Source organism: Leucoraja erinacea, chromosome 20 (assembly GCF_028641065.1).
Source record: "Leucoraja erinacea ecotype New England chromosome 20, Leri_hhj_1, whole genome shotgun sequence".
Classification (NCBI taxonomy): domain Eukaryota; kingdom Metazoa; phylum Chordata; class Chondrichthyes; order Rajiformes; family Rajidae; genus Leucoraja; species Leucoraja erinaceus.
This window is the reverse complement of record NC_073396.1, coordinates 15,664,426-16,133,071: the sequence shown is the minus strand read 5'-3', so window position 1 is coordinate 16,133,071 and position 468,646 is coordinate 15,664,426. Positions and strand designations below refer to the sequence as shown.

At 43.8% G+C, this 468,646-nt stretch overlaps 5 protein-coding genes across 12 annotated transcripts; 3 read left to right on the top strand and 2 right to left on the bottom strand.

Moving 5' to 3' along the window:
- Positions 1-1,707: 1,707 nt before the first annotated feature.
- On the bottom strand, positions 1,708-247,505 carry elfn1a (extracellular leucine-rich repeat and fibronectin type III domain containing 1a). Its single transcript, XM_055651365.1, is given in 4 exon segments — positions 1,708-4,870; positions 4,872-6,610; positions 100,541-100,625; positions 247,370-247,505. Coding segments are annotated over 2 exon segments (2,352 nt in total). The 5' UTR covers positions 6,339-6,610; positions 100,541-100,625; positions 247,370-247,505; the 3' UTR covers positions 1,708-3,985.
- A 114,789-nt stretch (positions 247,506-362,294) lies between these two features.
- Positions 362,295-368,079, top strand: psmg3 (proteasome (prosome, macropain) assembly chaperone 3). 3 transcript variants are annotated; one of them, XM_055651360.1, is made up of 4 exons: positions 362,325-362,382; positions 364,827-364,904; positions 365,108-365,400; positions 367,424-368,079. In XM_055651360.1, exons 3-4 carry the CDS (start codon positions 365,185-365,187, stop codon positions 367,574-367,576), a joined length of 369 nt encoding a protein of 122 aa, XP_055507335.1. In that variant the 5' UTR covers positions 362,325-362,382; positions 364,827-364,904; positions 365,108-365,184; the 3' UTR covers positions 367,577-368,079. The 3 variants fall into 3 exon arrangements, with proteins under 3 accessions (XP_055507338.1, XP_055507335.1, XP_055507337.1); XM_055651362.1 differs by lacking the exon at positions 362,325-362,382 and adding an exon at positions 363,624-363,737; XM_055651363.1 differs by lacking the exon at positions 364,827-364,904 and having other exon boundaries at positions 362,295-362,382.
- A 7,822-nt stretch (positions 368,080-375,901) lies between these two features.
- tmem184a (transmembrane protein 184a) lies at positions 375,902-433,360 on the top strand. The gene is made up of 9 exons (XM_055651354.1): positions 375,902-376,159; positions 391,936-392,151; positions 408,626-408,791; positions 425,433-425,523; positions 426,837-426,912; positions 427,481-427,572; positions 428,945-429,114; positions 429,825-430,022; positions 431,276-433,360. The coding sequence occupies exons 2-9, from the start codon at positions 391,936-391,938 to the stop codon at positions 431,518-431,520; spliced, it is 1,254 nt and encodes a 417-aa protein (XP_055507329.1). The 5' UTR covers positions 375,902-376,159; the 3' UTR covers positions 431,521-433,360.
- A 202-nt stretch (positions 433,361-433,562) lies between these two features.
- Positions 433,563-438,463, bottom strand: mettl4 (methyltransferase 4, N6-adenosine). Of its 2 annotated transcripts, XM_055651353.1 has the most exons (3): positions 438,344-438,447; positions 437,635-437,685; positions 433,563-435,175 (listed from the first exon to the last, which is right to left on the bottom strand). In XM_055651353.1, the coding sequence occupies exon 3, from the start codon at positions 434,921-434,923 to the stop codon at positions 433,631-433,633; it is 1,293 nt and encodes a 430-aa protein (XP_055507328.1). In that variant the 5' UTR covers positions 434,924-435,175; positions 437,635-437,685; positions 438,344-438,447; the 3' UTR covers positions 433,563-433,630. The 2 variants fall into 2 exon arrangements, with proteins under 2 accessions (XP_055507328.1, XP_055507327.1); XM_055651352.1 differs by lacking the exon at positions 437,635-437,685 and having other exon boundaries at positions 438,344-438,463.
- A 1-nt stretch (position 438,464) lies between these two features.
- Positions 438,465-462,716, top strand: mafk (v-maf avian musculoaponeurotic fibrosarcoma oncogene homolog K). Of its 5 annotated transcripts, none has more exons than XM_055651356.1 (4): positions 438,465-438,598; positions 442,688-442,872; positions 457,564-457,636; positions 458,900-462,716. In XM_055651356.1, the coding sequence occupies exons 2-4, from the start codon at positions 442,745-442,747 to the stop codon at positions 459,287-459,289; spliced, it is 591 nt and encodes a 196-aa protein (XP_055507331.1). In that variant the 5' UTR covers positions 438,465-438,598; positions 442,688-442,744; the 3' UTR covers positions 459,290-462,716. The 5 variants fall into 5 exon arrangements, with proteins under 5 accessions (XP_055507331.1, XP_055507333.1, XP_055507332.1 ...); XM_055651358.1 differs by having other exon boundaries at positions 438,471-438,598; positions 442,714-442,872; XM_055651357.1 differs by lacking the exon at positions 438,465-438,598 and adding an exon at positions 438,640-438,923 and having other exon boundaries at positions 442,714-442,872.
- The last annotated feature ends 5,930 nt before the right edge of the window (positions 462,717-468,646 follow it).

The following is a 468,646-nucleotide window of genomic DNA, read 5'->3' as shown; positions in this document are numbered from 1 at the left end:
CATTAAACTGCAACTGCCATGCATCTGCCCACTCACCCAACCTGTCCAAGTCACCCTGCATTCTCATAGCATCCTCCTCACAGTTCACACTGCCACCCAGCTTTGTGCCATCTGCAAATTTGCTAATATTACTTTGAATCCCATCATCTAAATCATTGATGTATATTGTAAATAGCTGCGGTCCCAGCACCGAGCCTTGCGGTACCCCACTAGTCACTGCCTGCTATTCTGAAAGGGACCCGTTAATCCCTACTCTTTGTTTCCACCCCTACAGGTCCATGCTCGGGCTTGTGCAATCTTAACACATTCTTCTTATCTACTGTGTGCTTGTATGTCTCCAATATTCATCTCAAGCACTCCATGTGGTCGTGAGTTCCACGGTTTTACCATTCTCTGGGCAAAGAGGCACTCCAGTAAGAACATGCCCGTATTTTAAATGTCATACTGAAAGGAAGGATCAAGTGTCAAGATTCATGATCTAAGGGTTGATGCCTTTGAATACACAAGACGTATTCAAAGGGACAGTGTCTTAGGCAATGAATCTTCGCCAGCTGATCCACGTTTCATACTACCTTAACGAGAAAAGAATGACTGATTGATACCGAGATATGATTTACTGGATTGCATGTAAAAATAAAGAATGTCACTGTACCTGGGTATATTTGACAATAAAGTATAATTCAATCATCATAATTGGAAAGAAATAGTGGAGGGAAAACTTTTCCAAGATGGATGTGGGGAAGGAGACCAGAGGGTTTATCTAGAGCTTAGAAAATAAGTCATGAGAAAGTATTTTTTTGGTAAAACAGAGAAAGGAAAGTAATATGTCATCCAGGAAGAGTATTTTCATCTTCTTGTATCGTTAAGACGAGATAACCATCATCTTATTCCACATGATTCCACGTACGGCAAAAGGGAACTCAAAGAATGACTGTGGAAAGAGCTAAAAATTCCACATAGTGAATGTAGGGGATGGCCTGCTGAGTGAGGAAGGGGGATAGCTCATGCCAAAGTTCCTTAGTTAATGGGAGGTGTCCTGGTGTATCTGGCAGTCTGGCTTGCTCATGTGGTTCCCGAGGGCTGTACACAGAAAAAACTCATAAGTATATCTTAATATTTGCAACCTGTAATATGCCCACTCACAAATCAATTGCCCATGTTAAATCTCACTCTTTACTTTTATTCAAGTCCCCTTTGTTAAAGCGATGCGCAATGTCAAGATGTATCCTGAAATACAACCTAATCACAAAATCGCTCTGCTGCCCTCTGGACAACGAGAATATTGATTCTGTTGTTGAAATAGTCCAAAGACTTGATTAATGAACAGAAACACAAATTTCAGAGGTTAAACTCTATTCATGAAAACATTTGGAATTGAAAAGGCAAATGGTAAAGATGAAACTGCTGATCATCATAAAACCCATCAGGAACACCTGTTGGCCATTAAGGAAAGATGTCAAGCATCCTGACTTAGTTTGACCTTTGCAGGACCACAGCATTGCAATTGTCTCTTAGCGACACTCTGAAATGCACTGCCAAGCTACTTTGCACACGGACAATGAAGGATGGATCATAAATACTGACTTCTACATCCTGTGAATACTATGTAATAAGATCTCACCACCAGCAATGAGGCAAATGATCAGCAAATCTCTCAATTTAGAGAGGAGCCTCCATTAACAGATATGCATCATCTAATCTAGCTGGAATTACATGTGGTCTGAAACAAGGCATCTCCTGTGGGTGCTGATGTGAAGGAATGGGTCTTGCATTTACAAACTTCTCAGAAGGCTGAGTCAGCAGCCAAAGCAAGTTGTCCAATTTGTCTAAAGATGCAGCTTTTCCTGCGGCCATGAATGTATCGCAGGTGAACATTAATATATTCATTGCATTGGCTGAAAGTGGAGGGGGAGTTTGCTCCGGAATCCCAGCCTGCATATATTCCTCACCATTCATCACCAAAGCAGATGCTTCAAAGTCGCCCATCAATTTGATCATGTCAGATCATTTGATTGTCATGTCAACTCTGCATGCATGTTTACATTTTGTAACCTCTCATCCCCTCTTACCAAGAAACCTACCTCTGCCTTAAAAGTATTCAAAGACCCTGCTTCCACTGCCTTCGAGGAAAAGAGCTCCAAAGATCCAATATTCAATGCAAATATTCTGACAACTATTTGGGGAATATTTGCTGATCACTCGTCTTACAATGACTCGTTTGTTTTTAATTCTTTCACAAGACGAAACTTCTCAAAATCCATCAGGTCAAAACATATTTAGTATCCTATGTCTTTCTGTTACTTGGCCCCACGCTTCCATCTGGCCATTACTTGACTGCTACTTCTTGGGATCTTCACATTGGCTGTCATGCTTTCTACATTGCAACAGTGACTAGTTCAGTGCGACTGACAATGAAACATCGAGGCAGCGAAAGGCAATATTGAACTGCAAATCCTGATTTTATCTTTATTATCTTGGGATTTGCTGGTGACAGCACCTTAATAGTGAATGTGAATATTCAATATAGCACCTAGTAACAGCACCTTAAATATCAGAGTGGCCTCAGAGTAAAGGGATGTTGAGTGATATTGGAGGAGCATGCGGGTAAAATTATCTTTAGACAGACAGAAAGGTAAAATTCAATTGGAAAGGAAAATGGGGCAATTTATTGCAAATGATTACAAAGTATTAACATGTTGGAAATATGCCATTTATCCCAAGTGATCCATGATGTTTTTGCTCCGTTTCCTTTCAGCCTTTTATCTTTCCACGTGATGGTTCATCTTCCATCGCCTTCTCCCTTGCAGACTTATCTAACTTCCCCTTGAGTGCATCAGTGCTATTAATTTTAACTCCTCTATAGGGTTGTGTGTGTTCCAAATTTTAATCACACCCTTCGAATGCCGGCACCTACTGAATTCTCCATTAGATTTATTCATAACTATTGTATTTATGACCATTAGATCTGGAGTCCCCACCTCAGCACCAGAAGAAACAAATGTCCCTTGAACTCCCTTTTTGGACTTACTACCATATTTATGACTTACAATTTTCAGTAACTCTACACATGCCCCATCGTGTACCTTCTTTGGATTGCCACTTCCTCGTTCAATCAGTTCTATCTTTTCTAACTAGTATTTTGCTTTCATTTCTGGTATCGCCCTTTTGATTCCTTCTTTGCACCATTTCCACTGCCCCTGTTTCCTTTTCTATAACAATGAGGCTAGTGCTATGTATGGCACTCAATTTACAATGTGCTGGAGCACATTGACACTGAAACATTATGAGGCTGTGAAAGTCCACAGTTCAGCCCTATCAAAGCACTCTTTACCTCACTGACAATATCCTCTCACTGAGAGAGCCGGTGACTTGGACCAGTGATAATGCGACAGAAGAAACCATTCAGTTCATCTCTTTTTTGCCAGTCCAGTTTTATCCAATGCTTGTGGTCAGTGCTCAGACATTCATCGGAAATCAAACAAACTGTTCTGTAAAACCCACGGTTAAAACCTGGTACAAACAGGTGAAAAAAACCCAGAAACATCATTGCAAATATAGAAATTTATCTGTACAGAACTCCAGGGAAGGAGGGGTTTAACTAGTAAATATTACTGTATAACGCAGGGTGTGAGCAGTGTGTGAGCTACAATTACATAGTACAGTCCAGTCACAGTGTGCACTGTACAACGAACAATGCCCCATGTACACCACAGTGAGTCACAGTTACAGGAGAGAGTCATGCGATGAATTATATCTGATATTCCAAGGCTTCTGGGTGTATATATATTTATATATTATATGTGCGCGATAAAAAATGAAATCCTTTGTACAGGTTATAGAGTTCAGTTTGGAAGATAGATTTTGGTGCACAGACATGTGATAGATGCTAAAGTTCTTATGAACAGGTGAACTGATCAGGTTAAAAACAGCAGCTATAAAGTTTTTGGGTCTTTTGGTCCAATGTTAGTCTGAATGCGTCAAAGACTCAGGACTTGTGCTGGTTGGAGACACCCTTCCAGTAATCGAGGATGTCGTGCAAGTCTTCATTCTTGGCAAACTGCACCTTCTTCCTCAGGGCATGGCCCGCGGCGATGTACTCTTCCTGCGTCTCTTTGTGCCTCTTCTTGTGCAGTTTGAAGCGCTCCCAGATGCCCGGGGTCGGCTTGCTGGTGTACTCGGGGCTGGAGGAGTAGCTGAGGTTGTGGTACTGGGGCGACAGCTGCGAGTACGCCACGTCCCTGCGGCCTCGGCTCAGCGGCTCCAGGATGAAGGACTTGCTGTGGCCACTGGGCCCCTCCGCGGCCGACTGCTCGCCCTGCCGCCGGCTCGGGTAAGTGTGCCGGTGCTCGCTGCGTTGATGCGATCGCGGGACTGCCCCGGGGCTGTCGGCCACGACTGGAGACATCTTCTCGATGTACTGGGCTTCGGACCTGCAGGCATGGGCCGGCGCCGAGCCCTCCGAGCGGAAGGATCTGGGGCTCCGTGCGGAGCCGCTGGACGAGGTACTGGGACGTTTGGGCGCGGCCTCCACGCTGCTGTGCCTCTGCAGAGGGTGGTAGCTCTCTTTAGAGAGAGGAGACAGGAGGGCTGGCTTGCCTTGGGCCTGCTCGGTGATCATCAGCACCTGAGGCTCCATGGAGACGGCGCCCCCGGATTTGCCGCCTTGGAAGGAGCTGGTCTCTGACTTCAGGGCGTCGATGCAGTTGTTGATGATCTGGTTCACCTTGTCCACCTCCTTGGTGATGGTTGAGATCTCGGCGGCCGAGCTCCGCCCCTGGCCTCCTCCTCCTCCTCCTCCCTCGGGCTCCCGCAGGCCAGCGTGCTCCCCCGTCCTCACCTCGATGTAATTCCCCTTGGTGGCCTTGGGCGTTCTCACTCATCTCCTGCGGCTTGTGGTGCTCAGGTCCCCCCGGCGATGGCAGGAATGGCGACCTGGGTGTGGCCTCGCTGGGCGGGGGGCCCTTGTGGGCCAGCTGGGAGATGGCGCTGGCCTCCATCTCCGCCCCGTACTTCAGCTCGATGATGGCCTTGGTCATCCCGCTGGCCTTCTTGTGCCTCTCCTCCTGCTGCCTCTTCTTGCGCAGGCAGTAGTACACAAAGCCCAGCACTATGACCATGCCAAACAGGCAGCCAAGGATGGTCATGATGTAGTGGGTGGCGGTGGACGGTGGGGGCACGGTGCCCCTTGCCCTCTCGATCCCTGTGGAGAAGGTGATGCATGTCTGATTATACCTTAAGGCATTGCGGATGGACGCCACACAGTAGGTGTAGGCCGTGTGGGGCTGCAGCCTATCCAACCTAATGACCTCTTGATCCGTTTGCAGCTTCTTTATGTCAGCGTAGAAGCTGTTGTTGTACTGCACCAGGATGTACATCTTACTGAATGGCCGGGGTATCTGGACCAACAAGGTGGCGGTCGTATAGGTGACCTTCTCCACCTTGATCACCGGAGCCTGAGCTTCATGGGTGGGGGAATGGAAGGCTATCATTGGAGTGGCATCATCTCCCGAGGAGCAGTCCTCGCCCCCACAGGGGCTATCTGAGGGAGCTGTGCTGGGGGGAGCTCGTGTGGGCAAATGCTTGGGGTCCAGGGTGTAGATGTCACCGCAGGACGAGACCAGCAAACTGTAGGCGCTCCGAGTCTGGCTCTGGCTCAGCAAAGCTTGGCCCGCGTAGAGGGACGGGGACTCGCACTGCATCCGGTCGTAGTTCCTGGTGGCGTTGTTGAACTGCACCAGCCACTTGAGGAAGCCCAGGAGCTGGCAGGAGCAGTAGAAGGGGTTTCCGTAGAGCTCGCAGGTGGAGAGTTTGCCGAGGCCTAGGAAGGTGGAGCTTTCCAGCGACTGCAGCCGGTTCATGGACAGGTCGATGTTCATCACGTTGGGACACTCCCAGAAGGAGTTTGGACTCACCACCTCGATGAGGTTGGCCTGCAGGTAGAGGTACTCCAGCCTGCCCAGTCCATGCAGGATGCCCTCGGTGATGTTCCGAAGCTTGTTGAAGCCCAACTGCAAAACGCGCAGGTTGTACTGGGCGGAAAAGGCTCCGTCCTCGATGTAGGAGATCTCATTCTTGGTCAGGTTGAGTTCCGTCAGGTTGCCGAACCTGTTGAGCGAGGAATATTGGACACTTCTGATCTTGTTCTCGTTCAGACGGAGGTCCACGATGGTGCTGTTGATGTGCTGAGGGATGGATTCGTAAGGGGGCTGGTTTTGACTGCAGATTGCCAGCCAAACAAATCCTTTCTCTCCTTCGATGAGCCAGCAGTCACCAGAAACACTAACAGCATTCATCAGCGATGCGAGGCAGACCCAGAGAGCGAGGCTGTGCAGAGCCATCCCCGTATGCTCCGAGGACTTGAGGGCAAAGACTTAGTGATAGCAGCAACTGCTAAACAAGTTGAGATATTCTGCAGGGCTCAAGTTTATTCATTTTGGTTAGAAATGCTAATTATTGAACTGAGATGGAGTTCTTTTCCTTGCTTGTACATTTCATGCCAATTTCCTTGTCCAGTTTGTCTCTGCACAAAGTTCTCTTTGAATTCTTTTGTGGACTGTGCCCCATTCGCATACATTCCTTGAGTTAGTTTCAACAGCTTGTCCTGGTTGTCCTGAGAAAGGGGAAGAAAAGACATTTTAATCAGGCTGATCTATGATCACTTTTGACCAAAAATTACTTGCTATTTCTATTAACAAGGCCTTTTAAACTTAAATACCACATGATTTATTTGGCTTTGGTTTTATTGTTTGATATTCTGCGTGGGTTTAAATACCTTGAAATTGTGGAATCCTGTCGGGTCCAGCAAGATTTCCACAACTCAGTGCTTCTTGAAAACCAGGAGAAAGGAGGAGGTTTTGGACAGTTGTTATGCTACTGGGCTTTTCCAACTTTTCCATGAGAATTTACCATTAGAGGGAAGATTCAATATTGGGATCAGAGGTGAAGTTCTCTTTCTTTGACGAAGGAGTTAGAAATATTCAAAGTCATCCTGCAAGCTTTTTAAGGACTTGATACTATTTGTCTGGCTTGAAACAGGTCTTATCTCTCCAGATGATTCAATGGATAAATGCATGGCGTAGTATGATATAGAACGAACATTCACAGGTTCCAATCCCGATCTGTACTGAGTTAGCTGCTCTTAATCAGTGTGCACATCCTTAAGCTAGAGGGAAGAAAATCAATTAGCTGCAATTTTCCTCACTATCCCTTCTTGGCAAGTACACAAGGCAGGTGGAAAGACCATGCTTGTTTGTTATGCCTTCTGTGCTAATTAACAGACAAATAGGTGAAATATTACATTTGCGTAAACATTTCCCAGTGATGTATGCCTTAAGGAGAAAGGGGGGCATGAGACAGAAGGTAGCTAGAAATAATCCAGTCATGGGATGCACCCGTTCAGTTGTCAGTTTTGTGCATTCACACTGAAGACTGTAACATATTCCACTCCAGGAAGTTAAACCTCAAAACTCAAATGGAGACACAACAGATGTTAGATGCTAAAATCTTGCGCAAAACACCTACTGCTGGAGGAACACAGTGGGTCAGCCAGCAAATTCCAGCAGTTTTTTTTTTAACTCAAACCTAAAATCTAGATTCACATTCCCAGTGCAATATTGAGAGGAGTGTTGCACTGTCGACTCACCCATCTGCCAGTGATATCAATAATGTGATGGAATTCCCTCCACTCGCCTGGGTGAACGAAGCAGCAACATTCCAAAGTATGACACCACACAGGACAATGTAGCCCGAATGATGGGTACCCTGTCCTCCAACTCGTCATTCACCTTCTCCATCACCTTCAGTCTGTACAGTACCTCATCAAGGCTTATCGATATCTCTCAAACACAACCTCCACAATCAAGGGCTGCAGATACAGGAACCCCTGAGGGGTAGATACTTTACAACCACGTGCAGGTATTCTAAATTTCACATCAAATATCCTTTATTGCTGCTGAGCTAAAGGCTCGTACATAGATCCCGCTTGTCAGATCCTTAATCTATGCTCCGTGTGTGTTACCCTCAAAGTGCCTACTCTGAAGATGAGTGCCATCCATCTCCTCCTGGAATGGTGTTTGCCAAGAAGATCTGGACCGAGATGCTGTGGTCTTTGTTGAGGTTCTTCCCAAACAGCTGTGTATCGTAGGACTCTGCGCTGTTCCCAGGAAGGTACAGTGGGAGAAATATCAACTGTGATGGAAGACTATCAGGTTGGAGAAAGACACCATCTGGTATGCACACAACTCTCTGGAGCTGCCCTTGCAAGGTGTTGTCCATGACGAGTGTTGCTGGTCGGCAGATTCTAAGGTCAAGACCATGTGCTGAGGCTTGCAGCCAAAGCAAAGGCTGCACGAGAAAGGCCACAGTTTCAGGCTTTCTTCCCACTGCACACTGTGGGGCTGGAACCTGTGTAAATCCACATGAGCTGTTTGCTCACGGAGCATTTATGGAGGAAAATCTATGCCTTGTTGATGTAATGCAAATGGAATGACATGATTTGTACTAACAATGTTAACTGGAATGTTCATTGCAATTTTTATGAATAATGCATAATTTTCGAATAGAAACCTCTACTAACAGCACCAAGGCGATGCCATTACTGGAAGAGCAGCAATAATTCAAGAAGGTGGCTCAACACTGCCTTCTCAAGAAAATGCTTGCATTGCCTTACATTTTATAAATGAATAAAACAGCACAATAACCAACCCGAAAACCTGGATAGGCAACTTGAAATCTGACATACTTTGTACCTCTGGAGAACTGAGATACCAGGATAGGATGAAATGTAGTGTTATACTGATAGAGGATTGTGTCCTGCGTACTTGTACAGAAAGGCTACTCTCTCCAAAGGCTACTCTCTCCAACGGATCAAAATATCATGTTGAAGACCTCCTTCGATTATGTAGAAGACCTCCTTTGACTTCCTACTATGTTGAAGACTAGCTTCTGGAAAATTGGACACCGAATATTAGAGAGTGAAGACGACCTCCTTTGATCTCCGACCTCCATTTGACTATGTTGAAGACTATATACGACTACCTTCGACTACCTTTGATTACCTTTGGCTACCCTCGATTACCTATGAATAACATGCCGACCAACTAAGACCTACTTCAACTAAACCTACGAGTAAAAAAAGTATTGATTTTTTCCATGGCGACCTTTTTTTAGTCGCCGGCATTTTTCAACATGTTGAAAAAATACGCCGCGACCTAGCTGAGGCCACAAATACGCGGGGACTACTCCTGAACATGAAGGAGAATTACAAAGACCTCCTAGGACCTTGTGTCGACAATGCTGCGAGTATGAGTCGAGGGCAAACTCGTCTGAACTCGCGGATTAGGTCACCGCAGTGGGACAACCTCTTTAAGCACCTAATCTAGGCTAACACTTCAATGCTGCATTGACTGAGTGCTGTAAAGATCTCATGGCACTACTGAGAGTAGACACATTCCCCGGTGGCCTGGATAATAATACTCAACAAAACACAAAATATTGGATACCTGGATTCTTGCACTGGACACTTGCCCTTGATTGCCCTTTTAATAATGAAATGCGTTACATAATACAGTTCCTTCTTGAGACAGTTGGAGCCAGTTCATACAGTATGAATGCAAGTTGCAACCCATCAAATTTGACTGATACCATTTTGGAATTGGGAAATGTGGACTGACTTGCGTTCTGAAGAGGAGCATTTCAGGCTCCAAATTTAAGACCTGGTTTGTTTACAACGAAATCAGTGAGATAAAGTAAAAGGAGGAAGTAATTTCAGCAAATCTTGATATTTGCGTCAAGAAGACTTCCTTTGTTTTCTGTAAAATATTACTACAATTTGCATTTATATCACCTCCTTAACACTGTAAAACATCCGTTATTCTTAAAAGAAAGAACTTTGGAACCAGCAGGACACTTCATAGAGCTGGCCAAACTGAGCAATCGGGGGAGATAGGCCTTGAAGGACCAAGTCACTCTGACAGAGCTCCAGAGTTCCTCTGTGGAGATGGGAGAAACTTCCAGAAGGACAACTATATCCGCAGCACTCCACCAATCGGGCCTTTATGGTAGAATGGCCAGGTGGAAGCCACTCCTCAGTAAAAGGCACATGACCGCCTGCTTGGAGTTTGTCAAAAGGCATGAGAAACAAGATTCTCTGGACTGAAGAAACCAAGATTGAAATCTGTGGCCTGAATGCCAAGTGTCACGACTGGAGGAAACCAGGCATCGCTCATCACCTGGCCAATACCATACCTACGGTGAAGCATGGTGGTGGCAGCATCATGCTGTGGGGATGTTTTTCAGCGGCAGGAACTGGGAGACTAGTCAGGATCGAGGGAAAGATGAATGGAGCAAAGTACAGAGAGATCCTTGATGAAAATCTGTTCCAGAGCGTTCAGGACCTCAGACTGGGGCGGAGGTTCACCTTCCAACAGGACAACGACCCTAAGCACACAGCCAAGACAACACAGGAGTGGCTTTGTGACAAGTCTGCTAATGTCCTTGAGTGGCCCAGCCAGAGCCCGGACTTGAACCCGATCGAACATCTCTGGAGGAACCTGAAAATAGCTGTGCATTGATGCTCCCTATCCAACCTGTTTAAGAGGATATGCAGAGAAGAATGGGAGAAATTATCCAAACACACCTGTGCCAAGCTTGTAGCATCATACCCAAGAAGACTTGGGGATGTAATCGCTGCCAAAGGTGCCTCAACAAAGTACGGAGTAAAGTGTCTGAATACTTATGTAAATGTGATATTTCAGTTATTTATTTTTAATTACTTTGCAAAATGTTCTAAACACCTGTTTTTGCTTTTTTATAATGGGGTATTGTGTGTAGATTGATAATAAAAAAAATGAATTGAATCCATTTTAGAATAAGGCTGTAACGTAACAAAATGTGGAAAACGCGAAGGGGTCTGAATACTTTCTGAATGCACTGTACCAAGACATGACAAAGTGTGTATGAACCGTAAGAAGTAGGGCATTCAGCTCATCAAGTCTGTGCCAAAATACTGCAAATGTAAGAAATGGAAATGTCAAATGTGGAAATGGTACGAAATCAAAGGCCAGCATTGATAGAGCCAAAGCAGTGTTAATAGTTCAGATCAATAACCTTCCATCAGAATATTTCTATTATTTTTCTAAGTCTTTTCCAATTATTTTAATGACTCGTCTCTCAACTATTAAGACTCATCTGTCAAATCTTGAAAATGTATATTACCTAAAAGCCACAGCCTTTGAGCTTCATCTGTTTGTACTGATTCCTCTGAAGAGGCATCCATAACAATGTTGTTCATTTGATATGAGTGACCTATCAGAGTGTATTGCAGGAGGACTAATAATGTTAGCATGCACAATGAATAGTGCCCGAAAGAGTACAAAGGAACAGAGGGACCGACAAGTCCAATGACCCTGCAAGGTGACAGCACAGGTAGATAATGTGCTTAAGCAGGTGTAAGAGGTATTGGGAATAATGAATAGAAATAATGAACCACGGATGCTGGTTTACAAAAAGAGACACAAAGTGCGGAAGTAACTCAGCAGGTGCGGCAGTATCTCAGGATAGATGACATTTTGGGTCGGGACCATTCTTCAGTCTGATCATCACTGAACTCCGATACTTGAGATACTGGCTTCCATCATCCAAAGCAATGAATGTAAGAGCACAAAGTTATGGTATGACTTTATAAAATATTTGTTATGTGACAGCTGAGGTATTGTGTGCAAGTCTGATTTCCACATTATATGAAGAACACAATTACACTGGAGAGAATGCAGAGAATTTTCAGCAGGATTAGTACCTTAAGCATTACCTACCCATGTACCTATCTGAATGTTTTTAAAATATTGTTATAATACCTGCCTGCTCTGACATATACTCATCATATACAGTACTCATCACCCTCTGTGTGAAAATGTTGCCCCTCTGGTTAATATTAAATCTTTCCCCTCTCACCTTAAACCTATGTCCTCTGGTTTTTGATTACCCTACTCTGGGCAAAAGACTGTCATCTACCATATAATTTTCATGGTTTTATATACCTCCAATAGATCAACCCTCAGCCTCCTGTGCTCCAACGAATAAAGTCCTAGCCTGCCCAACCTCTCCCTATGGCTCAAGCCCCCAAGTCTTGGCAATTTCCTCGTAAATCTTCACTGCATTCTTTCCAGCTTAACATCATCTTCCCTACAGCAAGGTGACCAAAACTGAACACAATACTCCAAATGCGGCCTCACCAATATCTTGTACATCTAACATAATGTCTCAACATCAATACTCAATATGTGTAGGAAAGAATTGCAGATGCTGGTTTAAATTGAAGTTAGACACAAAATGCTGGAGTAACTCTGCGGGACAGGCTGCCTGTCAATATCCTGACTGATGAAGGCCAATGTGCCAAAAGCCTCTTGACCACTTTCAAGGAACTATGTACCTGCACTCCTAGATCCCGGCTCTGCAACACTCCCCAGAGCCCTGCCATTGACTGTGAAGGTCCTGCTCAGGGTTGACTTCCCAAAATGCAACACCTTGCACTTATCAGCATAAAACTCCATTAACCATTCCACAGCCTACATGCTCAACTGACCAAGACCCTGCTGTATTTTTTGATAATCATCTTCGCTCTTAATGACACCACTCACTTTAGTGTCATCTGCAAACTTACTAGCATGCCTTGTACATTCTCATCGTAATCATTGATATAAAGCACAAACGGCAATGGGCCAAACTCTGAATCCTTTAGGCACACGGCTGGTCACAGGCATCCAGTCTGAAAAACAACCTTCCACCATTACCCTCTGCTTCCTTCCATGAATTCTCTACCCAATCGGCTAGATCTCCCTGGATCCCACACGATCTAACCTTCCAGAGCAGCTTACCATGCAGAACTTTATTAAATGTCTTGCTGAAATCCATATAGACAACGTTTACAGCTTTGCCCTTGTCAACCTGTTTTGGTCACTTCTTCAAAAAACGTAATCGGATTCGTGAGACGCAATATCCCATGTACTGAACCATGCTGACCACCCTATCTATGCCGCTCATAATTCTCATCCTTCTATTAAATCTCCCGTCAATCTCCAATGCTCTGGAAAAAACAATTCATGAACCATCACTAAAACCCTATAATCTAGGCAACATTTTGGTAAACCAGTACCCGCCCCAAAGACTTCACATCCTGCTTGTAATAAAGAGACCAGAACTGCACACAGTATTTCAAATACTCCGGACATGTGTAGGAAAGGACAGCGGATGCTGGTTTAAATCTGACTTGGAACCAGTGTGGCTCAATGAACACAGGGTCCATGGCAGAATGGCTGGTTAGGACCTCAGCATTCCAATAAACATCGTAAGAGAAGCAAAAATCTATTTGTGGTTCACTTCCCTGTAGCTCGTCTCATTTTATGCTTTCAAATGGAATTCATCTCGGCGAGGGATGGATGAGTTTCTATGTAACAGATGGCTCCAACCCATTGTGTGAATCTTGGTGCTGTTTGTAAATTGGTGTCGTTGGCTTACAATGGCAGAAACGATCTCATTCTGGGCTGTCTCCAGTTTACACTACCCACAACATGCATTGCCAATATCATTCACCATGCACCAAGCAGTTATAGATCACACCTTCAGTACGAAGATTATTTGTTATATATATTTAATCAGTCCTTCAGGAGAACTGCCTTTATTTATGAGTTGCACAAGATGTCTTCGTACAAAAGATGGGCTAAAGAGTGGACTAGATTGGTTTCAATCCCCAAAGGATTATATCTCAATTGGCTTGGGTCCTTTAATGTTATTTTTCTCTTTTACCAGGAACTCTTTCTTTGTGTAGATGTCGTTAAGAAAATTGCTTGGATTGGTTGAAGCACAGGGAGTTGCCAATCACTGTTCTTACTCCTGTGAGTGTTCAAATGGATCTTCAGAGTCGGCAGTCTGATTCCAAAGTGAAACAGGCCACCAACTCTTCTGAGTTATCCATGCCTTTCTTCATAGAACAAATCCTGTGGATGGTGGAGATCTGAATTATCATCCGGAAGTCTAAATACTCGGCAGATCAGATAGCCCCCCACTGGAGTGAGTAATAGAGTCAGTGCCTCACATCAAGACTCTTTAACAATTTTATCATGCTGCAGATAATAACTGTGCAGTCTGTGTAGAGTTTTCACGATCATCCTGTCACTGCCCGGGTTTCTTCTTGTTTCCTTCTATATCCGAAAGACATCACTAAATTGCACCTAGTATGTAGGTGGATGATAGTATCTAAGGGGATGTTGTGGGAATATGAGAAGAATTAAATGTACTGATGTGGAATTAGTGTCAATTGGTGCTTGCTGATTATTGTGGGCCAAAGGTCCTGATTCTGAGTTGTATCTCTCTATGGCCTATGGCTAAATGACTCAAGACCTGCACAACTAGCCACAAATAGGTTTAAGGGAAGAATGAAAGTTAGAGAGCAAAAGATAGGTCTGTCATTGTGTGTAAAACAAGAGGGTGGAAATGCTGAAAGGGATGATGGTGTCAGGTCAGACAAGTCTCCAGGAGCTGGATATAAAAATATACTGGAAAGAAATATGCTAAAAGTCTGAAGTAAAATTGCAGGATATACTGATGATCTGAAACTTTGAATTGAGTAGAAACAAGGAATGCAGATGTTGCTTTATTAAAAAAAGACACAATGTGCTGGAGTAATTCAGCAGGTCGCCTGCATTTGAACTTTGTTGAAACAATTTTGAAGCAAGAGAATGAAGGGCTCAGAGTGTGAGTGAAATGGAGCATTAAAGTGGCACGAAGAGCCAGGGTTCATGTTTGAGGTGCTACATCACATCTATGTCACTTCCATACCAATGCTTCCAACGTGACTTTGCTTTGTCCAACCATCTGCCTGTCAAAACCTTCCCTCATCTGTGTCCACAGCTAATCTGCTATACTTTGCCCTGCCCCTCCATACTTCTAGCTTAATTTTCCTCCCACTCCTGCAATCAGTCTAAAGAAAGGTCCTGACCCAAAATGTCACCTATTCATATTCTCCAGGGATTCTGCCTAGAATGGCCCGAGTCCTTGACCATGTCCGTGGCACTCTCTGCCCTTCTGTTCCCACTCATACTTAGGGTCCGGATTGTGTTCCCTTCGCCCTCACCTTCCATCCACCCACCTCTGCATTCAAGGTTCATCTTTAGCAATTTCCATACCCTTTAACACAATGCCACAGTCCAACACATCATTCCAATCCTCCCCCTACAGCATTCTGCAGGTACAAGGGCGGCAGGGTGGTGCAGCGGTAGAGTTGCTGCCTCACAACGTTGCAGCGCCAGAGACCTGGGTTCAATCCCAACCATGACTGTGCTGTCTGTACAGAGTTTATACGTTCACCCTGTGACCCGTGTGGGTTTTCTCTGAGATCCTCGGTTTCTTCCCACACTCCAAAGACGTACAGGTTTGTAGATTAATTGGCTTGGTATACGTGTAAATTGTCCCTGGGTTGTCCCTGGACAGGCCCCAATTTGACTTTGGCTCTGACATCGGGGGGGGGGGGGGGGGGTGCGGGGGAGTGCAGTGGAGAGATAAGTTTTTTGGCCTTCCATCACAGTAATGTGATGGATGTTTATGTAAATTATGTTGTGTCTTGGGTCTATTTGTTTGTAATGTATGGCTGCTGTCATTTCGTTTGGACCTCAAGGGGTCCAAATGACAAATAAATTGAATCTTGAATTGAATCTTGAATCTTGGTGTGTGTAAGATAGTGTTGGTGTGCGGGATTCGATGGTCGGTGTGGGTTTGGTTGGCCGAAGGGCCTGTTTCTGCACTGTTTCTCTAAAATCTAAAATATAACTGCTTCTGAGGGCTGTTCCCCTTCCTCCTGAACCCTGGGGTGCATTCACAGAGATGCCCTTTGACCTCTTCCTTCCCCATCCAAAGTAACAATTTACTTGTACTTCAGTCAACTTAGGGTCATGCATTCACTGCTCATGATTTGGGCTCCTCCGCTTTGGGGAAATCAAACGCAGTGTGAATAATAGAATAACGGACTATGTAAAGGAGGCTACTCAGCCCACAGTGCTTGTTCCAGTCAAAGAAGAGCGACCCAGCCACATCACAAGCACTAGGTCTGCTCTGATCCATTGACCCATCACTTTAAAGTCTCCAACACTGATCCTGTTTCTCTCCCAGCAGACGCTGCATTTTCTTCCTGCATTTTCTGCTTTTATTTCCGATTTTTGGCATCGGTTGTTTTTAGTTTTTCATCTACTACATCTGGGCTGCTGATAATCTTATACCTCTCAATTATCCATTCATCCTCTTCAGCACCCAAAGGAACATACCCAGCCTTCCCGATCACTCCTCATTGTTATAACTTTTCCAGTCCTAACATCATCCTTGTAAATCCCCTCTGCAGCCTCTCCAGTGTCGGCGCACCTTTCCCATAATCTGGGGACTAGAAGTCCACACAATGCACGAGTGTGTGTACGCTTCATCATAACCTCCCTGCCCCTGTAGCTTGGCTAACAAAGGAGTTTGTCTCATATGTGTCTTTGCTGTCCTGTCCAGATCTGTGTGTGTACACTCCAAAGTTCTTTAGTTTCCCTACATCACCCAATATCGTCCCATCCTTGTTGCCTCCCCGAATATATTACCTCAGTTCCCTGGATTAAATGTCATTGCTACTTTTCAGAACTAGGGGTCACAGTTTAAGGATAAGAGGGAAGTCTTTCAGTACCGAGATGAGAAAATCATTTTTTACACAGAGAGTGGTGAATCTGTGGAATTCTCTGCCACAGAAGGTAGTTGAGGTCAGTTCATTGGCTATATTTAAGAGGGAGTTAGATGTGGCCCTTGTGGCTAGATGGATCAGGGGGTATGGCGAGAAGGCTGGGATGGGATACTGAGTTGGATGATCAACCATGATCATATTGAATGGCGGTGCAGGCTCGATGGGCCGAATGGCCTACTCCTACACCTATTTTCTATGTTTCTGCCTGTCCATCTCTATCTCTCTGCAGCCTAAAACCTTCTCACTATCCTCACGTGGCCAGCTCTTGTGCCATTTGCAGACCCTTGTCTGAACGCCTCTTCTCCATCTGCAAGCGATTAGAGCTGCTGGCAGACAGTAACTTTAATTCTCCAGCCCACTCCATTCTCATTCTGACCTCTCCTCCTTCAGCCCCCGACATGGTTCCAGGAAGTCAGAGGAAGCTTGTGAAACAGCACCTTATCTTCTGAGTGGGCACACGACAGCCTGCCTGACCCAGAGCTCAACAAATTCAACTACTCATCAAAAGATTACAGCACATTTTAAATTTCGTTCCAGTTTCCTTTGGTTGGTTTGGAGAATGATTCTGCATTTTCACCTCCTTTAAACTTCTGTCATCTGTCCTTTCCCCTTTTGTAATGTGTTCTGACCCTCTTTCTCTGCAACTTGAAGCTCCTGTATCTCTGATTGCTTGCAGCTGCAATTAAAGCCCATCGATTGAAGAGTTTTTTTTTAAAACATCCCACTTTCTGCCTAGGTAGTCTACAACCCAATGATGTGAATATTGAACTTACAATTTATGGTAACCCATATTCCCTGCGTTCCGTTCTCTACCCGTCTGGTTTCCTGCCTCCCACCCCCCCCCCCCCACAACATCCGGCATCATTCCCCACCCAAGATAGGCACAAAATGGTGGAGTAACTGAGCGGGACAGACAGCATCTCTGGAGAGAAGGAGTGGGTGACGTTTCGGGGGTTGAGATCCTTCTTCAGACTTGGGGCCAGGATTGTGTTCCCTTTGGCCTCACCTTACATCCACCCGGCTCTTTAGCGATTTCCACCCACTTTAACACAATATCACAGTCCAACACATCATTCCAATGCTCCCTCTACAGCATTCTGTACATAGAAATGTAGGAAAATAGGTGCAGGTTATTTAGCCCTTCAAGCCAGCACTGCCATTCAATATGATCATGGCTGATCATCTCAAATCAGTATCCCATTCCTGCTTTTCCCCATATCCCTTGATTCCTTTAGTCCTAAGAGCTAAATCTAATTCTCTCGTGAAAACATCCAGTGAATTGGCCTCCACTGCATTCTGTAGCAGAGAATTCCACAGATTCACAACTCTGGGTGAAAATGTTTTTCCTCATCTCAGCCCTAAATGGCCTACCCCTTATTCTTAAACTGGTTCTGAACTCCCCCAACATCGGGAACATTTTTCCTGCATCTAGCCTGTCCAAGCCCAGTCGACCCATTCTTTCGTCATATGTCAGCCCCGCCATTCCGGGAATCAACCTACTCTGCACTCCCTCAATAGCAATAATGTCCTTCCTCAAATTAGGAGACCAAAATTGCACACCACACTCCTGGTGCAGTCTTACCAGGGCTCTGCGCAACTGCAGTAGGACCTCCTTGCTCCAAAACTCAAATCCTCTTGCAATGAAGGCCAACATGCTATTAGCTTTCTTCACTGCCTGCAGTACCTGCATGCTTACTTTCAGTGACTAATGTACAAGCACCCCCAGGTGTCCTTGCACCTCCCCTTTTCCTAATCTGACATCATTCAGATAATAATCTGTCTTCTCGTTCTTGCCACCAAAATGGATAATCTCACATTCATCCATATTATATTGCATCTGTCATGCATCTGCCCACTCACCCAACCTATCCAAGTCACCCTGCAGCCTCATAGCATCCCCATCGCAGCTCACACTGCCACCCAGCTTTGTGTCCGCAAACTTGGTGATGTCCCATTTAATTCCCTCATCTAAATTGTTAATATTGTAATAACTGGGGTCCCAGCACCGAGCCTTGCCGCACCCCACTGGTCACTGCCTATCATTCTGAAAAGGACCTGCTAATTCCTACCCATTGCTTCCTATCTGCCAACGTGTTCTATATCCATGTCAATACCCTACCCCCAATACCATGTGCTCTAATTTTTACACTAATCTCTTGTGTGGGACCTTGTCAAAGGCTATTTGAAAGTCAGATACACCACATCCACTGGCTCTCCCTTAAGGGCCTGTTTTTCCGGCGACTGCCGGCATCATTGATTGACGTTTCAGGGTCGCCGAAAGATTTTGAATATTTCAAAATCCAGCGGCGACAAAAATAATGTTGCGACACTTGAGGAAACACCGCGCGTTAATACATCATATGAGGCGGCGCGTCACGGCGTGACTTTATCGGTGACCTAATTCGTCAGTCAATGATGCCGACAGTTGGCGAAAAAGTCTCCGAGTGGGACAGGCCCTTTATCCATTCGATTTGTTACATCCTCAAAAAATTCCAGAAGATTAGTCAAGCATGATTTCCCCTTCATAGATCCATGCTGACTTTGACCGATCCTGTCACTGCTTTCCAAATGCACTGTTATAACATCTTTAACAATTGACTCAAGCATCTTCCGCACTACTGATTTAAGGCTAATTGGTCTGTAATTCCCCGTTTTCTCTCTCCCTCCTTTCTTAAACAGTGGGGCTACATTGTCTACCCTCCAGTCCACAGGAACTGATCTAGAGTCGAGAGAACATTGTATTTCCTTGTTTCCTATTATAAATTCACCTGTCTCTGATTGTAAGGGACCTATATTTGTCTTCACTAATCATTTCCTTTTTAGATTTCTAAAGTAGCTTTTACAGTCAGTTTTTATATTTCCCGCAAGCTTTCTTTCATGCTCTTTTTTCCCCTTCTTAATTAACCCCTTTGTCCTCCTCTGTTGAGTTCTAAATTTCTCCCAGTCCTCTAGTTTGCTGCTTCCTCTGGCCAATTGATATGCCTTTTCCTTGGATTTAACACTATCCTTGATTTCCCTCGTTAAACACGGTGGAACCGCCTTCCCCGTTTTATTTGTTTGCCAGACAGGGATGATACACGATACCCAGTCTAGGGTGGCCTGTCCTCTAGTTGTTTCTTCTTTATATTGGTTTAAAAACCCATACATTCCAGGAAATCCTCCTCACCACAGCTACCAATTTGGTTGGCCCAATCTATATGTAGATTAAAGTCACCCATGATAACTGCTGTACCTTTGCTACACGCATCCCTAATTTCCTGCTTGATGCTATCCCCAACCTCCATACTGCTGCTTGGTGGTGTGTATATAACTCCAACAAGCGTTTTCATCCCTTGGCCATTTCGCAGTTCTAGCCATACCGAGTCTACAGCATCCAAGCTAATATCTCTCCTTGCTATTGCATTAATCTCCTCTATAACCAGTAATGCCACCCCACCTCCTCGTCCTTTATGTCTATCCATCTAGAATATCAAATGTACGAACTGCTTCCCTCCCCACTGGTTTCATCTGCCCACCATCCCTCCTTATCTCTTCAACCTACCACAGTCTAGCCTCTGTCTCTACCTCCATTCATCCCTTCCTTCCACTTAGCTCCATCTACCCCATTTTTCTCATTGTGTAGGAAAGAACTGCAGATGCTGGTTTAAATCGAAGGTAGCTCACAAAATGCTGGAGTAACTCAGTGGGACGGGCGGACTGAAGAAGGGTCTCAACCCAAAACTTCACCCATTCCTTCTCTCCAGAGATGCTGCCTGTCCCGCTGAGCTACTCCAGCATTTTGTGTTCTACCTTCCATTTTTCTCTTTCCTTTCCTATTGCTACCTAACACCATTGGCCACTGCCTACTGAATCCATACCTCCTTCTTGCTCCATCGGCCCATCACCCCTCCACTCACCAGATTCCCCCTCTTACCTGTCACTCCGGCCTTGCCCTTCATCTCATCTCAGTATATTGGCTGTCTCCCCTCTACACTCTTAATCCTGATGCAGAGTCTTGATGCGAAACGTCAACTATTTCTTTGCCTCCACAGATGCTGCCTTACCCACTGAGTTCTTCCAGCAGTTTGAATGTTTGATCCAGACTCCAGACCTGCAGCATCTCATGTCCTTCACTTGAAGAGTTAACATTTTCTCTCTCCACACTGCCCCCTGACGTTGATTATTTCCAGCATTCTCTGTTACCATTTCTCTATCTTGACCTCATCTTTGGGACTTTGCTGTTTCTATTTAACCATGATATTTAATGCCAATCTCTAATAGTCCATGAGAAGCTCCTTCTCTTTGAACAGATACATTCGATGTAGAGGAAGTGCTCCCACGGTGCTGTCTGATCCCTTGTGCCCAGTGGTGGATAGGTTGGCCTTCATGCCCAAGTTGGGATGGTTGGTGACTTGAAGATGCCAGAGTTCTCATGGGAACTGGAGCCAGGGTGCTCTAGGGCTGAGGGACAGTGTTTAAGCACGGAGAACTGATGAATATTTCACGGGCTGCATCTGAATGGGTCAAATGGGTTAAAGTCACTCCCTTTGAGTGATCAGCAATCTCGGATGTAATTCTATGTCCACCCACCAGGCTGTGATGGGGAGCTACTTCTTTCTCCTGAAATTTAAGATTGAGAGCCGACTCAGGCTGGGGAAACACTACTGACCCATTCACCGACCGGCTCAACTACCAGCAACACCCCATCAGTCTGTGGAAAAACTCCTTGTATTTTCCATCCTAAACTATTAGTGTGAGGTCCCAGAGTCAGGCAGGCACAAGAGACTGCAGGTGCTGGAAGCTCAAGCAAGAAACAAACTGCTGGAGGAACTGAATGGGTCAAGCAACATTGATGGAAGATAATCATTGGATGACTGAAGTGTTTTGGGTTGGGAGCCTTGCTCAGTTCCCCAGCAAATTGTTTTTTTTTAACCCAGTGCTCAGTGGGTTGTCAGCTGAAGGCATGGCTGCCAAAGGTGAAGCAATTAAATATGGACTTGATTGAAAGTTAAAGGTTTAGGAGTGCTAACATATAGCTGTGGAGAGGTTAAAGTGGAGCCACATAGTTGCATTTACAGTAGGCAACAACACCACCACCAGCCTGACTGAAAGAGGAGGCACCGCGCACAGCTTAGTCTTTGCAGTGATTAATATTTTCTCTATTAAATCACCCCAGTGTGTTTATGATACAAAAATTACTGTTTGTTCAGCATTGTAAGGGCAAGAGCATTAATCGCAACTGAGTGTTAATCACGTGGGCTTCCAATTTATTTGGTTTCTGTGGATCATTTTGTTTACACTCGCATAGGGTGACTTAGGAAATACATCACTAATGTAAATTATATTTCAATGCAATTTACACAATGGTAAAGCAGACACATGAACCTTAACCAAATACTCCTTGTGTCCTAAACCATTTGTAAAACTCCAGGAGCATGCTGAGGCAATTGGCTTCTCAGACTGCTGGAGCAACGGTTATTAGCTTGTGCATGAAGAGTAGGAAGAAATTAGAAGCAAAAACCTGCAGATGCCTGAAATCTGAAATTAAAAAAATCAAGAGTTGGAAACACTCAGCTGATCAGGCAGCAGCTGTAAAGAAAGAAAGAGTTAATGTTTCAAGCTGATGATCTTTCACCACAAGATTTCTTCTTATCAATATCATCACAGTGAATTCTACTTCTCCCTCTTTAGATGCTGCCAAATGTACAGAATATTCCCAGCATTTCTTTTGGTAAGGGACAGCTCAAAGAATTAGTGTAGTATTAGCAAGGCTTATTCAGGTATCTGGGTCAGAAGGTCATAGGTTTAATTTCCACCCTGGAGCTTAAGTACACTCTCATGCTCCAATGTATTACTGAAGGATTGCAGAGGAGGTGTTTTTTGAATGAGGTATTAAACTGAACTTTTGGACAAACATAAAATCTCATGACATTATTTTGAAGGTGAGTAGGGGAGAGTTCCCTCGGCTCTGGCCAATACCTACCCTACAACCACATTGCTGAAAATGAATAGAAGTACATTGTTATTATTCTGCTGTTTATAGGATACTTTCCTACACTATTCTGACTATACATGGTACAGTAAACGTTCATTTTAACTGACCCCTTTATGACAGATTTTGGTTATAGTGGTCGGTTCTGCCAACCCAGCCCTGGCTTCAGATGCCACACCCAGCTCGTAAGGTGCACCAGCGAGCCCTTTTTCACCCATTGCATTGTCGGGTAGACGCTGCTGTTGTTGCGGCTCACGTTGTAGCCCCTGGAGACTGCGCTTTCTTCACCGACAGGATTTGTTTGATCACTGTGGGGTTCCTTCCCCTCTCACCAACCGCTGCCGCTTGTCGCTTGTCCATTGCTTTGTCCACAGGCTCTCCCTCCCACTCCACCCCCATCTCCTCGTCATTTTGCTGTTGCTTTGTCCACTCCATTGCTCCCTCTTCCTCCTCCGCCTCTTTCTCTGTCACTCTGTCTATTCGCCCTCTTCCCCCCCCCCCCCCCCCCCTCCTTCTCTGGAGTTGCCTGCCAACATACTCCACCTTGGAAGCGAGGAGAGGAGAAAGTGATGGGGTAGCTGGTGAGAGGGGAGGTAGGCCCATGGTGACTGAGCGCATCCTGCCGTTGGTAGCCTGAAGAAAGTTGACGGCCACTGGCTGTAATGTAAGCTGCAACAACAGCCGTGTAATCTGGACCATGCAGCACCTGGTGAAGAAGGTGCTCACTAGTGCAGACCAGTGGCATTGGCACTTGGTTTTATGGTGAAATGACACAAAGTGTTGGAGTAACTCAGCAGACTGAATCAGTCTGAAGAAGGGTCTGAAGCTATCCATGTTCTCCAGAGATTCTGCCTGTCCTGCTGAATTCCTCCAGCACTTTGTGTCCTTTTGTGTATTGACCATCATCTGCAGTTATTTCTTTAACTACATACAATAATAATACCTTACTCGGTTATTGCGGACAATCGGCAATAACAGACACCATTCCCTTCCTATGGCCCACTATTACAAGGGTTTACTGTATCTAATTCTATGTAATGTGTTAAGGATTACCCCATAGATTATAAAAATGCACTGTAGAAAGGAAACCCTTCCCCCATCCCTACAACCAAGGAGGGAATGGAGGGCACAATTCAGCAGTGAATTTTCCATCCACATCTATTGCAGATCTGCCAGATAACGTGCGCAGCAAAAAAAAGGAGACTATCAGGCTGAGTCATTGTGACTCAAATCAGAAACAAGAACATTGTTAATTAAAAATCTGGAGCAAGTCAAAGAATAAAGTTGGAAATAAGAATTGTCATTGAAAACCGAACATGCGGGCTCTGAGAATAAGTTAAAGCACAATAACCTTACATGTCATTTTACGAGATTACATTATGAAACTGGAGAGATAGTGGTGTTTTCAAGGATATTGAACACTCTCAAGGCTATGAAGACATTGCTAATCTATTTGAGAAGCCTGGTCATACTTGAAGCCACCTGGTGCCGTCTCTACATTATACACTCAATCCTTCAAGAGCTTCAATAACAAATTAAAAAAAAATTAAAATGATTAAAAGATATAATGAGCTGAATTGCGTCAAAAAGGTGGTGGATTGGGGCTATGTTAGATGGAAATGACACTTCTGTTAAGAGCATACGATTTGTCTGGATTACTGGAGTCATTTACCAGGTCCTCTGGTGACTCAAGATATTTCAAATTACAACCAGCAGCAATAATCAAAATTTCCATTCAACTGTGGGGTCTTTATTGTAGCCAAAGACCCGAGCTGCACTGCAGGAGTGTTATCAAAGAAAAGCTGACGCTGAGCTACACACACACACACACACAGATATAAAGGAGAATGTCAAATGTTGGTCAGAGAGCTGGGGTTGAAGGTGGATGGGAAAGCTAGAGGTGGGAAGGTCTTAAGAGAAGATCTTGGCAGCTGGGAAGACTGTCAGCAAAGGGAGAATGATTAAATTCACATTGAATCAAAGGACTGAAATTTAAACAGCATGGGTCTCTTGGCTACATAGTAGAAAACAGAGTTGAGGTAAAAGCCTGCACTCTGGGCTAGAATGGAGAGGACAACAGTGTCCCTTCCCAATCATTCAGGACCACTGCTTTTCTTCAAATATGTCAATGATTTCGAATGGTGTATAAAGGACATTTCTTTCCAATATGCGCATGATACAAAACTTCAAGGAACAGTGATCTGGGAGGAAGACGGTAACAGAAAAAGGAGATTATATACTTGGCTGCTTGAATAGACCGATAGATGGTGGAAACATTTCATGCCGACAAATGTGAAGTGTTACATTTTCTTAGCAAAAATAATAAAAGCCCATATAAATGTTGGACACATGTCTAAAAGGGCAACAAAAACAGAGATTTGGGCATTTTTGTGAATAGTCTATTGAGGTTGCAGGGCAGGTTGTGAAAGTGATTACAGAAAACATACAGGACCCTGGGCTTTTTAAATAGAGGTGTAATGTACAGGAAGTGTAGAAAGGAACTGTGGGTGCTGGTTTAAACTGAAGATAGACCCAAAAAGCTGGAGTAACTCAACAGGTCAGATATGCTGTCTGACCTGCTCTAATGAACAGGAGCAAGGAAGTCATGATGAACTATCATGAAAAGCAGGTTTGACAACAACTGGTGCATTGTGTGCACCAGTCTACATGAAAGACTTGAGGTCTTTGGAGAGATTTGGAAATGATTCCAGGGATAAGTTAGTTCTGTGGAGAGACTGGGGTTCTCCTTAGAGTGGAGGATCTGATATTTAAAAGCATGGATGGTCTTGACGGAATAGACAGAGAGAAACTGTTCCCATTGGTAGAGAGAATAAGATCTAGGAGACATAGGTTGGAGGTGATTGGCAAAACAACCAATGTATTTAAGTCAGGATGTGGAAGGGAACCTGTTCCCAAGTTCCTGATATTCTTGTTCTTCTTAGTTGTAGAGGCCATGAAATTGGCCATTAGTCTGGGTCTGTGAGAGCATTGCATTTTATAGCTGGTACACACTGCAGCCATGATGGGATAGTGGAAGTGGAAGTGAACAAAATAGAGATTGGAAGGTAGAAAGAATGTGGTGCCTCTCTGCTAGCTGTGTTCCCTTGTAGATCTGGAGGAAGACTGAGCTATTGGGACAAATCGGAGACCAGGACAAGTCCGAGGCAGTCAGTACGTCCACTGAGGCCAAGACTGAGTGACCAGGGCACACCTGAGACTACCAGCATCTACTACCTGGCATCGACATTGAGGTTCTGCGCCAACACACACACAGCGGCAAAGACAGGCGCCAGGATAAGCCTGAGACTGGCAGCTCCTCCTTTTTAAGCCCAAAACTGAGCTGCCAGTACAAGCCCGAGACTGCCAGCACCTCCTCACGAGGCAAAGGTGCACTGCAGGGACAGGCCTGAGATTGCTGTACCTCCTCCTTCGAGACCAGGACTGAGCTATTGGGATACGCCCAAGATCGCCGGTGCTCCTCACATGCACACTGACGACAAGGGACAGCGTCCTTGCGTGTCTCACTTATAATATCAGCCCATGCCTTAATGTTCCCTGTGACTGCCTCTCGGCACAAGAGGAGTGCTTCAGTTGCATATGCCCCGATGCAACCTTATGATGGAAAGAAGGTCATTGGGAAAGCAGCTGAAGATGGCTGGGCCAGTTGGAATGCAAGATGTAGGTCCAGCAAACGTTGGGCAGGGAATTGGATTGTTGATCTTTATCATAAGTGGAGTGGAGTGCATGAGGCTATTCAGGAAGTCCAGAGGTGGCACGCACACCCCCATCCACATTAACGGGACGGAGGTGGAACGTGTTTCTAGCTTCAGGTTCCTGGGAGTCAACATCTCCGATGACCTCTCTTGGACCCACAATACCTCTACTCTGATCAAGAAGGCTCATCAGCGTCTCTTCTTCCTGAGGAGACTGAAGAAGGTCCATCTGTCTCCTCAGATCCTGGTGAACTTCTACCGCTGCACCATCGAGAGCATCCTTACCAACTGCATCACAGTATGGTATGGCAACTGCTCTGTCTCCGACCGGAAGGCATTGCAGAGGGTGGTGAAAATTGCCCAACGCATCACCGGTTCCACGCTCCCCTCCATTGAGTCTGTCCAAAGCAAGCGCTGTCTGCGGAGGGCGCTCAGCATCGCCAAGGACTGCTCTCACCCCAACCATGGACTGTTTACCCTCCTACCATCCGGGAGGCGTTACAGGTCTCTCCGTTGCCGAACCAGCAGGTCGAGGAACAGCTTCTTTCCGGCGGCTGTCACTCTACTAAACAACGTACCTCGGTGACCGCCAATCACCACCCCCCCCCGGACACTTATTATTTTTTTTATTCAAATCGTTTGCTATGTCGCTCCTCAAGGGAGATGCTAAATGCATTTCGTTGTCTCTGTACTGTACACTGACAATGACAATTAAAATTGAATCTGAATCTGAATCTGAATCTGAATCTGAGGAAATTGCCTTGCAACACTTGCTCAGGACATATGCTAGATCAAACCCGAAGGATTGTTCAAAATAAATTGTCTTTCATATTCTCAGGATCATCTCAAAGTATTTGTGCAGTTGGTATATTAATGCTGTTATACAGTAAGGTCCCACTAATAGCAATGTGACAAAGACCACATCATCAGTCTACATGATGTCGGTTGAAGGTACATGTTGGTCCAGACACTGGCTAGAATGTATACCATTAACTTTTACATTCACTGAATAGGCTAGGTTCAATTTCTCATCTGTTAAATGACTCCCTCAACATTGCAGCACACTGATGTTACAGCAGTACGGATGTTAGTCAGTCAAGGTGAAGGGCTCATGGTGCCCGAGTAGAACTTGAACACATAGGTTTTAGTCCTAACCAAGCAAATGGTTCTAACCAGGTCATGGATTTAGACTCCTCAGCCTGGGAAAAAATCTTGTCTGTCAAGTAGTGTCAGAATTTTGGGAATTCAAATCTGTTCACCAGATGTGGCCTCACCAACCTCCTATGTAACTTCAGTGAAAAATCTTTACTCGTGTCATAAAATCCTCTTGCCAACATGCCATCTGCTTTCCTAATTGCATGCTGTACTGGCACTTGCTTTTTCTGACATGTACAATGATGCTTAGGTTCCTTTGAACATCATCCAACTTCTCACCATTTAAAACAAAATTGTGTATCTATTTTGTGCCCAGTGAATGATCTCACATTTTCCTGCAGTATATTATTTACCATGCTTTTGTCCACCCAGCTTGTTCATAACCTATTGAAGACTCTTTGGATTCTTATCCCTACTCATAATTCCACCTAGTTTTCTTTCATGATCAGACTGGAAAATCATTATTTAATGATGAAAAGAGGCGGCACGGTGGCACAGTAGAAGAGTTGTTGCCTTACAGCGCTTAAAGCGCCAGAGACCTTGGTTCGATCCCGATTACAGGTGCTGTCTATATTGAGTTTGTACATTCTCCCCATGACCCCTTGGGTTTTGTCCGAGATCTTCAGTTTCCTCCCTAACTCTAAAGACGAACAGGTTTGTATGTTAATTGGCTTGGTATAATTGTAAATTGTCCCTAGAGCGTGTAGGATAGTGTTATTGTGCAGGGATCGCTGTTCGGTGCGGACTCGGTGGGCCGAAGGGCCTGTGTCCTTGCTGTATCTCTAATCTAAACTAAACTAAACTATTTTCTATGGGAAAGGCTGAACATTCCTGGTTCAAGGAAGAATGAGGTTGAGCAGTTTCAATATAAAGGAAGCTAAAATGAGGAAAGATAATGCTCGTAGTGTATAAATCCAAAACAAAGGATTATATCTATAAGATAACAATGAATTAATTCTATAGGGAATGTTTTCTAGCAAACATTTAGAATATTGTGATCATTGTCACAAAAGAATAGTTGGAGAAATACATTTAAAAAGATACATTTAGAAATCAGTCTGAAGAAATGTATACAGAAGTGCTGGAAACACACAGCAGGTCAGGCAGCATCCGTGGAGAGAGAAACATGGTTCACATTTCAGGCTGAAGACCTTCCTATCAGAATGAAAGCTGAAATGTGGACTCTGAGTTTTTTTTCTCTCATAGTTTCTGCCTGAACTGCTGAGTGCTTCCAACACTTTCTGTTTTTATTTCAACAAAAATGAGAGTTCTGTGTTCTAAGTATTTTATTTTGTGCGGGAGATTTAGTGCCCGGGATGAGGAAGTTATTTTCCCTCTCTGCTGAATTAGGTGGTCTGATCCACTTTGTCACGCAGTGTGATGAATTGGCTCGCAAAAGCCAGACCTAGCACTGCTGAAGGATTATAGTAATAAATTAAAATCATAAATTTGTAATCAGGCCCGAGCTAAAAGGAAGCATACGTTAAAATGAATGAGTGCTTGTTTTTAATCTAAAATCATTGAATCCCCGGCTTCCTGCCCATGAAACATTTATTGAGTGTGTTTAACTCTTTGTGAACTTGTTTACATCAAGCGCAGTGGAGCCTCATCAGGTTGGAGAATTGGTTGCTGGAACAGATTAATCAACCACGGCACATACACTTAAATGGTCCTAAGAACACTGGAGTAATTTCAGTTATTAAACTGCATCAGTCACAGGAACGAGGGCATTAAAAATTAATGCTTTGGAAAAATAATTACAATACCAAGGAAAAGAAGTGAAAGCGCCCCGAGCAAAAATAGCAGCCAGCTTGAAAATAGCAGAGAGATGATGGGGAAATTAAACGAAAGCGAAAGCAAAATCATGCTGCAAATATGAAGTGCTGGAAACACTCAGCAGATTGCGGCATTCTTGGAGAGTGAAACCAGGCCAGTGCCTGAAGTGGATGATCTAGTTAAGTGTCAGAAGACATCAGACTGATTTTTCTTTTTAAGACACAAAGTGCTGGAGTAACTCAGCAGGTTAGGCAGCATCTCTGGCAAACATGGATAGGTGATGTTTTTAGTTGGGACCCTTCTACAGACTGATTGTGGTGGCTGGGGATAAAGCTGGAAGAGAGGAGGGGCAGAGGGGCAAGAACCAGCATCTGCAGTTCCTAGTATTGACAGCAGGCTGAAACAAGATGGTCCTGAAGCTCCATCTGAATAGTCCTATTCTGAAGAAGGGTCTCAACCCGAAAATAAACCCATTCCTTCTCTCCAGGGATGTTGCCTGTTCCGCTGAGTTACTCCAGCTTTTTGTGTCTATCTTGGTCCCGTGAAAAATGGAACAAAGGGCAATGAATGATGTCTTTCAGGCAAGGAAGACAAAAGGAAAGGAACTGATGCATTTGCAATGAATTTTTTTTTTTTTTCTTCACACAGAGAGTGGTGAATCTCTGGAAATCTCTCCCGCAGAAGGTAGTTGAGGCCAGTTCATTGGCTATATTTAAGAGGGAGTTAGATGTGGCCCTTGTGGCTAAAGGTATCAGAGGGTATGGAGAGAAGGCAGGTACAGGATACTGAGTTGGATGATCAGGCATGATCATATTGAATGGCGGTGCAGGCTCGAAGGGCCGAATGGCCTACTCCTGCACCTATTTTCTATGTTTCTATGTTTCTAAACTTGGCTACAAATTTTACACAGCAAGGTTCCCAACACTAATGATGTGATAATGATGTGATAATACTTTGATGTGGTGGTCGGGGATTGTGGTGTAGAAGATGGATCAATGTTATCCAGGACACTAGGGAGAAATCAATGCTCATCTTCCAAATAGTGCTATTGCACCCACCTCACCAGACAGACAGTTTAACATCTCATCCATAAATAGCATCTCCAACCATGAAGCACGCCCACTGTGCATCAGCCCAAGTTGTGTGCTTAAGCTTCAGGAGAGCAGATTGAACACATTAGCCTTTGAAGCTGACGTGGATCCCTGCTGAGCCACAGACAATCGCAAACCTGCAAATCTGCTTAATGGGCTTTCAAGGAGTGAGTGTCGATCCAATGTGCCCTTTGGTCTTTTTCATTGTTTCAGTTAATAACCAGCGACCCTGAGCACGTCTAATCCATCAAAAATGACTGCCACTGGAAAGATGGTGGTGGTGCAACGAAAGTAATGTGGCTGGATTGACATGAAAATCCATTTGGTTCACCAAATGCCACAGGCAGTGTGTCATATATTCAGGGTCAGAGCATGTGGGGTGGTGGAAGGGGGGAAGGGGGAATGAAGTAGTTGAATGAAGAGTCAGTTGACTAAGAAGCAGTTTGAGAAGCAAAGGGAGTTAACCAAACTGAAGCAAAGGAGAGAGTTCCTAGGGTGTATACTTGTCAGATAATACACCTTGGACAGGAATAACATCTAGACCTCCGAAACTGAATGGAGGCAGAGAATCAAAGGACTGAAGAACCAGGTAAATAAATCATTGCAAACAGCATCATGATAGCAAACACGGTTCACTGGCACTTTATCACAAGGGGGTGAGGATTCAAAGCTGAAGGTTATTAAACATATTTGGAACAGCCAATGTACCAGGGTGGTACTTAGTGAGCTATGCCCATTTTAGTAAGCAATGGAGAAAGTGCAAATCAAGACTCAATAGACTGAATAGTTTGAAGATTTTTAATTTTGAAAAAAAACTTAGAGATAACCATTAACATTTTGACTCTATTAGATACGTTTAATATGGAGAGAAATGTTCCAATTTTTAAGATCCCCAAATACAAGGGAATTCCTCACAAATCCAATTTGGGAGAAACGAAGAAATGTCTTCCTTCTGAGACTGGTTCTGATGTGGAGCTTTGTTCAGGTGGCATTGCTTGTTTTCCCGAGGATAAGGGCGCAGGCCCCCAACCAGTGCTTGACTGTAGAAATCTAAATGATGTCCTGGGCAGTGCTGAAGGAGTGCTTCACTATTGGAGTGGGTTGTCTTTTAAGTTTAGTTGATTATAGTCACCTGTACTGAGGTACAGTGAAAAGCTTTTGTTGTTGCCTGCTATCCAGTCACAGGAAAAGACTATACATTGTCTGAGTTGCCAAGTTGTGCTCCTGTCTGTTTCTTCAGTGAAGTGAAAGGAATATTTAGAAGTCAATCGGGGGTGTGGTTGTCCTGGGACAACATCACAGAAATTGATTACCTGGCCATTTTCAAACTGCTGTTTGTGAATGATAAATTGGCTGCTGATTTCCTGCCCAATAACTGGGGCTTGATGGAATTTTATTTTTATTTTTATGAATTGTGTCAGAGAACATCGCTGCTTAGTTTTAGGAATTTATTTTGATGTATATTGATTTGAATTTTCAGTATTTCACAGAACTAGGGTTGTGAGGCAGACAATATGTTAAAGGACAAATACTATTAAAGCTTCATGATACCATCTGTCAAAGAGTAAACCCATAAAATGCATGAATCTGTAAATCATACATGCATTCATTCATTCTACTCATTTGGCAATAGCTCCTAAGGCGGTAAAAAAAAATAAAAGATTGCAAAGTAATCAAAAATATGAGGTCATTTGTTGCAGTTAATATTTGGTGCATTTAATTAATGAATTCCTATTGTTAACAGTGGAATTATTTCTTGTCACTCTATGAGCATGAAATGAAATCACCATTTACGGGAAAAAATCTAATCCTGCCATGCCTATTGTATCATATTAAAAATGTCTCTAGATCTCTGCACATTCACAAATATTTATTTTGTTCTCTCCAGCCTCCTTCTTTGTAACTTAAAACTAATTTGATTTCAAACTTATCCAATTCCCCATAAAAGGTCAATCAGGCTGAGACATTAACTAATTTTTTGTCTCCTTAGACACTGCCTGATGTACTGAATAGTACCTGCCTTTCATTTTTTTAACTTCGAACGACAACAACAAGAATTACTTTAGAAGGATTGTCACCGATGGCCGTTGAAAGGCTCTGTGTCTTGCTTCTCCCTCAATCTCTCATTCTGGAGCACAAAGGAAGATCTTTAAAGTTACTGCGTATTGAAACAAATCATTGGAAACCTCCATGTCTGTTGATATCAGATAGATATGCCATGTTTTGTTGGCGAGGGGATTGGGCGCTGAACTGTGTCTGATATCATATTTATTGTTTAACCAAAATCAGCTGATCATTATCAGTAGTATCCTGCTATGCCAAAATTGGCTTCTGCACTTATCCCCTCATTAGAATGACTACACTGCTAATAGCCAAGTTGAGCATCTTTTGGGTATGTAAGTTGCTATAGAAGCTGTGTGTTGAAGATGACAAGGATCACACAAAGGGAGCTCTTTGCAGCCGGCATCTCACAGACAACCTGTTCACTCTCGGCCAACAAGGGTCATAGTGTTCATGGGTTCTAGACTACCCCAAAGTCCTCAACCATGAGCACTTCTAAAGTCACTCCATGAGTGAGCTTATTCTCTCTGCATCTACTTTGCCAACCCCCTTGTTTAAACCTAGTTGAATAAAACTCAAACACAAGGTGTTCTTGAATTAGAAGTTCCACCATGCCTCTCGGAGAAATAAACAGTTCTTCAGGTATCTGAAGACCAAAGTTCAACAGAAAACCTGTGATCTAGAGTGCATATGGTGGGTGGAAAGAGCAGAGAAGATATAGCCATGTATATGTCAAGGCCATCTACAATGTCCTCCAACAAAATAACATAGTTAACCTTGCCCCACTGTATAACAGCACTCTTGGACAATTAATATCCATGACTACACCTTTGAAAACATGAATTGTTTCCCATATCCTGGGAACATTCTCTCACTGAAGGCAGACATCGATGATAAAATTCACCACCACTTCTAGTGCACCTGCACAGCCAGTGGTTGATTGAGGAAAGGATGTATGAAGATCAAAACCTTAAACCCAGTACGAAAATTATGATCTACTGTGCAGCAATGATCCTTGCTCTTCTGTATGCATCTGAGTCCTGGACTACTTATGGCGAAGGACCACAAGCTACCACCAAGGCTGTGTCCGCAAGACCCTCCAAATCCACTGGCAGGATAAGAGAACCCGTTTGTGTTCTTTCCCGGCTTGATGTCTCCAGTGCTGAAGAGCTGATTACATTCTCGGCCATATCAGCCACAAGCCCAATCTCAGACTCTCTATTCTAATTTTGGTTATGGCAAGAGTGTACCACATAGATGGAGGAAGCACTTTTCTCAGGGATTTTCTCAAAGCTCTGTGCTGGAGCCTCGTTGATTCATGGGAATCCTGGCCCATGATCATGCAAAGTGGAAAAGGAACACTTGTGGTGTAGCAGAGAGTCTTGAGGCCATGCACTGGGAACAGATGGAAGTCCTGTGTAAACATGCAAAGAATGCACCACATACAAACCACCTGTCCATTCACCCCATCAGCCACCACCTTCCCCACCAGTGTTGGAGTCTTCAGTTCCAACAGCACCCTCCTTATGCAAGGATATTGCTAGGATATCAAGGAATTGTGCAGGACTTAATCTGGAAAAGCTTCTTATTTTATGTTATATTCATGTTTTCAAAGGTGTAGTCATGGATATTAATTGTCCAAGAGTGCTGTTATACATTGCCAAACTCCAGAGCTCACTCCTGAGATGCTCTGTTACTCTTGTCCCCTTAAAACTCGTCCAAACCTCTTTGACCAAGCTGTTGGTGAAATTTAAATATCGTCTTACTCAATTCAATATAAGATGGTGACTTATAGTCTTCTGTGGTGATCCTTGGAAATAATTTACTACCTCAGTGCAATCTATTGAGACCACATGCAGGCTGGATTTGTCACATTTGGATTTCAGTAACTCCTAGGTCAGTAATTTGAATTACCGAGGGATTCTGGTAAACAATTGCAATGCAATAATTTTTAAAATAAAAATGATTTAAAGGATGCATGCGTTAAATGGAAAATAATTAAGCTAACTAGAACCTGCTGAAGCTTCTATGGCTTTTAACTCAGGACCTGCGATACCACTAGGGGGAAGTTGATAGAGAGCTGGTGGAGTTAATGTGAGCTCAGTGTAAGTATAATACAGTATTTTACTGTCTCATTACCCTGCTTATAAGAAGAATGCAATGGTAACAGCTACCCGTGCACAAGTCCCGGTCACTTGCAACAGGGCAGCTCAATACAGAGTGAGGCAGCCCCCAGCCCCCACCTGCGTCATTGCTGTAGATCATCTGGGGGTTTGGGACTAGGAGGCAGAGCTCTGGCTCAGGCACTGGTGTGAAAGAGAAGATGCCACCCTAGTTCCATGATGTGGTCCTTGCTTGGTTTCTGGAGGCGATTCAAACTGACTGAACAGATTGGTTTGATGGAGGGGATTTGGCTGGACTTGATCAAGGGAACTCACTAGGATGATGGTAGTATTTATTTGGTTCAAAGCAGGGATGAAGCCTTGCTCCAGAGAAGGGTCATAAATAGTTCAATGGCTGGAATCCAGACTGGCATGACATTGATGATCTGGACAGAAGATACTTGGGTGGAACAAGAGAGGGCACTGGCCATGATTTGTTAGGCATTGCTTAGCTTGGCTTCTGGAGGGACACAGCTTACTTACGTAGAAACATAGAATATAGGTGCAGGAGTAGGCCATTCGGCCCTTCGAGCCAGCACCGCCATTCAATATGATCATGGCTGATCATCCAAAATCAGTATCCCATTCTGTTTTTTCCCCCATATCCCTTGATTCCCTTTGCCCTAAGAGGTAAATCTAACTCTTTCTTGAAAACCTCCTTCTGAGGCAGAGAATTCCACAGATTCACAACTCTGTGAAAAGGGTTTTCCTCATCTCAGCCCTAAATGGCCTACCCCTTATTCTTAAACTGTGACCCTCTGGTTCTGGACTCCGCCAACATCGGGAACATTTTTCCTGCATCTAGCCTGACCAATCCCCATGCTTACTTTCAGTGACTGATGTACAAGCACACCCAGGTCCCGCTGCACCTCCCCTTCTCCTAATCTGACACCATTCAGATAATAATCTGCCTTCCTGTTTTTGCCACCAAAGTGGATAACCTCACACTTATCCACTTCGATGGATGTTATCTGGTCAAACTCGAAAGAGGCGTGTCAAGTGGTTTGAGAGAGTGCACGGGCCTGGTTTGATTAACACAGCCTAATCTGGTGTGACAGTTTGGTGGGCTCCATCTTCTGAACAACTGGAACTTTCCTTTCACCATTCACTCTGTCTCGCTGCTTTTCCCCCCTAATTACTCCGTTGTTTACTTATTCCCGTCCTGGGTTTTACTGACGATATGTTGTTTCCATTTCTGACACTACAAATGTCATTGATTTCTAGTGATGGATAATAGGTATTGATGATGGGTTTACCAGTCGGAATCAAGGCTCATTAGGACCTGTCAAGCATGGTTAAACTGGGAGGCGTTTGGCAGAGTGGGTGACATGGGTTGTCATATTTATGTTTATAACAATGGCTGTAATTTAATGGCAGGAGAAATGTTTAAGGTATACTCCATCCCTGTAGTGAGGAGGTCCCATTGGTCATGCAATGAGCTGGAAGGCCAATGGACGTATACATAACATGCTGGAGTAATTCAGCGGGCCAGGCAGCATCTCTGGAGAGAAGGCATGGGTTACATTTCAGGTCGAGACCCTTCATCAGACGACCCAAAATCTTGACCCGAAACGTCACCCATTCATTCTCTCCAGAGATGCTGCCTGTCCCTCTGAATTACTCCAGTATTTTGTGTCTATTTTTGGTTTAAACCAGCATCTGTAGTACCTTCCTAGACTCTTCAGTATACATAGCAGAATGACTTGACTTTAGGTCAATACTGTAAAGCTCGGGGTGGAAGCCTGGCATTGGACTTTGCCTGGTTGGGATTAGCAGAGATTGGCAACAATGAAATTTCCTCTCCTCTATTCTGATTTGTAAACTCAACACATAAATTCCCAGTACCCGGACTCGTCTAACGTACTGAGCGGATGCCAAAGGCACAAGAGACATGGTCAAAAATTACTAATGTTGTGCAGTGGACTGGCCTGATGTGTTGGGGGGTACCTGATGTTGGCATTAGTCGACTGTGGGAGCGGAAAACCATGGCATGTGTGAGTGGTGGGATCACCTCAGCAAGCTTCAACCCGACCCAACATCCAATACTTTGTGTAACTGGACTCTGCAAAGTGAATACTGAGCTTGTACTCCATAGTAAGAAATCTTCAACGGGGTGCCCCAATACTGTATCCTCTCTTATCAGCATCCACCTGTCGGGAGTTGAGAAGTGCACTGGAGCTCAAAGCCTATGGATGAAACAGGGAGTTATCCCCATGCTGAAGGAAGCTTGCAGACTCATAAACCAGAGCTGGGCATTGATAATGGGTGGCTCACAGAACCCTGGAACTGAAACCAACTAATTCTTCATTTCACTGCCCCAGGCCTGAATCCTATCCTCTCTCGCAGTAGAGTGGTGAACAGACCATGTGGCTTAATCAACCCCTTTTGTGGTCTCAGCACAACCGTCCTGTACTTCATTGAGGGAATGTGGGTGGTACAGACAATGCCAGCATTTAAACTGCTGCAGTTCTTTAGTTGAAGGTGCTCCCTCAGTGTAATTTAATATGGAGCCAGATTCAGACCAAGTGATGAAGAAGATATCCATGTCAGATATTAGGTATTACTTTGGAGCAGAGAACTCTACAGGTGATGGTGTCCCATGCATTAGCCCTTGACCTCTTTATGGTCGAGCTCATGGTTTGGAAGGTGCTTTTGGAGATGCCTCGGTGAGTAACTGCAGTGCATTTTGTAGCAGTGCATACTGCAGTCACTAACCATCCGATGGTGGAGGGAATGCATGTGTGGGGTAGTAGAGGGTATGTAAAGTAAGTGGCTGCATTGCCCTGGATGGTGTACAGTACCTGGTGTTGGACCTGGTCTTGAAGCCAGGGGTATTCATGTCACTAGTCCAGTTTAGTCTCTGGTCAACGGGATGAAGGTAGTCACCTTGCTCTTCTATACATTGCCCCCACCATATCTTTCTGCACCTCACTGAACCAGGCTTGAAGAGAGTGGAGGGATGAGAGATGTGCCTAACTATGAGGAGAGAGGTTCAGTTAGAATACAATCCTGTAGCTGCTGATGATTCACACCACCTCATGGATGCCCAGGTTTGAACTGCCAGATGTGTTCCATATCTAGCACTTTGTGCATGTTTGTGGTGATACATAACGCAGTGGGTTGTAAAGTCAGGAAGACACACACACTCACATGCCACTCATATATCCTTATAACACATATACACACACCCTACACAAACATTCAGACACACATGTATACACACACACACACACACTCACTCACTCACCTCCTCACACACATACCCCTTTAACACACATGCCCCACATACACTCTCTGCACAAACACACACACCAATTCTGGCATACAAATATCCACCGACACACATGTATGTAGACATCTACACTACTGCCCAACTCACACAGACCCAGCTACTCACCCACACACAAACACATCTATACCTGTGCTCACATCCATGAACACACTCATCTACCCATACATATAAACATTCCCACATATACACTGACACTCATAAAACCCACACAATTACACATAGACACTGACAGATAGATTCACACACACACATTCTTCCCAGCAATTAATGTGTATCTGGAGAAAAATGTCCTTGTAGATTTTTAATTGGTTTTAGCAAATCACATCAACAAAAAGTTTAGGTGGCAGCTCAGATGTTATTAAAATGAGTTGGTTTAGGGACCTGGTTTCTTCTTGTCATTTATCTTCCACCTTTCTCTCAGCTGCTGCTGCTCTGGAGCCACTTGCTTTATTGAATTGTTTTTTAACTCTGTTCAGTGCATTTCAGAGGTGTAGGTCAGGAGATCTCAGTGTCGTGTTGCTTTGCTTTTGGTGGGAATGTGGAACATATATCTTGAATGTGTGCAATGGGAACTGATCCTTGATGCAGGTTCCCCTGCCTTGCAATCAATCCAGGACTAGAAGTGCCTGCAGAACTTACACATCCCAAAGGGAATTTTTCAGGCATAATCATCTTTCTGGTGAATCCTGAAAATTGCTACTTAATTTATCTAATCACCGATAATCATTTATCAATGTAACTTTCAATTCCATTTCTGGCCAGATCCCAACCAACACAGCCTTCACAGAATTCATTAATCTAACACTAACAACCTTTGCAAATGTACTCCATGCAGCCCCTGTTAAATGTTTTGAACTAATTTCTCATCTTATGTGTTATTGAAAGCTGCACATGCATGTGTTACTGAAAGTAAACATACAGGTACAGCAGGCAGTGAAGACAGCTAATGGCACGTTGGCCTTCATAATGAGAGGATTTGAGTATAGGGGTAAAGAGGTTCTTTTGCAGTTGTACAGGGCCCTGGTGAGAACACATCTGGTGTATTGTTTGCAGTTTTGGTCTCTTAATTTGAGGAAGGACGTCCTTGCTATTGAGGCAATGCAGCATAGGTTCACGAGGTTAATCCCCGGGATGGCGGGACTGTCATATGAGGAAAGATTGGAATTGTATTCACTGGAATTTAGAAGGATGAGAAGGGATCTTATAGAAACGTATACAATTATAACAGCTAGATGCAGGAAAAATGTTCCCAAATGTTGGGGTAGTCCAGAATCAGGGGCCATTTAAAGGGCCTTAAGAATAAAGGGGAGGGGGACATTTAAAACTGAGATGAGAAAAAACTTTTTCAGAGAGTTTGTGAATTTGTGGAGTTCTCTTCCACAGAAGGCAGTAGAGGCCAATTCACCAGATGCATTTAAAAGAGAGTTAGATAGAGCTCTAGGAGCTAGAGGAATCAAGGGATATGGGGAGAAGGCAGGCATGGGTTACTGATTGTGGATGATCAGCCATGATCACAATGAATGGCGGTGCAGGCTTGAAGGGCCAATTGGCCTCCTCCTGCACCTATTTTCTATGTTTCTGTGTTTCTATTTGGTTGTTATTATTTACAGTGTTAATCTAAAACATGAAGTTTAAAAAAAATCCTTGCATGGACCTGATACATTGCTGGGACCAATTTACAAAGCTGGTTTGCATTGCCTGAGCGTATGAGTGCCTCTGGGTGGCCAGCGAGTCTTTCATTTAGAGAGAGCAGAGTCATCAATCACAACATTGCTAATCAGAGATTTCCAATCAGGGACCTGCCAAAGGTAATCTCCGAGGCCTGGGAAAAATACACTTGCATGTTTAATGAGCAAACAGCAAATTCATTCCCAGATAATGGAAAATAAGATACAAAGAGCAGGCAGTGATATAACATTTTTCTTTGGGCCTCAGGAAGGCATCTTACAGCCTTTGCTGAACTGTACAAGCCTAGCTATTGGTGCATGTGTAGGACACAGTCAATATGGGCACAGCAAGCTCCCAAAATTCACCAATGAGAGATTCAGCATTAATCTACCCATGGTAGTGATGGTTGAATGATAAATATCAGTCAGTATAAGAATGAGACAAAACAGAAACTCGGGTAAATACCAGGAAAAAATAGTGACCAGGGTAAATATCAGTGTGCTCATCAGGTTAAGTACCAGGAAAACTCCAACCATGATAAATATCAGGGAATGGTTCCTTGATATGTGTAACGTTCTATTAAAATGGTAAATGGTACTTTTTTTATTCCAAAAGGGAGACAGAAAACAAGAAACTAAGGGCCATTCAGCATAACACCTACCAAAAGGAAAATATTGGAAGCTGTTATTAAAGATATTGTAGCAAAGCATGTGTAACCAGATAAAGGCAACATGGTTTTAAGAAAGGCAATTGGGGGTGACTAATGGGAAAGGATTGGTAACATAAGGTTCGTAAGATAGTGAGACTAGATTGAAAGATGCAAGGTCAATAGAGTGTTTACATGGTGGACATGGAGAAGCTGTTTCCTTTTATGGTAGAATCTAAAATTAGGTGGGGGGGGGGGGTGGATAGTTTAAAAGTAAGAAGACGTAAATAAGATAAAACAAATTCTCTCAGAGGAATATGTCTTTGAACCATCTCCTCAGGCAGGTGGCAGTAATTTTTTGATGAGCAAGGGTGGTCATGAAAAATTAATGGGGTGGATACGAGTGTGGACTTGAGGTTGCGAGCAGGTCAGCCACTATCTCATTAAATGTTGCAGGAGTTTGAGGAGCTGAGTGGTCAACTCCTGCTCTTGAGCTGTATGTGAGTATGTGGGTATATAAATACTAAGAACCATACTAGCTCAGATAGACACAAGAACCAAGCATTAACCAGGATAAATGCCAGGCAAAAGGAACATTGGCCAGGATGAATCCTAGTTATGTATCAGGATAAATACAAGCCAGCATAAATACCAGGAAAAGCAGTAGCCAGTCAAAAATGAGGAAAATCTTTAATTAGAGTAAATACCCACAAAGAGAAAACAGGAATATGATAAATAGGACCAATACCAGGAAAATAGTTAACCGGGCTAAATACAATAGACAATAGACAGTAAACCCAGTGACGAAAGCTGATCATCCACAATCAGTACCCCATTCCAGTCTTCTCTTCATATCCCTTGACTCCGCTATCTTTAACACCTCTATCTAACTCTCTCTTGAAAGCATCCAGAAAAATCGGCCTCCACTGCTTTCTGAGGCAGAGAATTCCACAGATTCACAACTCTCTGATGAAAAAAGTTTTTCCTCAACTCCATTCTAAATGGCCTACCCCTTTTTTAAAAATTGTGGCTCCTGTTCTGGACTGCACCAACATCGGGAACATGCTTCCTGCCTCGAGCGTGTCCAATCCCTTAATAATCTTATATGTTTCAATAAGATCCTCTCTCATCCTTCTAAATTCCAGTGTATACAAGCTCAGTCGCTCCACTCTGGTGAGACCACATCTGGAGTATTGTGTACAGTTTTGGTCTCCTAATTTGAGGAAGGACATCCTTGTGATTGAGGCAGTGCAGCGTAGGTTCACGAGATTGATCCCTGGGATGGCGGGACTGTCATATGAGGAAAGATTGAAAAGACTAGGCTTGTATTCACTGGAGTTTAGAAGGATGAGGGAGACTCTTATAGAAACATATAAAATTATAAAAGGACTGGACAAGCTAGATGCAGGAAAAATGTTCCCAATGTTAGGCAAGTCCAGAACCAGGGGCCACAGTCTTAGAATAAAGGGGAGGTCATTTAAGACTGAGGTGAGAAGAAACTTTTTCTCCCAGAGAGTTGTGAATTTCATGGAATTCCCTGCCACAGAGGGCAATGGAGGTCAAATCACTGGATGGGTTTAAGAGAGAGTTAGATAGAGCTCTAGGGGCTAGTGGAGTCAAGGGAATGGGGAGAAGGCAGGCATGGGTTATTGATAGGGGACGATCAGCCATGATCGCAATGAATGGCGATGCTGGCTCGAAGGGCCGAATGGCCTACTCCTGCACCTATTTTCTATATTTCTATGTTTCTATGTTTCCATTCTTTCGACATATGACGGTTCCGCTATCCCGGGAATTAACCACTTAGACTACGGCCCTTCCCTCTTCTCCATTGTAGAGGTGAGAACAATCATAATGTTTAAAAGACATTGGCACATGTACATGGATAGAAAACATGCAGAAGGATGTGAGCCAAATGCAGTCTAAAGTGCCTAGCCTGTTAGGCAACATGGTTGGCATGGACAGTCAAGACGAAGGATCTATTTCCATGATATATAACTTCATGAGTCTATGATTCTAAAAGTATGGGCATTTAAATATGGTACCTCCATCAGTTCCCCTTTAGGAACAGCACATGTTAATTCTTTAAAGGACTCCAGTGATTTTGTCAGACCTGATCTGCCTTCCAAAAAAAATCCTGCTGGCGTTACTTGATTACTTTGAATTTTTCTGTGCTCTGCTACATCTATAGTAATAACTTTTGACATTTTCCCTGTGACAGATGTTAAGCTAATTGGCCCGTGGTTGCCTGCATTTTCTCACGTTTCCCTTTTCGTACAAAGAGTTTGCTACATTTCCAATCTTATAATTCTGATGCAACCTTCCCTGAAACTAGGGAATTCTGGAAAACAAAAACCAACTCATTAATTACCTCATTAGCTAGTTCTTTTAAGGCTCACGGATGACGTCCATAAGGATCCAAGACCTGTCATCCCATGGATCCAACACTTTCAACAGTGCCTCTGCTCCAGTGAATGTCATGTTCCTGATTTTTTCTCTCTTCCAATCCCAATTTACAACTATTTCTGGAATGCTACCCTTGTCCCCTGTGATGAAGGCCGTTGCAAACATACCTATTAAATTATTTGCCATTTCCTTGTTTTCCATTATTAATGCACCAAACTCATTTTCTATAGGACCAACATACACATTGTCTTCGCTTTTTTCGATTGTGCACCTTACACTGTTTTTACATTTCTTCAAGAATTTATTTTGCACACTAATTTTACTTCATATTAATCTTTTAATCAATCTGTTGAATCTGATAATCATTCTGTTGAATCTGAATCTACCAGCCATGTTTGCACAAATAGATGCTTTTCCTTGGATACTGAACCAAACTTCTTCATTTCACCACAGATTGTGCATCTGCATTTTGGTGATTTCCGTTCTCATTGGAATATATTTTCTGCAATGTGACAGATGTCTTTAACTTCCTGCCACTGCACCTTGACTGATCCACGCTCTAACCTCATTGGCCAGTCCATGTTGTACAGATCTGACTTCATGGCCCTAGTTTGTTTAAAATAATAAATTGCACCTTTTCATGAGTTGACGGCAACAGTGGGAGAGGAATCCTGGCAGTGCAGGTTACCTGAAACTGGAATATTCAGTGTTCATACCATTGCGATCCATGTGAAACATGAGGTGTTGTGTATCTGGTTTGTGTCTGGTGTTACCCTAGCAGTGGTGAAGCCTGAGGAAAGGCCGGTTGGTGTGTGAAATGGAAAGGGAGTTGAAATACAAAGAGAAACCCAAGTTGGCCATTGAAGACAGAACATAGTGCTCCACAAAACAGTCAATATAAAGTCACAGTCATACAGCATGAATACAGGTACTCCTGCCCAACCTACACTAGTCCCACCTGCCTGCAATCAGCCCATATCCCTCTAAACCTTTCCTATGCATGTAACTGTCCAAATCTCTTTTAAATGCATGTCTTTAAATGTATTTTAAATGGATATATGTTGGAATAAATGTGGGAGTGAAAACACAAGCCAGGATAAATACCAGAACTATATAAAGTATCAGGAGAAGCAGTAGCATCGCAAAGATGTGCTGGTTATAAAATTCACTGTAGTTACCACCAGTTTAGGTAAATGGTAGAAGAAACACAAAGCGTTAATAGGCATGTTTAATTCAAAAGGTTACAAGGAAATAGTGGGGAACGACACTTGAGAGATGTCTCTGATGACCAATTTAGACACAACCGACCAAATGGCCTTCCTCTATTTATGATAAAATATGTCATATATAATAAATATAAGGATCACCAAGAAAGCAACTAGCAGCCAGAATATCATGATAAACATCGACTATGACACCGACCAAGATATGTACCAGTCAGGCTAAAAACTATACGCCACAATAATAGCAGAACATGAGGCTGGATCGATACTGGAGAAAGCACAAACCTGTACATAAAAACAAAATAAATACAGGTCAGGAAAAGCTCTAATACCAGAAGTGCTAGCCAGGAATAATATGGGCTGGAATCTGTACAAGGAGGAACACCTGCCAGTGTAAACACTATGAAAAAAAAATAATCAGAATAAATACCAAGATAAGCCCTCACCAGGATAAACATCTGCCAGCAAACCGAGAAAAGAAATGCCAAATATCCAGACAAACAGAAGCCTGGGGAATTACCAGGATAATGCCTATTTAAGACAGATACCAAGATAATCATAAGCCAGAAGAAATGCCCGGAAAATGCTAGTACCGTGTCGCAGTTCGTAATGTCTAATATTCCTTTCTTACAGTGTCAGACCTCTGATGGCCCGAACAGCACCCCACGGTTAAACAATGACACACCTACCCACTAGTATGTTATCCCAGTGTAATGCAGTGACAGACCCCCACCCCCAGTATAGCGCACCAATGTGGCACAATAGTGCATCTAGTAGAGCTGCTGCCACACAGCCCCAGCAACCCGGGTTCAATCCAGACCTCCAGCGCTGTTTGCATGTTCTCCCTGTAATTATGTGGATCTCTTTCTTCCCACATCCCAAATACATGTTGGTTGCCAGGTTAATTGGCAACTGTAAATTATCCTTAGTGCGGATGTGAATGGCAGAATCTAGTGGGAGTTAATGGGAATGCGGGAAGAATAAAATGGGATTTGTATGGGATTAATGTAAATGGATTTACTAATGGGTAAACTAAGGGATAGGTTGAGTTAGGTGGAGCGCGGTTAAGGGGGGATGATAGAGGTCTTTAAAATGATGAGAGGGATAGACAGAGTTGATGTGGACAAGCTTTTCCCTTTGAGAATAGGGAAGATTCAAAACAAGAGGACATGACTTCAGAATTAAGGGACAGAAGTTTAGGGGTAATATGATGAGGGGGAACTTCTTTACGCAGAGAGTGGTGGCGGTGTGGAATGAGCTCCCAGTGGAAGTGGTGGAGGCAGGTTCATTGGTATCATTTAAAAATAAATTGGATAGGCATATGGATGAGAAGGGAATGGAGGGTTATGGTATGAGTGCAGGCAGGTGGGACTAAGGGGGAAAAAAATTTGTACGGCATGGACTTGTAGGGCCAAAATGGCCTGTTTCCGTGCTGTAATTGTTATATGGTTATATGGTTATATGGTTATATGGGTACTTGATGGTCGGTGTGGATACAATCTGCTCGAGGGCCTATTTCGGTTTAGTGTCACTGAATAAGAACTACTACACAGGTACTCACTACTCCCAGCAGCAGAGTATCCCAATGTGGTAAAGGGACTGACCTGTACTGCACAGCATCAAAATTTACTGTGCAAAATAAAAACACATGGTATAGGAAGTTCCATTTTGATATGGATAGAAAATTAACTGACAAAGCAGCAAGCAGGTATAAATTGGTAGACAAAAATGCTGGAGAAACTCAGCGGGTGAGGCAACATCTATGGAGCAAAGGAAATAGGCAACGCTTCGGCCCGAAGCGTTGCCTATTTCCTTTGCTCCATAGATGCTGCCTCACTCGCTGAGTTTCTCCAGCATTTTTGTCTACCTTCGAATCTCCAGCATCTGCAGTTCCTTCTTAAACAGGTATAACTTATTATCTTTTTCTGGTTGGCTAGTTATTGCAAGTGATGTGGTGCAGGGATCAGTCCTGGGGTCACAACCATTCACAAATAATATAAATGGGTTGGAGAAAGGCACGGGAGGAACAGTTGCTAAATTTGCTGATGTAGCAAATATAGATGGAAAAGTAAGTTGTGAAGAGGAGGCTGCAGAGGGATGTTGAATGGTTATATGAGTGGGTAATGATGCAGTTGCAGCAACCAATTGGGAAACCTAACAGGATGTTATTGTATATGGTGAGAGGAATAGAATACAAAGTGGGAAAGGTTATGCTTCAGTGATATAGATAATTTCTGATACGACATCTGGAGTACTGTATACTTATCGGTCTCCTTGTCTCAGGTAGGATGTTCAGAGAGAGTTAACATGACTGATATGTGGTGTGGGTGGGTGGTCGTGAGGAAAGGTTGAACAGTCTAGGTTTGTGTCTGCTGAAGTTCAGAAGAGTGAGAGGAGAAGGGATAAAGAACCCTGAAGGGTTGACTGCTTCAATGTAAGGAGGTCACTGTTTACAAATGAGGGATTGTCCATTTAGAACAGAGAATTTTACAATGAATTGTGAGCTCGCATTTTCTAAGAACTATGGAAGGAGAGTGATATTTTTAAAGGCGAGGAAGATAAATCCATGATAAGCTAAGGAGGGGGTGGGGGGTTAATATTATCATTGGTAGGTAGGAATAGGCAACTGAGTTTACAGTCAGGTCAGCCAGGATCTTATTAAATGGTGGAGGGGAGTCATGACCCATTTTCTGTTCCTCCTTGATATTACTCCGATATTATATACAGACAGACCTGCAGAGATCAATGATGCAACTCAGTGTCATGCACTGACATTTCTGGGTCCACCAATGCCGTATCCCAGTGTTACACCGGGATGGATGTGTCCCCGCCAGTTGTGCACCCCAATGTCATGGAGTCATACAGCATGTAAACAGGCTCTTCGGCCCATCTCAGCCATGCTGACCAAGATGACACATTTAAGCTGGTGCCATTTGCCCACATTTGGTCCATGTCCCTCTAAAGCTTTTCTAACCATGTACCTGTCCAAGGGACCTATAAATGTTGTCATTGCACCTGATTCAACTACCTGCTCTGGTAGCTCTTTCCATATACCCACCTGTAATGTCATAGAGTGACATTTCTGTGTACACCAGTATTGTATCCCAGTGTTACTCAGTGACAGACCTATCCCCACCAGTAGTGCAACCAATGGTATATAATAACAGACTTGTACCCACCAGTACTGAACTTTATTGCTACCGTGACAGACCAGCCTCTACCAGTACTCTACCCCAATGATAAATTTGCCACTGCTTGTAGTATACTTCAGTGTAATACGGTGACATTCTGGATCCATCAGGACTCAACTCCAGTGGGAGAAATACCAGACCAGTCCATGCTGGTATTGTATCCCAGTTTTATATGGTGCCAGACTTGTCTCAACTAGTACTGTACCCCAGTTATATAGTGACAGACACGTTCCCACCAGTACTGTACCCATGTATCATAAACTAACAGATGTGTCCCCACCAGTACTGTACCTCAATATTATACAGTTACAGACCTGTTCCAACTAATAATGTAGAAACATAGAAACATAGAAACAGGAGTGCCATTCGGCCCTTCAGTACTGTACCGCCATTCAATATGATCATGGCTGATCATCCAACTCAGTATCCCGTACCTGCCTTCTCTCCAACCCCCTGATCCCCTTAGCCACAAGGGCCACATCTAACTCCCTCTTAAATATAGACAAGAACTGGCCTCAACTACCCTCTGTGGCAGAGAGTTCCAGAGATTCACCACTCTCTGTGTGAAAAATAGGTCTCATCTCGGTTTTAAAGGATTTCCCCCTTATCCTTAAGCTGGACCCCTTGTTCTGGACTTCCCCAACATCGGGAGCAATCTTCCTGCATCTAGCCGTCACCCCTTAAGAATTTGTAAGTTTACCTTGTACCTGGTCTGTACATTGTACAATGTCCCTTGGTCATGTCATCTAGTAAATGTGGTAGCAGATATGAAACCTTGAGTAATACATAAAAACATAGAAACATAGAAAATAGGTGCAGGAGTAGGCCATTTCGGCCTTCCGAGCCTGCACCGCCATCCAATATGATCATGGCTGATCATCCAACTCAGTATCCTGTACCTGCCTTCTCGCCATACCCCCTGATCCCTTTAGCCACAAGGGCCACATCTACCTTCTGTGGCAGAGAATTCCAGCAATTCACCACTCTCTGTGTGAAAATACAATGACAGATCAGTGCCCGATGGATTCCCTGCAATACAATGGCAGACCTGTGTCCTTTCGTGCTACACCCTGATAATGCCAGACCAGTAGCAGACCTGTCCTTCCCCGTGCTGTACCCCATTGTTATACTGCGTGACCTGCATTCCTCAGTACAATACTGAACTGTTCTCAAATCATTAATCTGCCCCAGTCAGTAATGTGCCGTTGTGTAAAGCTATTTCCACCTGCTGTCACCCCAGTCATATGGCAATGGATCATTTTCCTGCAGTTCTGCATCCTAGTTTTATACAAGGACATGTCTGAGACCCTCAATATGGTACTACAGTGTTATACAGGAACACATCTCTCCCAGCCAGTACAGTATTACAGCAGTGTATGGTGACAGACCCGTACACACTGGTACTGAACACCAGTATTGTACAGGGATTAATCTGCACCGACCAGCAATGTAAATCAATAAAATTGCAGATGCTGGAAATATTCAACAGGTCAGGCAGCATCTGTGGAAAGAGAAACAGAGGTAATGTTTCAGATTGAAGGAGTTTGCTAGATCTGGACAAGAGAAAAAAACACTTGTTAGTTTTAAATTTGAGAGAAATTTAGGATGGGGAAGAAAAGATGCAGGGAGAGTCTGTGATAGTGTGAGGCAGGAATGCTGTCAGTAGAAATTGCACATCTCCTCTCGTCCAATGGGCTAACTGGGGGGATGAAGATGGTGTCATTACAGGTTGATGAATACAGACAAACAAATGTAACGTGTTGCTAACAGCAGCAAGGTGGTGCAGCAGTAGAGTTGCTGCCCTCCAGTGCCAACGAGCCGGGTTCGATCCTAAGTAAGGGTGTCATCTGTAGGAAGTTTGTACATTCTCCTGTGACTGCATGGGTTTTCTTCAGGTACTCCAGTTTCCTCCCACACTCCAAAGACGTGCAGGTTTGTTATAATTGGCTTTGGTAAAACTGTAAATAGTCCCTAGTGTGCAGAATTGTGCTAGTGTCTGTGGTTATCGCTGGTCGGCGCGGACTCGGTGGGCCAAAGGGCCCATTTCCGTGCTGTATTTCTAAAGCCTACAGTCTAAAGTACATGCTCAGTAGATGAGACCATACTAATGGTGAGAGAAAACAGAGTCAATATCACACCTGAATCAGTACACAGCGCAAATGACTGATGACAGAGTAAATGGGTTATCTAAGTTTGAGCATTTGATATTGATTCTTGAAGGCTGCACCGTGCCCAAAGAGATGCTCCTCTTTCTCAGGCTTACAGTGGCAAGCTGGTAGAGCTGTTGCCTCACAGTGCCAGAGGGCACTGATCCTGGGATGATTTTTCATAAATATAAAAAGGGGCAAGAGTGGGCATTGGACTGCTGGGAAATGATGTTGGAGAAGTAGTAATGGGGATCAAAGAAATGGCGAGCTAACTGAATACGTTTTGTTATTGGTCCCTCCTCCACATCAAGAATCCCTGCAGTAACTTTTCCACCACTAATGTTGGACTCATTAGCCTGTTGTTCCCAACTTGTCTTTGCATCCTTTCTTAAATTAAAGCACAACCTTAGCCATGATCTGGGCTTTTGGTACCTCATCCATGGTTAAAGATGATGCAAATATCTCTGCCATAGCCCCTGTCACCCCTATGGTATACAGGTATACACCTGAGCCTACCGTTACATACCTGCGCCCACTAATATTATCCCTGTGTTATACAGCTGTTCCTCACTGTTATACAGTGACAGATTATAATGTGAAATACCAGTGCCTGTTGTACAGTGACAGCTGTTTAAAACCAGTGCCAATTTTGATGGGACTAGACAGGAACTTTCAATAGTTGATTGGGGGAGGCTTCAGGCAAAGGGATGTCAGGTAAACGGGAGGGTTTTAAATGGGAGAATGGGAGAGTTCAGGGCCAGCATATTCTTGTTAGAATGAAAGGCAAGGCTGGCAGGAGTGGGAAACCCTGGATGACAAGAGATGTTGAGGCTTTGGTCAACAAGAAAAAGCAGGGATTTGCCATGTATAGGCAGCTTGGATTATGACTCCCTTGAAGAGTACAAGGGGTGTAGGAGTACCCTTTGAGAGAAATCATCAGGGCAAAAAAAGGAACGATATAGTTTTTGCAGATGATAAATTAGAATCCAAAGAGATTGTAAGTGCTCTACAGAGACAGACTTCTCTTCACCATTCTAGTAAGCTAGTCTCATCCAGTCTCAAACTGAATGCCAGCATTGCATTTGCCTTCCTTATGGTGACTCAACCTGCAAATGAGCCTTTTGGGAATCTTGCACAGGCACTCTCAAGTCCATTGGAACCTCTGATTTCTGAATCCTCTCCCCATTTAGAAATAAGTCTATGCCTTTATTCCTTCTACCACGGCCATACACTATGTCACCCTGTATTCCATTTGCCACTTCTTTATCCACTCTTCCCACCTGTCCAAGTCTTTCAGAGAATTCAGATCATTACTTTCAATGTGAAAACCTTGCGTACCCAATAGCGGCCCCCGTGGAACGCCACTAGTCACCGGCAGCCATCAGAAACGGTTCCCTTTATTCTCACTCTTTGCCTTCTGCCAGTCAGCCAATTTTCTATCCGTGTTAGAGCCTTACCTCTAATTTGATGGGCTCCTATCCTGTTTAGTAGCATCACACGCGGCACCTTATCAAAGGCTTTCTGAAAATAGTCTAGCGGATCCATGCAGCACTATTATATAGCAGGATTAGACAAGTGACTGACATGTTGCGACTAGTTTCTGTGCACAAGGTTTATACACTCCATAGGGAGTAAATTCTGTGAACTTGGGAAATGAAGGGTCAGGAACAAGGTGAAGTTGTCAAATAAGTGAGATTGAAGCCTACCTTGACTCGTGTGGGCAGGGGAAAGTGACCCAGTTGAGCTAAATCAATTCAGTCCAAGATACCCCTCTTCACTAAAGACACAGTGGCACAGCTAATTAAACCATTACCTCCCAGCACTTGGGTGCTGTCTGTATGGAATATGTACATTCTCTTTCTGACCACATGGGTTTCTTTCAGATGTTCCAGTTCCCTCCCATAGTTAACTTTCCTTCCAATTAGTTAACTAGCCACTGTAAATTGCCCCTAGTGTGTAGGTGAATGGTAGAATCTGGTGGGAACTGATGGGAATGTGGGAATGTGGGGGTGGGCAATAAAGTGGGATGAGTATAGATGGACGTTTGATGCTCATGGTGGACTCGATGGGCAGTGCGACTATGAATTTCTGTAACTCTGATCTATGTATCATGTAACATTCATGTCCAGTGCACAGCCCCCTGCTGTCCACAATAACCTCACCACACTCTTATCAGAACTATCAAACTGTATTCAAACAAGTGCTTAGGGGTTTGGAGAAAGTGCAGAATGAGTAGGAATAGGATTAGCAATTTCCCTCAGAGGCAGCTGTTATTAATAATTCTGGCCTGGGAACTCGGGTAAGTCCGAAGCAAAACTTTGGAGCTGCTGTCATCCAGGATCAATGGGCTGAATGGCCCACTTGTGCTCTAGTTCCTACTTACTAAAGTTTATTGTAGTATCATTGGGTAAATAATTGAACTCACTATAACATTATAGGATAGATACATAGAATAGTAACAAGATAAATAAAAAGATAGATTTCCAAGATGAAAAGTTGCAGATGAGAAAAATAATGGGAAATATTGGAAATTAATCAGTAGGTCCGGTAGCATTAGCTCTCCATAGACGATGCTGGTCTGTGTTGAAGGGAAAGGGGAGAGATCAGAGATATTGAGACAGAGGATTGCCCAGTGTTATGGCAGAGCAGGTTTGAAGGGCTGAACAACCAGCTCCTATTCTTATTTACTTATCTGCTGAATATCTGTGGCATCATCTGTTTTTCTCTCAGATTTACAGCACAGAAGTAGGCACACCTGTTTGGGGTGCCTGGTGTGTCCCTCCCTTTCCCCTGATGTTCTTGTCACCTTACTCACATCACTGTGTATTTATGATTATGTGTACATATACACACACACTGAACTTTTTATTTTATCTCTCGTTTATTATATATGTTCACAGTGTACTATGTTTACATATTCTGTTGTGCTGCTGCAAGTAAGAAGGTTGTTCTATCTGGAACATATGACAATAAAACACTCTTGACTCTTGGTCATCACCTCATGAACCCTTCTCCCTCTCCTGTGGACTGAGCTTGCCCTTAACTATATCAACTCCATTCGTCCAGCGCTGTTGTGTAAGCAGTGCACTTGCTCACCCTCTCTGGCTGAACAAATCCCCTCTGAATTTCTTGATGGATGTATTGAGGATTACTTTCTATTCATGGTCCCTAAGAGTAGTGTATACTTTCTGCCTCGATCTATCTCACCAAAACTGTTCACGTTGTCAGAGATCCCTATTAGGTCATCCTTCTGCCTTCACTTTTCTATGCAACGTCCCCAGTCCAGGCTGATTTAGATAACCTTACTGTTGTGACATCATTCTTCCATGTCTTTGTCCTTTTAATAATGTGGAGAACAAACAGCATAACGGGTAATAAAAACCGGGTGAATGAGCAGAGCATTTATGGGAGGAAGTAAGAGTGAAATATCTTTATTTGACATTATGGTTCTCCAGCTAGTGCCTGCTGCACAGAAAACGCTGAGAATTAGGATATACTTGGGGCGTTCTGGTCATAATCACACAGCACAGAAACAGGCCTTTCAGCCCATCATGCCCATGCTGACCATCAAATATCTTACCGTCTCCACTAATCCCATTTCCCAGCACTTAGCCTTTCAATGCCTGAGCGTTTTAAGTGCTTGTCCCGATATTTCTTAACTGTTGGGAGAGTCTCCACCTCCACCACCATCCCAGGCAGAGCATTCCAGGTTCCAACAGCTTGTGTACAAATCTTAATATGGCGTTAGTAACATAGTGTCTGAATTGGGGAAGTTGTGTAGGAAACTTCAGGTGGAAGCTGTGTACATGTTGTTGGAATCTGGAACACACTGCCTTAAGTTGTAGCAATAGGTACACCAAGTCTATTATCTCAGACTACATTGCTCATGTGGGTCAGGTGATTTCTATGAAAAGAACAAATTTACTCTGAGATCAAGAAATCTTTGGGGTAATCTTCCATTTGTTTTGTGGCCTCTGCCCTGTACACTGCACTGTTACCCCCCCCCCCCCCCCCCCCCCCCCCCCCCCCCCCCCCCCCCCCCCCCTCCAGTTTTAGGTTTACTGGGGAATCTGACCTATAGTGCATGGAAGAGTCCAGATCCATGGACTCATGGAGTCACAGCAAAGAAACAGGCCCCGTGACCCACCATGTCCATGTTGTACCTATCTACACCAATCCCCTTTATCCACAGTAGGTCCATAGCTATCCATGCCTTGGCAATTCTTGACTAATTGTCGACTGATTGTACTTGACATAGTTTCTTAGATGTCATGAGTGCATTCCAGGCAGCGCATCCCAGACTCCAGGCATTCTGAGAAGACCCCAAAATACATGTCTCAAGGTAACAAAGCAGAGGGTGAGTATTTTACCAGAGGCTGGCAACATCCTGCCTAAGATATTCCCAATCGACGTCTGAGGAAGGGTTATGCCTGAGGCGTCACCCCTTCCTTCTCTCGAACGATGCTGCCTGTCCCGCTGAGTTACTCCAGCATTTTGTGTCTGTTCCCAATCTAAGTGATGATATAGAGACGTGGTCCGAAGCCGAGGTCCAAAAAGGCACCAAAGCTGTGAACAAGCTGGTTCAATTCCAGGCAGGGAGGAGGGTGCAGTGAGTGGGAAGGATAGTGAATGTATGTTGGGATTGAAAACAGTGCGTTTAATCATTCCAGTATTTAGATGGAGTAACTCTGCTGATCCAAGGCTGTGATCTATTAATCCCTTTGCTGCTTGGCCTAATGACAGCCAACGTTGGTGGGCAGGAGGTTTGTACATTTGTTCAGAAAGAAAGTAATCGTCCAGAGTAGGTGAGGTCAGACTGAGGCCATCCCTACATCTTTAGGATGCACCAAAGACAGCATCCTATCTGGATGCGTTACTGCTTGTAATGGCAACTGTTCTGTGGACACTGCCAAGGCCATCATACAAACCAAGTTTCAACCCACTGACTCCATCTAATACACAACGCCTTGGGAAAGCAGCAAACATTATCAAGGACCACTCACATCCTGGTTATTCCCTCTTGTTGCCTTTCCAGTCGGCAGAAAGCATGTACCACCAGGTTAAAGCACAGCTTTCCCCCCCATTGTTACAGACACTGGAACAGACGGATGAATCCCTGATCTTCCAATCCACCTCCTTGTGTCCCTCGCACTATTTTTATCTGTACTTTCTTTGACAATAGACAATAGGTGCAGGAGTAGGCCATTCGGCCCTTTGAGCCAGCACCACCATTCAATATGATCATGGCATTGCAGCTGTGAGATTATATTCTGTACTTTATTTATTTTCTCTTTTAAATTACTTGATGTATCATGTATGATATGATTTGCCTGTACAGCATGCAATACAAGTGACAATAATAAAACAGATACCAATGGCAATCTCCACGCTCCACTGCTTTGTTTGAACTGACTGGTGGGACTCTACAGGAGACCATCATCTGTGAGTTCAGTTTGTTCTGAGCAGGAAAATATGGCCTCAGGATGACCTTTGCAGCCAGGGAAGTAAATACTGTAACTGAAAGTGGAGTCAGCCCAGGGGGCTATAAACTGGACAGTCACCTCACTCTCATCAATTTTACACAAACGTGGGCAATGGACATCAGTGACTCTCCTCTCCCCTGCCTTTTTTTAAAGAGATAGTAATGAATTGCCCATTCACTTGGAAGCTGCTTCGTACTGAACTACTTATGAGAGTGACAGGGTTAAACACTGCCATCTGCTGGCACAAAGCACCAGTGCTTATGAAGATGTGCTGGTGCTGAGAGGCAGAGGGGTATTTGCCTAGCGCTGCCCCCTGAAGGGGAATCAACTTCAAGCCAGTGACACAGGACACTGCAGATGCTGGAATCTTGAGCAAAACACAAAGTGCTGGAAATACTCAATGGGTCAAGGGATGAAATGGACATTCCCTCATACCCTAAATGTTCTTCCCTTATCTAAACGTTATTCCCTTATCATGTATATATACACTGTAGATGGTTCGATAGTAATCATGTATTGTCTTTCCACTGAAGATAAACACAAAAAGCTGGAGTAACTCAGCGGGACAGGGCTTGGCAGCATCTCTGGAGAGAAGGAATGGGTGATGTTTCGGGTCGAGACCCTTCTTCAGACTGGTTAGGGATAAAGAAAATGAGAGATATAGATGGTGATGTGGAGAGATAAAAAACATTGAATGAGAGATATGCAAAAAGTAACGATGATAAAGGAAACAGGCCATTGTTAGCTGTTTGTAGGTTGAAAATGAGAAGCTAGCGCAACGACTGATGGGTGGAAGGTGGCGGACATTTTGGAGGATTATGTGTTGAATACGACGGCTGATGGGGTGGAAGATAAGGGTTAGGGGGACTAGGGGGAGGGGGAGCAAGGGCGGAGCTGCAGGGTACCGAGGAGACACGAGTGAGGGCTTCATCTATGATGGGAGAGGGGAACCCCCCCTCCCCATTCCCAAAGAATGAGGACATTTTGGATGTCCTAGTATGGAACTCCTCATCTTGGGGGCAGATGCGGCGTAGACAGAGGAATTGGGAATAGGGGATAGAGTCTTTACAGGAAGCAAGGTGGGCAGAAGTGTTGTTGAGATAGTTGTGGGAGTCAATGGGTTTGTAATTGACATCAGTCAATAGTCTATCTCCTGTGATGGAGACAGTGAGATCAAGAAAGGGGAGGGAGGTGTTGGAGATGGTCCAAGTAAATTTGAGTGCAGGATGAAAATTGGTGGTGAAGTTGATGAAGTCCATGAGTTCTGCAATGGTGCAGGAGGTAGTCATCAATGTAACGGATACAGTTCGGGGATAGGGCCAGTGTACCCTACAAAGAGGCAGGCATAGTTGGGGCCCATGTGAGTGCTTTGGACGGTGGAAGTGGGAGGAGTCAAAGGAGAAGTTGTTGAGTGTGAGGACCAGCTCCGCTAGGCAGAGTAGAGCGTTAGTAGAGGGAACTTGGATGGATCAGCAGTCGAGGAAGAAACGGGGGGCTTTAAGGCCTTCCTGGTAGGGGATGGTTGTCTTTCCACTGAGCACATAACAAAAGCTTTTCACTGTATCTTGGTACACGTGACAATAAACTAAACAACTAAGCAGGCTACATATCAGGTTGGGACTCTTCTTCAGACTGATTGTACTTAGAAGTTAAAAACTGGAAAAGAGTTGTGGGGGGTGGAACAAAGCCTGGCAAGCGATAGGTGAATCTGGGGGGGGGGGGGGGTTGTTGATTAGCAGGTGGGTAGAATAAGTGACAAAGGCAAAGGTGAAAATGAGACAAAAGGGTATCAGATAAGCGGAGGAGAGAAATGTAAATTGAGAGGGAGGGATATGGGAAGAAAGGGACAGGACGGAGGGAAAAGAGGGGAGATATACGGGGAAATGGGTGTAACAAGGGGGTGAAAGGACCATGGTGACTGAGGAGAGGAAGATGGTGAGAGAAATGTGAGCACACCAGGGTGGGGAGTGGGAGTTAAGGGAAGGAAAGAGGGGACAGGAGATAATTACCTAAAGTTGAAGAACTCAATGTGTGATCTGGAGTTAATGCAGGCAAGGTTCTTCAGACTGATTGCAGTGATGAAGGAAAGATTAAGTAGAATTAGGTCATTCTTCCTGCAGTTCAGAAGAACGAGAAGGTGCCTGACTGTAAGATTCTGAGGGGCTGACAAATTTGTTGCTTAAAGGATGTTCCACCCTCACGGGGGTTATCTAAAAACAAGGGACAGAGTCTCAGTATAATTGGTCCCCATTGTGAGATTGACTTTTCCCTCTCTGGGGTCCCTGCTACTTTTGAATTCTCTTAGTACTGAGGTGTTAAATGTGTTCAAGACGGAGATCAAAGTTGTTTTTGAGGATGTTTTATGCTGCAGGCAGTTTGATTCCCTGGACAAATCCTTCCCTGAGAATTACCCCTTTATCCAATTCATAAAAGGTACAACAAATTAATGGTCAATCAATAGTGATATTGGGATTTGAACGTTCACCCTTGCATTTCTTCCCTATTGTCACTGACTTAGCCTGTCCTGCCATTCCCTCCCCCCCTCCCCCCCCCCCCCCTCCCCCCCCCACTCCCCCTCACACATCCACACTCTCTTCAAGTAACATATTGTCCAAACTAGAAATATATTGTAAACCTTCACCATTCCCAAAATGTCACGCCCAGCTGCAGTTAAAAGTACTTTCACCCCAAGAACTGCAAGACTCAATGACGCAGCTCTCAACAATCTTCTCATCAGCAGCTAGGAATGAACATACTTGCTGGTCTTGCCAGTCAGGCCCACAGACTAGGGATTAATTATTTCTTGAAGCGAGTATGCCTTTCGTTGAACAATTTTGGGAAAAAGTTTGTTCAACTGACTTTTATCCAAACTTGGCCAGCTGGTTCTCTCTAAGAGTGACCATAGATAAATGACAGGTAGACAAAAAGCTGGAGGAACTCAGCAGGTGAGGCAGCCTCTATGGAGAGAAGGAGCAGGCGACGTTTTGGGTCGAGACCCTTCTTGAGACTGATGTTGATGTTGCGGGGTGGGGGGGGGGGGGGGGGGGGGGGGGGGGGGGAAGAGGCGGGAGAAAGGAAGAGGCGGAGACAGGGGGCTTGGGAAGGAGAGCTGGGGAAAGCAAGGGGGAAATTGGGGAAGTCAATGTTCAAGAAGGATTGAGATGCTGGAAAATCGAAGGTACACAAAATGCTGGAGAAACTCAGCGGGTGCAGCAGATCTATGGATTGGGGAAGGTAACAATGTTCAGTCTGAAGGAACTGCACAGTTTCTCCAGCATTTTTGTGTACCTTCAATGTTCATACCGCTGGGGTTTCGCTTGGGTAGTAACGGCTCGGAAACAAGCTCTTTGGCCCATCAAGCCTGCACCTACCAACAACCACCCATTTGCATTAATCCTGATTTAATCCTTTTTTTATTCAACACATATTCTCATTAACTCCCCGGAGATTCTACCACTCTCCTAAGCATAGAATCAAGCTTCCAGTGGTTGGCTAATCCACCAGGCCACATGTCTTTGGGATTGGGAGGAAACTGGAGCACCAGGAGGAAATTCACAGGGAGATCATGCAAACTCCACACAGAGAGTACTCAAGGTCAAGATTGAACCCGCATCTCTCGCGTTGTGAGGCAACGGCTCTACTAGCTGCACCACTTACTAAACTTGCCTGCCTCTCTTCTATTTTATCCATTAAGACATACTTTTAAATCTATTTGTCCGGCAAGCCTTTGGTTATCTGTGCCTCTTTATTTGTTTAACGTCAGTCTTGTTTGATAGCACTGTGGAGAGGTGGCACGAGCTTTCACTGTGTGATGAAGAGAGTGAGGTGAAGGTTCATCAGATTGTTTCCTGAAATGACAGGTTTATCGTTGGCCCGGAGATTCAGCAGGCAGGGCCTGCGCTTCCTTGATGTTAGAATAATGAAAGATGATCTCATTGAAATGTGCAAAATTCTTCCAAGTGTTGACAGGGTAGATGCAAGGATGATGTATCGTTGGCTGCGCTGTGTTGAAGCAGGGGTCACAGCTTCAACACAAGAGGGAGGGGGTGGCAAAGCAATAGATCCATGATGAGAAGACATCTCTTCACCCAGATCATGGTGAACTCCTCGGAAATCTTTAAGCTAAAGTGGTGCGGAGGCTCAAATGTTCAGGAAACTCAGGCTAAAGATTGATTATTGTGATTCACACGATTTTTGGATATCAAGGGATGCGGGTTTAATGCAATTTATTCTCTCTCTCATATGGAGGTAATAGATCGGCCCTGGCAGGCAGGCATGAAAGGCTAAAGGGTCTGTCCTGCTTTTTATGACCTTATATGACAGGTGCTATATAATTTCAATTTGTTGGCGTTCCAGCTCCTGGGGGAGTAGGGCACTGTCCAAAAACATGGCAAAAAAAAACACAGCAAGATATACTTTTCACTTCTGGCCCATAGTTTATATTTGGGATGCCGCATAGCAGAAATGCTGGCATTCTGTGATTTATTCTACCACCGATGCCCTGCCTCCCTTTGTAAAAGAGACACTGACCTAGGGCCCTTCCTGGTCTCCCAGGCGGACATAAGGGATTGCATATTACTCTTCTGAAGAGGAGAGGTGAGTTTCCTCCAATGTTCTGGCCAATTGCTACTCTCGAACCAACAGCACCAACATTGCTTGGTTGTTATCACTGTGGGATCTTGTTCTATGTAAATTGGCTGCAGCATCTCCTCTGTTACGTCAGTAATAAACCATCTCCCTAACAGCATCGTGCATGTACCCACACCTCAAGGACTGCAACCGTTCAAGAAGGCAGCTTACCACCACCTTGTCAAGGGCAACTGGGAATGGGCAATTAAATGCTGGTTCAGCCTGCAGAGTCACATCCCTTGAATGAAGATGGAAAAAAGAATCAATGCAAGAGTTTAGAGAAGGATCCCGACCCCTGAAGGATCCCTGAAGAAGGGGCCTGACCTGTGATTTAATCTATCCCTTTTTTGCCTATAGATGCTGACTAACCTGCTGTGTTAAGGGCCTGTCCCACTGTACGAGGTAATTCAAGGGTTTTCCCCTGATTCGAACTTGGAGAATGGCCGTAGCGGGTCCGTAGGAGTTCGTGGATGTCTCGTAGCTGTTTGTACGAGTAATGGTAAGTACTCGGGAAATCCGGTAAACTCGTGACGTTTTTTCAACACTGTGAAAATTGTCCACGAGTAAAAAAATATTCGTAATTTTAAAAGTTGTTACTTTTTACTCGTACAAGCCGCTACGAGACATCCACGGACACTCTCCAATTTTGAATCAGGGGAAAACTCGGGAGAACTCTTGAATTACCTCGCACAGTGGGACAGGCCCTTTACTCAAGCACTTTGTGTCTATCTTCAGTGCAAGAGTAGTTAGGGTAATGGAAGAAACGTAGATGGATGTGGTGAGGTTATCTAGCTGATTGGGGGAACAGGCGAGAGGTATTCGATGGTTTACCTTTGTTCCAGTAGAATTAACTGCAATGTGCATGAGAATAAAGGGTGTGCATATCGATGAGCTGCTCGTCAGATTGCCTTCCCCTGACTGATTGCACATCCATTCACCATATAATCTCAGTTAAACGGGGCACAGACATACAACCATCACAGCAACAGCTGCACTCTCAATCCCCACCCCCCCCCCAAACCACACCCCCACCCCCAACCCCCCCCCCCCCCCCCCCCCCCCCCCCGCCTCCATGACCGATGAAATAAGAAGATTTAGAAGTACCAGGGGACGGAAGAGTCGGTGAACCACAATAATCATCTTTAAAAGGGAAACAGTAAGAGAGTTTGCAATTGGCACCTTTCCCAGCCTCAGGAAATCCCAAAGTACCTTGCTCACTAATCTGTTATGGCACAGAGGAGGCCTTTCAGCCCAACGTGTTCCTACCAGCTCCCAGCAGAGCAATCCCATCAGTGTGGATCCCCCACTCGTGTCCCTCTGTCTCTGCAATTTATCCTCTCTCTCACGTGCCATCAACTCGGCTTCCTTCAGGGAATTCATTCTCAGCAATCACCACGTCTGTGGGATGTGGAATGGCACCTGGGGGAAATCCACGCAGTCTTAGGGGGAGCGTGCAAACTCCACACAGACAGCACGGGTCAGAGAGCTGAGACATTGTGAAATCTGTACTTGCCGAACCATTGTGCTACCCAGAGCCAATTATGTGCTTCTGAAAAGCAGTCACAGTTGTATAGGAGCTAACATGCTGGCCAATATGTGTATGGAAAGATTCCATGCATTGCAACATCATGATGGTCAGAAAATGCCTGAGCAATTCAATGCAATTGAAAATGCACTTTTCCCAGTCTCAAAAGCGATTCCCAGTCATTTACATTAGTCCAGTGATCTTGCCCAATCCCAGGTCCTGATTTCAGCATGTACAGCACCTCAGAGGGAGCACTGTTGTCAGAATCAGACCCCGTTTTCCCAAGGCAGTCATTTCAGAATGAATCAATTTTATCAATGTGGCACTGAACTGGACCCCACTAAGAATCGCTTACCATTCACACCCACATTTGGCACCTTAGTATCAGAATCCTCTCACCTATCTATCCCTGATCCCTCCCCATCTCCATTAACTTGGCACCTTACCTTGCTGCACCCCTAACTGGACCTAGATACAAACTTCCAACCCCTAATGGTCCCAATCCTCTGAGTCTCAAAGATTCTGACCAATCCTAAATCCCCAACGCCCCTGATTACCAAAATCCCTCACCAAATGCACCAATTCATTGTAACACCAATCCAAACCGTAATAATCAATCCAACTCACACACTTTATCCTTGCTCCATCAGTACCTTATCCACCTCTTGGTTGTGCTCATAACCCCCAGCTCAGCCTTTCCTCTATCACATTCCCTCTTTGCCCTGGACACCACTGGAGTTTCATTTCAGTTCACTTTAGAAACCCTTGCCTAAGACACCAGGGAGAATTTTTCCGAACAGTGGCCAAAGTCCAACTGACAAGGTAAGTGTGAACTTTGGGCTTCACCAAGTATCTGAAAGATGGCATCCCTGACAGAACAGGACATCTTCAGTATTACCCTGGTGTGCAAGTCCAAACTGTGCAGCCAGGAAAGCTGGGAATGGAATGAAAATAAATTATCTTCAATCCATCCTTACCAAAGAGCCCTTTGGAAATATGCTGCCCCAGGTGTAATTAATAAAGAACACTCGAGTGAGAGGCTGCAGCATGTAATAGAATTGGCAAGCAGGGAACAGATCCATCAGAAAACTCAGTCAGTTCTCTGCAGGCAGAACCACAGTGAAACCTCTTAATTAAAGGAAATGGCAAAGGTGACGAGAAGAGATCCACAGAAATGGCCCCAACTGCACACAGATTAGGACATAGGAAATCCAATTAGCTGAGCATATTAAATGAACCCAGGTTAGGGAGGGTTTGCACAGAGAGAGGGCTGTAATTGTGAAGTGAGGAAATCTCTCTCATCGTTCTGTGTCCGGTCAATGGTTCAGGAAACAGGTCAACGAGAGGGAGGAGGAGATTGCTGAGGATGGAAGAGCAGCTAAAATAGAAGAGAAGGAGAACGAAGAGGAGGTGGATACGGTGACATGGGAGGAGGAAGGAGTAAGGGAGGAGGGAAGGAGCAGGATGATTCAGGGAATAGGGAAGAGATGGAGGAGGAGTTGGGGAGGGTGAGGGGAGGAAGGTGTGAATGAGGGGATGAAGATGGAGGGAAGATGGAGTATGGGTGTTGGAGGACAGTGTGGGTGAGAGGATGGAAAAGGAGAAGAGTGGGAGCAGGAAGGTGTGGATGAAGGGATGGTGATTGAGGAAAGGAGAGATGTCGGAGGAGAAAATTGCGGAGAGCGGAGGGAGAGTTAAACAGGAGGAAGGGGCTGGGAAGTTATAGGTTAGCAGTTTCACAATCAGTCCCAGTCTTGGCTCTAGGGATGGGAGAGATTGCAGAGACTTCGTGCCAACCCACTCTGACAGCTTTTCATCTGGAAATTGAACGGAAATGTAACATGTGCCGGGATGAATTAAATATTTTAAAATCCCCTGGAACAGTTATCGAGCTGTTTCGTGTAAGTTCTTTGAATCGAAAGACTAGGGGACTCATTTTGCAGCTTTTTAATGTCTTTGCGAAGTTTGATGTTAATCTTTGGAGTTTGCATTCCCACTGGAGTCTGAGTCAGGCAATTTAGCTGGACTCAGAGCCTTCAGGGGAGGCTGCCCGAGGAACAGCCTGCAGGAGATGAAACTCCTTCAATCCCCCGCCACTGAGCTGCTTTCAATATTGATGAATTCTTTTTAAACGGCTCTGTGAGATCCGTCTAGTTATTCTGACGGCCTTCAGACAGGCAACAATCAGTAATCAAAGAGAGAAAGACTTGATTTTGATATCCCCATCACTACCGCAGGTCCCCAGTGCAGTCTAATTTGGTAGGGCTTTTGTTACCATGTAGAAAGATGGCAGCGACTTTGTGTACAATAGATGAATAGGACAGTAAGTCAACCCACTGCCCTTTCACCCCTGGGCCAGTGAGTGCCTTTTCACCCTGGCCCAGTAAATTAAGACGCAGCCTTTCATCCCTGGGCCATTGAGCCAACACACTACCACAGAGTCACACTGACATAATATACAGAGCCAGGCCATTCAGCCCATCGATAATAATCCCATTTGCCTTCATTAGGACCGTGTCCTTCCATGCCTTGCCTATTTAATTGTCTGCCCAGATGCCTCTGAGAGATAGTGATTGTATCTAATTCCACCACCTTCTCTAGCAGTGAGTTCAAAGATATCAACTATGTAAAAGACATCTATCAGTTCCCCTTTAAAACCCCTTCCTCTCACTTTATACCAATACCCTCTTGAATTTAATATCCATGCGGTGGGAAGAAAGATTCTGACATCTGCCCTATCTTGGCCTCCAATCATCTAATATATATAGATACACACACACACACACACACACACACACACACACACACACACACACACACACACACACACACACACACACACACACACACACACACACACACACACACACACACACACACACACACACACACACACACACACACACACACACACACACACACATATATATATGTAATATATCTCTACCAGGTCACCCTCGACCTCCTTTGCTCATGACAAAATTAGCATAGCTCAGCCAATCTCTTCCCATTACTAAAGTCCTCAGTCCAGGCAACATCCTGGTGAACCTCCTCTGCGCTCTCTCTAGTGAAACAACATTCTTCCTATAGTGTTCAGAACTGCACGCAATATTCTGAGGGCAGTTTAACCAGTGTTTTGTAAAGTTGCAACATAAATGTTGGGCCCACTCTTATATTCTCTTATATTCCGTGCCCTGACCTGTGAAGGCAAGCATGCCATAAGCCACCTTCACCACCCCATCCAATTGTCTTGCCACTTTCTGTAAACTATGTACTTGGGCCACATCAATATTCTTCAATGCCCTACCATTTACTATAAATGTCCTACCCGGTTTTAAATGCGCCACCTTGCATGTGTTGGGAATTAATCCCATCTGCTGGTGCTTTGTCCAAATTTCCATCTGATCTGTTTGTGCTGCAGCCTTATACAACTTCTCTCACTGTCCACAATAACACCAACTTTCATATTGTTCGCTTTCGAAATGGTGCATTTTCAAGGGAAGGCGAAGGACATGTTATTAAAAAGAACGGTGTAAAGTGAGAGGAAAGACTTCACCCCTGGGCCAGTGAGTCAACAGACTGCCCTTTCACCTCTGGGTTGGAAAATCTCTGCAGTGATGGAAAATGCTGAATGAGAGGAATGTGGAGGCTTTTTAGTGCGTTTGCTTCTACATAGTTCAGCCTCAATCAATTGTGCTACCTCATCGGTATGCAGGGCAGTGAAAGAAAGTGTGATCTAGTGCAGCTCCGATTTAGTGTTGATCATCCCCACCTCTGGCCCACCAGGTGAGAGGTCTGATCCCCACTCCGTTCTTTGCCAATGATTATGAAGCCCATCGAACTCTACATCAATGCACAACTAACCACCCTTGGGCTGGATAAGGGGCATTTACCTGGACCTTTGAAACAGGTCTCCCACAAGAAACAGTGAGGGCCCAATGATGTAACACATGTAGTACAGAGGGTTCGGTTGAGAGGTTTGATCCCTGCCTATGCTACTGGGGTCACTACTGGGGTCACTACAGGTCACAAGATTGGTGTGGTGGGAAATGAGGAGTGACACAGACTGAAGCTATTTTTTTTTGCAGGAAATATATGCTGCACTGGACCAAAGAGTCGTGGAGTAACACAGAACAATGCCCTTCAGCCCATTGAGTCTGTGCCATCCATCAACTACCCATTTATACTAATCCTACTTTAATCTTATGTTATTCTCTCCCAATTTTTCATTAACACCTCCTCCCACCTCCCATCTACACACCAGGGGTCATTTACCTTAGCCAATTAGACTGCCTCTTTTTCCAGCAAACCGTTATAACTCATGAGTTGGAAGGATCTGCACATGCTGGTTTACACCGAAGATAGACACAAAATGCTGGAATAACTCAGCTGGACAGGCAGCATCTCTGGAGGGAAGGAATGAGAGAAGAAAAGTCACCCATAAAAACTCATGTCTCTTAAGTCCCCATCCACCTCATTTGTCTATCAATACCATCTCCCCCCCGACTCTTAAGCCCTCTGCTAATAGAATCAATTTGTCCTGAACACTTACGCAATGTCCTGTTCAAGTTTGAATGTCTCGAATAAACATCCTTAGCTATCTCGCTTCTAAAAGAAGCCAAACCAATGTCCCAAGGGTCTGGTATAACTCTCTACTGCACCAACAATATGATTGATGTTGATAAGGCAGGAAGTTGCTTCCTTAGCATTAGAGACCACATAGAGACACTGGAGCATGTGACCAGGGGGGAATGTGGCCCAAATGTAAAATAACTGGCAGCTGACAAAATTCCAGCAGCAGAATTTTTTCTATGCAACTAAGCAACGAGGCCTCTTCTTAATAGCCCTTAACTGAAAGCCTAGTGCAGATGGAGGAGACAGGGAATGTCAGTGTGTCAAGGACAAATACACAGAGACAGGTATAGAAACTAATCCAAAAAGAGAAGAGCGCTGTGCGAGGCAGGCCCAAAATGAGACAGGCATTGACAGGTGGGCCGCGGGAATAGTGAGGAGCCCCTCAGGACTTCACCAAGAGGATCTTTATCAAGTGATCCAGTCCAATGAGAAGCCAGATTGTCAGTATGATTATCAGTGAAGTGTCACAGCCTGACACTTCATAGTTGGAGATGACAAGAGAGAAGTTGGGGATGAAAAAGATCGAGACGCGGAACGGGGAAGGGCTGCCGAGAGAGAGAGAGATGGATAAAGTTTGCCGAGAGAGTGGATGGGAGAGTGAGGGGAAAGAGTGCCCGACGGTAAAAAATTTGGAAGTCGGGGAATTAAGTTAGCCCATTTAATTAGCGGAGAGGGAGATTTTGAAAGAGAATGAAGGAAGGAGAAGGAGTGAGGGTGAGGCATTTAGAAAGGACATACAAGATACTGCAGATGTTGGAATCTGGAGCAAATACAAACTGCTGGAGAAACACAGCAGACCTGGCCGCATCTGTGGAGGCAGAGGGATGGCCAATATTCCAGGCTGAGACCCTGCATCAGGATCTGATGCACATTCCTGATGCAGGGTCTTAACCTGCGATGTCAGCCGTCCCCCTGCCTTCACAGATGCTGCCTGACCCGCTGAATTCCTCTCGCAGTTTGTTTTTTTTATGCCTGGAATTCATAGCCAGGCTTTGGACCCAGGTTATGGTATCTAGTATGGCTGGAATGAATTTTGTTCAATGTCGGGGAAAAGGTCATTGAGCAATTGTTGGTGATAATTTCTATCTCTTGATTTTTTTGCTACATTCAACAAAGAATTGACTATGTGGAACAGGTCTGAAACATATGTTGGTGATGAGATTTCTTTGCAATATTGTTATCCATTCAGCCTGTACATTGTTCTTCACGGTTAATCGAGGTGCATCGATGGAGCCTCTCCCACTGTGATTACAGAGGGTGCACATAAGAAAGTGAGGTGGATGGTGAATGCTAAAGATAAAGAAGAAAGAGTGAATGAGATAACAGTGATGAGAAATGAAAGAATGAATTAATATAAATTCATGCTGGACTCAAAATGTCCGCACGTCACGATCGGCCATGTACCTCCACTCTGAAGTTGGCGGTGAGCTTCAGCACTTGTTTAGCACATTTACTGCACACACTGAGTCCCTAAGCAAAGTCTGCAACAGGGCACTTCATGGCAAGGGTGCCAGAGTGAGTCTCTAAAGTGTGATAGCCACAGGGTAACACTGCCAAGTACCGTAGGAGCTGACCATAGGGTTCATCTTTCCTTGCAAGAAGCCGACCGCAGAGCCCTGACATTGCGTAGCTCGAACTACAACCAAGGGCGAAATACGCCACAGTGCTTCAGCGTGTCTCCGGGACTGACCGCACACCAATAACCCCCGAACAAGACGTACGAGCAAAACCATGACACCTATTAAAGCTTGCTGTGAACCTGTCAATCTTGCTTCCTGATAGAGGATGTCATGTGGCACAGGTATATTTGGTTGTGATGGACAGGTGTCAGTTTGAACGGGACACACTAAACAACATACCCACATCCGCAGTGTCAATAGCAGGAAGGAGTTTGAGTTATTATTGTAACAAAAGTGTTTTGCCTGTAGCTTGAGATTTATGAGTTCCATTCTGACGAACCGTGCTGCACAATATAATTGGGAGTAAAATTGCAGCCGGCAAAAGAGCTGGATTAAAATCAGAAGATAGACCCATAAATCATCCCACCTAACTCAACACACCAAACATTTTGGACCCGCTGGAGTTAGGATGCTTGATAAATCCCTGTGTCGGTGGCGTGCTGTTCCTTCATTCCAGCCAAGGTTCAGTTTCATTTGAAGGATCAGGGCATGAGTCAAAGTTGATGAAGAAAATCTCTGTAACGGCAGTGCCAATCAATGATAGGTGCACCTGGCCAATTTAAAGGAGACCCTCCCTCCCACTGGTGCCGGCCTAAACGAACCCTCATTGTGAATGAGATGACCATCTTAGAGCTGCACCCTTCACCTCTGATCTGATCGGCTCTATTGAGAGGTACAGGCTAGGTACTGACAAACACCAGGGAAAGGTTTGGCCTCTGCCTGGTTCTCCACCTGTGTCCTCATGGGAGGTTGGGTCTTAAGCCCTTTAAGCCTATTAAGACCTTGGGCCATGGGAGGAAGGCTCATGCAGCTCTTGAGAATGGACTCAGTTATTGCTGGGCCTCATCAGTGAAGGGGCAGCAGGTTGCCCTCTGTTTATCCCCACCTCACCCTACCCCCACCTCCTCAACAACCCAAGGATGTCATGCTCACCAGCAGGTCACAAGTAAGGCTGTTTTTTCCATGGCTGATCGCATGCATGTGTCACAGAAAACCCAAGGATGCCTGCACATCCATCCTTTCCACACATCCCTCGCACCTAATGTAACTGGATAACACTTTTTCTCCCCTTCTCTTGCCACCACTTGGGTTTTGGGGCTAAATAAATGATCTTACACCTGGCTTATCATGGTTGTGCATTTACCCATTGAGCCATCAAGAGCACTAGAGTCTGTTTTGCAGATTGATAATTACTCACATTACAATAATAGATAATGTCTTATACGTGATCGTATGGTATCAGGATTGTCAGGGAAACATGGCTTCATTCTCATGGAAACAGATTATATGTGTATATTTCTATGGACCAGGCCAAAGACCAAACCTTAAAGTAAGCAAAGCAAAGAAATTAAAAGAAAAATTTGGACTTACCGTTTCAATTTCGTTGTCCAATCGAAGATCACACTTTTACAATGGCTTGTCGTCAGAATGAAAATGGCTGTAAATCTCCAAAATGCACCAGTAAACTCAATGAAATGGCATCACATCACTCAAAATGGCTGCTGCATCACTCAAAATGGCTGCTGTATCACTCAAAATGGCTGCTGTATCACTCAAAATGGCTGTGTCACTCAAAACGTCTCCCTGGCCTGTCTACACATATGAAAAGGTGAAAAGAAGAGCCTGTGCGCCAGCCAATAATGTCTCAGCTGCCTCAGTTTGTGCTGTACCCTTTATTGATTTTGATTTTGGACTCAACCATCAATTAGCATGCTCTGTGCTAACAAATTCTAAAGTTAGGTCAAAAGTGTGCCAGTAAAATACAGGTCTCTAAACATGAATGATGCAGAATCCAAGATTCAAACAAAGGGCAAATCTCCACATGGGAGAGGGTTGCAACCATTCAGGAATGACTTGGAGTTTCAAGGGATTCATTTTTAACCTCCATAATACTGCAAACCCAGGACCAAAATCATAGTCATTCAAAAATATTTTCTCTTTAAATTTTCTTTGAACATTATTGGGAAGACAGGCTCTTGTCATCCACTTAGATAAGAAGATCTGAAGAAGACAGACTCTTTGACCTGGAATGTGTCATCCACTTAGATAAGAAGATCTGTTGACTTGTCAACAGAGCTGGAAGGGCAGGAAAACCATTCCTGGCAATTTGTAACAGGTGTGATGGAAGGTGGGAGGCCTTGTGATGAAATCTCCTGGAACTGGTCCAAACGTGGCCACGCTGGTTGCAGGGGAAGGATGAAGTGGCAATGTATTAGCTATCGGCTTGGTGAAAAGAATTAAACTGCCTGGAATGTGCCTGGCACCTGTCCACCAATGGAATTGTCAAGTGTAGTCTCCAAGCTGGGGCCATCACCTCAGTGAAACTGGGGCAATTACTGTTGTGCCACACTGCAGCAGAAGGGGATCTTGCAATTTGAAGGTTTCCTGCAGTCTGAGCAACCACATATCTCTTTGTTAGATTTTCATGTTTTTCAGTGTTATGCTCAGAAATATATAAAATGAAAATGACATTTGATTTTCTTTTAAAATGTTTAATTTTCAACATTTAATTTTCCATCTTCCCTTTTGTGGCCCAGGAATATTTGAGATTCACTGTATTCTGGACTCTTGTGTTTTTGTGAATAATCCTGATGCTTGAAATATCACAGGTGTGGACAGACCCAGTGGACCAACTGGTCATTCCCTCCCCGTCACTGTTCCTCTTAGCCTTATAACCTGGAGCTCCTGCTGAACAATAACCATCAATAGCATTCCTGAACTCACGATAGTATGTTCCCTGCCCGCTAAAGATTCCCCGAGGGAGATGCATCTGTTCCACTGTGAACAGCCGGAAGAGCTTTTATTTTATTCTCCTCTCCTTGAACCAGAGGCAGGGCTGAGGAAGTACTAAGAGAATTGAAATAAATAGGATGATCAATAGATAGCCCATAATTCTGCACTTATAACTGTAAAATAAATGGAGGCAACGCAAGAGGCTATTTGGGGCTACATTCCCAGCTTCCTTCTTGATCTGAGAAATAGCACAACAGAGGGAAAGAAGTGAAAAGACCGATGATAATTTTATCCCCAAGTACCAGGTCAGATCTTGCCCAGTTTTCTTCAACTGGAATGATGACCAACTAGGTCCAGTTTACTCGCTACGGGTGGTCTCTTCAGCAGTTGCCAAGGTTTTGCAAAGTCCTGGGCCAATGGGTGGAAGCTCACAACATGAAACCATAAAAATATTTTGTATGATTTAGATACGAACAGTGAGCATCTAAATCAGCACTAGGGGGGTACACGATCCAAATACAAATCAGCACACAGTTGGTTGGGAAGACCCTGCCAAGTTTAGTCAACCCAATATGTTTCCTTATTATGCTGTTATTAAAGGGTTAAGTTGTACCTCCGGTTACTTATAAAGGGAAACCAGCAGCCCCGTAATGCTAAAATAACTTTGCACTTGATAACACTGGGAAGCTTTTTCAGGAACATCAACTTCTCCTGACGAGTGAGAAGAATTATGGACCAAGCATTGAGATGCATTGACTTCTTTCCCACCAAAACCCATTAGAAATAAGTTTACAGCATCCAATAACTCACTTGGAGACAGCTTGTCCCCTTCACGAATCCCAGGAGTTAGGGCACAACTAAAAATGACACTCTGGATGGCTCCTCTCCTGGAAATTGGGACAAATCCTAAACTAACTCACTTGCGATTATATTGGAAGGTGATTAAGATCTTGTTCAAGATAGGATAGCATCTTAAACTCCCCCTTTCCACTCCAGGAGCATATGAATTAGGAATTAATTATTGTAGCTGTATCCCCCCCCCCCCCCCATCCTTAAATCAGGGCAGGTTTTGTCCTAATACAAATATTTTGTCTTTATCTGTTGTTTAGTAACTTCTTATTTTTCTTCTTGCCATACATAATCCCTTCCTTAAACTCCAACTCATCAATTGTTCTCCAGTCTAGAATAATTATTTTATCTTCTCGACTCTGTTTTGTTTTTTTTTAAATTATTGCCTGGATCTGATTCCAAATGTTGATGCAACTTTAGTTTTGGATTACTTCCCACTCTGAGACAATCACATAGAAGAGTTAAAGAGAATTCTTCATGATCATTGTTCTAGTTGAGTGTGATGAGTTGCAACTTGCACTAAACCCCACAGAATCAGCTACCGACTGACTTAAAAAAAGTCCACCACCAACCCACCTCTTCAGTTGCACCTCGATATGGAAAATAAGATCCCTTTGGGCAGATACTACAATGCTTTCAACTTTGGCTTTCATTTGCATCTCATGTGGATAAGGTTGCCAAGGCCAGCACTTATTGGACACCCCCAAACTATATTCCCAAAGGTGATGGTGAGTGAGCTTCTTGAGTCAGTGCCATCTGTGTGATGAAGATTGATGTAGTAATTCAGGCATTTAAGAGCAAACCACATTGCTCTGGGTCAGGAGCCCGACGGGGCAAAGCAGTGCAGACTTCCTCAGTGAAACAGATAGGTATTTGTGACAGTTCAGTAGTTTCATAGTCTCCATTACTGGTACTGCCATTCCAGATTTAGCAATTAACAGTTCCAGTGTGGAACTTGTAATTTCCAGATCATTAGACCAAACCTCAGATTGCTGGTTTAGTAGTTTCACCACCTCTGCTCCTGTTCTTGTGAAATACTTCACAGCTTCAGGGTTTTTGATCTAATCCATGCATGTCTATCTGCTGCAAGAGATCACCACTCCAGCGGGATATTTAAGTCTTAAATGAATAAACTCATCATTCTGGGTCTTATGGCCCTGTTCATTCTGGTTGCAGTAAATGAGTGTTAATTAAATCCACAAATATACCCCCATTGAAAGCAAGGGCTTGAACTCTTTATTAACAGACGGCAGTCGACTGGGCAGCTCCTCACACATGGCGGTCACCAATGAATCTCTGGGACAAATGCACAGCTAAACTCTATTTATATACAGATTATTTTTAATCAGCACAAAGCCTAGGTGTGAATGATGAGATAATTAACTTTCAACAGCCCTCAGAATACACAGGCACATGAAGACCTTAAGCTTTGCAATTGTTCTCTCCTCTTTACTCCCCCTCTATATCTTTGCATTTAAGATAATTTCACCATTGGATTTGATTGTTATTCTTCTAATTTTTGAGGACGACAGTGTTTCTGCTACATTTGCTCCATGCCCATTATTCATGCATTATTAGAGTCATAGATTCAGAGTCATACAGCATGGAAACAGGCCCTTCAGCCCAACTTGCCCAACATGTCCTATCTGCCCATATCCTTCCTTATCCTATCATATCCATGTACCTGTCTAAATGTTTCTTAAACATTGTGATAGGATCAGCCTCAACTATCTCCTCCAGCAGCATGTTCTATATACCTAACACCCATTGTGTAAAATAGTTGCCCCTCAGGTTCCTTTTAAATCCTTTCACCCTCATCTTAAATCTATTTCCTCAGATTCTTGATTCTCATACTCTAGGTAAATGACTATGCATTACACTATTTATTCCTGGACAATAGGAGTTTCACTGAAACCCTGTATAATGCAATCTTCATCAATTGCCTACATATTTTACATTACAATATGGTGGTGGGGTAGCAGTGGCGAGAAGATCACCTTAGACTTTAGGCTGCTAACTTGTAGTGATTTCTAAAGGAATCCTTACTTCTTAACCAACATCTGTTCCTCTTCTGCATAGTGTCTGAAAGCAAACTATGGAATTCAGGCAGGGAACAAATAGTTAAGCCACTGAATTCAAACTTGGCCTGGCTACATTGGCATATTTCTAGGTCCAAGTCGCCAAGTTGAGCCTCTTCCATTAATAAACCCAATGTCAGGAGTTGTCACAACTGGGCAGAAGAGGGACTATTGTAGATGGGACATGTTGGTCTGTTGGGGCAAGTTGGGCTGAAGGACCTGTTTGCGTATGACTCTATGAATCTATGACTCTAATAATGCATGATGCAAGTGTGGTCACTGAAACCAGGAAAAAAACCCAGGGTGGGTGACTGTTCTCTCTGCTAACGCACAGAGAGTCAGGAAAAAAACACAAGTTCCCTGTTAACATCGCATTCAAGACTACCCATAGAACTTACTCTTTATGAGACACTTTAGGCTGCTTCAGTTGTGTGATGACATGATATATCAATGCTAATTTAGTCTAAATACTAATGTTTCTTCCTCGCATATAAATGTGTCTGTCTAAAACTAATGTAGAAAACTACCATATTCTGTAAGCTATCAATTCCTTAATTCCCCAGATCTCATCCCATCCACATCGACCAGTTGTCCATTTGCAGCTACCCCAACTCATTGGTGAGTTATTCCCTGTATTCACCCAACCCCATTGGTCAGTTGTCCATCTTTATTCACCAAACCCCATTGGTCTGTTGTTCTGCACATCCTACCCTGATTGATCAGTTGTTCTGCCCTCACCCTATCCCCATTGTTGAATTATCTGCTGTCCTCACCCCACCCCCATTGGTCTGCTACTCCGCACTGATCTCATGCTCCCTGCTTATTCCAACCAATAACTTTCACTCCGCTGTTGACCCTTTATTTATCTCCTCTGCAACCATATTTGGGGCTACTTAAGAGCATCCTTCAGTAATTATTGCCATCTACTTCTCAAGATCAGCATTGGCTTGGTATTTTATGAAAATCACAAAATGCTCAAAAACTGAAATAAAAACTGGAAAAACTCAGCAGGTCAGTGGTAAGAGAAACAGAGATAATATTTCACGTTGAAGAATGTTCTATCAAAGGGTCTTTTAATTTAGTTTAGAGATACAGCGCGGATACAGACCCTTCGGCCCACCGAGTCCGTGCCGACCAGCGATCCCTGCACACTAACACTGTCCTGCACACACTAGGGACAATTTACAAGTTTGACCAAAGTCAATTAACCTACAAGCCTGCACGTCTTTAGAGTGTGGGAGGAAACCGGAACGCCCAGAGAAAAACCCACGCAGGTCACAGGGAGAACTTACAAACTCCGTACATGCACCACCCGCAGTCAGGATCGAACCTGGGTCTCTACTGTTGTGCCACCGTGCCTGCCGTCTTTGACCTGAACCATTGACTTAGTTTCTTCTTCCACAAATGTTACCTGATCTGCTCAGCGTTTCCAGCAGCTTCTAATTTAATTAGGACTGTTTTAATTTGGTAAATTATACAGTTGCTTTGAGCTTTTTTTGTGAGCTATAAATTGCATCTGTTTGGGCTTGCGTTATTCAGAGATTGCAAGGGGCTATACTTTTAATCATCAACCAATCCTCCCAACTGTCGAGCAATAGAGGGTTCTGAGTCTGGAAGCCATGTGTTGGTATGCTGCTTATTTTGGTCATATTTGAACAGAGAGTGGTGTGTCTCTTTCTCACAAGATGTAGCAGCACTGGGCCCATTGGATTTTGACTACAAGCTCCACATACATTGCACACAATGGAGATACATCAAATAGAGAGAAAACAATGTCCGAGGAATGTATGGAACAATTTCCATTATTAACAGAACTTTGGACTAAAACATAGATACGGAATAACAAACACTGCAAATGATGGCTCACGTTGTTGAAAATCACCACAAGGTTTTTAGTTACTCAACTTACAAATTTCAAGGCAACATGAAGATTGCACAAAGGAAAGAATAAACAGAATGGAAACAGAAGACAGGAAGATGCCATGGAAGAGGACTGAAAGAAGACAAAGCAATGGGAAGCAATGGCAGAGGGCGATTCAGGATCACAGAGAAAGAAAAGGTCTGAATCAGGTGAGGAAGAGAGACCTCAGGACCAGCAGTAAAGAATGAAGGCTTGAAGCAGTCAATCAATACCAGGGCATCATTGACATCATAACAAATAACGCAAGTGTCACCTGTTCCTCTCTGGAAGGTTATCACAGAATTAAGGAGATACGTAGTCAGGATGGCATTGATGCCTTGCCCTTTGCATAGTGTGACCGGTGGAAGAACACCTGTCTGTGGGACTATGAGGGAAAGAGATGGCTCTCTGAACAAATGTGCCGTAGAAATCTGTACACAGGGTCAGATCGGGATGCATCTTTATCGGGATGCATCACAGCATGGTTTGGGAACAGCTCCATCCAAGACCACAAGAAATTGCAGAGAATAGTGGACGCAGCCCAGATCATCACACAAACCAACCTTCTTTCTATTAACTCCATTTATACCTCACGCTGCCTCGGCAAAGCCACCAGCATTATCAAGGATGAAAAGGTATAGAAGTGTGAAAACTCACACCTCCAGATTCAGGGACAGTTTCCCCCCCAGCTGTTATCAGGCAACTGAACCATCCTACCACAACTAGAGAGCAGTCCTGAACTCCTATCCACGTTATTGGAGACCCTCAGACTAAGTTTGATCAGACTTTACTGGCTTTATCTTGTAATAAACGTTATTCATGTCAGTTGCTTTATCGTGTATTGGCACACTGTGAATGGATCGATTGTAATCATGTATTGTCTTTCCGCAACTGGTTAGCACGCACCAAATGCTTTTCACTGTACCTCAGTCGATACACATGACAATAAACTAACTAACTAACTAACTAACTAACTAACTAACTAACTAACTAACTAACTAACTAACTAACTAACTAACTAACTAACTAACTAACTAACTAACTAACTAACTAAGTAAACGGGAACAGGTAAGCCATTTCCTTGTGAAAAGCGTCCACCTTTGATTCTCAGGCAAATGAGGAGAGAGATGTCCTGCAGATTGTACCAGATGACCGTTGATTTCTAACTTGGCTGAATCAGCTCTCATCACGCTCTCCGATTTATCAACCAGCTTTCTGCACTCTGCTCCTGAAGATGCCAGCCTTCGCTGCAATACCAGTGGAGCACTCACCAATAGGAGGTTCCTGGCATGGAGCTTAAATCAGCAGGAATGCGATTTGGTTGAGCAAATAAATGTCAGCTCTTCGGCTCGATTGGATTAATAGGCAAGTCCAATCTGCCCACTCTCCTGCAGTGCGCTGTCGTACTCTGGCCAATCCTGCTCTTGCTTCTGTCCAGTGAAGGCCAACAGACAGCCGTCAGAAAAAGTTCTGCAGGTGGGATTCTGCTCCACAAACATATAGAGAGTTCAGCAGCAACAGTGGCAGCAGCAAAACTCTCTGCCACAAAGGGTAGTCGAGGCCAGTTCATTGGCTATATTTAAGAGGGAGTTAGATGTGGCCCTTGTGGCTAAGGGGATCAGAGGGTATGGAGAGAAGGCCGGTACGGGATACTGAGTTGGATGATCAGCCATGATCATATTGAATGGCGGTGCAGGCTCGAAGGGCCGAATGGCCTACTCCTGCACCTAATTTCTATGTTTCTATGTTTCTAACACATGCCATTCAGTGCCAACCTCCTTTCCCCAACTTCATTGCTCTCTGTCAATAGAACCTTCTATTTGTTTCTCCTTCATATATTCCATTCCCACCAACACATTGCACCTGCTTTTCAAAGCACTCTACTCTGAAGTGGTCTGCTTCAGGGAAATATTAGTGACTAACACTTTCGTTCTAAGTTCCCTGTAGGCGGCTGTAGCTTCCCTGCAATTTCCCCGTTGAATCTTGTTGAAATATTACAGATCTCCTTGAGTTTAGCACTGAGAGTTGCAGTCTCTCCCATATTCCCTGATCGGTATCCACTCTCCGTTTTTCTTTGACTACCAGTAGGCAGCAGGTAATATCTATACATTTCTCCTGGTGCTCTTTTCCATTTTCAACATCCCAAATGCAATATCACCCACCCTCTCTCTGTTTTCCAGATGCAGTATTGAATTCAATGTTTCAATACTGGCCAATCTGCTGTAGGTTATCAATCTAGCAATCTATAATATGAATCCAATTCTTTTCTCTCCTGATTTGCAAGATATTTCTGCTTCCAATTTCATTGCTCTGGGCTACACTGCACAATTCCTGCATGTTGATTTGTTTTCTCTTCATCTAACTGTTCCCATTCATTTGTTAACCAGATGGCTTCATCAATTGTTTATCCCCATGGCAACCTTGTCCTCACACTATCAAATATATTCCCTTTGTCCTAAACAACTCTCCTCACGCTCTTTACAACTTTCTTTCATTCCCAGTGGTCCATGGCCGATCATTTACTGGAAATGCCAACTCTTTCTTGACAGGGGCTGCCTGACCTGCTGGATGTTTCCACCATTTTCTGTTTTCGCTCCATCACCGCGAGGGTCAAATGGAGGAGAAAATGGACCTCACTCTGTGCTGAATATGTGACGTGTGTAGATCTTACACTGGATTAAGGAACAACGCACCCCTCCCACACCAATAACAATAAGGTCATAGGTGAAGCTTTCCTTTTAAAAATTAGTGCTGCGTTAAAAGCTCTTGTCTGGAGCTGTCTGCAAAGATCGCTACTGCATCATTGCAACTGGGTGTTCATGGGTCAAGGTCTCAGACAGGTCTCTCCATGCCGACCACAGAATAGCAGCATGACAAGTCAGCATAGAGATGCGGAAAGAAGGGGAAGAGAGGACGTGACTTCAGTGTGTAAGGCCACCCCACATCCCAATCAGCCCTGTCTTACCCACAAGAGGTGCAAAAGCTACTCATTACTCTGCAGAGATATTAGTGTGTACTTCTATTACACATATTTGCAATGAGCACTTGAGGCTTAGGTATGTTCTGATAACTATGGAGCATGCAATTCACGGATGCAGATACAGTAGCTGTGTTGTAATGCCCCAGTGTGGGCCTCGTTCCTAAATATAGACAGAACAGTACAGGATGGGAACATGGTCTAGGGCCCTCAATGTCCATGCCGAACATGAAGCAAAACCTATTCTGCTCTGCCTGGATCTATATCCCTCCATATTTATTTCTTTGATTTCTTCAACTGTGCAAATATCACAGGAAAATTGTTAGCTCCTTAAGGACGAATCATATTGACTGGAAAGGTCTGATCCAAATTTCCCAATGGAAGCCATTGTGCAGGTCGTGTACAAAATGATTTTAGTATAAACACGGTGCTAGTCTCCAACTCCTCATCTACCATTGAGTCAATTTAGGCAAGTTACATGTTGAATTAGAGATTCATTTCACCACTCCAATTTCTACCCACTCCTCACAGCAGCACCAATCCTCCACACTCCACAATCAGCGTGTGCAACCACACAACAACAAGCTTCCACCTTCCTCTCATTGCCCCATCTTCTCTACATTGCACCACCCAGCCACACACCACAAAAGCTGCACCACCCAGACCCACATTTCACCGCCCATACACCCCACACACAGCATGACTCGCACACACACACACTTCACACTGACCTACACACACCCTCCACACTGACCCACACACACACCCTTCCCTCCACACTGCTCCACACACAAACACACACACCCTACACACTGCACCACCCATAAACCCCTGCACCACACCCAGAGACGTTGCATCACCCATACCCCCATACATTGCACTATCCCACACCCCCTCCACATTTCCACAACACACACATCCTCCACACTGTGCCACCCATGGACACATTCTGCACCCTCACACTCCAGCCTTAATACTTCTTCCACCGCATAAATGACCCGGGTTCTAACTCCCGATATGATCCTTCCGGGACAGCCACTGAACCAGCATCACAGCACTGGTATAGGCCAAGGATTGAGAGCTCATTCTCTGTCCATCAATTTTCCACACTGGGACATTTCTGGGTGGCTTGGAGCCCCTTACACCTGCCCAGACTGAAGGTGTTGGCCTTTGTCCCTTTCTCTCATGAGTGATGGGCAGCCGTCTAGTAACTGCCTCCTTAAATCTTCACACATGTCTCTCTTCTTGTGTAGTTGCTGTTCAAACCCTAACATCTAGTCAGAGGTCTTGCCGTAAAATTCTGTTTACTCATTGCTGTTGTGAAGAACATTGGGAATGTCAACGTTCTGCAACTATGTGTTACTGTGGCAGTAGTCTGGATCCCTGCTTCACTCCTGGGTAAGTTATGGTGTAGCTCCAGGGAAGTACCCAGGCCAACTCTACTCTGGGGGCAATTTGCATTTGGACTTGAAGCAATGGGCAGGAGGAAGGGATAGGTGGAAATTTGGAAGGGCCAACAGGACAGGCAGGCAGAGTGCGGGTAAAAGCTGAATCCTTGCTTCCGTATATAGAAGGCGGAGTGGAAGTCCCGAAGCTACAAACGCAGAGGCTCCGCTAAGCTTTTATCTCTCAGGCAGCCTCCCCCTATAGCAAAAAAATCTCCACCTCTGGGCACTGCTGGGAGTAAAAGCCACAGCTGTTTTATTAAAAGCCTTTTTCCATATTCTTTGAATATTTATGTTCATTAATGTGGCAAAAAAAACAGAGTAAAGTGAGTATTTGAGACATATCCAATCAGGTAACGCAGACCAGGTTTCCTGGCGAGGATTGGCGTGTGGGTGGAGGATGTGTGGCTGGTAGGGGGGGTACAACCTTAAGGATGCCCCCACCCAGAATTGGCAGCCTTATTCTTACCCCAGAGTTGTTCTTCTTTTCAGTATCCCAGAGGTCCGACTCACAGGGGCACTCCTAAAACAAAAAGAGCTATTTCCCAAGGAACCAAGAGTCACACACACCACCTTGTATGTGATTTGAAAGACTCAGTGTGGGACACAATCAGCTCTGACTCTACCCCCACTACTCACACTCATTGGGTGACAGATTGTGCTTTAATGAGTAATGGCAACCAGCAGTTGGGAGCGATGAAAGAATACAGGTTTCCGCCAGTTATCCTGATTGATTCATTGGGAGGATTCTCAGCAATTATTTTTTTTCACAAACCAGTCATTTCCTTTAGTCATTGCCATTTCCCAATCTCCCGTCACCACTGACCCAGCTGCACTGTGTGTCAGTGTGCGAATGCCTCTGTTATTTGTGGCTTCAATTCCTTGGGTGCAAAGTGAGGCTAGTGTAAGAAGGTGGAGGGTAGATTTACGTTAAGTTCCACCAGGCTGCGCTGGGTCTTTTCCCAGGAAAGGGGGAGCCTCGCGGACGTGTTGCTAGTGGGGTGCAGGGGTTGACTCTCTGTCTTCATGTAACCACTTGTGGGGATAGATATCTCATGGGAGGTGGGTAGCATTCAGACAAATGGATACAAGGAATTGTAGATGCTAGTTTACAAAAATAGACACAAAGCGCTGGAGTAATACAGCGGGTCAGGCAGCATCTCTGGAGAATGTGGATAGGTACATTTTCGGGTCGGGACCCTTCCTCAGACTGATTATGGTGGGCGGAGGAGAAAGCTGGAAGAGAGGACGGGCACGGCAAAGCCTGGCGATGGATAGGCGGATAAAGGTGAGGGAGGATTTAATTGGCAGATTGTTGGACAAAGACCAAGATGAAAAGGCAAAAGATGAGAAAGGTAGAAATGGCTGTGAGTCTGGGTGGGGCCCAGGGAACGGGGGTTGTATGTAGGTAGTTACCTAAAATTGGAGAATTTAGTACCTCGGTGACTGCCAATCACCACCCCCCCCCCGGACACTTATTATTATTTATTCAAATCATTTGCTATGTTGCTCTTCCAGGGAGATGCTAAATGCATTTCGTTGTCTCTGTACTGTACACTGACAATGACAATTAAAATTGAATCTGAATCTGAATCTGAATCTGAATCTGAGAATTCAATGTGAGGGGATATGGGGCTGAGGGTGAGGAGGTGTGCGGCTGGGAGAGTGAGGAATGTGGAGTGGGAGTGAGACGGAATATGGAGCTGTGAGTGTGGGTGGATGTGGGGGCAGGGTGTGGGTGGATGTGGGGGCAGGGTGTGGGTGGTTGTGATATTGGGAGTGAGAGTGGATGTGGGATTGGGAGTGTGGATGGATGTGAGGTTGTGAGATTATGGTACGTGAGGCCTTGAGAGTGAGGGATGTCGGGCTGGAGGTGTGAGGAGATGTGGTGTTGAGGTGGAGTGGTCGTGGGAGGGGTGTGCTGGTTGGAATGGCAGCCAGTTCATTGGGGGTCAGCGATGGAGCTCATCATGCCTTCATGTCAGGCTGGTTTGCTCCCACTGTTGGTTCCCTGACTTCCCCTGACTCACGAGCTTCCCCGAGTGTCTCCCCTGCCTTCCCTCGTGCCCCCATGCACACTGACCCACCAGTGGATGCCAGCGAGTCCCTGCAGGTTAGTCCTGCCTCATCTGCAGTTTCTTACTCACACAGTGTCCCATGGTGACACCATCCCATTGCGCTGGTTTATTGTACTTTGACAAAACCTCTGTGCCGTCCTGGGACATTTTTGCTTCAACAAAAGCAAGATATAAATGGAATGAAAATCACAAAGATTGCCGAGCCTGGAAATCTGAAATAACAACAGAAGATGCTAGAAATACCCAGCAGGTCAAGCAATGTGGGATGCCGTCTGACATGCTGAGTCTTTCCAGCATTTTCTCCTTTCATTTTCTTACAAATTGAAGTAGTGTTGGCATTGCTGGTCATGGTGGAAACTAATATAGAATGAATCAAGCAAACAGGAAGCTTGTTTTTAAGGCTTGGGATCTTTAAAAGGATTGATAGCCACCAGTGCAAGTTTTGTTAAAATCAAATACTTGTTATTTCTGAGCCACAGACACAAAATCCAATCCAAATGCTACAAAAGCAGAACCCTCCAAAATTAACTCTTTTGCTTGGAAATTAATTCCCGGTCAATAGCAGTAGCACAATCCCGACATCTGGATTTCACTTTCTTTAGCTTCCAATTTTGGAGTCAGAATAATATACAGCCGTTACATTGAGCTTTGATAACCGGGGATATATTTCTAAGCAAGGAAGACTCAAACTACAATGTCTGTGGCAAGGCTGTAATGACATAAATAATTGAAAATACTGGAAGCACTTAGCAGGTCAGACAAAGAGAAACAAAGTTAATATTTCAAGAGCATGCTCCTTTATCTCCCTCCACAGATGCTGCCTGACCTGCTGTGTGTTTCCAGCACTTCCTATTATTATTTCGGAGTTCCAGTATCTGCAGTTTTCTGACATTTTCATTGACTGTAACTGGCCAACCCACTCAAATCTTGTTGAAAGGAACAAACCCTATGACGGTCACGTTCTGAATCACATAGGGTCTATGACCTGCCTCCCATCAATGAAATTAGCAAAGTTCATTCTCCTGTGTTATTCACTGGCAAAGGAGCTTCAGAAATGGCCTTTAGACATTCACTTTTAGGGGCAAGCAATAGTGCAGGATGTTAGACACAGACAACGCATAACTTGGGAGAGTGCCCTTCAATTGTCAGAACAGGGGACGAAACTGAAGGTTCTCAATCTGAATCCATGCAGCATGTGTAGTAAGATAGGGAAACTGATGGCACAGAGGGAAATAAGGGAATACTGTCCACTCTTCATTATGTAGTCATGTTTGCAGTGTAATCATGCTTGGAATGAAGTATTTTGTGATTCTTTGGGCAGCACAAGCAAAATGGAAGAGGTGGAAAGAGAGCTGTGACAACTAAGGAGGTGGAAAGCATCATAGCTCAGACAAACCACCAGGCAGTGTGAGTGGAGTAGGAAAGAAGGGGCAACAGACACTGGTGAGAGTTGGCAGCAACCCCTTAACAGTGATAATGCAGAGCAGAGTGTAAACAGGAAACCAGCGATAGATGTAACAATCATAATGCAGGGAAATATAAGTGATTCCAATCTATATATGGACAGACAATCCAAAATAATAGTAATTTTGTTAAAGGATAAATTAATAAATAGCTCGTTTTCAAAACCGCTTTGTTGAGGAACCCATTGATGTCGGCTATTTCAAATCCAGTATTATGCAATGACAAAGGATCAATGAATAATTTTCTAGTTAAGGGGTCATTAGGAGAAAGCGATCATAATATGATTGAATTTTATATTAACATTGAATGTGGTTTATTCCAATCCAAAATCGTAGTCTTAAATCTGAAGAAATGATTCTACAAGGTATCAAGCAAAAATTGGCTGTAGTAGATTTGGAAATAATGTTAAAAGGAATGACAGTATACAGTGCATTCAGAAAATATTCAGACCACTTCACCTTTTCCATATTTTGTTACATTACAGCCTTTTCTAAAATGGATTAAATTCTTTTTTTTTTAATCTACACACAATACCCCATAATAAAAAAGCGAAAACTGGTGTTTAGAAATTTTTGCCAAGTAATGAAAAAGAAATAACTGAAATATCACATTTACGTAAGTATTCAGACCCTTTGCGATGATACTCAAAATTGAGCTTAGGTGCATCCTATTTCCATTGGTAACCCTTGAGATGTTTCTACAATTGATTGTAGTCCACCAGTGGTAAATTAAATTGATTGGACATGATTTGGAAAGGCACACCTGTCTATATAAGGCGCCACAGTTGACTGTGCATGTCAGAGCAAAAGCCAAACCAAGAAGATATTGGCTGTAGACCTCCGAGACAGGATTGTGTCGAGACACAGATCTGGGGAAGGGTATAAAACAATTTTTGCAGCATTGTAGGTCTCAAAGAGCACTGTGGTTTCTGTCATTCTTAAATGGAAGAACCAGGACTCTTCATAGAGCTGGCCGCCCGGCCATTCTGAGCAATCGGGGGAGAAGGGCCTTGGTCAGGGAGGTGACCAAGAACCCGATGGTCACTCTGACAGAGCTCCGGAGTTTCTCTGTGGAAATGGGAGAACCTTCCAGAAGGACAACTATATCTGCATCACTCCACCAATCAGGCCTTTATGAAAGAGTGGCCAGACGGAAGCCACTCCTCAGTAAAAGGCACATGACAACCCACTTGGAGTTTGCCAAAAGGCACCTAAACAAGATTCTCTGGTCTGATGAAACCAAGATTGAACTCTTTCACCTGAACGCCAAGCTTCACGTCTGGAGGATACCAGTCACCGCTCATCATCTGGCCAATACCACACCTATGGTGAAGTGTGATGGTGGCAGCATCATGTTATGGGGATGTTTTTCAGTGGCTGGAACTGGGAGACTAGTCAGGATCGAGGGAAAGATGAACGGAGCAAAGTACAGAGAGATCCTTGATGAAAACCTGCTCCAGAGCGTGCAGGACCTCAGACTGGTGCGGAGGTTCACCTTCCAACAGGACAACGACCCTAAGCACACAGCCAAGACAACACAGGTGTGGCTTTGTGACAAGTCTGTGAATGTCCTTTAGTGGCCCAGCCAGAGCCCATGATGAACCCGATCGAACATCTCTGGAGGACCTGAAAATAGCTGTGCACCGACGCTCCCCATCCTACCTGACAAAGCTTGAGAGGATCTGCAGAGGAGACTGGGAGAAATTATCCAAATACACTTGTGCCAAGCTTGTAGCGTCATACCCAAGAAGACTTGAGGCTGCAATCGCTGCCTAATGTGCCTCAAAGTACTGAGTAAAGGGTCTGAATACTTATGTAAACGTGATATTTCAATTATTTCTTTTTAATTATTTTGCAAAAATTTCTACACACCTGTTTTCGCTTTTTTATTATGGGATATTGTGTGTAGATTGATGATGAAAAAAATGAATGTAATCCATTTTAGAATAAGGCTAATGTAACAAAATATGGAAAAGGTGAAGGGGTCTGATTACTTTCTGAATGCACTGTATGTAACATATCCCCTTTAAGATCCAAAAACCCAACAAAAAAAATGGTTCAAGCAATCTAACAATGAAATTAATAATGGTATTGCATTGAAGGAGAAGGCTAATAACATTGTCAAAACGTGTAGTAAGGCTGAGGGTTGGAAAGATTTCAGAATTCAGCAAAAGGAGGGACAGGTCAATGATTATGAAAGGGTGTCTATTGAAATTTAGGAAGCAAGAGTGACAAAACAAACAAAAAATTTGAATGTAGGTCCCTCATAGACTGAGGCTGAGAAATGATAATGGGGGAAAAAGGAAATCACATCAATTTTAGAGAAGTATTTTATGCCTTCCAGGGAAGAAGACATAAAATATATTGCAGAAATATGTGAGAGTACTATGTCTAGAGAGAATGGGTTGCGGTAATAAATTAGCATTAGTGGGAAAAAAAGGCTGTGGAAAATTAATGGGGCTGAAAGTCAATAAATCCACGGGACCTGATGACCTGCACACCAGCTTTTAGACGGAGTTGAATATGGAAATAGATGATGCACCAGTGGTCCATAGTTCCTGCAATGATTCCCACATAATACAGTTACCAAACATAATCTTTCTTTTTAAGAAAGTAGATCGAAAGAAAACATGGAACCACAAACCAGTTATGCTGACGTCAAGAGCAGGGAAAAAGCTAGAATCTAATATTAGGGAAGAGACAACAGGGGACTTGGAAAATAATATTAGGCTTGAGCAGTCGTGAACGAGAAATTGCGTTTGGCAAATCTATTGGAGCTTTCTGAGTAGCAGGACAGCTAAGGGGGAACTGGTTTCAGAAAGCCTTTGGATAAGGTGCTAAAGGGGTTGATTAACAGACACAAAACAGAGGGCAAGACCAAATTATTAGGTTTGGAAGGTGTACTGGTGTGGGATGAGGGTGTCAGTGCTCAGGGATGAGTGGTGGGGGTTCACAATCTATATTTGTGATTTGAATGAAAGGCCCAAGTGTAATATATTCAAGACTGACTGATGATACAGAGTTGAGCAGCAGTGTAGACTGTCACGAGGTTGCAGAATGGTTTCAAGGGGATATTCACAGGCTGCATGAATTAGTGAAGGCAGTTATTTGTCATGTACATCAATGATCTGGATGATGGTGTGGTAAATTGGATTAGTAAGTATGCAGATGATACTAAGATAGATGGGGTTGCGGGTAATGAAGTAGAGTTTCAAAGTCTACAGAGAGATTTATGCCAGTTGGAAGAGTGGGCTGAAAGATGGCAGATGGAGTTTAATGCTGATAAGTGTGAGGTGCTACATCTTGGCAGGACAAATCAAAATAGGACGTACATGGTAAATGGTAGGGAATTGAAGAATGTAGGTGAACAGAGGGATCTGGGAATAACTGTGCACAGTTCCCTAAAAGTGGAATCTCATGTAGATAGGGTGGTAAAGAAAGCTTTTGGTGTGCTGGCCTTTATAAATCAGAGCATTGAGTATAGAAGTTGGGATGTCATGTTAAAATTGTACAAGGCATTGGTGAGGCCAATTCTGGAGTATGGTGTACACTTTTGGTTGCCTAATTATAGGAAGGATGTCAACAAAATAGAGAGAGTACAGAGGAGATTTACTAGAATGTTGCCTGGGTTTCAGCAACTAAGTTACAGAGAAAGGTTGAACAAGTTAGGGCTTTATTCTTTGGAGCGCAAGGCTAAGGTTGATAGAGGTCTTTAAAATGATGAGAGGGATAGACAGAGTTGACGTGGATAAGCTTTTCCCACTGAGAGTAGGGAAGATTCAAACAAGAGGACATGACTTGAGAATTAAGGGACTGAAGTTTAGGGGTAACATGAGGGGGAACTTCTTTACTCAGAGAGTGGTGGCTGTGTGGAATGAGCTTCCAGTGAAGGTGGTGGAAGCAGGTTATTTTTTATCATTTAAAAATAAATTGGATAGTTATATGGACGGGAAGGGAATGGAAGGTTATGGTCTGAGCGCAGGTATATGGGACTAGGGGAGAATATGTGTTCGGCACGGACTAGAAGGGTCGAGATGGCCTGTTTCCATGCTGTAATTGTTATATGGTTATATGATAATGTTGACCTTTATTGGAAGAGAAAACTCAAAGGACTAGCTCAACAGGTCAGACAACAACTCTGGAGGGCATGGATGGGTGACATTTCATGTCAGGACCCTTCTTCAGACTAATTGTAGTAGGGAGAAGAGGTGAGGGCTGGACAAAGCCAGGCAGGTGATAGGTAGATACAGGTGAGGTGGGATTTTGTTGGCAGACGGGTGGGCAAAGGCCAGAGATGATAATAAGACAAAAGGCTGTACGATAAGGAGAAGAGTGAAATGGGAACCCAGAGGAAGGGATATAGGTGGAAGGGGATGGGGTTGGCCGAAAGAGGGGCGGGATGGTGGGAGAAATGGGTGCACATATGGATGGGGGACAGGGAAGTGAGGGGGGGTAAACAGAGTTGCTATCCTGACCCGGCTGAGCTACACTGTTGTGTGTGTGTTTTTTATTTTGTAAAACCAGCATCTGCAATTTTTTTGTGTCTAAATTCTATTGGAAGAGAATTCAAGTATGAGTAAAGATGTCTCGCTCAATTACATCAGCTCCTGATGAGGCCGCACCTGGAATATTGTGTCTTGTTCCCCCACCAATGAAGAGATTAAATGGATTGTGTGTCTGTTTGGAAGAATAAGGTGTGATCTTATTAAAATATGCAAAATTCCTACAGGTCTTGGTAGGATAGATACAAGGATCTAATTTAATCTGGCTGCAATCTCTGGGACTCGGGGACAGAATATCAGAATAAGGAGTTGGTCATTCAGGACTGAGGTGAGAAGAAATATCTCCATCCAGAGAGTTCTGACATTTTCAACACTATTCAAGTAAGCTACAGAAACAGTCAGTGACTATATTCAGAACAGCCTTTTGGATAGGAAGGAAATCAAGGGATATGGGATTGATGCAAGAAAATAGCTTTGAGGTATAAAATCAACCATGATATTGAATTATGGAGCTGATATGGACTAAATGGTTTAATCCAGCTACTTTTCCTTATGTTTTATGTCTGATAAACGGGGACAGTGAATACTATTTTCTGACTTCAAGGCCCTATTATTGGTGAATATTACTTCAAATGTGCTCATTGTCAATGCTGAAGGATGGAGAAGCATTTTGTGACATGACCTTCGGTAGGACATTTTTTTTAAAAAACAAAGTCAATTTAAAACATTTAGGATGATGTGAGGATGGCAGGTATTTCTTGTCATGATCAATAGACATGTCAATGCTGCTGCTGGAAAGTACTCTGCTTGACAAAAAGAAAAAAATATCATTCTTGCATCACAAAGATCGTTAAATCATTTCTGAGTGGGTTGACTATTGGGAGGGCAGAGGGCAGAGGGCAAAGGGCAAAGGGCACGGTAAGAATGAATGTGACCCAGTGAATGTCCAGAAATTCACCAATGCTCAGGAATAACTTGACTATCATGGCCTTGCATGAAAGCAGCTGATTAGTTGTGTTCTGCCCAGAGCTGTTCCAGGGGTCGAACCTCTTGAATACTTAGTTTAATGGCTTCCCCATCCCCCACCTTCACTCCCTCCACCCTAACGTTTAGAATCATCATTGTCAGACCCTCCATCGCTTTTTCTGTTCCCCTCTCTCCCTCAAAATGTTTCTCTGAACCGACTACTTTGATCAAGCTTCAAGATGAATTAGAATCAAAGGGGGCCACAGTATCTCCTCTACATGTGCGAGACTACGCATAGACTAGGTGACCATCATGCCCAACAGTTGCCCTCGGTCTGCCACGACACACTGAAGCTGCTCATTGTTACCCATTTTAATTCTCCTCCCGATTCCCAAACTGACCTTTCTCTCTTTGGCCTCCTCCACTGTTAGTGCAAGGCCACACACAATCTGCAGGAACAACACCTCGTATTCCACTTGGGTAGCCTACAGCCCAATGACATGAGCATTTAATCTTACAATTTCAGATAATGCCCCCTCCTTATCTACCCAGCCCCACCCACCTTTTGCCCAACTTCCATTCAATTACCCCTGCCCCTCCCCCACCCAATTCCTTTCCCATCCTCCATCTACTCATCTTCCACTCCTCCTTACTCTAGTTCCCATATTTTTCTGTTCCAACTTCCCCAACCATAGTTCCTTTAGACCCACTATCACTCCCTCTAGTTCCCCGCCTTTCCTATCAGATTCCACCACCTGCACCCTTTTTATCTTCTCCACTGCAAGAAATTACGGAGATGTAGCCCAGCCATCATAGAGACCAGACTTCCCACCATTAACTCCATCTACACTTCCTTAGAAAAAGCAGCCAACATAATCAAAGACTTGTCCCACACTGGTCATTCCTTCTTCTCTCTGCTCCTGTCATGCAGAAGGTACAGAAGCTTGAAAGCGTACACCTCCAGATTCTGGAACTGCTTCTGCTCCTCCGTAATCAAGCTTCTGAACAGTCCTTCCATAAGCGAGGGTACTGTCTGATTCACCTCGACCCCATTGGAGACATTAGACTTCATCTATGGAACTGATGCACTACAATGCTGAGAACTATATTCTGCACTGTGTCTTCTTCCTTTGCTCTACCTATGTACTTGAATTTGACTTAATTGCATTCATCTATGGTAAGCATAACTGATCTGTTTGGACACCATGCGAAACAAAGCTTTTCACTGTACCTCAGTACACGTGACAACAATAATAAACCTAATCCTCCAGCCTTGGAGAGTACTCCACCCATCTGGCCAATCTTCCCACACTTGCCATTAATGATCCACCCCTTCCCTCGCCTCTCCCAGCTACCTCCCCTCTACCCCATTAGTCTGAAGAACGGTCCTGATCTGAAACGTCATCTGTCCATTTCCCTCCACAGATGCTGCCCGACCCACTAAGATCCTGCAGCAGTTTGTTTTTGGCTCTAGAATCAAAGGGGAGTTGATAATGGCCATATGTGAGCAATAAGTTGCAGGTGCCGGCAGAATAAGAAGAGTGAGAATTAAATTAGGATTGCTCGCTGAGACCCAATTGGTTGAATTACCTCTTTCTGTGTCAGATAACATTTGTAAGACAATTGGACATTTTATTTGGAAAACAAAGCTTTTGCTGTTGGCTGTTTAAATGGACAATGAAATGAGGGCTGGCAGACAAATGTGGCTGCCTAACTGATGTCAATCATCCTCTCACATACCAACAGCAGAACTTGTATTTCATACTTTTCATACTTGATCCCATAATGACGATCATAGGTACATTGCAGGAACACTGTTGGGAAACTTTTGATGAGGATGAGGAACTTTAGAAAGGATGAGGACATGTCACTAATGGCTTGCTGGAGGAGAGAGATTTTGTGAAGGGTCTTAAAGAAAGAGAAAATGTCGAGAGGTGGGGGAGGGGGGATTTCAAGGCCAGAGCTGTGGAGGCATTGCTGGGCAGCTGCTTGTAATGGTACGAAGGCCATGAGATCACACGGGAAGTTTCGACTCTGGAGCATAGAGATCCAGCAAAATTATAGGATGACACAGATAAACAGGAGCTCGGACTTGGGGAGATTTAAACGCAAGAATGAAACATAGAAACTAGGTGCAGGAGGAGGCCATTCGGCCCTTCGAGCCAGCACCGCTGCTCCCATTTCTCTTCTTCAAAATTTCAAAACCGCACATAAGGCAGGAAGTCCAATGGTTGGTTTATAACTCTGAAGGCATACATTCCAATATATTGTTATTGAAATAGAAGAATAACTGTATAAGGCTCAACATTGATTTTTTTGGTTGTGGGATTGAAACTGATTGGATTCTGGGAAAAGGAGCACTCTGTAGCGTTTAGTTGCCTGCAGATTGCCTGTGATATCAACCTGAGCTGGCTGTTTGGTACGCACACATCAAATAGAAATGCTTCCTGTCGCTGGCCAAGATCTCCTGCAGTAAGCCAATTAAAAAGAAGGAAATCATCTCTCGGCACCCACTGCAAGCCCTCCACTCAGACGTGAAAAATAACATTTTATCTGAAAACAATTAAAAAGAAACCCTGTGTAGGTTGCAGCTCGGATTAGTCAGCGAGATCAACAGGGGGTGGAAGCTTGAAATCGAGTGTGTTGCCATGGCAACCTAGCATTGGATCGAAGGTAAAGCAGGAAAGTAAGTGGCAGGCCCACATGTTCCCATCCCGAGGTTCCCAACCCTCCAGCATCTCAGGAGTGGAGGAGTTGTTTCAGCACCCTGGCACCAGCAGGGAGAAAGAGGTGCCGTGTGAGTTTCTTGCTACCAACTGAGGTACAACTGGTGACCAGGTAAATAGAATCAGTATAGATGGGGACTTAATGGTCAGCATGGACATTATGGACAAGAGGGCTGTTTGACTCCATAACACACTTAATGCTAGCGACCGAGCACACATTCCTCCAAACTAACTCGCTGCCGACATGTGAAGCTTGAGGTTGAGTGAAAGTGTGTTGATGTTGGATGGAGCTCTGCACAGCAATCACAGAGGAACAAACCCAGAAATGCGTCTGTGCAACACCTGAAATCAGGGTTATGTGTAGATGACAACTGCGTCAATGCAGCCTTGAGCAGGTTGCCTACATTGGAAAGGTTAGGTCCCAATTTGTTTGCTCCTGCTGCATGGTTTTCACCTACCCTTGCACAGAACGGGGGACTAGAGTATCCTGGGTTATGGAAGAAAAGGGCACTCTGAAAATAGACACAAAAAGCTAGAATAACTCAGCAAGTCAGACAGCATCTATGGAGAAAAGGAATAGGTGACATTTTGGGTTGAGAAGAAGGGTCTTGACCAGAAAATTCACCTATTCCTTTTCTTTAGAGATGCTGTCTGACTAGTTGAGTTACTTCAGCTTTTTGTGTCTATCTTTGGTTTAAACCAGCATCTGCAGTTCCTTCCTACACAAAAGGGCACTCTGTATGCATAGTAATGTTAATGGCAATTGGTGGAGCAGGATCAAAGGCAAACTCCTGTTCTTGTGTTCTTCTGGTGCAATGTTCTTCAGTGAAATGTTGTGGAAAGGCACCTGATGAAAGGGGCAGCACCTGCTACCATCTCCAGCCAAGCTTTGCAGGAGTTATGTCCATGCAGGCTGTCCATCCACGAGGCAGTCTGTGATCATAGCTCCAATTATTGAAAATCTCCTGTGCCAGATCACACACATGCATGCAACTACTCTCAAAGCCAGGGTCTTGCTCACTCTCAGAGCCTTGCCCCAGGACATTCCCAGGTGCTCCCTCAGTAGAGAGAATACCTTGTTCTGTAAGGCTGTTTGCTTGCCATTTCTAGCCACTCGCTTTAGGTAGTGAGGGGCGAGCGGGGTGTTGGTGAACCCTCCCCCCCCCCCCCCCCCCCCCCCCCACCCCCCCCCCCCCCCCCCCCCCCCGTTGGCCTCCCAGAGGGTGTATTGGCTAAAACCACAGTTTCTCAGTTTTAGGCATTGACCTAAAGTTGTCGGCCACGGGTTGTCTGCAGGAGAGATAAGCCTGGGCCTTTGCAAAAGTCACTCTCATTGAAAGTTGGCCAGTTGCTGTGAGGGAACAGAATTAGGATTGTTCTTCAGTCCATTGTGGCTGAAAATCTTGTTGAAGACAAATTGTTGATGGTACACTTAGGTTAACATCATTTGGGGAGCTGGGTTCCAGATGCAGGGACTTACGACTTTTAGTTGATGTGTATTTAGTGATCAAAATTGGTTTGATCACTGGATTTTTACCTGCAGTGTCCGACTGCCAAAATCACAGGCATTTGTACTCTCATAGATCCTTCCCAGCCCCAGGCAATTTCCTGCCAGGAGGTTCATAGGCTGGCAAGGATCTATGATAGCACAGGAGAAGGCCATGAATGTGCCAGTGGAAGAACCAGAGGTTTGACTGGGCACTACAACACCACAGTCAGCACAACTGTTTTGTGGTTAAGCCGTCCAATTTGTATGAAAAACAAAACATAAACCAAAATGAGTGATTTACTAAGTAAATCATTTTCTTCTTCTGGGCCACTAATGCATGGAGGACATTGGCCATTTGCAGGTGGTGCACAGCAATATGCTCAGATCCCCTGTCACTTTCAATTAGACCAACATGGCCAACACCACCTCTGGACCTCCCATGCTGCGGTCTCACTTCCGTGCCCTGACGAAGCCTTCTTCAGCCCAACCTAAAGAGGACCACTCTGAACACATCCCAGTCAGGTATCTTGACATTGATGCCTTGGGCATTGGCCCATGAACAGTATCTACCATGCCACAATGCAACAACCATTTACTACAGGGGCTGGGAGAATGGTGGACCTTGATCTATTTACCAATGTGTTCAGTTGGTGGATGGATTTGAGGAAATGGATGCAAGGATCAGAGGAGAAATTGCAGGAAAGTGTGTTCACACAGTGGTGGGAGTTTGGTCTCACCTGGATGATCAGATGGCAGAAGTAGAAGCCCTCTGCACACTTCAAAAGCATCTGGATGAGCACAATTTGGTAATGGTATTGGTAATAATTGTCATTGGCACGTGGACCGAGATACAGTGAAAAGCTGCATGGTGTCATCTTCAGAAATATGGGCCAAGATGCGGGATGCGCTTAAGTTGCTCTTGGTTTCCTTAGCCTGGATGTGATAGATTGTACGGACAAATGTGGTGCATTACCTTCCTCTACTTATGCTTGGTTATACATTTATACTAGTTTCAACCAACATTTGAATGTTGTGCTGTCCTGCACGGTACCACTTGAATGGGGTTGGGTGGGGTGAGATGATGGGCTGGTTTGGAGCAAAGGGGAAAAGCAAACCATTAAAAAAAAATGTAATCTTGAAATATCTTTTACTTTGAAACTTCCATCAGTTTGGCATGATTGCACACAGAATAGAGACAGGATCCAGTCGCACACAGAATAGAGACAAGATCCAGTTCAGGCTAAGAAGGCTGAGGGGTCAATAGATAGAATATTCTGCTCATGATCTTATATAGTTCCATCAGCCTACTTCGTTCGCTCCAAGGAATAAAGTCCTAGCTTGTTCAACCTCTCTACAGCTCAGGCCCTTGAGTCCTGGCAACATTCCCGTAAATTGTCTCTGCACTCTTTCCAACTTAACAACATCCTTCCGATAGCAGAGTTACCAAAACTGAACATAATACTCCAAATACAGCCTTATATTTGCCATACCAACATCTTATACAACAATAACATAACATCCCAACTCATACACTCATACCCTGACTGATGGAGGTCAATGTATCAAAAGCCTTTTTGACCACGTGCATGTGACGCCACCTTCAGGGAACTATGTACCTGCACTCCTAGATCCCTCTTGCTCTATAACACACCCCAGTGCCCTGCCCATTATTGTGAAGGTACTACCCTGATTTATCCAGGACAAGGGGTCACAGCTTAAGGATAAGGGGGAAATCCTTTAAAACCGAGATGAGAAGAACTTTTTTTCACACAGAGAGTGGTGAATCTCTGGAACTCTCTGCCACAGAGGGTAGTTGAGGCCAGTTCATTGGCTATATTTAAGAGGGAGTTAGATGTGGCCCTTGTGGCTAAGGGGATCAGGGGGTATTAAGAGAAGGTAGGTACGGGATACTGAGTTGGATGATCAGCCATGATCATATTGAATGGCCGCGGAGGCTCGAAGGGCCGAATGGCCTACTCCAGCACCTAATTTCTATGTTTCTATGTTTCTATGACCTCCAAAAGTGCCACACTTCACACATATCTTCATTCCTCAGCCCACTTGCCCAGCTGATCAAGATTCTGCTGTAATTTTTTATAACCATCTTCACTATCTACGATACCACCCACGTTAATGTCATCTGAAAACGTACTAATCCTGCTTTGTATATGCTCATCGAAATTGTTGATATAAACTACACGCATCAATGGGCCCGGCACCTATCCCTGAGGCACACCACCAGTCACAGGCCTCCAGTCTGAAAAATAACCTTCCACTATTACCTTCTGCTTGCTTCCAGCAAGCCAATTCTCTATCCAGTCGGCTAGCTCTCCCTGGATCCCTTTTGATCTAACCTTCCAGAGCAGCCTGGTCCATATAGACAAATGTCTATGGCTTTGCCCTCTTCAACATTTTTGGTTCGGAGGGCAACACTCAGCTCCCTACTCCCTGATATATTTCAGCATGTCATTGAACCACTGAAGTCCATTCCCCAAATTCTTTTTCAAGAGAAGGGTTAAACGACAACTTCCATTCTGACATTCCTGCTGATGTCAGATCCCAGATTTAAATCACCCTGATTTATAACTATTGAGTCTAAATACGGTATATATAATTTATAGAGACACAAGAGCTTTCTGCTGCCGAAATCTGAAGCACCAAAACAATCTGCTAGAGGAACTCAATGGGTCAAGTAGCATCTGTGGAGGGAAATGGACAGTCGACATTGTAATTGATAATCAGGTCTTCACTATTTCTCTGTACGCAGAATAGCGATTAGTGTTGTGACCTTAACCCTTGCTTTCCCCTTCAGATAGCTTATAGTGAATAGCTTTTGTGAAGGATGAAGTTTGTGGAGCTGTTGCCATGGTAAATATTTGACATTTATTCATAAAACTTGAGTGGGTTGATAATTTGTGTGCAATTGTCTGGAGCTATTTTTCTGAGTTTTGTTTTGAATGCTATAACACAGATGTGGTTTGTTTTAATTGCAAGATGCAGATGGAATCCGGAGCTAGTGAGTGTGGGACATAATCAGCGCAAAGAATGGGGGGAAGATCAGTCAGTCAGGCAACACAAATCTTGAGCTGTCAATCCTCGTGCAAGCTGTGGAGGCCGACATCACCAGAGGGCTTCAGGGCGAGAGCAAGAGATGAAGTGTTGAATAGTGATCTCAGCATAAAGCAAGTAGAGGGAGGGTCTGAGATTGTGTCTTCGAGTTGTACAGCAGAGAAAAGCACCTCATATTTTACTTGGGCAGTTTACAACCCAATAGAATAAATATTGATTGCTCTAACTTCAAGTAACCCTTGCATTACCTCTCTCTCCACCCCTCTCTCCCCTGCCCTGCGGCCCGACTCTGGAGCTTCGGAGGCTCCAGTCACAGGTCCGGTGGACGGTGACATCGGGAGCTCGCGAGTCCCTGGTGGGAGACCCACAACGGCAACTTCTCCCGCCCGATGGGGGGTTGAAGGCGACCCGGACTTGCTAGCGCCCGCCGGGGGCTTTGACATCGGGAGAGGAATGGAGAGCAGGGGAGAGTCAAGACTTTGCCTTCCATCACAGTGAGGAGGAGATTCACTGTGATGGATGTTTGTGTAAATTGTGTTGGTGTGTATCTTGGGTCTTTTCTTGTATGACTGCAGAAACCAAATTTCATTTGAACTTCATTTGAGGTCCAAATGACAATAAATGGAATAGTATTGTACTAGTTTCACTGTCGCCCTGCTGACTTTCACTGTTTGTATCCACTCGTTATCACCTTCTCCACAGCCAACAATGGACCATTGTGGGCTCCACCTTTCCTTGATTATCATTACTGGCTTTGATTTGTACTTTTGCATACCTTTCATTCATTTTTTCCTTGTACCTTTTTATTATACCATTTCCCGTTCCCCTGTATCTCAGTCTGAAGAAGGATCTCGACCCGAAACGTCACCAATTCCTTTTCTCCAGAGGTGCTGCCTGACTCGCTGAGTTACTCCAGTTACTGTGTTTATCTTCAGAGAAACAGGCCCTTTGGCTCATAATGTTCATGCTGACATGTTTGCTGATCCACACTAATCATATTTGCCTGTATTAGGAATGTGGGAAAGGAAACCTGGAATTCATAACCATCAGAAGTGTCAACCCATTCCAGAAAATAGATCTAAAAGGTGAAATTTAATGTATTTCACTCCTCACTTTCGGCCGAGCCCTGACTGACAACTTATTAAATTGCCATCGTCTTCAAGACACAATTTCATCTTGTTCCAAAAGAAGTGATCTTATCGAGTGCCTGATTGTTTCAGCACAGCCTGTCAGTTGTTGACTACAAACGTGAGCACAGCAAGGGGACTCGGTGAACCAGTCTAGCCAAGCAAACCAAATAAATAGTGAGGACGTATTTGTTGTTGCACCCCACAGTGAAACACTGTGTGAGGCTCCTCAGCCTGTTCCTCCTTGCCTTATCCTAACTTAAACCCAGGCAAGAACTTGCATGATATAGCACCTTCCAAAGGCTAGAAACAAATTATGCACAGCAAGCTCACAAAGCAGGGAAGGAAAATGACCGGATAATCTCCTTTTGGGTATTGTTTGAGGAATGAATAAAGATAATACTCCCCTCCAACTGGTTCTCAAAACAGTTGTCACACGGCCTTCTCTGTCCATGTTGCTGGATCGCTGAGTTTTACCTCTCCATCACTTTCTCAAGGCAAGGAGTAGAAATAAAATACTGTCTTTTAAAGTAGGCCATTCGGCCCTTCAAACCAGGTCTGATCTCTGACAAGGTCATGGCTGATCTTGTGTAGGAAGGAACTGCAGATACTGGATTAAATCATCACCCATTCCTTCACTCCAGAGATGCTGCCTGTCCCGCTGAGTTACTCCATCATTTTGTGTCTATCATGGCTGATCTTCCTCCTCAAGAACCATTTTCCTGCTTGATCCCCAAATCCTTTGATTCCTTTAATATCCAGAAATAGTGATCTTAGTTTTGAACACAATCAATAACTGAGGCTCCACATCCCCCTTCCAAAGATGACTATCCTTGTGTAAAAAAATGTCTCCTCATTTCAGCCTTTTACAAGCTAAACCGTGATCCTTGTTCTGGACTTGGTTTAGTTAGTTTATTGTCACGTGTCACAGTGAAAAGCTTATTATCACAGAGAAAATCTTTTGTTGTGTGTGTGCTAACCAGTCAGCGGAAAGAGAATACATGATTACAATCGAGCCATTTACAATGCAAAGATACATGATAAGGGAATAACGTTTAGCGATAAGTTAAAGCCAGTAAAGTCTGATCAAAGATAGTCTGAGGGTCATCAGGATAGTAGTTCAGGACTGCTCTCTGGACTTCCCAACCACTACATTGAATGCATTTAATTGAGATAACTTCCCATTCTTCTGTGGAGAATAAAGTCCATGACAACTCAATCTCTCCTCAGATGACAGATCATCCAGCCCTGGAACTACTCTAGCTCATCTTTGATACACTCCCTCTAACAGGTATAGCATTTTCGGGTAAGAAGATAAAATACACAATATCCCTGATACAGTCTGGTCAAGACCCTGTATCGTTGAGGTAGGAATCCTGTACTCATACCCTCTTGCAATAAAGACTATTATATTGTTTAAATTCCCAACTTTCTACTGCTCTGAATATCTGAGAATTTAAAGAAAAAAGGGTTTTGGCTCTTTCATCTTCCAGAACTGACATCATTTACTTAGAATAGTTATGTGGCTGAGGCAACTTATCAGATCTGTGGGATTGTTTCACAGCAGGAGTTAATACATTTAACATATTGAAGAAGAAACAATATATTCAGGGTATTGGGCAGTGGATATTTCCAGCTGGACACTGCAAGTGAAGTTACCTATTTCAGGTTGTATTGCTTTACAAGCTTACACGAGTCTATGCCACTGTTCAAATGTAGGTCGTGGATGTTGTCTTAACACAGTCTAAGGGGGAAACAAGCTCCTTCATTTATCCTTCATTGGCCTTTGAGCTTCTCCTGGTATTTCACTTCCCTGCCAGAGCCTCCCACTCACCCTCTCTGAGTTGTTCAGCTTTTGTCACTCGCTGTTATGTGTCTCTCTGATCCACCACGCCTTTCTTCCTCTTTAATGACTCTTTATTGCTTTTGATTACTGCTCTTCCTCTCCACCCTGCAGCTCCATCCATCCTTTTGGGATCTGGCTATGGGCTGGGGTACCACTAGGCAATCATTAACCAGGCTTTTAATGCTCCCTGTGCATTCAGCTGTAGGAACAAAAGACATGTTGTATGTCAATGCTTTTCAGAAGTGTTCTAGTGTACTGGCTGGGCAGGACACAATGACAGAAGGGGATGAATCTATGTCTGTGGTAAAGGCTAATGGACCACAGACTGGGAAGTGCCAGGTTATCAACTTGTGGGTGAGAAGGATGTTGGACTGACTGGAAGATACGGCAGAGGGCTAAGTTAGATTAATCTCCTTTACTTGAAAACATCCCTGTCACTGGCACTCCTGGTTCCCATCTTGCTGTGGATCATTGATGGCTCTGTTCAAACTAACCATCACTGGCAAGGTATTGGAATGATATTGGTGTTGGTATGTGTTTAATATACAAGGAGGCATGAATGGAGATCAGAGGATGGGAATTTTCTTTTACAAAAAAGCTGTTGTTGGGAATGAGAGAGCAGCTGGGCCCCACTGCGATCTGACAAAGAGTTGTACATGGTTCAAAGTGCTTGTACATTATTAACCACTTCAGCGAGGTCTTAATGCCTGCTTCAACATACCATGGATATCGAGAGGGGTTTTGGATGCAGGATGTGGTGAATCTATCTCATTCAGAAGGTGGTAAGTAAACAACTGATCAGCTTTCTGTTGGTGAATCCAATGTCCAGGTCCATTACTGAGCTGCACATATCAGGCAGATCCCCTACCTGAATTAGTTCCGGTAATTAATAGAGGAGGAGGTTCATGTAATGGTGGGGTGGCTGTAACAGTTATGGAGAGCAACAGATATCCTTTACATGTGGCAAGTCAAAAGTCGAAGACCATTAATATAAATTAGCTTCTAAATCCAGGACCAAGGTGAGGATCAGTGTCTTTACCCAGAGAGTGGCTTTAATGGTATGGATGAGCAACAGATAAATACATTATGAAGAAAATAAAAAGGACAGTATGCTGAGCTGTACAGGAGTGTGAGGAAGCTTGTGAGAAATGCAATACTGCAGTTGACTAGCTGGGTCAAACAGCCCGTGACCACACCAGGTTCTGGATGATTCTGTGCTGTGGTTCCTGGCCCAGGGGGCCCTGTCCCTGATCCCCAGTTGATAAAGATGAGTTTGCAGATGTTGGCCAAAGACAAGGGGAGATGTTGGAATATGCTGGTGACTTCAGCATCCAAGTGGGAAGAAATTCCATGAGAAGAGGGAGAAGTGTACAAATACTCAAATCCTGACAACATCAGCATTTTTTTTTTTAGCGGGGGGGGGGGGGGGGGGGGAGGGGGGTGAAAAGATAGAGAGAAAGTGAGAAAGGAGGGAGGAAGTAATAGAGGGAAGGGGAGAAAAGGGAGAGAGAGGAGGGACATAGAGGGGAAAAGAGAGGGAAAGGCAGAAAGGGGGAGGTGGTACAGATGGAGGGGGCAGGAGTAGGGGAAGGAGAAGGAGAGAACAAAAGAGTAGAAGATGGAGACGGGGAGAGAGCGGGAGAACGAATTGGAGAGTTTTTAATGGTATTTCTTTCAAAGCTTCTCCACATAAACTGGTAAAACTGATATTTTCCAGTGCAGGGAAAGATTTAAAAGCCTGCAGGCAAATGCTTTTAGTGTGAATAATGTTAGCCTTTAGATCACTGCATAAATAGATATGCTCTCAAAGATCCTGCTTTGCACAACAAAGCAAAAATTATGGCTTTTCTTTGGGAGATGAAACCTTTTCAGAATCAGCTCAACATTAACTAAAATTGTGACAAATCTCAACTGTTACTCCTCGCCCAGCTTTCTTCAAATTGTTTAAAAGGTGTAAATAGCGGACAATGTGACTTGCAAACCCCTGAGGAACTGACGAAAGGATGTCTTTTGTAAATCAAACTGTTAAAAATATTGAACAATGCGCATTGTCGTTGGACAGGTGACATAGAACTCTTACCTCAGATCCACAGAGCTGGCTGTCTTTTTGAAGAGTTTCCAATCTCACTGAAGTAAGACCAAGGCAGGATACTGTTCATCTTCGCCTGTAGTAGCAAGAGAGGAAGAGAAACACTGAGTGGTTGTTCAGATGCAAGATCATCATCACTGTCCCCTCTGCCTTCTAAACTCCACGCTTCTCACAATTTGCTCAGTTCCAACAAAGTGCAAAGGTCCTATTGATCAACTGATAACTAAAGGATTGTCATAGACATCATACTTTGGCTGCAACATCAACCTGAGATGCTGCACACCAATTCAAGTGCTTTGGCTAAATCACCCAACATCTACTGCAAGAGGTCCAGGGGTATTTGTTGTAAGATCTCGACCAATGTTCTTCCCACATGCATTAGAAAGCTTAGGTCAGACGAGATAAAGGAAATTTCAGGACTTTCTCAATGACAACAGCATTTAGAGATCGCTAACCTTTTAAGATGTCTCTGGAGCATTATTGAATGAAATAAGCACTAACATTTTAGAGATTTCAACCAATAGCTTGGCATAAGAGCCAGCTTCTCAGGATCTCAAGGGTGTGGAGGGAGCCTGGACATTGCCAGAACTTGGGGCAGAAGCTCAAACGACTGGAAATGGAGATTTAAGAGGGATTTCAGGGCCTATTGATACATATGTTTAGGTACTGGTGCGGACTGGAGTGGAGCATGGATTGAGTGGTCTGATGGGAGGTCAGGGTCTGATAACAGGGCTATGGTGGGAGGACTGGACAAGGATTTGGTGATTGGGCTAGAGCGAGGGAGGGAGGGCAGGGCATGGAATAGAAGGTGTGAGGGTTGGGGGGGGGGGGGGCTGGAAATTATGTGCTATAAAGGGTGGGGACAAGAGGTGGACATGCATCCTGTGACTTGGTGGAAGGGTTTGGCTGGGATTGGAGGCCTTGGGCATTGGACCAGGTGATTTAGTGGAATGATTAGACAGGGGTTGAAAGGTGAAGGGAGGTGACAGGTGGTGTTGGAGAAAGATCATGTGGTGTAATGAGAGGGTCAGGCAGGGTTTGGAAGGTGTCATGTGTGGGGCTTGGGCATGGATGGGTGGAGTTGGAAGATGCAAGGATTTGCGTTTGAGAGGTGGAGTGGGACACCGAGGGGAGACCCTGACAACATCTGCAGGGAGTTAAGAGCCAAGAGAGTCAAAAGTGTTAAATAATCATATGCACCAGGATTGGATCAATGAAATTCCTAATTGGTGCAGCTTCACAAGCACATTAAATGTAACAATGCAACAAATAAATATACAATAAAAAATAATAATCAATTATCAGTTATTTGTTGGATCTGCCTGGTAACTTTTGGTGATTCATGTCGGTAATTACCTATGTTCCTCTGACTGTAACTCGTTTGCAGTCCATCTCCATTTAGAGAATGATGTGCCTTTTCATTCCTCTCACCGACAAGTGTGACCTCGCCTTACTTTCCATTTACTAGATTTTCACATGCAAAGGTACATCAATTATCAGGAACCCAGACCCAGAGAAGAACGGATCTATCGTAGGGTTGTAGGTTTGAGCACACACTGAGGTAGTGGTGGGGTGGATAAGGCCAGAGTTGGGACTTCTTCATGAGAAGTTTAAAATTAAAGTGTTGCTTAACTGGGAGCCAATGGAGGTCAACGGCCACCAGGGTGCTTGAAGTGCTCTTGGCACATGGACAGAGGTAGCTTAGTCAGCCACTGGACTAGGTAGTCCAAGGTCTCAGCTGAGGCAGGGGTGATATCTGGCAGTGTTATGGATGTGGAAAGAGTAGGAGATTACCATGGGGCATGCATGCAATCCTGAGGGCAGATACAATCCTAGGGCTCGTAATTGATCAGCCACAATGTTGCTGAATGGCAGAGCACGGTGGATGAGTAAAATGGCCCACTCCATATACAGGTGTAGCACAGCCAGTTGTAGCTACAAAGGGCATTTACAAGACCATTCCCTGAACCCATGTGTAGGAAAGAACTGTAGAAACTGGTTTACATCGAAGATAGACTATAGAAATGCTGGAGTAACTCAGGCAGCGTCTCTGGAGAAAAGGAATCGGTGATGTTTTGGTCGTACTTCGGTCTGAAGAAGGGTCTTGACCTGAAATGTCACCCATTTCCTTCCTTCAACATTCCTTGACCCTAGGTCTCTCAACCAAACGTGTCTCGGAGCAGTTACATCGACCCTTTGAGAAGGTTACCATGAATCTTTGAGGGGAGGAATGAATGAAATAGGTGCGTATTCTCCAGTGTTTTGAAGAACGGGAATTGAATCCTATAAAATTCTGAAGAGAAAATAGAGGAAGTGCTCAGAGCGTTGGGAATCAGGGTCATAATGTTATGATAATGGGTTGGCCAATTCGAGCTGTAATAAAAACACATCTGCATGTAGCATGCTGTGGATATGTGGAATCTGCTGCCCAGAGTGTTGAGGTTAAGTCATTGGGTCTCTTCATGGATGTTGGATGATTGTTTGGGTCAATAAGGGAACCGACCAAGGGATTGAAGAAGAGGCTGGAGATAGAAATTCAGCCATGAAACTATTCAACGCCGCATGTTCTCGATGGGCCCATCTGGCTAATTCCAAATCCCTGTTCTTAAGATGTTATTAATGATGAGAACAGGCTCAAGGCCCCGAATGGCCTTCGGTTCGTTTTACTCTAAAACATCCCAAAATATATTCATAACGCGTTCTGCATTTGCTCTTCTGGATGTAAGATGGCTATTTCATTTGTTTACATAATATCATGAGATGCACTTTAAAATAATTAATTCTATATGAGGTGAACTCAAGTGCATATGAATATTTTTAATTACATGCGTCATATCTGCAAAACGTATCAACATTTCATTTTAGAGTTGCTCTCAACCACCAGCCAAATGCATTATATAGAATCAGGGGATGGGAATTACACTAGTGGCTCTGCACCCGCTGTCGTGCAGGAGAAATGCATTGTGTGCATGCTGTTGTGCATAGTGCATGTGCAGCGATAGAGCTTTGGAAATGAGAGCCAACAGCCCTCACCCTCTCTCTGTTTCCATTGCCGCTGGTACGATGTGACAAGTGATGTGTGACTATTCCTGCAGGTTGCTGCTGACTGCAGCCTATGTACACTCAAGCTGAATTCACACTTGAATGACATTCAGATTTTATACTGAGGCTGAGCCAAAGCTGCTTCATAATTACGGGCCGCATCAGATAGCGGGCCTGCTGCAGACATACATCATGGGCGCTGCCCTGCCATGGTGGTCGCAAACCACTTGGAGAGGGGAGGAGGGCATGTTAGCATCAATTAGCTGCTCACATGTCAGATATGTAAGGTGAGCTTTGGACTCCCTACTGTTCACGTTGGCAGAGAAACAACTTCCCTCCAGGGATGAATAAAGTTTTATCGTATCATATCGTATACTCACATTCACACTCCACTCACAGAAAGTGCACAGCTATATCCTCACATGTACTGTTTATGTGGAGTGTATGCACCCATACTGCTCTCACTCAGTGTGTACAGCGGTGTACAGAGTGCGTACAATCTGCACACATTCAGAATGTGCACAAGAGTGCACTCATTCAGTGTGTGCAGCATTACTCCCCCCTGTGCTGTTCATGTATGTACTCAAACATTGTACATATATGTGTGGCCACCCACACACGGCTCACACTGAAACTGTGTGCATGCATTTGCTCACACTTACATTGCTTGTGTATGGGAAATTACTAACAATGGGACACACGGCTCACACTCAGACTGTACAGCAATGGACTAACCCTCACACTGTTCACCCTCAGACTATTTACAGTGTACACATGTACACTGCTCATGGTATGTGTGTAGGGGTATACCCACATTTTCTCACCTACCCACACAAACAAACATGTACCCAAACTGAGTGTGCACAGACATATTGTTTGCACAGACAAATATACAGAATATGTACAGACAAATATGTACTCACAGTCTGTACAGACATGTATCCACACACAATGTATTCAGACATGACTCACACAGAGCTTGTACAGGCATGTGCCCACACAGTGTATATGGATATGTCCTCAAAGCATGTTCACACATGTATTCAAACAGACTATGTGTTCAAGTGTAGTGACAGTGGTACTGCTCACACTCAGGGTGTGAGTACAACCCTCAGCACAATAATAAACTAACTCCAATATCAATATCGAAACATGAATGTCACGCACTAGAGGAGCAGATAAATATCACTCTCTTTTGGATTGATGCTAACAATCAGTCTGAGTTCACCTGTGAAGACTGAGGACCTGGATGGGTGCCCAGGATCCTCCATCTCCACGTGACCTCGTGAAATTGTTGGTAGTCCAGGAAGCACAGACATCGTCCTTTCATTATCCTGATGCCAGACTAGAGGGTCTCAATTGGTTCTTTGCAGGAGTTGTTCAGTCCATGTCCCGCAGGATTTTAAGGGTGAATGAATGTGTCCTCCGGCTGAGGGAGTCTAGAACCAGGAACTCACCACTAAGTCATGGAGCTATACAGCATGGAAATAGGCCATTTGGCCCACCTTGTCCATACCAATTTCATACTGAGATAGTTCCATTTGCCTGCATTTGCCCAATCAGTGCCCTCTAAACCCTTCCTCTCCAATATCAAATGTCTTTTAAAAGTGTAACAGCATCCACTTTGATGGCTTCCTCTGTCAGGTTTTTCTAAATACAGACTACTCTCAGTGTAAAGGTTGCCCTTGATGCCCCCCTTAAATCTCTTCCCTTTCTCAATGCCTAGTTCTCTAGTTTTAAAAATATCGGCCATGAGAAAAAAAAGCTGTCTTTCATGATCTTGTACACCTCAGTAATGTCACCCCTCAGACATGAATTCTCTTATTGCAGCAAAATGTCCTCCCCTATCCAGTAGCTAATTCTGGATTCCATGTTATCTAACTTACCAAACAAGCCTACCATTTTCTTTTCAGTTATTTATTAACTAACATTACTTATGAATCTGCTTTTGCTGCCCTTTCTGAGAATTTAGATTAGAGCAACCTCCTGTGTGAAAACAGAGACCAGGGAGAATGCGGACTCTAAAACCGGTAGCTACATAGCGGAGAGCAGCGAAACAGGCAGCACTTCTGGAGGGGAATGGATAGTTAGCATTTCAGGTCGGGGCCCTTTATCAAGTTCTAGATGAAGGGCCTCAATGTGATTGTCCATTTCCCTCCATAGATGTTACCTGAATTTCTGGCTGTCTCTAGCTCCTCTTATATTTTTGCACCTATGTAACAAATAGTATCCTCAATAACCTTGTAACTCTCTTAACTATCGTAGAGTAAGTTAACCTCCCAAACTCCCAGTCTTTCCACAGGAATGGAGCAGGCATTACTATTCAGTGCACCATCTCCAAGGTCTTAACTTGCTCCCAAATGTGTGCAAAAGTAGACTCGCCGCAAGGTCTCACTCGTGATCTATAGCTTTACTTTCTCTTTACTAGCTTAGTGCAGGAGGGGCGATGGAGATGTGAGGAGAACTTTGCTTTGGGTAAAAACATTATGTTTTACGGTTGTCAGGCTGCTCCCACCCCCCCCCCCCCGGAGCCTGACAGCACAGGACACTATCACTGGGAAACATTGCTGCAGTCCTGGCGCTTGCTGGATGCCTCCCTCCCCTATGCATTCTGTATCTTATATGTGGCTTTCAAATCATGGCTTGCAGCTAAACTTCGGATTCAAAGTATTGATATCTGTACCAGCTGCACCTCATTAAATTGGAAAGCTTCCCTTCAAGGCTTTTAAACTAGATCCTGAGCGACATGGTTTTTCCAGCTAATTGACTGAATTGTAAAGCTTCTCTGCAGAAATGACAGGCATTTAGATCAGTATCGCTTCATAATGGTGGTATCTGTGAGTGTGACTGCTTCTGTGCCTATGTAGATGTGTGGCTGCCTCGCCAGTTTGCGTGTTGTTATTTGTGTGTTGGTACGTGTGTCTAAAAATGTGTCTGTCTGTCTTTGTGTGGCTAAGCATGTCTGTACCTGCCTGTATGTGTGTGTGTGCCTGCATCTGCACCTTTGTACATGTATGTGTGTGTTTGTGTAGTGTTTGAGCCTGCTTTTGTGCACATCTGTGGTTATAGGAGTGTATCTGAATGCATGTGTCTGCATACGCACATATGTTGGTGTGCATCTGTGCATGTCCCTATGTGTGTGTCCGTGACCATGCCTTCTGCTCCTGTATTCTGGAATCCCCTCTCTGAACCTCTCCGACCCACTCAGCTGCCTCTGGTTGTTCTTTCAGACCTTCCTCTGACACCAAAGCTTTGCCTCCTCCTTCAGCTTGCTGTCTGATTCGTGTTTAATGCTGCCCATATGCTCAGGGGCGTACGGCTGTGTTAGCAGGGCTGTATGAATGCAAAATATGTTGTATAATTTGCATCAACTATGTTGGAATAAAAGCTGAAGTGTTTACGTGGTGATGAGGCGATGTTTATACAGAACCCAATGCATTTGTCTCACTTCCTTGCTTTCTGCTGGAACAGACACAGTCAGAGCTGCAGCAGCAGCAAGAAGCAAAGCAGAGTAGGTCGGCACACAGAATATGTTCCTCTTGCTCAGAGGAAAGGTCTTGAACCTGCACTGTGGGAAGTGTTGAGATAACAGCAGTCATTTCAGGGGAACTCCTCAATCTCCTTCTTGCCCGGTTCTCTTTGCCCGCCCCCACCTGAGTGGACCCTGCCTGTGGGTCAGCTATCATCATCCCTTTACCACATCCCTCCCACTGCGAGAACGGTTCCCAGCCAACGTGATTATTGTGGATGAGACACTGGTACTGTGGATCACGGTGATGACTCTAACTCCCAAAGAGATGCATCCCCCCCTTTGCCTCTCCCAGATCGTTGCTGTAGGAGTGAAGCTCGCATTAGAAAATCAGCCTCTGTCTGTCCTCCTACTCTTCTGGCACTTTCTCCTCCTTTGAGCAACTCACCCAATTCCATTCTTCTTTCCTCTCATTTAAAATTGTCGCTTCCTTCCGCCCACCCGAGTACAATAATAATTTTCTTATTAAGCTATCTTCACTGCTTTCCACCCTCAGCCTTTCCATTAAGCTACTTCACATCTCTGGTAATTTCAACCTCCAGTTCAATTCACTTGCTGCTCATTCTCCGTGTTCTCCATTTGTTTTCAATCTCTCCCTCCCTGTAAACTTGTCAGCCTGTGTTCTCTTTGACGTTGAGCTCTCATGTTAGCAAGCTACTTTCAATATCATGGATGACGCCATCCCTGTCACATGCTTGCATTGTTCTATGTCCACATTGCCTCTCCTGTCCCAGCTCCGTGTGCTCTGCCCCCAGGAAGATTCAATTACTGCAGCCCTTCTGAAATCTCAGTTGTCCAGTCGCTGATGCTCCATGTATCACCACACTTCCATAGTCACTGATCTCCTAACCAAGCCCTTGCCTGCACCTCTGAAGTCCTAAACCCCCATTATAAACCACTGTCCTTTCCAACCACTGACCACCCACCCTGACACAGCATTCATTCTACTTACTTAGGTTGACAGGTTACTGACCAAAAGATTGGATTGCCAATTCACCAGCAGATGCAGGTGTATCTGATTCTATTGGACCTTACCTCATCCACTACTGTTCACTGTTCCAGGGTGACCCTGCAATGGGAAGACAACCCCTACTCCATTCCGTTACTGTAAGCTATCCGCATGAAGCCCTCTCACATTACCTCCGCAATGACCTCCATTAACAAGTGCAAGGAGCACATATCCTGATATCCTCTAGGAAAATGTCTTTGTCATTGAGATATAGGGACCATCTGGTCTGTCACCTTGTCAATTACTGCTATCCAATTTCCCCCACCACTGATTATACATTCACAACACTAATTCCTTGAGACTCCCTTGATTCTTTGCTGACCACCTAGCTTTCGTCCACCCCCCCCCCCCCCCTCTACAGCAGCTATTACTATTATACCAACGATATCCGATATCCAGATACGTTGTCAGAGCAGATTCATCCATAAGTCATTGTTTGCCTGATGTGACCTGTCGCATTCACCTTATCTAACACGACTCCAGAATGTCTCCATGGGCTGCTACCTCCCGCTGAAGGATTTCTTGTTTTTTCCCAGTACATGTAGTTCTGCTATAACGTACGTTTTCATACCGTGAATTAGATATCACATGATCGACGAATTAGGGAACGCATTATGCTGACCGAATTGGTTGTCATGTGATTTTGTTTGAGAAGTAGAGAACTACTTAAGTGACTTTGGAAATTGACATGAATGAGAAAAGTTGTCTTGCCAAAACAAAAAAACAGTGCAGGAAAAAGAAAAGTTTTCAGGCAACCTCCAACAGTAATCAGATGCAATTGTTTCCTAAAAACACAGTTTCACCAGGGGTGGCCCTGGAAATTGACTAGGTATTGCTTCGATTGACAATTGTGTAAAGATACTCCATTAAATAATGTGCAACATTTTGTATTTTGAACTTGCAGTAATGAAACAAAATTTATAGCTATTAGAAAGATCTTTATTATTGAATATCCTGCGGAAGAAAATAACATTGATATTGTGTCTGAAAGTCCCTATCTCCTAAGCTGCTGGTGTAACTGCAAGTGGACATCTCTCTGATTATCTATAGTCCTTGTACCAAACAATTCATTACATGCGTCACTGTATGTCATGCCCAGCATTACATCTGTGCAGTGAAACACCTCAGTGCCAAGCAGAGGCAGGGCCCCACTTGGCAGTAGATTCTGTATGATGGTCCCCTGAGTGGACTGTCAATGTGAATTGGGAGAATGCCTCATTGCCAGAACTTTCAAACAAGCACCAGGATCTCGCATGGCTAGATGTGAGAGGGGTCTTCCCTGTCAGCACCGGCAAAGTCTCAACCCCTTGGCACCTGCCTCAAGGTGTCTGCAGAGCGGATGAGCAGGTTATCTGACTCCTTGTGGACTGCTTGTTGGCCAAGACTGTTTGGACAAGATGTTGTGATCTTAGCCAAGGTTTGTTCCGAGCAGCATTGTAATACAGGATTCTGTGATCTACGCGATACACACTGGATTATCGTCAAGTTGGTTCAGGATGTAGCTTACTCTTCCCAAAATGTAGTGGTCTTCCAGCCAGCAAATATTGCAGGATACAAGCAAGTGCCACAATAATGATCAGCATCAGGTCAAGAAATAGGCTCACCTCATTTGTGAGTATCCCCTTGTCCTCCCGACCAGACCCAGCACAAATTGCATAAACAGTGTTATTTTTCCTGAGGTTATGTTTACACATGTCCATCCTTTATTAAATTATATTTCTCCAGTTTCTAACCACAAGAGACAGGTTTTCTCTACTAAAGTCTCAGTAATTCATTTACTGCTCCTGACTCTTGCTTTGGCTTCATGTATGAATTATTTCCTGAACTCTTTTCTTCTTTTCATTCAAATGAAAATTCCCTGTGATAAAAATCCACCGCCCTACACTACACCTCCGCAACAGAGTTGTGAATCAACTGATTCCTTGCTGAGAGACATGCTCTAAATGTGTGGATTTTTACCTGAAGGGTTCAGAGACATGTTTTGGCATCTTTCATGTGAAGGGGAGCAGATTGATCGAATTGATTGAAAAATTCAGCTTGGTGCAGGCCTTTCACCCGCAGAGCCGCACCAACCAACCATTCACCATTCACACCTCGTTCTATGCTATCCCACTCTTGCATCCACTCCTTACACACTTGGGACAATTTACAGGGGCCAATTAATCTATAAACCCGCACGTCTTTGGGATGTGGGAGGAAACTAGAGCACCTGGAAAAAATCCACCTGGACACATGGAGAGCATCAAACTGCAAACAGATAACTCCCAAGGTCGGGATTGAACCAGGGTCTCTGGCGTTGTCAGGCAGCAGCTCTACCGGCTGTGCTGGATGGTTGGAGCTCACTAAACAAATGGCAGTGAATGGTGGCTATTAACTGTTACTCTGAAGACTGTCACTAATAGCTTATTTGGTGGGATGGCTTAGCTGGGATAGAACTGATGTACAGATTGGCCATTAAATGGTTAAGTAGGCTCAAGGAACTTAATAGTCTTGTCTTATTGAATCGCCCGTTTTTCCAGAAAAAAAGAATTAGACTGCAATTCCAGGGATCAAACTGTGGCAAACTCTTCTCTGCAACTGTTCTCTGATTTCTCTCCCCATTCCCGCATCCAGGACAGCACTGACAAAAGGGGAAAGGGAATTTAAAAAATGAATGGAATTTCTGTCTTTCCTTCCTTATTGCAATTGAATTATTTTCTTCGGCTGTCACTCTCACTTCAACTCTTTATCAAACAAGTAACTAATTGGGTCAAATTGAACACTTTACCTTGATAAAGCCTTCATTGAGATTCTGCCCTGTAACTCACCCCTGGGCATTCCTTTCCAATGTTCTTGATTGAGGAAGAGGTATTGGAACCCTGTTATTAGCAGTGCGGAGGGAACGGGGTGACCATGGAGGTCAGAAAAGTGATGGGAAAGATCTCCCAGGCACTGAAAACAAGATTGCAGCAGTATGCATCATCTCTGGTATCGGAATATTACTAATGGCCATTTCAGTGCTGAGTGGGGAGGTCATAAATCACAAATGCAATGCAGCTAGCCAGCTGGCGTTTGATTCATATCACCAGCCTGGACAACCTGTGTAGCAGGAAAATGCCCACTTATTCAACAACATGGACAGTGGGCTCCAGTATTTCCCTGAAACACTTTTTTTTTGAAGAATGTACAATTTGAAGCTGACCTGACACCTAATTTTACAATGAAGGATACGTTCAAGCCGTTGTGTCCATTTTAAAGCAAGAGGGAGTCAACTCCCCCTCTCTTAACACAGCAATAATTCTCCAGTAATCTTCTGAGCTAATCATTCGCTTGCACAGAACTGGGATCTGGTTATAGGAGCAGGCCATTCAGCCCGACCAGTACTCAGACACCCAAACAAGTTGTCTTTTTTTTTTCATTTCTATCCAGCTACCTTGCCTCTGTAATTCATCATACGCTTGCCTATCAAAAATCCAACAATCTCAGTTTCAATTTTTCAATCAGCCTCAAGTTTTTGTAAGAAGCATAGGTCGGAGGTTTGTAAGAAGCATATCGGACGTTTCCTGATATCACAATGTGGTGTCTGCCGCTAACTTTAAGGTTATGCCTCCTTTGCACTAGGTTACCTCTCCAGGGAAAAGAGCTCCTCTCTAGTTCCATCCCTGTCACATCATTTCACCATTTGGAAAACCCAAATTGCATTATCCTCTACATTCTACATGACAAATCTATCTACCTGTCTTTGCATTTTAGTCCTTTCAAGCAGTGTCGTTCTGGTGAACCGGCAATGAACTCCCTCAAAGGCACAATTGAAGGTAGTGCTCCAAGCACACTCTATCCAGAGGTTTTAAAAAAAATTAAAAACAGAAGAAGTCGGAGCTGGAGTACATCACGCAGTCCCCGGAGCCTGCACTACCGTTCAATGTGGACATGGCTGACCTGAACTTAGCCTCAGCTCCACTTTCCTCCCAGTTGTCTGTAAACATTGATTTCTCTGCATCTTTCACATTTACCTCATCCTTGAATACAATGCGGCTCAAATTCACAGGTATCTGAGACACCGAATTTCAAAACTCTCTGCAAGAAGAATTTTTTCATTATGTCCATCTTAGATAGGAGGCCCTTTATCCCGAGCCACAAGCCCCCCTCCTCCCCCAATTCTCGGAATCCCCCACAAGCAAAACATCCTCACCCCATCTACCATCTACCCTGTCAGGTTTCATCACAAGCTGATAAATTAGAAGCATTGAGGGAGTGCCTGGGAAACAGCAGACTATGTGGTCCCTCACCCTAATGACAGCCTATTCTGCCACCATACTGTAGCTGCTGTCGGGAGAACTCTTCATTCACCTTCAAGTAATTGCCGTAAATACAGCAGGGACCTTTTCACCATAGGACTATTCGCAATGTGTAACACAGCTGCTCCCAGTTTCTCCTTAAGGGCCTGTCCCACTGTACTAGCTAATTCAAGAGTTCTTTGAGTATAGGAGCAGGGAGGTTCTACTGCAGTTGTACAGAGTCTTGGTGAGACCACACCTGGAGTATTACGTACAGTTTTGGTCTCCTAATCTGAAGAAAGACATTATTGCCATAGAGGGAGTACAGAGAAGGTTCACCAGACTGATTCCTGAGATGTCAGGACTTTCATATGAAGAAAGACTGGATAGACTTGGTTTGTACTCGCTAGAATTTAGAAGATTGAGGGGGGATCTTATAGAAACTTACAAAATTCTTAAGGAGTTGACAGGCTAGATACAGGAAGATTGTTCCCGATGTTGGGGAAGTCCAGAGCAAGGGGTCACAGTTTAAGGATAAGGGGGAAATCTTTTAGGACCGAGATGAGGAAAACTTTTTTCACACAGAGAGTGGTGAATCTCTGGAATTCTCTCCCGCAGAAGGTAGTTGAGGCCAGTTCATTGGCTATATTTAAGACGGAGTTAGATGTGGCCCTTGTGGCTAAGGGGATCGGGGGTATGGAGAGAAGGCAGGTACGGGATACTGAGTTGGATGATCAGCCATGATCATATTGAATGGCGGTGCAGGCTCGAAGGGCCGAATGGCCTATTCCTGCACCTATTTTCTATGTTTCTATGTTTCTCCCAAGTTTCCCCTGAATCAAACTTGGAGAATTATGGTAATAGCCGCTCGTAGGTACTCGGGGCTCTCGTGGCCATTTTTCAACATGTTGAAAAATCTTCACGAGTGCTCACGAGCTTACCACGTTTCCCGAGTACCTGCCGTTAGAGTTACGAGCTGCTAAGAGACGCCCCGAGCTCCGACTTACCCGCTACGTACATTCTACGTGCTTACCACGAGTTTGATTTTTTTTTTTAAACTCAGGAGAGCTCTTGAATTACCTCGTACAGTGGGACAGGCCCTTTATCCAGTCCCAGGAATTCTTCCAGAGATCCAGAGAACTGCAAGGTCTGGTGAATCTAATTTCCAGGAACCTTTGATTCTTATGTGAGGACACACAGATCTTTCCGAACTCCAACTTTTAATAGCCTCACACAATTTAAATAGAAAACTTTTTTGTACTTGTGGATTTCTCATACTTCCATACTCCATCTGTTATTTTGCCCCTGTACCTATCGTTACTTTGTATGCAGTTTACCATCTGAGCATCAATTGAACAAGGAAATTCATTGCACCCTGATGTTTATGGCAATAAAACCAATCTAAATCTGAATCTTTGCCCATTCATCCAAAGTGTTTTCATATCCTTCCACAGACTTCTTTGCTGAGGCCCTGGGTTACTCTAGTTTTTGGCATGCAAACAGAAACAGCCTTTCTGGGACCACTACAAGTGATTGCAATGTTGGCCAAACTCCAATTTGAAATGATGTCAGCGTGCTTATGCTCAGAAATATACCACTAAACCAGGGATATCCCTCCCTTCACAAACATTTGCCCCACACTGTGGTGGCTCTGTTGGAATGGAAGACCCCTGCCACGGTCACTCACATGGGTAAGCAAGGCCTGGTCAACACGATACAAGCCAGCAGGGAGGACCTGTTTCGAGGGCCCTGGAGATCTACCCAGCCTTCCATAGGTAGGAGCTGGTCAATGCTATCTCCTGCACAAGTGTGGGACCTCAACGAGGGGTGAAATGTGATAGACATTCCATGGAATCAATGTGATCAGCCCGCAAAGTGAGGATGTATTTTTTATACAGACTACTTTAAGTGAAGTGCTTCTTAATGGCAAATATAGAGATGTCATTGTGAGCTATTACAATAATTGGAGCAGGGTTCCCTTCATTGATGTGTCACATTCAATGCAACTGGACACACGGTCGGGTGTGAGATTATTCTGTGCATTATTTGGCCTCTGTCCACTGATCATTGGGTGTTGTGTTGGTGTTAAGTATTGGAGGGTGAAGTAGTTCACTTGGTTTGCAATGGGGAACTATAATTTGCAGGTTTCCCATGTAAACCAGCTGTCTGACTGGGAGTCCATCATGTTTCTGCTCCAGCAGAAAGAATTCTGGACCTCTGCTCCTGGGACATGTCTGTGGCAGCTGAGAATTTAAATTCTCGTCATTAAATGAAGCTGGAATTGTATTAGTTTCTGAAACAGTGACCAGGAAATGTGGTTAAAAACACAATGGCTCACTAACATCGTTCAGGGAAGGAAATATTTTGTATTCACCTGGGCTGGACTGTACGTGACCCCAGTCCCTCTAATTCTAATAATTAACAGCCTCCACAGGGCAATTAGGGATGAATCATATGTACCAGCAAAATTCACATTCCTTTAAGGGATAGAATTTTAGAAAATAAATGATGCACTCTGTTACTGTCTCATAGTGATGAAGGTTCACCAACTGCTTGGTCCATTCCGTAGGGCACCCTGCAAAACCAATGTGGTCCCAATGTGGTCCCATCCCATTGAGCAGAGCCAGCTGCCTCACATTGCCAGAGACTCGGGTTCAACCCTGACTTCCGGCACTGTCTGTGTGGAGTTTGCACGCTCTCCCTGTGACTGCATGGGTTTTCTCCCACATCCCAAAGGTGTGCGAGTTCATAGATTACATGGCCCCCAATGTCTAGGAGAGTGGTAAAATCCAGGGGGAATTGATGGGACTCTGGGGAGAATAATAAAAAAATAATTTGTGTAATTAGTGTAAATGGGTGCTTGATGGTCAACATGTACTCTCAGTGGGTCGATGAGCTTGTTTCTGTGCTCTACCTCTCTGTAACTCTATAAGCTTCTGTTCTGGTGATCTGTGGTAATTTCCAACACTAGGCTATTGCTTGTGCAGCTCTCTGTTTCAGCTGTGAGGCTGGAGAGTGCAGTGGTGTGAGTGGGCAGAGAAAGTAGGCAGCAGCCCTTTTATCCAAAGATCCATCCCTTCACCCACTGGACATGTCTGGCAGTGAGGACTCCTGTAGGATGGAGATGATGTCATGTGCAGTTGACCTCCAGGCTGAAGGAGTGGAACTCCTGTCCGAGGAGCCCTTGTGGTCAACGACCAACTTTGGAAGTAAAATATTGATTTGTGTTTCCCACTTATAAGGGGGTGAATTAAGTGACATTTTTGTGAAACAGTTTTCAAGACTTCAATTGAAGCCTCTCTCTCCAATCCGGCATCAACAATCTGTTGGGGCAGATGATTCCCACCCCCCATTGCTTGGGCAAAATTGTTCCTCTTTTCATTATTTAATTGTGTAGGAAGGAACTGCAGGTGCTGGATTAAACGGACGATTTTATCACAGAAAGCTGGAGTAACTCAGCGGGACAGGCAGCATCTCTGGAGAAGGGTCTCGATACAAAACGTCACCCATTCCTTCTCTCCAGAGATGCTGCCTATCCCGCTGAGTTACACTAGCTTTTTGTGTCTATCCTCATGTTTAAATTGCCTGGTTCTAACTTAAACTATATTCTCTTTCATCCAGATCCCCCATCAGAACTAAAGTTCTATTTCTAGAGTCAAGCAGAAACAGGCCCTTCAGCCCACCACGTTGATGCTAACCACTGAGCCGTGAGCCATTTACCAACACTTCTTTCTCACCTATTGAATCCCTTTAGCATTTTATTTTACCATGCGACTCTGATACGCCAACTGGGCATTAAAATAAAGGCAGGTAGCTTGAATTAGAAAGATGATCAGAGCTAGACACAAAATACTGGAGTAACTCAGCGGGTGAGGCAGCATCTATGGAGAGAAGGAATGGGCGAAGTTTCGGGTCGAGACCCTTCTTCGGACATGATAATCAGATGATCAGATCTATCTGGTTAATGCACCATACCACCACGCTCCAACTTACACTCTTTAAGTCATGGTATCTTTGTGGAAATTACCAGTCTCTATGGATCTTTATTGCTCAAAATGTCACACACTTCACTTCCCTTTAACTGTGGAACATGAATCAATATTTTGCTTCCAATGTCACACAGTCCATTTACTGAGCACACGAGTTTCTGTTTAAGAAGGAACTAAACGTTAAAGTGTACTGTTCAATCTATCAGAATTAGCAATGAAAGGCTTGGCATACCACAGCATTACACCTAGTGAAAGATTTTAAGCACATCAAAGACACGGAGAAACTTGAGAAGGAAGCACTTCAGACAAGGAATTTCGTTGCAATCCTTCAATGATCTGCAACATTAGTTGTGCACAGAATGGAAGATTTGTTAAATTCCAGTCTTCCACCATGCGACTCTGATATACCAACTGGGCAATAACATTGTAGTAATACTGGAAATCGATCAGCAAGTCAAACACACTGATGTGCTAATGATTTAGTATTTTTAGTGAAATGGGGAGAAGGATAAATATTATGCAGGACAACAGAGAGATCTCATCGGTTCTGCTTTCAGTTGTCTTTGTTGCCTCAATGAAAGGCTCACCACCTCTGCATTGGTTCTTGAACCCAGGACCGCTGAAGCAGGGCAGCACTGAACTATTCTCACCCGACAGTTCCAATCGAAAAATAGTTATTTTCTTCTGCTTCTTGCACAGGTATAAAAACATAAAGGTACATAAAACCTACCCAAGCTTTTCAATGGTTACCAGCTATGTTTGTGAATGGGACACGTTATGGGTGATGTGGTGGGAGCAATTGTGGATGGAGTAATGGACAGAGTTGTAGGTGGGCTATGGGTTATTGGCGGGATGTATAGTTGGAGCAGTTGTGGGTGGTTTGTGACTGTTGGTGTGAATGGAGTTGTGTGCGGGGCATGGTTGATATGGAGGGTAGAGGTATAGATGGCATATGGGTGGTCAGTGGGTGAACTGTGGTTGGGGGTGTGGGTGATGTGTGTGCAAAGGTGTGGGGAAGTGGGGTGGGGTGCGGTTGGGATGTTGTGGGGTGGGATGACGTTTGGGTTGTGCGGAATGTGGGTGGGGTGCAGTTACAGGGGTTTGTGAATGGCGGTGTGCCTGGGAGAGACATTGTGGCTGAGGCTAGGGTTACAGTTGGGTTTGTGGATGATGTTGTGGGTGAAGGTGGTCTTACAAATAGGTTTGTGGGTGGGGGTGTGTATGGAGCTCTGGGTGATGATGCCAGCTGATTGGGAGAATTGGTGCCTTACAATCAATGTCACACAGAACAGACACAGAGTGTCTGCTACAATCAGGGATTGTTGGCAACTCCGCCTGAGTATAAACATGCCAACCAATAAAGGTTCGAGCACGCCAGCAAGAACACTAATAAAGCAGATCAGCCACAGGGATTTAGTTTGAAAGGAATGGAATTGAAAAGTCGGTAAGTTGTGCTAAAGCTAAATTGTACCTTGTTTAGACCACACACACGGCACTGTGTACAAATGTGGTTGTCATGCACAAAAGAAATAGAAACACTGCAGAGGTGATTCACAGGGATGTTATCTGAGATGTGAGGGTACAACAGCAGGAGATGGTGAACACCCGTCTCTCTTCTCTTGAGGTGATCTTTTGAAGGTTTTTAATGCGTGAAAGGTTGTGATGGAGTGGATAGGATGAGATTGCTCCCCCCTGTGGAACGAGAACAACTAGAGGCCATCAATATAAGATTGTCACCAACGGGGAATGCAGACAAAACCTTTTCACCCAAAGAGAGAAAATGGAACTCACCACTATTGGGAGTTTTTGCAACTGCTCAGGTACACTTGAGGGGAGGCTGGAAGTGCAAAAGCAGAAAGGAGCTGAGGATTAGACAGATAGAATTCAGTGTGCCAGGTTGAACATGAATCCTACCAAGAAATAAGGAGATAATTCTCCTAATGGGTGCTTGGGGTCTTAGAAATGTGAGCAAAACTGTCCTTGAGTTAACCTGTCCTCACTAGCAGAATGCATTTGGTTTTGGACTTCCTAATACTGCAATTCATAATACTGCATGGCCCACTGCCTGAGTGTAGTGTGGTCCCCAGCAAGGAACATGGGTCAGCACCGTCTTCCAAAGAAGCAGGTGGACTCCTTCAACTGTTGTAGTCAGCCAGTGTTTGACACTGGTAAAGGGAGGCATGGAACCACTTTAATGCAAACCATCATTAATTCCACTAAAGGGCTCATCTTCATTTAGTTCTGCAAACCCACCCTTCCACCATTCCATATATCACTATGACATAAAAGTGGACATTTGGCCCATCGAATCTCATAGTGCAATCCCATTCTCTATTCATTTATTCGGTCACTTATTCTCCCCAAATTCCCATTTCCTCCCTCTAGATTCCACTATCCACTTGCACTAGAGGCAATTTACAGTGGCCAAGTGACCGACCAACCTGAACATGTTCGGGATGTAAGGGGATCCCAGAACACCAGGTGGAAACTCAAGCAGCCATCAAGAGAAAGTACAAACTGTGAGCAGACAGTAGCCATGGTCAGGATTGAACATGTGTCGCTGTTACTGTGAGGTAGGGCACCTGTAGTGCGCGAGCACTGTTTGCTGACTGGCTGACAGCTGGGCTGGTGAGGGGGCAATCACGTCACAGGTAGAGCAGAAAGCCTGAAGGAAGTACCTGGGGCAGGGGCTAAGGTTTCCTGCATCAGGAGCTGGCAACTCGCTGCTCAGCCCACTGATAGTCACTGATCCCAAACAATACAGAATATTTCAGGTTGAAACCAATGGCTCCTTAAAGTACTGTAACTGGTGCCAAAGGAGAAGAGAGGTTGTTTTTCAGACCACACGGGTGTAGAATCATTGCTGACACATAGGACCAGCCAATCCTTTCTGGATGAACTAGTCAGATACAAAGGGAAAAATATTCAGAGCTCACAAATTAGAGAACATGGTGAACTATTTAGAGAACAGCTGATGATCTCAGGGTGATATGAATTCACGGTTTAGGTAGATGGCTTTTGGATAAGATTTAATGCAGAGAGGTATTTGGTAATTTTAGAACAAGAAATGGCGTAGTCAATAAATAGCAAACTGATTAATCACTTATGATGATATTGAGAATCAGAGGAAGTATAAAATGGGCAATTGAATTGTTATCTCCCGTTTTGCACTGTTTCCTGAACTAGAGATTACCTTAACAGTTGGAAAAAGAACAGGTCCAAGTCCCAAGTCTTGGCTGCCTTGGGACAACATTCATCTGTTGCATACTCTTCTGAAACAATCATAAATATACTGTTTAAGAAGGAACTGCAGATGCTGGAAAATCGAAGGTACACAAAGATGCTGGAGAAACTCAGCGGGTGCAGCAGCATCTATGAAGCGAAGGAGGTATTGCTGTCTGCATGTTCTTGCAATGTGAGATGTGCAGCACTGGACAAAACGAGAATGCAACCTAGGATTTTTCTGAGGATTGCTGAGGAAGCCATTGTAATTTACAATGGTACACAAAAAAAGCTGGAGAAACTCAGCGGGTACAGCAGCATCTATGGAGCGAAGGAAATAGGCAACGTTTCGGGCGGAAACCCTTCTTCAGACAGATGTGGGGTGGGGGGAGCGGGGAGAAGAAAGGAAAAAGGAGGAGGAGCCCGAAGGCTGGGGGATGGGAGGAGACAGCAGGAGGGCTGAGGAAGGGTAGGGGACAACAAGGACTAACAAAATTGGGAGAATTCAATGTTCACTGTAATTTATAATCTCGGCTGAATATAAATAGATAGGGCTGCTCTATGATAGAACATAAAGCAGAAGGGAGTTTAAGGAAGGTGGGTTTCCCTGAATGATCCCAGTTGAATGTAGTTCATCTCATCTTTAGTATCAGAGAAGCGCTTGGCTAGATAACTTGCAAGCAACCCCACAGCTTCAAAGATCAGGACAAAGAAAGGTTATATTCTCTCCATTGATATGCTGTAGGGCTATGTATGTGAGGTGAGCTGAGGGTAGTTCAAACTACCTCAGAATCTAACTTGCAGTTACAGGAATAGTACTTATTTCAGAATTAATTTGCCTTTCAGTGAACACCAAAGATAATGTAGGTGCCAGCTGGCATACGAATGAGCCTATTACCTATTCCCTAGATCAATACCTAGCGATCAATGCAGGACAGCTTATCTCAATGCTGCAGCCAGCACTCAATAACCAAAATTCGGAGACTTTAAACCTCAATACGATCGCTGGGCTATTCACTTCTGTGTAATACACTCACATTTATCTTGCATCTTTTATATTTACTCCAGTATCAGGAAGCACTTCACAAGATCCTGTGGTATCAATGGGAAGGCTGCCCAGAAACATTTGCATTGGCCAGGCAAGACAAAGGAACACAGAGGAGATTTGTTCAGTCAGATTTACATGCCAGGAACACAGCGTTTCAACTTGAGGTGTTCCTCCTCATAGTCTCAGATCAGCTTATGTACAGACGGAAATGTATGCAGTCTAAACCGTGCAAAGTTCTTTGTGCTGCGTCATTTACTGTCCAGATGAACTGTTGACCTTCCTCACCACAGACCTTGGCCCTGTCTCCCCATCTTGTCCAAACAAAATGGACAAACCCATTCATGTCTGAGGTGCTGGAGTCTTTGTCTCAGTGAGACCCTTTAGCTGCTGGCACTAATACCTATGTTGTACGGGGGGCTGGGGAACAGCCCCATATCTCAGCACAGATTCCCAGCAAACAGGACTGATGGTGAAATGCTGCTTACCTCAGGTGCACTGATTGAGGATGCACTTTGGATGGAGTGAAGAGCGATGATGACCATTTCCAGGCCATTCCTCATTACTCTGTGAACTCAGCTGCGCTCCTCCCAGCCAGCCACATTTGCATCCCATCTCAGCGTCAGAATCACAACATATGAGATTGCCCCCCATACATGACAGGGGAACTCCTTGGTAGAAAAGGCAAAGGAGAATCGCAAAGGTTTCTGTAACTATATTAAGAGCATAGGGTCGCATGTTCTCCCTGTGGCAGATGGGGTTTCCCAGGTGATCTGTGTGTGTCCCTTCTCCTAACGGTGTGACCTTTGTTAGGTTAATTAGCTGCTGTAAGCTGCCCCTAGTGTGTAGACAAGGGATGCTATTGGTTGTTGGGGGTTGATGAGATTGTAGGAAGGATAAAATGGGACTGGTGTTAAATTCATGTGAACAGGTGCTTGGCGTGGACTTGTTTGGCCAAAGGACCCGAGTCTGGGTTGCCTGACTCCGATTCTACCAGACTCTCCCTCGAGAGGATTGATGTTGGCACAATATGATCGCCTCCTGCAATGAATGGCTACAAAAGTCTCTGCAATGTGGCATTGAAAAAAATGCAATGCTACCTACAGTGTGCTGCTGAAGTTTGTAGCAGCAATGGGTAACTGAAATGGCCTTTGATGCAGTGCACCATGATTGTATGGTGTGGCACATTGTGAAAAACCTCATTGGGTTGTGGGTGGAGAAACTCTGGAATCATCTGTTCCAAAGACCCTTGAAGTTTCAGTCACTGAGTTCCTTCAGAGTGGGAATTAATGGATTTCTGATTGTTGACGGGTATGGAAAACCACACAGAGGTAGATCAGCCATGAACATGATGACCAGTGGAGCAGGCTCAAAGGGTCGCAAGGCATACTGCTACTCTTATTCCTTGTCATGTTCTTTTGCTCTTATGGTGCTCCTCATGCAGTGTATTGCAAGCTCTGGGTGTATACTGCCTATCATGACTTCAGTATGTATTATGGTAGAAGGCAGCAAGAAAATGACTCCTGGCACATTAACAGGGCGAGCAGGTGAAGAGAAAGTAATGTAAACTAGTTGTTCCACACTGGTGGGTGAAACTGGCTCACATGTACACACGACTGCTGAAACATTCGACTGTGCCCCTGAGCACTGACTCATTGTTTAAAAAGCCTGTCATTTTTACATTATCAGGTATAGAATATTCGGCCCACAGCCATCAGTCCTACAGACCGTCTCCTCTGTGAAATGCTGCATCTTCAAGGGCCTGTCCCACTTGGGCGTCATTTGCACGTCATTTTTGCGACATAATTTACGCGTCACGACGCACAACGCGCGGATCATGACGCGCACGTGATGCACGCATGGTGCGTGGTGACGTGGGCAGTGACGCGCGGTCACGTGCGGCGCCCCAGGATTTTGGGATGTACAAAATCTTCGCGCGCTATCTGCGTGACGCGCAAATAACGCCCAAGTGGGACAGGCCCTTTAATGTGTTCTTGTACAGAACGCCACCCTTAGTCCAAATTACCACCGCGTGCATAGTTGTTAATACAATGGTTCTTCAAGAATAATAAAGGAGGAGGTTAAAATAATAGTGCAGCCTTCCCAAGCAAAGATTACCAGAGATGAATTCATTCCACTAGCAATTTAGCAACTGTTATCCCAGTTAAAACAGGGGTGATTTATGAAAGATAATTACAATCATAAATCTATTCAACTTAAGAGGGCCAATTAAGCAATTTTCTCAATCAGTCTCTGAAATTCTCTCCCCACGTTAAATAATTCAATCTCAATCTAGAATTGTGTTCGCTCTCTGATGTGGTCTAAATGTTAGAGAGAGAGAGAGCTGTAATGCCAGCACCCTCTTTTTGTGCATGGCTTTGCTTAGTGGTCCAATACATGGGTTTAGGGTAAGAATCCTGAACACAATCATACAGCCATACAAAGAAACAGACCCTTCAGCCTACTTAGTACATGCTATCAAACACCAGTTTATACTAATACTACACTACTGCCATTTTATTTTCTCCACATTTCTTCAACTTCCACAGATTCCACCATTAATCTATGCACTAGACCCAAAGTAGCAGAGGTCTCTGACTCTGTCTTTCCATTTCCCTGTTTCTTTGTCTCTCTCTCTCTCTCGCTTTCATATACACAGATACTCCCAAATATGCAGTGTCTTTCTTAGTGAAATAGTCAATTATTTTCACCAATCCTGATGTCAAGACTATAGTCAGAGGGGAAAACGCTTCAGAGTAATTTGGTGTCACCATAAGGAATACTTTGTATCTGTTTAAGCAGTTTGATTCTTCTCATCATTTTCTTGTTCGAATCAAAACATGTTTTTATTATAACATGTAATTTCCATGTTGATGAACAGTCAAGTCAAAGTACCGCAGAGAATACCATTCACTCCTTTGCATCTATTCTTTCCACTGAGGTACACAGGAAATAAGGGCAGCATGAACCATTCAGCCCCTTGTTGCTCTGCTATCCAGTAAGATCATGGCTCATTTTCTACTTCAACATTGTTGGCCTGCAGTAAACCCCTATCCCATGTTTCTCCTAATATCCAGAAGTCTTAGATCTACTCCACAGCCTCTTGCGTTGACAATGCCAAGCATTTACTATCCTCTGGGAGAAGGAATTTCTCGTCAACTCTGACTGAATGCCCAAGACTGAGCTGATCTGCCTGGTCACTCATCAGGTCACCTTGTTATCGTTAACATCATTGCCTGAAGAACCTAGACTGCTAGCAAAGGAAGGGTGTTCACTTCCTTATGTTCCTAATGACTCTGAAGCAAGCCACTGAGCCAACAGCAAGAAAACATTGACAGAATTCATTTCTGTGCAAGAGAAGCACTTGCAAAATTCCCCCAACTGAGTTTTTTTTTAATTGACTTTTTTTCCCCCAAAGAGACTTAGATTTCAACTCAGTGCATCATATCCCACCATCAATACAGTGACATCTATATGCAGATTTAGAGATTGATGGGTTTTAATCTTCTAGCTCCATAACAATTAGCAAGTAATTCAGAACACAGCACAAATAACATTTCTAAGCAAATTATTCTCAACATCAGCAGATTTAAAATGAATCACTTGGTTACTCCTAATGTCCAACAGCCAGTGCCGATGAGCAGTAATTACCTCCATTAGTGCAAGGCTATGGCAACTGTCTTCACATCCCCCTCGGTCTCAGGCTGAAGCAACATAAGCATCTTGTTGACAGTGCACTGAACTACCCAGCCAATATCCTCTGTATCACACAGGAAGAGTGGGCATGGAGGAAGACAGCAACCTCAGAGAGCAAATCTACAGATGAAGTGACGGAAGGGAGCCAGGTAGAGAAGGCGGGCAGGAGGAGGATGAATCACCACCTGACACCCACAAGACGTGCTGCCATCTGTATGGCACAAGGCAGGAGGTTGATGAAATACTCTCCACTTGCCTGGATGAGTGCAGTTCCTGCAACTCTCCAAGAAAGAAACAACCTGTACGATTGAGACCCCATTGACCACTCTAAACAGTCATTCCTTCCAGCATTGTGTATCATCTGCAAAAACACACTGCAGTTACTCACCCAGGCTACTCCTACAGCACCTCCCAAACCAGGGAGGGTGAAGGAAGTAAAGGGACGACGTATGCATTGGGGAACCACCACATGCAGGTTCTCTTCCACATTATATGCCGTCCCGATCTGAAAATACATTGCTTGGCCTCCATCATCACTGGGTCTAAATCCTGGTACTTCCTCCTCAATAGCGCAAATGGGAGCCTTTCACAACAGGACTTCAAGAAGTTACATCACTCCAATCTTCCAGAGGGTAGTTAGGATGGGCAATAAATTCTGGCAACCGGGAAAATGATTGTTAAAAAAGCTGCAGGATACTTTCCTTTATCAGCTAGGCATGGAATATACGAACAGGGAGCTTATACAGGACCAGTAAAAAAAACTCGCAAGACAACAGCTGACCAGTGTGTGTGCCCGCCAAAGAACTAGGAGACTGTGACGGGGTCAGAGTGGGCACATGAAGACAGAGCCGAGGGTTACAACAACGGGGGGGAACTCAGTATTCAGAGAGGAGATTTAACATCTAAACTTATCAGAGGCATCGATCGGTGAAAAGGAGGGACTGGTTTCCTGTAGCAAAGAGGCCAATGACTAGGAGGAGCAGATTGAGGAGATATGTTTCACCCCAGAAGAGGAGGGGATTGCAACTCACTGCATTATGAAGTGGAGGCAGAAAATCCCATCACATATAGAAAGTGCCTGGAGCTTTGCAACATGCAGGCGTTTAGGACGAGAATTAGGAATTCCAACGGCTGAATGAGCCCCCTCCAAACTGTAACTTTCTATGATTTTTCTATGTTGACCAAAACCAGTTTAGTTTTTGTTTAGTTTAAAGATACAGTGGGGAGACAGGCCATCAGAGTCCACTTGGGCCATCCCTTCACATACGTTCTATACTATCCCTCTTGCATATCGACTCTCCACACGTTAGGGACAATTTTACGGAGGCCAGTTAACCTATAAACCTGCACATCTGTGGAACATGGGAGGAAGCCAAAGCACCCAGAGGAAACCCACACAGTCACAGGGAGAACATGCAAACTCCACACTGACAGCTCAGGATCACATTTGGGTCTATTTGGCTTGAAGGTGCTTCAATCTTTATAAGATTACAAACCTCTATCCACCCATGGTATGTCTGCTGCCAAAATCCTCATCCTTACCTCGAGCTACCATTCCAATGCCCTCCTGGTAGTTCCCTCAACTTGCTCTCTGTGAAGTTAAATAGAGGCCTGTTTATCGGTCACCCCCATGCCCATTGATCTAGTGGTTAGTTAATGTCTTAGTTTCACCCTTGCCTTTCAATTCACACAAAGTCTCAGCTCACCCTCGCTCTGTGACTATCCCCATGTTTTACTCTTCCCATACCTTTCACCTTAGTTGCAACTCCTGGTCATCCCCTGAGCCACTCACCTCCCGTGGACTTTGCTTCTGCTGCTGGAGGCTCTGGGCTCCGAAACTCCCTGTTTAAAACCTCAGACTTTCCCCTTCTTCTAATTCCTTTAAATTATTCCTGAAATGTTACCTCTTTGATTAAGCTCTGCCTGATTAATTATGTGGCTCGGTGCCAATTTTCATCTGGTTAGACTCCTGTGCAACATCGTGGACTATTAATTTCAGGTTAAAACATGTGTTTTGATGCAGTGACATTGTAAATATGATGTGACCTGGACAAACTCCACTGAGATGTGGTCCAGGAATAGCAGCTCAATATCCTTCAATACATAAACCCACTGACAAGACATTTGCAAGGTTAGATACTCAGAACTCACAACACATTTGGCAATCACAGGTAATTATTCTGTAGTTACTATTCCTTGAGACACTTGCCACCCTTCCTTCAGTTTGCATCATTCCCCCCCTCAATCACCCAATTTCTCCTGACCTCCATTCCCTTTCACCTAATTGCCCCTATCCCCCCCCCACCCCCCCCCCCCCCACCACACCCACCCCAACCACCCCCCCCCCCCCCCCCCTCCCCCCCCGCCCCCCCCCCACCCCCCCCCCCCACCCCCCCCACCCCCACCCCCCCCACATGCTTGGATAAGAATTTCCAGCATTGTCTGTGTCGTAAAACATTGTTGAGGAATGAGGAAATATATCCACTAAATTACAGGTCCATTCTCAATCCCCTAATGCGCGGGTGTGAGCACACACACAAGCACACACGCACACACATACACACATGTGTATACACACATACAGAAACAAACATAAAATCACGTACACTAAGATACACTGAGGGGCAACCTTTTCACACAGAGGGTGGTGGGTTTATGGAACAAATTGCCAAAATAAGTAATTCAGGCAGGTACTATATCAAGTTGAGGGCAGCACAGTGGTAGAGCTACTGCCTCATAGCACCAAAGACCTCGGTTCGATCCTGACTACTGGTGCTGTCTGTGTGGAGTTTGTACATTCTCCCTGTGCCAAGGGTGTGCTTTCTCCGGGTGCTCCCGTTTCCTCCCACACTCCAAAGATATGCACGTTTAGAGGTCAATTGCCCTTGGAATGTAGGATGCAAACTGGGATAACATGGAACTAGTGCATGTATTATTGATCACTGGCATGGACACAGTGGGCCGAAGGGCCTGTTTCCATGCTGTATCACTGAACTAAACTAAATACTCAAATTCATGGATACACACAATTTCATACACATAACACATACTCAAACACACACACTATTACACAAAATTCGACACAAACAAACAGAAACACAGAAGTGCACCCATACACATGTGCACACTTGCGCACATTCAAACACGCACATATAGACACATGCAAGCATACACTCTTCAAAAAATATTTCATATTCATCCCAGGATAACTTTGAAATTAATAGCTAGTTTTATGCTCATTATACAACCAGGATATTCCATTGTGAATTGCTGCACTCTTATTGTACCCAGGTGAAGAGGTATTTAAAGACAAACTAATTAAAAGTGGAATGAAGTAGTTATATTAAATATTAAGTTTCTCCTTGCCCCTTCGCGTGCTCTCCAGAAAATCCATTAGCTTGATATCACTTTCCTACCAGTGGGTGTGTTATCAGGGTCACTTTCCCAACTCTCACTATTTCCTCTCATCTGATCTCTTTTTTTCCAACAACCTTTGGCATGTCCTATTTTAGTTTTGAATATCTCTTCCCCTTCCTTCTTGGGAGGGTTGGTGGTAGCAGAGCATGTGGATGAGCAGAGTGAACCTATGGAGAATTGGTGCATTGGATGAGCAGAGTGAACCATCATAGGCCATCGCAGCACTGGTTTGACGGGCTGGCCACTGACACCATGTAGGATAAGGGGGTGGCTGCCAGTCCAGCATGGTGCTGCCACCACCAACAGTGGTCACTCTCATGGCTAGGTAGTCTTAATACCCTGGCAATACTGAGAATGCGGTCATGTGGATAGGAATGGTTTAAAGGGACATGTGTCAAACATGTGTCAAATGGTTGCACTGCAGTAGAGTTGCTGCATTACAGCACCAGAGACCCGGGTTCGATCCTGACTGCGGGAGCTGTCTATACGTAGTTCAAATGTTCTCCCAGTGACTGTGAGGGTTTTCTCCAGGAGCTCCAGTTTCCTCCCACATTCCAAAGATGTATATGTTTGCAGGTTAATTGGCTTTGGTAAGAATTGTAAATTGGCCCTAGTGTGTAGGATAGTGTACAGGGATCGCTGGTCGGCACAGACTCAGTGAGACCCTGTTTCTGTGCTGTATCTCTAAACTAAACTAAACTAATGAGCAAATTGGACTAGCTAGGTATTTGGCTGACATGGACTGGTTGGACCAAAGGGCCTGTTTCTGTGCTGTGTGACTCTGACGATGACCTGACATGTGTCTGACATAGTAATCACCCCACAAAGAGCCCTGGAAATGTTCCAAAGTAATATTGAATGACCCAGATAATTATCATGACTTTTCACAATGAAACATGGAGTTTTAAAGGTAGCGCTGAAATGAGCAGCACTAAAGAATTAGCATTGGTCAACATGGTGTCTTCGATTCACTGGGACCCCGAGCCATCCTGCTTTTCTAATACTATCAGTCAGAAGCTCTCTCCTTCATTTACTTACATGACTTAATTGTTCCAAAAGACAAAATCAATATCTTCGCCCAGTCCACCCTCAATTTGACCAAATGTACGTTAACCCGTGCACTTCTAATCTGTAGTCAATGTGCATTCCCTAATTATAGTTTTACAGGCAGCAGACATTTCCTGCCTACTTTACCATCAGGTTCTATTCCATAAACAAGTTCAATGTGCCCTTCCATAGGGAGATTTAACATGGTGAAACATGCAAAGACTTTTCACTGAGGTGCTTCAAAACTTACACTACCTAACGGTGTGAACATTGATTCCTTCAATTTCAGGTAGCTATCTACAAAAACCCTCCACCCCATCATCTCCCCACTTCCCCCCTCTCTTCCCTGTGTCCCACCAGGACGAGCAGTCATTTCTTCCCTCCCCCTCCCCTTCCATCTATATTCCTTCCTGTGGCTTTGCAATTTTCACTTTGTCTTTCCTCATCTCACATCCGACAGCCTTTTCATCTCTGGCCTTTGGTCCAACTATCTAACTGAAAGAACCCCCTGTGTCCACCTATCACTCACCAGGCTTTGTACCGCCCCTCCTCTCTTCCAGCTTTCTCACCACAATCAGTCTGAAGATGGGTCCCAACTCAAAATGTCACCTTTTCATATCCTCCACAGTTGCTGCCTAACCAATGAGTTACTCTTGTACTTTGTATCTCTTTCTTGTAAACCAGAACTGCAGATGCTTGTTTCTCTCCTATAAAACAAAATTTGATACTAAACCAGAAGCGATATTAAGATCAGGTGGGGGACTTTGAAGAATATTAATATGGAGGAGAGTTGGGGTGGGGCAGGGGTTGGAATGTTAGAATATAGTCTCAGAGTTATACAGCACAGAAACAAACCCTTCGGACCAACTCGTCCATGCTGACCAAGATACCTATCTACACTAATCTCATTTGCGTGCGTTTGTGCATATCTCTCTAAGCCTTTCCTTTCCATAGATTATGCAGCTGAAATCATGACCATTTGTGTTTGAACAATTAAAAGTCTGAAGTGTGCAAGAGGCAAATATTGAACAAGTGCAAATATCTGGTATAGGTTAAGGGCTAGTGGAGGTTACAGATTGTGATAGGGAGAGGGCATGGATGTAGTTGAATAATTTAAAATTCAAAGAATTGCCATTCGGAGGGAGTTAACATATACTGTATAGAATAGTACAACACAGGAACAGGCCTTCGGACCCATGAGGTCTATATCGAAAATGATCCCTTTCTGCCTGCCTATGATCCATATCCCTCCATTCCCTGCGTATTCATGTACCTATCTAAAAGCCTCCTAAATGCTACTATCATATCTGCTTCCACCACCACCCCTGGCAGTGTGTTCCAGGCATCCAACATTCTGTGTAAAAATCGTGCTCTTTATACTCCCCCCCCCTCAGCCCTTAGAGCCATGTCTTCTGAAATTTGAGATTATCATTCTAGCAAAAGAGTTCTGTCTGGCTACCTGACCCGTATGCCTCTCATAATTTGATACACATTCTGTCAGATCTCTCCTCTGCCTCTGAGGCTGCACTGAAAATAATCTAAGTTTGTCCAGCTTCTCCTTGTAGCTGAGACCCTCTAATCCAGGCAGCATTCTGGTGAAATTCTGCACCCGCTCCAACGTCTCCGCATCTTCTCTGTAATGGGGTGACCAGAATGGCGCACAATAGATAAAAAATGGCAGAAAATGGGGGCATTAGGCAAATAAAAATGCTTACCAGGCATCATTGCCCAGTGCTTCCGATATAGACCCTCGCAAACCCACACTGATTGCCCTTACAATTCTCCCCTTCAGGACTGTCTCTCTTTTTCCTCTGCTCTCAGCCCATTTCTCCAAAGAAATAGTTAATGCCATTCTATCACTTTTCTGATATGAATATTAACTTCCTGCACCATGCAGGATATTAAAAAAAGGAAGCCTATTTATTGGTAAAGGATTAGATTTCCAGTAAATGTATTTTTACTTATTTCAGGATGACAGGTAAAATTCAACCATAAAATCTAGTGCAGCAGCTGATAAAATAAAAACATGGATATTTGTTGTCAATTAGTTGCACGTTCAGTCCAAGCGGAACTACAGACAGGTTTATCTATAAGCCAACAGACTGAAGCAAATCAAATTGGAACAGCTTTTTCGCAATGGCTATGATTGGGAACTAAAAGCATTGTGCCAGAATATTGGAACTCTGGGAATTCTATCAGATCATAAGGTGTTAGCACGGGGATAAGCTTGACAATGCGTAGTTCATGCTGATGCCAGCCAAGCTTCTCAAGAATGGGAATGGCCGCGTACCTTTCAGAAGTACTGAGATGTTGCCATTTCCTCTCATCCCCGTGCAAGCTGCTCCACAGTGAGGTGCTTCACCTCGTTTGACAAAGTTTAAAATGCAAGAAAGACTTACATTTATGTGGTGGTTTTCACCTCCATTTAAGGAGCCCCCCCCCCCCCCCCAAACAATTTATAACCATTGAAGTAGTTCTGAACTGCGGAATAATGGGGGATTTGGAGCAGGCAATCTGCACACAGCAAGATCCCGCAAGGAGCAATATAACGCTGATCAGATATTCTGTGCATTGATTTATTTTTTAGTTTAGTTTAGGGGTACAGCAGGATGAAAACAGAACCTTTCAGGCCACTGTCCGCGCTGACCAGCAGTCACCTGTACACAAGTTCTACCCTGCACACTAGGAGCCAATTAGCCTACAAACCTGCAAGTGTTTGGAATAGAAACATAGAAATTAGGTGCAGGAGTAGGCCATTCGGCCCTTCGAGCCTGCACCGCCATTTAATATGATCATGGCTGATCATCCAACTCAGTATCCCGTACCTGCCTTTGCTCCATACCCTCTGATCCCCTTGGCCACAACGGCCACATCTAACTCCCTCTTAAAAAGACAATGAACTGGCCTCAACTACCCTATGTGGCAGAGAGTTCAGAGATTCACCACTCTGTGTGAAAAAAAGTTCTCCTCATCTCGGTTTTAAAGGATTTCCCCCTTATCCTTAAGCTGTGACCCCTTGTCCTGGACTTCCCCAACATCGGGAACAATCTTCCTGCATCTAGCCTGTCCAATCCCTTAAGAATTTTGTAAGTTTCTATAAGATCCCCTCTCAATCTCCTAAATTCTAGAGAGAAAAACCAAGTCTATCCAGTCTTTCTTCATAAGACAGTCCTGACATCCCAGGAATCATTCTGGTGAAACCTTCTCTGCACTCCCTCTATGGCAATAATGTCCTTCCTCAGATTTGGAGACCAAAACTGCACGCAATACTCCAGGTGTGGTCTCACCAAGACCCTGTACAACTGCAGTAGAACCTCCCTGCTCCTATACTCAAATCCTCTTGCTATGAAAGCCAACATGTGGGAGAAAGCCTGAGCACCCGGGAGAAAACCCACACAGTCACAGGCAGAACATGCAAACTCTATATAGGCAGCACCCGTAGTCAGGATCCAACCCGGGGGCACCACTGCTGCACCACTGTGCCGCCCTGATTATGTTGATGAAGAGATGAATATTAATCTTGGTAACTGAGGTATCGCCATGGATCTTTTCCCCTCACCTGGATTGAAAGTGGAGCTTTGGGTTAGCTCATCGTCTGCAATGGTGGGGAAGGTAGGTAGGTAGAGGCACTGCCTCACAGCTCTAGTAACACAGGTTCGATCCTGACTTCAGATGCTATCTCTGTGGAGTTTGCACATTCTCCTTATGCCCGCCCACAACCCAAAGATGTGCGGGTTTGGTAAATTAATTGGGCTTTGTAAATTGCCCCATAATGTGCAGGTAAATGGTAGAATCTGGGCAGGAGGAGTTGATGAGAATGTCAGGAGAATAACAGGGATTAATGTAGGATGAGTGAAAAATTGGGTAGTTGTTGGTCAGCACAGAATTGGTGGGCTGAAGGGCCTATTTCCAAGTTTTACCTCTCTGTGACCCTCTGAAAGACAGCTTCTATGACAATGCAACTCTCTCCCCATACTGCACTGGAGTGTTCCTTGTCTGCGTGTTCTGAGACACTGACAAAGCATTGTCTCCTTCCTCCACTGTCTCCTCCTCGCTCTTTGCTCCTCCTCCATTTTATTTAATCCATCATGACCACGTCAGAATCAATTACCCGAGAGTCTCTGCCAGGTAGACAAGCAGATATTCAAAGAAGAAGGCTGCCTGCTCCGCTGAGTTACTGCAGCATTTTGTGTCTATCTTTGGTTTAAACCAGCATCTGCAGTTCCTTCCTGCACAGATATTCTAAAGCAGCCACTCCTGAAAGTGTGGACCAGTCGATGAGAAGGCAGGATAAACTGGAAGTGGACCGCTCCAAAATGTAAAGAAGAAGTTCCTGTAACATGGAACCAACCTGGGGAAGGAACTAACTTGCGGTTTGTCCCAACATTTCACTTTTCTCCCTCTCATTCCATTTTTCGCAACTGGTGACAAAGCCTGACAAAGTTAATTACTAACTATTGGAAGGTTCATAAACCAACAGAGCTGATCTCATCAGTGGGAAATCTGATTTGAGGTTGGGGAGGTTCCATTAGGTGGTTTCATAATGGTTACATTGGGAAATGAAGGCTTTTGTGATAATAAATAGATGTAGTAGCAACTGTGGCCTACATCTGCTGCTTGGCAACTGAATTCTGGATTAATACTGGTCTGATGTTAAGGTGACAATTCACTGGGCACAATGCTGTTCATCATTTGGATACTATGGGTGAAATTTGAGGAACAAAATATCCTTGGATGGGTCGTCCCACACTTGTTCTGATTCCCCTTAAAACACACCTGGTTAAAGCATGAGAGAGCATGAAATAATGCCTGTTGGAAGCATGCAGAGCAGGTTTGTGCAAATGCTATGTGAACAATACTCTCATTAGCTCAACACCCTAGTACACATCTTCTCTACCCGCTACAGCTGAGAAATTGATAAGCAGCACAAAATAATCCTGCCCAGCATTTAGTTAAACGGATCAATTCACTGCAACTTAGTTACTGGCTGGTTTCTTTGCTGCAGCTACAAATTCTGTACGTGGCTGGTGTTTTAATAGGTGCTCTGCCGCAAAGATCTCCAGAGAGAGGTGTGGCATGTGCCAGAGAGGCTGCCTTGCTTATATCCACTCTTGCTGCCAGACGTGGGCACTGGCAACCTATTGCTAGTGACACCCCAAATGTGGGATAGGATGAGTGGAGAGAAAATCCCAATCAAACTTGAAACCAGCCACATTTCCTCGACTGTTTAAGAAGGAACTGCAGATGCTGGAAAATCGAAGGTAGACAAAAATGCTGTAGAAACTCAGCGGGTGAGACAGCAACTATGGAGCGAAGGAAATAGGCAACGTTTCGGGCCGAAACCCTTCAAAAACCTTCGGGTTTTGACCCGAAACGTTGCCTATTTCCTTCGCTCCATAGATGCTGCCTCACCCGCTGAGTTTCTCCAGCATTTTTGTCTACATTTTGGCCGTGGTATAGATGCCTTCGTTTCTCCTGTGAAATGCTTTGCGCATTTTTCGACTTGAAAATTGAAGTTGTTGTTGTAAAATGATTAGTTAATCTTTTTAACAACCATGGGTAAACATATAATCAATTGCAGCCATTTGAGAATGAGTAGAGCATATCCTCTGCAGCAGATTAATTGGCACTGCAGTATCTATGACAGTGATGTTATCTCATTACGGCTGCAATAGTTTTCAAGCAGTTTTTTGTTCCACCTATTTCTTTTGAAAACCTGTGGCACCAGTTAGAAAATATTTGACTGAAGGATCGCTCAGGCTGATGGGAGGATGAAGTAATTAAAAACAAACTGGCTGGAAGGAATGGCTTAAAATTGAGAGAGTGCAAGCACAGTGGTGTGGGATATGGCACTGGCTAAGGAGAAGGCCCTCATTGCCATAGTGATTGAGAACACTCCTTTGGAAGCACAATCAATAGTAACTTGCAAAGGTAAAGTTCTTGCAAAGGTAAAGATTACAAAGATGATGGAGGAGAGCAATGATGGTCCAATTCTACACGGCCATCGTAGAGTCTGTTCTCACCTTCTCCATCATGGTCTGGTTTGGCTCAGCACCAAGCACAACACCTGGAGGCTGCAGCGAATCGTCCGATCAGCTGAGAAGTTTATGAGCTGCAACCTTCCCTCCATTGACGAACTGTACACTGCAAGGCCCAGGATGCGAGTGGGCAAGATCATCTCTGACCCCTCTCACTCTGGCCACAAACTCTTTGAATCACTTCCCTCTGGAAGGCGACTCCGGACTGTCAAAGCTGCCACAGCCAGACATAAAAACAGTTTTTATCCACAAGTAGTTGCTCTACTCAACAGCCAAAGATCTGTAGCCTCCCTTTGATCTGGTATTTTGTTGGTTCACATGTTTGACCAATGGTGTTTTATCATTAATGTTTTATTATTACTAATGTTTAGTGTTTTCTGAGTCATTCGTAACTGTCACTGTATGTCATGTTGTTACATGTGGGTGGAGTAGCAAGGCAAATTCCTTGTATGTGAATACTTGGCCAATAAACTTACTTACATAGTGAAAATAATTGGATAGATGTTTCAAGGGGTTGGCACAAGCTGAGTGGGCTGAAAAGCCTTCTCCAATGCTGCAGGATTCTGTAATTTCAACTACTTTCCCAGCTGAAACTGCTTTTATGCAGACCATAAGTGCAGAACGTAGTCACTTAATTACCAGTGTAATGATCCAGAAAATTCAAATCCAACCTTGAGAATCTGAACTCAAACTTTATTTAAAGGCTGGAAGTAAAAAACGGACACATTAAGAATGACCGTGAAAGTATCAGATTGTCATTAAACCGTTCGACCAGCAGCCTTTCCTATATCAAGTAACAACGACAGATTCAAATAATTTCATTGACTGTGGAGTGACTTAAATCATCTTGGGCCATTATATAACAGAAAAGTCCTGTCCTTGTGGTACAAAAAGGGGCGAGTTTCAAGCAAAAGTATTAAATTCAGTTTTCATTATCGCCATGCACCCGGCAACCAGTAGTGACTGACAAATATCCATTTACAGACAAGATGTAGCAAAGCAAATCAGGGAGACGTTGAGAAACCAAATGCACAGAGTATAAATGACCCAGACACAGGCAGTGCTGCAATGGATTTGCAAATAGGTTTTCTGGATTTAGTGAAAGCCATTCACCACAAAGTCACATAGTCTATAGTTGGTCATTCATTTAAAAGAGCAACCCAAAATTGATGCAGAAGTATATTTATTGAAAAAGGATCGATCTGTCATTGAATCAAATCAACTTATTTTCTCCCATGAGATTTTTGCTCTTAACATGAATTAATGATTTTCAACACAAGGCTTAGAAAAGGAAAGGACGCACTTTCACATCCGGAAATGCAGCAAGCTGCCCAGATGGTCCTGATATTTTCCTCCGCTTATCCAAACCAGGCCAGTTTCTGCCTCATGCACCAAAACACAGGCTTCTGTATGCTTTGTGATCGTATTTTGTCAGAGAAACCCTTGTGTGATTTACTTAATATGCCTACAGTGCAACTTCTTAAATCGGACAGGAAGGGCAATAACATTGAAACTGAGCACAAAACAAACTGACCCATAATGTCATCTGTCCATTTTCCTCAATTGATGGTGCCTGACTCACTGAGTTCCCCCAGCAGACTATTTTGTGTTCAACATTCCAACAATGACCTGGAGTCCTTGTAGCCAAGGAGTCCTGACCCAAAATGTTACCTATCCATGGGCATCTGCCACCAGGATGAGGTGTTCCACACCAGGGCATTGGAGATGTCCTCATTCTTTAGGGAACGGGGGTTCCCCTCTTCCATTATAGATGAGGCTCTCACTAGGGTCTCCTCGATATGCCACAGTGCCGCTTTTTTCCCCTCCCCCCCATTCGTAACATGGACAGAGTCCCCCTTGTCCTCACCTTCCACCCCATCAGCCGCCGTGTACAGCATGTAATCCTTCAACATTTTTGCCACCTCCAACGGGATCCCAACACTGGCCACATCTTCCCATCTCCACCCCTTTCTGCTTTCCGCAGAGACCGTTCCCTCTGTAACTCCCTGGTCAACTCATCCCTTCCCACCCAAACCACCCCTTGTCCAGGTACTTTCCCCACCAACCGCAGGAGATGCAACACCTGTCCTTTTACCTCCCCCCTCGACTCCATCCAAGGACCAAAACAGTCTTTCCAGGTGCGGCAGAGGTTCACTTGAACCTCCTCCAACCTCATCTACTGTACCTGCTGTTCCAGGTGTCAACTTCTCTACATCAGCCAGACCAAGCGCAGGCTCGGCAAATGTTTCGCTGAACACCTCCGCTCAGTCCTTTTTAACCAAGGTGATCTCCCGGTGGCCCAGCACTTCAACTCCCCCTCCCATTCCCAATCTGACCTTTCCATCCTGGACCTCCTCCATTGTCAGAGTGAGGCCCAGTTTATACCCCAGCGGTATGAACATTGACTTCTCTAACTTCAGATAGCCCTTGCTTTCTCTCTTCTTCCCCTTCCCAGTTCTCCCACTAGTCTTACAGTCTCCGCCTACACTCTATCTTTGTCCTGCTCCCTCCCCTGACATCAGTCTAAAGAAGGGTCTTGACCCGAAACGTTGCCCATTCCTTCTCTCCATAGATGCTGCCTGTCCCGTTCAGTTACTCCAGCATTTTGTGTCTACCTTCTCCAGAGATGCTGCCTGACCAGCTGGGAATCTTTTTATATAAACCAGCATCTGCAGTTCTTTCTTTCCACAGTCCAAATAATTGGTCGTCCTCCAGAAGGTCCTCCTTTGAAGAGCTGTCGGTGTTTGGTTCCAACAACTGCCAACCCCTGCTGATTTTTCAGAAACACAGATATTTGCCTCCCACATTTGATCCCGATTCCTGGCTATTGAGCCTCCCAACCCACCCGAAACCCGCACACATCCTCCCTCTGGCCATTCTCCAGCCCCAGCCCTGGTTCGTGCCCAAACAATGTCTCACAACCATCACCACCTCTGGTCTCCTCATCAGCTACTGAGTAATGGCAAGAGACATTTGTACGCACAAGGCCAATCTTTAGTTTAGAGTTTCAAGTTTAAAGCTAAAGCACGGAAACGGGTCATTCGGTCCACCAAGTCCATGATCACCCATTTGCACTAGTTCCATGTTATCCCATTTTCGCATCTACTCCCCACACACTGGAGACAATTTACTGAGACCAACTAAACCTACAAACCCGCACGTCTTTGGAATGTGGGAGGATAGTGGAATATAAGGGCGAAACCCACACAGTCACAGGGAGAATGTGCAAACTCCACACAGACAGCACCCAAGGTCAAAAGTCAGTCTAGGTCTCTGGAGCTGGGAGGCTGCAGCTCCACCAGCTGAGCCACTGTGCCACCGCAAGTACTAATGGGAACAATGCCATGAGACTCACATGCAGTGGAATTTCACTTCCACAGTTCTTTTGATGTAATTTTGTCTGACATGGGCCTCAACTAACACCTCTTTAGATGTTGCAAATTTGTTTGTGGTCAAAGGTGACTGCAAAAGCTGGAATCTGCTACAAAAGACAAGAACACTGGAATAACTCAGCAGATCAGGCAGCATCTATGGAGGTACAAGATGTAAGTCAATCTTTTATCTTGAAACCTTTTATCAGGACTATGATGCAGGGTTTTGGCATGAAACATTGACTTATACTTCCTGCCTCCAAGATGGTGCCCAACTCGCTGAATAGACAATAGACAACAGGTGCAGGAGTAGGCCATTCGGCCCTTCGAGCCAGCACCACCATTCAATGTGATCATGGCTGATCATCCCCAATTAGTACCCCGTTCCTGCCTTCTCCTCATATCCCCTGACTCCGCTATCTTTAAGAGCCCTATCTAGCTCTCTTGTGAAAGTATCCAGAGAACTGGCCTCCACCACTCTCTGAGGCAGAGAATTCCACACTCACAACTCTCTGTGTGAAAAAGTGTTTCCTTGGCTCCGTTCTAAATGGCTTACCCCTTATTCTTAAGTTGTGTCCTCTGGTTCTGGACTCCCCCAACATTGGGAACATGTTTCCTGCCTCAAGTGTGTCCAAACCCTTAATAATCTTATATGTTTCAATAAGATCCCCTCTCATCATTCTGAACTCCAGAGTCTACAAGCCCAGCCGCTCCATTCTCTCAATATTTCCAGCTTTCTATTTTCTGTAGCATTTCCATTGTGCTGGCCATCAGATATACAGTCACAGCAAGAAACACAAAGCATTACTGTGCTCCTCTATTTACAACTTTTTAAGTGATATTCTTTAAATTCGTGCTGTTGAAGAGTGCTCTCTATTTGTGTGCATCTTTCAAAGCCTTTTTGTGACACAACATTAAAATTTGAACAGGTGGTTGACTGCAAATCCTTCAACACATGAGCCCAGCGCGCAGTTAGGAGTTGGAACTTCCAAACTTTGAGGAGTAGGAAATTTAATTGTCACCGTGTCTTGGGACTCCAACTGTTTATGCTGATTTTAACATCAAGAATGTGAAGCAGCTTAAATTGTAAGGGATTAGAAGCACGGACGACACAGCAGGAAGTTCTTAAGCAAAATCCCTCAGATTCTGAAAATCCAAAGTAAATGCAAAAACGTGCTGGAAAGAGAAATCACATCCAGCAATATCGGTGGAAGGAGAAATGAAGAGAAATGGAGTTCATCTAACTGAAGCTGTGTTCTTCTCTCCGCAGACGCTGCTTGATGTGATCACTACTTCCCGCACTATCTGGACAGATTTTCTGGATTTTCACTATAAGACTCGATTTGAGAGGATTACTTGGTAACTACAAAATCGAGTGAGTATGGACTCAACATGTCATTTGATCACAGAGTCGGAAAGAATAGAAGCAGGCCTTTTGGCCCATCATAACCATGCCTCCTGTTGTACCTATCTGTACTATTCCCATTTACCAACATTAGTCCACAGCCTTCCAAGCTTTGGGAAATCAAGTACTTGTTGAGTTGCTTTTTAAATGTTACTAGACCAAGTGCAGACCCGTTGGGTCTGCTCCCCCAACGCAGCCATTCCCTACCCGTAGCCCCCACGGGAGACCTGGTCCTCGAACTCAAGCGGCTCAGGAATCAGCAGTGCGGCTGTTTTTAAATGGCGTCTTTGAGGCGAGATGCGGGCGCCAGCGGCCGTTATGGTCGCTGGCCAGCAGGAGGCGACAAAATGGGTGAGTAGGGGGGGGAGAAGGATTTTATTAAAAATGTGTACATAAACACGACAAAATTTAATGAGGAGTGGATACTTGGAATGAAAAGTGAAATCTCTACCGAAATGGAAAATAACTCGGCGTTTCTGGGTCTGACGTTGGCGTAGCAACGAATCAAAGGCTGGCAGTCACAAGTCAGAAACACACACAGCCAGCCAGCCAGCCAGCCACAGAGTTTTAATATTATATAGATAGATATAGATGTGAATATCTCACTCCATCACCTCATCTGGCAGTGCATCCACAATCCAACCACTCTCGATGTGAAAAACATTCCCCTTGGATGCCCTCTAAATCTTCTATCTCTCACCTTAAAACTATGCCCTTTTAACTTAGACACCCCAATGTATTTATGTTGCACGAGTGCTTGCTAAGGTAGGGTTGGACTGCATGATTGAAATCTGTTTTATGACAATCCTTTCAGTTTGCTTCTGGCTTGGCTACATTCTTCCAGTTAAAAAGGAAATAAATCTTTGGACTCATACACATCAGATCATTCTGAAGTGGGAGAGATCATCTTGAAGTTATTTACAACCACAAAAACGTAGGAGATGGTCCTAAATGAGAGCGTAACATTTGCACAGATCTTGAAACACTAGGCAGAATGGTCTGAGGTGGAACTGAATAGATTTAAAGAAATAACCAGCTAATCAACCATTTTAACTAAAAATTGTAGATGCTGAAACAAAACATTGAAATCACAATCGGTTTAGATCCTTACAAACATTAAAATGGATAATGAAGTTTTAGACTTCAAATCAACAATGAAAGCAAAAGCATTTTGAAGTCTAGACACGTGTGTAGGAGCCAATTAGAGTGTAGCAAGCTCCCACCGTGTGATAATGACAAGATTACTTGACTATCATTGATATGAGCGCCTCACATCTTACTTAAAAGGTGGCCATTTACTTCCACCAGAGAGGGCAGACAGGGCAGACAGTTTAATGCCTCCGGCAAAGTCAGCACCTCATGGAAGGTTGCCTCCGCTGAAACAACATCCTCGACCTCTGTGCACATCACTGGAGTGGGGCTTGGATCCAGAATCTCGTGTATAAGTGGTGAGAAAAGGATCATCAAAGTCTGAACTGAACTGAACTTTATTTATAGAGCACTTTAAAAACAACCACTGTGGCAACAAAGTGCCGTACATGACTAATCATAAACATAAAACAAAACAATAAAAACATTAAAAGACAGTAAAAACAATAAAAAACAATAATAGAAACACTAAAACAAGAGCAAAGTCTCATGCAGGGGCGAAAGCCAAGGAATAGAAAAGGGTTTTAAGATTAGTTTTGAAAATGGACAGTGAAGGGGCCTGTCTAATGTGCAAAGGTAGAGTGTCCCATAATGTGTGAGCAGCAACAGAGAAGGCTCTATCCCCTCTGAGCTTCCGCTTAGACCTCGGTACCTCCAGGAGCAGCTGATCAGCTGGAGCGTAGGGATGAAGCAGCTCAGAGAGGTAAGGCGGGGCGAGACCATTTAAAGATTTAAAAACAAATAAAAGAAACTTAAAATGAACTCTAAAGTACACAGGCAGGCAGTGGAGGGAAGCCAGAATAGATGTAATGAAGGCATGGATTACTGTTTCAAAATGCTGTCGTTCAAGAATGGGCTTCACCTTTGCCAGCTGCCTTAAATGAAAGAAGCTGGACTTAACTACCGCGCCTATTTGACGATCTAATTTAAAATCACTGTCTATCTTAAAACCCAAGTTTAAAACTATTGGTTTCACATACAGTGCCAAGGGACCCAAGTCAACAGGGGGAGGTTCACGGGAGCCATTGGGACCAAACACTATCACTTCTGTTTTCTTCCATCCAAAACTTTGAGTCTGAGATGCTTTGCATAAAATTATGCCTTTGCAGGTTTTGCAGAAACTTCTACAAGCCTTGGATCTGGGCTGGCTTTAATAACTAATACTTCGCTGTTTCCTTCTCAGACAATTCACAGCTATAATTTAATTCCCAGGAGCTCGTTAACTCATTCATCAGAACATAAAAGCACGAGAAGCAGATGCAGGAGCAAGCCATTCAGCTTGTCCTGCTGGTCCTTTACCTCAGTGCCATTTTACCACGTTAAGCCCAGTTCAGTGCTGCATGTGGAAACGTTAAATATTGTAAAAGATTAGACCTTGTTTCCCTTGGATTTATTCTATTCATGTTTGCCACAATAAAAAATACAATTTGAAGGAACAAATTGCTGAAAGTGTTGGCTATTAAATCACATTTCGTTCAACAAAAACGCTTTTTTTTTGGAGGTTTTCAACGTCCTGTGCCTGTATCCCTCCTCAGCTCCACTGCTGTGTCTGATCCCTGCTCTACTTCACTCTTAGCTTCTTGTGAACTCTCAGTTTTCTTGCCTCCACAACTGGCTTTCTAGGCTCTGGGGGTGGCACGGTGGTGCAGCAGTAGAGTTACTGCCTTACAGCGCCAGGGACCCGTGCTCGATCCTGACAATGGGTGCTGTCTGTACGGAGTTTGTATGTTCTCCCTGTGACCTGCGTGGGTTTTCTCCGGGATCTCCAGTTTCCTCCCACCCGCCAAACACATACAGGTTTGTAGGTTAATTGGCTTCAGTAAACCAGTAAATTGTCCCGTGTGTGTGTAGGATAGCGTTAGTGTGTGGAGATCGCTGGCCGGCGTGAACTCGGTGGGCTGAAGAGTCTGTTTCTGCACAGTATCTCTAAACTAAACTTTAAAATTACCTCCCTAAAGCACTCTACCTTCCTACTGTTTTAAAATGCGTCTTTAAACCCATCAAGTGCCATAACATTGCCTTGTGTGCCTTAATGTCACATTTTGTTTGAATTCACTAGTGTGACACGCCTTGGGACATGTTAGCTACTTTCAAGATGCTATACAAACATAAGTTATTAAATATTAATGTGAAACATTATTTCAGTAACTTAATACACAAACAATTCAATTTGATCCAACTGTTCTCTCTTTGCAACGACAATCTATGCCTTAATTGACTTCTTCCTGCTCCTCCTCAAATGTAAATTCTGATCAACCGTTAAACTAAATGAATAGTGGAAGCTATGATTTAACTAGCTCCAAATATAGGTGCCAGTTTATAAGCTTCCACAGACCAAATTGATTGGTGAGCAGCTACACTGAAATCTACTTAATTTAATTAAAAACTGAATCGATTTCAATCTGCATTAAACTAGCATCGGAAGGAGGAGGTGAGAGGCTGTTGTAACGTTAGCTGTTGGAAACTCCAGGGACAGAGCAAATTATTGCTTCACGATCGAGTGTTCAGTCAGAGATGTGGCTGCTGGAGCAGTGTTTGATGCAGAACGAAACTGGACACTGCTTCCCGACCATGGGACGGTGGTGGTGGTGGGGGTGGGGGGGGGGGGGGGGGGGGGGGGGGGGGAGGGGATTGGAGGGAGGAGGGGGTTCAATGTTGGGTGGTGAACTGTCCAGTGCAGTGGGAAGGGAACTGAGAAGTTGGGATCATGGTTGTTCAGCAAGGCAGGCTGTACAAGAGGCTCAGTGAGCTGCAATTGGATTTGCGCCATTGAAATGTTACATCGGATACAACAACCTTTAACCTGACGAAAGACTATCCTCCCGTGATCACATATTAAAAGACAGACATGCGGCTATTTGCAGTGCTGTTGGAAACCTCCACCCCTCCCAAGGCTCTTAACCCTGGAGAGGAAGTGTATTTGACTCACCTTCCAGTAGATCATTAAAGAGAGAAAATAAGACTTGCATTGTGTGACCTCTCCTATCCCCTTGTGGACGGATCCAAAGGTTTTATGGCCAATGAGATACTTTGTAATAAAAGGGTCATGACAGCTAATTTGTGCACAGCAAGCTCCCGCTAACAGTAACGCAATAATGATCAGAGAATTGTTGATGGCAGGATAAATATCGACACAGTTCTAAGAGTAAAAACCCTCTTCTTCCAAATACTGGAAGATCCTTTACAGCCACAGTGTCATAGGGGTAGGATCTCACCCAAATGATAGCACTTCTGGTGTTACACACTTTCTCGGCGTTGGAGTTGTGAGTCAGTTGAGAATTACGAACATGTAACATAGAACAGTTCAACAGTGGAAAAGGTCTTTCGACTTACAATGACTGTGCAGACTGTGATGCCGATTGCAACAAATTCCATCTGCCTGCATATGGTCTATATTCTTCCATTCCCTAGCTGTTTACGTGTCTGTCTAACTACTTCTTAAACGCTGTTACTCCATCTGTTTCATCATGTCCCCGGGCAGCACATTCCAGGCACTCACCATTCTCTACATAAAATATTTTCCTGATAACTCTCCTTTAAACTGGGATCCTAGTTTGGCCAACGGAGGTCAAGTCACCGTTTGCACCCCACTCTTCCTGGGGAGACGGCCATGCAGAGGCCTTGGGACTGTTGCAAGTTGTATGGCCAATATCAGTTGGTGTGTCCATGGCTTTAAGGCCCAGGACATGCCAGGTACTACTGTATTACTGTCAGAGGGTAATTCAGAGGCCTGCAGCAAGTTGCTTGTACTGGAATATAGAAATCGCAAGGCAAAAATATATCACCATCTGTATGGTTCACCCATTAGCATCCTGGTGGTTACTCTCACAAAGATGATATTTCCCAGGCTCTTTGTCGATGATTATTGGTACTAGTTTTGGCCAATTAATTAGTGTGCCGAAATACATTTAAAATTGTCTATTTTGCTTATCCAGGCAAATCTTACCGTACATGAGGCCAATGAAACAATCCATGACTACAACAATAGAAGCCGTCCTGAAGGTAGTGTTGCAGGTACAGAGAAATTGCAAAGAGAAAAATCTTCTTACAGATGATGATCGATAAGCCCATACTGGTTCCCAACATAGCAATCTCATTAGCCCTTTTCCCCTCCCTTTATTTCCATATATCCCTGTAATTTATGCCCTCTCATATGTCCCTCGCCTTCTCTTTGAATTTTTGTCATCCAGTTACAATCAGGACAATATACAGTGACCAATTAACCTATCCCCAAATTTCCATCAACTACCATCAGATTCCACTACTCCCTTGCGCGAGAAACAATTTACAACCTGTGTACAATCGGATTGCCAACGAGGATTGGGGAAAACAAACAAAAAGGTTCTTGTGATGACGTTGTACACTCTGATCTGAGCATAAAACTTCACCTGCCCAGCTCCCTACAGCAGCTGCCTGCAGGGACCGCAACTGTTGCTCAACTGGAGAAGAATCACAGCCATGAAGAACTCCTCACCTCCTCGGCAGCAGAGCAGGAGCTGAAGAAAAGGTTTCCAATGAAATGAGGAAAAATGCGGTGGGAGGGGAGAGGATGGGGGGGTGGGGGGGGGGGGGTCAGTTTTTTTCTCCTCCCCCTCCCATCCACTAGCCTCCAATTGCATGTGATCATTGGCTGATAGACTCACCAGATATCGCAGGATGGATCCCTACGGTGAATTATGAGAGAAGATGGCCATAAACTATGTGATACCCAATAAAACTGGCAGATATATACTGATGAATAAGCACTGAGATCCAGAGAGTAATGGATCAAAGGAACAGTGAGGAACTTTAAATTACTTCTCTTTGCCCATTTTCTGAAGGCTTTGTACCTTGAGTTTTGTGTTGTTTTGTGAGTTACAAACGCAGGTCAGAGGTTGCATTTTCAACCAGCAGCCTCTTTTAGTTAAGTTTATGTTTAGAGATACAGCGTGGAAACAGATCCTTCGGCCTGCTGAGTCATTGCCAACCAGCGAACCCGTACACTAGCACTATCCTACACACACTAGGACCCTGCATCACACCTGCATCTACCCTGTCAAGCCTGGAAACAGCCCCAGAAATGATCAGTCACAAGATATCAATTATCAACCCAAACTATCATCTGCTACAGATGCTACCTGGCCCTTTGAGTACCTACAGCACTTAGCTTTTGCTGAAGATTCCAGCACCTGCAGTCTTTGGTGCCCTCAGAATTTATTGCCAGCTCTAATTAATCTGTGCAAATGACATTTGTTTGTAATTTATAGCAATGAATTTTGGAGATTAATTTTAATTAGACAGGGAGAACAAACTGCTAGCAACGGACATCATTACAATTCGCATTCAATACCAATCAGATATAAAACGGAATCATAAAATCATAAATTGCAAAATGTGATTATGTGGTTTCCTAACGAACTGATTTTAATACAAATTCTGCTGGCGTTCTGAGCAAGCGCTGGTCGAGTGTGAACAACCAGGTTAGCATTCATCTCCTGAGACCTGGTTGTGCTCAGGCAGTGAATGTGGGTAAGAGTTGCTTCTTTACAACTTTCAGGCTAACTTAGTTTACAGATACAGCCTGGAAACAGGCCCTACAGCCCACCTGCAATCATCCATACGTTAGTTCTATCCTACACACACTAGGGACAATTTACAGAAGCCAATTAACCTACAAACCGGCTTGTCCGTGGAGTGTGGGAGGAAACCAGAGCACCCGGAGGAAACCCACGTGGTCACAGGGAGAATGTGCAAACTCCGTATAGACAGCACCCGGGTCTGTGGTGCTGTAAGGCAGTAACTCTATCACTGCGCCACTGTGCCGCCCTCTGCCACATTATGCTGCACTATTTCTTTAAAAAAAGCTCTTGCAATTGTGGTTTTCATTCATGGTGCTGGAAATCATGTCTCGTGACACTGAGGGTTCAGCACTGAAAGGTTCAATATAACTGTTCCACGGTATATTACACTGGCACACTATATACCAGCCGCATGAGATTTTCCAGTAGATAGGCAAATATTCAGTTGAAGGTGGACTCAGTGCGTTGTATGTACTGTTTCCGTGCTGTATGTCTCTGTGTATGCAAGAAAGTAAAAGTAATATTGTAATAGGTTTTAAAGGGGAGGTTCTGTACAGGGCATATTACAATGGTAAAAACTGAAAATATTGGAAACATTCAGCAGATCAGATAGCAACGGTGGAGAGAAGAGAGTCAAAAATTTTCAAACAAAACTTAAATCTGAAATCAACTCTTTTTGTCTCTCCACAGATGCTGCCTGACTTACTGGGTGTTTTCAATGTTTTCGGTCGTTATTCAGATTTCCACCATCTGCAGTATCTTTTGTTTTTCAGTTAGCACAGCAAGTTTAAAGGGGTAACCTGTACATGGAGTTTTACAGCAGATTTAAAGCAGTAGGTACCACTTTCACCGTAGTTACAGGTTTAACGTAGTACCCTACATATGGGATATTATAGATTTAAATGGGTTACCTGTACATAATGTAGTACAGTAGTACTACTCTATGTACATATAACCCATTTAAATCTATAATATCCCATATGTAAGGTACTACATTTCAAGGTGCAACTTGTACATGAAGTATTATGTTAGGTTTATAGGGTGATCTGTCCACAGTATTACAATATATTTAAAGGGGTTAGCTGTACAAGGAGTGGAAAGTAGATTTAAAAGGGTTACCTGTACATTGCGTATTACAGTCGATTTTCATGCTACTTTGCTATACCAGATTTGAACTGTAGGAAGCTGTTGAGGATATAAAGTCAAATGAGTCTGAACGTAACAGTAAACTTTGCTCTTAAGACTTCTTCCCACTGTTCCTCCTCTACATCTCAACCTTTACCACCCACCCTTAAAGCACCAACTCCTCACAGCAGGCTGGAAGCCTAGACCAGGAGATTGGGCCAACACCTGGCATTCCCACAGCAATTGGCAACCCTGAAACATTTAAGCTTTGATCTGCTCCCCCTTCTCTCCTGCCCGTTCACTCTTTTTGGTCCTGTTTTGAGGATCCTAATCCATAATTGTAATTAAAAGTTATCAACCAAAACTGCAATTCATTCTAGATTTTAAGAAAAAATAAATATTCAATAGCATTTACGAACTGGAGATTCCTGTTGAATTATAAAAGACCGTGGATTTTCTATTTACCAACTTGGTCTGTTAAAGTCTGATAACCCACTCTCAAAATTCAATTTTGCGGCTTTACAGCAATTTTTCACACTCCTTTAGGCAGTGGGCTTTCCAAACATTTCCATTAATATCAATGTTTAATGAGCCTACTCGTAACTTGGCATGACAGCGTAGATCGGCACAATGGCATTTTTTGTACGGTCAGAATACATTTTAAGTCGGGATTACCAGAAATGATGAAAGAGGCTTAGTTGCAAAATGCCACATCACACGAGCCTGTAATCATTTCCCCACGCCTTATTCAATCATAGACTAGCGCAGAAGCAGGCATTCGGCCCACTCTATCTGGGCTTGCCCACTCTCATGCTCTTTCCCCCACATCAGTGAAAAATTATTCCCGGGACCACCAGTAGTTATTCACTTGCCAATGATTGTAACTGCTCCCACCATCACTATCTCAAAGTCTAACCACTATAGGACAGACATTCACAGTGAACAGTAGGGTGTTAGGCACGCTATAGAACAGAGGGACCTCAGACTACAAGTACATAGTTTGCTAAAAGTGGCATCACAGGTTGACAGGGTTGTGAAGAAGGTTCTTGGCATGCTGGCTTTCATCGCTAAGGGCATTGAGTTTGAACGTTGCAATTTTAAGTTGCAGTTATGCAAGTCATTGTTGAGGCTGTACTTGGCGTACTGTGTTCAGTTTTGGTCACCCAGCTGTAGGAATGATGCCATTAAGCTGGAAAGAGTACAGAAAAGATTTATGAGGATATTTGCCAGGACTGGAGGGACTGAGTTATAGGGATAGGTTTGGCAGGATGAAACTTTATTTCTTGGAGCATAAAAGACTGAAGGGTGATGTTATAGACGTGGACAAGAGGGCCATAGATAGAGCGAATGCAGGGAGTCTTTTCGCCAGGGTTGGGCAATCAAGAACTAAAGGACATAGGTTTAAGGTGAGAGGGAAAAGATTTACTGGAACCTGTGGGGCAACTTTTTCACACAGAGGCTAGTGGGTGTATGAAAGAAGCTGCCAGAGGAAGTAGTTGTGGCAAATGTAATTACAATATTTAAGAGGCATTTGGACAGATGGATGGAAAGGAAAGATTTTGAGGGATAGGTGTCAAATGTGGAGGAATAGAACTAGTATAGAAGGCTATCCTGATTGTAATGAGCCAGCTGTGCTGTATGACTCGATGACTGTTACATTGGGCCATAGAAGTGTTAGAAACATAGAAAATAGGTGCAGGGGCAGGCCATTCAGCCCTTCGGGCCAACACCACCATTCAATATGATCATGGCTGATCATCCAAAATCAGTACCCCGTTCCTGCTTTCTCCCCATATCCCTTGATTCCATTAGCCCTAAGAGCAATATCTAACTCTCTCTTGAAAACATCCAGTGAATTGGCCTCCACTGCCTTCTGTGGCAGATAATTACACAGATTCACAACTCTCTGGGTGAAAATGTTTTTCCCTATCTCAATCCTAAATGGCCTACCCCTTATTCTTAAACTGTGACTCCTGGTTCTGGACTCCCACTACATGGGGAACATTGTGTTTGCCCTCATGTCAACTCCTGAAATTTCCTCAAACAAGTCTACGCATCTGGTTAATCCAAACATTTGAAACCGGAAGGAATCTTTACTTGCTCCTTCCCAAATGTTAAACTGCTCTCAAATTTCCATTTAGACTTCCCTGGACACATAGGGCCAGTATGGGTCCAGCATCTATAGATATAGATATAGGTTCTGTGCCGTCAATGAAGGCAGGTGCTGGCAATCTCATGGAACGTGAGCTCCCTTCCCGCCATAGCGGCCGGCACCAGTAACTTCATCTTAAAAATAGTCTGCAGACCAAACGCTAACAACACTACAAATGATCACAAAGCAGTTAGATTATGATGTGATTCACTTGAGGGAAGGAAACCTCCTGACCTATGAGTAACTCACCACACACCAACCTAGTTGACTCATCCTCTGAAGAGATAAATTATTCTCACTGTTCTCTGGACAGTACATAGTGGCTTTGCCAGTGATACCAACAGCCAGGCAGATAATCATTGAGATTCAGAGATTTATAACAGTAATAATTCAGTTTATCTTTCAAATTTCAGCATATGCTCATCTTTTCTTTTTCTTTCTATCTGCCACATATCTGAATCAAAATGACTTCACGCCTGGCCAGCCTACACTGCCACTTCCCTCCTGATACAACCCCTCGCATGCCTTCCTCCCTCTCGGCCCCCTTCCAGATGCTGCTAGCCTTCTTTCAGCAATTCAAGGCACTTCGATTGCTGTCCCTGAGTAAATTTGGAATCAAGGCAGTGTAAGAATTAGAGGAGAGAAGGTAAAGACTCGAGTGAGATGAGGCTTGTGCTTGAGAACAGTACGAAATTGAACCTCATGTGGAAAGTCTGATTTGGTCTTAAGTGTTTTCACTGAAGCAGAAAGTTTTGAGTAGGATTGACAGAGTGGTTGCAGATAGACTACTCACCCTGTGTATTTTAGACTGAGGGACCATAGTATCAGAATTTAGGTCTGACAATTCCTGACGGTAATCCTCTGGAGTTCTCTACAGGGAGTTGTGAGTAAAGATTATTACACCCGTGGAAATCAGGGGAGACAAAGAATTTGTAGGAGCATGGACTTGAGGCTGGAAACAGCCATAATCGAACTGTACCGGGAGCAAGACGATCTGTTCTGCTCCGGTTTCCACTTCTGTTGTTCTTAAGCTATTATGTTGCCACAATACAAAGAGGCTACATTGATCATTGCCCAGCTGAAATCAGAGCTCCATTTAGTCTATCACCACCAGCATAACACCCTTCGCAGGTCACAGCTGGGTGACTGCTTTGCTGAATCATGCACCCCTTGTTGAAACCTGGAAGTTTTGCAAGCTGGGTGAGGACAACCGTGGTGTCTTTGGAAGTGCCTCGTGTCTGGGCAAGAGCACTTTAAGGAAAGAACTCATGCTCCGACAGCATCTTTGAACTCAGGATGCCCACAGCACTTCACAGCCAAACACCTCCTGTGATGGAGGATACATAGGAGATACACAGCAAGAGTCCAGAAGCAGCAGAGTGGTAAACATCAGACTATGGATGGATTTTCCCCTCAGTGGCTTTAGTGGAGGGAGATATTGTGCAGGTCAGGAGGAGAATGACAACTCCTCTGCTGGGAGTTAATGCAGGATCGCTTACATCAGTCAGGGGGAGCAGGTGAAACATCTGCCTACACGGGCTATAAATTAGACTTATATTCAGGAAAGGTGCAGTATAACTGGGCCAAGCCACAAAGCCACGAGCTCCAATGAAATGCTTAAACTCTGTTTCCCTCCCCGAAGAAGCAGCCTGACCTACTGAGTGCTTCCAGCCCTTTCTGTTTTTTATTTCAGATTTCCAGCATCTGTTAGATAGACACAAAATGCTGGAGTGACTCAGTGGGACAGGCAGCATCTCTGGATAGAAGGAAAAGGTGATGTTTCGGGTGATGTTTTTTATTCTTCAGACTCTCCAGCATCCGTTGTTTTTTTCAATTTTTCATACTGTATGGCATAAAGATAGACAGTAGCTACTTTGAGGGATAATTCTATGCACAAGGACCCCGAGTTTTGAGAGTTGAGCTGCTGTTGAATGTCACTTAACTCATCTGACAGCCACACTCACAGGTACCACTCTACTCAGAGAGCAGTAACCTCATTCTTTAGTGCAGAGTCGGAAGAAGGAGCAGCAAACTTCAAAAATGGGAGATCAAATCAGCTGAAATAAATCAAAAAGGGATAAAATGAGATGAAAGGATAAAGGATGAAACTAAAATACACGAAAAGCATCACAGCACAAGGAACCAAAAATAACGTGCCGCAGATGTGGGAAACCCGAGATGAAAACAGAAAGTGTTGGAAATTCAGCAGGTCAGGCAGCATCTGGGGAGAGACAAACATAGTTAATGTTTCGAGACCATGAGTTGCAACAGATAAGTGCATTGATCTGAAATATTAACTTTGTTTCTCTCTCCACAGATATTGCCACAGTCTTGGAACTAAATTGGAACTAAGTTGGGATGAATAAGCAGCCCATCAGTGTGCGTGTGTGTGTGCATGCATGTGCATGTGCATGTGCGCGTGCATGTGTGTGTATAAGCAATCAATATGGAAAAGGCCCAAATCAATCAGAATGGTCAGCAGTTGGTTGTGGAGATGAGCATGTCTGACAGGGTATAGACAATTTTAGTGTTTAGTTTAGTTTAGAAATACAGCAAGGAAACAAGTCCTTTGGCCCACTGAGGCTGCACCAACCAGCGATCCCCGTACGCTAACACTATTCCTACATACCAGGGACAATTTCCAATTTTTTTTTAGCTAAACCAATGAACTTACCAACCTGGTAGACAAATGTGCTGGAGAAACTCAGCGGGTGCCGCAGCATCTATGGAGCGAAGGAAATAGGCAACGTTTCGGGCCGAAACCCTTCATCAGACTTGCCCCGAAACGTTGCCTATTTCCTTCGCTTCATAGATGCTGCTGCACCCGCTGAGTTTCACCAGCACTTTTGTCTACCTTCGATTTTCCAGCATCCGCAGTTCCTTCTTAAAGAACGTACCAACCTGTATGTCTTAGGAATGTGTGAGGAAACCATAGCACCCGGAGAAATCCCACGCAGTCACGGGCAGTGCTTACATACTCTGTGCAGACAGCACCCGTAATCAGGATCGAACCTGGGCTCTGGCACTCAAAGGCACCAACTCAACCACTGCACCACCGTGCCACCCCCTGCGCCACCCATACAAAGGGAATTAGAGATGCAGGAGGAGCCTTATCACAGTCATCAATATGTCCTTGTCATACACAAAGTCCTCAGGAGAGGTATCAGAATCACGAGGGCATCCCCTTAGTTAGGATACACAACTGCCTGACCTGCAGGGTTACTCCAGCACTTTGTGTCCTTTTGTGTATTAATCAGCATCTGCAGTTCCTTGTTTCTACATCCCCTCAGTTATATGTGGTAGACAAATCAATTTTCAAGACTTTTAACCTGATTGATCCATTTAACTCTAATTTGGAAGAAGCCAATGCTTTCTTTCCTAGAATGCAATGAAGCAATGCCAAAGGTTAAAGATTGTTCTCTACCTGATTTATGCAACTTCAGTAATTTAGGATTACAGAACAGTAAAAGCCATCAATGTCTCAGCCAAGGAATACCTATGTGGAATGAGAATTGGCAGACGGAGGGTGACTGGATTTTCCAGCGTCAGCAATAGCTCCATTATTAACACTCATCTTCCAGGCAGAAAGCAGAGGGATCCTGTTCTGTTCCAGAGACCCAAGAACAAAAATGGTGTCAATGTAGCACTGAGAGGGCCCAGCACTGTTGAAGCTGCATCGTTCCGCAAACGTATTATGCCAAGGCTTCCATCTCGGATCCCATGGCATTGTTTTGATGAAGAGCAGGGAAGTTCCTTCCTTTCTCTTGGCCCAGATTAACCCTAAAGCTGGTGTGTAGCACACAAACAGATGGCCGGCCTCTTGATGTTCCTGGGGCCCTGCTGGGTGTGAATTGGCTTCCACTTTTCCTATATCACAGCAGTGGGCACACTTCAACAACACTTCATGAGCAGTGGCATTTCCTACACTTATGAATGACACTATTTAAAGCATGAGCTTTTTTTCTCTGACTGGGACCAGTGTGGATGACTATTCCCAGTTTCATCTATGACAGTTCCATCCAATACAGACCAGGTGGCATTATCTGCTTCTAGCATGCCACTGAGCAAGTCAAACCAGGGGATAACTTTCACAGTGAAAGGCAGCGCTCTGGGGAGTGAAGTCTGGTCAACATATCACCAGTGGATGGAGAAATTTCATGTCAATAGGATAACTACAAATTTTGTCCTCGCAACCCGTGTTGCACACACACACTCTCTCTCTTGCCCCCTTCACATTATTACACAGACACGCACATGCACGCACACACACACACACACACACACACACACACACACACACACACACACACACACACACACACACACACACACACACACACACACACACACACACACACACACACACACACACACACAAGTTTTCTGCTTTGTTATAGTTATGCGAAGTTCTAATCAGAGGCTGTCTGAGTTTTGCATTCAGTCTAAGGGTCATGGAGTCATAGAGTCATACAGAACGAAAACAAGCCTTTTGGCCCAACCTCCCTGTGCCGAGCAAGATGCTCCATCTACACTAGTCCCACCTCCCCATATTTGGCCCACATCCCGCTAAATCTTCCCTGACCATATACCTGTCGAAATGCCTTTTAAATGTTGTTATAGTTTCTGCCTTAATCACCTTCTCTGACAGCTCGTTCCATATATCCACCACCTTCTATGTGAAAATGTTGCCCCTTGGGTTCCTATTACATTTTTCCCCTCTCATGTCAAATCTATGTCCTCTGGTCTCCTGGATTTCTCTTAAATTACTCTGTGCATTCTATTCCCCATCATGATCGTATCTGCTTCTGCAAGATTACCCTCCCACCAACTGCAATCCAAGGAATAAAGTCCTAACCTGCCTAACCTCTCCCTATAGCTCTGGCCCTCAAGTTCGGGCAACATCCTCGTAAATCTTCACTGCACAATTTTCAGCTTGACAACTTCCTTCCTATAAGCAGGGTGTCCTAAACTGAACACAATAATCCAGATGCGGCCTCACCAACATCTTGTACAACTGTACAATACACAAATAATATCCCAACCGATATACTCAATACCCTGAGTGATGAAGGCCAAGGAATCAAAAACCTTGACTACCCTTTCTACCTGTGATGCCACTTACATATTTGCCTGCACTCCTAGATCCCTTTGCTCTACAACACTCCCAGGGTCCTGTCATTTACTGTGAAAGTCCTGCCCTGGTTTGACTTCCCAAAATACAACACCTCGCACTTATCTGCATTAAACTCCATTAGCCATTCCTCATCCACTTGCCCAACTGCCATATTTTTTTGATAACCATCTTCGTGATCTATGATTGCACCCACTTTTGTCTGCAAAGTTACTAATCATCTTGTACATTCTCAATCAAATCATTGATATAAACAACAAACAGCAATGGGCCCAGCACTGATCTCTGAGGGCCACCACTAATCACATGCCTTCAGCCTGAAAACAAGCTTCTGCCATCACCCTCCGCTTCCTTCCATGAAACCAATTCTCTATCCAGACATCTAGCTCTCCATGTATCCCATGCAATCTCACCTTTCAGAGCAAACTACCATGCAGAACACATCAAATACCTCACTGGTCCATATAGACAATGTCTACGGCTTTACCCTCATCAACCGTTTTGGTTACTTCTTCAAAAATTCAATCTGATTCATGACAGGATCTCCCATGTACAAAACCATGCTAATTATCCCTAATCAACCCCTGTCTATCCAAAAGCATCTATATCTTATCCCTCAGAATACTCTCCAGTAACTTGTATACCTCAAATGTTAGGCTCACTTGGCTATAGTTCCCAGGCTTGTCCTTGCATCCCTTCTTAAATAGAGGCACAACATGAACCACCCTCCAGTCTCCTGGCACCTCATCAAAGTCTAATGATGATTCATACATCTCAGCAAGGGCGCCTGCAATTACTTCTCTAGCTTCCCACAGTGTTGTGGGATGTATCTGATCTGGGCTGCAACACTGGAATGGAAGTGGAAACAACGAGGTCTTTGGATGAGTTAGTACAGGTCTGGTGGGCTGGTTGGCTTCTCTATGCATAAGCACAGTTCTATGATTTGAGCAAATGACTCAGTCGGTTGCGTTAATTCCTCAGTTCCTCGTAGTACAGCAATAATGCAAGCAATCTCCATGCATAGAAAAGTAACACACATTGGAATTGTGTTTGAAGGATCCCAGGATAAACATTGTTCGGTACAGCACAGGAACACTTTTTGGCCCATAACGTCTGTGTCAAACATGATGCCAAGTTAAACTAATCTCCTCCCATCCATATACTTCCATTCCTTTTTTTGTTTTTGTTTTTTTGTTTATTTTATTAGAAGTTAATACAGTACAAAACAGTACAGTGGAACCTAATTTTAGGTGCCAACTATGTAATACCGTAATCCATTCTATGTACAACCTCTAGTTTTATGTTATGAGAAGGAAGTAAGCAAGACAAGAAAAAGAAAACAATAGAAAGAGGAAAAAGTAGAAAAATAGATGGTAGAGAGTAGAAAAACGTGAAGTGTGTATATAAAAAATAAAAAAGAAAGAGAGAAAGTGGAAAGTAAAAATAGAAGAGAAGGCCCCTTAAAAGAGAATTTTTCAAATCTGTATTCGGAGATGTAGATCTATCCGCGTCATGAACTGAAATCAGCAATCTTTACGGCACTGCTTCATCACATGATTCCAAAAAGTTGATGAAAGGAGACCAACTCCTTAAGAATTGGTCATATTTATCTATTAGTCGGAGTCCCATTTCTTCAAGGCGTGCTATGTCCATCATATTCCTAATCCACATTTTAACGGTTGGTATGGTTGTATTTTTCCAAAATTTAAGTATCAATTTCTTTCCAATTATTAACCCATAATTTAAAAAAACATTTTGATCTTTATTTAAATTGGTATCTTCTCCTATTATTCCAAATATAATCCATTCCTAATAGGTTCACATGTTTATCTAAAAGCCTCCTAAATGCCACCATTGAAACAATTCTCAATTATTCTGAGGGCAAGTAAATATATAACGTCTAAAATGTAACTTTCAGGAAATAAGACCCACTGACAGGACCAAAACTTTTGTCCTTGCCCCTCTTGCATCTCCCGAATGTTTGGTCCCTGCCTGGCATTCACTCAAGTGTCCAACCGACTGAACCTAATCAAATGGCAACATGATCAAAGACATTTCCCACCCTGGTCATTCCTTCTTCTCCCTGCTCCCATTGGGGCAGAAGATACAAAAACTTGAAAGCATGCACCACCAGACCCAGGAAAAGCTTCTTCCCCTCTGTAATCAAGCTTCAGATTGGTCTTTCCATAAGCTATGGTACAGTTTGATTCTCCTCTAACTTATTGTGAACATTGGACCTCTGGAACTATTGCACTACAATGCTGAGAACTATATTCTGCATGATGTGCCTTTTCCTTTGCTCTACCTATTGTACTTGAGTTTGGCTTGATTGTATTTATGTAACGTATTATCTGATCTGATTGCATAGCAAACAAAACATAGCTTTTCACTATACCTTGCTACATGTGATAATAATAAACCTAAACATAAACCTCTGTGGCCCACATGGCAGTGCAGTTTGATCATCATTTTCTGACCAAGGGCTTCAACAGGAAGTGAGCAAGATGACTTCAAAATAGTCCCAAGATTATTTTATGATATCTACACTTTAAAATGGTATAAATGCTTTTTCCTTAATTCAATTTCAAGGCTATTATGTCCTGGAACCAACAAATGACAGCCAAATGTAGTTAATTTACACAACCTAATTGTCTGTAAGGCATCATCTATCTATATGATCGAGTTCTACATCGTGTACAGAAGGGAATAATGAGAAGCAACAACTACGTTTCTAGACCTAGTTAGGAATTCATTCCTTGGAGTGTAGGAGATTAAACGGTCATCTCTAGAGTTGTATACGAGGGACATAGAAAGGATTAACGCACATAGTCTATTTTGCAGGGCTGGGGAATCCAGAAGTTGAGAGCATAGGTTTCAGGTGAGAGGGGAAAAATGTAATATGAACTTGAGGGGCTACTTTTCCACACAGGGGGGGATATGCACATGGAAAGAGTTTCCAGAGGAAGTGGTTGAGATAGATGCAATAACAACATTCGAAAGACATTTGGACAGGTACATGGATAAGAAAGGTTTGGAAGGATCTGGGTTGAATGCAGGCAAATGAGACAAATTCAGATGAGGATCTTTGGCAACATGGATGAGTTGGGCTGAAGAGCCTGCATGACCGTATAACACTATGACTAAGGGATGGCTGATTCCAATATGATGAGGCAGGGGCTGTAGCATGTTAGGAAGCATGTCCCCCTGATGGGATAGAGCACCATTTTCCTGAAAATCTCCAACCACAGCAAAATGAAGAGGTTAGGAACACATAAAATTCAAAGATAATGCAAATAAAATTGCAAAAACCTGACGTAGATCCTGGCAAGTGGAAGAGGGAAGGCAGGTGTTTCCGTGGCTGTAGATGTGACTCTTGGATGGGATGTGGTGTCCCAGAGGCAGGGTGAGGGTAGTATCCGAATGGCCGCAGAAAATCCTAACTGGGGAAGGTGAAGAACCAGTTGTGGTCCACAACTGTATAGGTAGAAAGAGGGAGCTCTGGAAGCAAATATTAAGGAACCAGGAAATAGGTTAAAAAATAGTAACTCTTCAGTTTGTCCAAGTGTCACATGCTAATAAACCTAAAACTAGAAAGATAAAGCAAACCAATGCATTTCTAGAGAGCTGCTGTAACAGCTTTAGATATCTTAGACGTCAGGGCTGTTTATGATTCAAAATGATGCCTGAATTAGGGGGGTATTAGCTAGAGGGGGATGTTGGACAGACTTGGATTGTTTTCTCTGAAATGCTGGATGTTGCAGGGATACCTGATAGAACTATATAAAACTATGAGAGGTATAGAAGATAGAATAATACAGCACAAGAACAGACCCTTCGGCCCACAATGTCAATGCTATACATAGTGTCAAGACTACTTGTATCTGCCTTCACATAATCCGTATCCCTCTGTTCCCTGCATATCAATATGCCTATCAAAAAGACCCATAAATGCCACTATCCTATCTGCCCCACTGTGGGCAGCATGTTCCAAGAACGCACTAGTCTCCCTGAAAAAACCTGCCCTGCACATCTCCTTTAAACTTTGTCCTCTCACCTTAAAACTATGGCCTCTAATATTTGATTTTTCCATCCAGGGAAAAAGGTTCAGACTGTCAACCCTATCTATGTCCCTCGTCGTTTCAAATACTCCCTGCAACCTCTAATGCTCCAGAGAAAACAATCAAAGTCTCTCCAACCTCTCCGTGTAGCTAATACACCTTAATTCATACATTGCAGAACAAACCTCTTAACTGTACTTCAGTACATGTAACAAAAATAAACCTTAACCTAAACTTAAACCTACAATGTAGAGAAATGTGATTCTATTCTCTGTAATGGGAAAAATACTAATGATCCTTTTTTTAATTGGTGAGAGACTGAGAACTGTTGATATTCAAAGGGATGGAGGTGTCCTTGTACACAAGTCACTGAAAACCCATGTGAAAACCCATAAGACAAATGATATATTGGCCATTATTGCTGGAGGGTTTGAATACCGGGCAAAGATGTGTTACATTGGGTCTCAGTGAGATCCCAACTAGTCTATTGTATATTGCGTGCAGTTTTGTCCTCCTTATCTAAAATAGAATATACCTGTTGTTGGGAAATTTCAACATAGATTCACCAGGCTGGTTCCTAGGATAGCAAGCCTGGCATATGAGCAAACATGAAGTAGCTTAGTCCTCTGTACTTTAAATTTAGAAGAATGAGATTTAATCTTATTGGAATATACACAATTCTTCGATGGTTCAACAGGATAGAGATATGTGCAGGATGCTTCTCCTGGCTGGGGAGATTAGAACCTGAATCAGAATAAAAGGCAGGCTACTTGGGACTGAAATAAAGATACATTTCTTGACTCAAACGGTGGTGAATCTTTTGAATTTTCTACCCCAGTAATCTGTGGAGTCTTGGTTATTGATTGAATTCAGTGAAATAAAACATCTCTGGGCAATATGAAAATCGAGGGATGTGGGGAAATGGGAGTAAGGTGACATTGAAATGTAATTGAATGGTGGACAAGCTCCAGGGGCCGAATAGCCTACCCTTATTCTTTCTATTTATGTTGCTATGGTAACAAGAAAACGGTCACAGCATAGGAAGAGCTTGGGAAAGGGAATGTGCATAATGATAAAAATCAACACAAAAATATTGATTATTATATCAAGAAGAAGAGTACGCTGAGGAATGTGGTCTCCTTACAAATTAATAATACTGACATTACCAACAAAAATCATGGAAAGTGGGCGTTGAATAGGTACTGCATGAGTATCCACAGCAAAGGATAAGTCTACTATTTCACATATCACAAGGAAAGTTGAGTCAGGCACAGAGTTCACTGGATTTAATTTGTGAAATGACAATAATAATAATAATGAAGACATTTGCAGTGCCATAGCGATAAAAAACACACAGAGACCCAGTTTTCAGCACCACACCTTGGGATTAATATAATGGAGCATATTAGCCAGAAAGATGCCTGGACTCCAAGGGTAAAAAGCCTTTATAAATCAGAGCATTGAGTATAGAAGCTGGGATGTAATGTTAAAATTGTACAAGGCATTGGTGAGACCAAACCTAGAGTATGGTGTACAATTTTGGTCGCCCAATTATAGGAAGGATGTCAACAAAATAGAGAGAGTACAGAGGAGATTTACTAGAATGTTGCCTGGGTTTCAACAACTAAGTTACAGAGATAGGTTGAATAAGTTAGGTCTTTATTCTCTGGAGCGCAGAAGGTTAAGGGGGGACTTGATAGAGGTCTTTAAAATGATGAGAGAAATAGACAGAGTTGATGTGGACAAGCTTTTCCCTTTGAGAATAGGGAAGATTCAAACAAGAGGACATGACTTCAGAATTAAGGGACAGAAGTTTAGGGGTAACATGAGGGGGAACTTCTTTACTCAGAGAGTAGTAGCGGTGTGGAATGAGCTTTCAGTGGAAGTGGTGGAGGCAGGTTCGTTGGTATCATTTAAAAATCAATTGGATAGGCATATGGATGAGAAGGGAATGGAGGGTTATGGTATGAGTGCAGGTAGGTGGGACTAAGGGAAAAAAAGTTGTTCGGCACGGACTTGTAGGGCCGAGATGGCCTGTTTCCGTGCTGTAATTGTTATATGGTTATATGAGGAAAATCTATAACCAGAGTGGTATTCACTGGAGTTTAGGTTAAGGCTTATGTTTTATTCCAAGATAGATGAATGGAAACCGATCAGAAAAAGAGAGAGAAGGCCCCTCCGTTGGTTGGGGACTGGAACCTGGGGACATGCAGTCAAAATGAAAGCCAGCCCTGGAAGGAGAAGCCAAGAATCGCAAACTGACTGTGGATTTTTGGTACCTTATCCACAAACTGCAAGTGACTCTAGGTCATTGTTGATTTTAAATCTGAGACTGATCAGTGTGGTTATAGGGTCACGGAGCTAAATAACATGGAAGCAGGCTCTTCTGCCCAATTCATACATGCCGACCAAGGGGCCTTCCTCAGCAAGTCCCATTTACCTGTGTTTAGCTCATATCCCTCTAAGCCTTTCCTATTTATGTACCTGCCCAAATGCCGTTTAAACAATGTAATTGCACTGATTTCTGCCACGTTCTCTGCCAGCCCTTCACACAATTGCCCCTCAGGTCCTTTAGTTTTAGACTTCCCTATCTTAGAAAAAAGACTGTGATCTTTCACATTATCTATTTTCCCCTCTGTAAGGTCACCCTCATCCTCATTCCCTCCGGTGTTGAGGAGTTGAGAAAAGGTGGGTACGTGTATTAAGTGACAGATCACCTGTAATCGTATGGAATGGTGTAGCATCTATTCCCCCATCTATCTGTGACCTTGTTGACTGTGGGAGCAGGTTCAATGTATCTGTTCCCATAAGGTGACAGGGAAGGAAATAAAGAGATCTGTCAGGTAAGTGGATCAGTAACCAACAATGGCAGATTCACAATTGTTGACACAAGATCCAGGTGATTGAGGAGGAACAATGTTTACACTCAGAGAAGTTCTGGGAGAAGTGATGGAAACTTATCCCACAAATAATTTCAGAATTTCAGGGTGGTGGCCAGTGTGCAGGGATATGGACAAAAGGCAGGCAAGTTGATTGTAAGTGTCTGCTCCATAGAGCCGGCACTGGCAGGACAGGCTGACTCGTCTCCTTTCATGATGTTTGACGATTTCATCACCCTGACCTTACTCTGTGGATGGCCTAGGATGGCGGAGAGCCAGCCTTGGACTTTCATCCTGGGACTGCAATGGTTGCAGGAAAAAAAACTCAAGAAGGCGAAAGTATCAGCAGATGATTGGGGTTTGAGTGTCCCCTGAACGAGCAAGAGGCAACGTGCTGTCCCTGCTCTTGGGTTGAGATGGCTCAGTGTACTGTCCAACACCCATTCAATTTATAATCACACGTTTAAAAGTGTAATATTTCCCTGTGAAATATTGTATAAATACTCATCCAGTGAGTACCATCTCAATGGAAGTGTTAAAACAGGTCGCAGGCGCCTAGCATTTTTGAAAAAATAAATATTTTTGTACACAGTAATATCACACTGAAACCAATATGAAGAAGCAATTAATGTTTTCAAGAAATTTAAAAATGTCTGATCGTCTTTGCACCTTCTGCTCAGAAGTGGTGTAAACATCACTACTTCGCCTCTCTTTCTGAATCAAATAAACCTTGTCGGATAAATAGATACTTGGCTCTTCTTGGGTATTCTGTGGGGCACTGCTTTCATCCATGACAGCTCTTTGAAGTGAAGGGTTTTTGAACACAGTCTGCATGAGTTCTTGGTTTCCATAAATTACGCATTCCTCTCTTGTCCCACTGATGTCTTGTTGTTCACCTTTGAAGGTGCCGGTTTAAGATATCCCTCACTCAACTTTGATAAAACCACGTCATCTATGTCCCATAACGCATGGCCCTTTCTCTTTAGATTTTTATATCCCGAGGATCATTACTAATTGGTTGGAAAGATCAAGACGAAAGATTCTACTTTTAGACATCGACAGCAAAGACATCATGCTCAGAAGCTGTGTGCGGAGACACTATGAATACGAAGACATGAGAGGACCGGAAATTAAGTCATAACCTTCTAGCAAGAGTGGTATAGGAAATGTTATGACTAAAGTTATGTGCTGGTCACAAAACCAGATTTTTAGTGACCTGTTTTGTCTGGATTGCAAACTCTCCAAACTTTCCATGCATTCCTAAGAATTAAGATTTCATCTTGTGGAAGATAGACACAAAATACTGGGGCAACTCAGCAGGTCAGGCAGCATCCTTGCAGCGAAGGAATAGACAATGCTTCGGAGTCAAGACTATTGTGTGGATGTTGGTGTGAACAAATCCAGAAAAAAAAAAATCAGAGCAAAAAATAATAGTGATTTTTAAATTATTATATACCTTCAGCAATTACATGAATGTATTGTAATGTGAGTGGGGATTGGGCATTTGGAGATAGTGAGGTCATGTGATCAAACATAGAAACACAGAAATTAGGTGCAGGAGTAGGCCATTCGGCCCTTCGAGCCTGCACCGCCATTCAAAATGATCATGGCTGATCATCCAACTCAGTATCCCGTACCTGCCTTCTCTCCATATCCTCTGATCCCCTTAGCCACAAGGGCCACATCTAACTCCCTCTTAAATATAGCCAATGAACTGGCCTCAACTACCCTCTGTGGCAGAGAGTTCCAGAGATTCACCACTCTCTGTGTGAAAAAAGTTTTTCTCATCTCAGTTTTAAAGGATTTTCCCCTTATCCTTAAGCTGTGACCCCTTGTCCTGGACTTCCCCAACATCGGGAACAATCTTCCTGCATCTAGCCTGTCCAACCCCTTAAGAATTTTGTAAGTTTCTATAAGATCCCCTCTCAATCTCCTAAATTCTAGAGAGTATAAACCAAGTCTATCCAAACCACTTGCTTGAGCAGGACTGACAACTTCAATTTGACCACAACTTCATTGACTATTAACCCAATAAGTCCTAACATGCTCTAGATGGTAGATAGACACAAAATGCTGGAGTAACTCGGCGGGACAGGCAGCATCTCTGGAGAGGAGGAATAGGTGACATTTTGGGTCGAGATACTTCTTCAGAATGATCTGTCCCGCTGAGTTACTCCAGAATTTTGTGTCTATCTTCTGCAGTTCCTTCCTACACATGCTCTAGATGGTGATGCTAACTTATGTTCTTATTGCTTGCCAAGTTTTGGAAACAGACCTCGCACATCGACTCGTTTGAATACCATAGGCTCACCATTCACAATAATAGTGCCACAACTGAGGGAGAGAACAACAACTCTCTGAACAGGACCAATTCTCAGTAATGAAGGTTTCGTTTGTGCCTACTGATTGTTTGAGCAGCCCAGCAGAACACACGGCTGCTGATGAGACTTTACAATTGCTGTCTGCAGTCGTCCGGCATGGCTAGCCAGACAAACAACACAAGACCCCGCTCGAAATCCGCCCATACTTCCTGGTTTGCGACGAACTAGTATTACAGGACGGAATTATAGTCAAGGGATACAAGGCTGCCCTCCTTTTGGACCAGTACAAGGCTGCCCCACATTTGTCCCAGCTACCCTCTGGGGCAAATACTTTGCCGACAACCACAGGGGCCACCCCGGCGTGGAGGCAACCCTCCAAAGGGCGTAAAGCATGTTTTACTGGCCCCGAATGACTAAATACATACGAGAAAAAAAACGAAGTTTGTGCCGTCTGCAAAAGCCTGACGTCACATCAGCAAAAGCAGCCTTCACTGCCGCACCCAGTCACTCCTCTCCCGTGGTCCACGTTAGCCACCGACATCTTTGAGTGGCATGGGAAACACTATCTGGTTCTAGTTGACTCTTACTCGGGCTGGTTCGAAATTGATTTACTTCAAACCACTACTCTTCTGAAGCAGTTATCGAGAAGTTGCAATGTCACCTCTCCGTGCACGGCTCCCCTGCACGTATCCAGTAGGACAACGGAATACAGTTCACCAGCCAAGCTTTTAAAAACTTTGCAAACAATGGGACTTTCAACATATTACCAGCAGCCCCGAGTTCCCACAGTCCAACGGACTCACCGAGCACAAAACAACTCCTGGAGCGATCATACTTTGCCAAATCAGACGTGTACCTGGACTTGCTCAACCTAAGGAATATTGGACGGGATCCCATACTTGGTTCTCCAGCCCAACGACTGATGTCTCATCAAACCCATACTCCCCTGCCTGTGTCCCAGCAGCTTTTGTAGCCACAAGTTCGTTCCCCACATGCAGTTCAGAAGCAACTACAATTTAAACGTGACATGCAGAAACGCTTCTTCGACAAGTCCAGCAAGCCACTTAAACATCTCGCTCATGGACAATTGGTCCGTCTCCAGACAAACAAGGGCTATGCATGTCTGGGACACATCCACGGCCCTGCCAAAGCACCGTGCTCTTATCTGATCGAAGAGGACAGAGTCATCTACAGAAGCAACCGTCAACATATCCTTCCAGTGAAGGAACAGCGTCCTGCGACTCCGTATCCTGATGTCTCGCATTTCGTATCCCCTCCCAGTCGGTCCCGAGTTCCCACTGCCACCTATCGTTTCCACTGCGGTCTCCCCGTGGCGTTTGGTGACTAACTCGCTTATCTCGTCACCCTCCCTGCCTGTCGGGTCACCGGCCGTATCCCATTTCCCTCCCCGATATCTTCTCCAGTGAAAGGAGGTGAGGCGGACTTGTACCGCACACGGGCCGGACGGGTTTTCAGGCCGCCCGTCAGATATGGCGATTTTGTGTAATTTTGCGAATGTATTATTAACATTCCACCTATATTGCTTAACCACCGACGCTTCTTTTGTTTCTACAAGGAAAGATGTAGATTGGCTATTTCATACTCGCCAATTATAGTGCTTGTTCGTAGTGACTCTGCCCATTATGTGCTTTATATTATCAGGAGCTTGCCCTGATATGTTGGTATGAGTAGCAGCTCGGAGATGTCATGTCTGCAGATCCTTGTTGTTAGTAGATTTAATAAACATGTGTTGTATCTTGATGTGTGTTCAAGTCGGCTCATTACAATTATCCCCAATCATCCGAAACAATAAATATAACTGTGTTGTTTATTGGGGGCCGGCTGCGGACCTTGGCCAGGTCACAGCACCCAATGGTCACCGCCAGCTGGGAGGCAGCGTGGTTCCTCTTGCTCCCAGATTCTCAACGCCTCATCAGGTGGTGGAAATCACTCTTCTGAGCGGAATGGGAGCCTTTTTGTTTTACGTACATTGAATCAAAATTTAGAAGAGCAAAAAGTTAATTTTCACGTTTGCTACTGGGGAAAGAACAAACAAGGGAAAACTTATTAAAGCAAACACAAACAACATTGAAAAAAAATGGTATTGATCCAGCAAGGTCATGCAGAAAATGAAATATCAAAATGAATTTGGCAGCAACTTAAGTCGAAGACTTGGCAATGTTTCCTTCTGACCAAAGGGGCATGTCAGCAGGCAATGGGACTTTGAAATACTTGGGAGATGTTAAGCCACCAGGAGATGAAAAATCATTTACTCAGCCACGTCACAATCAGGGATATAAATGTGCAAGAAAATTGGAAATCAAAGAGAAAACACAAAGAAATTAGGGTGCGCCCCTTGTGAGGCTCTGTTAGCGATGGCCAACACAACCACCACAGTAACATGGAAGATTAGACAGCAGCCTGGCAATTCAACCACTATTCCACCTTTTTGAATAAGCACCTCTAGATCCTTCTCTGGTTCACGTTTTGTTTGAAGACGTACACTCCCTGCAGGAGCTGTGGCTTTCGTTTATATTTAAGGCAAATTGTTACAGTTGCTTTAAAGAGCTTACAAGACAGTGATGTTATTCAAGTGCAAGAACCAGAAGAGAAGGCTAATGTCAATGACAGCTCCACCTGCCTGGATTGACAACAAGCCTGGTGCCAAATGAGGGTCAGAGAGAATACATTGCAGATTCCCTTCACACTTTAGGGCCAAAGCTGCCTCATGGTTCAGTGCCTGGGGCTGTTCGTTATATTACGGGGAGTTCAGGCAGCCAGACAGTTGCTAGGCTACAGGAAAAGCAGAGAAGTCTCACACAAACCAGATCAGTTTTTGATTGGAATTAAAAAAAAAAAAAATTGTTCAATTGCATTCAATTAAGAATGTTAAGTTTGTCCGGAAGAATTACCTTCCACTGAGAATGTCTCATTAGGAAGTCCCCTTTTGATTGTTACTAATTAGCACCTTAAACTGTCACAATGGGCAGCATCTCATCAAGATGAAATGGTGAAATAAAGGCTGCACCCAATGCTGCACAATACAGGCTGAGATGTGTTTGCGTGTTGAGTTGCCCTTCTTACATATGATTTTCTTCTTCCTCGCCTGTTCCTCCCTTGGCTGATCAGCAGAGGACAGAAATTTACAGTAATTGGCAAAAGAACCCAGAGCTGGATGAATTCAGACAGTGAGTTGTCTTGATCTATAATGCCTTGTGTTTTTGCTGCAGCCTCCGAATGATTATAGCTCCATTTGTGATTAGATGTTGCACAAGGGCTTGTCCCCTCTCCTGTGCTGACTTGCGTGTCAATACTCAGAGGCATCAACCATCCATGGACCCTAAATAAAGAGTCTGGCAGTGTTGCGGAGGGTTGTGGTTGGGTCCAGTGCTGAGGAAGAGTAACTGAGGTGAAATTTAAGACTGGCAACCAGTGGCAAAATATAAAACTTAGGTTTGCCAAAGAAGAAGGCATTGTTTCATAACTGCAGTCAAACTAATGCCTCTGTCCCACTTAGGAAACCTCTGGAGACTTTGCGCCCCACCCAAGGTTTCCACGCAGTTCCCGGAGGTTCTTGTCAGTCTCCCTGCCTGCTTCCACCACCTGCAACCTCCGGCAACCACAAACTCCAGGAACTGCACGGACACCTTGGGTGGGGCGCAAAGTCTCCAGAGGTTTCCGTTCAGGTTTCCTAAGTAGGACAGGGGCATGTAAGGATTTAAGGACTGCTCAATACTTCTCACTGTTGCCGTTGCAGGCTGCTTGCCAGATGAGAAGGGTAGGCAGGCCGAAGGCGTGGAGCCTCACAAGCCTGTGCCATCCTTCAATCCGACTGTGACTGATCTCGGTTTGACTTTGCTCCTGTTACTGTCAGCCTCCACTAGGTGAACATGGGCTCCAGGTTTTCTGTACCCTCTGGGTGAAGACGTACTCTTAGCATCAGTCTGCAACAACATAGCTCTGATTGTGACGCCAAATGCCCCTCTCCACCACACAAACCAGTGAAGATACCTCAGGAAAAATGGCTTGCTCTGACTCTGAGCGCAAGATGGGATCTATTGGACATTTCTAGACTGGAGTGCTTACACCAGGGCATGGAACCTGCTCTGGACTGTTAAATGCAGTATTTCTCTTAATCCCTAATCACCACTTGGCTTGCTAAGTCAATTTCGAGGTCAATTAAGATTCAAACACCTCACTAGGGGTTAAGTAAGGATGATAAGCTTCTTTCCTTAACAGCCATTACTGAACCAGATGGGTTTTATATCATTCTGCTACTTACGAGGGCAGCATGAACCAGCTTTTAATTCCCAATTTATTAAAAGATAGTAACTTCCTGCAGCTGCTGAGGTGGGATTTGAACTCGTGTCTTCGGACCATTTGTCCAGACTTTTGAATTGACTGGCCCAGTCAGTTAACCACTGGCCCACCTTACCTCATTGACAGGGTGCACATTGACAAGCTGCTTCAAGTTTGAATCACCAGCAGAATTTCACAGGTTGAAACCACTCAACAGGATGTCGTTATGAATACAGAGCCCGGAGTGATTGGCAGACGGTTTCTCAGTTCTGCCTTGGATTCAAGCAGTGGAACTGAATACTTCAGAGAAGACTATGTTCCCAATGAATAGAACTTTGAGGATAGCACAGCGCAGGAACAGGCCTTTTGGCCCCCAATTTGGTCCGTGCCCAACATGATGCCAAGTTAAACTAATCTCCTCTGGTCTGCACATGATCCATATCCCTGCACAGACAGACACCTGGCAATCTAAAAGCCTTTTAAATGCCCCTATTGTATGTGCCTCCACCACCACCTGTAGCAGCATGTTCCAGGCACCCACTATTCGCATGCCATGCACATCTCCTATACATTTTGCCCCTCTCAGCCTAAACATGCCCTCCAGTGTAATGGTGCAGAAAGTCTCCATATCACTCCACAAGATACGAGGAAATGGTCAGTGATCCAAATTAATTGTACGTTTTACTAAACAAAGAGCCAACAGAGAGGAAGGCGGCATTTCTCCAGTGTGCGCTTGCTATCACATAGGCAAACCAGTCCAGCCCAGAGAAATCAGTGACTACATGCTATCATTGTTAAAGTAGTACACACCAAATATTGTATCACATGGAATGTAGTTACAAGGGCCAGACAGAGGCTTGGAATCCTGATGCAGGTAATTCATCTCCTAACTCCCTAGTCCACCATCTAGAAGTTCTTGTCAGAAATATGATGGAGTACTCTCTACGAACATGAATGAATGGAGTTTCAATAACTCTCAAGAAGCTCCACTCTACAGCATTTCGCTTGATCCACAAACATTCACCCACTGCACTGCAGGTACACAGTAGCAGCAGTTCGTACCATTGACAGGGTACCCTGCAACAACGCATCAAGGCACCTTCCCAACCCACGACTTCTACCAACTAGAAGGACAAGGCAGCAAAAGCTTTCCCTACAAGACACACCTCATCCTGACACAGGAATATATCGCCGTTCCTTTACTGTCACTGGGTAAAAATCCTGGCTCTCCCTCTTTGACAACATTGTGGGTATATGCACACACTCAAGGACTGCAACAGTTCAAGAAGGCAGCTCACCACCAACTTCTCAAGACCAATTAACGATGGACAATTAATTGTTGGCTCACTCTGTGAAGCCCATATCCTTTGAATAAATATCTAAAAAATAATAGAGAAAATTGGAAATGAAATGCCCAACAGTGCAAATAGTTATCTGTTCTCGATCTGCTTTATTTTGGCACAAAATCCATGTGTTACTTGAGTCAATGGATTGAGGTTTCTGACTTGGTGCTAGTTGTCAGGTGGGAAGGCGTCACTTCTCGGAGAATGGCTTCTGTCCCAGGAAGATCACTGAGGGAACTCTGGGATGGGGCATATGCGGAGATGTTGCAGGCTTTACCCTTGCAGGTCCTGCAAGAAATGCAACCACTAGCACCTGACCTTCAGTGACAGAAGGGTACTTTAACAGGCTGTGATAGGACAACATCAGGGAGAAGGTGCCTACAGGTCAGGGTGGACGGAGCGATCAAGGACCACGTGTGGAGGTGTGATACCTCTGGATACTAACCAAAGGAAAGGCTTCATTTCATCAGGTCACAGAGGCACAGAGTCAATGTCAGGCAGGTCTGTTTCACTCACAAAGGATAGTCTGTGACTGTGACAACTGATAGTCTGTGACCACTGCTTCCTCAACGATCAATTCCAAGTTCAAAGGCGTGTTTGTCCAACATTAAATTTGTGAGGTGCTGATTACAGATGCTAGGTCACAGTTCACGGCAGGCATGACGTGAAGTGCTCCATGGACCGGCAGTTCACCCACCGGCTGATATTTATTTCCTCACCTCACACAGCAATCAAACAGCAGAGGCGATTAGGGCCACAGGGTCACAGACCTCACTACAATGAATTGTTGGCTTCAAATGATTGGTGGCTTGCTTTGGAAGGACATTACATGTTGCCATGGAGTGAATTTAAAATATCACTGGTTGCCTTTGATCCAATCCTTGGCAGAGAGCCAAGCTGTGGGTGTTCCTTGTACAGATATACCTCATTTGGAATCAGGTACATTGTGTTCAGCTGTACTCTGACTCTGGCCCAGTCTGCCTCTCTGCACAGCTCATTTCATCTACTTTGCAATATCCCCTTCTTCGTGCACTATCCGTAGAGAGATGACATTTCCATTCCACATCACATGCAACCCATGCCCTCTTGAATTGCTCATGTTGCCATCCATGGCAGCATCCCTGGCCATGCTTGCACTGTTCTGAGTGGTGCCTCACACTTCACTACTTGAATCCCACATTTCTGGCACTCGATGGCCGCACAGCTCCGCATCCCTCCACACACCCTTGTTCACAGTTTGCCGTCTCAGGTAGAAGCTGCTCCCTCAGGATGGAGTTTAAAACGTATTCTGTAAATAATCTGGTATGTGATGAGTAAGTCCTTCAAATTTACAAACTGCAATCATCTTCTAACAGTCTGAGCCCCATTAAGAAAATATCAAAGGATTCCCCCTGGTCCTGATTTAAGTAAAGAATGGGCAATGATCAACTGTTGCAGTCCTGGGAGGGTTGCAGTGTGCTTGTAATGTATCTAACACATCTTATGTATCCTCCGGGCTCTCGTTTGACTGGTTTATGGAGTGGTACACTTCTCTCCCCCTTCTGACTAATGAGATAAAATCATATTTTCACTTTCATCTGTTCAGGTCTTTGTGTCGTAGTCAGCTCAATGTACAGCGCGATGATTCTTTCCATTCTTTAGACAAGTTCCTGCCTAGAAATCTAATGGATTGGACATCGCTGTTTGTCCCAGCCCTCCTACAGCTCGCTTTATCACAGTGCACATCCATGCATGAGGTCGAAATTTCAGAGTTTCATTAACCAGCATTTCCAACACTATGCTTCAGTACCTCTCGAAAGATACTGTAAACAGTCAGTGATTCCAATTAATCCAGTGCTGGATGAAACAAAAAAAACTAATCCAGAGTGAGGAACATTTCTCTAGTCATGGACCCACCACCACATGTTCAACTCAGTTCAATCCACAGGGAGCAGTACACAGTGCCTCACGGGTGTATTCATCCTATCTATTCCCTCATGACATTTTACATCCACACCGCTCATATCAACTCGCCAGTTCAACAGCAGCAGCAGAAATGTCCAGCATCTTATGGACCTGAGTGTCCCTTCCATCACAATCAAGCTGTGGGATCATATGAGTTATACAGACAGAAACAGGCCCTGCGGCCCAACTCATCCACGGCAACTCAAGTTGCCCCACCTAACCTAGTCCCATTTGCCTACATTTGGCCTTTACCTCTATAAACCTTTCCTATCCATGTACCTGTTCAAATGTCTTTTAAATGTTGTTATTGTACCCGTCTCAACCACTTCCTCTGGCAGCTTATTCCATAAACCCACCAGCCTCTGTGAGAAAAAGTTGCTCCTCTCTCGGCTCCTCGTAAATCTTACCCCTCTCACCTTAAACCTGTGCCCTCTCGGTTTTGATTCTCCTTCCCTTGGAACAGGACTATGCTTAATGATTCAATGCTTCTTTATTGTCATCTACGCACAGCACAATTAAATTATTTTGCACAACCCACAAATGTACGGTCGACATATTTATGGCGCCCTTTACAAAGAAAAAGTCTAAAGTACAAATCCTGTTGTAAGCACCGGATCGCCACTGATCCAGGTAAGTCCGGATAAGCCCATGGCTTCTGCAGGCCTGTGACGCAAAGTCCTGCTCCTCGCCGGACTGCCCTTGTGCCCCAGGGAGCACTTCCTGCATCCAGCCTTGAAGGCCATGGAGTCAATCCCCCGGTCCCTTGCCGACCAGCCCACTTCATGCATCCGTCATCGCCAGCAGCTCCCTCCTCGACACTCCTGTCTTCGGGGCTTCTGAGCTTCCCCCTGTAGGCAGCGACCCACTGGGTCTTTTTTCTCGACGGTCGCCGGGTCTGTCCTCGTTAACGGCTGGGCACCGGATGATCGCAGCGACCGCTGGGCCCGCTCTTGTGCGAGTCCACGGTGCCTCACGGGCGCTTCCCTCCTGCGCCGCCACAGTGCCTCACTGGTGTATTCATCCTATCTATTCCCTCATGACTTTTTAACACCTCTACAATATCACCCCTCAGCAAGCATCCTGCGCTCCAAGGAATAAAATGCTAGCCTGCCAAAACTCTCCCTATAACTCAGGCCAAGTCCTGGCCATGTCCTCATAATTCCTCTCTGCACTCTTTCCAGCTTGCATACAGCAGGGTGACTAAAGCTGAACACAATACTACAAGTGCTGCCTCACCAATGTCTTGTAAATTTGTAACACAACATCCCAACTTCTATTCTTAATTCCCTGGTTCAAGCCCAGTGTGCCAAAAACGTTCTTCTCCCAAGGAATGTAGTAGGGTAGCTGGGAGCCGCACCAGCCCAAGCTGATGACCTGGGACTACAATCTGTGCTAAAAAAAAAAATTCAGCATGGACAGAATAGACAGAACCAAGTGATTGCAGTTATCAGAGTCCGTTCCCCAGCAGCACCATAACAACACTATTTAATGCACCAATGCATGCTGGATGGTCAAGTAAAAACAAGCATCACAATTTACATGCTTGTAAATTCATACTTCTGTTTAAATTTGTTGATAAAAACTGAGAGCATCTAGTAAATATACAGAGCTCGTCAAAACAATTCCTGGGCAGACCTGTTTCAGTGATGTTGCATGGTGGTTAGACATTGGCTGGTTTGTTGACTATTCTTGAAAGGATCTAGGCATATATATGCCCATCCTGAATTTCCCTTTGGAAATATAGTTGCCTTCTTTGGCCATGATGTTATGTCCAGTAATGGGTACGTTGGTCTGGGAGTTAACTCCAAGGCTGGTGAAAACCCAACCAATGCCCATCATTCTTGGGTTTTCTTGGGTCTCCAAGGATACGTCACAGTGGCCATTTTCACATTCAGTCAATGTTAATCCAATGTCCGACCTAAAACATCCCACAGACAGCACAAATAAGCATCGCAGATTCATTCTCATTCACGGGTCCATTCTATGGACACATACACAGCCCTTTGCTGAAGCACAGGAGAGAGGGATCCTTCCATTTCCAACTAAATTTTCTGACCCGCTGAAATATTCTTTCACACACTTTCTGCAGTGAACTGATCACTATCTATTCCTTTGGCATAGTCTCCCAGCTTGCGTCCACAAAAAAGAAAATGAACATCAGCCCGCAATGGGCCTGGAGATGCATCCTGTCATCTGACATGATCACATCTAGCTTTGTCCTTCAACAAAGGCTGCCTACAACTGTGTGATGCTTCTGAAGAGCAGGGAACCCACCCTAGACAATTTTGTACCACCAATGAGGAAGACCCCAATAGGAAGGGTGAATTGACCAATAGTGATATTTTGTCCAAAATATTATAATACTCCCAAATTCATTTTGGCTTTGGAATCACGTGACAACATTTATTTCAAACAAGCCCTCACTATTATATTGATGGCAAGGAGAAAATCCCAGATTTCTTCTGCTCTAAGAATGTGATCATCTGCATTGTTGCCTTGATTATCTGCTTGGATGTATAAAAAAAGTTCTCAACACCTTTTAGACTATCATTCAGACAGGGCTTGTAAGCTCTCCTCCTAGCTCAGTGTCTGTGTCTGAGGTGGATAATCAAACCTGTAGGGTGTTTTTCTTTGCATTGTTTCTCATTTCTTGTGGCACTTACGCCCCAGTCCCACTTAGGAAACCTGAACGGAAACCTCTGGAGACTTTGCGCCCCACCCAAGGTGTTTCCGTGCGGTTCCCGGAGGTTGCAGGTGGTTGCTGGAGGTTGCAGGTAGGGAGACTGACAAAAACCTCCGGGAACCGCACGGAAACCTTGGGTGGGGCACAAAGTCTCCAGAGGTTTCCATTCAGGTTTCCTAAGTGGGACAGGGGCTTAGAGTGAGGGAGTGGGATGATATTTGGGGACATGGTAGGATGCCTTGGGAGGGAGGGGATAAAGCAATCTCATGTTATAAAATTCCATTGAATGTGAGTATTCATCTGTTTAGTATTTTTAAACACATTAAATATTTGCCAGGGTAGGATACATTTATTGTTGATATCTGTGCAGAATTGTATGTACATTTTGCTGGAATTATATATATTCAAAATTGAAAACCACACAGCAGCTAATTTGTGCACCATGTCTGACTGACTAAATAAACTATTTTTCAGTGAAGGAATAAATATTGTCCAGGGCACAGGAAGTAACTACTTTTCTCCTCATAATATGTAATGAGGTTCTTTATATTCAACTGGAAGTTCATTTAATATAAACATAAAACATTACAGCACATGAACAGCCCCTTCTGCCCACAATGTCTACGTTGAACGTGATGCCAAATTAACCTAATCTGACCTGCCTGCATGCGATCCACATCCCTTTATTCCCTGCATATCCAGATGCCTATCCAAAATTCTCTTAAATGCCACTCTTAAATCGTTTCTACCTGCAACACCATCCCTGGCAGTGTGTTCTAGGCACCCACCAGTCTCAGTATAAAAAATTTGCCCGCACATCTCCTTTAAACATTGTCCCTCTCGCCTTAATGCTACGCCCCCTAGTCTTTGTCACTCCATGATTTCACCAGAGGGTGGCAACTCTTTGCTTGCTGGTTCCATAGGAGGATGTACTATCATCTGATTCATTCACCCAAGATTAAAATCTCTTTTATCTTCTGTAATTGTGTTGGACTTGATTGTATTCATGTGTGGTGTAATCTGATTTGATTGTATAGCATGCAAGCAAGAGCTTTTCACAGTACCTTGGAACACGTGACAATAATAGATTTTATTGTCATTCAGACCGAAGTCTGAACGAAATTGCAGCAGTCATACATATAATACCATATAATAAAACAACAAGAAACACACATTAACATCCACCACAGTGAGTCCACCCAGCATCTCCTCACTGTGATGGAGGCAAAAGTCTTAGGTCTGCAGTCTCTTCCCTCCTCTTCTCCCTCTGCGCTGGGGCGATACCCCCCCCCCCCCCCCCCCCCCCCCCCCCCCCCCCCCCCCCCCCCGGGGGCGATGTTAAGAACAGTCCGTCCGCGGCTCAAACACCGCGGCCCGGGGTGGTTGAAGCTGCCGCCCACCAGTCCTGCAGAAGCAGCTGCTGGCCCGCGGCCGAACCCTGGACTCAGGCCACCGCCGCCAGAACACCGTCCCAGCCACCCTCACATGAGTACTGTGCCGTCTTCAGCCTCGGGCTGGGCCGCCCCGACTTGGGCGTCGCTTCTCCTTCTCCCCCGGACCGGGCCGCCCCGACTTGGGCGCCGAACCTCCCTCGGGCTGCCAGCGCCGCACCTTCCCGAGCTCGGCCGCTCCGACGGGAGCCTCGTTCCACCCTCGGGCTGGCCGCCCTCACGGGAGCGTCCCAACCTCTTCCAGCCCTGAGCCGGACCACCCTCACGGGAGCGAGCTCAGAGCGAGTCCTGACGGTGCTCTGCCTCCGGAGCCTCGAGGTCGTCAGCTCCATTTGGCCTCAGCGCAGACAGAGGCAGAGAAGGGGAATACGACAAAAAGGTCGTATTCCCCCGCAGGGAGAGACTGCAAACCCCGTTTCAACCCCCCCTCCCCCCCCCCCCCCCCACAAAACACAAGCTAAAACCAAAAAACTAAACTAACCAAACAAAATAAACAACATAAAAAACACAAAGACAACGGGACCGCCGGTAAGCCGCTGCAGCCAGAGCCGCGCCGCCACTCCGAAACAAACCTAAACTTGACATTTTCACCGTGGGAAAAAGGTTCTGATTGTCTACCTTATTTATTTATGCCTCTCATAATTCCTCTTCCAAGTTTTGACAGTGCAGCACTCCCTCAGCGTTGCTGCAAAATATTTTGAAATTAGTTATTTGGACCCACTCCTTCTGACTCAGAGCTGAGAGTATTGTTGGCTAAACTACAGCTGACAGTGCCTGGCTTGAATGAATATAATAAGGGAGCAAGTGCCAAGATCCTGTCAATCTGCACAGGATATGTGTTTTCGACCATAACTATGATCATTGCTCTTCACTTGTATTTTATCTTAATTTCATGGATTTAGCTGGAGCGTCTAAGAATAAAATGAAATATGGGGAAGGAGGTCAGAATATTGAGCACAGCAATGCAACATGAAAAGTGATGAGTCAGTGCCATTAAGGTGCACAGCTGCTGGAAAGGGCCAACTTAATATCAAGAGTGAAATTACTAAGAAACATGAATAGCAAACTCCATTTAACACTCACTAATGCCTTCTTGGTGCCCAAATAAACTAATCAGCATATTTTGGAAGCCAATCTTACTTAGTGTCCCCTGCAAATAGCTGATTAAGTGAATCTCCTACACATGTGCACACATTCAGGCAATTACAGGCATGCACACGCACACGCACACACGCACACACTTGAGGATATACACATTATTGCACACACAACTTCACACATAAGCACACACGTGGAGTCACACATATGCATACACGCATATTCAAACACACACACACACACACACACACACACACACACACACACACACACACACACACACACACACACACCTTAAATAGACTATCAAATAGTCATTCAGTGCAATTAAGAAATTGGTTTCAGGAGCATAAATATTTGTTCCTATCGTCTGTATAGCATTGCGTCAATTTATCAATGCATTTATCTAGAAACATCAATGACTAGAAGTTAACATGAATGCTATTGCTGAAGCTCACGGTCTTAAAGTAGAATATTGAAACAGTTCTCCTGAAAGTTTGATATTCTCACCAAAGGCACGTCAGTTTTGCTCTTTGCTTAAGGGAATAGCATGTGCAAAAGTTGTGTAAATTGACTAAATAACCTGCCTAAACTATCCGAAGCTAAACCTTGGAGGGCTTGTGGAGATTCTGGTGCACAGTTTGAAGGCCAGCATATACGTATGTTGGCTGATTCATTTTAAGGTCTTATGTTGCTTTTAAATCTCTACCCTTCCTCTATCTTTCAATTTGGTTCTTTGTACCTTCTGATCTCAACCCAAGTTTAACAACTTTGATCACAGACCGTTTTATTGTTCAGTCGGCACTGGTAATGGTTCCGCTGTTAACATTTACATCACCTTCATTATTTCTTTATTACTTCTTACTTCCAACCATTGCTTTGCATCATTATCTTTTCTGGCATTTAATTCATCCCATCACAGAACCTTCCCTTATGCCTGCTATGCTTGCTTAAATTCTGTCAAATCCCTAATTTCAAGTCTGATGAAAATGTTAACTGAAAATATTAACTCTTGTATCACTTTCCATTATCTAGTTTCAGCTGTCCAGCGGATGCATTGTTTTGCTTTTGATCTATTAAGGACATTGCTTTACATAAAGTGCAGTGACTCAACTTGGTAACTTGTTAGCTGAATGAGTTCCTTTAATATTTAAGGATTCAGTGACTCTATAAGGAAGGCACGGTGGCGCAGCGGTATAATTGTAAAGAGGCCCTAGTGTGTGTAGGGTAGTGTTAGTGTGTGGGAATCGCTGGTCGGCGCGGACTTAGTGGGCCACGGGGCCTATTTCCGCACTGTATCTCTACACTAATAACTGTTCTATTAATGCAAGAGAACCAAATTATTCAAAAAGATGAGTAAAAAGTCCAAACGGCACTACCAGATGCGATTACGTTTTTAGCTCTTGACTATATAACACATACAAATTGTCAACCGTACTAGAGTGATATATTTGATAATTACAATTTTCATCAAGAATAGAACCCAAAACAGAATGAAGCAGGAGAAAATCCTAAATAAAGTTCTGTTTTTTTTAATTATGGGTTAATAAGATAACAGACTGGAAAAATACAACCACACTATGTTTTTATTTATATTTGCATTCATTGAAGAGATGTTCCGACTAATAGATAGATATGACCAATTCTTAAGGAGTTGGTAATTTGACTGACTTTTTGGAATCATTAGATAGATCTACATTTTAAACAGATTTGAAAAATTCTCTTTTTGCCTTCACTTCCCGATCTCTTGGGACAGAGCAACTGGCCAACTTTTCCTCTTTAAATTGTGCTATAATAGGCTAGAGCAGTACATAGAATGATTCATACATGTGGGCTAATTAGGTTCCACTGTACTGTTTTGCAGTCATCAACAAAACCAAAAAAAAACAAAAAAAAAACCTTCTGGAGCATCAAAGTGACATACTAATCCCTTTTTAGCTTTGACTGAAATCCCACCACTATTTCCTCATCCCTCCCAGCATCAAATCCTCACCACGAACTGGCTAATTAAACGTCAAGCCCAGAAGCATCATTGACATAAATCCCTTTTTATTTTCCCTGAAATCCCACCAATTTCCTCATCCCTCCCAGATCCCACCACGAATGGCTAATTAAACGTCAAGCCCACATGTCTTTGGGATGCACGGGGGGGAGGGGGAAATGGAGCACCGGGGGGGAAGCCCAAGCGATTATAGGAGAACGTGCAAACTCCACTCAGAAGGTGCTTGGAAGCTAGGATTGAATTTGGGATCCTGGAGCTGTAAGACAGTGGTTCTGTCAACTGTGCCAGAATGTGTCCTTGCCCTTCCTACCTGCACTGAACGCAGAATTACTCAAGGCTTCGTACAGGTGGGAGACCATCTATGTGGCAACAGGAAGCTTTAAAGAGCCCAGAAAAGTGCAGGCTGGTTTCTCATCTCCCTTATAATGGGCTACAATGAAAAATGCTATGAATATTTCTCATTTCATTTGACAATAAAGCAAAATATTGTATTATAAATTTTATTTGCCAGAGATTCTTCATTGTCTTGTTTGCTCTTATGTGCTGCAGGAATGGATCTGCTCATCCAGTGGTCAAAGAGCTCCTCCCAGAGATACTGTGTGGATGGGTCCAATGGACACCATAGGCACAGTCATAGGGAGTGTGGAGATATCTATGGTCGAGCTTGAGCAGCAGTGGCTCACTCCTGCTCCTAATCTCTTATGTTCTTCACAGAGAGACTCCACCATTGTGGACAGCCTTCACAAAGGCTTTCAACACCACCAGCCAAGCAGGATTAAAGACAGCAAAATATTTTATTTTTAAACCCCGAAGGACTCAAAATAAAATAAAGAGAATACTTCTCATATGTGACTGGCTTCAGAAGTTTATCACCAGCCTCTACCTGCTCCACTATACCATGCAATGTCAGACCCAGATCCTTCACTAACCCAACCTCAGTGCAGACTGTGACTATGTTAGCACACCGACACTGTTCTCAGCTGTTCTCACTGTGTTACTGCACCTCATCTCCAACAAGTTTCCCAGTGGATTGAAGCTAACCTACAGGACAAAGGGGAAATGGTTCAACCTCTGTCATCTCCATCCCAGAAAGAAGGTCATCCATAATTTGGTCATTGAGTTAGAGCAACTAGGTAACATCTTGTTCACTCATGTCTATTCTTTCACTAAACCTTTTTAAAGGATGGACTTCGTACTAAACATCCAGAAAACAAATCTCCTACCAGATATGCACACAATCCTAACCATCAAGGCCCTGGAAGACTACTCATTCCGCAGGAGCTGTTTCATGTTGATGTCAGTGACAACATTCTCAGTGACAAAAGGCTATCTTGGTTCATAGTCCAAGACGTCAGACCTGATGTCAAGTTAATGAGCCACATTGACGCAGTGACTACACCCCGTGTGCTATTACAATAGAAAGACAGAGAAAACAACTTAGGGATATTCCCAAAGTCTCCTTGAGAAAATATAGCAACCATTCCCCACTCATAACGGCGCATTGAACCACAGTGGTACTGAGGCACCTCAAGTCTCTACCATGCACATTCAACAGAAAGAGCATGCAACCTTCTCCATAATCCACCCATTATCAAGCACCTCTTGTCTCATCTGAGGGTTCAATATTGGCCTTATCAGCCACCTCAGAGCCTGGGTGGAATCAAGTCTGCACAGTCGAGCAGCAATAGAGTTGCTGCCTTACAGCGCCAGAGACCTGGCCTTGATCCTGACTATGGGTGCTGTCTGTACAGAGTTTGTACGTTCTGCCCGTGACCACATGGGTTTTCTCTGGGTGCTCCGGATTCCTCCCACATTCCAAATTCATGCAGGTTTTTACATTCATTGGCTTCTGTAAATCATCCCTAGTGTGTAGGATAGAATTAGTGTACGGATGATCACAAGGCATGGTCTCAGTGGGCTGAAGGGCCTGTTTTCACACTGTATCTTTAAATTAAAGTCATCCTCAATCCCGAGGAACTGCCTGGGAAGACTGATTGATTTTGTACAATGGAAGTGGGCCAGTTTCAGGGAAGGGCGGGGAGATTTATTTCCCATTGGGTTTTTAACTGCATTTATTGCAACAGCAATTCACTCACTAATGTGAGGCTAGTGTTGCAGGTTTTCGGAATGGTGCTGAGCCAGCCATGGATTCAGGCTATACTTTGATGTGCAAATAGAATTATTTTATCAAAAACTTTCAAATGTGAAGCCTGGATTATGTACCTAAGGATTATATAAATTAAAACCTACATTGTGCCCTCGTATAACATAACTGCTTTGAGCAGGAATAGCAAGGGCTTGCTTGGAGTGGGAGAAGTGTTTCCGGATGGAGTTCACCGCTACCATTTTTACCACATTATGAGCAGGAAAGGAGCAAGTTGTTTCTGCATTAAAAAATCACAAAATATTCTAAAAAGGATAATCATATATTATCCAGTTTTGTTTCCTCAGCTAGAGACAAACTGCTGGAGAATCTCAGTGGGTCAAGCAGCATCCATGATGGCAAAGGGATTAGTCAACATTTTGGATCGAGACCCTGCACCAAGAGTGCTTCTCTTAGATGGTGCCTTGCCCACAGTTCCTCCAGCAGTTGTTTATTGGTTTAGATTACAGCATCTGCAATCTCCTGACTTGAATTCTGAGCCATTTTCCAAGGACTGGGAGCAAACCACTTTCTTGATTAACCGTATCATTTTCCCATTTCTTTCAGTATTTATAAATCTTAAAAAATAAACTTGACTTCTGGTTTTAGTCTGAACAAAAAAGCTTCATGGGCCTGTCCCACTTACGTGACTTTTTCAACATGTTTAAAATCCAGTGGCAACCAGAACAAGGTACGGCTCTTTGGGTGACTACTCACGACCGTACAGGCTTCACCCGGAGACATGTCTCCTCGGTCGCCCAAAGAGTCGTAGCGTCTTTTGGGTCGCCGTTGGATTTTCAACACGTTGGCATTTTTCGGCGACCTGCAACGACCTATGACGGGTGCCGGCAGTCGCTGAAAAATCCGCGTAAGTGGGACAGGCCCGTAAGGTTGATTGTTTCCACTTGGTGGGCACTTGTTGGACCTTTAGAATGAACTGCTACGACAAAAAAAATGACAGTTCACATTGCAGAACAGGGTCCTTATGCACCTTAAAGTGAGAGAAAGGGAATGGGGGAATGGGAAGCCTCCAACAGCACACTGATGTCCAGACCTCAGAACCAATAGATCCTTACATTTCCAAGCAGTCTCGAGAAATAACTATCATTCAGGACTGGTACTCAACCTTTCAGTGGTGACACAGGTAGACACAATTGGAAAGAAGGTGTTTGACATGCTTGCCTTCATTGATCAGGGCATGAGCTGGGATGTCATGTTATGACTAAGGTGGGATGTTAGTGGAACAGGTAAGATGTGTGTCAGTGGGACAACTAAGTTGGTTGCTCGTGGGATAACATAGAACTAGAGTGATCCATGAGCGGTGTAGACTCACTATGGCCTGTTTCCATGCTGTGCCTTCCAATCAATTCAAACTGTACGAGTTATTATCAGATAATTTGGAATAGCGTGCACAATTCTGGTTGCCCAGCTACAGGGGGGACGACAATACGCTGGAAAGGGTGCAGAATGGATTTGTGAGGATGTAACTAAGACTGGAGGACTTGAGTTACAAGGAAAGTCCAGATAGGCTGGCAGTATTTTCTCTAGAGCATAGGAAGTTGAGGGGTGATCTTTTTGACACAAAATCATGAGAACCATAGATAAGGTGATGGTGAGGGTCCCTCTTCCAGGACAGAGGAATCTAAAACATAGGTTTAGGTTTAAGGTGAAAGGAAAAGATTTAAAAGGGACCTGATGGACACTTTTTTGACATAGGGAGTTGTGGATATATGGAATGAGCTGCCAGAAGAAGCTGTAGAGGCAGGCACAATTACAATGTTTAAAAGAGATTTAGGCAGATACAAGGGCTCAAAGGTTTAAAGGGATATAGGCTAAACGCAGACAAATGGGACTAGCTCAGATGGATGTCTTGGTCAGAATAAATGAGTTGGGCCAAAGAGCTTGATTCCATACTGCATAACTTTATGACCCAAAGATAGATTTTTTTTTTAGGATTTTGGACATGAACTCCAAAGATCTTCCAATGCAATGCATGTCTCAATGAAGAATTATGCCAAGAACGGTCGATTTCCTCTTCACAAGGTTGCAGACAATCGCGGGAAGAAACTATGTAGTTATGCCATGCAGTGTTACCTTCAGTAAAGGGTAATCAATATTCCCACCTCTTCCTCATCTATTCTTCACACCAGATTCCAATAAAAACGTACAAGTCTAGAAAGCTGCGTAAACTAAGATGAACTCTTCCTGTCAAGGACCATTTTACATCATTAAAAGTATTTTTTATTTTTATTCACTTTACAGCATTTATATTTCTCCATAATGGGGTGAAATGTGTTGATGCTGAGTGATTTTTTTTTACTGACTTGGATGAAATATAGCAGCTGAGAAGTGCAGGTGTTTTTTCTTTATCTGCTGAGCTGAAGTCGCCAGGAAATGCATACGTGCTTAGGAACATGATGTCATTTTTATGACATCTTAAAAAGTGCAGCATAAAATTAGATGTTGTCATCCCACAGAAAGAATACTTGTACAACGGAACAGCTCATTTTGAAATCCTACACAAAATAATTCCCTTTGAATTGAAATATAGATATCTGACTGTGCCAAGCCTTGTTATTAAAGAGTCAGATAACTATATTTCCATTCAACGGGAATGGAATCCTTCTCTCTGCTCTATCCTTCAAGCTATCTCCATACATCTCTCTCCCTCTGCACCACTTTGCTCTCTCTTCAGCGCCCTTCTTTCTCACTTCATTCTTTCTCTCCTTTATTCCTTCTTTCCTATTTTGCCCATTTCTCTTCCCTTCCTATTCTATCTAAATTTCACAATTCTCTCTCTCTCTCTTCTCACTATTTATTTATTCATTATAAAGGCATGCTCAATTGGGGCAGATCGGGTGATAGACTTGGCCACTCAAGAATTGACCATTTTTTAGCTTGGAAAAACTCCTTTGTTGCTTTAGCAGTATGTTTGGGGTCATTGTCTTGTTGTAGAATGAACCACTGGCCAATGAGTTTTGAGGCATTTGTTTGAACTTGAGTAGATAGGATGTGTCTATACACTGCATAATTCATTATGCTACTACCATCAGCAGTTGTATCATCAATGAAAATAAGTGAGCCAATACCTTCAGCAGCCATACATGCCCAGGCCATAACACCCCCACCACCATATTTCACAGATGAGGTGGTATGCTTTGGATCTTGGGCAGTTCCTTCTCTGCTCCAAACTTTGCTCTTACCATCACTCTGATATAACCTTCGTCTCACCTGTCCACCTTTTTCCAAAACTGTGGCTGCTCTTTTACGTACTTCTTGGCAAACTGTAACCTGGCCATCCTATAGTTGTGGCTAACCAGTGGTTTGCACCAAAGATCTTAGAGCGGAGCAAGATGGTTCACTCCGCGAAAAAGCCGTAGTAGCTGATGGGTAATCTTCAACGACATTCCCGTAACCGGCCTCTGTCATGGCGGTGTCATCTACAAGCGGAGCGTACTGCTCTGCTATAATTGCGGGGTTCTTCGTAAATGCAGCAGTTCCACACTTTAATTATTTTTTTAATGTATAAGCACTCTAACAATAGTAAAAAAGACTGCGGTAATTAAACCTATCGGAATTACTTTGGAGGCACCTCTGCGATTCATCTCCTGTGCATTACACCCCACACCCGCTGAATATTTTATCTGGGGTTTTAGACTGCGCTAATCTTGCACAGGGTTGACGGATTTTCCTTGCTAAAGGACTACCTGCGACCCTAACAAAACCTCAAATCCGCTGGATCAGGCATAACTCAGGGCAGTTCTTCGAACTTCACGATGATGTACCTTAATGTCAAGGATAGACACGAAAAGCTGTAGTAACTCAGCGGGTCAGAAGAAGGGTCGCGACCCGAAACGTCGCCTGTTTCTTTTCTCCAGAGATGCTCCAGCTTTTTGTGTCTATCTTCGGTTTCAACCAGCATCTACAGTTCCTTCCTACACCTTAATGTCAATACGCTTCTGAATTTATTGAGTTCAATGTTATCTATTCCCATTTTTTGTATCAAAGTTTCTCAGCGTGTGATTACCAAATTGTAGACAATTTTGCCAAATTTCAGGCAACCATCGTGTTGTGAACTTATGACTGTACTCTATACCTGTCCGATCCATGTACCTGTTTAAATGTTTCTTAAAAGTTAAGGTAGATACGATATGCAAAAAAGGTTACCGACCCCTGGACTAGACCAAATCCTTGATCCTGTCCCGCCAGCCTTTGTGTTCATTGATATTTTGTTCACAATATTAGGATTTCATAGAGGGAGAGAGAGAGATAGGTTGAAAGAATGAATGAAAGAAAGAAAGAAAAAGGTTGCTCAACAAATAATTAGAGATCACAAGAAAGAAACAAGATAATATATATGTGTGTTATATATTTATGTATGTATATGTCACATATATATATATATATGCATCATGTATATATAATGAATATATATGTGTTTATATATATAAGAAACTAGAAATATATATTTGTGTGTTATATAATTATATGCATCTATATCACATTTATATATGTGTGTATCACATATATATATATATAGAACAATATATATATGTGTTTATATATATTATATATACATATATTATATATATATATATATACATATAAATATAATTGCTTTTATGGGTGCATACAAGCAGTTGTGAACAATGGGATTAGATGAATTACAGAGTGCAAGTTTAATATAAAAATCAATTCAAACACAGGACATGAGCCATTTAAAAAGAAAATTAAAAAGACATTTAAAACATTTAAAAACACACAAACTGTTCCCCCTGCAATGCTGATTACTGCAAATTTAATACAAAAATCAATTCAAACACAGGACATGAGCCATTTAAAAAGAAAAAATTAAAAAGCATTAAAAACATTTAAAAACACGCAAACTGTTTCCCCGCAATGCTGATTACACTGCGAGAGGCATAACTGGTCGGGTCGGGATTACTGAAATGGCGGAAGTTACGCTCTGTTGCGTACTACACGTCAGTCCATTGGATTGTGCAGGAGTGGACCATGTTGCTCCTCTCTAAGATCTTCTTGCTCTGCTCTAAGATCTTTGGTTTGCACCTTGCAGTGTAACATCTGTATTTCTGTTCATGAAATCCTCTGCGGACAGTGGTCATTGACAAATTCACACCCGACTCCTGAGGAGTGTTTCTGATCTGTCGGATGGGTGTTTGGAGATTTTTCTTTATTATATACAGAATTCTTCTGTCATCAGCTGTGGAGGTCTTCCTTGGCCTGCCAGTCCCTTTGCGATTAGTAAGCTCACCAGTGCTCTCTTTCTTCTTAATGATGTTCTAAACAGTTGATTTTGGTAAGCCTAAAGTTTGGCTGATGCCTCTAACAGTTTTATTCTTGTTTCTCAGTCTCATAATGGCTTCTTTGACTTTCATTGGCACAACTTTGGTCCTCATGTTGATAAACATCAATAAAAGTTTCCAAAGGTGATGGAAAGACTGGAGGAAAGACTGGGTGCTGAGAGCTCTCTTATACCTGTGTTAAGGAGGCAATTAAACACACCTGTGCAATTACAAACAACTGCGAAGCCATGTGTCCCAAACATTATGGTGCCCTGCAATGGGGGGGACTATGTATAAGCACAGCTGTAATTTCTACATGGTGAAACCAAAAGGTATAAAAATACCCTTTAATAAAATCTGACAATGTGCACATTAACTACATGTGATTTTTTCTATTACAAATCTCCAATTGTGGAGTACAGAGGCAAATAAATAAATGATGGGTCTTTCCCCCAAACATTATGGAGGGCACTGTAAGCCTGAAATAGGCTTGTTCTCATCTGCCCCAGAGAATAGGCACTTCATATCTTTAATATTCAATTTAATATTACCTTTAATATCTCGCCTGAAAGGCGGTGCTTTCAAATGCGTAATACAAACCAAAATGGTGCATTAACATGGCTGAGAATGTCTTGGGCATCTGGAAAGTTTTGCTACACCGACATTGCATGGGTGTTTGATTTGATGGCCTGTCATGTGTCGATCTGATTGTACACAAGCTCTGTACAAAAGATCTCAGGCAATGAATGCAATGGGTGTTGTTTCCCATATCAGCGTGGCAGTGTGGCACAGCGGTAGAGTTGCTGCCTTACATGTTTACAGCGCCAGAGACCCGGGTTCGATCCTGACTATGGATACTGTCTGTACGGAGTTTGTACCTTCTCCCCGTCACCATGTGGGTTTTCTTCAAGCTCTTTTGTTTCCTCCCATCCCCCAAAGATGTACAGCTTTGTAGGTCCCTAGTGTGTGTAGGATAGTGTTAATGTTCGGGGATTGCTGATGGGCCAAAGGGCCTGATTCCGCACTGTATCACTAAACTAAACTAAACTAAATACTGCAGGAATGGTAGTGTGAGGTGCAGAGGAGGGTGTTAGTTAGTGGTGGGCAGGACGTGGTTGGGCTGGGGGAGAACTATTTGATCCTCAAGGGTAAGATCAGCACAGCACAGAGGGGTCATTTAGATTACAATTGGTTGAGCTATTGGTGGTGTGGGCCAGGGTCAAAATTGCGGCATGCTGGGAGAATGGCGAGCCCCATCGATGAAGGAGAGTGTCATGGGAGGGAAGAATTTGACCCAAAGTGCCCCACCTGAAGAGTATTCACAGCACTACACAGCTGGATTCTGTGATTAATCTGCTGATCCATGGTTTCCCTTAAAAAAAAAATGTCAAAGAAGCTGAAATGCGTAGCACACAAAAAGCATGACAGATTTTCTGGGCCTTTGAATCTGACGTCTGAAGGGGGATGTAATATATCGGATGGCATAATTGAAATTGCAAAGGAAAAATGTGTGGAGCAGTGACCGTGGTGGGTTTGAACAAGGAGACGCGGAAGGGAGTGACCGGAAAATTAAAGGTTAGCACACTGAGGAGAAAGGATTGTTCATCACTGGAGGTGGTTTGCATTGTTACCCAAGAGGCTAATCATAGCCTCCCGGTCTCTGAGTGCAAGACATTAGCCACTGTGCGTCAGTGGCTGCAACGTTTTAGGGGATTATTTAAGGTTTGACCTGTCACACTGCTTTTCCTCTTCCTCGTGGCTGAGGGCCAAAAGCAATATTTTTTTATCTATATGTTTCAAATTTAATTTAGAGTCTGCTGAGATTATAAACAAAACATTCTCCTTTTGTGCTTATTACAAAACTGTGTTTGACATCAAACAGTCTGATCATCGTTAGTATGTTGGCAACATTATCAAAAGAGTTGTTTTTCTTACGGTGGTTGTGAAAGACCTAACCTTTAACTGGGGGAAGAGGTTGCATGTTGAGCCTCTTGCACCTATGGTTACGACATTCATCTAATGGGCTGAGGCAATCTCACAACCAGTGCTCAGCCACTCATGAGGTGACATTAAATCAGTCTGAGGCACACTTCATCAGATCCACTGGGCGTGTATACTGCCGTTGGGTTTCCAAACAATTACAAAAAAGACTGCGCTTTGGCAGAGTTGTAAGGATGTAATTGCTTGCTGAGTCAGCAGTCTTCACGTGGCCTTCAGGTCATTATGTGTGCAACTGTATCATCTTTTCGGGCACTTATTCACTCATCCTAGGAAGATGGCAATTTAGATGTCATGTTCTTGTCACTAAGGCCTCAGCCAGTGGTCACGACACTTCTGGCCATTCGAGAAGGAACAGCCTGGCTATCCAAAAACAAAGTGCTGGAGGAACTCAGCAGGTCAGGAAGGGAAGGAAATCCATAGTTGACATTTCATATCTAGTCTTCATTTATCAGATTGACTTCAGAAGGTTCCTGATCTGAAGTGTAATTTGTCTATTACCATCCACAGATGCTCCCTGGCTTGAATTCCTCCAGCATTTGTTCTTTGCTCAAGAGTCCAATAGTACAGTTACTAGTATCTCAACCTGCCTATCCAACATTGTTTGGAAGGATTAAGCATGACCCATTCTGATGTAAGTTCAATGGCGTTAAAACGGAACTTCATTTCCCTCCCCACAAATGCCTCTTCCGAGAGTTTCCAGATTTTTGCAGTTTTTATTTAAGCTGTGCAGCATTTGCAGTTTGTTTTTTGGATTGACTGTTGTTCAGACCTGTCAAAGGACATTGGAGAAAGATGGTCATTTCTTCCCTAAAGTGGCCCAGCTGATCCCAGCACAGATTTTTAAGGCAGGATCCTAATCAAGGAGATGGAGGGAATTCAACAAGCTCCAATTTATGTTTAACTGAGTGCTTCCAGATTGATGCAAGAGTCGTTCTCATTTCGCTCTGCGGATTTCAGCTGACTGCTCATTTCAGCTGAATCTGCTCTTGACCAGAGAAGCGAAGAAAGCTCACGCTAAATGGTCTCGTTTGGGAGTTCAACGATATAGTAAAGTCAATTTTGGTTGTAAATAATACGAGTTACTTGAAGGCTGCGATGTCAAAAAAAACACACAGTACATTTTACTAACTGCTCACAGGGCTGCAACAATATCCATGGGAGATTCCAGAGAAGCAGCTGTAAGGAGCCCTTGAAGAAAGAGGACAATTCATGCCTCGTGGATTTGGCTGCACTCTCAATACAAATGTGTGTTTGGTGGCACAATGGCACGGTGGTAGAGTTGCTGTCTTTCGGCGCCAGAGACCGGGTTCGATCCTGAGTACGAGTGCTGTCTGTCTGGAGTTTGTGCATTCTCTCTGTGACCACGTGGGTTTTCTCCAGGTGCTCCAGTTTTCTCCCACATTCCAAAGACGTCCAGCTCTGTAGGTTAATTGTCTTTGGTAACAATTGTAAATTGTCCCTGGTGTGTAAGGGGTCGATGGATGGCGTGGACTCGGTGTGTTTCTACATTGTATCTCTAAACTAAACTAAACTAAACTAAATTGACTCCCAATGGTTATTAGGTCTCCACATATCACACAATTAGAGATTGGCTAGTCTTCTTAACTGGGATTGTGAGCAAGGCAACCTGATTTTTCTTTAAAAATAATACTGTGTCTTTTCATGAAATATCTTCCTCCCATGGAAATTCGACTAAATCCTAATTACTGGAACTACATTATTTTGTTCCGAATATTGATTTGAATTGGCTATTCAAATCATAAACATCCAGAAATCTCAACATATGAAATAAACTAATTAGCACTCGCATTGCCTCTAACTGTATTCGATTGACCCTATAAAGAAATGCATTGCCCCATTAAACCACGCATCCTCCACTACACTCAATTAATTTTACCTCATTCTTGACCCAATTATTTTTTAATGATCTTATAAATGGAATAAACAAAGAAGACATGAGAGGTTTGTAATGCAAGGCCAGTTCCTGGTGCCACACAGAATTCTTTGTACTCTGAGAATTTTCAGAGCCAGTCTAAATTGTGAGATCTCACAGAACAATGTATTGTTTTCTCTGAACCCTTGGTTAGTCTCGATGGGTGTTGATGCATTGATGGATTCTCTAACTGTAGCTGGACAACGATGGCAATGAGATGTAGCACCAGGAAGTGTGAGGTGATTTAATATATAAACTTAGCTTAGGGTGTTTTATTGCTCAAAAAAGGTACAATATAAATCCAGGTTATTTTTGGGTCCTAGCACTAAACGCACAAACTCAGTGATCTTTGCTACATACATCATCTAATATTGAGTTGCACTGGAATATCAGGCAGGGGTGCAACGAGTGGTCTATCAAATGTGTGTTATCCATGGGCACACATTAATTTTTACCTCCTGAAGATGTCCTCTGCTGTACCAGGAAAAAGAAGTATATCCGCACCTCAGGAAAGTGAGGTGTAATAGTGTGCAGCATGATCAACAGTGGGCAGTTATTTCAGCCTGGACAAGAAGAGCACCAAAATTCAGTGGTTTGATTAAAACTATGGTGAGGAGACTTGTGAGTAAGTGGCAGGTTGAGACCAGGCATGAACTAATCTCACCAGTACTTGGATTGTCTGAGCAATGAATGGAACAGTGTATGAAGGAACTGCAGATGCTGGTTTAAACCAAAGAAAAATGCTGGAGTAACTCAGCGGGACAGGCAGCATCTCTGGAGAGAAGCAATGGGTGACTTTTCGAGTCAACACCGTTCTTCAGATCCCGAAAAAGTCACCCATTCCTTCTCTCCAGAGATGCTTGCTGTCTCGCTGAGTTACTCCAGCATTTTGTACCTATCAGTGAGTGGAACTGATGAAGTCTTGGAGCCTGGCACAGCCTCTACAAGACAGGTGGGACAGGAGTAGATAAAAATAAGAGGGAAAGGGTTAGTTTCATGTGGAGTGGATAGGTGGGAATGAATGTGTGCGGGGGGTGCACTCTATGTGAGAGGGGTTGGGGCGAGTGCGTGGGGTGAAGGATGTTTGTGGGAGGGGGCCTTTGGGGTGGGAGGGACGGGGTGGGTATGATGGGAGATGGGGGTTGGGTGTGAATGCATGTTGGTGGGGGAGGGTGTGCGGAATGTGTGTTTATTTCTGGGGGAGCTTGGACGGGTGTGTATGTATGGAGCGAGCTTGAATGGGGGGTGGGGTGGACGAAGGAGGGGATGTGGCGTGGATGTGTGGGAAGAAGGGATGTGGGTGAGGAAGGGGATGTGTGTGTGAGGAGGAGGGAATGGGGACAGGGGAGTCAGGGTTGGGGAATAGGGTTTGTGCGGGTGGTGGGGGGAGGGACTGTGGTGTGGGGGTGTGAGATGGGGGCGGAGGAGGTGGGGATAGAGGGTATGTGCGGTGAGGTATGGGAATGGGGGCGTGTGGGAGGTGGGGCAGGGGGCTGTGTGATGATGGGAGGTTGGGACGGAGGAGGGGGGAACAGAGGTGGTGTGTGATGAGGTATGGGGAATGGTGTGTGGGTGGTGGGAAGAGTGTGGGGATGGGTGATGGAGCAGCGGTGGTGGAAGCAAGGAATGGTGAGGGTTGGGATGGGGATAGGAATGCTTGAGGGTTGAGGGAAGGGTTTGTGATGTGAGGGGAGAGTGTGGGTATGGGTGGGGGGGGCGGGCAAGGGTGAGGTATGTTTGGGGTTGAGGTAATGTGTAGGAGAGACGGGATAGGGAGGGATAGAATGGAAAATGGAGGGAAGAGTTAGGAAGAGCTGGTTGGAAGAGGAGAGGATGGGGATGGATGTGTGGGAATGGGAGAGGAGTTGGATGCTGGCAGGGAAAGGTGAAGGTGAGTGGAGGGATTTATGTGTCTCCTTCAAGGGTGTGTGAGTGGGGAGGGAGCTGTTTTAATCGGGGATGGGGTTGCATGTGTGGTGGTGTGTGAATCGGTTGGGGGAGAGCAGTGTGGGTGGAGATCTGTGGGTCAGGGTGGGAGGGGGTGTGTGAGTGAGCCATGGGGGGTGGAGAAAGCGTTGTGGGTGGGGAGAGTAGGGGGGGGGGGTGGTTTAACTATGGTAAGGAAGGTAGTGTTGTTCAGGGGTGTGTGGTGGGAGGAAGCTTGTGCATGGGGTGGGGAGTGTGTTTGAGGGTGAGGTGGGGACTTGGGGAAAGTGTGGTGAGGGGAGTGTGATTGGTGGGGATTGTGTTGTGAGTGTTTGTATGGTGGAGGGTTGGGTTTGCGTGGGTCTGAGTGGTGAGTAAGGTATTGGGTACGGCTGTGGATTTGGAGGGTTGGGTGCACGTGTTAGTACGGAGGGGTATAGGTGGGGTATGGGTGTGTGGGATGGGCGTGTGTGGGGTATGGGTGGTGTATGTGTGTGTGGGATGGGCGTGTGTGATGGGCATGTGGGGTATGGGTGTGTGGGATGGGCTTGTGTGGGGTATGGGTGGTGTATGTGTGTGTGTGATGGGCGTGTGTGGGGTAGGTGGGTTATGGGTGGGGTATGGGTGTGTGGGATGGACATGTGTTGGGTAGGTGTTGCCGGGGGGTTGGGTGTTGTGGGAGCGAGTGCAGTGTGAGGGTCTGGTCTGTGTGTGGGGTTGGAGTGGGCTGCGGGTGGGTGTATGGGTGTGGATGATGTGTACCTGTGCATGGATGAGTGTGAGGTTGTTGCTGGGGTTGGGGAGTCAGTAAAAGTTAAACCATCTCTGTTAAAGGATTTCAAATATTATCACTGTTAATTCTTTATTTGTAAGCATTAACACATTAATAGTTAAAGTTAAAACCTGATCATGCTGGAAGGATCGTTGCCACTGGAAAAAGAAAGTGAACGCATTTCTGTGAAAGCCATTTTTATGAAAGATAGCTCATTCATCTTGTTCTGGAACGAACAACGTGATTTCTGCACTGAATTCCAATTGACAGTTGCATCAGATTCATTGATAAATCTAATTGACAAATATATATATTTCTCTCTCCTCTTGTTTATTTCCTTTTTTATCTCCTAATCCTGTCACTCCCCTCCCTCTCCTTCCTCCCCCATTCTTGTTTCTTCTTTCCTTCACGCTCCACAATTTATCTTTTCCTCTCATTCCTCCCTCTGCTCATGGATGGCAGAGAGCTGCATTGTCCATAGTCTGTGTAGGATATTGTTAATGTGCAGGGATCGCTGGTCTGCACGGACTTGGTGGGCCAAAGGGCCTGTTTCCGCGCTGTATCTCTAAACTAAGCTAAACTCCACAGTGGGAAGTGGGCGAGTTCTAAAGGAGGAGGAAATGTTCTTTATAAAACCTTTGCTTGAATTAACAAAATCTGGTCCTGAAATGCTTAATTTTTTTGTGCAGGGGTGTCAGTCTTCGTTATCACAAGCTCACACGGAAAAAACAGTTCATCACACCAGTAGTTAATCTCAAGGATTTAAGCTCCAATGGACCTTCCAGCCAAGAGCAGGCAGAATCTTGTTATATTAATGGGAGATTTGTAATAACCATTACATCAATGTTTGACTGCACATGATACAGCGTGAAGCACAAAGTGCTGATTCAGTAACCATCCATCAACACTTCAGGGTGGAGAGTATCCGCCAACACCAATATCCCTGGGATTAGAACTACTTCCGAATGAGTACAGAATCTCAGTTCACTCCTGTATTTTGCAAATACTGCATTATAAAGTATCACTGAACCTCTGCCAGGTTTCTGCCTGTCCTCCGAACACTACTTACTCCCTCGCAGTTCCTACTGCAAGATATTGCCCGCTACTAATTAAGTTGGCACATTTCCAAAGATGGAAAATTATTCCTCGAACAGGCCAGCCTATTAACCACGCTCGGCAAAGGTCTTGTCAGATATTGAATGTTAATCCGATCCTGCCTTGGTGCCTTTCCCTAACCCATTGCTTCAGTTTCCATCCCTTGCTCATTTTCCATCACTTGTATGGACAGCAATCTGTGGACTTTTTTTTCATGGTTACAGCAGCCTGAATTGCTTATATTTTTAAATGAAGTATGGGAGCAACAATGTACACACATTAAAATCTGCTTTTTTTCAAATCTCACCAAAACGTAGTAATTACTTGTCACTTACAAATTTCTGCAATTAATTGCATTGCCGCATGCAAGTCTCTGTTGGAATGTGAGATTTGTTGCGAGAACAGGATGAAATCTCAGTGGAGCAGGGCAATACAAAGTAGTAACTATACGCTCTCTGCCAGCTTTTATATTAACACATTATAAAGTGGCCGATCTCACTGCTGCTACTGGGCTTCACCTTTAAAGCTCAGGTTGTTTTGCTCACCACCTCTGCCCCTCGCATGCACCTTTCATGCATGCCTCAGTAGCAAAGGTTAAAATCTATCCTAGCCATCCATCATGGCTTTTGCATGAATTAGGCAACTGTGTTATGCTGTAAGTAACAGAGGGCCCAACTAAATTAACAGCTGATACCTGAAGAAATAAGTTACAGCAATTTAGAGTCTGAGAAGTCTGAAGTTGGTGGTGCCAGAGACACACATGATGCATTTGGCCCTTTCACTCAGCCTCTGTGTTAATCTCCACAGATGCTGCCTGACCTGAATTATCTTGCATTTTCTGTTTCAACTCTGAACTCCAGCTACCACAGCGTCCACTTTGCTACCACAGTTCACTCTGTGCTTCAAGAAAAAAAAACCCACAGAAAATGTGACTACTCCAGGTATAGCAGTTTAAGGATTTCCTGGCCACAATACAGCTCTGCGCTGAGGTAATTGCACTGTTCAATTTACAAAATATCAGAAGATGATTTCAAATTCAGTTGGCAGGACTTAATTCTGCAGCCAACTATTACTAAGAATCCTTCCCCTTCTGCCAAACAAGTGGCCCTGCTGTCATTGTATTCTTTTTTACTGGGAACTTACTGTGTACAAATTGGCTGCCTACATTAAAGCAATGACTCCATTTCATTGGTTTTAAAGTACTATGGGTCATTCTGAGGTCGGGGAAAATGCGACAGAATTCAAGTTCTTTTATTTCTAAAATGGATCTAGTAATGTTCAGTTTTTCTAGTGTTTAGAATGTGTTGCTGTAGATCAGCGAACACTTTGTTCTGCAAACAGTGAGGCAGATGGTCTGTGACTACATTGCCAATGAGGATTCCTTTGCAGTACACCCACACAGTTTGAGAGGCTGCTTTCTCCTCTGTTTCACTTGTCAGAGGAAAGGAAAAATCAGGCGGGTGTTAAAACAGGCTGCTGACTCGCCACAGCCCATTGTCAAAGCCTCGAATCGGCTCTTTTTGGTTAGTGCAAACTCAGAATTGTGGTAGGGCGAGGGTAAAGACAGAGGAAAAGGCAGCATTTTCTAAATAGAAACATCATTGGAAAACTGGCCTGGCATCTGCGATGATAATTGTGCCTTGATTTTATATATATATTGTGTGTGTGTGTGTGTGTGTGTGTGTGTGTGTGTGTGTGTGTGTGTGTGTGTGTGTGTGTGTGTGTGTGTGTGTGTGTGTGTGTGTGTGTGTGTGTGTGTGTGTGGTGTGTGTATGGGATGGGATGGGAAACAGATGGGGGGAGGGGGATTATGTTCTGCCTTTTATTTGTTACACGTGGTGTGACAGCTGTTAGACTGAGCTACATACTCATGCATCATGAACAATGGCTGTTCAGCCCATTGCTGCCTCGCCTTTGATGATAATCTATTAATTAGCAAGATTCCTGCCATGCCTTATCGAAGCCCTTTGTCTCAAAAATGGCTGCACATGGCAGATTTAATGGGAGTTTGCAGGCCTTTGAATTATCTCGGTTCAATTATAGATACAGAATTTTATTTTGATTTATCTCACCTTTAAAAATAAACCCAGCTCCATGAGTCTGCAAAATGTCTCAATTATTTATATCATGGAACTGACTAATAATGACTGATAAAGTTGGCACAGACATGGCGTGTAACCGAGTGCTGTTACATGTAACTGGGTGCTGCCACATGTAGTCAGGTTCCATCATGTGTGACCAGGTGCTTTCACATGTAATGAGGCATCTCACGTGTAATCAGGCATTGTTACGTGACTTGGCTCTGGAACATCTAATTGGGTGCCGTCCCATGTAACCAAATCCTGTCATGCGTAATCATGCTCTGCTACATGTAAGCATGTGCTGTCACATGTAACCAGTCACTGGTTCATGTACTCATATGCCATCATATGTAAGTCAGATGCCATTGCATGTATTCAGGCACTGCCATGTGTGGTAAGGCACTTTAACATGTAATCAGGCACTGTCATATGTAATCAATTGTGCCACATGTACTGTAATTGTGCCATCACATTTAATCAATTCCATTACATGTAATTGGGTGCCACCACATGTAATCAAACATCCTCACATATAATCAAACAATGTTAAATGATCTGGGCAGTCACATGTAATCAACCACTTTTACATGTCATGTAACAATGTCACATGTAATCAGGCATTGCCACATGTCCGGCACTAGCATACCTTGTCTCCCAGTAGTCCACTCAGTCCTGCACGTCTACTCAGATCTACAGTGGGGACTGCATTGTGGACTACCTCCTGCACCCATGCAGGACTCATGGAATTCATTAACTTCACTACCAATTTGCATCCTGCTCTCAAATTCCCTTGGACTATCTCCGACACATTCTTGATCTCACCGTCTCCATCACAGGAAATAGACTATCGACGGACGTCTATTATACACTTACTGACTTCCACAGCTCTCTAGACTACACTTCTTCCCACCTACCTCCTGCAAAGACTCTATCCCCTACTTGCAATTTTCTGTCTCCGCCACATCTGCGCCCAAGATGAGGTGTACCATACCAGAAAATCCGAGATGCCCTCATACTCTAGGATATGGGGGGTTCCCCACTTTTATCATAGATGAGACCCTCACACGTAACACTCAATACCCCGTAGCTCCGTTCTTGTTCCCCCTCCTCCCAGTTGCAACAGGGACAGAGTCCCCCTAGTCCTCACTTTTTATCCCATTAGCCATCGCATACAGCACATACTACTTTGACATTTATGCCCCCTCCAACGGGATCCCACCACGAACTGCTACTTCCCATCTCCTCCCTTTCCATTTTTCACAGAAACTGTTCCCTGCACAACTCCCTGGTTCACTAATCCCTTCCCACCCAAACTACCCCCTCCTCACGTACTTTCGCCTGCAACCACAGGAGATGCAACACCTGTCCCTATACTGCCTCCCTCGACAGTCCTTTGAGGTGATGCAGAGTTTCACTTACACCTCCTCCAACCTCATCTACTGTATTTGTTGTTCTCGGAATGGACTCCTATATATCGGCAAGACCAAGTGCAGACTGGGCGATCATTTTGCTGTACATCTACGTTCAGTCTGCCTTGACCTACGATATCTCCCAGTTGCAAAGCATTTTAACTCCCCATCTTATTCCTATATTAATCTTACTCTCCTGGACCTCGTCCACTGACAGAGTGAGGCCAAGCGCAAATTGGAGGAACAGCAGCTCATATTTTGCTTGGGCAGCCTACAATCCGGTATGATTATTGATATCTCCAACTTCAAGTAACCCTTGCATTCCCTCTCTCACCGTCCCTACCCTACCCTAGTCGTCTTGCTAGTTTCACTGTTCGTATCCCTTTGTTATCACCATGTCCACAGCCAACAATGGACCATTGTGGGCTCCACCTTTCCCGAGTCATCGGTGCCCCCTCTGAATTGTTCTGTGCCTTTTCATACATCTAGTTTCCCTCTCCTCTGACTCTCAGTCTGAAGAAGGGTCTCGACCTGAAACCTCACCTTTTCCTTTTCTCCAGAGAGGCTGCCTGACCCGCTGCGTTACTTCAGCATTTTGTGTCTACCTGCAGTGGTGCATGTTACCAAGGACTAGTTTATGTCATCTGACACTCATACATGACATCCTATGCTGGTCACACCTGATGTAGCACTGGAAGAAGAAATCCTACATAGGTTTATGCAGTCAGCCACAGATTTCGAGAAGCAGAGCAATATTAATGTATAATATCATCAGTAATAAAAGTTGATAAAGTGATTCAATCTGCACCGTTCGGAAACCATATATTTTAAACAAAAGCCTATTTTTCTCTTTGGAAACTAATGAGATTGCAGCGTTCCCTCATTGAGAGTAGACAGCTCGAGCTGCACTTGCTTTCTTAATTGATTAAGTCCATGGTTGGCAGAATACAGTTTTTATCAGTAAACATTAATAACTGTCAATTTCAGCTCCCACTCACAGATCGACAAAAAAAAAATTCCATTGTTAATAATCTATCCTTATTAATAAAACAATCAGGGGATAAACCTTTCAAAATGGAGCAGGTGGTCTGTGAAGCTAATATTTGTATCTTTCAATTGTTTTGTACTTATAATGCAACTGCTTAATGAACACAATGACTCAAAGCAGGAAAGATTCAGATTATTGATTTATGCCTATTTAATTCTTATATTTTGACAGGTGATCACATAATGTTTTAATGGAACATTGTCATTGATAAATTGCCTGTTCACACTCTCCTAATTCTATACAATGCTGAAAAATCAAATCAATGAAACAAATGCCTGAAAATAAGCATTGATTTTTATTTGTCAAAATTATTACAAAATAAAAATCAAATTCTGCCTGGCCTAATTATATCCTACCTGAAACATTGTGCACTCAATGTTGTACGGCAAGTTGCATTTAATCAGTGGCAAATTGACCTTTTTAGATATATGATATCTCTAAGCTGAGATGGAAGAATGAAGCATTTCAACGAGTTGCCCGGTTGATTTATTGGAAGATGGGAAGAAACAGCGCGGAAACAGGCCCTTCGGCCCACCGAGTCCATGCCGACCATTAATCACCTGTTCACACTAGACCCATGTTATCCCACTTTCGCATCAACTCTTTACACACCAGGGGCAATTTACAGAGACCAATTAACCTGCAAACCTGCAAGTGGGAGGAAGCATAGAAACATAGAAAATAGGTGCAGGAGTAGGCCATTCGGCCCTTCGAGCCTGCACCGCCATTCAATGTGATCATGGCTGATCATCCAACTCAGTATCCTGTACCTGCCTTCTCTACATACCCCCTGACCCCATTAGCCACATCTAACTCCCTCTTAAATATAGCCAATGAACTGGCCTCAACTACCTTCTGTGGCAGGGAATTCCAGAGATTCACCACTCTCTGTGTGAAAAATGTTTTTCTCATCTCGGTCCTAAAAGATTTACCCCTTATCCTTAAACTGTGACCCCCTGTTCTGGACTTCCCCAACATCGGGAACAATCTTCCTGCATCTAGCCTGTCCAACCCCTTAAGAATTTTGTAAGTTTCTATAAGATCCCCCCTCAATCTTCTAAATTCTAGTGAGTACAAGCCGAGTCTATCCAGTCTTTCTTCATATGAAAGTCCTGACATCCCAGGAATCAGTCTGGTGAACCTTCTCTGTACTCCCTCGATGGCAAGATTGTCTTTCCTCAGATTAGGAGACCAAACTGGAACACCAAGGAAAACAACATGCAAACTCCACACAGACAACATCTGAGGTCAAGACTGAACCTAGGTCTCGAACATTGTGAAGCAGTAGTTCTACCAGTTGTGCCACTGTGCCACACCCACACAGTTGCACAGCTGGTATTCACACACCAAATATGAAGTGTTTGAGGTGGCACAGATAAATCCTGGTTTAAGTGAATCTGTATATCAAAGAGATGTCGATACAAGGAACTGCAGTTGCTGGTTTGAAAAAAAAGCACAAAGTGCTGGAGTAACTCTGTGGGTCAGGTAGCATCTCTGAGAACATGGATAGGTGACGTTTCAGATCGGGACCCTTCTTCAGTCTAATAGTAGTGTCACTTGCCCAGCTTTGTTCCACCACCACCTCTCTTTCAGCTTCCTCCCCCCACCCCAATCAGTCTGAAGAAGGGTCCTGACCCAAAATGTCACCTATCCATGTTCTCCAGAGATGCTGCCTGGCCCACTGAGTTACTACAGCTCTTTGTGCCTTTTCTTATAACAGTTTTGTTTTATGAAAGTAGCAGACACATTATATGGATCTGCCATGCGTAAAACCAACCAAACCAAGCAGTAACACAAAATCCTGGAGTAACTCAACGGGTCAGGCGGCATCTATGGAGAAAATGGATTGGTGATGTTTCAGGTTTCACCCTCCTTCAGATAATAATATCTGGAAATCTTTATTCCAGTCGGAGTGAATGTAGAACAGATTTGGTAAGAATGTTTATCTTGTCACCTGGCATCGGAAGCAGCCCCTGCCAACATTATGCCAATCTCAAATCCTCCATTATCTTGTTGATTCAAATAGGATTCAAGCCGTAGAGGCTCAGTGCATGGATGAGCACTTTGCTATTCACTTGGAATGTGCACAAGACTGCAGCCAACCACTTCGACTCTGGTTGTGTGCACCGTAACACCGCTTTTACAATATCCAACATAGCCAGTGACTGGGACTTATCACAAGGTCCAAACCTCCCATACTATTTCACCCGTGATTTAGTATGGTGAGATTGATAAATACAGCAGTCAATTTACACAGCAACTGGATTACTAACTGGTTAATCTGCTTTATGCATGGATGTTTCCAGGGAAGCATCTAAGGCAAGACTGCAGGAGTACTACCCATTCCCCTCTGTCCAATGGTATGGCATCTTTAAATTAGTGGAAGGGGTTCTCTTCCCAACATGTTGTCTCTTGGCAATTGAACACTCCCCCCAGAGCTGAGCTGGGGGAATATTCAAACGGAGAACTCCAACAGCACCTGCCAAGCCTACAAGCCAGTGAGGAGGAGGACAACAGTGCATGTGAACATTCAGATCCTCTGTAAGTCACACACCAACTGTCCTGGAAATACTGCCTATCATCCAATGGATCTAAATCTTAGTACTCCCCACTCAACAGCATTATGAGAGCACCTTCAAGAAGTATCACACACCATCTCGGGGACAATTATGGTTAGGCAATACATTGTGACCTGACCAGCAATCTCCAGTTCCCATTGTCAAAGTTTATTCTAGATTGTTGCTGCTTTGCATGACAATAAGATCAATTCCATAGAATTTCAGTACTCTACTCACCAAGATAAGCTTTCTTTAGTTTAGAGATACAGCATGGAAACAGGATCTTCGGACCACTGAGTCCACGCCGACCAACAATCGGCTAGTTCTATCCCACACATTAGGGACAATTTACAGAAGGCAATTAACCTACAAACCTGCACGACTTTGGAAAGTGGGAGGAGACTGGAGCACCCAGAGAAAACCTGCGCGGTCACAGAGAGATTGGACAAATTCCGTCCAGACAGCATCCGTCGTTAGGATCGAACACGAGTTTCTGGCACCATAGGGCAGCAACTCTACCGTTGCACCACCATGCCACACTATTGCACAAACGCAGTCCCCCACTACCACAAATTTTACAGTCACAGATCCCGCATTTGAGGACATCACAGGTGCAATGGGATAACCTCGTCCCGGGAGAATCGCCTTCTTGATCACGGTCTCCTCAATGCCAGGTAAGTATCTTTACCCTCACTATTAAATCCTTCCCAAACCTCAACAAAGCAGTCCCTGCAACCTGCAACAGTACGGTATCCACTCTCCTTGAACTTAGGATAATACACTGGTTCACTGCTTCTTGTTTTCCCCATTGATATGCCATGTGTATTTTAGCAATGTTGTCCCCTTTCAAAACATCAGACCATGCGTTCCAATGCTGTCTCTCCCTCCCTCCTGCTTAGTGATATCGCTATTGTTCATTAAATACTGGATATTCCTTTATGTAAATAGAAATACTATAAGGTAGGGGCACGAAATTAAGGGTTAATAGCATTTTGCTTTTTAAATGTTGCTTTACTCTGGAGATCTGGAGGATAACTATCACAGTTAGTGGAGGGTACAGGTGGGCTGGAAATCACTCCTCATCACCCCCCATGACGATAATCCTGACTAATGTTGGCAGAGAACAAATGTTGTCTGGGAGACTGGAGAGGAATCTCTAACCTTCCTGCACAGCTGCAGGTTATTCACATACACCTGATAGGTATTCAGTTGCACGTCTCGTCCGACAGGTCGCCAGCAAGCACCATATGATCATGATGCTCGCTTGAAATCTAACCTGGATTTCCTTTCTCCCCCCCCCCCTCCAGAGTGAGACACAGGTGACAGTGGCTCAGGTTAAGAGCATCTTCCTCTCTTTATTTCTCATCACTAGGATATGGAGGCAGGGGTGGGGAAAGCAGAAGGGATAAAGACTCCGTCCCTGACAAGCCTCCAGAACCCTGACTTCAAGGAGCTCAAGCCATCTCAGGGTGGAGTCCCTCTACCGTTGAGGTAGCAACCTTTAGGCTTTGCCTTCCACCTTGTCTGAGCACAGTTGGTGTGAGTGAGCTGAATGACGATGACGTGCACAAACAGACACCCACTGCAGTGAAGCAATCAATGTCTTTCACCAGCCTGTCAGCTCCTCGCGTGGACTGATAATGGACACACGGTGCAGAGCACCAGAAACATAAGTCTTCACAGAACCATTTCATCAGTATCAATTATGCTCCATACACTGTTGATAAGTGGACACATTAGACCGCGAACCTCTCAACAGTACAGATAATCAGATGTAGTTCTTTTCCCCATTGTTCATTGGCACCATTCACACAGCCAGGCATCAACTTATAAGTAAATCAGTACCAGGCCACTCTTCGGGAATCAAAATCTTTGTTTAATTGCTGCCTTCACCGCTCAGATTGTTTAGTATTTCTTTGTGAGCAGCAGTCCTGATGCTTCCTTCAGTAGCATGGTTATTGATAGCTGGGTTCTTCAATCGCCCTCAGGTTAATGGCTGTCTCTGCCGATATTAATGAGAGGGTGTGGGACAGGATAGGCAGTCATTAACCCAAGGTTGATGATGCTGGCATCAAATCTATTGCCTCATCATCCTTAATAACTCTCTGAAAGAGAGCATTCTCAATTTGAATTTGAAGGAATCCCAAAGGCCAACAGAACTGAACATAGATAATATTTATATTAATCATTCATTCTTGGTTCCTGTTTAAAAGTGGTTGATGTGAAATTAAAATAATTGTTGTGTAGTGTTTTTTTAACATCTCAAGGCCATTGAGAAAATAAAACAGGTGGGAGGAGAGGAGCAAAAGAAATGCTGGAGGTCCATTTCTTCACCCTTGAATGGTGAGGGATGGGAGATTGGGTTTTGTAAAGAGAACAAGCAGATAATGGGAAGAGTTGGAGTGGGTGGGGGCGGATAATGGGGATAGCTGCCAGAGGTCTGGCTAAAGACTGCATCACCATTAAAGCACGAGAGGGAGAGAAAAGGATGAACAATCCACCCTATTCACTAAAAAGAGGTCATAAGTTGCCATTGGAAAAGAGCAAGCAGCCACAACAGGTGTAAGAAATGTGAAGAAAGCTCTGAGGAATAGATCTCAGCCCAATGTAGACAGAATAGACAGCCCAATGTAGAAATATTGGCCTGCACTTAAGTTATTGCAAACCAAAACAGAAGACCTGATCACACAGAAGGTTGCTACACCATCCATTCACTTTGCAAGTAGTGCTTAAAACCAGCTCTGATGCTTTGCCAAGTTATTATGGATTTGCAGGAAATGGCTTGCTGCAATTACAAAACAGTTCAGAGACAGTATGAGTCCAAACATAATTCTCTACAAGTGGTCAGTTTCAGAAGAGCTCTCAGTGGCATGCCCCTGGCTAAGATCACCTGTTTAGAAATTCCATAATAGTCAACGTAGTGTTATGCAGACCCAACCATGTGGGTCAGGAATTGCTTTAAATGTTAGATATTACTGAAAATTACACTTATTTCAGAGTCTGAAATTTTGATCCGGAATTATTTGTAGTGGTTTGGGTGCAGGGCAAGGAGATGACTCCAGCATTGGTAGAAGGGCTGGGGTTGAGAGCGGGGGTGGGGGGGTGCGGGTTATTAAAGAAGATGATCAGGTCAGGAGTGCAGGCAATAATTTGGGTTGGTGGTGGCTGTGGTTGTCCAGAGCCTTGGGAAGTTGGGGTTTGGGGTGAAGCCAAGAATGGTGGTGGCCCTGCTGGGAGAGTGGAAACGTCCAAAGGTGGTTATTCTCGGGACAATATGAATACGATTTTACTTCAATGTCTCAAAAAGACCATTGCACTAAGTGTGTCATCATCCTGTGAGCTGTGCATCAGGGCACAATGGTGACTCATTCTGGGGTTTAATTTCCAAAAGTGATGCAAAATGGATTGCATTGCAGTTCCAAACGTGAATAGTGAATTTCAGTTGTAGATAAAGCTCATGCAATGTGGTCATTTTTGGGCATTACTGTCCTGGAAACAAGGGTCTTTGAGCATTTCAGATCACTGGACTTGGGACATTTGGCCTGCAACCCCCCCCCCCCCCCCCCTCCCCTCCCTCCCCTCACCCGGGCAGGGAGAGCTCTATAAAGTCAACCGCATAAGAATTGCTGTATTCAGATTCATTTAGCAGGCTATGGTTAAGTTGCAAAAACTGCACCAGATGGTGCAATAACAGAGTAATTTACAGGGCGATTCATTACACCATTGCATCTGGGATGGACTAACAGAATACTTTGAAGGAACAGTATATTGCTTGTGATCTGAAACTAAAACTAACACAGCGTTGAATCCTTCCTCCTTGCAGTTTAGACCCATCAATGCTGAGGGAGAGGTAATAGATTACTGAGTAAAAAGAGTTTGTGACTGTGAAGCAAACTGCAGCTGTTAATATTCCCATTCACCAGCTGCCCTTCTCTTCCTGAATAGCCGAGGTCATGGGTTTAGGAGGTGTTGTTGGAGTAGCCTCAGTGAATATGCAGTACATCTTGTGAATAGTACAGAGTCATAGAGTTATACACCATTAAACAGGCCCTTCAGCCCAACATGTCCCAACTGCACTTGTCCCACTTGCCTGTATTTGGCCCATATCCTATCCATGTTCCTGTCGACTTGTTTCTTAAACGTTGTAATAGTCCCTGCCTCAACTACCTCCTCTGGCATACACCCATCACCCTTTGTGTGGAAAAGATACCCATCAGATTCCTATTAAATCTTTTCCCCTTCACCTTAAATCTATGCCTTCTGGTTCTCAATTCATGTACTCTGGGCATGCGTCTACCCGATCTATTCCTCTCATGATTTTATACACCTCTATAAGATCACCCCTCATCCTCCTGTGCTCCAAGGAATAGAGACCCAGCCTGCTCAACCTCTCCCTATAATTCAGACCCTCAAGTCCTGGCAACATCCTCACAAATCTTCTCTGTACCCTTTCTAATTAGACAACATCTTTCCTGTAACATGGTGCCCAAAACTGAACACAATATTCTAAATGCGGCCTCACCAACGTCTTACTGTATATAACTGCAACATGACCTCCCAACTTCTATGCTCGGTGTTAATATTTCCCTTTCACCAGCTGCCTTTCGCATTCTGAGTAGCCAAGATCATGGGTTTAGGAGGTGGTGTTGCAGTAGCCTCAGTGAATAGCTGCAGTGCATATTGTGAATATTGACATATGCATTGGTGCTGGGAAATTAAATATTTAAGGTGGTCGATTGGGTGTCAAACAAATGGTCTGTTTGTGCTAGAAGTGTGTATTTCCCTGTGAATTGGAGCTATGCTCTTGCTGAAGTGGAGGTAATCTACCATGCCCTAACTTGTGAAGGAAAGTCTTCAGGCTGTCGGGAGAAGATCTGATGAAGACCTGAAGGGTTAATTCTATTTCTCTCTCCACAAATGCTGCCTGACCTACTGAGCTTCCAGTGTTTTCTGATACATTTCAGATTTCCAGCCACTATGCATTTTTTATTTACATTTTCTATTCAGTGTTTCACCTGCTCTTGTAATTGCATGGTGCAAATGTTATTTTCCGCTTATCAGCCATGCCTGAATGTTGTCCAGATCGTGGCTGCTTCATTTACTGAGGAGCTGTGATTCAAATTGAAGATTTTGCAATCATGAAATGACATCTCTTGTAACCTTTTGATGTAAGTAAGGTTATTGATGAAGCAGCTGAAGCTGAATGGACCCAAAGAACTCCCGCAGTGATGTTCTGGAAATTAGAGGATAGATCATTGGCAGCCACGATCATCTTCTATTGTGAGTTTGAGTGTTTTCCCTTGAAACACATTCACCCGTTTTATCAGAGCACCTTGATGCCACACTCAGTCAAGTGCAGCCTTGACATAGAGTGTAATCACCCAGGAATGCTGTCCCTACCAAGGCAAACACAAGGTCTGGAGACAAATGGATCTGGTGAAACCCAAAATGGGCAAGTTATCGTTGAGTAAGTGCGACTTCATAGCGTTGTTCACAACATCCCCAAGACTCTGCTGTTGATTGAGAGAAGACTGGCTGTAAATATCCAGAGGATAGACACAAAGTGCTGGAGTAAAGGGCCTGTCCCACTTGGCCGTCTTTTGCGCGTAATTTACGCGACATCATTTACGCGTCACGACGCACGTGATGCGCGGATGGTGCGCGATGATCCCCTCCCCCCCGCTCTCTCTCACAGGCTAACCCAAGGGTGGAATCTGGATCCACAATTGCCTGAATTGCCCAGTTTGTGAAGTCACCAGCCTACCTCTGAGACCCTCTCTTATTGCCCACCAAAAATCTCCCCCCCACGGTTTGTTACACAAAAGCCAAAACCCTGACACTTCTCCCACCAGCCTCACTCCTCTAACGGGAAGCTGAGAAGTTAATGTGGTGGTCAATTAATGTGTGGAATTCTTTACTACAGAAGGTCATGGAGGCCGTCAATTGATATTTTTAAGGTAGAGATAGATAGATTCTTGATTAAGAGAGCTGTGTGGAATGACCTTCCAGTGGAAGTGGTGGAGGCAGGTTCGATTTTATCATTTAAAAATAAATTGGACAGGTATATGGATGGGAAAGGAATGGAGGGTTATGGTCTGAGTGCAGGTAGATGGGACATGGGGAAAATAAGTGTTCGGCACGGACTTGAAGGGCCGAGATGGCCTGTTTCCATGCTGTAATTGTTATATGGTTATATATGGTTATAAGTACGGCTCTCAAAGTTATGGGGAGAAGGCAGGAGAATGGGATAGGAGGGAGAGATAGATCAGCCATGATTGAATGACGGAGTAGACTTGATGGGCCAAATGCCCAAATTCTGCTCCTATCACATGACCTGATGATGACCTTAATTGCAGTATCCTCTGGCTGTGATCATTAACCCAGCACAGCTCAGGAGACAGAGTGTTTGTATTTTGGTGTAGAAACTAAAGAGCACTTTGCTGAGTAAGTCATCAACGGCAGATTTTTTTACCATAAAATACAATCACGTCTAAATCTGTGGATGATAAAAAACTATACGTGAGGCTGTGACCTTTTTGTAGAAGACAAAGGTCACCCTGGGAGTTGATGGAAAGTTCTGTTTGTAGAAAATTGACTGAATATTCCAATAGGGCATTCTAAATTTGGAACAGATTGCTGCTTTGCTCAAACTGTTGGTTGGGAGCTGGTGTGTGTCACTTATTTGGTCATGATGATCAGCAGAGGTCTTTAATGAGTCTTTTAAATGCAATCAACGTTTCTGACCATCTATCTTTATTAAATAAACAGATCATCCATCTATCACACTGGGGTATGATGCGCATACAGAATTAGAGTCAGGGTTGCATCTGGCCGACTCCAATATATGCAGAAAGCAGTCACAAATTAAAGAGAGTGCCAGTTAATTAAGAATTGTTAAACCGTAAATGTAGAGCATTAAGAAAAAAAGAGAAGAGTTTGATTTCAAAATTCTGTTTCCTTCAGCATTGTGCAATCGGAAATCAATTTTTTCCAAAATGAAATGCAATAATGCCCTTTTCCAGGTCATTTCATATCTTTCCAGAGGTATAACCCGGAACCTGCATGACTGAATCACCATTGATCCCGTAATGTGATTTCCTCGTCAGTTGCATCTGGCACCTCATTGTTTTTCCAAGGTCCTCCTGAAACTTTGCCGTGGGAAGGCTATACATTTGGCACACCTGAGACAGCCATATTTCATTACACAGCACTGGACGGAAACCCTTGTAAGGTAACCCTCACAACTGGAGTACTGGGCACAACTTTGTTCTCCTTGCCTAAAGGTGTGCGTGATATTGAGGGAATATTCACCAGGCTGTTGGATGTGTCAAAGGTCATAAGTGATAGGAGCCGTTTTAGGCCATGTCATAAGGTCATAATTGAGAGCAGAATTAGGCCATTCGGCCCATCAAGTCTACTCTGCCATTCAATCATGGCTGATCTATCTCTCACCCCCAATCCCATTCTCCTGCCTTCTCCCCATAACCCCTGATACCCGTACTAATAAAGAATCTATCCATCTCTAACTTAAAAATATCCAGTGACTCGGCCTCCACAGCCTTCTATGGCTAATAATTCCACAGATTCACCACCCTCTGACTTAAGAAATTCCTCCTCATATCCTTCCTAAAGGAACATCCTTCAATTCTGAGGCTATGACCTCTGGTCCTAGACTCTCCCACTAGTGGTAGCATCCTCTCCACATCCACTCGATCCAAGCCTTTCACTCTTCGGTAAGTTTCAATGAGGGGTCCCCTCATCCTTCAAAACTCCAGTGAGTACAGGCCCAGTGCCATCAAAAGCTCATCATATGTTAACCACACATTCCTGGGATTATTCTTGTAAACATCCTCTGGACCATCTCCAGAGCCAGCGCATCCTTCCTCATGAATTTGTGATACAAGGAGAAACTGAATACGCTGAGTTTCAATTCTTTATAGCTTAGGTGAGGGGGTACCTGACCGGGGCAGAACATTTTAAACAGCTTGTCGGAGTAGACATGGGGAAGGGGTTTTCCTGGATGTGGAGACAAGAGCTAGAGTCCCAGAGACAAAATAAGCTGTTGATCATTTAGGGCTAAAATATGAAGACATTTCTTCATGCCGAGACCAGTGAATCTTCAAAATTCTCTCCCATAGAGAGGTGTGGAGACTCGGCCATTAATACTCAATATCAAGAAGGGTAGATTTTTGGATATTAAAGGAACCAGGGGAAATGGGAACACAATGGGAAAATGATGTTTGAGGAAGACCATCTGTCATGATGTTATTAAAATGCACTGTGGGCTCGAGGGGCAAAATGATCCACTCCTGAACCTAGTTCTTACATTCTCAAGTTCGTTCCCTGCTCCCTGCCCCATTCTGCAAGGAACTATTCCCCACCCTCCATTCAAAGACTCAGGGCCCTTTCCTATACTCTGCACCCACCCCTCCTACAACTCAAAGACCTCTCCAATCCTCCCCACCACCCGGAAGTTCCACAGATCTTGAGGTTCCCAGTGGCTCCCTAATTCTCTACCTCTGCCACACTCCATCCCCTGAGGCCTACAATGGAAACTCTGATCTGCACCATACCTGAATGCTTAACTTATTGCTGAAATTCATGGAGCCATATAGCTCAAAAACAGGACCTTCCCATCACGTCCATCAAGCATCCATCTACACTATTTACCACCACTTGGTCCATAACATTTATGCCTTGGCAATTTATGTGCTTTTCTTGATACTTCGTAAATTTTGTGTGCAACTGCATCCATCCCTCATTCTGGCAAAATGATTCAGATTCCAGCCACCCTCTTAGTTCAAAATTATTCAACCTCAGTCCCGTCTAAACCTTTTACACATTTCCCAATGCCCCTGCCCTCTGCGTTAAGATGCCGCTGCAATGGGCATGTGCCGGGCTTGCACCTTGCCTATAATTTTGTATACCTCAACCAGGTCATCCCTCAGCCTCCTCCGCTCCAAGGCAACAAACCAGGCCTCTCCAGCTTCCCCTCGTAATTGCAACATTCTATCCCAGGCAACATCTTGGTGCATCCTCTGTGCACCCACTCAAGTGCAAGCATGTCCTTCCTACATGTAGTACGGTGAGTAAGCATATAATATTCCAGCTGTGATCTCACCAATGCTTTATAAAGTTGAACCATAGCCTACCTTCTCTGATATTCTAGGCCATGGAGGACAAAGATTCTATATGCCTTCCTAAACACCTAAATTCTATCTGTGCTGCTACTTTTGCGAATCCTAATACATCAACGGCCTTCTGCTCCTCAATACTCCCCAGACTCTTATTATTTATTGTCCATGTCCTGCTTTTTATTAGCGCATAATGCCATGTATATCATGGTTCAATTCCATCTGTCACTGCTAGTCCACCTTATCAATTGAGAAATATTATCCTGTAGGCCATGACTACTCTCCTCACTGTCACCAGCACCACCAATGTTTATGTCATCAGTGAATTTACTAATCTTACCTCCTACATCTGAAGCTAATCAGTCAAGAAAATCCCTTGCAGCTCCAACCACCACCATTGCCTCGAGCAGTCTGTCACATCTCACCTCCACCCAAGCTCTGAACACATCTTTGGGAACCATATTCAATTGAGTTTGCAGGCAGCTGAAATTGTAACTCAAATGACTGTTGATGGCTCATTGCATTCGCACAGTTGCACACCTCTCCGGGTGCATAAGACCAGCGTTTTTAATAGCTTTGATGACCAGACAGATACTGCAACTGGTCCAGTCCAGTAAGATGTCCAAAGACACTTCATTGGAGAAAATTCAGGCACAACGCTGACATCACCTTTAAGTACGAACATGTGTCCATTCATTGTGTGCTCCAATTGTGATGGACGGTCATGCAATGTGCCAATTTATAGATGTTAAAGAATGAATGTCAGAGATTTGGGAGCTGGAAAAGCTTCTTTATGCAGGACACTGAGAAGGTATGGAATTTACAGCAATGATTAGTGGTTGCAGCAGTGATGAAGATCGGAGAGGTGCTGAGATGAGGAAAAAAAAGGACACAGGTTAATAACAGGATAGATTGTTAACTGAGATGGAGAGTGAACTCTGCATGACCTGGTTGGGCTGACTGGCCCGATTCTGTGAAGCAATGTCCAGAACTAAAAAGGCAATTAGGAAGGATTCCTGGCCTCTGATTAGAGCACGGATTTAACAAGAATAACTTTAAGGTTACACCGGCAGAATTTAAACCCCACTCACTCTGCAGTTTCTCTGCTAACATCGTTTGAAGTTGGGAACCTGGAACACAATTACACCGCCCACACATAATGAATGGACAGGATGGTACCATAGACTTGTTTAATTAGGTCTGACTCGAGGAGAGCTAAACCGGAGTTTAGAGAAAGGACGTTTTGCAGGGTCGTGACATCGACATTCAAAGTGAAAAGGATCTCACATACAGAACGGAGAAAGAACAGTGGTTTTGTGTTTATATACTACCCTGCACAATCTCAGTACCCTACAGCTTCCAATATGCAAACCATGCATAGAAGCCAAGTACATGACTTGGAACAACTTGAAAGTGTGGAAAGATCATGGCCTTTTCTCCTTGGCAATTACCTCTCCTCTACCACGAGTGGACTGGAACCTAGAATCTGTTCTCCGTATACTCCGTAACGTTGGAGCAGATGTCAGCACCTGTTAATTATTTGGCCTCATATATGATGCATTTCCCACCTTTTTGTTTAACTCACCCTCAGCAGCACCTTAGAGAGAGGGGAGGTGCTTTTTTTTATCCCGGAATTGTGCTCGGCTTTGAGATGATAGATGGCGCCTTGTTTTGAGGCCTTGCGTGTACATCTGGTACTCTTTTTCATATGTAAATCTCAGTTGAAAGCCACTTCACATATTGGTTGTTAACTAGTCACTTCTGTATGCGGTTCACTCTAGCGCAGTTAATGTTATTCTGGCATCAGCTGCACTCTCGATGATGGACGGTACCAATGCAGAGGCCCCTCATCTCGACCTAACCAAGAAATTGGAGAGTGACCCACGTCCTTTGCTTTTAACTCAAGATAAGGCAAGGTGCAAGCCCGGCAGTAGATCAGTATGTGCCCGAGAGAGTCTCCACAACAATGATGTGCAGTTGTTTGCGTCAGCCTGCTTGAGTTTTCAGTGCTCTGTTTCACTGCAGAGGTTCAGTGCGATACGGGAGGGACATTTGCCTGCATGGTGAATGGGCTCGCCTCTCACTGGGGTGGGCCCATAGATCGCTCTGGTCAGTGAGGGGCAGGAGGTGGTCACACAAACTGAAACCACGTCCTCCCCTTCCCTGAATCTTTGCTCACCTCTAGGCTCACCTTTTAATAGAGTCATAGAATTGTACAGCACAGAATTAGACCCCCTTCAGTCCACCCAATACACGCTGACTGTAATGCCCGTCTGTGCTATTCCCATTTGTCTGCATTAGGTCCATGTTTCTCTATTCCTTTCCTGTTCAGGTATATGGGCCCCCACGAGTTACAGAAGACTGGGTTCATGGTAATCCGACTTTATGCATAATTTTTTCAAGACAGAAAATTCATTTAAGGAAATGCAAACCTTTTCAGGAGTTTAGGTAGCACCTAGTTAATTCAGGACAAACAGTCTTTTTAAAAAAAAAACTATTTAGATGTAACTTTCCTGCAGTAATCAAACAGATTATCTTTAAAAACATAGCTGCCGGTTCTCAGTGGGAGGCCACAAGAGGAATTCTATGGAAACTGAAAAGACAATACTCTTTTATTGACAAGTAAAATATTTTATCGAGTGACATAACATCCATTAACAGTACAAGGCCGTCAAAGCATTAGATGTTGGACATTATGATCCTGTACCATTGTAACTACACAGGAAGACAATAAGTAAACAGAGTCATAGTCAGAGTCAGACAAGCTGGAAACAGGCTCGGCCCAACACATCCATGCCAACCAATATGCCCCATCTTAACTAGTCCCATTTGCCCGCATTTGACCAATATCCCTCTAAACATTTCCTATCATATAGCTACCCAAGTGACTTTTAAATGATGTTATATATAGTACCCGTCTGAACTACCTTCTCTAGCAACTCGCTCCGTAAACCCATCAACCTCTGAGTGAAAATTTGTATTATATCTTGCCGCTCTCATCTTAAGCATATGTTTTCTTATTTTTGAGTCCCCTACCCTCAGTAAAATACTGCATTCACCCTATCAATTCCCCTCATGATTTTTCACACTTATAACATCACCCCTCAGCCTCCTGTGCTCCAAGGAATAAAATCATAGCCTGCCCAACCATTCTCGATAGCACAACCCCTCAAGTCCTGGCAACATTCTCATAAATCTTCTCTGCACTATTTCCATGTTCATATTAATCGACCTTCACTGAAATTGCTTTCTTCTGACCTTATGGAAAAATCAGTTGGCGGACATTTCTCAAGAATGAAAGACTTAAGCAAGCTGCAGGCAGCCTGTATATGTTCAAGCACAAGTAGTGGATTGGGCCAATGCCAGGTTTGTACTTGAAGACCTAAAGATTGTGGAAGGAACCAAAACCCAAGGATGGGAAAAGGTTCTGCAGTCATTTTCAAGGGCACGGCTGGATTAGTAGATCCCAGAAAAAAGAACCTAAACTTCAATTGGATGAAAGGAGAAACATTTACAAGGAATGAAAGGTTCAATAACCATGGACAATGAAGATGAACAGTAAGAATGAGAGAGGAGCAGGGGAAACAAAACAGTGACAGCTAACATGGAGCAAATTAAAATATTCTTTCCTTTTGAGTAATTCACCAAATTAAAGATCATTAGATGGTCTGTTCTCCTTTGAAGTGTGAGGCAGAGGCATGCAGCCAATTTCCCTCTAACTTAACAGAGAAATATTAAAGCACCAATGGGAATTGGAGAATAAATATGTCTGTTCCCTACTGTCTTGTGCAACGCTGACTTCTTCACAGCTGGGTTGAGGAAATAGGTTCAAAGATTACTGAGAAAAGCTTCTGGGTTTATTAATAAATTAACCAGATTGAAAGCTGGAGTGTTTCTTAAAATAATTATATCCTTTGCGCTTCTTTAGTATGCTTGGATCCTGTTAGAGCAGGGTGGAAATTTTCTTCTGCATAGTATTTTTAAGGCTGGAAATGCAAGTGGATATTGAAAAGGAAATACAAATTAAAAATGAATGAATGAAAGAAAGCTTTTTAAAAGTATCCTCAATCAAATTTCTGTTTAGAAAGTTGAAATGGATTATGTTATTATATGGGGAATTGAGATGGGCAGAGTCAGACATTGAATCTGGTCTGTATTGTAGGGTCAAGGCTTGCATTGATAACATTTACATACCTTATCTACCTTATCTTAGCTGAGCCATGTAGAGACAAGACACTGCTTATGCTTGAATCGGGTGAAAGAAACAAACTGTTGGAATGAACTGCAGATGCTGATTTAAACCAAAGATAGTCACAAAAAGCTGGAGTAACTTCAGTGGGACAGGCATCATCTCTGGAGAGAATGAATGGGTGACGTTTCGGGTCGAGACCCTTCTTCAGACTGGTTAGGGATAAGGGAAACGAGAGATATAGACAGTGATGTGGAGAGATAAAGAACAATAAATAAAAGATATGCAAAACAGTAATGATGATAAAGGAACAGGCCATTGTTAGCTGTTTGTAGGGTGAAAACGAGAAGCTGAGAACTCAGTAGGTCAGGCAGCATCTCTGGACAGTCAACATTTTGGGTCTGAATTTTTCATCTGGAGTCTTCCCTCCACAGATGTTACCTGACCGCTATGTTCCTCCAGCAATTTGCTTTTTGCTTCTGTGTCAAAGTCAGATGGTGTAAGGCTTCCATCATCTTCTAGTTAGCAGGTGCCTTCTTCTAGGTTTCTATGACAATGACAATGCTCATTCTTCCCCCCTCACTGTTGATAGCGTGTATAAAGATTGGCTTGTGGAGTTATGGTCCCGTGGGACTCTGGTCAGTGGGAGGTTGTGAGTCAGAGGGCTGGCCGCTGTTGCGCAGTCTCCTATGTTAGTCTGGCGTCCTCTATCATCTCCTAAATGAGACCTAGAATCCCACCTTTCTCCCACTAACCCGTTTTCCCAGCACCCCCAACTATCCAAGTTGCCCATTCTGGAATTTAACACTAGATTTAGATATGTACTATTTTCTAAGCCAGCAAATGCTTTATTCTTTCACAGATGAGGACGATGCTGGAAGGGCTGGCACTTATTGCTCATCCGTTTACAGTATGTCCTTGAACTAACTGTAGAGAGTTCAAGTCAACCATGCTATTGGAGTCACGTAGACACCAGACTAGGGCACGACAGCAACTTTTCTCTCCCGAAGGACATTAATGAACCAGATGGCTTTCGTATCAGTCCAGTAATTGAAGGGTCACCATGACTGATGGCAACATTTTTACTGCAGATATATTTAATTGATGAGCAGAATGGAAATTCACTGACTCATGGGGATTTCAACATGTTTAGGCTGGACTATGATACCCTATCCTCAATCCCCTTGGCCATTAATTCCTCTGCTAATGTCAGAATTATGATATTGCAGCACAACCATGGCAGCTTGATATTTACAGGACTCAGACGCTTTTCCACGGCTCTGCCTTCTCTGCCAATAAGCGTTGAACGCATAATCTAGGCCTGTACGTCAATGTGCTGTCAGTGGCCACCCAACCGTTACAAATGGCAAAGAAACTCTTCACTGCTCCCTCGTCTATTTGTGCGATTTTATTGCTTAAAGATTGGCTGCTGTACTTACATTCACAGTTACTGCAATCTCTTTGGATATATGCTCATTCTTAAAAAATACATTGGAGGATTTAAGATTTCAGTGCTGCTCGAGACACAATGCATGATGATGGAGAGAGACCGGCATAATCGGGCCTAATCAAAGCAGTTTCTAGTGGCAACAGATGTTCATGAGCCATGCTCATTATTCCCCTGTCCTCTTCCCTAAAGTCCTCCCAATGTCAAGTGAGTTGCCTAATTTGGTCAGATTTATTCCAGTAAGTATAATCGCCAAAAACATCCTCTTTCAATCTCCAGGCCCCAAAACAATGAGACAACCTCCCTTGTTCACATCCCCAATATTTTAAAATTAATGAAGAAAGGTGGTCCAAGAATTTTGTGAGGTATTTAGCTCTCTCCGAATTGCTCGCAGCAGAGCTCAGGAAATGTATCTTTTATTGCAGGGGACTTCAGGACAATCTAGGAGAGTTAGCAACAGCAGCCAGCTTCTGAGTCACACCCTCCCACTGACCAGCAGTCCCATGAGAGCTAACTTTACACACTAATGTTTCTACACAGCTTCAACATTGAACTTTACAGTCATTAATTATAATTACCACACAACGAATTATAATTACCAGAAAATAAATCTGCGAGCTGTTATAATGGGCAACTTTGTCATGTTTTGGTATTTAGCCTGCGTTCGTTTAAAAGTGAGCAGATATAATCATTTCTGAAAGAGTTAATGAGCATCGATGCATGTTTCAGCAATATTAGCCCTGCAAAAAAAATTACTTAGGAATGACATCACACAACCACAGGACAAAATGGCACATCATTACAGGGAAAGATGACATATCATTACAGGACAGAAAAGCACACCATTGGAGACAAGATGTCACATCATATCAGACTAAGATACGACACTGATATAGGACAGGATGGCACACTATTGAAAGACAGTTTCATATCAAGTCAAGGGAAATTATGCCATTACAGATGCCACTGCACATCAGGACCAGATGGAACACTATCACAGGACAAGTACCACAGCACGTCACGACTTGATTGCTTACCATTACAGGCCAGGTGCCACACAACATCATGACAAGATGGCACACCGTTACAGGACAAGTGCTGCAACATTTCAGGTCCCACAACACGTCAGGTCAAGGCACTCCATTACAGGACATTACAGGACAGGTGCCACATCACATCATGACAAGATGACACACCATTACAGGACAAATGCCACAACACATCATAATTTGATGGCAAACCATTACAAGATGGGTTCTTTAGTAACTTGTCAGTTTCTTTGTTGAACTAAATTAAGGCGCATGTTGCAATCAAAAGCGCTTGAACAATTGGTTGGGAAGAAAGCCAAACTGTAAGAAAGAGGACTGCGCTTCCTTTTCAAGAGCAGCCAGGTCATGTCACGACAAGATGGCATAGTATTACAGGGCTAGTGCCACACCATGCCAGGACAAGACGGCACACCATTACAGGCTGAAATGATATATCATTGCAGGTTGAGAGAGCAAATGATTAGCAGATGAGATATCACAATATATGTGGATGTTATGTACATTACTGCAGGATAAGATGTCATGCCATTACAAGACAAGACATCGCACCATAGACGGGTGAGAAGTCACAGTGTATCATGGCTGGCACAGCAGTGTAGCAAAATACAGTGTCACAGTATGATGGGATGAGATGTTATACCATGACACAACCCCTTGGCACGCCATATCCTGACGCCATGACAGTCTGCCAACAATCCAATTTTCCCAATTTAGAAACACAGAATGTTCCTTAATTGTAAGAACTTCTTTTGTCAAATGAAGAATGCAATTAGATAGAAACTCCTGTGATGAGATCTATTGATTTTCTAGAACCCTGTTTACTTGCTTCATTTAAAGTCACCCAAAATGCTCTGCATTCTTAAGTGAGCATACGGCTAAGGATGTACAGTCTCTTTATCCTTTTCTACATTATTGCAAATATTCCAGTTGCCCGAATGACAAATGTAATAAAATGTATAACATTGTTGCCTCATAACAAACACCCTAAGGAACTCTATTCATCCCCACAGAACACTGTATAGGAGAACAATATTAGCTGAGGGATTGGGTGCAGCTGAGTTTGACTGCACTGCATTTTACTTGCATTGAGAGGGAAGGCAAGTATTGGTGAAAGGAACGACTTGCTTTCCGACAGAAATCTGCATTAGCTTGGAAATTCCAAAATTCGTCACACCTAGTTAAGCACTTTAGAAGTGGTCATTGTTACCACTGTTTTCACCCAAATGCTCCCACAATTCCAAATGTAATTTACAACTGGTTAATTTCTCATTATATGTTGGTGGCAGGGTAAATATCGGCAGTACACTTGGCAGAACCCTCTACCAAATGCAAGAGTTGGCTTGTGGGTGGCATAACAGTTAGCATCATCATCCCCCATCCCCCAGTTCCAGAGACTGGAGTTTGATCATGACCTTGGATGCTGTCTGTGTGGAGTTTACACATCCTCTCTGTGATTGTGTGGATTACCTCCGGTTTCCCAAAATCAAACCAGTAGATTAATTAATTAGCAGCAAGAGAGATAACGTTGCAGGGAAACCAGGAGTCGAGGATAGGATCTATGGGATTGTCGATTTGGCAGTGATCATGGACTTGAATGGCTGAATGGGCACTTCCTGTGAAATAGCATGCCGAATCTTTTGCATTCAACAAAGAGAACAGATTTATCCATAGACAGTCATCATTTCAACATGGGACTTTAGCTCCATGAATCAGACCAATAGTCTGTCAATGAGAACAGCTGGAAGAATAGATTCCTACAGCGAGGAGATTGATGGAGCAGTTACATAGAGAAAAATAACAGAATTCCTGTAATCAAGATTCAGAGAATCGAGTGCTCACCCTTATCCTCAGTATCATAACCAAGCCTCCTGGCTGCCTTCTTTAATCGCCGGATAATTATTAAGACCAGTCTCGGTAAACTTTGTAGGAATCTCACAATTGATGGGTTAAGCTGAGTACACCTTGGCAAAATTAAAACCAGATTTGCTACATAGTAGCTGGTCTCAGGAGGTGGTCTCGATCCGCTTGGATCGGGTAATTCCTAAGAGTGAGCCAGTGAATAGGCAAAGGAATTCTGTTCAAGATTGGAGACCAAAGGCAGATGCACAGCCTTGAATGCCCAGGTTGAGGAAAGGAGTGGACCTACACACATGCAGCATATCTAACATCCCTTTCCCAATGTCTTAAAGCACCAGTGTTTAAGAAGGAACTGCAGATGCTGGAAAATCGAAGGTACACAAAAATGCTCGGCCCCGAAACGTCGCCTATTTCCTTCGCTCCATAGATGCTGCTGCACCCGCTGAGTTTCTCCAGCATTTTTGTGTACCGTCTTAAAGCACCTTACAGGCAGTGATGAACCGTTGAAGTGGGGTCACTGTTATACCACACAAAACCAAATATGCAGATTGGAAATAAGGAGTAAGAATAAGGAGGAAGCCATTTAGAATGGAGACGAGGAAACACTTTTTCTCACAGAGAGTGGTGAGTCTGTGGAATTCTCTGCCTCAGAGGGCGGTGGAGGCAGTTTCTCTGGATGCTTTCAAGAGAGAGCTTGATAGGGCTCTTAAAAATAGCGGAGTCAGGGGATATGGAGAGAAGGCAGGAACGGGGTACTGATTGGGGATGATCAGCCATGAGCACATTGAATGGCGGTGCTGGCTCGAAGGGCTAAATGGCCTACTCCTGCACCTATTGTTTATTGTCTATTGAAATTCACATGAACAGCCAAGTGAAATTGAGCAGGCAATCAAGATTGCAGTGATGTTCCTTGCTCTTCAGCATTCTAGTGCCACAAGATCTTCCATGCACTCTGGGACAGCAGGTAGAGCTTGTGCTTAATGTCTTGTGCAGAAGGCAGTACCTGCAGCAGTGCAACACTGCCGCACACAACTGCACTGGAGTGTCAGCGTGGGTCACAGAGACAGCTCCACACAATGAGTGAGTGATCTGGAGTAGGCACATAAATTGTACATTAACCACAAACGTTGGACTGACTTTGCAAACTGCATTGCTTCCACAATCTATCTGCTAACATTTGCTCTCAGAACACTTGATGATCTCGACAAACAGCTGAATGACCTTTTCCTGGAGGTACTGGATAAGCTATGGGAGGCAGAAGGTATTAAAGCATTCTGTGCATTTTCAGATTTATACCTTGGCTGATTATTCTGTGGCTCCCAGGAGGCCTTTCAGCCCACTGTGTTTGTGCTGGCCGTTGGGAAGTCCTATCCAATTAACCCTGCTCTCTGCCCGCTCCTCACAGCTAATCCAGATGAGACTGTCGTGGGTTGAATGGATTTCAGCCACATCTCTTTATACAAAATATAGCTTTTCTATTAACATTACTAAGTTCTAGTGTGGACTGGTTCAACACCTCCAATCTATTCTCTTTGCCAACTCATTTTTAATAATTACACAGGTTCACACCAAGTCTTTGTACAGCGTATGGTTGCGAATGACAAAAATATAATCACCTAGAGAAAGACCACACTTGGAATCAATGTTGAATTGCCTGTTAGTCAATTCTTATAAAACAGAAAATTCACAGCACATAAACAAGATTAAAATAAACAATGAGTTTTCAGCTCCAAAGAAACATGAACAAAGGCTTTATATTTCTAGTTTTGCCATTATTACTTTCCCTGGGACTCCTGTATATAGGACTTATCCCGGGGTTGTGTGACATTGATACCTTTACCTGGTGTGCAAATACACACAAGATGTGAGCTCACACACAATGGGCAGCCTACCCCCCCCCCCCCCCCCCCCCCTCCCCTCACTCAAAGGGCAGCCTACCCACCTCTATGTTTGGCAACCTTCACTCACAAACCCACTGCAGCAAATTACACCCAAAACCCAGGATGATTCTCCAATGCCACTCTAAGGGAACTCCTGACATTAGTTCAAACAGACAAGCTCTCCCCAGCATTTAACTCCTGTAGAAAACATCTTGATCTCCCCCCAGGTTATGAATGCCTGGCTTATGTGCAGCCCATACATATCAACGAGTGTTGGAAGAACAGCAGGATGCAGTCGATGTAGGGCTCCAGGCATCTTCTGCCCTAAAGGCATCTGGTTGACACCAATAACTGAACAGCCTGGTTTAATTACATTACCCTAGGTTGGCCTATGGTTTTCTTTAAATATATTATCGGGTGGCCGCATTTCCGACTTTCAAACTGTTCAGGTTGAAATCATCACTCACTTCTTGCCTTGGTTACTATCTCCGTGCTTCTCTCCCCCACCTGAGTCATCTGACAATCAACCCTCATTACATTGGGTCTACCTGGTACATACCAGCTCATGCACTACTCTTCCCCCTCACCTCTTTCTACCAGCTTTCTCCCCTCTACTCCATTAGTCTGAAGGAGGGTCCCAATCTTAATTGTCATCCGTCCAATTCCTTCTGATGTATAGGCTGTTTATGGGGACATACTCAGACATGTGCATCAAGTGCTGCTGGAAGATTATCAACTAGGTGAAAAACATTATTTTGTTCTTCTGCTCAAAACTTGTTGGGTATTTTTTGCACAGTGAGATGTCTGAAGGGAATGTTACCAATTGGCACATTCCAGAATGCAGGAGTATGTGCAGGACCTGCTGAAGTTTAGTGCAGACAATGCAAAGGCTCTGAGGGAAAGGACCCTTAGCTGGGGAAGGAGCACAGTCGAGGGTCCTACCACTACTGGACACTGAAGGACTCCAGTGGGGAAACCCATCAAACAGAAGAGAGTTTTACCCCAGGGGCCACATGAGTGGCAATGCTGCTATGTACAGAACAGATATGCTAACACTATATAAAACCAGCAATAGCGAATGTATAGACCAACGTGAAAGTTGGGCTTATTAAAGGATTTGTACTGTTTTCTCTTTTATATATATTTTTTAATTACGAATTAAGTTTATTTTTTAAATGAAAGGAAAGGATCAACCAGCAGGTTTCCCAGTCTCAGAGCTAGGACATCCGAAGCTAGCAGCTTTGCTGATGGACCATGAGCAGCCCATAGGTGCAGCACAAGCATGCCAGGCCCAGCAGTTAACCTGGGCAGATGCCACACCTCAGCCAGCACTCTGGAGTCCTGAACTCACAACAAGTGAATGCCTGAAAGCCAGCATGTCGGTTACACCAACAACTGCTAAGCTGGAGATCTCCAATATCCTGTTGGTCATTAGCTGACAAGGGGATAACTTGTTTTGAGCTTTCATTTGATCTATTGAGTTGTAAACCTTTTGTTTAAGAGCCCATGAATCTTGGCCAAGGCAGTTTTTAGCACCTCTGAATAGCTTGGGAGAATTGGTTCATTAGTTCAGCATTTAAACTTTATGCACTCTATAAAATCTGAAGAGTTGCAAAGATAGTAAAGCCATGTTGAACACTTAGCACTGTGCCTGGCCTGGGCATGTGCTGCTTCGATCTGCAGAGGAAGATGACCAAATGGCAACTGTTGCTTTACTTTCTCAAGAAACCACTGTTAAATCTTAATGATCATCTTAATAACACATCAGTGGGATGATATGGAACACAGCTAAGCCGTGTCCTCGGTGACATTGGCCATCTTGCAATAGTGAGATTGTCTCTTGTTGATGTTTTCATTCTTCAAAAAAGATTCAGTGGAATTAGCCACGAATGGCTGATCCTAGTGAATGGCAGGTTTGGCTTGCAGGGCTGAGTAGCCTACTCCCAATGGAGAAGAGAGGTGGGGTGGGGGTGGGAGAAGGAAGGGAGGAAGGGACTATTCTGTACCCTGCCTGGATGCACACCCATTTCCCCCACTAACACATTTCACACCTCTTCTTATCTCAGACTTTGATCTTTATTTCATCCCTGGCCTTTGTCCACCCATTTGCCATTTGAACCCCCTCATCTGTATCAACCTATCACTTGCCAGACTTTGCCCTGCTCCCACCCAGCTTTTTCTCCCCTACAACGATCAGTCTGAAGAAAGGTCCAAACCCGAAACATTACCAATCCATGTTCTCCGAGGATGCTGCCTGTCCTGCTGAGTTACTCCAGAACATTGTGTCTTTTTAAAATCTGGAAAGAGGTGACTGACTTATCAGGAAAGATTGAGCAGTTAATGCATATACTTTCTGCTTTAAAAGGTTACAGAGATGACCTCGTGGGAACATGAAATTCTGCAGGGTTTAATAGAGTAGAATTTGTGAGGATTCTCTGTCTGGTGAAGGAACCTGGGATTGGGGTCATGTCTCATGACCGGGCTCAGCCACATTAAGTTGAGAAAAGAAATGTCCTATCTTAAAGGATTGTGAATCTTTGAAATTGACTAGTCTGGAGAGCAGTTGATGCTAAGCTATTAAATATAGATAGATAGTTAATTGGTTTGTAAAGGAATCAATGCTCTGAGGATTGACAGGGAGTTTGAGATAAAGGTGAAGATCAGGTTGCTAATAATCTTATTGAATAGTGTCGCTGACTCAACCAACGTTCTTCTTGCTCAGATTCATACAACTATATTTTGAACAATTTATTGCACCTGTTGAAGAACAGAAATTATATCTTCGGAGGTGGCTCACAGAAGGTTCATTGTGATGGTTCTGAAGGGTGTTCTACAAGAAAAAGTTAAACAAGTGCAGTACAGCTGGAAGAGCCAGTATCTCGCAGTGCTGGACACTCTGGTTCAATCTTGCCCTCGGGCACCATCTGTGTGGAGTTTGCACGTTCGGTCTTCGGCCACGTGAGTTTCCCACCTGCGCTATAGTTTCTTCCCACAACCCAAAAACTGCTGGTTGGTAGGTTCATTGCCCATCGTAAATTGCCCTGACTGTAGAAGGGTAGGTCGATGTGAATGTGGGGGAATTTTTAAATGGGATTAATATAGGATTCACGTAAATGGATGATTGATGGTCCATTTATACTTGATGATACATAGAGTGCGCTTCTGTGTTGTGCCTTCCTACGACTCCAAAACTCCATGAGTGACAAAGTTTGGACTCTATTCATTGGGGTTTAGAACAATGAGAAAAAATCTTATTGAAACATAACAGACGCTTAGGGGTCTCAGCTGAGTAAATGATGAGAGGGTGTTTCCTATCATGGGAAATTCCAGAACAAATGGCAAGGTCTCAAAAGGTGCCAATTTAACACTGAGATGAGGAGACCTTTCTTATTTGTGACCATTGTGAATCTTTGGAACCCCTTCCCACAGAAATGGGGGCAGAGTCCTGGTATGTATTGAAGGCTCCGACAGATAGATTTCTAATCAGTAAGGGAATCAAGGGTCATGTCGAAAGGGTGCAAAAGTGCAGGAAAGTCAGAGCAACCATGATGTTATTGAATAGCGGAGCAGGCTCAAGGGACTGTAGGCATCTCTGTGTTCCTACTCTTTATGGTCATGCACTACCTTTCTCATTCAGGGAATTCTTCTAAATCTACTTGGAATTGGCTCCAAAGTCAGTGCAGCGAGGCCCAAACCAACACACGGCACTCCACTATGCTCTTTCTAAAGCTTGTAAAATAGCAGCAGGACTTTCTTAGTTCTGCTTTCCAACCTCCTTGTGTGAAGCTGGTGTATCAGTTTTTTTTCTACTTGTTTGATGAACCTGCAGGTTTACTTCCTCCAGCCCTGAAGCATCACAGCAGGACCCACTTCATGATTCCTCACCTTTTAAATAAATAACTACTTTTCTACTCTTTCAACCAAAGATGACAACCTCTCATTTTGCTCCATCTGCTATCTCCTTTTTCACTAACATAACCCTCTTAACAACTCTTTCCCTCTTAGCTTTGTACAACAGGCAAATGTATATTATTCCTTGTTTTTTAAATCAAGGTCCGTAAGGTAAAGTTATCTCAAAGCCTCTCACATATCCCTCTTACCCTCTACTCTTTCCCTCTTAGCTTTGTACAACTGGCAAATGTATATTATTCCTTGGTTTTTTAAATCAAGGTCATTAATGTAAATAGTTGATATCTCAAAGCCTAAAACATTAACTATTTCTCTTTATTTATGCTCTAACATCTCATAGGCCATAGTTACACCCACACAGGCCCTTGTTTAGTAATAACTTTGTGTGACACCTTCAATGGTCTTTTGAAAATCCATATATATCACACTCATTGGTGTGTCCTTGTATGCTCTGTTATTTACATCCTGTAAAATGCTATTATATTTGTCAAACATTATATTTTCTTCATAAAACCATGAAACCCTTATGCCCCATTACAACATCATTGCTAATGGCTTGAAGCACTTTGTCAATAACTAATCTCAGGCTAACTGCCCTACAGTTTCCTACTTTACTTTTTCCTCTTAAGAAGCACATTAAATAGAAGAAAACAAATAACTCAATTTAGCACAAACTCCCTTTAAACGAGCACAACAACATACTCTGAACATCAATACCAAGAGCTGGCAGTTTCATGTTCTCTAATTATCAAGAATCAAGTATGTCTATTTCCCCCCATTGCCTTCACTTTGTGATGGTGCTCATGAAGTTGAACAAAATGGCTAACCTCTAAAACTGATTTCACTTCGTAGCCTCCTCACGTCTAGATGATAATTCTAAAAACTCTTAAATATAGCCAATAGATAACTCTTAAATATAGCCAACGAACTGGCCTCAACTACTTTCTGTGGCAGAGAATTCCACCGATTCACCACTCTTTTTCTCATCTCTGTCCTAAAAGACTTCCCCCATTATCCTTAAACTGTGACCCCTTGTTCTGGACTTCCCCAACATCGGGAACAATCTTCTTGCATCTAGCCTGTCCAACCTCTTAAGAATTTTGTAAGTTTCTATAAGATCCCCCCTCAATCTTCTAAATTCTAGCGAGTACAAGCCGAGTCTTCCAGTCTTTCTTCATATGAAAGTCCTGACATCCCAGGAATCAGTCTGGTGGACCTTCTCTGTACTCCCTCTATGGCAAGGAACTGCAGGTGTTGGTTTACACCGAAGATAGATACAAAATGCTGGAGTAACTCAGCGGGACAGGCAGTACCTCTGGTTAGAAGGAATGGGTGACGTTTCAGGACGAGACCCTTCTTCAGACCTATCTGAGGCAATCAAATCTGGTGATCCTGAACTGTACAGGAAATCTAGGTACAACCATTGCAAAATCATCGGGGTCATTAAGATACCATTCCAGACCAAGCTAGTGACCCGGACTAACCATACAGACACCTGTCAATTGCGGCCAGGCTTGCAAGCCATTGTGACTGTGCTCAGAACTCCCTACAATTTCTAGTGATATTGAGCAGAGTTGATGCTCAAGAGCAGAGTAGATGCTCCCAGACAGTCTTGATCCTTTGCAATTCCCCTACTGTTCCAATAGGTCGACAGCTGATAGCATGGTCCTTACCCTACACTCATCCCTGGAACATCTGAATAACCAGAACACATACAGTGTATGTCAGACTTCTATTGATTTACCATAGTTGCACCTTCAACTCCATAATTCCAACTTAACTTCCTGACCCATAGATTGTAACCAATGAGGATAGGTGATAAAACATCCTCCAAAATAATTCTCAATACAGGCGGCATGGTGGTGCAGTGGTAGAGTCGTTGCCTTACAGCGCCAGAGACGCAGGTTCGATCCCGACTATGGGTGCTGTCTGTACGGACTTTGTACGTTCTCCCCGTGACCACATGAGTTTTCTCCGAGATCTTCGGTTTCCACCCACACTCCAAAGAAGTATTGGTTTGTAATTGTTAATTGGCGTGGCATAAATGTATATTGTCCCTAGTGTGTATAGGATAGTGTTAATGTGCGGGGATCGCTGGTTGGAATGGAATCACTGGGCCAAAAGGTCTATTTCCACGCTGTATCTCTAAACCAGACTAAAGTAAATTGGTGCCCTGCAAGGCTGTGTTCTCCCCCTCACTATACTCCCTGTATGGTAATGACTGAGCAGTCAAATTCTGTTATATATCCATTTCCAAGATTGGAGCACGGTGATGTTCCAGATCTCAATGATGAGACGCAGTACAGGAAAGCAATAGAGAGCCTAGTAGTATGACAGCAAGACAACAACCTCTCCCTCAACTTCTGCAAAACAAAGGAGCTGGGTGCACACCCCCGTATGTATCAATGGCATTAAAATAGAGATGGTTGTGAGCTTCAAGTTACTAGGTGTAAATATCCCCAACAATTTGACCCCGTCCAACCATTTTGATGATACAGCCAAGAAAACAAAACAATTTCCATAGAAGACAAAGAAAAGTCAGCATGTTTCCAATGATTCTTACCAAGATGCATCATGGAAGGCATCCTGTCCAAATGCATCACAGCTTGGTCCAGCATCTACTCTGCTCAATATCACTAGAAATTGTAGGGAGCGATTAGGTTTAAGATAGTTATGGAAAGGGACGGAGAGGGTCCATGTGTTAAAATGCTCAACCGGGGTAAGGCCAACTCTGAGGATATGAGAGAAGGTCTTGCTCAAGTTGACTGGAGCATGTTATTTGAGGGGAAAGGAACTTCAGCCAAGTGGGATGTTTTTTTAAAGTTTGCTGACGAAAGCTTAAGATATGTACATCCCCGTTAGAGTGAAGGGCAAACGTAAGGAAGCTTGGCTGACGAGGGAAATTGAGTCATTGGTCAAAAACAAGAAGGATGCATGGGGCAGGTATTGGCAGCTGGGATCAAGTGCATCCCTGGAGGCGTTTTGGAAGCTAAGAAGTAAACTGAAAAAGGAGATCAGAGGGGCAAAAAGGGGCCAGGAGATAGCTCTGGCCAGGTAGCATTAAGGCCAATCACAAAAGATTTTATAAATACATAAGTGGGAAAAGGATAACTAGAGAGACAGTGGGACCTCTCAGGAATCAAAGCGGTCACCTCTGTGTGGAACCACAGGAGATGGGCAAGGTCCTCAACGAGTATTTTTCCTCTGTATTTACAGAGGAGACAGACAGTAAGATGGAGGAACTTGAGGCAGTTAATGGAAGTGTCTTGAGAGCAGTCAGTCTTGCCGTCGAAGAAGTACTAAATGTACTGTCGTATATGAAGGTAGACAATCTCCAGGGCCTGATCAGATATATCTGATGACATTGTGGGAAACTAGAAAGGAAATTGAGGGAGCCCTGGTTGAAATTTACGAGTCGTCCTTAAATACAGGAGAAGTGCCGGAAGACTGGAGGGCGGCAAATGTTATGTCTGTTTTCAAGAAGGGATACAGGGAAAATGCTGGGAACTATAGGCCGGTGAGCTTAACATCTGTAGTTGGAAAGTTACTAGAGAGTATTCTGAGGGATAGTTACTGTTACTGTTTGTCATCTACATCAATGATTTGGATGAGAACATACAGGGCAAGATTAGCAAGTTTGCTGATGATACAAAAGTGAGTGGTTTTGCAGATAGTGAAGATGGTTGTGAAAGATTGCAGCAGAATCTAAATCGATTGGCCAGGTGGGCTGAGGAATGGTCGATGGAATTTAATACAGAGAAGTGTGAGGTGTTGCATTTTGCGACGTTGAACAAGGGCAGGACCTGCACAGTAAATGGTAGGCCTCTGGGGAGTGTTGTAGAGCAGAGGGATCTAGGAGTACAGGTGCATGGATCCTTGAAGTTCGAGTCACAGGTGGATAAGGTGATCAAAAAGGCTACTCACACTTCGGCCTTCATCAGTCAAAGTATTGAGTATAGAAGTTAGGAGGTCATGTCGCAGTTGAATAAGACATTGGTGAGACTGCATTTAGAATATTGTGTTCAGTTCTGGGCACCATGTTGTAGGAAATATAATGTCAAGCTTTAAAGGCTTCAGAAATATTTACGAGGATGTTGCCAGGACTTAGAGGGTGTGAGCTATAGAGAGAGGTTGAGTAGGCTGGGTCTCTATTCCATGGAGTGCAGGAGGATGAGGAGTGATCGTATAGAGGTGTACAAAATCATGAGAGGAATAGATCGGGTAGATGCACAGTCCCTTGCCCAGAGCAGGGCAATCGAGGACCGGAGGACATAGGTTCAAGGTGAAGGGGAAAAGATTTAATAGGAATCCGATGGGGTAACGTTATCACACAATGGGTGTTGGGGGTATGGAACAAGCTGCCAGAAGTGTTAGTTGAGGCTGGGACTATGCCATCATTTAAGAAACAGTTAGACAGGTAGATGGATAGGATAGGTTTGGAAGGATATGGACTAAGGGTAGGCAAGTGGGACGTGTAGCTGGGCCATTATTGATCAAGTTGGGCCAAAGGGCCTGTTTCCACATTGTATTACTCTCCAACTAGGTGATGTACTTATGATTTACCTGGATATCACTCAAAACAAAGGATTTCACTGTATCTCAGCACACGTGACTATAATAAACCAACAACAAAACCAATAGGACTTCAGACATTAGTCTCGCTCTCAGTGGAATCAGATCTATTTTGGGATTATCGTCCAAAAGAAAATAGAATATTCAAAGGCTTTAGGGAACATGAAGGATCAATTAGATTTACATTCTAACCAAAATCAGGGAATGAAACAGTCGGAACTATGTTGAAAGTGAGAGAAAAACAAGTAGAAGGCATCGGCCAAAGATTTAGTTCTGAATCAAAAGGGTTAATATTGCAATTTGTCCTCAAGGATTCAACCAGCTGTGCTCCTGTAATGGGTTGGCCATACACATCAATGTAATGGACAGCACTACAATTTTTGCATCAATTTACTGCCTTCTTTCCAGTAATAATCAACGGAGAATCTGCAGCCAAATTGTAGATTCCAGCCAGTGCTGGAGTACAAATTGGTTCAGTCACCACTGTGGGATGAGGTAAATGATGGAAGCTTGCATTAAGTAGGTATCAAAGTCTCTGCACATTATCACAACAAGTATCAAGATACAATTTCAAACTTGAAACCACATGAGAGAAACATGCAAATCATTTCAATCTGAATTCAAACCCAACTGATGGGATGGGAGAAATAACCAGGAATCAGTGAAAATGATCCTGAATAATCAGCCCTATAGGGAGCGAATCTTGATACCATCATCTTGTCCAAACCTCCTTCTGACTTCAGTCCCATACCCGCATGATTGTATCTTAAATTGGCCTCTTGAAAGGAGCTGAACCACTGAACTTTAGGGATTGGCAAATATTGTAAGCAATGAGATTTGTGAGCAATGGTACAAATTGAAGGTGGCTGACAGCAAACTGAAACATCAACTCTTCTTTCTTGCTCCAAGGATGCTGTCTGATCTGGTAAGTATTTCAACTACTTTCTGTCCCCATTTCAGATTTCCAGTATCTGCAGGATTTTACTTGAGCAGTCCTGCATTGAGATAGCTAAAGGCTGTCTCGAGTCAGTTGCTAACAGACTTGGAACCAGCAAGCAAAATGGCACTAACTGACAACTTCACTCAAGGGAGGTTTTAAGTTGGTCAATGTGGCAGGTCGAAAATTCTTATACTACGACAATGAGTAATGCTTCTGCAAACTCAGAGCAGATTAAAGACAGATGTAATCTCTGCATATCATGCTTGATATGCCTGGATGCAATTGACAGCACTTCAGAAGTACTTAATTAACTGTAGAGCATTTTGGGATGTCCCGGGGTCAGGAAAAGCGCAATTAGAAATGGTCGTTTTTCTTTCCTTCTCGTTTCTTTTCCAGTGCCGTGTCTTGGACTCGTCTCATTCTTCCATCCTCATATTGCAAGCAAGAATAAAGGTTCTTGAGGAAGCAAGCAGAAATAAAACAGCCCCATCATATACGAAGCCTACAAGTGTACAGTGCCCTCCGCAATGCTCTAAAGAACTTTACATCCACTTAGCCAATCGTTAGTGGAATTTAGGAAGTGAGGTAATCACAGGACATTCCACAAATGGCAATTTGATAATGTTTCAGTGCTACTCAATGAATAAATATTGGCAAGACTGCTCAAACTTGTGCGATAAGCTATTTTACATTCAACCAAGGAGGTAAGGCCAGTCCTCGTCTGGAAGATGTCACTGATAATGTTTTATTGTTCTCTCTAAACTGTACTTTGGGTATCAGTGTTGATTATAGGCAGATGTATCTGGACTGGGACTTAAACCTCCTGACTCTAAATGCAACCATGCTACTCATTGAGTCACAACTGACACCCCATTGAGGATGCAGTCGCTGTTCAATTTACTACACCGTAAAACATCTGTTTGGTTTTTGGCATGCAGTTTGCAAACATGTGTTGTGCCATTGAAAATAATTACTGCATGTCTCAAAGTACCTCTACCTTATGGAAATAGTGTGAAATAAGGAATCATTGCAAAATCTGTTCTAAATTCAAGCAGGAGGATGCGAGGTAGGGATAATGTGGTAGCAATACCCCACATTTAACAGCATGAGAGAGCTCCTGGGACTACATAGGAAGTTATGTTCAGCATGCTGGCAGGATAGTAAAAATTATTTCACTGGAAATGTTATTGAAACAGGTTTTTTTTTCTTGAAGTTTTATCTGTACAATAAAGTAATGAAATGGAAAACGATTTAGAATGAAAGGAATGGAGGAGAATTGGGTGGGAAAGGGCAGGTGGTCGGTGGCTCAATGGAAGTTTGTTTGCTCAAGTCAGGCGGGATGGGGGAGTCACGGGTCAGGCAACACCTCAAGAAGCAAGGTTGGGGCAACTCTGTTATTCTCAGGCTGCAGCAGATGTGGGGCCTGTGGTACACATCTTGCCTTGATGGGGGATTCAAAGCATGATAGTGTGGAAACAGGCCCTTCGGCCCAACTTGCCAACACCGGCCAACATGTCGCAGCTACACCCGTCCCACCTGCCCGGTTCTGGTCCATATCCCCCCAAACCTGTCCTACCTATCTAACTGTTTCTTAAATGTTGGGATAGTCCCCGACTCAACTACATCCTCTGTCAGCTTGTTCCATACACCCACCACCCTTTGTGGGAGAAGGTTACCCCTCAGATTCATATTAAATATTTTCCCCTTCATCTTAAACCTATGTCCTCTGGCTATCGATTCGCCTACTCTGGGCAAGAGACTCTGTGCATCTACCCCGATGTATTCCTCTCATGATGGATTGGTCTGGAAGAGGAAAAGAGCAGTAGTGGGCAGCGGCTCAAAAATGGGTAAAGTGCGCTGATCACACCACGTTACCCATTCATTTCATGTTCATAACGGAGCGGCCAGGCGTATGAACGGTGCCAAACCCTCGGAGCTGAATCGTGCAGGTTGCTTTGTTCATTTCCCTGAATCGGGAGCGGTTAAGATGTACAACGCTGGGTTAATAGTTACCACAAGTGTTCACAGGTTTTGGACCAGATTGGATGGGGCGGCAAAGCTGAATATTTCGACATGGTGAGGGTTGGAGAGGATGTGGGTCTCGCTGTCAGCGCTGCTGTCTGGGTGCGGGGGCTCGGTCGTGTAACAGCACCGGCTTCACAACCTTTACATCGGTTACCTAGCAACCTACACTCTATACCTCCTTCTATAAAAGCCCGTCTGGTGCAGAATTATGTGTGAAAGACAGCTCCGTAAAGAATTGCAAATACAGAACCTACAAGAAAGAGCAGCTGAAGTAGTTACTGGGCCTGGCAGGTTGGGAGCAGCTTTCTCGGGTCGCAGTCCAGAGATAGACCAATACAAAAAACACTGGTTCAGTCATTCTGGAAGAGAAATGGGGAAGAAATATCTTCAGTATCTATCTTGACCGAAGGGTTGCGGTGCGCCAGTCCATTCGAAGCAAGGAATGAAACACTCGCAATTATTAAGAGACACATTAAGGGAAGTGAGATTGGTGCAGGAAAGAGGCGCTGAGTTTAAAAGTCAGGGAGTTATCGAATGGCACTGGGTGGGAGGGGTCGACTGGCTTGTCCCATCTTCTATTCCTCATAACGTTCCTATATCTTACAAATGAACAGGTGCTTTGGGTTTGCAAATAGTTCGTTGCGATGATTTTGAGGAAGAGTTCGAGATTCCGACACTCTCGCTGCCCGTCTCCCAACTGGTGAATGGGTTAGGAAGTGAGGGCAGAGTGGCCTGGAGAGAGAGAGCAGAGCGAAAGGTCCGATAAATGGGTCCATTTCTTTTCTCCAGAGATGCTGCCTGGCCCGCTGACTTACTCCAGCATGTAGCCAAAAGTGCTGGAGAAACTCAGCGGGGTGCAGCAGCATCTATAGAGCGAAGGAAATAGGCAACGTTTCGTCCCGAAACGTTGCCTATTTCCTTCGCTCCATAGATGCTGCTGCACCCGCTGAGTTTCTCCAGCACTTTTGTCTACCTTCGATTTTCCAGCATCAGCAGTTCCTTCTTAAAGACTTACTCCGGCATGTTGTGTCTACCGTGGACCATTATCTTCCGATTGCAGGCTAAAATAAAAATTAACTGGGACATCTGGCATCAGGCGGTTGAGTGTTCAAGTTCATGTGAGTTTATTGTCATGTGTCCCTGATAGGACAATGAAATACTTGCTTTGCTTCAGCACCCAGAACGTAGTAGGCATTTACTACAAAACAGATCAATGTGTCCACATACTGTAATATAAATATATACACACATGAATAAATAAAATGATCAAGTGCAAATAACAGATAAATGGTTATTAATAACCAAAGTTTTGTCCGAGCCAGGTTTAATAGCCTGATGGCTGTGGGGAAGTAGCTATTCCTGAACCTGGTGCAGGAAAGTCCAAGCATTCAGGGTCGTTGGAATGAATGGACTGCAGACATAAACTACATCGGGACACAGGTGGAAGAAAGGGGCTAAAAACGAAGGGGTGGAGTAAGTAAGCAATGTTCTGAAGTGAATCTTGTTCGCGGTTAAAGCCAGGCTACAAGCGCAGCGGAAATCGCCCGAGGGTCGAACCACTCCTCATATTGCGGCCTCATTCAGCTCCCAGTATGAACATTTATGTTTTCGCATGGATCCTTATGTAAGCAACGCCCACACTTAAACATTAACAATTTTCAACGATAAGATTTTTAATTAGACATTTATGGACAACTCTTGCCCCCAAGCTTAACTCGTGAAACATCCCACCTCTCTTCATCCCAACAACCATTACATGCGGCCCCTTCGGGAAAAGCACATCTCTCTCGCCCGCAGTTACAAAAACTAACTTACATCAGAATACAGCCCACACCTGCAATAAACCATTCATCTCCAAGTGCCCATTTCATCATCTGCATTTTACTTGCTTCACTTCGTATCATATAGTCATATAGTCTAACAGCGTGGAAACAGGCCCTGTGGCACAACTTGCCCACATCGGCCAACATCACTTAATGCTCTAAATCCAATAAGATCTGGTTAATGTTGAGTTGTTGAGTGCGCCGTTGTGTAAAGGGACGCTTTCTCCTTTCACTCATTTTGCGACCAAACTCCGAATTGCATTCGTTTGATCCAAAATAAACAATTTCAGACTTACAGTCGATGAGTTCCATCTCCGCAGCTTTCTGCACCTAAATAATCTGTTCTGACTTCGTTGTAGATTCGTACTGACATCCCCAAGAGCAATGCTCATCCTAACTGTGATCTCCAACTTAATACATCACTCAGGAGCACGGTTCAGTGGCGCAGATTCGTGCCTCTCATCTCTGACACAATGGGCTTGGGCCTGGAATCCCACTATAGAAAGAAGCTCATGTCCCAGGGTGGGTAGGCTGGTGGTGCGATGGTTCATTTGCCAGTCGCGTAAACCACAAATAGACACAATGTGTTGGGGGAAACTGAGCAGGTCAGGTAGCATCTCTGGAGAACATGGATAGGTGACGCTCTGGGTCGGGACCCGACTTCAGACCGAAACGTCGCCCATTCATGTTCACGCCTGTACCATTGAGTTACTCCAGCATTTTGGAGTAAACCGCTGGATTGAGGGGCTGTAGCATTTGAACTCGGTTAACCCTTTTGGATTTTTAAAGCCGTCTTTGCGGGATCACCACGAAGACAACTTTCCTTCACGGTGGGAGCTAGAGTTCAGCGACTCCAGGCACGGTACAACGGTAAATGGGCTTGAGCAATAAACACCAGCCTTTCCAGCCACGCCCGTTTCCGATCGTTGAGTGAATGGATACAAATCTCCAGTGCGCCGCCGTGGAGGGCGTCAGGCTGGTGTCAGGCTGTCATTGTCTGTAGCACAGGAGCTTTCTCTGCTCTCTCAGCTGGTCGGGAACATGCATTTTGCATGTACTGTCGCCCACTGAATCCACACATACAATCGATCACTTGTTCACGCTAGTTCTATGTTATCCCACTTTCTCATCCATCTCCTACCCAATCTGGGCAATTTAGAGACCAATTAATCTACATATGTGGGATGTGGAAGGAAACCGGAACTGGAGGAAACACACGAGGTCAGAAGGAGAACGTGCAAACTCCCCACACACCGCACTTGAGGTCAGTATCGAACCCAGGTGTCTGGTGGTGTGAGGTAGAGTCTTCAGCAGCTGCATCACTGTGCCGTCCTGGTCATTGTATTTTGTCATCGCTGTCTATTGGAGCAATGTGAATGAATTGGCGGTGGCCGTTTCTACTTTACAATGGTTTCGAAGAGTATGTCATTGGTTCAAGCTGGGACGATGAGAATCAATCCAAACCTTCCTTGGTTCCACGCCCCGTTGCACCCTATTACTTGGTGAACACACAGTACAGGATTCGTGCCCACGCAACCGACCTAGTACAGGATACGTGCCCACGCAACTGAAAACAATCTGCGCGGAGCTACCGAGCAAATCCCATTGATATAATTAATTCCATCCCTTCCCAAACCTTCGGCGCGTTCGCAGCTGCTGAAGTGGGAGGGGAAGTTCGAGATGCAAACAAGTCAGTCCGCGTTCATTATTAGATGCACAAGTGCGGTAAATAACGTGCAGGTACAATGACAATCTTGCTTGCTGCAGCATCACGTACACATAGACCGAAGTACACATAAAATAAACCAAAACATGTATTGAGTAGTACAAAGCTGTAGAATGAACAAAGCACATGCATCAAATACTCGCACTGGTAGTTGGTTAATTCTACATGGCTACAATTGATGTACTACACAAAACAAATGTCTACATCACAGTGCACGAATTAATATCCGAGACAAAAAGGCAACACAAGATCCTCTGCTCTTAAAACACTAATAGTATTTTTTCCCCACAGTACAGCGGCGTAACTGGAGGGGCTGTGGGGAGAGTGATACACTGACATGACCAGATGTACTGGCTCAGCAACAGAGAGACAGATGTAATGCTGTCGTGGTTCCAAAACAAACCAGTGACAACAGGTACACAAAATTGCTGGAGAAACTCAGCGGGTGCAGCAGCATCTATGGGGCGATGGAAAATAGCCCTATTTCCTTCGCTCCATAGATGCTGCTGCACCCGCTGAGTTTCTCCAGCAATTTTGTGTACCTTCGATCTTCCAGCATCTGCAGTTCCTTCTTGAACACAGTGACAACAGGTGCCGGGCAGAGGCACCAGAGGGGTGAAACAAAAAGGAATCTTTCAAGACAGTGCACGCGTTGGCGGTGCACATGGCTTTAATGCCGCGAACCGTGGGATCTGTGGTGAGGAAACCGACTGCTTGTGCTGATAGTCACAGCACTGGCGGCGCAGTTTATGTAGCAGCCAATAATCGTATTAAATGCGAGGCTTTTTTTTTTGTTGCAAAATTAAACCTTAAAACATAACTTAAAGCAAAGTTACTTCAAACGTTCCTCTCTACTTTGCAAGGGCAATTTACATTGGCTGGGTGTGCAGTGAGGTGGGAATCACGGCCGCACGTCCCTCCACAGCCTGTTCCTATAAACAACAGGGCGCCTCAACTCGGGCAACTCTGTCGAGGAGGAACCGCGGTACAAGGAGTTTCTGGGTACTGCAGAAGTTTTGCTCCTGATCAAGTCTCGGGCCTTCGGGTTAGACTTGGTCTGAATCGGAGTCCGAATGGCTACCACTTAGCCTGGACCAACACGTGTATGTATACAAGAGTGCTCAGTGGAAGAACTCCGACAATCTACACTTCATCCGACATTGTCCTCATCACAGCTTCCTCTTCATGACATCGAAACGACCGACACAAGAGGTCAAGCAACGATTCCACGTGTAAGAGAATCAGCTTTCCACTTATCTGCGTTCTGCAGCGAATCGATGCAATTACCGCAATGGGGTCTCGGCCTTGGAAGTAAGTAACTCCTCGACAATATGATCCGTGAAGATCAACACTGTGGAACATAACCCTGCTGAAGAAGCGTGCATTTCGACAGCGCTTTAACCAGACTCTCTCGGGAGGCGATCCATATGCAATGAATTACCCTCGGGCCCACATTCCTAGCTGGGGTGCGAGGTTAACACGTAACAAAATAAGACTAACATAAACCACCTATCTACTTCTAGCTTTCTAGTAATATTAGTTAGGTGTGGAACAACGACCAGGAAAAATGATTTGAAAGAGGCCAAGTCGTCTTTAACCAAAGTCCAAGGAAATCCATTTAAATACCGTCTGCCAACTTCCTTCAGTCAATGGAGGATTGTCGAGATAGTTGCCATGCATATGATCCATTATTAATGACCACAGCAAACATGCCATTAATACATTTAATTGATAATGGATGTCAGACTTTGAAAACATTTATTTCCTTCAAGTGTATAACCTGATATATTATATTAAAGCACCGGTAATGGCGCCTCAGTTCCACTGGACCTGTTCAAGTCCCACTGAACCCATGCCGCCACTAACTGTAACTTCTACTAAATAATCCCCCACGTTTGTAGAGTCTGGCTTTATGGACGTAGAGAAGGAACAGCTTGGCTATCTAAAGTTGGTGTCAATACCTTTTTGACGAGCCGCATCTACGACCCCAGACAAGAAAACCACAAACGAGATGAAAGGATAAATGTTTTTTCCTTACTGAAACTTGATACCAGGCAAGTTTGTATACAATGAACACGCTAGTTTCAAGATTACCACGCGTCTCTGGAATAAAAACCAAACAGATAATGGATTGCATGATACCTGGACACTCTGCGGGACAGCATAAGGTTACGGTAGAATACGCTGCCTTCACCACCTCTACAGAATGAAATTGGGACTAATGAGAAGAGATCAGAATGCAGTATAGAGCGGAGGAGAGATTGGGTTGGTCCAACGGAGCTGAGGCAAAGGAACTGCAGGCGCAGGAATCCTGTGCAAAACACAAAGTGCTGGAGGAACTCAGAGGGTCAGATAGCACATGTGGAGGGAATGGACATGGGACGTTTCGGGGTGGGGCACTAATAGAGTTGACCGCCTTCAGCATTTTTACAAATTTAATGAAGCCAATTGACCCTAAAAACAAGTATTTCCTTGGAGTGTGGGAGGAAACCGGAGCACTCGGTGAAAACCCATGCGGTCACAAGGAGAACTTACAAACTCAGTACAGACAGCACCCATAGTCGGGATTGAACCGGGGTCTCTAGCGCTGTAAAGCAGCAACTCAACCGCTGCGTTTCTCCCTGTTCTTGTCCAGCTTAAGGTACAGACCCTTCCCCTCTGTGGTGCACCACCAGACGCTTCCCTTCTGTTAACGGGATTCTGAACGGTCCTTCCATAAGCTAGTGTGCTGTCTTATTTACCGTTACCTCATTGTGAACATTGGACTTTGTCTGTGGAACTAATGCATTACAATATTCTGCACTCTGTATCTTCCCCTTTGCTCTATCTATTGTGCTTGATTGTATTTATGTATGGTATTATATTATCTGATCTGTTTGGCTAGCATGCAAAATAAAGCGTTTCATTGTACACATGATAGAAATAAACTTGAACCCAAGACAGAAACAAAACCTAGCTGACCTTAATCAGCGAGTCAAAAATGTTTAAATGTCATGTGTGCCGAATACAGAACAATGAAATTCTTGCTTGCAGCAGTATAACAGGCCTGTGAACATACAGTACACACATGTAATATACAAACGTGAACAGATTATATATAAAAAATCAATAAATTAATAATCACAATACTACTGCAGTTTATGTATGAAACGCTTTTTGATAGGGATTCAGTCACTTTAACAAAATATTAAGCAGGTAACAGGGCTGACCATGGAAAATGTTCTACAGCACAAAAGGCAAGAGGTCTAACGTTTTGTCTAGTTATCTAGTTGTCTAGTCTGCTGAGAAAGAAAACTGAAATGAGTCTCTCTCATTCCAAACTGAGACTTTTCTTCGTGTGATGGTGTTGTAGAATTAAAGAACGTTTTTTTAGGAAGGAGATGAGGAGGAAATTATTTAGTCAGAGAGTGGTGAATCTGTGGAATTCTTTGCCACAGAAGGCTGTGGAGGCCAAGTCAGTGGATATTTTTAAGGCAGATATAGATTTTTGATTAGTACGTGTGTCAGAGGTTATGGGGGAGAAGGCAGGAGACAGGGGTTAGGAGGGAGAGATAGATCAACCATGATTGAATGGTGGAGTAGACTTGATGGGCCGAATGGCCTAATTCAACTACTATTCCTTATGAGACCACTCGACCCACTCTTTGATGCTGCCTTCCTCCCTGGCAGTCTTGTCATAGTTCTCGAATGTCCCATTTACATGTTACCATTGAATCTGCTTCCACCCCCCGCCCCCACCTCCCTTTTTGAGGTAGATCTTTTCAAACCAAGACAAATCGTTGCCTTGAACATCTCCAGTTTTCTACCTGATCTTTGTATAGATTAATTTACACTTCTCCCCTCTGGTGGCCACCTCTCCTGGTAAGGTACAAATATTCTCTCACTGCTCCATACAACCAGTCATCATTTTGATGTACACTGCACTCCATAATGTTTGGTTCAAAGACCCATCATTTATTTATTTGCTTCTGTACTCCACAATTTGAGATTTGTAACAGAAAAAAAAAAACATGTGGTTAAAGTGCACATTGTCAGATTTTAATAAAGGCCATTTTTATACATTTTGGTTTCACCATGTAGAAATTACATGTGTGCTTATACATAGTCCCCCCATTTCAGGGCACTATAATGTTTGGGACACACGGCTTCACAGGTGTTTGTAATTGCTCAGATACATAATAATTGCCTACTTAATGCAGGTATAAGAGAGCTCTCAGCACCTAATCTTTCCTCCAGTCTTTCCACCACCTTTGGAAACTTTTATTGCTGCTTATCAACATGAGGAACAAAGTTGTGCCAATGAAAGTCAAAGAAGCCATTATGAGACTGAGAAATAAGAATAAAACTGTTAAAGAGACATCAGTCAAACCTTAGGTTTACCAAAATCAACTGTTTGGAACTTCATTAAGAAGAAAGAATGGTGAGCTTACTAATCGCAAAGGGACTGGCAAGCCAAGGAAAACCTCCACAGCTGATGACAGATGAATTCTCTCTATAATCAGCATCTACTCTTTCCTCCAGTCTTTCCATCACCTTTGGAAACTTTTATTGCTGTTTATTAGCATGAGGACCAAAGTTGTCCCAATGAAAGTCAAAGAAGCCATTATGAGACATCAGCTAAACCTTAGGCTTACCAAAATCAATGGGTTGAAACATCATTAAGAAGAAAGAGAGCACTGGTGAGCTTACCAATCGCAAATGACCAAGGAAGACCTCCAAGGCTGATGACAGAAGAATTCTCTCTACAATAACGAAAAATCCCCAAACACCTGTCCGACAGATCAGAAACACTCTTCAGGAGTCAGGTGTGGATTTGTCTATGAGCACAGGCTGCAGAAAACTTCATGAAGTTTGCCAAGAAGCACTTAAAAGAGCAACCACCATTCTGAAAAAAGGACTTGTGGGCAGATGAGTTGAATATTAACATATCAGAGTGATGGCCAGAGTAAAGTATGGGGGAAAGAAGGAACTGCCCAACATCCAAAGCATACCACCTCATCTGTGAAGCACAGTGGTGGGGGTGTTATGACCTGGGCATGTAGGGCTGCTGAAGGTACTGGCTCACTTATCTTCTTTGATGATACAACTGCTGATGATAGAAGCATAATGCATTCTGAAGTGTATAGACACATCATATCTGCTCAAGTTCAAACAAATGCCTCACAACTCACTGACCGGTGGTTCATTCTACAGCAAGACAACGATCCCAAACATTCCTCTAAAGGAGATTTTCAAAGCTAAAAAATGGTAAATACTTGAGTGGCCAAGTCAATCACCCGATCCGAGCCCAATTGGGCATGCCTTTCATATGCTGAAGAGAAAATTGAAGGAGACTAGCCCCCAAAGCAAGCATAAGCTAAAGATGGCTGCAATACAGGCCTGGCAGAGCATCACCAGAGAAGACATCCAGCAACTGGTGATGTCCATGAATCGCAGACTTCAAGCAGTCATTGCATGCAAAGGATATGCAACAAAATACTAAACATGACCACTTTCATTTACATGGGGTGGTGGGGGGGGGGGGGGGGGGGGGGGGGGGGTAATGTATTAAATACTGCTGCAAATTCTACATGTTGAAACCAATGTATAAAAATGGCCTTTATTAAAATCTGACGTGCACTTAAACCACGTGATTTTTTTTCTATTACAAATCTCAAATTGTGGAATACCGAGGCAAATTAATTAAAAAGGGTCACTGTTCCAAACATTGTGGAGGGCATTGTACATTCTACATAGAATGATCTCAGATCTAAACAGAGCGACGCAATATTTGCACACCCTCCTTGCTCAATTAAGTTTCTCCATGAATGAATCTAGACGTATTTGTGAAGGGACTTCCGGGGAATGATTGGAAATTCATTGATGCGGATTCTGATGCAAGCATACTCAATCCAATATGCGCAAGGAAAGATGAAATATGGTGTGGGATTAAAGTCCAACCACTGGGAAGGTCCCAGCACCTCCCAATACATATAAACGTCACTGGAATTAAATAATTTAAGGTTTAATTTAAACATCTATCCAAAATCTTTGATTCAAGGGTTGAGCTGGAAGATTACCTGAAGCAGGCACTTCACATTACCCTTGGCCATCCCGCACTCACCCTCTCAGCGGGCTTTTGCCGCGTGCGTCATAGGCTTTGACCGATCGGAACTTTTCCTCGAAACTAACACAATATCGGGCTGAATTTAGCGTCGTAAGCACAAGATAGTTCACCGGGCCCCTTTCAAACTTTCCACCTAGCGGAAACTTCTTGAGCATTGCAACAGAACCCAAGCCTTCAGTTCACTCAAAACGCGCAAAGGTCCATATTTACCGAGGCAAATGGGCGCAAGGAGTGTTCTCAAGGTGCCGAGATTCTACACCACTAAACCCTTGGTAAAAGAAAGTCTACCCGCGGGATGGCATGTTCGATCGTGCACTTGCGTGCTCGTTGACAATGTGTACCACCCGCCCGAGATGATCAATGTAGACTCAGTGGAATCCACGCTGTCTCGATAAATGCGGAATGGAGAAGCCCTTTTGCTTAATGCTTTGCCTCTCGGGGACATTGATCTTCAGACCGCCTCAACCTGTTGTATGGGAGAGGCTACTGATGGAATCCGGGCTGTTCCCTTCTGCACGCTTCAGTGAAACCGCACCCAACATTTGCACATGATATCGCCTCAATTGGCGACCGAGCGCAATTCCTTTTTTTGTGTTTGCTCCCCGATGTCTTTTAGGGAGCCCATTTCACGCGACCTCGCCTTTCCTGTCTCGGTTCCCTGGGCTACCACAGTTGGGATGAGTGGGCATTTAACACGTATTTAGCCATAGAAGATTGGCTTGCTTTGGATGAACCAACTACTTCACAGAAGAGCGTGCTACCCGGCTGGATTTAATCAGCGATCGCAAACATGCTAGGCATGGCTCAACACACGCCATCTACACAGATACACATTTACACACACCGGACCCTGCCCTCCGTGCTTTGGTCCAAAGCCCCGCTATTTGAGGGGGACCCACCTTGCTCAAACACCCTTGATGCAAAGAAATACATTTAAAACATATTACCGAGACATTCCACGCTCGCAAACACATCACCGGGTACCCGTGGGGTAGCGGAGCCCAGCATTCCACGACACCACCATTTCCATCTACTAGAATAAGCGTAGGTGTCTATCCGGATGACCCTGCGCTGATTCACGCCATCACGCGCGAATTTGTGTATATTGTTTGGAAGACAGAAACATTAGGAATCCATCACAACCCACCTCCCCGTTCTTGCTACAGTCGGTGCGCCAGTTTAAAGCGGACTCGCGGCCCCGAAGGCAAGGAATTCAGATGCACGAATTGTCGGGAGCAACAGGAGGGATTGGGAAACTTACAAGAGGTTGAGATGTTTATCCCATTTTAACCCGCAAAAAAAAACAAAAACCTTGCTTTTCCAGCAATTAAATAAAGGGATGATTGGCGGGTTAACACGTTTGATCTGTCCATGGTACTGAATTATAATTCAAAATAGGAGCCATCACGATGTTGAGGATTATGGCTCGGTTTTACTACAGGGCAGGGAGGGGGCGATCAGTAAAGATACGACTCACTCAAGGAATTGGTGAAAAATAAACGAATCAACAGCTAAAGAACAGTCGCTGTACAAAATTAATGGCACATTGCATAGAAAAATAATAAGACGTCTGAACTAGCTCTATGTAAACGCCATTCAATTAGTTCAATTCTACTCTCTTTTATCATAGACCTGCAGTTCTTCCCCCTCAATTATTTATCCACTGTTATCCCCTGTTATTATCCTCTGACAATACTCTGGACCCGCACCTTCCGCCCTTACAGTAGCGCATTGAGATTAGAGCAGGTAAGCAAGTCCAAACTCCACCATCGCCAACCCTGCTCCTTCTTGTCGGTTTGGTTTCCGACCCTACCGCCATTGGCTTTTATGCTTTCTAATTAAAGTCCTTCACTCCATCCGCAGACAGCCCCGAATATACCCTTCGATTCCCTGCGCACCTACACGAAATATAAGGGAACACTTCCAAGTGTAACTTGGCTAAAGTTGGCAGGTGGACTTGGATTACAAAGCACACCTATTTACTGGACTGCCAGCGAGCTTGTAAATACCGGCTGCCTCCTACAGGTAAGAGTTTGCATAGTTTCGGAAGTTACAAAGCGACATGATAGTGCGAGTGTGGCTGGAACAGCCCCCGGGAGCTCCAGTGCCCTGCAGCCCCGCACGGAGCTGACCCGCCGACCAGCGTCACCCATCCCTTCCCTGCCCGCACCCTTCCTTCCCCAACACCCACCTTTATCTGCAGTTTCGGACATAACCCAAGTCATCTCACCCTGCGTCTTTCCCTTCACTGCGGGACGATTTATCTTGCAAGCTGTGCGTGGCTCGACCTTAGCCCAGACCCGAGCAGTTCTAACAGGAGCGGGTCTGATCGCGCCCTTTTAAAGGCGGATCCTTTCAAATCGCAGAGTGAACACATCAGCCCGTTTACGCCCTCGTACCGCCGATCCCCGGCCCATGTCAAACTGAATTCAGAGGCTGAGACGAGGACTGGATAAGTGCCGATTAGCGCAGTACCTGGGGCTGGATTTCATTGATCCCAGTCGACTCTTTCCTCTCTCTCTCTTTCCTCTCTTCCACACGCTCTGTTTCCCACGCCCTCGGCGTGAAGTTTCGGCAAATTATTCAATTCCGTTTAAGATGCTCGATTGATTTTCGCGCATTATTCAAATGCTCGTGACGCCGAGACATGCACCTTAACGGATTGAGGGAGCGCCCGAGGGTGTCTGTGTGTCGGCTGGTCCTCGGGCGTGGGGTTGCTGGGCATGCGTGCCCACCTGCTCCCTCCGCCCGCCCGCCCGCTCGCTCGCCCGCTCGCCGACTCCTTCTCCCGTCACCACATTGTTCAGGGTTGGACCGCCAGGCGCTCGTGGGTTTTCATTCTCCGGGTTAGTTCCTCCTCCCCTCCCTCTCTCTCCTCTTCAGTCTGCCTCTGGGAGTGTTTTTAATTTCCACGTTTTAATTATGAAATCTCTTTGGCGTCTCTCAACCGCTCAACCCACCCCACCCCCACTCCTACCACCGCGGGAGGAGCGCTCACCAATCCCCCGAGCACCGACGCCCCTTAAATCTCCCGAGTGCCAGCCAGCCCCAGCAGGAGCGAACACATGGCGAATTGTCACAGCAGGTAGCAGCTCTGAGATTTTATCAACCGGCTCATCAGATCTGTTGCCGTTCGATGTCCATCTCGCCTCCTGCAAGATTCCTCACAAGTCCCTCCCTCGTCGCTTCCTCCCACGGAAAGGCGAACACGGTTCTCTTATCTCCCTGCAAAACTCGCCGTACGCCAGCCTCTTCGGACCTGAAGCTCGCCTCGTCTGTATCCACTGCACGCTCCCTCTCCAGTCTCAGCTCGGATACCTCGCATACAAAACAGCTGACTAAATCGACCTTACATCAAGATAAATAGGAGAGAATGTGCACAGGCTACCGTTAGATACTAACAGGCCAGCTCAGGCGAGCGTGTGCGTCTGCTCAACAGAGCAGGCGTAAATCTAAATATACCACAGGAAAGCAATTTTAATTAAACAAGTAAAGCATTGCCGCTTAAATTATCAACGCAGCCCCATCGCTGCCATGAGGCCAGGGTAGTGAAATACGGCAAAAGTAGGAAACGCCGTACATAAAACGTGGCAAAAACCTAGTGTCAAAATAAGTGTTATATTTTAGGGTATCTGAAAGTTCACTAAAACCTCTCATCGCAGCATTTCACCCGTGTTAAACTACAACACTTAGACCGCATTTTAATACTGCCAAAAATCCCTTTGCTCCACCACAACGGGATGGCGGGACTGTCATATGAGGAAAGATTAGAAAGGTTGGACTTCTATTCACTGGAATTAAGAAGGATGAGAGGATATCTTGTAGAAACGTATACAATTATAAAAAGACTGGACAATGCAGATAAAATGTTCCGAATGTTGGCGGAGTCCAGAACCAGAGGGCCACTGTCTAAGAATAAAGGGGAGACCATTTAAAACTGAGATGAGAAAAAACTTTTTACCAGAGAGTTGTGAATTTGTGGAATTCTCTGCCACAGTAGGCTGTAGAGGCACATTCACTGGATGAATTTAAAAGAGCGTTAGATAGAATTCTAGGGGCTAGCGGAATCAAGGGATATGGGGAGAAGACAGGCACGGGTTACTGACTGTGAATGATCAGCTATGATCACAATGAATGGCGGTGCTGGCTCGGAGGGCCAAATGGCCTCCTCTTGCACCTTCCAGTTCCAGGTGCCATTGCACTCACCGGAAACGCTGGCCCTTCAAAGCTTTCCACGAGAGGGCAAATACATGTAAAGGGGCGGAGACAGGGGCGAGTAAGAGTGAAGTGGTGGAGGGGGGGGGGGGGGGGGGGGGGGGGGGAGGGGGGAGGGGGGGGGGGGGGGGGGGGGGGGGATAGATAGGGGGGGGGGAGATGGGGGGGGGAGATGGGAGGGGGAAGCTGGCCTTTCGAGACTCCGCTTTTTGATGGTCTTTGCTAACCGCAGCTGCCTTCAATCTAATTTCATCCGATTTGAGAGTTGCGTTCTGGTTATGAACCGCGCAGAACGTTTCACCGCCTCCAGCAAATACAAACAGGGGCTGACGGCCGCCTGGGTAGGCATGGCTCCGGATGTCCGCGCAACAGACGTTGCAAACTTGCCATAAACACACACACCCTCCTGCACCCACAGCGGGCATGAGCTTCAGTCACACTGTGCCCTACAATTATCACACCATAAAAAGGGTTCTATTTTGCTGGGCATAATTAGCGCCTTGCTGATAAATTGGTGATTAGGAGACGCCCCTGTTGCCTCCTGGAGTTCCACTGACGACCGCACTTGGCGGCTCCTCGCGTCTCTAGTGCGGGACACAGGTCTCACTCCGCGGCGTCTCACCGGAGACACCGGGGTCCTAACGCCCATCAGAGCAACAGATAACCGAGGGAGCGCAAAACCTTTCAAGAAAGCCCCGTTACGAAACACATTACAGCTCTGAGCTACGGTTAGCCTTGGGCAATGCAACGCTAGGATTGCAATAACGCGTTGTCGAGTTAAACGGGTTGTCAAAGGGACTGCGGCAACCTGTGGCACTGGACAGGTGCCTATATAGGTGGTTTCCGGGAGGGGACACAATCTTCCCTCGGAACTCAGACTGAGAAGCCAGCTGGGACATAAACATGCGGGGACAGAGGGTTTAAGGGGGGGGGGGGGGGGGGGGGGGGGGAGAGAGAGAAGATGGGGCAGTTACGCGCGACAAGCAGGTGTCAGTTTGGTTGGGAGACCCCTCGGAGACTCTTCAACGGCACTCGCTCCCGCACGGGGACAGAAAGTTGGTACTTTCCAGGCCGAGTGCGCCTCGTGTGTGAGCCCGTAGCCGAGTGCGGATGGTTGCAGCACCAGTGTACTCTTTAACTATTGCTAAAGAATCGGGAGCGCACACGAGGTAAAGCGGAAAGCGCTTCCCAACCCGCGCTGAGCTAGGCCAACACGCTGGGAGCTGTCCGGCCCGGCGGTGCTGAAATGTCCGGACATTAACCCGCCAGCGCCCCTTACACAATATTAGTCAGAGTCCGCTCAACACTTGCGTGTGTTGTTATGGGTCTGCTAAATATCCCCCTCCCGCCTCTCCCGTCCACTCTAACGTCTGCTTTAACCTCACATTCCACACTTGCTACTGGCAGCCGGCTCACTCACCCGCTGGACGGCTGCCGGCTCTCCACTTCCGAAGTGCCTGTGACTCGCATATTTTCTCAAAAAAGGTCAAGTTTCAACCCAACTCGCCCAGAAATCCAGGACCGGCCGGGAACGGCCTGAAAGGCGGCTGCTCCTCGCTGCGCTTCGGCCCTGCGTCAAGCGGAGATTCCACAGATGATTAAAATGGGCAGTGATTGATTTGCGCCGAGACTGAAGCGGTTGTGCTTGAAACGTGGCGAGCCTGGGCTAGAGACTAAGCGCCCTTTATCAACCGTGCGCTCTGTTCGTCTGGTGAACGGAGGGGAAAAACACATTTAGCATCAAGTTCCCAATGTCGCCCAGTAAAAACAAACGGGGAACGATCGGAGACGTGAGACAGAAAGGATATAGTCCGGAATATTGACGGGGAAAAAAGGTGAGGCTATGCCAGGTAATCGGCTTATTAATAATGTCAGCCCTCACACGGGTTTAAGGAAACAAAGAACACGCAATGTGATCGCTCTCATACAACGAACCGCTTGTTAGATTGCATTACTTTCCAATTCCAGGCTGCCCGCAACAAACTGGGCTGCGCCGCGACTCAATGGAGTGTTGTGTTTAAACAAGTCGCGCAGAGGCGAAGCCCCGTATTAATAATTCAAAATGTTTGAAAAAAAAGACTGGGAGTATGCAGCAGCGACATTAACTGGGAACACAAAGGCGACCAGGTCGGGCTTGGAGCCCGTTAGTTACAATTCAGCAGGGATTGACAGCAAGCTGAATGCATAAGTGGGCAGAACGCCCCCCGCTGCTTTGCATTCTGAGCGTTGCCGACACTCTGCAGACGGAATCACACTGCCTGAGATTTAAGGCACCCATCGCATTTACCAGTGCGATTACACATCTTTATCTGCGTCCGAGAACACATTATTCTCATGTCAGCACCTGCAAGCTGCAACCATAAACACACACAGGTTTCATATAAAAGCAGTGTTTTGCTGCGTCTTGCCTTTCATGTTAATTTCACACAGGTCCTATTTGCGGGCCTATCTGTTTATTTTTCTCCCCAAAAGTTAAAACTCTACCTGTGCTTAACCCATAACTGCTTCGAATGGATTGTTAACATAATCATATTAATTCTATGAGCAGCTTAGATGGTTTACTAAATGATGTCATATTCAGCCGCAAATTGGTCGATCCGCCTCTTCCCCTTTAAAGGCGCGAATTGTTTGAACATGCAGCGGTAATATAGTCTAAAAAAGGGGGCGGGTTAGAAACGATAACATGATCGTGATGGAGGTTTTAAATATTACTGCTGGTGCTGGAATATGTGACCAAGTCCAAGCGCCACTTTGATCTGTGCTTACACAAGTCCAGTGCAAATCTCCAAGCGTGCCTGCCCCACAATGGAAAATTCTGCACAGTGGGAATGTTCTGGGTGTTCTGAATGAACAGTGGGATTTTCAATTATCCAGTTGCTCTCACAGCTCAGGATACCTTAACGTACTTTACAGACAACTAAGCAATTGTACAATATGGTCACAATGTGGCAACGTGTAAGCGCACAGCAAGTTTCCAGCCACCACAATGACTAGATAGTCTGATGTTTATCGAGGGATAAATGTTTGCCAGAAATTACGGTGTCACTATTGACTTCTACCCGAGGGACGAGAAAGGATAATTGTTTAACATCTCCTCCAAAATAACACGACATTACCGTACCTGAGTACAGCACTGCTGGAATAGAGTGGATACTGAAGATTAAGCAGCAACAGTGGGATTTGAACCCACAAGCTTTCAGTACTTAAACTGTTTGCAGAAATGATTCTGACGTTCTCACTCTGCCTGTAATGTCTAGCACTGCCACAAGGCTTTAGAATGGGCCTGGTGAATAATGGGCACATTATGATCAATAATAAGGTTTAATGGGATACCAGCTGCTGATATTGTACTATGCTGAAGATGACAGAGTTTGCTTTATGCTCTGTTATTGCAACAGTGCACCTAAATAGAGAATGGGTGAGGTTCCGTTGTTTTACATAATGATGTACAGAAACTCATTGTCATTGTTAAAAAACAGATTTATATCATGTGACTGGTATAAATGCATTTTGTACGATCAGAATTTTTTTTTAAAGCACAGGTAAATCAAGTTACCAAAGAAGATCACAGCCTTCATTATAGCTTTGGGCATTTTGTCTTGCGATTTACAATTCTGGAACAAAACTGGGTTTTCTTTTTTTAATAAGAGAGGATCTTACCATAAGATACTCCATGTAACCATAGACACTTTGTTAAATGTTCACAAATTACCTGACCCTGCCTTTGGCTACATTTATATTATTGAAAATTCTGTGCGCGGGTCATCGCATGGGATGAGATGTCTAGGAAGGAACTGCAGATGCTGGTTTGAAACAAAGATAGACATAAAATATTGGAGTAACTCAGGGGAACAGGCAGCATCTCTGGGGAGAAGGAATGGGTGATGTTTCAGGTCGACTAGTCAGGGGAAAGGGAAATGACAGATATAGACAGTGATGTGGAGAGAGATATAGAACAAATGAATGAAAAATATGCAGAAAGGTAATGATGATAAAGGAAACGGGCCATTGTTAGGTGTTGCTTGGTGAAAACGGGAACCTGGTATGACTTGGGTGGGGGAGGGATGGAGAGAGAGGGAGTGCAGGGGTTACTTGAAGTTAGATAAATCCCTATCCCCCAACTAGTCTGAAGATGGGTCTTGACCAGAAACATCACAGGTTCCTTCTTTCCAGAGATGCTGCCTGTCCCTCTGAATTACTCCAGCATTTTGTGTCCATCATGGGATGAGATGCTGGTCTTACCACAGTTTGCAGGATGTAGAAAAGAGAGCTTCATAAACGATATTGCACTTCACATCATACAAAGCTTGTATATAACATCTTATTTATGAACAAAAAACCACAGGTTCTGTAATTATTTCTGTTGAAAATAACTTAAATTCATTCCAAATTTTTTCTAATGTGTCCTTTGATACCTAAAGATTTCATCACAACAACAGTGATTTTCATTGAAATAACAATGTGGGAGCACTTCCAGGAAGGAAGTGTGAAAGCAGTGATTGGGTCAGGCTGTGATAGCAGTCGGGAACAAGTCATCCTTAAGTCTGGATGTCCAAGCTTTCAAATTGCAATATCTTCTCTCAGAAGGTGGAAAAGAGCAAAGGGAATAGCCAGGGTGGCAGGCATCCTTGACAATATTTTCATCCTTCCTAATGCGACGCAGCATGAAGCTGGACTGGATGGAAGGAAGTGATGAGCCTGTGATGGACTGGGCTGTGTTCACCACTCTCTGCAGGTTCAGGCAGTCGAGAGCAGTGAGATTGCCATAGCAAGCTGAAATACATCTCAATAGAATACTTCACTGCAGAGGTTCGAGAGAATCATTGTGGATATGCTGAATCTTCCCAGATATCTAAGAAAGTAAATACATTGAGGCATTGTGATTTCTTGAGTCCAGGTTAGGTTGCTAGTGACATGGATACAGAGAAACCCGAAGCTGTTGATCATCTCAACAGCAGGTCCATTGATGAGGTTGGGGTTGTGTTCCCCTCCCTCATTTCTTAGGTCACCAAATCCCTTTCCCCTGATGTCTGAAGAACGGTCTTGACCAGAAACATCACCCATTCCTTCTTTCCAGAGATGCTGCTTATCCTGCTAAATTACTCCAGCAATTTGTGTCCATCATGGAATGAGATGCTGATTTTGCCTCAGTTTGCAAGATGTAGAAAAGAGAGCTTCATAAACAATATGGCACTTCACATCATACAAAGCTTGTATATAACATCTTATTTATGAACACAAAACACGGGTTCCTTAATCATTTCTGTTGAAGATAACTTGAATTCTTTCCTAAATTTTTCTAACCAGACTGTTGATACCTAAAGATTATCACAACAACAGTGATTTTCATTCTAAAATGAAAATGATCAATGGATCAAAGCAGTTTGTACTAGATTTCCTGCTGCCTCATTTTAATTCTTCACAATAGCAAAATTGAAAATCACAGCAAAAAATAAACCAAAGGCATTAATGTTGAGTGAGTTGAATTAGCAAAGGGTTCTGAAAATAAAATGCAAATTAGAATTATTTGGGAGAAAATAAATTAATTTTATTATCAGGGTTTTAAAATAAAATTCTATTTTCCCTTCCGAATCTGTGAAATAACATCAAACAGTTTCACTCTTTAATTTGTTACAATGGTGTCACATGATCACAGTTGCAAATACCCTCCTGCCTACCTTTCCTACCCACCTCATTGGTGTCTGAGTTGTCGAAAAGGAAATTGTCTTTTCAATGTACGTATAGCATAGCCACTGATAGCTTTAAATCATTTTTTTACATTTAAGGCCAGTACTTTTTAGTTACGTAAGAAATGACTGACGGTTTGGTGTTAGTTGAAGGTGTAGAGCCTGAAATTGTCACCACATATTTTTCTGAAGTATAAATAGAAACAAGAAGCTAACCTATTGAAACAAATTCCACCTAGCAGTATTGTTAACAAGACGTTCAAGGCTCCATACTGCCTGGATGCATCATGTGTGTATCACACATCTGTTCAACATGCACTCGTATCACACAATTTTGAAATTTAATCAACTTGCATTGAAGCAGTTATTAACACATTGACTATTAGTGTATCCTCCCCACAAATCTAACACATACTCAATGTTGACAGAATAAGAACAAGGTTGTCATTTGTCCTTTCCCTCTCTTCTAACCTATATATTCTTCCCCTCGGTTTTCAGCCTTACATCGTTATCCTTCCTTCCTTCCTTCCTCCTATGTTCAATATTTTGAACATCATAAAGTCATAGTCCCACAACACGGAAATAGGCCCTTCGGCCCAACTTGTCCATGCCAACCCAGATGCCTCGTTATACCTAGTCCCATTTGTCTGTATTTGGCTTGTATCTCTCTAAATCTTTCCCAGCTATATACCAAACCAAATCTCTTTTAAATCGTGTTATCGTATGTGCCTCAACTACTTCCTCTGGCTGCTCATTCCGTATACCCACCATCCTATCTGAGAAAAAGTTGCTCCTCACTTACTTATTAAATATTTCCCCGTTCACTTTAAATCTATGGCCTTTTGATTCGCCTACAGTGGGGAAAAAGACCCTGTGTATTCCCCTTAAGCAGTCCCCCCTTTTTTTTTTTAAATAGAGCTCAACAAGATCACAAGAAGTGCATCACCAATGAATAAAGACAATCTTTCCCTATAACTCAGACACTAAAGTCTTGGCAATGTCCTTGTAAACCTTCACTTAATGTCATCTAATCTACAAAGGGGTGACCAAATTGAACCCCGTACTCCAACTGCAGTCTGATCAAGGTCTTGTATAATCTTCACCCACATATATATTATGCTCAAATCGGACATGTTATACTGCAACTTTTTTCAAACATTCTTTCTTAGTCATATCAGAATCGATCTGATTATACACATTTATTGTCAAATCCACCAGGATGCAATGAAATTCCTTGCTCACCTGAAATAATACACATACAGTAACGATAAATATAATAATAACTATAACACCAAGTACAAACCAGCACGATAGTGCAAGATTATAGTTCAGTTGAGGTTGTGGTAAAAATATTAAAGTACAATAGCAAGTGTAGGAAGGAACTGCAGATGCTAGTTTAAACTGAAGATAGACCCAAAAAGCTGGAGTACCTCAGTGGGACAGGTAGTATCTCTGGAGAGAAGTAATGGGTGACGTGAAGTAACAATTGAGGTAGCGTTAAGGGGCGGAGTACATGGGAGCACTTCCAGGAAGGAGGTGTGAAACAGTGATTGGATCAGGATATGATAGCAGTAGGGAAGAAGTTGTCCTTAAGTCTGGATGTCCAAGCTTTCAAATTGCAATATCTTCTCTCAGAAGGTAGAACAGAGCAAAGGGAATAGCCAGGGTGGCAGGCATCCTTGACAATATTTTCATCCTTCCTAATGCTAGGCACCATGAAGATTGGCTGGATGGAAGGAAGTGATGAGCCTGGGCTGTGTTCACCACTCTCTGCAGGTTCAGGCAGTCGAGAGCAGTGAGATTGCCATGCCAAGCTGAAATACATCTCAATAGAATACTTCACTGTAGAGGTTCGAGAGAATCATTGTGGATATGCTGAATCTTCTCAGATATCTAAGAAAGTAAATACATTGAGGCATTGTGATTTCTTGAGTCCAGGTTAGGTTGCTAGTGATATGGATACCGAGATACTCTGTATGCTGGCCTGAAGTCAAAGGGCCCTAAGGCCTCCATGTTTCATACAGTAATGTGTGAATTGAATGCAGACTGCATCTAGATTTGCCTTGACAACGTCTGCTTATGGTTATAGCAAATCAGAAGTAAATACAAAAGTCAGGAAACTTGCATGACGACTTATCATTTTTAACCACTCCATTGAGACCTATGAGCTCCGCATTCAAAATGGACAATAGCAAAAGTTGTGTGGGAACATTACACTGACACATTCACCATCCAGTTCCACACAACCCTGGCAAGGAAATACATCATCATTCCTCCTCCTCTGCAAAAATGAGGGAACTCCTTAGCTCATGTGCAAATCTCCTTGTCAGTAGGACAGCAGCCATTTGAGAGGGCACCTCAGCACTGCCTCCTCAAGGACAATTAAAAATGGACAATAAACTAACTTTTCCTGGAATACTCACATTCAATGAGAGAATAAAAAATCTCAGCGCAATTTGGTTTGACGTTTATTCGATTTTCCTTGTACCTGTACTAAAATATAGAAACATTTCTCCTTGTGTACATTCACAAACCACTGCTACTTTGTTTAAAATAAAAATAGGAAATGTTGGAAATACACACCAGGTCTTAGAATCATAGAGTCATCCAACACAATCGTATTCATGCCAACTGTAAGTGCCCATCTAGACTATTCCCATTAATCAGCCCCTGGTCCATCACCTTGCTGCTTTGATGGTTCATGCGCTCATTTAGATGCTTTCAAAATGTTGTACGAGTCTCTTTCTCCACCTTCTCTGGCAATGCGTTCCAAATTCTAACTCCCTTCTGGGGAAACAATTCTTCCTCAGTCCCCTCTCAGGCTCTATCCCCTTCTCTAAACCTATGCCTAATTTAATTCATCCCTGCTATAGAGGAAAGTTTCCTACGATCTTCCTCATGGTTTGCATAATTTTGTACAGATCAGTCAGTTCTCCCCTCAGCCTTCTCTACTTTAATGAAAATAAACCATTCTCTCTCCCCAACTAAAACCCACCACCCCAGGTGGTATCCTGGTGAATCTCCCCTGCACCGACCAGAATGAAATCATGTCCTTCGTAGTGTATCAGTTAGAACTATATACAATATTTCAGCTGTGGATAAAAAATGTAAAGATATTTAATCTAATATTTTATAAAGTTGTACCATAACCTTCCTGCTTTATGTTCAATACCCCAGCTAACCAAGTGAAATATCCCATATGCCGTCTTCATCACCTTATCTATGTGCGCTATCACTGTCAGGGAATCTTGGACTTGTATATCAATGCCCCTCTGTTCCCCAGGGTCCTGGCACATTAGATATCGTATCCTTATTAGTCTTCATAAAGTGCATCATTTTGCATTTGTTCGGATTACATTTCATCTGCCTTTGCTCTGCTAATGTTACCAAACGATCAATATTTTCCTACAACCCATGACCACCCTTCTCATTTATCAAGAGTACTACCAATTTTCATGTCATCTGCAAATTACTAATCATACCTGCTATAGTCATATCCAAGTCATTAGTGTAAATAACAAACATGAAAAATCCCACTGAGCCCTATGGTACATCACTGGTTACAGGTTTCTAACCACAAGAATAATTCTCCACTGCCACCCTCTGCCTCCTGTTACCAAGCCAATGGATCCAATTTGTCAACTTACCTTGCTTCCCATTGGTTCTAATTCATTGGATGAGGTTCGCCTACTTTCCTACAACCATCAGGTTCTTGAAACCACCTGCAGAACCTTAATCCTACTTCAGCAACAGAACACCATGGACCACATCTTGCATTACCTTGGACTTATTGTCTAATTGTATTTTGCACTATTGTCTTGTTTTCCTTTTGCACAGCCTTTTTCACTGTATTGTAGAAATTGTTAATGATATTAATGTATAATTGATGTTGTGTATGTTGTCTAAGTCTATGTGCCTGTAATGCTGCGGCAAGCAAGATTTATCACTATACTACCTCACTATACTTGTGCATATGACAATAAACTCAGTGCATTGATTTGACCGTGTTGGAGCTTGTCAAAGGCCTGCTGAGGTCCACGGAGACTTCATTAACCCCACTGCCCTCATCAATACATTTTGATTTTGAAAAGTTCAATCAAAAGTCGTCAAGACCTCACCTACATCCTTTGACACCGTGTCCGTTTGGTCTCTAATGTATCCAATTCTTTCCCTAGTTACCCTCCTGCCCCTAATATACTTACAAATTGCTTTGGGAATCTTGATGCAGTGATATTCATGCGCCTTCTTCGTCCTCCTAATTTTTTATTTTTATATAATTTCTACATGCTTCAGTTTTCTGTACCTGTCATGCATTTTGCCTTTTTTCCTTTATCCAGCCCTCAATATCCTTGATCTCCATGGTTCTTTGGACTTGATGTCATCTTTCACCCCTATGAAAACGAGCTTTACAATGACTGTCACTTGCCCATTGTACCTATTTATATACAAGTAGTTCCTCATGCCACTTATAGGTAGGTCTAATCTTGCCAGGTCTTGCCTCAAGATACTGATATTGGACTTCTCCCAATTAAGAATTTTAAATTTCCAGATCATCATTATTCCTCCACAACATCCTTGAAACTTGGAGTTAAGGTCACTATCTCCAAATTGTTTTCCTGCTGATACTTTAACCATTTGCTTAAGGATTAAGTCCAGTATTGCCTCTCTTCTAGGAGGATTATCTACATACCGGCCCAAAAATCCCAAACCACTCTACACCCAGCACAGTGGTGCAGCTGGTAGAGATGCTGCCTCACATTGTCAGTGCCTCAGGTGCTGTCTATATGGATTTTGCACGTTCCCCTTGTGACCGCGTGGCTTTTCTCTAGTTGCTCTCGTTTTCTTCCACATCCCAAAGACGTACAGGTTTGTAGGTTAATTGGCCTCTGTAAATTACCCCAATGTGTACGAGAGTGCATGAGAAAGTGGGGTAACATAGAATTAGTGTGAACAAGTGATCTGTGTAAACTCCTTGGGTCGAACAACCGATTTCCATGCTGTATCTCTAAATACTTTCATACCAAATCAATTCCAGTTTATATTGGGGAAGTTGAGAATCCCCACTGGTCTGACCTTTTTACTCTTGCATTGCTCCCACCTGCTGACTGTTAGGAGACTCGTTGTATACCGCTGCAAAGTGATCTAAGCTCTCCTCCATTGACTTAGTATAACACCTTTCCAAGATTATCCATGCTGTAATGAATGCCTTAATCAATATTACAATGCCACCTTTTGTCGTACTTGGCGTTTTGACCAAGAATATTGCGATATTGTCAGTTTTGCCTCTTGGATGACTTAATTATTTTCTGTATTTTACAACACATATCCTCCCCACCCCTATTTGTACATCTACTCTGTGACCCTCAACAAAAATAGTTTAAGCCTAACCCAGCACCATTAGCAAACATCTGTGCAAGGATGGTGGATCATTTTTGTGAGCTCTCATCTGTCCAACTGGGACAGGTTCCACCGCCCCCAGTGATGGTCCTAGTGAACTAGAAATATAAAACCCTTCCTCCTACACGTCCACCTGATTTATGCTCTAACTCCTACACTCATTAGCATGTAACAGAGGTAGTAATCCAAAGATTACAACTTCTACTCTTTAATCCATCACCTAGCTCCCTAAATGTACTTTATGGATCTCATCCCTTTTTTTAAAATCTACGTTAATGATATCATGCGGATAATGACCTCTATTTGTTTACCCCTTTAAAATGACCTGTGACATATTCGATGGCCTTTCTAACCCTGGCACCATAAAGACATCACACCACCCTAGTATGGAGAGAGAAATAGATTTAACGCAACGGGTCAGTGACCTTGCTTTAGGCATTGTCATATTGTCAGGCATTGACATACAAAAGTATGCACGTACCATTGATATTGTAGTAGGGTTAGGAGAGCACCATTACATCCAAGAGAACAAGGAAACCAAGACCACAGCATAATGGGCATGTCCCACTTAGGCAATGTTTCAGCGGACGGCCGGCGACTGTCAAGTTGCCGGCAGTCGCCTGAAAAACTGGGAACTGCAACGGCGACTGTCAGAGTGGAAAACACAAACACATCGCAAAGGCGGGGGCCAGGGCAAGCTGGGTAGCGATGTCTAAAAAATTCCCACGGAGCAAAGCCAAGGTGATACAGACACACACCGCGATGAACAGGAAGGTTGGCGATGTAATTAAGACAGCTAAAGCACAGTGTATGGCAAGTCATTCAAAATAGGGTGGGGGGGGGAGGGGAGAGGAGTAGAGCCAACTTTTAAGAAGCTAGAAATACACGTTGTGAAGTTCGGTGGACATTTAACATTACCGGTCGGTTCCTTGGTTCTGAAAACCAATGCTTACATTTTTTTCACCCAATGTGCCAATGAAATTCACTGGTCAGCACCGGCTCCAACCTACGAGAACCTCCAAGAACCTTTGACCTCCTGGCAGCCCAATAGGACCTCCTTGCGACCCACCTACTGCTCGAGAATTTACGCGACCATAATGAGGTTGCGACTAGTTCCCAAAATGTGGTTATTTTGCACGACCATGAAGGCGACTCCCCAGCAACCACCATCGAACATGCGGTGACCATGTGGCGACTGCAAAGTCTCCTGCAGTCGCCCAAAAAGTCGCCCAAGTAGGATAAGCCCATAAAACAGTTGCAAAGACATACAAACAGATACCTATACTCTTTGCCCAGGATTGCAGCCACACTGCACAAATTAAATTTCCAAAATAAGATAAATCTTTTTACAATTCAGTGTCACTCCAGGTTCATAAACATATTTTCCAATGTGTGGTGCATTCCAAATCTTCCCATTTTATTGTGCTGTGTATTCACACCCCTTCCCCGTTCCCTGCAACCACCAGCTTGTGTAACATGCAGAACATGTCAAAATTTGGCACACCACAAACATAACATACAAAATAAGATTTTTTTTTTTTTGTAATAAATATAGGTTGTCAGGAGCCTTTTTAAAAAAAACTTCTTCCATGAAATGTATCTTCAGTGGATTCATCATATTCATGTCAGACTACTCCACCCACAGCTTCAAAAGCAGTTATTTTCTCCTCTCCTGAAGTTGCTGATTTGTGCCGAGGTATGATTCAACAGATGTTCACTCAATCCAACTGCATCGCATTCAAAAAGCTGCATTTTGCACTTGCCCCTCAGCTGTGAGCATACAGTGCCCACCATAATGTTTGGGACAAAGACCCATCTTTAATTTCTTTGCCTCAGTGCTCCACAATTTGAGATTAGTAATAGAAAAAAAAATTACATGTGGTTAAAGTGCACTTTGTCAGATTTTAATAAAGGCCATTTTAATAAAGGCACATTTTAGTTTCACCATGTAGAAATTACAGCAGTGTTTATACATAGTCCCCCCATTTCAGGGCACCATAATGTTTGTGACACAGTCATGTCATGTAAATGAAAATAGTCATGTTTAGTATTTTGTTGCATATCCTTTGCATCCAATGACTGCTTGAAGTCTGCGATTCACGGACATCAGCAGTTGCTGGGTGTCTTCACTGGTGATGCTCTGCCAGGCTTGTATTGCAGACATCTTTAGCTTATGCTTGTTTTGGGGGCTAGTCCCCTTCAGTTTTCTCTTCGGCATATAAAAGGCTTGCTCAATTGGGTTCAGATCGGGTGGTTGACGGCCACTCAAGAATTGACCATTTTATAGCTTTGAAAAACTCCTTTGGTGCTTTAGCAGTATGTTTGGGATCATTGTCTTGCTGTAGAATGAACTGTCGGCCAATGAATTTTGAGGCATTTGTTTGAACTCGAGCAGAAAGGATGTGTCTAGACACTTTGGAATTCATTATGCTACTACCATCAGCAGTCGTATCATCAATAAAGGTAAGTGAGCCAGTACCTTCAGCAGCCATACATGCCCAGGACACAACATCCCCACCAATGTGTTTCATAGATGAGGTGGATTGCTTTGGATCTTGAGCAGTCCCTTCTCTCTTCCATACTTTGCTCTTACCATCACTCTGATATGTTAATCTTCGTCTCATCTGTCCACAAAACCCTTTTTCCAGAACTGTGGTTTCTTTTAAGTACTTCTTGGCAAACCAGTGGTTTGCATCTTGCAGTGTAGCCTCTGTATTTCTGTTCATGAAGTCTTCTGCGGACAGTGGTCATTAACAAATCCACACCTGACTCCTGAAGAGCGTTTCTGATCTGTCGGACAGGTGTTTGGGGATTTTTCGTTATTATAGAGAGAATTCTTCTGTATCAGCCTTGGAGGTCTTCCTTGGTCATTTGCGATTAGTAACCTCACCAGTGCTCTCTTTCTTCTTAACGATGTTTCAACCCGTTGATTTTGGTAAGCCTAAGGTTTGGCTGATGTCTCATAATGGCTTCTTTGACTTTCATTGGCACAACTTTGGTCCTCATGTTGATAAACAGCAATAAGTTTCCAAAGATGATGGAAAGACTGGAGGAAAGAGTGGATGCTGAGAGCTCTCTTATACCTGCATTAAGGTGGCAATTAAACGCCTGAGCAATTGCAAACACCTGTGAAGCCATGTGTCCCAAACATTATGGTGCCCTGAAATGGGAGGACTATGTATAAACATGGTTGTAATTTTTACATGGTGAGACCAAAATGTATAAAAATGGCCTTTATTAAAATCTAACAGTGTGTACTTTAACCACATGTGATTTTTTTCCTATTACAAATCATAAATTGCGGAGTACAGAGGTAAATAAATAAATGATTTTCCAAATATTATGGAGGGCACTGTAGCTGAGCAATGGCAATGTGGAGAGGGAGACCACAGGGAAAGCAAAGCTTTTGGCATCAGCCTTGAGGACATTTCACACTAAGGCATCAATGGCTCTGGCACTACATTCTGCTATCTAAACATCTCTGGGTTGCTGAAATCACCGGTTGTGTATGTTATTGATATTTACCTCCTTTAACACAGCGGTGCAGTGCGGCCATTAACCCACAGTGAACTTCTGTATTGATTATTTGCGGTGAAAGCCTGCTTTTATGAAAGGAAATGATCAAATGTTGATATTTATAGTTTTCCTGTGCGTTCCAGCAATTGGTGGGGAGCAGCACGGAACCGTAAGCTGGAGACCAAAGCCCAGTGGCAACTCCTAAGTGGCAACTGGTCGCTGGCCAGAAAGAAAAAGCATTTGTATTTAAGTGATATACTCTTAGCTGCTTTTGCCAATACCGACATTACAGGTTGTAGCTGGCTGCCATCCTACTTCAGAAGCCCAAGGGGAAATATTACACTGCAGAGCAGCAGCAAGCATGAAAAGAAGAAAGAGGACAAAATAGAGTGAACCCGGAGGTTGGAATTTTAAAGCTTTTCGGGGAAAGGAAGCCTCATGGGGGCAAAAAGTTGAAAGGACCAGCTAAAGAAAGGCGATGATATATAGCTGGTCTTGATTTCAAAATGGTGAGGATGATGAAGATTGCTTGTGAGCTCACTGCAGCATAATGAATAAAATATTGAAAAGGAGAAAGGCAAAGGCATTCCATTGGTTGCTAAGTGTAAAAGCATAATGCATGTATTCACAAAGGAAATGCTTCTGATCCTGCTCCACATAGCAACCACAGAACCTTCCTCCTGAGAGATTAGAATTAGAGATGGATTGCCAATCAGGCAACGTATCCTTTAGAAGTGGCAGAAACATTGGGAGATCTATGGAAACAGTAAAGAATAAGTGCACGGGTTTGCCACAGTGTTGCGAGTTATTGAGGTGAAATGTAAGGTTGATCTGGGGATTAAGTACAAGTATTATGAAGCAGCAAAATCTATTTGATCTATCCATGCTACCTGGACCTCCACATAACCAGCAGATTGCTGTACTCAAGCACATACCACACTGTCTGTTCCACACAGGTGGCCTCTCCACCAACAAGCCCACTGATTTCTATCACCCAACATTGTCGTTGCCTCAGCTCATCTATTGCCAAAACATTCAATCGTGTCTCTGTTAACTAATTTATTGCTACAGCAATGTTGTCATCATTGGATTCTCCCACATTATAACCTCTGTAACCGATCAAACATCTGCTTCTTGCATCCGAACTCTCGCCAAGATTGTTTCACCCATTATCACAATGATTTGTCCTGCAGGATTTGGCATAGGATGAAAGGCACACCAAAAAGTAAAGGGATGCATTTGTTAGAGGTTGCAGCTGAGCATTACACTGGGAAGACCTGCTTATCCTAGGGGTAACCAGCTTTGGCCTATCCCACGGCAAGTTGGTCTACATTTACCTGCAGTCCAAAGTTCTGGGAGGAGAATGGTGCTGAAATGCTCATTGGGGGCTCAAAGGTCCACAAGTATCTGGTTAAAGTTCCAGAATGATGTGATTTGACCAGATAAACCCAGCTCCCAATTGCATAAGAAGTGGTGTCAATTGGATTTCTCAATCTGCTTTTTTGACTGTAAAACACCAGATCTAACCATTCCAAAATCCCAATTGTTTGGCGTCAGGCTCACTGAATGATATCTGCACCTGCATCCTGGTTCCTGCAGTCTTCCAATCGCCAAATCCTCGGCCATTTACACCTTGGTCATTCCCTCTTCTCCGCTCTCCCAGCAGGCAAAATATACGAAAAGTTGAAAGCACCAGATACATTTCTTCCCTACTGTCCTCTGAAAGAACTAAGGGTAAAGCCCCAATCTTCCGACCAACCTCATTATGGTTGGCCCTTTCACTTTTTTTTTTTTTTTAAATCATAACTTTCTCTGTAGTTGTAACCCTCTCACCTTGTAACAGTATATTGTGCACAATTATATTTGTATCTTTGTATTTCCTGCTGTACTTGTATATGGTTTGCTTGTACTCGTGTATAATAAGATTTGAATGGATAGCATGCAAACAAAACTTTTCATTGTACCTCGGTACATGTGACAATAATAAACCAATACCAATACATCCTTCCAACTCACCAGCTCCAAAGGTCCCAGGATCCTTAACCACTTGCAAGACACCAGTTGCAACACTCACTCAGTACCACTAGATGCCTGCCCCATGAAACTCACTGGCTTCTGCTATAGGGCTACAATCCAAAACATTAGCAGTTCATTACCGCCTCAGACGCTGTTGACTCGCTGAGTTACTCCAGCAGATGTTGCATCTCCCCTGAAATTTTACAGCGTGTAAAATCTTTTTATGGGGCGAATAAGAAGTGTACTGCTGTATTGGTGAAATCACATATAATAGTCCAGAAAATCTGCATCCTAGAACCACCAACGTCCCGAGAGTGCCAGATTAATGGAGTTTTACTCCATCTGCTTGAGTAGCCCACTGTCACATTTTGTTTGATAATGGCCCCATGAAGTGCCTAGGAATAGTTTAATATGTTAATCATGATTCCCAGTCAGAGGATCACTGATCACCCTCACATTAGGACAGAGAATGCAACAAGCAAGCTGCTGAATAAGGTACATGCCAACCCAAGCCTGCCTCTGTTCATTGACCTTTTCAACGCACCAGCTGCTTGTCTTGCATCACCACTCCTTTGTGGTCGAGACAACTGCGCCAACAATAACAGAGGAGGCACTGTGGCAGAAAGGCTGGCTCCTGGCAGCAGTCGCTGAACCACTTCCTTGTCACTGACCCCAGTGCTCACTTGTCTGCAATCGGCTCATTGTGAAACTGTCCTTCTTAACTCTTCCCCGATCGGCCAGGCAACGATGCAACTGGGCGATAACCTAGATGTCAGCTGTGATGCAATGGCACCCATTGGTAATGAGCGCCCACTGACCAAGTCCAATGGTGAGAAGGAACTGCAGATGCTAGTTTAAACCGAATATTGATACAAAAAGCTGGAGTAACTCAGCAGAACGGGCAGCATCTCTGGAGAGTAGGAATGGGTGACGTTTTGGGTCGAGACCCTTCTTCAGACAGAGTTACCCCAGCTTTTTGTGTCTATCTTAAGTCCAATGGTGTGCTACATGCCGTACCACTGGTCATTATGATCACTACTGCTTGGTTTAGAACACACACAAATATTGAATAACTAGACCAACTGGGACCCGTTAGGTCCCTGTTACACGGGAGGCCTGGTCCCCCAACGTAATATTCCACCACTCACCCATAGCCCCCACGGAGGTCTGGACCCCAACGCAACCCGTTCCCCAACGCAATATTCCACCACTCACCTGTTCCCCCAACGCAAGCCGTTCCCCCAACCCAGCGCAATAATCCACCACTCACCGGTTCCCCCAACGCAACCCGCTTCCCCAACGCAATATTCCACCACTCAGCCATAGCCCCCAACTGTGCAGAGGAGAAGGCTACGGCCTATCTTGCCCTGGGTGCAGCTCATCTTCTTCCCCAAGCTCTTCCTCTTTGCGGGCCTGGTTCCGCTCCTCAAGCAGGAGCTGTCGAGGGGGACGGGCTGAGCGGCACTGAGCCGGAGGGCCACGGGCCCAGAGCAGCAGTGAAATGGAAGGGAACTTACCCATGGAGCCGTTGTGTCCATGAGGCGAGGGAAAAAAGCTGGCGGTCGGAAATTTTGCAAAGGCTGCGCTGAGAACCCGTGGGATGTCCTTTGTGATGCCAGTCAAGTAAAGATGGTAAGAGGGGGGCGGGGCTAGTGGAGGCGCGGTTTTACATTTTTTTTTAAGTTAAAAATGTGAATAACTTGTAAAATATAACATCAATCTGATCGAAACTTGATACACCAGACCACAGGACAATTGTGAGTAAGGTGGTAGTGCTATTGTGTACCGTTTTGGTGTAGTTCCAGGATCACATGCGTGCACACACACACGCACACTACTAATATATAGATAATGCATAGGTTAAAGGAATTGTATGAATGCAAGACAGAGATAGAAGGATCTGCTTTTCAATGAAAAAAAAAGGCGCTGGACCTCAGCATGTCAGGCAGCAGCTTTGAAGGCTATGAATAAGCAATGTTTCAGGTCACAGCCCTTCTTCAGACTGCAGGTTGCAAGTTGACAAAGTCGCATCCAGCCACATGCCTGGATGTTGACAGCTATTGTTTACACATTACTTCATGGCTAAACATCTCCCACAGTAACTCCACAATGGAAAACCAGGAATTATCCAGCTACAGACATCTAGATAAATATATCCTCTCGCACTCTCCATCTCTTTCCCCTTTCAACTCCATATTGTCCACAACGTTACCTGCAGCCAGGACATATTGATAGCCCCACCAGCCTCCCATCTCAACCCAAGGCCCTATTCAATTTAAGAGAACATTCAACCATTATCATTCAATTATTTAATCCCTTTGGAAAGGAGATACTGCACCATCGGAGACCTTAATTGAAAGTTATTGTAACCTTGAATTCACGATAGTCTGGAAAACACACTGAACTTAATGGAGTTCTACATTTATCACAACTGCAATTAATTTGACCCGAGCAGAAACAGTTAGACATTTAAACCAGTTAGAAGAAAATGCAATGAAAGAATTGCAGAAAATATTTTGGTCAGTTCTGAAACTAGCGAAGGTTGAGTGGCAAGTGGAATTGTACCGAGATAAATAAAATAATGTACACTGAACAAAACAAAAATGAACACAAGCATGGGAGGCTGATGTAAAGGGCTGATAAAATACATTTAAAACTGAAATGTGTGGGACCCTAATCAAAGAAAGAATTAAGTAACATGGTACTGCTCACAGCTTCGGGTGATTGCATTTTGCAAAGAGGCAATAAAACATGTTGATGGACAATTCAGGCCTTTGACAAGGGAGACTACGCCAACTCTTTTGAACAACATTTGCCAACATGTCCTTTGGAGCAGATGGGGTACCGGGCATGTTGGCAAATTAGACCCAAAGTTAGCTTAATAATAGGAGGGAGAGGGTGATGTGAATGTGTCTGTGTTTGGAGGCCTGCGACCAGTGCTCTACCACAGGGATCGGTTGTGGGATCCTTACTAGGTGTTATGTGCATTAACACTTTTGATATGAATGCCAGAGGTATGATTAGTAAGTTTGCAGACCACATGAAAATGTGGTGATGATGATCGTGAGAAGAATAGTCGTAGATGACAGGAAGATGTGGTGGTGAAGAAAAGGGGAAGAAAAAAAAAAAAAAAAATTGTTCGGCATGGACTTGTAGGGCCGAGATGGCCTGTTTCCGTGCTGTAATTGTTATATGGTTATTATATGGTTATATTGGTCAGCTGGTAAAATGGGTAAAGCAAAGGCTGATGGAATTTAATCCTGATTAGTGAGTGATATGTACTTTGGAAGAACGAACAAGGTCACATTCACAGTGAATGTTAGGGCCTTGGGGTGTATTAACAAAAGAAGGACCTTGATGGACAAGTCGAAAGACTCCTGAAACTGGCAGCACAGCAAAACCAGGTGGTGAAGAGTGCATATTGGATACTTCCTTTCATTAGTCATACCATGGGAATGAATACAAGAACAGAGATGTTACAATACAACTTTATAAAACATTTGTTAGGCCACAGCTGGAGTACTGTGCACATTTCCCGTTGCAAGCCGATAGCAAGGATGTGATTATACTGCAGAGGATGTTGCCTGAATTGCCGAGAAAGGAATGGAGGGTTATGGTCTGAGCGCAGGTATATGGGACTAGGGGAGAATACGTGTTCGGCACGGACTAGAAGGGTCAAGATGGCCTGTTTCCATGCTGTAATTGTTATATGGTTATGGTTATATGGATGGAGCTTTTCAGTTGTGAGGAGAAGCTGAAAAAGCTGGGCTTCTTTTCTTTAGACCCGATTGAAGTAGTTAATGTGATGAGGTAGAATAGATGATTCCTGTACCACATGGACAACATTCCCCTTGGCAGAGGTGACAATAATTAGAGGGTATAGGTTTAGGTAGGGAGGAAAATAAATAAATTAGTGGAAATCTGAGAAAGAACTTTTCACCCAGGGGGTGGTTGCAGTCTGTATCGCGCTGCCCGGGGTGGTGGTGGAGGCAGGTACTCTCACAACATTTAAGAAGCAGATAGACAACCAATGGAATCTCCAAAACAAAGAAAGCTATAGACCAAGTGTAGGTGATTGGGACTGGTGTAGATGGGTAACTAATGGTCAGCATGAAAATACTGGGCCCGCTTCTCTGCTGCATGACTCTATAACTTGATCTCCTAAGGTATTTTAAAGTCCATGAATAATTCATCATTCATTTACGAGTGTTTATCACCAGCAAGGCCAGCATTTTTTGCCCGTGTTTATCCACTCATGAGAAGTTTTTACATATGTGGCCATCAAATACTCGAGACTGATGGTTTGCTAGGGCAGATAGACTGATCAAAAGCCAGGGACATCTGGTATTGGTATATTATTGTCACACGTGCCAAGATACAGTGGAAAAACTGCTTTGCATGCCGTCCAGCAAATGATACCATACTTGGCCACAGTCAAACCACAGATAATTACAACAGGTAGTGGAAAGAGAAGATAAACAAAAAGTGCAGAATGTGCTGTTAGAGTTATAAAGAATTAACAGATAAATAAAATTGCAAGTCTGCAATGAAATAGAATAGGAGATCAGGACTACACCCTTTGCTTATGAATCTGATAACAGCAGGGAAGTAACTGGATCTGTGGTAAGTGCGTTCAAGCTTTAGTATCTCCTGCCCGATGGGAGAGGGAAGAAGAGGGCATGACTGGGGTGTAATTGGTCTTTGATTATGTTAGCTTCTGTACCTCCTCGCTGACAGTAGCACTGCGGAGATGTGATGGCCCAGGTGGTGGGGATCCTGGATGATAGATGCTGCCTTCTTGGAGGCAGTGCATCATGTAGATCATTTTAACGGAGGGAAGGGCTGCAGGGACGTCCTTGATGGATGAGGCGGAGTCCACCATTCTCTCCAACATCCTATTGCTGAAGTCGATGACCAGCTCTTTAGTTTTGTTGACACTGAGTAAAAGGTTGATGTCGTGACATTGTGCTATTGGTCTCTCTATTTCCTTCCTGTACGCAATCTCGTCATTGTTTGAGATCCTGCCCATTATAGTAGAGTCATCTGCAAACTTGTAAATGCAGTTAGAGCTGAATCCGCCATGCCACACAGTCAGGAGTTCACAGGGAATATACCAAGAGGCTGAGAACGTAGCCTTGTGAGATACTGGTGTCGAGATATACGTGGTGGATGGTTTGTTGCCCATACTCACTGGAAGATGAGTGGGGGGGGGGGAAGGTGGGAGTAGACGCAACATTTCTCCTCCAGGCCAACCATCTGAGGGCTGAAAGCTGCCTCCTTTCATCACACAGCACACAAGGAGTTAATTTGTCCATCATGTCTGTGCTAGATGTGAAATAGAAACCTGCTTACCCTCACCTGCCACCATTTCCCCTGCAAGATTTCCCTTCACACATTTATATTCTTTTCTCATTTGAAAGTTACATTTAAATAATCTACATCCACCTTTTCAGAAAGTGCATTTCAGAATATGACTAGCTGTGTAAAATAATGTCCATTTGTCCCACCCACTCTCCTTTGCATTCCTTTCACTAAACTTTCTTTGGCAATTAGCTTAAATATGTGGTCTCTGGTTATTTGCATGTAAGTAGCTTGTTCCCATGGACCCAAACGTCATTCTTCGCAGGTCTGAGCACTTAGAAGCAAAGAAAGAAACAGCACAAAAATAGGCCCCTTTCGCCCACCGAGTCCATGCAAAGAAGTCAGCAATCACCCATTTATACTAAGCCTACTTTAATTCCATATTTTCTTCTCCCCACATTCTCCTCAAATCGCGCCTGATTCTACCACTCACTTGCACATTCGACACAGTGTACAGTAGCCAACTAAACTACCAAGCTGCACATCTTTGGGATGTGGGAGGAAACCAGAGCACCCAAAGGAAATCCATGATCACAAGGAGAGTGTATCGACTCCACACAGACAGCACACGGAGGCAGGAGGAGCCCGGATCTCTGGAACCGAGGCAACAGCTCCACTAATTGCGCCACTGTGCTGCTTTTGTCATTTAATTGATGTTTTCTTCCACAAGTCTTGCATGAAAAGTATAGTACTTAATGAATCAAATCTGCTGTCCCCAAGGGAGCTCTTATCAGGTATTTAATCCCTCCTTTATCTTCCATGCTCCAAAGAAGTTAGTCTAGTTACTCTGCAGAACTGCAGTCCCTTATCCCCAAACCATCTTGGCAAATCTTCTACAATATCCCTGAACCTGTTGCTGCTTTGACTAATATGAGATGCAGTTTTGCAGAGTATTGATTCTGGTACTCAAGTGGCAATCTGGAGATATTACAGGGTCTCTGAATGGTTGCTGCATGGAGAAAGGACATTCAATCTGTCCAGTATGTACCAGCTCCATGTCAGAACAGTCCAGCTAATCCAACATTCCACCATCTCGCCACAATCCTATAAATTATTTCCATACAGACATCCATCTCATGTATGGAATGCCTGCACTCATGCATGGTTTGATCTGCCAGGCTAGCATGCAAAACAGTTTTTCGCTGTATCTTTGTACAGTGACGCACGCAGCGGTTGAGTTACTTCTTTACAGCGTCAGAGACCAGGGTTCGATCCTGACTATAGGTGTTGTCTGTCTGGAGTTTGTGCGTTCTCCCTGGGCTTTCTCTGGGTGCTCCGGCTTCCTCCCACATTCCAAAGATATGCAGGTTTGTAGCTTAATTGACTTCTGTAAATTGTCCCTAGTGTGTAGGTTATCCTGATCACTGTATAGAGCATGGGCTCTGTGAGCCAAAGGGCTTTTTCACATGCTCTATACCAATACTAATACCATCGCTATTCCCTCTACCTATGCTGCCTGATAGCTGACTTCTTCCAGCTGTTAGTGTTTGGCTCAAGATTCTAGCATCTGCAGTCCTGGTGTCTCTAATACCATTTAGCTCCTTTTTGAACATGACAATGATTTGCCTCCATTCTTAAACCCTCCACAGGCAGAATAGACCTATGAACCAGGCCTATGTCTATGTCCTTCTTGATTTTAATATCCTTCATCCTCCTGTGTTCCATAGAGAACAGCCCTAGCCTCTCCGCTCTATCCATAAACCTAAAGCCCCTCATCCCAGGAAATTAATTAGGGAGAAGTCTCTTTCACACCCTTGCCAAACCCTTTATATCCTTTCTGAAGTATGGTGCCCCGAACTGGACACAATACTCCACTTAGAGCCAAACCAAGTGCTCATCATGACTCCCTTTGCCTCTCTTTGTAGAGCCAAGGATCCTGCTACACTTTTCAACCAATCTTCCATCCTACTCTGCCACTTTCAATGAAATGTGCATATATCCCAGGACCTCTCTATTCTTGCCGCCCTGTACCCCTTTGTGCCATCCTGTTTGGATGATCTTTTCTCATGCTTTCTGTCAAAGTGTATAATGTTGCATTTCTCAGCACTATATTTTGTCTGCTCATTCCAAAGCTTGTCTGTATCTCTTCAAAATCTATTACTGCCTTCCTCACTCCTTTTGATCTTTGCATTAAGCCCCAAACAAATGCTCCACTTCCCCGGGAAAAGAAAAACAACTGTTCAGTCCTATTCAAAAATCAAACTGCTGGAGGAACTCAGCAGGTCAGGCAGCATCTGTGGTGAGAGGGGAGGAATTGTAAATGTTTTGGGTCAAGACCCTCAGTCCTGATGCAGGATCTCGACCCAAAATATTTACAATCCCATTCCTTCCACAGACGCTGCCCGAGCCATTGAGTACCTCAGCAGTTTGGTTTTTGAATAGGAATGACCAGTTGCAGACTTAAGAAGACCTCGTTCCCCATGACTATCAGACTCCTGAACCAGTCACCTCTTTCACATCCATTCCCAGACATACTACCACGTATTACTCTTAACTCTACCCGAATCATTTATTATATTATTGCATTTCAGTTTTTGTTTTACACTGCTTCAGATTGTAGGGTAATCTTGCAGCATTCTGCTGTTGTGCGTTTGTCATTGTATTCTTTGGTATATTTGTCAGTATGTATATTGTCCATTCTGTGAGCTGCATGGGAACAAGGAATTTCTTTGCACCCAATATGAAAATATACTAATCCGAGTTTGAACCTGAATCTTAATGTGTGCTGAGGGTGCAGAGTGTATGTGGGTGTGTGGACAGAACTAGGGGTGGTTCGGAAATCTAAGATCGGGAATGCATGCAAGTCTACAGCTAGAGCTGGGGTCCAGAGAGCTTGTTTGATTTCTGATCCCTTTAAACTCACTATGTTCACTGGAAATTGTATTACACAATTGTTGCAATATGTGAACAATGTTAAAACAATGTGTTTTGGGTTACAAGTAAGCATAATATCTAATAATCCAGAGAATCTGCCAGACCAACACCCAAATCCCAAGAGTGCTGATTTAATGGAGTTTTCTGTACTTCCAGGGCCCTTACCATTCTTTGTGTCTATCCTAGTCTTAATAGTCAATCAAAAAATGCATCATGTTACATTTCTCGTAGGGTTAAATTCCATCTCTTCTGTACCACCTACAAAGCTTCCAGACCCTTTTTGTAAAACCATGACCAGAACTGTACACAGTATGTGCAGATGTGGTCAAGGCACAGTTTTACACAACAGCGTCATGACTATTTTTTATACTCAGCACCCAGACAAATGAAGGCAAGCATATCATTCTCCTTGTTTACCATCCTATTCACTTGAGTTGGGCATATTCAAGAAGCTACAGTCTATGTACTCTAACATCCCTCTATATATCAATGAGACATTTAATATATACGCTCATCCTAAATTTGACCTCCCAAAGTGCAAACCTCAGACACATCTGCAATAAACGTCATCTTACATTTATTTGCCTTTATTTCCGATGTCTATATCCAGCAGAATCTGTTGACAACATTCCTCATTAACTCCATCGGGTTTTTTTTACTTCAGTTGAAAACGTACTAATCAGCCCAACTACATTTTCATCCAGATCAGTTATATATATATTGCAAAAAAGACAGAGGTTCCAGCACTGATTCTCCAAGATAACGATCCTCGAGTAATCCCTCCCCACCCCAAGTGTAGATTAATGCTGTCCCTGGAATGTTTTCCTATAATTTCCCTACTACAGATGTTCGACTCACGGTCCTGGAATAACCCGGGGTATCCTCGTCGACCTTCTTGAATGAAAGGTGCCACGTTTGGTGTCCCTGTGTAACCTGGCACCTCTACTTCTGTGCCCAGAGACATTTCTGTCAGAGCCCCAGTAAATCACCTCCTTACATTTTTGGTCATTATTCAATAATTATTAACTCAAGTCTATGGAAATTTATATCCTCATTCGTACCTGAATGTGCCAGAGCCGTCTTCAAGAGGCAGTAATTACCGAGAGAGTATCTGCGCAGGGCTGAAGATCCTTCCTTGAAAGTTGTGTCATGCTCGTCCCGCCAGGCAGACTCATAAATCACACGGCACACGGGAAGGTAGCTGGCCGCCTGCTGTCAGTCTTGCAACTCGCGTTCAATTATTCTGCTGATACTATCACTTGTCTCATCATCACCAGGCCAATGGGATCACATGGCTTGACAGCTTCGAATAGCAAAACCCGCAAAGGTTATCAGGGACTAACTCGTGCCGATATTTAGAGTCCACGGGATGGTTCTTTGTTCACACAAAATCGCGATTTTGATCACATCTTTTATTGAGTGAACGCTACATGAAGTTTCTACACAACTGCAACAACGTTAAAGGTTATACGGTAAAACGGTTCGATATTTATTAGGTGAGCTGCATACTATGTGGTTTGATTCTGAACTGTATTAACAAAGATGGTGTCGGGACTCGCATCTAAGTGCCCGAGTATTGAATGAGAGACGGTGGTGGAGCAGCGATAGGGTTGCTGTTGCTGCGCCAGAAACCCGGGTTCGATCCTGGCTACGAGTTTGTGCGAGTTTTCTCCGGGTGCTCCGGCTTCCTCCCGAACACATTCCAAGGACATGCAGGTTTGTAGGTTAATTGGCTGGAAATTGTCCCTAATGTTGGACGGCGCTGACTCGGTGGGCCTGCTTCCGCGGTATCTCTAAACTAGAGTGACTCCGTTTATAACTTTGAATGAGGGAACTGTCGTTTCAAATGTCACTCCAGTGGATTTGCAGAGGCACTGACTTTCAGCCGAAACTTTAAGCCGGTCTGCTCTCTCTCAGCTGGATGTAGCAACAAAAAAAATCCACCGCGTTGTTTTCAGAAGAACAGTGGAGGTGTGCCTAACTCGTCCCCCAACTGAAAATCAATCAGTATCACCTGATCACAATTATATCACTGTGTGTGGGATCTTACTGTGCATAAACTGTTTGCCACACGAACACACTTTGGAAAAGTAGTTAATGGTCTGTTAAACAACTTTTGATGACCAGGTCAGGAACAGTGCTAACTTATTAACTTGAGATAAATGTTGGCAAAGCTTGCTCTAAAGCATAGAAAATCATGCGTCAATAGACGAATTGTGCAGGAGTAGGCCAGCACCGCCATTCAATGTGATCATCCCCAATCAATACCCCGTTCCTGCCTTCTCCCCATGTCCCCTGACTGCTATTTTTAAGAGCCCTATCTAGCTCTCTTGAAAGCATCCAGAGAACCTACCTCCACTGTCCTCTGAGGGAGAGAATTCCACAGACTCACCACTCTCTGTGTGGAAAAAGTGTTTCCTCGTCTCCGTTCTAAATGGCTTACTCCTTTTTCTTAAACTGTGGGCCCTGGTTCTGGACTCCCCCCAACATCGGGAACATGTTTCCTGCCTCTAGCGTGTCCAAGCCCTTAACAATCTTATATGTTTCAATGAGATCTCCTCTCATCCTTCTCAACTCCAGAGTGTACAAGCCCCGCTGCTCCATTCTCTCAGCATATGACAGTCAGCTATTGACTGCTTCAGGTGAGGCGGAGGTTGACTCGCACCTCCTCAAACCTTGTCTACTGTATCCGCTGTTCCAGGTGTGGACTCCAAAATATCGGCGAGACCAAGCACAGGCTGGGCGATCATTTCACTGAACACCTCCGCTCATCCACCTAACCCTATGTGGTCTCCCGGTTGCTAAACACTCCCTCCCATTCCCACACTGACCTTTCTGTACTGGCCCTCCTCTGCTGTCAGAGTGAGGCCCAATGGAAATTGGAGGAACAGCACCTTGTATTTCACAGCTTAACCCAGCGGTATGAATATTGACAGCTAACTTCAAGGAACCCTTGCTTTTCCTCTCTCTCCATCTCTCCCCTATCCTAGTTCTCCAACCAGTCTGACTGTCCTCCTGATTAAATTTTATATTTGGATGCTTCGTTGTCAGCTTCCCCAGGCTAACAATGATCTATTCTACATCTTCCATGATCTTTGTCCCCTTTGATCTCGTTTTCACGCCTCGCCCTTCCATATCTCTGTTTCCCACTCCCCTGACTCTCCGTCTGAAGATGGGTCTCAACCTGAAACATCACCCATTCCTCCTATTCAGAGATGCTGCCTGTCCTGAGTTAGTCTCGCATTTTGTGTCTTTCTTTGGTGTAAACCAGCATCTGCAGTTCCTTCCAGCACATTGACTACTACTCCCTCGATCCCTGCCGAATGTTCTCGTAGACAAAGATTTCATACATTTGTAATGTATGAGGAATTGTAGGTAAGAGTTATTGGAAACCACCACAGTCTTGAGGATCCCTTCCCAATGTTAGGCAAGGAAGTGCTCTAGGGACAGAAGGAATCTACCTCAATCACACAGACTAAGCAGTGGCCCTTGACATAGGATAGTTAAACTATGTCCGAAGCAGGGTCTCAACCCAAAATGTCACCTATTCCTTTTTTCCAGAGATGTTGCCTGACCCGCTGAGTTACTCCAGTTTTTGCCTCTATGTTGGGTTTAAACCAGCATCTGCAGTTCCTTCCTACACAATAGTATCCAGTATGGCTGATCTGAACTACACTGGTCAAGGCATGACAACAGTGAAGAGATGTTCTAATCAAACATGGAAAGTTTCCCCATCCTTCATTCCTGCATGCATAATGTTCCATTCTTGGGGAGATCATCATCAAATGCCTATTCTCTGTAGCCCAGCAGGTCACCCTTAGTAAAGGAGGTCAGAACAGAGAGGTGATGATGATACGACATGCATCTCCGCACACTGCCTCTCACACTTCACTGTGGAGCAGGCATGGTGAAGCTTGCAGTTCCAGCGATGCAGGTTTGATCCGGAGCTCCGGTGCTGTCTGCAAGGAATTTGCATGTTGTCCCTGTCATTGTATAGGTTTCCCTAGTTCCCTGGTTTCCTCCCTCATCCGTTTGACACGAGGCTTGATGGATTACTCTTGACTGTAAAACAAATGCTGCTACATTGGTAATTGAGTGGGGGAATCTGGTTAGAGCTGATGGGAAGGTGGGAGAGAGTATGTTATAGAAAATATATCGGGGGAAGGGGGGGGGGGATGCCTCTGTGAGCCAGCATAGATGTAAATGCTTTTTCTCTTTCTCATGGGAATATGGGTGGTGTGGTGCTTGGTGTTTAGATCCTTCCATCATCCACTCTAAAGCAGGATATGTAAAGTGTGGAAAGGAGCTGCAGATGCTGGTTTAAACCAAAGATAGACACAAATAGCCGGAGTAACTCAGTGGGTCAGATGGCATCTCTGGAGAAAAGGAATATGTGAAGTTTCGGGTCGAGACCCTTCTGAAAGGTCTCGACCTGAAACGTCACATATTCCTTTTCTCCAGCGATACTGTCTGACCCGCTGAGTTACTCCAGCTTTTTTGTGTGTATCAGAGGATATGCAAAGCATCTTAAGGCCAGATAGACACCAGTTTCTCTTGCCTCGCATTCTTCTACCATGCCACAGGTTAATAGAGAGTGTAGAGATTGAGAATTACAGCTTGAGCAACACAGGAGCAGCAGTACTATGAATTGTTGGCTGGCATCCTTCATCATTCACGGTTGTGGCCCTGCTGTATGCTTTCAGTTTGAAGTAGAACCACGTTCCTCGTGATCAGATCAGACTACGGAGATGAGGCTGAAATTTATTCTGCAAACACTGTAAAGCCTTCACTTCGGCCTCCTCACAAGCAGTCACAGCACAGTGCTCTCCGTTTGTGAGGCTTAACTGTATCACCTCCTGCCTTGCTATAATTTAAAGCTGTGCAATAAGCAGCGCAGCCGTGTGTGATATTATGCAGCATAGACCAACCTCGCTGAATCTCTCGTGGCAGGAAGTAAACTATCATGTATCGATCCAAAAAAACTGCACATCGACACTTGCACTTGGTTTACCTCCAGCATACAAATGTAACACGAGCCTTTACAGATAATGTTGGACAGTCTGGGTGCCCTGGCCTAAACAATGTATGTGATGATTTGAAAGTGTTGGATGGATACTGCACAGGAGGAAACTATTCTGCTGTCGGGCCCTGTGCCTGTTCCCTGGAATAATATCCAATTGGACTTCTGCTTCTCTCCTTTCCACAATGCCCTGTAACATGCTCCTTTTCAGGTATTAACCCAACATTATTTTGAAAGTTATTGCTGAATCTGACAGATTATTAAGCAGTTTGTCTCCTTTCTTAATGCTACCTCTGTTTCAGTTTAGTTTAGTCCATTTTTATCACGTGTACCGAGGTACAGTGCTATCCAGTCAGCGAAAAGACTATATATGATTACAATCAAGCCTTCCATGGTATACAGATAAAGGGTATAACATATCGTGCAAGATAAAGTCTGATTAAGCGATGTTTGGATGTCTCTAATAAATATATAGAAGGTCAGGACCACTCCCTAGATGATGAGAGGACTTGTTGACTTTGTGTACTGGCCTTCTATAACTGCAACAAGTCTATATTTTCTCAGGTAGTCACTCAGGAGTGGTCATGACTTGATTCCACTCCAGTTGGTCAAATCCAAGGTGGTATTGGGGGACCCTTCTACTTGTGGGCTCGTAGATATTTGAGGGGGTGAATGGTGCTTTGAAAGGTGCCACACCATTTTTATCATTTCTATGTGCTCCCAATGCAGGAACGCAAGGTTTTCCAAACAACCCTGAATGCTCTTCACCTGGGGAATCATTAGGGAATCATTAGGGATGTTGGTACTTTCTTATGGGATTTGAATCTTTGAATTTTCCCTGCCTTACAGCAACAGAGCTGGAAGTAGAATATTTGTTGTGTCGGGCATACAAATGTAGCCTGCCCATTGGGGCTGGCAGAGTGTAATCACGACCTCGATGGTGGCAATGTTCACCCGAGATGCATTGGTTTTGCTTTTCAGTGGATTTGCAGAGACAGCATTTGGTGGTATGAAGGTAGTACCTTGAGGCCCTTGCTGCAAGATTCCCAGGTTTGAGAAACTTTCGAAGGACTGAAATTGCTCTGCACAATAGACCACGAGTTTTGTGCTGGGTCTGAAGTATTGATGTTCATAAGTGACGGGAGCAGAATTAGGCTAATGAGCCCATCAAGTCTACTCTGCCATTCAATCGTGGTTGATCTATCTCTCCCTCTCAACCCCATTCTCCTACCTTCTCCCATCACCCCTGACACCCATACTAATCAAGAGATCTTCAGTATTTTCCTCAATCATGGTTGAGGCAAATACAATAAGACCATTTAAATCAATTGGACTCGGAAATACTAGGAAAATTACTCAGAAAGGTTAAGAAGGATATGGGTCAAATGCGGGCAAACGGGACTAGCTTGGAGAGGCATCTTGTTTGGATGAGTTGGAATGAAGGGTCTGTTTCTGTGCTCTATGACTATATGACTCTTTGAACAAAGACTGTAGTGATGAATTGAAGTTTGAATTTCATCCTCGATATCAGTCTTTATCAAGAGATGGCCTAATCAATCTTTTTTTTTGTTTTCACAAGATCATAATCTCTCATGAACTTGGTCAATTCTGTCAAACCTTCACTTAGCCTTCCCACTTTAAGGAAAACAACCCAGTACCTATTGTAGTGTGTAAGTGATGTGTTTCTCCCAGTAAATCACTGCTGCTCCTCACTCTAAAGCCTGCAACCTTTCCCAAAATGTGGCATGCGGAAGCTCAAACTTGAGGCAAGATGGTTGAACACAAGAGGGGGGGAAAAAATGGAGAGAAGCTGAAGAACCTCAGTGGTCTGGTAGCATCGGTGATGGGAAATAGATAGTCAATATTTCGGGTTGAGACCCTTCATCTGCACTGAAAGGTGTAGAGGGGAAGGAGCCGGTATAAAGAGGTGGGGCAAGAGTTAGTAAGTGACAGGTTGATGCAAGTGAAGAGTTGATTGGCAGATAATGGTCAGGCAGGGGAGGGAAGGGTGGAGATATCAACAGAGGCGGGTAAGTGACAAGTGGAAAACAAAAGGCTGCAGATTCTGGAATCTGCTCGGATAGAAAGGTGAAGTATAGAACTGAATGAGGGATGTTGGCCAATGAGAATAACAAGAGGGAAGGGAGAGCAAGCAATAATGGGGGAAGATAATCCATTGGGACTAGTGTGTGGATGGGGGAGAAACAAGGTGATATGGGAGGGAGGGGGGGGGGGGGGTAAGATAAGAAGAAAGGGCTGTGAGGTGACTCGGGTAGGTAGAAAGAAAGAGTGAATGTGGGTTACCTGAAATTAGAGAATTCAATGTTCATGCTGTTGAGCTGTGGAATGAGGTCCTGTTTCTCTTGTTTGCATTTGGTCCCATCCTGCCAGTGGTGGAGGCCAAGGATTGATGAGTTGGTGTGCGAATGGGATTTAAAATACCTGGCAACCGAGAGATCAGTCGACCACAGAAGAAAGGGGGTAGGTGCTGAGCACTGGGTTTGTTACATTGATGTTTGGTCTCACTGATGAGGAAGAGGCCACATCATGATCACCAAATATAGTAAACAAGGTAGGATAAAATACAGGTGGAGCTCTGTCTTACCCGAAAGGACTGTTTAGGTACCTGGATGGAGGTATTGAGACGGGGGTTACACCTCTTGCAGTTGCTGGGGAAAGAGCCTGGTGATAGGGAGGGATGGGTAGGGATGGATTAGTGCATCAGGGAGAATGGGTTCCTTACAGAGGGAGGGGAGGGGAAGATTTGACTGGTGATGGGATCATGTTATAGCTGATGGAAATGTCTTTATGCTGGTACTTGCACTCTACTCTTCCAGTCTAGATGTAAAGGTCTTGACCTGACAAGTCAACTATCCATTGCCCTCCACAGAAGCTGTCCGACCCTACGAGTCTCTCCAGCTGCTGCTCGTTGTTTACTCCATACTCCGCCTACACGGGGGGGTTAATTTCTTGATTCTGGATTTGTACATTTTTTGTCATTGTCTGACTGTGTGTGGTTCTGGTACACCGGTATCTGTTCATCATTAGTTGTTCATAAATAGATTGGAAACCCATGCTCTAGCAGCTGCCGGCAGCCTCTGTAAGAACTGGATCTGCGAGGGTCAGTTCACAACGCCATGTGACCTGAACGTGTTCTGTTTGGTCAATGGCATCATCTCAAACATGGGTGAATGCTTCTCTGGGGAACATGCAGCACCCTCCACATGACTTGAACCATCAACACAAAGCACAGAACCACAGAAAGGTCACAGTGCAGAAGGCCATTCGGCCCCTTCTCGAGCTATCACGAACCATCCATCACGAGGGTCTGCACGAGCGATCGTGTGTGTCTTCCTCACAATCCTTATTTTGATAAAAAGGTAAACCTTTTACATGTAGGGTGAATAAGATTGGCACGGTAAAGATGAGGCACTGTTTGACATTGAATGGGCTTCAGTGCCCTTGGCCGAGGCAGAAGTGCCACATCCACACAGCAGAACATTTCACAGCAGCTGCGGAAATCCGACCAAGTGGCAGAATAGCTTCAGATTTAAAACCCTGGTCGCCATCTGTTACTCTTCAGTGTGAACCCCCCTCACCCACTGCTCCTCCATTGTTCCTAGCTGCAACCTTCACCTGCCTACACAAGGCAAGGCAGCACAAGGGGATCACTGACGGGCAGTATCCGTGGGAGGAATGGTTAGGTGACGTTTCAGATTGGGACCCTTCTTCAGGCTGGAGGAGAATTGTAAAATATACTGAGGAGACTTTGGAAGGGATCAGTAAAGTGGACACAAGGAACTGCTGAAGTTGGAATCTTGAGCAAAATGTCAACTATCCATCCCTTCCACAGATGCTGCCTGACCGTTAAGTTACTCTAGCTCTTTGTGTTTTGCTCAAGATTGCAGCATCTGCTGATCTTTTTGTCTCTATTCTGAGTGTTGGACGAGCCTCAATCGCCCATGAATTTTGCTGCCCAACAGATCAGTCACTATTAGAAGCCCCAGAACGTTACCTACCCATAATTTCTGTCGGCCCAGTATCGACTGTCAAGTCCAAATACCCAATGACTCAGCCACTCTTACCGGTTCCCCCGGAGCTCACCCTTATCTCTTTGTGTACAGAACTCTACATTTGCTGCAGCCTTGGAATTTACACACACTTTCTGATGCTCCGGAACCCACTGATGCCCAGAATTCACCTGAATCTTCTTGTGCCACAGAAATCCCTCTAACCTCCTCGTACCCCACAAATCATGCCCACTTTCATGCATATCAGAATTTCCTCTCACAATCTGGTACCAAGGGCAGCGCGGTGGCGCAGTGTTGGAGTAGCTGCCTCCTGTTTTATGTCCCAAACGGAACAATTAAATTCTTACTTAGAAACATAGAAAATAGGTGCAGGAGGAGGCCATTCGGCCCTTCGAGCCAGCACCACCATTCATTCACCGATCAACCCCTATCAATAACCCGTGCCTGCCTTCTCCCCATAATCCCTTGACTCCACTAGCCCCTAGAGCTCTATCTAACTCTCTCTTAAATCCATCCAGTGACTTGGCCGCCACTGCCCACTGTGGCAGGAATTCCATAAATTCACAACTCTCTGGGTGAAAAAGTTTTTTCTCACCTCAGTCTTAAATGACCTCCCCTTTATTCTAAGACTGTGGCCCCTGATTCTGGACTCGCCCAACATTGGGAACATTTTTCCTGCATCTAGCTTGTCCAGTCTTTTTATAATTTTATATGTTTCTATAAGATTCTCACCCCTCATCCTTCTAAACTGTAGTGAATACAAGCCTAGTCTTTTCAATCTTTCCTCATATGACAGTCCCGCCTATCCCAGGGATCAATCTCGTGAACCTGCTTCAATCACAAGAATGTCCTTCCTCAAATTAGGAGATCAAAACTGTACACAATACTCCAGATGTGGTCTCACCAGAGCCCTATACAACCGCAGAAGAGCCTCTTTATTCCTATACTGAAATCCTCTTGTTATGAAGGCCAACATTCCATTAGGTTTCTTCACTGCCTGCTGTACCTGCACGCCAACTTTCAGTGACCGGTGTACTTGTAGCAGCACAACGGAATATGCAAGCATGGTACTCTGTAAACAATATAATAAACAATTAAAAAAAAAAAAGAAGTTTAGTTTGTGTGAGTGTGTGATATATATATATATATATATGTGTGTATATATATATGTGTGTGTGTGTGTGTGTATATATATATATATATATGTGTGTGTATATGTGTGTGTGTATATATGTATATGTGTGTATATATATATATGTGTGTATATATATGTATGTACATATATACATATATATGTGTATATATATATGTGTGTGTATATGTATCTAATATATATATATATATATATATATATATATATATTGTGTGTGTATATATATATAAGCGTATATATATATATATATATATATATATAAAGTCTCATTGAGATTAAAAATCTCTTTTACAAGAGTGTCCTGGCCAAGACATGCAGCAGCACAGTTCCACAGTTACAGACAATGATTTAAAAAACAACAGAGAACATATAAATAGAGTCACAGTCAAAACATCATCAAACAAAGCATGTACAGACAGAAGAGCCCGCTTCAACATCATTAAGAAGGGATTTAAATCTGTTCATAGAAACCAGCTCCTTAAGTTTCAGTTCATTCTGCAGCTGGTTCCATGAGAAGGGAGCAGCATAACTAAATGCCCTTTTCCCCAGTTCAGTACAGACTTTAGGTACAGTTAATAAGAACAAGTCCTCAGAGCGGAGCTGATAAGTTCCTGTGCTTTTTCGAATTACATACTTCTGCAGGTATGAAGGAAGAACACCGAGGATAGTCTTATAAATAAGGATATGCCAATGATGAAGTCTGCGGGTGGACAGGGCAAACCATCCAACTTGAGCATACAATGAGCAGTGGTGCATGAGGGTTTTAAAATTTGTAACAAATCTCAGTGCTCCGTGGTAGACCGTGTCCAAAGACTGTAGGCATTTTGAAGATGCATTCATATATAAAACATCACCATAGTCCAACACAGGCATAAACGTTGCAGCAAGAAGTCTTTTTTTGGCTTCAAAAGAAAAACAAGACTTGTTTCTAAAGTAAAAACCTAATTTTATCTTTAGTTTTTTCACAAGTTGCTGGATATGAGGTTTAAAAGAGAGAATCGTCAATTATAATTCCCAGATATTTATATTGAGACACGGATTCAATCACAGATCCCTGCAAAGTGGTGATAGGAGGGAGATCCGAGGGCTTTGATTTAGCTTTAGTGAACAGCATAAGCTTTGTCTTGTCAGCATTTAAAACAAGTTTTAAATCACACAGGTTGCGTTGCAGTGTTAAAAGCAGTTTGGAGCTGACAGAGCCTGATTTGGGGTAGACGCAGGGCAATATATCACTGTGTCGTCAGCATAAAAGTGAAAATTTGAGTTCAGAGCTTTATGATCTAGACTATTAATATAAATAGTAAATAATAAAGGTCCTAAAACCGATCCCTGTGGCACACCCTTGGATACATTAAAGAGAGCTAGAAGTAATACCTTCTGCTCGCCCACACTGGGATCTGCCTGATAGATAGTTTTTAAACCAACAGACAGCTTGATCAGACAAACCGATCCTGCATAGTATTTGTAACAATAAGGCATGATCCACAGTATCGAAAGCTTTTGATAGGTCAACGAAAAGGGCTGCACAGTGTTGCTTGTGGTCTAAAAATTCAATAAAATCATTTACTACTTTTAAAGCAGCTGTTGACGTACTATATTGTTTCCTAAAACCAGATTGAAATTCAGATAAAATACTGTTAGTTGATAAAAAGTCCTTCAATTGTTGGTTTACAATGGATTCCAGCACCTTAATTAAAACAGACAGTTTGGAGATGGGCCTATAGTTGTTTAGCACAGTGGGGTCCCCCCCCTTTAACAGTGGGAGAACAAAGGCAGATTTCCAAATAAGGGGAATTTCGTTTGTCTCCAGGGATAGATTAAAAAGATAAGTCAGAGGCAATGAACATACGCATTAATGTACACGTGCGTTAATGTACACACACATTAGCCTACACACGCATTGACTTGCTCATGCACATACATATACACAAGCAAACAATAGTAGTAAACATTACCAGATCCCCAAAATGCACGTTGGTTTCTGATGCCCAGAACTTACTCGCAGTTTCAGGTAGTCCAGACTATATGTCAGAATGCATTTGCACAGAGTCACATTCATCTTTTGGTACTTGAAACTCCATCCTGGCAGTGTTCTCTCTCTTTCTCTCTGTCTCTCTCAATCACTTTTATGCGCCCAAGAACCCTACTTCCTCTTTCTTTTGTCACAGATTTCCCGCTCATGTTCTCGTGCCCAGAACTCTGCCTCTAACGCATTTGATGTGCCTGAAGCTGCAGCAAGTAGAAATGTCATTGTTACGATCCTGGTGCATATGTTAAACACTCTTGACTTTTGATGTTCTTAAACACAACCTCTCCTTTTGTCCAAAATATAATGGATTTTTGGGCCTTGATGCTCTCTTTAATCTATTTGGTTCTTCAGGGATGGAACATTCCTCTGATGATTTCTTATTTTATTGTAGTAATTTAGACGCATGGTTTTTCTTGGATTGTCTTTCCATCAGTGCAACTCTTGCCTGCTGCCAGGAATATAGCGTAATGGAGCTCAGTCAGGATTATCTCCTGTCAGGATTATCTCAAGTAGCTACTGTCAGGAAGGTTCCTTTAGGGAATTGAGAAACAGACACAAAAGCTGGAGTCCAGGCAATTTTCGGCGGTAGAACTAAGAGAGCTGCCCTCTGAAAAATCTTCCCCACATCCCGACAGAGCGATACAGGGAAGTCTTTATCTTCATGCAAGGGAGGTCAAATAGGGGCAGGACATAGTCTGTGTTAGAATGCATGATTAAACAATGCTCGGTCTGGTGGTAGGTTTCAAGGTTCCTTTATTCAAGGTTTTCAGTTACATATTCAGACGAGAAGATTAATTCACCAAGACAAATTGAAATCGGGGCAGCATGGTGGCACAGCGGTAGGGTTGCTGCCTTGCAGCGCCAGAGACCCCGGGTTCGATCCTGACTACGGGTGCTTGTCTGTACGGAGTTTTACGTTCCCCCGTGACTGGCGTGGGTTTTCTCCGAGATCTTCGGTTTCTTCCCACACTGCGAAGACGTGCAGGTTTGTAAGTTAATTGGCTTGGTGTAAAAGTAAATTGTCTCTGGTGTGTGTACGATAGTGTTAATGTGCGGAGATCACTGGTCGGTGCGGACTCGGTGGGCCGAAGTGCCTGTTTCCGCGCTGTGTCACTAAACTAAACTAAATCTAATCTGTCCTACTGTAATGCTTATTTTAACAATACAATAATTTGACCATATCTCTCTGCTCTGCCTCTCCTAGTGGCTTAAACCCATTCACCCGGATTCCTTATCGTTGTTCACAGCTCTAATTTAGTTTTAAGTCCGTTCCAACCAGTTCAAGTTAATTGCTGTACTCGGGTTATTTGAGTGCACAGACTGTTCTTTGCCCCAGGGCTCAAGTTCCTACAGTTTGCACACTGTTCTTTTAAGGAATCAACAGTTTCCAACAAATTCACCACCAAATCTCTGCAAAGTTCTACACACAATCAATGGTGGGACAGCAGAATCTTGGCGATCAAATCTGTCGGTCCCAGAACTTGGCTCCACAGGTCAATGGGATGGTAGGGAAACCATATGCCAAGCTTTCTTTCGTAGTTTGGGGCATCAAAAATTAAAAGCTAACAGTTGGGACATTTATTATAAGTAATTAATTCCACCTTTTCTCTTTTTTGCTATTTGTAATTATTTTTTCTCTTTCTCTCTCTTTCTATCTATATATTTTTTTTAAAAACCACTAGGAGCAGAATTAATTGACAATTGAAAATATTAATAATGTAAGAGTGATGTATATGAAAAGTTTGTTTACTATAATATGTAACTATACTTTACCATAATATGTTTGCTTCTAATAAAAATATTGATTATAAATTTTTTTTTTTTTTTTAAGTTGGGACATTACGCTGCAATTTTCAAAGCACTGGTTGGACGGCACTTGGACTATTGCCTACAATCTATTGGTTCCCACAGTAGTTGTGATTGCACTGGAAAGAGTGCAGAGGAGATTCACGAGGAGATCCATCAATCACTTGCCATGCATTGTCCCGCCCACAGTGGTATGGTGGTGCAGAGGGAGAGTTGTTACCTTACCACACCAGAGACCCAGGTTTGTCTGTACAGAGTTTGCACAGTCTACCCATTTTTTCCGCGTGCTCCAGCTTCCTCCCAAAGATGTACAGGCTTGTTGGTTAATTAACTTCTGTAAAATCTGTAAATCTGTAAATTATCCCTTGTGTGTGGGGTGGTACAAGTGTTCTGGGATCGCTGGTCATCATGGACTTGGTGGCCAAGGGGCCTGTTTCTGTGTTGTATCTCTAAAACAACCTACTCCAATCAGTCTGCAGAAGGGTAGGGACCCAAAAAGTCACCTATCCATTCCTTCCACAGATGCTGTCCGACCGGTTGAGTTACTCCAGTATTTTGTGCTCATTGCAATCTTCTGATATCTGGAGTTCCTGGTATCTTCCCCATTGTCTGGAATGGTGGACGAGTTGAGTTGGATTAGGCTAGTTTTGGTTTCATTGGATCAAAGGAAGCTGACGACCTGCTCAAGCTGTATAAAATTACAAATGGTAAAGATAGGGTCGATCGTCAGAAACCAGAGGGTGGAGGTTTAAGGTGTGAGGAAGGAATTTTTCAGGGCACCTATGGGGTAGTTGTTTCACACAAGTGGATGATATCTGAAACGTGCTGTTGGAGGAGGTTGTGGAATTGGATGCAATCACTATAATTAAGAGGCATTTAGACGGGCACTTAATAGGTAAGCCATAAAAACATATAGACCTAATTTGGGCAAATGAAATCAGCGCAGATGAGCCAATTTCTGTGCTGTACAACATTATTACTAATGACACTAATACTAACAGCAAAATGTAAAAAAATATTAATTTGCAATAAATTACCTTTATACTGGTTAAATAATGTTTGCAGTTACCTGGTACAGACAGTTGGTCCAATATAATTTTGAAGCTGAGAACATGCAAGTATATCATTGTAAAACATTACTGCCTCGCTCCTCTGCTCTCTTGCTCTTAACTTGCCTGTTTCTGTAACCATAATAAGGAAACCCTTAGACAGCCCTAAGAAATGCAACAATTTTATTCTCTTGACTGACCACAGTGTATTAACGTCTGCTGGTACTATGTCCTGCAATGTATTGAACATAGGAGAGTGTGTTGTAAACCACGGATTTTCTTTCTTCATCCTCTGACTCGTGTCTCTTGTACACCCTCCCCTCCATTGCCTCACAACCGCCATGCTCTTTCATACAATTCAGCAGCTTGATAACACCGGGGAAGTATCTGTTCCTGAGTCTGGTGCGTGCTTTTAAGCTTCTGTACTTCCTGCCTGAGGAAAGCAGGGAGCGGAAGGAATAATCGGGATGAAACAAGTCTTTGATTATGTGGCTGCTTTTTTGAGGCAGGATGAAAAGTAGATGGAGTCAATGGCGGGATAGCTGGTTTTGATTTTGATTTGATTTAATTTATTGTCATTGGCTTCAATGAAGAGACAACAAAATTATTTTTCCCTTGCAGTCATACAAAAAATAAAATGCTCTGTGTGATGGACTGGGCTGCATTACAATTCTCTGCAATTTCTTGTGATCTTGGGCAGCGCTGTTCCCAAACCAAGCGATGATGCAATCCAACAGTATGCTTTCTATTGTGCATCTTTAGGTTCGTAAAAGTCTTTGGAGACATGACGGATTTCCTCGGTCTCCTCAGGAATTAGAGGCATTAGTGTGCCTTCTTGGCTGTTGCTTGGTCCACAACAAATCATTAGTAATATTAACACCTAAGAACTTGAGCACTTAATCATTTCAATTTTGGCACTATTGGTGCTGATGGGGCATGTCCTCCCCCATGCTCCTGAAGTTGATAACTAGTTAATTCGTCTTGCTGATATTGGGGGAGAGGTTATTGTCCTGACACCATTTTACTAAATACATCTCTTTCCTGTTCTCTGTCTCGTCGTTGTTTGTGATCTAGCCCACCACAATGGTGCCATCTGCAAATGTAGATTGACTTCTAGCCAAATTTGGCAGGGCAGTTGTGAGTGTAAAGAGCGTCTAGCAGGAGACCGAGAACACAGCCTTGCAGAGCATAAGTGATGACAACTATTGTGGAGGAGATGTTGTACCTATCCTTGCTCTTTGTGGTCTGTGGGTCAGAAAGTTGAAGATCTAATGGCAGAGGACGATGCTGGTTCCTAGGTCCAGGAGGTTGGACATGAGTTTGGATGGGATTATGGTTCTGAAGCTGGAGCTATGGTCGATAAATAGGAGTCTAACCTAAGTGTCCTTGTTGTCTATGTGTTCCAGAGATGACTCGATGGAGAGACGGGAAATTAGTTCTGTCATTTGTAGAAATGAAAGCATATACGTACGTACATTAGACCTCTGAATTTAATATTATGATAGATTCCTTGTATTTAGGGAGGTCTGTAAATCAGCTGTTCATAACCCAGAGAGACCCCCTATAGCCAATGGAGTATTTTGGAAATTATGTAAATTCGGAAAGGCTAGATCATTTTGATTTAGTTGTTATCTAAGGGATAATTATTGGCAGTGCCATCGGGAACTCAGTTGTGACTCGGACAATAATTATTCCTCAGTCAGACAACAACTGATGTTATCTGAGGCCTGGATCTTCTGCTGACCGATGAACCATCTGGCTGCCAACTTGAACCTCAATGCAAATGGTTGAAAACTTAAAGTTCCTTGGCGTTAATATTACCAACGATCTGTCGTGGACCAACCACGTTGAAGTGACAGCCCAGAAGGCACGCCAATGCCTCTACTTCCTGAGGAGACCGAGGTAACTCGACATGTCTCCAATGACTCTTACAAACTTGTACAAATGCACTGTAGAAAACATTCTGGCAGATTGCTTTGCAGCTTGGTTTGGGAACGGCTCTGCCCAAGACTGCGTGAAATTGCAGAGTTATGGATGTGGCCTGGCTCATCACACAGAACATACTCCCCACCATAGACTCCCTTTACACTTCATGGAAGTTGATGCCTCAAAGCAGCCAACATAATCAAAAACTTGTCCACCTCAATCATTCATTCTTCTCTTCAAAGCACGCACCACCAGACCCAGGAACAGCTTTTTCCCTTCTGTTATCCGGCTTGTTAGGGTCCTCCCAAAAGTTAGGGTACTGTCGGATTCACCTCTACCCCATTATGGACATTGACTTTGTCTATGGAACTGCTGATCTATAATGCTGACCAGTATATTCGTCACCGTGTGTCTTCTCCTTTGTTCGATCTATTACACCTAAGTTTGACTTTTATTTATGTATAGTGTTATCTAATTTGTGTGGATAGTGTGTAAACCTGTACAGTAAATCCTCATTTTTACACATCTCTTCATAGCGGATTTTGTTATAGCGGACAGACCTACCAACCTTCTCACTGCCAGGCTGGACTGCTGATGCCACCCCGGCGCATGCCACCTCCCCGACCACACTTGCCACCGCTATTGCTGCCACTACCACACAGTCGTGCCTGCCACCAATGCAGTCACCACCGCTGCCACCACCAGTCGCCACCACTACAATTGCAGTCGCCACTACCGTTGCCATCACCACCCCATAGCAGAAGCGTCCACGTCGCGGGGCTGGAAACTAGAAGTATCCTGAGCTAATTCTGCTACCACCATTAACTGTTGTGATAAGAGATGGCTTCCATTGATTTGTAACAAGATGGACACGAAAAGAAGAAGATCACTGCCACTGCAGTCGTCACCTCCACCTCCATTGCCACTACCATTGCTGCTGCCAGCACCACAGTCACCACCGACACTACCATTACCACTGCCACCACCAACCGCTGTTACCATTGCCGTCACCATCACCGCTGCAATACAACTGCAGCTGATGCCATCAGCATCACCACCATTACTGCATTGCCGGTCACCTGCCTTTGATACCACCACCACCAGTGCAATCACCACCACCTCCGATCCTTACCTGTACTCTGGCTGCCCGCGGGGCTGCAACCAATGACCCCACCAATTCTCGCTTCTCCCACAGCCAGCCAGCGGGCCTGGGCCGTCACCTCACCTAGATTCCAGGCCCAGTTCCAGAGCAAGAGTCTGAAAAAGGGTCCTAATCTGAAAAAGTCATCTGCCTCCTGCCTGACCTGTGGAATTACTCCAGCACTTTGTGTCCTTTTGTGTTCTACCCAGCAACTGCAGTTGTTGGTTTCCATTAATTAAACGATGATTGTACCTTACTTGGCTGCACTTCTTTAGTCAGAGGGTGGTGAATCTGTGGCATTCTTTGACACAGAAGACTGTGGAGGCCAAGTCAGTGGACCTTTTTAAGACCAAGATAGATAGATTCTTGATTAGTACAAGTGTCAAAGGTTATGGGGAGAAGGCAGGAGAATGGGGTTAGGGGGAGTGATAGATCAGCCATGATTGAATGGCATAGACTTGATGGGCCGACTGGCCTTATTCTACTCCTGTTCCTTATGACCTCATGACAGTGGACGATTAACATTTAAAGGGTGCCATTTCCCCCCCCCCCCCCCCATATAGTTTGTTATAACAAGGGTTTACTGTACCTGCGACTATGATAAAGAAAAACCTAATAGAGCTGCTGCCTCACTGCTCCAGCACCTGGGTTCAAACTTGACCTCCGATGCTCTTAGTGTGAATTTAGTATTCTCTACCTGTGACCGTGCAGATTTCCACAGGTTCCACACTTTCCTCACACCTCCCGAATGTGTACATGTTGGTAAGTCAACTGTCCACTGGCCCCAAGAGTGAAGGTGAGCAGTGGAATCACAGGGAGAGTTGATGGGAATGCGAGGAGGATCAAATGAGACCAGTGGGGAATTAGAGTAAATAAGGTGCTTGATGGTCAGTGTGATCTCTGTGGTTAGAAGGGCCTGGTTCCATGTTGTATGATTCCACCATCAAAGTCTATCTATTGGGTGATTAATAACAAGAACAATGGCCTTGGTTTAGAATCTGCTTAATAATTTGCTTATTGGTGTATAAAATTTGAATTTTTATGCCTTTTTTTCTTTAAATTTTTGCCACTGATAAATGGCGTTGATACGAGTGGGTGAACAGGGCACAAAGAAGGAGATGAGAAAAAAAATTACTGTGAACTGTTAGATCCTCGCCTTGATCCGATTATAATAAATACACATTCAACATCACTGAAAACAAATGTGCTGTTTTATTCCCCCATCAGTTATTTCCCTGCCAACACGTCTCACCTGAGCTTTCTGTCTCAGTGTAGCATGTGATACATTTCAGTACAACATCAGTTACCATTGACATCCGACCCATATCAAACAAAAAGGATTTCCCCATCGTCTTATTGCAATCTGGACATTCCAACATTATACAGGATATAGCGTTCAATCTATTGATAATGCATCACTTAGTGGCTGGCCACTGGCATTGGTACAAGCCAGAATAGGTCGACTGGGCTTGTATTCACTGGAATTTAGAGGATGAGAGGGGATCTTATAGATGCATTTAAAATTCTTAATGGATTGGACATGCTAGATACAGGAAAAGTGTTTCTGCTGTTGGGAGAGTCCAGAACCAGGGGTCACAGTTTAAGAGGAAGGCCATTTCGGACTGAAATGAGGAAAAGCTTTTTCACCCAGAGAGTTGTGAATCTGTGGAATTCTCTGTCATAGAAGGCAGTGGAGGCCAATTCACTGGATGTTTTCAAGAGTTAGATATAGTTCTTGGGGCAAAAGGAATCGAGGGATATCGGCAAAAAGCAGGAACGGGGTGCTGATTTTGGATGATTGCGGTGCTGGCTCGAAGGGCCGAATGGCCTATTCCTGCACCCATTTTCTATGTTTCTCTGTAAGCCATGTTGTGGCTATTGGCAGCTCATTTGTTACTGAAGTTAATAAAGAAAGAAAATCAGATGGTGTCTGAATGGGGGACGATATATTTCCAGCCACTCCAGAACAATTCAAGTCAACTCAAGTTGAGTTTAGTGTCAAATGCACATGTATTGTAAGGTGCAGGTGCAAAGAAAAAGGTGCTTCCAGCAACATCACAGGCACATAGACTCAACGAGTGCACAAAGACAGGGGAGCACAGTGGCACAGCCAGTAGAGTTATTGCCTTATACCGCCAGAGAACAGGGTTCGATCCTGACTATGGGTGCTGTCTGTCTGGAGTTTGTTTATTTACCCTGTGACCGCAGGTGCTTTCTCCGGGTGCTCCAGTTTCATCCCACACTACAAAGACGTGCAGGTTTGTAGGCTTCTGTAGATATTATTTCTAATATGTAGGATAAAACTAGTATACGGGTGATCATTGGCCGGCGTGGACTCGGTGGGCCGAAGGGCCTGTTTCCACAATGTCCCTCTAAACTAAATTAAATTAAACAATAATTATACACAAAATACACATACATTCTGCATGACCGTGCGAAGAAAAAGACTTGGAAGAAAGACATCAGTCAGTGTAAACCACAATTAGAAACCAAGTACATGGTAGCGCATGGAAGATTCAAACAAGAGGACATTATTTGAGAATTAAGGGACAAAAGTTTAGGGGTAACATGAGGGGGAACTTCTTTACTCGTAGAGTGGTAGCTGTGTGGAATTAGCTTCCAATGGAAGTGGTTGAGGCAGGTTCGTTTTTATCATTTAAAAATAAATTGGATAGGTATATGGACGGGAAAGGAATGGAGGGTTATGGTCTGAGCGCAGGTAGATGGGACTAGGTGAGAGTAAGTGTCTGACACTGATTAGAAGGGCCGAGATAGCCTGTTTCCGTGCTGTAATTGTTATATGGTTATATTGCCAAGATAGTGTTACGAGTGTTTGAGAACCTGATGGTTATAGGAAAGTAGCTGTTCCTAAACCTGGTGGTGAAGGACTTCAGGCTTTTGTATGTTCTGCTCAAGGGCAGTAGTGAGAGTAGAGCATGCCTAATAGAGGGAATCCTTGATGATAGAGGCTGCCTCCTTGAGGCAGCATCTCATGTCGATGCTTTTGTTGCTGGGGAAGCCTGTTGCCGTGATAGACCAGCTGAGTCCACCACATTCTGCAGACTCTTGTGTTCCTCGGCATGTGAATGACCAATTGCAGTTCCCATGCACAGGAATTCCAACAATTACATCCAGCTAATCCAAAATATGCGCTGGTAGGTGATTTGGATGTTGCAAATTACCTTGTGTAAGTAAATGGGGGGGAAAAAAGAATCAATGAGAAGTTGATGGGCCTGGGAGAGAGTGTATGGTTTAGGAGTACAGGAGAATAATAAAGATAAGTTATTGAAGTACATATAGACTACGTCAACCACAATGCTCTCATTAACATATTTTGTGACCTATTTGAAGAATTAATTCAATGCGGCCTGGCAGTATCTCCCACTAACAGAGCCATGCTGACTACCATCGATTAGCCTCTGTCTTTCCAAGTGCAGATTAATCCTGTCTCTTAATTTTTATCCAATAACTTTCTTTGCATTGCCTCCAATTACCTGGTTTATCCCTGCTCCCTTGCCTGAATGAAGGTAACACATTTGCCATCACAGGGGTCAGACTGTCTGCTGCAAATCTGTCAGCCATGATCACGTTGAATGGCGGTGCTGGCTCGAAAGGCCGAATGGCCTACTCCTGCACCTATTGTCTATTGTCAAACCTACTGACTCCCACAGTTATCTGGACTACACTTTCTCCCACCCTGCTTCTTGCAAAGCCATTGTCCCCTACATTCAATTTCTCTGTCTCTATTGATCTGCTCTCAAGATGAGGCTTTCCAATCTAGAGCAGCCCAGATGTCCTCAATCTTTAGTTTAGCATAGATGGAACCCTCGCCCACATCTCCTTTGTGACCCTTTCTTCTGCTCTTGCTTCCCACCCTCCAGACGGAACAAGGCCAAAGTTCCCCTGGTCCTCACTTTCACCCCATCGTCCACAAACATCTTACCATCCCCATCACTTTCCACATTCCACAGAGACAATTCCCTCCGCAACTCCTTGGTTCACTCATCCCTTCCTATCCAGACCACTCCCTCCCCAGTTACTTTCCCCTGATAATGAAGGAGATGTAACAACTGTTCCTGTGTTAACCTATGACCTGCCATGCTTTGTCCTGCCCCTCCACTCTTCTAGCTTTCCTTCTCCCCCACCCTTGGAGTACCCCTGCAATTAGTCTGGTGAAGAGTCTCAACCCGAAACCAGCTTGCACCCTGCTTGAAATGGAATTTCAAGGAATAGCCGTGAGTCAACTGCCAGCCCACCAGCCGTGAGTGAGCTGCCAGCACATCAGGCTTGAGGGACTGAGCTGCCAACCCAATAATCCATTTGGCCCACAATGTCCATACTAGCCCTCTGGAGACCAGTCTCTTCAGCCCACGACACACATACCAGCGCTCCAGTAAGCCCCCCCCCACCCCCACCACCACTGGCCACCAATATTGGAATTGGTGGAGAGGTGGAATATCGCGTACATTGGCGACATAACACATTTGCTGTTCCCCTGATATTTCACCTTTGGCAAGCAAAGATTTAAAAAATCTTTGTTAGGGCCCCATAGAACTCCCATAGCAAACTGATGCACATGTCATCAGGCCCAGGAATTTATCTATCTTCAAGCCTACAAGTACATCTACTAGCAATTTATTTTTAATAATAACATATTGTAGAATTTTACTATGCTTCTCCATACTGAATATGGATGAGGTTGCTCTCCTGCCTGGGATCACACATAAATGGAAAGAGAAGAGCTAAAATTTCTACAAATTAATTCTAGGTAAAGCCCCACGAAATATTTTTCAAAGTGGTTTAGTCTATAGCACTTACACCTCCGAGTCAGGTTTAAGTCTCACTCCTAACATCCTAACTGATGTTTATCCTAGGCACATAAAGTTATATAGCATGAAAGCCAGGCCTTGGGCCCATTCTCGTCCATAACAACCAAGGTGCCTACATGAGTTAGTCCCATTGGCATGGTATAGCCCATATCTATCTTCTATATTACTAAAAGTCTGTTCTTGACTGGGTTTGGCCATCTGTGCTGCGATTTCCGAGAGAACGCCGCCACCTACGGCCGTCATTTTTGGCCACCTTGTTCAGAGCCCCCCTCCACCGCATGTGTGCCGAGGATTTTTCCTGTCGATTAAAAATGACACAGATATTAATGTTTTTACAAAATTCCCCATTCTCTCTGCTGCCCCCGCTGGCGGCAGGGGGGGAGGGACTATAAAACCAGGAAGTGGTGTGCCTCACTCTTCAAGATGGAGGAAGGCAGAGGGTCACGTTTCTCTGAGCTCAAAATTGCTTGCAGAATGTGTCTATTGGTTCTAAAGCTTGCAAAAAAAGTGTCTATTGTTTCTAAAGCTTGCTAAAAAAAAATGTTTATTGTTACTAAAGCTTGCAAAAAAAATGTCTATTGGTTCTAAAATGATTCATACTAGCGCTCCAAAAGCCCCCCCCCCCCCCCCCCCCCCCCCCCCCTCCCCTGGTTGGCTTGGCTTGCTTGGCTAGGGTAGCGCTTGAAATTGAAAGCCCACCCCCCCCTGCAAATGGTGGCATGAAGTTGAAAGGCACTACTTACTGAAAATGGTGGCTTGGGTGCTTTGGCTTGAAATTGAAAGGCACTACTTACTGCAAATGTTGGCTTGAAGTTGAAAGGCACTACTTACTGCAAATGATGGCTTGGGTATGGCTTGGGTGTGGCTTGGGTGTGGCTTGAAGTTGAAAGACACCACTTACTGCAATGGTGGCATGAAGTTGAAAGGCACTACTTACTGCAAATGATGGCTTGGGGCTGTGGCTAGAAAAGGCACTATTACTGCAAATGGTGGCATGAAGTTGAAAGGCACTACTTACTGCAAATGGCGGCTTGGATGCAATGGCTTGAAGTTGAAAGGCATTACTTACTACAAATGGTGGCATGAAGTTGAAAGGCACTACTTACTGCAAATGGTAGCTTGGGTGCTTTGGCTTGAAGTTGAAAGGCACTACTGGAAATGCACTTACTTCCTGTTTGCATTGTATATTGATTTTAGATAAAACGCTACCACTTACGGCTGTGATTTTTGGCTATTTTACTCAGTCCCCCTCCGCTGAGCAGATGCAGAGAATTCTTCCCATCAATGAAAAATAAAAGTGTTATTAGTTTAAAAAAAAAATGTTGAGAATCTCTCTCCTGTCAATCACTCCATGAAAGCCACACCTTTTCCGGTGGGGAGGGGGAGGGGTTATAAAACCCGGAAATGTGGGTGTGGCTCAGTCTCTGCAAGATGGAGGAGGGAGAGGTCACGACTCGCTGTCTTTAGTGGCTTTGCACCCTACTTCAAATGGTAAGAAACTGCACTTGAATTTGGTGGCCTTATACCCTGCTTGAAATAGAATTTCAAGGATTAGCCATGAGTCAACTACCAGCCCACCAGCCGTGAGTGAGTTGCCAGCACAACAGGCTTGATTGACTGAGACGCCAGCCCAAGAATCCATTTGGCGCACAATTTGCATACTAGCCCTCTGGAAACCAGTCCCTTCAGCCCATAACACCCATACTAGCGCTCCAGAAAGCCCCCCCCCCCCCCCCAACTGGCCACCAATATTAGAATTGGTGGAGAGGTGGAATATTGCGTTGGATGACCAGCCCTCCTGTGTGATGCTGGGACCCAACAGGTCCCACTTAGTCTAGCCATTCTATCTTTGTGCCTGTTTAAATATCATTTAGACATTGTGATCATACCCACCTCTGACACTTGCTCTAGCAGCTTGTTCCATATTTGAAGTTTGAAGAGGACCTGTGCAAAGAACTTGCTCCTCAGGTCCTCTTTAAATCTTTCCCATCTCTCCTTAAACCTATGTCCTCCAGTTTTAGACTTCCGTATCAACAATAAAAAAACTATGACCATCCACCTTATCAATGCCCCTCATGAAGTCCAGGACAAGGGGTCACAGCTTAAGGATAAAGGGGAAATCCTTTAAAACTGAGATGAGAAGAACTTTTTTCACACAGAGAGTGGTGAATCTCTGGAACTCTCTGCCACAGAGGGTAGTTGAGGCCAGTTCATTGGCTATATTTAAGAGGGAGTTAGATGTGGTCCTTGTGGCTAAGGGGATCAGGGGGTATGGAGAGAAGGCAGGTACGGGATACTGAGTTGGATGATCAGCCATGATCATATTGAATGGCGGTGCAGGCTCGAAGGGCCGAATGGCCTACTCCTGCACCTAATTTCTATGTTTCTATGATATTAAAATCCTCTACAAAGCCACTCCTCAATCTCCTTTGCTCCAAGGAAACAGTCTCGGCCTGCCTAGCCTCTCCTTATGACTCAAGCCCTCCAATCCCAGAGACACCCTTGTAAATTGTTTCTGCCCCCTCTCTAACTTAATGACGTCCTCCCTATAGTATAATGACCAGACCTGCACACAATATTCCAGGTCTCTGGGTGAGAACAGGCTCCAATGTGATGCCTTGCTAATGCATAGCCTGCCAGTGATCACCTCCACCAAAGGATTGCAACCAGCAGTCCCACCACGACCTTGTACAGCTGTAACATGGCGTCCCAACACTTATGCTTGGTATATGTTGGAATGAACTGCAGGTGCTGCTTTACACCAAAGATAGACACAAAATGCTGGAGTAACTCCACGTCTTCAGACAGAGGGTCAGAAGAAGGATCTCGACCCAAATCGTCACCATTCCTTCTCTCCGGTGATGCTACATGTCCTGCCGAGTTACCCCAGCATTTTGTGTCTATCTTCTTATACTTGGTATGCCTTGTTCACCACATTGTCTACGTGTGTTACCACTTTGAGGGAACTATGCACTTAAACCCATAAGGTCGCTTTGTTCAATGTCACTGCCCAGGGCCCTGCCATACTGTGTATAACTTTACAAAATGCATCACTTCACCCTTGTCTGAGTTAAATTATATTTGCCATTCATTCCTTTGTCTACTTTCCCAACTGATTTAGCTCCTGTTGTAAGCCAACCTTCTTCACTGTCCACAATGCCACCAGTTTTGATGCAATCCGCAAGCATATTAATCATGCCACCTATATTCCCATCCAAGTTGTTCATCTATATGACAAACAACAGGGGACCCGGCACTGATCCCGACTGCACTCCACTGGTCACAGGCCATCAAACATCCCTGAAAGGAAACAGATTACAGGGTTGTTACTGCATTGCAATTAACCAGAGCACACTGTGTATAATTTGATTGTTGTATTTTCCGCATTATAACAATGACTGCCCTCCTAAAATACTACCTTGGCATCAAAGCATTTCGGGAGATCTCGAGGTGCCAAAAGACATTATATAAATGGATGGCTTCTTTTGTCAGAATAAGGAAATATTCATACTCTTAGTCTAAGCTGGAATTGAACCAAGATTCCCTGCTGATGTTGATAGGGCATTCAGACTTCACTCTTCAAAAGCAGACCAGTGAATTACTTTCTTGGAACACTGTCAGCATCTATTAACCTACATGAAATCTAATTGTGAGGTTCCAGTGAAGTACTGAGCACCAAGAGCAAAAATCTAATGTTTTATAATCTTATTTAATAAAGTAGGCAGAGTCTTCTGTTTAAAACAGCTCAAGCATTTTATTGCTGCTTTTTACTAGCTTGGTTCCTCGGCTAAATGTTCCAGGATCAGCTCCTTCTATGGCCTTTCTCACCTGTCACGTGCACTGATATATTGAAAATCGTTGCTTTGAGTGCTGTCCAGGCAAATCATACCATGCGTGAGTATATCAGGTAGTGCAAAGCAGTAAATGAATAGAGTGCAGAATACGGTAGAATCAAAGAACTGCAGATGCTAGTTAATACACAAAAGGACATAAAGTATTGGAGTAACTTAGCAGGTCAGGCAGCATCTCAGGAGAGCATTGATAGGTAATGTTTTGGGATCGAGACCCTTCTTCCGACTGATTGTATGGGGAAAGAAGAAAGCTAGGAAAGGGGAGAGGCGGGACAAAGCCTGGCAGGTAAAAAGTTGGCACTAGGGGAATTTTGACAAGCAGATGGATGGGACAAATGCCAGAGATAAGATTCAAAGGTATGAGATGGGTATGGAGTTGCGATTGTGAAGTTGGGGGGGAAAGTAGCAGGAGGGAGAGGGAGGGTGTGGAGGGGAGAAATAGGTGGGAGTCCAGGTAGAGCACAGGCGCGTGGGGGAAAAGGGAGGGGGAGTTAGTTAGAAGTTGCCTAAAATTGGAGAATTCAACATTCATACAGAATATGAGATGCTGTGCAGTATGCATGGGGCCTCACTCTGGCAATGGAGGAGGCCCAGGACAAAAAGATCAGTGTGGGAATGGGATTTTAAATGGTCAGCAACCGTGAGATCCAGTAGGCCTTGGTGGACAGAGCAGATAATGATATTCCAATTACATGGAAAGTAGCAAAATAACAAAAGGGGGCAAGAAACACAATGAGGTAGATTGGAAGATTGGAAATACTTCTTGGCACATGATAACAGTGGGGAAGACGTTGTTTTTGAATCTGACGGCACATGCTTTCATGCTTTTGTACCTTTTGCAGGACGGAAGAGGGGAGAAGGAAAAAAATGACCTGGGTGCGAGCAGACCTTAATTACGTTGCAGCACTCTGCAAATTTCCTGCGTTCTTGGGCAGAGCTGTGATGCATCCAGATAGGATGCTGTCAATGTTGCATCTGTAGAAATTGGAGATAGTCATGAGACATGCCAACTTCCTTAGCTCCATTGACCTCAATGGGAATTGCATTTTCTTTAAATACTCCACTATCGTTCATGAGAACTGCCCCTCAACAACCTGTAGGTCAACGAGTTAATCAGTGGTGAAAGACATGTGTAGGAATGTTGGACAGGCAAATCCTTGGTATGTCTAATTATTATTGAGGGTCGAAGTAGGTGGTGTGCCCCGGTAGGGTTGTAAGTAGCTCGTTCTAAGCTTCCTCCTGTCTAGTTTCAGTCAATAAGAGACTGAGTCAAGCACTTGCACATCTAAACTTTATTTTGGAAAAACACAACTACTATACCTAACCACCGTAGGTTTGATCCTTGACTCTGCTTGCCCAAGCCCTTCTAGCCTCATGCAAGCAGAGACATTCCAAAAGATCACATATTTCCAAGCGTTCTTCCAGAAGATCGACAAAAGACCTCATGGGAGCTACCTTTTTATAGGTCCCCGAACCTTGAGGGGCCAAACCACATGGGGGTGGTCTCTTTACAGTCCAATAACAGATATCGATTAACACGGTACATGATAGACATTTCCCTAACCCAATAATACAGTAACTAATACAATGTATTTGAAAAAAAGTTCTAGAAGGAAGCAAACAAGAATAAACATTGAAATGTTTGCCCTGAGATTCAAATGGTTTCTCCAAGGCTCAACAGTTCGACCAATCATCAACCAACAGGATGATCGTCTCGCAACATTACTTATACTACAGGTATTTACAATGCCCTTGCAGCGATCCCATCGAAATGATGCATTTAGGGTTCGTTTGCAAAACTGCTATACATTTTATCAATTTAGGAGAAACAAGAACACCTGGATCCGTCACCAATCTGAGCCTAGACTCTGGTGGCGCCATCCAGAGCCTGTAAATTTCAACTGACAAGGGTTAAGCAATTCTGACAAGTGCAGGGATCCTCCATTATATGGTGTCTTTAATTTGGCCAGTATTAACAGGGTCTACTTCAATCTCTCCCGACATGCCCCTATGGTTCCACTGGTGGGAGAGTCTAGGACCAGAGGTCATAGTCTCAGATTTAAAGGGCACTCTTTTAGAATGGACGTAACGAGGAACTTCTTTTGTGAAAGAGTAGTTCATCTGTGGAACTCATTGCCACAGAGGGCTGTGGGAGGCCAAGTCAGTGGATATTTTTAAGGCTGGGATAGACAAATTCTTAATTGGAACAGTGTCAAGGGATATGGGAGAGAAGGCAGGAAAATGGGATTAGGAGGCAGAGATTAGCCATGATTAAATTGCGGAGTAGACTCGATGGGCCGAAAGGCCCAATTCTACGATCACTTGTGAACTATCTCCACCTTACGACGAACAGCTCTTTTTCAGCAGGGGCGGCAGAAAGACTACGACCGATGTCAGTCTCCTTGGCATAATGAAGCATTAAAACACAACCAAACTCGACCCAATGGTTCCATAAGTGTGGGTGAGAACAGCATGGGGCTCCAAAGTGAATCCTCACTAATGAATAACCTGCCGGTGTTCAAAAGGATGGAAATCATTGATGAACTGTCCGCACTCACTCTCAGTCTTCCATGAGTCACCATCATCAGCAGAGCAGGGAAAGCACGATGAAAAAGTCCGTGCATTCAAGGAGGTGATCATTAATAGATGATTCTCATCCAAAATGTTTTTAAACTGAATGAATAGACCCAGCTCTGCTCCTTGAATCCTCATGTGCAGTTGTCTAAGATATCAACACTTACTGATTTCACCCAATTACAGGTAACAAATACGTACCTAGATCATGTGGCCCCGTGTCAAAAAAAACCATGTTAAGGAGTAAGCAGCCAAGATGTCTGCAGTGTCGGTGAAAGCTTGTAATGCTCATTCTTTGCATGGGTACCCTGAACCTAAATGAAAGTGTGTTTTTGATCAGAGATTAGGTGTGAATTGATCAACGAGCCTTTGTGGATATCCATGTACTTACTGCCTGAAGGCTCGCGAAAGGAGGATGATTTGCGACGGGCTGCCGGTTCAGTCCATGAGCAAGCTATCGGAGCTGGAGTGGCTCCTCTACACTTTCGCAGGTGGACATGCACAGTGTTCCCGTGCAGAAACAAGCCATCAAACCCAGCTCGGTGGATTCTGGATGTTCTTCAGAGGAGATGTGATCCTTGCAGTAATCCAGGAAGGAAACTGGTTTCTTCCTTTGCAAACTGCGATTATAATTTCAAATGAGCCTGAAGAAAAATATATATATGTCAACACATGATTCTCAAATTAATCTTTATAACACAACCCCAGGGAGCCAGGCATTCTGCATGCTATAGTATGATGAATAATTTGGCAAGCATGCTGCAATACTTTCCCAAATCGCACAGTGGTGATTAATTCAGCTGTAGCGTTGCTCAGACATGTTCTTGCCCTTATGATGGCCCTGCTTTTTCCAGAAATATTCACCCTCATTTTAGAACCAACCAGTTCCAGCGGTAATATGCTTGTTTAATGTCAACCTAAAGAAAGATGTATCTTCCCCAAAGTTTATGCCGGGATGGAGCACCTTTTTCCGTCATAGGTGGAACATTCTTTCCAGCACAAACAATGCCTGAGGAGAGGCGTAAGGCAGCTCCTGTCCTAGGCAATATCGTCTCAAAGAGATGGAGACACTGGAACAGCAGCAGCTAGACTCCTGCGCAATCAACAAAGTGCTGGAGCAACTCATTGTGTGAAGCAGCATCTCTGGAGGCCATGGATAGGCAGCGTTTCAGGTCGGGACCCTTCTTCAGATTGATTGCAGAAGGGGTGGGGGGGGGGAGAAAGCTGGAGAAGAGGTGGGGGCAGGACAAAGGCTGGAAGTGATAGGTGGATACAGATGACAGGTGTTTCATTAGCAGGTGGGTAGTGAATGGCAAGACAAAGAAGACAAATGGTTGTCAGATAAGGGGAGAGGAGGAGTGGAATGTAAAGCCAGTGAGGGATAGAAACTTAGAAAATAGGTGCAGGCATAGACTATTCGGCCCTTTGAGCCTGCACCGCCATTTAACATGATCATGGCTGATCATAAGGTGAAAGGGGATCATATGGGTGAAAGGAGAAGGGGCTGGGTGAAGAGGGGAAAGATAATGGGGGAAATGGTGCACGTTGGAGTGGAGAGGGACGCAGGAAACAGAGAGACTGCTCTGCACTCCCCCCCCCCCCCCCCTTCCTGTGTCCATCCATCTTCCAATCAAACCCCTCTCACCTGTATCCACCTATCACTTGCCGGGCTGTATCCCACCCACACCTCGTTTCCAGCTTTCTCCCTCCTATTACAATCAGTCTGAAGAAGGGCCCCACACTGAAGCATTCCCAATAGATTCCCTCACAGAAGCTGCCTGACCGGCTGAGTTTCTCCAGCACTCTGAGTTTTGTTTTAGTCTCGGAGAGGCTGGGGCTAAATTGAATGGCCTCCAAAAATAGACACTGAGTCTGCAATGAGTGACTAACCAGCGGTTAGTGCTTGTGATGGAGCTAACCCATGTGCTTCTTGCTCCTTACTGCTTACAATGGCTTAAGCATCAGATTGGTACTCACCAAGCTTTAGATTAGACGGGCATATCACAGGGATTGCTACCACCTGCTTCAATAACAAAGCACCAATCCTTCAATATGTCACATGGAAGGGAGAGGAGGCAAGTAGGTAACCTGGAGGGGTGAGATCGCACACTGGCCACCTGACCATCTGAACCACCTCACGCCGATGGAACCCTCTTTGTAAACAAAGCCCAGGACTGGCGTGGAGATATCAAGATATCACATGGATGTCCAGTCACTCTACACCTCCATCCCCCACCAGGATGGCCTCAAAGCCCTCCGGTTCTTCCTCGACCAGAGGAGCAACCTAAACCCAGCCACTGACACTCTCCTCCGCCTAGCGGAGTTGGTCCTCACCCTCAACAACTTTACGTTTGACTCCTCCCATTTCCTCCAAACACAAGGCGTAGCTATGGGCCCCAGCTACGCCTGCCTCTTTGTCGGGTACGTTGAACAATCCTTGTTCAATACGTACCAGGGCCCCATCCCCGACCTCTACCTCCGTTACATTGACGACTGCTTTGGGGCCACCTCCTGCACCCACACACAACTGACTGACTTCATCCACCTCACCACCAACTTCCATCCGGGCACTCCAATACACCTGGACCATTTCCGCCACTTCCCTACCATTCCTTGACCTCACCATCTCCATTGCAGGGGACAGACTTCTGACCGACATACACTACAAACCAACTGACTCACATGGCTATCTGGACTACACGTCTTCCCACCCTGCCCCCTGTAAAGACTCCATCCCCTACTCCCAATTCCTCTGCCTACGCCGCATCTGTTCCCAGGATGTGACGTTTCACACCAGGGCATCGGAAATGTCCTCGTTCTTCAGGGAACGGGGATTCCCCTCCGCCATCATAGATGATGCTCGCACCAGGGTCTCATCCATACCCCGCAACACTGCTTTCTCTCCCCATCCCCGCACTCGCAACAAGGGCAGAGTCCCCCTAGTCCTCACCTTTCACCCCACCAGCCGGCAAATACAACACATAATCCTCCGCCATTTCCGCCACCTCCAACGTGACCCCACCACTCGCCACATCTTCCCATCTCCCCCTATGTCTGCCTTCCGCAAAGACCGCTCTCTCCGCAACTCCCTTGTCAATTCTTCCCTTCCCTTCCCGTACCACCCCCTCCCCGGGCACTTTCCGTTGCAACCGCAAGAAATGCAACACCTGTCCCTTCACATCCCCCCTCGACTCCATTCAAGGACCCAAGCAGTCGTTCCAGGTGCGACAAAGGTTCACCTGTATCTCCTCCAACCTCATCTACTGCATCCGCTGCTCTAGATGTCAGCTGATTTACATCGGGGAGACTATGCGGAGGTTGGGCGATCGTTTCGCCGAACACCTCCGCTCAGTCCGCAATAACCTACCTGAATTCCCGGTGGCTCAGCACTTCAACTCCCCCTCCCATTCCCAATCCGACCTCTCTGTCCTGGGTCTCCTCCATTGCCAGAGTGAGCAACACCGGAAATTGGAGGAACAGCACCTCATATTCCGCCTGGGTTGCTTGCGTCCGGATGGCATGAACGTTGAATTCTCCCAATTTTGCTAGCCCTTGCTGTCTCCTCCCCTTCCGTAACCCTCGAGCTGTCTCCTCCCCTCCCCCCCCCCCCCCCCCCCCCCCCCCCCTCGGGCTCCTCCTCCTCCGCTTTTTCCTTCCTTTCTTCTCCCCCCCCCCCCCCACCCACCATCAGTCTGAAGAAGGGTTTCGGCCCGAAATGTTGCCTATTTCCTTCGCTCCATATATGCTGCCTCACCCGCTGAGTTTCTCCAGCATTTTTGTGTAACCAGGACTGGCGTGATGTGTTTGATCTCATCACCTAATTGTATTTTCTGTCAGTAAAACTCTTGCCCTTTCACCCTGGCCATGCCCCGTCTCTGCCACAGTGACACGACCTGCCAAGGGCAGTTGCAGGCGTTGCAGGCCACATTCATCAACACTCATCTCTCTTTATTAACCCTGGCATTCCTTCTCTGTCCATCCCTCCCCCACCCAAGTTGCACCAGCTTCTCGTTTTCACCCAACAAACAGCTAACTATGGCCTTTATCATCGTTACATTTTTGCATATCTGTCATTCTATATCTCACTACATCATCGTCTATATCTCTCATAGAAACATAGAAAATAGGTGCAGGAGGAGGCCATTCGGCCCTTCGAGCCAGCACTGCCATTCATTGTGATCATGGCTGATCGTCCCCTATCAATAACCCTTGACTCCACTAGCCCCTAGAGCTCTATCTAACTCTCTTAAATCCATCCAGTGACTTGTTTCCCTTTCCCCAGACTAGTCTGAAGAAGGGTCTCGACCCAAAATGTCACCCATTCATTCCTTCTCTCCAGAGATGCTGCCTGTCCCGCTGAGTTACTCCAACTCTTTTGTGTCTCACTTTATTACCATGCTTTCTCAAGTCTCGTTCTCATTTCAGATACCCAAGCATTGCAGCCAGTGGTGGAACAGCAAGAAGGCAGAAGATGATGGTACATGGGTCACACTCGCAAGCAGCTCAGATGTCGGCACTGGAAGTCATTTAGAAAATAACAACAAAGAGAGAAAAGACAACTGCCCCACAGACAGGGTGGGGGCAGGAGTCACATAGGGAGAAGTAACATGTGAGTTCTGCTGCAGAAAATCCAGATGAGGATGAATGGGGTAGGCAACAGGAGAATATTAATGAGGCTGCACAGGGAAATGCTGGGTGCATAATGAAGCAAACCTGCATTCAATATCCCGCAGTACCTGGGTGCCACTAATTTGTCTCAGGCCTTTGTGTAGAGGTTGGAATCAATCCTCTCAGGCCCAGGAGCGACAGACAACTCTGCTGCTCCCAATCAATGGATAGTCACTGCATTGTACTAATGCCCACCAATAAGCAACTGGCAGGATTAGGCTCACAGAGTTCATTGATGCCATAGGGGACACGTTGAATTCTCAGAACATACACTCAACAAATCAACATGAAAAATCCCAATTTCTTAATTCAAATACCCAGAGGATGCCTTTGTTTTTGAGAATTTGGTTTTATCAGAAGTCCCCATTCATTCCAGAACAGAGCTCTGACAGGTAGTTCTGTACACACACTCCCTTTGCTCTCTCCATCGTCTCTGCAACATAAAACAAGTTTGATTTTGAACTTTTACCAGTTTTGATGAAAACGTCGTCAGAAAGTGCTAACTCTCTCTCTCCAAATTTCCAACACCTGCAGATTTTCAAATGTTTGTCTCATGCTGTTTTTGTGTTCTACCAGCCTTTAATGTACCTGCGTTTTATTCACTCCTAGCTCCTGCATTTCACTTTGCTTAGTTTTCAGGCTTCTCTAGAATATGATAATCCACTTCCATGAATCCTGAAAATCCCTTCTCAAGTAACTGTATCGCATTTTTCACATTGTGTTTTTTTTATTTTGTGTCTTTGGAGCGATTTCTATCTTTAATTTGTGTATTGATGATGTCCTTATTATTTATTTTTCTCCGACTATATGTTTTTTTTCTCTTCTGTTTAGTCTTTGTAAGGTGACCTTGAGATTTGAAAGGCGCACAAAATAAAAATAAATAAAAATTAAAAAATTTTTTTAAATTTAAAAATAAATGTATTATTATTCTTTAACGGCCCAAATTTCGAAAAGGTCCCTTTTTCATCTCTGGTTTTCAAGGACTCGTGCAGCCCAACTTCCATTTGCTTTCCACATCTAATAAAATTAAACATTCTCAAAGCACTTCTGAGAAGTGGAACTTTTTACAAATTTACGATTTTAAACTAGATGTGACTGAATCAAATTGGTGGAAGTTTGGTTGAAGAAGTTTGTTCTTTTTCAAATTGAAAATTAATAACCTAACATGGTTATAAATAATGATCATTGTTCTCAAGGCTAATTCTGATCTTGCACAGCATAGAGCCAACTTTGCAATAAGTGGCTTGTATAAACTAATATTGTCAGTGAATATACAAACGGGCAGTATACATATACAGTATAACAAGCAAAACCTCTCCACACTATCAATATAAATGCAAAACATCAGCTTCCAAAATGTCAAAGACTGGTGTTGAATGCTGCTCAGCCTCATTTTGTATTCAAGTTTCACAGATGAAATTATAGTGTTTGACTGCATTGTAGCAGACCTAAGATTATGTCTCCTCAGAAAAAGATGTGCTACCTAATTCTTGTTTCATTGCGTCCCCTACGACGTGTACGTGGCACTGAGCAGGATTAATGTACGTAAGGCTGCTGGCCCTGACGGCATCCCCGGGCGTGTCCTCAGGGCCTGTGCTGCGCTGCTGACAGACGTCTGGACTGACATCTTCAAACTGTCGCTTGCCCAAGCAGTTGTGCCCACGTGCCTTAAAACCACCTTCATTATGCCGGTGCCAAAACACTCCACTGCGACAAGCCTCAACGACTTCCGCCCAGTTGCACTTACTCCCATCATCACCAAGTGCTTCGAGAGGCTGGTCCTGGCACACCTCAAAGGCTGCCTACCCCCCACATTGGATCCCTATCAGTTTGCCTATCGCAAGAACAGGAGTACGGAGGATGCCATCTCAACGGCACTTCACTCTGCCCTCTCCCACCTCGACAACAGAGACACCTACGTAAGAATGCTGTTCATCGATTACAGCTCAGCATTCAACACCATTATACCCTCTAAACTGGTCACCAAACTCAGCGACCTGGGCATCGACCCCTCCCTCTGCAACTGGATATTGGACTTTCCAACCAACAGACCCCAGTCTGTTAGGTTAGACAAGCACACCTCTTCAACCCTCACCCTGAACACCGGCGTTCCACAGGGCTGTGTGCTGAGCCCCCTCCTCTACTCCCTCTTCACCTACGACTGCACACCTGTACATGGTACAAACACCATCATCAAGTATGCAGATGATACAACGGTGATTGGTCTCATCAGCAACAATGATGAGTCGGCCTATAGGGAGGAGGTCCAGCTCCTAGCAGCATGGTGCGCTGACAACAACCTGGCCCTTAACTCCAAGAAGACCAAGGAGCTCATTGTAGACTTCAGAAGGTCTAGGGGCGGCACGCACACCCCCATCCACATCAACGGGACGGAGGTGGAACGTGTTTCCAGCTTCAGGTTTCTGGGGGTCAACATCTCCGATGACCTCTCTTGGACCCACAATACCTCAACTCTGGTCAAGAAGGCTCACCAGCGTCTCTTCTTCCTGAGGAGACTAAAGAAGGTCCATCTGTCTCCTCAGATTCTAGTGAACTTCTACCGCTGCACCATCAAGAGCATCCTTACCAACTGTATCACAGTATGGTACGGCAACTGCTCTGTCTCCGACCGGAAAGCACTGCAGAGGGTGGTGAAAACTGCCCAACGCATCACCGGTTCCTCGCTCCCCTCCATTGAGTCTGTCCAAAGCAAGCGATGTCTGCGGAGGGCGCGCAGCATCGTCAAGGACTGCTCTCACCCCAGCCACAGACTGTTTACCCTCCTACCATCTGGGAGGCGCTACAGGTCTCTCCGTTGCCGGACCAGCAGGTCCAGGAACAGCTTCTTCCCTGCGGCTGTTACATTACTTAACTCTGTACCTCGGTGATTGCCAGTCACCCCCCCCCCCCCCCGGACACTCCTTCTACCAGAAAACATTGCACTACTACGACTGTATGTACGTAAATATATTTATTGCTCATGTTCTATGTCGCTCTTCTGGGGAGATGCTAACTGCATTTCGTTGTCTCTGTACTGTACACTGCACAATGACAATAAAGTTTGAATCTGAATCTGAATTGCAGGGACATTTTCTGTAGCACATTATCTGAGGCCATTGCCTAATTCTGAAATGAGATTGTTGGACTTTGTCCCAATAAACAAAACAGTATTTGCAATGAGTACTCCAGAGAAATTCAACTAATAGATAGCGCTCTGGGCTTTGCAATTCCTATTAATATTATTTACCATCAATTGTTGGCATTGTAGACAGGTCATCTATAAGCAGCAAAGACAATTTAAGCCATTGGATAGAATAGGGACAAGTCTATTAATCACACCACATATTTCCTTTGTTTGGCCAATCCTATGATATAAAGATCAGCCTTGAATGTGGGCTGGGTGAGTGTTACGCGTAATCTCTCTTAAGCCAGCATTCAGAACTTGGAGTCCTGAACCTCTCAATGTCAAATAATGCTCCAGCAGTGTGTATATATAGAAAGAATGAAATCAAATGGATGGATGATCCCAAAGCTAACTTGCATGGTTTTTTTTAATTAATTTCTCCACCTTCAAATTACCTCCCTCCAGGAAACTGCGAGGATGAAATATACCTTTGGTTGAGAGCATTCTCCTCGGCCTGTGGGTGTATAATGCTGAAGATGGTGATGTTGCTTGTTCATTCCTTGTCTGCCTGTGTGGTCAGATCCCTGGAGGCTCCGACCGATTCGGGTTAAGAACGTTCTTGTCACAATGAAATGTGTTTTCGTAACTTTGGCATTGAGAAAAATGATCTTTAAAGATCACGCCTCTGACCACCCTAAATCAGGCACGTCTTTTAAATTACGTAAGTAAAATGCCGCAAGTGCCGGAAATGCAAACTAAATGCAGAGAAGCTATCAAAATGCAGCGTCGATGGACAGCTGTGGCGGTAAAAACGGATTGAATGTATTGAGTTGGTGACCTTTAATTGGATTTGGGAAACATAAAAGCTAAAACAAGCTTAAGTTGTAGGAAAAGGTGTGTGTGTGTGTGTCAAGCCAAGTCAAGTTTATTCGTCACATACACATACGATATGTGCAGTGAAATGAAAGTGGCAATGCTAGCGGACTTTGTGCAAAAAGACAAACAAACAAACAAACAAACAAACTATAAACACAATCATAAACACACACATATTCTTTTGCATATTAAATATTGGAAGGAAAAACGTTCAGTAAAGTTAGTCCCTGGTGAGATTTACAGTCCGAATGGCCTCTGGGAAGAAACTCCTTCTCAACCTCTCCATTCTCACAGCATGGCAACAGAGGCATTTGCCTGACCGTAGCAGCTGGAACAGTCCGTTGCAGGGGTGGAAGGGGTCTCCCATGATTTTATTGGCTCTGGAGTTGCACCTCCTGATGTATAGTTCCTGCTGTGTGTGTGTGTGTGTGTGTGTGTGTGTGTGTGTGTGTGTGTGTGTGTGTGTGTGTGTGTGTGTGTGTGTGTGTGTGTGTGTGTGTGTGTGTGTGTGTGTGTGTGTGTGTGTGTGTGTGTGTGTGTGTGTGTGTGTGTGTGTGTGTGTGTGTGTGTGTGTGTGTGGATGGTTAAAGGCAAGGTCTATAATAGGGCAGGAGAGACTAAATGATAAAAAAATAATGTTAGTTCAAGGTTTCAAAAGTCTAGAGGAATTGAAAACGCAGTGAAAATGATCTGAAATTACAGAAGGAATGTGAATAAAATGGTGGAAATCCTAAACAAAATGTTGGAAATGCTTATTATCCCAAATGTGGTCAGGAAGAATGCAATATTCCCATTCTGAAAATGAGCCAATCATCAAGTTTACTTTAAGCTTCTTTGCAATAACGTAGGAGGTTGAATTCAGAGTCATCAGAGATGACCTGACAACATTACAGATGTGTGGACTGATTGACACTGTTCAGGTAAAAAAATACTATGCACTGTTTTTGAATTTCTTATGCATAATTTTTATCAATGAAGCTTATTTTTGGAATACGAAAGAGTGGACAGAAATGGAAAATTAAATTGAGAGGTGACTGGTACCCAATGTAATGCTTGAAAATTGAAGAGGGAATTCACACGAACTCTCAGTCAACATTTAGCCTCCTTTTGCACTCAACATAGGCAATGAACAAGAAACTAAAAAGAAGTGCAGGTAAGTTGCTGCATGTGTAAACGGTACAGTGTAACAGGGTAGGTTTTACATCTACTGCAGTTACACAGTTGTGTGTTGTTGGGAGGGGAGTGTGTGCTGGAACAGACAAATATACAGGTTAAATGCAGGATAGGGCCACCTGGTCCTTCAAACGTACACTCCCAATTAATAAACTATCCACTGGAGGAAATCAGAGGGTTGGGGAGCATCTGGCGAGGGAAATGGACAGTCGGCATTTTGGATGGAGACCCCAATCTGGGCTGAGAGTAGAGAGGAGATAGTCAGTATAAAGAGGAGCGGGGGAAGGGTGGGGCAGGTGATAGATGGATCCAGGTGAGGAGGGGTTGACTGGCAGATGGTCAGAAAGGGAAGGAAAGGGTGGAGGCGGCACCAGAGGCTGGGAGGTGAGAGGTGGAGACAGCAAAGGGCTGCACATTATGGAATCTAAATAATGTGGGACTAAATAAGTGAGGGATGATGGACAAATCGGAACAGAGAGGAAGGGAATAAGGAACCTTGTGGAATATTCCTCCTGAGTAGTCTACAACCCAATAGTCTGAATTTAGACCCCCAATTTGAGATAACCCACTTCCCCAGTGCCCATCTACCCGGGCCCTCTTACACTCATCCTCATTTCCACCTCTTCCATTACCAGGGTAGCACGGTGGCGCAGTGGTAGAGTTCCTGCCTTACAGCACTTGCAATGCCAGACACACGGATACAATTCCAACTACGGGTGCTATCTGTACAGTATCCTTGTATGTGCAGGATAATGTTAATGTGCGGGGATCTCTGGTCGGTGCGGACTCAGAGGGCCGAAGGGCCTGTTTCCACTCCGTATCTCTAAACTAAACTAAATAAAAGTTGACCCAGTTAACAAAATTAATTAAACATTAACCATCATACAGACACCCCTGTGTCCCCCACCGCCTCCTCTTACTGTTCCCTTCAGCCCACCATCTCTCCCTTCATGGCTTCCAGCTTTTCTGAGCAGATTCCATAATTTGTAACCCTTCGTTGCCTCCACTCAACACCTTCCAGCCTCTGTTACAGAATCCACCCTTCCCACCCCCACCTGACTCAATTTGCTGATAACTTGCTCCTCTCCTGGATCCACTTGTTGCTTGTACGTGTTTTCCCCACCCCATCCCCGTCACTTCCCCTCGTCTCTTTCGCTCCATATGAAGGATCTCAACCCGAAACGTCGACCGTCCATTTCCCTCCAATGATGCGGCATGACCAGCTGAATTCCTCCAGCAGTTTCTGCATTCCAGATTAAAGCATCTGCAGCCTCATCTATCTCCCATTTGACAAGATTGTGACTGACCAAACTGTAACATTCACTCTGCATCCCCACCTATCCCTTGTTATTTAATTTAGCATAGTTTATTATTGTCACGTGTAATGAGGTACAGTGAAAAACCCTGTTGCGTGTTATCCAGTCAAAGAACAGACTATACATAAGTAAAATCAAGCCGTCCACAGTGTGTAGATAAAGGATTAAGGGTAGAACATTTAGTGCAAGAGAGAATCTGATTAAAGATTGTTCAAAAGTCTCCATTTAGGTTGGGGGGGGGGGGGTCAGGACCACACTCTAGCTGGTGAGAGGGGACAGTTCAGTGGCCTGATAACAGCTGGGAAGAAACTGTCTATGAATCTGCAGGTATGCGTTTTCACACTTCTGTGCCTCTTGCTAGAGGGGAGAAGAGGAAGTGACCTCCTCACATCATGGGGTGAGACTGGTCCTCGATTATACTGGTGGCCTTGCCATGGGAGCGTGGTGTAAATTGAGTCAATGGAAGGGAGGTTGGTATGTTGTGATGGTCTGGACTATGTGCACAACTCTCTGCAATTTCTTGTGGTCTTGGATGGAGCTGTTCCCAAACCATCCTTTGATGCATTCCAATAAAATACATTCTACAGCGCATCTGTAGAAGTTGGTGAGGCTTTCCGGGGACATGCCTCGGCCTTCCTCAGCCTTTTAAGGAAGTAGAGGCATTGGCGTGCTTTCTTGGCCACAGCTTCAACGTGACTGGTCCAGGACAAATTGATGATGATATTTATTCCAAAGAACTTAAAGCTTTCAACCGTCTCGACTTAATTCCATAAATGTACTTCCTTGAAGTCAATCACAATCTCCTTTGTCTTGCTGTGAAGGTTTTGTGTTTGAGGTGTCAGAAACTGCTCTGGATAAACCATTGTTGTTGAGGAAAACGAGGAAGTGGAGAATGCAGTCCAGGGAATGGGGAGGAACAGAAGAGGAACAGAAGAATAAGAAATGGAACAGAAGATAGACACAAAAAGCTAGAGTAACTCAGCGGGTCAGGCAGCATCTCTGGAGAGAATGAATGGGTGACGTTTTGGGTCGAGACCCTTCTTCAGACTGAAGACCTGTTTTTTGGAAATGGGACAGACCTTGTTGAGATAGTTGAGGTCCCGTTAATTATTTCTTCATTTGCACCTCTTGTAGCTTCTTTCATTATCATCTCTTCTGTCACTTATTCTCTCCTGCCTTGCACATTATGACAGATCCTCCATCTGCCCGTCCCCCCTTTCCCAGCAACGTTTAACTTTGAGTCACAAGAGACTGCAGATGCTGGAATCTTGACATAAAAAAACATACCAGCAGAGAGACTCAGTGGGTCAGGCAGCGTCTGTGGAGGGAAATGGACAGACAACGTTTCGGGTCGGGTCTCTTCTTCAAGACTGGAGTAGAGGGGAGGTAACTGCCTGAAAGAGATTAGAAGTGGTAGGACATGAACTGGCAAGAGCTGGGTGGATTCACGTAAGGAGCAGTTGATGAGTCAAATGGGAAGAGTAAGTAAATAAGTTTATTGGCCAAGTATTCAGATACAAAGAATTTGCCTTGGTGCTCCGCCCACAAGTAACAACATGACATACAGTGACAGTTACGAATGACTCAGAAAACACTAAACATTAATAATAATAATAATAATAATAATAATAATAATTTTATTTATAGAGCACTTTAAAAACAAACATAGCTGCAACAAAGTGCTGTACATCACTAATCATTGACAAAAAAGTTAATACACACCAAAAATAACAATCAAAAGAAATAGTAGGAAAAGACATGTAAAATAAAGAAACATCAAAAACACCACAAACAGAAGCAAAGCCTCAGGCATGGTCAAAAGCCAGGGAGTACAAATGCGTTTTAACACTGGATTTGAAGATGGACAGTGAGGGGGCCTGTCTGATGTGCAGCGGCAGGGTGTTCCAGAGTGCCGGAGCAGCAACAGAGAAGGCTCTATCCCCTCTGAGCCTCCGACTAGACCTCGGTACCTCCAGGAGCAGCTGACCAGCTGACCTGAGGGACCGGGCAGGAGCGTATGGGTGGAGCAGCTCAGAGAGGTAAGGCGGGGCGAGCCCATTCAGAGATTTAAAAACAAATAACAGTAACTTAAAATGAACCTGAAAGTGCACCGGGAGCCAGTGTAGGGAGGCCAGAATTGGCGATATGTGCTCCCTCTTTCGAGTCCCTGTTAAAAGGCGAGCAGCAGCATTCTGAACCAACTGGAGACGAGCCAGTGAAGTACGAGCAACACCAAAATAGAGCGCGTTACAGTAATCCAGCCTAGATGTAATAAAGGCATGGATTACTGTCTCAAAATGCTGCCGCTCGAGAATGGGCTTCACCTTCGCCAGCTTCCTTAGGTGAAAGAAGCTGGACTTAACCACCGCGCATATTTGGCGATCTAATTTAAAGTCACTGTCCATCCTAAAACCCAGGTTCACAACTGTTGGCTTCACGTACCTTGACAATGGACCCAAATCAACAAATGGAGGTTCACGGCAGCCATTGGGATCAAATAAAATCACCTCTGTCTTCTTTTCATTAAATCCAAGAAAGTTTAGGGCCAACCAGGACTTAATGTCATCAAAACAAGACAGAAGCGATTTTACAGAAAAGGCATCTTCCCCCCTCAGCGGCAAATAAAGCTGGGTATCATCTGCATAACAGTGGAAGGAGATGCCATGCTTTCTAAGGATGGAACCCAGAGGAAGTATGTACAGCGAGAAAAGCAGGGGCCCCAGAATCGAACCCTGTGGAACCCCATATGACAGGGGAGCGGAAGAGGATTCAAACCCAGCAAGGCTAACACACATGGTTCTGCCCGCCAGATAGGACCTGAACCATCCCAGGGCACTGTCGCAGATGCCCACTAACTGCTGTAGCCGAGATAATAAGATATTATGGTCCACCGTATCAAAGGCGGCAGACAAGTCCAGCAGGACAAGAACCACACAATCCCCAGAATCATTAGCCAGGAGGATATCGTTAAAAACCCTTAGCAATGCTGACTCCGTGCTGTGCATGGTTTTAAATCCAGACTGGAAGATCTCCCGAATATCATGCTCCTCCAGGAATAGTTTTAGCTGAGCATAAACAACTCTCTCCAGTAATTTAGAAATAAAAGGCAATTTCGAGATGGGTCTAAAATTGGCCAGAACAGATTGATCCAGGCCAGGTTTCTTAAGCAGTGGTTGCACTACCGCATGCTTAAAACTCACGGGGACAACCCCAGAACACAAGCTGCTGTTAATAATGGTAAGAACCGACTGCCCTATACTAGAGAAAACCTCCTTAAAAAGATGTGGAGGGACCGCATCACAAGGAGAACCCGATGGCTTAATATGGGAAACCACATCCTTTAAATACGATATAGTCACAGGCTCAAACTTGTTGAATACCACCAGGCAAGGGACCGAAACAGAAGGGTCAGAGGCAGGTGCTGAAATGTTAGCCCTTAAGGAAACAACCTTATCAACAAAAAAGTGCAGGAAGTCATTACACATTTCAGGTGAAGCTTCCAGACAGACAGGCTGCGGGGCATTTAGAACAGAGTCAATGATTTCAAATAGCACACGAGGGTTGTTACACTTTGACACAATAATTTTAGACAGGTACTCTCTCTTGGCCTTTTTAACACTGTTTTGGTAGTGACGCCAACAGTCCCTGAGAATTTGAAGTGAAACCTGTAGCCTGTCCTTCCTCCACTTTCGCTCAGCTCTACGACACTCCCGTCGTGCTGCACGAGTCACTGCACTGAACCAGGGTTCAGGTTTAGCCCTCGGCTTCAACGATCTTAACGGAGCCACAGAGTCCAGTATAGTCCTGCATGAAGAATGAAACCACGAACTAATCTCCTCCGTACCAAGAGGAGTGGATGCAGAGGGGGCGCAGAGCTGATCGAAAGCAGCAGAGAACTTGCCAGCAGTAAAAGGGCTAAAAGACCGACAGCGCCGAGCAGACACCACATTAATGAAACATTAATGATAAAACACCATTGATCAAGCGTGTGAACCAACAAAATACCAGTTCAAAAGGAGGCTACAGATTTTTGGCTGTTGAGTAGAGCAACTATTCGTGGATAAAAACTGTTTTTATGTCTGGCTGTGGCAGCTTTGACAGTCCGGAGTCGCCTTCCAGAGGGAAGTGATTCAAAGAGTTTGTGGCCAGGGTGAGAGGGGTCAGAGATGATCTTGCCCACTCGCTACCTGGCCCCCTGCAGTGGCTGGAGATCGTCACAAAAGTTGGAGGTGACAGATGGAGGACTTGAGACAGTGGAATCTGATAAGGGAGCCTTGATCCTGATGGTAAATACTGACTGAGTTGTTTCCACACTCTCCCCCATCACGACTCTGCTTTCCTCCCACACCCCAATGATGTATTGGTAGGTTCCTGTGTGTTATGAAGCACTTACTGAAGTGCATCACTTCTGTAATGAAAGAAACACAACAGCTCATTTGCAAACAGCATGCTCCAATAAACACCAGTGTGATAAATGACCAGATCATATGTTTTAATAAAGTTAGTGTAGGAACGAATATGCCCAAACAATGGCGAGAACCTCTCTGTTCTTGTTCTGAAAGGTCTATGAGATGTTACCATCCATCTGGGAAGTCAGACAGGGATTTCCTTGATATCCTGTGCTTGAAGCTAGATTTTTCACTGAAAATTTCAACATGGAGCTGAATGGTAGAAATAAATCACTGCAGATGCTGGTTCATGCACAAAAGGACACAAAATGCTGGAACTCTCCAATTTTAGGTACCCCCCACCCCCACCCCTCCCTTTCTCCACCAAACTCTCCCCTGTATCTCACCTGGACTCCTACCTATTTCTCCCCTCCACACCCCCCTTTCCCACCCACCTATTAATTTCCTAGCCCTGGCTTTACAATTTGCAGCTCCTCAAACTTGTCTCACATCTAAGATAGACACAAAATGCTGGAATAACTCAGCAGGTCAGGCAGCATTTCTGGAGAAAAGGAATGGGTGACGTTTCGGGTCAAGACCCTTCTTCGGATTGAGAGTTGGGGGAGAGGGAAATTAGCGATATGAAAATGTTCAAAGAACAAATGAATGACAGGTATGAAAAGAACAAATCAAAGCCAGCAACAATGATCAAGGAAAGGTGGAGCCCACAATGGGCCATTGCTGGCTGTGGAAAAAGTGATATAGAGTGGATACAAACAGTGAAACTAGCAGGATGTCTAATGTGGGGGAGGGATGGAGAGAGGGGGAATACAAGGGTTACTTGAAATTAGAGAAATCATATCGCTTGGTTGTAAGCTGGCCAAGCCAAATATGGCACCTTCCTTCTTATCATGTTTTTGTTCCAACCAGCTTCCTATCAACACCCGACCCCCCCCCCCCCCCCTGTGTCGACCTATTTCCTGCCATGAAAGCCCTGTCTCTTCCCTTTTCTAGCTTCCTTCTCTCTACCCACCCCCACCCCTCACAATCAGTCCGAAGAAGGGTCTCAACCTGAAACGTCACCTATCCATGTTCTCCAGTCATGCTGCCTGACCTGCTGAGTTACTCCAGCGCTCTGTGTCCCTTTATAGAGCTGAATGGGTTCTGCTAAAAAAAAAAGCCTTCCTTGCCCTTTTCAAAGCTGCATCTGCAGGGCCTTCTGCTTGTGCTGTGGGGATTTTGAAATTTACTGCTTCTCTGGTAGAGTTCATGATTTTTCAATTTGAGTTTGGATTTAAGGTTTGTGACTGAAAGAGGTGAGGGAAGAGTTGATCACTGGATTTCACAGATGGTGTTAAATTACACAGTGCTTGCAGTGAAGACCATAAATACTGGAGATGTTCAGCAAGACAGGCCGATCTGTGCAGAGAAAGATCGCCGGCCTCATTAGTTCATCCCATTTGCTGACTGAACTGCTGAGTATTGCACCAATTATTAATTTTATTTCAGATTGACAGCCTATGCAGTTTTTTGTTGCACTCCATTTGTTAAAATCCATTCATCCCAAATGATCCAGGGGTAGAGTTAATATTCTGATACAAACTATCTTTCCTTCCCTAAAGATAGACACAAAATGCTGGCGTAACTCAGCATCTCTGAAAAGAAGGAATGGGTGACTTTTTGGGTCGAGACCCGTCTTCAGACTCTTATTTGTTCCCTGACCTTAGCACCAAAGCTGCCTCACCACACCAGCGAACCAGGCTTAATCCTGATGGGGGATCCCTTCTGTGGTGTTTCCACACTCTCCCAATCATTGCACTGGTTTCCTCCCATATCCCAATGATGCATTGGCAGCTCTTTAGTGTGGATAGGTGCCGAAAGAACCAAAGGGGAGTTTGTGAGCTTGTAAGAGAATTCGTAGCAATGAGAACAAAGCTGATGGAATTGCCTTGCTGGTAGCTGACATGGACCCAGGGGGAAGAATAGCCTTCATTTTACCATTCTATTCCTCTCTGACTCATATATATTCATCTAATCTAAACTATCTCTGCGATTTACCACAATCACTTTTATGTGCGTATACATTTTACATTCTAACCCACTTTTTAATTCTTTTGAACTTTGCTAAAGGTGACATCAGTTTCTGTTTAAATCTTCACATACTCTGAAGGAACTTCACTCCTTCTGTTATAGATTCCAATGTTTGCTGAAGTTTCTTTTTTTTTCCACCTCGAACTGTAACATTAAGCACATCAAAAAAACCTAGCTAGAGGGCAGCTGAGATTAAAATAAAATATTCCTTTGTTTCTTTTTTTTCCAAGTTAATCATTTCCTGGAACCTGATGTACCATCTTCTGAAATTTTGATTAACCAGGAACAAAAATCTTTAAAATAAAGTTTGTCTTAGATATAACTCAACTATAGGTTGTGAATATCGGTGTTTAATCAATCCAAGAATGATATTGAAAAATGTAACTGGAAGATTCAGCTGTCTGCTGTAAGATCAAAATGGCATAACATGACATTTAATAAATCTTTACACAATTTAATTAAATCCTGTTAATAAATCTGAAATTGAGGAATGCGCCTAAACATATTTTATTCAACTCAAAACAAGATTTACTATATTGAAGTGAGGTTGGATCGATTGAAATGAGTTAATTAATTTTAAACCAGTTTTAAAGGCTTTCAATAATGACATTACTGTGCATCTCTCTTGATATGTTGGTACCTTCGAGACCAATCGTAAATCAGTATTTATGGCAGATCAGTTGTTGATCTTCTGTCAAATCCTTGTAAATAATTTCCTTCTTGATCTGCCGTTGCAGTGGATGCTTTGACAACATGAAAGCTGAGTAACGTCTGGGGATTTTATTTTTCCCCCTCAGAATTTCCGCTGTTGATGCTGACTCGTGTTTGAGCTCCAATGTCCTGGCAGTGGGCAAGTCCTCCTCTTTCTCACGCATCCACTCCATTTATCACATCAGCTTCTTCGGGTTATTCGAGCGGAGAAGGAATCATATCTCTGATTCTGTGAGGCAAGATGTGAGGCTGTGAGGCAAGATGCTTTGCTTCCACTAGGGTGCGAGTTCCGAAAACACGAACATTTACAGGGAGTGCTGACAATATTCCTGGAAATGGCAAGTTAAACTCACCACATGGGGAAGTTTATTGAGAGCAATAGAAGTATGGAACTCACCAGTGTGTTGGAGAACGATCAATCTCAATGGAAATCGAGAGCGGAATACAGGGTGACTAGTTTATCCCACTTAGTCGTTTGGAGTAAGTTACATGGGAGTTTGACTAAGATTGGCAGAAATACATCAATATTGCAGGCTATAAGATGGGCGGAGTTCCATTGCCTGACAGTGCAAGAGAGATGTATTAACGTTTGTGGAGGCATAATCAATGACAGGGCAGGACTAGGAAGAATTATTGAGCCTGATAATGTGATGGAATTGGATTAACGTCAGTAGATGTACAGTCACTGAACTCTTGGTACTGAATCCAGCTCTGGCCATTAAAACACAAGGTCCAGGAAACGTCAAAAGAACAACTCGGCTGTGAAACCGATGAACCTTTATCCCACCCTAAACCAAATGTTGTGAATACTCTCTAGTTATTAGATGCCATTGAATTAACAGTTCAACTGCAGCTTTTAGCTTCAGAGGCTTGAATTCCGGAGGTACACTTCCTCGGTCTAAACAATGTTAGCCCCAGTCTAAAAGAAAATGCCAATGAGAACCATTACTGAGGGCGAAGGGAGATTTGACAGCTGGATAAGTAGGCTCTTTAAAAAGAAGCAACTTTGCAATTGGCATTTGGTATATACACAGAAAAAGTACTTTTATTATATAAGTATGTACTTTTATGTATCCCATAGTAAATTCAGAAAGTTAAGGCAGAATACTAAGCCATATGGCAGGCCTTTCAGAAAAGATGGGGTTAGAAACATAGAAACTAGGTGCAGGTATAGGCCATTCAGCTCTTCAAGCCAGCACCGTCACTCAATATGATCTCCGAGATCTTCGGTCTCCTCCCACACTCCAAAGACGTTTATAGGTTAATTGGCTTGGTACAAGTGTAAATTGTCCCTAGCGTGTGTAGGATAGAGTTTGTGTGCGGGGGTCCCTGGTCAATGTGGACTCAGTGGGTCAACGGGCCTGTTTCCGCACTGTATCTCTAAACTAAACTAAAGAAACGATTTGTGTACGAGAAAAATGAGTACAAAACCAAATTAATGAAGAGGCAAACGGTGGATCCGAACTCGCTGGCTCAACGGTGGATGTGATCTCGCTGGCTCTCCACTCCGCTCTGAACCACTTGGACAACAAAAACTCATGTCAGGCTGTAATTCATTGACTACAGCTCGGCCTTTAATACAATCATCCCCCTCCAAACTGATTACCAAGCTCTAAGGACTGGGTCTCTGCGCATCCCTCTGTAATTGGATCCTCGAATTCCTCATTCACAGACCACAGTCTGTTCCTATTGGTGGAAATGTGTCAGCCTCGATAACAATCAGCACAGGAGCACCTCAAGGCTACGTGCTCAGCCCCCTGCTGTACTCACTCTATACTCAAGACTGCGTAGCCGGTCATAGTGCAAACTCCATCATCAAGTTCGCTGACGACACCACCGTTGTGGGAAGTATCACTGATGGAGACGAGTCAGAGTATAGAAGTGAGATCGACCGACTGACCAAATGGTGCCAGCACAATAACCTGGCTCTCAAGTTCGATGGTGGAAAGGGTCAAGAGCTTCAAATTCCTGGGCGTGCATATTTCCGAAGATCTCTCCTGGTCCCAGAACACTGATGCAATTGTAAAGAAAGCACATCAGCACCTCTACTTCCTGAGAAGATTACAGACAGTTGGTATGTCGAGGAGGACTCTCTTGAACTTCTACAGGTTCACAGTAGAGAGCATACAGACCGGTTGCATCGTGGCTTGGTTCGGCAACTTGTGCGCCCAGGAGCAGAAAAGACTGCAAAAAGTTGTAAACACTGCCCAGTCCCTCATCGGCTCTAACCTCCCTACCATCGAGGGAATATACCACAGTCGATGCCTCAAAAAGGCTGGCAGCATCATCAAGGACCCACATCATCCTGGTCACACACTCATCTCTCCGCTGCCTTTGGGTAGAAGGTACAGGAACCAGAAATTTGCAACATCCAGGTTCAGGAACAGCTACTTCCCCTCAGCCATCAGGCTATTAAACTCAACTCAAACAAAAATCTGAACTTTAATAGCCTATTGCACTTTATATGCTTATTTATGTGTGTGTGTGTGTGTATATACATATTCAATGGTATATGAACACACTGATCTCTGTATTTATTTATGCCTACAGTATTCTGTTGTGCTGAAGCAAAGCAAGAATTTAATTGTCCTATCTGGGACACATGACAATAAACTCTCTTGAATCTTGAAATCATCGAGGTAGGGTACAGATCAGGAAGCGTGGCATGTAAAACAAACAAGGACATAATAAAGAGGAGGGCCGTATAAAAATAGGCAGAGCAAATGGGATAGGGAATAAAATGGACACAATGTAAATCAAGATATATAAATGAAAGCGGCTTGTGCTTCAGCAGTTTCAAAATTGGGTGAAGGACAAACTACAAGGTGGGAAAAATACTAAAGGATTAGAAACATGCAGTGATTGTGCAATGGACAGGACTGTGACAACCTTACTGCATATGAGCTGCTGGATGAAATGTATCAGGGTAAATCGGCATGGTGTATTCAATCAGTATCAATAGGCAGAGATGTAAATCAGAAGGTGCATTCAATCAGAGCAGATTGAAGCAGTAAAATCAAATGATGGTGTAAAGTCAGGCGAGGATAGATGAATCAGGAGAGGAAGTTGCCAACCAGGCAAAGCTGTAAAGAAAAGCAATGGAAATCAGGTCTAAATAAAGAGATGGTACGTAAATCAGAGAAGAACAGGTAAATTATTCTAAATAGGAGGGGAGTGTAAATGCAGGTGAGGTGCAATGCAGGTCAGGGGGTGGTGAATAAATCAGTCTGAAGAAGGGACCCGACCCAAAATGTCACCTATCTATGTTCTCCAGAGATGCTGCCCGGCCAGCTGAGTTATCAATGTCCTTTATTTTAAAGTAGTGGTTAATCAAGCAAGGGGGCATAACTCATGGGAGAAGGAGTCAAAACAAGGGAGGGAGTAAAAGGAGAGGGGGAGTAAATCAAGAGATGCAGGTTGTAAATCGGGGAGCTGGAAGTAAATCATGGAGGGGGGAGGTAACTCAGCTGAAGAGGAGTAAATCAGGTGAGGAGGGGGGAGGGGGGGTTGTCAATCAGGCGATGGGATATGAAAGGGATGAGGGAGTGTAACAGGTGTGTTGGTTCATTCAGGGGGAGGGCTATAAATCGGGTGAGGGGTGTAAATTAGGAGAATGTGGAGTAAATCAGGCAAAGAGTTCAAATAATCCAGTCTAAATTAGGTGCGGTGTGAATCAGAAGTAGGGACATAAATCAGGGGAGGGATGTAAATCATGGGTGGATGTAAATCGAGACAAGGCAGGAGTAACTGAGCTGAGTGGGAGTGAATGAGTGAGGGTGTTGCGAATGAGAACTGAGCCCTGCCAGGTAATTCAGTATTATCGGGGAGGAGTGCCAATGTTGATGTTTCTCAGAGGGCCGCCTGTATGCTGCTCATGTATTCAGCCTGTAATGGACCGAGCTGTGAAATCCTACATGCAACGGCTCAGACTGAAACCCTGTGGTATTGCGGCACTTATACTTGTGAATGGTGCCGGACAATTAAACAGCTAGCAGGAGAAGGACATCAAGGAACATTCAGGTTCGCAGAGATTATGATCCACCAGGTAAGCGCAGCAAGCAAGTAAAAAATGACTGAAGAATCCACTACCAGAATTGCTGTGCAGATATTTGGCATCCTCTGTAATCCGTACCATCACATAGACAGTCTCCAGTCAGACTGATTCACTCGGTGCTATATCAAGAAATGCCAGCGAACGCTGGGTAAAGGCCATTAGCAGTACTGAGGTCCTGTCCGCTAGTACACATCCTCAGTACTGAGCTAGTAGAAGCTCCACAAGCTGTTCCAATGCTGTTACAACATTGGCATCTACCCAATAATGTGGAAGATTGTCCAGGCATGCCCTGTTTAGCACTTACCGATAACCTGCTCACTGATGTCCAGTTTGGATTTCTTCCAGACCAATCCCTCAATCACAGCCTCCGCTACCTGACCCCGACCCTGACTTTTTCCTCCACCCATCTTCAATCACAAACCCACTTCATCTGGTCTCAACATTCAGTCTCACTAAAACTAACCCTAAACCTTAATCCATCTTTTGTCGACTCTGACCTCTGAACCACTATTCACCCAACCCCAACCCCAATCATCGGAGCAATTCCAGCCCTTATCCCTTAGCCAAATGCTTTCCCTCTACCATTGCAATCCTTCTTCTCAAGGATTCAAGAGAGTTTATTGTCATGTGTCCCAGATAGGACAATGAAATTCTTACTTTGCTTCAGCACAACAGAACATAGTAGGCATGACTACAGAACAGTGTGTCCATATACCATTATATAAATATATACACACATGAATAAATAAACAGATAAGGGCAAATAAACAGATAATGGTCTATTAATGTTCAGAGTTTTGTTTCATTTGAGTTTAATAGCCTGATGGCTGTGGGGAAGTAGCTATTTCTGAACCTGGACGTTGCAGTCTTCAGGCTCCTGTACCTTCTACCTGAAGGTAGTGGGGAGATGAGTGTGTGGCCAGGATGGTGTGGGCCCTTGATGATGCTGCCAGCCTTTTTGAGGCAGCGACTGAGATAGATCTCCTCGATGGTAGGGAGGTCAGAGCCGATGATGGACTGGGCAGTGTTTACTACTTTTTGTAGTCTTTTCAGCTCCTGGGCGCTCAAGTTGCCGAACCAAGCCACGATGCAACCGGTCAGCATGCTACCTACTGTGCACCTGCAGAAGTTAGAGAGAATCCCCTTTGACATACCGACTGTCCGTAATCTTCTCAAGAAGTAGAGGCGCTGATGTGCTTCATTTATAATTGCATCAGTGTTCTCGGACCAGGAGAGATCTTCAGAAATATGCACGCCCGATATTAGACCCTTCAAATCCACCTTTTAAACAGCCCACTTGTTGCTCTACTTTTTTAGTTTAGTTCAGTTTAAAAATACAGCATGGTAACAGGCCTCTCAGCCCACTGGGTCCACACCGACCAGCGATCCCAGCAATTTAACACTATCCTCCCTTCACCACCAGTTTAAATTCCATTTGAAATATTTTGGAGGACCAAGAAACCAAGAACCAAGAATCCTACACACACTAGGGACAATTTTTACATTTTCCTGTACGTCTTTGGAGTGTGGGAGGAAACTGAAGATCTCTGCAAAAACCCACGCAGTCATGGGGAGAATGTACAAACTGCGTACACACAGCGCATGTAGTCAGGGTCGAACCCAGGTCCCTGGTGCTGCAAACGATGTAAGGCAACAACTCTACTGCTGCATCACCATGCCTCGCACTTGCTCCACATTGAAGAGGGAACTTGAGCAGAGGAGAATTTTACTGGAAGGAGACCTAGTATAAGAATAGGCTGGGCTTCGGTGTAGGTTGCTCGTTGCTCCATGTAGGCTCTGGGTCATCGTTGGTCCATGGTGTAAATGGCCTGTTCCCTGCTTTAATATAAATAATCCCAGATATATTCTACAAACTCATCCTCCAGCTACTTTTGGCTACTTGATTCACTCTGTGCGTATTAGGATTTATTCTTATCCGAATATTATAGAACACACATAGTATCCAGCACCTTAGGCACTAGAACATAGTTCCTAACATTGTGTTAGGTGTAGGGAGGAACTGCAGATGCTGGATTAAACCAAAGTGACACAAAAGGTTGGAGTAACTCAGCGGGTCAGGCAGCATCTCTGGAACAAAAGGAATAGGTGACATTTCGGGTTGAGACCCTTCTTCAGACTTAAAATTGAATGTTAGATTACAGTTTTCTGTTCGTGCTATGTCCCAGCAAAATGCTCAATGGCTGTTTCATATTTCCAAATAAAACTCTCCAAGAAGTATACAACATTGTGATGAGTATTCCATTGTACCATACTGCCCCCTAATGATATATCAGGGGATTCCATTCAATATCAAGAGTCAAGAGTGTTTTATTGTCATGTGTCCCAAAACAGAACAATGAAATTCTTACTTGCAGCAGCACAACAGATATGTAAAACATATTACTCTGTAAAACCCATAATAAACAACAACCAAAAGTTCAATGTATATATAAAAAACACTCAAATAAATAGACAACAGTAGTGCAAATTCAAAAATAATGTCCCCAAGTCTAAGAAAGAACTGCAGATGCTGAAAAATCGAAGGTAGACAAAAATGCTGGAGAAACTCAGTGGGTGAGGCAGCATCTATGGAGTGAGTGATGTGGGGGTGGGGGGGAGCAGGAGGAAGAAAGGAAGAGGCGGAGACAGTGGGCTGTGGGAGAGCTTGGAATGGGAGGGGATAGGAGAAAGCAGGGATTACCTGAAATTGGAGGTCAATGTTCATACTGCTGGGGTGTAAACTACCCCAAGTCTATATAGTTTGGAGCTTATTCGGAGATTGTAGTGTTTAATAGTCTGATAGCCGTAGGGAAGACGCTGTTCCTAAACCCAGATGTTACAGTTTACAGGCTCCTATACCTTCTTCCCAATGGCAGGGATGAAATGAAAGCATAGCCAGGGTGGTATGGGTCTCTGATGATGCTGGCTGCCTCTTTGAGTAAGAAGGATGGTGACCTTCGCCCTTGCATTGACTATCGAGACCTGAATGACATCATTGTCAAAAACCGTTACCCCTGGCCGCTCATCTCCTCTGTCTTCAACTGCCTGCAGCATGTCACAATGTTTGGTTTGCTTCAATGAAGAAGAGATGAGTGGAAGACAGCCTTCAACACACCCAGCGGGCATTATCATTACCTCGTCATGCCCTTTGGCAGTCATCCCGGCTCTGGTCAATGATGTGCTCCGGGGCATGCTGAACCGGTTTGTCTTCGTTTACCTGGATGACATCATCGTCTACTCTGGCTCTGCATCGGAACATACCCGCCATGTCCGCCTTGTCTTGCAGCGGCTACGGGAGAACCAGCTGTTCGTCAAGGCAGAGAAGTGTGAGTTCCACCAGCCCACAGTGTCCTTCCTGAGACACATCCTCTCTGATGGCCATGTCGAGATGGATCTATAAAAGGTGATAGCGGTGGTAGATTGGCCTGGGCCTACCAGTCGGAGGTAACGACAACGCTTCCTCAACTTTACCAATCTTTACCGCCACTTTATCCGCAACTACAGCATCCTTGGCTCCTCCTCTCACTTCTCTCATGTCTACCTCCTTCAAGTTTGCCTAGTCCCCTGCTGCTGACGGGGCATTCCAGGCAGTGTATACAGTACAAAGACAATGAAATCCAGATAGCATCTCCCTAGAAGAGCGAACATAGAATATGAGCAATAAATATATATATGTACTTACAGTCGTCGTAGTGCAATTTTTTTCTGGGGGCAGGGGTGTCCGGGGGGGGGGGGGGGGGGGGGGGGGGGTGACTGGCAATCACCGAGGTACAGAGTTAAGTAATGTAACAGCCACAGGGACATCAGCAACAGAGAGCTGCTGCCAGTAAAGCTGGCATTGGAGGAGTGGAGGCATTGGTTGGAGGGCACTGAGCAGCCATTCCAAGTCTGGATGGACCACAAGAACCTGCGGCTCTTTCGGAGAAGCGGCTCAAACCCCGTCAAGCCTGGTGGGGCCTGTTTTTTACCCGGTTTAACGTCACCTTGTCATTACCGTCCTGGGTCCAAGAATGTCAAACCCGACTCCCTCCCCTGCCAGTTCAATTCCGACCAGGACAACCATTCCCACAAACCCCTTCTGCCTCCCACCTGCCTGGTTGGCTCCATCACCTGTGAGATCGAGACCACAGTTCGCAAGGCCCAGCATCACCATCCCAATCCTGTTTCTGGACCCCACAATAAGTTATTTGTCCCGGTCTCCGCCCGCTCTGAAGTACTCCAGTGGGTCCATTCCTCTAATCTCGCCCGTCATCTTGGTGTCGACCGCACCCTCTACCTGCTGCTCCAGCGGTTCTGATGGCCCACCGTGGAGGCCGGCACCCGGTCTATCGTCTCCGCCTGCTCTGCCTGTGCACAGAATAAGATGTCCCGTCAGCCTCCCTCTGGTCTCCTTCATCCCCTGCCTGGTCCCACATCACCCTGGACTTCATCACCGGCTTGCCTCTGTCCAAGGGTAATACGGTTATTCTTACCATTGTGGACTGTTTCTCCAATGCTGCTCATTTCTTTCCTCTTCCTAAGCTCCCATCTGCTGTAGAACTCACTCACCTCATCGCAAACCAGGTCAACAGACTCCATGGTTTCTCCCAAAACATCGTCTTTGACATGGGTCCGCAGTTAACCTCACAATTTTGGAAGGCTTTCTGCTCCCTGGTTGGCTCCTCCACCCGCCTCTCATCTGGGACACAAGCTAATGGTCAGTCGGAGAGAGCCAACTAGGCCCTGGAGACCACCCTATGTTGCCTGGTATCCACAAACCCTACCACCTGGTCTAGAAAATTGGTATGGATTGAATATGCCCACAATTCTCTGCCCATTTCTGCCACCGGTCTGTCTCCATTCCACTGCTCCCTTGGTTATCAGCCACCTCTGTTCCCAGACCAAGAGGGGGAGGTCTCCATTCCCTCTGCCCAGGCGTTTGTGCACCGCAGTCGTCGGATCTGGATGGAGGTCCGTTCTGCTCTGCTCCGCACCACGTCCAGGTACAGACAACAGGCCGACCAACCCCTGCCCCTCACTATGACCCTGGTCAGAGGCTATGGCTGTCCACCCGAGATCTCCCCTCCGCACTGAGTCCCGTAAGTTGGCACCCCGGTTTATTGGCCCATTCCCGTTTCTCAAGATCATTAACTGCTCTGCTGTCCGCCTTAGACTGCCTCAGTCTATGCGGATCTATCCCACCTTCCATGTATCCCAGGTTAAGTCTGTGTCCTCCAGCTCCCTGTCTCCCACTCCTCTGCCACCTCTGCCACCCTGCATCATTGATGGTGGTCCGGTGTACACGCTGAAGCAACTCCTGAAGTCCCAGCGGCGTAGCAGAGGGATCCAGTACCTGGTTGACTGGGAGGGTTACGGTCCAGAGGAGAGGAGCTGAGTTCTTGCCCGTGACATCCTGGACCCCTCCTTGATCCGTAACTTTCATCAGCTGTATCCGGGCCAGCCAAAGAGGATGCCAGGAGGCGTCCGTGGGAGAGAGTCTCCTGTCGCACTTGCCACGCCTCCAGACACTTGAGACTGTATCCACACTCCTCCCCTGAGCTACTCGGAGTTACACCTGCATTTAATCTGCCCCCTTACTTGTGGGCGGAGCACCAAGGCAAATTCCTTGTATGTGAATACTTGGCCAATAAACTTACTTACTTAATCTATCACTTGGTATAAATACCGGAGATCATCACCAATTGGGTGCTGACTAATCAATTCTGCATTCTGTTGGTTTGATAACAGTTCTGAGTTCAGTCAGTTCCTGGTCTATATCTGTTGGTGCCATTTACGTCTGGATTTTGGGATTTGTTCAGTACTTCGGTGAGCCTGCATTTGAGTCCTTTCCAGTTCAGGGCCCCCTGACATTATCTTACATCTTAAGTGGAAGTGCATGTTTCATTCAAGGGTGAGAAAGTGTTCCTTTGTTAATATGTACTTTATATTTATAATAGGTGGTTTTAGATTCTCAGAAACAAAAACATTTTCTCTGTGTTTATCCTATCCAATGCTTCCACACCTCAAAAAAAAAATTTCCTTAAATGGAATCCCAAATTTCCTGGAATTTGATGGTGTGTCCTTAAATTTTCGAAGCTTTCCCCAACTGTGCATGTGCGACTGCCGCCCCAACTGCGCATGCGTGGATACCGGGCCCACTGCGCACGCACGGGGAGACGGCTTCATTTTGTTTCCTGACCGCGTCACCAGCGCCATTTTCAACTGTGACGTGGCTGATGGTCGTAAATATACTTTTTTCCCCTAAATCATCACACGTGCCGGATTGGACCCCTTCGCGGGTCAGATGCTGAAATTTGCGGAAATTGTTTAATTTCCCTAAAATTACCAGAAGACAACCAGAATTTCCCGAATTTCAGTTTGTTTCCTTCAAAGTGGAAACACAGATCCTATCAAACCTTTTATCATTTTGAAAACCAAAAAGATTGCAAATGCCTGAAATCTAAAATATAAAATGTGGTCTTTAGTCCATCTAGCGCTGGTCTCCAGCAGCTCCTTACTATATGTTCTGTATATGGTGTGGAACATGATATTAAATATAATGTTAGTAAGAGTGCTGTTATGATCTGTAGAACCAAAGAGAATAAATGTCTAAAATTTCCTGATTTTAAATTGTCTGATAATAATCTTAGTGTCTGTCATAAGGTAAAATATCTAGGGCATTTAATACACAACAAATGACAGATGATGAGGATATTTATAGGCAACGACCCATGCTGTATGTACAGGCGAATATTCCCTTGCATAAATTTGGTGCGTGTGCAGATGTGGTGAAGATGTCGCTATTTAGAGCATACTGCACACCACTCTACACTGCGCACCTGTGGTCGAACTATGGAAAGACAAGTTTGCAGAGACTAAAGGTGGAATATGACGATGCAATGAGAACACTGCTAAGGATACCTAGATGGTGTAGTGCTAGTAACCTGTTTGTGGATGCAGGAGTCGGTACTTTAGAAGCTATCCTAAGAAATCATATGTATAAATTCATTTGCAGGATAAATAACTCTAAAAATGTAATTATTGTTGCCTTGTCACACATAAGGGTTAGCACTACACGCTACGAATCCCAGTTGTGGAGACACTGGTATCGTTGTCTCGTAGGACATTGATCATCTTTTAATTTGGATTTTTAATTCATGTATTGTGTATTTTTAATATATAATTTATGATGCTTTTATAAGTGATATACAGTACTAAGATTTTATATGTTCTTTATGATATTTTTTAATATGCAATGCATTTTTATGTCATGTTGTCCCTTGTCTGGACCTCGAGTCCGAAATAAAGTTTATTATTATTATTATCATTATTATTATTAATAAACAGAAAATTCTGGAAATACACAGTGGAGCCAAGAGAAAAACAGAAAGGCAGTACTTCATGTGTATAAAGGAACTGCAGATGCTGTTTAAACCGAAGATAGACACAAAATGCTAGAGTAACTCAGCGTGTCGGACAGCGTCTCTGGAGAAAAGGAATAGGTGATGTTTCGGGTCGAAACCCTTCTTCAGACTTCGTCTTTCTGATGAAAGTATTTCTGGTAACTCCATCTATTTTGTATTATGGAAACCAGAACCACTGAAAGTGAATACCAAGGTCAATAAAAATTTGATGAGTAAGTAGAATAAATGATATGGAGAAAGGCTGGATGAGTGGTGTAGTGGTGCATGTCACCCACGATCTGCTTGTGCTGAAGTAATCTGGAGGGATTTAACAACCTTCCCTTTGGATGAGGAGGAAGATACACCAAAGTCACTGTCACAGAAGATGTAACTTTTGCCTAGGGGGAAGAGGCACTAATCTTTGCTATCCTCGCTGATAATTATAGCCTGCTATCATCTTTGTACATCTTTTGTTTCACCATCTCCAGTGCCTCCAAATTCTCTTCATAATCTGGTGACCTATAATCTGAGACAACAACGAAAGATAATGCACAGAGGAACGAAAGAAAATTGCCCTGGTGGTACATTGCCATGTGAAAAACTCTATTCTGTAACTGCACACAAAGGCAGCAGAGTGTTCTTCTTAAAGCTTTTATGATGCCCATCACATTGTTAAAAGTCGCCCACACAATGAATTTATGAGATCTTTCCCAGTAACACATTTAAATGTCTTTTGCAGAGCAGCAGAAGCAGTGGGAGAAAATATAAGAATAATTAAAGAGAATCGGAAAGCAGAATCTTGTCAATTTCAAAATGCTGTAGGCAGAATAAAATAACCATCTCTGCCATCAGGTCATGTGGAGAGAAGCTGATGACGCGTGGAATTGCAAATATATATCAGGTTGTTTTATTTTAATTAATTATATATATTGTTGCAGAATCACATACAACCAAATCAACTCTTTAACCAAACATAAATTCAATTTGGCTATAACTCCCAGCCTTCATCAATTAAACCTTGCTCTTCAACTTAAAACCACTGAGCAATCATTAAAAATCTGCTTATACCAAACTCTTTTCTTCGTGTTTATTGAGATATCACACACCGCGGAATGATTTATCGTGCCAAAATGTATTGCAATTACACCTGACTGAGATTAAAATGACATTGCTGGCTTGTCCCTGTAAATAAATATAATTGCTTGTCAAATATTGGTATGTTGCAACATTTTCTTTTAAATCTATACATTAAAAATCTTAACATCGGAGCTCATCTACCAATCCATAAATCTTATTTTATTATCGAGTCTGCACCGACCAGCAATCCCCACACGTTAACACTATCCTACACACACCAGGGACAATTTTTACCAAGCCAATTAACCTACAAACCTGTACGACTTTGGAGTGTGGGAGGAAAGCAAAGTTCTCAGAGACACAGGGAGAACATGCAAACTCCGTACTGACAGCACCCGTAGTCAGGATGAAACCCGAGTCTCTGGTGCTGTAAGGCAGTAACTCTACCACTGCGCCACAGTGCTGTAGGTTTATTATTATTGCCATGTGCCATGTGCCATCCCCCACCACTGCCCCATTATCTCCCAATAGTTTAATGTTGTAGGAGAAGAATTAGGTCTTTCTGTCCATTGATTCTACTCCGCCATTCGATTATGACTGATCTATCGTACCCTCTCAACCCCATTCTCCTGGGTTCTCCCCATAACCTTTGACACACGTACTAATCAAAGACCTTTCAATATCCGGTTTAAAAAGACCCAAAGTCTTGGCCTCCAAGTCTTGAATTCCACATATTCACCACCCTTTGGCTAAAGAAATTCCTCGTCTTCTTTCTAAAGGTACGTCCTTTTATTTGAGGCCATGCCCTCTGGTCCTGGACACTCCTAATGGTGGAAACATCCTCTCCACATCCATTTAATTCAGGCCTTTCATTATGCAGTAAGTTTCAATGAGGCTCCCCCCTCATCCTTGCAAACTCTAGCGAATGCAGGCCCAGTATCGTCAAAAGTTCATCATACGTTAGCCCGATCACCCCCGCGATCATTCTCGTGAACCACCTCCGGATCCTCTCCAACGCCAGCACATCCTTCCTCAGATTATGGGGCCCAAAACTGCTCACAATACCCCAAATGCAGTCTGACCTGTGCCTTATAAAGCCTCAGCTTTACATCCAGTCATCTCTCAAGCCTCCCTCCACCCCTCCGCCCACCTCTGACTCCAGTCTTCATCCGTCAAAATCTATTAACTGTCATGCTTTGTTCTGGCTCTCCGCTCTTCCAGCTTTCTTCTCCCCTCCCCTACAATCAGTTTGACGAAGAATCAAAACCTGAAATGTCACCTATTTATGCTGTCCAGAGATTCTCCCTGACCTGCTGAGTTACTCCAGCACTTTGTATCCTCTTGTGTGTTAACCAGTATCTGCAGTTCCTTGTTTCGACATTTCGGATGTCCTGAGTTTGCCAAAGGTGCTATGTAGAGGCCTGTCCTTTCTTTTTAACATAAGTTGGACAATGCCAAGAGCTCTCAGTCATGGCTCGTTGCATAGGTGACCCAAAATTTTACACTCCACATTTAATTAGGTTACTTTCTGTGTTTGACTCAAGGTTATACAAAGACCCTTTAGTCAGCGGAGAAAGGAATTGGCAGGAAATGCAAACAACCTTCCAACAAGGGAAATCTGTTTGGATAGTTTGGCTAATTGAGAGTCAGGAAAGAGTATAGATGTTGCTATAAAAAGCAATGTTCAGGAAGAAACTGCTGGACAAGAAAATATTTTTAACTTCAGCCTGTTCCCAGACTCAGACTATATGCCTTCAGTTTTGACAACGTCTCAAAGGAAATGTTTGAAGTGAAAGCACCCGAACACATCCAATTTTTTGAGTCAGAGACATGCAGCATTGAACAGACTCTTCAGCCCAGTGAGTCTGCAGTGGTTATCGACCTCTCACTTACACTCATCCTACACTAATCCCAAATTGTTTTTATTCTCCCCACATTCCCATCAACTGCCCCCAGATTTGAAGAATTTACACATTTCCAGTGGCCAATTAACATATCAATCTGCATGTCTTTCAGATGCATGTCGACCCTGAGGAAACCCATGGGTTCACAAGGAGAACGTGCAAACACCACACAGCCACTTCTTTCCATGTTAATGGACACAGAATGTTAACGTTGACTGCTGTTATTCACTAATCACGCACACAACGATGTGTCAGACAGGGATGAGATCCGGCACCTGAACACCTGCTGTGCAAAAAATAACCTCATTAACAGATCCAAAAATATTGAAGGAATTATTGTCGACTTCAGGACATTGACCATTACAGAGGCAGTCCAACCGCCATCCATATCAATATATGAAGTGGAGCTTGTCTCCAGCTATAAAGTCCTCGGAGTGCAATGGCCCATCATGGGCTCCATCTGGTCTTTCATCACCTCCTTTTTGATCAAAAAGGCACTTGTTTAATATTTATATCCTTGCCCATATCTAAAGAAAGCCCACCTGACCCCCAGAAGGATCTGACCAACTTTTACTATTCATTTTTCTCCAGAGAGAGTATCGCTGACCACTGCTTCACTTTTTGTGTCTATGGTACAGCACTGCACTGCTGGCGTCCATAAAGCACTACAACGGGTCTGTCTCGTCCTTGTTTTTTTTTCATCGTATGTGTTAAATCCCTGCCATGGATGCCCTCTTTAGCTTGAAAACGGTGTCTGAGTGGGGGCTGTGGAAACTTTTTTAAAGACCCCTACTTCCCCAACCATGCGATTTTTTTTGCCGTATCTTCCCATCAGGGCCTAACATCGTGGAGTTGGCGGGTACAGGGAGCCTCAGGTCACGTACCAGCAGGATGAGGAAAAGCTTCTATAACAACACAATGCTGTTGAACTCGGAGTCCCAACGATAGATTTCTTAACATCGTGGTCCTCCCTTTGTCCCAGGTTCTGGATTTCTTGATTAGCTTGTATCTCTCTTTCTAGCGGATTCTTTTTTTTCTCTTTATGTACAACTACGGGAGAATAAAATGCAAAAAGTTTCGTCTTTACTGATACTTCCATTTGTGCGATGACATTAAAGTTGAATTGCTGTGGTGGATGTTTATCGACCTTTCACTGTACACTCATCCTGTTCCTTGTCCCAAATGGTTTTTATGGTCTCCCCACATTCCCATCACTGCCCCCAGATTTTAAGACAATTTTACACCTTTTCAGTGGCCAGTTTAACATATCAATCTGAAATGTCTTTGAGATGCATGTCGACCCTGAGGAAACCCATGAGTTCACAAGAAGAACGTGCAAACTTCACGCAGCCACTTCTTTCCATGTTAATGGACACAGAATGTTAACGTTGACTGCTGTTATTCACTAATCACGCACACTCCAAGAAGTGACAGAAATGTTGTTGGTAGGTAACGTTGCTGTTCAAAACCTCGAGCATTAACAGATCAGGAATATTGAAAATTAGACATCTAAATAATTAGTGACAATTGAAATTACAGCTCAGTCCAAGTGGCATATATATATATATATATATGTATAACTTGTTATCACCTAGTCCACAGACAACAATGGCCCATCATGGGCTCCATCTTTCTTTGATCATCATTACATCATCTTCTTTCATTCACTTGTTTAATATTTATATCACTGCCCATATCTCTCATTTTCCTTTCCCCTGACCCTCAGAAGGATTTCAACCCGAAATGTCACCTATTCATTTTCTCCAGAGATGCTGCCCGACCCGCTGAGTTACTCCAGCTTTTTGTGTGTATCTTTGACATACCACCAGGTGGCGTCCATAATGGCTGCCTCGCCACCAGTCTGTCTCGTCCTTGTTTTTTTTTAGTATGTGTTAAATGTATGTTGTAGTGTTCTTTAGCTTGTTTTATCTGGGGGATGGGGTGGGGGGTTGTGGAAACTTTTTTTAATCTCTTACTTCGACGGAGATGCGATTTTTTTCCGTATCGTATCTTCGTCCGCACTGCGGCCTAACATCGTGGAGTTGGCGGCCTCTGCTGGAGACCGACGTCAGGAGCTCCAACTGCAGGAGCCTGCAGGACTTAACATCGTGGAGCTCACGGTCCCAGGTTAGGGACCGACTTCGGGAGCTTTGATCGCCCAACCAGAGGATGGTTCGACTGCACCCAACGCGGGAGAATAAAAAAGAGAAGTTTAGTCTTTATTGCCTTCCATCACAGTGAGGAATGTGGGGAATCTGCTGTGGTGGATGTTTATGTTAACTTTTATGTAGTTGTGTGTCTTGTTCCTTGTTCTAGTATGGTTGTATGGTAAATCGAATATCACTGTACCTTAGTTGGTACACATGACAATAAAAGACCTTTGAACCTTTAATCAATGCAGGTTAACATTCCAGTTTCTGACAGAATTGAAATGTCTTTCCAAAATTTATTTTAAATCCCTGCTTCAATCTGTTCGGTACAAGGGCATCTCTGCATGCCATGCCAGTCTTCCCCTGACCTCTATAAATACTGCAACTCAGACACTTTGAGGCTTTCACAGAATTTCAGAGTACAGAAAAAGGTCATAATCGCTTGTGCCTGCAGCAGCCCTCTGGAAGTGCTCTCCTTCCTCAACTTTTGCCTCACTCTCTTTAAATTTTATGTCACCTGGTTAAAATCCTATTCTGAATTCAGATATTCCAAATATTTCTGCTCAGCTATTACATTTCCTTATAACTAGTCAGGATTTTGCCATAAATGCCATGTGCAATTTCATGCCTTTTTGATGATTTCACCAGAAGCCTTTTTCATGATCGAGTGCCAAAATCTGCCTTTTTTTTAACCATTTTGCGAAAAGGTCGTGCTATTTTCTCTAGTTGTACCGTGATTACAATTACGTTTTCTATGTTAGCACGTTAATATTAATGTTATTATTAATGTGTTAACATAGTATAACTTACAAGAAAACTTCCACCGCCGGGGCGAAACCCGGGGCGCCACCGTCGGTCATTCATTCGTTCGTGCCGCTGCCCGCTGGTTCAGTTTTCTCCAAGTTCTATTTAAGAAAGAACTGCAGATGCTGGAAAAATCAAAGGTAGCCAAAACTGCTGGAGGAACTCAGCGGGTGAAGCAGCACCTATGGAGAGAAGGAATAGGCAATGTTTTGGATTGAGACCATTCTTCAAACTGATGTGGGGGCGAGGCAGGGTGGGAAATAGAAAGGAAGAGGTGGAGACAGTAGGACTAGATGGAGAGCTGGGAAGGGGGAGGAGGGAGAAGACAAGGCTATTTAAAATTAGATAAGTCATTTTTCCAAATGGCCTAAATCACTCTGTAGACTTTGGAAATCTTCTTCAGATATGTTGCCAATGTGGTCATCGGTACACTGGAGGCAGGTCAATCATCAAAGGAGTATTTGTTGACATCGGAAGTATTGGGGAAGTCAAACAGCTCAACTATTGCTTAGTTGTATACATCTTCACTCGCTGTACTTTGGCCAGAAGGTATAAAACAAAAGAATGTACTTCTGTTTGTGACTTAAAAGTTTTATTCCCCAAAATGTTGCATTTGACATGCTTAGCTCAAGGACTTCATAGAATTGCCAAGCACAGACATATCTTTTTTTTCCAAATGTTGATCGCCTAGTTTCCAATATCAAGAAAATCTTCCTCATAGCACCGCCATGTGTGCAGTTGTTCAAGGAAATGGCACCCGAGACTCCACTACCTCCTCAGCCCGTTTTGACTAGGTGGGGTACATGGCTCTCTGCTGTACTCTACTATGCTGCAAACTTTGAAAAGATAAAACAAATCATCAACTGTTTTGAAGAAGAGGAATCTGCTGCAATCAGGATCGTCAGTCAAATCATGCAGAAAAAGTCCCTCCACCGCGATCTTGTGTTTATTGCTTCCAATTTTGCAAACTTACCACAAGCTATCACTTCCCTTGAGAAACGTGGCGAAACATTAGTGAATAACTTGCAGGTTTTCAACAAAGTAACTGACGATATTCGTAAGGTTCCTGGTGATGTAGGTAAAGACATACAAGGAAAATGTGAGAGAGTGATTTTAGCTAACAAAGATCTTGAAGAAATACAAAACATAGCTAAAGTTCTCAAAGGTAGTTGTAATGCCCATGATATCAACATGAATATAGAGTCTGTAGCTTGTTTCGGGTATGCACCAGTGACCTCAGCTGGGGTAGAAATAAGTTTTTCACAAATTTGAAGCATATTCTGTCTGACAGACGGCATAGATTAACACCAGATATTTTGAAAAAAATGCTAGTAAATTATGTGCAACCAGGCAACTTTGGTCATTTAATGTAGTATACCTTTATATTATCATTTTAAACCATATTTTGGTGGTGAAAATAAATGCGTTTGTACGTCTTTTTTTGTCAATAAATGCTTTTTCTGCATGTTTTGTAATTTTATTTTACCTTTTTGCCTGCATATTTCAGAGTTTTTTTGTGCCTAAACATCCTGGCTCTACTTATAACTCTGCTTAATAAAATTTTGCTGCCTCTACGTCTTTTCCTGCATCTGGTCTTAAACAGATTCTCACCTGATATCAACTCACGAAACAGATGCAATTTCATCAATATGAATCAGTTGTGAATAATATGCAGGAAGGAACTGCAGATGCTGGTTTAAACTAAAGATGGACACAAAAAGCTGGAGTAACTCAGCGGGACAGGCAGCATCTCGGGAGAGATGGAATGGGTGACTTTTCGGATCGAGACCTTTCTTCAGAGTTCAAGTCAAGTCAAGTCACTTTTATTTCTATAGCACATTTAAAAAACAACTCTCGTTGGCCAAAGTGCTTTACATTGGTGGAGGTACTAACGTTATACAACAATGGTTCATAGATTATGTACATATATAAATACATACATATAGTCCTTGCTCAGAGGACGTCAAGAAGGCTTGAGAGTAAAGATGAGTTTTAAGTCTCGACTTAAAGGAGTCGATGGAGGGGTAGTTCTGATGGGAAGAGGGATGCTGTTCCACAGTCTAGGAGCTGCAACCGCAAAGGCGTTGTCACCCCTGAGCTTATGCCTAGACAGCGGGATGTTCAGTAACCCCAAGTCGGCCGATCTGAGGGACCTGGAGGTGTTGCGGTGGGTAAGCAGACTTTTGATGTAGGTGGGGGCAAGCCCGTTAAGGGCTTTGTAGACATAAAGGAGCATCTTGAAGTTTATTCGGAACCACACAGGGAGCCAGTGGAGAGAGGCCAGCATCGGGGTGATGTGGTCCCTTTTTTGGGTACCCGTCAGGAGTCTCGCTGTGGCGTTTTGGACCAGTTGCAGGCGGGACAGGGAAGATTGGCTGATGCCAGTGTAAAGGGAGTTGCAGTAATCGAGGCGGGAGGAGATGAATGTGTGGATGATCTTTTCGAGGTCATCAAACTGGAGGAATTGTTTTATTTTAGCTATCGTCCGAAGCTGGAAGAAGCTAGCTTTTACCACGGCATTGACTTGTTTGTCAAATTTCAATGCTGAGTCAAATATCACGCCCAGGTTTTTGACGTGAGGTTTGAGTAATGGGGTAAGGCTCACAGAGTTATGAGTAATAGTTTGCTGTATCGTGCACAAGCACTTTCTGAATAAAAAGGACATGAAAGCATTTAGGACCTCTGGATGCTTGAGAGCTTTCTACAATCAATGAAGCATCTTTTAAAACACAGCAACTGTTGTAGAGAAACACAGCAGCAAATATGCTCATCACAGAAATATCGAGTAGAAAATAGATATTGAGCAGTTAATCAGAGATTATAGAAAATGTATGACTCAGAAGGAGACTAGAAACATAGAAACATAGAAAATAAGGTGCAGGAGTAGGCCATTCGGCCCTTCGAGCCTGCACCGCCATTCAATATGATCATGGCTGATCATCCAACTCAGTATCCCGTACCTGCCCTCTCTCCATACCCCCTGATCCCCTTAGCCACAAGGGCCACATCTAACTCCCTCTTAAATATAGCCAATGAACTGGCCTCAACTACCCTCTGTGGCAGAGAGTTCCAGAGATTCACCACTCTCTGTGTGAAAAAAAGTTCTTCTCATCTCGGTTTTAAAGGATTTCCCCCTTATCCTTAAGCTGTGACCCCTTGTCCTGGACTTCCCTAACATCGGGAACAATCTTCCTGTATCTAGCCTGTCCACCCCCTTAAGAATTTTGTAAGTTTCTATAAGATCCCCTCTCAATCTCCTAAATTCTAGAGAGTATAAACCAAGTCTATCCAGTCTTTCTTCATAAGACAGTCCTGACATCCCAGGAATCAGTCTGGTGAACTGTCTCTGCACTCCCTCTATGGCAATAATGTCCTTCCTCAGATTTGGAGACCAAAACTGTACGCAATACTCCAGGTGTGGTCTCACCAAGACCCTGTACAACTGCAGTAGAACCTCCCTGCTCCTATACTCAAATCCTTTTGCAATGAAAGCTAACATACCATTCGCTTTCTTTACTGCCTGCTGCACCTGCAGTGCCTACCTTCAATGACTGGTGTACCATGACACCCAGGTCTCACTGCATCTCCCCCTTTCCCAATCGGCCACCATTTAGATAATAGTCTGCTTTCCCGTTTTTGCCACCAAAATGGATAACCTCACATTTATCCACATTATACTGCATCTGCCAAACATTTGCCCACTCACCCAGCCTATCCAAGTCACCTTGCAGTCTCCTAGCATCCCCCTCACAGCTAACACTGCCCCCCAGCTTAGTGTCATCCGCAAACTTGGAGATATTCCCTTCATTTCCCTCATCCAGATCATTAATATATATTGTAAATAGCTGGGGGTCCCAGCACTGAGTTTGCGGTACCCCACTAGTCACTGCCTGCCATTGTGAAAAGGACCCGTTTACTCCTACTCTTTGCTTCCTGTTTGCCAGCCAGTTCTCTATCCACATCAATACTGGACCCTCAATGCCTCGTGCTTTAAGTTTGTATACTATTCTCTTATGTGGGACCTTGTCGAAAGCCTTCTGGAAGTCCAGATACACCACATCCACTGGTTCTCCCCTATCCACGCTACTAGTTACATCCTCAAAACTACTTATCCTATTGTGCCCATGCTTGTTTGAAAAAAAGCTACCTAATTCCACCTTCTAACACTTGATCTATAGCCCTTCAGGCCATTGTTCATCAAGCACAGATCCAAGCCTTGCTAAATGTGGAGCGGGTTTCTGATCTTATCAGTGAGTTCCTGCCTCCAAAGGTAGACACAAAATGCTGGGGTAACTTCAGATGAAGGGTCTCGACCAGAAATGTCATCCATTCCTCCTATCCAGAGATGCTGCCTTGCTCGCTGAGTTACTCCAGCATTTTGTGTCTATCTTCTGTGTAAACCAGCATCTACAGTTCCATCCTATACATTCCTGCCACCATCCACTTCCTCTCAACGTTTACTTAAAATGTAGCTCCACCTTGTTTTAAATCCTTTCTCTAATGGAAATAAATCCTTCCAATTTACTCTATGTAGGTTCCTAATATTCTTCTACACATTAATAAGTCTTTCTTCAATCTCCCCTGAGAAAACCCTAGCTAATCTTTTTTCATAACTGCATTTTCTATTCCTTACTTCCTCATAAATCTCTTCTGCGCCCTTTCCTGGTGCAATCACTTGCTTTCTACAATGTGATGACCAGAACAGCACACGAGATACTCAAGCTGTCTTCCAATCAGTGTGGTACATAGTAATCACAAAACCTACCTGATATTATAATCAATGGCTTGGATGATAAAGCAACGATAATCTATTTACTGATTCCACTGGATGATAAATATTGGACAGGACACTTGTGCTCTTTTTTTAGTATTTAGTTTAGTTTAGAGATACAGTGTGGAAACAGGCCTTTCGGCCCACAGGGTCCGCACCGATACATTAACACTACCCCAAACACACCAGGGGCAATTTACAATTTATACCAAGCCAATTAACCATACAAACCTGTATGTCTTTGGAGTGTGGGAGGAAACCGACGATCTCGGAGAAAACTCTCGTGGTTCACAGGGAGAACGCACAAACTCTGTACAGACAGCACCCGCTGCACCATAGTCCGTGCCGCCATTCAAAGATGATTTAAAATCTTTGATTTAAAAGCTGTAGAAAGCTCTCAAGCATCCCTCACAGATCATCGGTTTCAGACCCAATTCTAAATATAACATCTCCTTATTGCACAGGAATGACATCTTAAATGATATACAGCGTATACATCTCTGGGGCAGGCTGGAACACAGCCTCTGACTCGGAGTGAGACTACTACTAATTGACCCAAGGCAATTATTTAGCAAGATAGCATCCCAAGAGTAATCTGTCGTGGCTGATTCAGGCAGCATTTAGTTTTTGACAAAGGACAAAATGACTTCAGCATGCGTAGTATCTAAAAGAGCAAATAATGCAGGTGAGGCATTTCATTCCTGTTACAGTTGAACAAGGATGGTGAAAACAAAGACACAAAAAATACACACAAAAAAAGCAAAAGGCATTAGGAGCTTGGAAGCAACAAGTTGTTCTTCAAAGACACAAAATTCTGGAGCAACACAGTGGGGCAGGCAGCATCTCTGGAGAGAAGGAATAGGTGACGTTTCAGATCGAGACTTCTTCGACTGATGAAGTTGTTCTTCAAGCTTTCCCCACTCACAATCACATTGAGGCTATAAAGGAGCCATCTTGGAACATAGATCCAAGCCCTCCATCCCACTGACTCCACACCAACCATTAGCCATCCAATTTTACACTAATCCTATGGTAAGCCATTTAATTCTCCCCATGTTCCCATCAATTCCTCCCATTCTCTACCTCTAACAATTAACCCACCAATTCATGCAGTTTTCATTTGGATGTGGGAGGAAGTTAAACGGCCAGAGAAAAACTCAGAAGCAAAAGGGAGAACGTGCAAACTCCATGCAAACAACACTGGAAGTCAGCATCAAACCTGGGTCACTCTATTGTTGAAGCAGTAGCTCTGCTGTCACCCACTAACCCCATAAATTCACCTCAATCATCAATATCCTTGAGGAAAACAGCCTATCATTCCTGGCTTTCAAATATTTAGTACAGCCCTCAACCTCAATTGATTTTTTCGGAGACGGTTCCAGATCTCCTCCCCACATTATGTAGAGAATTGTTGCCTGACATTACTCCTGATGGACTGGCATAAGAACATAAAAACATAAGAACTACCAATAAGAGATCATTCACCTCCTATCATCTGCTCAACGCTCAGTTAAACTACGATTGATTTTTTACCTCAATGCCACTTTCATGCACTAACCCCAAATCCTTTGATTCTTTTAATATCTAAAAATCTACTGCTCTCTGTTCTAAATGGTCGACCTCTTAATTTGAGATTGTGATCGCTGACACTAGGCACCCAACCAAGGAAACAGCGTCTCTGCATCCTCCCTTCCAAGCCCAGTAAGTATTCTTTATGTTTCAATTAAATTACCTTATTCCTATAAACTCTCGAGAATAGCCAGGTCATCATGATTCTTCCTCATAAGACAAGTCCACCATCCTAGGGATTCATCTGGTTAATGCTAAATTGCTCTTAAATAAATCTTATTCTGCCCTCTCTTCCCCAAAGAAAACTGTTTCTCCATATCATCACCCTTGCTCGTTCTCATCATATTAAACACCTCAATCAGACCAACTCACAATCTTTAGTGCTCAAAGGAATTCAAGATTAATCTTCCACCCCATCCTCAGAGTTTTGCCCCAGGATCATTCTGACTGATTGGGGGGCGGAGGGGGGAGACACGTTGATTGATGACATTTGTAAGACCAACTGCAGACTTTAACATTTCTGCAAGTTACACAGATTGTTCAGTTGGGTTCACCTTACAAACAGCCCCCCAAGAAGAAGCCCTCTAGGTGTGCTGTTAAACGATGTAGGATCAAACCACTCCATACGGAATACAAAACAAAATTATAGAATACTCAATAGAAAATAATGAGGGGAGAATTTAGCTCGGAGCTAGAAACTGGGAAAATACTTCATTCAGAAAGGAGCACTAAAATAGTTTCTGCCGCACTGCAAACTCGGTGATTTTGAGCACAGCAATGGAACTGATTGTTCTGGAAGTAGCTCAGTGTTTTGTTTTTGCCACCTTTGATGGTCACACTTCAATCACACATCATCTTGCAGTAACAGGAAATATGCGAGTGTGTAGCCCAGCTTCGTGATATTTATGTCCAGTGGACATGATTTCTCAAAGGCAATAGATAGTTGGAATATTGTGCCTATTAGCCACGAGTGTCAAGCTATTAATGGTTCAATGTTACCCACTGTGACTCAGTAGCTGAGGGCATAAGATACCACTTTGGCAGGGTCTTCAATTACTTGCCTCTGACAGCTGATTTACTGAGCCATTGCTCATGAATGGAAGGTCACGCTGATGAAAGGGACATGATGTGCCTAGGGGGGGAGGGGTAGCACAGCACATTTATATTCAACGCATTCAGCACATTCAACAGCACCTGTTCATATAGTTAACTTCTGTCATGTACAGTAGAACACTGATTGAATATGGAAATATCAGAGAAGATTAATGCTGCTTAACGAAATAATAGTGTAAAAGCGGATTTTATCTTGAGCATCATTAAATCTCAACAAAATAAGCAAGAGATTAAAGGTGCATATATGAGCCAACTGATCAAATACAATTACGTTCATCGTTTGCAGATCATTTTCTAGTTCTTAATGGTAATTTCAAAAATGGTACTAATGTGTACCCAGATCAGAATATCCTGCCATTAGAGCAATGAAGAAGGTTTTTTCCAATATTTCCAATAACAGTGTTGTAGGTCACCCAACATTCTTTTGTGAAAACCATGTGAAGTGCATGGTCCACAGAAACAAGTGTTATCTTGGTGCCTGTTTCGCTGAACACTTGCACTCAGTCTGCTAAGGCCTACTGAATCGTTTGGTTGCTAACCATTTTAATTCCACTTCCTGGTCCCATACTGACTTTTCTATCCTGGGCCTCCTCCATTGGCAGTGAAGTCACATGTAAACTGGTGGAACAGCACCTCATATTCTGCGTGGGTAGCTTCAACACAACGTTATCAACATTGAATTCTCCAATTTTAAGCAACTGCAACCCATCTCACCGTTCTTTTCCCCCTCCTGATTCACACCTATTTCTCACCTACATCTGGTGTCATATTTCACAAATCTTCAATCCTTTTGTCTCAGCCCTTCTGTCCTTTCATATCTGGCTTTTGTCCAATTAACTGTCTATTAGCCCCACCCCACATCTGTGTCAACCTATTTATCCCTCCTCTATTCCATCTTTTGTCCCTCCCTCCCTAAAATCAGTCTGAAGAAAGTTCCCAATCCGAAATATCACCTATGCTGCCTGACCTGCCAAGTTACTCCAGCACTTTGTGCCTTTTTTTGTAAACCGGAATCTGCAGTTTCTTGTTTCAGCGTTATTGTGTTGCAAGTTTGCCCTGATTAAATATTTGGGTGTGATCTTTGTAGGCAGTCCTTATAGGGGTTGCCATAGTACACTCTTCCAGCTCATGGGGGAGTTGCTATTGAATGAATGGATGTTGTAGTGATGGGAGAAAGATGATAAAATATTCCGAGGGTGGTCAAAGGGATCTTGGCTGGCTGGAAAAGGGCAATGCTAGCAGATGCCATGTTCTTTTGTGTAGGCCACATAAACTCTTTAAAGTTACAACTAGGTACTCCTGGCTGGATGCTGCCAGCGAGGTCTCAATGGACACATTGTCTCTGAATGTGTGTGATTGGGAATGTCCGCTTTGCCAGCTCCTGAGGGCTGAAAGAAAGATAGCTGAGTATGGAGTCTGGGCAGCCTTCATTATGCAGCAGGGTTATCCTTAGTCCAAAGACAAGTAAACTGAGAGTCTGGAAGTAGTCAACAGCTGACTGGAATCATCCTGAGAGTGAGAAGATGGGAGTGACCACGAGTTTTAGAGGTTGTACTTGAGAGCTGTAGGAGGTCATGGAATTCAATGTGGGAAAAGAATGCAGTGTTAGTATCAGCATTTAACCCAGTGCTCTCAGTGGAAATGATTAGAAAAAGCTACAGGTAGTCAAACAACTGAAATTGCTGGAAACACTCAGCCATTCGAGCAGCATCTGCGGGAAGAGATAGAGGGTGAACATTTCAGGTCTGAGACCCTCCGTCAGAACTATGAAAATAAGAAAACAAATTAACTTTTCAGCAACACCGTAAGTGGGGGTGGGATGGATTGGAATGGGAAGGTCTTGAAGAGGGTAAGACCAAATGAGTCAACGTGGTAATTAAAATCAGATGATGTTACTTCATCTGTGCTATATGCTGTTATTATTAGGGCTGTGATTCATGTCTAACAGGCTAGACTATACTAATGGAAAGAAAGAGAAAAAAACTATGGTCAGGTCGCAAACGAATGGTTGGCTGAAATGGCCATTTCTGATACACAGAAAAAGAAACTGTAAGTTAGAGAATTTGATATTAAGTGGAGATAGACACAAAATGCTGGAGTAATTTAGTGGGTCAGGCAGTATCTTTAGTCCGAAGACAGGTTTCGGCCCGAAACGTTGCCTATTTCATTTGCTCCATAGATACTGCTGCACCCGCTGAGTTTCTCCAGCACTTTTGTCTACCTAGTATCTTTTGTTTTGAGTTTTAGAGATACAGCGCGGAAACAGGCCCTTCGGCCCACCGAGTCCATGTCGAGCAGTGATCCCTGTACATTAACACTATCCGACACACACTAGGGACAATTTACAACAATACCAAGCCAATTAACCTACAAACTTTTATGTCTTTGGAGTGTCGGAGAAAACCCACGAGGTTACGGGGAGAACGTACAAACAATTCCGTACAGACAGCACCCGTAGTCGGGATCTAACATGGGTCTCTAGCACAGTAAGCGCTGTAAGGCAGCAACTCTACCGCTGCGCTAGCATGCTGCCCTTCTCTGGAGAAAAAGGATGGGTGACGTTTCGGGTCGGAATCCTGCTATTAAGTGACTGCCTTGCTAAGTGTTTCCAGTATTTTCTATTTTAATTTCAGATTTCCAGCATCTGCTTTTTTAAAATATTTTCAGTAATAGTTCTGTGAGTCAAGAAGAACTGTTATATTTTAAAACAGTCAAGATGAGAATATTACACCTAAAAAATTTTGCATATTGCATTATTGTTGACATCATTTGAAGGAGATTTTCCACTGGAAAGGACATGCTAGTCAAAATGAAAAGCCAGCCAAAAAAATAACGTGTTAAATATCCCAATGGGTACAAATCACCTAGAAATATACCTCAAATTGTTTTCCAGCATTGTGAAGATTAATTTCCAGCCCAGTATATTTTATTTACTCATTAACTGTGACAAAGTAAAGTTAGCATAGGCACCTTATTATCACAATCTTTTCTAGTTCTGACTGAAATATGAAACCATTGATGCTAAAATTGTAATTTTACAATGGCTGCTTCGAAAAGTGTTTTATGAATACTGGTCCCTGTGGTCAAAAACATCACACCTTGTTGCACCAGAGTGTTTCCTTCAATTTCCTGATATTTATTTACTGTGGAGATAGATTCTCTCTAGCTGCAGATCTTTTGGAAATTTGTTACAACTAACTCATTCATTTAGTTATTAACATTGCTGGAGTCAGTATTAAGGCAATCTACATCACACCTCTTCAGTCCTGACATTTGGTAAGCAAGCAATGGGTCTTTTCGGGGGTTTTCTTAAATACCAAATGTGAAAGGCAATCAATTTAAACTAGTCAACCTTCCAAAACAAATCTTGGTATTAAAGGTCCCTGCAAACACAGAACAAGTAAACAAAATATTGGCTTTCTTAGGGATCAAACGGAGGTTTGACTATTGTTGGCAGTTTGCTTTGTGTGAATTGAAGTGTACAATTTAGGAAAAAAAATCTCAATGGAGGAAAGATTCCTCTAAAATACTGTGTAAAACTGCCATCTTCTGGCTATACAACTTTATTGCCAGTAATCTGCCAAGCTACAAACTTTAAAAAAAAAACTAAAGTAGCAATGTTCAGATCAGGAATAGAATTGTGGAATCATATCAGGAATGGAATCATACAATCTCTGTGCACATAGGCAGAGGAAAGAGGATTTAAAGTAATGTAGTAGCGGATTAGGAGGATGAGACATTCTATTTGCCAGAGGGCTGTGTGGGTCTAACACTTGCCGCCTGCAAAATTGGTAAAGGTAGCAACCGGCATTGGATTTAAAATATGGATGAGCACAACGTATTGTAATCTGCAGGGCCATGGACCTGGAGGTGGATAGTGTAATTAGTAGAGATGGTTCTTTTATGGTTGCCGTGGGGATAAAAGGAATTGCATTGTGGTGCAGCTAGTAGAGACACTGCCTCATGGTGCCAGAGACCCTGATTTAATTCTGTCCTTGGTTGCTGTCTGTGTGGAGTTTGCATGTTCTCCATGTGCCTATGTGCACATGTTTCCTGCGATGGCTTCAATTTCCTCCCATATACCAAAGACGTTCTGGGTGGTAGGTTAATTGGCCACTGTAAGTTACCACTGTAAGTGACATAGAAGGGAGAGGCAGGGGAGTTTATGAGAATGTGGAGAGTATAAAATGGGGTCAACGCTGAAGTTGTGTAAAAGGCCTGTTTCCATGGTGTATCTCTCTTGACTCTAACAAGCCAAGTGGCCCCTTTTTCTGCCAAATAGTTCTATAATTCATGTCAGCAAAGATATAAAATTATTAAACATGCATTTGTTCCCATGTAGTTCATAGCCCAGTCAATTTTATTTTGCGCAGACAGGTAGAAATGTTATTGAAAATGCATGTTTTGTGGAATGTGCAATTGATTCTAATGTTATTATACATTCATTGCATTAATACGTTGCACTTCCCATGGAATTTAAAAAATCCTTGCCACCACTGATGTGCGTAAACACAATAGAACATGCAGCTTGTGGAGCAGGCAGGAGTTATACCGTTCCGCAAGCTCTTAAAGAACAAGCCCACTCAAATTGTTTCACATATATCTGATTAAAAAACAGCGTGGGTTACTCGTGGAGAATTGGCTTTTCACAGTACCTCATTTACAACACCAGTGCCATTTAATTGAGTAAGCAACCACTTTTAATCATCTGAGGAAGCCAATGTACCTGAGCTTGGTGTCATGCAGGGCCCCAAGTCAAGTCATGTATCGTCGTATGCACAAGAACGGCGAGGTGCAAGCACAATGTAAACTCTCGCCTGCAGCAGCATCACATGCACACGCACTCAGACAATGCACAAATAAGTTATTCTTCAATTATCCAAATCAACAAAAAGAAAAAGACTGCGAGGAACCCAGATATGTGAAGATGCAGGCTTTGAAGTTTCAGTAAGTGAACATGTGTGACACTTGAGGCCCCCTGTCTGAACGCAAAACCCAGGGCGACACGATGGTACAGCATTAGATTTGCTGCCTCACATCGCCAGTGACCCGGGTTCGATCGCGACTCCAGGTGCTGTCTGTACAGAATGTTTACATGCTCACCGTGACCGCATGGGTTGTCCCCAGGTGCCCAGTTTCCTCTCGCATTCCAAAGATGTACAGGTTTGTAGATTAAATGGCTTCAGTAAAAATTCTAAATTGCCCCTCGCGTGTAGCTACCGTGTCAAACCAATGGCCTTTCTAAAGGATCCATCTCATTGAGTCAGACTCTATGCGTCAACCATCCAAACATTCTCATCAATGTCCCCCAGATTGTACAATTCTACACACTTTACGATAGCCAATTAACCTACCACCCTTCACATCCATGGGATGTGGGAAGGAACCGGTGCACCAGGAGAAAACCCACATGATCACAAAGAGAATGTGCAATCGCCACACACATGGCTCCTGAGACCAGGATCAAACCCAGGTCTCTGGCGCTGGGTTTCTGGTTCTTATAAGACCATAAGTGATAGGAGAAGAATTAGGCCGTTCGGCCCACCAAGTCTACTCCGCCATTCAATCGTGGCTGATCTAGCTCTCCCTCCCAAACCCATTCTCCTGCCTTCTCCCCATAACCCCTGACACCCGTACTAATCAAAAATCTATTTCTGTCTTAAAATTATCCATTGACTTGGCCTCCACAGCCCTCTGTGGCAAAGAATTCCACAGATTCATCACCCTCTGACTAAAAAAAGTGGTGTGGCTCAGTTGTTCTACTAGCTGGTGCCACTGTGCCTCCCAAATTCTAACACACCATATTTTACAAATAAACATGAATGACCCACTTGTGAAATCATTCCAGAATCACTGACAATATCCAATCCCAGCCAGTGAATTTACAAATGGGAATACACATTTGATAGAGACAATGAGACTGATGTCAGAGAACTAGCAAATAAAAACCCATCCAACCTAACATCAAAAATACTGTCACAGGTAATTTCCCTCTCAAAAAATCAATTGATAATAGCTAACTCTCGTCTTAATCTGTCAGTGTGCACAGCCTAATAACCACAATCAATCTTAGGAAGACTCTACACGCAGAAAACTGCATTAGAAATGAAGATCCAGAATAACGTACTTGCCAAACTAGCAGCCTGTTCTTGGGATGCAAATGTCACCATGCTACACTCATCTACCCTCACACAATGAGGCTACTCAGTTGTAAAACACATCATGCAGAACTGGTCTGGTTGGAGGACCTTTCTCATCCCCAAACAAGCATGGTCTTGGGGCTTGTTTGAAAGCTTTTTTGGTGGGGCAATTTGAAAATGACTTTGAAGATCTGCTCAGGGAACCAACCCATATGACCCACCATCTCCTTCTCCTGCAGGACTCTGATGACAGTGGTGCAAGGAGAAATATTTAGTGGGGGACTGAGGGGCATGTTTTTCATGCAGAGGCTCGTGGGTAGATGGAACAAGGTGCCAGATGAAATGGTTGAGGCGGGGATACAATTATAATGTTTAAAAGACATTTAGACAGATACGTGGAAAGGAAAGGTTTAGAGGAATATGGGCCAAATGCAGGCAAATTTGAGTAGCTCAGGTGGGCATCTTGATTGGCAAGGATGAATGGGAACAAATGGCCTCTTTCAATGTTGTATAACTATGATTTTTTTTGTTGGCAGCTGTATTTGAGGAGAGTGCTCCATACTGCCTTCAGTGGATCGAGTCAAAGGCTTTGGATGAGTAGCATATGGTGCTGCTCCCTTAATTCCTTTTGGAGTTGTTATGCAGTGACGATAATGTCTTCAGCTGGACAGAATCTGTATTGTGATATTTCAGCTACTGGCAACAGGCAGCTATTTGATGCAACTCTGGCGATGACATTATCTGTGGCAAAAAGGTGAGAGGCTCCTCCAGTTAGCAGAGTTGGACTGGCCTCCTGTCATGAAGATGGTCATGATGGCAGCATTTCAATGTCCTCTAGTCCACTCTTCTCTGCCCAGACGTAGATAATGAAATTGTGGATCTGTAACCGAAACGTTTCACCGCCGCCTGTTTGCTAACTGATGCCTAACAAACAGTAATAGGAAAATCAATGTACGAGACACTTTTCAATCCCACACACTATTGCTGGAAGGGCTTGATTGAAAACCATTCTCCAGAGGCACTGGAAGAAGCAGACATGAATTCCCCCAGATCATATTAGCAACGAGAGAGGAATATCTAGCTTGCAGCTTCAAGGTGCTGTAACATTTACTTGAAAATGTTTTACTTCAGATTACAACTACATTCCTTATGCACCTGCATCCCCAGTTGACAGAATGCTAGTACCACTGTATATTGGATAGGTTACTGCAGTGACTGTCAGAATTATGGACCACTAATCCAGAGAATTTAGTTTAAATCCCACATAGGCAGTTGGAGAATTTAAATTTAAAATCAAGTAATTGAATAAATCGTGAATTTGGTTAATAAAACTAATCGCAGTACCAGGAGCCATTTAACCACTGGACTGTTGTAAAACATCCATCTGGTTCACTTAAGAGATGGATATCATCCACACTTACCCATAGTAGCTTATGTTATGTCTTGAGATTGTGGAGAGAAAGCGCTGAAAAAAGAAATAAGGCCCTAGTGTAATTAATAGTATTCAATTTAAGGTAATTTAAAGTACATTTACCTCAGGAGAGCATTTCTCCGGGCTTCATGGGGCAGGGATGATCCATGGTGTGAGGGAAGTGATTATAGCTGCAGCTAATGATTAACCGTATGGAGGTGGAATTGTAGATGAATTTGCAGTGGAGCATCACGATGTTGAGGTCTGCATGGTTAACATATATAGTAAGGTGGTCACATCACAAGTAAAGACTTCCTAGTTGGGAAAGAAGTGGCTGATCTCTGGGCAGTGTAGACAGTGGCAGGTAGTGCAGGAATCTCCCTCTCTGATAGTTACATTTATTTAGATATTAATGGGGGAGATGGCTTCTAAGGGAAGCAGTGTGTTCATAATGCCATGGGTGGCTCTGCTGCATAGGAGGGGTGGAAAAAGTGCACAATGATAGGGGATTCAATCGTGAGGGGAACAGGGAGTATTTTTCAGCCACACTCCACGACAGCAAGTTGTCTCCCCAGTGCTAGAGCCATGGATATTTAGGGGCAGCTGCACTCCATGCAGGGAGGGTGGAACAGTCAATATCAGAGATACTGGTAAAGCAAAATAATGATGTTCCACATTCTGTATTTAGGGAGCTAGGAGGTAAATGAAAGAGGACAATCAAAGGTCAGGGGATATGGGGAGAAGGCGGAGTCAGGGGATATGGGGAGAAGGCGGAGTCAGGGGATATGGGGAGAAGGCGGAGTCAGGGGATATGGGGAGAAGGCGGAGTCAGGGGATATGGGGAGAAGGCGGAGTCAGGGGATATGGGGAGAAGGCGGAGTCAGGGGATATGGGGAGAAGGCGGAGTCAGGGGATATGGGGAGAAGGCGGAGTCAGGGGATATGGGGAGAAGGCAGGAACGGGGTACTGATTGTGAATGATCAGCCATGATCACATTGAATGGCGGTGCTGACTGGAAGGGCCGAATGGCTGACTCCTGCACCTATTGTCTATTGTAATAACCTCAAAATCACTCTCAGTGCTTAGTACCAGCAAATGTAGATGCAGGAAGATCTGGCAGATTAAATCTTGACTAGAAAGATTGCATAGGCAGGAGGGACTGGGATTTCTGTGACTGAGACCAATTCTAGGAAAAGCAGGACCGTTACTGGACAGGATATATCGAGGCAGTGCTAGGACCAATGTCCTTGGGAAAGGGTATTCACTGCAGCTGTCCAAGAGAGTTTAAATGAGCAGAGAGAATCAAAGAGGCAAATGAAAGAAAATAAGTAAATGCAGAAGGCCGAGAAAACAAGAGCAAGTGGCAAATAGGACCACAGTGCAATAAAATACTATGAGGGTTAATAATGTTAAAAAGACAAGTCTGAAGACATTGCCTCTCAAAGCATGGAGCATTTGGCATGAGATGGTGAACTTACAGTGTAAATCGTTGCACCAGGCTGTGATATTGTTGCCATTATAGGGAGAAGGCTGTGGTGTGACAAAGGATGTAAACGGAAGATTCAGAGGTATTCAATATTTGGGAAGGATGGATAAAAAGCAAAAGAAGTTGGGGTGGTGTCCTTGGTAAAAGAGCAAATCAATGCAATGGTGAGGACAGGCATTGCCTCAGTAAATCATATAGAACCTGCATGGGTGAAGAAACACCAAGGGGAAAAAAATCATTGGTGGGTGTCTTCTGCATGCTCCCAGACTGTAGTGGTGATGTAGTGAATGGAATTAAACAGGAAATTAGAGATGTATGCAAGAAGGATGTAACTGTTATCATGGCTAACTTTAATTTACCTGTAGATTGGACAACCAAAGAGGCAATGATACAGTGGAGGAGGAATTCTGGAATGTGTCTATGATTGTTTTGTTCGACCAATACGTTGGGGAACTGACTTGGGAACAGACTTGACTAGAAGGGCAATCTATATTGTAGATTGGTATTGTGCAATGTGAAAGGAATAGTTAACAATCTTGGTTCGATCATTAAAACATTTTTGAGTGGAGATAAATAAATATTTGAAAGATTGAGTAATTGCGGGTTATGGGGAACTGGCGCAAAAGAAAATTGAAGTCAGCATAGAACAGACATGAGCATATTGAATGGGAGGGCAGGCTTGAGGCAACTGGTGGACTACTCCTTCTCCTATTTTCTTGTTGTGTGTAGTCTTTCAGGGAAGAGAAGCCATAAGATTATATAATTATTCATTAAGATGGAGGGTGAAGTAGTAGAATGTAAATCTAGGGTTCTGAATCTGAATAAAAGAATCTGCAACACTGCGGTACAAACAGGCAAATAGATTGGGGAACTTTACTGAATGAGCTTTTAGTGGATAGGCACTGCATAATATTAAACATGCATACATGAATTACAACAATTGTTCAATGTTGCCTGAGACAAATTGTTCAAAAGGCTAAACCGTGGCTTATGAAGGAAATTGGGAATAGTATAAATAGATCTAAAGAAGTACTAGAAGTAATAATAATAGACACAAAGTTGGCAGAAAAAGCAAAGAGGATTTGGAGTGTTTAAAATTCCGCATCAGAGGACAAAGAGATTGATTCAGATGGAGAAGAATGGGTGAGATTATAAAAAGGTTTTATAAATATGTTACCTGAAAACGATTCTTGAAAACAAATGTAGATTCCCCTTCTGTCTGAAACAGCCAAATTGTAATTGAAAATGAAGAAATAGCAGAACAATTAAACACATACTTCGGATCTGTCTTCATAAAGGAGAACACAAATAACCTTCCTGATATGTGGGGGACAATGAGTCCAGAGAGAGGGGGAGATGAACAATATAAATAATAGTAAAAATAAAGAATGCTCAGGATATGCTTGGGGCTGAAGGGTGAAATAACCTTGGCTCTAATAATCTACATCCCCCAAAATACTAAAGGAAGTGGCCCTGGAACTAGTGGATGAATTGGTGATCATCTTCCAAAATTCTTATGACCCTGGAGTAGTTGCTATAGATCAGAGGGTGTTACCCACAAACAAAAGAAAATAAATATGGGATAAAATGGGGAATTACAAACCAATAAGCCTAACTTCATTAATGAGAAAAATGCTAGAATCTATTACAAAATACAAAAAAACAGGAAACATGGAAAGCATTTGACTAAATCAGCAAGGATTTATGAAAGGAGAATCATGTTTAACAAATTACATGGAACTTTTTGAGGATGTAACTGGTACAATAGATAATGCAGAAACAGGGAACATGATGTACTTGGACTTTCAGAAGATATTTGGTGAAGTTCCACAGAAGAATTTAACGTTCAAAATTAAAGCACATGGATTGAGAATTGGTGCCCAGACAGGAAACAGAAAGCAGGACTCCAGCTATTCAAAATAATATCAATGATTTGGATGAGAAAGAAAAGTATAACACCTGTACGTTTGCAAATTATACAATGCTGTTTTGAAAGTCTGAGCTGTGCGGGATGTAAAGAGGCTCCATGTGATATAGACACGTTGATTGTGTGGGCAGATGCAGCTTTATCTGCATAAGTGGTTTTGTAAAATGAAAGAATCATTATCTGAAGGGAAGTAGGCTGGCGAAGGAGACGGTGCAATCAGATAAGGGTGTTCTTATACACAAGTCACTGAAAATGTTCTTAAATGCAGCAAGCAGTTAGAAGGACAAAAGGTGTGCTTGCGAGGATGTCTTGTTGCAGCTGTACAGGAACTTTGTGAGGCGCTGTCAAGAGTTTTGTAGGTAATTCTGGTCTCCATACTCGAGAAAGGATCTTCTTGCCATGGAGTGAATACTACATCAAAGGTTGACGAGATTAATTTCTTGGATGGCAGGACTGATGCATTAGAAGTGATCGGGTCAATCTGGTCTACATTCATTAGAATATAGAAGAATGATCACAGAGACCTATAAAATGTAAAGACTTGAAACAGGAAGGATGTTCACAAAGGTTGGAGAATCTAGAACAAGGGGTCACAGCTTCAGGATACAGAGAATGCCATTTAGAACCTAGATTCAGAGAGATCTCCAACCGAGACGTGGTGAACCTGTGGAATTTCAAGTAATTAATTACAAGTAATTAAATACTGTATATTCAAGAGGGAATTAGGTATATTGCTTAATGACAAGGGATCATGGCTGAGGAGAAGGCTGGGAGCAGGATAATAACATGGATCAACTGTCGTGATTGTGTTGAACTATGACAGATCATGAATTACGTTTATGTTCCATCGGCCTACTCCTGCTTCCATTGTCAATGTTTCTACATGTGACTATAGACTCACCAACATGGGGTTAACACAACTATTTCCTTAAGTACATGAACGTTAGAAATAAGAAATGTGCGGCACGGTGGCACAGCGGTAGAGTTGCTGCCTTACAGTGCTTGCAGCACCGGAGACCCAGGTTCGATCCCTAATACGGATGCTGTCTGTACGGAGTTTGTATCTTCTCCCCGTGGGTTGCGTAGGTTTTCTCCGAGATCTTCGGTTTCCTCCCTCATTCCAAACATGTACAGGTATGTGGGCAAATTGGTTTGGTAAATATAAAAATTGTCCCAAGTTGTGTGTAGGATAGTGTTAATGTGCGTGCATCGCTGGTCGGTGGGCCAAAGTGACCCCAGAGTTACAGGGGTGGGTGTGTTGTGTTCCTAGAAAATTATCCACATTACGATTTTCTGTAACATAAAGCTGCATGATCAGTGCATGCAGCAATAAAATGCAAGTTTGATAAATATTATGTTGTAATTATTTACTTTGTTTTTTTCCACTTTAATTTCATAGGATTTAATTTTTATTCTGTATTCCAGATATTCTGGTAGTGATTAGTGAATTCCATAAGGGCAAATTCCCGATACCCGAATTGGTGTAACACAGCAGAGATGATCACAGGTTTTGATAGTGATATTCATATTTCATGAGAAAAATAAAATAATATGAATAGCTCAGTACATTTTGTGTTCCCTGGGTAACCTGCATTTCATTACTGCCTGGGCAGTTTTGAAATTGATCTGCTTCTCCAGCTGATAGGCATAAATTGACTATCTCCAAACAATAACATTGGTCACACTTAATGCTTTTCACAGTATCACAGCCCTGACTATTATTTTTAATATCAGTAATTTTTTAAATAGTATAACAATATATATCTGTTTATAAAAGATTGATATCCATGTACGAATATCCATGTGCCTGGTCTACTAATCCCTAGGGTTGACAGGGCAGAGGTCCAGATGATGAGTGCTTTTCCCTTCAACAAATCGAGGAACCCACCATCCCGTGGATCTGATATCCACCCTCATGAAGTGCTTCAAGATGCTGGTTATGGCCCAAGTAGACCCCAGTTTCCTAGACAGCCTTAATACCACCCCAACAGTTTTATGATTCCATCTCCCCGACAACACACTCATCCCTGGAACATCTTGATAATAAGGAGTCCTACTCGAGACTCCTATTTATTGATTATAGCTCTGCAAGGCCAACTTTCTAGGAAGGCTAAGAAAATTCAGTACGTCTTCAATGACTTACCAATTTCTACAGATGCACCATAGAAAGCATCCTATCTGGATGCATCGGAGATTGGTATGGCAACTGCTCTGCCTAATACCACATGAAATTACAAAGTGTTGGAGTAACTTAATGCGTCAGACAGCATCTCCGGAGAACTTGGATAATAGACTGTGCTGTAATAGGTGACGTTTTGGGTCAGGTGACTTCTTCAGACTGAGGAAGGCTCCCAACCTGAAACTTTTTTTCCTCATCTCACTCCTAAATGGCCTACCCCTTATTCTTAAACTGTGAACCCTGGTTCTGGACTCCCCCAACATCAGGAACATTTTTCCTGTATCTAGCCTGTCCAATCCTTTACAAATTTTATATTTTTTATATTATAATATTCCAGTCCATTGGACTGGAAAACTATAATAATAACAGAAACATGGTTGAGGGAGGGTCAGGATTGGCAACTTAAAGTTCTGGGGGTACAGATCCAAGCGGCATGATAAAAATGGAGGTACGAGAAGGGAAGTAGTTGATTTTTAGATTTAGGAGAATTTCACAGCAATACATAAAGAGGATATTCTCGGGGATTGTCCAGTGAGCCTATATGGATGGATGTTAGAAGTAAGAAGAGGATGATTACTTTGATGAGATTCTATTGGAGGCCCTCCAATAATCAGCAGGAATTAGAGGAGCAAATATATACAGAGACTGCAGATAGCTGTAAGAATAATTATGGTTATAATAGTAAATTGTGATTTCAGCTTCCTACATATTGACTGAGATTTCCAGGGCATAACATTTTCTCAAACAATATATAGATGGTCCTACTAGAGAGGAGGCAATTCTGGACTTCCTATTAGGTAATGAGGTTGGGCAAGTGGCTGAAGTATCAGCACTTTAGGGGAGTACCGATAATCATAATTATATTAGTTTCAAAACAATTAGGGAAAATGATCAAGATGGGTCCACAAATTAAAGACCTAAATTACAGCAAGACAAATTTTGAAGGCATTATTAAAGGTTGATTGAGAGAGGCTGTTTGCATTTAAAGAGATACCTGGCAGGTGGTCAGCATTTAAAGGTGTGAGAGGGAGAGTTCAGAGAGACCATGTTTTTTTTTAGTTAGTTTAGTTTATTGTCACGTGTACTGAGGTACATTGAAAAGCTTTTTTAGTTGCGTGCTATCCAGTCAGCAATTAAGCCGTCCAAAATGTACAGATACAGGATAATGGGAATAATGTTCAGTGCAAGATTCCATTGAAGTCCATTTAAAGATAGTCAGAGCGTCTCATATGAGGTAGATGATAGGTCAGAACTGCCCTGTAGTTGGTGATAGGATGGTTCAGTTGCCTGATAACAGCTGGGAAGAAACTGTCCTGAATCTGGAGGAATGCGTTTTTGCAAACTTCTGTACCTCTTGCCTGATGGGCGAGGGGAGTAGAGGGAGTTTCCAGGGTGAGATTCATCCTTGATTATGCTGGTGGCCTTGCCAAAGCAGCATGAAGTGTAGATGGAGTCAATGGAATGGAGGTTGGTTTTGGTGATGGTCTTGGCTGCTTCCGTAATTCCCTGCAATTTGTTGTGGTCTTGGGCGGAGCTATTCCCAAACTATGCTACTATGTATCCCAATAAAATGCTTTTTACGATGATTGGTCAGACCACATTTAGTTTTGTGTGCAGTTCTGGTCGCCCCGTTATAGGAAAGATTTCATTAAGTTAAAAAATGTGCAGAAAAAATTCTGGATATGTATTGGGACTAGGGAGATTGTGTGATAAGAAGAGACTGAATATTCTAGGACTTTTTCCCCTGAAATGCAGGAGGTCAAGCAGTGGTGTATAAAATCATGAGTGGTATAGATAAAGTGGATGGTCACACTTTTGTTCCAAGGGTAGGGGATTCTAAATCAGGGTCACCAGATTTTCACAACATTTAAATGACATTTGGACAGACACATTGATAGGAAAGGCTCAGTGGCATATGACCCTGTTTCCGAGCTGTATAACTACATGACTCTATACCAATTAAGGCACAATGATCTGGAAAGAAATCAGACAAGGGAAAACAACAGGAGCAGAGGCCCGGAGAGTTTCTAAACAATGGAAATCGAGGTCCCAGCAGGTTAGAAACAGTATGGGCCTGGCAGTGATTTGACATCAGTCTTCAAAAATGACTGTTCAAAAATGACAGTAGCAGAGGGAGGTTGCTGATTGGCAAATAGCTGGTGAGCACTTGTTACGGTCTAATTTATGCTTTATAAATTATGTTTGAAATCAAATGGAATGTGTACACTGTGCTACGTGGGAAGTCATAGACACTTCCATTCACCAGGACAGCCGCATGTGCACAAAATATATCCAGATGCAGCAACTGGGACTCTGGGACCTGGAGCTGGAATCACTGTTGTCTGGAAAGGTGAGGACTTGCAGTGTGCTCAGAAAAGTGGTCAGAAGGCAGCTTAAGTATCAGCAGGAAGAGAGAAAAAGGGTGCCCACAAGGCAGAATAACTAGTGAGTTTTGTTTAGTTTATTGTCACTTGTACTGAGTGAGGTACAGTGAAAAGCTTTTGTTGCGCGCTATCCAGTCAGCCGAAAGACAATACACGATTACAATCGAGCCATTTACAGTGTATCGATACATGATAAGGGAATAACCTATAGTGCAAGGTAAAGCCAGTAAAGACCGATCAAAGATAGTCCGAGGGTCACCAGTGAGGTAGATGGCTGTTCAGGACTGCTCTCTGGTTGTGGTAGGATGATTCAGTTGCCTGATAACAGCTGGGAAGAAACTGTCCCTGAATCTGGAGATTTTCATACTTCTATACCTTTTGCCCAATGGGAGAGGGGTGAAGAGGGAGTGGCCACAATGTGACCCATCCTTGATTATGTTGCTGGCCTTGCTGAGGCAGCGTGAGGTATAAATTGAGTCAATGGCACTAGAGTAAGAAGGTACTACTGAGGTTCCCTCACCTTGCCCTGACAAATAAATTTGCCATTTGGGGCAGCACAGTGGCACAGCCAGGTGGCACAGTGGCACCGCTGGTAGAGCTATTGCCTCACAGTGCCAGGTACCCAGCTTTGATCATGACCCCGGCTGCTGTCTGTGTTGAGTTTACACATTCTCCCTGTAGCTGTGCACTATGGACGGTTTGATTGTAATCATGTATAGTCTTTTTGCTGACAGGATAGCATGTAAAAAAAAAAATTCACTGTACCTCGGTGCATGTGACAATAAACTAAACTAAACTATTGCACCAAGAACACAACCACTATCCTTTCTAATGCTATTGGGAAATTAATTATAATTTAATTTAATTTGCTATGGGTGGGGAGTTGAAGGTAAAATCAGAATAGAGAAAAACTGACCTGGAAACAGAATATAGGGGTTCAGGTGAAGGGTTATTAAGAAAGGCAAAAAGAAAGGAAAAGACAATGGTGCAATGCAATGACAGGGGTGTAACCAGGGTAGCAAGGGGTTGAGTATACAAGCATAAGTGTGCACCAGCACTTGGAAAAATTCTTCATGTGAATGTGTGTCTATATTTAAGAGGGAGTTAGATGTGGCCCTTGTGGCTAAAGGGATCAGAGGGTATGGAGAGAAGGCAGGTACGGGATACTGAGTTGGATGATCAGCCATGATCATATTGAATGGCGGTGCAGGCTCGAAGGGCCGAATGACCTACTCCTGCACCTAATTTCTATGTTTCTATGTGTGTAGAATTTGTCACAAAAATGATGAGTTGACAGCAGAAATAAAAATAAATAGTCATTATAGAGATGTGATTGCAGGTGACCAAGGCTGGGGACTGAATACTCAAGAATATTTGACATTTCAGAAGGAGAAGCAGAAAGGAAAAGGAGGTCAGGTAGGTCTGTTAACAAAGGACATCATCACTGCAGTGATGTGGACTGATATTAGCTCAGAAGCTCATGGGGCATAATCAGCTCAGGTGGAAAAGCAAGGGTAAGAAGTTACTGGTAGAACTAATAATACACAGATCACCTAAGAGTATAGCTCCACTGTAGAACACAATATAAATCAAGAAATAATGGGAGGTTGTAACAATGATACTGCAATCATCATGGGTGATTTCAATTTGTATTTACTTTAGTTAAATCAAATTGGGCAGGGTAGTCTTGAGAATTAGTTCATGGGGTGTGCTCAGGATAGTTTCATTGAGCTGTACACCAAGGAACCAACCAGGGAGCAGGCTATTTTAGATCTGGTATTCTGGTATCATGATTAATGAATGATCTCATAGCAAATCATCCCCCAGGAAAGAGTAATCATAGCTTGGTTGAAATCCAAATTCAATTTCAGGCTGAGAAAACTTGGTTCTGAGAACAATGATTTAAATTTAAAAGATGGCACTGCAATGAGAACAGAGTTAGCTAAAGTGTACTGGGAAAACACTTTATAGTGTAAGATGGCAGATTTGTAGGCATTGAAGGATAATTTTATATATCTCAGCAAAGGTACTGTACATTCTGGTGAAGAAGGAAGGCTATGTGAGAGGATTGCACCATCCATGACAACCATCTTTGTTAACTACTACTGTACACCACCCAGTTGAATCAACAAAAGGACAGACATGGCTGAGGCCTACACGAGTGCCCATGGCTTCACCTTGAAAAAAGTGAGAGGTGTCAAAAGAGAAATTGTTGAGGGTGAGGACAAGTTCTGGCAGGCGGGAAAGTGTGGTAGTAGAGGGGGACTGATTGGGTCTCTGTTCTAGGAAGAAACTGAGGACCCTGAAGCCTTCCAGGTGGGGTGTGGAGGTGTAAAGGGACTGGTAGAGGGACAGTGGACAACAGCAAAGTAGTCATGAAGCACCTTCATAAAACTGTGGATTGACGGCAAGAGTGTGCCCTGTTCTGGATACCACACGAAGAAGGAAAGAGTTACTGAAATAATTCCAGGGATGAGAGACTTCAAATGATAAACTGAGGTTGTTCTCCTTCAAAGAGGGTTTGTTAGGGGCATTTAAAATTATCAAGGATAGAGATGTAGAGGGAAACTATAGGGTGATTGCACGAAAGGTCACTGGGTCATAGGTCACCCATAGGTCAAGTAGGATAGCTGTGTCTCACGGTCACCCCGACTTGCACAGTTATAACCAGCGCAAAAATTAACCGTTTTAGCGGTTTTTAACAGGTTTGAAAGTACGCATTTCTAGCATTAATAACATGTACTGGAAGTGACGTTTGTACCCCAGTTGGATTTTGCGGCTCTGTGCGTGAAGACCTATGACCCAGTGACCTTTCGTGCAAACACCCTATTGCTATTGGCAGAAGTGTGTGGGTGGAAGATTGCAACCTTCACGTGGTCCGCCCTGTTTCGACTAATGCAATCAACTCGACGTGCACAAACAGAAGATCAAATAGAACAAGTTGTCCTACAACTTTAGGAGAAGAAGAAGGCCAAGAAGGAGAAGAAGAAGAAGAAGAAGAAGAAGCAGGCAGAAGTTTCAGGAAACCAATTAAGACAGAATGAAGGGGATTGTAAAACAGGAGAATCCCGTTGTGGCTGGGGCCACGATTGACCCGCCAGGGAGGTGAACAGGTATCTGAAAAGTTAGCAAGTCAAAAGAGCCTGAGGTGCGGGTGGTGGGATGAGGCTGGATGACCTTACACAGAGCCAGTAGCGACTAAATGTGGTGGAAGGAACTGCAGATGTTGGTTTACACCGAAGATAGACACAAAGACCACTTATTCCGTCTCTCCGGAGATGCTGCCTGACCCGCTGAGTTACTCCAGCAGGTTGTGTCCGGCGCCAGTACAGGCTCGATGGGCCGAACCACCTCCGCCCGCAGCCACAAAGGCGTTCCTTGAGCATGCGCGTTGGCAGCGGAGAGGCGCCGTCGCGCAATGAGCATGCGCGAGGACGGCGCCGAGCATGCGTGGTGTTGGTGGCGGTGGCGGCGGGTGAGAGATCACGGTGGTCGGAGAGAGGGGGGGGGGGGGGAGGGGTTAGATGGGGAGGGAGAGAGGGGCACGAATTGGGGGTGGAGGAAAGGATGATGGGGAGAAAGATGGGATGGATGGGTGGAGGGGGAGGGAGGAGGAGGGTAGGGGGGAGGGGAGGATGGGGGGGTTAGATGGAGGAGGTTAGAGGAGGATGGATGAGGGGCAGCAGTGTGGGGGGGAAAGATGGGGGGTTAGAGGGGGGCAATGCTGGAGGGGTTAGAGGGGAGGTTGGAGGGGGGAGGGGGAAAAGGGGTGGTAGAGGGGGAAAGGATGACGGACGGGGGGGGGGGAAAAGAATGTGGTGTGAAAGGGGCAGTATGGATGAGTTGGAGGGGGGAAGGATGGGAGAGGTTTGGGTGTGGGGAGAACTTGGCAAAGTATAGGGGTTTAGACGGGATTAGAAGGGGAAGGATGGGGGTATAGGAGAGGGGAAGTGGGTAGAAGAGGGAGAAGTGGGTAGAGGAGGGAGAGGGGGGGTGAGAGGATGGAGGGCATAGAGAGAGGGGATGGGAGGAGCAGGATGGGAGAGGAGAAGGGTAGAGGAGAGGAGAAGTGGGTAGAGGATAGGGGGGAGAGGAGAGGAGAAGGATGGAGGGCATAGAGGAGAGGAGGTGGGTAGAGGAGAAGTGTGTAGAGGAGATGGGAAGTAGGGGGTAGAGGAGGGGAAGTAGGAGGGAGAGGGGAAGTAGGAAGGAAGGGAATTAGGAGGTAGAGGAGAGGGGAAGTATGGGGTAGAGGAGGGGATATAGCGGGTTATAGGAGAGGGGAAGTAGGGGGTAGGGTTGGGGGAAGCATGGAGGTGTACTGGAGGAGGGTGAGGGATAGGGGCATGAGTAATGGAGGGTAGAGGAGAGAAGAAGGGGGCAAGGACGGGAGATGGAGGAGGATGGTGTAGAGGGGAGAGAAGAATGGGGGTAAGGGGAGCAAATGTTGGGAGTGGAGAGAATGGGAATAGGACAGGGGAAGGAGGAGATGGTGAGAAAGGGGAAGAGAGGTAGTATGGGGGTTATGGAAGAGGAATGGAACAGATGATGAGAGGAAGGGGGAGGATGGGGGCAAGGGACAAGGGAGGGCTCACTGACACCTCAGCCTAGACTTTGCTTTCCCATCTCTGGACAGGGTCTTAAATCCACAATCTCTGGGCTTTGAGCAATGGAAAGTCTGATGCCAATGCTAAATCCAATGTGAACCTGTGGCACATTATCGTACATATTATCTGTTATACAATACATGTGATTATTTTGCTGCCATTCACCTAAATTTCAATCTGAGATGACTAAACTTGTGCATCGTGCTTGAGGATCTGTATACAGGTAGCTCTGCTATAATATGTGTTTCCATTCTGCAAATTGTATATAATGCAATTCATGAACAGGATCGAATAAGCGAGTTCAGTATTCCGATCGCGCATGCCCAGGTCATAGGTCACTCGCGATAAACATTCTCGGCAGCTGTGCTGCTGCACGAATACAGACCTGCGTTTCATCCGTAGTCAGGATCGAACCCGGATCTCCGGCGCTGCAAGCGCTGTTGAATTGCTAGCGAACCGTCCCCGTCCCCGTCCCCTCCCGAGTGTCCCATCCCTGTCAGGGGGGGGGGGGGGGGCGGCAGCTGGAGATGACCAGGGTGACCCTGGACTGACGGGACACCGGCCCACTGCAGTGGCAGCCGAGGCTTACAGCCAGCGCGGAGAAGTGCTAACTCCAGCTCAACTCTGGCTGTCCCGCCGGGTTAACCGACAGCCCTGGACTGACAGGACACCCGCCCGTTGCAGTGGCAGCCCAGGCTTACAGCCAGCGCGGAGAACAAGCGCTAACTCCAGCTCAACTCTGCCTGTCCCGCTGGGTTAACCGACAACCTTGGACTAACGAGACACCAGCCCGGAGCAGTGGAGTTGGTGCTTCTTCTCCGCGCTGACTGTAAGCCTGGGGGCCGCCACTGTTCCGTCAATCCAGGGTCACCCCGGAGATCTCCGGCTGCTCCCGGACAGGGATGAGACACTCGGGAGGGGACGGGGATGATCCAGTAGCAATTCAACAGTGCTTGCAGCGCTGGAGACCTGGGTTTGATCCTGACTACGGATGAATGGCAGCAGCACAATTGCCGAGAATGTTTATCGCGAGTGACCTTTGACAAATCCCATGATTCCTTGTGTTTTTTGGAATACCGATCTCGCATATTAGTTACAATGCAATTCTGATTTGGAACTAGAGAACCACTCACTTTGGAAACTCACATGCAGAAAAAGAGCTGTCTTGCAATTATAAGACACATTGTCTCTTAAGAACAGTCTTTCAGCTTCACCACAGGTGGTCGTTGAAATTGACAAGCAATCACTTCTATTGCATTTGCACAATGATATTCTATTGAACAATGTGACATTCAGCCTTTGATATTTTTAGCTTGCAGCAGCAAAACTAAACTCAGCTATTAAAAAAAATCTTTATTTGAAAATCCTGCCAAGAAAAAACTTTATTACGGTAAATCTAAAATTCACTCACCCCAAATCCTCTCCCCTCCACCATTGACACGATTGTTTTCATAACACGATTTTCTATAACGTGATGTTTCTTAGAAATGCAATTGTTGCATTATGGCAGATCTGAGTGTACTAATAAATGATGGGTGAAATGAGAACTGATAACTTGAAAATATATTGATTTTATGATATTTTTCAAATTAGGCCAAGACCATTGGAGTTCTTGTGGTTCTTAAATCAATAACTGGATTAGATACGACCACCGTGTCAACCTGAAGTTTATGGCAGCAGAAAGCATTGTCCGGTCTAAACAGGCTGCAGAAGCCATCGGTGGAATCCTTACCGAGGTTGTGTGTACAATATTCAGCGATCACATCTTTGTGGTGGTCACACAGTATGGCAAAATTGGGACATTGATCTCTGTGACTCCACATATTGTTGCAAATGAGGTCGGCAAACCTACTTTTAGTACAAAAATCTTAATGGGGAAAGATGAGGTAAGAACCATGATTAGAAGCGATAAGATGATCATTAACAGTTACCTCCATTTATATAAGTGTCCTTAATTTAACAAAATGATCTGTAAAATAGATGCGGCTTAACACAAGCCTTTGGTTATAATCATCTAGAATGTATTTGAGTAAATTCTTGAGATTATTCCTATATTCCTGCAATTAACATGGTGTATAGTTTACAACTTTACATAAAAAGGATATTGAAATACAGGAGAAACTGCAAGAAAAAAAAAGGTACAAGAATGAGACTGAACGTGGGAATTTTTTCATCATACAGCATAACCAAAGTGGTGACCTACGAGAAGTCTTTGAAATTACAAAGGGACATGCACAGCAAAGATTAACTCGAGGAACTGCAAATGCAAAATAATATTGAGAAAACCCTTGCAGTATCCAGAAGCAGTTTCATCACAGAAAAATAGCTAGAATATGGAACCTGTTGCTTCACGAACATGACCAGCATTATTGCATTTAGCATGAAACCTGTTAGGCACATTGGGATAAATCGAGAGAAAGATATGCTGATCGGATTGATGCAGTGTGAGGAGACGACATGTGTAGAGTACGAAAATAGTGTGGACTCTGGGTTACATTGCCTGTTTCTCTGTCGTATGTTGAATTTAGATATAAACAAACCCCTTAACCAAATACCCCACTGTCTGTAAACACACCTTTCCCCTGTGCTTCAGTAATTCTGTTCTGTGAAGAGCTTATTTAAGTGCTGTAGTCTCATTGATTCTTGCTTATTCAGTCTTGTACATGCTACCTGTTGAAAGGAGAATCACAGTGGAAAGTAGAAGGGACTTGGTGTATTAGCAATTTGAACATTCAGACTTCTCCTAAGTCTTCAGTCTATGTCTTAGTCTGCAGACCATGTTTTCTGAAATCACATGGTCTATCTGCGATAAATCTGAATCATGGTCCTTGCAAAAAAAAAAAGTCACATTTCAGTAACTTAGTGTGTTGCCCGAACATTAAAAGAAATGATAGGTGTGATGTGTAAAGATTAATCTTGTTGGTGTTCTGAAACTTTGTTGGAGTTATATACGAGAAGATAAGTGAGTAAAACTTAACAACATTCATATTTAAGTCTAAAACAATTTTTTTTTTAATCACACCATGGTGCTTCACATAGCATCCAAATAGTATTGAATTAGCCATATAAGGATATTTGGGCAGATAACCAAAATCTTGTTCAGAACTCGGTCAGGTACCAGATCCCATTCAAAAATTATTAAAAATGAAATAAACCATTAAAATATAAAGAATGTAAACAACTACATACAAATCATTAAAAATATTAAAACAAAATAAAATATAGTTCATTAAAATGAACATCCTTTTATCTTCTCTGCAGATCTTCAAACCTTGTTTAAATAAATGGCCCTCTGGTCCTAACCCAGCACTGAACCCGATAGCAGATTCTGCAGTGTAAGTGCTGGAGAGTCTCAACCATTGAACTCCCTACAGAGTCCAGTGGTGGACAATGGCTGGGAAATGGCTGACAGATCTTGTGTTAAGTTGTAAGACTTGAGTTTCACACGGAGACCTAACATTTCCCAAGCAATATTTGTACAGGGAATTACAGTCAGAACTCCACAAAGTCCACATCTTTGTTCTGGTGATCTTCCTAGGTCCCCACAGCTTTTACATCTTTCTAGTTTTTCAACAGTGCCTCGTGAGTTTTCAATTAGTTATCCTCTTTTCCTTTTGCTTCCAATTCCATGTCCTTTTTGTTTAAAATTGTGTTACAAAATGTACAAACAGCAACTTGGTTTTCAGTTTCCTGTTCTGATGGAATCCATTTAGGAGTTTTACTCACGCTGACCCTGCAGAATAGTAACATTCTATATGTTATGATTAGTGCATTTGACTATGTTCTCCCTTCGGTCTTCTCCGTGTTCCCATGATGTAATGCTGAATTATCTCTGCACTTCTTTCTTATCAATCAAATTATTTTGCTGGAGTCATTCAAAAATAATTTTAATATCTGTTTCCTTTTCAGCCTCTGATCCACGTGTATGCAAAACACCTTGTAACTTTCGTGTGTGAGGAGTCTGGCAACAAATCAGTGCTACTTGCGCTGGCTCTAAAAGATGTAAACTTGGACAATATTAAATCCATCAAACAGTTGATTCAGAGTTGCCGACTCTGGTGAAAATGTTTGCCAAACGTCAGCGATGAAACATGAGGAAGAGAATATTGACTACTCCACGTGAGTCAAGGACATCAGAATAAAATACATTTTACAACTCTTTTTTAACGTCATTGGAAAAGAAGCAGTTTTAAATTTAAATTTTTAGTCTTTGAGTTCAACGGTGATATACTAACCTTTGTTGTAAGTTAAGGATAACCAATTGGACAGTTTGCAGGAAATTGACACCCTACACTGACGTTAAATAAGATTGATGTATTTGCTGTACTTGGAAATGGAGAGTCCAGATGGAATGCTAATTATGATGAGACGATTGGCTTTTCATTTCCTTCTCCCCTGTTCATGATGAAAAAAGTAGAAGAAAAATTACAGAAGTGTAAATTTCAAAAATATTGCAATAAAAGTATATGAAGGTGAAAGTCCAACATTGTGTCAGTTGTGGCCTGTGGGTCTGATGTTCAATCAATCTATTTTTAACAATGAATAAACTTTTCTTTCGTGTCTGAGCTGTTATATTCTGCATTTACTTATTAGGTGCCCATCACAAGGTCTTGTTTAGTTTCTTCCTGACTTTATACTGTGCTTTAAAGGAACATTGCATAGCCTTACTCAGCTGCTGCATTCCACTACATCATAAATCATTAAACAGCACAGGAACAGGCCCTTTGGCCTACAATGTCTGTCCTGCAAATGATGCCAAGCTAAACTAATCACCTCTGCCTATATGTGATCCAGATCCCTCCATTCCTAGCATATTCATTTACTTATCTAAAATCCTCTTAAACGCTACCATCATGTCTGCTTCCACCATCAAGTCAAGTGAGTTTATTGTCATGTGTCCCAGATAGGACAATGAAATTCTTGCTTGCTGCAGCACAACAGAGTATTGTAAACAAAAATACCGAACAGTTCAGTTCAATATACACATAAATAAGCAGATAAAGTACAATAGGCTGTTACAATGCAGAGTCTGTTTGTTGGCGAGTTTAATAGCCTGATGGCTGTGGGGAAGAAGCTGAACCTGGATGTAACAGATTTCAGGCTCCTGTACCTTCTGCCTGATGGTAGCGGAGAGATGAGTGCGTGGCCAGGATGGTGTGGGTCCTTGATAATGTTGGCTGCCTTTTTGAGGCAATGACTGTGATACATCCCTTTGATGGTGGGGAGGTCGGAGCCGATGATGGACTAGGCAATGGTTACAACTTTCTGCATCCTTTTCCGTTCCTGGACCCTCAGGTTGCTGAACCAAACCACAATGCAACCAGTCAGCATGCTCTCTATTGTGCCCCTGTAGAAGTTCGAGAGAGTCCTCTTTACCATGCCGACTCTCCGTAGTCAGGAATTAGAGGCGCTGATGTGCTTTCTTTATGATTGCATCAGTGTGCTGGGACCAGGAAAGATCTTATGAAATGTGCACGCTGAGGAATTTGAAGTTCTTGACCCTTTCCACCATCCCATTTGATATAAATGGGATTGTGGGTCCCTATCCTACCCCTCCACAGTCCACAATCAGTTCCTTGGTTTTGCTCGTGTTGAGAGCCAAGTTATTGCGCTGGCACCGTTTGGTCAATCGGTCGATCTCACGTCTATACTCTGATTCGTCCCACAACAGTGGTATCGTCGGCGAACTGGATGATGGGAGTTCGCACTATGTCCGGCTATGCAGTCATGAGTATAGAGTGAGTAAAGCAGAGGGCTGAGCACGCAGCCTTGAGGTATTCCCGTGCTGATTGTTATCGAGGATGACACATTTCCACCAATATGGACAGACTAGTCTGTGGATGAGGAAGTCGAGGATCCAATTGCAGAGGGATGCACAGAGACCCAGATCTGAGAGCTTGGTAACCAGCTTATTATTATTAACTTGTTAATTTTCTGAATAGATTACTGTGTCTCTTTATGTATTGCATACTTCCTAACTCTGAAATACCAGCTCACTAGCATACTTCCCTCTTGGGCACTTTTCATCAAGATTAAGCCACGACTAAATGATAAAACAAAGGGAAATCTGCATAAATGCTATCCAATGTAAGAATATGATACAAACTACAATATAGGGCGCACAGTTAAATCAGCCACCAAACAACATTAATGTAAATATAGTAACATAAAGGTATTGCATGGTTATGCTTGGAGAGCAAACCAAAGGAATTGGAATCTTAAGTTAGACACAAAAAGCTGGAGTAACTCAGTGGGCCAGGCAGCATCCCTGAAGAGAAGGAATGGGCGACGTTTCGGGTCAAGACAATTTCTACACATTTCGTCTGCGGATCCTTGTTACACAAGAATTGTAGTCCTGCTATTTTGCCTAATACGGAGTTGTCGGTTTAAATTTAAGGATGTCATTATACTGGAAAATGTGCAAAAATGATTTAACAACGATAATAACAGGTCTGAAGAAGGGTTTCGGCCCGAAACGTTGCCAATTTCATTCGCTCCATAGATGCTGCCTCACCCGCTGAGTTTCTCCAGCATTTTTGTCTACCTTTGATTTTCCAGCGTCTGCAGTTCCTTCTTAAACATAATAACAGGTCTGGGTTTTAATAATAAGAAAGGCTCGATAGTTTGAGACTGCTTACCTTGGAGAGTAGGAGGCCGATGGGTAATTTTATAGAGCTGCATAAAATCATGAGGGGTATGGATAAATTGAATGGCTATAGTCTTTTCCCCAGGGTTTGGGAATCAAAAACTAGAAGCCATAGATTTAAGGTGAAAGCACAATGATTTGGAAGTGACCTTGCAAGTTTGAATGTTGTTTCACATAAAAGAACATCTCTACTATGGGAAAAATATGTTTGGCGCAATCTTTTAGAGAATTTAATTTATTTTTCCCTCTTCTTTTTCCAGGTTGCCCATTGCATTCAGTCATATCCGTCATATTTTTATGATGAACAGCACTGCAAAATATTGTGTGCGGACATGGTGCTGACGGATGAGAAGCCGTAGCAAAGAAGTCGAAGCCGAAGAACCGAATGGAAATGAGGCTGAAACGCCAAAAAAACGAAAGAGTATGAAGCCGAAACGCCAACTAACCGAAAGGGCGGGACGCCTAAATGCAAACTAACAGAAAAGCTGCGTCGCGTGCGAGAGAGAGTGAAGGTAGAGAGAAAAGAGGGGAGAGACGGGAGGGTGGGGTCATTTTTCCAAACAAGCCATAGGTGATTGGGCAATCTAAACCCAAGCACCAAGTTGTAAGCGGCCGAAGGCGCGCATCCCTCGGGACAGCCCCCACTCTTCCACGGCCACCCTCCACGGGGTCGGGTGGAGCGGAAGTGTGGGACAATGTTCATCCCTCCACAGGGATGTGATGGACGCCGGGGTCTGGATCAATCGCTGACAAGTCCCACCCCCCGGCACGTCATGTCCGTTATTTGACTTTGGCGTGCCGCCTTTCGGGTAGGTGGCGTTTCGACAGAGCGGCCATTCGGTGAGTTTGCTTTTAGGCGACGCAGCTTTTCAGTTAGTTGACTTTTAGGCGTCCCACCTATTCGGTTAGTTGGCGTTTCGGCCTCATTTCCACTTGGTTCTTCGGCTTCGACTTCTTTGTTTCGGCTTCTCGTCCGTCAGGTATCGCAAATTATAACTGATTTAAGAATTATAAAATCAAATTTTGTCGCAATCTTTCATATTATAAACAACACCTGGAAGGTGCCAAGGCAAAGACAAGCGCCCATGCCGCACTGATACGCTGCCTAGACGGCACCACATGGGGAGCCACGACGAAGACACTGCGCATGTCCACAGTGGCCCTGGTGTTCTCAGCCGCCGAGTACTGTGCCCCAGTCTGGTGCCGTAGCCCTCACGCCAAGAAGCTGGATGCTGCCCTCAACAGCGCCCTGCGGGCTGTCTCCGGATGCCTACGAGCCACCCCAGTAAACTAACTGCCCGTCCTCGCTGGCATCGTCCCAGCCAACATCAGACGAGAAGCAGCCACACTGGCCCTCTATCGAAAGACACAGACCAGTGAATCCCACCTCCTCCATCAGATCGTCACAGACACCACGACGAGTGCGCATCAAGTCACGGCACCCCTTTGCCATTCAAGCCCAAGAGCTACTCTGCACAACACCGGCTGATGCTTCTAAGGCCGCCTGGGTCAAGACGAGATGGAGAGACCAGTGGAAGTCAGCGGAACCATCTAGGCTACACCAGTACATCAATGACCCCATGGACGTCCCTGGCCAGGACCTGCCCCGAAAGCAGTGGACAACCCTCAACCGCTTGAGGACAGGCATCGGACACTATGGAGTAGCGATGAAGAGGTGGGGCCTCGTGGACAGCGCCTCCTGCGAGTGTGGGGACCCAACACAGACATTGGAGCACATAGTCACCAGTTGCTCCAAACACCGGCCACCGAATGGAGAACGAGGTCTGATTGACCTGGACAATGACACGTTGGCCTTGCTCGCCTCAACAGAGCTGCAGGTCTAAAAGACATACGACAGAAGAAGAATATTATAGAGTATCTTCCTCAAATAAACCACCAAAAAAAAACTTTCAGTCTGTCGCATTGATTTTAAACCTTCGTAACAGTTTAGTGCCGAAAAAAGTGGTGATTCAGCAAGAATGGTAACCTTCACATAACTTTTCACCAACTTCCTCTTAAACAATATTAATTTCAGATGAATAGGCAGAAGCATACTGTTCATTTATCAATTACAATTGATAATTATGGTCATTGTTGTATTTTTGTAGAATAACCCCCGACATCCGTACTAATCAAGAATCTATCTTTGCCATAAAAATATCAATTGACTTGGCCTCCACAGATACACCACCCTCTGATTGAAGATAGTTAGGTACATGAATAGGAAGGTATTGGAGGATTAGGAGGCCAGGTGGAGGCAAGTGGGATGAGCTAGGTTCGGCAACATAGTTAGCATTGGACAGCTGGGTGAAGGACTTACCATTGCAGAGCGGGTGATCCTTTGCTGAGGATCGCCAGCGGAAGTGCTTCGACCGCGGGGCTTGTGGACTTTAACACCCTGAAGCCGCGGTCTCCGGTAGAAGAGGCCAACTCGGGAGCTCCATGCTGCGGAGTGTTCCGATCCATCCCTACTTCGGAATTTCCATCATCCTGACGCGAGGGCTTGGACATCGGACTGTCAGCGGTGGCGAACTGCGGAGGGTTCAAAGGCTCCGATCACCATGGGTGAACAAAGAAGGAAGATGACTGAACTTTATTGCCTTCCATCACAGTGAGGAATGTTGATTCCACTGTGGTGGATGTATGTATAAAATTTTATTTTATGTGGATGTGTGTATTGTTGCTTTTCACTTAGTATGGCTGTATGGTAACTCAAATTTCACTTTACCTTAATTGGTTAAGTGACAATAAACTTGAACTTGAAATTCCTCCTCATCTCCTTCCTAAAGGAACGTCCTTTAATTCTGAGGCTGTGACCTCTGGTCCTAGACTCTCCCACAAGTGGAATCCTCTCCACATCCATTCTATCCAGGCTTTTCACTGTTCGGTAAGTTTCAGTGAGGTGTCCCCTCATCCTCCTAGAGGCCATCCTTCAAGTAGAGGCCCAGTGCCGTCAAACGCTCATCTTATGTTCTCGGATTCATTTCTCGGATCATTCTTGTAAACCTGGACCCTCTCCAGCGCCAGCACACCCTTCCTCAGATGATAATATTGAATAATGTGGCGGGTTTGAGGGGACTGGTGGACTACTATTTTGTGTTCTTGTGTTCAAGAAGAGCTTCCGCTAGGTTGTTCAGACCATATTGTGCGGAACAAATGGTACTTTTACCAGTAACACCCGCATCTTTACAATTATATTTTAAAAATAGGAAAAGCCAAAGTCTAAGACTGCACCATCTTACATGTAGACTTGATTATAACGAATTTCTGAAAGCTGGCAGCTTGCTTGTGCTAATGCACCTGGCATCTCTGATTAGGATGATGGGTGCACTGGGGATTTCTTATACATTGTCTGATTTAGAATAATCTGCTCTGTTGACAGTTAACTAATTAAAGTTAAGTATTTCTATCAGAAACCTTGCATTTTATTTCCATTATATAAACAACAGCTGACAGATTTTTTCATCAAACAGCTTATTTCTATCACCATTGATGTACAGTAATTAAAACCTCAATGGATGCCCTCTACTCCGGCATCACTTAGTTTAATTAATTATCACAGCAGTCAATTAAAAAAAACATACTTTTTTTGATGGCATGGTTGGTTCATGTAATTTTCCTAATAGATTCAAAATTACATTTCAATCAATTACACTACAATTAAAGTTTGTTCTGCCCATGAGGGTGCTGAGTGAAATAGAAGTGTCACAATATGTGTAGCCAAGAAAGTAATGATACCAAAAAAAGGTACATTATAATGAAAGTGTCTGTAAAACTTACCTCTTTTACCAAGCACTTGCTCATCTTTCCAATTATTTCACGAGACTCCATGTTTGTACTTTGGGACATTTTACCACATTAAAGATGTATCAAATTCCTCGTATGTTGCAAAACATACTTGGCTAATAAAGTACTATTATGATTATGTAGGTACTTTTGTTCCCAAATATAATTTTAAAAGGTTAAGGGGCAATCTGACCGAGTCGTTTGGTTAATGATTTATTAGGAGATGTAACGGAAAACTATTTCCCTTGAGGGTGCACCTATCTACTTCAGATTAAGGAACAAAATCAGGAATCCATTTTCACAGAAAAAGCTGTGAAAATGTGAAACTCGAACAAAATACCATGGCGGCACTGGGAATGGGAATATACTTGTGTCAGGTCTACCCTCAACCTCCAGAACTCCAGAGAAAACATTGCAAGTCTGTCCAATCTCTCATTTTAGTAAACAAACCTCCAATCCAGTTATTTTTCTGGTAAACCTCTTTTGTACCCTCTCCAAAGACTCCGCATCCTTCTTATAATTGGGGGACTAAAACTGCACACAATAGTCCAAATGCAGCCTAATTTAGGTCCAGTATGACTTCCTACCTCTTATACTCAATGACACAACCAATGAAGGCAAGCATACAATACACCTTTTTAACCACTTTGTCTACTTGCTTTCTTTCTTGCTTCAAATTTCTTAAAGACCCCCATCTGATATCATATAACTTACATATGCTTCCTTTTACTCTTTGCTCTAATTTACCTCTTTGGTCATCCAAGGTTCTCTTACCTTGCCATCCTTATCCTTCCTATTTACTGTGCCAGTCTTGAACTGGGATCAGCTGGCTTTTAAACAACTTCCACATATCAGATGTGGACTTACCCAATAACAACTGCTCCCAATCTACTCTCCATGGCGGTTGCCTAATAATGATATGATCTCCCTAACCCCAATTTAGTGATTTCTCACAAGATCCAGACATCCTTATTCACAACTATCTTAAAATCTATGGAATTGTGATCACTGTTCCTACAATGCTCTTCCACTAAAACACAAGGCTCATTTCCCAAAACAAGGTCCAGTATGGTCCCTCCTTATGTTGGACTATCCACCTGTTATTTAAAACACATGGTTGAGAATATGACACAGTTGCTGCCTTACAGCGCTGGAGATTTTGATTATGGGTGCTGTCTGTACGGAGTTTGTACGTTCTCCCCTTGTCCTGCGTGATTTTCTCCGGGAGCTTCAGTTTCCTCCCACACTCCAAAGACGTACAGGTTTGTAGGCTAATTGGCTTGGTTAAATTGTCCCCAGTGTGTGTAGGATAGTGTTAATGTGTGGGGATTGCTGGTTGGCATGGACTTGGTGGACTCAGTCTGAAGAAGGGTTTCGGCCCGAAACGTCACCTATTTCCTTCGCTCCATAGATGCTGCTGCACCCGCTGAGTTTGTCCAGCATTTTTGTGTACCTGCCATGTTTCTATGCTGTATCTCTGAACTAAACTAAACTTATATAAATGGGAAGGGGTGATAATTTGAAATTGTTATTATTATAATGCGAGGTCTGTAAGTACGTAGATTGTACTTGAGACACTGTTCCTTGAGCATACAGTCGGGTTTAGTGAAAGTGAGACTAAAGAAAGACATGTCACAGTGTGATGGACAAGAAAGTATAACCTTGTTTTTGTATTCTATCCCTCGACTAATCCCAAGTGTCACCATGTTCACCTGTTTTGTTGATTTTAAGGATCAGTGCATGCACGCTCCAGGGTCCCCCTATGCCTCCCAGCAAGGCTATGCCTTTGTTTCACCTTCCCAGAAGCAATGCCTCCCAGTTTCCCACTTTGTCATCTCTCCATGCCAGGTCGAGATGATGAGAACGGCGCATGCGCCGGGAGCCCGGGTGACCTCATGCGGCGGCGTCCCACCTGGGCCCGCCATCGCGCAGGCGCCTCAGGTGAGGTGGAGCTGTCGCTGGAGATGGCGACGGTCACAGCCACCGGCTCGCCGGCTGCTCTTTAAAAATAAAATCACGCTTAATGCCCGAGAGACTCCCGAAACACTTAGTGAAAGTACACTTCTGTGCCTAAGGCTGTTGGAGGATTGCTGTCCACCTGTCCGGGAATTGCCACCTTCGACCTCGGCCACTAGGATGTGGCGGAAACGAGCAGCACTTGGCAGCAGCACCTTCCACACTCTGCTCTGATCTGCGACTGAGCCCGTTTAAAGGTTGGTTCCTGCTTCCCGTTGGGTTTATAAGTATATATATATACACACACTTTTGTGGTGGTTTCCTGTAACTTTTATTTCCCAGTGTAAAGATTCAGCGAAGAAGCATATTTATATATACAGTGTCCTCCATAATTTTTGGGACAAAGACCCATCATTTATTTATCTTCCTCTACTCCACAATTTGAGATTTGTAATAGAAAAAAATCACACATGGTTAAGGTGCACATTGTCAGATTTTAATAAAGGCAATTTTTATACATTTGTTTCACCATGTAGAAATTACAGCAGTGTTTATACATTGAAGAATTGAATACATTTTATTAGCCATGTATGTATACGTGCAAGGAATTTGTCTTGGTGCTTTGCTCACAAGTAATAACATGATATACAGTAGACAATTAAAAATAAAACATAATTTACATATGTGAAGAATGAAATAAAATACCAGTGCAAAAGGAGAGTCTACGGACTTTTGGCTGTTGAGTAGAACTACTGCTTGTGGAAAAATGCTGTTTTTATGTCTGGCTGTGGCGGCTTTGACAGTCCAAAGTCGCCTTCCAGAGGGAAATGCTTCAAAGAGTTTGTGGCCAAGGTGAGAGGGGTCAGAGATGATCTTACCCGCTCACTTCCTGGCCCTTGCAGTGTATAGTTCATTGATGAGGGGGGAAAGGTTGCAGCCTACAGCCTTCTCGGCTGATCGAACAATGCGCTGCAGCCTCTGGATGTCGTGCTTGGTGGCTGAGCCAAACCAGACCATGATGGAGAAGGTGAGGCCAGACTCTATGATGCCAGTATGAAGCTGGACCATCATAGCCTGTGGAAGATTGTGTTTCCTCAACTGCTGCAGGAAGAACATCCTTTGTTGGTACTTTTTGACTATGTAGTTGATGGTGGCCTCCCATTCAAGGTCCCTGGATATGATGGTTCCAAGGAACTTAAATTACTCCACAGATGTGACTGTGGTGTTGTTGATTGTGAGTGGGGGGGAAGGGAGAGGGTGCTCTCCTAACGTCTACAGTCAATTCCACTGTCTTAAGAGCATTGAGCTCCAGGTTGTTACAATGGCACCAGGACGCCAGCTGTATCACTTCCTGCCTGTAGGCAGATTTCTCCACATCCTGGATGAGTCCAATCAGAGTTGTTTCATCTGCAAACTTGAGAAGCTTGACAGAGGAGTTTGTCTGCCTTCGATTTTCCAGCATCTGCATTCCCTTCTTAAAAGCTTGACAGAGGAGTCTGTGGAGGTGCAGTTGTTGATGTAGAGAGAGTAAAGGAGAGGGGAGAGTACACAGCCTTGCAGTGCTCCTATGCTGAGGGTCAGTGGGTCTGGATGTGATTTCCCAGCCTCACATGCTGCTTCCTGCTTGTTAGGAAGTTGATAATCCTCTGACAGAGGGGTTCAGGCACAGTCAACGGGGAGAGTTTGGAGTATAGTATCTCATGCACACTGGTGTTGAATGCAGAGATAAAATCCACAAACAAAATCCTTGCATAGGTCCCCTGGCAGTCTTAAGTGCTGGAGGATGAAGTGCAGGCCTAGGTTGACTGCATCATCCACTGATTTATTGGCCCGGTATGCAAACTGCAAGGGGTCCAGCAGGGGGTTATGATATTTTTCAGATGGGCCAGCACAAGTCCTTCAAGGGTTTTCATGATTACAGACCTATAGTCATTAAGACCAGTAATCCTTGGCTTTTTGGGTACGGGAACAATAGTGGAGACTTTGAAGCAGGGAGGGACTGTGTAAGGTTGAAAATGTCTGTGTAAACTGGTGCCAGTTGTTCGGCACAGAAACTGAGGGTAGAGGGGGAGACAAGTCAAGTTTATTTGTCACATACACATCCGAGATGTGCAGTGAAATGAAAGTGGCAATGCTCGCGGACTTTTGTGGAAAAGACAAACAACCAAACAACCAAACAAATTATAAACACAATCATAACACGCATATTCTTTTACATAATAAATAATGGAAGGAAAAACGTTCAGTAGAGTTAGTCCCTGGTGAGATAGGCGTTTACAGTCCGAATGGCCTCTGGGAAGAAACCCCTTCTTAACCTCTCCGTTCTCACCGCATGGCAACGGAGTCCGTTGGAGACATGTCTGGTCCTGGAGATTTCTGGCTTCTCTGCCTCCTGAATAGCTTTTCCACCTCCTCAATTGCTACTGTTGGTGATGGAGAAGTGGGCAGATTGATGTTGGGCAGCAAGGAGGGGGTGGGTAGTGGACAAGGCTGTACATAACCCCCACCCATTTCAGGGCACCATAGTGTTTGGGACACAACAATGCCATGTAAATGAAAATAGTCATGTTTAGTATTTTGTTGCATATCCTTTGCATGCAATGACTGGTTGAAGTCTGCGATTCATGGGCATCACCAGTTGCTGCTTGTCTTCTCTGGTGATAGCTTATACTCGTTTTGGGGGTTAGTGCCCTTCAGTTTTCACTTCAGCATATAAAAGGCATGCTCAATTGGATTCAGATCAGGTTGACTTGGCCACTCAAGAATTGACCATTTTTTAGCTTTGAAAAACTCTTTTGTTGCTTTAGCAGTATGTTTGGGATCATTGTCTTGCTGTAGAATGAACCGCCGGCCAATGAGTTTTGATGCATTTGTTTAAACTTGAGCAGATAGGATGTGTCTACACATTTCAGAATTCATTATGCTACTACCATCAGCAGTTGTATCATCAATGAAGATAAGTGAGCCAGTACCTTCAGCAGCCTTACATGCCCAGGACACAACTCCCTGGCGACTGTTTTACAGATGAGGTGATATGCTTTGGATCTTGGGCAGTTCCTTCTCTCCTCTATACTTTGCTCTTGCCATCACTCTGATATAAATTAATCTTCGTCTCATCTGTCCACAAGACCTTTTTCCAGAACTGTGGTTGCTCGGGGAGCGACGGACGGACGATGTATAAATACAGCTGTAATTTCTACATGGGGGGGAAAACCAAAACGTATAGAAATTGGTCTTTATTAAAATCTGACAATGTGCACTTTAATCAGATGTGATTTTTTTTTTTCCATTGCAAATCTCAAATTGTGGAGTACAGAGGCAAATAAATAAATGATGGGTCTTTGTCCCAAACATTATGGAGGGCACTGTACACACGCTGATTTTTTTTTCTTGTTTATTATATGTTTTCAGAGTACTATGTTTACATATTCTGTTATGCTGCTGCAAGTAAGAATTTAATTGTTCTATCTGGGACATATGGCAATACAACGCTTGTGATTCTTGGCTCTTCAATGTGACACGACACCAAGTCTTGTTGCAGAGATAAAACGCCCACAGTTTGTATTTAATGAGAATTGTCACGCACAAAATCGAGAGCAGTCCCTCGCACATTTACAGCTCTCGCACATTTAAGGGTTTTCAACGTTTTGAGTCATTTAAAGTGGTGTCGCGTGCGATATGCAAGGAAATTTATTGCTCGGTGCTTCCTGTTCATCTGTGCCTGTTCCTCAACAACATTTACAACTTCTCCAAGATCCTGCTGTTGTCAAAGTCTAACTTTTCATGCAATACTACTGCAAGATGGAGACAGTTCTGTAATAAATGCTGAAATTCTACATGAAAATAACTACAGTGAAATCAAGTATACACTTTTCGTGCTTTGCCCCTTTACACTTAAAAGAGCTCTATGATATTTGCTTAAAACGAGGCATTTGATTGTGAAAGTGCTTTACAATGTCCCGTGAGAAACCAGAACCACCACTATGAGAAACCAGAACCACCACTATACAACTAATAATGATTGGGTTAGGTGATTCTTACTGGTTAAGAATTGTGACTCATTTATGAGGTCTTGAAAATAATCAAAATTGTATTTAGTTGGATACTTCATTGCCTTGAGTTATATTTTGTAACATTACCTTTTGAGGACTGATTGGATATTGTTGAGTAATTGGAAATTTTAGTTTGAGGAAAAAATACATCAATGTACCCTGCAGATTATATTTTTATGTCAGTAATTGATTTGTCCATTTTCTGTTGTGCAAAATGCAGAATAGGAAACAAGTTTGTTAAGATTTTTTGGTGTCTGTTTTGGCCCAGAACACCTGCTTGGGAATCAAATTCATGAATTCAAGCAACACACCAAATATTATTAAAATGTGCTGACTTTCATCATTGGATTGTAGAACAATTACAGCCACAAAAATAAAGTCATTCAGCCCACCATGTGCATGCTAACACTCTACTGGAGCTACCCTGCAGTTGCACCCACAAACTCTTCCTTCATGGCTTTGCTCCACCTTATATTTACTCTGAAGGCCACATTAGACCTGCCTCACCATATCTACAGGAAATACATTTCAGATTCCAGACACAAGCTGTGTAAACAAAAAAAGATCCTCATATCATTTGAAAGTCTTCATTTTATACCTGTAATCCTCAACCTAAGGCAACAGCCGTCCTGAAAATTTCATATATTTCTAATTAAATATTCCCTCGGCCTTCTCTTTCAAATAAACTGTCCACACCTTTCTAATTTATCTTTGCAATTGTTGTCCCTCGTCACAGGAACCATTTTGGTCTTTTTTGGATATTCTCTCATTCCTTCCTATCCTTTGGATTATGTGACAATAGGTGCAGGAGTAGGCAATTCGGCACTTCGAGCCAGCACCATTATTCAATGTGATCATGGCTTATCATCCCCAATCAGTACCCCGTTCCTGCCTTCTCCCCATATCCCCTGCCTCCGCTATCTTTAAGAGCCCTTTAAGATTGTAGTACTCACAATCAAAGATGATAGAGCAAACACCTTTATCATCGTTGCTCATAATGGAGGACTGTACTACAATTGAAGCCACATCAGTGTTTTATATAACTTACCTCATTTTACATTGAGTCAATGGACATAGCACAGAAGTGTGTGCCTTATTTACAGTTTTTAGACCATGGACAAAACATATAGGTGTCTGCCTTATTTACTGTTTCTCAACTAGTCCTGCCATTTTCAATAATTTGTACACCTATTTTAGAATAGTATTCTTTATTCTATGATGTCTCTCCTCAATCTTCTAAATGAATGTATCACTCCCACTTCTGTGCACTAAATTCAACTGCATTGCTTATTTCACCAGTTTGTTTATATCTGGCTGCAGTCTATTGCATTCCTCTTTATAATTCGCAATATTACCAAGCTTTGTGTCATGTGAAAATTAAGAAATTATGGTTTGCATCCCCAAGTATCAGTTGAGATCAGAAAAAAGATGGACACCCACAGCAGGTCAAACAGCATCTATTGAAGCCAAATAGAATTTCAGGTTGTAGTTTCATCAGAATTCAAGTCTAATCATCAATATTCACCACAGAAGCAGTTGCCATAGCACCAATCCTTGAGAAATGCTACTATACATGTTTCTCAGGAGAACTAACCATTGACCATGTCACTCTTTTATCTGTTGCTTAGAAAGGAAAATAAGAAGATGGCTGATCAATTAAACGGGTACTAGTTCACACCGGGTTACGCGGGGTCGGTTTTTGAGAACTGTTTGTAAACTGAACAGTTTGCAAGTGGGAAATGTAACCACCCAAATATCAATTAAAACATAGGCCAGGCAAAAGCAACTTAAACCATAGCAATTACTTGCAACCATTATGGCCTGTCCCACTTAGGCGACTTTTTAGGCAACTGCAGGAGACTATGCAGTCGCCACATGTTTGCAGGTAGTCGCCGGGGAGTCGCCTTCATGGTCGCGAGGAATTCCCGCATTCTGGGAACTAGCTGCGGCCTCATTATGGTCGCCGCAAAATTTTCAACATGTTGAAAAATTAGCGGCGACTAGAATGAAGCCACCATGGAGAGTAGCGAGGATTCTCGTGCCGTAGGTGGGTTGCCAGGAGGTCCTAATGGGTTGCCAGGAGGTCGAAGATTCTCATAGGTTGTAGCCGGTGCGACTGATGAATTTCATTGGCTCATTGGGGGGGAAAAAAAGGTAAGCAGTATTCAGAACCAAGGATAACCGTCCGGTGATGTTAAATGTCTGCCGAGCTTCACAGCCGTGTATCTCTGGCTTCTGAAAAGTTGTCTCCACTCCTCCCCATCCCCCCCTCTCTCCCCTCTTTTAAAGGACTTACCATACACCGTGCCTTAGTTGTCTTAATTACAGGGCCAACCTTCCTGATCATCGCGGTGTGTGTCTGTATCACCTTGGCTTTGCACCGTGTGAATTTTTTAGACAGCTACCCCAGCTTACCCTGATCCCCGCCTGCATAACGGGCGGTGAAGGAAGCGATGTGTTTGTGTGTGTGTGTGTGTGTGTGTGTGTTCCACTCTGACAGTCGCAGTTCTAGTTGCTGGTTTTTCAAGGGACTGCCGGAAACTTGACAGTCACCGGCAGCCCACTGAAAAATTGCCTAAGTGGGACGAGTCCATTAGGATTTCTCTGCAAGATGCAAAGATATTGCTGTGAACTGTGTTTCCACATAATAGATGATGCTACACAGCAGCTGGCAAATTCATCCCACCAGTTTTTCAAATGCTTCCTCCTGTGTGGTGTAGAAAAGCCAAGTATTTGTAACTTGGGGAGAATGTGTTCACAGTAGTTCCAAGTAACATTTGGAGGAAAAGCTGTCCATTATGAATTGGGAGGGAAGGAGAAATTTGGGGAAATGACCATGAACAGGGCAGTGGAACTGAGCTATTGTTGGAGCTGCAGTTGACAAGTCTTTGGCTCCTCGTATTTCATTGGAGGATGTTAAAATAAGGTACTGGTGTGATAGTTGGCGTAATGGTTTTAATTTTCCAAAACTCCTTAGCCATTAGACTGGAAAAAAAAGAAATATAACATCAATTCAAAAAGGGAGGAAGAGAGAAAACAAGTAATCACATGCCAGTTAGTTTACCAATTGTTGCAGTTGAAACGTTCGAAGCTACTATTAAAGATATTAGCATTATTGGGTTAAAATATGGTTTTGTAAAGGGAGGTATTTTATCAATTTTATGGAGTTCTTCAAAAACACGCTGAGGTAAAGAGGAACTAATGGGTGTAACCATTCAGTTAGTTTAATATCAAAGGTTATTTTGACAAATAATAACTGAAGTAGAGGATAACATGTTGACTGGGATAGTAGATTGACTATCAGGAAAAGCATGCAAAATTGCATCTCTTTTTGGGTGGTGTGCCACATTGATTGGTAAGAAAGTATTGTGAAGTGGACAAATGGATATTGGTAGGTTGTGTAAGTGTGCAAAGATCTGGCAAAATTAGAACAATGTGCAAAAGTGTATAATTGCGAATTTTAGCCAAAAAGTAGGTATATTATCTAAATTGAAAGATTCATAATGGAAGCAGGCCCTTTGGATGTTTTGGAACATCTCAGATAGTTAATGTCTGAGATCCCTTTTTGACTGAGCCCAGTCAAATGGATGGTTCCTACCCCTTGTGATCAGCAATGGAGCAGTAAGCAAATGCAAACCACTCATAATGTTAAAGAGCAACTGCATGCACTATCTTCTTATTTTGAATTAACACTGCCTGGACTTATTTCAGTTCTTGATTGGCAAAAAAAAAATCAGATAGTTATCATCTATCTGGCTCTCTTTGTGCTTTGATATTTGAAGTGTTGAAATTCGAATGTTTAAACTGAAAATTGGCAGGAGTGTTGAAGGACATCTTTAACCTTTAGCTTCTGGGGTTCCCATATCCTCCTTCCAAAGGGCACCAATCATACCAGTGCCCAAAAAGATCACGGCGACTTGCCTTAAAGATGGCAGTCCGGTAGCATCATAATGAATTTCTTCAAGAGTTGGTTGTGGCGCAAATTACCTCATGCCTCAGTAATAGCCTGGATCTGCTTCAATTTACCGATCACCACAACAGGTCAACAGCTGATGCTCATGATCTCACTGACCCTCCATTGTACTGTGGAACATCTGGGTGATAGGAACACGTATGTCTGACTGCTTTTCTTCAAACTACAGCTTGGTATTTAACACTATCATCCCCATTAAACATCACCATGCTCCAAAACCTAAGGGCCCTTTACCTTGCTTTGCAACTGGTTTGTTGATTTCTTCATCAGCAAACCTTGAAGTGCAGATCGGCGACTGCATCTCCATTTCTTTGTCCATGAATACAGGTGCAGCTCAAGGCTGTGTGCTTAGCCCTCTGCTGTACTCTCTTTGTACCTCTGATGAGTGGCTAAGCACAGCTTCAATGCCATCAATTGGGTTGGACAGGCTAGATGCAGGAAGATTATTCCCAATGTTGGGGAAGTCCAGAACTAGGGGTCACAGTTTAAGGATAAGAGGGAAGTCTTTTAGGACCGAGATGAGAAAATCATTTTTTACAAAGAGAGTGGTGAATCTGTGGAATTCTCTGCCACAGAAGGTAGTTGAGGCCAGTTCATTGGCTATATTTAAGAGGGAGTTAGATGTGGCCCTTGAGGCTAAAGGGATCAGGGGGTATGGAGAGAAGGCAGGGATGGGATACTGAGTTGGATGATCAGCCGTGTTCATATCGAATGGCGGTGCAGGCTCGAAGGAACGAATGGCCTACTCCTGCACCTATTTTCTATGTTTCTAATCCATTTGTTAATGACACCACTATAGTTGGCTAAACTGCCGGTGCAGGAGATAAAACACCTGGTTGAGTGGTGCCACAAAAAAAACCCTCTAGTTTAACTTCAACAAGACAAGGACCAGATTGTTGCCTTCAGTTAGGGGAAGTCAACACCACATGCCAGTTTTTGTCGGTGGTGGAGAGAGAGCAGCTTCATATACCAGGATTTTAACTTCACTGATGACCTGTTCTGGGCTCAGCATATAGATGCAAACACTAAGAAGGATTGTAAGCACTTCTACTTTCTTAGAAGATTAAAGAGGTTTGCAATGCCTCTGAGTACTCAAACAAATTTTTTATGGCAATTCCAATGCACAGGAAGGCAAGAGGCTTCAGAAAGTGGTGGATTCAGCTTAGTCCACCATGGGCACAGTCCTCCTCGCCATTGAAAGCATCTAAATGAGGCACTGCCTCAAGAAGGCAGCATCTATCCTCGAGGATCCCCACCATCTGGGCCATGCCCACTTCTCACTGCTACCGTCAGGCAGGATATGCAGAAGCTTGCAGTCTCACACCACCAGCTTCTGGACAGCAACATTCCTCCAACTATCGGGATCTTGAATTAATCCTAATCCCACCTCGCCAATTAACATTACGGTCCGCCTCTTGCTCTACCTTGGATTTGCTTTTTCTTTTCTAATTATATTTTTGCACATTGTTTTCAAAGTCTTTTAGAATTTTATGTAATTTATGTATAATTTATTTTGTGCATGATCCTGATTCTATGTGCCTGTAATGCTGTCGCAGGCAAGGTTTCTCATTATACCTTTACCCCATCGTATCCTTGTATCAAACTTGAAACTTGAAGTATTTGATTCTGTCACAATGCTTGTGAGCAAGCTACAATCAAAGGACACTTAATATTTCCACAAAAGGAAAATATACCAAATGCTGGATATTTAAGAGGAAAATTACTTTACAAGAATAAACTCTTGCAGACATCCTCCTGTCTTAACTTGCTCTCCATTCCGTGGTAATTTATTGTGAAATTTCTCCACATGCCCACCACATTTGTGCCCATTGATGTGCAAGCATTAATACTCATGGAGCAGAGCTTGTTAAAAGAAACCCTGGCCTTGCTTCCCCTCAAATGAAGTTCAGTAATCTTGTGGACATTCCCAGCAGGATTAGACCCAAGTGTCGCTCCACTATTGTGGTTTGAGAACATGGATGCAATGAAATTGATGCTGCATGAGTGAAACACAAGCAGAAGATGGTTGATTTAAAGAGTACAAAGTATACTGAGTTCTGGAAGGGCAAACTGGAAAATAGATATAGGCTTCATGAAATGAGGTTTACTATCAAAGGTAGGTTTGTCTGACAGCTTACAAACTCCCCCTGCAGAATCGGTGAAAACCTTATGACCCTGTGATTCACCATAACGTGAAACCAGCACACTGCAGTCATCAATGCACACACCCGAACTGTGGAAGCTTCAGATTGCTCCATTAATGTGCCGTGATTACATTAATGATTCATCATGTATGTTAACTGAACCGGGCAAACGTGCTTGGTTAATGGAAAATAAGGCAGCAATACAAATGTTGCAATCTCATTTTTAATTCATGAAATGTTTTCAAACCACTTGCATTTTTGAATTTGTATGTATTCTAATGTGCAAGAATCTTTTGCAAGATCTTTATTTAATATTTTGTTTCCAGTTGCAATGGTGGAGCAGACTGCACCACCAAAGTCAGACTGCACCCAAAATCCCATGTAGAATCTCAGAATGTTGCAGTGCCATTTTTGTACATTTTGGTTTCACCATGTAGAAATTACAACAGTGTTTATACATGGTTCCCCCATTTCAGGGCACCATAATGTTTGGGACACAGCAATGTCATGTAAATGAAAGTAGTTATGTTTAGTATTTTGTTGCATATCCTTTGCAGGCGAAGACTGCTTGAAGTTTGCGATTCATGGACATCACCAGTTGCTGGGTGTCTTCTCTGGTGATGCTCCCCCTGTATTGCAGTAATCTTTAACATGCTTGTTTTGAAGGCTAGTCCCCTTCAGTTTTCACTTCAGCATATAAAAGGCATGCTCAATTGGGTTCAGAGCGGGTGATTGACTTGGCCACTCAAGAATTGCCATTTTTTAGCTTTGAAAAACTCTTGTTGCTTTACCAGTATGCTTGGCATCATTGTCTTTCTGTAGAATGAACCGTCGGCCAATGAGTTTTGAGGCATTTGTACTTGAGCAGATAGGATGTGTCTGTACACTTCAGAATTCATTATGCTACTACCATCAGCAGTTGTATCATCAATGAAGATGTATAAACAGAGGATAGTTCGGGAAGCGGTAGAGACGAGGGACGTAAAGCGGTGGTCCGACCAGTCAGAGGCCATGCTGCAAGATGCACTGAGTGATGTCAACTGGAATATGTTCGAAGCAAGTTCCAGTGACGTCAGTGAGTTCGCGGAAGCAGTCACGGACTTCATCGCAACAGTAACCAACAACATCGTCCCCACGGCAAGGGTAAGCACCTTTCCAAACCAAAAACCCTGGGTAGACAGGTCTGTTCATGTGGCCCTGAATGCTCGCACCACTGCCTACAACTCGGGCCTGGCATCAGGAAACATGGACGTCTACAAGGCAGAGTCCTACCGACTGCGAAGGGCGGTGAAGGACGCAAAGAGAAGGTACAGAGACAAGATGGAGTTACAGATGGAGCAGCAGGACACCAGAAGCCTGTGGCAGGGGCTACGGATTGTAACCAACTACCGGAGCACCCCTCCCTCATCCGCAAGTGCCGGCACCTCTCTAGCTGATGACCTGAACTCCTTTTACGTTTGTTTCGAGAGGGGCAACACCACTCCAGGTCTGCCGACTATCGACAATGCTGCCAGCGGGCTGGCTACCGAAGCTGAAGGGAGGAATGTGCACACATTCTCGCTGTCCGACGTGAGGAGGGCTCTGACATGGGTGAACACGAGAAAAGCTGCAGGCCCCGATTGCATCTCGGGGCGAGTACTCAAGTCCTGTGCTACGCAGCTAGCTCCAGTGCTCACTACATTATTCAACCTCTCCCTGGACAAGTCCGTGGTCCCTGCCTGCTTCAAAAAATCCATCATTGTACCGGTACCAAAAAATGCCTCCCCAGCCTGTCTGAATGACTACCGTCCGGTGGCCCTTACCTCGGTAGTCATGAAATGCTTTGAGAGGCTGGTGAAGAAACACATCTGCGCCTTCCTCCCTCGGAACATGGACCCATTGCAGTTCGCATACCGTCCGAACAGATCCACGGACGATGCGGTCTCCCAGGTCTTGCACACCGTTCTCTCCCATCTGGACAGCCAGAAGGGGGGCTACGTGAGGATGCTGTTCATAGACTACAGTTCAGCCTTCAACACGATAGTCCCCACCAGACTGGCCGGGAAGCTAATGGAATTGGGGCTCAACACCTCCCTGTGTGCCTGGGTCCTGGACTTTCTCACCACCAGGCCCCAGGTAGTCAAGATGGGAGGGAATACATCGAAGTCCCTCGCCCTGAGCACAGGATCGCCCCAGGGTTGCGTCCTCGGCCCCCTATTGTACTCCCTGTACACACATGACTGTGTGGCTAGGTTCAGCTCCAACTCAATCATTAAGTTTGCTGATGACACTGTGGTGGTGGGCCTGATCTCAGACAACGACGAGAAGGCCTACCGGGAGGAGGTGGCTGATCTAGCACTCTGGTGCCAGGATAACAGCCTCCTCTTGAACATCAAAAAAACGAAGGAGCTGGTCATGGACTTTAGGAGGGCACATCATCCAAGGACGTACACTCCATTGGGGATAAATGGGGATCCTGTGGATAGGGTGAACTGTTTTAAATATCTGGGAGTCCACATCTCCGAGGATATGACATGGGCATCACACGCCTCAGCACTCGTGAGTAAGGCAAGGCAGCGCCTTTACCACCTCAGGCAATTGAGGAAATTCAGAGTGTCTCTGAGGATCCTCCAGTGCTTCTACGCAGCGGCGGTGGAAAGCATCTTGTCCAGGAACATTACCATCTGGTTTGGGAATTGCTCTGCCAAGGACAAGAAGGCTCTGCAGAGAGTAGTGCGTTCGGCCGAACGTACTATGGGAACTTCACTTGCCCCCCTGCAGGAACTATACATCAGGAGGTGCAACTCCAGAGCCAACAATATCATGAGAGACCCCTTCCACTATTGCAACGGACTGTTCCAGCTGCTACGGTCAGGCAAACGCCTCCGTTGCCATATGGTGAGAACGGAGAGGTTGAGAAGGAGTTTCTTCCCAGAGGCCATTCGGACTGTAAACGCCTATCTCACCAGGGACTAACTGTACAGAACGTTTTTCCTTCCATTATTTATTATGTAAAAGAATATGTGTGTTATGATTGTGTTTATAGTTTGTTTGGTTGTTTGTCTTTTGCACAAAAGTCCGCGAGCATTGCCACTTTCATTTCACTGCACATCTCGTATGTGTATGTGACAAATAAACTTGACTTGACTTGAAGACCAGTACCTTCAGCAGCCATACATGCCCAGGGCACAACACCCTGGCGACTGTGTTTTAAAGATGAGGTGATATGCTTTGGATCTTGGGCAGTTCCTTCTCTCCTCTATACTTTGCTCTTGCCATCACTCTTATATCAGTTAATCTTCGTCTCATCTGTCCACAAGACCTTTTTCCAGAACTGTGGTTGCTCTTTTAAGTACTTCTTGGCAAACTATATCCCGGCCATCATATTTTTGCATCTTGCAGAGTAGCCTCAGTATTTCTGTTCATGAAGTCTTCTGCGGACAGTGGTCATTGACAAATCCACACCTGACTCCTGAAGAGTGTTTCTGATCTGTCGGGCAGGTGTTTTGGAGATTTTTCTTTATTATAGAGAGAATAATTCTGTCATCAGCTGTGGAGATCTTCGTCGGCCTGCCAGTCCCTTTGCGATTAGTAAGCTCACCAGTGCACTCTTTTTTCTTAATGATGTTCCAAACAGTTGATTTTGGTAAGCCTTAGGTTTGGCTGATGTCTAACAGTTTTATTTTGTTTCTCGGTCTCCTAATGGCTTCTTTGACTTTCATTGACACAACCTTTATCCTCGTGTTGATAAACAGCAATAAAAGTTTCCAAAGGTGATAGAAAGACTGGAGGAAAAACTAGGTGCTGAGCGCTACCTGGATTAAGGAGGCAATTAAACACACCTGAGCAAACACCTGTGAAGCTAAACGTTATGGTGCCCTGAAATGGGGGGACTATGTATAAACGCAACTGTAATTTCCACATGGTGAAACCAAAATGTATGAAAATACCCTTTAATAAAATCTGACAATGTGCACTTTAACAATATGTGATTTTTATTTTGTTACATATCCCAAAATGGGGAGTACAGAGGCAAATAAATAAATGATGGGTCTTTGTCCTAAACATGATGGAGGGCACTGTAGGCTTGCCGCAATCTTCTTCCCGTAGTCCTTTCTTTTCAGATATCCATTCCCTTCGTGTACTCCACTACTATACTACACCAGCAGTGCTATCTAGGTCCTAATCACTCACTGCATGAAAAAGAGTTTTCCTTCTTTCACTCTGGTGCTTTTTCAAATCATTTGTGTTTGAGTCCCCGGTTCCTGATTACTTTTCCAATAGGACCAGTTTTGTTTTGTCTATTTTGTCCATTATCCGTCATGCCTTTAAATGTATCCATCAGGTCTTGCTTATTTTCTTCAAAAGCACAATCTAACTTCTCCAGTCTATCCACATGATTAAAGGTCCTTACCTCCGGAATAGTTTTGATAAATCTCTTTTGCACCCTCACAAAACCTGAAATGTGACATCCAGAAATGAACACGATGTACCAACTGAGGTTGGATTAATGGTTTATCCCTGGAGCTTATGACAATTTGAGAGGCTCACTACCTTTGCAATCTCTGTTCCATCAATTATGGTTTGTACATTAAAAAAAAATATACTTCCACTCTTCACTATAGTGCCAAGATTTCCCAGATTATTTAGCAATACATACGCCTTTCAATTCAAAACCAGAAACCAACCAAAATATATGGTAAATAGCATAATAACCAGCACAGAGTAAGACCACAGAAATATCATTGCAGTGACAACAGATAATTTAAACGGCAATACGCCTTAGTGCAGGAATAGTAGCCAGGACATCCCCAAAAATTTGACACATTCTCAATGTCAAGTTGAGACCTTGAGTTCAGATGTTTTTTAAGGTAGTGTGTCGGAAAGAACTTCAGATGCTGGTTTAAACCGAAGAGAGACAAAGTACTGGAGTAGCTCAGCGGGACAGGCAGCATCTCTTGAGAGATGCATCTTCTGAAGAAGGGTCTTGACCCAAAACATCGTCCATTTCTTCTCTCCAGAGATGTTGCCTTTTTAAAGACAGTGCCACTCCCAGTTCAGCCCTTTCTCAGTGATGTACTAGTGTTTTCCCAAGGATGAGAAAGCTGCCAAAGTTTCAACTCGAGGCTATCTATTTGGAACGATGGCAGGGGTAAAAGTTGATATGGAGCAGGTACAATGGCTGCCTCTGCTTGGAGTAAACCAGTTGGATTCCTTCTATATTACTAAAGGAGGTAAGAGTAGAGATTACAGAATGACTTGCCTTAATATTCCAATCTACAAAAATCGGAGAATGTCCAGTGTATAGAATGGATCCGACCTAATTGGTCGCCTGTCCACTCCTTCAACATATGCTGCCTGAACCATTGAGTTCCTCCAACACTTTGGTAGAAAGAATAAATACAAAGTAAATGACACAGTTCCAGAAGGTATGCAGGAGCCGAATCACCTGGAAGAAGTATCTGCAGAGATTCTGGAAAATTAGAACCCAAATTAATTCATATGGTCTCGGCGAATGTGCAAACTGCACACAGATACAGTAGTGCACAATGTCAGGACTGAATCCAGCTCCCCACTGAGTTGCACAATTTCAACTCATTAGTTGATATAGCACCGCACAGTTTGAGTAGCACTCGCAGCCTTAAATTCCCTCCATTAACCTCTCCTCTCTTCCTTATTTAGGGGAAACCTTATCTATTTCCTTGACCAATTCCCTGAGGTCTTTGAGTGACACAGTGCCAAATCCTGTTTGATAAGCCTCCTTTTGAGGCACCTTTGGATGTTTCAGTACATTATAAATTGCATTTATATACCACGTTTCTCTGATGAAAAGGACCTTTCAATGTTTGGTGCAAAGCTGACTTTGCTTTCTTCTTTGTGTGCAGATGAACAGCAGCGGAAACCCTGTCACAACAGGAGTGACAACAGCCGATTCAACCACATTGGTGAATGTAAACAAATCTGGAGCTGCGAGCATGTGGCAGAAGATAGCTGCTGACAATTTCAGTGAACATGAGCAAAGAATTTTCTTGCAGACTCCAAATGCACAAGCGATCTCCGGGATTTGTGTTTGGGCAGCACTGATTGTGACATTTCATCAGGTGAGTTTGAGGTTTCCTTTGCATTGAATTACACTGAAATTATAGTACTGCCACTCATCAATCAGCCCAGCTGGTTCATATCAGTGTTTAAGCAGGAGTATCCCCTTGTGCTACTACATCTTTCCCCACATCATCTCACCTGATCAATATGTCTTCCAATCATTATTTCTCGGGTAGCTGGAGTAACTTAGTGGGACAAGCAGCATCTCTGGAGAGAATAAATGAGTGACGTTTCGGGTCGATACCATTCTTCAGACTGGTTAGGGATAAGGGAAGCTCAACTCCCTGGTTAACTCATCCCTAACCACCCCCTCCCCAGGTACCTTCTCCTGCAACTGCAGAAGATGCAACACCTCTACCTATCTATATCTCCTCCCTCGACTTTGTCCAGGCACCCCGACAGTCCTTTTAGGTTAGGCAGAGGTTCACTTGCACCTCCTCCAACAGTATCTACTGTATCCATTGTTCAAGATGTGGACCTGTATACATCGGTGAGACCAAACGCAGATTGGGCGATCGCTTCGCTGAACATCTTCGCTCAGTCCACATGAACTTACCTGATCTCCTGGGTTGCCAAACACTTTAATTTTCCTTCCTATTCCCACACAGACCTTTCTGTCCTTGGTCTCCTCCATTGTCAAAGTGAGGCTAAACGCAAATTGGAGGAACAGCATCTCATATTTTGCTTCAGCAGCTTACAGCCCAGTGGTATGAATATTGATTTCTCTAACTTCAAGTAACCCTGGCATTTCCTCTCTTTCTATCCCTCCCCCACCCAAGTCACACCAGCTTCTCATTTTCACCCAATAAACCGCTAACAATGGCCCGTTTCCTTTATCATTGTTTTTTTTTGCAAAGTACACATTCATTGTTCTTTATCTCTTTTCATCATCTTCTATATCTCTAGTTTCCCTTTCCCATGACTTTCTGGCTTGACCCAAAACGTCACCCATTCCTTCTCTCCAGAAATGCTGCCTGTCCTGTTGAGTTACTCCAGCTTTTTGTGTCTATCTTCAAAAGAATCTCTTTGTCTCCCCCAACCTACTTTATTTTTAACTGCATCAGCTGGTTAATGACTGTTCTGCCACTGAAAATCATTTATTTGTGTTTAATCACTCAAAGCTGCATTGAAAACGTATCAAATGTTCCCCGTTTGCTTGGAAATCCAATAGACACCAGGGCACATCTAATGCTGCAAACCATTATAATGTTTTTGTCGTTTTTGTTCTTACTGTTATTGGGTCAAGGATAAAATAATCCAATAAGAGATCCCAGAACTGCTAAAATTAGGCATTTTGTTTATTCCATACTTTCCAACTGCGTTTGTTCACAAATTGCACATGTGCCACATCTTCCGGAGGTTCCAGTCAATCATCTTCGGGAACAAGGAATTGCATGTTCCTTTGTTCTCTTGTAGGTTTCACACAGGAAGTGAATGATTTGTGTGTGCTCTTCTAATTCTGTTTCCTATTTTTACGAGGTACAACTCTTCTGAAATCACTCCAACATCCTACTTCTTGTCAGATTTTTTTAGTTGTTTACACACAGACTCCAATAAATTGTTTAAGTTACTCAGCAGTTACTCCAGCTTTTTGTCTCTCTTCAGTTTAAACCAGCATCTGCAGTCCTTCTCGCACAAATTGTTCAAATTGTCCTCATTCCATGCCTCTAATCTGTTGTTTGATTGGCTCTCTTTCACTCTCTCCTCAAGAGTTGGCTGAACTAAGATCAAATGTGTTGAGTCTTTCACACAATTAGCAGTTCAGCTGTATAACCTTCTGTGGAATGTAGCATTGTCCTGTAGTTTAGCAACAGCTTGCTAATCAATATCTCCTTGCTATATCTGTTTCTTCTACAACACATAATCCTCCGCCATTTCTGCCACCTCCAACATGACCCCACCACTCGCCACATCTTCCCATCTCCCCCCATGTCTGCCTTCCGCGAAGACCGCTCCCTCCGCAACTCCCTTGTCAATTCTTCCCTTCCCTCCGGCACCACCCCCTCCCCGGGCACTTTCCGTTGCAACCGCAAGAAATGCAACACCTGTCCCTTCACCTCCCCCCTCGACTCCATTCAAGGACCCAAGCAATCGTTCCAGGTGTGACAAAGGTTCACCTGCATCTCCTCAAACCTCATCTACTGCATCCGCTGCTCTAGGTGTCAGCTGATTTACATCGGGGAGACTAAGCGTAGGTTGGGTGATTGTTTCGCCGAACACCTCCGCTCAGTCCGCAATAACCAACCTGACCTCCCGGTGGCTTAGCACTTCAACTCCCCCTCCCATTCCCAATCCGACCTCTCTGTCCTGGGTCCCCTCCATTGCCAGAGTGAGCAACAGCGGAAATTGGAGGAACAGCACCTCATATTCCGCCTGGGGACCTTGCGTCCGGATGGCATTAACATTGAATTCTCCCAATTTTGCTAGCCCTTGCTGTCTCCTCCCCTTCCTTAACCCTCTAGATGTCTCCTCCCATCCTCCCATCCGCCCGCCCTCGGGTTCCTCCTCCTCCCCTTTTCCTTCCTTCTCCCCCCCACCCTCCATCAGTCTGAAGAAGGGTTTCGGCCCGAAACGTCGCCTATTTCCTTCTGAGTTTCTCCAGCAATTTTGTGTACCTTATATCTGTTTCTTCAGTGCTTTTTGATATGGGGGGGGGGGGGGGGGGGGGGGAGTGTGTGCGTAGAACTATTTGTTTTATAAAGTGCTCAGAGAGAAATGAACACAATTGAGCACTGTTATGCGAGACTATATCCCCTACTTAATCATGATGAATGAAAGTGGATCTCAATTGATTGCTAGTACACAGATTTAAAACTGGACCCAAAATATTTAACTTCTGTTGGTTTCAATTCACTGTACATAAGGGTTAAGATGTCCATTATGTGTAGGAAAGAACTGCAGATGCTGGTTTAAATCGAAGGTATGACACAAAATGCTGGAGTAACGCAGCGGGACAGGCAGCATCTCTGGAGAGAAGGAATGGTTGAAGTTTTGACTTGTGACCCTTCTTCAAATGTCCATTGTCCCTGCAATGAACATGTATGCTTTGGCCAAATATATTGTTATCCATTTCCAACTCTTTAAAAAGTTGTGTATGGTGATTTTGCGTTCCAACTTGACAGATCTTCAGGACTAATCTACTACAAACTAATAAACACAACTTTTCATCTTTCTCATTGCAGAGCCCTCCGAATTTTTATCCTTTGTATGCTCTGTATGCTTTGTATGATAACTCTGACCCCATTGAATAGAACCTTGTTTCATTGTTGACTCATAGTGGCTTCAGTCCTCATCTGAACGTTTTTCATCTTGCGTAATTTATGAAAATTGGTGTCAAACCTGTTGCACGGTTTGTCAGATCTGTAGTTGTGCTGTATTCTGTCTGGGAATGATCTTGTCTTTCCTAACCTTCACAATGATTTCCACTTTTTCTTTGACTTCTTGATATCCATTGCATCTACATTTAACTCGAGCAAAGAGAAAGGTCTTTGACCTGAAACGTAGCCCCGATTCTCTAGTTACGGATGCGGCCTGACTTCTGAGTATTTCCAATATTCTGTTTGTATGTAAAATAAACGGTTCTTTCTGTGATAGTTTGGCCAGAAAACTTTAATATCCACCTTTAAAAGCAGATTAGACCTTGTTTATAGTATGTCATCTAAAAAGGTGACACCCCACTGAGGTATCGGTCTTAATCTACTGCTCAAATTTTAGTGAGGCTGACTTGGGTGAGAGTGTTAATTAGTGAGATCAAGTTCAAAGATCAATTTGTAATGTTAAAATTGTACAAGGCATTGGTGAGACCAAATCTGGAGTATGGTGTACAATTTTGGTCGCCCAATTATAGGAAGGATGTCAACAAAATAGAGAGAGTGCAGAGGAGATTTACTAGAATGTTGCCTGGGTTTCAACAACTAAGTTACAGAGATAGGTTGAATAAGTTAGGTCTTTATTCTCTGGAGCGCAGAAGGTTAAGGGGGGACCTGATAGAGGTCTTTAAAATGATGAGAGGGATGGACAGAGTTGATGTGGACAAGCTTTTCCCTTGGAGAATAGGGAAGATTCAAACAAGAGGACATGACTTCAGAATTAAGGGACAGAAGTTTAGGGGTAATATGAGGGGGAACTTCTTTACGCAGAGAGTGGTAGCAGTGTGGAATGAGCTCCCAGTGGGAGTGGTGGAGGCAGGTTCATTGGTATCATTTAAAAATAAATTGGATAGGCATATGGATGAGAAGGGAATGGAGGGTTATGGTATGAGTGCAGGCAGGTGGGACTAAGGGGAAAAAACATTTGTTTGGCACGGACTTGTAGGGCCGAGATGGCCTGTTTCCGTGCTGTAATTGTTATATGGTTATAGTTCAAGTGAGTTTATTATCATGTGTCCCTGTATAGGACAATGAAATTATTGCTTTGCTTAAGCACACAGAAAATAGTAGGCATTTACTACAAAACAGATAAATGTGTCCATATACCCTGATCTAAATATATACACACATGAATAAATAACTGGTAAAGTGCAAATAACAGAAAGTGGTTGTTAATAATCAGAGTTTTGTCCGAGCCAGGTTTAATAGCCTGATGGCTGAGGGGAAGTAGCTGTTCCTGAGATGACCATATAATAACATAAACATTGACCAATCAAGCAAGCCCATTAAAGAGAGGTATTAGTGATTCACCGTGGTGCCCTTCAGGAAGGAGAGCTGAGTTAACTAGATACTTAATAGTGATTAAAGCTGCTATTGTGAAAGTAGTTCTCATGACTGTATACAAATTCTGGGCAGAGCCCATCCAGCTCTGTTGTAATCATTGCTGATGCTGCTGAAATATGCACCTAGAGTTGCATAGAAACTACTTAATAATCTACAGTAATAACTCTTATTTCGCCATTTCTGGGATTCACTCCCATATAACTAGAAGATGATAAAAAGGTAATTAGTGCAAATTGCACAGTTTTACTGTAAGTAATCGAAGTGGATTCCAGTTAACATATATATTCTGGGATCCATAAATCTGGTTGGGCCCAACCTATTTAGTTCTTCACCTGGGAGAGGTCTGTTGTGTTGATCAAGTTTCAACCAACCATTTAACCAACCGACTTTGGTCTGAAGAAGGGTTTCGACCCGAAATGCTGCCTATTTCCTTCACTCCATAGATGCTGCCTCACCCGCTGAGTTTCTCCAGCACTTTTGATTTACAACCTATGATTTTCCAGCATCTGCAGTTCCTTCTTAAACATTTAACCAACCGACGTGTGGAGGGGATTAAGAGCCACAGAGACGGCCTTTTGCTTTACTGTGGTTGTCAGGGTGTTAGCACGTGGAACAACTAATTACACGCTATCCATTTGACCTCTCCTGACTGCTGGCATCTGATGTGCCCTTGAGCCCTTTGAATTAATCGATGATTTAACAGCATCTTCCTCACTGATATCAGACTCTTGAACTGACCTCGTAAACAAAGTATGTATTCCTGATCTCACAATCTACCTCGTAGAGGCCCTTAATTTTTTAATCTTTACTTTCTACATCACTGTAACATTATATTCTGCACGGTTTCCATTCTCTTTTGCATTACCTGCTCTAGTTTAGTTTATTGTCACATGTACCGAAGTACTTGTGAAATGAATACTGGTGAAAAGCACACTGCTGGGGGAACTCAGCGAGTCAGGCAGCATCTTTGGAGGTTTAAGGGCCTGTCCCACTTGGGCGTCATTTACACATCACACAGAGGGCGAGCGAAGATTTTGTACATACCAAAATCCTGGGGTGCCGCGCGCGACCACGCATCACTGCGCGTCACTGCCTACATCACCACGCACCATGCTCGCGTAATGTGCACCATGCACGCATCGCGTGCGTCGTGACGCATAAATGATGACGCGTAAATTACACGCAAATGACGCCAAGTGGGACAGGCCCTTAATGGGCAGGAAGCATTTCAGGTCGAGACCTTTCTTCATAATTAGGAAAGGGCCAAATTGCTCCGTTTCTGTACCTCGCTGGGTTCAATGCTTCAGTTTATTCTTCTGTAAACATACAAGTTAAGAATAAGAAGACCACTTAGTTCCTCCAACTGCTTCTGCCATTCATTAAAATTAAGGCAACCTCAATCTCAACCTGCATTCCTGCCTTGCAGCAGTGACCTTTCACCCTCTTGCTCATCTAGAATCTATCTTCCTCTGCCTTCATTTTCTTTTGGTCTCTGTTTCTAGTTCCCTTTGAGGAAGCGTTTCAACGACTGAAGAGCCTCTCTGAATTTTCACGTGACTCACTTTCTTTCCCCCCCCCCCCCCCCCCCCCCCCCCTTAGGATCTAACACAAACACAAAATGCTGGGATTACTCTGCAACATCTGTGGAGATACGATTAAAACACTGTTTTATCCAAGTCACCCTCATAGCATCGTCCTCACAGCTCGCACTGCCACCCAGCTTTGTGTAATCCGCAAACTTGGGGATGTTACATTTAATTCCTTTGTCTAAATCATTAATGTATATTGTAATAACTGGGGTCCCAGCACTGAGCCTTGCAACACCCCACTAGTCACTGGCTGCCATTCTGAAAAGGACCCGTTAATTCCTACTCTTTGTTTCCTGTCTGCCGACCATTTCTCTATCCATGTCAATACCCTACCGCTGATACCATGTGCTCTCATATTGCACATTCATCTCTTGTGTGGGACCTTTTCTAGCAGCTCATCCCAGATGCCGTCGCCCTCTATATGAAAATTTAGCCCCTTGCATCCTCTTTAAATCTTTCCTCTCTAACCTCACCATGCTCTCTAGTTTTAAACACCTGGGGAAGTTTTTCCTCTACCCTGGGAAAAAGATTGTGACCCTTCTCCTTATCTCTGCCCCTCATGAAATTATAAATGTCTAAGTTCTTCCTTCATCCTCCTTCCTAGTCCAGCATATTGAATTTGAATCTGAATCTGAATCTGAATCATATTCAGTCTCTCCTATCTCAAGCCCTCCAGTCCAGGCAACATTTTTAAAAAATATTTTCTGCACACAAACTTAATCACATGCTTCCAATAATATGGAAACCTGACCACAAGCAATATTCACAGTGCAGTCTCAGCTATGTCCTATAAGGCTGTAATTTGGGGTCCCAACACATGTATTCAATGCCTTGACCAACAAAGGTGAGCACGCAGTACACTTTCTTCACCACTTTGTCTACCTGTGTCATCACTTTCAGGGAACTGTGTACTTGTACCAAGGTCACTCTGTTCTACGCTCTTCAGGACCCTGTTATTTATTATGGCCTGCCCTGGTTTGAGTTTCCAAAAATGAATGACTATACACTTGTTCAAGCTAAATTTCATTTCATTCCTTGGCTCACATTTCCAGTTGATCTAGATCCTGCTGTACCCTCAGTCACCCTTCAATGTGTGCCCTACCACCAACTTTGATGTCATCTGCTAACTTACTACTCATGCCACCTACATTCTCATCCAAATCGTCAATATACACGGCAAACAGCCAAACCGCCAGTTCCGATTGCTGTGACAAACCACTTTTTGCTTCCCTCTTATCTGAAAATAAGACAATTCAGCCACTTGCCTAGTCTTGTTTCCTCATAAGAGGCCAGGTGTTGCTACCTCTCTGCATAACTGCTTAAGAAAACTTTCCTGGAAACATTTTACAAATTCTGCTCAATCCAATTCCTTAGCGCTAGGGTGTTATATCCATTACTGGTCTCCCCATTTCAGACAGCATGGTAATACATTAGAAGCAGTTCAGAGACATTTAATAGGTTATACCTGAAATGGGCAGATTTTCTGACAAGAAAATGTTGGACAGGGTGTGCTTGTACCCAAAGGAGTTTCAATAAATGAAAGCTGAATTGATTGAAACATGCAAGATCCAGCGTTCTGACGAAAGGTCAGTTCAAACAAATGGTTTATTGACCTGAAACTGTATAAACACTGCTATAATTTCTACATCGTGAAACCAAAATGTATAAAAAGGGCTGATTAAAATCTGACAATGTGCACTTTAACCACATGTGATTTTTTTTTTTTTCTATTACAAATGTCAAATTGTGGAGTGCAGAGGCAAATAAATAAATGATGGGTCTTTGCCCAAACATTATGGAGGGCACTGTAGCTTTTGGGGCTACAGGAATCGAAGAATATGGGGAGAAGGCAGGAACAGGGTACTGATTCTGGATGATCAGCCATGATCATATTGAATGGTGCTGTTGGCTCGAAGGGCCGAATGGCCAACTCCTGCACTTATTTTCTACATTTCTAAAAGGTGGTAGTGGCAGGTATGTTTACAATGTTTGGAAGGCATTTGGCCAGGTACATGTACAGGGAATGTTGAGAAGGATATGGACCAGGCAAATAAAACCAGCTAGGAAGGTATCTTGGTCAACATGGATGAGTTGGACCAAAATGCCAGTTACCATACTGCATGACTCTGGACCGGCCTGTCTGTTGTATAACTGGTTTAACTTTACTACTTTTGCATTTGGTTCCCTCATCAATAAAAAATAACATTCTGTTAACTTTCCCAATTATGTTAGCAAGGCTTTCTGCAGCCCCTCAACAGGTCAGCCTTGTCGTCATCAGACAAGACAACGTTTGCTGTGTGGCCAGCGGACCCCCAATGACCTCTAATTTAGTTGCCCCCAATCTCAAAGCAAAAATGTGAGATGATGAATGTTGCCACCTAAACTGGGCCCTGCAGTCATTTCCCAGTATTCACAATTTTTCTTTGTTGTTGTTTTTTTGTTGTTGTTTTTTTTTTGTCATTGTTGAGCAATCTCACTATTGCATCAATAATTTAGAATGAGTCCAAAGTGCACATGGATTTCTCTCTCCATCTCCAGGCTTCTGCAGCAGGGGTGTTAATCATTAGCTTCGCACTTATGACCATCTGTCTATTTGCATGTCCTGACCAGATTCTACTTGGGAACCAAAATTGTAAACTACATGGTTGAGATAAAAGTTCAAAGCTGATAGTTCAGGAGAATCGCACGGGTTTTTTCTTACACTTCTAACCAATATTATCTCACAACCAGAGTCACGATTTTTTTTTTACCAACTTGTTTTTACCCACTCATATTTCTACAGATACAACAGTGGCCACATGTCAAATGACCTAGTTCTGCTTCTATTCCTATGGTCTTATCCCTGCACAAACCTTCTTACCTTTTATCTATGTTCTGCCCACATGACCCTAGCTCTGTCCTTATGCAAGTGACTTCATTAGATGCTTGACAAAAATGCTGGAGAAACTCAGCGGGTGAGGCAGCATCTATGGAACGAAGGAACAGGTGACGTTTCGGGTCGAGAACCTTCTTCAGACTGATGTACCACTGGGGTGTAAACTACCCAAGCAAAATATGAGGTGCTGCTCCTCCAATTTGCAGTGGGACTCTCTCTGGCCATGGACGAGGACCAGGACAGAAAGGTCGGATACGGAATGGGAGGGGGAGTTGAAGTGCTGCACCGGGAGATTGGGTTGGTTAATGCGAACTGTGCGGAGATGTTGGGCAAAACGATCGCCAAGCCTGCGCTTGGTTTCAACGATGTAGAGCAGTTGACACCTAGAGCAGCGGATGCAATAGATGAGGTTGGAGGAGGTGCAGGTGAACCTCTGCCTCACTTGGAAAGACTGCTTGGGTCCTTGGATGGAGTCGAGGGGGGAATTAAAGCGACAAGTGTAGCATTTCCTGCGGTTGCAAGGGAAAGTACCAGGGGAGGTTTGGGTGGGAAGGGACAAATTGACCAGGGAGTTACGGAGGAAAGCCAAAAGGGGAGGCGATGGGAAGGTGTGGCCAGTGGTGGGATCCCGTTGGAGGTGGCGAAAATGTCGGAGGATTATCTGTTGTATGTGACGGCTGGTAGGGTGGAAGGTGAGGACAAGGGGGTCTCTGTCCTTGTTACGAGTGGGGGGATGGGGAGTGAGAACGGAGCTATGGGATGTAGAAATGACCCTGGTGAGAGCCTCATCTATAGTCGTAGAGGGGAACCCTAGTTCCCTAAAGAATGAGGACATCTCCTTTTCAATTTAATAAATATATAATGGCAGGTGTCTTTTAATTTAGATATGTATAAGTGCAGTCATGTTCTGAACCAGGAGTGTACCACAACTGATACAGCACTGCTGGGCCAAGCTTTGTCCAGTGCTTGATTTTCTACCTGGCTACAACATCACCTTGGTTGCATTTTATAATGCCCAAAGTTCAACTCGCGTTAGAGAGACTGATCCAGGCGAACGAGTTGTTTTCCATCAGAAAGAAGTCCTTAAAATTGTTTTTAAAAATCCGTGTTCTTTGCGTTGTGCATCCTCACTAAGGCTGAAACAACTTGAAATGATGCTCATACACTTCTAATTATACCTCATTTGGGATGTCGACATTTAAACAGGAGGAGAGCAGTTCTAATGTTCATGAGATGTGAAGTCATGGAACATTGGAGTACTGTGTAGAAAGTTTAAATCTTCACGTACAATGGTAGTTTTAGCACCAGCTCAAGGTATCTAAAAGGAGATTGAGTTGATTTAAGGTTTGACTTTCCAATATCAAGCACTTCTCTAGATCTGAATCGCATTGGTACCATTTAATAACCTGAACTTCCCTTCTTATTGCCAGCCACACAGCCAGTTATGATATCCTGTCCAAACTCCTTATTTTCCAGTTCAAATCATCTATTTACAACACAAAAAACAGCACAGAACCCTGCAGAGATCCACTGCTGGTAGCCCTGCCCTCCCAAACTCCCGACAACTCGCATGCTTTGCTATGTAAGAAAATCGCATGCTTTGCTATGTAAGAAAGAACTGCAGATGCTGGTTGAAATCGAAGGTAGACACAAAATGCTGGACAGGCAGCATCTCTGGAGAGAAGGAATGGGTGATGTTTCGGGTCTGAAGAAGGGTCTCGACCTGAAACATCACCCATTCCTTCTCTCCAGAGATGCTGCCTGTCCCGCTGAGGTTCTCCAGCTTTTTGTGTCTACCTTTGCATAATTTGCTTCTTCCCACTGAGCCAATTTTCAATTTAGCTTGTCGATTTGCAATAGATCCCTTAACATCCCTGATAAATGTCCTCGATTAATTCTGTGTCTCTATGCATTCTGCAGTTCAGTGTTTTTTCCAATGACTCTCCCACTGTATATTTTTCTTCTTTATGTACGCAAATTCCTTTGCAGGGTTTGTAGAAACTCCAGTTATGAGGGGGGGCTGAGTTATTATCTTTATTTATCCATCCCTTTAACCAGCTTTAGACCATAATTTACCTTGAGTTCACTGAGCATTGATCGGAAATCAAATTTGGAATGCCCTGATCTGGATCACAGAGCGGAATACTTGAGCAGCCACCAAATATTGATATCATGTAGCAATACTAATGCACTATAATACTTTGGCATATCACCGGCATAGTTTTTGGACAAAGTTTGGCATTGACCCTCCATGCAATTGACCAAAAGTCTGGTCAATTTAGTGTGGAAAAGGAGAGTGGTACAGTGATGCTCGCAGCACTAGAGACCTGGTTTGGATCCTGACCTCCAGTGCTGTCTATATGAAGTTTGTACATTGATCTTGTGAACCTCCCTTGTGTGTTCTGGTTTCCTCCGATTATCACAGAGATGCGATGTTTGGGAGTTTAATTTTCTACATTCACCTTTTTCCCCCACCCTCCACAATCCTCCTCCAAGCTAACTATTCTCCTGCTGCAGATTTACAGTAGTGACAAAATCTGTGTAGGAAAGAACTGTAGATGCTGGATTAAATTGAAGGTAGACACAAAATGCTGGAGTAACTCAACCGGCAGCATATCTGGAGAGCAGGAATGGGCGACATTTCGGTTCGAGACCCTTCTTCAGACTGATGTCAGGGGAGGGAGCGGGACAGTGATTGAATGTAGTCGGAGACAGTAAGACCAGTGGGAGAACTGGGAAGGGGATGGAGAGAGAAAGCAAGGGCTATCTGAAGTAGTGACAAAATTGATGGCGATGTGAGAGGAAAACTGGGATAGGGTAAGACAGACCGTTGATGGCCATGATAGGCCGAAGGTCTTGTTTTGTGCTGTATCACTCAGTGAAAGGAATAGAGAAGAAAGGGCATACATAGGTGAAGGCACAGTTGCAAATAATGGGATGTGTATATTGGTGATACACCAGAAGCCAGGCTTGGGAGAGCAGAGGCATCTCAGAAGGTTATAGACCTGGAGGAAATTTCAGAGAAAGGGAAGGTTGAGAATGAAGGCATTGAGGAAAGTTTGCAAATGTTAATTTAATGACAGTCTGAAGAAGGGTTTCGGCCCGAAACGTCACCTATTTCCTTCGCTCCATAGATGCTGCTGCACCCGCTGAGATTCTCCAGCATTTTTGTGTACCTTCATTTAATGACATGCTGTTTTGAACTTAGTCTGTAATCATTTGGAATTGAACAGAGCACCTATTTATATTAATGCAGTAGTAATTTCCAGCAGAAGCTCTTGAACAGTGTTAATGAAGTATGCCTGGGGCTTCAAGATTGCCTTTGATTTATTTTTTTTAACTTGTGGGACAGTGCTCACTGCTGGGAATTTGTGTTTTGCGTTACTTGCTATGCCTTTGAGGTTTGCAGCTGAGGTCAGATTGTGGAATCTGTCATCCGGAGGCAGCTGTGCCTCATTCGCGGATGTGGCTGCTCCTGATCGTAGGTACCGAATTGATTTGAATCTAGGAGCCTATCTATACGTCAGCTGTTGTTTGTAAATGTGTTACCGTGTCATGTAATTATAAAATGTTTGTGTTCAAAGGGCAAGACAACATTGCTTTTAGTTTCCATACTTGCAAAATGGAAATTTAGCCCATTAAATCACTGTTGGCTCTTAGAATAATTCCATCAATCTTATCCCCTCACTTATTTCCCAGTGGCCTACTATCCTACTCTTCCCATATCAAGACCACATAGATTTTCTACTACCCACTCACACCACTGGTAACTTATACCCAATTAACTTATCTTGAGTCTGAAGAAGGCACCTAACCCAAAACATATTCAGTCCAATTCCCTCCACAGATGCTGCCTGACCCACCCATGGTTCTTAGTTTTGTTCAACCTATGAATCTGCTCATCTTTGGCAGGTGCAGCCAAGGGAAATCTGAGATCACGGAGAATGTGATGACTCCACATGGATAACACCAGAGGTCAGGACAGAACCCTGTTTCACAGAATAGTGGAACAGCTGCATTGTCCCCAGTGCTACTGTGCCACCCCATCACTGCAACAATGCAGAAGATAGACACAAAATGCTGGAGTAACTCAGTGAACCAACATTGTCTCTGGGGAGAAGGAATGGGTGATGTTTTGGATCGAGACCCTTTGCTTGAAAAGATTTCTCACGCAGTCCGATTCAGAATCTATCCATATGATTTTGTTTCATATGTATACCCTTATCTAGCTCTTTTTTGTAATTATGACGGTGATATGTAGATGCAATGAATTGCAAATGCTTGTTTACTAAAAAAGGCTGCTGCAGTAACTCAGCGGGTCAGGCAGCATCTCTGGAGAACGTGGATAGGAGAGGTTTTGGGACTGGACACTTTTTTTCAGACTGATTGTAGTGGGGGGTAGACAAGCTTTCTGCCTGACCTGCTGAGTTACTCCAGCACTGTCTTTTTGCTGGTGGGTGATAGGTGGCCTGTGGAGGGGTGAAGAATGACAACAGATGAAGCCAGTTCACAGAGGGAGAGGGTGGAGGTTGAGAGACCGAGGTATGTGAATGATGGATGGAGGCAGATGGAAGAAAGAGGCAGATGATGTGGGAATGCAAAGACAGCCAATGCTGCAATTTGTTAAGGAAGGTGATAATGAGAACTGTAAAGGGAGAGGCGAATGGCAGATGGAACCTGAACCAGATGAAGGGGCAAGCCAATGGATGGTGGGACAAAAATGACAAAACTGGAGGATAGGAAAGGTGGAATGAGGGGTTTTCAGATGTGAGGGGTTTTCTGAAATTGAGAATTTGTGTATAATCTATGCAACTGCTTCCCATTCAACAAACCCAGCATCACAGAAACCAGCTGGTGAAGGCTCATTCCAGTCCTTTTGAGTCAAAAATATTATTAAGATCAAAACTCTAATAGACCAGGTAGAGTCTCACCAAGGCCCGACATTAGCAAGAAACTATGGCCCATCAAGCCTCATCCAAGTACTTATTAGATGGAATTAATATTTTGGATTCAGATTAGTTCAGTGTATTGACATATATACCAGGTTGGAATGAAATCAATTGTTCACACGAAGCTCTGTGTAAGAAATATTCATGCTGTAATGATAAATGCAAGAATAAATACAATGACATGCATTCTCTACCACTCATGTAGGCAGTGAGGTGTTGATCCCTGTAATACCTGTGGGTGAAAATTCCTTGCCTCACTTTTGTTCTTTGACGTCCAACGTAATTATGCACTCCAAATCAACATTTCAAATAAACAAATACATTATTTTATTTGCTATATGGGGAATTTGCTTGTGTTGTAACTATTTTCCAAAGTAACTCTTTAGCACCAAAATTATTTTCCAGTGTAAATGCGAGTTACCTTTCTTTTTACAGACGCACATGATAAAATGTGGCTGACGATCACAGGCAAATGGGTTCATCTAATCAATCTGTTTTAAGCTGCTGCCAAAAGTCTCCATCTGGGATACCTGTGGTCTTCAGAAAAGAGAGTGGGATGGTGTTGCAAGCTGTTGGTGATTGAGAAATATGTTTTGATGCTCATTAAAAACAGCAGTCGGAAGCACTGAAAGGTTCATTGGTTTATGCTGTTAGATGAATAAACAATGTATTGATTTAATGAAAATTTTAATTTTAAATGTATACAGTGCCCTCCATAATGTTTGGGACAAAGACCCATCATTTATTTATTAGCTTCTGTACTCCACAATTTGAGATTTGTAATAGAAAAAAAATCACATATGGTTAAAGTGCACATTGTCAAATTTTAATAAAGGCCATTTTTACACATTTTGGTTTCACCATGTAGAAATTACAGCAGTGTTTATACATTGTCCTCCCATTCTCTGCCAGGCCTATATTGCCGCCATCTTTAGCTTATGCTTGGTTTGGGGGCTAGTCTCCTTCAGTTTTCTCTTTGGCATATAAAAGGCATGCTCAATTGGGTCAGATCAGATGATTGACTTGGCCACTGAAGAATTTACCATTTTTTAGCTTTTTAAAAACTCCTTTGTTGCTTTAGCAGTGTGTTTCGGATCATTGTCTTGCTGTAGAATGAACGGCTGGCCAATGAGTTTTGAGGCTTTTGTTTGAACTTGAGCAAGTAGGATGTGCCTATACACTTCAGAATTCATTATGTTACTACCATCAGCAGTTATATCATCAATGAAGATAAGTGAACCAGTACCTTCAGCAGCCATACATGCCCAGGCCATAACACCCCCACCACTGTGTTTCACAGATGAGGTGGTATGCTTTGGATCTTGGGCAGTTCCTTCTTTCCTCCATACTTTGCTCTCGCCATCACTCGGATATAAGTTAATCTTTGACTCGTCTGTCCTCGAGACCTATTTCCTGAACTGTGGTTGCCCTTTTACGTATTTCTTGGCAAACTGTAACCTGGCCATCCTATTTTTGCAGCTAACCAGTGGTTTGCATCTTGCAGTGTAGCCTCTTTGTTTCTGTTCATGAAGTCTTCTGCTATTGTGCTCTTTGACAAATTCACACCTGATTCCTGAAGAGTGCGTCTGATCTGTTGGACAGGTGTTTGGGGATTTTACTTTATTACAGGGAGAATTCTTCTATCATCAGCTGTGGAGGTCTTCCTTGGCCTGCCAGTTCCTTTGCGATTAGTAAGCTCACCAGTGCTCCCTTTCTTCTCCAAACAGTTGATTTTGGTAAGCTTAAGGTTTGGCTGATGTCTTTAACAGTTTTATTCTTGTTTCTCAGTCTCATAATGGCTTCTTTGACTTTCATTGGCACAGGTTTGGTCCTCCATGATCAGCCATGATCACATCGAATGGCGGTGCTGGCTTGAAGGGCCGAATGGCCTACTCCTGCACCTATTGTCTATTATTGCTGTTTATCAACATGACAAAAGTTTGCAAAGGTGATAGACTGGAGGAAAGACTAGTTGCTGAGAGCTCTCTTATACCTGCATTAAGGAGGCAATTAAACACACCTGAGCAATTACAAACGCATGTGAAGCCATGTGTCCCAAACATTGTGGTGCTCTAAAATGGGGGGGACTATGTATAAACACAGGTATAATTTCTACATGGTGAAACCAAAATGTCTAAAAATAGCCTTTAATAAAATCTGACAATGTGCACTTTAACCACATGTGATTTTTTTTTGTTGTTGTTTTTTTTTGTTGTTTTCTATTGCATATCTCAAATTATGGAGTACGGAGGCAAATAAATAAATGCGGGTCTTTATCCCAAACATTATGGAGGGCAATGTGTAATCTCTTAATTTTCATAATTTCTTCATTTCCCATCTCTTCACAGATTTACATGCATCTCCGACACTACAGCAGGCCCAACGAGCAGCGTTACATTCTCCGAATCCTTTTCATTGTTCCTATCTACTCCTTCGACTCCTGGCTTAGCCTACTGTTCATCAGCAATGATCAGTACTACGTTTACTTTGACTCTGTGCGAGATTGTTATGAAGGTGAGCAAATGTTATTATTCCAGGAATCGGTGTGTTGGTTTCTTATCCTATAGAGATGAAACCAGCATATATCTCTGAAGAATGCGTTGGGATAGCTCATGCTCTTTGAGATGCCCTCGCTCATGGTGCACCCTCTCTCGTACATCCCCATCCTCACTTGCGTTGCCCCTCTCTCCCTCATTTATCCTTTCTTTTTCTCCAGATCTGCTGCAGATTATTTGCTTGTTATGGAGTAATATAATTAATTTCCCAGGAGGGAGGATTACATGGGTGTGATTTTTCTGAAGCATAGGTGCTTGGGATTTACCTGCATAAGAAAATAGATTTCTTTTTGCTTCTGAGGTTTTTCCTCACTTGTGCTTGGCACAAATGTGCATGCACAATGTCCAGTAATAGGTGACGAAGGAGACATCCCTTTCTGTTCATTGTCGAGCATGAATGCACTGTGACTGTACAATGAGGGCACTGGAGAATGTGAAAAGGCAAGAAGCACAATGCTGGAAAGAATACAGGTGCAGAACACTGGTGAAGCAATTCATCATGTGAAGCAATTCATCACTTTGCAGCAAAAGAATGAGGATAGGATAGGATGAGTTGAGGCCAATCAGAAGATGGGTCTAATGCTTAACACCAATAGAGAGAAGGAGGAATTAGTAAAGCGAGATTAAAAGTTGACAGGACAAAATCAATGGGCCCAATCCTCAGCCCCCCCAGGTGAGCTAAACCTAATTGTAATTTATTTTTACAATCCAATGAATTGGAGTTTCAGCAGAAGGCACAGATAAATGGACCCTGCTGATAAAGAGAGGATTTGGTAGCCAGGGCTGAATCCATGGAAAATATCCTGCATCAAGACTGGACTGGTTGAAATAAGCATTTTCATCGTAATTGGTCCAATTTTTTACATAAAGTGAAAATAATGTTGATTGGGGTCCTAGCATTGTATTGCACAGAACCGGGCTCTTTAGCCAAACTTCCATGCCAAACTTTGTCCATCTATGTGTATCCCCTTTGCCAACCTTTGCCCCCTATTTAATTATCTCTTGAATGTGGTGATTCTGTTGGATTCCACCACCTCCTATGGCTGCACATTCCAACATTAAACACTCTCTATGTAATCCCCTTTAAAACCCCCTCTCTTTCATCTTAAATCTATGCCCTCTTGATTTTGACTGCTCCGTTCTGGGAAACTAACTGCATCCCCTATCCACATCTGTATACCCCTCTGCCTCCTTTGCACTAAGGAAATCAAGCCCAGCCTATCCAATATTTCCCTTAACTGAAGTCCTCCAATTCGGGCAACATCTGTTGAATCTCCTCTGCACTCTCTCCAGCACAATCATAACCTTCATATAGTGTTGTGACCAGAACTGCACCCGAGACTCTGTGATCTAACTAGTGTTTTCTAATGTTGCAACACAACTTCCCAACCATTCCAACCCTGACTAAACATGCCACATGCTTTCTTCGCCATCTCATCTGCCTAATAATAGGGTGGTGAAGAATAACTATTCTTTAGTTATTCATGTGGTAAAGATTGACTTCAAATAACCATGACCGCTTTCCCTGAGAAGCTGTGGATCTGCCCCCTTGCTTATTAATCCACAGCAATGTTAGGTGGGGAATTCCAAGATTTTGATCCAGAGAGATATTGGATATACATTAAACTCTTGTCTTTCTGATATTCACACACCTAATTCTCATGCAACAGATAAATAAAATATCAAGGAATATCAAGCAATGTCATAAAATGCTCAAAAAGTGTACATTATTTCAAATGTTACGCAAAACGAGAGTGAAAAGACATTTTTTAATGTTCGCTTGTACGCAAGGGCAGTGCAGTTGTAAGCTGATTAGCAGCAAATCCTCTTTGAAGATTTGGCATTGCATGTTATGGTGAGCGCAGTAATTCATTTAATTTATTTTGCTGCCTATTGCATTAATGCTGTTTAGCCTTAACGTATAGAATTGCCAGAACATAGGATAGTACAACAGGAATAGGCCCTTCAACCCATCATATCTGTGCCAACCATGATGCCAAGCTAAACTAATCCCAGCTGTCTGCATAATATCTGTATCCTTCTCTTCCCTGTCTGTTCATGTATTTGCTTGAAAGTCTCTGAAACATTGCTATCTTATCTGCTTCAACCACCTCCCTGGCAGAGTATTCCAGGCACATATGACTCTCGGAGTTAAATACTTGCCTCGCAAATCCCCTCTTGTAATTTTATAGGTTTCTATTCTATCAGCTTGCCCCTCAGCCTCCAGTGCTCCAGAGAAAACAATCCAAGTTTGTCTACCCTCTCTTTATAGCTAATACGCTCTAACCCAGGCAACATCCTGGCATGCTTCTTCTGCACCCTTTCCAAAACCTCCAAAAACTTCCCACAGCCTGGCAATTACACACGGTAATCACACTACTCCAAATGTGGCCTAACCAAAGATTTGTCCAGCTGCAACATAACTTACTAATTTTTATACACACTGCTCTGACCAATGAAGGCAAGAATATGTAACCCTTCTTTACCACCTAAACTACTTGTGTAGACACTTTCAGGCAATCGTGGATTTGCACTGCACAATCCCTCTGTACATCAATGCTCCTAAAGTCCTGCATTTACTGTATATTTTTATCTTGTATTGAACCCCGCAAATTAAAATACATGCATTTATTTGCATTAAATGCTACCTGCTTTTTCTCCACCGACATATCCAACAATGTATAAAACATCTCTATAAGTGATAAATAAGGAAAATATTTCACTATATTTAGTTATTTGTACATCGTCCTAGGAGTCTTTCCCTGCGTTTTCAGTCTAGTCTTTATCACAGTACCCATATTTTATATTTGTGTGTAAGATTTTATGATCCTAGTCAGAGTTTTCTGTGTTCTGCCAAGTTTTAATTGCCCATACATCTCACAGTTGCTTGATGTATCCTGCTGTTTGCAAATTGGCTGGTATGTTTGTTCACAAGTGACTGCCCTTCAAATAATTATCTGTTAAGAAAGTCGGGTCATTATGAAGATCTATCTAAATATCCTGTGGGTGGTTGTCTGAAAATCCAATAGTGGTTCTTGCTGCATCAATCAACATGGTGAGCATCCAGTGACTGAGTGGGATAAAATAACATAATCTTTAGCATACCAGTCAATTTAACCCACTGCTAGCTCTTTGAAGGTGCTAAAACCTTATTTATCCCCCAGTCATCGCAGTTTTCCCTTTCAGCTCTATGTCCCATTTTCTGTTTGAAGTTATTAAATCTGTTTCCACCATTTTTACTGGCAGCACATTTAATGTAAAACATTGTTATTTAAATGGATAAGAACATATAGTTCTGAAATTTATTTAAAGATTTATGGATAGAATTCTGATGTGTTATTGAATCATAGACTCGTACAGCATAGAAATTCGTCCACTATGTCCGGCCAACATTTTTGCCCATCTATATGAATGTCGTTTGCCCATTAATAGGTCCATAACCATAAATACATTTGCCTATTTAAGTGTCTGTCTAAATGCCTCTTAAACATAGTAATTGTCTTTGATTCCGGTATCTCCTCGGGAAGAATGTTCTAGATATCAACGACTCTGTGTTAGAAAATAAACTTACCTCAAAGAATTTGCTTATTCCTCTTACTTTAAACCTATGCCTGTTTGTTTTTGATATCCCAACCATGTGTAACATATTTTGATTACCTACCTCACCTCTGCGTATTCTCAAGCACAATCGCATCCTTCCTATTATGTGGTGACCAGAACTGGACACCACGTTCCAAGAGCTGCCTCATCAGTAACGTTGCACAGAACATCCCAATTTACACTCCCTACCCTGATCTGTGCTTTCTTCACCACCCCATTCAGCTGTTTTGCCACTTTCAGAAAACTCTGTATTTGAATGCAGTAGTGGTTGTACCATTTACTGTATATACCCTATTTGACTTCTCAAAATAAACCCCACAACTTTTTGCGATTAAATTGTCAACCAATACTCCACCCAATTTTCCATCTGATCTGTGCCCTGCTGTAGCTTGAAGATAACATTCCTCACCATCCACAACACCTCCAGTTTTCATGTAAACAAACTAATCATTACCTTCTGCATTCACATCCAAGTTGTTAATATACATCATAAGTAACAAAGATGACAGCACCAATCTCCGCAGTACACCACTGGTCACAATTTCCAAAAAGCATTTTTCCATCACTACCGTCTGCCTCCAACCTATTAACCAACATTTTTCATTCCATGTTCCTTACCCTTCTGGCCTAGCCTACCATGCAGGGCTTTGTTAAATTGTTTACTAAAGCCATAAAGGTAATATCTACCTTTCTGCGTTCATCAATCTCCTTTTATGTTGTGATGCTTTTTTTTTTGAGAATTCTCATGTAACCAGCAAATCCCCCTTCCTCCCTCCCTCCCATCCCTACATTCTTCATGGATGTCAGACATCATGGATGCCAAACTTGGAAATACAGAGTATGCTGCATTTCCAAGTCATGGTGGGGTTCTTGTATGCCTACCATTGTCAAAGGTGATGGAGGTCATGGGTTTGTCGAAACACCTTGGCAAGTTGTTGCAGTAGGTTTTGTGGATTTTCAGGGGATGGCAAGAGTGCCGATCAAGTGGGCTGCTTTTTCCTGTTGAGGGATGTTGAAATTAAAAACATATCATCAAAGAATGTTTATACACATTGGCTTGTTGTTGGCCTTCCAATATATCCACCAATATTGTTTGAACTTTGCATCACATTACAAAATCAATGTACTTGAAAAGTGCTTCAATGCAGTGTGCAATGCAGGGTGCTCTGAAGTGTGAAAGGCATTTTCTATCATGTGCTTTTCTATGTCCATTGCTTTTTATCTGCACGTAATATGGAATTAATTAACCACATTAACCGCAGTCAATGAAACTACTACATTGTATGCAGGGGGAGGAATATCAATTTGAAATATTGACGACCCTTTGATCAGAGATGGGGGAAATATAAAACTAGTTTAAAGATGCAGATTAATTTGGGGGTGGGGGAAAAAGGACAAAAGTTGAGCCCTGTGAGAGTGCCGAGAGCAGGAGAGACATTGTGTGATAGATTAAGGGATGGTGGTCAGACGGGTAAAGATGCAAGATATCCAGTTGGTTGAAATACTTGTGAGCCAAAATTTTAGTCTGAAATTATTAAAAGAAAAAAACTTTGCTGGAAATCTGAAAAAAAAAAACACTTTCGATAGGCTGATTATCTGAAATTATTGAACTAAATGCCTGGTCAAGAAGATTATAATGTTCTTGGAAACCCGTACGCTCTTAACCTTTTCAGTTCTAAACTCTTTCACTATCTCTTAAATCCGGTGAAGCCCCCCTCTCCAATTTCCTAACCCGTGTCTTGGCAGGCAGCTACATTTTGGCCATGATACCTTTACTCTCAGTGCCCCTCTGTTGAGCTTCTGCTGTTGGAATAACCAAAGTCTTACACCGTGATAAAGATCCAAATACTTTATTAACGTGACAGCATAGGTAACTTCATATTAGCACATTACTCTAAAAGTGAGAGAGCAAGGGCAGGGAAGCTTTCTGTTAAACTAGTGGGCGTTGCTACAAAGTATGACATAAAATGAGTGACACTGATCAACACCCTCTGATTGATTAATCCACTTAAGTAATAAATTTAGTCTTATAATTTCTTCATGTAAAGTTGGATTGGTGCATTATGAGATTTACATCCTGCATTCTCAATTACCTTTGAATGTAAGATGTCCTTTAATGTATTTAACCCTGATCAACGCACAAAAGTCCAGGCAACGCCTAATAGCATTATGTCACTTTTGTTGCTGTTGTGCTTGTGTGATGGGCAGCATTCTTCTCTACACTTGGCATTTGCTAAATGATGAATAAAGAATTAATTTACTTGCTCTCAGTTAGGTAGTACAGGCTTAGCTTCTTTAATTATTGCCGTTCTTTCACAGGGCTGTTAGGCTGGTAGAGCCTGTTTGTTCTGGGTGTGACCTGTGCAACTATGGAAAATGTATATTCTGAACAGATTGCAGTGATTAGTTCATTCTGATTGCCGAGCACTCCCTGCAGATAAAGGACGACTTTCTGCCAAACAATTCCATGGGCTCGGGCGGCTGATTAATCCATCCTGGGATCCATGTACTCTGCCACAGGTCATCAGGTGCTTGACAGGGTGGGGTGTTTGGTATAAGTTTACTATTACCGTGTGCTGAGATACAGTGAATTGTTCTGCACGCTATCCAGGCAAATCATAGATATGAACCACAGGAAGTTCAAAAAGAGAAACAAAACTGTGTAGAATTATAGCGTTTTTGCCACTGAGAAAATGCAAAAAAGTGACAATGACACAGTAAAGAGAGCTAATGGCATTATGGCCTTCATAACGAGATGATTTGAGTATAGGTGTAAAGAGGTCACATTTTCATCGGTGGTATAATACAAAAGTTATTAAAGTTTAAAAATTGTAAAAAACGCGCATGCGCAGATTGGTCAGTCAGCGCCATGCAGATTGGTCTCCGCTCCTGTCACTCAACCGGGTTGACGATGCCGCTTCCTGCACTGCGCCCTCTCCCGCCTCATTCACAAACTGCTTGTCCCGTCTCTCTCTCTCTCTCACATGGGCCTGTTCCACCTGGGTGACTTTTTAGGCGACTGCATTAGACCATGCAGTTGCCAAATGGTCGCCACATGTTTGCGGGTGGTTGCCGGGAAGTCGCCTTCATGGTCGTGAGGAGTTCCCGCATTCTGGGAATTTTTCAACATGTTGCCTGAATTTTCCACATGTTGCCTGAATTTTCAACATGTTGAAAAATTAGCAGTGACTAGAATGAAGCCACCATGGAGAGTAGCGAGAATTCTCGAGCCGTAGGTGGGTCGCCAAAAGGTCCTAATGGGTTGCCAGAAGGTCGAATGTTCTCTGAGATTCTCGTAGGTTGTAGCTAGTGCTGACCGGTGAATTTCATTGGCTCATTGGGGGAAAAAAAGGTAAGCAGTAGTTTTCAGAACCAAGGATAACCGACCGGTAATGTTAAATGTCCGCCGAGCTTCACAACCAACCGCGTATTTCTGGCTTCGTTAAAGTTGTCTCCACTCCTTCTCTACCCCTCTCCGCCCTTCTTTTAAAGGACGTACCATACATTGTGCTTTAGCCGTCTTAATTTCAACGCCAACCTTCCTGTTCATCACGGTGTGTGTCTGTTTCACCTTGGCTTTGCACCGTATGAATTTTTCGATTTAAATCTTTTTATTTGAATTTCACAGCAATTTGCATACATACAATGATAACAGATAGTGACAGTCAAGGCATAATTGTGCAACAGTATGTAAGCGACCCTCAAAGCCCTTGTCCTTACCCACCTTCAACCCACCCGAATCAGGTCGGAACCAAACGGGGACAAACAACACTCGCATACATACACATCCACACAAATATGGTAAGATAAACTAAACAAAAAGTACTTAAAAAAAAAAAAAGGGGTCACTAATAACAGTAAATAAGTAAGTAATTAAATAAATAAGTGTGGGGGGGTTAAAGGGAGAGCAGCTGCAGTAGAGCAGAACAATGGTGGAGAGCACTCAGTCCTCTTCCGAGTCCGGGGACAAGTTGAGAGAGTTAACAAGTTCCAAGAAAGGGTTCCATGTATCTAGGGATGTCTTGGTAGAGCCTTTGAGAGAGAACCTACGTTTTTCAAGCTTTAAATTGTAAATTGTAAAAATTGTAAAAACATTTTAGATAGTGTCCCCCCACTTGTCTGCATAAAGGGGTGGTGAAGGAAGCGATGTGTTTGTGTGTTCCAATCTGACAGTCGCCGTACCAGTATCCAGTTTTTATGTTTGGCAGTCGCCGGCAGTCCTCTGAAAAATCGCCTAAGTGGGACAGTGCATCACTCACCTCTCTCCCCCACCCCCTCTGCAGCAACGGCGGTCCCGTCTACCCGTCCCCCCGGGTAAATGGCTGCGATTGTCTGCCTCCTCCGCCGCCGCTGTTAACTCACTATTAGAAGCCATTATGATACTTTTCAAATGTTCTGAATCCCATCTGCTCTTGGACAATGCAGCATTGAAGCTAATTGTAGCACCTGAATTGGGCTTCCAAGTAAAATCACTGGAACTTATACAATTGGGCCGGCTTTCTTTTTATACCATGTTTCTTCAGCGGGGTTTTTCCCTGAATTATGCATTAATTCTTATGCATTATATTTTGTAGCTTGTTAGAACACACACACACTGTGCAGCATGTTGCCAATGCTGGTGAATGGAGAGGATGTGATGCAATTGGAAGAGTTGCAAGAGTAAAATTAATGCATTATCTCGTTGCTAAGACAATTCGCTGCCTTGTAATGTTCTCCCATGTGTATGGTATTTCGTCTGCATTTCAGCTGGAGGCTATTGGTATCTTTATTGACTGCCAGAACAAACCATTTTACTTCTTGAGGTAGACATTTTGTGGAAGATGCTGTTTTATAGACATTTGATAGTAACAGAATGCATGTGTTTCCAACCTTTTTAATGTAAAGCACTTTATGCAGTGCGGTACATCTTGGCAATATTTTATTTTTCCTCCTTCCCTTTCCCACTTACCTCCTTCATCAAATATCTGGAGAATAAAGTAGTCACAACTAGGATTGGACGTGGATAATTTGAAAAGCAGCCACATCATGTGTTTTCCAAGGTGTTGTGGTTAGATGCAGTTCATTGGTCTCACAGTGGCCCCACAGTGTTGTTGCTTACTGTAGCAGTGTCTTTTTTGTAAGGATATTTTAATCTGATTTTAGTTGTCGAGGTGCTTGTCAACAGTACAACTGTTGAAATTAAAATAATGGACTATGCAGCAGATGGAACAGATAATAGATTACTGAGCAATAATCTGTTTGTTTATGATGTTGGGTAGTGATGGGGAAAGCAATTGAATTTCCTGTTTTACCACTTGAATTTTTTTTCATATTAGCATCCTTGAGGGAAATTGCTCCATTAGACCAAATCATTGCTACAGTTCCCTCCATAGTGTTTGGGACAAAGATCCATCATTTATTTATTTGCCTCTACTCCACAATTTGAGATTTGTAATCGAAAAAAATCACATGTGGTTAAAATGCACATTGTCAGATTTTAATACATTTTTATACATTTTGGTTTCTTCATGTAGAAATTACAGCTCTGTTTGTTTGTACATTGTCCCCCCATTTCAGGGCACCATAATGTTTGGGACACATAGGTGTTCATAGGTGTTTGCAATTGCTCAGGTATGTTTAATTGCTCCTTAATGCAGGTATAAGAGTGCTCTCAGCACCTAGTCTTTCCTTCAGTCTTTCCATCACCTTTGGAAATCTTTATTGCTGTTTATCAACATGAGGAACAAAGTTGTGCCAATGAAAGTCAAAGAAGCCATTATGAGACTGAGAAACACAAATAAAACTGTTGAGAGACATCAGCCAAACCTTAGGCTTCCCAAAATCAACTGTTTGGAACATCATTAAGAGGAAAGAGAGCACCGGTGAGCTTACTAATCGCTAAGGGACTGGCAAACCAAGGAAGATCTCCACAGCTGATGACAAAATAATTTTCTCTATAATAAAGAAAAAGACCCAAACACCTGTCTGACAGATCAGAAACACTGTTCAGGTGTGGATTTGTCAAGACCACTGTCCGCAGAAGACTTCATGAAGAGAAATACAGAGGCTATACTGCAAGATGCAAACCACTGGGTCGCAAAAATAGGATGGCCGGGTTACAGTTTGCCAAAAGTACATAAAAGAGCAACTACAGTTCTGGAGAAAGGTCTTGTGGACAGATGAGACGAAGATTAACTTATATCAGAGTGATGGCAAGAGCAAAGTATGGAGGAGAGAAGGAACTGCCCATGATCCAAAGCATACCACCTCATCTGTGAAACACGGTGGTGGGGGTGTTATGGCCTGGGCATGTATGGCTGCTGAAGGTACTGGCTCACTTATCTTCATTGATGATACAACTGCTGATGGTAGTAGCATAATGAATTCTGAAGTGTATAGACACATCCTATCTGCTCAAGTTCAAACAAATGCCTCAAAACTCAATGGCCGGCGGTTCATTCTACAGCAAGACAATGATCCCAAACATACTGCTAAAAGAACAAAAGAGTTTTTCGAAGCTAAAAATGGTAAATTCTTGAGTGGCCAAGTTAATCACCTAATCTGAACCCAATTGAGCAAGCCTTTCATATGCTGAAGAGAAAACTAAAGGTGACTAGCCCCCAAAACAAGCATAAGCTAAAGATGGCTGCAATACAGGCCTGGCAGAGAATCACCAGAGAAGGCACCCAGCAACTGGTGATGTCCATGAATCGCAGACTTCAAGCAGTCATTGCATGCAAAGGATATGCAACAAAATACTAAACATGACTACTTTCATTTACATGACATTGCTATGTCCCAAACATTATGGTGCCCTGAATTGGGGGGACTATGTATAAACACTGTTGTGGTGAAACCAAAATGCATAAAAATGGCCTTTATTAAAATCTGACAATGTGCACTTTAACCACATGTGATTATTTTTCTATTACAAATCTCAAATTGTGGACTATAGAGGTAAATAAATAAATGATGGGTCTTTGTCCCGAACATTATGGATGGCACTGTGTTATGGAAAAAGGTAGTGTGGTTCTGGGGACACAAGGAACGGCAAATGCTGGAATAGTGAGCAAATCACAAAGTACTGGAGTAACGCTGGGGTCAGGCAGCCACGGTAGATGAATGGATATGTGACATTTCAGGTCAGGACCCTTCTACAGACTGTAGTGGAGAGATAGGGGATGCTGGAAAATAGGTTAGAGGGGATCTCTAATAGTTTACGACTAACCGTTTTAACTCCCCTTCCCATACTGGCCATTCTGTCCTGGGCCGCCGTTGTGGCCAAAGTGAGGCCACATGCGTACTGAACGAACACCTCATTCCGCTAGGGTATATTACAACCTAAGAGTATGAATATTTGGAATAATTTAATTATTCTACCAACTCTTATTTTCTTTCCTGTGCACCCCACCCAGTCTCCTTCCATCTGTATCCCTCCCTCTGGCTTTACATTTCATTCATCTCTCTTTATCTCACATCCTTTTGTCTCCTTTGCTGGATGTTGACTCTTGATTCTTATGACTTGTCTCCTATGAAATAAACAAAATCTTCTGTCTTTCTGTTTTAATTGGCCTATTTGCTCATTTACAATAGGAAAAGTGTTGTGTGCCTTGGATTTTCCTCGACCCTACGGGAGATGCATGTATCGAGGGTACTGGTAGTTACAGTCCACACATCTCACTGCACCATGTATGAACAGTTCCTTTCACATCGTCTGCTTGTAGGCTAAGTCTTTTTTTCTTGAAAGGTTCCAGATTGTGGAAGATGATTGTGAAACAACGGTGATAATTTCCAAGATTCTATCAGTTCATTGGAATTTTTTTGTTGCAAAGTGGTATCCTCATCATGGGTGTAACGTGGGTTCAACCTCGGTGGCGATAATTGAGAGTAGGGTGGAGTGGGCAATGGCATTCAAGCCAATGCTGAAGGATGCAAAGAAAATAGTGCAACCTATCTTTGTAGCATCAACATATTTGTCTTGGGTACATTAATTTATTGTACACATAAATAGCTGACGTGGCACCACACCTGAAATGGCCTTTTCACCCTGACTGTTTCTGGTGGTTTGACTATCCTCTATCTATGTCCCCTTTGCCATGAGTTTTTGCCTTGAGCACCAAAAGTACGTAAATCCTAAAAAGAAAAATCCACAATAAAATTCAAAATAATTTGTAATGTGTGGTGAAAATTTTAAATGAATGATGAGATTCTTGTTGGATGGAAAAAACCCAGCAGGCTATTGAGTCATCTTTTGATGGATTGTAAATATGATATCAAGCAAATTATGCAGTTAAATCCATAAAACATCTGTCACAAATCCGCACATCTTGAACAGAGTAACTATTACTAGCTGGACATAAAATGCTGAAGAAATTCAGCGGGACAGGCAGCGTCGAGACCAGAAACATTTCGGTCGAGAACAGAAACGTCACCCATTCCATCTTTCCAGAGATGCTGCCTGTCTCACTGAGTTACTCCAGCATTTTGTGTCTATCTTTGGTGTAAAACAGCATCTGCAGTTCCTTACTACACAACTATTATTAGCTGCTGCTTTGTTAGCAATTGGAACAGATATTATGTTGCACATACTGACATTTGTGCCTTCATATGTGACTAATACATATCCGGTATCACTTAAATTAAAATGCCAAGAAATTGGACTCATTTCCACCTGCTTTTATGCATGAGCTAACCCTTTGTAATTAGCTTTGCCTTAATCTTGAGCACATTACACTGAAAGAAGTGACCTCTGCGTGAATTGCAGTATGATCCACTCTTTCCCCCACCCCCCCACCCCACCCCTCCTAATTTCATCTTTAAGCTTGTAAACTCTCGCCCATCAGAATACTGTGGAATGGGCTGATGGTGGTGATGATGTGGTGACGTCCCTGGGAGATGTGCCCTCATGGTCCTCGGCTTTAGTCCTTTATTTACTCATCTAAATGGAGAGATATATTTGGAAACCCTGTCCCCACCACTCATACGTGGCAAGGTGCTACCCTGCCTCATGTGGTTCAGGGCCAATGACCCCACATTGCAACCCCCCCCCCCCCCCCCCCGCGCCTCTCCTCACTCCCACCACTTCCACTGGCAGCGCCTTCCAGGCACCTACCACTTATTGTATTAGAAATAAACTTGCTTCATAAATTTTCTTTTCAACCTGCCCCTTTTCAATTTAAAACTATGCCCTCTAGTATTTGACTGTTCCACTCTCTGACTATCTACCCAATCTATGCCCCTCATAATTTTATATACTTCTCTCAAGTTGCTCTTAAACTTGTGTCATTTGAGAGAAAACAATAAAATATTTTTAACCTCTCCTTACAGCTAATGCTCTCTAATGCAAGCTACATCCTGGTTAACCTTTTCTGCATTCTCTCCAAAACCTCCCCGTTCTTCCTGTAATGCTTCAATCAGAACTGCACACCGTACTCCAAATGTGGCCTGAACAAAGAGTTACACAGTTGCATCATGACTTCCTGACATTTATACTAATTGCCTCGATTGGTGAAGGCTGGTACACTGTGCATCACCTTTACCACCAATTTACCTGTGCTGGCACTTTCAGGGAGCTGTGGACTTGCAAAGTTCCCATAAGAATAAGAAAATATATCTTAGACATTCTATGGCAAAATTGGAACCGTTTTTGAAAATCCATAAGGAGGAATCAATGAAATGTCCTCCCTGAAACCATTAGCAGTCTGTTTTGCTCAAGAGTTGTAGAGAGAAGAAGCACAGAAACAGGCCATTTGGCCAACTGAGTTCATAGCAACTGCTCATTTACACTAATCCTATTTTATACCATTAAACTCTTAATCTCTAGAAGACGACGTTGAAAATTAAACAGCATCCGGATGTTCATTACTGCAGCTTTTCTAAGAGTTTCTACTATCCTGATTTAGAAACGAAAGCCCAAAGAAGAATTGCGAACAAATATGTTAATCAAAGAGTCAGCATGGAAACTGGTCCTTCAACCCTCTGAGTCCATGCCAATTTACACTAATCCTGCACTAATCCCATTTAATTCTCTCCATGTACCTGCTGACCCCAGAGTCTATCATTTTCCAACACCATAGAGACAATTTACAGTAACCAGTTAATCTGCCAACCATATGGAAATCAGATCAAACAGATTAAATCTAGTCAGTATCAGGGAATGTGCACAAGCATCTCACAGAGGTATTCAAACTGAGCTCTATTAACCATAGGATATACAAGATTAAGTGGGACCCATTGGGTCCCACCATCACATCTCTACCAATTCGAATGTTGGTGGCCAGTGGGGTGGGAGGGGAGTGCTAGTATGGGTTGTGGGCTGAAGGGACATTGTGGGTTGATGGATTCTCGGGCTGGCGGCTCAGTCACTCAAGCCTGTTGTGCTGGCAGCTCACTCACTCATGGCTGGTGGGCTGGCAGTTGACTCACGGCTATTCCGTGAAATTCCATTTCAAGTAGGGTGCAAGGCCTCCAAATTCAAGTGCAGTTTCTTACCACTTCAAGCAGGGCGCAAGGCTACCAAATTCAAGTGCAGTTGCATACCATTTCAAGCAGGGTGCAAGGCCACTAAAGACAGCAAGTCGTGACCTCTCCCTCCTCCATCTTGCATAGAAACATAGAAATTAGGTGCAGGAGTAGGCCATTCGGCCCTTCGAGCCTGCACCGCTATTCAATATGATCATGGCTGATCATCCAACTCAGTATCCCGTACCTGCCTTCTCTCCATACCCACTGATCCCCTTAGCCACAAGGGCCACATCTAACTCCCTCTTAAATATAGCCAATGAACTGGCCTCAACTACCCTCTGTGGCAGAGAGTTCCAGAGATTCACCACTCTCTGTGTGAAAAAAGTTCTTCTCATCTCGGTTTTAAAGGATTTCCCCTTTATCCTTAAGCTGTGACCCCTTGTCCTGGACTTCCCTAACATCGGGAACAATCTTCCTGCATCTAGCCTGTCCAACCCCTTAAGAATTTTGTAAGTTTCTATAAGATCCCCTCTCAATCTTCTAAATTCTAGAGAGTATAAACCAAGTCTATCCAGTCTTTCTTCATAAGACAGTCCTGACATCCCAGGAATCAGTCTGGTGAACCGTCTCTGCACTCCCTCTATGGCAATAATGTCCTTCCTCAGATTTGGAGACCAAAACTGTACGCAATACTCCAGGTGTGGTCTCACCAAGACCCTGTACAACTGCAGTAGAACCTCTCTGCTCCTATACTCAAATCCTTTTGCAATGAAAGCTAACATACCATTCGCTTTCTTTACTGCCTGCTGCACCTGCATGCCTACCTTCAATGACTGGTGTACCATGACACCCAGGTCTCGCTGCATCTCCCCCTTTCCCAATCGGCCACCATTTAGATAATAGTCTGCTTTCCTGTTTTTGCCACCAAAATGGATAACCTCACATTTATCCACATTATACTGCATCTGCCAAACATTTGCCCACTCACCCAGCCTATCCAAGTCACGCTGCAGTCTCCTAGCATCCTCCTCACAGCTAACACTGCCCCCCAGCTTAGTGTCATCCGCAAACTTGGAGATATTGCCTTCAATTCCCTCATCCAGATCATTAATATATATTGTAAATAGCTGGGGTCCCAGTACTGAGCCTTGGGGTACCCCACTAGTCACTGCCTGCCATTGTGAAAAGGACCCGTTTACTCCTACTCTTTGCTTCCTGCTTCCTTTGCAGAGACTGAGCCACGCGCACACCTCTGGGTTTTATAGTTCCTCCCCCTCTCCTACCGGAAGGGGCTTGGCCTTCATGGCATGATTGACAGGCGAGAGAATCTCAACATTTTTTAAACACTAATAACTCTTTTATTTTTCATCGATGAGAAAAATCCTCTTGCCCTGTGCAGCGGAGGGGGACTCTGAGTAAGACGGTCAAAAATCACAGTGGCAGTGTTTTTTCTAAAATCAATATACAGAATATACATCAATATACAACAGGAAATGGTCAAGATAGAAACATAGAAATTAGGTGCAGGAGTAGGCCATTCGGCCCTTCGAGCCTGCACCGCCATTCAATATGATCATGGCTGATCATCCAACTCAGTATCCCGTACCTGCCTTCTCTCCATACCCCCTGATCCCCTTAGCCACAAGGGCCACATCTAACTCCCTCTTAAATATAGCCAATGAACTGGCCTCAACTACCCTCTGTGGCAGAGAGTTCCAGAGATTCACCACTCTCTGTGTGAAAAAAGTTCTTCTCATCTCGGTTTTAAAGGATTTCCCCTTTATCCTTAAGCTGTGACCCCTTGTCCTGGACTTCCCTAACATCGGGAACAATCTTCCTGCATCTAGCCTGTCCAACCCCTTAAGAATTTTGTAAGTTTCTATAAGATCCCCTCTCAATCTTCTAAATTCTAGAGAGTATAAACCAAGTCTATCCAGTCTTTCTTCATAAGACAGTCCTGACATCCCAGGAATCAGTCTGGTGAACCGTCTCTGCACTCCCTCTATGGCAATAATGTCCTTCCTCAGATTTGGAGACCAAAACTGTACGCAATACTCCAGGTATGGTCTCACCAAGACCCTGTACAACTGCAGTAGAACCTCTCTGCTCCTATACTCAAAGATCAGACTTTTAGTAATATAGATATAGATTAGAACAGATGGCCAAAAGCTTGGCCAATGCAGTAGGTTTTAAGGAGATGAAGAGGTTTAGAGGGAGGAAGGTAAAATCTTACAATCCAAGCAACAATGGAGTGATGAAGTTCAGGAGGGTGCAAACATGTCACACAATGGGCAGTTGTCTTTAAAGATGGTCTGGTTGCGTGAATTGTCTTTTCAAATATCTGGTTCCCCAATGCCTTTGAATTGTAAAGACTGTCCCGTTATAGCTGGACAGTTAAGATAATGTTATTCCACCAGAAGCTCAAATACCTGCAGGGCTGGGAGCTGATTTCCTCGGGTCGCAGTGGAGCCTGGACCCCACCAAAAGAAGCAAGTAGAGGTGGTGAAATGTGACAGTAGTTGAACACTTGTACTGATCTGTGTGGTCTTTCCTGCAGCCTTTGTGATTTACAACTTCCTTAGCCTGTGCTACGAGTACCTGGGAGGAGAGAGTGCGATTATGTCAGAAATCAGAGGGAAACCCGTTAAGTGAGTTGTTTGCCTTATATGCATTTCTACTTATTTGTCATACATTTGATCCTCATGGTTCATGTTTAAGTTCCAGCAGAGTGCATTTACCACCAATTTGAAATGACCATTAACTGGTTTTTTTCCAATGCATTTGCAAAAATCCAAAGATCAAAGCAAAATGACATACTGCCCGTGAAATTGACCCAGTTGGCTTGTGGGATGTAAACTATATCTAAAGACAGGAATTGCAGAACAACTGAAGGCAAATGCAGTGACATAATGCGCATTTCTTCAAAGAATTATAGATTCAGGCAGTTTGGAAATGGACCTTTTGATCCACGGATTCCATGCTGACTATCAACCATCCATTGACACTAATCCTGTTGTAATCCCATGTTTTTATTCTCCCCACATTCCAATCAATTCTCCACCTTCCCATCAACTTCCCCAGATCTTACCATCCACATACAAACATAGGAGGATAAATTTACAGTGCTCTGTTAACCTTCCAACCCGCATGGCTTTGGGATAAGGAGGGTAATTGGAACATCTGGAGCAGACTGGTGCAATGACAAGGAGAGTATGGAAACTTCAACCAAGGCCAGGATTGAATCTGAACCTCTGGTGCTGAGATTGCAGTTTCTCTAACGATGCCACCAAATGGAGTGTGACTAAATGTTATTTTGGGGATTAAATTCTGGCCTTGACAATGACATCTGCATACAATATACAAATGCAATAAAATCATTCAACTAGTGAAGGCTTATTACAAGGGGATTCTGCTGCATAACTTCTTAATCGTTTTCCATGTACAGGAACTTGTAATTTAGGAGCAGGAGTAGTCACTTAATTTAATTAACTGTCGTTTAGTTAAAATCAACTAGCTCAACTGATTGTAACTCGCCTATGTTGCGTGGCATTCTTCCACCCGATTGCTATCAAGAATCTTAACTACCTATGCCTTAAAAATACCTAATCTCTGCTTCCACCACCTTCAAGAAGGGGTCCAAAGACTCGTGACCGTGAGAGAAAAGTTTGCCCCGTCACTATCTTTTCAAACAGAGACTTACAGTATTTCCATGTTGTGACTTCAATTCCAGGTGTTTGTGTTTACTGTGAAATTTGTGTTACTTGTGCACAAAACACTTTATTATAATCCTAATAAATTCTGGATTGGTGAGCAGAGCAAGTCTAGTCACTGATCTGTAGTGTGAACTGTTTCTTTTTCACAGTTGTCAGATTCTTGAGCATTACAATATTTTTCCATTTTTATTATTGGATATTTGTTGGTGTAGTTTCCATTTATTAACTAATTTCTGTCTCATCTTCAGGACAAGTTGTTTGTACGGAACATGCTGTCTGATGGGTATGACTTACTCCATTGGATTTTTGCGATTTTGCAAACAGGTGAGTCCACAAGATGTCAGTGGGGTCTGGCCCATTGAAAACCCTTGGGCATTGCATTCCTCCCACAGCGGCTGCAACCCACCCAAATAACCTGATTATATGATCAGGTCCAGAGTTGGATTGTGTGTTGAAATTCTGTTGAAATGTACTGTTTCCATTCAGTTGTTTAAGAAAGAACTGCAGATGCTGGAAAAATCGAAGGTAGACGAAAATGCTGGAGAAACTCAGCAGATGAGGCAGCATCTATGGAGCGAAGGAATAGGTGACGTTTCGGGACGAGACCTTTCTTCTGAAGAAGGGTCTCGACCAGAAACGTCACCTATTCCTTCGCTGCATAGATGCTGCCTCACCCGCTGAGTTTCTCGAACATTTTTGTCTACCTTTTGGTTCCAACCAGGATGAGTCAGGAAGGTATGTGCGTGTGAGAGATGATATATCCGTCTTAGTGTATCTGTGTGTGACCTGGGTAATGAGGATCCACAATTCACTGAAGTGCAAAGTTGTCAACACTCACTGCTGAGCACGTTCTTGGAGCTGCTGATTACAATGTCTGATGTCTCCCAACCAGGCCACCCTACAGTTCTGTGTGATTAAACCCCTGATGGCTGTCATCACCATTATCCTACAAATCTATGGCAAATATCACGATGGCGACTTTGAGTAAGTTGGCACTTTTTTTATTTGAAATCACTTTTGAATTTAAAGTGTGGTGTTTTATCATGAGAAGCTTTAAGACTATACTGTTTTATTGAAACTTTCTTTTCAATGGCCTTCTTTGGTGTGCAAACGAAGAATGGGCTTGGAATTTTTTGTGGCTTTATGAAGTAAAGCAATTTTCCCTTGGGCATCAAACAGCTTGGTTCTCCATTATACAGGTTTGGCTGAGAAGCCTGGAGAAGTTGCCCTCCACTAGGAGAGATTCTTGAGGGACTCTAACTGAAAATCTGTGTTCTCATGGGTGGATTGGGAACAGTGCCACCATGTGAAGCAGACTAACTATCCCTGTTTCATTTATGTGTGCTATAAACTAAGGGGGCAAGCCGCCGAGCTCCCTGTGGTGGCAAACCACAAAGCCGTGGAAGAGGGAGCCGCTGACGATGCGAGGAGTGGGCCAGTAGGAGGGACTGGGGTATTGCCTTCAGTATTTTCAAGTGCAGGAGGCGTCCCCGGTACACAAAAGGCTGTCCATCAAGGAGAGGGATGTTGGTTCGCGAGCCAGTTTAGGACAACAGAGGAGGCTCTGCAGCAGCCTGGGATCGGGAGCCGCTACAGTACATTGAACCTGTGGACTGGACTGGACTTCTAGTAAAAGGGGAAACTCAGGAGAAACTCAGCGGGTGCGGCAGCATCTAAAATAGGCAACTTGTCGGGCCGAAACCCGTCTTTTATTTCCTTCGTTCCATAGATGCTGCCGCACCCGCTGAGTTTCTCCAGCATTTTTGTCTACCTTCGATTTTTCAGCATCTGCAGTTCCTTCTTGAACATTAATTCTTCAGTTTCAGGTAAGCCACATCCACCCAGTGTCTCTCCCTTTATTAACTTCTTCCATCTGCCCTCATTACCAGGACTGATCAACCTCCCCCACCTGTTCCATCTCCTCAGTGCCCACATCCCTTCCTCTCACTTGCTGGTTATCTTCTCTATACTATCAGCCCTGATGCAGTGGCCCAACCTGAAACTTCAACCATGTCCTTATCCCTGACAGTTCTTCCAGCAGTTTGATTTTCTTGCTCCAGATCCAGCATCTGCAGTCTCTTTCAATGCGTCTAGTATTCCAATGGCCTTCTAGTTTATCATTCCAGTTGCCTTCCCAACTAGTATTAAAATTCTGCATCAAAAAGTATCTATTCAGGAAGTTCCTATGCACCTTTCAGAGTAGTGTTCTTACAAGCAATGTGGGGAATATCTAAAGGATGGATGTAAGAGGTAGTAGAAAGTATAAAATGAGCTTGGGTAAATATATTTTTTGAAAATAAATGTTTATAGCTATATTGAATCCTTTTCCAGGTTAACTGTGACTTCATTTCCACAGTGTGAGAAGTGGATACCTATATATCACCATTATTTACAACATTTCTGTCAGCCTGGCACTTTACGCAATGTTCCTCTTTTACTTCACGACCAGTGAGCTCCTCAGTCCATATGATCCTGTCCTGAAATTCCTGACAGTGAAGTCAGTAATTTTTCTCTCATTTTGGCAGGGTGAGTATCAATAATATGGATAAAGATCTTAACTAAATGCCATTTTTAAAGAGAAAATTAACTTCTGGATGGTATTTTATTTAATGGTATTTTATTTAAAATTGGGAAATGGTAATGAGAATTTTCCTGAGTTCTAAAGGTTGAAGGACTGTGCATCTTATATTGGAAATTCCGAATATTATTTAGGTCGGGAGAGGGGAAGAGACTGTGGTAACTGAGTTTGGTATTCGTTGGAGGGAAGTCACTTGAATCTGTTATTTGAGACATGACTAAGCACATGAACAAGTGTCAGCTGATCAGTTGTTAACATATGTCAAGGCTTATCATCTATTTACTAATATGGTTGAGTTATTTTATTATTTATAGATTATATTATGGCCATATTATTTACATTTAGAAATAATTACACACAACTCCCATGCGAATTTTAGCAAAGGGAAAGCAAAGATCAATTGCTATTATTTGGAAGATAATGTGCATAAAATGAAATTTCTGTACACTGTATAACTTCTCTTGCTGGTGTAATAAGATTGGCAGGAACAACATAAGTTGAAGTTGCAGGACTTAATGTTTGATGTGCACATTGAAGGCTGCAGTCAAATGTTATCATTTTGAAATAAGTTTAGAATTCAATAAACATTTTCATTAACATTATCCATTATTGTATGCAAGCCGTATCTGCTAAAATGGCTGTGTTAATACTTCTCTAGGAATGCTATTGGCAATATTGGAGAGATGTGGGATAATCCCAGAATTGCAGATTATTGATGACCATGAAGTTCGGGCGGGGACAGTGGCCGCCGGCTACCAAAATTTCTTCATCTGCATCGAGATGCTCTGTGCTGCCATTGCCCTTCGCTTTGCCTATCCTTCACAAGTGTACGTTGAACGTAACGAGTTGACACAAGGTAGGAAAACACGCTACTCCTACACACTGCTTCAATTGGGTGGCACAAAGTAGACCTTTAGAAATGAAGACAGAAAATACTATGGCCAGATCGGTCACCATTCAGATAATCCTGAGTCATAGTGAAGTATATGGCACCAGGGTCTTTACTTGACAGCCAATGACTGACTGACTGGAGTAATTGGAAGATGAGTATAAATATTACTATTGTCATCAGAGAATTTAAATCCAATTAATTAAATAATCTGGAACAAGATATATGTAAAGGATCCCAGGGTACTTCTTTGAACAAGAACGCTAGTTTGCATGTTGTGGCCAATATTTATCCCACAGATGATAATGCAATAAAGTATACAGATTATCAGAGCACCTGCATCGTGTAAATTGTTAACAAATTAGTGAAACAATTACATTAATAGATTAGTAATCCTGAGATTTGGGAAAAGGGGTCTGAAGAAAGGTTTCGACCCGAAACATCACCCATTCCTTCTCTCCAGAGATGCTGCCTGTCCTGCTGAGTTACTCCAGCTTTTTGTGTCCATCTGAGATTTGAACTCCAATTCCAGTTGACTAATCAATAGTGTTGAGCACAAAACAACCGCAATGTTACTAAAAACAATTCTGAACACCACTGTTCTTAGGTGGAGGAAATCTGCCATCCTTGCCCAATCTGACCTCTGTGTGACTTGAAACCCACTAATTGTGGTCGACCATCAATTTTCTGGTAAATGGGCCTAATGAGTTGCAGATTTGAAAGGGCTGGCACTTGATTTTGGCCTTGCAGGTGATGACAAGATCCTGGACAATTAATAATTGTAAAAAATAAAGTGCCCGCTGTTCAAAATGCTTCAAAGTTGTAATAAGGGATGTGAAAAGTGGTAAATAATTGCACATCTTTGTTTCAAAGGATTTTTTTCGAATTAAATTCTAAATATATTAATGGTGGAACTGAAGATGGTGCCAGTGGGTTAAAATGGTGGAGGTTGGTCTGGGGCATGGGCCTGTTGGGGTACAGGCCTGTTTCTGTATTCTACATACAATTCCATGAATGTACAAGTCCCGGGACCACAGTTTGGTTACTTTAGCATTCATGTATAGATAATTAGCAAGTGATAAATGAATACGGGATGTGTGGGGATTGTCCAACTGGTGGAGAAAGGTCATAGGAGAAAACCCAGGGCTCTCATCAACTGGTTTCAAACATTGATTATTTTTCAATCTCTCTTGACTGGCTCTCATCTCTGTTGTCTGCAGGTAATGTGGCCCCCATGCAGAGCATCTCCAGCGGGCTGAAGGAGACCATGAATCCCAACGATATTGTACAAGATGCCATCCACAACTTCTCCCCGGCGTACCAGCAGTACACACAACAGTCCACCAAAGACGAGACGACGCCCAGGCACAACGGACATGTCCTCTCTCAGGCCGCCAGCAACTTTATGGCCCGCCGAAAGAAAGGCGAGAAGACCATCCTCATCAACTCTGAGGACGAGCTGTAGATTTTGTATTTGTTTTGATTGCTATATTTTTTTTAAGTGAGATAACAGGAGAGGTAGTGCCCAAACTCTCTTGTGCCCTGGTTCAGGGATCTAGAATAATGCCTTTTCCCTTCTCAGGGAACTTAACTTTGATCTTCAGTTTACTCAAGACTTTGACTTTAAATGGATTCCTGATTCTGAGAGTAGATTTGAATGTGGGGGCAAATGAAGGAACATTTAGAAGTTCTGCAGTGGACTTGGAGCTTGTATACACTTTCAAACACACACATCTTCAAACACAAACAGGCCCACATGTGTGGAAGGTTCAGCTGCTTCTGCAGATTGTCCACTGATTTCCCAAAAATTGAATCTCCAGATTCTAGGCAATCTTATTGCAGAGACTAAACATCTCATGACAAAAAAATCTGTGTTGTCAAGTTGGAGTTATTGAATGTTTGTCAACTGTTACAACAGTGTCGAATATTACAAATTACTCTCAGATGTGGCATATCCCCTCTGGCTGAGACAGGAATGCTGTTTACAGTGAAGACACTGTCATCTCAGTGTACCTACAGAATGCACTGACTTGGCTCTCCGCTTCCTTTTGATGCCTTCCTTTTACTGCTTGAAAATGGGTACGGAAAGGCAACATATCTATTCTTAGGAACAAATATTATATAACTGGAAGGGCTCAGTTTACTAGGTGGAACAGAGGAAGATACATCTATCTCTGCAATGAATCAGGAGTCACAGTAATGAAAAGAGGTCCCAGGGTACAATTGGCTGAATTTGGCAATTGTGCGGATTGTTGTGTGTGAACAATGACCACAGCTGGAGAAATCTGAGGTGACGCGTATCCTTGTTGAGGCCTCCAGCAGGATAGATGTTTCAAATTCAGAAACTTAACGAGCAAACCGTACCCCTTCTCCTGTTGTAAAATGGTTGAATGTGCCAACAGTTACTTTCACTTCAGGATGAGGTGCTGAAATCAGGGATGTGGTTCTGATTTGAAGTTGCCCTTTGAATGAGAAAGCAACATCACAGCTCCAGGTGACCACAAATGTTTCAGGGTCCAGAGAGGATGACTGTGTTAGAGCTTAGGTTAAGGCAGTGAATTAGAAATCATTTTTAGTTATGAGGCAACTGGATTTTAAATTATTTTTTTTTGCCACTTATCTCTTGCCTTGTTCTGGAACTATTGCTATTGTTGTATATCGTACTTCCAGAGTTTACTTCAAGAGCGGAATGTAGTTTGAGATGGCTCGAATACAGTATGTTAGTAGATAATGCACTGATTTTATGTGATTGTATTTCAGGAGATATATAATTGTAAAAAGTAGCTTTAACATGAACCAAGATTTTACAAATAAAAATTGCTTAATCACTGGTTGTGCAAGGGGGGAGAGGTTTCCGAATTTTTTATGAGATTAGGAATACAAACTCCTACTCCTACGCAGAATTATTCCGACCACGACTTGCTGGTGGTGTCTGTTGCGACACTGTAGGTGGTACTCGTAATTCTCCAACTTTCAGGAATATAATGTGGGTCAACTCTGGTGCAGTACTAAAGAGGCGTAGTCGTCTTTCAATTGAACCATTAAATCAAATTTGGGTCAAGTTAGTTGTAGCAGTTTGTGAATTACTAAATGTATGATGATAGATAACTATGGCAAATGTTTTATGTATTTCGTAATTCTTAATATTGATAAAAATGAAAAGTACCTAGTGAAAAAAATAGAAAATGAACGGATCTAAGATATTGTGGGTTGAAGGAGCTGTTCCTGTGCTGTACATTTCATGTTCTATGTTTAAAAATCCTGTCAAGGACAGCTCTTTAATAAACAGATGGCATTATTTTGGATATCTAGGGTCCCAGTACAACTCATCCAAAACACTAATCTTTTCTACATTGCTACATACGGGATCTTGCTGTGCACATAGGGAGCCATGTTCACTACCTTGTGACAGTAATTATGAAAATATTTCAATAGTGGAAAGCTAAGTACAAAAGCTTAAGAGAAAGGAACACACAAGTTTTTAAAAGCATCTATTTTATTACACTTGTAATCATGACCCTCGAGCTGTGAATGTTCAAAGGGCCTTTCCCCCAAAGTGTCTAGTACCAAGACATTTATTGCTCCACGAATGGTTGCTGAGGGAGTGATGGGTCAAATGGTTGGTGTGTCTGTGAATCGCAACAGCTATGCTCTCCTTGCTCTGGGCCAAGCTGCTGGAAATAGCTGAGGTGCTGGAATCGCAACACCTCGTTGCCCCAGCTGGTCCACCCAGGCTGCAGGTTACGAGCAAACAGTTCTAGGCACTCTGGGTGAGGTCTGGTCAGTCCTTTCAGCACCTCTCCCAGTGGGGGTTTGTGAGAGTGAAGCCGACAGGGCACGCTGACAATAAGCTTGCGGTCTGGCACCGTGACGTTCCCAGTGATGACATCTTCTCCACCTTGCTGTGCTGAACTGCCCATGTAACGGCCCAAGACCAGGATCTCATACGGCTTCTTGTGAACGGAGTCCAAGGGCACCACAAAGTCCCCGTGTCGGGTCACCTTCACCCAGTGCCACTCGGCGACCACGTGTACCGACCAGCTGGGGTACAGCTCCTCCTTGACGAAGTGTAGGTGCTTCTGCCGATTGGTGACCCAGCACACCACCAGGCAACCGGGGGCAGAGAGGAGCGGCACAGGGAGCTGGCGGATCTGCCAGGGAAAGAGGTGGCTGTAGCCTTTGCTCCTCTTCACAGACTTGTTCTCCCAGGGCGGGTCCAAAGTGATTACGTCGTACTTCTTGTAGCCCAGGAGCAGCTGCACGCGGGAGATGTCTGACAGCAGGAAGGAGCATCGTGGCGGCAGCAGATAATGGTGACCCATCAGTCTCACCAGCCGGGCACAGCCTGTGCTGTTCTCTGTCAGACGGCCCAGGAGCTCCAGCACAGCTTCTGACTCGTCGGTGATCACCTGTACTTGCTGTTGGGCTTCCTCCGACAGATGCTTTGCCATGGAGCAGAGCTCTATTAGCATAGAATCGGCAAGGACCACAGCCATCTCTTGCCCACTGCCACCCTCCCTCCCAGTCTCTTGGGCTTCCATATGCTCCACCAGCTTTCTGGCGCCATCCTGAATTACCAGGCTGACCTTTTTGTGGTACTCCAGAGCCTCCACCTCTCCCTGGTTCAGTTCCCGCTCCTTCCTCTTGCGCTTCCTACCTTTCACACCTCTGTCACTAGCCGTAGACCCTTGGCTCGGAGTCCCTGGTTCAGCAATGTGGGGTTTCTCCACATCAAAATATTCTGCCCTGAAAACGTACCTGTGGCAACGTGCGTCAGGAGGAGAGTGATGGCAGCATCTATACCACTGGTTGATGTAAGACTGATGATCCACGAGCCATCCCACTGGGTCACTTCTAACCACAGACATTCCCCGATATTCAGCACGAGGGTGCTGAGCTAGGCTAACACCACCCCCCCTCACTGGCTTATCCCTTCTTCAAATAAATTGCCCTCCCCACTCTTCTCCGCCCACCTGTTTGACTCGCTCCCTTCCCAGGAACATCATCTTCCCCCTCATTCTGTGAGCTTGTTCCTTCCACTCAAAGTGCACACAGCTGTTGTTAGCATGGCGATAGCAGCAACGCAAATCTACTGGAATCCAACGTGGAAAGGAAAAAACCTGTGGATGTAAACCAAAATAAAACTTTAACTTTATGACTTGAGCATTTATGACAAAGAATGAATTTAACTGTAATTTAAAATATAACATTCAAATTCAACGTAGAAATCACAGCAGTGTTTATACATGGTCCCCCCCATTTCAGAGCACCATAATATTTGGGACACAGGGCTTCACAGGCGTTTGTAATTGCTCAGGTGTGTTTAATTGCCTCTTTGATGTAGGTATAAGAGAGCTCTTCGCACCCAGTCTTTCCATCACCTTTGTAAACTTTTATTGCTGTTTACCAACTCTGAGGACCAAATTTGTGCCAATGAAAGTCAAAGAGGCCGTTATGAGACTGAGAAACAAGAATAAAACTGTTAGAGACGTCAGCCAAACCTTAGGCTTACCAAAATCAACTGTTTGGAACATCATTAAGAAAGAATTACTAATCACAAAGGGACTGGCAGGCCAATGAAGACCTCCACAGCTGATGACAGAAGAATTATTTCTATAATAAAGAAGAAAACTCAAAACACCTGTCCGACAGATCAGAAACACTCTTCAGGTGTGGATTTGTCAATGACCATTGTCCGCAGAAGACTAGATGAAGAGAAATACAGAGGCTTGATGCAAACCACTGGTTAGCTGCAAAAATAGGATGGCCAGGTTACAATTTGTGCAGAAGTACTTAAAAGAGCCACCACAGTTCCGTAAAAAGGTCTTGTGGACAGATGAGACGAACATTAACTTACATCCGAGTAATGGCAAGAGCAAAGTATGGAGGAGAGAAGGAACTGACCAAGATCCAAAGCAGACCACATCATCTGTGAAACACAGTGGTGGGAGTGTTGTGGCCTGGGCATGTATGGCTGTTGAAGGTACTGGCTCACTTATCTTCATTGATGATACAACTGCTGATGATAGTAGCATAATGAATTCTGATAGTGTATAGACACATCCTATCTGCTCAAGTTCAAACAAAAGCCTCAAAACTCATTGGCTGACGGTTCATTCTACAACAAGACAATGATCCCAAACACACTGCTAAAGCAACAAAGGAGTTTGTCAAAGCTAATAAATGGTCAATTCTTGAGTGGCCAAGTCAATCACCCGGTCTGAACTCAATTGAGCATGCCTTTTATATGCTGAAGAGAAAACTGAAGGGGGCTTAGCCCCCAAAACATGCATAAGCTAAAGATGGCTGCAATACAGGCTTGGCAGAGCATCACCAGAAAAGACACCCAGCAAGACTACTTTCATTTACATGACATTGCTGTGTCCCAAACATTATGGTGCCCTGAAATTGGCAGACAATGTATAAACACTGCTGTAATTTCCACATGTTGAAACCAAAATGTATAAAAATGGCCTTTATTAAAATCCAACAATGTGCACTTTAACCACGTGATATTTTCTATTACCTCCTTGCGGAATGTTTTTGTTCTTTTATAGAGCTTTTAGAAGCTGTTTGCGCTTCAACTCTTCATCAAGCACAGATCATCAGAGCTGGGCTCCATCACAGACCCCACCTCTCATCCCTGTGCATTTCAGCGGGTGAAGGGCCATAACATCAGAGGTGGCAGTCTTCAGAAGGAATATTGAACTGTACTATATGCCTGTAAATAAATAAATCCCCACCACCACCACCACCATTTGCAGGAAAGACAGAGAAGTTCCTGGCATCTTACTCAATATTTATCTTACATATTACTGATCTGAACATGTCCACATTTATAGTGGCTCTACAAATTGGCAACCATGCCTTTAACATGACAGTTTAGAAAGTACTTCACTGGTTGTAAACTAGGTTGAGTTATTGTAGAGTTGTGCAAAAATGCAAGTTCTTTATACACTTCTGAATCATCAAGGTTGTAATTTTTAAAAAATATTATTGCGTCAAGGGTGATTAATCCTTTTTAATACGAGGGTCAGCCAATCATCACACCAATGTGAAGCAATTTTCAAAGAATCTTTGCATTTATTTATCCAAGAAGGGAATCAGTTGCTGAATGTATTCACGACTGATCAATACCTTTTTAGATGTTAATGAAATCATGGGGTTGGTGTGGGAAGAGGGAGCAACTGTAACATATTTGCCAATATCATATTGAATGATTGGGCAGATAGGAATGGTTCAGTAATCTCCTTCAGCTTCTATTTTTAGTAAATATGTTATGTGATTTATGGGGAAATCTGACCTAATGGGTGAATTTTAAATAATAGCATAAATGTTCCTCCCTCCTGATCAGTTTTGATATCGCCATTGGACTTTGGTGGAGGAATGATGGAGATGCATTGTAACATCAAAAGTTATTTTGTGCAGTCTATTTTTGGGACCATACAAAGCATTACATTCTTTAATGTCAAATATCACTGCACTTGTCAGTTCTGCCATGAGGTAGTTCATTTGTAAATTCTGGAATTGTGTCAGTCTCTTTATATATATATATATATATATATAATAAAGAACCTACCTAGGGGTTTTCTTCACCAATGAAAGATCTACAATTCCAAATGTACCTTGACTGAGTAGAAATAAATGTGATTTTTTAAAATAAGATATGCTTTCTGTTAATTTAACATCCATTGCAACATTTCATAAACATAAGTTTAAAATAAATTGAATATATTTGAAAAAGATACTCCCTTGCAAAGTGAGAAACAAGGCAATCAATTTATGCTCGCAAACTTCTGGCAAGTATCAACAGGTCACTTTAGTGATGATATACAGGTCAACTCAGAATATTGGAGAATTCCCTTTTCTTTGAAATAGTATTCTTCAAGTGGTCGAACGATTTAACAGAACAAACCACATTGGACAGTGCAATGGTCCGTCAACAGGACGGATTTGCCACTCAAATCTCAGGGTAAGGATTTGAACCCTCAGCGCCCTCGCAATTCAGCGATGGTGTTAACACCCAGCCCAGTGACCCAAAAATAAGACAATCGTGAACGCTTTACGATTGTGCAACAAAACTAGTGGGTGGTGTTTAGCCGCAGGTCTGTCGTCATAATTTGATAACATCAACGCTTGTAGCTCTGAATCAGCCTCAGTCCAAATAACCAGAGAGATCATGAGTTAATGTTTATATGAAGGAGGAAACAATGGCCTCCCCCCGATGAATTTAAACTTCAATTCCTTCCTCTTGTTTGGAAAGTGGTTTTGAAAAAAAGGTCACTCACTTCACTGCGGTAGATCAGGGCTCCTGTATTCTGTTCCCTGCTGAGGAACAAATCCGCCACAAAGCTCAACCACTCAAATGAACAAACTTTGACCCCACCTGGGATGAGTGGTTCCTCCCCCGGTGTTGAGAGCACATGGCAGGAAATTGCATCAAGGAGGAAGTTGCATCAAGAGCTGCTCCACACTTCTGCTTATTCACCTTAGAGAAGATTAATGCTGGCGGAGCTGTGAATTCCACACTGCAATGCTGTCTTGTGAGGACGGGTGATTTTTGTTTTTCATTGTCTGGTGATTAACTAAACCCAACATGTTAATAATGTTATGGGAGGGGCTGAACAGTTTGGAAAACCCTACTCGATTAATCCTCAGCCCTCTCCCATTTCCCACACCCCGACAATTCACCCGTGACCCACATGAGAGCTGCTGTTAAATCTGCTTTCTGTTTCCATCAATGTTTTAACATAAGTCTTTGGGGTTTTTTTTTCGTCTTGTCCACTGGTTACTTAGCCTACTGCCACTTGCATTACTGCAGCCATTAACATTTAAGGAAAGTGGACTGGAGGGTGTTAATCTGCTGAGGTATGCTTACCTTGCAGAATTGTAATGTGTGATTATGTTTCTGTGTGTTGTCTTGGTATATGTGCCTGTAATGCAGCATCAAGCTTATGCATCTGACAATAAACGACAGGTATCCGCCGCCCCTAGGGACAGTCAAGATGAGCTGTTTACTCCTTACCGCAGTCAGAAGGCATGTACTCGATAATGTCTGTGATTGGGCCATGGCTGAAAGCAAAGACCCAAGTCAAATAGTTGAGTTGCCTGGCAATGTTATCGGAAAACATGTAGAAGGGCTTACTTTGGTGAAACGAACAGCATTCCCACCTCAGGACTCAGATGGTGATCACAAACTTGTATTCTATGATAACATGAATTCAAGCAGTAGTGAGAATGTAGAAACAAGAATCTGCAGGTACTGGTTTACAAACAAAAGACTGCTGGAGTAACCCAGGCAGCATCCCTGGAGAACATAGATAGACGTCCAACCCCGAAACGTCGCCTATCCATGTTCGCCAGCACTTTGTGGGTTTTTTTTTAAGCACTGAGAATGTGGTGCTCAAGGCTTCCAGGTTTCAGATCAGACATTAAATCAAGGTCTTTTCTGCTGCCTTTAATCTCCGACACTTTAAGGCAAACATTTATACCAGCTAATATCATTGAAACATGGTACATAGAAACATAGAAATTAGGTGCAGGAGTAGGCCATTCGGCCCTTCGAGCCTGCACCGCCATTCAATATGATCATGGCTGATCATCCAACTCAGTATCCCGTACCTGCCTTCTCTCCATACCCCCTGATCCCCTTAGCCACAAGGGCCACATCTAACTCCCTCTTAAATATAGCCAATGAACTGGCCTCAACTAACCTCTGTGGCAGAGAATTCCAGAGATTCACCACTCTCTGTGTGAAAAAAGTTCTTCTCATCTCGGTTTTAAAGGATTTCCCCCTTATCCTTAAGCTGTGACCCCTTGTCCTGGTACGTTTATGGAAGTTTGCTACATGCAAGTTCACGGGCACATTTTTCACATTATAACAACAAACCAAATTTCAGTGAAGCACTGGAGACTATTAATATTAGGTGCTAGAAATGCCAGTCTTTATTTTTTCAACAAGGACTAGCTTTTCACAGAGAGAAACTCTTAAAAACATGTTAAAGCAAGTATTCACTCTAACACTGGTTGTTTCAAACCTCTAAACTTTATTCTGGAGCCAAATTAGGCTGTAGGTAATAAAATGCTGAGGTGAAAGTTTGTCACATTGATGCTTGCCACTGAGTCTCTGAAAACAGTTTTGCCAAATCGTTCAGGGTGAAGGGGATGTTATTATGTATTTGAACGAGGAAGCAAACGATTTTATTAGGGGTGCATTACCACCAAATTCCTGCCACAGGCGCTACTGAGCCACCAGCAATTCCCTAACAACAATTTCACCCTCAGAAGAATTGAAACACTTTGAATGTGTTGAAACGTTGCTGTTCTTTGCTATTTTCTTATTCCCTGTTATTTGCTATTTTCCTATTCCCTCACTTGTATCAGCCATGGCACATTTTTGGTGACATGGCTATATGTTTTTTTTCTGAATGAAGTATTAAATCGTTTACCTTCAGCTGAACAAGAAAGGGCCCTGACCTGAAACATCACCTATTCATGTTCTCCAGAGATACTGCCTGACCCACTGAGTTACTCCAGCACTTTGTGTCTTTTTTTGAACAAGAAAGATTTGAGGGTTGAGGGGGGAGTTCCTCTCCATTTCCTTTGCCATTATTTATCCCTCTGCCAAGTTCACTCAAATAGATGATTATAATCACATTGCTTGTAGAAACGTCATGGACACATCTCAAGGGCATTAGACCATCTGTACATTTGCTTTTATATTTATGGAAACAATCTCTATAAGGCATATCTTGATACCTTGTTACTTGGTGGATCTCAGATCAATGGAGAAAGGAATGCACATGGTATAGGAATTCACAGAAAATGCCACTAAACCCAATATGGCCACTCTTTATGAAAGAGCCTAGGCCATGCCTTTTCTCGCTGGTACAGTCGGGCAGGAGGTACAAAGTCCCTCACCACTAGGTTCAGGAAGTTACTTTACTACAAACCATCAGGTTCTCGAACTGACCTACACAATCCTAATCTTACCTTGGCAATGGAACACTATGGACCACCTCATGTAAATGATTTCATGCTGTACTTCTCAGAGAGGGCCAGATCTCTCCAGTGCCCTGCCAATGTTTATCCTTCAATGTGGTTGTTGTCATGGATCCCCGGGTGATTCATTCGCAACCCTAGGTGTCCTTTGGGTGAAAACATTGCATTATGACTTGCCTCCAATCTAGCTTCATCAATAACTCATTCACTGTGCTCTGATTTTGACAGTAACAGTAGCACAATGAAGGCCACACCATTTCACTGCAGCAAAGAACAAACTGCGGGAAAAAAATCAGCGGGTCAAGTCGCATCCATTAGCCTTGAATTAATGATCACCAGATTGGACAGTAGCACCCAAAATGTTGACTCTCCATTTGTATCCACACATGCTGCCTGACCCCTGAGTTCCTCCATCAGTTTGTTTTTGCTCCATATTACAGCATCTGCAGTCTCGTTTGGCACTTTCACTGGTTGGCAAACATACCCTGTGAACTTACCTAGGGAATATAGACTGTTAGTGTTTATACTGTGGGCGCCGTTAAAAGAGATCCAGAACAATCTCGACTCTGCCCTCTGGTGAATCACCAGCTGACACGAATGCAGCAGTTGAATGGGCGTGGGTGTGTCAGACTGGAATGTTGCATGAGAAATTAAGCAAGAGGAACCAGCATAGCCCTTAAGCCATCTCAGTGAGTGCAGGCCCATCTTCCCCACTTTTCCTTCACTGCACAATCTTATCGACCTAGGAAATTATCTATTTACTCCATGCTGCACTGCCTCCAATCCAATAATTCCTTCCAGTGGTATGGGGACTAAAGAGGCTGTTTTACCAAAGAACAATGTTAACCTACCTTACAGTTGTACTTCAACCACATCCACCAGATTCACAGGCCCACACACCATCTACATTCTTAATTACTTCCTGTACCTCCATGCTTTCCTTTGGCAGCTTATGAACCAGCACACAGCTCCTTTGATGTGTAGCTCTTGACATGTTAATTATTTTGCTATCTGTTGCCTGACCCACTGAGTATCTTCAGGGTTTTCTATTTTCATTGCAAATATCTCAGCACTTCACCGCTCCTCTGATCTTCATAAAAATCTATATCTCCATCTTTTTCTACCGATGTGGGGTAATTTGATATTTTTCCACCTGCTTGCCTGCTGGCTTAACCTGTGCTCTTCCATTTGTAGACTCTTTGCTTCCTCTTCTCAGCTCGTTCTGACATCTAAGCAAAAACCAAACAAAATGCTGAGAACACACAGCAGGCCAGACAGCATCCGTGGGGGAAATAGATGAGATATGGTTGAGAGCCCTGCCTACAATGGGAAGCCAGGGGTACGGGAAAAGGAAGGCATGTTAATAGCAGTATGGAAAGGCTTGTCTTCGGATGGAGAAAGATAAACTGGGAGAATGGAATGGAGTCCTTGCAGGAAACAGAGTGGCCAAGGTATGGTTGAGTTAACTGTTGAAATCACTGGGCTTCAAATGTAAGTATTCACTCTAGCATTTCTCCAGCATTTTTATCTACCTATGGATATTACATGGTCAGTAGTTGTGCTCTCGTCAGATTGAGGATTATACATGACATTTAGCGCTGCACTACCATTTCACACATCACTTCTTACAGATTCCGGCTTTTCCCGCCACATGCAGGAAGCCAGTGACGACGCTGGAATTTTCATGAATGAAGTCACGTGGACAAACAGCGGGTGACGTCAGCGCTGGTTCCCGGAACTGGTGGCGCTGGCTGAGAGCGCGTGTGGACCTGACCGGCTGCTCAACGGCGCGGCGCTGGATGCGCACTACCGCGAGGTAGGGGGTCGCCAGGAGGTGGGGGGAGGGAGGGGAGGAGAGGACAAGGTGAGGCGGGAGAGCAGGTGTGGTGGGGCAAAATCAAATGGGGTAGATTTGGAGGGAAGGAGAAGATCCAGTAGGACAGGGTGGGATTGGGAGCAAGTGGGCTAGGGTCAGAAAGGTATTGGAGTATGGGGAATTGGGATAGGGTAGGATGAGGGGAAGAATGAAGTGGTGAGATAAAACTAAGATGGAGTTGAGGTGGAGATGGTCGAGTAGGGCGGGGGGGATTGGGAGCAAATTTGTTAGGGTCAGAAAGGTATTAGGGTATGATGAATTGGGGTATTGGGAGGGATGAGTGGATGGATGAAGTGGTGAGATAAGACTAAGATGAGGTGGAGTAGGCCGAGTTTGGGCAGGGCTGAGAGAGTGGGCTGAGGTGTGTCGGGAGGGGGGAGGATAGTGGAGAGACTTAAAATTGTTGGTGCTGGAAGTAGGGTGGGGGTACGTAGAAAATGCTTGGAAGACAAAATGAGCCTGTCAGCATTATGGAGGTGGAAATCCCTCGCAAATAGCTTTTTAAACATTAACTTGACATTCAGTTCCTGGCACTGATGGGCCAGAGTGCATTTCTATCATTTTGTGTGTAGTGTAAGTAATAATTACTTAGGCTGTGTGCTATGCTTTCTAAAATTTGAAATAAATTACTGCACTTGGCAGCTGAGAAAGCACAAATATCTGATGGGAACACCGAATCAGCAATGTGGGAGCAGCACAGTGTGCAGCTCGTACAACTGTTGTGCATGTGTAGTTTGTACATTCTTCCTGTTTCTCTGGGTTTCCCCTGGTTAATCCAGTTCTCCTATATCTCAAAGATGTGTGGGTTGTTAGATTGATTTGGCTGCTGCAAATTATCTTTAGTGTAGGATGTTAGATTAATTTGACTGCTGTGCATTACCCCTGCTTTGTGTTGATGGGTAGAATTGGTGGGAGCATGGAGAGAATAAGTTACAAGGAATTTTCACTGATGTGGCATAGAATTGATGGGCTAAATGGTCTATCATAAGAAAATATGAAATGGCAATTTCTCAGGGATGGCATTACACATTGTTTGCTTAACAGAGTTGAGGGTGAATAGAGAACCTGTTTCCTCTGGTGGGATTGTCATGATCAGTGTCAGGTTAAAAATAAAGATGTCATTTGGAATCACTTTTGTACACCAGGATATGGAAATTTTGACTTTTACTTGCAATTGCTGGTAAAGTTGTGGGTCTATTGTGCTGATTGGGGATGAGGGGTACTGATTGTGGATGGACAGCCATGACAACATTGAATGGCGGAGCTGGCTCGAAGGGCCGAATGGCCTACTCCTGCACCTATTTTCTATGTATCTATTGTAACATCTAAAAGTGAACAATAGATTATTGTTAGGCAAGGCTAGTAAGGGTGACATAACCATGGTGATCAGGCAGGGCTACGGTGTAGATTAGCCATGAACAAAATGATCGGTGGAAAAGAGAGGCTGAATGTTCAATGCTGCTGAAGTGGGAATTACTTGATGCATGTTAATGCAGATAGGTTTAGTTCTGATGAATGGACTTTTATCTGTTACTTTCTCCACAGATATTGCCTGGCCTGCTGAATGTCTTCAACACATCTGTTTTTATTTTACATTTGCAACATCTGCCGATTTGTTTTTGTTTGAACTTCCCTATCAGGCGCGATTAACATTCCCATTTCAGTTCTCAGAACTTGCTGGGCCACAGTTCTACATTGGAAAATTATCCATGTAAGGGAAATCATCTTTGATTTAGAGTTTTTGGATGATATAGCAGGTGAAGTGGATGAGGGGGAACCTATAGATGAGGTGTATTCAAAGTTTTCAATAAACTGGAGTTATTGAATGAATTTGAGGTAATTCCATATACAAAGTAGGAATTGTGAGCTGGCGTTCAAACGGAAAACTGAGAAAAATAAATGGGGGTACTTGGATAGTACGCTGCGACTAGTGCAATACACAGACATCACCCCGTATACAACATAGTATACAAGATTTGTTGATGTGAAACTACATGGGAAGGTGAGCTATGATGAAGATGCAACAGGCTTCATGAGGACATAGACAAACTGAATGAATGGGCAACAAAGTGCGGTACAGTGGCACAGCTGGTAAAGCTGCTGCGTCACATTGTCAGAGACCCAGGTTCGATCTTGGCCGCAGGTGTTGCTTGTGGAGTTTGCATGTTATCCGTGTGACCCAGGGGCTTCCACCAGGTGCTCCGGTTTCCTCCCACATCCCAAAGAGGTGCAGGTTTGTAGGCTAATTGGCCTCTTTAAAATTGACCCTAGTGTGTTGGGATTGGATGTGAAAGTGGAATAACAGAGAACCAGTGTGAATGGGTGATCAATGGTGGACTCAGGGGGCCGAAGGCCCTGATTCCATGCTATATTTCTAACTTAAACAGTGTGGCAGGTCAAGAGTCGTTAATTGTCAGTTTGCCTCAGTAGCTGCCAAACTGAGTACTTGTTTAAATTAAACACAACTCAGCCGGACATAAGAGACTGCAGAAACTGGTGGCTGTCTCTGCAAAAACAAACTGCTGGAAGAACTCAGCGGGTCGATCAGTCTAGGGAATTGTCTGTCCATTTTCTTCTACAGATGCTGCCTGACCAGCTGATTTCCTCCAGCAATTTATTTTGAGGTAGTGATGCTGGCTGAGAGAAAGTGGTGAAGACTCATAAATCAATGGTTAACTGTGAGGGCAAAATGTAAATAGAGAGAGAGAGAGAGAGAAATAGGAATTGGAGTATAGGCAGGAGAAACAGAAAATCTGAAATAAAAGTGAAATACACAGCAGGTCAGGTAGCATCTGTGGATAGAGAAGAACTGTTCATAGCTTTTTCATTTGTTCTTTGTACCTTTTGATTCCCCTAGTTTCTATCTTCCCTGACTCAGTCTGAAGAAGGGTCTCGACCCAAAACATCACCTATTATTTTTCTCCAGAGATGCTGCCTGACCTGCTGTGTTACTCCAGCATTTTGTGTTTATCTTTGGTGTGAACATTCAAAGCTGGCTAGTTTTGCACTTTGGGAACAGTGACCATTTAAAATAGTTGAATTTAGTATTGATCCTGAGGGTTCAAGTTGGAAGATGAGGGCTCAAGTTGGTAGTTGGTAGCGATTTGTTGGATTTGGGCTTTGTTGGAATAATTGGGAGACTAAAGACACAGGTCAAATTGGGGTGAGATGGAGAATTAAAGTGACAATTGGATTGTAGAACACAGGCAATTGGAAGCCTGGTCTCTCGTAACTGAACCAAAATGTTCTGCAAATAGTCACCCAATCAGCATGTTTTCTCCAATGTAAAGGATAATTTATCCCATGAAGAGTCGAGCACAGCTAACATGCACACACAACTTCCCATTACTACATATCTGATTTGGATAAAGTGAGTGGAGTTAAATAAATAATTCAATGTAAGAGTGAGTATAACCAGGCAAAAGAGGGTGATGGTGGAAGGACACCGGTTGGGTCGGCATTGAAGGAAGAAACAAAAATGCAGTTGGATATCTATTGTGAAGATAAATTAGTGCATACATTATAGGAGCAGAATTAGGCCATTTGGCCCATCGAGTCTACTCTGCCATTCAGTCATGGCTGATCTATCTTTCCCTCTCAACCCCAGTAAATTCCACAGATTTACCCCATTCTGACTAAAGAAATTTCTCCTCATCTCCTTTCTAAAGGCACATCCTTTTATTTTGCTGCTATGCCCTCTGGTCCTAGACTTTCTCATGAGTGGAAACATCCTCTCTGCATCCACTATATCCAGGCCTTTCACTATTCGGTAAATTACCAAACTGTCTGGTTGTACATGTGGAATATGTGATGCGATCCTTATTTCAGGCCCCATATTAATTTGTGATCCATATTATCCGCCTTATCAGCGCATGTGGTTTATTTTTGTCACGTACACTGAGATACTGTGATAAACTTTGTTTAGCGTGCTATCGAGGTAAAGCGCCCATACATGAATACAATCAAACCATACGGATTATAGTATTACAGCTACAGAGAAAGGTCCGCTAAAAGAAAGAGTGTAAGCTGCACAACGAGGTAGATTGTGGGGGTATCAGGAGGTTGGAAATATAGGACAAATTACAGACTGTTATCTTTTTATTAAAGGTGGAAAAGATGTTTATTAAAAAAAAAAACCTAATGAAGGAACTCAGCGGTTCAGGCAGCATTATACAGAACAAGTGTCATAGCCCAAAATATCTGTCCATTTCCTTCGCAGATGCTGCCTGACCTGCTGAGCTCCTCCAGTAGTTTGTTTTTGCTCAATATTTCGATATCTGTAGTCCATTGTGTCTCAAACATGTTTGTTTGTCCTTTACTCCTGGTGCTGGTTATTTGTGGTAAAGCAACCGCTGATTTGTTATTTAGCTCGGGACTTTCTACCACTCTGTTTTGTTGGTGCAGCTGGTAAAATGCATGTGTCAGTGTTGTTATATTAAACAGATGGCTAGTGGGGCTACGTAACCCCACCTCCCTGCAACACCCGTCCCTGTACGAGTGCATTCAAATAGTTGCCAATTTTCAGTCTGTAAATATCATGACACATCGCTAAGCTATGGGGAATGTTGTGGGTGAGTTTGATGAATTACGGATAGCAGTATTGCTTAATAAGAATTATACAGCTTTTGAACATGTGTCATTAAACGATGGATGTACACAGACATATTCTTGCACAATGTATGCCTGACTTGCTGAGTCTCTCCTGCTTTTTCTACTTTTATTTCAGATTTCCAGCATCTGCATTTTCTTTTTGTTTTCAGTTAAGTATTTTTCTTGGTGTCTGGAGTTTGCTTGAAGTCATAATTCAGCCATTTGTGAGCTTGCCATTTTCATCATGGTTGCTCCACCAACATGAAGAATGAAACTAAAGCCAATGTGGATTTTGTTACTGTGTGGCATGGTTGAAGCAGAACCATAAATACATTTAAGGGGAATCCTGGTGGTATCTGAGAAGGAAAATGGCAGCATGAAATAATTAGGAAAGTGTAAGCATGAAACAGATGCCCAGGCAATGAGTGGTTAGTTGGAAGATCTGATTCTCTGATATATTTTGCATGTAATTTTATGAGAGAGTAATAGAGATATTTAATAGTGCTATTTTGTTTACAAATATTTAACAAACACAGAAAAAAACTACCGATTTATAAATCTGCAATTGAAATGGAGTGCTGTAAATATTCAGCAGATCAGGTGGCCTATGTGGATAGAGAAACCATTGATGTTTCAGATCTATGCCAATTCATCAGAAACTGGGAAAGTCTTTTCGCACTTCTCCGGGACTGATGGGAATTGACTGACCTGAAATGTTCACTCTGTTTCCCTCACTTGACTTCAGCATCTTACTTTTACAGAAAAGCACAGTATTAATATCAATATTAATATCAGTATACTTTCAGAATATTACTTAGTTAATACAGTTCAAAACTGTGGGTGATTGTTAATTTATTATGTCATCTCCTACTTTTTATTTGCAAATTTGTTACTACCAGCTATCAACTGAAGTTCCACACTGTTCAAAGGAAGTTCCTCAGAAACAGTGATAGGACATGCCAACGTTCTGGGTTGGACAGAGAGAGAAGAAGTCACGGAATTATAAAAGTTAGATGCCAGAATTTCAATTTGCAATTGTGTGGGGCACAATCTTGCAGTAGATGTTGTTACTTTCCACCCTATCAACCCTTCACATTCGAGGGATGTAATTTCAGCCACTGTCAATAACATGCCACAACTGGACAGAGGTTTGGACATTGGACTGTTCCACCAAAGCTCAGTGTGATCTCAGGGGCAACACATCTTCTGTCTGTAGGAACTACAGCACTGAATTCAACAATTCCAGGCAACCAGCTTGTGCCAGAACTGTCCAGTTATAGTGCAAGACCAGGGAATGCTGGGGCTACGCCCAGAGAGCTAGGTTCCAACTGGACTACTATCTGTGTGAAGATTGCAGTATTCCTTGTGACTTCGTGAATTTACTCCCACTCCGCAAAGACGTGGGTTTGCAGGATAATTGGCCATGCGTGCTTATGTGGAAAAAATGTAGTGGTAGAGTTTACGGGAAGGTGAGGTGAATAAAATGAAATTAGTGTAGAGCATTTGAAAACTTGAAATATTAACTCGCTTTCTTTCTCCACAAATGCTGCCTGGCCTGCTGTGTACTTCCAGTGTTCAAGTTTTGCAAGTAAATAGCACTTTCATATTTTTGTAACACAATCAAGTCTGAATGGTCTTGTGTTTGTTGAAGTTTCAAGTTCACATTAGGGGCGGCATGGTGTCGCAGTGGTAGAATTGCTGCCTTACAGCGCCAGAGACCCAGGTTCGATCCTGACTACCAGCGCTGTCTGTATGCAATTTGTACGTTCTCCCCGTGACCTGTGTGGGTTTTCTCTGGGATCTCCGGTTTCTTCCCACACTCCAAAGACTTACAGGTGTGTCGGCTAATTGGCTTGGTAAAATTGTAAATTATCCCTAGTGTAGGAGAGTGTTGGCGTGCACGGATCACTGGTCAGCGCTGACTTGGGGGGCAGAAGGGGCCTGTTTCCGCTCTGTATCTCTGCACTAAACTAAACTAAGATGGATATTTTTACAATATACAAAATGCAGTGAGCAGTTTGTGCACGGCAAGCTCTCACAAAGAATGTGAGAATGCCTTGAGAATTTCTTTCAGGATATTGGGAAGAATTCCACTTAACTTTAAACCTACCACTGGATCTTTCCTGGTTCATTTGAACAACTGTGCATCTGGCAGTGTAATGCTCTTCACTACAGCTCGGGAATCTCTGGAGCAGGTCTTAATTCCTCAGCCTTTTGACTGACAGATATCAGGCGTGATGGACTCGAGACTATATCTGGACACCACTCCTGGGCTCTACTTAATAATTTTAAATGCTTCGATTCCTTCTCCTTCTGAAGCTGTTTAATGCACCATCAGGGATTTGGGGTTTTTTCTTGAAGCAGCACTTTGGTTTTGTGTTTACTTTTGTTTGTGTACCTGTGCTTTTTTGTAATTGAAAAACAATAAAACTGCAGATGCTAGAAATCTGAAATAAATGCAAAATACTCGAGACACTCATCAGGCCAGGTGGCATTTGTGAAGAGAGTGCATGGTTAAGATTTCACTGACCTTTTGTCAGACTGGAAAAGTGAGGAACAGGTACCAAGTTATATGGAGAGAACAAAGGCAGCCTTATATGATAGTGTGGAGACCAAGGTTGTACAGAGGATAAGCTGTTGGTGCAGTCTAACTAGGGCCTCATAAAAGGTTACAGCACAAGTTAAGAGCCTTCAATTTGGTGTAATATCTTGCTATGTATAGTGGATTGGCTAACAACGTATTTTAACAAGAAACAGATTTGGGATAAATGAGTCATTTTTGGATTGGCAGTTATCAACATAGGAGGGTGCCACAGAAATCAGTGCTGCCGCTTCAAATATTTACAATAACAAATGTTAATGACTTCGGGGAACGGGGTTGAGTGAAGTGTTCAGCCATATTTGATAATGACTAGACTAAGTGGGACCCGTTGAGTCCCAGTCATATGGGAGGCCAGGTCCACCAACGCAACCCATTCCCCAACGCAATATTCCACCACTCACCCATAGCCCCTAACTTTGCAGGCGCGGCTCATTTCCCTCATCTCCGAGCACTGGGAGGGGAGGGAAGTTGGGTGTGTGGTGGGGTTGGGGGGAGGTGTGTATGTGGGCGGGAGAGGAGAGGAAGGATGTGGGAGGAGTGTGGGGGAAGGTGTGTGTGTGTATGGGAGGGGGATGTGTGTGGGCGGGGGGTTTGTGTGTGGGGGGGTGTGTGTGTGGGCGGGGGGTTGTGGGGGGCGGATGGGTTGTGGGGGCAGGGGTTGTGGGAGCGGGGTGGGTTGTTGGGGGGGGTTGTGGGGGAGGGGGAGATTGAGGGGGGGCGGGGGGTTGTGGGGGGGAGGTGCGGGGGGGGGGGGAATGTAGGGGCAGCGGGGTTTGGGGAAGGATGTGTGTGGGGTTGTCGTGTTTTTCTGTGTGTGTGTGGCTGGGGTTGGTGTGTGCAGGGGGGCTTGTGGGGGCAGGGTTGTGTGGACAAGGGGGGTTGTGGGGGGAGAGAGGTGTGTAGGTGGGGGGTAGTTTGTGGGGGGAGAGGGGTGTGTGGGCGGGGGGGGCGTAGTGTGCTTGGAGAAAAGACGGGGGAAGAGCCATGGGAGAGAGGGGGGCATCATGGGGGAGGGGGGAGGAGCCAGCGAGGAGGACCGGAGGGATAGTGGCTGGAATTGGCGGTGCAATGGGGACTCACAGGGGTGCTGGTCGCTGCTCGTTCTCTTTCCTCGAGATCAGAGTCTCTGTTTTCCGTTTGGCGACATCTCCGATTCCTGGCTGGGCTGGGTCTCCGACTGGGCTGGATGTCTCACACTGGGCTGGGTCGGATCTGACTCTGGGGTGGGGCTGGGCTGGGCTGTTTCGGGTCCCTCTGAAAGTCAGGTTGGAACCATCCGCCGGCCATCCTCAACTCCAGTAAAGACGTGATGGTGCAGGAAGGGGCGGCTGTCCCGGGGAGTGACAGGGGAAGAGACTAATCTGCGCGGCGCTGACTGGCAGGAGATGAGATCGACCTGTGCACACGCGGTTTTAAAGCTTTTTAAACCTCGCTAACTTTTACGACATTCAACCAATTGGAACAAAACTTGGTGCACTCGCAGCACATGAGAGCGGTGAATGAACTGGCGAAAAACGTAGAGCTATCACGAACTGTTTTCGCGCAAAAAGAAAGACCGCAAAACTGGAAGATAAAAATATCAGAGTTTTAGTTATGTATAGATAGATAGATATAGATATAGATGTAAAGATAGATAGATAGATATAGATAGATAGATGCCAAGGTAGGTAGGATAGCAAGTTGTGAGAGGAAACAAAGAGACTGCAAAAGGATATAGATAGGTAAAGGGAATGGCAAAAACTTGAGAGATTGAGTATAATGTGGGAAAATGTGAGGTTATCTACTGGAAGAATATTTGATAACATAAATTTTTTATATTAAAATTAAACTACAAAATGCTACAGTAAAAGGAATTGGGGGAGGTGGGAAGGGTGATCCTAGTCCTTGAAACAAAGCGTTCGATTACAGGTGCAGCTAATAATTTGGAAGGCTAATGGGACATTGGCCTTTATTGACATGGCGTATAAAGGTTAGGCTTTGATGCAATTTTACATAATGTTCATGAGACTGCACCTGGAGAATTGCATATAATGTTGGTCTCAATGTTTAAAGAAGAATACATTTGGATTGGAAGTAGTGCAGTGAAGGATCACTTGCTTGATTCCTGAGACGAGCTTGATGTACAAAGAGAGGTTGAGCGGGCTGGGCTTATCACTCGAAATATACTTGAAGCATACCAGAGGGCGATCAACAGGTTGGTGCTGAGAATACTTCCCAATAGGGGTATTAAGAAATAGAAGAAATTCCTTCTAAGGGCATTACTCTTTATAATTCTCTACCCAAAACAGTTGGAGGGGAAGAGAGGAGTGGGTGGGAGTGTAATTGAAGATATTGTTTTTATTTGATTTCTATCAACTACCTTTAAAAAGTATCACATTGGTTGCGGAGCAACTTTGAGGGGTCGGTTGGCCTACATTTGCTACTTTTGAAGAGTGGATGCATCAATCACAGTCCATCTCTACCCAGAGGAGTATTAAAAATGTAGTGGAAGAAGTGCAGATGTGTAGGATGGAACATCAGATAGACACAAATGCTAGAGTAACTCAGCGGGACAGGCAGCATCTCTGGGGGAGAAGGAATGGGTAACTTTTCGGGTCGAGACCCTTCAACCGCAGATGCTGGTTTAAACCGAAGATAGACACAAATAGCTGGAGTAAACACAGCAGGTCAGGCAGCATCTCTCGAGGAAAACATGAATGCAGACAATAAAGAGAACACAATAATAACACGGGGAGACGTGCGATCCAAAAATGTTGCTGGAAACGTGAAATAAACAGATAGTCAGCAGGTCGGGGGGTATCTATGGAGCGGGAAGTGGGTCCTACATTCATGGCCGCGCCAAGCATCAATGTCAAACAAGCGGCCGCCCAACGCGACGGTTCCCATGGCGACCGCGCCCGGGCCGGATTCCATTCGCTGCCTCGTTTCCACGGCGACGGTGTCCCGGGGCGAGGGATGTCGCGCGCGGCCGGGGTGTTTGCAATGGAGGGCGGGGAGCGCCCGGCAGCCCAGGCCGTGCAAGCCGGCACCAGGAGCCCAGCGTCCGGCATCAGCACAGCGGCGCGCCCCTTGCACCGCCTCACGCCGCCTGCGTTTTAATCGCATCGTCCAAAACTCAGGTGAGCAAACTGCGTGCATTGGCTGGGCCTGGACGTGTCTGCCTCCTCCTTGCTTCCCTGTCCATTCCTGAGTTACTCCAGCATTTTGTGTCTATCCTCGGTGTAACCCTGCATCTACAGTTCATTCCTACACTGCCCATTTATCTGCTGCGTGTCTTAACGCTTGAGATCTGGGACGTTTTCGGAAATCGCTTCTCTGCATTTTGAAACGAAATTGGAAACGTACAGCAGGATATGCAGATGGGATGAGATTAAGGAAGGTGTGAGGAAACTCGTAAATACCAGTGCACTAATACGGCTGAATGCCACTATTTGTAATTCTATACTTTGGACATTAGATCATCAAGTCCAGATCTGGTATAGAAAATTTACGAGCTGCATTGTTTATGTTACGGATATTGGACGGGGATTTAAAAAATGCTGAACATCAGCATCAATCAAGATGTTTCTTTGCTGCCCCCCTCCCCACAATGCAGTTAATGAGCAGGTATCGTGTAATTAGGAAAGCAAATAATATATTGGACTTAATTGCAAATAAGCAAAATACAAAGTGCTGGAATAGGTAAGGCAGTATCTGATGGAAATATACAAGCGATGTTTCGGGTTGAGACACTTCTTCAGACTCTTCCTTCAGGATCTGAAGAAGTGTCCTGATTTGAAGACATCACCTGTCTATTCTCTCCCCAAATGCCTGCCTTGCTGAGCCTGCAGCACTTTGTGTTTTGTTCAAGATTTCAGCATCTGAATTCCTTGTGTATCCATGGGTGTAGTATTTTGTCAAGCTTGCAGTTTGAAGTCATGGATTTTTGAGGGTGGTGAACCTTCACATCGCAGGGAGGGTGAGAGCAGGAATAGGGAATTAACCCATTGAGCCTGATCCGTCGTTTACTCAAGTCATGGCAAAACTGGACAATTCTGACTTGAATGACTAACAACAGATGCCTCTGCTTCAATGTTATAATTTGAGTTCAGAAAGGTCTTAGAATCTGTAATTCAAAGCGCTTCAGTTAGCGCAAGGAGGAAAAAACAATCAAATGGCTAAATGTATTAATAGCAAGTTGTATTTGCTGAATGTAATTTTTTTAATACTTTAGTCATACATAAATGGGTCTTGTATGAAGGGCTGTTCAAAATAATTAATTCATAGAGTGGCGGTATCGGTAGGCACACAGGACGTTAAATTAAGGTAAAGAGAGACTAATTGAAGAGAGATTTGCATTGCCATTGTTTTTTCTAAATTTAGGAATGCACCTAGCATTTCAAGCCAATGACGTATTTTTGAACTGTAGTTGGTTGCAAAGTTGGAGACAGAACCAAACTGAACGCAGCAAGTTCCCACCAACAGCATTACAATGATCAGAATACTTGTTTTAGCCATGGTTGAGGGATAGGAATTGTCCACATTGTCCGGTGGATCTTCTTGGTCTTCCCCTGAAGTAGTCCAAATGTTCTTTCAGTACGCACTGGATTTTGGCTATTCTGTCTCTGGAGTGGATCTTAAATTTAAATGTTTCTGTCTTTTGAGCTGTTTGCTACCAAGTGAACTATGGTTTTGTGTTGAATGTTCTTGATGTAGGTAGGGAGTTAGACTTGGATGTGGGGAGTATGATAGCAGAAAACAGGGATTCCTGAGCACTTTGTCACTTAGCTCGGCATTTTCTTAAAACACTTGTATGCAGGATCTTAGCATGTTTTGTTAATTTTTTGATGGCTTGGGGAAAAAAAAGCAGGAGTTACTGTTCTCTTTAACAATACCAGAGATGATGAACATAATACCTAACCTTTTTAGACTCTTAGTGACACAATGCGGAAACAGCCCCTTTGGCCCACCGAGTCTGCACTGGCCAGTGATCACCCTGTACACTAGCACTGTCCTACACACGAGGGACAATTTTGACAACTTATCAAAGCCAATTAACCTACAAACCTGTACGTCTTTGGAGTGTGGGGGAGGGATACCAGAGCACTTGGGGAAATCCCATGCGGTCACAAGGAGAACGTACTAACTCCGTGCAAACAGCACCTGCAGTCTGGATCGAATCCGGGTCTCTGGCGCTGTAAGGCAGCACCTCTACCGCTCTGCCACTGTGCCGCCCCAATTGGCGACCTAATGGGCCGAACAGAATAAGAAGCAGTTAAATTTGGTGAGGGGTGGGTGGCGCCTTGCAACTGCACGGAATCTGCTGATATCTCCCGGATACCAGGCCACTGGGGTACAGAGTCTCCATGTGTGTCTAAAGTATGACTGGCTCAGTATGTGCAAATAGGTGGCTGACAGGAGCTCACATTCTGCCTTAGTGATATTGGAACAGTCAAGCAGTATGAAATAACAGGCGTAGAAACAGTTGTCGGCTCAGTGATTTGCTGTAGCGTGGAAAGGTGCTGGTTGGGTCGAGTGCACATGCACACATCCAGGATGTGGTCATTTACTGCAAATTAGTATGTAAGAGTTGTGGGGGCAGCATAGCTACAACCTGTCTCAATTAATACATTACCCAATGCTCACTCACGTTCATCCGTTGATTTCATTTTAAACTGTATTGTTAATTATTTTGTGTCACATCTTTTCTGCTCTTTGTCAAGAAGGCATGGGTCTCCTCAAATCACCCTTTTTGCTCACTTTAACACTTTAACTCGCACAGGTAAGGTTTTCATAATTTTCTTTTTAGAAGTTGTACGTGACAGCAAAGCAGAGTAAAATCAAATTGCAGCCCTCTCGTCTCCAGTTTAAACAAAAATCTCAATGCAGTTCTTTCTTCCGTTTATTCATTGCATCTTTTTGGTTAGGTTCTGTGGTGGCCATTGAAAATCTATTCCAGGAAAGTCTATCGAGAATTTGCAGCCAGAGAGGTGATGGTCCAGGTTGTTCAGAAAAATGCATGCAAATGCTCACGTATTGCTATTGTGCCAATAGACGGGCAGTTTCCAAAGGCAGCTATGGGCTGCTGGATTTGGCTGGGTCATTGGCTTCTTTAAAAGCTGTGGCCAATATTTGCCCGCAACTGAAAATCATCAGGAGACGTTAAATTATCTGGTTCTTTATCCCGTTGCATTTTGGGGGTGGATGTTTTCTGTTTGCGATTTGATTGCAGTGTTTCCCACTTTACAATCGACTGCGCTCAAGTTTTCAAGAGAGTGTTAGATTTAGCTCTTAGGGCTAAGGGAATTGAGGGATAAAGGGGGAAAAAGCCGGAACAGGGTACTGATTTTGGATGATCAGCCATGATCATATTGAATGGCGGTGCTGGCTCGAAGAGCCGAAGCACCCATTTTCTATGTTTCTATGTACTTCAAAAGTAATTCATGGGATGTCCCAAGTAGTTTATTGTTAATGGTTTGAAAGGTGCTATGTACAATCGAGTCTTTATCAATGCAGATTGGTGTTATCCGTCGTTCGTTCTTGAGTAAACCCATGACATATCGTCTCTAGTGTTGTGTGCAAGAAGACGGCTGACTGGACCATCATGGGTTCGAGGGTTTCTCCCAAATATGTTACAGAGGTGTAAGGATGTTGTAGCATTAGTGGTTCTTGTTTTTCAAGATTTTCTTTTCTTACTCTGTTTGAATGATCACCACGTTTAGTGCAGGAACGCTAAACAGGGTAATCCAATGCTTGTTGTTTCTGGCGGTATGTGTCAATGTTGAAACTCTTCAGGGATAATCCAAGAGAGTCTTTGAAAATATTTTTCTGTCACAGCTATGCTGAAATAGACTGGGTTGAGGGGTAGTTCGATATCAGGAAAAGAAAGGGAAAGGTTTCGCTTTGGATGGAGTGAGTTTTCAATCCTTTCTCACTCCCTCCTACACACAGTGCCTCAATCGGGGTACAGTCACGTAGCTAGTTAACTGTAGTGGCTGGAAAACATTCCAGGTGGTTCGAATCTTCTCACCCATCATTCTCTCAAAATCCCATGGTGACCAAGCAAATGGACAAGGTGCTGAATAAACTGCCTGCTTTACTGGAGATCTTGCTGAAACCCTGGGTCAGTAAAAGCAGTGCTAATCCAACTGTGGTCAGCACCTCAATAGGGACATAACTCCTGGAACCTCTTTACTGTGGGAATGTGAGATGCATTTCTACATTGGTGAATGTTGAACAGCCAGCAAATGGGTGTAAGAGTGCTTGGATAACTTTTCAAAGTAATTTCATAAAAATAGTCAGTACTTGTTGGGGCTGGAGGGTTTCTGGGTTATAGACTTATCTCAGTGATTAAATATTTGTTCCATCATTTCTAAGTTGTTGTGATGGTGAAATGTTGCTTTTATTGATGAACCCTTAAAATAACACACTGCAAATTTCTGCTTCCTTTATTCCTGCAGTGCATTCTCAAACGTTGCTTCGGATGTTGACAGGGTAATGACGGCTAACTTTAAAGGACACAAAGCATTAAAGGTGAGCAGAATTAAAAAATATTATCTGCACTGGTTTACCGTCGTTTGCAGAACAATTTTGAGTCTCTTCTGCTAACTGGGAGAATAATGTGTGTGTGTGTGTGTGTGTGCATGAGAGAGAGAGAGAGAGAGAGAGATAGATGCTTTTTGATATATCCCTCCAGCAAAGCTTGTCTCATTATTTAGGGGAGGTTGATATCCACTCACTACCAGCAGTGCACCATGGCTACAGTGTGTGCCATCCACAAAGGGCACTATGGTAACTTACCTGGGCTTCATGGATGGCTATTCCAACAGCAACCCCCTAATGACAGTGTCGTTAGAAGGTTCAGGGAGATACAGACGTGTCAGGTGAATGGACAAGGCCATGGCAAGTAGAACATAATGTGGAGAAATTTGAGATGAACTGCTTTGGTCATGGAAAGGCTAGGTAATTTTTAAATGGTGGCAGACTAAAAAACGTTGTTAATCAGAGGGGCTTGATTGTCCTTGTGCACGGATTACATCAAGTTAATGTAGATAGAGCAATACAATGGCCATTATTGCAAGGGGATTTGATTGTATGAGTAGGGATGTTTGGGTCCTATTAAGTAGTGTTCTGATGAGGCCACACCCGAAATGTGTACAGGTCTGGCCTCTTTAACTGTGAGGAATATACATTCAATGGAAGAGATGCTATAGAAAAAGATCATCTATGATCTTATTGGATCTTATTATCCTGCTCATGTCTCAGTTTATACAGATGGGTGGGATCACTGGCTGCTCCCAATAATGCAATACCCCGACTTGAAAATATATTGGCGTTAATCTGCCATGACTAAGATCAAACCCCAGAGCTCCACGCCCAGCAGTACTATTTGGAGTATGTGAATGGCAGTGTTACAAGAAGGTTGTGCATTACTATCTGAGGCTCATCCCAAATTGACTGAACATAGTGTACACCTTCAGTGTGGTTAGTATTAAGATTTGGACCAGCCACAGAGAAGGAACAGTAATAGATATCTATGGGTGGATGGTGTGTATGTGTTGTAATGTGCCACCTATCTTCCTTCTTCGAGGTGGAGGATGTGGGGGGATGGGTGCTGTTGATGGATAGGAGACTCGGGATGCAGTGGTGGACTCCTTGTCTTTCAGAGCAGGTGTTGGTGGGAGGAGGTTAGCAACCACTGGTGATAGGAGTACGGTTATGGTGGAGTGGCCAGTGGTGCTGGTGAGGAAGCAAGCAAAGAATGATAATAGACCTGAAAGTATTTTCTGGTAACAGGTTAAGAAGGAGGCCGGAGAGAATGTCCCGACCCTCAGCGACCAAGAGTTGGTGTCCATGACGGTTCGCGAGCTGAACCAGCACCTGCGAGGCCTGAGCAAGGAGGAGATCGTTCAGCTGAAGCAGCGACGGCGGACGCTGAAGAACCGTGGATATGCCGCCAGCTGTCGGGTCAAGCGCGTGACGCAGAAGGAGGAGCTTCAGCGACAGAGGACCGACCTCCAGCAGGAGGTGACCAAACTGGCCCAGGAGAACGCCAACATGAGAGTGGAACTTGATGGCCTACGCTCCAAGTATGAGGCCCTCCAGAAGTACGCTCGCACAGTGGCCAAGGCCCCCACCCTACCGCCCACCAGTGTCATCACCATCATCAAATCATCTGACTCCTAAACCTTTCTTGGCTTTCACTCCTGGTGTTGGAGTAGGGTTGGATGAGGATATTGAGTTAAAGAGCTGGAGCAGATAAATGGAATTAAGATACATGTGGCAGCCTTTTAATAATACCACGGTGGGCTATTTGAAGGTCTTGCTCCGTAGCCTCTTAGCTGACACTGCTTCTTGAAGCTACGTCCAGAGGCGAGATACTGATGCTCAACATGTCTCCCGTCCTAAACCACCTCTACCCTCACAAAACTGAAGTCGCCAAACAATAATTCTCTTGAGCAGTGGATGGTAAGTGCCCAAATACAAGCCCAGAAATCCGATTCAAGGTTGAGATGGTTCTGGACCTGGCTTTCCCGAGTTCAGAGAGCAAGATCTTCATCTGTGGAACCATGGATTGGATGGACTAGCCTCCCTGCTTTAGCTCAACTTGGCTGATTCAAGATCACAAATTGTTCACGCCACCATTTGAAGACCTTCCATTCACAATGAAGACTAGGACTACTGAATACCTATGGCTTTCTGTCCTGGGGGCTCTCCTCACCCGAACACTAGGGAGTCTGGGAGGAGATTGTAGAATTATCAAATATTGTGTTTCTTGTAAGCTGTACAAAAAATATATTTTTTATTTGGTTTTGCAGTCCTCCTTTACAAACTTGTGTGCATTTGAAATTTGTGAAATTGCTTTGTGGCCTAAATGTTTTCAAAACTGAGCCTGGGGTTGAGTGAGAGTTTCAGACCAACAGATGCTGTTCCTGAAAAAGTAGGTTTGATTCTGGAAGCCAGGTTTTAGAGTTCAGAGTCAATGTTGTGCAGAGTTTGAGTGGTGTAATGTGCAGTGAGTGTAGAGCACTGATATTTGAGAAATCAACGTCTATTGTAGCTTCCAAAACCTCTGTCCATGTGGCCTTTTCAGTTGACGACGGAATTTTGCTGTTTTGAATTGGTTAATCAAAGGGAAAGAATTCCAATTAAAGTCCTTCCGTTTCCTGTGATCTGTGTTGCAGTTTGTAATATTAGCATGGTGATGCAACAATTGAGTTCTGTGGTGTGAATTTTATTTAGGAGAGTTGCAGGTGCCGTATGGGTTCCAAAATAGCAACCAAAAGAGGGCCAATTTGGCCAATATTAGTGAAAGGGGCAAATGTCTGCCATTGATTCACAGAGCAGGCAGATCGATCATGACTTCACCCAGAACACAATACTAATTAAACCCCAGTACTGACATTTCAGAACTCAGTGCTGCAGCTAACCCCACGCTATTTAAAAAGGTCCATCAACTAATTTTATCTTGGTTGCCAACTTAGTCCTTCTGGCTGCTGCTACAATTCTATAAAACATTTTTGCTGCTTTTAAGAGTTTTCTGAACAGTTTGAAAGACTATTTTGATTTCTAGGCACTGCACAAACCAAACTCTTCTAGTCATGTGCAATCAGAAGGAGGGATTCAGCATTGAAGGCAGCACAATGTGGGAGCATGAGCTGAGAGCAGGCTGCTCAGCAGCGGGCCATGTCAACCTGGTGTTTCTGGGGAGTAATTTTTGATCTGAATTTCAGTAAGGGATACGTAGGCATTGCCAGGACTCCACGAGGGACAAATCTAACATGCTTATCAGCTTGACATGGCAGGCTACTAAAGGGCATGACTTTTGCTCTCTGCTCTTGCATGGGGAAATCCCAGGGATCACCTATTGCAAGGGTTCCCAACCTGGTGTAAATTTACCCCTAGGGGGTAAATTTCACCTACCCAGAGGATAAATTTGTTGATTTTGGATTTGTACATATTTTTTCTCATTGGCTGACTGTGTTTGGTTCTGGTATACCGGTATCTGTTCATCATTAGTTGTTCATTCATAAATAAATGAAATAACATTGTTATGTGCTATTAAAGTTGCCAGGGGTAAACAGGACGAGAAAGGTTGGGAACCCCATGACCTATTGAAAGATAGTCGGTTGCATTTAATTCTCTTTCTTCTCATGTGAAGAGTCATACTCATGCTCACAAGGATAGTTGGCGGCTCCTGATACAGGATGCCATTGCCAACACTTGTGTCAAACTGCTGTACTGTACCAGTTGGCAACACAACTTGACAGGGCAGACTGGTCGGGCTGCTATATAGGAACCTTCACTGGAGTCTATAGGATGAGTATAGAGAATCTTGGTGATCTGACATATGTTGGCCATCATGAAGAGACAGGGCTCACCGCAGAAACCAACATAGATGGACATTTCTGGCTGGACTCTGTGTCAGTATGTTACCAATAATCACAGACCCAATTCCCTATTCCCCAACATACCATACCTTCTCTTCCCTCTGTTATGGACTGTGACTTCAATGCAAAAACATATCTATGTAAAAGCACATGCCGAACTGTATTTACCAAGGAAATTCTGCCAATGCATATAAAAGTAATTATGCCTTTCTTTAGTGCCTGCCTCCAAGTGCCTTTGTCAATCCTCGTGTTCCCAACAGATCTTCCTGAGGAAGTGTAATATAGCTGGCAGAAAGCTACTGACCTTCGTAGAACAGAGAACAGTACAGCATAGGAACAGTCCCAGCGGCCCACGATGTCTATGATTTCTGTTTAATTAATACAACTGCCCGCTCATGATCCATATCTCTCTATTCCCTGTCTATTCGCATGTTTGTCTAAATGCCTCTTAAACATCGGTATTGTTTCTGCTTCCACCACCTCCCCTGATGGTACATTCCAGGCAGCTACTATTCTCTGCATTAAAATTAAACTTCCTTTCACATCATCTTTAAACTTTTCTCCTCTCATCTTGAAGCTATGCTCTCTGGTAATTGACATTTCCATTCTGGGAAAAAAATCTCTGACTGTCTACCCTATCTATTCCTTTCATAATTTTATATGCCATCACATTCTCCACTCGCCCTCTGAAACACCAGAAGAAACAATCTATGTTTGCCCACTCTGTCATCATAGCGAGTAAACTCCAATCCAGGCAACAACCTGGTGAATCTTATCTGCACTCTCTCCAGAGCCTCCACATCGCTCCTGTCGAGTGGTGACCAGCGCTGTGCACAATACTCCAGGTGCAGCCAATCCAAAATTTTATACATCGACCTGACTTGGCAATTTTTATACTCATTTCCCTGACCGACGAAGGCAGCATGCCATGTGCCTTCTTTACCGCCCTGTTAATTTGTGCAGCCATTTTCAGGGAAGTTTTTCTCTCAATAATGATGCCTCTGCAGTTGCTTGGTCCACAGGCAAGAGAATTCTGACTGTATTGTAGGCAGAAGAGGAAGGGTTTTGTTGCAATCAACTAAAAATGGATGTTACATGTGATGAAATATAATTGTACAAGTATCCAATGGAAGAGATTGTTGTGTCTGTTTCCAAAGCAAATCATTTAAGTGGCCTCCTGCTATGAACCAGTGTTGTTGTCCTTCATAAATTAGTTCAGTGTATACATTTTGTGTTTGTTTATATTTTTCCACATAAATTCTATAAGAGCACATTTTTATTTGACATCAAGTTGTTTGGTAGTGATTTGTAAATTCCGCAATGGCAATTATGCGCAAGCAAACTGCAATAATGCGGGGGTACACTTTATATACACGTGTATTACACAGAACCGGTCGGTGCCACCTCTGAATCTTGCAGAACACTATTGGTTGCAGACTTCCAGTCAAGAAAACTATTCCTACCACTGCATTCTGTCTTCTATGACCCGCCGTGGATCCCATGAGACTTAGTCATCTGGAAGAGTCTGCCATGTTGGACTAGTTTCTATATTACTACCGCCAATATCAATGATCTTTATAAGAAGATTTCTATAAAGAAATGTCTCCCTCACTAAAATTAAGAAACACGATCTTAATACCTCTTGGCATTAAGATCAATCCTAGCAAACGTTAATGACACAGGAAGGAGATGAGGTCTCGCCCTGCAAAAGCCCTCCAACTTCCCAATAATTGCAATGGGGATCTATATCACCAATTTAACATAACACAGGGCACCATTGTGCGAATACAAGATACTCTTATTTACATATGAAGGTAAACGTACAAACTTCTTAAACCAAATCCCTCATGACCTCATCGATAACCATTAGATATTCTGTGATATCTCGTTTAAAATCAAATGATAATATAAATGTGATTTTATAAAAACCTTCAAATTTACTTTTCGTGTAGGTTACAACCTGGTCCTCAAAACTACATGACCACTAAGTCAGCCTTAAAGGCCTGTGCCACTTGGATGACCTAATCCACAAGTTCAGAAGATCCTAGACGAGTTGAAAAAAATGTCAAGGTCGTGTTGACTCGCCGAAGTATAAGAGCTCCTATGACTATGTCTACGACCTTCCTACGACTATGTCTACGACCTCAGTCTTCCACACCTAAGACCAACTACGACTAACTATGAGTGGAAAATGATCACATGATAAAATTATGTCATAAGTTAAACTGAAAAGTGCTGGGGCCACTTGCTGCAGCTTTTGTTAATGGAATCTAACTTGGATTGTAAATGTGAAGGTGTGGTTTGCTCTATTTGCATAGCAGCTTTGGCGAAGTGGAAATTTCAGCTACTCTTTTTACACATAAACATGAACGTTTGTTGGCTGTGAGACGTCAGAGTCAGAGGTTTATGAATTCAACCCCTACTCTAGACATTGAGACAAATGGGAGGCACAAGGGCACAGCGGTAAGCTACTGCCAAACAGCGCCAGAGACTCGGGTTCGATTCTGACTACAGGTGCTTGTCTGTACGAAGTTTGTATGTTCTCCTGGTGACCTGCATGCGTTTTCTCCGAGATCTTTCCTCCCACACTCCAAAGACGTGCAGGTTTGTAGGTTAATTGGCTCGGTATAATTGTAATTGGTCCCTAGTGTGTGTAGGATAATGTTAGTGTGCGGGGATCGCCGGTAGGTGCAGACTCGGTGGGCCGAAGGGCCTGTTTCTGCACTGTATCTCTAAACTAAACTAAACTATTGCGAGGAGGTTGCTGGGTACCAAGAGCTGAGGATGTGCTTACTGCATTGCCAACAGTGCTGTATTTCAGACGGGTTGATTTTTGTCATTTTGGAAAAAGGCAGCATTGACCAAAACAATTATCAGGTTATTGCCTCATTATCTTTTGTGGTATCGTCATATGCACAAATTAATAGATAGATTTCTTACGTTATAACCGTGAACTGGCTTCCAAAATGCTTCATCTGTAAAGCACTGACTCTTATCCTATATTTTTTTTAAACGGCTCAGCAGAAGGCCATATGGCATTTTGAGCCCGCTCTGTTGTTCATCAAGATTGTGGATAATCATCTACTTCAGCTCTGTTTTCTGCATTATACTAATATCCTTTAATTTGCTTAAAATGCAAACATCTACCATACTCTGTTTTGAATGAATTCAATGACTGAACTGCCACGACCCTTTGGGATAGAGAACTCCAACGATTCACCACCTTCTATGTGAAGAGATTTCTCCTCATCTCCGTCCTATAAGGTCTGTCTCTTATTCTGAGACAGCGACCCTGGATTCTAGACTCCTGAGCCTGGGGAACTCTTCTCCCGGCATCCTCTGTTTAAATTCTAGACAATACACCCTCGGTCCACTCAAACTCCCCTCGTAAAGCAACCAGATAACTCGGAACCAGCCCAGTGAACCTTCATTGCCTGTACGGCAAGTATATCCTTTTGTGGAATAAGGAACCCAAAACTAAATGTAATACTTCAGGTGCATCTCATTATATAATTGCTGTAATATGTTATTTCTGTACTGAAAGTCTCCTAATAAAGACAAATGTACATTTTGCCTTCCTATTGGCATGCTGCATCTGAATTGTGGCTGTCAGTGTACATGGACATAGGTCCTCGTCAGGCTTAGGATGGATCAGTTCCTGTGAAATGTTTGTAACCCGGACAGTTTGCAAATTGCAAACCAAATTGCCGCATAAGAGAAGATGCCAACAAACCCGCTGCAGCCAGTAAATCCATATCAATGGCCTCCCAAATATTTGCTTGTGTGTACAAGTTGAATGTATGTTAGAAACCTGGTGAGAACCCGCTCTAAGGTTCATTTGAACATCGTTGTTATCCACCCTGACATCATTCAAAGCTCTGTTTTCTTGTTTCGTGCTCTAATGAATGATCTCACATTTTCCCACATATTTCATCTGCCACGTTATGCATCTTGTCAGTTGCTTGGCTTGTCCCTACTCCATTGTAGTCTCTTTCCACCCTTTTCCCTCCTTGCCATCCCACCTAGCACTGTATCATCAGCAAACTAGGTCTCGGTAGCCACATCAGTGATATAGATTGTAAATAGATGGGGCTAACCAGCAATTCATGTGGTTTCCTGCTAGGCATGGCCTGAGAAAAACCTGTTTATTCCCTTCAAATTGACACAAAAGGCTGGAGTTACTCAGCGGGATAGGCAGCATCCTTGGAGAGAAGGAATGGGTGACATTTTGGATCGAGGCCCTACTTCAGACTGTCGGGGAGAGGGAGTCTAAAGATATGGAAAGGTAAGGTGTGCAAATGACAGATCAAAGCAGAAATGTATATGGAAATGTATAATGGTTAATTGTTTGAGCTGGAGAGCAGGACGAATCACAGATGGGGACCAGCCAGAGAGTGTGTTGCAGAATTCTCATCGGAGATAGGAGAAACTCCTCAAAGTAGGCATACTTCTCTACTTTTGGTCTGTTACTAATTCTCAAGGCACACCAATCCATACCAAATCACATTATTCCCTTTATCATGTATCAATACACCGTGGATGGCTCGATTGTAATCATGTATTATCTTTCCACTGACTGGTTAGCATACAACAAAAGCTCTTCACTGTACCTCAGTACACGTGACAATAAACTAAACTCAACTCATATTTCGTCTGCTCCACTGCGAAATCTCCTCAAGGTATGTGTATTTTGAAGTTCTCCTCTCATAGACCAGCCCTACTTGAACATGTAGTCAAATCTAGTTTACCAATCTGTGTGGTCTCAAAAAAGCCTGTCGAAAATCTAAAAACACCATATCCAAAGGTTCTCCCTTAGCTTATACTATTACTAAGGACATATTCAAAGAACTGCAATACGTTGGTCAAGGTGAAGGGGTTGTTAAGTCTCTACATGGTTGCGCACCTGCGACATCTAGTGGCTGAGATAGTTAAGGATTTTGCACTGAGTCATTGTGACTGGAAATATGAGCAGTTGCACATCAGCAACGAAATAACCCATTACATATAAAGCATACATTCTTCAAGAGGAAGTTGATGTTTTGTAAGAGGAAAGAAAGTTATATTGAGCTAGGAACAGGCAGGCTTGTGGGGAGTATAGACACTAGGATATGCTGAATGGTTTGTTTCTATATTGAACTAGTATTAGTTTATATGGCTGTCAGCACAAATTGTGTAAGCAGTGCAAACTCCAAGTGAAGGAATCTCTTGCAATAATTGTCATTGTCTGACGATTCCACTCGGGAGAACTACTGCTCGAGGAGTCTGTGAAGGGTGTTAAAAAAGGTACATATTGTTGCTCATATTAGAATCCAGCTTTTTACTTGGTCCTTCCTATCCACCATGTTTTTGTATCTGTAATACCAGGCTTGGTTTGTGAGATTCTGTCTCTGCAACACAGTTTCCCTTTGAGCATTTAATGGAAAATAAACTTATTTGGATTCTGCGACTCCAGTCTCTGAAGCACCTGGGAGGTGAAATATATTCTTCACAGGAGTAGAAGGAATGCAGCTAATCATCTATGGCTTTGGCCTATGATTCAAGTCACACTCCAAAATAGCTAATTCTTGACTGCCCATCAAAAAAGGTTTAATTGCCCTGGCCTGCTAGTCAGTTTAGTTTGGAGATAAAGCACCCTTCTATTCCGCGCCAACCAGCGATCACTCTGGGGACAACTTATAATTTTTGCCAAAGCCAATTAACCTACAAATTCCTATGTCTTTGGAGTGTGGGAGGAAACCGGAGCACCCGGGGAAAACACACGGGGAAAACGTATGTAGTCAGGATCGAACGCAGGTCTCAGGCACTATAAGGCAGCAACTCTACTGCCGCGCCACTATTCCGCCCATTAGTTATTGTGTATTTTACTACAAAGAAAGATTTATGTGTGCGGAGTACCTTTCGCAACCTTGTGTCATCTCAAAAGTGTTTTACAGTCAATTACAGTACTCTACTGAAAAGTAGAAAATAAGCAGAGAGCAAGTGATGCAAGAAGGCTCATCACTTCAAGGCGACTGCGAGCAGTTAATACTGGATCACCCGGTGTCTCCCACATTCCAAGGATCATTTTTTTATGACAGACAAGGAAGGTTACACATACCTTGTGTCTCTGCTGTGCAGAGAGAATTCTGATAGTGTTAGATGAAAATGGAACTGTGGATAATATGTGACATTTGACTGTAGGCTGTTTTGTTTCATGCTGCATCTGGCCCAGCATTCAGTACCACCAGTCATCTGTGAAATAAACCAAGGTACTAACTTAAAAATAATGGTCTGCATTTTTTTGAGTGTTTTATTATAAAATGTTCCAAAACATGATCCAATTCTTGGTCAATGAAGTAAGTTTAGAATGAACAAGGATGAGAATTAGAGAAGTTTTAAGAACTGAATTCCAGAGTTAGACCTTGACAACTAAGGCATAGCTGCCAAGAGTGATTACATTTGGATTTGATGGTAGTTAATAATGGTTGCATGTACCTAACATTCTGGTGGGTAGGAGGGAGAAGAGTTATACAGTTGGATTTGATTAGAGTGGGACTACGGATAAATCTGTAAACAATCGTAAATATTTTAAAAGTGTGACATTCTTGTAATCCAGAGTAGGCGATGATGGACAAACATGCAACCTACGTATTATTCAGATGTGTAGGAAGGAACTGCAGATGCTGGTTTACATTTAAGATAGACATCAAGTGCTGGAGTAACTCAGCGGGACAGACAGCATCTTTGGATAGAAGGAATTATATCCAGAGATGCTGCCTGTCCCACTGAGTTACTCCAGCATTTTGTGACATAACTTACATAACTTGACATAACAATGATTTGCACCAAATTGGTTTATATGTTTTGTTTGGATTTTAAAAGGACATTTTATGGGAATGATTTGTAACTTTCAGTATCAACTGAATATCTTGTAAATATTGCATTGTGTTGTAATTAATAAGACAAACTGCTGGCGGAACTCAGCAGGCCGGATGGTAGTGTCCACTAAGGGGAAGGGATAGTCGATGTTTCGGGTTGGGACCCTGCTTGACGCCGAGTTCCCCAGCGGGTTGTCCAGATCCAGACAGTCGCAATCTCTCGTGTGTCTGTGCTGTTTTTCAATTGTTGTAGATACGGCTGCTTGTGTTCTGCATCAAGCGTTTTGTTAGAAACA

Excerpts from the sequence above, each read along its gene's own strand:
- mafk (XM_055651356.1), top strand. The coding sequence starts at position 442,745 with ATGAAGTCACGTGGACAAACAGCGGGTGACGTCAGCGCTGGTTCCCGG. Across the intron at positions 442,873-457,563 it reads TGGATGCGCACTACCGCGAG|TGCATTCTCAAACGTTGCTT; the intron begins GTAGGGGGTCGC and ends TTATTCCTGCAG. Across the intron at positions 457,637-458,899 it reads AAGGACACAAAGCATTAAAG|GTTAAGAAGGAGGCCGGAGA; the intron begins GTGAGCAGAATT and ends TTCTGGTAACAG.
- mettl4 (XM_055651352.1), bottom strand. The coding sequence starts at position 434,923 with ATGTCTGTGGTTAGAAGTGACCCAGTGGGATGGCTCGTGGATCATCAG.
- psmg3 (XM_055651363.1), top strand. The coding sequence starts at position 365,185 with ATGGCAGCAGAAAGCATTGTCCGGTCTAAACAGGCTGCAGAAGCCATC. Across the intron at positions 365,401-367,423 it reads TCTTAATGGGGAAAGATGAG|CCTCTGATCCACGTGTATGC; the intron begins GTAAGAACCATG and ends TTTCCTTTTCAG.
- tmem184a (XM_055651354.1), top strand. The coding sequence starts at position 391,936 with ATGAACAGCAGCGGAAACCCTGTCACAACAGGAGTGACAACAGCCGAT. Across the intron at positions 426,913-427,480 it reads TTTTGCGATTTTGCAAACAG|GCCACCCTACAGTTCTGTGT; the intron begins GTGAGTCCACAA and ends TCTCCCAACCAG. Across the intron at positions 430,023-431,275 it reads ACGTAACGAGTTGACACAAG|GTAATGTGGCCCCCATGCAG; the intron begins GTAGGAAAACAC and ends TGTTGTCTGCAG.